Source organism: Peromyscus californicus, unplaced genomic scaffold (genome assembly GCF_007827085.1).
Source record: "Peromyscus californicus insignis strain IS unplaced genomic scaffold, ASM782708v3 Scaffold_18__1_contigs__length_77618521, whole genome shotgun sequence".
Taxonomy (NCBI): domain Eukaryota; kingdom Metazoa; phylum Chordata; class Mammalia; order Rodentia; family Cricetidae; genus Peromyscus; species Peromyscus californicus.
Genome location: NW_026294480.1, coordinates 56366680 through 56926236, shown reverse-complemented (window position 1 = coordinate 56926236; position 559557 = coordinate 56366680). Strand labels below are relative to the sequence as shown.

Genomic DNA, 559557 nt, shown 5'->3' with positions numbered 1-559557 from the left:
TGACCAATACATGTGCTGCCTGGTCTCAGTTGCTTACTGGAGCCTTGGTGCAAGCCTCCATATCCCCTGTGGCTTTCTATGCATCTGTAAAAACTTAGCATATCAGCTGGATGTGGTAGCACAGGTCCTTACTCCCAGCCAGCACTCAAGAGGCAGAGGCAGGCAGGTCTCTTGAGTTTGAGGCCATATTAGTCTACAGAGCAAGTCTAGGACAGCCAGGGCTGTTACAGAAAAACCATGTCTACAAACAAACAAAAGTACCACATCAACAGAATTCAATATAGGACACCATACCTAGAGTCACGGATGGGCCTCCCCCATCAAGGAATCCTCTCTGGAAAGGCCTTACAGACTAAAAGGTTCAACTGAATGCCTAAATGTTATTAATCTAGTCAACAAGTTGACTATCAAAATTTTTCATCACAACTACCACTTGGTGTCTTGACTTTTTGCCCTCCCACTGAGAGGGATGAGACAAGAAAATACAACATCACTACAGACAAACCCAAAGGGGATATTTTACATATTCTTCAGCTTGTGGACATGTTCTATAAAGCACTTTTGTAGGATACCTGCCACAAAATAACCTCCGATAAAAGAGCAAGCTTTGATTCTATCTAAGTCGTTTTACTGTGGTTATTTCTATTATTTATTTGAATTTGGTGGATGAGTAGTAGCTAGATGAACAGCAAGGAATCTATACAGCAGCTAAGTCAAGGATTAGTCAGTACAAACCATTTTGGCAATCTAAATGCTTATCAGTAATTCTTCAGCACACAAAACAATCTCCAGAATAAATATTTTTGTGTTCATATTTTTGTGGTGTTTAAGATCAAGCCCAGGCCTTATTTACACTAAGAAATGCTCTCCCACTGGGCAGTAAAGAGTTACTGTTGTAACAGTAGCTGTTGCAACAAAGCTTTTTAGAACTATATCAAAATTAAATAGAAATGGGCTTTGAGATCATGGCATTTGAATGTACTTCAGACTAAGTCACATTTGAGATACACAAAGGCCTTTTCATTTACTTGAGTTTTTTTGTTTTGTTTTATTTTGTTTTTTAAAGACAAGTTTCTCTGTATACTCCAGGCTGGCCTTCAATTGACAGTTCTGCCTTAGTTTCCTAAGTTTGGAAAGTTTGTTTTTGATTCTTGGTTGTGTGATCAAAAGGTGAATAGGTTGCCGGTTACACCTCCAGTCCTAGCTGTACCATTCTGTATACCAATCCAGTTTATTGAGTCTACCTAACTTTAACCTGTCTTCACCATACCCAGTCTCCAAGCCTAGCCTGGGTTTCACATGCTGTGTTCCTTTCCAGTCTAGTGAATTTCCTAGATCCTAGCCTTCCTGCACCTTCCTCAATCCCAAGGCTTAGCCCTGGGTTGCACACCCTGTATGCTGTCCAATCTGGTAAGTCTTTGGAACCTCACCTGCTTATGCCACCCCCAATCTTTAGGCCTCAGTTACACAGCACAACTTGTGTATGTTGGCCTAGCCTGATGAATGCCCACCCACACCATCTTCACACTTTCTAGCTTAGCTTAGGTAACACAACTTGCACATCAGCCCAAGCAGATACAGCCATGTGTCCCATTCACATACTTTTTATTACTGATTTCTTTTAAATTTTTATTATAAAACTAAACAACAGAATATAAGATAAAAAACCTGAGGTGAGCCAGCGGCAGTGGCACGCACCTTTAATCCCAGTACTTCCCCCTTTTTATTAAAGGAAAAAGCATGCACCACCAAGGTTCTTACAGATATTTCTTTCTTTCTCTTTTTTTCTTTTCTTTTTTTTTTTTTGAGACAGGGTTTCTCTGTGTAGTTTTAGTGCCTGTCTTGGGTCTTGCTCTGTAGACCAGGCTGGCCTCGAACTCACAGAGATCCACCTGGCTCTGCCTCTTGAGTGCTGAGATTAAAGGTGTGTACCACCACTGCCCGGCCAGAACTTGCTTTTTTAAAGTAGATTCAATAATCTAACTTTTTATCCTATCATATCTACCCCCCCTTTTTTTTGACCATGCCCAATAACAATTTGTAACCAATGCCTCCTAAATGATAGCAAATATCCATAACCCAGTGAAAGACCAAAAACCATCATCCACTCCAGCTTTTGGAAATGCAGGCATCATGTTCTTAAAATTACTTCCTGCTATCTGGGGTAAGCATCTCTAGGGGACCCTGAAAAAACCAAAATAATGGTCAAGTCCTGGGAAAGCTAGCTGTATCATTTGGGAGTAGTGCATGAGAGTGGGCCATCTCAGCTAGCCACCTTGGAATTATCCTGAGCAGTGTGTAGTCCAACGCCAATCTTTGGATGGTGTTTATTGGCATGGTGGCATTATCACAATCCAGGTAGAATCATCATTGTGGGGCCCCATCATCCTTTTGGAGACTTCAGAGATTTATGTTAGGAATGTTTATCATTCACTACAGAAAACTTAAACATCTTAAATGTCATATGCTGTAAATCTTAGGGAAGTTAAAGGACTATGATCTATTAAATACATCCAGGATGTCCAGGCTTAATCCCTAAATAACTCTTTAAACTCAAGCCTGAAATCATGTGTAGGAAGCTACATGAAACCTAAGGTTAGAATTAGTACTTTATAATATCATAACAAAGTTTAATTTTGAGATAGTACTTAATTATACATTAAAAATGTTTTATAAGGTCAAAATAAATTTGAAGGGTATGAGATTAGTGACAATATAATAGTCCCTGGATTTTGGTTTTCTTCTGTCCTATACGAGATGGCTCTTCTGATATAAGACAGAGACTTTGAATTTCCTTTTAACAAGCATGCTTGGGTTTAGAGAAGGAGAGAGCCACTCTCCAAAGCCAGCTTTAGTTTTTAATTGAGTCAGGACTACATAAAGACTACCCATTGGTGTTGGGGATTTAGCTCAGTGGTAGAGCGCTTGCCTAGCACAAGGGCCTGGGTTCGATCCTCAGCTTAAAAAAAAAGACTACCTATTTAACATGTCTGTAGAAACCAACAAAAACAGACATTTTAAAAGGTTTATGAAATTTTACCTGTAGGAAGTATTTATTCTATACCATTAAGCCAGATTACTCCTTTTCTTGGTAATTTTTTTCAGATGGTTTTCCCTTCTTCTTCTTCTTCTTCTTCTTCTTCTTCTTCTTCTTCTTCTTCTTCTTCTTCTTCTTCTTCCTCCTCCTCCTCCTCCTCCTCCTCCTCCTCCTCCTCCTCCTCCTCCTCCTCTTGGTAATTTTTTTCAGATGGTTTTCCCTTTTTATTTATTTTTTTATAATTTAATTTAATTTTACATATCAGCCACAGATTCCCTTGTTCTCTCCCCCTTCTGCCCCCCCCACCTTCCCCCCAGCCCACACCCCATTCCCATCTCCTCCAGGGCAAAGACTCCCCTGAGGATTGAGTTCAACCTGGTAGATTCAGTCCAGGCAGGTCCAGTCCCCTCCTCCCAGGCTGAGCCAAGTGTCCCTGTATAAACGCCAGGTTTCAAACAGCCAACTCATGCACTGAGTACAGGACCCGGTCCCACTGCCTGGATGCCTCCCAAACAGATCAAGCTAATCAACTGTCTCACTGATCCAGTTGGGGGCTCCTCAGCTATTGGTTCATGTGTTTCCATTTGTTTGGCTATTTGTCCCTGTGCTTTATCCAACCTTGGTCTCAACAGTTCTCGCTCATACAAACCCTCCTCTTTCTCGCCAATTGGACTCCTGGAGCTCCACCTGGGGCCTGGCCATGGATCTCTGCATCCGGTTCCTTCAGTCATTGGATGAGGTTTCTAGCACGACAATTAGGGTGTTTGGCCATCCTATCACCAGCGTAGGTCAGTTCAGGCTGTCTCTCGACCATTGCCAGTAGTCTGTTGTGGGGGTATCTTTGTGGATTTCTGTGGGCCTCTCTAGCACTTTGCTTCTTCCTATTCCCATGTGGTCTTCATTTATCATGGTCTTTTGTTCTCCCTCTCTGTTCTTGATCCAGCTGGGATCTCCCGCTCCCCTAAGCTCTCTTTGCCTTGACCCTCGCCCTTCATTACCCCCACTCACATCCAGGTTGTCCATGTAGATCTCATCCATTTCTCTGTCATTGGGTGATCCCTGTGTCTTTCTTGGGGTCCTGTTTTCTAGGTAACCTCCCTGGAGTTGTGAGTAGCAGTCTAGGCATCTTTGTTTTACATCTAGTATCCTCCTATGAGTGAGTACATACCATGTTTGTCTTTCTGAGTCTGGGTTACCTCACTCAGGATGATTTTTTCTAGATCCATCCATTTGCCTGCAAACCTCACGATGTCATTGTTTTTCTCTGCTGAGTAGTGTTCCATTGTGTATGTGTACCACATTTTATTTATCCATTCTTCACTTGAAGGGCATCGAGGTTGTTTCCAGATTCTGGCTATTACAAACAATGCTGATATGAACATAGCTGAGCCAAACAATGCTGATATGAACATAGCTGAGCAAGTGCCCTTGTGATATGATTGAGCATTCCTTGGGTATATGCCCAAGAGTGGTATAGCTGGATCTTGGGGGAGATTGATTCCCAATTTTCTAAGAAAGTGCCATATTGATTTCCAAAGTGGTTGTACAAGCTTGTATTCCCACTAGCAGTGGAGGAGAGTTCCCCTAGTTCCACATCCTCTCCAGCATAAGGTGTCTTCAGTGTTTTTGATCTTAGTCATTCTGACAGGCATAAGGTGGTATCTCAGAGTCGTTTTGATTTGATTTTCCTGATAATTAGGGATGTTGAGCAATTCCTTAAATGTCTTTCAGCCATTTGAGTTTCCTCTGTTGAGAATTCTCCGTTTAGTTCTATAGCCCATTTCATAATTGGACTGTTGGGCATTTTGATGTCTAATTTCGTGAGTTCTTTATATATCCTGGATATCAGTCCTCTGTCAGATGTGGGGTTGGTGAAGACCTTTTCCCATTCTGTAGGCTGTCGCTTTGTCTTGTTGACCGTATCCTTTGCTCTACAAAAGCTTCTCAGTTTCAAGAGGTCACATTGATTGATTGTTTCTCTCAGTGTCTGTGCTACTGGTGTTATATTTAGGAAGTGATCTCCTATGCCAATGCATTCAAGACTACTTTCTACTTTCTCTTCTAGCAGGTTCAGAGTAGCTGGATTTATGTTGAGGTCTTTGATCCACTTGGACTTAAGTTTTGTGCACGGTGACAGATATGGATCTATTTGCAGCCTTCTACACGTTGATATCCAGTTATGCCAGCACCATTTGTTGAAGATGCTTTCTTTTTTCCATTGTACAGTTTTGGCTTCTTTGTCAAAAATTATATGTTCATAGGTGTGCGGATTAATGTCATGGTCTTCAATTAGATTCCATTGGTCCACATGTCGGTTTTTATGCCAGTACCAAGCTGTTTTTATTACTGTAGCTCTATAATAGAGCTTGAGGTCAGGGATCGTGATGCCTCCAGAGGTTGTTTTATTGTACAGGATTCTTTTGGCTATCCTGGGTTTTTTGTTTTTCCATATGAAGTTGAGTATTATTCTTTCCAGGTCTGTGAAGAATTGTGTTGGTATTTTGATGGGGATTGCATTGAATCTGTAGATTGCTTTTGGTAAGATTGCCATTTTTATTATGTTAACCCTGCCTATCCATGAGCATGGGAGATCTTTCCATTTTCTGACATCTTCTTCAATTTCTTTTTTCAGGGACTTAAAGTTCTTGTCATATAGGTCCTTCACTTGCTTGGTTAGTGTTAACCCAAGGTATTTTATATCATTTGTGGCTATTGTAAAGGGTGATGTATCTCTGATATCCTTCTCAGCCTGTTTGTCAATTGTATATAGGAGGGCTACTGATTTTTTTAGTTGATCTTGTATCCTGCTATGTTGCTGAAGGTGTTTATAAGCTGTATCAGATCCTTGGTTGAATCTTTGGGGTCACTCGAGTATACTATCATGTCATCTGCAAATAGGGAAACTTGACTTCTTCCTTTCTAATTTGTATCCCCTTAATCTCCTTATGTTGTCTTATTGCTCTGGCTAGAACTTCAAGTACTATATTGAATAATGCTTCATTTGTTCAAAGGTGTTTAGATTCCTCAATTGGGTGTTTTTATTTTCCTGGAAAGACAAAAAAATAACCCTTCCCTAATCCTAATTTGCCAAGTTTCCCCTTTCATCAGGTTGAGTCGCCAATCCTAATCAAGAAGTCTTTCCTGTTTGAATTGAATCTTTATCAATTTAGATGGCATCCATAGCTTTTCTACTCCTGTGGAAACAAAAGCAAAACCTCTTCCCCAATGTAACACATATCCTGGTTTAGATTCTGAGATCAGCATATCTTTAAAGTATACCAACTGATTTAGTTCGGTTTTTTCTATTATCCAGTGTCTCTCTGTAGATGTTGTTCCCTTTTCATTAGCATTAAAAAATTTGAAGTCAGTAAAGCATTGTGCAGTCTATCTCTAAGGGTCATTATTACCCCTTTTTGTTTATTAAGCATTTCTTGTAAAGTGCAATTAGATCTTTCTATAACTGTTTGTCCAGTAGGAGTGTGTGGTATACCTGTAATATGTTTTATGTTGTAATATGCAAAAAAACTATTTCATTTTACTAGAGACATATGCTGGAGCATTTTCAATCTTAATTTGTACAGGTATTCCCATGATGGCCATAACATTTAATAGATGTGTAATTACAGAATCAGCCTTTTCAGAACTCAAAGCAGTTGTCCATTGAAATCTTGAATATATATTTATGGTATGGTATACATATTTTAATTTTCCAAACTCTGAAAAATGAAACCCATCCATTTGCCAAATTTCATTTCTTTGAGTACCCTTTGGGTTAAATCCTGCAGTTAGTGGAGTTTGGTTATAAGAAGAACAAGTAGAACATTTCCTTACAATTTCCTTAGGTTGTTTTCAAGTGATTGAAAATTGCATTTTTAAACCCTTGCTATTATCATGTTGTTTCTTTTGAAGTTCTGAGGGTTCTAGCATATTTCCTACTAATAGCTGATCAATTTTATCATTACTTTGTGCTAGAGGGCCTGGTAGACCTGTATGGGATCTGATATTTGTTATTATATATGGGATGATTCCTATATTTAACTATTTCTTGTAATTGTAAAAATAACAAAGTTAATTTTGAATCATCAGGAATAAGTTTAGCAGTTTGAATATGTAAAACAACTGAATGTATATTGAGAGTAACCATATTAAGAAGTTCTGAAAAATCTAATAATACCATACAAATAGCATATAATTCTGTTCAGAATTATAAGGACTTTGAGCCACTTAAATTTCCTGATTTATAACCTGCTTTTCATGATTTATTTGCATCATTATAGAATGTAGGGGCTCCATATATTGGTGTTCCCTGCACAATGTGAGGAAGGACCCAATTGGTTCTTTATGAATTGAAATATCTTGCTTTGGGGATATTTGTTGCTAATCTCTCCCAAAAAATTACAGCAAACTCTTTGCCAATGTCTATTTTCTGTCCATACAGAGGAAATTTCAGCATTAGTAGAAGATACTACAATTTCTGTTGGGTCCATTCCTGTTAATTGATGTAGTCTCATTTTCCTTTTAGAATCAATTCATAGAAACCTTTTCAACATAGGTCTTTATTTCTTTTACTCTGTTGTGTGTCAAAAATATCCATTCCAGAACATTATCTTCTCTTTGCCTAAGAATTCCAGTAGGACAATGCATAGAAGGAAAAATAACCAGAATACAATCAAGCTATGGATCTAAACAATCTACTTGTGCATCCTGGTAATTTCTTTTCTATAAAAACCATTTATCCTTCAAACTCTGTTGATAATTTTTTGGACTATTTAAGTCCCTATCACCTTGCAAGGTTTGAAATAAATTACTTAGTTCATGAGTTGGAAATCCAGTTGTGGGCCTTAGCCAATTAATGTTTCCCAGTCATTTTTGAAAGTCATTAACAATCCACAATTGATCTCTCCTGATTTGTACTTTTTATGATTGAATTTTTTTAACCTATTTCATAGCCTAGGTAATTAACACAATCTTCTCTTTGTATTTTTTCAGGAGCAATTTGTAATCCCCAATAAGACAAAGTTTTCTTCTTTAAACATTTTCTCTAAGGCATCTGAATCAGCTGGTACAATATTATCCATATAATGGCAAATTTCAGATTGAGGAAATTATAAATTGTTTCAAATGGCATAGGGTGGGGCTGTTTAACATTGCTTGTGGAAGAATTTCCATTGATATCTTTTAAGAGTCTTGGAATTATTTTAAGTAGGCACTGTGAAGGCAAATTTTTCTCTGTCCTGGTCTTGTAAAGATATAGTAAAAAAGCAATCTTTTAAATCAATATAATAGATCATCCTTTACATTAATAGAGAAGGCAAGGAAATTCCAGGCTGTAAAGAGCCCATTGGTTGAATCACCTTATTAATAGCTCTTAGATCTGTTACCATTCTCCATTTTCCAGATTTCTTTTTAATAACAAATACAGAACTCGTCGATTCTTCAGTATGTTGAACATTTAGCTGTTTCTGGACCAACTGTTCTAAGTTCTGTAATTTTTCTGATGTCAAAGGCCATTGTTCCACCCAGACAAGTTTATCAGTTAACCATTTTAATGGTAGGGCTATTGGTACCCTTAAAAGATCAGCAGCTGTTGTGCCCTGTTTATGTACAAACTGAATGATCGGTGACTTTTCTTTATAATACCTTTTAATATTTTTCCCAGAAACATACATTAATTTATGGTTTATTTCTAAGATTGGAGGAATGTTAATCTGAGTATTCCATTGCTGTAACAAATCACATTCCCATAAATTCATTTCTATGTTGGTCATTATGGATTTAATTTTCCTCTTTGTCCTTCTGGCCTTATACATTCGACCCATCTTGCGCTTTGTTTTACTTGAGATAAAGTCTCTAATAGCTGAACATTTACCTCCTAAAGAGGCCAATTTGGATGCCAAGATTCTGATCCAATTATTGTTATATCTGCCCCTGTGTCAATGTCATTTATTTGTATTTTTTTAAAGATTTATTTATTTATTTATTTATTTATTTATTTATTTATTTATTTATTTATTTATACAGCATGTATGACTGCAGGCCAGAAGAGGACTCTAGATCTCATTGCAGATGGTTGTGAGCCACCATGTGGTTGCTGGGAATTGAACTCAGAACCTCTGGAAGAGCAGTCAGTGCTCTTAACCTCTGAGCCATCTCTCCAGCCCTTATTTGTATTTTTAACTTTGGTCTTTGATCATTTATAGAAGTTTGCCAAAATATTTATTTTATGCTTTTTCCTGAAATTTTTGTTTTATCTTCTATAGCTATTCTGTCATCCAGAAGAATATGGTTTTTTTCAATAGGCATTAGGTCCTTTAATTGCTCTGTGGAAGAGTTTCCCCCATGGTGACTGGGAATGACTATACCAAATTTGAAATGGGGGCCTGTGAGAGCCCCTCCCCAGGTGTTTCCTGATGGCAAAGGGTTACCTTGTCTGTCTCATGTTGATCTGTATTCATTGGTCCAGTGTTGGCCTTTGTCATACCTTCTGCATATTCCAGAAGGCTGAGGGCTTTTTGGGGGGTTATCTCTAGAAAAAAAAACAAAAACAAAACATTGTTTCTAGGAGCACCCTGCCTACAATTTCTTCTTAGATGCACCTTGTTTGCCACAATTAAAACATTTGATATTTTGATTTTTCTTCAAGCTTTTTGAAATCACCTCTCCTATTCAAGCATCATCATGGTTATGAGATTCAAATTGACTGTATGTTGGATCCATTCCTCTATGAGTACTGATCTTATCTTTAAAGGCCCAGTTACCTTTTTGCATTGTGAATTAGCATTTTCAGAAGCCAAAGATTCCATTAATATTTGTCTAACTTCTGGATCCGATATCATTTTATTTCCAGTTGAAGTCAATCTTTGTAAAAATTTAGTGAAGGCTTTTTTGGGGGCCTTGAGTAATTTTAGTAAATGGCTCAGTCCTATTTCCTGGTTCTTGAATCTTATCCCAAGCATTCAAAGCTTCTGTACAGCATAGGGCCAAGATGTGATCATCAAATGTAATCTGTCTTTCTACATCAGCATAATGGCTCTCACCAAGGACTTGACTTTGGGAAATCTCATAAACTCTAACCCTACCTTGTTGTTCAATTGCCCTAGCTTCATATCTCCGCCATATTCTCCATTGTAACTGAGGACCAGATTCCAGTACTGCTGTAACTAAATCTTTCCAGTCTTGTGGAATAATTCTGTTCCAGATGGCCCATGAATTTAACATCTGTTTCACAAAAGGTGAATGTATACCATATGAAACTATTGCTTTCTTAAATCCATTCAAATCTAACATTTCTATAGGATCCCATTTAACTTCTGAATAGCCTTGGGGATACCTATCATCTGTTGGTTGTTCTTGAATGATAACTGGATAAATTAGGTTGGTTTTCTAATAACCTTGGGCTGTTTCTCTCTAATTTCATAATGTAAATGGTGAGGTTGGTTCTCCTCTAAATTTTTTTGATTTTATCAGAATATTTTTATTATCTGTTTTAATAATATTTTCTAAGGCTTGTAACTTATAAGTCAAATGATATTATTTTCTTCAGTAATTATTTGTAGGGCTTCCATATGATCAATAGTGGCTTTTTCTAAGGCTTGTATCTATTGAGTAATAAGTTTTTCTAGGTTTGCTTATTATCAGTCACCTTTTCATTCTCTTCATCAGAAAATATTTTTAAAGCTTTTGTTTTATTGATCAAGATTGTGTTATTTTCCTTAGTAATTATTTGTAAGCCTTGTATATTTATCTGTGCTAACCTTTTCTAAGGCTTCTATATTTTGAATAGTAAGCTTTTCTAAGGTTTGTATATTATCAGTAGTAGCCTTTCCTAAGGCTTATATCTTATCAATTTCTCATATTTTTGCACATTTATCAAACCATTTTAAGGATAAAATATGAATTTCTCATATTTTTGCACATTTATCAAACCATTTTTAAGGATAAAAAATGAATTACCAGACTGATAATAATTATGATCAACATTGTATCGAGCCTAGCTAGTTTTTCTATTTGCATCCTGTCCATAGTATAGATGAACAGAATCCTAATTCCCTGTATTATGGTATTTCCCATTTTTATCATGGGAATGGTTTTAAGATTGTCCTTTTCCCTTATTCTTTTACCTTTTTATTTACTTAATTTATTTAATAGCCTAGTTTACCATTTAAAAGTTCTGAAGTATCTCACCAGTTGTGATGCTGTTCCTCGCAGTATTGGGCTCTGGTCTTCACTGAAGGTGTGGGTTGTGTGAAGGTATTTAGATGTTGTGACAATGTTTTACCAGCAGGTGCAGCCCCAAGGCATCAGTGGGAGGTCCAGGGGCAGGGAAGCTCCACCGACTCAGGACTCTAGCTAACTGCCCTCTAGCCAGTGCCCACCCTTGGTGACTGCATTAGGGAGTTTTGGTGAAGCAGCCAGGCTAGCCCCATCCTAGTGTTTGTGAGCTCCAGGTAGAATTCACCTAAGAGGCGTAGCTATATTGCAATCGCCTTGAATTTCCTGCTAGCTGCCAGTGACTTGGTAACTGCGGCTGCAATGTTCCAAGCTATGAGCATAACTTCTGCTCAAAGTGAGCTGAGCTGCCTGGATTGACAGCCTGGCGAGGGGTTCAGAAAACTCTGAATGCAGGAAAACAGGCCAAAAAGGCTGCAGAAAGCTGTTCTCCCCGCACCAGTCCAAGGAGTGGCATGGCAGGTGGACACACTTGGACCACAGAGCAGTCACTGTGCTTGGACCACAGAGCGGTCACCATGCCTGGACATGCTTTCACATGTTTAACAATGCCTCATGTTGGGGTCTACATGTTACTGATTTTTTTTTTAATTTGTATTCTAAAACTAAAGAACAGAATATAAGATAAAAATCTGAGATGAGTTGTGCGCTACCTCGGAAAAACACCCACCACCTCTGCCACCTGAACCTGCTAGAAGAAAACAGGCATGTCCCCTACAAGACATAGGTGTAGTAAAGAAAGAGCTTTCTGATTGGGACTCTTATTTCCTCAGGAATTACAGCCAACCAGCTGACTGATGGGACCTCAGTCAGCTGTACTGTGAAGGAAATAAGTGTGGAAACCCATGGAGTTCCTAAGAATTTTTACCAACGATACATCTGATAGAGGATTAACATTCAGGACATAAAGAATGCATGAAGCAGAGTCATGTAGCTGTGAGTTTCTCTGGTCCCACCCGGCCTTGCGGTCCATGTTTCTCTAGTCCTGCCCAGCCCTGAGGTCCTACAGCCACTTATAAAATAATTATACAGAGGCTTATATTAATTACCAATTCTATGGCCTATTGCCTCAGGCTTCTTGCTAGCTAGCTCTTACAACTTAACTCAGCCTGTTTCTATTAATCTATGCATTGCCACATGGCTTCGTGGCTTACCAGTACTTTCACATCTTGCTTCTCCTGGCTGCAGCTCATAACATCTGCCCCACTCTCCTTTCTTTTCCTCTCTCTCCAGTTGGAATGTACCGCCTACCCTTATCCTGCCCTGCCATAGGCCAATGCAGCTTTATTTATTAACCAATCAGAGCAACACATGTTCACAGCATACAGAAAGACATCTCACAGCAGAGTTGAGACAACAAATGAGCCAATTTTAAAATGGGCTGTGGATCTCAAAAGAAGAAACAAAATGACTAAGGAATGTCTTTAAAAGTGTCCAACATCCTTAGCAATAAGGGAAATGCAATTAAAACTACTTTGAGATTCCCTCTTAACCCCAGTCAGTGGGGTTAAGAGGAAACAACAAATAGTAAATACTGGAATAGATGTGGGGAAATGGGAACCCTCCTTCACTGTGGGTGGGATTGCAAACTGGAGCCACCAGACTGGAAACCAGTGTGGAGAACACTGCAAAAGCTGCAGGAGATCTACCATGTGACCCAGCCACCCCACTCCCTGGCATAAGCCCTAAGGACTCAATGCCCTGCTCCACAGATAACCTAGTCATGTTCATTCCACTCTATTCACAATAGCTAGGAAACAACCAAAATGTCCTTCAGCTGACAAATGGTAACAAAAATGTGGTACATACACTGCAAGGGGAAAAGAGATATGTGGGCTAGTCAATGGAACTGGAAAATTCTTGGTGCATGAGGGAACCCAGATCCAGAAAGACAAACACCCCATGTTCTCTCCTATCTGTGGCTATTAGTTCTGACTCTTTAGATGTGAGTACATAACTTGGAGTAACAGCAAATACCAGGACAGTAAAAAGGAACCCAGGTCGGGTGTGTGTGTGTGTGAGAGAGAGAGAGAGAGAGAGAGAGAGAGAGAGAGAGAGAGAGAGGAGGTAGAAATTCTAGAGAGGGGGATAGATAGTCACAGGAACTATAAAAGGAGAATTTGGTATGGGTCTTTATCTGCAGAGTGGGGGAAGGAGGAAGGAAGAATTACTGGAAAAGCCATAGGGAAACAACCACATTTTACACTATATTTTCTTTATTACAGTATATTAACCTGGGCAGGTGGGCAGACTGATTGGTATAGAAGTCTATATACTTTGTGTGTGTGTGTGGGGGGGGGGTTGCATCAAGTATGTAGGTGCATGTATTATTCTGAGCAGGACCTTAGGTGTCTTTCCTCTGTAGCTCTACATCTTATTGCCTGAAGACAAAGTCTCACTAACCCAGAAACTTGTCTCTCTGCTAGACTAGAGGGCTGGTAAACTCTCATACTCTCTCCCCTAATGCTGCAGGGTTACAGGCACAAGGTCAGCTTTTTCTGTGGGTGTTGGGGATCTGAATTCTCATGCTTGCAAATAGTGCTCTCCCCACTCAACGTACCCCAACCCTATCTGGAGAACATGCAAATTCTGTACACTGGAAGAAACTTCGGCCAGCTCTGCACCAAACGTGACAGTTCTCCCGGAGGTGTTATATGAGAACATGGCCTGAGTCCAGGGTGAACTAGATCTTTAGGGGCCTTGACTCGGGCGGGAATACTGGGAAGTGAGGTACTTCCCTTCCATCAAACATGAATACTGTTTGCTTTAGTGTCATGCTTTCAAGCCAACTGAGCCAGAACTATCCCCTCAATGTCCCCAACCCTTTGTTAAGAGTGACACTAGAGAAGTTTCATAACCAGCAGACTGGGTGGCATCCATTTTGGACTGTTCCTGATGTTTTCTTACCAGGTTTTCTCCATGAAACATAAAGATACTCATGGTTTGTTAGTAGCTGGCAGTTTCCCCCATTTTATTATCTTTGCCAATGGCAAACAGCTTTATTATTTTATGGGCTTCCTGTTCCAGTTTCAACGCTGGAAAGTTACAAGAGGAGTCTATCTGGTGCTGCCAGACACAGGGTCAAGGATGGACAGCAGAAAGTGCTGCGTGCCACTCTCCGACAGCTGGCATATGTATCCACCTGCTCTGGCCCTACACTCATTATTTGGTCTTTTAAGGGAGTGCAGGGAACAAGTGGCTGAAAGTCACATGTGTGCTGGCTACTTTACTTCAAGTTGACACAAGCTAGAGTCATTCTGGAAGAGGGAACTTCAGTGGAGAAGATGCTCCCACCAGCTTGGCCTGTGCGCAAGTTTGTGGTGCAGTTTTTTTTCCTGTTCTTTCTTTTTTGAGACAGGGTCTCTATGTAGCCCTGGCTGTCCTGTACTTGCTAAGTAGACCAGGGTGGCCTTGAAATCATAGATCCATTTGTTCTCCAAATGCTGAGACTGAAGGTACACACCACCAAGCTCAACTTAATGTAGAACATTTTCTTAGTGATGGATGTGGGAGGGCCCAGACCATTGTGGGTGGTACCAGCTCTGGGCTAGTGGTCCTGGATTCTGTAAGAAAAACAGGTTGAGTAAGGCGGTAAGCAGCATTCCTCCATGGCCTCTGCTTCAGTTTCTAACTCCAGGTTCCTGCCTTGATTTCCTTTGATGATGGGCTATGACCTGAGTTAAAGGCCAAAATAAACCCTTTCCTCCCCAAGTTACTCTTGCGCACAGTGTTTTATCACAGCAATAGAAACCGTAACTTAGACAACATGTGAATACAGACATTGTCAGTGTTGTTCAGAAGCCTGAGGGGTGTCATACTAAATCCAAATGTTTACTGGACCGCTAGCTGTTGATCACTCCAGGGTTAATTCTAACTTTGTTTGCCAGCATTTAGTCTTTCCATGAGTAGTTCCTAACTTTGTGCTTCAAAGTGAACACAACGCTCTAATTTTATTGACTTTCCAAGATACCAAGAACTTCGCATTGGACACAGCTGCTGCTGAAAGGCTGTCAAAGCCGACAAGGTTTGGCCCCCACCCCAAACCAAGGGGGTCAAAAACCCCATGGCAGGGCAGTGCAGTCTCAACATAGCGTCCTCCAGCTACGGTCAACACCCTGTGAGGACTATGGTGTGACATTTCTTGCATTCAGCCTCCTAATACCATGGTGGAACCTATCAGTCTTAAAACATTTAATTAAAAGCTAAATTATTTACCATCTTCTCATAGCTTCCAGCACAACTATTAAGTCAATCTCTTGGAGATCACTGGCCATTTGGGGCGGGAGCGGGGGGGGGGGGGGGGGGGGGGGGGGGGGGGGGGGGGGGAGGTGTAGGTAAGTCTCTAGAATCTGGGCTAGCTTAATGGCTCATGTATGCCTTTTCATCTCTAACAGCGAAGTGCAGTCAGTGAAGACAGATAAATGGAAGTGAGTTCTAAAGAAGCCAACCCCCCTCCCCCATTTAGTTGAAACACACACTTGAAAGGGCCACTGTGTTTTGGCTAGCTGATCTTTATTCTCCCTTCCTCGTAACTCTCCCCAACTGATACCAAAGCCAATCTGGCTGAGATTATGGATCTGAATCAATCAAACCCTCTAAGTGTAAGGAAGATCAATGAGGCACATACACTGGCCAGCATTAATGCTGCCAAGTCACAAAGTGTCATGGAGAGAGATGATCAGATGGTCCCAGCAGAGGACAGGCTACCATTCTGCCAGAATTTGCTAACTTCTGTGCCTTGGCCTTAGGGTTAATCCTCGATTTTAAAAAAAGCCACTGTTTACACTTGTCAATGTTAACTTCCTTTCATAATTTACTCAACTGGAAAAAGTATTCTATAACAAAATGTATACAATTTAGTAATTGTACAAAACAGGAATTTAGCAAGATGACATTGGTTATAGTCACCAGCATGAACACTCAATGCTTTTCACTGCCACTTCCATGAAAAGCTCAGGTAAATAAAATGTTACTGGCTAAAAAGTCACAAGAGGAGCAATTTGAAACTTCACATACAACAGCAAAGTTAATCTTCCACAATAATACTGACACACGATCACTAAGAGGCTCCCATGATGCCGCTGTACTCTTGGAATGTCTGGTTTCAGAGTCCATCTTCTACACGAGATGTCAGCTTCCCAAGACCGAACTTGAAGCATTAGATAGAATACAAAATAAGGAGCTCTTTATTATTATTTATACAAAACCAGTACATTAAAAAAAAAATTAAGATTCAACAACTCTGCTGACCCCCTGAGGAAGCTAAGAGCTTTTATGGGTCCATCAAAGGAGCCCGTAAATGATTCAGTCACCAAGCTCCTGGCCACAGGAACAAGGCACACAGCTCCAGGGCCATTCGTGTGGCTCCGTCATTGGCTCTGCAAGCTGACTTTCCCTTCATTAGGCTTGGCAAAGCAAGCCAGGGTTTCCTGGACAACGCTAAAGAGCACTGTCTTCTCTGGCCCAAGGTAGAGTATTTTATCAGTGTAACGTTGAGTTCTTTTATTTCTTAAAACACTTTCAATAAACTCCTAGCATAAGACACTTTATTACAACATATACAGATTTGATAGTTTACCCCAAAAATCTAGAATTCAGCTAAATAAGTTAAAATGTCTCTAAGAAAAGTTGGCTTAGAGAAATGATCGTTTTCTGTAAAACTGTGTTCCCACACTCTAGAGTTCTGACTTGTCTGTCCCCTTGTCTAAGTAACACCAAGGACTCTGCTATCTTTAGTGCAAAGCGTGGCACTTTCCTAAAGCCTGACGCTAAGACATGCAGTAGCCCAGCTGGCAACAATCTGGACAAGGCCTCTCTGAACCAAGACCTGCAGAGATAAATGCAGCGACTGTTTCTTCATCGAGAACCATTTCGCACTGCTTAGCACAATGTTCTGTAGTTTGAGAATAAAAGTTAACTCTTCCTATGAAGAAGTAGGTCCCCTTCTGAAGAATAATGTTGTTTACCCCCAAAAATCAATAGACCAGCACCAAATGAATTATTAGTTTACAAAAAATAAACTTAGATTGCAAAGTTCTACAACTCAGACTAAATAAATATAAAATCAGAAGTTCTATCAGCTACAGTATAATTTAAAACTCCATTTTTAACCCACTGGGAGAAGGCCAGTCTCACACTGATCACCATGAACTCCATCATTTCATCAAACACCGTTTCCAGCTTGTGGCGGCTTTCAGAAACGAGCTGCAGATCACATCCGTGGTGCTCAGAGCATAAATCCACGTGAGATCTTTCCAGAACACAGCATGGAAAGGACCACACTGTTTCCAGATCTGAGGAGTCTCTGTAAAGGACCTCAGATGTCTCTGAAAGAGCCAGAAACCAGGCAGGCACCTCACTGATCACGTCCATTCATCTTCCACAAGACACTGCATTGAGATTTTTAATTCACAGATTTCATGTTAGTCCTTGAGAACCCAATGCCCGGGTTTAGTTCGGTACTGTGAGGCTGCTCAGGCTGCCTTCTTGGTGCACGTTCCTTGCAGATCTTGTAAATTTATTTTCGATCTGTGTCAGAAAAGATGAAATAGTAATACAGAAAATGTCAGCAGTGAAAAATTGGGGGTTGAGGGGGGTGTGCGTGCGTGCGTGCGTGCATGCGCGTGTGTGTGTGTGTGTGTGTGTGTGTGTGTGTGTGTGTGTGTGTGTGTGTGTGTGTGTAGGCCAGAAGACAACACTGGATGCTTTTCCTCAGGCGACCCCCACCCTTTATTTTGAGACAAGGCCTGAACTTGCCAAGCAGGCTGGGCTCACTGCTCAGTGAGCCCACAGGATCTGCCTCTCTACCTGCCCAGAGGTTGCATTTTAAGCTCATGCCACTACACCTGGTCTATTGTTTGTTTGTTTTTAATCTGGATTCTAGGGCTTGGACTCAAATCGTCCAAACATTTCAGTGGTGTTTCCCAGACCAGGACTGTAAAACTTGAATTTGGGAAAATTTCATATTCGAAGTCTTACCTGTTGTGAACCATGTGACTTCTGACAAGATGTCCTGCTGCCAATGCTGCCATCAAGGACAACTCCCCAGCCATCACAGTACCACACACAATTCGGGCAAGCTGCCGTGCATGTTCTCCAGGATTGTCTTTGCACGCTCCTTGAACACCGAGCATCTGTGATCAGACCAACACAGAAGATTACCACAAGGCATCAGAGGAGAACTAGACTCCACTACAAGTGGTAGGTAGATGTCAGGTTAGACAGCTAGGACTGACATGGCATGTAACTAACGTCCACAAAGCTAACTGGCACTATGCACTTACCTGCTTAATTAATCTCATGATTTATTAGACACATGCACCTAAACCATATATATGTATGCATGCATGCATACGTGTGTGCTTGTCTGTGTGTGTGTGTGTGTGTGTGTGTCTGTGTGTGTGTGTGTACTTAAACCCCTATACATATCCGGACACACTAGGTTAGGCTGGGAGAAAGCAAGGACAAAAAAAGAGTCGAGTGATGTGGTGTCAGGTAGACACATGTGTCCCTGGTGTGATGGTTAAACTTGGTCATCAACTTGACACATCTAGGAAGAGGGAACCTCAAGTGATAAACTTCCTCCAGAAGTCTGGCCTGTGGGCATGCTTGTAGGGTATTTTCTTGATTGCTAATTGATGAAGGACCCAACCCACATAAAAGTACGATAGCTGAATGAGAGGCTAGGAACAAGCCAATGAGCGGGGTTCCTCCATGGTCTCTACTGCCTCAAAGGTTCTTGCCCTAACCCCTCAGTAAGAAAGTTCTACCTAGATGTCTAAGTTGAAATAAACCCTGTCTTCCCCAAGTTTGTTTTAGTCGGTAAGAAACAGAAAAGAAAGCAGAACAACGGGGAGTCCGAGCTAGGCCCGAGAGCACTGCTGTGTACCTGCAGACAAGCTTGTTGAGGTAGGAGGTTGGTCCCACCACCCACGGTTCCAATCTCTATAGATGGCATGGTGCAGCTGATATATAAGTCTTCATTCGTGGGACCACTTGCTTCCATTAAAGTAATACAGTTTGAACTACCCACATTCTGAGCTGCATCCTGCAAGGGGACAAGGAAAAATACAGCACAGTTCTTTCCCTTACAACAAGAGAGCAGAAAGCAAAGTGGGGACCGGCAGGCTCACCTGGCCGCATGCAATGTAGATAGCAGTGACGATGTTTGCCGCGTGGGCGTTATAGCCTCCTATGCTCCCGGCCATGGCAGAACCCACCAGGTTCTTGTTAATGTTTACGTCAATCATCGCTTCTGTAGTCGTCTTTAATACCTAGACCACAGTGGGCAAATTTGACATACTCCCCCAGGAGAATCAAGCAAGACACACTCATATCTACCTCTCTGTACCTCTAGGAAGCAAGGGTGTAGATGTGGCCCCATTTAACTGTCCCAAGAATGCTACATGCAGATGGGTATGAAAAATAAAACCATTTTAATAGAAAGCACAACCCTACAAATGTTAATCTTAATAAAAATGTTATAATTCTCTTAATTTTTTATTATTTTAAAATTTTTCTTTCAGCCACAGCTAGCTCAGACCTCACTATGTAACCCACACTGGCCTCATACTTGCAGAGATCCCTCTGCCTCTGACTCCCTACAGCTGGGATTATAGTTGTGGGCCACCACACCTGGCCCCCAACCCAACTAAAGATACTAGACTTTAAAGTGGGCTAACTACTCATCCACCACGTACCTCCCTCACCACCTTGGCTGGAATGACAGCTTCACACACGACTGTCTTCCCTCTCCCTTCGATCCAGTTTATGGCGGCAGGTTTCTTGTCGGTGCAGTAGTTACCACTGACTGCCAGAATCTGCATTTCAGGGAAGAACTCTTGAAGCTTCAGAAGTGCCTTCTCTGTGCCCTAGGAAGAAGCGAAACAAAATGTGGGACGGATTCACCATTCTGACCACCTTAACTAATTCTAAATGCAACCATTCAGTACATCCAAGTTATTATGTAGCTCATGTCCAGAACTCTCTTGACCTGATAAAGCTAATGCTCCACAGTCTGTTGAAACAATGACCCAGTTCCTCCCCCTTCTAGCCCAACACCATTCTACTGGTGTCCACAAACTTAATGACTCTGGCTAGCTCAGGTAAGTGGGACCATTATAGTAACATTTTGTAACTGGTGATTTCACTTTGAATAATGTTCTATTAACGTGTCTCTTACTCATCCACGCATTACCCAATCAACACTGAGGCTACTTCTGCCTATTGGCTAGTATGAATAACGCTACTATGAACCTGAGTGTACAAACATCTCTGGAGACTGTGCTTTCAACTCCAAAAGTAGAACTGGGAGATGACACAGCAATTCTATTTTCAAGCCGTTGAGTATTTAAAACCTCATTGAGAATTTAAAAAGCTTGGACATTTATGATTTTCCTCTTTCCGAATAATCTTTATAAACAAAATCTGTAACCTGACTAGATGATTTAATATTTTCTATTTGTCACTGGTAAAGAGTTATCAGCAAAATAAAATGTACACCATACAAAAATCTCTCAGGAAACAGAATGAACAGATTATACAAGCAAACCAGATATATTCAATATCTTAAAGTGTTTCTGAGCAGGCTGATACATGCCTGTGATCCCAGCAATTAGAGTCAGAGACAGGAAAACTGACCACAAGTTGCAGGTCAGCCTGGCCCATATAAGGGCTCCAAGTCAGCCAGAGCTGCAGTGAGACCCTGTCTCACACACTCACACACACACACAAAACAAAAAAGGAAGGAAGGAAGGAAGAAAGAAAAGGGGAGGGGGGGAATTATCTAGAAAAGGTCAGTTGCAAGATTTGGGGATAATGCTCTTTTGGGGTGGCTGGGACATGCTCAGAACTGATCTGGGGCTCCACACACCAACCTGCACTCTTGCTCAGCACTGAGCTAAACACCCTTAGTGCTATTCCTTATTGGGGAGGGGGATTATTGAAAAAGGCTCTGAAGTGTTAACCCCAGATCCCTCCCACCCCTTGTGAGTACATTTACAACACAGACAGTGTCCCTCTAAACCAGGGCAGCTAGGCCGACAGCTGGCAGCTGCTCTTCCTGAGGACCGAAGTCCAATTCCCAACACCCTCTGGGGGCTCACAACTGTATAAAACTCCAGTTCCAGAGGAATCTGATGGCCTCTGTGGACACCAGGCACACATGTGGTGTACAGACATACATGCAGGCAAAACATCCATACACATTTTAAAAACACCTAATTAAAAAAAAAAAAAATAGGACCTTCAAGTGTGGCCTTACTCCTTTCCTAGATATTTTCTGAGAATCTCAAAAACAAGACTCAACCCTTTTTTACAGTAAAAATGTCTTATTTTCCCGGCAACCCTGTGACCTATGGCTTTACCTTAGCTGTGCCCTATCCAATGCATAGGAACTAACCATGATCACACTGGGCTCAAGTCCAAAGCCACCAGAAACAATATGGATAGCTGCTATAAAGACACTTGACTGTGACTGAGATGCCCAGACACGGGGATGTTAACTTTCTTCCTTGCTCCTCTTTTTCTAAATTCTTGTGCTTAAAGTGTTTGTGTTTTTTAAATAAACTCTAACTCTGCTTCAAAAAAATAAAAAAATAAAAAATAAATAAAATAAATTAATTTTTAAAAAAAGGCAAATAGAAACACCACCAAACCAAGCTATCTCAAATGTGATTTTTAATAAACACGTGAAATAAATGAACTCTTCAAGTATGTAACATATGGACATGGTATATCAATAAAGAACATGGCTGGGTGTGGCAGGAAATAATTGTAATCCCAGAACTCAAGAAAGCAGAGGCCCAAGAGTCACCATGAGTTCAAGGACAACCTGGGCCACATGATGAGTTCCCATGTGCCCATCTGAACCCTTTCATCCACAGTGGATCGATCTCTGCTTACCTTGGAAATCATGTTCATCCCCATGGCATCCCCCGTCCTGGACTGGAAACGGATGTACAGGTTGCGTCCTGCCATAGTCACATGAAGTTTCTGTAGACGTGCAAATCTATAAACACAAGGTTTGCATTTTAATCCAAGATGAGAAATTTCATTTTTTATTTATTTTTAATTTTTTTTAAATTTTTTGGTTTTTCAAGACAGGGTTTCTCTGTGTAGCCCTGACTGCCTTGGAATTTGCTCTATAGACCAAGATGGTCTCGAACTCCGAGATCTGCCTGTCTCTGTCTCCTGAGTGCTGGGATTAAAGGCATGTGTCACCATCGCCTGGCAGGAAATTTTATTTTAAAACTACTTCAGTGTGGAGTATTTTTTCTTTAGCAAATGAAGGATAATCAGCTGATCATTCTCAGACACTGACTAGAAGGTGGACTAACATCTTAAAACACTTAAGTCCAAGTAAGAGTAAACATATTAGCTTGACCTGCCCAGCAGCTGACATCTACTGATTATGCTTCCGTGTGATTTTAATGGTCTTCATTCAAAGTAAACCTATAACTATACTAACACTCCCATTCTGCCTAGAATCCTTCTCTAGGGCAAAATAACAATCTAATCGGATGTATTAGCCTAGCTTCCATCTTTTCATTTACTATTGCTGCCTGTGAGTGGGACTAAGGAACTGACCTCGGGCCATCAGGCTCATACGGTAAGGGCTTTTTCCTGCTGAGCCATCTCACCAAGCTTTAAAATACCAATTTATTTCTATGCGGTAATTCATCTGAATCAAGGTTCCCCTTAACCAAGAATAGTTATTCCTAAATGAATGGATCCAGGGTAGTGCTACGTTATTGGAAGCAGGTAATAGATCAATGACTAGCTTTAGCTATCACAGAAAACAAGTATAGTCTCCACGCATGCCCAGCACACACCTGCTGGTGCTATCGAAGGCCTCCTTTATCACTTCAAAGCCTTCCGGAGTTTCAAGCCAGGCCTTCACTTCTGCGGAGTCACAAGCACGAGGAAGTCGCACCACTGGGCCTCGGGTCATCCCATCTGCAAGGACCCGGCTGCTGGCACCGCCACCAAGCTAAGCAGAGGATGGGAACATTAATCCAGAAAACACTTCAGCCTCTTCCAAAGCTCGTGACTATTCCCCACATCTGTCTTGTTTCCTTACCCTGCCCACTCGCCTTATTCTTTAAAGCAGACAAATCCCCACTTACACCTATTGCTCTGCAGCCTCTGTTAGTACTGGCCACAAGACAGCCTTCCGTTGTTGCCATTGGAACCTGGTACTCTTTCCCATCCAGGCACAGGGGCCCTGCCACTCCAACAGGGATGGGCATATATCCGATCACATTCTCACAGCAAGCTCCCATTACCTAAGAAACACAGGTGGGCAGCACATGAAAACCTCTGTTGTAATGGACAACAGCTCATCTTGTCCCTATCACTAACAATTCTTCACTTGATCCTATAAAACATTCCAACAATATGTTTAATGTATTCTTTAGGTTGTTATGGTGCTGGGGATCAAACCCAGGGCCTCACCAATGTTAGGCAAACATTCTATCACTAAGCTGAACCCACCCCAAATTTCCTCTTTAAAAATATTTAATCTGGCCGGGCAGTGGTGGCGCACGCCTTTAATCCCAGCACTCGGGAGGCAAAGGCAGGTGGATCTCTGTGAGTTCGAGGCCAGCCTGGTCTCCAAAGCGAGTTCCTGGAAAGGCACAAAGCTACACAGAGAAACCCTGTCTCGAAAAACCAAAAAAAAAAAAAAAAAAAAAAAAAAAAAAAATTAAACTGGTTGGGTGTGGTGGTGCATGCCTTTAATCCCAACACTCGGGGGCAGAGGCAGACAGATTTGAGTTCAAGGCCAGCCTGGTCTATACAGTGCTCCAAAACAGCCAGGGCTACACAAAGAAACCCTGTCTCTGTGCTTTGGAAAATGAAAACAAACAAAAACTTTAAACTGTTGGACTCTTCCAGCAATGGCTATTAAAAAAAAGTAGCAATGGCAGGTCAAGTACAAAGCAAGCCCTCCTTAATCAATCAAATTACATACCAGGGAGTAATTATAATCTCTGTAAGGCAGGTACTGCAGAGAAGAAGGCTCCGGAAGCTTTGTGGAGAGGAGCTGCCGGCGAATAGATACCCCACGTTCATGAGTCTCCATTAGAGTTTCCAACTTGTAGGCTGGGATGTGCTTGGCATTGACCAACTGGATGATCTCTGCATCACTGAGGAACTTTGCACCTTTCTGAAGAAATGGGAAAGTGGAGGGAGACGCAGGAGAGTCAAGAACTGCAATTCACAAGCCAAAGACAAAAAAGCTGCAAGCCCACATGCAGAGCTGCTTAGATGACAATAATGTATGCATCAACCTTGGGCACACAAATATTCGGCCAGACTCTTCCATTCTCCTCGGAAAAGAACTGTACCCAGAACAAAACCTTGCCCTCAGTCCAGCTCCCCTATCTGCTGTGGGCCTGCCCACATTGTAAACTTACATGCTCATGGACTGATCAATGAAAGCCAATCAATACATATTTGCTACAATAACACAGGCAATATGGACATTACACAGTAGTATTTTTGTATACAAGCTGTGGCCCTTAAATAGCTGAGGATCCCAACTCTCAAGAGCGCTAAAGACTACAAGAACAGTAAAAGGGAAACTCCGAAGGCTTTGGGTTTGTAAAGAGGGAGACGGTTTGAACAGAAACTGTCAAGAGAGCCAGGGAAACGGCTCGGTGGGTACAGTGCTTGCTATGCAGGCCTGAGGACCTGAGTTCAGATCCCGGCACCCACAGAAAAGCCAGGCACAGTGGCTACATCTGCAACCCCGGCACTGGGCAGGAAGAAGACAGGCAAAAGCTGGGGGCTTGCTGTGCCCAGTTTAGCCAAAACAGCAAGCTCCATGTTCAATGAGAGACCCTGTCTCACAAATTCAGATGAAGCCAGAAGGTATGGTACCACACGCCTTTAATCCCAGCACTCAGGAAGCAGAGGCAGGTGGATTTCTGTGAGTCCAGGCCAGCCAGGAATAAAGAGTAAAACCTTGTCTCAGAAACAAAAACAAACAAACAAAAATGGTGGAAAGAGACTGAGGAGGACATTCAGTGTGAGTCAACCTTCACTCTGCCCACCCACGTAACAAAAGAACATCCCAAGTTTAAGTTTTTATAAAAACTGAACAACAACAAAACCCCATGTTCACAAATACATAAGTGAAAATAAAACAAATGAAAATGAAATACACCCCACACGTCCGATCCTGTTAACCCAGCACCGCAATGAGGTCTGGCTACGGGCACACATTTTGGGTTTTGTTCTCAGGTGCTGGTAGGCCTCACACACATGCCAGGCTACATTCCCAGCCTAGGCACTGTGACACAGGTACAACCATCACACCCAGAGTCTAATACACTGCAAGAGAAATGTCCATGCTATCTCCTGTGGAACGTACAACAGACTTATAGAAGTACACAAACATGATGGTTGCCAAGTGCCAGAAGAAAAGAAGGGGATGTTTATCCAAGTTACACAGGATGAGTAAGTTCTCAAGGCCGACTGGACGGCAGATGATGAATGTTAGCTTGAGTATGTTAACTATACATAAAGAAGCTATGCATTTGAAATACAACCAATTTCCTCTGTCAATTATATCCTAACAAAGTGAGGGTCCAATGGAACTGTATCTTACCAAACATGAAAAAAAGGGTTTTGAGACAAGGTCTTACTATGCAGCACTAAGCAGACAGGGAAAACATATTCTTTATACAAAGTCAGATGAAGCAGATAGGGCTGGAAGTCTGAATGGACATATATAAACATGGAGGCAGAACACGGTGCTCAAAGCTCCAGGAGGAAAAGCTAGCTCCCCAGGGAGATTAAAGAGCACAAAACAAAGCTTTGCTCTGGGAAGCACAGGCCATGGTCCTACACAGACGCCAGGTACGAAAGCTCCTCATCTCTGAGCAACAGTAACACACTACACAGTTTTGATTCTGGAACCGGAAAATCTCAGCCCCTGCTTCTAACTCGACAGTTTCCTCAATGGCAAATACCTTGGGGCTATTACTAAAGCCTCTAGTGCCTGGGCTGCTCATCTCACAGATGGAGGAAATGCCCCCAACGGCTGTAGGAGAGAAACCCAGTTGTTGATAAGTCACGTAACACAGTGACTACAAGCCGGTGGGCCCCGGCATTACTAGGTTTTACTTCCTTTGATTAAAAACAGATAAAAACAAAAACCATCCCCCAAGTGGGAGTGCACACCCCATCCTCACCTCGGCACTCTCCAGGATCTGCAGACATTCTTCATTAGGCCGAGGCTTGCTGGGGAGTTCAATTTCAGGCTCCTGTGTCTCCAGTACCACCGGAGGGCTGGCTCCAGAGGCTCCGAGCACAAACGTAGCTCTGCTTGCAGTCTCCGCTTCCGCCACTAGGGGTTTTATAACCTCAACTGTGTGAGAGGCAAAAGGACATCTCAAAACCCTGTAAGCACTTCCAAATGAACTCAGCTTCAGGGTCCATCCTCGGACAGGGGAACCGAAATGAAGAGAGCAGGAAGTACCTTTTCTATCCTGGTGTGTTCCCAGCTCCTCCTCCACTGACGAAAGCTTCTGGTTCCTTCTCACAAGCAGAGGCTCACGTCTGCAACAGTTGTCTTGGGCTTTCTTTGGGGTCACGACAGGAGATGTAATAGGATTTTTTAATGAGAGTGTTGACTCTGTCTCTGCTTGTTCAAAGAAAATGTACTTGACAGCCAACAGGAAAGCTAAACTCAGGGTAATCACTTGTTCGATGTCCATGCTGATCATCCTGAATGAAAGCAGATTAGCATGTCAGTTCAGAAATAGAATCATCTCAGCACAACCTTTTAAGAGTGCAGAGTACTGTGGCTTTCATTCAGTCAACTTACTTGGAGAGATAAAACTGCCAGAGAGAAACACTTGGTTCAATTCTCTTGGACACATCTTCATCCAGTCCCAAGGAGACCTTAGAATGTTCTGTTGTGCTATTCTGAGGGGAGGGATCAGCTATCCAGCGACTGTGAGCGTGAACGAGAACCAAGCCTAAAGACTGAAGGAACACATTTTCAATTGTGCATCCTCTGCTTTCTCATCCTCCCAAGTCCACAACCAGACACTACCCTCCTACCTTCCTTGGCCCCACCTCATTATGACAAGAAAGCCCCCAGTTTGTTAGGTGACTAATAAAAGCAGTGCTCCTATCGCGGTTCAAACATTCCAAAGAACAGGCTTTCAAAGACAGAGGAACTTGCGAAATCTATGTAGGGGAGCGAGAATAACAAAGACCAGAAGGCCCGAGGGGCACAGTGGCATACACCTGGAATCGCCACACTCAAGAGGCTGAGGCGTGATGGGTTCAAGTCTAAAGTCGGCCTTGGTTATCTAGTGCGATCCTGTCTCAATACAACACACTAAAGTCCCAGAACTTCAAAGAACCAAAGAACAAATTCTGAGAGAAGAGAGGACACTGGAATGTCACTGAAAGGGCCGAATGTTATATACACAAGACAGGAGCTAAAAATACAAACAAGAGTCCCCAAGAACCCAAAACATAAGAAACACTGAAACTATGGATCCTGGTAAAGAAAAAACGCCATTACCATAATCATCTTGACCCTTTGGGTTACAGGGTTTGGCTTATTCTCTTCTTCTTCCAAAACTCGGGCAAAATGGCTGAGCTGCCAAATTGGACGACCCTCTCGGCTCTCCCGAGAAAGCTACAAAGTAAGTCAGCATTGCATTAGAGGTACGCAGTTGATTCAGGGGAGGTAACAGAATGGGAAGAGTACTCTTCTAGACCAGTGCCGCCAGGAAAACCATTCTCACCTCGAGGACCAGGGACACACAAGCTGGGAAAAAGGTCATGAACACGAAGTAGTTGGCAAGAACAGACATGCAGCCAAAGCAGCACATGATTTCCAGCTGCCGCACCCCTGGTTAGAGAGAAGGAGATACAGAGCCGGTAAAGGTGGGTTTCTAACACGCCATCTCTCTCAAGGACTCTTCCTACAGGCAGACAAACCCAGGCAAGTCTTACCACATTAGGTCCTTTGCCACCTACTAGAAATTAGCAACTTGATGATGCTAAGACTTTAAGAACAGCAGTTACAAAAGTCTTAGTCCCTCAAGGACACAGACCTTGACTTCTCCCATGTCCCCAACATTACAATGCTAGTGCTTGATACATCTGGAAAACAAATGTGCTTCTAATTCTTTTACAAAACGCTATCACTGGCTGAGACAAGAAGCTAGAGGCCCAGCTACTCTACAGTTACCCTCCAATCTACACTGCTCACCTAGACTCACTTATTGTCACAAAAGCAATTCACCTCTGTATCCAGGGCAATTTGTCAAAGAATCTATCAATAAGCAGTTATGCCTTTCTGACATAGTATCTAAGTAAACAGTCCTTGCATACCACTAAGTTTGAATTCCATAAAACCTCTACAGTGCCTACTGATGTTCTTACAGTTTTGTTTCATTGACCTGCCTGAAAATGATACAATCAGTGCAAAATGTAAAAAAAAAAAAAAAATCAAGATTAAAAATTAACAAACATTTCACCACAAAATGTTTCAGAGGTGATCTGGTAATGTCAAATAGAAGGTACCAGAACTGTAGAGGCCAGAAGAGAAATTAAGATCACCAACTCCTACTCTTTAACTCAAATTAAAACAAAAAACTGCACTAAATATAAATTAAGAAACAGCCGGGCGGTGGTGGCGCATACCCTTAATCCAAGTACTCGGGAGGCAGAGCCAGGTAGATCTCTGTGAGTTCGAAGCCAGCCTGGGCTACCAAGTGAGTTCCAGGAAAAGGCGCAAAGCTACACAGAGAAACCCTGTCTCAAAAAAACCAAAAAAAGAAAAAGAAAAAGAAATTAAGAAACAATTCCCCTTTCTAATAAAAAAAAAAAACAAGTTAGAAAAGGCAATATAAAAACTCAAAGTATATTTTATTTCTTAAATATGAGGTCATCTGAACAAAAGCATACACTGTACGTTTTTAATTTTACATTATTTACTCTCATAACCATGGGCATTTGAGAAACTGCAAATTATAATAATAAAACCAATCTATACTTTAAGCAGTAGGTGAATGGAATATTTTCACACTCAAAGACCACTCAAACCATACTTAACCAATGTTTACCAAATTAATCATCAGCTTTTTTTTTTTCCTAAACTCATATTGTCATCATTCTTCCTTACTGTCCCAAGAGGTCTTTCTGCCACTTTGGTACTACACGAGGAGGCAGCGCCAGTCCCAAGACTTCTAAAAGCTGGGACCTGTGTGTGCGCGTGCGCGTGCGCGTGCGCGTGCGCTAGGAATTAGATCCTCCCATGTGCAAAGTACACACTACCATTGAGTTACACCCAGCCCAACCTTTTCTTTTGTACTGACTTTTTCAGAGTTACTTCCAGGACAGGGTTATAGCTCAGCGGTAGAATGTGTCCAAAGCATGCACAAGCTCCTGGTTAAGCCCCAACACTGTGTAAAAAGGGTGGTGGCAGTGGAGTGGCTTCCTGATCTTAAGCCACATCCCAAATGTCCTCAGTGGTCTGTGCAACTACACATCCAGTTCTTTTCTTCACTTCTCTAACCACTTTAAGACAAGGCATCAACCCCACTGCTTTCCACATCCGATTCCGATAACCGGACGCCTTTGTTTCAAGGCCTGTAATTTCCTGCTCCATCTTCAACATCTCACACACTCTTCTGCTTAAAGAAAATCAGGTAACTGTTTTCACCTGATCATTTTATTTCATTTTAGTAGTGGTGACATGATGGTATCTTCATTAAAACTCAAAATTAAACCTTTCAGAAGGTAATTTTTTAAAGTGTGGGTGATTATGGGAGCACATGTGTCACATGGCATGCTCCAAGGTCAGGGGACAATATCTGCTGTCTGTCCTTGTGTCTGTGTCGTAAGTGACAGTCTCTTTGAGGTCCACAGGCTAGCTGGACCTTGAACTGGAAATTCTCCCACCCCACAGGAGCCCCGGGATGGCAGCCGTATGCTGTCATGGTTTCCAGAGACCCCAACTCGGGTTCTCCTTCTTGCACAGCAGGTGCTTCACTGAGCTATATCCCCAGCAGTAGGCATGTAAATTTTAAAACGATTTAAAAAGTACATGGTTTTTCTTTCTTGAATAAAAACCTTTGTTGAACAGCAGAATATCTGTTATTACTACTAGAAATGTAAAGAAATATTATATATTTAATAAAATAATGAATACAAGACAACCAAATATTACCCAAATGTTAGCTACGTAGGGGCTGTAATGGTAGACTGCCTAACAGCTAAGGGTGACTCCTACTCTTGCAGAGGACCTGAGCTTGGTTCCCAGCACCCATGTCAGATAGCTCACAGTCACCTCTAACTCTAGCTCCAAGGGACACGGATGGGGACACGGATGGAGACACACACACACACACACACACACACACACACACACACACACACACACACACAGGGTTTTCATGAGAAAGCCATAAAATCTAGTCTAATGACCAGGAAACTTCATAATAGCAAAAGATATATTTACTCTGGTAAATTTCCATGCCAGACCATAATTTTTATTGTATGTAATGGAGTACTATTTGATATCAGTATTAATTCTCTAGTATTCAATTAAGGATGAGGAAGCATGTTGAGGCTGGTGCTGTAGACATGCTAAGATTTAGTATCTAATTAAACCTTCCCAACCACCTGATTAGATGACCCTAATTCAGATCGAGACTCTTGCAACCTCCAACGTGACAATTAAAATAAAGGAACCAAGTTACTAATTTAGTCTAGGCAACAGAAAGGGATTTCCAGAGCAGCCTTGGAATGCTGTTGTAGTTATAAACCAATAGCAGAACCCAGAACACCACAAAGTGGAATACAGAGAGAAGACCGTGAAGGTAGAAAACATCAGTAACCTGCTACTATACTTCTACCACACACACAGGCCCATATACCCTCACACTAATAATAGTTACAGTTCAAGGCCTTTACAAGTCAGGATTTAAGAACAAACAACGTAAATCCAAGACCTTCTCTTTTGCCCTTTAGTGACCTACTTAACTGTAAGTGTATTAGAAATTGTTAACAAACCTGACATGGTGCCGACTCCAATTACAAGACATTCCACAAGAGCATCAAGGGTGAATGTGGGACCCAGAACTGCCATTCCACGAGCTATATTTTCCCTTACTTCATCCTAAAGTACAGACCAAACACATTGATGGTTGTAAAGTACAAGTTAACCCTTTAAAATGCTAGAGAGCAAGCATCTTATGTCCTACATTAAACTTATTTTACTACTTAAAGAACAATGTGATAAGATAGGACGTGTTCAAGAGGCAAAATGGGGCAGTAATACAATTCAACAACAACAACAACAACAAAAAGACCTAGTAGGACCCTGCTTTCCTTCCCATGGGTGACAGACTTCTAAGGAATGGTCCTTTGAGGTGGTAGGTTAATCCCACCATTTAAATTTTATCTAATTAAACCCTTTAACATTTTATATTCTGGCTCCCACTGACAGAAGCTTAGTTGAGATTTGAGGTCACATTAGTACAATAAAACCTAGATAATTTTCTTATCAAAATGTTCAAATGATTATAAACAATATCCAATACATAATCAAGGTGGAATGATGAGCTCCTTCACAGCTTGGGGGAAGGGGTAGCTCAGGACTGAGCACTTGCCAAGCCTGTACAAGGTCCTAGGTTCAACGACTGTCTCTGGAGGAAACTTAGAGAAAGCTCTAATCTAAGTAGGGACACAGCGGTGCATGTCTGCAGTCCCAGCCCTCAGCTGACCAAGGCAGGAGATTACTATAATTCAGGAGAAACTGAGATACACAGAGTCTGTCCCAGAATAAAAAGTACTGATACAAGGTTGTTAAAACATGATGAAACTTAAGATGGGAAATGTTAATTTGAGGGGCTTAGAAACATGTGATCTGAGACTCTAGTCCACCAGATGTTATAGTTTGGATGTAAAATGTCCCCCAAAGGCTCATGTGTTTGGCCACTTGGTCCCCAGGAGGCGGGGCTTCTTGGGGAGGCTGAGGGTAGAGCCTCATGGGAGGAACTGGATCACAGAATGTGGGCCTTGTGCTTCCCCAGCCCGGCCCAACTTCCTGTGTACTCTCTCCTCCTGGACTGCACTGGGCCTCCAGTCCCCGCTAACATACCTTCCCCACCACGATCAATTACATCCCTGGGGCCATAAACCAAAGAAACCCTTCTTCCTAACCTGCTCCATGACAGCGATTTGGTCAGGAAAGCACTGGAAACACTGCCTCTATTCCTTAAGTGGGTTGACAGGTAGTGTCTATATCCAAGTCACTGCACTATAATTTCAGAAAACTTTCAAAGGGAAAATGGGAAAGTTGAGTCCTAGAACTCAAGTCTAAAAGCTTGAGAGAACTGTGACATTTTCAACAATGAAGAAATCTCATTAACTCGTTGTAAGAATAAACAAAAGTAGAGGAGCACTATCACACTCCAGGCTTCTAACTAATACTCACCTGTGAGTTTGAACTTAGGGCAAACTTGGCTAGTGCGCTCGCTCTAGAAAGGTCAATCAAAAGCAGGAAAAAGGGCAAAGCTTCACTGGGGAAACAATCAGGACAAGTTCCAGTTAACACGGGGAAAACATGGTTTTACAAAGTTCTTTACAATAACCCTTCCCATAACACATTTTGCAAGGCCATGTAGTGCCATACTTTTCTGCTAGGATTCTTTGCAAGCCTCAAAGCTAAAAGATGTGCAAAATGCTTGCTGAAGTTTATTCTGTTTCACTTTTTGAGACAAAGGCTCATGAAGCCCAGGTTGACATCTAACTTCTTATGTAGCTGAAACTGGCCTTGAACCCCTGATCCTCTCCATTCCTTCCCCAAATGCTAGAATTATAGGCATTGCCATTATGCCCAGCTTAACTAAAAACACTTCACAACGTTAAAATGTACATGAACATACAGAGACACCTTTCAATGTTATTCTAGGTTTATTAAAAAATACTTGAATTAACATTGAGAAAAATGTATACAAATAATAGTACTAAAAAAGCTCTACCACCTCTCCCAAAGAGGTTAAAAAAAAAAGCTTTCAAATAAGCAAACCCACAGCCACCACACTACTGCTGAAATGTACCCCTAGAAGATAATGGTAAACATGAACAAAAAATTGTCTATAAAGATATTAACCACTGTGATATTTATGAAGAAAATCAACTTAATCCAATGTTAGATTAACAAACTACAAAATACTCATATAGAAGAATACTATATCGCCATCACTAATAATTTAACATTAAGGACATGAAAAGATGCAGATGAACTATATCAGGCAAAGAAGACTTAAGACAGCATATACTGTCTTGGTCAGGAAAGCACCGGAAACACTGCGAAACACTGCCTCTATTCCTTAAGTGGGTTGACAGGCAGTGTCTATATCCAAGTCAGTCTATATCCCAATAATGGGAAAGACTACGTATCAAATGTTAACAGTTAACACTGGCTAATAGCAAGAGCACATGAGAAATTCCCCGTATTTTCTAAACTTTTAAACTTACACCTTGTCTTTGTAACACAGGGCATGAAGGTCCTTAACCTGTATTTTGGAGAAGACACACTTGAGCCTTAAATACTTACTTCAAGCCTGTCAGCTCTTTGTCTAGGAAGTGAATGACAACCGTACTAAAGACAAAACTGGAGAAGATTGTGAACAGGCCAGCGATACCTAAAACGGCAAATTCAACACTCAGAACTCCTTACTACACAAATGCTCACTAACTCTCAGTCTCATACAACACTCTGACAGGAACAATACCACTTTCCTTCATATTACTGAGACCTCAAACTTGAGAATATTTACTAAGAAGAATCTGGAAACTACTAAATGTACCCAACACTCTTATCAGCATCATGCACTTAGAAATTTCCACAGCAAATCAAAAGTCTGACAGCATGCAAAAAAGAAAACTAGTATTACCCAAAATATATTTTGACCCAAGTTGACGTAAGTTCTGGAACTGGAAGTAAATGTACAGGATGGCGATGCACCGTGTTATGGTGAGGATGATGATGTCACTGCTCAATACATCCTATTGGCAGAGAGAGAAAGGTTTCAATAAACAGCAAGAATTTTTATTGTGTCACTGGTTTACATATTATCACAAATATAAATGCCAGCATATTACAACCAAATCAAAATAGCCAACATAGAAATCGAAAACTGAATGCAATTTTTAAGCAATCTGTAATTCTTCACAATCATTTTTCCCTGATAGTCCTTACAAAGGGTGTATTTCTCAGAGTCAACTACACTCACTAGTATTAAAAAAGCATTTTAAGTGCAATCCATACCATGTGATCAGCTGAGACTCTGAGGTAAGCCCACTAGTGAACACTGCTCAGAACTCTTTTTGCTTATATGTTCTCTAAAAAGGAGACATTCTTTAGAAATTGTAATGTAGTTTACTCTAGTCAAAATCAAATTAATCTCACTAACCTCTTCAAATTTGGGGCACTCATAATTCCAACCACAGATCTTGTTGTTGCCAGTAAACATGTTCATGGACATCATACAGATGGTGAGCGTCACTGTCCCCACAATAACTTCCCAGGGATGGGAGGCCACGAAGAGGCCATGCATACGGAAAAGTCTTGACAACATCGTAGCTACACGGTCCTTGGATCCTGGAGGGGAACACCGCGCATGAACAGTTAGCACACAACTCACTTTCAGGAAAACAAAAGGATGCCGTAAGCCCTGGGTGCAGCATCTTACACAGAGGACTAGTTCAGTGTTCCGAATAATTCCGGGAAGTAATTGTAATATTCTATTAAAACGACTCCTGCTACTTCTTCAAACACTTAAATCTTTTATTACCCACTGGCAACCAACTTAGATGCAATTGTTTCTTTAAAAGTAAGTTTCAAGCATAACTCCTTGTAATTATGTGAGCCAAGGGAAATAAAGCAAAAAGCAAACACGAAAGAAACAACCATTCACATTTTCTAGTTACTCAAATAGAAAACCCATAAACACCCTCTTCACCATCCACATGCTTAAACAAAGGTAGCATCAAAGAAGCTGCTTGTTGATTTCTTGCCAGAAATCATCATGATTTATAAGTAAGACCCTGTACCACCATTTCATTCTATAAAACATAAGGCAAGCAGAATGTCACTGGCACAATGTCTAACCAACTTCCCTAAGGTGGCTGTCCCAGAAGTCTTTTCTGATAGATGCTTCTGTTAGTTAAAGGGGCCTTGCATTTTGCTAGAATAACTGCTTTTCTCCCAGCGAACTACAGGCTAGAAGACCTATTTAAATGTGTTAGATGTGGAAGGCTCCTAAACTTTTACAGCTAGCCAAGACTGAAGAGTCAGTAGAAGTAGATGGCTGGCTAAAATGTGTGTCCATATCATGCAGAAAGACCCACACGAGGGAAGATACAGCTCAGGGAAAGGCCCTCTGTTGGACAACACAAAACAAAACAACTAACAACTCCTTGTCTGACAAAAGGATTCTCAACAAACTAATAGCAAGACAATCTGAGCTAATGACTACCACTCTTCCCACGTGTGCTGGCCAATTAATAATGTTGACATTCCTATTAGAAGAGTGACCTCACAAGGCCACTAACGCCAACAGAGGTACTTGCAAGCTTCATTTCTTACAGAAAAACTAATGAGCACAATGAAGACTATTACCCATAAAAATCAATTACAATTAAGATTTAAAAACGAGGGCCTATGAGATGATTCAGTGGGCAAATGTACTTGCACCTAAGCCTCACGATTCCTCACACCTGCAGGTTGTACTCTGACCTCCACACTCATACCATGGCATACACAAGTGCACACAAACACACACAATTTAATGCAAAAGATGAAAAGAAAACCAACAACTGAGTCCACCAATGTCAGAAAGAATTCAAACATATTCATTAAGAAAACCACTTATCTACTGATGAGAGAAAAAACCAACAAATTTGGTAAAAGAAGGCAATAATGTACGGGGTGGGGGTGGGTAAGAAAGAGAGGGGCTTGGCTTTTAAGAACGAAGCCAGTTAGCAAATATTATCTCTACCTAAAACACTCCATTTTCCCCTCTACATTTCAATCATACCAGACATGCCAGTATTTTCAAGGTGGTCACAACACATTAATTCAATCATGAAATCAATTGTGTCAATAAGAACAGTTTTAATTAATTAAAACTAGAAAATAGCATCAAAGCAGTTTGTGGATAAGACAGGAAGCCTGGATGAGTACTATACAAATTCCTGTATCATGAAATTATTGATGACAGTCCCAGTGAAATGTGTGTTTCTTACTATGGGTCTCAATTTTGAAAAGGCAGCGATGATTACTAAAGCACCAAGATGTAGCATGCATTCGTCTGAATTATTCACCTTTTCAGTCTTGCATGACGAGCTTTACCATCTGCCTTTCTAGCATCTTGCACTGATCAATAAATACCTGAAAACCGACAACTACAAAATACTTTTATTCAGGGCCTGGATTTAAAGGATGAAAACTTTAAACATGTCCACTGGCTTTTCTCATATGGTCTCTTTTTAAAATCAGAAACTAAAACACTGCAAACTAGTCTGAGGAATTGGCTTCAAGGTCTGAGAAGGTAAATTAGTTTCAATCTAAGTCAAAATCACTTCCAGTTCTCCATCCCTCACAACCAAAAGCTTGAATATTCTTCCCTATTATTATTCATCACCATTAAAGTTGATTTTGCGGAATTAAAATCTGAGTTGCTATCAGGAAGGCCCCAAATTGATTACAAATTAGTAACCCCAAACCTCCAACTGTATTCCATTAGGCATATCAGATTCTTCATCCAGCTGATTTCCTGGAGCACTGTCAATCCTACTTTCCCCTGCTAGGTGTAAATTCCTATTTTTGATACTGGGGGAGTGGGGAGGCTACACAAAATCCTGTGCACCAATCCAAACACAGAGAACCGCACCCACCTGGAAATACAAACTGAGCATGTTACCAAGGTGTGTCAGCAGTAACCACAATTATCAACTACCTCCTCTCAGAAGCATCCACCCATTTCTGTGACTATGCAAAGCATTTGCAGGACAGAGAATCCAATGACAAGTGACAGCAGAGGGGCTGTGTGGCAGTTCATAAAAGCTCAGAAAATAGCTTTTGTGCTGTACTGCAACAATGCAAGAACTTACCTAAAGCAAGCAACATAAGAGACATATGCCTACTAAGCCAAATAAAGTATACAGCAAACATTTCACAGACTCTTCAAAGGTATGAAAATTTAAAGTTACTGGAATTCTTTTTTTCTTTTCTTTTCTTTTTTCGAGACAGGGTTTCTCTGCGTAACAGCTCTGGCTGTCCTGGAACTCACTCTGTAGACCAGGCTGGACTGGAACGTGTGAAACACCATAGCCTGGCTAAATTTACTGGAATTCTTAAATTCTAATCCTATCCAGGACTAGACCCATTCAGCACTGCCAATTACAGAAAGGAATCTCTGATTCTTCCAGTCCATCCAGAACTCTGCCTTTCTCACACATTCCAATCTTTGATTGTATAGTATCTACACTGACCTCAAATGAATTAATATATGCATGTTGTCCCTTTGAGGGTAAGACCCCTAACCTATACCGCAGTTACTTTGAATCCCAATCGGATGTAACATTCTGCTTTCTTAACCTACCAACCACCACACAAGATCATCACCACCATCTTGCACTAGAAAACAGGTTCTACACCCAACCTCATTATACATCACCCTTCTGTAAGTCCATCTCCTCCTCATTTTGAAGTTCTCTGACCAAAGCATTAAGTGGAACGGTTGAGAACTACTATTTTGTGAGTTAAAAACAGTCCAATTTCAGATACTAGCAATTTCGTATGGGTTTAACGGCACAGATACCAATCCCAGAATATAGCTCGTAGTCTACAAATTAGACAAAAATATAATAGCGTGTGCATATGTGCCACATTCCCCCACAGACTCACACTTTTCCTTTTAAGAGCTGTGACATCCACACAAGTTTTCATGTTAATCTGATAGTTTATGCACTTCTTTCTACTTTCTACTATTCACATACTAATTTCCATGTCTGCTTTCTGACAAACGTATCGAATTCTAGAAAGGCACTACAACAAAGCAAGCCCACAAAATGCAATCCAACCTCACAGTATATCCAAGTCTTTGCCCTAAATTAAAAAATAAATCCAAAGTAAGCAAACAAACATATTCCCTCCTTTGTGAGATGCTCTAATTGTACATAAAGACTTAATGGTAAAGCCCAGAAACAAACGTTTCCTATGGCTTTACAGGACCTAGCCCGAAAAGGCACATCCTCAAGCAAGGAAATATCCCATAGGATTACTCCAGATGGAATACATTAACCTCCTCCTATCTCAGAAGTCTATTGTTTAACTTGAGAACCTCGAAGGTTCCGTTCTCCTCATTCAAACCAAATAATTCCAAAAGGGGTGCAAGGTAAGGACATCAGCATCCACGAGCCTACGCCCCTTAGGAGAAAGACAAGACCGACAGACAGACCGACAGACTTTGGAGGGCTAGCTTTGCCTGCACTGACCTCGCATCCTCCTGGCCCAGTAAGAGGGGCATAAGCTGCCGTGCCCACGCGGGTCCCGGCTTTGGGTCAATCTGCAGCCTACATCGGGCCGTTCTCCATCACTTTAAAGAGAGGTCCAGCCGCAAGGCAACGCCTGGGCGTGAACACTTGTCTCCCAGGGCTCCATGAACATCCGCTCCCGCTGTCGCCCCCGCCAGCCTGACACTCGTTCTACCCGGATGCCCGTGACCGCACGGTCAGCGGCACATCGCCCTCGGGACCGGACCCACGGACGCCGGGCTGCTGCACCGGCCCTCGGGCCTAGCCGGCCCACGGGTCGCCCAGGCCACCGCCCGGCCTCGCGGCCCGTTCGGTCGGTCCACAGCCGCCTCGTGGGCCCTGGCGGAGCGCGAGACCCGCCGCCCGCCAGCGCCGCGGCCACTGCCGGGGCCGGTCCCCCGAGTCGGCCCCGCTCACCTCCGGATCTCAATGGAGGACACCAAGCCGGCCCAGCCGCCGTCTCCGGCCAACGGAGCCTCGGGCGGAAGGAACTGCGCTGACGCACGCTCCGGGGCCGCCAGCCGGCCGCCAATAAGGAAGGATCGTCCGATCGCCTAGCCAATCGGCGGGCGGCCGCTCAGCCTGACGGCCTACGTCACGAACGGTCGCCTTAACAACCGCCCACGGCTCGCACCCGGGCGGAGAACGGGCACCGCACCATCTCTCACCACGGCCGAGCCAACCAATAGCCGGCCGAGTCCCAGCATCGCCGCCTTCCTATTGGCTCCTGAGCCGTGGGGGGTGGGGGGGGCGGGCGCCCGCAAGGACACCGCCCCCCCCCGCCCGCGCGGCCCGGCGGCAGGGGATCCCGCGCGGGTGGAGTGCCCCGGCCTCGGAATCTGACCTGCCGGGGGTGTCAGAGCTGGAGCGTGGGAATGATCGCGGGGCCAGGTGGAGAAGGAAAAGCCCAGTTAGTTGGTACAGAGATCCGGAAGAAGTGATAGAGCTCTGGGGGGGGGGGGGGGAATAAATAAATAAAACGTGGGGGGTGGTGGGATGGCTCAGAGGGTGAAAGCGCTTCTCTCCCAAACCTATCGATCCAAGTTCAATCCCCAATACCCACGTAACAGTGGAAGGGGGAAAAAAAAATCACTACGAAAGTTATCCTCATGGCTATGTATGGATCTGCATCCCTAGGGCATGTATGGTCCCTCATTTAAAAAAAAAAAAAAAAGTGAAACGTGGCATCCAGGCACTACCCCCCACCCCACCCCGCTGTGACTTACCCATCATCTCCAGGGGCTCTGGCTGTCTAGGTCTCCTGTCGCACACTCTGGATTCTTGCTGAAGCGTCCCTCTCCTGGGTCCTCTCTGAATTCCCTCTGCCCTCCTGGCTGCGGGCCTTTATCATCGCTCACCGAAAACTGCAATAACCTATCCGGACTGGTCCTCCCACTCTTAGGCGCTTACATCTTCCAGCGCTTCTGGTGTTTCTGCCGCAGCAATCCTCCTCTTATGCCACAGACCTGCTCCTAAATCACCAGCCTTTTGCCTACGAAGAACCTGATACTGCCAGTATGACCCCACCCCACATTTCCTCCCTCCAGAGCCCCGGCCCTCCCTGTGTTTCAGCCTAAAGTGACTTGGTCCTTCGATGGTACGGAATCTTTTGACACCCCCTGTTTATGGTCTTAGTTTAACCCGGATATACCTACCCACTTTAAATTTTGAAATCCTAATTATACCCCAAGGATCACTCATACGCCACCTCCGTTCCTGATTCTCTCAAACCTACGTCATCTCCTCTCTCTCTCTCCCTCTCCTTTGAACGCCCATAACATTTCCATAATAATCTATGACTTGTCTTACTATTTTATGTGGAAACGTCTTTAGGAGAGTAATTGGTATGTAACTGCTTTTCTTTCACACACACACACACACACACACACACACACACACACACACACACACACACTTGCACGTGTCTGTGCACCGCATGTGCAGCGCAGTGCCCATGGAGGCCAGAAGAGGGCGTGGGATCCTCTGGAACTGGAGTTACACAGGCTGGTACGTGCTGGAAACTGAACGTGGATCCTCTGGAAGAATAGACAGTGTTCTTAACTGATCAGCCCCCTTCACTCAAATTTTAAGACCCTACATTTTGAAACAGTATATACTATACACTCAGTAGTACTTTTAATAAACTAAAGAGTATCTCATTAGAGTTGCATAATTGTTATAAAATAGGGATTACTCCCGTTTCACACAAAGAAGATGTTAAGCAACTTGAACTGACCGGAAAACTAAGATTTCATTCTATCTTTGTTTGTTTGTTTGTTTTTCGAGACAGGATTTCTCTATGTAGCTTTGCTCCTTTCCTGGATCTCACTCTGTAGCCCAGGCTGGCCTTGAACTCACAGAGATCCACCTGGCTCTACCTCCCGAGTGCTGGGATTAAAGGCGTGCGCCACCACCGCCCGGCCTAAGATTTCATTCTACATCTAAAGCTTGAGCTGCTTGGGTTCCCTTCCACTGCCCCAGGATAGAACCTTTGTTCATGTCTTTACCAAACACGCTGAAAAATTCATTATGGACAGTGAATGGTGGTTAGGGCTGAAAGCAAACCACAAACACAACACACGTAGTACCCGCCAAAACGAAGAAAATTGGAGAGAACTGGCCAAAGATGGCAATATTTTATTAAGAACTTCTTAAAAGAGGGTATGGGGATAAAGACAGGAAAGGGAAAGAAGGCAAGAAAGTAGAGAACGAGGGGGAAGGCAAGGCATAGATAAGTCCAGGAACCTAGAAACCCTGTCATAGTCTTTATGTGTTTAAAAGTGTGAAGGTCTGTATCTCCTTACAGATTGTACAGATTGCTACTGATACAAAGTTAAAGTCAGATGTGGTGGTGCATGCCTGTAACTCTAGCACTGAGAAATTAAGGAAAGGGGGACCGTGAGATTGAGGCCATCCTGGGCTACATAGGAAAACCATACATTCGTTTAAAATTCCCTGAGAGGATTGCAGAGCTGTTGCAGCAAAAGACAAAATGAGGTTTGAAAACTTTTGTTCTCAAATTCTGTTCAAGAATGCCAATGCACATGAGCCCTGGGTTTGGGCTGGAGCTCCAACACAGAAAAAAAGTAATAGAAGTCTGTCTCATTTTACCTTCTTAAAACAATCTCAGTCGGTATCAGTTTCAGAATGTATTCCAAAAGAACTGTTAGTTTGTCTAACTGAATTCGTGCTTTCCAAATTGAATTTTTGGCATGGGTCGTGGGTAAAGATGATGAATTATAGCAATAGCAGCAACAATTATTATTTGTTTATAACAATACATATTATACTTCTCTGCATTTATCTGTTTTTGAGACAGGGTCTCATGCAGCTCAGACTGGCCTCAGGCTGTCTGTGTAGCTGAGGGTGACCTTGAACTCCACCTCTTGCAGAGGTGGTTTACTGGCACGCACCACCATGCTCCATTCTCACTCTTTCATGCTCTCCCCCACAGGGGAGAGCTAACTGTTGTATGTGCCTTTGCTGTACATATGAACTCCCTTAGTCAGCTGTCCTGTGAGAACAACATTAGCAGAATCTGCACTTTACAAGTGGCCAAACTTTAGGAAGAGGCAATCTAAGCAACCTGCCTGAGTTCTCACAGCAGAAATAGCAAAAGTGAAATGTGACCTTTGGAAGCTGGCTCCCGGGCACACACACTGACCCACTGTCCTCTTCTGTGTTACATAAGGTGTACTACTTTGTGCTAGTACATCTTGTATGGTATTGTTGATTGTTCAAGCTTCTGATGGTTCATCGCAAGAGGTTTCACGGAATCACTGGAGAGCTCTACTTACTTCCTGTCATAGATCCCAGCTGCACCCAAGTTTATATAGTCTAGTCTTGAGCAGTTTCCTCTCGCTCTTTGTCCTGCATGATACTATTTATTTTAAATCTCTTCGTAATTTTTTCAAACAAGACATTATAAGTAATATGTATAGTAATAGTATCTATAGTATATGGTAATAATATATATAGTAATATGTGACTGGTCACATTTAATTTTGAGTAGATATTATAATAGATTATCATTCCTGCTGAAGATCAAGAAATATTTACCAAAGACTTCTGAGATTAGATCTCCAAATTTTAGAATTTAAAAAGGAAACTTTCAAATCATTCACCCTTTCCTGGTATTCTGGTAAGTATTCTATGTGAGGTATGCATAGGGTGAAAGGTTTACAACACGCCCCCACGGTCGGGCGTGTTCGCATATGCCCAACAGACACTTCCACCTAGCCAGTTCCAGGTCAGGATAGCCATTTCCGGGTCAGGGCATCTTGCGTGACCAAGATCCGTGACGTTCCATTGGCTACGTAGGCGCGCAACGTGGCCATACGCGCTTGCGTGTAGTAGTGATGCTGATCTGTCCACGCCCAGCCTTTAAAATCCGGCGCCATGTTCCCGGTTCCTTCTTCTTCTTCTTCCTCCTTCTTCTCCACACACGTGTTTCCTGCAGGCCTGTTCACTCTCTGTCCCTTTACCTTTAATAAAACTCTTGTTAGCGGATTCTGTCGTGTTTCGTGGCATTTCCTTGCAGGGTAAGAACACAACGCAGCCAAAAAACTAACATTTTGGTGCCGAAACCTAGCGGGCGCTTCCGGGCGCCCTGCGCCTGGAAACCCGTAACCGGGGACTGCAACACTCTGCTCCGTACGCGACAGACCGCTCTCCATTTTGCCTGACCGTAGAAATTCCATGCAACACCGCTTTCTCCGATTGGTGAGTCCCCCCCATTTTTCGGCCAGTGTAAACGGTTTCCTGAATCTGTGAGAACAACCGGTACCTCACCAGTATTCTTGAGACCGGGGGAACCCCCGGCCACGGTCTTCATTGGCTACGGTCGGCCCCTATCGCAGGCCTCAGATTTCTAGCCCTCTCCCACGTCTGCAGCCTGAGATATTTCTCGCGTTGGGACCACCGCCGTTGGGTGCGTCCTGGGGGCCACGTGGGGCCGACACGTTCATCCGACTTGACGAAGTGGCAGACGCTGTCTGGATTCCCGGGGAATCCTTTCCTCACGTGGCAGGGGCCCCCGCTTCTGTGGCTGACGAGCCAAGGAGCGGCTTGTGCCCGGGATCCGTCCTTGGCCTTGGGGACGCCTGGGGCCTTGGCTCCGGATCACGTTTATTTTTTTATCGTTTTTATTTTTCTGCCTCTCCGCTGCAGACATGGGAAACAAGGCTTCCAACCCTGTTAGTCCTTCCTCTTCATTAGGCTGTCTTGTTGAAGCTTTAAAACCTCTCAGTTTAATGCCTTACATAAAGATTCCTAAGCTAACTCGTCTATGTTCTAAAAAATGGCCAAAGTATGCTTTAGAAAACAACAAAAATGGCCGCCGAGCGGCTCCTTAGATCCCGATATTTTACGGGAGTTATCTAATTACTGTCAGCGTTCAGGCAGATGGCAAGAGTTGCCCTACGTTATAGCGTTTTTCTTTCTCAGTGCTAAACTGTCTCTTCTGGATTCCTTCTCTCCTGCTCATATGCTCCTGGCTATGCCTGAACCGGAGGATTCTCTGACTCCGGAATCTCTGACTCTAGATCCTGCTAATGAACCTCCACCTATTCGACCTCCAGCTCCAACTCCTAGAAAACCGTTCCTTCCGCTCCCCTTCCAGATTCTTCTTCTTCTAAAGCTGCTCTTTTCTCAGCAGCAGCCGGTTCCAAAGGCCCTGCCCTAGCTCCAAACTTCACTCCTCCTACCACCCACTCTCGGGCTGCTAAATTGCCAGATTCCAGCCATCCAAAACCTTCCACTGTTCTCCCTTTGCGAGAGGTGACTGGTGTGGATGGACTGATTAAAGTTCATGTTCCATTCTCTCTAGCAGAACTCTCTCAGATAGAAAGTAAGCTGGGTTCTTATACTTCTAATTCTGCTGCCTTTATTAAACAGTTTCAATATATAACTCAATCTTATAGTCTTACCTTTCATGATATATTCATGATACTTTCTAATAACTTACTTCCTGAGGAGCGCAGGCGGGTTTGGGAGCAGGCTAGGATTCATGCAGACGAAATTCATCAAACTAACCTTTCACACCCTCCAGGAGCTGAGGCGGTTCCTGACCGAGAGCCACACTGGGATTATAACACCCAGGGTGGCTGTCTAGCCAGAGATAGGTTTATTATCTGTCTCCTGACAGGTCTCCGTAAGGCTGCCCTAAAACCAGTAAACTATGAAAAACTAAAAATGGTTAATCAAGATAAGGACGAAAATCCGTCTCATTTCCTAGAGCAGCTCACCAAGGCTCTACTTCAGTTCACTAGCTTAGACCTGGAGAGCCCTGAGGGCAGGCAGCTGCTAATAACCCAGTTTGTCTCACAGAGCTTCCCTAACATTAGGGATAAACTTAAACATTTGGAGAGCGGCCCTCTAACTCCACAGGCAGATGTGCTGGTGATAGTGTTTAAGGTGTTCCATGGTAGAGATGAAAAAGCCCATAAAAGGAGCTGCCAGATGCTGGCAAGCACTGCCCGACCGGCTCCCCGAAAGCCATCTGGTCCCTGCTTCAAGTGTGGGAGAGAAGGCCATTGGGCCCAGGCTTGCACCACCGGCCCATGAAGGGCACCGACAAAGCCTTGTCCAAAGTGTTGCCAAAAGGGTCACTGGTCAGCTGACTGTCCTAATGTCCCAAGCGACATAGGAACGCCAGATGAAGACCACCCTCCAGCTGACTTTGTAGGCTTGGCTTACAGCGAGGACTGCTGCTGCCTGGTTTCTGCCCCGGCCACTCCCATCTCACACAGGGAACCTAGGGTAATTATAAAGGTCAATGGGCGGCCCCATCTCGTTCCTTTTGGACACCGGAGCTACCTACTCTGTCCTGAGAGAGTTTTGGAGGCCCACCTCTCCTGCTCGTCTCCCTATTGTCGGGGTTGGGGACAGCCTTATCTACCTCATCAGACACCACCACTCAATTGCATTTTCAGAGGCATCCCTCTCACACACACATTCTTAGTGGTGCCAAGCTGCCCTGTACCTTTAATGGGGAGGGATCTTCTAGCTAAGGTAGGAGCGTCCATTTCTTTCGCTCCACACATTCGCCTCATCCCAGACGCGCCAGCGGCTCCTTTACTTCTCCTCCTAGCCACTCACTCTTCTGACTCTAACAATTCCTTTCCCCTACCAGTCTCTCAGGTAGACACAGTCTCTCAGGTAGACACACAGAGCCGGAGGCAAAAAGGACCATCAAAAATATCCAGGCGGTAAGGAATAATGTAATACAATAATCTATCATTGTTCGATACTCAGTAACTGATAACCTGCGTTTCCTAAATGCTAACCTAATAAGGGAAACCGGTGCCTTAAATAAACTACCTCTAATAAGGCTTGTCTCAGATAGAAATTAAGCAGAGTACTAAGGCCAGATCTACCTCAGGTAAATATCACATGTCTCTATCTGGACAGGCCAGATCTACCTCAGACAAATGCCAACTCCAAAATAAAATAATAATGATTCTTTCTCTCTAAGCCTTTTCTATGTCAACAGTATCTTGTCAAACAGAAGGTTCCCAGCCACAGCACGGATGGACAGCTGCAGAACGAGGGGACGGCAGAACTTCATTCCAGGACCTGCCCACCATTATCCCAGGACTTCACAATATACCCTCTCATCCCCCTGCCCCCCAAGAGCCAACCAACGCCCACTATTCAGCTGGAAGCAGTCTTTGAGAGAAACGTCGCCCCCATACCCAGGCAACCACAATTTTTTTCTTTTTTAAAAAAGGAAGAGTCAGGGATGAAAGGTTTACAACACGCCCCCACGGTCGGGCGTGTTCGCATATGCCCAACAGACACTTCCACCTAGCCAGTTCCAGGTCAGGATAGCCATTTCCGGGTCAGGGCATCTTGCGTGACCAAGATCCGTGACGTTCCATTGGCTACGTAGGCGCGCAACGTGGCCATGTGATCTACGCGCTTGCGTGTAGTAGTGATGCTGATCTGTCCACGCCCAGCCTTTAAAATCCGGCGCCATGTTCCCGGTTCCTTCTTCTTCTTCTTCCTCCTTCTTCTCCACACACGTGTTTCCTGCAGGCCTGTTCACTCTCTGTCCCTTTACCTTTAATAAAACTCTTGTTAGCGGATTCTGTCGTGTTTCGTGGCATTTCCTTGCAGGGTAAGAACACAACGCAGCCGAAAAACTAACATAGGGTTCCTGGAAAATCATTTGGGTTATGTTTTGAAAAGTGGGTAGGGAGTGGATTGAAACTTATTCCAGGTAGTAAAGGCAAAATTATGAGCATAAGAGTGGAATGGCAATGAAAATCTGATTAGGCAGAAACTTAAAAGTATTTATATAAAAAGTAGTTTGGGATATGTGGGTTAGTGATAAAATGCTTGTTTATTACATGCATGACCCAGAACCAGGGTTCATTCCTCAGCACTGGGAGAGAGAGGCAGAGAGAGAGAGAGAGAGAGAGAGAGAGAGAGAGAGAGAGAGCTATGAAAGACAAGAGATTTAACCGGTAAGCAGGTCTACAAAACAGCTCAAGTAAAGATGGCTGCTGTCATGTCTGAACACCCGAGTTCAAGCGCCAGGAGCCACGTGGTGGAATGAGAGAGCTGACTCGCACAAGTTTTCCTCTGACTCCTACGCATGTGCTGTGGTATGAATACACACAAGGAAATAAGTGTAACTTAAAGAAATCAATGAAAGGGGGGGAAATCACAGGGAGGTTAACAGACACTCTCGTGTCCTCTGAATGTGTCGTTTCATTTTTGTGGGGGCTAAAGTTCTCACCTATTGCTCTTTGCTAGCAACACTAAACATCTGCCTCCTGGCTTTTAAAATGTCCCCGTCTGAAGTCAATCAAAGGCACCTTTCTTTAAGCTAAGGGAAAAAATAATCGGGGTGGGATGGTGCATGCCTGTAATCCCCACCCTCTGGGGTGAAGAGGCAGGAAGATCAGAAGTTCAAGATTATCCACAGCAAGTTTGAGACCAAGGTGGACTACATAAGACCCTGCCTCAGGAGAAAAAAAAAGGGGGTCAAAAGCCTCTACATGAGGGTGCTCACAGAGGCCTCTGCTGCCCTGCCCAGTTTCACTGGTCACTGCTTCTGCTAGCTTCCTCCCTCATCTTTCTTTAATCTCTGTAGAATGTTGGGGAGCAGATACAAACTGTCTTGGATTTTTTTTTTCTTTGAAAGTGGTGAGTTTAACATTTTGACATTGTGACATGAAGTTGTTGTCTACCAAGAATTATGCAATAAAAAAATCATTAAAAACAACAAATCCTGTAACATTAAGTAAGTTTGTAGTTTTACATTGGGTTGCACTCATAGCAATTTTGGGGGTGCATGTAGCCCACAGTATTAATTTTCCCGTAGACATTACTTATACAACATACAAATGGCATGTGTAGGGTTGGATATGAGTATCCATTTCCTGAGCTTGTTTTGTGTTGTGTTGTTTTTTGAAAAGGGACCTTACCAATAACCCAGGCTGGTCTCAAACTCAAGATCCTACTGCCTCAGCAGCCCCAGGGTGAATAATTCACAAAGGAATTAATGAAATAAAAATCCAAGACAAAACAAGGAAAAACGAATTTTGACCCAATGTGACTATCACTTCTCCTTTGCTGCAACTTCGTCCTGCCTGGTTCCATTGGATGAGTGGAATTCCTTTAAATGAGGCATTTAAAGGCTTTAGGCAGCTCCTTTGCAAAGAGCCAACTCCCTTTCTTTTATTAACCTTCATCCTTTCTAACTCAGCCTCTCTCCAGCTGGCTCAGCCAGGTTCCAGCTTCATAAAAGCTCCTGATAGAGTAATCAGTTAAGAGGGAGGCCAGGAAGAAACAGGGACCCGAAGAATCCAGAAGCGCTTGTAAAGTGCTAGATATGGTCTTGCCAAGCAAAAGTGAAAGAAGGCAGATTCATAATGGCCCAAGGGGACTTGCCTCGGGTTTTCCTGAGCAACTGCACTGAGAGAGAAGTTAAAAGAGCAGTCGCTTAGGGCAATACACGCGTGAAAAATGTTTTAACACAGAATGACTGTTACAGGTAGGTACAAATGTACAAGGCCCAATTTATATCAATTGCAAATTGTAAGGAATTCGGCTAAGTAGAAACAGAGAAACTCAAAAATGGCACAAGCAAGGTAAGCAGTGATTGCTTTTTGGGTAAAAGAGAATCTAATCTTAGCTGGGAAGCTCCAGGTGCTCCTTCCTGGTCCCATCTTCTGCGTTCACCCAGCCTGGATGGATTCCCCGTGCAGGCAGAGTCAGAAAGGGCCTTTGAGGGCAGCTGGACTTCTGACAGCAAAGCTCACTGCGATGGGAAAAGACAGAGACCAGCTCTGGGCAGGTCGTCATGGATTCACAAGCAGGATCTGTCACCATCATCGGTCTCCTCGAACTGCTGGCTAGCAACTAGTGCCCCAGCCTTCTTCATGTCTTCTTGCAAGAAGGGAAATAAAAGCAAACAGGGCACCATGGAGCCCTCCCCAGAGTCAGCTCCCTTCTCAGTTTCTATCTCAACGACCTGAACTACATTTAACAACAAGGAAGCTCTGGGGAGGGAGGGATAATATTTATCTTGGGCTATGATGTATCCAGATCCAAACCCAAGGATTGTGCATTTCCGTATCTCCAATGGTATCCTCATAGAGGGTAAATACACACTAAGCAACCAGTGGAGTCACTGGTCGCCAAAGTGAGAAACATGAAACAATTTTACTGTCAAGATTTGAGACACGTTAAAAAAATAAAGACATAAATCTAATATCAATGAATTATTATAAGTTCTTGTCTGAAATGTCCTTAACACCTAGAATTGACTTTAAGCTAAATATACTAAAAATGTATAATATTACACATGGTCCAACATAAGGAACTCATCCAAGAAACTGATAAAAGGCTCTCACAGTTAAGGATCGAATAAAAGGCATCACTGTCCTCATCCATCGTTCCTCTCTGGCACCCGTGTGATCAGATGAATGAGTGGCAGAAACTTTTTGAGCGATTTGTAGGTTTTAATTTTTGTATAATACAGATTCCCTTTTCCAATACCAGGTTCTCAGTGCTAATGTGATCCTGCCCCATGAGCTGCCCACAGTCTGAACGTCCTCATATCGATGAGTTTTCTCCCAGGGAAGGACTCTAGTTCTTTACATATCAGCCTACCCAACCTGACTGAACTGAAGCTGCACGTTCCAATGCTCCCAAAGCCCGTTCCTTTGGGTCCTAGTAGGCAGTAAGAGTCTTCTCATCCCTAGAAATTTTATCCACGTCCCCGCCCCCTCCGCCCCCACCACTTTGCACTTTTCAGACTTAGTCATTTCAATGGGAGGATGTTAGGAGCTGTTCTTCAAAAAATAACCCCAGTGGCTTCATAGCATCCTAAAGCTAACTTTACCCTTCTTGTGGAAAACAATGAGTTAAAACCTTCTCGTCAAGCCAAGTATTTACCAGGACAAGGTGGGAGATGATCCGATGGCCATAATCATTGCCTCTGGACAGGATCGATCAATTTTCACACTGAGTTCTTTCTTTCTTTTTCTTTTAAAGTGAAAAATTCCTATTTTTTTTTAAATTTGTGGTAGCACTACCATAACTTATAGGCTACTATATTTGATAGAATGAAAAAAAAACTTCAACAAATAAAAGACCTCAGAAATATACATCTACTTTACACTACAATTGTCTTAGACAGTAGCTGCATTTTCTTTTTAATTCTTTTTTTAAAGATTTATTTATTTATTATGTATACAGTGTTCTGTCTGCATGCATGCCTGCACACCAGAAGAGGGCGTGAGATTTCATTACACACGTTTGTGAGCCACCGTGTGGTTTCTGGGAATTGAACTCTGGAGAACAGTCAGTGCTCTTAACCCCTGAGCCATCTCTCCAGCCTGCAACTGAACTTTTTGTAGACTGTGGACGGGCAGTCCTGAGCAAAGAGTGTTTCCTGTTTTAAGTGACAGTAACTTTCCTATGACTCATGGCTTTTTCTGTGGCCGACTTTTACATTTGGGAGGATGGCCTCAAAGTGACCCGCAGGTCTCCTGGCAAGCCCTTCTCTCCTGCTGCACGCTGTAGACCTTTTCTAATCGTTTAAAAACCCTTGGCTATAATACCCACCACATATACCACCAGATCCATAGCCACTACCAAAGGGTCTGCCTGAGTGTCCTCCTCCAACACTGCCCCCTTCCCGAGTGCATTCTTTAATTGCTATTGTCCACTATAATTTCCAAATGCAGTGTAGCTACTACCACCACCAAAATTTCCTCCTTTATTGTAACTATCACATCCTCCTCTTCTCCCAAACCTTAGATTCTGTACCCTGGCCCACTACAATCATAGACAGTCTCCTCGACTCATATAACAAGGACCACCATAGTTTCCTTTATCACCTCCAAAAAAAGTGTATCATTATCACTCCTCCATAACCACCTCTGTTGCCAACATCTTCACCAACAGAGTCTACTCTTTGACCAAAGTTCCCCCCCCAGCCAAAATTAACTCCACCACCCGTAAAGTTGCCAAATCCACCGCCCCATGGCCTCCTTGTGATCCAGTATACTGCATTTCTTGTTTAGAAGGGCTTTTCTCACTTTACAGTTATGCAATATCTCCAATCAATTTTATCAATTGGTTCTTGATCATTAAAACTTACGAAATGAAATTTTTTTCCTTTTTCCATTCTTTTTTCCTGTCTTTCACAACTTGTATGGTTTCAATCTTACCATCCATTTCCAAGTAGTTTCTCAAATAATATTCTTCTGTATCTTTTTTACTACCATGATCAAGTTTCTTCCCTGTTAGATGGTATCTTAGATAGAGTTTCTATTGCTGTAACAACACACTGTGACCAAAAAGTAAGTTGGGGTCCAAAAGGTTGATTTGGTTTACACTCCCTCATTGCTTTTCATCTCCAATGGAAATCAAGACAGAAACTCAATCAGGGTAGGAATGTGGAGGCAGGAGCTGATGCAGAGGCCATTGAGGGGAGCTGCTTACGGACTTGCTCCCCATGGCTTGCTTAGCTTGCTTTCTTGTAGAACCTGTGAAGGCCTAGACTTGACTTTACAGGCTCTACCTTAGGGGAAGGGCCACCCTCTCAGACCACCTGCTGTACTCAGTTCCAGGAAGGACCTCAGGAATGTGCCATGACAACTGGAACAGATACAGAGCAGTATCCTCCTGCAGACATCCTGTCTGTGGTTTATGGCCCTTGAAGATATCTAGATAATCCTGCTGAGCAGTCCAGATAATCCTGTTTGGCGGGTTGTGGTTCCCCCCCCCCCCCCGAAAGTCTAACCCAATGGTTTCAAATGTGGTTTCCTGCCCAAAGTCTAGACCAATAGTTTCAAAAAATCACCTTGCCTCATATTCCTTCTGCCCAATCCCAAGTTGCCAATTCCCAGCTTGTGGTTTTTCCCTATAAAAACTCTCTACACCTGGGCTTGCAGCCACCTCCACATTTCCTTCCATCTGCCATGCGGTGGCCCAGGTTGAACCTGACTAAAAGGACCCTTATGTGTTTGCATTGGAAACCTGCTCCTTGTTGGTCTCTGGGGGGTTTCGCAAAATGGGTACAACAAACCCAGGACCACTAGCCCAGGGGTGGCACCACCCACAACGGCCTAGACCCTCCCCCATTGATCACTAATTAGGAAAATACCTTAATGCTGGATCTTATGGAGGCATTTCCTCAACTGAGGCTCCTTCCCCTCTCATGACTCTAGCTTGTGTCAAGTTTACATAAAACCAGTTGGTACAAGCCCGGCAGTGGTGGCGCACGCCTTTAATCCCAGCACTTGGGAGGCAGAGGCAGGTGGATCTCTGAGAGTTTGAGGCCAGCCTGGTCTACAGAGTGAGGTCCAGGACAGGCACCAAAACTACACAGAGAAACCCTGTCTAGAAAAACTAAAACAAACAAACAAAACCCAGCCAGTACAGATGGGCACTGAGCTTAACAGAATTCTCTCTAGAAACAGCTCTAGCTGGTTCAAATGCCCATTCATCTTGTGGGGTCAAGTACACGTGGCTGCCTCTACCTCTTCAACCCAAGTCACCGGACCCTCTTTGGGGCGGTGCCGTATTCTAACACAGTCTTAGAGTGCGCCCCATCCCTCAAATGTTCTCTAATGAGGCACCTGTAGTTTCAAAGCTTAAACCAGTGAAAAACGGTTTCCACCAGCTGCTCTGGTGATGACATCTGGAGTGAGGCTGTAAGCAACTAAAATTCCGCTTATTTATTCACTGTGTGTCAGGGAGAGGGGAGTGTGTATACCGTGGTACAAGGGTTGAGATCAGAGGACACTTTGTGGGGGTTGGTTCTCTCCTTCCACCATGCGGAGTCTGAGGATTGGACACAGGTCATCGGGCCCGATAAGCCATCGCACAGCCTTTTATCTCTGTTGTGAGATGAGATTTGCCTCACCCCAGTCAAGTTCAACCTAGGGCTGAGTTCTTGCAAGAGTGGCTTGTTAGGGGACTGGAGTGATGGCTCAGTGGTTAAGGGCACTGGCTGTTCTCAACCATCTCCTAATTCTAGTCCCAAGTGATCCAATGCCCTCTTTGGCGTCTGTGGCACACAGACATACATGTAGGCAAATATCTGTACAGGCAAACTAGTTAAATTCTTTTTAAAGTGTAGACTGTTAGAACATGAGGCTGCCCTATGTATTGGTATGTGACTAGTGTTCATCCACTTTGCCCCATGCCGAGAGTTAGCCTGAGTTGTATTATGATAGTTGGACTTTCCAGCTGCCAAAATTATGAGCCAATTAAACTTCTTTTTTGTATACTACCCAGCACTGGGTATTATGTTATAGAAATACAACAGACGAAGAGAAGAACATCTTGACTTTGACAGATCTTACAGACAGCAGCAGTACTCACTTCTACCCTCTTCTACATGGGTTTATAGACCCAGCTCACTTCTCTCAGCTTTCTTCTTCCTCATAGTGAAGCCTGTTGAGACTAAAACTTTAACCTCTTCCTTTAGTTGATTCTATTCTTCTTCCAGGAGTAACACTGTCTTGGGTTGGTGTCATAACTGGCCTCATAATTGGCTTCAGCTGTCAACTGGAACGTTAATTTGAAGAATTGCCTCCATCAGATTGGCTTGTGGGAATGTCTGTGGGAGAATTGTCTTCACTGATGTTCGATATGGGGCGGGGGAGGGCAGGCCACTGCGGACATGATTGTTCATCTGAAGGAAAATCTCAGAAAGTTAAAATAAGAATGCACAGAATATAAAACAACTGAAAAGGAAAGGACATTATAGGGTGGGTTACTCGGCGAGCTGCCATTGTGGGAAGTTGACACTCAGTCCCACCAGGACCCTGGAGGAGCACTGTGGAAGGGGTGGGAGTGAGAGAGACTTTTAGCCAACTCCAGCCTCTTGGTTTGGGAAAAGGCTTCTGGGTCATACGTCCCCAGCTCTGTGTGTGACAGGGCTCAGACGCTGAAGCTTCGGAAAAGGCTAAAAAGCATGGTGGTGAGCACATGCAGCTGAAGCTAAGTCATGACCAGGACATGTGGCAAAGGATGCTGTTGTGACTATAAAGATGATAGTCTTTTTATTCCCATTGGGTGACATGATTACAAATCTTAAACAATGTTTAAAGTTGGCACACATTCTAAAGGTTTCTTTTCCCATCCCTGGTTGTCCTTGGCCTCTGAACACACTTGGTTCCCATAACTGGCAGTTGGGAAGTACCTTGGCTGACACACGGAAAGTGATCAATACCTGTATTTGCTGTTGGTTCTTAAAATAGCTGAACTCTCACTCTTTTTACAAACATTATCTGGCAGGAAAATGTCTAATGATGTAAATCAAATAGTGCTTCTTGTCAGGGAGTACTTCAAAGGAAGGACAAGGGAGCTGGAGCACAGGCTAGGTGGGAATTCACAAAGCCCTACAAACAGCTGGAATTACCGCACACCAGTGTCTAGCAGCTCATCTTTGCTAACAGAGGGAACATATTGCTTGTGGGAGCTAAATTCTAAAATAAAAGCAGAAAAAGAAAGGGAATGCCAGCAGACTACAAGCTTGAAAACCTTCTGGGATGGAAAATATCAGTTAAAAATACCCTCGACATCCCTATTTCTTACAATAGAATATGTGTATTTTATTTGTACAGATTTAACAGAGGTTCTTATTCACACTAGGCCTGTAAATCCCCTTGGTCTTGGAAGGACTCTATCTGTAGATGGCTAAGCATTCGAGCCTTCCTGCTTTTGAGATCTGACTATTAATTCCTTAAGTGAGTGGAAGCTGGACAGGAAATGCTAACATACACTGCAAACACATCACAGCAACATCACTCTTCTCTGTAAGGTATTACACTTGAGATTTTCATGTTGTCAGGACTATTCGCCTATTATTTGTGATATATTTTGAAAATATTTTCTTCACATTTATCACTTCCTTTATTTTTGAGATGGGTAGAAGGAATGACGTTGTGGTGTTGGGGGTGGAGTTCCAGGTCCACATACATGTTAGAAATTCCACCACGGAACTGCATTCCAAGTCTGTCTTTTGAGTTTATTCATGATGGTTCTGGCTTTGAAAAAAAAATGTATCTAAGGCGCACGCGCGTGCGCGCGCGTGCGTGCATGCGTGTGTGTGTGTGTGTGTGTGTGTGTGTGTGTGTGTGCGCGTGCGTGCGTGCGTGTGTGTGTGTGTGTGTGTGTGTGTTCATGCTCATAGGTGTGTGACAGCCCACTTGCACTTGTGTGTGTGTAAACATGTGAAGATCAGAGGTTGATGTTGGGTGTGGTCTCCAACAATTCTCCATATGTATTTTTTTAAAACAAGGACTCTCACTGAACCCAGTGCTTGCAGATTCTGCTAGACTGACTTGCCATGGATGCTCTGTCTTCCTAGTATTGGAATTGCAGATACATGCTGCTAAGCCTAGCTTTCATGTGGGTGCTGGGGATACAAACTAAGGTCCTCATGCTTGTGCAGAAAGCACTTTACAATGAAGTCATCTTCCTAGCCACAATTTTGTTTTAAGATCATGTTTTCTCTTGTTGTATCCAGCTTTTGACTTATGTTTATCTGTTGTAGAATAATCTTTTTTACACTGTGAAGATGTATCTTTGCCAAGGTGCCTTCTGATTGGCTTAATAAAGAGCTAAATGGCTCAGTGGGAGGTATAGACGGGACTTCCAGGCACAGAGAGGACTCTGGGAAGAAGAGACGCAGAGAAGCCAGGCAGACACGGAACAAGTCAGACACACAGAATGGAATAGAGGTAAAAGCCACATGGTAGAATGTAGATTAATAAGAATATGAGTTGGGCTGGAGAGATGGCTCAGAGATTAAGAGCACTACTTGTTCTTCCAAAGGTCCTGAGTTCAATTCCCAGCAACCACATGGTGACTCACAACCATTTGTAATGAGATCTGGTGCCCTCTTCTGGTCTGCCGGGATATGTGCAGACAGAACACTGTATACATAATAAATAAATAAATCATTAAAAAATATTTAAAAAAAAGAATGTGTTAATTTAAGTTATAAGAGCTAGTTAGGAATAAGCCTAGCTATAGGCCAAGCTTTCATAATCAATAAGAAGTCTCTCTGTCATTATTTGGGAACAGCCTGATGGGACAGAGAAAGATTTGCCCTTTCCTTTCCCCACACTCAGTGATATTTTTTTCATCTGAATTTTATTTCAGTACTTGTTTAATTTCATTATTTATTCTAATTTCTCTGGTCCCTTTGGAATCTACTCTTACGTGTATTGTGGGGCGTGGACCCAATTCTATTTCTTACTAAATGGCTTTCCCCTGGTTTATAAATGCAAACCACTGTGTTCTCTGCAGCTAGGATATTAAACTCCTGTAGTCATGCTGAATCACTTCTGTCCACAGTGAATCACACTAGAATTTTTAGTTTGGTTTGTTGTTTCAAGGGTACAGATTCTCCAGTTGTACCTGATTTGACGTCACAATTAGGCATCAAAAGGTTATTATGCTTAAACAGCACTTTTCAGTTTACCCAGCCTCTGCTCAGGGGGTGTGAAATTTTAAATGTTTCCATGACCAAGCAGTTCAACTTGTAGAGGTGTGTGCAAAGTAATTAGAAAATAATTTCAGGCCACATGAAACTAGTGAGATTTACAACTTAAGCTATTGCTAAATGAATTTCTCTAGAGTCTAGAGAAAGCTGGTTCTCATGGAAGAGTTGCTTTGCGATTATTCATTTCAGCACTGAGCAAAAGCATCTCAGAGGTGCTAACACACAGGACGACACTGGAGGCCTGCCTACGATGTAGGGCGACCAGCTGATTCAGCCAGAGGGGAGAAACCTTGACCTAGCGGCTCCAAGAGACAGATGGTGGTGGATCTGAGAACAATGGGGAGGATTAAGAAACAGAGCCACAGCACTCGGAGAGACCAAGTCAGTAGCTCTGGATTACAGAGTTTAGAAGGGCTTAAAGCGTGGTAGGCAACTTGATGAGTATCTCTGAATTACACATTGTTTCTGTCGAGCTGGCTAGTTGAGGTCACGGGCCTGAGAAGTAGGCTAGGGGCTGGAACTGGTTAGGAGTGTCAGAGGCTCAGCATGCGTGACATCCTCCAGGGTCTCATGTCAAGGACAGAAGTGGGGTTTAGGTCATATCCCTGAAACCTTTTCATCATACGCCAGTTTTCAGACCAGTCGTGGTGGCATACTTTAATCCCAATACTTGGGAGGCTAAGGCAAGTGAATCTCTGGGAGTTTGAGACCAGCTTGTTCTACATAAAGAGTTCCAGGCCAGGCAGAGTTACATGGTCAGATCTTGTCTCAAAAACAACAACAACAACAAAACAACACAAAAAAAAACCAACAAAAAAAAAAAAAACAGAACAACAACAAAAAAAAACCAAACACCTGGAAGGACTTAGACAAATCAGGTCTTAACTCAGAAGTAGAGTATTTGCCTTGCATGCAGAAGGCCTGGCTTCAATGCCTCAGGAGAGAGAGAGAGAGAGAGAGAGAGAGAGAGAGAGAGAGAGAGCGAGAGGGAGAGAGAGAGTGAGAGGGAGAGAGAGAGAGAGAGACAGAGACAGAGACAGAGACAGAGACAGGGAGACAGAGACAGACAGACAGAGAGAGACAGAGACAGAAACAGTTCTAGGTCATCTAGACCAGGCATGGTGGTACACGCACACACATCTAGTCCCAGCATTAGAGAAATGAAGCCAGGCAAGTGTCTGTGAGTTAGGGGCCAGCCTGGTCTACACAGTCAGTTCCAGGACAACCAGGACTACTTAGAGAGACGCTGTCTCAAAAGAAAGAAACAAAACAAACCATCAAACCAATTTGCCGGCTGGCCACTTACTGATCGCTATTTGTGCCCCGTACACAAGTCTGCCCCATGTCAGTCCCTGACTTTCATTGACAGAGGTTGGATATTGTGGAATGGAGCATGGGATTCAGCCAAACCTTAGCCTACCTCCAGTGAGTTCGTCACTTACTAAACTTCAACGAATACTTATCTGTGAGGTTATTCGCCTTCCAATTTACGCATTGAGACGGTCATAGAATGTCTTGAAGTTCTCAGAAACTTCTGGGAAGCCCACTGGTAGGGCACAGCTTGGGCAGGCGAAGGGTGCTGATGCATTTCCTGCCTCTCTCTGGTTCCCTGGGTCACAGGCCCACAAGTCTCCACCTGCCTGAGGTCGCCTTCTAGCTGCATCCTTGACAGCAGCCAGAGGCAGACACAGACAGGCAGGCACTTCCGGAGTCTTTTAAGTCTAGCCACTAGCTCTGTGTATTCAGTCTAGTAAGCCTCAGAGCCTTCCAAGAATATCAGGCACAGGGAGCACACTGTCCCAGCGGCCCCTTCCTGGCTTATTATTTGGACTCTTGACCAAGCTTGTCTGTGGAAGGCCCCTTCTTCAGCCGCCTTCTCTGGGGCCCTGGGAAGATGGAATCACTGAGCCTGTGAGCAAAGAGCGCTATACCATTCTTGGGACCGGGGCTTGAGTTTGGGTGTGGGGAGAGAGAGCTTCCTCCAGTGCACGTTTGGGGGCAGAAGGGCTCAGAGGCACAGAGGTGTATGGACCCCTTACGTTTTGAAAACTGTGTCTGAGCAGGAAGTATGTTGTCTCCTGCTCAAGAGACAAAAGCAGCAAGCAGGAAGCAGAGGAAGCATCTCCACGGAACAGAAACCGAATTGGGAGCAGGATAGAAAGGTTGTGCAAGGAAAGTGTCACACCTTCCTTGTCTTCCTCTTTTCTGGTGTCATTGCTCTATAAATAGCCGAGGAAACTAGGCGGCATTAGGCAGGATGCTCCTGGAAGCAGATCGGATTAGAGACAGAGGGATCATGTGCATTAAAGGAGCTAACTAACTCCTCAGAGAAGCTACGATCGGAGGTCAATCACCTAATACTGTTTCTATGTCTGGCCTTGATTTGGGGCAAAAAAAAATCACATCTTGACTGATCTGTTTCAAGGTTGTTTTCTCTCATTTCTTCCTGGCTGGTGGGGTTTTCAAGTTTTTGCTAGAAGCTCTTCAAGGGGTCCTGATTCCTTGCTTAGAGCCTCATTGCAGTTAGCTATGGGTACAATTCCAAACTTAGCGCCTCCTGGCTGGCTTGATTTTGTAGCAATCCAAGGGATGGTGTGCTGTGGGATGTTCTGTATGGCAAATGTGTTGCTAATTAGTCAATAAATAAAACACTCATTGGCCATTGGCTAGGCAGGAAGTGTAGGCGGGACAAGGAGGAGAATAAAGCTGGGAAGTGGAAGGCTGAGTCAGAGAGACACTGCCAGCCTCCACGATGACAAACAGCATGTGAAGATGCCGGTAAGCCACGAGCCATGTGGCAAGGTATAGATTAATGGAAATGGATTAATTTAAGCTGTAAGAACAGTTAGCAAGAAGCCTGCCACGGCCATACAGTTTGTAACCAATATAAGTCTCTGTGTTTACTTGGTTGGGTCTGAGCAGCTGTGGGACTGGCAGGTGAGAGAGATTTGTCCTGACTGTGGGCCAGGCAGGAAAACTCTAGCTACAATGGTGGGATGGGGGTTTTAATGCTAGGAAATTGGGTTCCAACACAGCACCACTATAGAAGTAATAAATTGTAAATCTTGAGGCACTGGCAAAACAGGCCTGAGTACAGAATTATGGACAAAGAGAAAGGCTTAGGACATTGTAGGAAATGAAGAAGAGAAGAAAAAGACAACTAAAACCATTTTAATTATATGTTACAAGTATGTATGTCATAAAGAGATTGTCACAGGGCTAAGTTGCTATCATTGACGTAAGGAACTCTTCAGATGAAATGGTGAATGTTCAGAAACCAGTTGATCAGGATGCTCCGCTATGGACATGAAATTATGGTGTGTCATTCCTGTACATTTGTGTGTCTTTTTATGATATTTATTTCAAAAGTTAAAAGAATCTAAAGACATATTAAAGAGCACAAAATATTGACTGCCAAGTGAAAGGGGTTGTTGCTATAGTTTTCCTGGCCCACGGTCAGGACAAATCTCTCTCACCCGCCAGTCCCGCAGTCGCTCGGACCCAACCAAGTAAACACACAGAGACTTATATTATTTACAAACTGTATGGCCGTGGCAGGCTTCTTGCTAGCTGTTCTTATATCTTAAATTAACCCATTTCTATTAGTCTATAAGTTGCCACGTGGCTCGTGGCTTACCAGTACCTTACATCTCTCTTGCCATGGCAGCGGCTGGCATCGTCTCTCTGCCTCAGCCTTCTACCTCCCAGAATTCTTCTCCTCCTTGTCCTGCCTACCCTATCCTTCCTGCCTGGCTACTGGCCAATCAGAGTTTTATTTATCAATCAATCATCCACAGCAAGGGGTCATATAATAGATGAGAAAAAAGAGAGGATGGCTATAGTTAATATGCCATCTGGGGCTAGAGGTGTAGTATAATTTCCCTAGTATGCATGAAGCCTTGGTTTAAGTTCCCCAGGTCTGAGGGAAAAGCAGACATCATTGGGTTTGTTTGTTAAAGTTTCTTATAGAAAGAAAAACTTCTTTAGGTTCTTAGAACAAAAAATGTTGACCTCATTTCTTTCTTTCTTTTTTTTTTTTTTTTCTTTTTTTTGGTTTTTTCAAGACAGGGTTTCTCTGTGTCACTTTGGAGCCTGTCCTGGAACTCACTTTGTAGACCAGGCTGGCCTCGAACTCTCAGAGATCCACCTGTCTTTGCATCCCAAGTGCTGGGATTAAAGGCATGCACCACTACCACCCGGCTTGACCTCACATTTCTGTTGCTCAGATTTCTCTGGGGCAACATTAATGCCAGATGACAATAGAGCCATGTCTACAAGCTCTGAAGAAAAGCACAGCCTTTGAGTATTAGCACCCAGTCACCATGAACTTCTGCTGTAAATGCAGCAAACAGGCATTTCTAGGCATGAAAATAATCAATGAATACAATATTCATGTATCATTCTTGGATAGAATACAGATGATCAATCTAGCCCATGAAAAAGGTGACATGGAAATCAGTGTTAAAGGGACACCAGCAAAAGCAAATGCTTAGAAGAAATGATAGAATAGCTAAATGTTTTTGAAAGAAAAATACATGTGTCTGGTCCACATCTCCTAACACCAGGCAAACCATTCTTCAAATACAAAAGCTAAGTAAGGCAACTTTAACAAGGGCAGAGAATGCATGAGACATAACACTGATAAGCACTCTTGAAAATGCTACTTGTCTAAGAAACTCAGTGAGCCAAGAAATGAAGGAATATAGAGGTCTCAATCAAGTCTGAAGACCAAGTGGTAAGAAGACTGGTTAATTTGCATAAATTTAAATACAGAACTAGAACAAGAATATTAGCAGAGATTATTGTTATGTGACAGCACACGGGAGGCCTTGGCAGGTTGGGCCAAGGTGCCCTGGTGGGTGAGGGAGATACACTATGCAGATGCAGCAGTGGGCTGCGGCATGGAGGGATGGAGAGTTATTCACACCATGCAGACACATGTCCACCTGGAAAGTTTATTAAAGGGAGAGAGAGAGAGAGAGAGAGAGAGAGAGAGAGAGAGAGAGAGAGAGGTGCACTACCTCTAGCAAGAGGGGGGAGAGAGAGAGTGAAGTGGGAGGAGCTTTTTCTTAAAGGGGACTTTACATAAGATGATGTCAGGATGCTGGGCAGGTCCCCAAGGGGCAATAGAATACTAATATTCCTCCATTTTTTGATTATTATAGAAAGGTGAGTTTTTGATAACAAGTGGGGGAATAAGGGCGCTGAATTCTTAAGACTGCTTCCTGCTGATTTGGGGGTGAAGTGGGAGAGGGAAGTTGGGAGTTGGGGTCACACATGGCAGGAGGTGTGAGTGAAGAATCATTCAGTTAGCTGTCATGGTGGAGATCTCAGGCACCTGCTCCTTGAGGGAGCCGAGAAGGCAGGTTGCTAGGAGAAAAAATAGAATGTTATCATTGGCCTCATGAGCGGGGCTGGCCATGGGAAGAGTGATAACTGCCAGAAAGAATGGGACAGAGAAGTGCCCTGGTGTGCAGAAGAGGCAAGGGAGGATGAGCCAGATGAAAGAGCAGATATGCCCTTGAGTCTGGAGTGGTGGTACCAGCAGTCATGTTCCATGAGCTTAGGGGAATGGCACTTCAAACTGAGGGATGATGTGTTCAAGGATTACGGAGACTTCACATCTGCTGTTTCTCTGGAGGTGGGAAAAGACCCCATCCTGGTTGGTGCCCTCGGTTGGTGGTTGGCATCATCAGAGCTAGTGCAGGGGCTGGTGTGTCTGGAGGACCCCCTGTGGGTTGGCCTTGGCACAAGTCTGGCAGGAGGGTTGATGGACCTCTGCAGGAGTGTATAAAACAACTGGAACAGATTTACTTCTTGGTGTCAAAACAAAAGGCTATGGCTTTGGGTTAAAAGGCATGAACATTTTTAGGGCCTGGTTTCAGTCCAGTGACACACATCTTTAAATCTATAACCTGAGGAGATTTACTGAACGAAAGTGGTTGGGTGAGTGAAGAAGGAGGAGGGAAGCTTCCCTACACTCTCCAATGGTAGCCTGTCTCTAAAAACTGGGACCAGTACAGTCCACAGAAACCTTGGAGTTGGGGTAGAGAGCTGTTAGAACTCGCACACATCATCAGGTCTGAAAAAGATAAATAAGAACAGAAGTGAGACAACTTTCCTAGCTTCATATAAGCAAACCTTAAAGCTGTTTCTTTTTATCTAATTCCCCAGGAGATGCTGAGAGCAGTATTAGCCCTAAGAGAATGAGACCGTGAATTTTACATAGAGAACTGGAAGGCAGCTAAAGCAAAGCCTGGTGGTCAAATGGCATCAGAGTTCTGAGAAGGATACATTTTACCCGAGTTAGCAATTGAAAGTGACAGGGACTAACTGCTGGCTACCTAGACAACGACCCCAGGGTCCTCCATGGTTGTTGAGGGCAGAGGTCTCAGGGCAACAACATCAGTCTTTGGCTACCAGGCCAAGGTCTGCCAAACTTCAGAATATCCAACAGTTGTGGGGTAGAAGCTTGTGGGAAGGATCAGCCTATCTTGTCTAGTGAGGCAATGCGTTCCCAGAGTCCTGTTGTCTGTGGTCTGAAGAAGGCCCTGGCAGGTGTAGAGGTTCTTCTGTGCCCATCTCAGTGGCTGGTGCTGCCACTCCGGAGCAAGTTCCAGGTGGAGGTTCTTCTGTGCCCAGCCATCTTCTGTCAGGCCTGCAGACAGCCAGCTGGGTAGCTGAGTAGAGGCATTCGGATTGAAGAGACAATGAAGAAGACAGAAAAGAGTCGAGAGGTCTGCCGATCAATGCCAGACAGCCCCGAGTTTATTTCACAGGGAGGAGCCGTGTTTGGTGGGCTTTGAAGGGGCGGGTTTGGAGAAAGAGATGGGGGAGGGAGTTAAGGTGGATCTACCACCAGAACATTCCAGACTCTTTGGGTATAAGGATGCTGGGGTGCCAGGGCCTGAGGTGGAGGTTCTACCAGAACACTAAGGTCTTTCTATATAGCTCAGGCTGTCCTTGAACTACTTATGTAGCTCAGACTGACTTCAAACTCGCAAGCAAATTTTCCTGCTGCAGATTCCTGAGTGTTGGGATCAGATGTGGGCCACTGTGCCAATAGCCCGATGCTAATAGTAATTTTTCCTTATATATTCTTAAGATTCTTTAGGTGTTTCCTATCTATTCCTAGTTTGCTAAGACATTTCTATTTGATTATGAAAAACTGAAACGCATCCTTCCTTTTACACTAAAGTTCTACCTCTGGGAGCTTATGCTAATTTTTATAGCTGCAGATGAAATTGTTTGTATGTAAGGTTAACTATTATGTCGTCACTTGTTACAGCAAACTATTGCAAATCTGTTCATTGTTGCATTCTTGCAAGAGAATACCATGCAGCTGTGATGGGGAAAGGATCTTTCTGCAGGGCACCGCCTATCAGCTTGGCTAAGTGACGTCATGCCCGAACCCTGGAGCCAGAGTACTTGGTTTCACCTCCTGGATCCATTATTTACTTTCCAAGTCCTCATTTTCCTCATCTGTAAAGTCAAGATGGTGATGACACCTATCCACGGAAGTTGTCACAATTCAACACTGAGTGTTTGTGAAGTGCTCAGCAACAGTGTCCAGCATCACATAATCTCTTTTAAAGGCGCCCCTCTATGACTTTCACAATGATGACACACTTTCCACTGTTCACTGCTAAGTAACTTGAAAAGAATCACTGGGAAAACAAAAGTACTAGAAATAATATGACTTGGGTAAGTGACTGAATAAAAGTATTTTTTAAATTTTGATTTTGATGTTTTACTCCATTCATCTATTTATTTTGAATGTGAGGTGGTGTCCATGTGTATGGAGGCCAGAGGACAAGTGTTCTCACCTTCTACCCTGGGGGCCCTGGGGATCAAACTCGGACGCTCAGGAGTCATGGACAGCGCTCTTACTGCCTGAGCTGTCTTGCTGGCCATTAAAATGTTTTTCAAAAGTAGCTTTCCATAATAAGGATATAGTAAGAAAAAGTAATTTTTCTCATGACAACTCCTACCATACCTAAAACAAGTGTTATCATCATCTTTAAAAGTGTGTGCCATGAAGAAAAAAAAGCAAACCTCAGGTTCAATGTCTTTTTTGTTTTATTTTATTTTTTGAGACAGGGTTTCTCTGTGTATATCTGGCTGTCCTGAAACTCACTTTGTAGACCAGGCTGGCCTCAAACTCACAGAGATCTGCCTGCCTCTGCCTCCTGAGTGCTGAGATTAAAGATGTGCTCCATCACCAACCAGCTGAAATAAATATCTTCATCACTTCATATTACCTCCTAATTTTCCAAGATGATACAAATAAGATCTCACTTCTTGTAAACAAATGGGATAATTACCTGTAGAATAAAGGACTGAAAGGTATAAACATGTTAAATGCAGCACACATTAATCTGTTATCTGTATTAAATTATATATCTGCGGGAGGATTTGACAAATCTATTCCAAAATTTGTGAGGAAGAACTGGGAGACTAGCAAGGAAAATCTTATAAAGAATAGGTAAGACAGTTAGGCATTCCAAATACCAAACTATAAAACCACAATAATGGAAAGTTTATAAACAGCACAAGAATATAAAAATAATGGATGGAAAAGGAGGTTCCCCAATTGATCTTTGCATTCATAATCAGAACATACAATCATAATTTAATAAATACGATAATTCCATAGAGAAGAGGGGGATTATTCAATAAGTAAATAGTTTATTCAATGAATAATTGGGGAGTTGGGGGTGGAGTTCAGTACTATCATGCTTAACCCAGGCCATGAGACATGTGGATTGCATTCTTATCTCTGCAAAAACTAACAAACAAACGAAGACAAATTCTTGGGATTAAGATAAGATATTAGGGAGGAACTGGTCACTTACAGCTTTAATGCTGTTTATCTGTCTATCTAACGTATCGTATCCAATACCAGAAAACTGAAAAGCATTTCTTACTACCTCCTACCCTACACCCCAGCCCCAGTCTCTGAGGAAGTACTTCCCAGTCGATATAGCACACTGTAGTCACTGGTTCACTTGTCATTCGCATCGTGGTTGACAACTTAACCTGCGTTATTACCTGCTACACGTACCCTCCCTCCGTCGTGCAAAGTAGTTGCTCAATGAACGTAGAGTTGGTGTCGGAGGAGAGGAAAGGGCTCTGGCTAACACAAAGGCTCCATGAATAGTTTTTATTACTCAACCGACCATGGAGGTGAGGTTTCTCAAGATTTCCCTTCAGCTGTACAAGTCTAGACAACAGCATTTTAAAACCAAGTCACTGAGGAAATCCACATCTCTATCATTCTGTGTGGACAGAGAGATCTTTTCTTAGATTTGACAAACGAGATAAAGTGGTAAAATGAGGATAAACCCCAAAGCAATGTAGATAAATGCAATCTCTAAGGTGAAGACATTTTCTTACTCCTTTGCTCCACATAAAATAATATATCCTTTCAAATAATTCTCACCACCACCTCTCCTCTGGTATTTCTTCATTGGTTAAATTAAAAAGGAAAACGGGATTTTTTTTTTTTTTTTGTGCGCTGTGCTGTGCGTGCGTGCGTGCGTGCGTGTGTGTGTGTTGTATATTACTTCCCATAGAGGGCCGATCGTTCCATGCTGATGTCATCTTATGTAAAGTCCCCTTTAAGAGGAAAGCCCCTCCCCCTTTAATAATAAAACTTTCCGCATGGATGCCGTGTCTGCATGGTGTGAGTGACTTTCCACCGCATCACACTGCCGCCCCAGGCGTCTGCATGGCTTGCCTCCGTGGCCATCGCCTGCTGCGGGGCACCTTGGCTCAAACGTGCCAAGGCCTCTTGTGTGCCATCGCACCGCCGTTTTACAAAACCGGTAGTATAAACTGTTTAGTATTTAAAAAAAAAAATCAAAGTTTTTACTTTTCCTGTTATGTCAAAGTAGATGGCTGCAACCCATTCCAAAGACCCAGACATGCGGATTGTGCAGGGTGGACTCTGGGAAGGCCAGGTCCTAACCGAGTTCCACACAGTTCAACAGTAGCAACACTGAGCTTCGTGTGCAGTCGGGCCTTCTGTCTTCACATTTCCAAGTCTTCAGATTTAATCAACTGAGAATCAATAATATTTGCAAAAATATTATATTTGGAGGGGCCAGCAAGATGGCTCCGTGCAAAGACAACTTGCTGCCAAACCTGACGACCTGAGTTTGATTCATGGAATCCACGTGGTAGGAGAGAATCCACTCCTGGAAGTTGTCCACTGACCTCCACATGTGTGTTATGGTATATGCACACACAAAACCATATAATTTTTTTTTTTAAAAAAAGGTGGTTATTGCACTTGAATCCAGATTTTGATGGTGCTCACCTTTAATCTCAACACCTGGAAACTGACTGAACTGGTCCAGACTTTTTTCTACTTAATCCATGAACTACATGGTATAAGAACTGTTTAATAGCATTTAGGTTGTATCGGGTATGATATGAAATCTAACAACCATTTGGTGTGTACAGGAGATTACACACAGCTTCTTTATGCATAAAACACTGTTTTATATAGGGGATGTGAGAAACAATGATCCTCACTTCGCAATAAGAAAATTCCCATTTCATCATAACTTGAATTGTGAAATCCAGACAGTTAATTTAAGAGCTTTTGAAATCAGTCATCAGCCTAGAATGGCAGGTAAGCTGGCTAAGGCAGGGAACAACCCTTTTTTAAAAATTAATTAATTAAAATATTGTAGGGGCTGAAGAGAGATGGCTCAGTGGTTAAGGGTGCTTGGTGCTCTTACAGAGGACCCGAGTTCTGTTCCCAGTTTTCTGTAACTTCAGTTTTGGGGGATCTGAAAATGAGAATTTTATTCTGACCTCTGCAAGCTCCTGCATGCACACAGTGCACAAACAAACACACACAAAATAAAATAAATATTTTTCTAAAATGTTAAAAATTGTATGTGTGTATCTGTTTCTTTCTGTGTATGTATGTGTGTCTGTTTCTTTCTGTGTGTGTGTATGTGTTTCTGTGTGTCTGTTTCTCTCTCTCTCTCTCTCTCTCTCTCTCTCTCTCTCTCTCTCTCTCTCTCTCTCTCTCTGTGTGTGTGTGTGTGTGTGTGTGTGTGTGTGTGTGTGTGTGTGTGTTCAGGTGCCCTCAGAGTTCAGAGGCATTGGATCCCCTGGAGCTGGAGTAACCGCTAGTTAGGAGCTGTCTGCTGTGGGTGCTAGGAACCAAACTGTGGTCTTCTGGAAGAGCAGCAAGTGCTCTGAAGTGCTGAGCCGCCTCTCAAGCCCAGGAAGTGTTTGGATTGTGTAGATGAAGAGGAAGGTAGAGAGAGACAGTCCAAAAAAAGAAAATCCAGGCAGCAGAAAACTGTGTTCTCATGTATCAACCCTCATGGTCTCTGGAGGATGGTAGGTGAATTTCCCTTCCTTTTGCCTCGGTATCTCCTTGATCTCTCCCACACAGAAGACAGTCTTCAGGAACAAAGGGGGCTGCAGACCAAGGGTAGAAACTGCACACAAGGAGGAGTCAGCCGCTGAGACAAAGGATAGGAGGAAGTGCAGTGCGTTTTCTAGGACATGTCATGAACTCTGTGATCCACATCCCTCACCCTTCCCTCCTATGGAGTAGGAAATTCTGAAACTTAGTAATACCATGGTGAGTAGATTTCTTTTGAAATGAAAATGTGAAGAGAGCTGACATGGATCACCCAGCCAACCCAGCTGTGCTCTGGACTGCACCCAAGCACTTTCCTGAAACTGTTTTCACCAAGACAGCCAATAATCTAACATTTCTCAAGGTCAGAATAGAGGAGTGGGGCTGGATAATGAGTCTGAACGACAAAATATTTCAATAGCTACTGTAGAAATAAAGCCATTAAAAAGCATGTCTAAAATGCACCTTTCTGGTGAGAACATTGGGTTAGGTGATGCTTCTTTGTTACAGCTCTTTAAAATTAAAAAAAAAATTATAGATTGAGAGGTTGAGGTAGAAGGATACTCGTGTGTGTGTGTGTGTGTGTGTGTGTGTGTGTGTGTGTGTGTGTGTGTATTTATAATAATAAAACCATTATGTGATTTTCAAACTATCAAACTGGCAAAGTTAAAAAAAAGAACATGACCATTTGGCTTGTGACTGACATGTGAAGATGTGGGCACTTACAGTAGTTAGAGTGGAAATCAGTATCACCTATATACAAAGCAATTTGGAAGTCTTTATCATAACTTAAATATCTAGGGGCAGAGAGATGGCTCAGCAGTTAAGAACATTGGTTGCTCTTCCAGAGGACTGAACTTTGATTCCCAGCACCCACATGGTGGGCCACAATTGATTGTAGCTCTAATTCCAGGGGAATCCAACATCCTTTTCTGGCCTTTGTAGGTACTTCATGCACATGGTACACAGACATACATGCAGGCAAAATACCTGCACACCTAAAATAATAAAAAATGAAGAAAGAAGAGAGAAAAGGGAGTTCCACTTCTGGCCAAAAGAGTCCCGACCTTTTAAGTATACTTTAAACCATTGTAAATATAAGCCAACACATGAAATCGTCCTTTGTAGGATGTTGACCCTCAGGTAGCATAGAGCAGTGATCTGGAGCCAGGGGGAATATGGAAATAGTTCCTCCTCACGGGCCCAACTCACCACCTAGGGACACGGTCCCTGCTCCTACCAGGAAGACAAATTCAGCTGGAGCCCCGTGGTTTCCCTGTGCTGAGAAATGCTGAGAGCTTAGAATGTGGCAGACCAAGGCAGACACAATCTGCAGGCAGAGGATCAGACAGAAGGAGGTACAAAGACAGACTTAAAGTCTGCAAGGAAACCCCCTCTGCCTGACTGAGAATTCATTGGTACAAATGGGTGAAGATACCACGAAGGGTCGCCTTACTCTCACACAGGCAAAGTGGTACACTGTACTGCTATTCACAATAACAAAAGATGTGCCAGTAGGAGGATACTTAGATCTTGTAGGGCTGCACAGCCACACAGTAGGACACTAGAGGACCTTAATGATGGTCAAGTTTTCTATATGCTGCTATGAACAGATTATATGGTCTGGAGGGATGGTTCAGTGGGTAAGGGTGTTTGCTACAAAGTCTAAGACCCCGAGTTCTGTTTCTGAATCTATATAGTGAGAAGAGAGAGTTAACTACCTCCAGCTGTCCTCTCACCCCCATGTGCATGTTGTGGAACACGCACACCCCCAACCTCCACAAATAAACCAATGTCATAAGAATAAAAGAGGGTACAGGACCCTAAGAAAGACACAGGGATCGCCCAATGACAGAGAAATGGATGAGATCTACATGAACAACCTGGACGTGAGTGGGGGTAATGAAGGGCAAGGTTCGAGGGAAAGAGAGCTTAGGGGAGCAGGAGATCCCAGCTGGATCAAGAACAGAGAGGGAGAACAAGAAATGAGAGACCATGATAAATGAAGACCACATGAGAATAGGAAGAAGCAAAGTACTAGAGAGGCCCACAGAAATCCACAAAGATACCCACACAACAGACTGCTGGCAATGATCGAGAGACAGCCCGATCTGACCTACTCTGGTGATAGGATGGCTAAACACCCTGTCATGCTAGAAATCTCATCCAATGACTGAGGGAACCAGATGCAGAGATCCTCGGCCAGGCCCCGGGTGGAGCTCCAGGACTCCAATTGGCGAGAAAGAGGAGGGTTTGTATGAGCGAGAACTGTTGAGACCATGATTGGAAAAAGCACAGGGACAAATAGGCAAATGAATGGAAACACATGAACTATGAACCGATAGCTGAGGAGCCCCCAACTGGATCAGGCCCTCTGGATCAGTGAGACAGTTGATTAGCTTGATCTGTTTGGGAGGCATCCAGGCAGTGGGACCGGGTCCTGTCCTCAGTGCATGAGCTGACTGTTTGGAACCTGGGGCTTATGCAGGGACACTTGGCTCAGCCTGGGAGGAGGGGACTGGACCTGCTTGAACTGAATCTATCAGGTTGAACTCAATTCCCAGGGGAGTCTTTGCCCTGGAGGAGATGGGAATGGGGGGTGGGCTGGGGGGAAGGGGGGGGGGTGTGGAGGGGAGAGGACAAGGGAATCCGTGGCTGATATGTAAAATTAAATTAAATTATAAAATAAAAATACAAAAAAAAGAATAAAAGGTACCTTATTTAAAAAACGTCAGAAAGTTTTATTTTGTGTGAAATAGGGAGAAATATACATACATTCTTACGCGTGCTATAAGAAACTTTAGAAGGATAATAAATTTAGAAACCATAAGTAATTATTTATGTCTATAAGGGAGATTAGGGACTGGGTATGCTGGGACCAATGTTGAAAAGGAAATAATAATTCATATACATACACATACATACATACACATACCTTGATAGCCTTCAGGATCTATCCACATTCATATGTGTAGTTCTACACCCACATAATCGCCCTTATAATCCTTCCTTCACTCATATTTCATCCTATACCTTTATTCTCTCTCCTCCCACCCACTTACCCATCATCTATTATGTAGCCATCAACCCATCACTTCTATTGTCATTCTTCACGACTTCCCTGAGATTACTCCTACTCTCATATCACAAAACCTCACAGACACTCCTCAGTTCTTTAGTGACTCCACCTCTAGGCACCTTGGCTCCTCTGACTCAGTCTTTCTCTTCCTCTCATCTCTCATCACACCTATTCTCCCACACTGTGGCCCAACCCCACTCTTCTCTTTTTTCCTTTGTACTTTTATCTTCCAAGTTTCCGCCTAAGACCTTGTCTCTCCACCTCTTGCTGTCACCATCTTCTTATCATCTGGTGAGGTCTGACTTCTCCTTCATGCGTGCATTTGGATGTCATCTCTAGCTCGAGCCTGGGTGAGCTCCTGGAATCCAGGACTGCTGTCGCAGTATTTTAATACTGTGTTACTCTTGCTTGTCTCCTTCCCTGCCTCAACTCTAAGTTTCTTGATGACAAGAGTCTTCTGCTTTGCTCACCATTAATTCTCTACTTCACCCACGAGACTTATTGCTTCCATAGTATAAGCTCCCAAAACTACATGTTGAATGAATTATCGAGTTGAGTATGGCTTACAACAGGAGGCCATAATATCCAAAGGATTTTGGAGGCATAAAGTATTAAGCAGTCCATTAAGGCATATATAGAGACCTGAAAGTAATCTTTTTTTAAAAAAGGATTTAAAAATTATTATTATTTAAAATTATGTGTATATGCGTGACTATGGGTATGTGCAGATGCAGTCCATCATCAGAGCTTGTCGTAGTTAATTAACTACCGCTATCAACTTGACACAACCCAGAGTCATTTGAAGGAGTCTCAATTGGGAGATTGCCCAGATCAGATTGGTTTGTGGCAGGATAAATGGATGATGTGGGAGGGCCCAGCCCACTGTGGTGATGCTCCTCCTGGGAAGGTGGTACTGAACTCTAGCTATATTGTCTCTGTCTACATATAGCTAGTTGAGCAGAAACCCAGAAATCAAGCCGGTAGGCAGCATTCCTCCATGGTCTTCGCTTCTGTTCTGCATGAGTTCCTGTGCTGGCTCCCTTCAGTAATGGACTGTAACCTGTAAGATGAAATAAACACTTTATTCTCTACGTTGTTTTCAGTCAAGGTTTTATTAAAGCAACAGAAAGCTAATTAGGCCAGAAATTGGTACAAAGAATAGGGTCTTGCTATGACAGACCTGACCATGTTGTTATTTGGAAGGACTGTGGAATTGTTTGGAATCTTGACTTTTGGAAAAGTCATTGAGTGCATAGAGTGTAATGTGATGTGTTCTGTGGGAGACTGGAAGATAAGAATGTTGGGAGAATTGCAGATGATGGGGGCCTGGCTTGTGAAGTTTCAAAACAAAGACACTATTGGGGCCACTTGTGAGATATATTTAAATTAGGGATTTCTGGAGTGAAATCTTGTTTTCTTTACTAGGACAATAGACTGTGAAACTGAAAAATCAGCTGTGACTAATAAGAGACCAGTGTCACTGACACAAACTCTTCTGGGAAGTATTTCTTCAAGGTTAGCACACAAAAGCTGTAGTTCAGGGGTGGGCCAAGGCTGCATCTCAAGTCAACAGCTAAATTTGTGAGTGTGTAAGTGTCTCCCACATGATGCTGGTTTTGGCAACATGAAAGTTGCAGGATTTAAAGGGTCATGGAGAGAAGCTGAGGCTTGACATTACGATCAAGGTAGAGGTCCCTGAAGAGAGGCCAGAAAAGTCATCCTTGGTTACAGTGGAGACCTTAGCATATTGGAGATGTCAGGGCTATAGCGTGATCACCAAGGACAGCGGCAGCTGTGGCATGGAGTCTATCAGAGCCTGGGAGACAAGCTGTGTGCTGTGGGTGGCAGAGATGGAGAAGTGAAACTGTCCAAACCCTTTGGAGTCCAGTACATCATGAGTAAATTCTAAATGTTGGATACTGAGATTTTTATGTAGTCAAATTTTGGTTTTGCTTTGATCTTATTGTAACTGTCCTCTGTTTCTTGGAAAAGGATAGCATATAATTGGTTTTTTAATTTTATAGAAGACTGTAGTTGGGAAACTTTGTATTTTAAAAGAAGACTTGAACTTTTAAAGTGTTGAAAATTTTAATGACTATGGGACTTTTTAAAAGTTGGACTGTGTTTTATATTGTGATACTAATATTAACATGAGATCTTGGGAAAAGAAAGGGAAGGTTATGGTTTAACACTAATGTGTTTGTATGTCAAGCTGACAAGGAGTGACGTGTTCTGGTTAGCTACAGCTGTCACCTTGACACAGCCCTGAATAATTCGAAGGAGTCTCAGTTGAGGAGTTGCTCAGATCAGATCGCTTTGCGGCCATGTCCGTGAGGAATTTTCTTGACTAGTGATTGATATGGGAGGGCCCAAACTACTGTGGGTGGTGCCACCCCTGGGCAGGTGGTCCTTATCTGTATAAAACAGGTAGCTGAACAAAGACCCAGAACCTGACAGTAAGCAGTGCCCCTCCAACAGTCTCTGCTTCAATTCCTGCGTGATCTTCTGCCTTGACGTCCTTGACAATGGACTGTAAACCTGTAAGATGAAGTAAACTCTTTCCTCCCCAAATTGTTTTTGGCCAGTGTTTTATTACAGCAACAGAAAACAAACCAGAGCAGATACGTGGGAGCTGGAGTGAGAAGCAGTTACAAGCCACCCAAACATGAGCACTGGGAGTTGAACTCTGGTCCTCTTAAGAGCAGTAAGGGCTCTTAACCATTGAGCCATTGCTCCAGTCCTCTGACTTAAAACATCCAATCTCATGCTCAGGAGTAGACACTTGAGAAGCATTACATTAGATATACAGAATTGCACAGTGGATAAATTGCCTCGACCAGCGGGGTCTCAATGGGGGCAACCCACCTGCGGGAGAGAATGAAAGGGATGGGAGACATGAAGGAAGACAGCAAGACAGGGTTCTGATCAAGCTGCAAATTTTATTTTTCTCAGCAAGGCTTATATAGCATGGGAGGGGGAGGGGGCAGGAAGGAGGAAAGGGGTGCAGGACGTGCAGGCTGTACAGCTGAGGGGGACACGCAGGGCGTGAAGCTGCAGGATGTTGTGCTAGGTGATAAGGTCACTGGTCAGGGCCCATTGTTCTGTTGCTATGCTACCTGACCACGGGATGTTCTTTATCTTTGGGGGCATCTGGTTTAGGGCCTATGGCTTGTTCTCTGGCCTAGGTAGTACTTTTCCATGGTTTATGTTTGGTCCCTGACAATAAATCAATTGATGTTTTCCACTGTTCTTAAGTGAAGCATATTAACATGCGGGCCATTTTTCAGATCTACACTCGTGGGTACATAGCAGAGCTTCTAAGTCAAGTACTAAATATTCCTTTGCTGAGAAGTCATGCATTGTGCTTGCTTTATCATTACTGAGGTTAAAGAGGAGCATGAGTTCTTGGCTCCATGAGAAGACAGAAGAATCCTATGTTTGGATGCCACCATGGACCCACATTGTATGTCCTGGGTGAGGCTGCTATCTCACACTATGCTTACAGAGTGTGACTGTGTCACTGTTGATTTTTATCTCTAAGACAGCTCATAAATTGAGGGGTTCCTTCAGACAGAGGGCAAGAACAACCTGATCAATGCACAGTATTGATTGTCACTGCAATTGATGGGAAGAAGATAATAAAACCCTATGAAGTGTCTTTTTTTTTTGTTGGTCTTTTTTTGTTTGTTTTGTTTTTTGAGGTAGTTCTCACCCAGGCTAGCCTCAAACTTAACCTTGAACTTTTGACCCTCCTGCCTCCACCTTCTGAGAGCTGAGATTATAGGCATGTACCAACACACCCACTTTATGTGGTGCTGGGGTGGAATCCAAGGCTTCATACATGCTAGGCATGCACTCTACCAACAAAGCTATATTCCAGTCCAGTCTCTGTCATTTGATTCTCCAACTTCTGTCTTATTGGGTCAAAAGAATCAGAATATGGTTTTGACCACAGAAGAGAGGCATCTTTCATTCTTGCATATTACAGAAGACCTTACATAAAAGGCAAAAATCAAGAGAGAACAATGAAAAGTTTGGGCTGTGTAGATGCTATAGCTCTAATATAATTTACTTAGCAAATCCCCTTTTATAATTATATATCATTTCATTCTGTTCCTTTATAGAACCCTGAGTAACACACTCTGCCTTCCTTGATGGTTAATTCAACATTATCTCTGAAATATGTAAATGTCACATCTTCTGGGAAGAGAGGTAGCTCTCAAACCCTTTAATGCAAACATTTAATGCAGCACCTTTACATACAAGGTACTTTAGAGAGTTGTGTGGGGGTACCAACAAGAAGTAACTCTGCTAATTTTCAGTTCAGGTAGAAGGCAGATATAGTTTAGAAAAAGGCAAAGGCCATAATTGAAACACCATGTGTTTATTGCTTAGAAGCATGGCTCCCATATAATTCAGACCATATGGGCACATGTGGTAGCTCTGCCACATTCCAGTAGTCAGTTGCTGGACAAGTCATCTGATTCATCATAACACTGATTTTTAAAAGGGGGTAATAGTAAATCTTACCCATCTCAGAACATCGTTTAGAGATGAAGTTGGGAAGATGTCATAGAGCACTTGGCACAGTGACTATCATATGGTGAGCTGTTCATAGGTGTTAGCTACATGTGCAATGTGTAACATCAACAAAGTTGTGTTCCAGAGTCCTTCTGGATGGTAGAGCCACTGACCTGAAATAGAAAGGCATCGTCTATGCATCAAAGTCTTTTGTGTTTTCATTGGCGTGTATTCGAGACAATGGGTTTCTTTGTGGCATTTTCATTTGTCTATAATATCATGTATTTTTTTCGTATTGGTCACTCCTTTCTCCTTTTTGTCTCTCTCCTTTCCTTTTTACTTCTACTTTCATGTTATATATTGGGGCCACAGATGTTCTTGTACTCACAGAGAAGCACTAAGAGAACCAGGGGATGTTAATCCTCCCTAATGGAGGAGATAAAAATCAAATGCCTGCATCCCATCCAGAAAGCTGAGTGTGGATTTTATTAAGGACCTGGTGACCTTTTTGCTATCTGTGGAGACCGGCCTCACCCACCTTTTGCAGTAGAGGCAGACCTCACCCAAATTCCCCAGAATGATTATCCCAGATTCTTCCCTCCCTAGACCATTACCTATCCTTAGGGGAGATGTCACAAGTACTTTATGGCCTGCTGACCTCTATGCTATTGGTCAGAGACCACACTAGATTCTAGGCCTTTTATCTATAGAACCCACCCTCATGGTCACATCTTAAGGAGTGTCTATGTAGTCACACCATAAGCTTTATGTATGTACACCTGGAATTGTATAACTGATTGTTGCCTGGAAACCTTATCCCAAATTGTACTTCGTTTTACATATGCCAACAATGAAACGCCCGGTATTAGACTCCCCAAAGTCTGATCCAGGTTGACAAAGTCAATGACAAAGGGTTGTCATTCTTATCTCTGTGGACCACTGCCTGCATTGATGCCTACCTGAAAGGTTCCCCTCAGTTTTATATATCTCTTACAACAGAACTTGAAGGGTTTTTTTTGTTGTTGTTTTGTTTTTAGGTTTTTTGTTTTTTGTTTTTTTTTGTTTTTTTTTTTTGAGACGGATCTCACTCAGGCTGGCCTCAAACTTAGGATATAGAAGAGGATAAACTTAAACTTCTCCACCTTTTGGGAGCTGAGATTACAGGCATGTACCAACACACCCACTTTATGTGGTGCTGGGGTGGAATTCAAGGTTTCATACATGCTAGGCAAGTACTCTACCAACTGTGACTAGCAGGGACGTGTGTGTGTGTGTGTGTGTGTGTGTGTGTGTGTGTATACATATATGTATATATACACACTATATATGCCTTTATGTCACATATATTAAGATGAGGCTATAGGGGAGGGAGGACAGCTGGGTGGAGACATAAGACTATACAACCACTGGCAGATATAGAATGGTTGTAGAGGAAGGAGAGTCCAGGAGAAGTAAAAGAAAATAAGATCGCTGGCCTGAATATATTGACTCATCTCCTTGGCTGCTTAGTCTCTGGTCTGGGCTATGTCCCTCGCTGCTTTTAAATAGTAGCACTCCTCTCTCTCTCTCTCTCTCTCTCTCTCTCTCTCTCTCTCTCTCTCTCTCTCTCTCTCTCTCTCGATAAGACTTTATTTTTTTTTATTTTACATACCAACCACAGATCCCTCTCTCTTCCCTGCTCCCATTCCCCTGTCTCCTCTCCCTCCTCCCTTCTCCCTCCTCCCTCCTCCCTTCTCCCTCCTCCCTCCTCCCTCCTCCGACAAGGTAAGGACTCCCACTGCTCTTCTCTTATGGGCTCCCAGTTCCCACAAATTTCAGAAGAGAGTCATTTTGGTATGTTCTCATTTCTAAGTTTAAAACTGGAAGATTATCTATTATCTATGTACACAAAAGTATTGCTGATATTTATCTGCGACTCAGTTGTGAAAGATTTTCACTTTCCATGGTACATTTTCTGTAACAGCTGAATTAAAAAAAAAATGGAAACCTATTTCATTTTTATGATAAGAAGACCAAAGAGGCCTTCAGGAATCCACTAAGCTCATCCGCTTCCACAGGAGGAAGCTCACAACAGGCCCTGAGATTCAGGGCTGAGCCGCTCTGAGCTTTGAGGAAAACCAGTTACTGTTTACAAAGCTGGTAACTTGGTCAGCCCCGCCTCCTGGGGTAATGCTATCAGACTGGCCGCTTCCTCTTTGCTTGATGGTTTCCTCTAGTGTCACCTATCAGGTGACTCGTAAGGACATCAGGGTTCAAAATTGGGGGAAATGTTACCATATCAGCATTAAAAAAAAGTGTTTGAGGTGGGTGTGGTGACTCACACCTACAATCCCAACTTACTGTAAGTTTGAGGTCAGCCTGAGCTACACAGTGAGCTCCAGGGGAGCTTGAGCTACAGATCGTGGCCCTGTCACAAACAAACAAATGAACAAATCATAAAAGGATGGGGGGAGTGGTTTAAGAAAGCATTAATAATGTCTCAGACATAAGAAAAGTGAACAAATTTAAAAACATCTAAGAATACAGAATAGAGTAGTGAAAGCTATTGTACCCTGGGCGTGAGACCCCCGAAGAGACCACCAGAGACACGAACTCACCCAAATGCAAAAGAAAGCTTTATTGGAGCAGTTCAAGCAGCATGGCAGGGACCTCATCAAGCACACCGACGCAGTGGAGGCTAGACGAGGTGCCCGCCCCTCTGCAAGCTCAGTTTTTAAAGGCAAAAACCACAAGGTTACATCAGTTAGGGGTGCTAGTACGGGTACAATTCTGATTGGCTCATGTTTTAGGGACTTTCCAAAATTTCTGTGTTATCTTACTTTGCAGTTTTGACCAGTTGTCAAACTTTATAGACCATCCCCGGCATTGGGGCATTCTGTGGTTAATAAGTTGCCACCAGATAGTCCTTCAAACATCCTGACTTTGTACTTTTGACCATCTCTGGCATTGGGGCATTCTGTGGTTAATCAGTTGCTACCAGATAGTCCTTCAGACATTCTGACTTCGTACTTTTGAGTTCCTGGGACCTGTGTCAGCAGCTCTGAGAATTTCAAAACTCAGGCCTAATTCAAGTTGGGGTGAGGGACTTGCTTGAAATGGGGGTGTTTTGGTTCTTCAAAAGCAACTTACTAATGAAGGCTAACCAACATAACATTAATAAACAGTTCAGAAATAAATTAGGTAGTTTGTATTTTCCTTAGAGATCACAAGTACAAACACATAGGAATGAAATACCCCATCAATTCCTGCTTGTCTCTGGCAAAGAAGGAAGGCTGTGGATTGAGGAGGAAGGGATGATGAGCCTAAAGTAATGTGAAGGAGGCGGGATCCTTTCAGGAAACTGACTTGTCTCTTCTGGGCTTCTTGACTCACATTTCCCATCCTCCATCCCTCCCTCTCCCCCTCTCCCTCTCTTTCTTCTTTCCTTCCTTCCATCCATCCTTCCTTCTTGTCAAGATGATGTGGGCATGAGTTGTTTTTTTTTTTCTTTTTGCATATTATCTAGATGGTATCTAACTATATCTCTTGACATACCAAATATAGGAGTAAGAAAAATAAAATATTAAGACTGACCTCTGTGTGATCCCTTTCATTAAAAGTCCCACACTTCATTAGAAATTTGTATCAGTTTTCTATCTCTGCATAATAAATCAACACAGACTTCGTAGCTTATTTATTCTCTCGCAGCTCTATAGTTCAGAAGTCTGAGTGAGATTCAGCTGGAGTCTCTCCTTGGTCTCATAAGACTAAAATCAAAGAGTCAGGCATTGTGGGGGCTCCTACTTCAGTGTGGGGCCCTCTTCTTTGCTCTTTTAAGTTAGAATTCTTTCCTTGGAGTTGTGTGACTAGGTTCCTGGATTTCTTGCTGGCTCGTAGGTGGAGGACATTTTCAGCTCCTACAGCCTGCTTGCTCTTTCCTGCCGTGTGGCCATCTCTGTAGCACACCAGTTTGTATTGTTAGGGTCAGTGGGATGGCTGTCGCTTAAAATCCTTCTGCATTCTTGGATCTCTGACCATGAGCTCTTCTTTCAGAGGGGCTCATCTGATATGTTCACACTTATCAGGACAATTTTCATTTCGAGAATAAAAAGCAACTGATCAGGCATGTGAATTATATCTGAAAGAAATCCCTTTTAGCATGTAATTATAACATTCACAAATTCTTCCCAAACTTCAGGGTAAAAGTTTATGAAAAGCACATTTACTATAAAACAAGACTATCGGCGTCATCTCAGAATTCTACCTATAACTATTCTTTGACCTTAGCTCTTTTCTTTCCTCTAAGATGCAAAATATATTGGGCTAGTGAGATGGCTCAGAGGGTAAAGGTGCTTGCCACCAAGCCTGATGACCTGAGTTCAATCCCTGAGACCTACATGGTATAAGGAAAACTGACTCCTCTGACTTCCATATACATGCTGTGGCACCTACATGTCCATACACATAAACACATGCATACAAATAAAAAAGTAAAATACAATAAAAAATTCAACATACATATATTTACCTTTCTAAAGTATCCTAGGTGTATCATACCAGTAAAGTATTAACTGGTATGATAAAGCTTAAATATCATCATCTTAAAGTAAAACCTCTCCACATAGAGTATCTCAGTCAGGCACACATAAGGCTATTGGTACAATCCTTTAATAAATCAGGACTACAGTTTTACTAGGCTATGATACTTCATTAACTCCAATTTGTTATATGTAATTTCACTTAATGGTAGATTGCCACTGCATACCTAGCTTTTATGGGCAACATAACATCTAGTTTCTGGTGGTACCACCCAACTCAGATTTCAAAATCACTTGACCTATAAGCAATTAGCCTATTGCAGAATCCAGTAGCAAGCCACGAATCTATTTCTCAAAGGGATAGTCATACACTATAGAGGGCATGGATTTTCTCCCAATCTCTAGACATGTTTTCCAAATCTATCAACACCTGAAAGAGACTCTAATAGACACTTGGAGTGTCATGGTCATTAGTGTCGAGTTCACGAGGCCTAAGTGAAAGAGAAACTTGTTCTGTAAAATAGATTTATCACCTATATTCTAGTTTTATTTCTATTGTGATAAAACACCATGACAAAAAGTGATTTAGATGAGAATCAGGTTTATTTCAGTTTATAATTCCAGGTTACAGTCCATCATCGAGGTCAAATCAAGACAGGAACTTCAAACAGCTAATTACATCATATCCACAGTTAAAAGCAAAGAGAAACGAATACTTGTATGCTTGTTTGTGGGTGCTTGGCTAGACCTCTCCACTCTTACACAGTTCAGGACCCCCTTCCTAGGGAATAGTGTCACCCACAGTGGGCTAGGTCTTCTCACATCAATTGATGAAGGCAGTCCCACATAGACATGTCTACAGGACAACCCAATGTAGACAATCCTTCATTGAGACTTTCTTAGGTGATTGATCCCATATTGTATCAAGTTGACAATTAAAGATAACCTTCATAACCTACTCAAAGATGACAGACAATATATAAGAAAAAAACACCCCCTGTGCTGACTAGTTTTTATATCAACTTGACACAGGGTAGAGTTATTTTGGATGAGGGAAACTTAAGTGAGAAAATTCCCCGACCAGATTGACTTGTTAGAAAGCTCATGGTGCATTTTCTTGATTGATGATTGATGTGGGCGGGTCCAGCTCACTGAGGGCAGTTGTCACCCCTGAACTGGTGGTCCTGAGTTCTACAAGAAAGCAGGCTGAGAAAGCCATGAGGAGCAGGCCAGGAAGCAGCAACTTTTCTCTGGCCTCTGGATTAGTTTCTGCCTCTAGGTTCCTGCCCTGACTTCCCTCAGTGATGAACTGTGAATCAGTATGCTGAAATAAACCCTTTCCTCCCCAAGTTGTTTTTGATTGTGGGGTTTTATGACAGCAATTGAAAAGTAGCAAAGACACTCTCACCCCCAATTCCCACAAGAAACAAGCAAAACAATGAGAACAAAAACCTAGAAAACTAGTTGAGCCAGGAAAAATAAGAGCCTTCTACCCTGTATCTTGTCTCAATGTCCACAAGAAATTCAATCCAGAGGATGCTAAAACAGCCTGATTCTATAAGTTATACAAGTCTTTTATTCCCAGTAGAAATGGGTAGTTGAAAATTTCAGTCAACTTAACTTCTAGTGACAAAAATTTTAAAAAGATAATTTTCCCAGTCATTTAGCAAATAGATCTCCTTAGCAAACCTCATGTTACTTATCTGCTAGGTCAAATCTGTCTTCTCAGGGTACCTAAAGAACTTGCTGTGTCCCATATGCCAGATAATAAACACAGTTAGGGGGATGGTACAGTGTGGTGTTTCATAGAATCCAAGACAATCAAGATTTCTACTAATTTTGGCAGAGAATGGGAGAGTCAACGAAGCCCTGAGCAAGACTGAGGGGTACTGCATGTCCTGACAAATGAAAGCAAAGCATGTCTTTCAGCCCTCATAGATTAGGAAAGAAGCATTTTTCATGTCAATAGCTGCATACCAGCTGTGGCTCTGTTGCCAAAATTCCTTCCCTGGGGGAGATGTCAACCTTCTCTCAAGGTCCTAATGACAAAGCCAGGCACAATTCCACAAAACTTTACCCTAGGGTACAAATGAGCTTATTAGTCCTTACAGGGCAGTGAGTGAAGAGTTACAGGAAGGAACATGGGCAACTGTGGAGGCCCACAAAAGTTTCCTAGTGAGATCTGAGCTTGCTTTACCCAGCAGGACTGAATTAGAGGATTGCTTGACCATGTGCACGGTTTCTAGGTGATTGGAAGGGTCTACACTTGATTGAGCTAGGGGGAGATCTTTGCTCTACTCCTTGGCATTCCTATAAATAGCCCTTTAGAAGAAACAGGAGGAGCTGGTGGATAAGGATCCAGGCCCTCCTGAGGCTATTCTATACTTCTGTTTTTCTCCCCTCTATCCTTCTATTCAAAGTCTCTTGTCCATCTCTCCTCAAGAGTACCCTGGGGTAAAGTGTGGGGAGCCAGTCTCCCAACTAGCCTCCCACAAGCAACCTTACAGAAGCTGCAATAAAAGGTCTGCTCCCAGAATGGATGCTGGATCCCCTCTAGCTGCTTAGTTGGAGGGTTTTTAATCACGGAAGGATGATGGATTTTTGTCAAAAATCTTTTCTGCATCAGTTGAAATGATCAGGTGATTTCTGTACTTAAGTCCATTTATATGACAAATTATGTTTATTATTTATGTATGTCGACCAATCCTTACAGCCCTGGAATGAAGCCAACGTGATCACACCCTTTGGCATGTCCTCTTGAATATGGTTTGCAAGTATTTTTCCTGAGAATTTTCACATCTTTGGTCATGAGGGAGACTGGCCTGTGTTTTTATTTTTGTAAGATTTTTAGCTGGTTTGGTTAATAGAGTAATTCTGGCTTCATTAAAAATGTTTGGAGCTGGGCTATGGTGATATTTTATTTGTATTAAAATGTTATTTGTATGTTAATAGATAAAGTTGCCTGGGGTCAGAGCTATTAGCAAGCCATAGGAAAGCAGGGCAGTGGTGGCGTACGCTTGTAATCCCAGCACGTGGTAGGCAGAGTAGGTAAGTCTCTGTGTGTTCAGGGATACAGCCATTATTGGATACACATGCCTTTAATCTCATACCAATCATAGAAAACCTGGAGGCCTATACAGACAGGCCGTGAGGAGGCGGTCATGTGGTTGGGTTTACAACCAATGAGAAGGCAGAACAGAAATTCTATATAAGGACTTTAACACAGAAAGTAGCTCTGGTTCAGAGAGGTAGGACCACTGCAGGAGGAAGGGTAAGGTTTTAGCTCTTAGCTCTGACCTCTTGCTTTCTTCTTTGCATTGGTTCTGTGTTTCTTATTTAATAAGAAGGTTGGTTACATCTACACTGGACATTTAATCTAGGCACTTGGGAGGCCGAGGGAAGCAGATTTCTGTGAATTCTAGGCTAGCCTATTCTACATAGTGAGTTCTAGGCCAGCCAAAGCTACACGGAGAGACCTTGTCTGAATAAATAAATAAATAAATAAATAAATAAATAAATAAATAAATAGATGCTTTGGAAGTGTTCCTTCCTTTTCTATTTTATAAAAATAACTTGAGTAGTATTTGTGTTAGTTCTTCTTTGAAGGTCTGGTAGAATTCTGCACTGAGTTCACTAGGATGTGTTAAATTACAGCTTCTACCTCATTGATTGAAACATATTCATTTAAATTATTTACTTCATCTTGGCTTAACTCTGGTGGGTCATTTGTATCTAAAAATTCATTTCTCTTTTAGATACTCCAATTTAGTAGTATATGAATATTTAAACTATATCCTTACGATTTTTTTTAAGCTGGAAGACTTTTAATTACTATTACAGTCTCCTCATCTGCTATTGGTCTGTTCAGGTTGTTGACTTCTTTTTTTTTTTTTTTTTCCAAGACAGGGTTTCTCTGTGTAGCTTTCTGCCTTTCCTGGATCTCGCTCTGTAGACCAGGCTAGCCTTGAACTCACAAAGATCTGCCTGCCTCTGCCTCCCAAATGCTGGGATTAAAGGTGTGCGTCACCACTGCCCAGCTGTTGTTGACTTCTTCTTGGCTTACTTTTGGTGGTTTGGCTGAATCTGGAAATTATTTCTTTTAGGTTTTTGGTTTAATGGGATACAGATTTTTTTTTAAAGATTTATTTATTTATTATGTATACAGAAGAAGGTGCCAGCTCTCATTACAGATGGTTGTAAGCCACCATGTGGTTCCTGGGAATTGAACTCAGGACCTCTGGAAGAGCAGTCAGTGCTCTTAACCTCTGAGCCATCTCTCCAGCCCCGGGATACAGATTTTTAAATGTTCCTTCATAATATTCTGATTATTTATTATTATTATGATGATGATGATGATGATGTGTCTGTTGTAATCCTTTTTTGCTCATCGACGATTCTGTTAATTTTGGTACTTCCTTTTTTTTTTTTTGTAAGCCGGCATAAGGATCTGACAGTCTTGTTTATCTTCCTAAAGAACCAGCTCTTAGCCGGGCAGCGGTGGTGCACACCTTTAATCCCAGCACTCGGGAGGCAGAGCCAGGTGGATCTCTGTGAGTTCGAGGCCAGCCTGGTCTACAGAGCGAGATCCAGGACAGGCACCAAAACTACACAGACAAAGCCTGTCTTGGAAAACAAAACAAACAAACAAAAGAATCAGCTCTTAGATTAACTGATTCTTTGTATTGTTTCCTTGCTTTCCATTTGATGGATTCCTGCTATGATTTTTTTTATTATTTCGTTCCATTAATTGGGTTTAGATTTGGTTTGTTCTTGTCTTTCTATCATTGTCATTTATTTTCTGATTTTTTAATGCTAGGCACTTAGAGGTATAAATTTTCCTTGTGGCACTGCTTTCCATGTGTCCCAGACGCTTTTGTGGTGTTGTGTTTTCACTTTCATTTAGTTCCAGGGAATTATTTTTTCGAAACAGGGTTTCTCTGTGTAACAATCCTGGCTGTCCTGGAACTCACGCTGTAGAGCAGGCTGGCCTCGAACTCAGAGACCTGCCTGCCTCTGCCTCTCAAGTGCATGTGCCACCACCACCCAGCACCAGGAAACTTTCCATTTCTTGATTTCTTCTTTGACCCATTCATCGGTCAGCAACGAGTTGTTCAATTTCTGTAAGTTTTTTTATTTACTGGAGATTTGTTTGCTATCAATTTGAGTTTTATTGCTTTGTGGTCATATCAGCTGCAAGGGATGATTTTCCTCTTTTTTGAATTTGTAAAGATGTGTTTTGTGTCCCAGGATGTGGTCCATTTAAAAAAGCTTCTGTGTGTCACTAAATAGAACGTGTATTCTTTGGTGTTTGGGTGGAATATTTTGTAGATATCAAATGACTGATGCATCATGCAATTAATTCTGATGCTTATCTGTTTTTTTTTTGTCTAGGTAATCTGTCTATTGAAAAAGTGCGGTACTGAAATCATCTAATATTAGTGTATTGATGTTAATCTGTATCTTTAAATCCAGTTGTAGATTTTTTTTTTATGAAATTGGTTGTCCCAGAGTTTGGTTCACATATGGGGTAGTAATGTCTTCTTGGTTAACTACTCCCTTGATTACAGTGAAGTATCCATCTTTATCTTTGGGTGGTTTTAGTTTGAAGTCCATTTTGTCAGATATTAGGATAGCTATGCTTGCTTGCTTCCTGGTCCCATTTGATTGGAGTACTTTTGTCCATTCTTTTATTCTAAGCAGTGCTTACCTTTAAAGCTATTGTGTTTCTTGTAGACAACAGATACATGGACTTTGTTTCTTGATCCAATTAGTGAGCCTGTGTCTTCTGACTGGAGAATTAAGCCCACAGATATTTAAAGTTATTATTGAAATATATATATGTTAATTGTGGTCATTGTGTTGTTGACTTTTGATATTGTTGTTTGTGTTCTCATTGGTATTTTGTGTTTTAATAATTATGGTTTCTTATTTATTTCTACAGTCTCTCTGCTATGTTCATTCCTCCCTTCAGGCTAAAATAATACTCTTGTGTTTTCTTTAGGTTCAGTTTATTGGATACAACAAATTTTAGGGTGTTGACATCATGGGGAGTTTTTCTTTCTCTTTCAATTATGTAGGATAGTTTTGCTGGGTATATTAGTGTAGCTTGACCATCATAGTCTTTTAGGACTTGGAATGCATTGCTCTAGGCTCTTCTGCCTTTCAAAATTTCCATTGAGAAATCAGCCCTTATTCTGTTGGATTTCCCTTTAGAGGTGACTTGTGTTATTTCTCTCAAAACGTTCAGTAATTTTCTTTGTTATGTATACTTAGTGTTTTAACTCTGATATACTGTGGGGGTTTTCTTTTCTGGTCTTGTCTATTTTGTGTTCTGTGTGCCTTTTGTATCTGTATGGATATCTGTATTTCCTTAGTTTGATGAAGTTTTCTTCTATGATCTTGTTGAAGATCTGGTCTATGCCATTGACTTGGGAGTCTTTCCCTCAATTATGTGCATAATTTGAAGGTTTTTTTTTTCATGGTGTCTCACATTTCCTATATGTTCCCTTCCTGTGCTATTTAAAATTTTTCATATTCCTTGATTATTTGGTTTAGATCCTCTAACTTCATCTTTGAATCCTAATGTTCTATTTTCTGCTTGATTTACTCTATCTGTAAGGCTTTCCTTTGAATTTTCTAGTTGAATTAGTAGGTTTTTCAATTTGATCCAAATTTCAGCTTGAGTCTTCTTCAATGTTTCTGTCTCCTTATTGAATCCTGTTCTCAAGTCTTGGATTATTTTCATCATTTCCATCAGCCTTAAGTTTGTATTTTCTTGGGTGTTTATTCAGGTGTTTATTCTCCATAAGTTCTCCTTCATTTCATTGAGCTGTTTCTTTGTGTCCTCTTTGGATTTCTTAAATTCTTTAAATTCTTTGATGAGGTTTATGATTGTTCTTTTAAATTCTGTGTCCTGGAGTTCATTTAGGTAATTGGCAAACATTTCCACAGAACTGGTAGGTTTTGGAGAGTAACTACAGCTTGATCTTTCATATTGTCAATATTTTTGCAATGGGATCTGGACATGTGGACTTCTTTTGTTAGTTCTAAATCTGATATGGACAGAGCAGTTTGGAGCAGAAGAGAGGATGTGTGGATAGGTTGGGCCTAGGTGCTGGAAATGGCTTGAGTGCATAAAATAAAGTCAGGTACACAGACAGTAGTTGGCTGGTATACCAGGATGTGCCTCCTGGTCCAAGCCTGGAGTGTATAGGTAGGTGTGATAGGATACAAAGGTTGGATGCGGTGTGGGAGGGGTCTGTGGGTTGCAGAGTAGGTAGGCAGGGTCCTGGCAAAAGCATGTAGATCAGTTGAGGCTCAAGAAGGGGAGACCATACTATGTTGGCGAACTGGATGTAGGACCCAGACTGGATCTAGCAAGCTGGGGAGGATGCATGGATGGTGAGGGTCAGGGACACCCACTGGACTAGACCTTAGAGGAGGATTTAGGAGATTAATCTGGGTGGAGATGCTGGGTTCAGTCACTTGGGATGCAGTTCCTTTTGGAAAGGCTTAGTGGAAGGTTTAGAATGTGTGTCTGTGGTTGTACTGCAGTTTCTTTCCTTATAGGAAGCTAATCCACACTTCTATCCAAGGGTTTTGAGCTATTAACTAGATTTGGTTTGCAAAGTAGATGAGAGGCGATGATATCCCATTACAGTGATCCAAACTGGGTCCTTGGTCACCAGACCTGGAGTTTTTCCTGAAGGAATATGTTACTAGGCCACCTGTATATTTCTTTGTTGTTTTTGTTTGAGATAGGATTTCTCTGTGTAGCTCTGGTTTTCCTGGAACTCACTCTGTAGACCAGGTTGGCCTTGAACTCACAGAGATCTGCCTGCCTCTGCCTCCTGAGTGCTGGGATTAAAGGCCTGTGCCACTATCACCTGGCAGCCATCTGTATATTTCATTGCTGCATACAGGTTGAAAACCTTTAATATCACAGTGTGAAATGTGAAGTGCTCCAAAATTAAATAATTTACACTCAACCTTATATAACAGGCCATAGACCAAAGGCAGGTTAATAAATTGTATAACATCACCCACAGGCTAGGTAGTAAGATGTGTATAGAATTGGAATATTATTACATTTATATTGTATGAGTTTCTTGGCTGGTAAGGAGGCTAAGGTTATCCAAAAAAGGGGGAACTAATGCAGTGGAGTGAGAAAAAAATGAAACTATTCAGGGTCAGACTTGAGGAAAGTATTTAAAAATAGTGTGTGAGGAGTTCTGGAACTTTCTCAGGATGCAAGAAATTGCAGAGTAGATAGTCTTATAGCTTGAGTTGAGTCCTATTAATATTTTTCAGATACCTCCAGTAAATAGTGCAATTCTGTGGTGATATTTTATTTGTGCTGAAGTGTGATATTTTATTTGTTTGTTAATAAATAAAGTTTGCCTGGAGATCAGGGGACATAGCCAGCCATAAACAAAAGCCAGGCAGTGGTAGCACAGGCCCTTAATCTGATCACATGGCAAGCAGAGTCTCTGTGTGTTCAAGGACACACTAGGGAACAACCAAGCATGGTGACATATGCCTTTAATCCCAGTTCAATTAAAAATTAAAGCTGGCTTTGGAGTTGGAGAATGGCTCTTTCTTCTGACACGATACAGAGATTTTTGCATTTTCCTTTTAACAACATGCTTGGGTTTAAAGAAGGAGAGACGGGAGAAAACTTCAGCTACAGAATTCGCTGTTTGCCTACCACGGAGCACCTTTTTAAATGCGAGTGTGCATTTATACTGATTGATATGGGTCCCTGGGTGCTCTGCAGTTGCCCAACTTGGATTTGCTCACAGATGTTAACTCTTAAGTTGGGTTCTGACTTAAGCTCTTTGTATTCCAGTCTTTAATTCTCTAACACAGGTTATTTCACACTCAACTGTTACAGCTAAACTGTCACTTGTCTTAAGATAGATGGTGTTGGAAATGAACAAAATGCTTTGTGAAGGATGTCTTAGGTGAGGAGCCTCCAGCAACATGGACAAAACCACTGCCATTATATTGTGACCTTTACTTCAGGTTCCTTCACAATGCCTCAACCAAAGTGTCAGCTGCATGCTGCCCTTCCAAGGCTTGGATGGAAGGAGACATTTCTAAGTTCCTGTTGCTGAAAGACTTTGGTTGATCTTTAATAGTTGTCTGAGGCTTGTTTCTTATCAGCTTTCTGGTCCTAGCTCTCCCCAGCAGGGTTCTCCCATGATTCTTTGGACAACCCCCTTCTGACTATTTAAGGCCTCTCTGGTTCTGTGGAGGAAAGCCATCCTATTAGATGATGAACTTTACCCTCTGAGTCTCACCTGCTTTGGTCTGTCAGAGCCCTTTCACTCAAAAGGTCTTGATCTTGCAGTACCGAGCTTCTAAAGACACAAGCTTCTAAGATTTTGTCACCATTCTACCCCTAGGGAAACCCAGTCCCCTCTCCCTTCAATACCTCTGATTTGGGGCAAGTTGCTCAACTCGTCTAAGCCCCTTTCCTCATCTGCAAAGTCACGTGATATGCCTTCCGATGTCCCTCACAAAGGTGTTGTAAGATGCGTGTAAAGTAACTGACATGTTAGTCGGTGTCTTAGAACTTCTATAATCTAGCCCTTCGACAACTTTCATCAAGCAATGTTTCCACAGTTTATCTCAGTTTCTTCAAGATAGTCCATGTAAAGCCAGAGCCAGAGCCGGAGGGATACGTTGATTGATTTGCAGGTTCAAGCCTGGTCCTGTGTGATGGAGCATGGAGCCTTGAGTGACTAAAGAAGTTCTGATAAAAAACAAAACAAAAAAACCCAACTCACCCTTGGCTTAAGGAATTAGGGTTTTAGAACTTGGTCTGAAAGAATCTGGCCTCTCGCAAAGGCATAGTTCTGAAGTCAGCAGATGTACTGACCTGATTATGCCTGAGGAATTGTGGGAGAAGGGTAAAGGAACAGAGTTCTGGCTGATTTCATCTCTACTCCCTAATCCCTAAAACACAAGTAAGGAGAAAGGACAGTTTAGAGTGTGTCAAGGACATGCCAGCGGTGGTTGGCACATCTGTACAGTGAGCAGCCAAAGCCTGAGACGACTTCAGAAATCTGGAGTATAGCCACATAGTGGCAAAGACTGTCAAGACTGGCCCGGGACCCTTCAGCCTACATCCAAGGCAGATAAAGGCACCTCAGATGACTTTCTGTATCATTTGAAAAGGAATCTAATAGAAGGAGAATAATCCACACAGTTTACTGGAGGGAATTAGGTAAAGCACTCCTAGTTACAGCCGATCGGCCTTGCTCCTCCTACCTGGTGCGACTTGGGGAAAGGTGGGTTTCATCATTAGCCAACAGCAGATGGAAACACAAGTACAAACAACCTCATAACTGCTATTTCTTTTATCACGCCATAATCTGACTCGCAGGCATTGCAGATGCGCAAGTCTATGTTGTAATGGAATCTTGGACACTTGCCTTCACTCTTACCTGAATAAATATAGATGTGCTTTTTTCCCCCTCCCAGGCAGGGTTTCTCTGTATAACAGCTTTGGCTGTCCTGGAACTCACTGAGATTCACCTGCCTTTGCCTCCCAGTACTGGGATTAAAGGCATGCCACCATACCCGGCATGAAATTATTATTTAAAATTATTTAAATTGTTATTTCCTTCATCAGTTTTTCCATATTTAGGACAGTATTTCTTAAAGTGTCTGATGATTTAAAAAAAAAATCACATGGAATGCTTGCTAAAACCTCAAAGAGTTGAATCCCCTCCCCCCAATTTGTGATGAATTAGGAGTCATTGATTGAAGTAGGAGAGCTAATTTTTTTTAAAGATTTATTTATTATGTATACAGCATGTATGACTGCAGGCCAGAAGAGGGCACCAGATCTCATTACAGATGGTTGGGAGCCACCATGTGGTTGCTGGGAATTTAGCTCAGGACCTTTGGAAGAGCAAGCAGTGCTCTTAACCTCTGAGCCATCTTTCCAGCCCGAGAGCTAATTTTTTATTTTTAGGTGCTTTACTCAGATCTGAGCTTTGTAACATGACTGAGGGGGTTACTCAAGCTACAGTGATGCAAGGCCACCAGAAACTCGATGAAAACACTCTAGAAGAATACACACCTCCCTTACCTTCACCCTCTCTCAAAGACTCAAGATTGCATCTAGTCACACCAGGTCTTAACGCAGGAAGAGAGGGAAAGGGACTGCTTCTCTTGTCCTTTTGTCTCAGGGTGCGATTGTCCTCTATTCCTTACACCTTTCCTTGAATAATGTATGAAAAACCTGTTGATATTTCCAAACTGATCACTTGAACCTCCATTTCTTTCAGAGCCAGGGCATGAAATCTGCGCAGGCACAAGATCCCTCCCTTGAAAAGTTCAAAAGTAGGGATATCTATTATGGCATCTATAAGTAGATCTATTTCAGAACAAATTGAAAAATTAACCTTAATTATTATTTGGAGCTATTGCTTAAAGCAAAACAAAACAAAATTCCCTGACCGTTTTGGTCAGGCACGATCAGTGTAAAACTGTGATATCCAAAACTTGAATCAAAATACCATCCTGTAGACCTCCTCCATCCATTTTCCTTTCTTCTGTCTCTTGTAGATACAATTTTGTTCTGGATCTAATGGCGCCTGCACCCATGCTGAGCTGGAGGTAGGTCCTCCGTGAGTCATGCTGACACTGGCGGGGCTTGGGTTGGGGACTGCTTACTAATGGAGTGCTTACCCAGTGTGAGGCACTGGGTCTGATCTCTACAACTCAAAGAGAATGAAAAGAAAAGACAGCAGGGGTTAGTGGAGCCAAAGATAGACTAGGGGAGAAGCTGTTTAGTACACAGAGTCCTCTGTCCTCTTCCCAGAGGGCAACTGAACAGATCTCAAAAAATTCTTGAGTAATTTTCATTTTAAAACAAAATGCCCCAGTGACTTTGGCACACAAGATCGGTGCATCTTACTTAGAAAAATAATGACCTAAATGTCCACAGGCAGATAAGCAAAAGAACCAGATGAAGTCTCTAGGAACATAGCTCTTAGTTTTCAACAAGTCCTTATTGTAAAAAAAAAAACCTTTCTAATGCTTTCTATGGATTAATAAAACTGTTCAGAGTGAGCCGTTTGACAGGCCCTTCCATTCTGAGGACACCCTAGCAGCCGAAGAGGACCATCACAACCATGGATGAAGACACGCTCCTGTTATGACCATTACAGACAACCTGCAACAGCCCTGGGAAGGCTAAACAAAATGAGTTGTCCAGAACGCTAGATGAACCTGATTACCCATTGCTATTCTCAGTCAGGTCAGAAGGTAGCACTTCCAGAAGAATGTCTGTGATTAGTTCAAGCACAGTCTTTCATTTGTGCAAACGACTGTATCATAATTGCCACAGCCCCTCCTGGCTATGTAATTAGACTGCTCAGCTCACTTTTCCAGCTAGCTAGGAGACACCCCTCTGTGCCGTTCCTGCTGTTGCAACACTAGGGCCATTATTGTATTATTATTTGGTTATAGGAAGGGGTATGCTTGAGACAAGATCTTATCCAAGGCTAGTCCCAAACGCCTTTATATATCCAAGAACTGGCTTTGAACTCCTGATCCTCTTCTCTCCACCTACCATGCCTGGCTCAACATTAGGCCCGTTAAAAGGCTTCTTTTCTTGCCTGCTCTGTTAGGTGACATGAAAGTGGGCTGACACGGAACACAAAGAGAAGATGGCGGAAACAGCAGAGGAGGGGTAGCAGTGGCTGTGATGGTGGTGGCAAGAGAGCAGCTGAAGAGCCCCGGAGAGCAACCAGGGGAGGAAGCTCAGTGGGCAGAGACAAAGAAGGCTGTGAACAGTTGAAGACAAGACACTGCAGGCCCTGGTCACTAGAAACATTTCTGGGAGCTGCTATGTCTTAAGGGTCAAGTGTCCTACATCCTGACTCTGGAAGACACAAGGACAGCTGCTGCTAAAGCAAAGGGGCCTAATACTGCAGGTGTAAGAGCTATAACACTGGCATCTAAGAGCTGAGGGTCCAAACACTTGAGACCTATTCAGAAGCTACTACTCCAGGAAGGACGATGTTACCTGCTGGCATCATTCACCACTGCTGGAAACCAGGCATTCAGATAGGCAGCTGCTGCTGCCACTCTGGTTAAAGTCCAGTGCTATGCCTCCAACCTGTGTGCCTAACGTTGTAGGTCGGACTTATAAAGGCTGGTGCAACAGGCCTCTAGCTCTCAGGGCCCGACACCGTAAACCCCTGGGTTTGCTGGTCCAGCTCCTAGGCCTTGGGCACTAAAGGGCCCAGGACTGCCAACATAGAAGAGCTCCTTGCCAGCTCATGATTTATCTTGGTAGAGCAAAAGGATGCCACCTTATGGCTGGTAACAGTTTGTCCCTACTGATGCATATTTAAACTGAATTTCTCCAAGTGGCAGAACTCAGAGTTCTGTAAGCAGTGAAGTTCAAGACTAGGTTGCATCATAGCATCATGAGTCCAAATGCATCTAGAATGTAGGCTCTATGGATTTTTCTGTGAGTAAAAACATTTTCATAAATAAACTGATCATGGAGAACTATCTATGAAAGTTGCAGGGACAGGAGTAATCATATCTAATTGCAGATGGAGATGTTAAGGCACAGACAAGTTAGAAATGGCCTCTAAGCCGGTCAAGAAGAAACGAGGCTAACATGCCAGATTCTCAGGCCATCCCCTCGTCATTCTGGAATACTGACGAGAGACTCTTCTTTTATATCTTACAGATCAGAGTGCAAATTCTTTTCAGATCAGAACTCTGGCTTTTAAAGGGGAGCATTTCCTTCCCCAGGGCTCAAGCTCTGGAGGAGATACAAGAGGCTTTAGCCAGGGTTCTTCGACTACCTGAAGCAGAGACTGGGAGTGTTGTTTCTCTCCCTAATCAGCTACCATCACCTCCAGTAGAACCAGAAGATGCAGTAAAAATACAGTGAGAGGGCAAACCGAGTGTGCTAAGGGCGACTAGGAAGGTCTTTAGGAAGCAGGCACCTCCCACAGGGACAAGGTATAACGATATATATGTATGAGAATGTCAAAACAAAGTCCTTTATTTTGTATGCTAACTAAAAGTGTAAACAAAATACAGTGCAACTATTCTGGGTATTCTAACTTTTACATTTTATTTATTTCAAAATCACTGTTTTCTGATTAAGTAACAAGTACTGTGGACGTTCACAGCAAACTATGTGAGGAGATACTCGGCAACACTTAGGTGCTGACACATATTCCTATGCGTGTAAAATTACTCACAGGAGACATCTGATTGAAGATTCAAGGAAATCTTCCTCCCCATAAGTTAGATTTTCCATTCAAAGTGTTGCTTTACACTGAAAAATATCTTGTCCTAAATAACCACTAGATGCTGCTAACAGGCACTCGGGAGGCAGAGCCAGGCGGATCTCTGTGAGTTAGAGGCTAGCCTGGTCTACAGAGTGCAATCCAGGACAGGCACCAAGAAACCCTCTCTTAAAAAACCAAAAAAAAAAAAAAAAATCTGTAAGAACCATGATGGTGCATGCTTTAAATCCCAGCATTTGAGAGGCAGAGGTGGTGAATCTCGATGAGTTAAAGGTCAGCTTGGTCTACATTGTGAGTTCCAGGCCAGCTGAGCTCAATAAGATACTGTTTTTGGAAGAAATATTTTGCCTGTACTGAATATGTGCAGGCTTACCATCCTTATGTACCCTTAAACAATACAGAGCAACAACTGTTTACAAAGCACCTTCTTTGTGTTATCATTAGTATATCATTAATAATCTAGTGAGAAGTTAAAGAATAAAGGAAGATGTGTATATGCAGATACTGTGAGGTAAAGACTGGAGGAAGATGTGTATAGTTTTATGCAATACAGTGAATGCCATTTTATCTAAGGGACTTGATACCAGGGTCAATTGTATTAAATTACCATTAGGTAATTAGGAAAATGCAGAAAATTACAACAGAAGAAAGTATTCACAGCACTACCACTTAGAGAGCTCTGACTATATTACTTATATTATTATAAACCATATATTATATATAGTGTGATAGGATATACTACAGTATATATCATATAATACATGCTATGTTCAATTTATGTATATGAAGTAGTAGTTATATGTTCTAATTGATTATAATTATATAGTACTAATTATAATATGATCCATAAGTAACATATGTGGCACAAGGACATCAATTATATATTATATGTATCTAACTCCATTCTATGTAAGCTAGGAAGATAGTATCAAAATAAACACTTGTGATGTGCTACACAGCTCAAGACATGGGCCATACCAATGTTTTCGGGTCCTTGAGAAGTCTTCTCCATCCTGTTCATCTGCTTGTCCCACAGAGATCACTGCTACTATGAAGTTAGATTTTTAACTTATTTTATTTTGAATTTTGCCATATACAAATAGGTCTTAAATAATATATTGTTCAGAATTTTGTGTTTTTGAGATTTTGTTAAGACACTTTCTAAAATTCACTGGTGTTGATGTCTTCATTCATTTTCTCAGTTATGAGATACACCACACATAAAATACCTCAGTGGCATGAATTCTCCTGATGAGCAGTTAGGCTTATCTCCTCATGGCAAGACAACTGGGCTATTTGGTTTCAGGGCAATTATGAGCAATGTTATGCATGTGTCCCGGGGCTAATGCGTAGGCCATTCTTTAAGGATGGGATTATTGAAATGTAGCGTGTGTGTTTTATTTAGGAACCACTGCCAAATGTGTTCTCACAGTACTTGTATCAATTTCGATTCTTCCTAGCGGCATGCACCAGTCCCCGCTGCTCTCTCCTTGAGACTTGGTGGCTCCTGAGTTTTACATGGTTGCGAATCTGCTGAGTACGGAATTGCATTTTATTGTGGCTTTAAATTGCAATACATTCTTGAAGACTTAAAATAATTAATTTTATGTGTGTGGATGTTTTGCCTGCACGTATGTCTGGGTACCACTTGGTGCCTGGTGCTGGAAGAGGCCAGAAGAGGATGTCAGATGCCCTGGAAATGGAGTCATAGATGGCTGTGCATCACTCACTCCATTTGCTGGAAATTGAACCTGGATCCTTTGGGAGAGCAGCCAGTGGCCTTAACCACTGAACCATCTCTCCAGTAAACTCCCCCGCCCCCACTCCTTTTTAAATGATTCCAGACTTATTTACTTTCTCTCTTCAAAATGCCCAGGTAAACCCTTTTAAATTGGATCATTAATTTTTTCTTGTTGATATTTAGGTATTCTTCATATTCTAGATTTTAATCTTTTCCTAGTTATACATGTTTTAAGTATCTTCTAATTGGAAGAGATAATTGTGTCTTTGGATTAATGCAAGATCTTAACTTTGTTATTTTACTCCCATCTTTTCTGTGTGGTAATTTGATGTCTCAAGGAATCTTTCTTAAAGTTAACATTTATTAATTTATTTATGGGGCGAGGCTTGCACGTGCCATCAGGCGAGGCTTGCACATGCCATCGCACGCTTGTGTAGGTCAGAGGGCTACATGCTGTGCTCCACTCTCTCCTCCTACCCTGTGGATGTCAGCAGCAGGCACCCTTACTAGCTGAGCTGACTTGTTGGCCCCACGGATTCTTTTCTTATCCTGAATTTATAAAAGTATCTTCTTATGTTAAACTGGGAGTTTTTAGTAAGCAATAGCTAATAATGTTCACAATCAATTGTGTGTCAACCACCCCATAGGAGTTTAATACGGAATGGCCGGCAATCACCATCCACACTTAGGATGATCTGCAGGGGATCTTGTGATGCCTTCTTTTGAAAGAACAACTGTGACTTGCTTCTTTCCTCTAACCACATCTAGACAGAAGGACTTCAGAGGAACTTCGTGAAGGCTTGCTATGTGTCCTTTGCACTTAGGGTCACAGAAGACTGACATCTGATTCACACTTGGGAAAATGAATGGGTGCAAAGTAATTAGTCTCTGATGATAGAGCAAGGGAATGATCAGTGTGCACTATTAAGATTGGTTCAGGCAGAAAGTGTTTCTCATGAACTAGGTACAGGCGGTGTTCAAAAGAGAGCCAGCCTGGTAAATCCAGACCAGAGGCTGCAAAGGGTGAGCAGGCTTCAGCAGAGAAGAATCAAGTAGACTTCCATACTTGGTGTTCCAAAGATTAAAGAATTGTCAGAACGGGGTCCATTCTCCCAGATCATGTGAACCGAGGTGTCTGTCAGATCCCAGCAGTGAGTCAAGCATCCAAAATCCTTACAAGACTACTTAAGAAAGAATCAACTTGAAGACAGTGGCAGATCCCAGGACTACACAGATGCCTCAGGATAAAGGCACTCAGAAATTCATTCGTAACGTTTGATTGCCAGTCATCTCCAGGTGGAGGTGGACTGTGTTAAAAAAAAAATCATTAGTCATCCTTGCTACAACATTTCTCTGATAGGCACAGGAGTCTTTGCCACAGATTCTGTTAGTGGAGAACACAGGTTGGACTCAGGTATGCATGTAGCATGAACAGCGGGAACTCATAGCCTAGTGTGGCGGGCAGTGAATGGAACGTTATTAAGGGCTAAAGTGGCAGGAGTAAGGGGGATTATGAAGCAATAGGAACAGGATTCTTACTGCATATAGGCCAGTGTGATAGGACATATCTGTGGGGAGATGGAGGAAGAGGACCAGGTGTTGAGAAAGGTCAGAGAGCCAGGGTGGAGATTTTTTGCTATGCTGATTTATCAGAGATCTTTGCAAAAACTAGAGATTTGAAGAAACTGTAGTAACTCAACTATAGAACTGTTGAGAAGTCTGACTAGAATTTGGCCAAGGACAGAGTCTTTGTTAGGGGGAAAGCTAGGATTTGCAACATTAGAAGAGTCTGTCATATTATATGCTATATATAATTTACAAAAAAGATGTATTCTATACATTGTGATCTCTTGTTTCCTGGTTTTCTTCTACTGATCTTATAGTAAAATGTGTCAAAAGAACTAAAAAAAGTAATGAGTTTTTTGTACATATTGCAATTATCTTTAATATGATTTACTTAGTTATAAGGAATATATGTAGCAACTGACTTTGAAACACCTTTGATATCTAAGGTTCTCGCAAACTTGTTCTCACAAACTAGCCCCCAAACATCACCTTTCCTGCCTTCCTCTCTGTGTCCTCCCCACTTGCCACTACTGGTGGGGTCAGAGTCTGTGTTTAGTTATGAGAGTGAAGAGAAACTGGAAATAAGAAATCATAATACGCAGAATACATTTTGGACTTCTCAATTCTCAGAGGCAACTGAGATAGTCTGCCATTCAACAACACCGGCATCATATTAGAGAGAACATGTACAACATGGAAGGCCTAAACAGGGCAGGCAAAACCAGAAGGTGGGATGAATGTTGGAGGGGCAGGATGACAAATCAGATCATGATGCCCACGTTAGCTGGGTTTATAGTTGTCATAATTACACGGCTTGTGTTTTATCTGTCCCAGCCAAGGCCTGCCAGCATTGATTGACTTTTTGATCTTCACTTATGTAACTAGCTTGTAGCTGATTAACTACGTCTCAACGCTGACCTTCCATTTAAAAATCCCTCATAGGATATTGCTCTTCACTAGAGAACCAGTTTTGGCTTTATGACTTTTGGTGCCCGTGCCACAAGGGTCAGTCTGTATGTCACTTAACGAAGGAGCCACAGTCTGAGGACAGCATCTGCAGGTGATTTCATTCTTGTATGACTATCAGAGAGTGTCTGCACTACAACCAAAATTTCGACTATAGTCTATATCATGGCCTCAAACCTGTGTAGTACATGAATCCTGTAAGCAATGTATTTGTGTTTCTAAACAGAAAAATGCAGTAAAAATACAAAATATAAAGACACAAAATGGCACACCTGTGTAGTGCATTCACCATGGATTGAGCCTCCAGGTCTAGAAGTTGCCCTGCATGAATCAGTGGATGACAGACGAATGAATGGGAAAGTCTAGGATTTTGTATGTTACAGTACATTTTCTTTTGAGAGAGTGCTACACTATGTAGACCAGGCTGGCTTCAGTCTCACAGAGATCCACCAATCTCTGCCTTTAGAGTCTTGGGATTAAAGGCACGAGTCGCCACACCCAGCATCTTCATGACTTTTGAGGGGAGAACATCGTCTTGACTTGGGTTTAAGTACTCCCACATTAAAAACAAGGAACAATCTGCTGGCTTGGATAGTGCTCTTCCCGGGACTGCAGATGTAATCTCTTTGGGAAACAGAGCTGCTGTGGTTATACCTAGTCAAGATGAGCCTAAAGGAGGTAGGATGGGCTCTGATCTAATATATTTGGTTACCTTAGAAGAGAGACACAGAGACAGTGTCATCCAGAAAGAACATTATGTAATGAAGGCTGAACCCCACGCACCTTCATGCAAAGGAGTGCCAAGAACTCTTGGCCACATCTCCAGCTGCCAGCCGCCACATACATCTCCTGATTGCTGGGTCTTCATTGCGTCAAGAGGCCATGACTGGGACTGACCTGTACCATCTTGGATTGTGTAAGGCCATTCTATGATGTTTGCAAAGTGATGAAATAAATCTAACAGTACATTTCTCAGTACTGTCTGTCCTTGGGTGACACATGACTGTACCATAAAAAATAAAATCATTGCATTGCACTGCCTGACATCAAAACTATGATTAAGCTCTTTTGGTTTTGTTTCTTTTCCTATATCAGTGGACACACAATTACATTAATTTAAATATATTTACGTGATTATTTCAGTTATACACAAAGAAGGTTGTTCATTTGGCAATCTCATCAGTCCAGAACCTATTAAATTTGGGGGGTTTATTATATATTATTTATTTATATCAGTTTTACTTTTCTTCTTCTTCCTCCTTTATTTAGACAGAATCTCATGTGAGCCATGACTGAAAATTTTCTATATATCTATGGATGGTCTTGACTTTCTAATCTGCCATTCTCCAACTTCTTAAAACAAATATTTGTTATTATCATTTTTAACCGTGTCTGTGTGTGTGTGTGTGTGTGTGTGGTGATGTGCGTGTGAGTGCAGGTGCCCAAGGGAGCCAGAAGCATCAGATCCTCCTGCATCTAGAATTACATGTGGATTCAAGCTGCCTAATTCGGGTACTGGGAACTGAACTCAGGTCCTCTGGAAGAGCAGTAAGTGCTTTTAACCCGAGTCATCTCTCCAGCACTACCACGCTGCTGGCCTTTCCCTCTTGAGTACTGGGATTAGAGGTGTGTGCCCTATGCTTGGCCAATTCTATTTTTAAGGCTAAAAATAATGCTTGTGTACTGCTTTTTCTCCACCCCAAACTCCCATTTTCTCCCATAGAATTATGTGTGTTATATGAAGAAATACATATAGAAATATATAAGGACTCAAACACACACACATTAAGCTGAGCGCTAAAGGCCTGTGCATTTATTTATATGTAAATTATTCTCAAATAAAAAGAAGCCATGGGAAAAATTGTGCTTTTTGCAATAGCAGGTTGGATGTAGAATGTTATACATGGAGGGTCTTATTACACCCTGTTTTCTCTTAGCCCCCCTAAACAACCCACAGATCAAGCCAGGGATGTGTTCCGTAATCCACAAACTGAAACCTGTGTCTGTTAGTCAAACACAGACACCATTCTTAGGAAAGTTCTCCTGAGCCTTTTGACTTGAAATCCCAGAGCTATCACTGTTGTTAGTCTACAAAGCAACACAGCTATGTGTGTTCAAGGGTCTAGTTACACTGGGGTCATCGGTGAGTGCTACTTGCTCGGACAGGCCAGCAAGAAGAATTCGTCAAACTTTTCAAATTAGCTTCCTAAGAATGCTGCATTTGATTCTTTGATTCTTTGACAGTCTGTCAAGGCCTCTTCTATTACTTTTCAAATTTCAGCATTTAAAAAAGTCATTTCATTTATTTTAGTGGTGTTTTGGGTTTTTTTTTTTTGAGACAAGGTTTCTTGCTTGTTTTGTGTATGTATATGTGTATATGTGATGCACATGCCTGTGTATGTGTGTTTGCATGTCTGTAAGCATACATATGGTGCGTGTGTTTGTGTGTGTGTGTGTGTGTGTGTGTGTGTGTGTGTGTGTGTGTGTGTGCGCGCGCGCGCGCGCGCTTGTATGTGTTCATGTGAAACCAGAATTTGAGGTCTGGTGTCTTCCTCAATCACACGGCGCTTTATTTACCAAGGCAGGGTCTCTCACTTAGCCTGGAGCTCACTGGCTCAGCTGGTCTATCTAGCCGACTTGCCAGGTAGAGTCCTCTAGCTCTGCCTCCTGAGCACTGGGATTACAGGCAGGTTGCCACCTCACCAGTCTTTATGTGGGTGCTGGGGGTCTGAATTCCTTAGGTTTGTGCACAAGAAGCATTTTACCCACCGAACCATCTCTCCAACCCTAAGCCCCATATGTCCCAGGATGGCTATACATGTGGGCCAGTGTGAGAAACAAAGATCCTCACTTCATCATAAGAACACTGGATAGGCAGAGTACAAAAGTAAGGCAGTTTATCTTACAACTTTGCAACACCGGACATCACCCCAGAATGGTGGACACAATGGGTGAGCACAGAGAATAGTTTTGTAAACCCCAAATGTATGACCTTCCTCTGTTTCCTCACTAACTGGGCGATCAGGAGGGTATAATCTTATGCACCATCTTACCTCTCCCTCTGTTGATCACTTTATGTCCTTCCCGAAACAAAAATTGTGTGTGGCTTCATCACTACATTTCACATCTGGCTTATTTTAAAGCTTGACTGTTAGTAATTTTCTACTCTAGTTTGTTTGTTTGTTTATTTATTTATTTGCTTGCTTGCTTGCTTGTTTTGTGGGGAGGATACCTAAACTAGTAGGCCTTTACAAGAGTCTAGTGTTTTCTGTTCATTTGTAGCTTGGCATACATTAGTACAAGATACTTTGAAAATGAGCCATCAGATTTTATTTCTTTCATATAAGACCCTTTCTCAAAAAAAAAGAAAACATATTATATATTGCTATAAATTAGAATACTTTTCCTTCACCAACCATGGTTATCCTAAAATATAGATTTGATAGGAAAGGCAGGATAAATGCTTTATTTCTCCCTTTATTAATTTTATAATAAACAGTACTCAGCAACTTCCAAGAGTGGCCAATTATCATTGTGAATACCAGATTTTATATATTTAATGTAGTTCAATAGAGTTGAATAATTTTAGTCCAAACTAATTGAAAAGAAAGCAGAGTTCTATTTCTTCCCAGACACTGTTTGAGTGTCTGGTTCCTGTCATCTCTGAAATGCTTGGGTTCCCCTGGAGGGTTCAGTCTCTGACTCAGCTCATCCTCCTAAAACAGTTTGAACTGCCGGGCGGTGGTGGCGCACGCCTTTAATCCCAGCACTCGGGAGGCAGAGCCAGGCGGATCTCTGTGAGTTCGAGGCCAGCCTGGTCTCCAAAGCGAGTACCAGGAAAGGCGCAAAGCTACACAGAGAAACCCTGTCTCGAAAAACCAAAAAAAAAAAAAAAAAAAAAAAAAAACAGTTTGAACTATAAGGCAGCATAGACTCCTGCCCTCCTATTCATCCTTTTCTGTCTTGCACTGAAACTCTGAACTTTATTTTTAAAGTCATTATTTTTCTATAAAATATTACTGGCATTCTGGAGACTTGTCTCTGCCATTTCTTCTTTGTGCTTCAAATATTGCAAAACTCTCATTGAGCACGACATCTTTCTACCACCAGAGAAAGCACCAAAAGAGACTGAAATCTCAGACACCCAAATTTTCTCTACTTAGCTTAAGTCATTGGGTGCTTGGAACAAAGGCAACTATTACTTTGGGGCATCTGGAGTAAGTGACCAATCTTTGTTGGGTATGCATATTCTCCTGCCCAGCTGTGAAAGCAGAGCTGAGTGATCAAAGGTGTTGATGAGCAGGAGAACAGGTAGGAATTTACATGCCATTTTAACATAGAGGAGATGGATTAAGAAGAGAATGGAGGGCTAGATTGTTGCATAATTATTATTCTGCTTGCTTTTAATTTTTATGAAGACCGTTTCTGTAAACTTAAAGGACAACCACCAACCTGGCGGTTTTCATCAGCAAAACAGCAGTGGCTTAAATATGACCTACTAGTAAATACAAACCACTACAGGGAATGAAAAGGGCAGGAATTGGGGCACCAGAAAACCCTAGTTCGATCCACTATTTGACAAAAAAAAAAAAAAAAGAAAAAGAAAAAAATTAACATACACACATACTAGGCACTAAAAATTCCAGGGAGAGAAAGAAATTCAGTCTTGTCCTGAATCTTTAAGCCTTCACTTGGCACCTGGACACACACAGTGATGTGTCTCTTCAACAGTTACATGGTTGTGCTAAAGTCACTGATTATGCTTACTTAACCTAAGACTTTGTACATGACCAGGCAATCACCGTCTGAAATGTCCATTGGCTGAAATGTCCTCATGTGTTATATAACTTTAGTTTGAATTTAAAACCTTCAAATAAAGCTGGGAATGGTGGTGTGGGCATGTAACCCAATCACTCAGAAGATCGAGGTAGGAGGATGCCTGCCTGGGGTCCAGAGTGCATGGAGGTCAGCCTAGGGAACTCTGAGACATCTTGACTTAAGTAAAAAGAAGGCTGGAGATGGGGCTCAAGGGCAGAGTACTTGTCTAGTGTACTCCAGGCCCCAAGCTTCAATCTCTACGAACATAAGTAGGTAGTTTGAATCACATAAATGTGAAAAGTCAACTCAGGTATGGTGGCAAAAACACTTGCTGAGCTTGACAACCTGAGTTTGATTCCTGGGCCGCGCCCAGTGGAAGAAGACAACCAATTCCTGCAAATAGTTGTCCTCTGAATGCCATGCTTACACTGTGTTATTCCTACACACACACACACACACACACACACACACACACACACACACACACACACAAAATGGGGAGGGGTGACACATTTTAAAAAGCAGCAAATTACTTTAAAAAAAAAACCTAGATCTTCATTGAGAAAATAATCATTCCTCCCCAACCCCCCCACCCCCCAGAGCTGAGGGCTGAACCCAGGGCCTTGCGCAAGTGCTCTACCACTGAGCTAAATCCCCAACCCGAAAATAATCATAGGCACCACTATTCTAATATTTGATAAAGGGGAAAAGCATTTATACTTCTTTTCCAATACAATCTGTATTTCAGAGTAATTTACAGAGTTGTGAGGAAAATACAAAATGTATGACTATTGGATTAGCGGATCTGAAAACCTTTGATAAACATTTCTTTTACCTACTTAGGGGGACACCTAGGGAGGCACTATCAAAGGGATTAAGAAGTAAGGAGCCATTTGGTGGATTGCAAAACCTTCTGGGTCTAAGATTACCTCCTGGCTTCAGAATGTTCGGGAGCCATGGCCGCTGGGACGTGCAGGGAGGTGTAAACAACTGAATCAGAATTACCAGCAAACTGTGCAATCCAGCCTTGGGGGCTGACCATACCATGGCGGACCGGAAACTCTGAACAGTCAGAACAGAGCATTCATTCAAGGGCAGCTTTTTTCTTGCTGAGAGCCAGGGAGGAGCCTCGGGAGCTAGGGGCGTGGCTTGAGAGCTAGAGGCGGGGCCTGGAATCCGGGGGTGGAGCCTCGGGAGCTAGGGGCGGGGCTTGGGGCCAGGGAGGAGCCTCGGAAGCTAGGGGTGTGGCTTGGGAGCCAGCGACTGAGCCTGGGGCATCAGGGGGCGGGGCGTGGGAGCCAGAGGCGGGGCCTCGGGAGCCAGGGGCGGGGCGGGCCCCGGGATTGCGCGCGCTGCACTGACGTGTGGTGCGGCTGCGCTCTGGTGGCGGGCATCAGCACGAGCTCCGGCTAGCCCGTGCGTGCGTCGACGACCATGCTGCGCGCGTCTGTTTTGGCGTCCTCCGCAGCCCGGCGAGGCCTTTCCTCTGGTCACTAGTTTTGTTATTTTAAACCCTCAGTTTCCTCCCTCCGCGGAAAGCCCTTTTGCTTGCGGATAAGGAGGAACTCGAGGAGGAGACTAATAACCCTTGAGGGAGGGGCGAAGATGGAGAAAGGTGCCCAGGCCTCAGACAGTGACAGTGATGAAACAGTGATTGAGGGGTCGGTGACGGAGAACGAACCGGAAGAGGAGGAGCTGCCCTGGAGAAGGTGACCGCCCTTAGGGCTTGAGCACGGAGCCCCTGCACAGCTGTCGGGCTAGGCTTGCTATGGGTTTGAGTGGAAATGGCCGCCAGCAGGACGGGGCTGGTGGGTGAGATTAGAGCCTTGGGGGCCGGTCATGGTGAGCATTGACAAGTATCAGCCACCGTCAGGCCTCCAAGCCCAGCTGGAAACAGAATGATGGTGGTGGTTTTATGGCATTTCCAAAAGCCGTTTGTCTTATCCTGGGGCCAAGTACTTTGGACAAGGACTGCTTCACCCAAACTTGAGCTTTGGCCTGGGAGATGGTTCACAGAACTTCTTAAGAACTATAACGGAGCCGGGCGGTGGTGGCGCACGCCCTTAGTCCCAGCACTCGGGAGGCAGAGCCAGGTGGATCTCCGTGAGTTCAAGGCCAGCCTGGGCTACAGAGCGAGCTCCAGGACAGGCGCAAAGCTACACAGAGAAACCCTGTCTCAAAACAAAACAAAACAAACAAACAAAAAAAACCAAACCTGTAACAGGGAAACAGGTTTGTATTAAACTGGAAACGTGTTATAAGAATAAGAGAGTATGGGGCTGGAGAGATGGCTCAGAGGTTAAGAGAACAGATTGCTCTTCCAGAGGACTTAAGTTCGATTCCCAGCACCCACATGGCAGCTCAGAACTGTCTGTAACTCCAGTTTTAGGGAACCCAACAGACCTACATGTAGGTAAAACACCAATGAACACAAATAGTTATATAAATAAGTTGTTTTTTTAAAAAAAATAAGAAAGTACTTCAGCTTATCAGAGCCTTTCTTGAACATATTTTCAGTGTTAGGTGCAGGAAAAAAAGTAAAAAAAAAAAGAGGCTGCTGCCTCTGAGAAAACTAGGCCTGGAGAAACACTTAAATAACTTCAGTATAATATCTGAAGTCTAGGGATGTGGGTTTAGCAGCCCAGGTGAACTTTTACCTCACACAATCTAGTTGTTTGTCAGAGTTTGCTATGGTTGACTTCTGAGTAGAAGCTTGAAGGTGGCATAGGATTTAGTCATGTGACGAAGAGGTATTCCTGGATAAGGAAGTGGGTGGGTGTAGATGTAGAGGTGGAACATAGCACCGAGTTATGCATTTTGAAATATATAAGCAAATTAAATCTTTCAGAATTGTAAAATAGATTGGGGTGACAGAAGAGGGATCCAGGTGAGGTCGAGTGATGCCACATACATCCTGTGTAGACCTTAATAGGATGCTTATGCAGTTTTAAGTGGAGGAGTATCCTAATCAGATTTCTGTTTGCCTTGCATGCCTTACACTAGGGCTTTACATTTTTATGCGCTTTTGAGTCACCTGGGCCCTGTTAAATTGTAGATTCCTGTTGTAGAATATTATTTTAAGATGTGTTACATTTGTTTATTCTGTGGAACATTTGTTTAATGATGCAAAGATGTGTTGCATTCTTTAATGCTGCATTTGTTTAACTCTGTGAAGCTGTGTTACTTTGCCTGTTGAAAATACCTGATTGGTCCAATAAAGAGCTGAATGGCCAATAGCAAGGCGAGAAAGAAATAGGTGGGGCTGGCAGGCAGAGAGAATAAATAGGAGAAATCTGGGAAGAGGAAAGAGCTAGGCACTAGAGAAGGAAGAGGGCTCCAAGGGCCAGCCACTCAGCTACACAGGAAGCCACTGAGTAAGAAATAAAGAAAAGTATATAGGATAAAGATAAAAGCCCAGAGGCAAAAGGTGGATGGAATAATTTAAGAAAAACTGACCGGAAATAAGCCGAGCTAAGGCCAGACTTTCATAAGAAAGAATAAGACTCCATGTGATTTATTTGGGAGCTGGGTGGCAGCCCCCAAAAGAGCCAAAGAGAAAAGAGTTAGAAAAACCAATTAAAGATTCTAGTTCAGGACTTGAGGTTGGGGGTTAAAATTCTGCATTTACAAGACAGGCGCTTTAGCCAACTAAGCTGAGCAGTGGTGATACATGCCTTTAATCCCAGCACTCGGGAGGCAGAGGCAGGCAGAGCTCTGTGAGTTCGAGTCCAGCCTGGTCTACAGAGTGAAAAAAAAATGATTCTGTGTCTATTTAAAGCTCTTACTAATGAAGCAAGAAATCCTTTCTGCAAAGCAAGGTTGGAGAGCTCAGGTTTCAGATCCGTTACAGACTGGAATGATAAGAAAGTGACAAGGAAGTAGTAGTGGGGATGGAGGCAATATGGCAGATTAGAGAAACCTCAGCAAACCTTTGGTAGGAGATGGGTGACTGATTAGATTTGGGGGCGCTGAGCGAAGGTTGTAAAGAATATTACCCAGATTACTGCTGCTGCTGCTCCTCCCTCTCCCTCCCCCTCCCTTCTTCATTCATCTTTTCTCCTTTCAGGGTCTCACTATATAGCCTGAGCTAGCCTTAAGCTCACAATAATCCTGCTGGGATTGTATATGTGCACCATCACTCCCTTTTTTTAAATGTACACACAAGTAGTATTTACTCCTGTTGGCACCCAGGGAATATTTTAATAAATCATGGAGTTTCATAATCTGCCATTCTGGAAAGTGTCTTGTTTTGTCCCTTAACAGTGGCTGCATTGCCCCCATCTGTTTGGATTATAGTTCTCTTACGTGTGAGCTATTTTTCTCCTCTCATCTTTTTCGTCAGGAATGACATTTTCTGTTTACTTGTTTTGACTTATCTGAGCTTCTTGAAGACGGTTTCTTTAAATAGTCTTTTCCTATCCCAATCTAATTTCCTTTTTAAAATTATTATTGTATATGTATGTGCACGAAGGATGTGTGTGTGGGTGCTTATGCTGTGGCACACGTATGGAGGTTGAGGACAATTCTTCGACTCCATCTTTTCCTTGTGCCTTTACTTGTTGTGTTCTGGGGATGGAGTTCGGGTTGGCAGGTTTATGTCGCTAATGCTTTTACTTGCTAAGCCATCTTGCCGGTCCCCAATCTCTTTTCTTTTGCTTTCTTTTTGATGTGCATTTTAGATCTTGACATACAGTCTCCCAAACCCCTGAACTTCTACTTAAATTTTTTCTCCTGGAGAATCAGACTGTATAGTTTTAGGTCCATTTACATCCCTCCCTTTAAAAACAACAACAACAAAACCAAGGTGTTTCTGTGTACCACAGGCTGGCTTTGAGCTCAAGGTCCTCCAACTTTAGCCTCCCTAGCGCTAGAATTATGTATAATGAATGGCTACCTTGACCTAACTAGCCTGAAAGATAGGTGTTGATTCTGTCCCTCAGGGACATACTAGCACTATATTCATGTGGTGATAAAAAAATAACCTAAGGGAAGGTCAGAGCAAAAAAGCAAAGCATAGGAGACATAGGCTTAAATAGTCACTTAAATTAGCTCATGAAAGTAGCCATTTTGATCAAGATCTGTGCCAAAATGGAGGTTCTACTATGATGAAGACAGACTGTTGCTAAACACTGTCTTTAGACCATTATGTTGAAAGCATGTTTTAATTAGATGTTTTTAATTGAATTAAAAGCTCAACATGATGTTAGGGCTGAATTGCAAAAGTTTTTATACACATAAAATTGAAACCCTAATTGTCATAAAAATTCATTATACTTTTAATAACCAGTGAAAATTGTTTTAAATCTCTAATCAGATTTTAACCTGGAAAATTTCCTTTTAGTTCAGTCTGTTAAATTCACTCCCTTTTTAATGGATAATACTTTTTCAGTGTTTCATCTTTCTAATATTAAAAAGTTATGCTTTATTATTAAAATACTGCATCCATGGAATGTTTGTGATTTTGATTTCTTAAGACAGATTGTCACTCCTATTCCAGGCTGGCCTATAACTGTATAGACCAGGCTGGCCTTCAACTCTAAGGACTTTGCCTAGGTTAGTCTCCCAAGTGCTGAGATTACAGGCATGAGCCATAACATATAGCTGTGATTTTGATAATTGAACTGTTGAAGTTTGTCACATAATTAAAAGGGATTTAATTCAATCACAGTAATACAAAGTCCTCCATATTTCCTTCTTTGTCCCTAGAATTTTTTCGAAAATGCCCCTTTTGTCCTCACTGGTTTGAAAATGGCACCTCTTTAAAAAAAATGTGTATGTGAATGTGAATGTGTGTATTGATGTGCATGCACCTATAGAAGACTGTAGGAGGGTCTAGCCCACTGTGTGCAGTACCACTCCTAGGCATGTGCTCCTGGATGATATATGAAAGCAGGTTGAGCAAGTCATGGTCATCAAGCTAGTAAGCAGCACTCCTCCATGAACTCTGCTTCAGCTCCTTCCTCCAGGTTCCAGCCTTGCTTGAGTTCCTGCCCTGACTTCATTTTATGAAGGACTGGGATATGGAAGTATAAGCTGAAATCAATCCTTTCTTACCAAAGTTGCATTTGGCTATGGTGTTTTATTACAGCAATAACTAAGACAATCCTAACTAAAGACAATCAAGTGCTATTAATATCTGTCTCTTGTTCCCCTAAATCAAACATAATGACAAAATATTTGTAAAATGAATATGACTAAGTGAACATTTTTCTCCTTGGATAAATTCTATATTAGAGTTAATGTTTCTGAAATACTACTTTGAAATATAAGTATTTATAGTAGTATAAAAGAATTTCAGCAACTTAATTTACAAAAATGATAATTTAAATGTTACTCTGTTTTGGAAATATCTAATTAATTTGTGTTTTCTTTTTTGCATTTAAAAGGTTGCTCATGAATCGATACACACCTACGAAATCTGAGATCTTTCTTCATCCTGGTGTAAATGGAATGTGGAAAGGTGAGAAAAAAACTTTAGATATTGTCGGTGTCCCAAGTATTATCATTCTGTTAACTTTTTATTTTATGTTACTCTTCTTTACACAATTTCTTACATGCATTTATAAAAGATCCTGTGATAGGGATAGCAATGGGAGCTATAGCTTCCAGAGGCTATGTAGAGCTCCTGGAAAGGGTCCAGAAGTATTGAGGTGGCTCCTGGACAGCTCTTCTCGTCATCTTCTAATCTCTAGCTTAACTCTAAAACCTATTTGTAAAAGTACAAAATAACATTTAAAAATTTTTTCATGGCTTATTATTTGTTTTTAAAGCTTAGAACACAGAGTAAGAATTCCTTTATAGCCTTTTCATACATGTATGTCATTATAGTTCCTATTTATCTCTCATCAATAAGACGTGTGTGTGTGTAACTGCTTATGTATTTACATGTATTTGGAAGGACAACCTCATGTATAATCAAGTTAGGCTGTGAAATCCTCATGTTGAGACTTGTTTTGTATCCCAGTATGTGGTCTGTTTTAGAGAAAGTTCCATGGGCTGCTGAGAATGTGTATCCTTTGGTGTTTAGGCAGAATGTCCTGTAAATATCCATTAGGTCTGTTTGATTTATGATATCATTTAACTACAGAGTTCTATTTATTTTTTTTTCTTCAGATGACCTGTTATTAGTGAAAGTCAGAGTATTGAAATCACCCACTATCACTGTGTTGGAATCCATCTGTGATCTTAAGTCTAACAGAGTTTCTTTTATGAAATTGGGTGCTACTATGTTTGGTACATACATGTTTAGGATTATAATATCCTGTGGTTTTTCTTTTAATGAGTATACAGTGCCTCTCCCATATTTTCTAACTAGTTTTTATTTGAAGTCTATTTTGTCAGATATATGTTTTTCACCTTTTTACTTTAAGGTGGTGTCTGCTATTGGTTGTGAGGTGTGCCTTTCTTGGAAGCATCAAAAATACAGATCCTGTTTTCTGATCCAGTCTGTTAGTCTTTGTGTATTTTGGAGTTTGAGACCATTGATATTACGAGTTACTGAACCACGTGTGTTAATTCTTGATGTTTGTTACCCTTGTTAAACCACTTTGATTCAGTGTCCTGGAATTGTTTATTTCTTGTGTCTTCTTAAGCATGCTTTAAGATCTTCAGATCTAAGCCTTCCTTTCTGTATCCTGTGCTGGTCATAGTTTTTAAAAATCTGTTTTAAAATTTTCCTTTTCCTTTGATCATGACCAATCATTTTTCTGGGTATAGTGGTGATATCTTTCCTCTTTAATAACTTATAGAACATTGGCACAATCCCTTCAGGCTTTCAGTTTCCATTGAGAAATCAGCAGTTGATTCTGATGGGCCTGCCTCTCTATGTGACTTGATTTTTCACTCTTGGTGTTTTCAATATCTTTTCTCTGTTCTTTAACTTACAATTGGAGCCCATTTTTCCTAGTGGCTTTACCCAGCATGTGTGCATAGAGAGGATGATTGGACCACAGGCCTGAGTGCAGGTGTCTGAGATGGTCTGCATTTGGCTGTGCTGGGAGGAGGTCTTTCGCTCCACCCCTTGGCATTTCTTTAAATACTCTAGGGCAGAGACAGTCACGGCCTGATGGATTAGGATCTAGGCCCTCTCAAGGCTATCCTGTATTGTTTATCTGTTTCTCTCCCCTCTATCCTTCTAACTAATATTTCTTGCTGCTTCTACTCAAGAGTACTCTGGGGAAATGTGTGGGTAAGGAATAAACCCCCAAAGATGGTGCCGCTGAACAGGGCCTGAGGAAAATAATAACTATCTATAGATAGATAGATAGATAGATAGATAGATAGATAGATAGATATAGATTTAGATTTATCCAGAGTGCTTGGTGAAAGTAGAAGTAAGGTACTGCCAGTTGAAGAGGTATGGTCCGGTTTTGTAGTGGAAAAAGTTAAATAGGGCAGGGGGGTTTATCTTCAAGAGAAAAAGAAAAAAATGGACTGGAAGGATGTCTGAGTATTAGGCTACAGTGTAGAATCTTCTCTATCAAGATTTCTCTCTTCTGTCTCTCTTAATTTCTTTCTATGAAAAATAAAGAAGGTAGAGTGTAGTAATATAGGATAAATAAAAAACTTAGAAGAGTAAGGTAGTGTAGAAAAAATTAGTAAAATAGAATAAAGGAAACTTAGGATAAGACAGAGAAACTAAGTCTGTAATTTTCTAACTTTGGGGCTTTGAATGCAAACTGGGGAAAAAAAACTATCCTCTTTTAGCTTACCGGGCAGATAAAAGCTCCTCTTTGAACTTATTGGGCAGAAAAAAGATTCCTGTGGAAGCTTTTGGCCTGGGGACAGCTAAAATCCTAAGTCCAAGTAGCAGAGGGAAGAGATTTCCCCTGCAGTGGGTGTGGATGGAAACAAAAGTTCTCTGTTCCACCAGCAGTGCCTGAGAGCACTTTTACAGCATCATACCAACAGAATTAGTTTCCTCTTGACCATGAAGTCAAAAGCTTAGAGAACAGAAGTTCTCTCAAACTAAAATCTTTCTTAGAAAAAACTTAATCTCTCTCTAAAAAACTAAAAAGCTTTTCAGAACTTTCTCAGTTTCTCTTTCAGTAAGGGCAAAATTAGATTCACCTGGACCTCTATAGGGAAATCATCTGTGATTCGATCTAAGGAAAAAAACAAACCTCTTGGAACAGGCCAAAACCTGTCTTCTAAGTTCTGTCTCGTCAAGCCAGTAAAAACCAGCAGTCAGAATCCCCTGAAGAAACACATGGGAGAGTGCGGGCTAAGAGCCACAGAGAGCCCAGTGGGGCAGGAAACTGCAGGCTCGGACAAAGCAGTAAAAGCTGAGCCTCTCAGCTATGGCTGCAGCTGAGGCATCAGGAGCTGTTTCTGGGTATGGTGATATTTTATTTGTATTAAAATGTTATTTGTATGTTAATAGATAAAGTTGCCCAGGGGTCAGAGCTATTAGCAAGCCATAGGAAAGCAGGGCAGTGGTGGCGTACGCTTGTAATTCCAGCACTTGGTAGGCAGAGCTAGGTAAGTCTCTGTGTGTTCAGGGATACAGCCATTATTGGATACACATGCCTTTAATCTCAATACCAATTATAGAAAACCTGGAGGTCTATACAGACAGGTAGTGAGGAGGCGGTCATGTGGTTGGGTTTACAACCAATGAGAAGGCAGAACAGAAATTCTATATAAGGACTTTAACACAGAAGGTAGCTCTGGTTTGGAGAGGTAGGACCACCGCAGGAGGAGGGGTAAGGTTTTAGCTCTTAGTTCTGACCTCTTGGCTTTCTTCTTTGCATTGGTTCTGTGTTTCTTATTTAATAAGAAGGTTGGTTACATCTACAAATGGCGCCCAACATGTTGGCAAGAGTTTCCGCCTAAAATCTGAGAAAAAAGATTCTAAAACGGAGCTAAAAACAGCTTCCTAATTGTCTCTTTCAAATGAGCAGCAGCTGCTGGTTTGAGCTACTGGCGGGTTCCTAGCGTGCACGCCGTATGGCGGGAATGAGGCCTCTGCAAGTGGCACATTAAGCTGTATGGTGGATTTAGCCTTTGCTAGTATAAAACAAAAAAAGAGGTTTCTGGGCTACACGCTGCTTGGATAAAAGTATAGACCCATGATAGCTCCCAGAGCTGGCGGTAAACATACTGCCGCCATGTTGGGAAGCTGAGGTGGGCGGAGCCAGCAGCCACAGCTGCTGCAGTTTAAAGCAATAGATTCACAATAAGACAGATTCAGATGTATTAGTTTACAATGTGTGTAAAATATACGTAGGCTTGAAAGAGACAAAAAAGGTGATATATACAGTTATATAAACATACATAGTTTTAAAAAATAAAGTCTTTAAAGAGACAGTAAAATTAATATAAAAAATAAGCCGTGTAAAGATGAATATTACACAGAGAATCTGGATTGTGTTGTCTTTGGGATTTTTAACTGCAGAAAAACATTTGATTGTAAAAGCTGTTGAGTTAAACCAATATGTATATTTTAAAGATACCTTGACTTCAAAATTTGGATGTAAGCATGTGTTGCTTTGGAAAGGAGACTCTGCTTTTGTTCCCACAGAAAGCCAAAGGCTATGGATTTGTTCCAGATTAAGATACATCAGGTTTGACCAGCCAAGACCCCCTGAAAGGTCTCTAATGACACCAAGGCCCAGATGATCCAATATCCAGAATGGTTTGAAGGCATCTGGCTCAGACAATACAGCCTCATGGACTATTCCATAATCCTAAAATTTTCTTTGTGTCCCCATAAGATACAGGGCCCCCTCCAGCAGGACGTAGTAAGAGAAGCTACGCCCAAATTATATGTAATTTTACTTTGTTAAGGTTAAAACCTTCCGTTTTGAAAAAAAAAAAAGAAAGAAAAGGGGAAATGCTGTGGGATGGTCTGTATGTCAAGTGTGTTGCTGATTGATCAATAAATAAATCACTGATTGGCCAGTGGCCAGGCAGGAAGTATAGGCAGGACAAGGAGGAGAATAAAGCTGGGAAGTGGAAGGCTGAGTCAGAGAGACACTGCCAGCCACCACGATGAGAAACAGCATGTGAAGATGCCGGTAAGCCACGAGCCATGTGGCAAGGTATAGATTTATAGAAATGGATTAATTTAAGCTGTAAGAATAGTTAGCTGGAAGCCTGCCACGGCCATACAGTTTGTAAGCAATATAAGTCTCTGTGTTTACTTGGTTGGGTCTGAGCGTCTGTGGGACTGGCAGGTGAGAGAGATTTGTCCTGACTGTGGGCCAGGCAGGAGAACTCTAGCTACATCTGGGTGAGTGTCTATCAGAATGAAAAGGTTGCTCACAATCACTCTAACACAAAGATCCCCGGAAGTAGTGCAAACCCTCCCTGCTAGCATTGTATCCTCACTTCTAACCAACAACTGAGAAGTGATTAGCTGGCACCTCTGAGTTTAAGTGCAGTCCGGGGATGCTAGTGTTCCTACAGTTGTCAACAGCTTCCTTGAGCGTGGAGCTGAGTCAGTAAGGTGCAGGACCCAAGGGAAAAACTGCTAGCATATAAGCAAAGCCAGAACCAGTGGGAACAGCACAGTCGCCTGCTTGACTAAAAGCCCCAGGTTGGTAGGTGAGACTACACAGTATTCATGGCTGCCAAAAGAAATTTCTCTGAGAAAAGCTTTGTATCGAGCACTTTCAGTTTCCCCCACTGACTCCCAGTGAGTAGAGGGAGTGAAGCCCTGAAGCGTATTTTCCCTCTGGCAATAAGCCATGGTCTGAGTATATGTGAGTAGACACAACCTGCTTGGACAGAGGGTCAGGTGAAAGGCCTGATTAGGGAAATAACACCTGTCCTAATTCAAGCTTGGGGTTACAAAAACCTCCCTTAATAACAAGCAGGATTAGATATCTATCAGGGAAAGTCTCTCTGAAGGAGCTGTGGGAAAGTTCTGTTTTAAGTGCTTTCGTTGCTTTTTCCTGACTGGCTGGGGCAGATGAACAGCCCAAGGAAATGTTGGTATCAGGAATGTCTACCTCCATGAGCGCTAATGAGGCAGGTGTGATTCTGATCCGGGGCCAATATATGATGAAAGAAAAACACCTACAAAAACCAGTTCAGGGAGAGCAGAAATCTTTTGACTCAAGAAACCTCCCAAAGCAAAGAAAACTTGTTTACTCTTGATTTTTCAATACAAAAGCAAGCATGGTAAAAGGGAGCTGGAAGTTGACTCCCAGACATGAAAAGAACTATGGGAAATGGAATCTGAAAGGTTACTTGTAACAGCAGACTGATGTAGAGAAATGCATTCTGGGAAAGGTAGTTTTTCTGCTAAAGATGGTGACACTGCCCGGAAAAACTTTTTTCAACTGAAAGTGAAGTTTCTTTTCAAAGCAATGTTAGAAAGCTTAATCTTACCTTCTGAGAACTAATGAGTGTGGAACAGAGGAATGTCAGCTCCAATAAAAAGCTAAAGAGAATTGGAGCTAGGAGCTGCTCTGCCTTTGACCAGCAGAGGATCTGATATACAGACTCCTTTGGGAAAATGTTTTATATTGCCTAATAGCTGTGCAAGAAATTTTTGCTAAGAGCTTTATGGCAGTTCAATATGGAAATTTCATCCTCATCCTGAATCAAAGCTTTTCAGTAGAGCAAACCAAAAGTTCTGCTATAACAGAAATGTTTGTCTGAATTATGGCACAGGGAAGCTGTTATGAATTTGGGTAAAGGGACAGTCCCTAGCTAAGAAGCCATTTACCACAGAGTAACTCTCTGTTGGACCTGGAACAGCTGATAGAGAGCCTGGCGAGAAAGACAACTGGGAAAAAATATCTTTACCCCAAGGATTACAGTCTTAACAGAGCTAAGTCACTTAAAAATACATTATTCCCCTTAGAAGGTTTTTCTTCTCATTCTCTTTTCTTCTCATTCACTTTTTGGGTTTGAAATGAAGTCTGAAGAAAATTACTCTCTGTCTTGTTGTTAAGAAATCTTTTAGGTGTTTGCTAAGTTAGATATTTGCTAAGGGTAACCCAGAGTATTTGCTTAATATAAGTTTGTAAAACGGATCTATAGAATTTCTTTCAGACATGTAGTAATATATTTGCTGAGGTAGTCCTATAGAATTTCTTTACAAATATAAACTTGTATGAACATAAGAAATAAATGTTCTAAGGTAGTCCTATAGCATTTCCTTAAGAATATAAGCTTCTAAGAAGTATATATAAGTATATGTTGAATGTAAGTCTATGCTTAATGTTTATGGCGAAGGAACCTGGGACACAGAAGGTAGTGTCCCTAGCAGACTGCAAGTTGGCAGTCTGAGTGGTTTTAGAAGCAGACGCCAGAGCCAGCACAACAGCCACAGCCAGGCATCCACGGAACATCAGTATAGCACAGAAAAACCTGAGCTACCAGCAAAAACCTTGCAGTTTCTATTTGATAGCTAAAAGAAAGTCTCTCTTGAGAGCGCTTTGCACCAACCAACTCTTATGTAACTAATAGCTTTCACCCTGTAGGAAAGACTCTTATAAAATGCTACTATAACTAAAAATGTCTCTGGCCAGAGAACAAAAGTTTCAGAGATGCTTGTTTGAACTTAAATTGTTAACTGCAAAAAGTTTTGGTTTTAAAATGTTTCTTCATATTTGGACGTGGAAGTCTAGTACCAGAATTTATTTGAACTTTTTGAACTTAAAAAATAAGATAAAACTACATAAAGGTTTTGCTTATGAGTTTCTTCATATTTGGAAGGCTGGTACCAGAATTTATTATTTGAATTTTGGGACTTAAGAAATGAAATAGACAGTAATGATTTCATTAAGTGGGAAAATTTTGCATTTACTTATGGTGATGATGTAGGAACTGTTTTATGGAATTATTTTTGTTAAAAATGGAACTGTTTAAATGGAGAAATTTATTTTTTCTACTTAGGCTCAAGATGCAGTTTTGTGTATGCATATATGGTTTATTAACTGTGGTGATTCATGAATTGTTTTATGTTAAAAATGAAACTTTTATGGGACTGTTTATGTAAAAATGGAACTACTTGAAAATGCAACTGTTTAAATAGAGAAGCTTGGATTTTCTAAAAAATTATAAAGAAAAAGGGGAGTGTTAATATTCTTCAGTCTGTTTAATTAAAAAAACATTTTAATGTTACTTGAGTAAATTAATGTTATGTTTTGTATAGTTATATTAAGAAATTGTTTTTGTATGTAGGTTTGTCAGAAAGTATCAATGCTTATATTGAGAATATTGCCTTTGAATATATGTTTGTAGCAATTATAATGGTGTATAGTAATGTTCATGTTAGAGTTATTATGTTAATCTATTGGTATTAATGCACCATGGTTTGGTGAAGTTAAGGAAGTATTTAAGTTTGATGTGAACACATCAGAAGTTTATCCTATGTTTTGTTAGCAAGAAATTCAAATGGTTCTATTAAGAGTTTGCTTTAAGATTGAGAGAATTGTAACTATGTATAGCAATATTTATGTTAGAATTATGTTAACCTGTTTACGTTAATGATGAAGCTAAGGAAGTATTTAAGTTTGATACAGTTGCATCAAGAGTTTTTTGGTTTAGAAAGGGCTGGATGTAACTAAGACTGCTGTAGTCATCTTAGACACATACCAAAAAAGAAATGCCATCTTTATCATCCTCTACTCCCATACAGGGAGGTGTGACAGCTATGGAGATTGCTGTGAGCTCTTAATGTGGAGTTGTTTTTTATGTGTTAAGAAGGGGGGACCTGTTGGAGCTCATTTTTCCTAGTGGCTTTACCCAGCATGTCTGCATAGAGAGGATGATTGGACCATGGGCCTGAGTGCAGGTATCTGAGATGGTCTGCACTTGACTGTGCTGGGGAGCGGTCTTTTGTTCCACCCCTTTGCATTTCTTTAAGTACCCTGGGGCAGAGACAGTCAAGGCCTGATGTATTAGGATCCAGGTCCTCTCAAGGCTATCCTATATTTTCTATCTGTTTCTTCCCCCTGTATCCTTCTAACTAATATTTCCTGTTGCTCCTACTCAAGAGTACTTTGGGGAAATGTGGGAGTGAGGGATAAACCTCTACAACTTAGTGTTTTGATATGATCTGGGTAGTTTCTTCCTGGTTCTGTCTATTTGGTATTTTGTATGCCTCTTAGACTTTGATTGGCATTTCTTTCCTTAGATTAAGAAAGTTTTATGTGACTTTGTTGAAAATATTTTCTGTGCATTTGATCTGGGCCCTTATTCTGTTCTTCTTTTTCTATTATTTGTAGATTTGATCTTTTTATAGTGTTCCAGATTTCCTGCAAGTTCCATTCTTGTGTGTGTGTGTGTGTGTGTGTGTGTGTGTGTGTGTGTGTGTGTGTGTGTGTGTATAAATTCAACATTCTCTCTGATCCAGTTCCTCTACACTGCCTTCAATGTTCTATCTGATCCTGTTCATTTACTTGTCTTGAAGACCTGATGTTCTCTCTTTTATTTGATCTAATTTATCAGTGAATCTCTACTCTGAAATTTTTGTTTGAATTTCCTAATTTTTTATTTCAACTTTTAATTTATTTTGGCTTTTTTTCAGATGTTTTACTTGGTTTTTAAGTTCCATTTTCATATATTGAATTGCTTTTATTATTTCATTCATCTGTTTTTGTTTTCAACATTTATCATATCCTTATTGAGTACTTTGATCTTGTTTATTATTGCTATTTTGAAATCATTTTTCTTGTATGTCATTTAAGTCACTTTCCTTGGGGGACATTACTGTGCAAGAATAATTTTTGGAGGAGACATATTTTTTGGTTATTCATACTTTTTGTATTTGCAATGAGAGTTAGGTCATTGGTAATGTAGTAGGTGTGAGAATCTAGTTTCTCTTATTTACTGAGTTTTGGAAGCTGTTTTTCCTGTTACCCCCAACTTGTCAGGTCAGCTGTCTAGGTCTTAGGGAAACCTTTAGACAATTCATCGTTAACATTCAAATGGGGTATCAGTAGTGTTTCCAGCCCAGCTTGGGCTAAGTATGGTTTCTAAGGCCAGGAGCAGACTTACTATATAGAGTTAGATGATTCCCACAGCCAGTCTTCAGGAGCCTGAGGGAGGTGTTTAGGACTTTTCCTCAGGCAACCTGTCGTGGATCCCTACCTAAAGAGAAAAGGCCCTTCTTCCTGCTGAGCTTTCTCACTGACTCAGGATTTGTCTTTCTGTGTCTCCTTTATTATAATTTCTAGTTTCATTAATTTTTCCTGCAAATGTCGTGATTTCATTTTTATTTATGAATGCATGACATTGCATTGTGTTTATGCACCACATTTTCTTCATCTATTGATGGCTGTTTTCACTTCCTGGCTATTGTTAATAGTGCAGCTGTAAGTATGAATATGTAAGTATCTCTATGATTTGTTGATTTAGAGTCCTTTGGGTATATGCTTAAGAGTGTTATAGTTGTGTCATATGGCAATTCTACATTTATTTATTTATTTATTTATTTATTTATTTATTTATTTATTTATTTTTGGTTTTTCGAGACAGGGTTTCCCTGTGTAGCTTTGCACCTTTCCTGGATCTCACTCTTTAGACCAGGCTGGCCTTGAACTCACAAAGATCCGCCTGCCTCTGCCTCCCGAGTGCTGGGATTAAAGGCGTGTGCCACCACTGCCCGGCCATCTACTTTTATTTTTTAAGGAACATCCATGGTGGCTGTAAAAGTTTACAGTACTACCAGTAGTATATAAGGGTTCCTCTTTTTCCAGTTCTCACCAGCATTTGGCATTTGCTTTCTTGATGATAATCCTTACAACTAGGGTGAACTGGAACTCAGCACTTTTAATTTGCATGTCCATGACAGCTAAGGATGTTGAACATTTTTTTCAAATATTTATTGGCTCTTTATGTTTGTCCTACTGAGAATTCTCTTATTCAGTTCGTCAGTACATTTTGTTTGGTTGGTTGGTTTTGGTTTTTTGAGACAGTGCCTCACTATGTAGCTCTGGCTATCTTGGAACTCACTGTTTAGACCAAGTTGGCTGAGATCTGATAAGTGATCCACCTGCCTCTCCCTCTTGAGTGCTGGGATTAAAGGTGTGTATCACCATATTTTCTGATTAGATGATTTTTCTTGGTGTTTAATTTTTGAAGTTCTTTATATACTCTAGATATTAATCCTATATCCAATGTGTGGCAGAGATATTTTTCCCAGTGTGTAGGTGGTTTCCTCACTGTGGCCATTGTTGCCTTTGATGTGCAGAAGCTTTTTATTTTCATGTAATCTCATTTGACTATTTTTGAGATTATTTCTTGTGCTATTGGTGTCCTTTCTAGAAAATTGTTTCTTATGCCTGAATCTTGAAGCATTTTCTTATAGAAATTTCAAAGTTTTGGTCCTATATTAAGGTATTTAATCGATTTTGAAGTGAGTTTTTACACAGGTTGAGTGATAAGCTCTTGTCTCTCTTTTTTAAAATTTGTTTGCGTGTGTGTGTGTGTTCGTGTGTGTGCGCGCACATGTGTGTACACATGTGCCCATATAGATTGGAGGATAGCCTTGGGTCTCATTATCAGAAATGCTGTCTGCATTTCAGACTGGATCTCACTTGTTAGGCTAAACTGGCTGTCTAGTAAGCCCCAGAGATCATCTTGTCTCTACCTCCCCAGTGCTGGGATTATAAGCATGTGCCATTACACTCAGCATTTTTACATGTGTTCTAGGGCCAAACTCATGTCCTGGTGCTTTTAGGGTGAATAAGTGCTCTACTGGCTGAGCTGTATCTCTAGCCTGCTTTCATTCTTCTATGCTTAATATATTTAGAATATTTTGGCATATGGGAAGAGAAGAGTTCTAATTTTATTTTTTCAAGTAGTAAACTAATTGTCCTAATATGATTTAATGAGTATTCCATTCTATTCTGTTTAAAATACTATGGTTCTGATTTTAAATAAATTTATAAATTGGTTTATTTATGTGTGTGTGTGTGTGTGTGTGTGTGTGTGTGTGTGTGTGAGAGAGAGAGAGAGAGAGAGAGAGAGAGAGAGAGAGCGCAGTTGTGAGAGTTGGTTCCCTTCTACCATGTATGTCCTAGGGATTTTAACTTAGGTGGTCAGCCTTGGCAGGAGGCAGATTTACCCACTGAGCCATCTTGCTGGGCCATGCCACATTACCTATCTTTGTGCATGTATGTAAATTCATTTGTGTGATTATTTCTGCACCATTAGTACATTAGTGTATTTGGAAGAAATCACATAGTTACTTCTGAGGCAACTTTTTATATTGAATGACAAGGTGTGTCTGAGCTTGGGCTGTTTTAACAAAATGACAATAAGCATTTTATCCATCAAGACATCTTCCCAGTTCTAGTGTATAAAATTTTCTGTACATACTCATTGCATCTCTTCATCCTGAGTCCAAGAAATACCAAGCACTGTTTTGTTCAATGCAGCATGACCCCCTACCAAGAAATAATTAAAAAATATTGACATATAAAAGTCACAGTTAAAAAACTATGATATATAATCTTTTGGACTGTGCTCAGTCCAGGACTCATATATACTAAACATTCACCCTACCATTTAATAGCATATAACATTAGTCCCTTGTCAATTGACATTTTACCATATTTATACAATGCTTGAATTCATCTAAAAGTGGAATAATAAAACTAATTCAAGTGATTGATTAATTATATTTCATTATAGGCATGCCTTCTCCTGAGATTCACCTTGGGCTCAAACTCGGAAAGGATTCACAAGAGCAAAAGAATAAAAATAAGGTGATGCTGACTCTTAGTGAGGACCTGGTATTACAGGTGCGTTGAAGATGTTTGAACATATGCCTATCAAATCTGGAACCACTATCTGGTAAAATACTAATTATAAGGTTTTTTGTCTGTTACTGTTTTGGTTCTCTTCCTTTTTTCAGTTATTATACCTTTAAAAAGCAATCATTCAATCTCTTTGAAAATTTGATGAAGGTCATTTGTTTTAGGACAGGGAATTTAAAATATTTCCCCTTTTATTCTCTTGATTTCCTTTTTCAGTGATGATAACGTAGTAAAGGAACAGAGGTTAGACATAGGATATAATAATTAGGATTTTTCATTTCTATTTTGTATCAGTTCATTTTAAAGTTTGTGAAGAGAATATAAGTTTATGTGGTGTAATTTGAGATATACAGCATTAAAGACCCTCTGTTGTCTTGTGTATGTGAGTGTGTGTGTGTGTGTGTGTGTGTGTGTGTGTGTGTGTGTGTGTAGATAATCTAAGAGTTATTTGCTTCTCCCTAGTGCAAAACTATTGGGGGAAGTAGGGCATAATTTAATTAGCACTTTGGCTTGATTAAGTGAGCCAACCTGGGATACCTACCTGTAGATGAATTTCTAAATGGTCTTAGTAAATTAAAAACATGGGGCCAAATATAGGGGTGAAAGCCTTAGAGAGATCAGGGAAGTAGGGAAAGCCACCAGCCAACCTTACCTCACCAGCTCTGCAGCTTCCAAATGTGAGTTACTTCCTTTCTACCCATGTCTATAATGCCTTGCTGTTCTGCCATCTGATTTGCTCTCTCCGTTCAGCTACATCACTTCCTCTTCCTACATAGCTCTGTCACTTCCTGTCTGTCTATACAGACCTCCATGGTTAATTTGTTTTAGAATTTAAGGCGTGTGCCATCACACCTGGCTGCTTCCAGTGTGGCCTTGAACACACAGAGATCCTGTCTGCCAAGTGATAGGATTAAGGGCGTGTGCTACCACTGCCTGACTTCTTTGTTTACTTATAATGGCTGATCTTTTTTCTCTGATCTCCAGGCAAGCTTTATTTATTAAAGCACAAATAAAATATCACCACATCTACCTTCAAAGTCTTAAGGAATGGAAGGGAAGATACATACATGTATACGTTTGTTTTCAAGACAGGATCTTACTTTGTACTACAGGCTTGTCTGGGACTCACTACATAGCTCAGGCTGGCCTTGAGTTTGGGAGTCTTCCTTCCTTCCTTCCTTCCTTCCTTCCTTCCTTCCTTCCTTCCTTCCTTCCTTCCTTTCTTCCTTTTTTTTTTTTTTAAGCAAAGATTTATTAGAAAACCTTGGACAAAGCAAAGGTGTGTTGTCCAGGCACAGATAACCAGCAGGCTAGAGAATGAGCATTGCATGGAGGGTTTTTGAAGTCTGGGTTTTTATTGTCTGTTTCCTTGGGGGTTGGGGAGCTGGCTTTAGACTCCTAAAAGACATATTTCTTCCACATTCAGGGCAGGAGTTCTTACCTTCAATGGTCAGCCTGGGACTATCATGGCATCATTTTGCCTAATGGAACTGTTGATGGGCGTTAATAGACCCAGAGGGTGTTCATTGCAGGGAGTTTTTGTTTCAAAGAATAGTGAGCCAACACATGTATTAGGTACTTCTCATTGCTGGGGCAAAATGCCTGACATATGCAGTTTAAGAGGGGTTTATTCTGGCTTACCATTAACGAGATCCTTAGATCATGGTGAGGAAGCTGCCTCTGCCTCTTAAATACTGGGATTGCTGCTATACCTGACTCACACCTCTCTCTCTCTCTCTCTCTCTCTCTCTCTCTCTCTCTCTCTCTCTCTCTCTCTCTCTCTCTCTCTGTGTGTGGGGGTGTGGGGGTGCACATGCATTTGTGTGTGTGGGTTTCCTCACACCTGAGTATCATTTTAATGAAATACTATACTTTTCCTTCCCAGAATTCTCACTTCCTGGCACAACCCCTGTGAACTTTCATGTAGTTTGTCTTAGTCTGTCTGACTCAAAAAAGTGTAATTTTCTTTTCTTCTGTCTTTTACTTTCAGAGCCTAAGTCAGTCATTCAGTCTGTCTGTCTGTCTGTCTATCTATCATCTGTCTATCTATCTATCTATCTATCTATCTATCTATCTATCTATCTATCTATCTATCTAATTTACCTATTTTTGTGCCCTGGGCTTTCTTACTCCTCTAAAGCTCCTGTTTATGCTGTGTGGCTGACTGCTGTGCCAACTAATCTCAAAGTTGACTTTACCCCCTTTCTCCATGCTCTGGTTAGCTGCTGAGATTTACAGCTTGTCTGCCCTAGGGTTTTTCTTTTAAATGCTAATCAATTTTTTGAGTTTCCATTTGAGTCCATTCTTAAATTATTTTATTAATGAGACTAAGAACTATAAGAAGGGACTCTAATTTCCTTAGTAGCTGTATCTAGAAGCATGTAGGTACATTTTTAGTAAACTGATTCTGGGATGAGGCTAGTTTTGTCTTCTAACCTTTGAGTCTCTTGAGTTTTGAGTAGAAGGATATACATACACATGGGACTTGTGTAGATAACTCTGATGTCTGTAGGCTGCATAATCAGTGAATAGCATGAACATTAATTGGAGAAGATAGAGGTGATTTATTTTCAAATTTTGAAACATTTATTTTATTTGAAGAAAATCATAGAACAAGGGGGAAAGATTTTATTTTGATTACCTTTGGCTAGCTATAGTAGGTTCATAATTGTATCTGTTATCTCAAGCTTTTGTAAGTTAAAGTTTCACTTTATTTTTAAATTAAAATATTACAACATTTTCTCCCTTCCCTGAGGAGGACTGTTTCTCCTATTTTCAGCATTCCTTAGTTGCCTGTAGTTTGAGTTCCCCTTTCCATGTTATATGTATATTGGTGTGCTTCTTCCAGTCTTGTTTAGGTACCAGTATTGTTGAGGTATCGTAAGTGAAGCGTCCCTGCCCTTTCTAAGAGTTATAATCTCACAGCAACTTTCCTGGTCCTCTGGCTCTTACAGTCTTTCTGCCATCTCTTCTGTGATGTTCCCCAAGCCTTAGTTGCAAAAGTTGTGTTATAGGTGTATCAATTGTGGCTGGGCACCCACCATCATTTTTTCTCTGTATTTTAATTAATTGTGCTTTTCCATAATGGTCTTCTTTGGTTGCAGAGAGAAGTTTCTTTGATGAAGGTTGAAATTTACACTTTTCTATGGGTGTAAGGATAGATATTTAGAATGCAGTTAGGAATTTTGCTGGTTTTGTAAAATGGCAGTACTATGTTCTCTTCTAAGATCCATGACCTCACTAGCCTTTGGTGGTTGACTAGGTTTTTAGTATCAGGCGTGGTTTCTTTCCATCTAAGGGGCCTTAAGTTGAATTAGAGAGCTGTTGGTTACCACTAAGATTTAAGTGCCACTATTGCACCTTTAGGGCTATCATACCATGCTGGTTGTCTTTATAGTCCATAAGCATTGCACTAGGTAGGACTGTTGGTTGCTTCCCTCCCTTGGAAGCTTCCATTGCCCCTCCTGATGCTATGAAAGCTTGTCCTCAGATCCAGCTTAGATCCGCCAGGTCTTGTGTCTGACATGAATGGTGTGGTTAGCAATAAGGACTCACCTTCATCTCCCTGGAGGCATTCAAGGGCAGCAGCAGTATCCTCTATTCTTTTGAAAGTCTCGTGAACTCCCCTGATCAACAACTCCAAAGAAGATTTCTTGTGTCTGGCATTGGAGTGTTTGTTAGTCTGTGGCTACTTGGCAGAATATTATCAGCCCAAGTGGCATAACTTCATACATGCACTATTGTTGGAGGTTTTTGCTCTTTTTTGAGGGGCCCGCCACCCAGCTCCCAAATAAATCACACCTAGACGCTTATTCTTATTTATCAATGCCCAGCCTTAGCTTGCCTTAGTTTCTAGCTAGCTTTCCTTAACTTAAATTATCCTGACTACCTTTTCCCTCTGGACTGTTCCCATTCTCTTACATCTGTAAATCTTACTCTTACTCTGTGGCTTGCTGTGTAGCTGGATGGCTGGCCCCTGGAGTCCTCCTCCTTCCCTGGCTACTTCTTTTTCTTTTTCCCAGATTTCTCCTTCTAGACATTCTCTCTGTCTGCCAGCCCTGCCTATCCTTTCTCCTGCCTTGCTATTGGCCATTCAGTTATTTATTAGACCATCAGGTGTTTTAGACAGGCATGGTAGCACAGCTTCACAGAGTTAAACAAATGTAACATAAACAAAAGTAACACACTTTAAATTAATATACCCCAACAGTCTCCAGCAGAGAGCACTATTTTTGGAGCTTGTGGAACCTTTTGGGAAGTAAAGCCTAGTGAGTCAGAGGTCAGGAGGTTCTTGCCCAACACTATTTTTCCTAGTCTACTAAATGTAAGCAATCTGTGCCACAATTCCTGCCACCCCAGTGCCTAGCCACTGTAACTCTCCTGCCATAGTTTACTACATATTCTGAACTGTGAGCCAAAGTAAGTATCTTCCTTTGTTTTAAATTGCTTCTGTCAGGTATTTTTTTGTTTTGTTTTGTTTTTTCGAGACAGGGTTTCTCTGTGTAGCTTTGCACCTTTCCTAGATCTCGCTCTGTAGACCTGGCTCTGCCTCCTGAGTGCTGGGATTAAAGGCGTGCACCACCACTGCCTGGCTTCTGTCAGGTATTTAGTCATAGTAATGAGAAAAGTAATAACTTATTTTATAGAAGTAAGTTAAGGAAAATACATAAACTAAGTAATAATTAGAAGAAATATAATAGAAATTATCATGACATTGGGCTTAACTGTGATTTTTTTCAATAACGCTCTAAGTATAGAGAAGAAAAAGATTGCTAAATTAGATGTAATAAAAATTAAAAACTATTCAGCTATGAAAGGATACTTTAATAGAGTAAGAAGGTAGTCCATGGAATGGGAGAAAATATTTGCAAATCTTGTGATATGAGATTGTTAATCTCACTGATCAAGAATAAGACCATTACCACAGTACCAAATTTGAAGCAAACTTTAATTAAATACTGACTAGGTGGATGGGCTCTGGCCAGGTCCATACCTGGCGTCCTGGGAAATGGCCCAGAATCACCGTTTGTAGCAACTTAGGAAGGAAACCCATAATTCATTGCATTTCCCATCAGGTCCAATCAGGGTCAAGCATACATCCTGATGTACCTCCAGCCTGTGTATCTCCCGCTCACATATGGTCAAGCACATCCAGTGCAGATGGATCAGACAAACTTGTTTAGGGGAGTGAAAACACGTGGCTTGTTATCTCCCGTAAACAACAGCCTCCAGCATTTCAGGAACTGTCTGCCCTTAGGCAAGAGGCTTGCAGATCAGAGGCATTTTTGTTTCATGGGTCTCTTAGGCATAGTCATTAAAACTTAAAATGTAGCATTGGCTCTCACAAGATTAATATCCAGAATATATAAAGAATTCTTGTAATGCAACAAAAACAATTCAATTAGAAAATGAGAGAAGGGTCAGACATGGTGGGATAGCCCTGTAAAATCTCATACTCAGGACACTGAGACTAGAAGATTGCAAGTTCAGGGACTACTGGACTATAGTGAATTCAAGACCATACTGGAAAACTGTCTGAAGGTGAAAGAATTAAAATGAGGGCTGAGGTTACAGCTTAGCAGTAGAGTGCTTGCCTAGAATATATGAGGCCCTTGGTTCAGTCCCCAATACCATAAAGAAATAAAAGGAAGGGGAATAGCAAAGAACTTGAATAGATATTCTGCCAAAGAAGATTTACAAACAACTAATCAGCACAAGAAGCTATGCAAACTAAGTCTCCCTAGGGGGACAATTTCACACTCATTAAGATGACTATTACAGGAAGCAAACAATAGAAAATAAAGGTTAGCAAGGATGTCCTAAAATTGGAACCTTTGTGCTTTGCTGGTATGAATGTAAAATGGTACATTGAATGGCAATTCCTCCCAAAATTAAGCAATAGAATGCCATATGATCTAGCAATTCCACTTCTGAATCTATGTCTGAAAGAAGAGAAAATAGGGACCTGAAGTAAGTTTTTATGCTCATGTTCACAGCAGAATTATTCTGTAGCAGCATTCATTATTAACAATAGCCAAAAATATTGGAAGCAGTGCAAGTGTTCATAAATGATGAGTGGATAAGTAATATGTGCTATATAGTCAACGGAAGTTATTCAACCTTAAACAAGAAAATACTGATACATACTACAGCATGGATCAGCTTTGTACTGTGTCAAATAAGCTAGTCACAAAATAACAAATACTGTATGGTTCCTACTCCATGATATTCCTAGAGGAATCAAATTCATAGAGACAGAAAGTAGCTTGCCATGGGTGAAGATAAAAGGAAATGGGGAATTTGTGTTTAAAAGACATCGAGTTTGAGCTGAGGAATGTCTGTTGAGAAAGTTCTGGAAATGCATGGTGGTAATGGTTGTGCAAAATGTAAGTTCCTTAATGCCCCAGAACTATGCACTTAAAAATATTTAAGATGACACATGTTATGTATATTTTTTCCACAATAAAAAAAGCTCACAAAGTTTCAACCTTACACAAAGAACTATAAGCAAATAAGGAATGCTGAGAGTGGGAGAGGTAGTCTTCCCTAGGAAAGAGCACACCAATTGGTTGTTCAATACCAAATGGTGACAGTATACAGACTGAGCATGTTACATTTTGTGTCTTTAGAAATGCACACACACACACACACACACACACACACGTAGGTAACAACAATTAATGAAAAAGAGACCACCAATTTAAAAGAGCAAAGAGGGATATAAGGAAGAGTTTAAATGGAGGTAAGATAAGGGGAAAATGAGATAACTATATTATAATCTAAAAAATAAAAAAAATAAAAAAGCTAAGAAATACTAATGTAAAAATTCTCTAGAGTGTTATGCTTTTGATTTCTTTCATTAGATTGTCATTTCTTAGTTTGGAAATAAAAAACAAAAACAAAAAACATACTCTTTTTCCCCCTAGGAGCCTCAAGATGAAGCAACACAAAATCAAGTTCTGTTACAGTTAAGTATAATGACTTGTGGCTTTGTTATATATATTATAGGGTATTTATTTTGTTGCTGTTTGTACAGCTAACATGAGTCTGGGTTTTTATGAGACTTAAAATTATATATTCTGGAATGTTAGCGGGGTAAATATAGATTGTTTTATAAGCATTCAGGATAAATTTAATTTCATATGAAAACTTGAATTAGATTAGAGTAACTTTTTTTTCTATCTGATCATCTTATTTAAAAAGTGAATTTATAGCATAGCATAAAGGAAGAGCTTGTAGAGCCTTTGATGTAATGAAACTTCATATCCCTCCAGTTCTTGAAAAACAGTGGTTCTCAAAATACAGCTTGTAGACTCCTTGCTAGTTCCTGAGATTCTTTTAGGTAGCCTGAGAAAGCTATTCTATTAATAATACTAACATATTACTTGCCTCTTTCTGTGGGGTTTGCGTTTGCACCAACAGTGCTCAGTAATGATAAGTAAAATGCTTAATGGCCTTAGTTGGAACTAAGGCAACTGTGTCGAACAATACTAGTAGTCATCTTGGTTTTTTTAGTGCTGTGTGCTAATTGTAAAAAGGAAATGATGCTAATTTTACTTAAGAATGTGTTTGAAGGTAGGAAAGGAGGGGGTGGGAGTTGGGGAGGCATCTGTTCTGGGTAGAGACCTTCCATTGTGGCTGCCCGACATTCTTTCATACATCACTCTTCCATTTTCGATAATCATCCTTCCTCCAGAGGCCCTGGAATTGGTATACATGAAATTTATATCAATGTAATGGTAGGAGTTTTATGGGCATTGCTTGATTAAGATAGCAGGCCAAGACCAGTCAGAAGAACAGGCCTTGCCCCCAACTCAGAAAGACATCAGGTTCAGGTCACACCAGTCAGAAGAACAGGCCACACCAGTCAGAAGAACAGGCCACACGAGTTAGAAGAACAGGTACAGATCACACCAGTCAGAAGATCAGAGACCCTCTGCTGCACCAAAGGCTAAGCTAGCCACCAGAAGGCCAGCCCCCCAACTTGGGCAGAGACTCTCTACTGGACCAGAGGTCACACCAGCCACCAGAAATCCAGGCCACAAAGACCAAAGAGGAAAGAGAAACCAAGGAACAAAACACCTATTCAACAAAGACAAACTCAGAAATCTGCACCTAGACTGATAATCATCCTAAACCCAGATGCCTAAACACCAGTATAAGAATATAATCAACAACAGCCAGGGCAGTGTGGCACCACCAGAGCCCAGCTATTCTATGACAAGACCTGAATATTCCAACGCAGCTGAAGCACAAGAAAACGACCTTAAAAACAACTTTATGAAGATAGAGGTCCTTAAAGAGGAAATGAAAAAAATCCCTTAAAGTAATCAAGGAAAAGACAAGCAAAGAATTGGAGGAAATCAATAAATCCTTTAAAGAATGCCAAGAAAGCCAAGAGGGGAAAAAAGGTGAAGGAAACTGTTCAAGACCTGAAAAATCAAAATAGAAGAAATAAAGAAAACACAAACAGAAGGAATTCTGGAAATGGAAAATCTGGATAATTAAATATGAATTATAGACACAAACATTACCAACAGAATACAAGAGATGGAAGAAAGAATCTCAGGCATTGAAGATACAATAGAAGAAATAGATTCATTGATCAAAGAAAATGTTAAATCTAAAAAATTCCTAACACCAAACATCCAGGAAATCTGAAAAGACCAAACCTAAGAATAATAGGAATAGAAGGAGAAGAATTCCAGCTCAAAGGTGCAGAAAATATATTTAACAAAATAATAGAAGAAAACTTTCCTAACCTAAAGAAGGACATGCCTATGAAGGGACAAGAAGTTTACAGAACACCAAATAGATTTGATCAGAAAAATTAAGTCCCTGCATCACATAATAAACAAAACATGAAACATACAGAACAAAGAATATTAAAAGCTGCAAGGGACAAAGACTAAGTAACATATAAAGGTAGACCTAGTAGAATTACACCCAACTTCTCAACACACACACACCACCACCACCACCACCAACAACAACAACAACAAAATAATAGAAATTAGCAATCATTGGTCATTAATGTCTCTCAATATCAATCAACTCAATTTGTGAATAAAAAGACACAGGCTAACAGAAGGGATGCAAAAACAGGATCCATCCTTCTGCTATATACATGAAACACACCTCAACATCAAAGATTGACATTACCTCAGAGTAAAGTGTTGGAAAAAGATTTTCCAAGCAAATGGACCTAAGAAGAAAGCTGGTGTAGCTATTCTACCATCTAACAAAATAGACTTCAAACTGAAACAAAAGAGAGGGAGAAGGACATTTCATACTCATCAAAGGAAAAATCTACCAAGATGATATCTCAATTCTCAACATCTATGCTCCAAATGCAAGGGCACCCACATTTGTAAAAAGAAACGTTAATAACACTTAAATCACACTTCAAACCTCACACATTAATAGTGGGGGACTTCAACACCCCACTCACCAATGGACAGATCATCCAGACGAGAACTAAACAGAGAAACAGTGCAGCTAACATGTTAGGAATCAAATGGACCTAACAGGTATCTACAATATTTCAAAGAATATACGTTCTTCTCAGCACCTCACAGAACATTCTCCAAAACTGACCACATACCTGGTCACGAAAGAAGTCTTAACAGATAAAAGAAAATTGAAATGACCCCATATATCCTATCAGAACATCATAAATTAAAGCTGGATATCTGAAGGAGACTCCCACACACTGGGGGCTCCCTTCCAGACTCCAGATTAGGCACAAACCACACCAAAACACCTGTTTTCACAGAGAGATCTTTTATTAAGTGAGGAAGAAAAGTTAAAGTGACTGCTTTCTGACTCAGGCAGAAAAACAGTAGCAAATGACTTTGCAGGTGTGATTCTAAGAGGAGAAGAAGGGGAGGTCTGTGTTAGAATGGGCTAGGATGCAGTGGTAAAGGAGATAGGGGCCTAGAGAGAAGGGGAAGGGGACAAGGAAAAGATTGAAGGGGTATTTGACCTAGAGAGACAAAGGACTACCTCTGGATAGAGAGGAAACAAATGTGGCTCATAGGCAATTGGCAGTTTATAAACATAAAGGGGAAAACCCTGTTAGGATGAGGTGTTTAATTTTAATTGGGCATGTTAATTAGGTTAACTAAAGGGGGCTTTTGATTTCTGGACTTTGGTAGTCAGCCTCAGGAGAAGGAAGTGGCCCAGTAATGGAATAGACCTTGGTGACTTGCTTTAGGAATGCAGTCTCAGGGATTTTAGCAAGGCAGAGGGAATGGGAGAAGGGCATGGCCTGTGAATGCCATGTTTGAGTGGGCTAGTATCCCTTCAATATCAACAACAAAGGAAACAATAGAAAGCCTACAAATTCATGGAAAATGAACAACTCCCTACTTAATGACTACTGGATCAAGGCAGAAATAAAGAAATTAAAGACTTGTAGAATTCAATAAAAATGAATGCACAACATGTCCAAACTTATGGAACACAATGAAAGTGGTGGAAGAGGAAAAGTCATAGTATTAAATGTCAGCATGAAGAAATTGCAGGGATCTCTTACTAGCGACTTAACAGCACACCTGAAAGCTCTAGAACAAAAAGAAGCAAACACACCCAAGAAGAGTAAATGGCGGGAAATAAACTGAAGGCTGAAATCAATAAAATAGAAACAAGGAGCAATAAGAAGAATCAATGAAACAAAGAGTTAGTTCTTTGTCAACAAGATAGACAAACTCTTATTCAAACTAACTAAAAGACAGACAATATCCAAATTAACAAAATCGGAAACAAAATGGGGTTATAACAACAGACACTGAAGAAAATCCAAGAATCTTTAGGTTATACTTAAAAAATCTATTTCATAAAATTGGAAAATCTAAAAGAAATGGACAATTTTCTTGATAGATAGAACTTACCAAAGTTAAATCAAGACTAGAGAAACAACTTAAATAGACCAATAATCCCTAAGGAAATAGAAACAGTCATTAAAAGTCTCCCAACCAAAAAAGCCCAGGGCCAGATGGTTTTAGTACAGAATTCTATCAGACTTTCAAAGAAGAGCTAGTATCAGTACTTCTCAAATTATTTCATGAAATAAAAACAGAAGGAACATTGCTAAATACATTTTATAAGGCCACAGTTATCCTGATATCCAAGCCACACAAAGATTCGACAAAGAGAGAAAAATACAGACCAGTTTCCTTCATGAACATTAATGCAAAAGTACCCAATAAAATGCTCACAAACCAAATCCAAGAACGCATCGAAGAGATCATCTATCATGGTCAAATAGGCTTCATCCCAGAGATGCAGGGATGCTTCCACATACGAAGCTCTGCCAATGTAATCTACCATATAAACAAACTGAAAGAAAAAAACCCACATGATGATCTCTTTAGAGGCTGAAAAATCCTTTTGCATAATCCAACACCCCTTCATGATAGAAGTTTTGATTAGGGCTACAAGGCACATAACTAAGCATAATAAAGGCAATTTATAGCAAGCCTATTGCCAACATCAAATTAAATGAGAGAAACTCAAAGCAGACCAACCAAAATCAGGAACAAGATAAGGCTCTCCATTCTCTCGATACCTATTCAATATAGCACTTGAAGTTCTAACTAGAGCAATAAGAGAACTAAAGGAGATCAAGGGGATACAAGTTGGAAAATCAATATTTGTAGATGATATGATAGTATACATAAGTGACTCCAAATATTTTACCAGGGAACTTCAGCTGATAAACACCTTCAGCAGGGTGGCTAGATACATTAACTAAAAAAAAAAAAAAATCAGTAGTCCTTCTATATATAAATAATAAATGGGCTGAGAAAGAAATCAGGGAAACCACACACTTCTCAATAACCATAAATAATATAAAATAGCTTGTTGTAACTCTAACTGAGCAAGTGAAAGACCTGTATGATTAAAAACTTCAAGTCTTTGAAGAAAGAAATTGAGCTGGGTGGTGGTGGCACACTGTCTTTAATCCCAGCACTCGGGAGGCAGAGCCAGGAGGATCTCTGTGAGTTCGAGGCCAGCCTGGAGTACAGAGTGAGTTCCAGGAAAGGTGCAAAGCTACACAGAGAAACCCTGTCTCGAAAAACCAAAAAAAAGGAAAAAAATTGAAGAAGATAGCAGAATATGTAAGGATCTCACATGCTCATGGATCAGCAGGATTAACATAGTAAAAACGGCCTTCCTTCCAAAAATAGTCTACAGATTCAACCCAATCCCCATCAAAATTCCAACACAATTCTTTACAGACCTTGAAAGAACAATACTCAACTTCATATGAAAAAGCAGAAAACCCAAGGTAGCTAAATCAATCCTATACAATCAGAGAACTTCCAGGGGTATTACTATCCCTGATTTTAAGCTGTACTACAGAGCTGTTATAATAAAGACCTCATGATATTGGCATAAAAACAGACACATTGGTCAATGGAATCAAATTAATGACCCAGACATAAATCCAAATACTTATGGACACTTGGTTTTTGAGAAAGAAGCCAGAAAAATACAGTGGAAAAAAGAAAGCATCTTCAATAAATGATGCTGGTTTATTTTGATGTCTACATGTAGAAGAATGCAAATAGATCCATATCTGTCACCCTGCATAAAACTCAAACCCAAGTGAATCAAAGACTTCAACATAAATCCAATTACACTGAACCTGATCGAAAAGAAAGTAGGGAGTAACCTTGAGCCCATTGGCACAGGGAGACAACTTCCTGAACAGAAAACCAATAGTACAGGCACTAAGATCAACAATTAGTAACTGGGACCTCATGAACTGAAGAGCTTCTGTAAGGCAAAGGACACCTTCAACAGGACAAAAAGCCCACAGAATGGGAAAAGTTGTCACCAACTCTACACTTGACAGAAGGCTAATATCCAAAATATATAAAGAACTCAAGAAACTAGACAAAACCAACTAAATAATCCAATTCAAAAAGGGAGCACAGATCTAAATAGAGACTTCTCAACAGAGGAATCTCAAATGGCTGAGATACACTTAAATGTTCAACGTCCTTAGCTATCAGGGAAATGCAAATCAAAATGACTTTGAGATTCCATCTTACACCTGTCAGAATGGCTAATCAAAAACACAAGTAACAGCTCATGCTGGAGAGGATGCGGAGCAAGAGGAACACTCCTCCATTGCTGGTGGGAGTGCAAACTTGTCCAGCCACTTTGGAAATCAGTATGGCAGTTTCTCAGAAAATTGGGAATCAATCTATCTCAAGACCCAGCTATAGAACTCTTGGGCATGTACCCATAGGATGCTCAATCATTCCACAAGGACACTTGCTCAGCTATGTTCCTAGCAGCTTTATTCAGAATAGCCAGAACCTGGAAACAAGCTAGATGTCCCTCAACCAAAGAATGGATATAGAAAATGTGGTACATTTACACAATGGAATATCACTCAACTGTTAAAAACAATGACATCACGAAATTTGCAGGCAAATGAATAGAACTAGAAAAAAAAAATCATCCAGAATGAGGTGACCCAGACCCAGAAAGACAAACATGGTGTGTACTCACTTACAAGTAGATATTAGCGATAAAGTAAAAGATAATCATGCTACAGTCCACAGACACAGTGAGGCTAAGTAACAAGATGGGCTTAAGGGAGGCATGCAAAGATCTCCCTGAGAAGAGGAAATAGAATAGATTTAATGGGTGGACTGGGGGCAGGTGAGGTTGGGAACATGAGGAATCAAATGTATGTGGGAGGGAGAAAATACTGGGAGAAATTACTAGAATTGGGGAGCATTTCGAGGTTAAGGTGGAAACCTAGTGCAATGGAAACTCCATGGAATCCACAAGAGTAACCCTAGCAAAGATTTGTAGTGATGGGGGACATGGAGCCTGAACCAGCCATCTTCTGGAACCAGGCAAGGACTAAAGTGGAGGGATTAGGACACTAACCCAGCCACAAAACGGTTGACCCACAGTTTGTCCTGCCTGCAGAGTGTTTTGGGACTGGAACATAGGTGAATTGTCATAAAAGAGACCAGGGAGGCTTCATCCAGCAACTGATGGGAGCGTATGCAGAGTCCCACAGCCAAACATTAGGCGGAGCTCAGGGAGTCCTGCAGAGGAGAGGGAGGGAGTGAGGATCAGAGGAACCAGAGGGTTCAAGGACACCATGAGAATATGGCCTACAGAACCAGCTGACCGAGACTCATGGGGGCTTGCAGAGGTCAGGGAGCCTGTAGGGATCTGACCTAGGTGTTCTGCATGTATATTATAGCTGAGTAGCTTGGTGTTCTTGTGGAACTTCTAACAGTTGGAACACAGGCAGTTTCTGACTCTTTAGCTTACTTGTGGGATCCTTTTCCTCCTACTGGGTTACCTTGTCCAGCCTTGATGTGATGGTATGTGCCTGATTTTACTGTAGCATATTATGCCATGTTTAGTTGATGTCCCTGGGAGGCCTGCTCTTTTCTGAAAGGAGACGGGGCGGGGGGATCTGGAGACAAGGGAAAGTGAGGGTGGAGGGGGTGCTGGGGGGATAGAAGGGGGGTAAACTGCAGTCAGGATGAGATATGACAGAAGAATTATAGAAAAGTTGCTGGATTTTATAAAGTGTCTGCTTTTAAGTGTGTATCTTTCCAGTCTTCTGTGTGATGAAACGAGGTAGGCTTAAAGCACTTCTGTGCCATGTGAAGTCGTAACGAGAGAATCACAGTGCAGTTGGTTTAGTTGTAAACATCATAAAATCCACTTTAAAAAAACTTGAAAGAATAATTGACAGGCCAGTTATTCACATATGGCATATGGCTCAATGGTTCAGAGTGCATACTGCTCTTGCAGAGAACCCACATTCAGTTCCTAGCACCTGTGTTGGGATTCCCATGACTGCCTGTAAAGACAGGTTCAAGAGATCTGACTTCTCTGGCCTTTGTAGGGATCAGCACCCATGTGTTCATACTCACACACAAATATGTACACATAATTAGAAATAAATATTTTAAAAATGAATAATGTAAGCTGGTCATTTCAAGAAAAATAACTAATAATTAGTGTTGCCAGTAAAAAACAAACTCAATTTTCTAAATTTATTTCATGGAAATTTCATGTATGTATACAATGTGTTTTGATCATATCCACCCTCAGTCCTGCTCCCTCCAGGATTCCCTGCTCTTCTCCCTCCCAACTTCATGTCTTCTGTTTATAATTACAAAAAAAATGAACCCACTGAGTCCAGTTAGTGCTGCCCATATGTTCATGTGTGTGGGATCAGCAACTGGGACGTGCACAACCTTCCAGTGGCCACACTCCTAAAGAAAAGTGACTCTTTCTCTCCCAGCAGCCATCAACTGCCAATAGCTCACCAATTAGGGATGAGACTTCAGTAGCCCCTCCTCCCTCCATGCTAGAATTTTAAACTGACTTGATCTTGTGTAGGTCTTGTGTGGGTAACCTCTATTGCTGTGGGTTCATGTGTGTGGCGGCCATTTCATATCCAGAGGCCATCATTTCAATGTTGATGTTCCCTGAGCTTTGGTGGAGGATATTGATATAGATGTCCCATCCATGGCTGAGTGTTGGCAATTGTTTCTTCTTAGCACTTTGAGCAGTAATGTATCCCAGCATTAACTGTTGGAGCCCACCTAGGTTTTCTAGTGGCTTTACCCAGCAGGACGGGTAAGAGGATGATTGGGCCACAGGCCTGGGTATCAGGTGTTTGGAAGAATCTTACTATTTGTAAAAGTAGTATAGCTTCTTAATTCTTAATAACATCAATTGTAAGAACATCCACAATGATCCTAAGGTTACTAAAACATTCCTCCATTTTACAATGTGTAGATGTAACCAACCGTCTTTTTAAATAAGAAACACAGAACCAATGCAAAGAAGAAAGCCAAGAGGTCAGAGCTAAGAGCTATAACCTTACCCTTCCTCCTGCGGTGGTCCTACCTCTCCGAACCAGAGCTACCTTCTGTGTTAAAGTCCTTATATAGAATTTCTGTTCTGCCTTCTCATTGGTTGTAAACCCAACCACATGACCGCCTCCTCATGGCCTGTCTATATAGACCTCCAGGTTTTCCATGATTGGTATTGAGATTAAAGGCACGTGTATCCAATAATGGCTGTATCCCTGAACACACAGAGACTTACCTAGCTCTGCCTACCAAGTGCTGGGATTACAAGCGTACGCCACCACTGCCCTGCTTTCCTATGGCTTGCTAATAGCTCTGACCCCCGGCAACTTTATTTGTTAACATACAAATAACATTTTTTTTTTTTTTTTTTTTTTTTTTTTGGTTTTTCGAGACAGGGTTTCTCTGTGTAGCTTTGCGCCTTTCCTGGAACTCACTTGGTAGTCCAGGCTGGCCTCGAACTCACAGAGATCCGCCTGGCTCTGCCTCCCGAGTGCTGGGATTAAAGGCGTGCGCCACCACCGCCCGGCACAAATAACATTTTAATACAAATAAAATGTCACCATAACAATGCATATCTTTTTGAGGCTGGATTTTTGTTATGTACTTCAAGCAAAAATACACAGATTAAACAAAGGAACAGATAAAGGTGGTAGGTATATTACATACAATAAAGAGATTTTTTTCTTTAAAAAATGTGACACTGGAGCTGTGGAGATAAAGTAGGTAAGAGCCCTACCTGTAAAAGCATGCAGACCTTACTACAGATCCCAGCACTCATGTAGAAGGTGAATATGGCCATATCTGCCAGTAAACACAGTGTTGGGGAACAAGAGAGAGGCCAGTTCACTGGCTAGCTGACTTAACTGAAACGTGAGCTTCAGGGTCAATGAGAGACTCTATCTCAAAAAAAAATAAATAAAATAAAGCCAGGGAGGGATAGAAGAAAACACTTGACATCCCCCTCTGGCCTCTGTGTATGTGCATGCAAATAGGCACAGGTGTGCACATACACACATACACACAGACACACACACACACAGAAATGTGAAGTACTACAACTTCTGTTTTCTTATTTTTAGTGTGTGCACATGTTACATGTGTATGCATGTTTTTTCATGTGTGAGTGCATATGTGTATGCCTGCATGTGGAGGCCTGCGGTTAATGTCAGGATTCATCCTCAATGGCTCTTCTACCTAATTCATTGAGGCAGGGTCTCGCTGTCAAAACCAGAGTTCACTGATATAGCTAGTCTTCCTGTCCAGCTCACCTTGGGGATCCCCTGTCTCCGCCTTAAGAGGCTGGCATCGTAGGCAGGCCACTGCACTCACTGAGCATGGACATAGGTTGCTGTGGATCCACATTTGGCTCCTCAAACTTACGCAACAAGTGCTTCAACTGCTGAGCCCCTGTCTGCCCAGCCCACCACAGCTCTTCTTACTCTTTTTTCTTATTTCAGACAATGCAGTTTTAGTGTAAATATTCTAATACATTACTGAATTATTACTGTCATTTAAAATTTAACAACTGTAAAAATTTTAAATTTCTATATTTAAATATAACTCTATATAAGTCACATAAACAAAAGTGCTTTGGGACCCTCAAGCATGTAAGAGTCCAAATATCTGAAATTTTGAGAACTATTATTGTAAAGTTACCATTTACCCAAATAATAATATAATTTCATTTATGGAAATGAAGAAGAAAAGGCTAAGGAAGACAAATATACCATCTAACCTAATGCCTAAAGACCCATTGATAACATTTTGGAACACCTTATTTTATGCTGTATGTATATATGTATATATATATATATATACATATATGCATATGTTTTTGTTAAATTTTCTCTAGAGATGGGATAATTTTATGGATATGTTTTTAAATTTCCAGTAAACAATTTATCAGTTATTTTCTCATTGATTTTTTTGTATAAATTTTTTAAATTTCACAACTAAAATTGTTTCTGTTTATTTGCTTTTGTTTTAAAAAGTACACAAAATTATTTACCATGTTATGCCGTTAAAGTGCTTTTAATTATGTAATATTTTATTGCATAACAAATTTTATGATTTGTTGAATCACTCATTTAGATTAGACTCTTGTTTGTAGTCTTGCTTAACAAAACTAGTTTTAATATTTAGATGAGGCTTTTGAGTATTCAGACTGTGTCTTAACACTCTATACAATTCTTGTAATTAAAGAAGGGAGTTCTTATTCAAACTGTGATTTCATTTTGTTTTCAATTAGCTTATTTTTCTGAAATTGGACATTCTTTCTTGTTGGCCTCACAGAAATTATCATTCTGTTTGCAGCGCTCAGTCTACATTTTCAACCTAACTTCTATTGACCACTTTTGGTTTGGGACAGCAGAAAATGCTGCATTTGTTATTTTTGCTTAGGATTTGGATAGCTATACCTAATACATTAAAAAAAAAAAAACTATTGTTAAAACACTTGAAGCAAGAAGATTTTTTTTAATTTAATTTTATTTTTATTATTATTTTTGTTTGTTTTGTTTTTTTCTAGACAGGGTTTCTCCGTGTTGTTTTGGTGCTTGTCCTGGAGCTTGCTCTGTAGACCAGGCTGGCCTCGAACTCACAGAGATCTGCCTGGCTCTGCCTCCCGAGTGCTGGGATTAAAGGCATGCACCCCAACCGCCCAGCTTTTTTTATTTTGAATAGAAATATGCGTTTATTGCATTTATTCAGTAAATTACCCCAAAGAAATAAAGTGACTGTCTGATTGCTTTTTTCAGTGAGCTTTTAATACCCAAAAGTAGAGGATCAAAATTGCAGATTAGACATGACCTTTATTTTGATTTAATCCTCTTTCTTTCAGTATTTTCTGCTCCGCCTTTAAACTGGCTGTGAAAAATAAAAGCAAATATCTGAGAAATTTCTCACATAGCTCCCACTGATATCTAAACTGTAATGGCAGACTGTCAGTATATTTGAAGGTAGACAAGTCCCATTATTTAGAGCCATTTTCTTTGACCTTGCCACCCTTATTTGGTAGACAGTCATCTCGTGGTTCACTTTCAAACCTAAATGCAGTTAAGGTTGTTTGTATCCCTGAATTTATCCTTTAGCTTTTGCAGCACTCTCCAATTTTGGATTCACTTCAACAAATTGATAGTAATTGTAAAGATAATAGAATGGTGTAACCAAATGTTTTTTTCCGTTTAAAAGTCTGTTTTTTAAATTAATTTGTTTTTTAGAACTAGAAAAAAATCCTCAGCATTCTCTGTGTCATTTCCTGACCCTGAAGTTTCATGGAGCCACCAAAAGACTGGAGGTATGCTTTCATGAGCATCAATATATAAGAGAATCTCTCTTTAAGTGTAGAAGACCTCATTTGATAGGGATTTATTTACAACTAGGCCAGTGTATCATGCATTTTAAGTATGAAATGAAGTTGTTGCTGACTTAATTGTGATCAGACTGCCCATTGGAGGAACAGGGTAGTTGCAGCCAATATCTGTTGTTATAAATGTGTACTTTTCACTTCTGATTTTGCGGGTTTATATTTGAAAGTAATAATTGCGTTCATGACCTTATTAAAATGTATATATGCCTCACATAGACCCATTTCTCTATTTTTTTCCCTTTGATATTGAAGTATCTTGCTAGTGACTTCCTCAGAGTGGCTATTTTGCCCTCTCTTTCACAGTGGAATAATTATGCATAGTGGTCAATGATACCTTGTGCTACAAGAAATGGGCACAAGGACATGATAAAAAACCTGTTAAAGTTTATAAATTTCCACTTTATATTACTATCTTTGCAATTACCTGCCCATACATGTACTTCTAGTACCTAGTTTTTAATCCATGTTATTTTTCATTTTTCCAATAAACATTTATTGAATGATGTATGGATGCTATAGGTGTATGAATTCTAAATGCAGGAGTACTGATCTGTCTTAAAGCATGAAGATAAGATATATCTGATATATGACATTGCTGGAAAGCAAGGGCTTTTTCAAGATGTCTGTGGACAGTCTGAAAGAATAAATGCTTAATCTGTTCTTGTATCTACTAGCCAAGCTGTGACTATTTAAATACAGGGGGAAAAAACAGTGATGTTTTCTAAAAAGTACATAACACTAAAAAATGTTAAATGTTCAAATGTTTGTCTCAAGACAAAAGTGACTATATTAAGACCCTTTAAAGTTTCTGTGACTTGAAAGTAGGGACCTGTTAATAATACATGTGTAGTTTTTTTTTTCTTTTCTTTTTCATCTTTTAATGCTTAGGGATTGAGTCCAGAACCTCATATATGTTAGCCAGGCATTGAACTATACTCCAGCCCCTTTTATTTCTTTATTAAGTATATATCTGTTCATAAAGTATTTCACTATAAGTAGAAAAAGAAGAAACCTGAGTAAGTCAGGTAGTCTTGAAGAAAGTACAAATTATACCAAGAAAGAGAATGACCACTTACACAGCACCAGTGGTGACTCATAAAACTAATAGAAGCAATGAAACCTAACCATGTCCCAGGGTAACAGACACCAGAAGCCAACTAAGGAGACTGCTGTAGTCTAGATTCCTCTGCTATCAGAAAGTAAAGCTTTAAATTAGTCTGCTTTGTCATTATCAGATGCTAGTAGAAGGTGGAGTTTGCACCAATAGTAACAGTCAGTACATAATAACAAGAGAAGTTTTTCTAACACTGACCAAGCAAAACTCATAGATGATATTCTGAGACAAAATGTTAAGTTACAAAAAAAATCCTTGTGAAGTTCAGACTGCTGAAAGTCAAACTAGAAAATGGGTTGTTCAGATTTGAATCCTCTTGAGAGTTCCCATGCCCCAATAAAAGAGTCAAATAGTCAGGAACCCAGATTCTGGGGCACAGTTGGTCAAAGACATTTCTACAAGCCTGGGAGTATCAAAATAAATATTTAATATTTATGATGAGAAAACATAGAATTAGCTAGCTGGACTCAATGTGGGTGAGCCTAATTTTTTGGCAGTGTTCAAAGCATCATAATCAAGAACTAGTTAAACATATTCTGTTCCCTGTATTAGACCTGACCAGGGTATTGGCTTTGGCCTCATCAATGTTATAGAGCAGTGGTTCTCAACCCAGGGATCGAATGACCCTTTCATAGGAGTCACAGATCAGATATTCTCCATGTCAGATGTTATATTACAATTCATAGCAGCAGCAAAATTACAGTTATGAAGCAGAAACAAAATAATTGTATGGTTGGGGTCACCACAACGTGAACTGTATTAAAGGGTTGCAGCATTAGGAAGGTTGAGAACCACTGCTGTACAGCTTCATAGCCTATTTGATCATCCACAGTGATCACAGAGTGTGGTATTTCTATCTGTGTGATGGAATCAGTGATCAGGAAAAACTTGATAGCTTAATAATCAAGCTTACTTTCTCTAGGAGTTCTGTTGTGAGGAAGTTCAAGCTTCGGATCTGTAAGCCCCTGCAGCACAAGTGGCCAGGCCCTGCCTCCAGACTATTCTAAGGGTTGTAAAGGCCATTTCCATCACCTTGAGACACAGGTGGCCAAGCTCCACCCTACAGGGAAAAAAAGCCCAAGGTCAGGCCACAAAATCCCACCAATCCTAGGCCTCCCTGGAAATCCCATATAAAGGTTTCTGCTATTCTGCCCCCAAGAAACCCTGTACAAAGCCTGCCTCCTGCTCAGTTCTTTGCTGTTTCTCTCCAAGCAGAGGCAGTCACCCTCTTGTCTTTCCCAGGAAATATCTTATGTGAGGTTTGTAGTGTGGTGTGACTTTGTAGTATTCCTTGGCTCCTGACTGTCAGGATACCAGGATAACACTTACACTCCCTAGCCACAGTATCATGTGCCACTCGAAGGTGGGTGATGGGTGGGATTTTGAGGGGAGTGGTTGTGGATGCCTTTCTTTTTAGTTTTTCGAGACAGGGTTTCTCTGTGTAGTTTTGGTGCCTGTCCTGGATCTCACTCTGTAGACCAGGCTGGCCTCAAACTCACAGAGATCCACTTGGCTCTGCCTTCCGAGTGCTGGGATTAAAGGCATGTGCCACCACCGCCTGGCTTGTTTTTTAATTTGTATTTTGTGTGTGTGCTCATGTATTATGATAGCATTAATTTTCTTTTATGTGCATGAGTATTTTGCCTGCATGTATGTTTGTATACTATGTGCGTGCCTGATTCCTGTGAAGGCCAGAAGAGGGAGTTAGATCCACTGGAACTGGAGTTACAGTCTGTAGTGAGCTGCCACATGGGTGCTGGGAATTGAACCCAGGTCCTCTGGAAGAGCAGCCAGTGGATGCTCCGTGGATGCTTTTCAATGTTACCTTCCTGGCCTTTGAAATCTTGGCTTTGGTACTGGGAGAGACAGGACTTCCTTATTCATTGTGTGTGTGTGTGTGTGTGTGTGTGTGTGTGTGTGTGTGTGTGTGTGTGTGTGTATGTGTGTGTGTGTGTGTGTTCTTTTGGTAAAAGGTGTTTAAAATAAATTTTACTTTAATATCAACAACTTCCAGCAACGTAACAGAAATAAATTAAGAGTGAATCATACTAACATATTGTTACTTCAGAATTTGTTGAAGATAATTGGTAAGTTTTGAAACCATTATAGTTGGGTGTGCTTTATCTTTATTATAAGATATTTCTGTTGAGCTCAGTGGGCAAAGTGCTTATTGCTTAAGGATGGGTACCTGAGTTTGATCCCCAGAAACCCAGTAAAAAAAGAGAAAAAAAACCTGAATTTTGGATTGGAGAGATGAGTAGTGGAGTAGTGGCTAACAGCACTTGATGCTCTTCTAGAGTACCCAGGTTCAATTTCCAATGGTGGCTCACAACCATCTGTAACTCTAGTCACAGGGGAATCTGACACCTCTTTTGGCCTCGGCAGGCTCCAGGCATGTACATGTTATACAGACATACATGTGTGCAAAACACCCATGCACATGGAAAACAAATAGTTAAAGCTGCTTTAATTTGGCCATGCTTTAATTTCAGTGCTGAGGAGGTAACTCTAGTGGATCTCTGGGCCTCACTGGCCAGCCAGCCTCGCCTACTCAGTGAACTCCTAAAGATTGGTGTTCTCAGTCTACTCTGGTTTTCAAAGGCATGTTCACTCAATGCACCCATGTGAACATGTGTGCTCCCCCACAAGTTAAAAAGTTCAATGTTATAAACAATTTAATCCTATTATATTTGTAGTTCCCATTCTCCACAGAAATTTCAGTTTGTAGTCAATGTTTAAGTGTTGGAGAGGCAGTAATTGTCAAGTCTTCAAGTGTATGTGTGCACACGTGCATGTTCGCATACGCATGCTGAGGTTCGAGGTTAAGGTCAGATGCCTTGTCAGTAACTGTCCATCTTATGTTCCGACTCGGTCACCAGCTTCTGTGTGGATGCTGGGGATTAAACTCAGGTCCTCATGTTTGTGCGACAAGTACTTCACTGACTGGACCACAGCCCCAGCCCCTCACACCATATTATTTCCTCAAAATACCTATTTTTTAATAGGCTAGTAAAATTATTATAAGATACTTAATTAGTTTATCAAGCTTTTGAAATGTCAACTGCTACCATAAAATGATAATCTTTATGATGAGATTCTTAAAGACAATATGGAGAAAGGTATCTTTCTTATTTTTCTTTCTTTTTTCTTTATTATTATTTTTGTCGAGTTTCCTTTATTATTCAAAATGTTGAAAAGGACTTTTCAGTTTTTTTAATTCTAACTCCCAAGGATCTGAATAAGGATTTAAACAAACAAAAGAAAAATGCACCCTCCCTTCAAAGATAATTAAAGCTATGTTTCATTTATTACTGTTATCATTGAAATTTTTGTTTTATGTGTATGGATGTTTTGCTTGCATGTTTGTGTGTCACATACATGCAGTTTCTGTGGAAGCCAGGAAAGGGCATCAGATGCCCGGGGACTGGAAATGGTTGTCAGCCACCAGATAGGAGCTGAGACTCAAACTTGGGTTTTCTTAAAGAGCAGCCAGTGCTCTTAACTGCTGAGCCATCACTCCAGCCCCAGTATTAATAATTTTAATGATTTAAGACATGGGTAGTAGATCTTATCATTGTGCTTGAAATGAAAGGTTCTAAAAGAACAATAAAATTAAATATTGATTGATTTTACTGATCATCTTGTGAAGGAGTAGAGTATGATTTTTAACCTTCTTTTAAAATACTTATTTATTTATTTATTTATTTATTTATTTATTTATTTATTTATTTATTTTTGTATGGGTATTTTGCTTGCATGTATGTCTGTACTGCTTGTGTACCTGGTACCCATGGAAGCCAGAAGGGTGGTGTCAGATACACTAGGATTGGAGTTACAGATGGATGTGAGCTGCCATGTGGCTGCTGGAAATTGAACCTGCATCTGTAGCTAGAGTTTTCCTGCCTGGCCCACAGTCAGGACAAATCTATGTCACCCACCAGTCCCACAGCTGCTCAGACCCAACCAAGTAAACACAGAGACTTATATTGCTTACAAACTGTATGGCCGTGGCAGGCTTCTTGTTATCTACTTCTTCTATCTTAAATTAACCCATTTCTATTAATCTATAAGTTGCCGCGTGGCTTGTGGCTTACTGGTATCTTTACATGTTGCTTGTTATGGCGGCAGCTGGCAGTGTCTCTGACTCAGCCTTCTACTTCCCAGAATTCTCTTCTTCCTTGTCCCACCAATACTTCCTCCTGCCTGACTACTGGCCAATCAGTGTTTTATTTACTAACCAATTAGAGCAACACATTTGCCATACAGAACATCCCACAGCATGCATCTTCAGAAGAAAGAGCAACCAGATTTTAACCTCCTTGATTTTTGTACTTTCATTATCAAATGGCAAGGTGAAACAAACAAACAAACAAAAAACCCCAAAGACCAAAACAACTGAAATAACCACACCCCACATTATCTGCCCCCACCCCCCCCAAAAAAAAGCCCTGAGATTTTTGGATGGTATGAAGTTTAGCAGGTATGTTTATGCTTAGTTTCTTTCCTGTAAAACTGTGTTGCCTGCAAGGATGTATTCTAAGATTCAGCAGATAAGTACTTCTTGTTTTTGTTAGCTATGGAGATTTATCTATAACCAAAAGAAACCAAGAGAAAGACTCAAATACTATTTGAAGCATCAGTGAGTTGTGAGTTCTACTCAACTATATCAGATTACTTTTGCCTGGATGGTAAAATGAAGGTAGAAGGCAGAAGGGATGTGGAGTAGGAGAAAAAAAAAAAGCATCCTTTGCTGGATCTTTCCTCAACCTAACTTGGTGTGAATTGCTTTGATATAGCTCCACTTAGAGAAGCTAGGCTGAAATCAGTCTAGATAATTCCCCTGATTCCTTGTGGCCCTACGTGAGGTGTTCACATCTAACTCCAGATAGCTTGAATTCATTTAAGCTGTATTACAGAGGAAATGATAACTCTGAGAAAGTAGCTTTAAAGTCTTCTTATGTAGTTATAAATACTTAGAATAATGCAATAGAAATAGAGAGATTTGTTTTTAGCTAAACTAATTTCAAGTAGTTACAATTCTGTATGAATTCACATTGTTTACTGCTCTAATTGGTGGTTAAACCTGAGAGTGGAGCCTAAAAATGAGGTAGACTAAAGTCTCATGTAATAGTCAGTTTTGTTCAGAGCATCAGGCAGTTTATACCCTGAGGGTTAAGAAAGGTCACATGAGAACAAACTGTATATAACCACAAGGACAAGCTGCATGTAGCATTATATGTTTTTCCATAGAGACATACCAACAAATAACAATAGCCAGTTGTAATTAATAATCTGAAGTAAACTCACTCCTATCCGCTACACCTGGGAGGGGCATGAAAGCATATTTCAAGAACAGTTCTGTGTTTTTGAAGAATTTCTCAACAAGCACTCAGAATTCTTCTCACACTAATCCATTCTTGTACTGTGTTCTGATACCACATATTTTTTCTTTTTCTCAAAATTTTATTTTTAATTTAATTTTTTTTTTTTTAAGAAATGAAAAATAGCTGGGCGGTGGTGGCGCACGCCTTTAATCCCAGTGCTTGGGAGGCAGAGCCAGGTGGATCTCTGAGATCGAGGCCAGCCTGGTCTACAGAGTGAGATCCAGGACAGGCACCAAAACTACACAGAGAAACCCTGTCTCAAAAAAACAAACAAAAAACAAACAAACAAAAAAAGAAATGAAAAATAAAAGTGTCTAATGTAACCCTGGTTAGTCTTGAACTCACTGTGTAGCCTAGGATGACTTTGAACTTGTGATCCCTCTCCTGAGTGCACCCAGTTTAAGGGGTACTTGAGAGAGAACCCAGGGCAAGCAGTCTACCAGTTGAGCTACATTCCCAGCCCAAGAAATGAAGAAATTTATTATTTTCTAAATAATAATAAGCTTACAGCAATAAATTGATATATTATAAAATGTTTGCTATGTCTGTTGAGTTATTTAAGAAAGCTCAAGTTTTATTATTATAAAATGCTGATTGAAAAGGGCTTTGTGGCTTAATAAAGCTATAATAAATACATATTGTTCTCTTTAAGGTCCTGAAGCTGAAAATTGTGAAAATGTGCCACACTCAGAAAAGGTTGGTTTATATAACCAAGATTGGCTGTGTAGATTGTGGGTTTAGTTTTTAAAAATCATGTTGATTAAAGTTTCAAGCTCATTTAGACTCTCCACTAGGCAGCAATCTGACTAAATCACATCATTAGCTAGAAACTATTCTTTTTATAATATTTTTGAAATTATAATATAATTACATTATTTCTCCTTTTTTCTCCCTCCAACCTCTCCCATGCACTCTACTCATTTTCTCTCAAATTCATGGCCTCTTTTTTTTTTAAATTGTCTTTACACTACATATATGCAGGCCTGTAATCCCAACACTCAGAAGTTTCAAGTTCTAAATTGTGTGTGTGTGTGTGTGTGTGTTCCTGTGTGTATAAATACAGCTTGCTCAGTTCGTATAATGTATATGACCTCAGAGATGGCCACCCTGGGGAAGACCATTTCTTCCACTCTCAGCATTCCCAGTTGTCTGTAGTCCCTTGTTTAGGGTTGACACCCCGCAAACTGTCCCCTTCCATGTTAACATGTTCAGTTGTGTCGTCATTGTTCAGATCTTCTTGATGAGAATTCATGGGTGTAGCCTTTCTGACATTCAGAGGAGACAGTTACAGCAAACTGCCTGTGCCTCTGGCTTTTACACTCTTCCTGCCCTCCCTTCTGCACTGATCCATGAGCCATAAGTGCAGGAGTTGTCTTGTAGATCTATTGGTTGGGACTGGGTACACACAGTCTCTTGTTCACTGCAGTTTGATCAGTTGTGTTTTTCTGTAATTTTCTTCTACTGTTGCAAAGAGAAATTTTCTTGATGAGAGGTGAGTATTATGGTAAATATTTAGAATGTAGTTAGGAATTATGCTGGTTTAGTGAAGTGGAAGTTGTAGGTTCACATCTGAGTTCCGTGACCTCACTAGCCTTGGATAGTTGTAGGTTTCCAGTATCAAGCATGGTTTCCCTCTTGTTCAGTGGGTCTTTTGTCCAACTAGAGAGTTGTTGGTTACTGCCAAGGTATGAATGCCACTATTGCATCCTTAGAGTTATTTTGTCATGATGATCCTTGTTATGGTTCATAGGTGTCATAGCTGGGAAGGATTATTGGTTCCTTCCCTGCCTTGTAATTTTGCATGGTGCCTTCTGGTACCCTTTAAGGAAGAAAAACATTGTCTAAAAATCTGTTCATGTATTCTTCCTTATCTTTAATACTTTTAGTAATTTTCTGATCTGTGTTCCTTACCCACTACTACAAGTCTCTTAGTCTTTGTTTAGAGAAATGTACAGTTTGTTATTACATATGCCTACATGCTGGAACATAACCCTTTTTTTGTTTGTTTTTAATGTCAGCCTCATTTCTTTAATATTTCAAGCTTGCTTTCTCATCATCCTGTTGCTAATATTTGTCAAGGGCCTGCTTTGTCTTTGCTTTCCACTTGTTGATGTGAACTGGCTCTGCCCACAGTGGACTCAACACTCTCCTTCAGGATATCAAGTAGTTATGGACCTTCCCAGACCCTTCCTGTCTTATCTGATATATCATTTCATCTGTGCCTTCTATGTACCTAGTTACCAAGCTTTTCTGCTGAAGTTAGGAGCCAGAAGGCAGGGAAGTGGGCATAAAATTTGGACTGGATATGACTTCTAGGGTAACTCTTGTTTACATCTATAATGTATGGACAGATACATGTTTCAGAGAGTTACTGTGAGACCAGGAGCAACGATGACTTCTGGCCTGGCACCTAGTTGTGTCTGAATAAGTACTGTTATCCTTTCCCTCCTTCATAAGTCATTCATGTATGCCTCAACTCCTTCCTTGTCTTTGGATCTGTGTCAGGTGACTGGGAAGTAAATTGACCGAAGTAAATGCTGCTTCTCTGATACTTATTTTTCACTGGCTATATCAATATTTCCTAATAGATCATATGAAAACATTCTTAATAAAACAATTGGAGAGTATTGTGTCATATATTTACCACGTATATTTTGAAAAAAATTGTGGGAAAGTAACTTGTTTAATTTTGTCTCACCAAAAATTCATCAGCAAAATCAGTAAACTCTGTATCGCATCCCCTTCCCTGAAGGTTAGTGACTCTTATGGGGCAGTTGCTTGGTACACCTTCATATCTTGAATTTAATAAACATAAAAGAACTTTACATAGCAGGGAACCCTTGAGATGTGACTCAAATAGTGAATAGGATCCAGTTCTTAGATTTCTTCTAAATTATCTTACAAAAATTATAGTTAGTATTACAGATAAATAAAGGTATCTTCTTAGGCTCTGTATGCTGTAGACAGGGGATAAATGGTAGCAGATAGAATATTTTAATTTTTTAGTTCTTTTATTCAATTTAGAACAAATTACCAGCAGGCTAAGGAGACGATAATGCATCCTTTGAGAGAAGTAGTAGACTTGGGGGAACAGCCAAAGTGATTGAAAACTATACATTTCCATACCTATAGAGTATGTTGTTTTCCTGAATAGCATAGCAGCTGATCTAGATAGCAGCTTTGAGAGGGATTCTAATATTGGGCACTGGGAACTTTGTAAGAACAGGTACAACCTGTTAGGTTATTATTGCCTTTGAAAATAATGCACTGGGAAAATTGTATTTTATGTTATTCTCTTCAAAACAATAAAAATCTGAAATTATTAATTTAGAGTGAGGACTCATAAAATGTCATAGAATTGTTGTTTCATTTCTCCTATTTCCCTTTCTGATTTCCAGTCCTTTTCATTACCATATTAATTTGAAGGTGAAATGATAAGAATTTCATAATTTGTAACTGATAGACATATTTGGAAAGAAAGAATTTTATATCATTACTTAAGATGTGAAGTATTTAGATCATTTATTAATTTAACTAACCAGGGCATCTGTCTCTTTTGTTGGAACAGATAATTAAAGCTTAGTTGACGAGATAATTTGTCATCTGTGATCCAGCCAATGTCACTCTTGGTCCATTTATCCACTCTTGGTTAAATGTTTAACCATGTATATAGAGAAGTAATAAGGAATAATCTTTTTATTTATGGATGAAATAGACAGCTGGTAAAAAATAAATTACTAACAAAATGAGTATAAAACTAATTTTTAATTTTAAATTTTGGCTTTGTGTTTTCTGTAATACACAGGAACTAAGTGAAAACACAGATTCCCCTGAAACTAGTCTTCTCTCAGGTACTTCACTTATGGCATCTGAGTTGGTTACGCTAAAGGAGAGATCATTAGCAGAGCCAGTGAAGACCTTAGCTGTACCAAATACATTTTCTGAGCCTGGAAAGGATGTAACACTGACCATGACATCTAAAGAAACCAAAGATGAAGAAAGCTCTCTTGAAACATTTGTGTCTGCTTTAGAAAAGTTAATAGAATCACCAGAAGGCACCCAAGAAGAAACCCTGCTTGAAATAATGAATGACTTCGATCCTCAAGAGTTGATGAACCCATTGAGCAACTCCTTGAGCTCTCTATCAGTCCCTTTGAATGCCTTATCAGCATCTTATAGAGATGTACTAGAAAACACGAAGGATGAGGCTGCATTGCCTGCTGAATTGCTGGCAACCATCAACACGTTACTAGGTGCTGATGTAGGACCTGGACCTGTAGGACCCATCTGTCAAGGAAAAGAGAAAAGCAGCAGTGCTAGTGATGGAAATGGATGTTTAGAAGTGCAGTCTACCATGTCTCTGATAGATGAAGACTGCACCCAAATAGCACAGGTGAATTAAGTCTCTTTCCTGTCCTACCATTTAAACAGTTCAGGCCATCCAGGTTGTGGAACAGCCATCTGTCAGTAGGACAAGTGGATGCACACAGTATAAATATCTGAGTCTAATTTTTTTTTTAAAGATTTATTTATTTATTATGCATACAGTGTTCTGCCTGTATGTATGCCTGCAGGCCAGAAGAGGGCACCAGATCTCATTACAGATGGTTGTGATCTATGTGGGTGCTGGGAATTGAACTCAGGACCTTTGGAAGAGCAGCCAGTGCTCTTAACCGCTGAGCCATCTCTCCAGCCCCTGAGTCTAACTTTTATAGTGACCTATTACAGTCTTCACTGTGCTAAGTTCAAATCATCTCACCAGATACCAACATCTGGAAGATTGTGTAACTGTCACACGTAGAATGCTCTTTTTAGAAGTAGTTGGTAGAGTTTACAAGGGATTAAGTTAAAATTGTTTCCTCCCCAACATACATAAAAAGGCATATCATTAGTTCTTTAGTATATAGAAGAGTTACTAGAAATTTCTCTGTTGTTTAGAATATTGCTATATTACCCTGAGTTCAGAGTAGATACAGAGTGCTGTAGTTGGACACAACATAATTTGGGATGCTAAGTGTCGGGGGAAGAATTAAGTCTTCTTTAAGCCCTATTTATTTGCCTTAAGTACATGAGTCAAGTGCCAGGCATAACTTGTGCTTTTGGAATTCCTACATTATGCCCAGAGGCCCTACAGATGAATAGCGGGAGCCAAGTTCCTTTTTCATGCTGAGAGTTTGTATTCTCATTAGTATAAAATTAAAAGCAAGTATGATGGTACATACTTGTAATACCAGCACTGGGGAGGCTGAGGCAGCAGAGTCAGCTGTTCAAGGCTAGCATGTGGCCATAGCAACACCCTGTCTCAGATCAACCGAAACCAAAAGAACATATCAGACATTATAAGATTATATAACAGTATGGTAACAAAAGCTACCCAAAGATCCACTCTCTGAGCATCATTAATAGTTTTGTGTAGCTTCAGTTACTTCTACTCCATGTAAATTTATTTTACTCCAATGAGACTGTGTAATACATGATACTTTGCAACTCATTTTTTAAATATAATACATGTTGCTTATCTTTTTAGTGTCAGGAAATTTAGCACTTTGAAATTAAATCTTTTAGGTTACTAAATGATATGTAAATGCATTATATAAATATAGTTTAATCAGTTCATAATAATGGATACTTAGATTCCCTTTTTATTTCTTCTTAGCTATTAACAAAGTATTCCATCTATATTCCCAGGAAGATTTAGAGAAAACATGAGTTTATGTTGCAACATACAAACCTGGAATAATACTGATGTAGTCTGGCTAGCAACTTTCAGATAGACATTATGGGATTAAGAGGAGAAAGCTGGTCAGACACCTTTAATCCCAGCATTCTGAAGGCAGGGGCAGGTTGAGCTCTGTGAAGTTCAGCCTGGTCTATAGAGCAAGTTCCAGGACAGCCAAGACTACTCAGAGAAACCCTGTCTTGAAAAACAAACAAACAAACAAGCAAAACCAGAAAAAGATACATTAATCATGGAGTTTTTAAAGAAGATTAAACATTTCAGTGTTCTAGTATAAGAAGGACTATGAGTAAAATGTAGAAAATAGAATTAATAGTGGTAAAGTAAGCATAAATTTAGCAAGTCTTCAAGTTTAAAGAAAGAAACCCTTTAAACAGTAGAAAGGAAATTCACTTAGAATGAATCAAATTCAATACTCTTACTCATGAGCTCCAGAAGTTTTAGCTGGTACATGTAAAATGTAAATGTCTTCATAGAAGTTAGACCTATAGGGGTTGGGGATTTAGCTCAGTGGTAGAGCGCTTGCCTAGCAAGCACAAAGGCCCTGGGTTCGGTCCTCAGCTCCAGAAAAAAAAAAAAAAGAAGTTAGACCTATAGTAGAGTGTCCAGGAGAAATTAGAAGTCATGACATACTATTGACCTGTGACAGTGTGAAGTTATGTACTGCCTTGTTCTCTAGCTGTCATTGCTCTGTCACTGCAGTTCTAGGCTGCATAGACCATTCATCTGCTCTTGACTGGTCTTTGCCTTGTTCTTATGTGGGTATCTTATTCCACACAACTTATTTCCTGCCAAATTAATGCACCAAAAGTGATCTTCTACTTTCCTGTAAGTTTCAAAGTTGAATATTGATGAAAATAATTTTAAAGTCTTTTATTTATTTTTTTCTTTACCTTCGTCCCTCTATGAAGCAAGGCTGGCCTCAAGCTCACTAATCTCCTGCCTCAGTTTTCCAAGTGCTGGGATTATAGACATATGTCACCAAGACTAGCTGCCTATGTTTTTCATAAGCTTAAAATCTATGTTGTTCTTTTTAAAATACAATTACAGAATTTTTCATTATGTTTATATATGATTATGAATTGGTACACTTTCATCTTAAAGACATTTAGTTTTATCAGAGAAGAAGATAAATTTAATTTTTTGTTTTAATGTTACAATTATTTATGGATATATGTATATCTTTATAGACTATAGAAGACCCAAAACCATTTAGATTGCAAACAGTGGCTCATGAAAATGCCACCTCTTATGAACAACTAAAGAATAAGGGAAATTCATATCCTGTGAAACAGCCCTCTGTCCAGGAACCCCCACATGTACTAAGAAGGTCATCAAGACTGGAAAAACTGAAAGCAAGCCGAGCCGTGGCACACACAGATGTCGTACTGAAGACACCAGAAACAATTTTACCAAAACCACTTAGTTATGAGGATCAAATAGACAGCATATTTGCAACGGAGAGTTCCAGGTATGCCAGGAAATTATATCTTTCTCACCAGATGTGCTGCAAATCTAATCGGGAATTGGGTGCTGGAGGGTGGTAGAGGCAGTGTCAACTTACCCCTAAGGAAAAAACCTGTTTATTTTGCTGTTTTTAATTATGCAATTTTTGATCAGTGCCCCACTACATAGCAAGTTCCTTTACCCCTCACACTCCTGCAGAGAGCCTGCCTCCTTTCCCTACAAGGCAAATAGAGAGGATAGTGACATGCCAGCTTGGGGAGTGAAGGGCAGGAGCCTCAGAGTCCTCACGGGATTATCCCCAGCTAACTTAGGCCCCATCCCATGTTTAAGTTGCTTCTCAGTTGTGAATAACTCAGTAACTACCTTTGGGTTTTCACTATTTTGTCAAAATTTTATGTGATTCTCCATGAATGCTTTTAAAAAATTGCAATTATTTAATAAGTCCATTTTTTAAAAAAAGAATACAGGGCTCTGTTTTAATGACTGACAGTAAAAGGAAGAATATGCATTCATCCAGATTCAAGAGTGAACAGATCAGGAAAAATGAACAACTTAAAATAAAAAATGGTGAGACATATTTTGAATATTTCTTCATTCCTTTAAGTAGCTTATAGAAACAGAACTGAAGTAGAACAATTTAAAATATGATCTCAGTTGTATTGATGAGTTAACAATTTCAGTGATGGTAAGACTTCCCACTAGCACACATAGCTTAGTAGTAGCATAAGTGGGATTTGAACTTAAACAGCTTCCAGGGTAGTATTATTTTCTATACTTTCTGCTATAGAGAGCAGCTAGTATCAGGATACTTTCACATTTGAGTGTATGGCTAACACAGCAGAAAGCTGACAGCGCATACCAAAAACAGGAGTAGAGAAAAGGAGAGGGCACATTACTGATTAACAAGCTAATTGTCATTAATTTGTTCTTTTTCTATATAAGCCATAGGATTGAATGTAAAAGTTCTTATTACAGTAAAATAATATAGAAACACTGGTTAAAGTGATAGTGGACTTGACAGAATTGAAATATGGGCTATAGATTGCTTCTGTTTGAGTTTTCTGAATATGAAAATAATACTCTTGATTGTATAAGAGAATGATTGTATTCTTAGAAAATACGTGATAAGTATTAGTTATAAAAGGTATGGCATATAAAAGTTACTCATTATCATCCCACCTATCTATGTACAGCAGATAGATAGATAGACAGACAGACAGACAGACAGATAGATAGATAGATAGGTAATAGATAGATAAATAATAGATAGATAGATAATAGATAGATTGATAATAGATAGGGTAGATGAAAACGATTTAAAGTTGTGACAAAATGTTAACATTGATTCCTTTGCTTATTTTTCTTTTCTACTCAGATCAAACTCAGGGCTTCACACGTTAGGCAAGCACCCCACCACTTGGCTATAGCTTTAGACCCTTTATTCTCTTTACATACTTTCTTCTGAGAGCCTGAAATTATTTCAAAATAAAATACAGAAAAATTCAATAAACTGAAAAAAACTAGTTATCATATATTAACTAGATAAACAGTATAAGAGAAAATTATATATAATTATAATGCTATAAAAGTAAGGAAGATATACTTATGACAGTAAAGCCTATGTCAACCTATAAGAAGAGGGTTTAAAATTGCTTCTGAGGGACAAAAAGGAGACTGGAACAAATGGAAACAAGAAACTAGTTCTCAGTTAAATTTAGAACTTAAGAAACTTTCTTCTCTCAGTAACTTCATAAGTGCATGGGATCTCAATCAAAAGTAGGTTTGGGGCCTGGGGAGGTAGCTCCGGCAGTAAGGTGCTTGTCAAACAAATCTGAGAACCTGACTTTAATTTCCAGCACTGTGGTGGTTTGAATAAGAATAGTCCTCATAGGCACATGTATTTGAATGTTTAGTAACCAGGGAGTGGAACTGTTTGAAAGGATTAGGAGGATTAGGAAGTGTGGCCTTGTTGGAAGAAGTGTGTCCATGGGGGTGGGCTTTGAGGTTTCAGGTGCCCACGCCAGGCACAGTCCTCCGGCCCCCACCTGAGGATCAGGATGTAGCTCTCAGCTACTGCTCCAGCGCCATGTATGTTGCCATGCTCCTGCCATGATGATAATGGACTAAACCTCTGAAGTTGTAAGTCCCCAGTTAAATGCTTTGTTTTATAAGTGTTTTCTTGGTTGTAGTGCCTCTTCACAGCAATACAATAGTGACTAAGACAAGCACATTAAAAAAGAGAGAAACAAGCCGGGCGGTGGTGGCGCACGCCTTTAATCCCAGCACTCGGGAGGCAGAGGCAGGCGGATCTCTGTGAGTTCAAGGCCAGCCTGGACTACCAAGTGAGTTCCAGGAAAGGCGCAAAGCTACACAGAGAAACCCTGTCTCGAAAAACCAAAAAAAAAAAAAAAGAGAGAGAGAGAGAAACAGCAGCACATTCTTGTAATCACAGCACTTGGACAGGAGAGTCAGGAAGATTTGTGCGTATTGATGGCCAGCTAGTTTTGTCAAATCCATGAGCTATAGGTTCAGTGAGAAGCCCTGTCTCAAAACTGAGTGATTGAATAGACCCTTGATATTGACCTCTGTCTGGCCTTCACACACACCTGCACATACCTGCACATATATCACACTTAGGTTCACAGACAAACATGCAAACACACAAAACCATAGAGGGGTGTGTTGGTGTATTACATGCTTATGAGTATGTTGATATGCATGCCTGTGCATGTGCATGAAGAAGCCAGAGCAGGACATTGGGTGTTTTGCTTCACCACTCTCCACATTATTTACTTGAGACAGAACCTTTCACTGGAAGCTTGCTGTTTCAGCTAGAATGGATGGATAGCTGATCCACCTTCTCTTGTTTCCTAATGGTGGGTTTCTGGCCTGTCTTTTTACATGGATGCTAAGGACTTGAACTCAGGTATCATGTTTGCAGAACAAGTATACCCATTGAATAATCTCTGCTACATACATAGAGTTTTGTCTGCTTGTTTATTGTTTTGTTATTTTAACAGGGCTGCAGAGTAGCTATGAGACTACTACAAAATGACACTAAATTTCAGGTAGAAAAGTAAGTATAAAAAAACTAGCAAAAATACTCAGAAAAATTAAGGCAGAGATAGTGTGGGTAAGAATCTGTTTTGTGTAAATCATAACATTTTAGAAAGCTACTGAAATTAAAGTAATTTCCATGACATTGGACCAACAGATAAATCAATGAAATAGAAAAGTTTTAGATTTGAAAAGCAGATACATTGGAAATATGACAGTGATGAGTGATAAAGACGATACATATCTCAAAGTGTTGGTAAAAAGGACTAAGTGTTAATATATAACATCCATTATTCTAAATTGAATTTCTGGCTGATCAAAGGTTTAAGTGAAAACATTCTGGAAGAGAACAGATATGAATTGTTACCTTAATATTGAAAAATCCAATGTCCTTTTATTTGTTTGTTGTTTCTTTGTTTAATGTCCTTTTAAAGAATTATTCAAAGAACTAAGGTATGAGGGAAAAAATGATAACATTGAATATATACATTTAAACATTTTTAGAAATATATTCTAAGGCCGGGCGGTAGTGGCGCACGCCTTTAATCCCAGCACTCGGGAGGCAGAGCCAGGCGGATCGCTGTGAGTTCGAGGCCAGCCTTGGCTACCAAGTGAGTTGCAGGAAAGGCGCAAAGCTACACAGAGAAACCCTGTCTCGAAAAACCAAAAAAAAAAAAAAAAGAAAGAAATATATTCTAAAGAAGATGCAACATGAAACAGGAGAGCTACTAGTGATGTAACACAAAGGTTTAAATGAACTCATAAGGAACAAACTCCCATGAAACAATAAGAACAAGGAAGAGGGAAGATTTGTCTGTGATCTTGATGATAGTGATTTTCACAAGTATATCCTTGTCTCTAAACTCACTGAGTTGTATACATTAAATAGTGCAATTTTTACAAGTCAAAATACTAATACCTAACATCTTTACTGCTCATAACCGGCTTTAAATTTGAAAATTACTTACTGCAACTTACATTAACAATCTAAAAAGGAACAACTGTATAGATCATTTCAACAGATATAAAGAGAGAGTTTGATAACATCAAGCATCACTTCTCGTTAAAAATTTCAGTAAACAGGCCGGGCGGTGGTGGCGCACGCCTTTAATCCCAGTACTCGGGAGGCAGAGCCAGGCGGATCTCTGTGAGTTCGAGGCCAGCCTGGGCTACCAAGTGAGTTCCAAGAGAGGCGCAAAACTACACAGAGAAACCCTGTCTCAAAAAAAACCAAAAAAAAAAAAAATTTCAGTAAACAGTGATAGAGGAGAATATCTTTAACCTGACAAAGGGCATCTACAAAGTCATATAACTATTATATTCATTGATAGAATAATAAATTCTTTCTCTCTGTCTTGGTTAAGGTTTCTGTTGCTGGGACAAAGCACTGGGATCAAAATCAGCTTGGGGAGAGGGTTTTATTCTCTTTTGTTTTGTTTTCTTATGAACAATTCCCAAGTCACAATCTATTACCAAGGGAGGTCAGGGCAGGAACTCAAGGCAGAAACCTGGAATCAGGAACTGAAGCAGAACCTTGGAGAAACTGATTACTACCTTGTTCCTGGGGCTTGATCAGCTTCCTTTCTTTTGTAGTTCAAGACCACCTACCCAGGGGTGGGTGGGACCACCCACAGTGAGTTAGACCCTCCCACATCAATCATTAGTCAAGAAAATGTCCCATAGACTTGCTCACAGGGTAATTTCGTGGGGACATCTTCTCAACTGAGATTCCCTCTTCCAAATGACTAACTTATGTCAAGTTGATAAAAAATAAATAAATAACCAGGATATCCCCTAGTACCATTAACAAAAGTATCTATTCTCATTACTTCTGTTGAACATTGTGAAGTTCTAGCTAATTATTATGAGCCTGGGCTACCAAGTGAGCCCCAGGAAAGGCGCAAATCTACACAGAGAAACCCTGTCTCGAAAAACCAAAAAAAAAAAAAAAAAAAAAAAAAAAGCAATAACGTTAGAAAGAAGTAAGTGTATTTAGTCACAAACACAATCATCTATGTCAACAATTTGATGGAATCTATGATAACAGCTACTTTACCTCTTTAATTGTAAGCCAAAATAAGGTATTCTTTCTTAAGTTGCTTTTGGTTATGGTATTTTATCATAGCAACAGGAAAGCAAGCAATACAGCTACTGTAATTTAGTTTAGCAAAGTTGAAGGACACAAAATACGCAAATATCCTTATATTTTATAGCAATTAATGAAATAAATTTGAAAACCGTCATTATAATAGCAAATGTGTATTTAGGAAAAAGTTTTATAAAAAAAAATCTCAGATCACTAAAGCCTACAAAATCAAACAAAACCTAGAGAAATCAAAAGAAAATTAGATGGCGAGACATGGACTGTCATTAAAGTGTAGTGTTACTTCTCAAATGTGTGGTTTGTATATAATCCTAGTGAAAACTCACAACCCATGCAGAGACTGTTTTGTCTTTTCTTCCCCCCACCCCTGTGTGTGTGTGTGTACACAGTCGTAGGCAGGGGGGAAGGGTGCACATGTGCAGGTACATGTCAAGGCCAGGGGACAACCTCTCACTGGTCTGGAACTTGCCAGATAAAGCTAAGTTGGCTGGCTAGCAAGCCCCTGGGGATCCCAGTCTCTGCCGTCTTGGATCAACTCAGGTTCTTGTGTTTGCTAGGCAAACACTTTGCTGACTGAAACATCATCCCAGCCCTCTCTCCTCTCTCCCCTACCCTCCTCTCTTTTCTCCTCATCTCTCTCTTTCCTTTCCTTCCATAAAATTATTTTGAGTCAATTCATTTTTAAGTGCAAAGGACCCACATCAGCAAAATGACTGAAAATAAAATGTGAGAGCTAACCTGATCAGGCTTTAGGAATTTTGTAGCTATAATAATAAAAATAGCATGACTTTGTCATCAGTAGGGAAATAGATCAAGAAAATGAAATACAGTCTGGAAATAAGCCCATACACGTGCAAAACTGCCTTTTCTGGAGTGTAAGAAAATGTGGAAAACAAGTGGATATCCATATGCAACAAAATATTACTACTTGTGTATTTTAAAAGTAGTGTTGAGTTTTACTTTGACAAGTTATGTGAAGATTAGCTTTTCAATACTTTGTTAAGATTTTGATAGGCAAATGTAGTGCTGGGCCCTGAAGAAGGGGGATCATGAGAAATGGCTATTCTGGGGGCTCTCTTAAATGCCCTAGCTGCTCAGCAAGCTCCATATACTCAGACTGCTAGGAATGCAAATGTCTCCTAGCCCTATGTGAGTGCTGTAGTTTTCTACTTACTCATTAGTTGTTCTTACCTAGCCTTACAGAAGAGGTTCCTCTTTGTGTATATGTGGGGGTGTATGCATGTATACATGTGTCTATGCAGGCATGTATGCCTATGTGTATGCATATGGAGACCAGAAGCTAATGTTAGGTGTCTTTGCCTGTTGTTCCCCACATTAATTTTTCACTTAATTTGGAGCTTTTTGTTTCTGCTAACCCTTCCCAGGCATATGCTACTGTACCAGACTTTTACATGGCTGCTAGGGATCCAAACTCAGGCTCTCACACATGTATAGCAAGCCCTGGACACATTGAGCCATCTCCCCAGCCCAAGGTTCCTCCCTCTTATGTGCAAACATTTTTTAATTAAATTAAATTTTACCCTGTGTTTAAATAAAATTAAAACAATAACTCAAGGACCCCCTTAGGTAGATTTCTGGCACCTTTTCTTTATTTTCTTATCTATGGTATCCTGCTTGGCAAATTAAACTCTAGCTGTAACAGCCTCCCCAAACTCTGATTCTGTTTTCTAAGATTAGTGAGGTCCCTTAACTTTGTCATACCCTTTCCCTGTACCACTGTGCTCTGAAAATTCATCTGAACAAAAAGCCATAAGGACCTTGGGGCTCACTGCATTCATTTCTCTACATATGGGGTCATAGATCTAAATTGCCAGGCATACATATTATCTGGCAGGTGTACATATTATCTGGTAGGCATACGTATTATCTGGTAGGAGGATGTTTGTATTTGGTATAAGGATAGTAGTCTGATGTATAGCGATTAGGGTAGTCTGTCTGACTGCCTGTCTTTCGTTCATTTTACTCTTACAGCAAGACCTAGTAAAGGCATCAAAATAAAAGGAAAATTAATGGAATTACAGTTAAAAGTTCTCAGTACTCAGTTACCTTTATAAGGTTTTTTTGTTTGTTTATTTGTTTGATTTTTTTTTTTTTTAAACAAGGCCTTGCTGCATAGCCCAGGCTGGTCTGGAATGTGCTGTGTATTTTAAGCTAGCCTGGAGCTCGTGGCTCCCCTTCAGCCTTCCTTCCTGCTGGGTTATAGGACTGTGCCCATTTCTGTTTCATCATTATCAAGTTCATAGATGGGGGAGCTTGCCTAGATCAGAACTGGAAAAGCCTCCTTCTTCTGCCTTCTTTCCTGATGGGTTACAGGGCTCTGTCCATGTCTGCTTCACCATTATCAAGTTCTTCTCTTGGGGGTTTGGCTAGATCAAAATTGGAAAAGCTATCATCAAAACTATCTTGAAATTCAGGAAACCCATTGAGTATCACCCCCGAGAAGTGACTGGATATGGAAAATCCATGTAAGAAGTTAGTTTTAGTGTTTTAAGAGGCACAGTTGAGAATTAGTGCTTGGGTTGTATCTTCTGGAAATTTGCTGTAATTATGTCTATCATGACTTAGCAAATCAAAACTATTGCAAAAATGGAGATTGTCATTCTTTAACTTGAGGTTCTTTTTATTAAAGAGAAAATTTAGCAGAGCTGGAGAGATGGCTCAGCATATAAGGGCATTGGCTGCTCTTCCAGGGTACCCACGTTCAATTCCCAGCACCCACAGGGTAGGTTACAATTGTCTGTAACTCCAGTCTCAAGGGATCCAGTTCCCTCTTCTGGCCTCTGTAGGCATCAGGCACACAAGAACACAGACATACATACTGGCAAAATACCCACATTTAAAAAAAATTAGAAAATTTAGCAATTCCAAAATTTAGCTATTCTATTTCTGGTCTTGTTGGGGTTAGTTTTTTTTTTTTTTATCTTGCTCATGTGGCACAGAAATATTCTAATAGCTTTAGAAGACACGTTGTACTATAATATAAACTTACTTGTTTTTTGTTTTTTTTCTTATTAAGAAATTTTCTATTCATTTTACATACCAACCACAGATTCCCCCTCCCCTCGCTCCTCCCATCTCCCAGCCTTCCCCCACCATCCAACCCCTATTCCCACATCCTCCAAGGCAAGGCCTCCCATGGGGAGTCAATAGAGCCTGATATACTCAATTGAGGTAGGTCCAACCCCCCACACACACACTAAGCAAAGTGTCCCACCATAGGTAGTGAGCTCCAAAAAGCCCACTCATGCACCAGGAATGGGTCCTGATCCCACTAGCAGGGGACCTCATAAGCAGATCAAATTATACAACTGTCTTGCCTATGCAGAGGGCCTAGTCCAGTTCCATGGAGGCTCCACAGCTATTAGTCCACAGTTCATGAATTCCCACTAGTTTGGTTTGGTTGTCTCTGTAGGTTTCCCCATCATGATCTTGATGCCCCTTACTCATAGAATCCCTCTTCTTTCTCTTTGACTGGACTCCTGGAGCTCGGCCTGGTGCTTGGCTGTGAATCTCTGCATCTGCTTCCATCAGTTACTGCATGAAGGCTCTATGATGACAGAGTATCCACCAATCTGATTACTGGGGTAGGCTAGTTCAGGCACCCTCTCCACTATTGCTAGTAGTCTAAGTTGGGTCATTTTTGTGGATTCCTGGGAACTTCCCTAGCACCCTGTTTCTCCCTATTCCCATGACGTCTCCCTCGATCATGGTATGTCTTTCATTGCTCTCCCACTCTGTCCATGTTCCAGCTTGACCAACCTGTTCCCTTATGTTCTCATCTCCCATCCCCTATCCTCCATTGCCCCCACCCCCAGTTTACTCATGGAGATCTCATCTATTTCCCCTTTCCAGTTCTATCCATGCATCCCTCTTAGAGTGTTCCTTGTTAGCTAGCTTCTCTGAAGCTGTGGGTTGTAGTCTGGTTATTCTTTGCTTTACAGTTAGTATCTACTTACGAGTGAGTACATACCATGTTTGTCCTTCTGAGTCTGGGTTATGTCACTCAGGATGATATTTTCTAGTTCCATCCATTTGCCTGAAAATTTCATGATGCCATTGTTTTTTACTGCTGAGTGGTACTCCCTTGCGTATATGTGCCAACTTTTCTTTATCCATTCTTTGGTTGAGGGGCATCTAGGTTGTTTCCAGGTTCTGGCTATTACAAATAGTGCTGCTATGAACATAGTTGAACATGTGTGCTTGTGGTATGCTTGAGCATTTCTTTGGTATATGCCCAAGAGTGGTATTGCTAGGTTGCCGCGGACTGGGTCTCAGTAGGAACACCAGACCGAGGGAGAACAGGTTGAAGGTACTCAGGATAAGTGGGATTCGGCGAATGACAGACAGACACAGACACCAGAGTATGCTGTGAAACTGCTGCAATTTTACTCAGATCAAGCAGTGTTTTTTATACAATCATTTGAAGAAAACAAGGCAATCGGCCAGTGGGGCAATAGACATAGAATCAACAATGTGGTCACACAATTTTCTCAGAATGATTAATAGATCTCATGAGTACAGGTGTTATTTCCTCTATTGTGATTCCTCATCCAGAGAACATTACGGCACTAGTTGAAGTTTTTCCTTCTACGTAATTATTAGACCTTTGTTTTGTATCAAAATTAAACCCTTCCCACCATCGTTCTAATCATGGTTTCATTTGTGTGAAAATATTTAACCTTTGCTTGCAGGTGAGAAGGCACCAGGGGGGTTGGGACCTAGCTATTCTTTCCATGAACTGTAACTTATGCCATTCTGTTTTCATACTATTATAATTCACTCATTGGTTCCCATGTTTATCATAAGCTCCCGTAAAGGGCAATGGCTCCAAATAATTATTATATCTAGGATTAAAGTTAGGGGCTTGCCACCACCGACCCTTGATGAGAAACTCTATTTGTCCCTTGATAATTCTTGTAGGACTGGCTAGTTCCTGTAACTGCTTCCTTGCAGCTGCTGTTGGCTGCGCGTGTGGATTGCTTATGAGTTCCTGGACTTTTACTTTCATTCTCTCCTCGCTAGAATCCTTGTCCCTCTGAGTCATAAGTTCTTTTTGCTCTAAATCATTCATAAATTCCCCCAAACTTCTAGGACCTTCTTTAACTGTTTGCCTAAAAGCTTGAATTATAGGTGGGGGTATTGAGGCCACTTTTGAGGAATCATTATTCTCTTTATGGGGCACATCAGGAACATTGAGAGCTAACTTCCTGAAATCAATACACAAGGAAACAGTAATAGTCACAGCTGCAAAGAGAAAAAAGCAGAGTGCCAGCCAGCCTCTGCAAGCAGATTTTGCGTGGTTCCGTGTAGCCTGGCACCATGATTCGGGCAGATTGATAAGGGGTCACCGGGGGCATAGACCCGAGGGCTGCGAGCCCCCCTTTCCCACGTGACCACCTCATCCAAGGCATTTGTCACGCGGGTGACACCGTCGTGGGCGTGCACTAGGTCTTGAGGTAGATTGATTCCCAATTTTCTGAGAAACTACCATATTGATTTCCAAAGTGGTTGTACAAGTTTGCACTCCCACGAACAGTGGAGCAGTATTCTGCTTGCTCCACATCCTCTCCAACAAAAACTGTTTTCAGTGTTTTTGATCATAGCCATTCTGACAGGTGTAAAATTGGTATCTCAGAGTTGTTTTGATTTGCATTTCCATGATGACTAAGGATGTTGAGCAATTCCTTAAATATCTTTTGGCCATTTGAGATTCTTCTGTTGAGAATTCTCTGTTTAGCTCTGTAGCCCATTTTTTAATTGGATTGTTTATTATTTCGATGTCTAGTTTCTTGAGTTCTTTATATATTTTGGAGATCAGCCCTCTGTCAGATGTAGAGTTGGTGAAGATCTTTTCCCATTCTGTAGGCTGTTGTTTTGTCTTATTGACCATATCCTTTGCTTTAAAAAAGCTTCTCACCTGGGGCCTATGCAGGATCGCTCGGCTCGGCCTGGGAGGAGGGGACTGGACCTACCTGGACTGAGTCTACCAGGTTGATCTCCGTCTGCGGGGAAGGCTTTGCCCTGGAGGAGATGGGAATGGGGGGCGGGCTGGAGGGAAGGTGAGGGGGGCGGGAGGGGGGAGAACAAGGGAATCCGTGGCTGATATGTAGAACTGAATTGTATTGCAAAATAAAAATTAAAAAAAAATGAAAAAAAAAAGCTCAGTTTCAGGAGGTCCCATTTATTAATTATTGCTTTCAGTGTATGTGCTACTGGTGTTATATTTAGGAAGTGAGCTCCTGCGCCAATGCATTCAAGACTACTTCCTACTTTCTCTTTTATCAAGTTCATTGTAACTGGCTTTATGTTCAAGTCTTTGATCCACTTGGACTTGAGTTTTGTGCATAGAGATAGATATGGATCTATTTGCAGTCTTCTACATGTTGACATCCAGTCATGCCAGCACCATTTGTTAAAAATGCTTCCTTTTTTCCATTGTACAGTTTTGGCTTCTTTGTCAAAAACCAGGTGTTCATAGGTATGTGGATTAATGTCAGGATCTTCAGTTCAATTCCATTGGTCCACATGTCGGTTTTTATGCCAATACCAAGCTGTTTTTATTACTGTAACTCTGTAGTAGAGCTTGAAGTCAGGGATCGTGATGCCTCCAGAGGTTGCTTTATTGTACAAGATTCTTTTAGCTGTCCTGGGTTTTTTGATTTTCCATACGAAGTTGAGTATTGTTCTTTCCAGGTCTGTGAAGAATTGTGTTGGATTTTGATGGGGATTGCATTGAATCTGTAGATTGCTTTTGGTAAGATTGTCATTTTTGCTATGTTAATCCTACCTATGGGAGATCTTTCCATTTTCTGATACCTTCTTCAATTTCTTTCTTCAGAGACTTAAAAGTTCTTGTCATACAGGTCTTTCACTTGTTAGAATTACCCCAAGGTATTTTATATTATTTATCGCTATTGTAAAGGGTGATGTTTCTCTGATTTCTTTCTCAGCCCATTTATCATTTGTATATAGGAGGGCTACTGATTTTTTTGAGTTAATCTTGTATCCTGCCACATTACTGAAGTCGTTTATCAGCTGTAGGAGTTCCCTGGTAGAACTTTTGGGGTCACTTATATATACTATCATATTGTTTGCACATAGTGAAAGTCTGGACTTTTTCCTTTCCAATTTGTATTCCTTTGATCTCCATTTGTTGTCTTATTGCTCTAGCTAGAACTTCAAGTACTGTGTTAAATACGTATGGAGAGAGTGGACAGCCTTGTCTTGTTCCTGATTTTAGTGGTATCACTTTGAGTTTTTCTCCATTTAATTTGATATTGGCTGTCAGCTTGCTGTAAATTGCCTTTATTATGCCTTTATTATGTATGTTCCTTGTATTCCTAATCTCTCTAGGACCTTTATCATGAAGGAGTATTGGATTTTGTCAAAGGCTTTTTCAGCATCTAATGAGAAGATCATGTGGTTTTTTTTCTTTCTGTTTGTTTATATGGTGTATTACATTGACAGATTTTCATATGTTGAACCATCCTTGCGTCTCTGGGATGAAGCCTACTTGGTCATGGTAGATAAGCTTTTTTATGTGTTCTTGGATACAGTTTGCCAGTATTTTATTGAGTGTTTTTGCATCAATGTTCACGAGGGAGATTGGTCTGTAATTTTCCTTCTTTGTTGCATCTTTGTGTGGATTGGGTATCAGGATAACTGTAGCCTCATAAAAAGAGTTTGATAATGTTCCTTCTGTTTCTATTTTGTGAAACAATTTGAAGAGTATTGATATTAACTCTTCTTTGAAAATCTGGTAGAATTCTGCATTGAAACCATCTGGTCCTGGGCTTTTTTTGGTTGGGAGACTTTTAATCATTGTTTCTATTTCCTTAGGGGTTATTGGTCTATTTAAATGGTTTATCTGGTCTTGGTTTAACTTTGGTATGTGATACCCATCCAGAAAATTGTCCATTTCTTTTAGATTTTCCAATTAGAGTACAGGTTTTTGAAGTATGACCTGATAACTCTCTGGATTTCCTCATTGTCTGTTGTTATGTCTATCTTTTCATTTCTGATTTTGTTAATTTGGGTGTTCTCTCTCTGTTTTTTGGTTAGTTTGTCTAAGGGCTTGTCTATTTTGTTGATTTTCTTAAAGAATCAACTCTTTGTTTCATTGGTTCTTTATAGTTTTCTCTTTGTTTCTATTTTATTGATTTCAGCAGTCAATTTGATTTTTTCCTGGCATCTATTCCTCCTGGATGAGTTTGTTTCTTTTTCTTCTAGAGCTTTCAGGTGTGCTGTTAAGTCACTAGTGTGAGATTCCACCACCTTCTTTACATGAGCATTTAGTGCTATGAGTTTTCCTCTTAGCACTGCTTTCATGGTGCCCCATAAGTTTGGGTATGCTGTACATTCATTTTCATTGAACTCTTAAGAAGTCTTTAATTTGTTTCTTTATTTCTTCCTTGACCCATTGGTGATTTAGTTCAGTATTATTCAGTTTCCATGAGATTGTAGGTTTTCTGTAATTTTTGTTGTTATTGAAATCTAGCTTTAAGCCATGGTGGTTTGATAGAATACAGGAGGTTATTTCAACTTTTTTGTATCTGTTGAGATTTGCTTTGTGACCGAGTATGTGGTCAATTTTAGGGAAGGTCCCAAGGGGTGCTGAGAAGAAGGTATATTCTTTTTTGTTAGGGTGGAATGTTCTGTAGATATTTATTAAGTCCATTTGAGTCATAACATCTGTTAGTTCCCTTATTTCTCTGTTAAGTTTCTGTCTGGCAGACCTGTCCATTGGTGAGAGTGTGGTGTTGAAGTCTCCCACTACTAGCGTGCAGGGTTTGATGTGGGGTTTAAGCTTTAGTAATGTTTCTTTTACAAATGTAGGTGCTCTTGTATTTGGGGCATAAATGATCAGAATTAAGTCTTCATCTTGGTGGATTTTTTCCTGTGAAGAATATGTAATGTCTTTCCTGATCTCTTTCAATTGATTTTAGTTTGAAGTCTATTTTGTTAGATATTAGGACAGCTACACTAGCTTGCTTCTTGAGTCCATTTGATTGAAAAGTCTTTTCCCAGCCATTTACTCTGAGGCAGTGTTTGTCTTTGAAGTTGAGGTGTCTTTCTTGTATGCAGCGAAAGGATAGGTTCTGTTTTTGTATCCATTCTGTTAACCTGTATTTTTTTATAGGTGAATTGAGTCCATTGATATTAAGGGATATTAATGACCAGTGATTGTTAATTCCTGTTATTTTTTGTTGGTAGTGTTGTGTGTCTCTCTTTTTTGTGGGATTATCTATTGACGGTGTTTTCGTGGGTGCATCTAGCTTCCTTAGGTTGGATTTTTCTTTCTAGTGCTTTCTGTAGGACTGGATTTGTAGATAGGTATTGTTTAAGTTTGGTTTTAACTTGGAATATTTTGTTTACACTGTCTGTGGTGATTGAGAGTTTTACTGGGTATAGTAGTCTGGGTTGGCCTCAATGATTTCTTAATGTCTGCATAACATCTGTTCAGGACCTTCTGGCTTTCAGGGTCTCCATTGAGGAATCAGGTTTTATTCTGATGGGTCTGCCTTTGTTTGTTACTTGGCCTTTTTCCTTTGCAGCTCTTAATATTTTTTCTTTATTCTATATGTTTAGTTGATTATTATATGGCGAGGGGACTTTTTTTTTTTTATCCAGTCTATTTGGTGTTCTGTAAGCCTCTTGTATCTTCGTAGGTATTTCCTTCTTTAGGTTGGGAAAGTTTCCTTCTATGATTTTGTTGAATATATTTTCTGTGCCTTTGATCTGGTATTCTTTTTTTTCTTCTATCCCTGTTATTCTTAGGTTTGGTCTTTTCATGGTATTTCAGATTTCCTAGACGTTTTGTATTATGACTTTGTTGGCTTTAATGTTTTCTTTGACTGACAAATCTATTTCCTCTATCGTATCTTCAATACCAGAGATTCTGTCTTCCATCTCTTGCATTCTTTGATTATGCTTGCATCTGTACTTCCTGTTGGTTTACTCAATTTTCCATTGCCAGCATTCCCTCAGTTTGTGTCTTCTTTATTGTCTGTATTTCAGTTTTCACATCTTGAACTGTTTCCTTCACCTGTTTAATTGCTTTTTCTTGGTTTTCTTGGCTTTCTTGTAGGGATTTGTTGATTTCTTCCAATTTTTTTGTTTGTCTTTTCCTCAATTTCTTTAGGAGAATTTTTCATTTCCTTTTTTAAAGGCCTCTATCATCTTCTTAAAGTCATTTTTAAGGTTGTTTTCTTCTGCTTCTTCAGCGTTGGGATGTTCAGGTCTTGCTGATGTAGAACCACTAGGTTCTGGTGGTACCATATTGGTCTTTATGATGTTGATTGTATTTTTGCACTGGTGTCTACTCATCTCTTCCTCTACTTGGTGCATGAGATATCTGTGTCTGAGGGAGCTTCTCTTGGTCTGGTGGACACTCTTGGTCCAATTGGAGCTTTTGGTCCAGTGGGGGCTGTTGGTCCAATCGGAGCTCTTGGACCAATCAGAGCTCTTAGTTCAATCGGTGCTGGTTGAATCTGTGTCTTGGAGGGTGGATTGGTTTGGGAGGTGGGGTGGGCTTTTAGGTTACAGGGTCTGGTGGGGGATGGTGGTAGTCTTGCCTGCCTGCAGGAGTCCTGCCTGCTGGCCTGAAACTGGGGCTGCAATTGATGGTGGTGTGAGGGCTCAGGGTTGTGTCCCTGGACCCAAAGCCTAGAGGCTAGAGTGATTGGCTAAAAGAACAAAGACTCACCTCTTAGTCCAATGGTGCTAGCCCACTCTCCTATCTGCAATTCTTACTGACTTTTCATTGGAACCACCAGCCTCTTGAAATAAAACCTGCCTACACGGTCTAAGCCAGCCGCTGCCACCTGTGAGCACTCAGAATGTTCACTGTTAATTATTACACAGCACAATGTTATTTATTAAGCAGTGCTCTTTACTGTGCGAGGGAAGCCACAAGGCACAACAAAACCTTATTAAGGGAATAGAGAGGGTGTGTGCATAGGCCTATGGAATGACCATGCAGGAAGAGAGAGAAGGGATAGGTGGAAGCTGCTTTTATAGGTCCGCCTCTCCCCGCACATGTGTATAATGTATAATGGCTTATGTAGCTACAACATATATGCGCATAGATTACCTGATCATGCAGTATGCAAATTACATGATCACAGAGTACACGGATTACGAAGGCCCTAAGTTGACTAAGCGTCTTGCCTGGCTACTGGATAGAGCATGCGTGGTCATGTAACTGGGGGGTGGCTAGGAATTATAATGTTCACCTCTTCTGCTCTGCTTCATCTGCTGCTGCCAACCACACACAGCTGCTCCCCAACATAAAGTTTGATAATGTATCACTTTAGCAGATTTGTAATGATAATAATTCTGCAGAGAAAAGAGTTATTTTGGCTCATAGATTTGGAGGGTCTACTCAATGGAAGATTGGACCTGTGATGAGGTAGTACATAATGGCAGGAGCACCTGGTGAAATAGGTCTGCTTATGTCATGGGCAGGCAGTATAAGAGAGGCTCCCACTGTCCCTTTGAGAACATGCCTCCAGTGACCTGACTACCTCTTAGTAGACCCAACCTCTTACAAGAAAAAACCTCTGCCATCTCCTAGTAATTAAGGAACTAAACCTTTGCCTCATGGAACTATGGCAGTATGCAGATAGATAATATAGCCGATAGTAAATAATTCTAGATTTAAATGATTCTTTGCTCAGAATTTTTAAGAAAATCTGTCATCTTTTATGAGCACTTTTGTAAGATTTTAATCAATATATATCATGAGCTTTAGTTTACTACAAATATTTTAAAATGAACACATCTTTACATGTTTATATTTAGATAACATTACAATAAGGCTAATGGATAAAATACTCTTTGATACTATAATATTCCCACTTCTAATATTGACTAGATTTATCATAGTCTTTTCCCCACCCCACCTCCTTTTCTTTGAAACAAGGTGTCTCTGTGTAGCCCTTGCTGTCCTGGAACTCACTCTGTAGACCAGGCTGGCCATGAACTCAGATTCACCTGCCTCTCCCTCTCAGGTGCTGGGATTAAAGGTGTGCACCTTTGTTCTTTCTCTCATTTTAGGAAAAAGGAAGATGAATAAATTGTGTCTTAGTAGTATAAACCGGAGAAACATTTTTGGAGAGAATTTACTGTATAAAGCTGCTCTCCATAATGATGTTGATCTGGTTCGCTGTTGCATAGAAAATGGTGGAAATGTCCATCAGCCAAGTTATGCTGGTAAGTCATGGTTACCACCTACAGTTTTCTAGGGAGCTGTTTGTAGTCTTAGCTGAATTGCCCAGGTGAGAGCATGACAAAGTGAGCCAAAGACAGTATGCTCTCCAGTAATTTTCTGGCTCTCCATTATTTCCCGAGGAAGAGAATTAGGTGGGTGGTGTAAGAACATTACATTTCTTATTAAAGATGTCAGGTAGGTCATGTGCAGTGACGTTATATAGAAGGAAGGATGGTTCCTGGTGTTAGCTTTGCAATATGAGGCCTAACCTTGAATAGAGGTAAGATGATATCAAAACTGGAAATTCATAGTAATGGCAGGGATACAGAAGGAGTAATGACTGGGGAAATAGGCAGAATAGAATATGAGGTAGAATCTGGATAGGTTGCGCAGAAAGGAAACAGTCTTTCCCTGTGGCTGGCTCTGCAATACTTCCTTCTGGGGAGAATCTTACATGTTTTCTAGATAGGACTGACTGTAAAGATACTTGTGTGTTAGTGCACTGAATAGCAGTAGGCCAGTCTGGGGGGTGCTTTGGAGTATCTATACTTTTCCTTTTGTTTCTACATTGTCTATTTATTAAACTTGTGTAAAATCTGTGGTGCATAAATGATGGCGTAGTCCAACCCACGCTCGAGCAGGTGCTCCTCCAATACTTAGAATAGTAGGGTGCAATGTAGTCAATATGACAAGACTTTACAAATTACTTATTTTTAATTACATTTATTGATTGATTTAGTGTGCGTGTATGTATGAACATAGGTGTGCATGTACACTTGTAGCAGCCCATGTGTGGAAGTCAGTTCTCTCCTTCTATTATGGGATCCCAGGGTTGAACTCAGATCATCAAGGTTAGCAGCAAGCACCTTTACCTCCTGAACCATTTCTCCAGCCCTTAAGTCTTACACTCAGATTAATAAACAAGATTCTATAAACCTTACTCATTTGCTTGCAAGAGCATTTACTCTTTAAAATTGTTTTTAATTAATTAATTAATTATTTTCCCCAGCGTGATCAGAGTTTCCCCTTCCTCCTCTTCTCCCAGTCCCTCCCCTCATCCTCCCCCCATTATCCACTCTTTCTCCTTTCTCTTCAGCAAAGGGTAGGCCTCTCATGTATATCAGCCAGCCATGGCATATCAAGTTACAGTAAAACTAGGCACCTCCTCTCCTATTAAGGCTGGAGGAGGCAACCCAGTAGGAGGAGTAGGGACCCAAAAACGGGTAACAGAGTCAAAAACAGCCCCTGATCCCACTGCTAAGAGTCCCACAAGAAGATCAAGCTACACAACTGTAACACATGAGAGGGCCCAGGTCAGTCGCATGCAAGTTCTCTGGTTGGCAGTTCAGTCTCTGGAGCCACTATGAGCCTAGGTTAGTTGATTCCATGGGTTTTCTTGTGGTGTCCTGGCCCCTCTGACTTCCATAATCTTTCCTCCCCTCTTCCACAGGATTCCCTAAGGCCCACCTAATGTTTGACTGTGTGGGTTTCTGCATCTGCTTCCATCAGTTGCTGGGTGAAGCCTCTGATGACAGGCTAGGCACCAATCTATAAATATAACAGAATATTATTATTGTTTTGTCCAATATCATGCTGTTTTTAAATTGGGAAAGGTAATGCAACTAGCAGTTCTTTTATTATTGAGGATTGATTAGCTATCTTGTTTTTTGTGTGTGTATGTGTTTCCAAATGAGGCTGACATTGTCCTTTCAAGATCTGTGAAGAATTGTAATGGAAATTGCAATGAATCTATAGATTGCTTTTGGTAGGATGGCCATTTTTACTATGTTAATCATACTGATCCATGAGCATGAGAGATCTTTCCATCTTCTGATACCTTCTTTAATTTCTTTCTTCAAAGACTTGAAGTTTTTAATCATGAAAGTCTTTCATTTGCTTGATTAGAGTTACCCCAAGATATTTTATATTATTTGAGGATATTGTGAAAGGTATTGTTTCCCTGATTTCTTTCTTAGTCTGTTTATCATTTGTATATAGGAGGCCTACTGATATTTGTGAGTTAATTTTGTATCCAGCACTTTGCAGAAAGTGTTTTGTTTATCAACTGTAGGAGTTCCTTGGGAATTTTTAGGGCAACTTATGTATACTATCATATTATCTGCAAATAAAAATACTTGGACTTCTTTCCTGTTTGTATGCCCTTGATCTCCTTCAGTGTCTTATTGCTCTAGCTAAGACTTCAAGTGCTATATTGAATAGGTATGGAGAGAGTGGACAACCTTGTCTTGTTTCTGATTTTGTTGGAATTGCTTTGAGTTTGTGTTAATGGTTTCTCAGTTGAGTCGAGAATATTTACAAACAGTTGATTGTGAGCCTAGCCTTTAACATCTGAGCCATCTCTCCAGCCCTTGTAAACATTTTCAGTGGTTATTTATGAAATAGAAGGTGCCTCTTCAGTCCAGGAGATTGAGGCCAGGAAAGCTGTTAAGTATTCTATGATGCTCAGAACAAAAATGAATTTTCTAGCCTAAAACTATAAATGCTTAGATAAGACCTAAAGTATAAATTAATTATAATTTTACTTGAATTTTTTGGACTTTATTAAATCTGTCATCTGATTTATTGAATTTAGTAATTATCAACAGCATACTATTACCTCTAACTGACAAAGAAGATGTTTATATAAAGACGTGGTATATGGTTTTTATATAAATATAAATAGTTCTTTATGTAAGTGAGGGGGAAATATGCCTTTTAACTCACACATATGTGGTGTGCTGGCTGAGACACTTCTTGGTTATACCTTGAATTAGAAATAAAGCCTTTTCCGTCTTCGCTGCCGAAGTAGCCTGTAACCAGTATTCTCAGCTTGAGAACTGACCTGGAAGGATTTTAAGAATCCTTTAAAATACTTGCTTTCCTGGGTTGGAGTGGTGACGCAACAGTGAGGCTCTTACACAGGACCCAAGTTCAGTTCCCAGCACCTCCATCAGGCAGCTCACAACCACTTGTAACTTTAGGTCCTGGGATATCCAGTACCTTTGATCTCCATGAGTACTGCATTGATATGTACATTCCCACATAGAGACGTATGTACACACATAACTAAAGATAAAAATAAAAAATAAATATTTATTATTGCCTGTTTATAATTTACTGTAGCAGGGCTGAGGGTTAAAAATTAGATTTTTCCCTTATTTATTTTATTTTATTTTATTTTTTTATAAAGACAAAGTTACTTTTTATGTAGCAAAGGCTGACTGGATTTTATATTCTCCTGTCCTCATCTCCCATGTTCAGGGATTACAGGCATGTAGAACCATGTCTGACTTTATATAAAACCAGTTCTTAAACCCAGGTCCTTGTGCATGCTAGGCACACAGTATAAACTGAGCTACATTCCCAATCCTCCTTGAATCTACTAAATAATACAAAATACTCTTATGTTAGGTGAGCTCACGTAATTAGAATACTTTTAAAGAAACTATATAAAATTAGAGTGTTTTAAAGTATTTATTCGTTTTAATTACATGTGTGTTTGTGTGTGTGTATGTCTGTGTTAAGGGTATGTGCATGTAAATGTAAGTGTCCATAGAGACCAGATGAGGGCATTGGACCCCCTAGAACTGGAGTTACAGGTAGTTGTAAGCTACCCAGTGAGAGTGCTGGGAACCAAACACAGGTCCTCTGCAAGAGTAGTATATGCTATTGACCTCTGAGGCATCTCTCTAGCTCCTAAAATTGGTTTGCTTTTTTAAAAGAGTAAGCTTGAACCATTATTAAGATGTCAAATAAACGGTGTCTTCTTTGTATAATAGGTTGGACAGCACTTCATGAAGCTAGTCTAGAAGGACATTATGAGATAGTGAGTGAACTGTTAAAGGGTGGAGCAGACGTGGATGTCAAAGGAAAGTACCAGATTACTCCCTTACATGATGCTGTGATGAATGGACATTATAAGGTACTTTAATGCTTCTGTTTATAGAATAAACACAGTACTTGTAAATATGGATGATCTCTGTTACCACACAATAGGAAAGCAAGTTTTAGTTCATTTACTAATGAATACTGAGAATTTGTAATAAAATTTACCTTGTGACATTTACCATTAGTCCCAATATAATGGATGCCAGTTTACACTTTTTTGGTGACATTTTGTATTTTTTTCATTTGAAATACAGTCTTGATGCTATTGTCCAGGCTGGTCTTGAGCTCCTGGGCTCAAGGGAACTTCCTGCCTTAGCTTCCTGAGTAGCTGAGATTACAGGAACATGCCATTTTAACATACTATGTGCATATAGTCATACAGAACATTTTTTCCTACATAATATGGTTTTCATCGTGTACTCCTTTAAAGCACTTTTCATAAAATGATTTGCACTTTTCAAAGAATGTTTTCTTCTGTAAACAGTGATGCTCAGTCCAATAGGAAGCCAATAAACCTCATGGACTCCAGTGGAACATTCAAAATCATCACAGGGCAGGAGAATGTTAGAGTTAACCATAGTTGCCTGCATGGTTATACCACTGTTTAAGATCAAATATCATAGCTCCATTCTAGTAAACGAAAATATTAAGCAAGATGATGAATCCAGTATTTATGGTTTATCTTGGAGACTATAGGCACTATGTTAGAGGACTGAAGCTTTTCTGAAGATGTCCGTCCTCCTCCAGCTCCTCCTCCTGGTACTCCTCCTCCCTGCTCCTCCTGTTTGCCCTTCTTATTCTTTTTCTCCTCTTCTCCCTCCTCCCCCTTCTTTCCCTCCTCCTCTTTCTTTTTAGAGCTGTTCATCTAATCTAGGGTCTGGCTCATGCTAGTAAAGCATTTTATCACTGAGCTACACCCCACTCCCTGAAGATACTGGACTGTTTATTTCAGGCAGAGTCCTGGGGTATGAAGGGGTTTAATCAACTGACCCTGGTACGATCTTTCCTTCCTGTTTTTAGAACAAATACCAAGCATAGAGAGATTGAAGAGGCTTCTGGGAGTCGTGGGCATACTTATTTATAGTGTGGAAGAATGCTTAAGTAGAATTTACACAGTTTTGCTTATTTTGATAATGTATTTAATAGTAGTGGTGTGTGGGGACACCACTTGTAGAAAACTGGGGAAAGAGAATTCCACATGGGACATAGTTTAATGGTTGGAAGAATGACTATATGGCAGTCCCTGCCGTTCACCTTTTTTTCAAAGATGGCCACCAATCAATCTTCTTTCTCCCAACCCAGCCCTTCATAGCAGTTTATCTGATTTCTGTTGTTGTAGTTCTACCTTTTTAGAATATCAGAATATTTTCTGTTGTGTTTCCCTTTTAAAACTTGGCATAATACTTTTAACATTCATCTGTGTTGTATGATGTTAAGTAGTTGTATCTCTTAATTCTTGAATAATATTCCACTCCAAGGTCAACTGGATTGTGGGTTTAGCTATTACAAATAAAGCTGCTATCTGTGCTCAAAAATAGAAAGACAGAAGGTGAAAATACTTAGGAAAGTTTTAAAATTAGTCCACAAAGTCTTTAATACTCCTCCCTCAAAAGACAGAGCCTAATTCCCTTCTAAGGAATAAAGGATGACATTTTGATGACTTGCTTCTAGTAAATAAGACATGGCAGTATGTGGTTCCTAAGGTTATGTTAAAAGATCCTGGAACTTTCTTTTGACCTTTCTCTTGGCTCATTTACTAGAGAAGACTAACTATTGTATGATATAGACACTCAAGCAGCTGTTTAGAGCAGCCCACGTGACAATGATTATTGCTTCTGCCTACAGCCGGGTTACCCAGCCATTTTAGAAAAATATCCTTCAGCCTCAGTCGAGGTTTTGTATGACTATGTACCCAGCCAACAGCCCGACTACATGATAGACTATTGGACAGAACCATCTACCTAGGCCACTCTCAAATTCCTGACTCAGGAACTGTGAGGTGATGCATGTTGATTGTTATCTTAAGCCATTAAATTTTGAGGTGATTTTTTTTTGGTAGCAGCAGTTATCAAATAGACAGTCCCAATGTAGGTTTAAATTAAAAGGAACACTCTAGGAAAGTTTGCTTGATTTGCCACCCTTCAAAGTTCTTATCTTAAATAGAAGTATAGCTCAGTGGTAGAACTTCGTTAGCTTTTGTAAGGTCCTGGGTTCAGGCCCCGGGGGATTTGCTCCATGTGGATATTTAGTAAGGCAGACTATCTCGTATCCACAACAAATCTTGTGAAAGTAATGTTTTCAGCCCTTGTCCCAACCCAGATTCCACAAGGCTCTCACCTGACTTCCCTTTCTGATCCAGTCATCTTTCTTAGACTCCTCTCTCCATCCTTTCATGTCCTATATCTTATTACTGGACACAAAAAAATCTCAGCAGCTGAGCACCATAGTCCTGTTAGTTACTTCCATGTCAAAGCACTTTTTCTGAAAGAATGCAGTGTTTTCTGTGTTTTCTTTCCTGAACAATATGTGAAGATCCAGATGTAAATTCTTTGGCTTCTTCCTATGACTGACTTATATGTAAACTTAGTTTTATCTACTATTGCTTTGTTTTTGTATCTAACATTAAATTCCCATTGTAAAGCAGTTAAAAAAAGACTCATCACATTGCTGATTCTTAGTAGTTTTTAAAGGATATATAAGTGTCCACAGTATTCTTGTTGTTTGTTTGTTTGTTTCTTTGTTTGTTTTTGAGACAGGGTCTCTCTACATAGCCCTAGTTATCCTCAAACTCATTATGTAGACCAGAATGGCCTCAAACACACAGATCTACTCTGTCTCCTGAGTGCTGGAATTAAAGGTGTGCACGAACATGTTGAACTTCCATTGTATTCTTGTTTCAGTGTTTTATATGCTTGAAAGTTTTTGAAGTAAAATAATTAGGGAAAATTATCCTTGAAGGAAAAACTAGTAGGATTCATTTTAAAATCATATTCATTGACATATAATTGATATGTTCACCCATAAGTTCACCCATAAGAAGTATATAATTAACTGGTTTTGGTCTATTTACAGAATTTGGTAACTATCACTATAGTATACTTTTGTTTTTAATACTAAAGACAAACCTTTATTCTTTAGCCAGCACTTCCTATTGACCCCCAAGGCTTCCAACCCTAGGAAACCGTTTTTCTGCTGTCTGTCTCCTGATTAGACCAAAGCTGTGGTCTTGGGAAGGAAGACAAGGAGACGTGGGATTCTCTTCTCAGCATATCATTCCTTTTCCCTCTTCCCTTCCCTTTTCTTCTCTTCTCTCCCTTTTCTTGGTGTCTTTGTTCATTTGTTTGTTCTTTTGTAAGAGAAAGTGTTTTCTATTTAAACAAATTATAACTCAGTGGCAGTTATTGATTATACTTATTGGGCAAAGATTTTATGGATAACCCTTGACTCTGTGTTGTTGAAGTGAATGTTTTGTGTTGTTTAGAGTTATGTGCTAGAATACATTACAATAATATACCCTTTATCTGGCTCCTTTATGCGAACAATGTTTTTCTAGGTGGCAGAGTTACTTCTTCTAAATGGAGCTGACCCATTATTTACAAGTGACCATGGAATATGTGCTTTGGATGAGGCCAAGGATTCCGATATGGAGAAACTCCTTAGGAAGTACATCCCTAAACATAAAAAATCAGGTAAGATTGAACACTCTGTTGTAGTTTTTTATCGTGTTGATAAAGTTATAGAAACTGAATTTAGAACTGTGGAATCTGAATTAGTTTCTCCCAGAAGTTTTGAGAAAATATGTTCAGTGATGTCTTTGTTTCATCCTTTGAATAAAACTCACTACTTGTGTGTAGTTGTACGTAAGAAAAGGACCCTCAAAGAAAGAGAAAGACCCCACTTTTCCTCCAGCTGTGGCATTGCTAATAGTTAAGAACCTTTTGCAGGTCAGGTGTGGTGGTGCCCATCTTTAATACCAACACTTGGGAGGCAGAAGGAGATAGATCTCTGAGTTTGAGGTCTCTGTGTGGTCTATGTAGTAAGTCCCAGGACAGCCAGGGTTATGTAGAGAGACCTTGTCTCCAAAAACCAAAAATAAGAAAGGAACCTTTTATAAATTGGTGCTTTCTTCTCAACAGTTCTTTGATATGATAGAGATTACAATTCTAGCCACTTCATTGAATGTACATGGTAATATATATGTCTATGATCCATTCCCTAAGAAGTTTCTCCCATAGCTATAGTTTGATCTTCTGTCTATTACATTGTCAAGTTGGACTACAAAATAATTTCATCTGAGATTATCAAAAAATAGTATTTTAAAAATACTTAAAACACATAGCTTTTTTTTTCTTCTTTTTTTTGGGGGGGCGTGGTTTTTGGAGACAGGGTTTCTCTCTGTAGCCCTGACTGTCCTGGAACTCACTCTGCATACCAGGCTGGCCTTGAATTCAAGAGATCCTCCTGCTTCTGCCTCCCGAGTGCTGGGATTAGAGGCGTGCACCACCACTGCCTGGCTCATGGTTTATTTTTACACTCTCTTTGATGAATCTGTTAGACTTTTTTGGTCACATCATAGCTTCCTTGGTTACAGGATTTGGTTCTCCATTCTTTTTATAACCTCATCTTGGAAGTCATGTGCCATCACTCTTGCTATGGTTCTGTTTGTTAGAAATGGGTCACTGAATTCACCCGCACTCAAGGAGAGAAGATTTTTTTGCCATAGTTGGAAGACAGTTTCAAAAAAATATGGACATATTTTTGGAATCATTGTATTCATTCTAGAGGTGCTTACATTACTCTACTGAGCCTTTCTCCATAGCACAAAATGTGCTGGCACAGGAGGCTGTTTACTTAGTGTTTTATTTGTGTTGTCCTTATATAGAATCTAAGCTCCACGAGGGAAAGACTGTTTGCTTTATTTCCTTGTGAATACTGAATTGGCCTTGGACATAGTAGCCATTCAGCAAATACTTTTTGAATAGTGTGCCTGAAACAAAAATTATGTTTTCCATTCAGGAGATGTATGTGAGCCCTTAATTTTCTCAACTTCCTCTTTCCTCCCTCTCTGTATGTTTTATTACATTTATTTATTTATTGTATGTGTACATGCACATATGTACCATATCGTGTGTATGGAGGTCAGACAACACATGGAGACAGACGATGCCGTGTGGGTCCTAGGGATCAAACTCAGGTCTTCAGCCTTGGTGGCAAGTACCTTTACCTGGAGTTGTCTCTGTGGTCTTTAAACTACAATTTTCATTAAAAAAATTTCCAGGAGATAATTCTTTCAAAGACTTTGAGTATTATTATCTTTAATAACTAAGGCTTATGTGTGATAATATATTGTGTACCCTAATAAAATTTGCCTAAAGATCAGAGGATAGAACAAGCCACTTTAAACATAGATGCCAGGCAGTAGTGGCACACACCTTTAATCCTAGCACTCGGAAGCAGAGATCCATCTGGATTTCTGTGAGTTCAAAGCCACCCTGGACTACATGAGATTGACTCAGTCTAGGAGAGAAAACAGAGCCAGGCAGTGGTGGCACACACCTTTAACCCCAGTACTGGGAAGCACACACACCCTTAATCTCAGGAAGTGATAGCTAGACAGAGAAAGGTATATAAGGTGTGAGGAGACAGGAACTAAAGGCTTTTTGTCAGAAGTGTTCCTTTCAGCTAGAGGCTTTTTTGACTGAAGCCTTTTTGGCTGAGGAAGCTCATTCAGCTAGAGGCCTATCGGCTGAGGGTTTTTTAGGCTGAGGAGTTGGTGAGGTAAGAGGTGGTGGCTGTGGCTTGTTCGTTTGTCTCTCTGACCTTTCAGCATTTACCCTAATATCTGGCTCTGGGTTTTTTATTAAGACCATTTAGGAATTCCTGTTACACTTATGCTTTGGAATTTCTCTTTTGTGCACAGGAAGATTTAGTCTGAGAATCCTTCTAGAACAAGTCTTGTTCCCTCCAGTCTGAAGGAAGCTTAAGCTGACAGTGGAATCTAATCTGCTACAGTTCTGATTCTCCCTGGAGACAAGGACTACAACTGTGTTTGTCTTACCAGTTCTTTGAGATTGCATAGGGTTTTTCAGTAAGAATTCTTTAGTGGCAGACAATCATTTTAAGGCAGAAAAAGAAGTTTCTTGGCAGAGCAGCTCAGTAATGAAAGGGAAAGCTGAGAGAAAGGTCGGGAGTACACGCAGCTCCAGGGATCTCAGCAGCAGGGGTCTGTGACCGTCAGAAGGGGTTGGACAGCTAAAGCACTGCCACCACCACCACTCCTGGAGGAGTTTGTTCTCTGCAGAAACTCACTCACTCCTGCATTCCTACACACACACACACACACACACACACACACACCCGCCGTTTCCTTTATTCTTTCATTCATGGCTTACTATGTGTTAGGCACCAATTAGTCTAACGCCTAGTAATACAAAATGAATTTTTTAAAAAACCAAGTAGCAAACACTTACAGTGAAGAACATGATAAAGAAATGATTAGATCCTATGAGAATACATTAAAAAGGCAGTACCCAGGCTTCTTTAAAACATAGTATACCAACATCATGGTTGGTAACCGGCTGGACAAGCTCTAAGTTGTTTCAAATAAAATTGAAAGTGTACTTCCTTCCCAACTGGATTATATTTAATGTGACATTTCTCCCAATTAGTGTTGAGTATATTTGCTGAAAATAAGGGGCTATATAGCATTCTGACTGTTGGTCATGAGACTGGTTCTCCTTTATGGATATGTTTTATTACTTTTCCCATTTTATTATGTTACAGCCACTCATTTTATATTTTTTACATCTTCAAGACATGTAATTATTTAAATGCTTTTGACTAAGGACTAAGACCTAGACCAAAATGTCTCACTTTTATAATAAAGAGAGACTATTACTGAATTTTTTAATGTGATATTTCTATACTGCTTAGGCTGATCTTGAGTCCCTGAGCTCAAGCCGTCCCCCATCTTAGCCTCCTCAGTAGCTGGGACTTGGGCATGCAACCTGGTGCTGCTCCCACAAAGTAGCAGGTAAACAAACCTCTTTAGAGCAGAACTCACTCTAAGAAACCAATCCGCATTAGAAGAGACAAACATGACTTGTTGGTGCAGGTGCAGAAAAGCAGACTGAAGTAGACTATTAAAACAATCGTATTTATGTTTGAAGGCACAGAAAAACTGCAAATAAAGTATCACGCTAGAGGCACAGGTTTATAAACTCTGGAATGTGCTTTGATGCTGTTCTTAATCATGTGGCTTCTTTATTCTGTAATGAGTTTTTGGGGGTTTGGTTTTGTTTGTTTTCTTTCCTGGAAGTGTTGTCTCCAGAATTCTAGCCTTCTCTGAGTCCTGAAGCCCTGTTCTAATCCCTGCTTCTCTAACCTAATCCCATACAGGAAATTTCCTTCATGCAAAGGAATTTCTAAGCTTTCTCCTTTAGACATGGCTTTTATTCTTTCTTTGTGAGAGAATTTATTAATTTAATATGCTTCAGCAGGTTGACTATTTCTTAAGCATGAACATTTGAATTGTCATTAATTAGCACCCTATTTTCCAAAATAGTGCAAGGTTTGTTTTCTTAATAAATATATATGCTTTAACAAGACATTTGTTTTTCAATTTCAGTTGAAAAGGGCTTTGTTTTATTTTATTTCATTTTTCATTTTGTTTTGAAATGCTAGGGATCAAACCCAAGCCCATTTATATACAGGTAAACACTCCTCCCCTAAGATGTATCCCCAGCCCTGAAGAATGTTGTTTTTAAAATTATAAGGATGATGAATCAAGAGTGTTCTTAACATGAAATGTATTTGCTGATTTTTCTCTTAGAATATACATCTACTTTGATGAGTAAACTCATTCTTACAGGCTTTATCACATTGGGTAATTGACATTCCTGTTTTCTCATTTGCAATTTGATTGAGTTTTTTGTTTGTTGGTTTGTTTTTGTTTTTAGGGGTGAGTTTTTGTTGTTGTTGTTGTTGTTTTTGTTTTGAGAAAGGATCTTACTATAGTCCTGGCTGGCCTGAAACTCACTATGTAGACCAGGCTGGCCTCAAATTCACATGGATCCACCTGTATCTGCTTCCTGAGTGCTGAGATTAAAGGCATGAACCACCATACTTGGCTTTGCAAATTGGACTTTTAATATCTATTCATCTACCCAAATAACTATAGAAATGTTAGTGTGAGGGTTGGAGTAATGTATGTAAAATACCTAAACATACTGTGTTAGTGCATGATGGAGTTCAGAGGGACAGAAAGGAATATTTCTAAAATTACCATCAACCGAACTCACCACTTGAGAATTTATATCTGTATAGTCAGTTGGCTAGACTAGAGAATGTGGTCTTTAAGACTGAGAGGGAGTACAGTCTCTTTTATTCTTTTAGAGTCTCTTAGGAACCATGCTTACCTGACTGGGTGGTTATGGAAAATATTGTTATTTCTGTTTTTTTATTTAAGAACCAATGTTAAGAGAAGGCATAGCACCCTTAATATTCTTAAAAGCTATTAACAGCAACAGTAGTAATCGTAGAATATTTTGTGTACATGGATTTCAGTACTTAATCTTCGTAACTCTGTGGCTGTTCTTAGTTTTCATTTATGGACAGTCTATGAAGGCAGAGATATTAAGAAACGTGCCCAGGGTCACCCAGCTCATAACCAAGAGAAGCAACAGTGAAACTCTGCAGTGTGCTTTTGACAGGACATTCTGGACAACTCTTCTCATTTGAATAGGGTGAATGGAATTTGATTGTAATGGTAAAAGTCATTTCTAAAAAATAAATTCCTCATATTTAATCACATCCTTGTTAAGATACTTTGTTTCCTACTTATATTCAAGGTAATTATATTTTATATATCCCATTTAAAATGTTAATTTATTCCTATCAGACATTTATTGAATATTTTCTATGTACAAATAGAAGCCTTCATAAAGTTTTATCTTTTGTGGTTAACTGCGCATGTGCCTAATTATAATTACACATTCAGTATTTTAAGAAGGCAAGGAGAGATATGCTAAATTGCAATCTTTTAATCACCAACCTTGCCCCCCTTTTTTAATAAAAGTATTTTTTGTTTCCTCTATGAAGTCACAGTGTTGATCTTTTCTATGCATGTTTTGCTTTGAAGAGAATGCAACATTCATGCTAGGACCTTATTGAACAGACGTACTGCAAAATGATGATCTATTTAAAGTTTTTGTTACATTATTAATTTGTGTGTGTGTTTATGTATGTATCTGGAGAACAGAGGGCAGCTTGTAGGAAGGAGTTAGTTCTCTCCTTCTACCTTGTGAGTCCAAGGGATGGAACTCAGCTCATCAAGCTTGGCAGCAAGTGACCTTACACTGAGCCATCTTGCCAGCCCATGATAATCTATTAGTTATTAAGGGGTTTTTTGCCTTTTAAAAACATCTTGCATAATCTCCTGAATGAAGAGAACATACACATATATTTCTGTGAATAAATTAAAAATACTAAGTTTAGTGCCCATCTTTATTAGTAGTTATTTTGTCAGGTCTATTTACTTTTCCAATAGAAATACTATCACTCAAAGTAATATTTAGCTTGTAATAAATATGGAAACTATATAGTCATATTGTATGTGCCAGCTTTAATATAAAACATTTACATGATTTCACATATTCCCTCTAGTTTTAAATTTTTATTTGAGTATGCATGTATGTGTGTTCATGTATGTGAATTACAGATGTAAATTAACAGATAGAAAGCAGAGGATAACTCTGGGGAGTTACTTCTCTCCTGCCACCTGTGGGATCCAGGAATTGAACTCAAGTCATCAGGCCTGCCTGAGTACACACCTGCTAGCCCACTCTCTATTTCATGGCAAAAAACTTTCAGGTTTTAGAAGTCTAGAGTCTTAACTACTGGAAGCTATTTTATTTTCTCTTTTTGTATGCAGCGCAAAGGAAGAACACTGACCCAGCATATGTAGAAGATATATTCCAGTACAAGGTATTTCTGTATTTAATAATAAACATTTTAGCAGGTTTATACCTGTTGGTCATTTTTATAGATTCCCAGAGGAAAGAAAGACTGGTGAAGCATTAGTCAGGTTAGTGACTTGACCTTTGGTTTAAGACACTTTGGAATAATTGAATGAGTTACCCAAAGGTTCTAGCCTGAGAAACAGTTAGGTAAGTAGCATGCTGTGGTAATGTATTGTAAGCCGTTTTCTTCCTGTTGTTCTTTATGGGGTCTGAGATTTATCAACCATGTCAAAATTTTTCTGATTTAAGAATAATACAGATAATATAATAGTAGTAATTCCAGTTGTCCATCCAAAAAAGTTTACATTGTGTGTGGCTGCTCTTCATCTGGATTTGAGTCATGTTTTAATTGTTTTAATCGTAGCATTTCACAATCAGGTTTCCAGAGAAACCATTTCAGAAATCATCTGTCTTTTAGTTTTCAAATTCCATCTTCCACTGCCCTACCCATAATTCTTCTAAATATCAAAGGAAGAAACTAATCTAATTCTAGTCTTTGCTATGTGACAGTTGGAAGAGGATACTGTCTTGAAAATACTCCTGTAACGCTCCTTTTACAGTGTCTCACAGAGTCTGTAAATCTGCCCCTAAAATTAAAACTAACCATGTTTTTGTTGTTTTTTTATAGAAACCAAAATTAAGTTCTGATAATCACACCAAGTTTATTTGTGATGAAAATTCTAATAGACAAGAACCAGGACATGTAGAAATGAAAGGAAGCAACAAATTACTTATAAATGAAACATATATATATGAACCTTGCCAGAAAAATTCCAATACCACAGAATTTGGCAAGTCCAAGCCTAGGCAATCAACTGTTAACCAAATAGACTCTACAGGACTCAGAAGGAACAATGTCCACAATGTGAAAGATAGCAGAACTTATGTGTCTAAAAATAAAGGACAAAGAAATACACAACATACAAAGACTCAAGGAGATGATAGAGACTGCAATTTAAGTCAGGGAATAGCTATTTCTTCTTTCAGGAGATTGAATAAATTAGTTACTCCACAGCAGCATACTATCCAAACCCTTGATGACCTTCCAAAAGGGTCGTGTGAACTTTCTACCCCAACTCTAGCAACCTTGAAAAATGGTGCAGTTAAAAATAGTGAGGCTTGTGTGGTTTCCAAAAAAGTGAATACCCACACCCTGCATTTATCAGATAGTCAAGAAATGCAGTTCTTGGAATTAGAGTCCATTGATCAAACCAAACATGCTTCCTTCTCTGAACTTTCATTATATAAAGAAATAAAATTACCACATCTAACTGCAGATCAGCAGCCTCACACTAACCAAGAGTCCCCTGAAAACAATAGCTCAGATGAAAAAGGCAAGAACCTTAATGAATGGGAAGATTCTTTCCTCTCCTTCATAAAAGGACGCTTTGCTGACAGTGATAGTGATTGCCACACCTCTAACAAGTCTGTGGAATCTCAGAAAGAATGCGTGGGCCACTGTCCTAATGAAGAGAACACAGCAAATAAAGAAGGAATTAACGCTCTGCAGTGTTTATCTTCTGAAAACTATTTTTCACAGGAAAATGAGCTAACCGCGGGTACACATCCACAAAAAGAAGCTGTTAATGATTGTGATTTGAATAATCCATTAATTTATGAACAACATATTCCAAATTATAAGCAGCATATATATGGAACTTCGTTTGATCACTCATATGCCATTAATGAGCACAGTTCTGTGCCTTGTATAAAACTGCCTTCAACACAGGAAGTTTCACAGTTGACTGGTCAAGTGGTGCTATTAAAAGCATTCCAAAATAATGGCCACAGAGAGCCAACTCCTTTAGTAAATCAAGCTGATACATATAATGTGGAAAAGAAGCAAGACACTGAGAGGAATTATACTGTAAAAAGCCCAAACCCAAGTTCTTCAGATAGTCCTTTACACACAGTTGTTCATTCTCAAGTAATAGAAATAACTAAAGCTGAAAAAAGGAGACAAGACCTTCTAGGGAATGAGTCTGGGAACAGTACAGATTTTCATTCCACTGACGATGTGAATAAAGAGTTGGCCAGCTCCTCACCACCTACTCAAGGAAAAGAGAAGGAAATTGTTCACAAATCAGGTATGAATATTTCTCAGTTTGTACATTTCTTCTAGCTCTCCTTTTGTAGAAATTTACAACTGAATTCTATTTACCCTGTGGCCCAGCTGACAAGCACGAGGCCACCATGTAGGTCATGATTTTGGAAGCTGATAAACTCAGTAGGTATTCGTGCGTGATTTTGATTTTGAGGCTTATGCTCTGTCATTTGGGCTAGCTAGACATCATAAGTGCTTACTTTGAAAGTCAGACTGTTATCAAAGATGGTTACTAAATTGATACTAGTGAATGAAAAATATGTCTACCAGTTTTTATACCTCTTTTTAATATGGCACTAATTTAGTATTCAAACCCTAATGTCATTTTCATGGCAGAACATTGGTATTTCCACTGGTTGCAGCTAATCATTGTGTCTGCATTAGCACCATAACCAGCACACTTAGTCTGCTCTGTGAAAACATTTGAAAGGCTCCTCATAAGTAGTTCTCCTTGAAACAGAAACTCTGGAAGAAAGGGAGTTTATTTTCTTGTCACCTAACCAGTAAGGGGAACCACAAGACTAATAATATAAAAGGTTGTGTTTCAGATGAGGAGTTAACTAATAATACCAGTAGAGCTGAAAGAGCTGTAAGAAATTGCAAGGAGAAAAAGGGAAATGTGGATTCAGAAGCTCACATGCCTTGTGATTCCCAAGAACACAGAAAAGACCAGAATCTCAGAAAAAGAAAAATTTCCTTGAAAACTCCCTGCAGCCAAGGTTTGTATAAATGTTTGTGTCAAAGTTTTGTATAAGCCTCGTACTTCAAAGAATTTCTAAATGTTTAGTTAAATTAGTGAGGGTTTTTTTTTTTTATGCTAGAGGACATTCATTTAGTTGTGAGATTATTTCAGATATATTTGTTGTTAAAACTCCATTTGAGGATATCCAGTAGTTTCCAGATAATTTTTTGTCATATTGCTGACTGTGGCTTTTAGTTTGTGACATTAGAGGAGGTAAACAGCAGAGACAATGACTATTCAGTGGGAGGATTAGGACTGTGTAGTATCTCAGATTTTTATGACACATCCATTTAGCCCTTTTAAGGATTATTAAAGAAGGATGGGCACTATTTTTTGTCGAATTAATCAACTGTCTATATTTGTCTGACAAACTATTCTCCTTTAGTGATTCTTAGAGTTAATCCTGTGATGAACAACAACCCGGACCACCTCAAGTTAAATATTAAGCACTCATAACTGTTGTTATGAGGTAGGAAAGGTGCTGAACAAGGCATTTTCTGTGTGAGCCTTCCCTTATTTTCCCTCTCGTGTAACTTGAAGACCTTTGTGGGCTTTCAACAGTGGTCCTTCCATAATGAGTCTATTTCCTAGGCTCTGGAACTTGTGAACAACACCTCTTTGTTAAATGATTGAATATTATTATCTTCTTTGGAAAAGGAATATTTACATAAATAATCAAATTAAGGTCTTTGAGGTGGAACCATTCTGAATAATCTAGATGAACCCCCAAATCTAATCAAAAGCTTCTTTATAAGAGAGAAATTTGAGACACACAGATTGAGTAAAGGAGTTCATGTAACCTCAAGCTAGGGAAGCCAAAGAATGTCAGCAGCCACCAGAAGCTGGAAGAGGTAAGGAAGACTGGCAGTTGCAGTTATGTCCCTGCTGGTACCTTGATTTTAGATGTAGATAGCAGAATAAATTTCTGTTGTTTAAGTCCAGCTGGCTTATAAGTTGTTATTGGTGACCCAGGAAGCTGATGTACTTCCTTAGTAGCACTTAATCATATTTAAGTATAAGTTTGTGTATGTATGTCATTCTACTAACTGTACAACTTGAACAGGGGATGGAGAATTCTGGATATTGACACCAGGAGGTTCCCTAGTGCTAGCTTCTCTCACAACCATTCAACAGTGAGTTTAACCATGCCCTCAGTTCTACTGCACTCCTACCAGCCACAGATTTCCAATCTGTATTTTAATTTCCCTCGATTAAGAAAAGAAGGAGGGATTGGGGATTTAGCTCAGTGGTAGAGCGCTTGCCTAGCAAGTGCAAGGCCCTGGATTTGGTCCTCAGCTCCAGAGGAAAAAAAAAAAAGAAAAGGAGGAACTATCAGAGAATGATACAGAGTTTTCAGATGTTGAAAATGGAGTGCATAGCTAAGACTGAAAGTGCACGCCTTCAATCCCAGCACTCAGGAGGCAGAGACAAGCAGGTCTTCTGAGTTCCAGACCCATCAGGTCGATACAGCAAGTTCCAGACTAGCCACGATACACAGTGAGACTATTATATGATAGCATAAAAATGTAAAGGGATATACAGATGCCATGATGCATAAAGTAGATGTATCTGTAGGATAGTTGATGAAGCTTCACAAATCTCCTATGAAAGCTAGCTTGTAAAACCATGGGTTAGTACCTGCAATGACTTCAAGTGTTTGTGGCAGCACTTACTTGTGCTGTATCATGTTGTTCGCTCTAGTCTTAGCCCTGAGCACACAGTGTGCCTTTTGCAGTGCACATGCTATCCATCCCTTCATGCCACAGGGAGCCAATGAACACAGCCTGACACAGGTCAGGTTTGAGACGATTGTAGAGATGGATTTCAGTGTTTTTGAAACTATACATACAAAGTTTGTTGTTCTTACAGAAACATAATGGTTTAATTATGATAAACAAAGACTAACTAATATTTCCCTATCATAATTTCTCAATGTGTAAGTATTAATTTAGTGTGTCTTTAAATTGCATTGTATTAGAATGTTTGATCTGAAAAATTGTTGTTTTGAATTACTGACTACTTTCATAAAAGAAACAACTAAATGAATTTTGACATGGGATTAGGACAGAATTTCCAAACATTTCTGAATGGCTCTACACATAATTTCTGACTGTGTATTCATGTGAAGTAGCATTCTCTGTATTGGTGAATATAACATTGAAATGTCAATCAACTCTGAAAATTTGTTACATTAGTTAATTTTCTCATTGCTGAGCTAATACCTATGAAGAAGCAACTTAAAGGAGGAATAATTTATTTGGGGTTATAGTTCAAAGATAAAGAGCTATCTACCTACCTACCTACCTGTCTATCTATCTATCTGTCCGTCTGTCTTTCTATCTATCTAATCTGTGGTCTGTCATGGGGAGGAAGGCATGGCAGAACAAGCATGAGAAAGCTGTCCACCTTGTGTCCGCAGTAAGGAAGCAGGGGGAAGCATGCTAGTGCTCAGCCTGCTTCCTCCTGTTCTATCCAGACTCCATCCCATGGAGTAAGACGGGCCACATTTAGGATGGAGCTTAATTTACGCAGTCTAGAAATTCTCTCTCAGACATGCCCAGAAGCTTGTCTCCTATGAAATTCTAGATCCTGCCAAGTTGACAATCAATATTATCACAAATGTTGAGGATGCCATATATCCTGCAGTATGAAATCCTCAACCAAGATTTAATTTGTCATATAAAAATAAGCAAGTACATCCATCTCCTTAATATACAAATTTGATTACATCTTTAATAAATGCAGCCTGGGCTACCAAGTGAGTCCCAGGAAAGGCGCAAAGCTACACAGAGAAACCCTGTCTCGAAAAACCGGAAAAAAAAAATTAAGTAAATAAATAAATAAATAAATAAATAAATAAATAAATAAATAAATAAATGCTGATTTGTATGTATACCAAAGAATATTTTAAAATAATCTCTTTATGAGTTATTATCTGTAATTGATTGGTATACCTGTTTTATGTACCTATATGCCAGGTCATCCAAAATTTCTTGGGTACAAAGCAGTTACTAAGTAAAAATGTTTAAGAAGCATTACTGTGAAGGACAGGAAAGAAAGGCAGAGAGGAAGGGCTGTACTTACTAATAGTAGCACCCCTTCCAGACTACAGTGGTGTGATGATATTTTGTTTGTGATCTAACAAATAAAGCTTTCCTGAAGATCAGAGTGTAGAACTAGCCCCTAGTTAGCAATAGAGGCCAGGCAGTGGTGGCACACACCTTTAATCCCTGGGTTTGGGAGGCAGAGGCAGATGGATCTCTGTGAATTCACAGCCACCCTGGGCTACACAAGATTGATCCAGTCTAAAAGAGAAACAGAGCCAGACAGTGGTGGCTCACACCTTTAATCTCAGCACTAGGGAGGTGGAGACAGGAATATAAGGTGGGTGGATACAGGATCTCAGTGCATTCAGTCTCAGTCTGAGGATTCGTAGAGACAGGATCTCGTTCCCTTTCAGGCTGAGGATTTGTCAGAGGTAAGAAGTCTCTCTAGTGGTTGGCTGCTCTGCTTCTCTGATCTTTCAGCTTTACCCTGATATCTGACTCTATGTTTTTATAAGACCAATTAGGATTCGTGCTACAACCACTACCTTAGATGATTTACACTTAACAAATTAGTATCTGTCTGTCTGTCTTTGTATTTTTCCAATAAAGAATTGTGAGTGCAGAAAAAGGAGTATGTTTTATGTTTGTGTGGATGTCATTAGAAAACACCTGTGAAGGCACTGGGGAGGTGACTCAGTGGCTAATAGTACGTGCTATGCAAGCATGAAGACCTGAGTTGGAAGCCCCGGAACCAGTGTACAAAGCTGAGCATGACTGCACTTGTCTGTAACTGTGGCATCAGGCATCGAGGGAGACAGATTTCAGGAACTTACTGGTCAGGCACTCTAGCCAGTGGCGAGCTTCTGGTTTGATGAGAAACCCTGTCAAGGCAGTAAGGCAAAAGTTGATAGAGACAAATACCCTGTCCTGCTCTGTCACCTGTAGCAATGTGCACATGTGCACGCCAGCATGCATGAAACACACACACACACATGAAAATAGCCTTGAAGATACTACAATCCATGTAATTCAACCCATTTTATAGAGAATAATCTTTTTTATTTTTATTCTTTACATAAGTTGCATCCCAACTGCAGTTTCCCCTACCTCCACTCCTCCCAATCCCCATCGTCCTCTCTCCCACAGATCCATTCCTCCATTTCCCTTAAAAAAAACAAAAAACAAAACCAAACCAGGCCTCCTGGGGATATCAACCGAACATGACATAAAAAATTACAATAAGACGAGGCACAAAGGCTAGCTAGACAGGGTGACCCAGTAGGAAGATAAGGGTCCCAAGAGCAGGCAAAAGCATCAGAGACATCCCCCACTCCCATTGTTCCAAGTCCCACACAAACACCAAGCTATACAACCATAAAGTATATGCAGAGGACCTAGCTTAAATCCATACAGGGTCCATGATATTCTCTTCAGTCTCTGTGAGTCTCTGTGAGCCCTGCTTAGTTGATGCTGTGGGTCATGTTCTCAGGGTGTCCTCTACCCCTCTGGTTACTAGAATCCTTCCTCCTCTCTTCTGTGGGGTTCCCTTGGCTTTACCTAGTGTTTGGCTGTGGGTCTCTGCATCTGCTCCCTTCAGTTGCTGGATGATGCCTTATGATTACAACTGGGTTAGGCCCCAGTCTATGAGTATATAGCAGAATATCATTGAGAATCATTTCATTGGGTTTTGGGGTTTTTCTGTTGTTGTTGTTGTTGTTGGCTTGTGTTTGTTTATTTGGTTGGTTGTTTGGTTTGGGTTTTGTTGTTTTGTTTGTTTGTTTTCCAGTCATTTTTGGTTCTGTCGTGGGTCTCTGGGCTTCCCAGTCTCTGGTTCATGGCCATCCATACACTGTCAAGCATGGGCTCCCCCTCATGGTGTGGGCCTCAAGTTGGAGTAGTCATTGGTTGACCACTCACAAGTTTTGTGCCACCATTACCCCAGGTCATCTTGCAGGCAGGACATATTGTGGGTCAAAGGTTTGGTGGCTGGGTTGATGCCCCAGTTTCACTGCTGGGAGCTTGCCTGGTTAAAGAAGATGGCCAGTTCTAGCTCTGTGTTCCCCATGGCTAGATTTAGGTAGGGTCGCTCTTGTAGATTCCAGGGATTTTCACTGTATTGGTTCTCCGTCACTCCCCAAGTGTCCCCCAATCCAGTCCCCCCTCCCCCTTCCTGGACCCTCCTGTTTCCATCCCCACCTGCCCCCAGTCCACCCACAAAAATCTATTTCCCCTTCCCTGGGAAATCCATGTGTCCCTACTTGAGCCCTCCTTGTTACTTAGCCTTTCTGGGACTGTGGATTGTAGCATGACTATCCTTTACTTTACAGCTGATGTCCACTCATAAGTGAGAACATACCATGTTTGTCTTTCTGGGTCTGAGTTACCTCACTCAAATGATTTTTTTCTAGTTTTATCCATTTACCTATAAATTTCATGATGTCATTTTTAATATCTGAGTAATACTCCATTGTGTAAATAAATATGCCACATTTTCTTTATCCATTCTTCATTGAAACTATTTATTTATCTATTTATCTATCTATTTATTTATTTATTATGTGTATGGTGTTCTATCTTCATGTATGCCTGCAGGCCAGAAGAGGGCACCAGGTCTCATTATGGATGGTTGTGAGCCACCATGTGGTTGCTGGGAATTGAACTCAGGACCTCTGGAAGAGCAGCCAGTGCTCTCAACCGCTGAACCATCACTCCAGCCCTGAGATAATTATCTTTTATCTGTTACCTTAAAATGGCATGTTTGGTTGCTGGTGTTTCGAAAATACAGTAGGGAGGGTCTCATGCTTAATGCAGTGGTCCTCTAACTTTAGCTTGCGTCAGAATCACCCAGTCAACTTGTTAAAATGCACATTGCCTGGGCTTGCTCTCAGAGAGTCTGCTTCAGTCCGTGAGTTGCCAGTATCACAAACTTAGTTTTTTAAAGCAATGCACGTTTGTCTCCCCAGTGTCTGTAGATCAGGAATTGAGCACCACCTTGCCAGGTCCTTTGGCAGTAATTTTGATAGGGCTGCAATAGAGGTGCTATTTGGGACTGGCTCTCCCCTGCAGCCTGGACTAGGGAAGGACTTTCAAGATCATGTGATGGAGGAAACAGTTCCTGTGGATTGGTGGCCATCTTCAATTTCTTGCTGAATGGTTTCTCCAATATAGTTTCCTGTTCAGAAAATGCAAACTGAAGGCAAGAAAGTGAGTCTGTAGGAAGACAGCAAGTGTTATAATCTTCAGTGACCTCATCAAAGAAATTAATATTATACTTTTAACAGCGTTGAAGTGTTTTTTTGTTTGTTTGTTTAGAGGAAAATTATTCAAGGGGGAGAAAATTACATAAAAACACAAAGATCCGAAGTTGGAAATCTGCAGGAGGAGGCTTTAGAGTTTGCTCTCCAGGTTTGAGCTGGAGAACCTGCCTTTGTAGCAAATTTACCAAGTGGTACTAACACTGTTGATGTAATGAATATTCTTTTGTTTCTTACCCTAACTCTCTGATTTGCTTTTATGTCAGTCTCCATCTTCTCTGATGTGTGTCACACAGAAAATGAACCTCTAGGTTCCTGGATTTGGGGTGGGTGTATAAGATAAAGTTAGTGGTTGCCGTCAATTCAGAGTTGCAGAAGGAGCTCAGAGTCCCAGCTTTATTCTACGTAAGCCTTCAGTTGATTTTCCCCTGTCCACACATCTTTCTTCCATGCTAACTGATGACTCCAGGCACTGACTGCCTGGGGTCAGATAGGCTTTTTTCCCATGATTCTCCTTGCAGGCCGTCCTACACTCTGCTAAGGCAGTTCATTGTTCATCAGTGACTTTCCAACTCCCCTTCCCCAAATCTGTTTAAATTTATCCTCTGTTCGTTCTTCCTGCGTTGTCTTTGATAGTTAAACCAGTGCCCATCTCTGCAGTGCAGCAGAGTATGGGAAGGGAACAGGGAGAAGCACGGTCTGTTCACTGGTTTTAGTTCCAACTTAATCTTTCTGACTTACACTGCAAAGAAAAGACTTTGAAGGGGCTTTTTGAAAAATGATTTTGTACTGGATTTTCAATGAAAAAAAAAAAACAGAGAACCTTAAAGGCCAGCTTGCTACTTGGCACCGTGTGTGGTAGAACACACATTTAGAAACAGCTGTGGGAAGAGGGAAACTGTTCTGTTTTTGAGATAGAGTTTTACCGTATAGCCCAGATTGACCTAGAACTCAGGATTCTGCTGCCTCAGCCTCCCGACCGAGTGTTGGGATTCCAGGCGTGCACTAATAATTCACACATCCTGAAAGAGTCTCCATCATACCAGAACTGGGCTCTCTTAAGAAAACTGTATCCTGTTATTAAAGGATTTGTTTTAACCAGTGTTTGACTGACTGGTTGCTAGAATGAATGCAAACCACTATGATTTCTTCTCAAGGTAGAATTTCAACCAGAAGCAGTGAACAATTTTCCCTGTCCACTGATATATGCCCAAGAAATCAAGATACAGTTTTAAAAAGAAATTATTCCTTTATAACTCACCTAGTGTGAACTAATTCTGAAAATTAACAGCTGTGTTCCCAGATTAGAAACACCTTGAAGGAGGCAACTAGTAAAATGATATATGGTATCCAGTAGGCCGTATGAATTTTATCATTAAACCTTTCCAGTGTTTCAGGAGTTTTATCTATTATATACCGTTTGCACACTTAAATATAATCAGTTTACAAGATTATTAACCAGCTCTCTCACAAACTCCTGCTCCTATGCCTTCCCCCACATGGTGATGGACTCTACTGAAATTCGACCTAAGATAAACACTTTCTCTTCCTTAAAACAAAAAACAACGTTACACATGTTTATTGTAGTACATCCTGTTTAGAGTATTATGAGGAAGTAGATCTGTATTTCTAAGGTCCTTTATAATAACGAGCATTTTGTATAAAATAAGTCTTAGCTTTGCTTGATACGGTTACAGAAGCGAAGACAGCTGCAATCAAGAAGAGGAATGCCAAAGGAGAGAGCCAGCTCCACGTGGCTTCCAGAGGAGGAAATCTGTCCCTAGTGAAAGTTCTGATAGAGTCTAGAGCAGATGTGAATCTAAAAGATAATGCAGGTTTGGGTCCCTTTAACTGTCTGTATTTTTAAGTAGAACTCACTGAAATACTATTTTTTCCTTTGCCCCCAATTTTGGTGCTGGCTGGTAATTAACTTCGAACTGTATATGTAATAAGATTTGTCACTGTTAAATACCTGTCTTGTCTGAAACACTTCTTATAAGTGAGAACATTGAGAAGGGTGCCCAGAGTGGGGGTAAAGGGGGTTAGTCAGACTTTTCATTGGCAGCCTTAATCCCATTCCCGACTTGGGAGAAAATGCAAAATGTCCCAGGTTCCTGTCCATTCTTCTCTCCCTGCTCCCCTTATATGACTCCCTCCTTTCCTGTTTTTTCCTTCTTATTCTAAACCTGTTCTAAAAATCGATTTTATGACATTTTGCTTATACATAAAATAATCTTGTGTAAGTAATTAAAGAGGGAAATGCAAAGGTTTACTGAGTCCAGTGCCACTTTAAATAGAAATGTAGCATGCAAACCTATTATACATAAAATAATCTTGTGTAAATAATTAAAGAGGGAAATGCAAAGATTTACTGAGTCCAGTGCCACTTTAAATAGAAATGTAGCATGCAAACCTAGGATATGAAAGTTAGATACTGTCAAACCTGAGCTGAAGCAAGTTGAAATGATTAGTAGTATTTACCTTGTTTCTGTTTTGATACTTCTATCAACAGTATTTAAAGAGATTACTTTTTTCCCAAAATGAAGCCTGTGTGTTTTAAAGCAGTACTTTTTAATACTATTTCTTGTTCAATACTTAGAACATGTACATATATTTCATTAGAGTTATTGAGTCTACTAACAAAGACCCCGCTTAAAATTTATTACATGAATCTCAATAGGTGTGGAACAGCTTTATTATTTTTTCTTTGTATCTTTTTCAGGTTGGACACCCCTTCATGAGGCATCTAGTGAGGGATTTACTGATGTAATTATAGAGTTATTAAAAGCTGGTGCAAATGTAAACTGTGAAAATATTGATGGAATGCTTCCTTTACATGGTGCTGCTGCAGGGAATCATTTAAAGGTAACTGTGCTTGTCAAATTAGGGTTTTATTTTCTTAGGAAAATGAGTGGACAAAATGAAGGTATTTTAAAGTGAAAATTAAAGTGATTGCTTATACTAATAAATGAGTTTAAAGTCTGCTAAAATTATGCATGAAGATAGAGTGTTGTGTGTGGATTAGAAAATCAGTAAATATTATAATAAATTATTTTTACATTGCCTATTACATATAGCATGTAGGTCATAAGAAAGCATTCTATAATCTTAATTTTATTTTTAGTTGTCTAAAGTGATTTCCACAAATGGTCTAATATTAGTGATTATATATATATATGTATATATATGAATGACAGGGGTTTTTTTTGTTTTTTGTTTTTTTGTTTTTGTTTTTTGAGACAGGAATCTTAACATGTAACTGACACTGGCCTCAGACTTAGAGTGCTTCAGCCTCAGCCCCCTGCATGCCGGAGGCAGCATGATCCCCCACACCCCCACACTCCCCAGGCATGCTTCTCTAACCTGCACACTCTCAGTAGTTCTGAGGGGACACGGGGAGTGATTGCAGTGTGGAGGTCTGTTGTCGTGTACTTTACTTTCTCTTCCAGGCAGTACGATAAACATACCATGGGACATTAAAAGGCCATTGTGTCAGTGACACACTATTTCAAATATTGACCGTAAAACCCAGGAGATGTGTTTCAATGTTTTCTCCTTCAGAATTGCACAGTCCAGGATGCTGTTACCAACTCTGAATGTGCCCTTCGGTGACCCTGCTGTCAGAATGACACTGCTTCCTGCCTGAGAAGGAAAATGAGGGGGTCATCTGTTGTTGGTCCTTCTCTCACCTGCCCCCCCCAAAGAAAACATTCCACACTAAAGGGGGCTGGTTTCTGGAAGGCTTTTAATTATTATTATTACTACTCTGTATGTATGAGTGTTCTGCCTGCGTCTAGTGTGTGTGCACCACATCCATGCAGTCAGTACCCTCGGGCCAGAGGAGGACGTCAGATCCCCTGGAAGAGGAGCAATGGACAGTTGTTAGCTGCCATGTCCTTGCTTGCAGTCTACCTGGATCTTCAGGAAGAGGAGCAGTGCTTACCCACTGAGTTATCTCTCCAGCTCCCAAACACAAGAGTTTAACAGCTCCCTTCTCTTCCTCTCCTCCTCCTCTCCGTCTTCCTCCTTTTTCTTTTCTTTTTCTTCTTTTCTCTTTGACAAATCTGGGGGGACGGATGATACTATTGCCAAAAGTAACATGGGGGCTGAGGACATGGCTCAGTCAGGAGACAAACGTGCGGGCCTGCGTTCAGTCCCCAGAACCCACGTAAGGAAAACACCCAGTATCAGGAAGTGGAAACAGGCAGTTCTCTGGGGCTCAAAACCAGACAGCCTTGCCTAACCTGTAAGCACTGGATTCCGGTGAGAGACTGTCTCCAAAACAGGGTACAGGACTTCCAATGGATGCTATGAGGTTGACCTCTGGCCTACATATTCACATGCACACATGTGCCCTCACATTCACCCACACATACATGTGTGTACACACACACAAGGACACAAATTCTTTGGAACTCTCTTGAGTACTTATTTATATGTCTGTATGTTAAGAGAGCCTAGTGATAATAAGTTTGTAAAATACCCCATGCTATTTCAGCCTACGTATATCGTAGATTACCGAATTTAATATTTATAGAGAAGAGATGTGAACTAATGATTAAGATAAGGGCAAGGTAGATAGGCTTCTTTTGGCAGAATTCTTTCGACTTTAGGGTATTTAAAATAACAAAGAATGAAGAAATTGTCAAGAATATAAGGTTTTACAAGATCTGGCTAGATAGCCCGAAGTAGCTTGAAGCTGTGTTTCCTTGCCTCAGCCAATCAAATGCTGGAATTGCAAGGGTATGCTGCCATGTCAGGACGATCCGTTTATTTTTAAATGCTGAGTATTATGCCATTGCACATGTGTGTGAATGTATATGAATATGAAAATATGTGTGTCTGATTTCCTGTGTCCATCAACAGACATGAGTTCTTTACATACATCTCCTTCATTGTGAATAATGATGCATGGCTATGGGAGTGTAGAGACCTCTGAAACGGTGGCTTTACTCCATTCATATATATGCAGTGATGGGATTGATATATTAGGTTTGTCTTAATTTTCTGAGGAAACTCTGAACCCTGTAATTGCTATAGTAATTTATATGCCCATCAGCAATATACAGGTGTTCTCTGTATTTTCACATTGATGATACATTATCTTTTGACATTCTGATAGCAGTGATGGTGTGATAAAATAAGTCTGGAAGTGATTCCTTCTCTTCAGTCTTTGGGAGAGCTTGTGAGGGATTGGTCTTTATTCTTTTTTAAAGGTTTTATAGAACAGTAGTGAGGCAATTGGTCCTAAGCTTTCTTTTCCTTTTTTTTTTTTTTTTTTTTTTTTTTTTTTTTTGTGTGTGTGTGTGTGTGTGTGTGTGTGTTTTGTTTTTTTGAGACAGGGTTTCTCTGCGTTATTTTGGTGGCTGTCCTGGCTCTCACTCTGTAGATCAGGCTGGCCTCAAACTCACAGAGAACCCCCTGACTCTTCCTCCCAAAAGCTGGGATTAAAGGCATGTGCCACAACTGCCTGGCAAGCTTTCTTTTAAGGGAACAGTTTTTATCATTAACTTAATATCTTTTCACTTTGTCAGAGTGTTGAGGTTTTTGATTTTCATGAACTGATTTTGGAATATTATATCTCTTGTAATCAAACCTACTTCTTCCAGGTTATCCAATTAGCATATAAGTGGACATAGTAGTTTTTTATGGCCATTTTATTTCTGTGGTATCAGTTGTATTATCTCCTTTTTCACATCTTATGTTATCTATTTTGATGCAAAACACAGCTTTCACTCCAGGGAAACAGTTTATTCAGAATCAAATATACATGACCATGCAACCGAAGCATAGATTCAGTTTGCCACAAATAACATGTTACATTATGGAAGTAGTTACATGAACTCTTATAGTCACAGAATAAAACCATAAGCCAAAGCATTTACCAAATACAATGCTGGGGACATTAGATTGGTGGGTTGTAACTAAATGAGGAAAACTCTATTATGAGGTTTAAATGTTATCTAATGACATTCTCAGCCCTGGGGCTGGTAGAAATTAGTGGCCGGCTAACAGTACATTCCAAGTGTTTTACCAGACTGTCAAAAAGATGTTAGTCAATGTAATATATACATATATATATATATATATATATATATATATATATATATATATATATATATATATATAATGCATGTGTAAGTTTCCTGTGAAACACAATGCAATGTACAATGAATATATACAGTGAAAAAGGGATGTTACCTGGGATACAGGTAAACGGTCAATTTGAAGGAACTGAAAGTAGACCAGTACTGTTTTATCTCTAGATCTGCAGCATTCTCATTCTCCAAAACCATGGAATTCCAGTCAGTCTGTGTAGTGAGTCACCTGAATAGCTTCCCTAAGCGGAAACATTGCATTTATATTCATACTTTTTCACTGTTGAGAGATAACTGATTTATCATAGGCATGGCTTTTTTTCTAGGAACTTCACTTCATATGTACTTCAGCTTGCCAATTTTGTTAGTGTTAAAACAAAACAAAACAAAACACTGTTTTTTTCTGAACATTTTTGTTTTTCCTCTCATCTCTGTTTTCCTTGTGTTCTGGGTGTTTGTTGTTATTATTTCTGTTAATTTGAGGACTAGTTTGTTCTTTTATTTCTAGTTCCCTGATGTGTAAACTTAGTTTATTTAAACTACTTTCTTTTCAAGTTAGATGTTTATTGCTGTTTTCTTTCCTTCTTAAGTCTGTTTTTACTTGTTTCTCAATTTTTGGTAATTTTGTATCCTTTTTTCATTTTTCTTATGTTGCATTAATTTCCCTATTTTTTGGCACATTGGTTGCTCAGAAAATTACTATTTAATTTTCACATATTGTACATTTTATATTTTTCTTTTTCCCCTTGAGATAGGGTCTCTCTATACAGTCTTGGCTGGCCTTGAACTCACAGAGGTCCCCTTGCTTCTGCTCCAAGTGCTGGGATTAAAGGTGTGTGTCACTATCCGGGCCTTCATTTTCTTTTCTTTTCTTTTTTTTTCTTTCGGTTTTCGAGACAGGGTTTCTTTGTGTAGCTTTGTGCCTTTCCTACATCTTGCTCTGTAGACCAGGCTGACCTTGAACTCACAAAGATCTGCCTGCCTCTGCCTCCCGAGTGCTGGGATTAAAGGCATGTGCCACCACCGCCCGGCTTCGGTTTTTTTGTTTTTTGTTTTTTTGTTATTGACTTCTAGCTTCATGTTGTGGTTGAAAATAATAGTTGAGATGATACAAGAATTTCTCAGTCTTAAATTTCTCCACATTAGTTTTGTGGTCTAATATATTATCTATTCTGGAGAATGTTTTTATGTTTTAGGTAAAAATATATATTTTGCTGCTTTGAGCTAAATGTTTTATTTGTTATTGGCCTAATAGGCCAATTTGATCTAAGATGTAGTTCAGGTCTGCTGTTCCCTTGCTCGTTTTATATCAACACAGTCCATTCATTATTGATAATGAGATCTTGATGTCTACTCTTATTAGCATATTGCTACCAGTTTGCTAATACTTGCTCTGTGTATGTGCTGTGATGCATTTATATCTACAACTCTGACAGGCTGTCATTCTATCCTTTGATCTCTTGCCACAGTTGCTTTCTTTAAACTATTTGTTATTTCAAATACAAGTACAACTGCTCTTGTCAGCTTTGACTTTCCATTTCCAGGAACACTTTTGCCATCTCTTCACTGTTAGCCCAGGATATAAAAAGGCTTACAGTTAAAATGAAGTTTTTTAAATCTGTTTTCCCACTCTATATCTTTTGTTGGATAATTGGTTCTATTTACGCTTAAACCAGCTATTTATAAGTAAGATCTTATTATTGACATTTTGGTTTTGGTTTTGTTATTTCTGGCTGTTTTGAAGTTTTTCCTTTTTTTCTCTTTCTCTATGAGTTGGTGATTTTATCTAATGGTATAATTTGATTAACCTCACATTCTCTTTTGTTTTTCTACCAGAAATTCTTGCTTTGTAGCTATTTGGGGCTTGCATTTAAAAAATTAGTATAATCTCTGTTTTATAATGATGATAAGTTAATTTTAGTTATATAAATACATAATATTTTCCTGACCAGAAAAAAGAATATATGGTTTTGAAATGGAAGAAAGCAAACAGAAAGAATCATTAAAATAATAAATTGGTTATTGCACAAGGAAAAGGTCAGTTAATGCTAAACCACATAAATAAATATCCACATTTTATAGTGGAGAAATCAAATTTTTAGACTATTATCTTTAAAAAAGACCACATTTAAAAAGTTAATTCTATTATTTGTATTAGACAACTGGAGATTGATTAAAAAAGACTTCTAGAACCTGGTATATAGTGGTTTATCACATCATTATAATAAGGATATACCTATGGTTCACAGAAGAAAAAGATGGAATGTGGAGGTATTTATGAGGGGATTCTTTTATGTTGTTCTTCACAAGACACCACACAAGGTCTTATCTCTCAACAGTGAAAATGTATGAATATAAATGGAGTGTTTCTGCTTAGGGAAGCTATTCAGGCGACTCACTACACAGTATTTTTATTTTAGGTAACCTGTTCACGTATATCAAAAATTAATACTCACAGAATCATAAACTACATTGGGGTGTGTGTGTGTGTGTGTGTGTGTGTGTGTGTGTGTGTGTGTGTGTGTAGGTGTGTAGGTGCATGTGTGTGCATATGGAACCCAGAGGTCAACAGCAGGTTTCTTGCTTAGTCACTCTCCATTTTAGATTTTGAGACAGGTTCTCTTAGTGGACCTTCTTTTACTGACTGAGCTGAACTAGCTGTCAGGCATTAAACAGGAATCTTGATGACCACCCCTTTTTGAGATTTCCTTTATTTTATGTGTATTAGTGCTTTGCCTTGCCTGTGTGTCTGTGTATCATATACATGCAGTGCCCATGGTCGCCAGACGAGGGCATCAAATCTTCTAGAATTGGAGTTACAGTTAGTTATATATCTTTGTTTTCTTTTGTTGGTTGTGAGCCTAGACTTCAGCAGCTGAGCCATCTCTCCATCCTTATCATAATTTTTTTAGACAATTAATATGGAACACAAACCTTTTGAAATAAGCAATGGCTAAGAGAATTTATTTCCTAATGTTGTTGCATTAAAAATAGTAAAGTATGAGACTGAATAGATGGTTCCATATTAAGAGCACTGGCTATACCTTCCAAAGGACCTGGGTACCCACATGGCAGCTCACAGCCATCTGTAACTCCAGTTCCAGGGGATCGGATGCCCTCTATGGCCTCCGAGGGCACTGCATGCATATGGTACATAGATACAGCAAAATACTAGTACACATCAAAAATAGTATGCAGCAAAATACCCATATGTGTACAATAAAACAATTTTTAATGTTAGTGATTTAAAAAATAATTTTTTCACTTTATAAATATCTTCAAAAGAAAAATTAAATGCTTGGAATAGAATAATACTGCACTGTAGAACTAATGCATTCAAATAAAATGAAAGATAAGAGTAGCCAAAATAAATAGGTAATGAGAAATTGAAATAGTCTATTATAACATTCATATAATAAAGGAAATGATTTACTATTTGAAGACATGGGTGACAACTTAAAAAGATATCATTGAAAAAGCACCAAGGCATGGTGGCTTCTGACCCTTTCATCAAGCTGTTAGGAAAGGAGGAGGAAAGGAAGAGACGCTTGCAGTAGCAGCAGGAGGTGGACAGTGCTGCCCTTGTTTGTGCTGGTGTTTAGTATAGACCTCTCTGCAGCACCACCATGTGATTTGTTTCCCCTCAGCTAGACTGTCTGAAAAACAGAAGCAACCAGACTTGCTAATTACAATTTCCAGTGTAAATGATCCAATCACTGACAGCTTTCTATCATTGTCACAAATACTTGAAATAAATTGTCTTATAAAGAGAAAACCTTTATTGGTTCATGGTATCAGAGATTTTAGTCTGCAGTTGATTGGCCTTACTGCTTTAAGCCTGTGCTGTATAGAATAGTGACAGAAAGCACATGGATAAGCAAAGCAAAAGAGAGGAAAAGACATATTGCATATGTTCCCAGTGACTGCAGGACTTCCTACCAGTACTGGAGTTTCTACTCCCTCTCAATGCCAAGGTAAGAAAGCCTTTAACACATGAGTCTTTAGGGAACATTCCAAATTTAAACCATTGCACCACTTCAGTGAAATGGTAGAAAACTGCAGATTGGATAAAGAAGCAAAACCCAACTAAGTGTGGTCTGTAAGAAGCTTACTTCAGTTATAAAGACACAGATGGGACCAAAGCAAAATTATAGGAAAGATACACTCCACAAATAATAATAAAAGAAGGCATGGCTCTGGCAGCATGTGACAAAGTAGATTTCAAAGCAAGTGCTATTACTAGGATATAGACGTTTAATAATGATAAGAGAACGATTTACCAAGAAGATATTACAGTTCTGAAAGCATGTGACACAATAATTAAATTACAAGTGCATGAAGAAAACCTGACAGAATTGAAATGAAGTTGTAAAAAATACATAGTCATAGCTGGAGACTGTAATTCTTCTAATAAATGATTTGGATATAGAAATTTTGAACATTTCAACTTAGTTATCTATTTGATATTTATTGATGATGTCATCATTTGTGACACTATGCATTCTTTTTGAGTGCTCATAGAATATTCACCAATATAGATCATAGATGCAGACCATGAAATTAGTTTTAATAAGTTTAAAAGATTTTAAATCATGCAAATTATATTTCTAATCAAAATGAAGTGCAAGTATGTACTAATGATTTTTCTTTTGCTGTGGTAAAACACCATGACTCAAAAGAAACTTAGACAGCCTGGACTACCCAGTGAGTTCCAGGAAAGGCGCAAAGCTACACAGAGAAACCCTGTCTCGAAAAACCAAAAAAAAAAAAAAAAAAAAAAAAAAAAAAAAAAAAAAAAAAAAAAAGAAACTTAGAGGAGACTAGAGTTCATTTGGGCCCCTGGTTTCAGGGGACTTAGTACAGCATCGCAGGGAAGGCATGGTGGCTGAACAGGAATCTAGCTGTCCACAGTTTAGTCTACACTAGAAGAGGGGCAAGGCTATCAACCCTCAACGCTCCAGCCCTAGTGGCATACTTCCTCCAGCGAAGCTCCACCTCCTAATGGTGCCGACCACCTGGGGATCAAGTGTTCAAATGTGTGAGCATGTGGGAGACATTTATCATTCAAACCACCACATAATCTTGATAAAAGTTGTAAGCTTTTCAAATATTTAGGAATTTAAACATATGCTTCTAAATAACCTGTCGTACACAGAATAAATGGCAGAGGATTCATAAACTATTTTACTGACTTAACACAATATATGAAAATTACATAATGTAACTTGTAGGCGGAGTTTTTTGTCAGGACTGCAATCAGCTGTGTTCTGCCAGCCGCTTCCCAAGCAACCATTCAGAGACTTAATATTAATTATAAATGCTTGGCCAATAACTCAGGCTTATTACTAACTAGCTCTTACAACTTAAATTAACCCATTTCTATTAATCTACATTCTGCCACATGGCATTACCTCTTTCCTCTCCCACCTCCTGTTTCCTCTCCATGTATGGCTGGTGACTCCTCTGACTCCACCCTTCTTCTTTGTGCTCTCTAGTCTGCAAGTCCTGCCTAACTTCTACCTGTCCAACTATTGGCCAGTCAGCTTCTTTATTAACCCAATCACAGTGACATATACTCACACAGTATAGAGGAATATTCCACAGTAACTAAAGCAGTTGTTTGATGTAGGTATAGAACGTACTTATTTATGAGATAGTCTCATGTACTCCAGGATGGCCTCTAACTTACTTATAGCTGAGGATGACCTTGAACTCTAGATTCTCCTGCCTTTACCTCACAAGTGTGTTCCATCTTACCCAGTTTATATTGTGTGCGGTATTGAATCCATAGTTTCATGCATGATAGCGAGTGCTCACTAAATAAAGTCACATACCTAGTCCTATGAAATCTAGAATTTTAAATTTTTATAACTTCAAATTTTGCTTTACCAAGAAAGAAAAAAACTTGAGTGACTTTAGATTCCTCTTAAAGAAACTCTAAAAAAAAAAAAAAAGACCAAAAATAAAGACAATAGAATTAGTGAAACACAAAACAAACTATAAAATTAACAAAAGGAAATCTTATTCTCCGAGAAATTTTTTTTCCTGGCCAGATTTTAAACATGACAGACAATAAAAGGCTAGCGAGGGACTATTGTTAAAATCTTATGTTAATAAGTTTAACAACTTAAATAAAAATAAGCTGTTCCCTTGACACAAACTACCAAAGCTTACAAACAAAAATAATCCTTATAACCCTATATCTGGGAAAAATGAATTTATATTACAAACAAAACATAACAACAAAACCCCAATACCTTACAGTAGGTTTCAGGTTCAGGTAGCTTAACTTCCTCACTTAGAGGAAAAAATGAAACTAACTTTAATAGACAAACTCTTCCAGAAAAAATAAACAGTTCCTAACAATTTACAAGGCTAGTGTGATTTTCACACTAACCTAGACAACAGGCAAAGGAATTGTAAGTAAATAAAAATACAAATTAACATCTCTTAAATATTATACATATGCAGCATACCACTTCTGTTGTATATTCCAAGGAATCTTAAATAAGCTCACTGTAGAGATGCTTATACATGTTTATTGATCTACTATTTACAATAGGCAGTATAAGAAACCAGCCTGCATATTCAGCAATAGAGGAATAGAGACAATGTGGTCTATATACTCAGTGGAATTTTATTCACCTGTAAAGAAGAATGAAATTATGTTGTCTTCAGGAAAACAGAAATTGCCATACTCGGTCAAATATTGCACCTTTTCTCTCATCTATAGATTCTAGATTTAATATGTATATATGTCCATGCATATACATATACATATATGTGTGTACATATATACAAAGCCCATGAAAGTAGAAGAGGTCTAAGATGAGATAAGAAGAATGTAAAGAGATGGAGAGGGGGAAAAAGGGAAGGTAATGGGAAAGAAAGAAAAAACATCCCATTTTCTCTCATGCAGAATCTGGATTCAATTATATATATATGAGGGACTGCTGGGGGGGAAGGTAAAACCTAGATTCAATTATATATGTGAGGGACTGTTGGGGGAAGAAAAAACTAGATTCAACTATATATATGAGGGGCTGTTGGGGGAAGAAAAAAACTAGATTCAATTATATATGTGAGGGACTGTTAGGGGGAAGAAAAAAACTAGATTCAATTACATATATGAGGGACTGTTGGGGGAAGAAAAAAACTAGATTCAACTATATATATGAGGGGCTGTTGGAGGGGAAGAAAAAACTAGCCAGAGAGGAGGAAGGAAAAGGAAGATCAGTGGTATGTGTGTGTATGTATAAGAGCAAGGTACAATAATATATATGCATGAAATTTTCATAATGAAACCCATTATTTTGTATTCTAACCAAAAAAAAAATTTTAAATCTTTAAGTTAGGAAAGCAAGCAAAATTACAAACCCAGTGATCAGTAACTTCTCTGAAACTGTAACAGACATACCTAAAAATTAAAACATGATTTTTTTTTGGTTTTTCGAGACAGGGTTTCTCTGTGTAGCTTTGCGCCTTTCCTGGATCTCACTCTGTAGAACAGGCTGGCCTCGAAGTCACAGAGATCCGCCTGCCTCTGCCTCCCGAGTGCTGGGATTAAAGGCGTGCGCCACCACCACCCGGCTTAAAACATGATTTTAATAAAGAAATGTCTCTTATAAAAAGTAATACTAGCCGGGCGGTGGTGGCGCACGCCTTTAATCCCAGCACTCGGGAGGCAGAGCCAGGCGGATCTCTGTGAGTTCGAGGCCAGCCTGGTCTCCAAAGCGAGTTCCAGGAAAGGCGCAAAGCTACACAGAGAAACCCTGTCTCGAAAAACCAAAAAAAAAAAAAAAAAAAAAAAAAAAAAAAAAGTAATACTAGCCGGGCGGTGGTGGCGCACGCCTTTAATCCCAGCACTCGGGAGGCAGAGCCAGGCGGATCTCTGTGAGTTCGAGGCCAGCCTGGGCTACCAAGTGAGTTTCAGGAAAGGCGCAAAGCTACACAGAGAAACCCTGTCTCGAAAAACCAAAAAAAAAAAAAAAAAAAAAAAGTAATACTATATTAACTACAATTAAATAAACATAAGCTAATAAAAGAACATATTTGGAAAATTATTAAAATATACTGTTGAATCTAGAATTATATACAACTATAACATGACCAAATGGAGTTTATGTCAAAAATGTGAGATTAATCTATGTTTGAAAGTCAATGTAATTTATCAAATTAATAGACTGAAAACATAGAAAATGCCTAATTATTTGGAAAGCTGTGCCATGTTCATGGCTTAAAAGATTTACTGTTGCCTATATATTTGTTCTAACTAAATTAACACATAGATCCAATGAAATTCAAAATCTCAACAAATTCTCATAAAAATTGATAAGATGGTTTTAAATTTACATGGAAATGAAAAGAGCTGGAAATAGCTGAAACAGTTTTGAAAATGCAATCTTAGATGGTTCAACACTGTGGAGTATAGATACTTATTCTGTACCTATAATAATAGAGGAATGTACATCAGGCCAATGTATCTTAACATTAGCACAATTGACATTTGAAGCTGAATGTTCTTTGTCATGGAGTGCTACCATGTACATGAATAGGTTGTTTAACAGCATCACTGACGTCTGCCTACTCAGTGCCACTAGCATCCACAACCTCCATTTGTGATAACCAAAAATGTCTCCAGACATTGCTGAATATATCCTGCTGAATACATCCTGGGGACAAAACCACCCCCAATTAAGAACCACTGAGTTTTATATACAAATCAGTTGAACAGAATATAGCACGTAGAAATGTGGTCATCTGATTTTTGAAACTGATACTAAGGTGAGTTGGATAAAGAGTTGAAATCTTTAGATTCCTGTTTGCACATTTTTAAAAGCCTTTCACTATATAAAAATTAACTTAAAATGGGTCATAAACTAAATGAAAGAGTTAATTAAGACAACCTCCTTTTAAAAAAAAACAGAAGAAAATTTGATTTTCAGGGCATGAGCTTTAATGACTGACTCTGGTAAGTTAGACTATGAAAATTAAAAACATTCTTCAAAGACATGAGCAAAATTAAAGAACAAGACTCTCAGATTAGGAGAAGCTGTATTTTCTAAGTCATATTTACAATAAATAGTAATTTCTGCTGGCTCAGTGGCTTCTAAATGTCTTCTTCGCCTCTATATCTGTATAAGCAGAAAGATAAAGACCTATTGTCACATAGTGTGCCTCCATTTTACCCGAATTCTGACCATATTTTTACCATCAAATGTTCCTCATGGTTTGAGTTACTGGCTTTTCTGTGCAAGTAGGATCGCTGGCTATTGGACAGCTTGACTCATACTTAATCTGATTGTTAGCTGTTTTTAATTTTGGTCAATTACAGACTTAATTACAACACACAACTTCTTTCAGATTTTTTACGTTATTTTCTATGTGCCTGAGTGTATATGTGTACCACATGTATGAGCCTGTGGAAGGCAGATGGATCCCTGGAACCAGAGCTACAGACACTTGTAGCCACCATGCTAACATGCAACTTTTGTTTTAGTTTAGTTTAATTTTTATTAATTCATTTATTTATGTGTGGGCACTTGTAGGGTACTTACGGCATGTGCAGAAGTCCAAGGGCAACCTGTGGTAGTAGATCCCACGTATCAAACTCAGGTCATCAGGCTTGGCAGCAAGCACCTTTCGTCACTGAGCCAACTCTCTAGCCCCTCTAACACTCAACTTTGAGTTACTCAGAGTAACCTTATTTGTATTAGAAATGCTTTCTCCACAGAGGTCACAACCTCTTTGACTTGTTAAGTGCCACCTCCATCTTTGATATCTTGTGATCATAATTATCGGGAAACATTTCTATAGGGAGAATTTTAGAATTGGATATTAGGTTGGTAGTTTAATTCACCTTAATGCTCGTCCAAATGGAACTTCATTAAACTACACTGAATTGGTAACTTGCAGTAGAGTTGTACTATAATGTAGTCCAGAAGCAAAGCTTTCCATCTTCTTTACTCTGTCCTCCAGCACATTGGGAAGAACAGTAGGACAGTATTAGAGACTCCACATTTGCATACAAGTGGCTGAATCTGCAGTATAAATCTGTGCTGTCCAGTACAGTAGCTGTGAGCTACATTTTGCTATTTGAATTAGAATTAATTTAATAAAGAATTCTGTTACTTAGTCATATTCACTGTGTTTCAGATACTCATCAGGGCATATATTGTTTGCAGCTACTTTTTGGGAACAGAGAAAGTACAATTCTGGGCAGAAGTGATCTAGAAGTGGTATTACCTATGCTTACCTCTTTACTGCAAGGAAGCAGCATACCGTGTTTAATACTAGTGTTTGTGTTTTCCTGTGAGGGCCAGCCAAGCCCAATCAAAGTTACGGTGACCATATCAAATGTAATTGAAATGCTTTGTGTCGATACAGTGAAGAGATGTGCTTGGTGGTGGTGTCTTAAGATGAAAGCAGATATATGTAGGCATAACTGAAAAATTACCTTTCAGGCTGCTGAGATACTCCTAGAACATGGAGCAAACCCTAATCAGAAAGATCAGAAACAGAGGACTGCTTTGGAGGAGGCAGATGATGAAAGAATGAAAGAACTACTGAAATCTTACGGTGCTGTGGAGACCAGTAATGGAGAGGAGATGGGCTGTGCAGTGACTGGTATGCACGTCAGCATTACATCCTATTTTAGACAGGTGGATAGCTCTGCTTAGCAAAATGAAATCTTTGCATATATAGTGTAATTTATAAATAATATAATGTTATTTCCTAACTGGTACTAGGTGTTTCCCTCTCTTCCTTAAACTTAAATATCCATCATTTATTTCTAGAAATTAGTATTCTAGAATTTGATTTAGGGGTGGAGAGATGGCTCAATAGTTAAAAATACTGGATGCTCTTCCAAAGGACCCAGTTCGATTCCCAGCACTCACATGATGGCTAACAACCATCTATAACTCCAGTTCCAGGGTCTCTGGTGCTGTCTCCTGGCCTCTGTAGGCTACATACATGTAAGCAAAACACCCATACACATAAAATAAAAATAAATCTCCAAAAATAAGTAGAATTTATAAATCATTTATTACTATTAGTTTTTCCTTCCCTACTTTCCTTTTAAATTTTTATTTTTTAGTTCAAAGGATGCTATTTTATTAATATTGTCATGGTATTATATGAAATTTTTCCTTGATTTTTAAATTTCTATACAAATTTTCCCTGAGGGGCAGTGCAGTTAGGCATTTGTCTCATGCCTGAATCTTATAGTCCTTTTGGAAGATCAGTCTCTAGGTTCACAATCACTTCTGTGGCACACTGGATGCTTACATTTGTTGTTACTGGTCTTCTAGAAAGAGTATCTTGGAAATGTCATCAGAAACCACCTATTTGGATGTCTCTGGGACTTGCTGGAGGTTGTGTACTTCTGTATCCTTACATATTATTATTCAGGAAGACACCCAACTGCCCCTTGAACACAGCCTAGCAATGCAGAACACTAGAGCATCAGCTGTTCGTCTTAGGGTTGCTTGGCTGACTGGAAGCTGCAGTTTGTAGTCTGTACACCAAGGAAAAGGATCAACACATACTGCTTGCTACGGGAGAGACCCAAATCCAAATTGGTTCCTACAGAATGTGTCCACTCGCGCACCATCATAAAGCTAGAAAACATGCAAGTCCAAATATTATTAAGTCTGAGCTATCTATTTCTGGAAGAAGCAATAATAAACAAGTGACAAAACTATAATTTATTGATAAAATAACAAAGGATAATGGGCAGCTATTAACATTTTTATTACCCAAACAGTATAAACTAGTGGTGTTCAATTATGGGAGAAATTGGAGATTTAAAAACTAGTATATACACACACACACACACACACACACACACACACACACACATATATATTTAGGATTGAAGAGTAAATAGAACTTGGATGTGGGGAAAGGAATTCAGTGAAGAACCCTGTGGTACAGGACAGTGTGAGGAACGTGTGAGTGCTAGAGGCACAGGGCAGATGAGCTTGGTGTGTGCTATGTGAGAAAGGAGCAGTAGAGTATTTGAATGAAAGGCAGATTTATTCTGTCATCAAATCTTACACATTCAAAATTATGTTTTCCATAGATAAGCCTTTTCTTCCACAATTCCCATCTCCAGGACCTGGTGTTCCTAAGTGTAGTGTTAGGGATTGAGCCCAGGGAATATGCATGTGTATGTGAGGAAAGCCCTTATTACTAATCTGTGCTACCAAGTCCATATGATGCTATTGGATTGGAGTTACTGGAATGAAACACACACCAACTGCTAAACAAATATTAACCTCCCTACCTTTGTTATGAGATAGACAATTGAAACCAAGCTGCTGATTTACTTGTAGAAGTGCCAGAAAAGGGTAACATTACATCAAAGTCCTTGCAGCTAAGATTTCATTACGTTAAAATTTGTAATAATTCCTGAACTTTTTAGATTTATAATAAAAAGAATATTTCAAGAAAATGTATAGCTAGGCAAAAATGTATGGAGTTATTTTGCAATAGTTTTCTCTGTTTAAAGTGTTGAAAGAGAATTGTTTTTCCTTTTCCTCATGATTGAACCTTGACTCAGAAGAGACTCAGTAATGTATCCGCTCTTACTGTGGAGAATTCAGGAGTGAGAACATGTCTTCCCTAGCCTACCATGCTTCTCACCAACTATTGGTTTTCAAGGGCAGATGATTCTCTGATGTGATTGGTTAAGACAAAGAATATACACAGTGTAATGATTTATTAGTGATCTAGATCATATGAAGGTCAAGGTTGGGACTCTTAAAACTCTTCTCTTTCTTGGGGCCTCAGTGTGTTTCTCTCCCTTTTTACAGCCATACCTGAAGATTCAGGCTGAGCTCAGCATACTGGGGAATCTTGGCGTTTGGAGATATTGGGACTCTGCTGTAAAGTGCTTTCTCTGTCCCTGTGTCTACCATTTTTCGAGTATATACTTCCTTGGTCAGGTTCCCAGAGGAATGAAGTGCATAAAGCAAATGGAGCATAGGGCAAAAGGAACCCATAATAGGAAAAGAGCTCAAGAGCCTACAGAGCAATGAATCAGAGTAGTGAGAAGCATGGACTTGGATTCAGATGACATCTACTTACAGTAACTAACTGTGATATTGGGAAATTTCCTAAGCTTCTCTGACATTTCACTTCTATAAGATTTCTAACAAACTACCTATTTCAAAAGGTTCGTGTGAATATTTGAATATTTAACTAGGATGATACACCAGAAAATAATCTAGTATGTGATAAGTGCTTATAAAATGTTGCCATAGTTAATAATAGTGAGAAGCTACCTAACATTAAGACAGTAATTGTAACCTTAATTTATCCTTTTCATCCTTATCACAATTAAAACTGGTAAAACAACGTTTTGAACACTCTTATTTTCTAACTTATTTTTAAAAGTAAAACGTCCTGCTCTCCGACCAAAAAGATGTAAGCCATGTACTTGTGACGATGAAAAAGCAATTGATCCTCCTTCGCCCTTCCATGAAGCGAAGAGGAGTGAAGGCCTTCCCGCGGTAAGTGACGTGGAAGTTCCTTTCATTCTTCAGCCTAGAAAACACCGTTCCTTCAACTAGTCGGCCACCGGACATTGACTGCAGTCTCTCCATTTTAAGGACACAGATTGAACGTGGGTTTTTTATAACATCAATTGAACAGATGGGGTAAGAAGATACACTCTGATTAACTCTGTTGTCTGCACTGACTAGGGAAGTATAAATATAAGCTGCTGTCCTTTCCACCCTGCTTGGCTGTTTGACTAGTTCTTTGCCCACAGGAAGTGCTACTATCCATTGTTTGATCATTCACTCCCCAAACTGTCCATGACATGTAGTTTATAGAAGACTCCAGATCTTGATAGAGAATGAGAAAGCTACCTGGCTTAACTGCCTTGCCTTATAATGTTAGAGTTTGCCGTGAAAACCATTAATAAAGGTAGGTGTTTGCAAAAATAACCTAGCCATTGCTCAATAAAGGATATTTATAGATAGACTGATTTAATAAGACTGATATTTTCAGTTAAAAACCACTAAGTTCATTAGACATAACCTTAAGTAAGGTACCATCTTCAATATTATTTTGAATACAGCTTAGTTCATTGTGTTGAAGATTGAGTACATCTTCATTATAAGCAAGACAGGAAAGTCTTGCACAGATAATATCCTAAGGTAGATGTTTAGCCTGGGCACAAGTGTAGGTCTTCTGTTTGCTTCTGTATTCATAAACACTTCACCATATAAAGGGATAGACCTTGAGCTTCTTTTTTATTTGTTTTTCAGTTTCATATTTTATAGTTTTACTGTGATGTATTTAATAAATGGCAGTGCCAAGATTGTTTTACCCTGTCTGGAAAGTCAGCCCACTGGGTAAGGCCCTTGCCACCAAGCCTCACAACTTGAGTTCCATCCCTAGGTCCACATCCGCGCGCACGTGCACGTGCACACACACACACACACACACACACACACACACACACACACACACACACAAATAAATAAATAAAGTGTATAGTAATTAAATGTTTTTCTAGATATTACCAAATAATTTTATTGTGTGTATTTTCCACATTCCTTGTAAACACCACAGTAAAAATTTGGAGCAGTATACTTCAGAAGGCTTTAACATACAATTAAAATAATAAATATATATTGAGAATTTATGGATAATATGAATCAGCACATCAGTCACTTATAACAATTATGTATGCAGGATTTTGGAAAGCATACACAAAAATAAAAACATGTTCCTACTTATAAGAACTAATGAGAAAATGCTTTTGTAAAGGCATTATATGGCTCTGAAATTATTAACTTAACAAAAGTTAAGTCAGTATGGATTATGTCAGGCAGAGGTTTTATGTATGAGATGGATTTTATAGAACAATAATAACCAATTTTTGAGCTCTTAGTTTATAATAGTGTTGTTCTTAACATTTGACATGAATATATCCTCTCGGCTCAGGCATAAGAGGAAGAGGAACCTGCTGCAGTCAGTCAGCTGGGAAGAAGTGAGGCCAGGGGCACACACAGGCAGACTGGCTCTGGAGCCCACTTCGTGGTTCTTACAAGAGAGAGAGGGAGCGGGCAGTGAGCTGAGTGTATTTCAGGGAGGGAAATTCATGTCACCACGGGCACAGAGTAGGAGAGTTAAACCCCTTTCTTAGGCTTTTTGAGAATAGTGTGTCATCTGTCTAGGACTGTGGGAGGGATTTTGATACTGTGCAGTGACAGTGACAAAGTCTTGAAGTGGACTTGTTGCATGTATGATCATGAAGTAGTATGTGTTGGGTTTTTTCCTCCTCCCTTATCTACAATTTTAAATGAAGTCAGAAATGATAATTCCTTGTATGGTTACTCCTTTTCTTCTGTTTTTCAGTAGATCCACTACATAAATCAAGATATATCTAAATGTGTTTTTCATGTCTTCAACATTCATTCATTTAAGGTTACATAAAACATGAGAACAAGGAGAGATGAGCTTTTAAGCTACATATTATTTGTATTTGTCAGACTATCAGAAAGCATATCTTCCCTCTTATAATGGAATTCCTAATGTTTTCATCCGGCAGCATCAGACCATCAGTGCTATTCTACAAGACATAGAAGAAAAACAAGAAAACTTATTGAAGTTTGAAATAAGAAACTCTGAAGATGCAGGTAAATATGTACTTCTTATTTCAAAGTTCATAACAGCTGAAAGTGTGAACTCTGTATGTGTGAGTGTGCGTGAATGTGAGTGTGTGTGTGTGTGTGTGTGTGTGTGTGTGTGTGTGTGTGTGTGTGTGTGAGTGTGTGTGTGTGTGTGGTGTATTCGGGCAGGCATAGGCCATGGCACATGTATGGAGATCAGAAGACAGCCTCAGGCATTTTTTTCCTCATCTTCCATCTTGTTTGAGGCAAGGTCTCTTTGTGGTTTGCCGCTGAGCTACGTACACCAGGCTAAGTGACCCACGAGCTTCCTGGTTTCTCCTGTCTCCACCTCTCATCTCTCCTTAGGTGTACTAAGATTATAGACACACACAACCACACCTGGCTTTACCTGGATTCTCAGGATTTGAACTTGGTTCTTCATACATGGCAGGTGCTTTTACCCACTGAGCCATTTCTCTAGCCCCACACAGACTTTTTAAGAAAATATGACAGTACTTAAGGTGCTCCAAATTATAACAAAAGTCAGTAATACATACAAGTAGTTTATGAAATTTTTGACACAGACATTTCTATGCAAAGTCAAAATAGCATTGTAGTGGGTCGCCATTCCAGCTTTGATCTGGAAGTTCCAACCCCCACTGAGGCTTCGGTAACTGTCACGCGTACAAGGCGGGGCCAAGAGAGGACGCTGAAGATCAGAGATCTGGATGTGCTGCCTCTCTTGGTTCCTGGACCCTGGACGGTAGAGGTAGACTGAGCAGAGTTCTCCAGAGAACACCGCCAGACTGTGCTACATCTTCCCCAGACCCTGCAACCTACCTATCCCTTCATTTGTAAGTTACGCCACTAAATAAACCTCCCTTTTAACTATGTGGAGTGGCCTTAATAATGTCACCAATATAGCATGCATCATGTGAGAGACATTTTGAACCTTAACAAGAAGTAAACAACTACTAAGGATATGTTCAGATGGAGGTGTGGCTTTAACCCAGGGGTCAGGAGTGTTGAGCTTGTTGCTCTTTGAATGCTATCTTAGCTTTCCTATTGCTGTGATGAAAACATGCTTATCCTCTCCAGTATTGTCTCTGATAAGTAAGTACACCGTATCAATTTACATGTGAAATATCTTTATGTTCTTTTTTACAGCAACAGGCTGCATATTGCTACTGTGGTGTTATTTTTAATATATGAAATTGAAAATTCAGTTAGAAAACCCAATGTGAAGGGTATGTGTATGATTTAAATGTCTTTAATAAACAATGTCAAATCTATTAAGCAAACATATCTAAATTTTTAATGATTTCACACATTTTACCACGTTGTTAGCATATGCATCACCCCAAAACTAAACTAATTCTTCATTATAATATTAGAGAGATAGAAACTCCCCTGGGGACACCGACTCTAGACTTTTCCAGCCATTTTGGTTTGCACAGGGAGACCCTGCGAACCTCAAACATCCAACTAATAGTTTTCTTAAGTTTGGTTAGCTAGGATGAAAAGGGGCAGCAGTTCAAGAAACATTAGCAAAGTTCTTAAGAAACAAATCCAACAGTTAAATGAATGGCAAGTAGATTAAGAGGAATGTCATGCATTAATTTAAGCCTTTAGATTCCTATTTGGGAATACGGATTTGGGCATAACCCACATTTATGTGTCATTGGAGCCCATTTAGGTTTCCTAGTGGCTTTACCCAGCAGGTCTGCATAAAAAGGATGATTGGACCACGGGCCTGAGTACCAGGTGTCTGAGATGGTCTGCACTTGGCTGTGCTGGGGGGGAGGTCTTTTGTTCCACTCCTTGGCATTCCTTTAAAAACCGTAGGGCAGAGACAGTTAGGGCCCAATGGATTAGGATCCAGGCCCTCCTGAGGCTATCCTGTATTTTCTATCTGTTTCTCTCCCCTCTTTACTCCTATCTAATATTTCCTGCTGCTCCTACTCAAAAGTACCCTGGGGACAAGTGGGGATGGGATGGTCCCCCACAGTCTGTAAGCCTCTGGATCTAGGTCATTGCCAGACTCCTACAAGTGGTACTGTGTTGCTGTTTTCCTTTGGGTGTCGTTTTCTTCTCCTTCCAGAAAATTCACCTTGTTCATCATCAGTGTAAGTTCCTTGAGGCCAGGAACCAAAATAATGTCTCAAGACCATAGATCCAAGATGCTTTGACCCTCTTTCACGGTTAGCACCCTGTAGTGCAGAAGATCATTTTTTAAAAGTAAAGAGAAATTAGTGGAGTTATCTTTGAAACTTTGATTGAAGAAAAGTTGAATTCTTGAAGGATAAAAAGGAGAATCATGAAGCTTTGCTCTTTAATTAAACCATGTTTCCAGGCTGATGGACAAACTATCAGTTTTGGGTTTTTTTGTTTTGTTTTTGCAGCAACTAGAAACAAAGTTGCTTCCCATAGAAATGGTCATTATTTTCTTTTCAGAGATCATGTTCTTTGTTCTAGAAATAATAAAAGTGATATATTGATGTCATGCACCACTTGCATCTGAGGATTCAGAATATCTTGCCATGTTTTCACTGTATGTGGTTGGCTCTAGGATTGTGTGGGAAAGCCTTGCTTTACGAAGTTGATAAACTTTTGAAAAGTAGTGTCAACAATTCCAGATTACAGTGGGTAACATTTTATTTAAGGAATAAATAAATATTCAATCATTTTAGCCAAAATAGTGAGCTTCAGTTTCAGTAAGGGACCGAGTCTCAAAAGTAAGGTGAAGCCAGTGAGATGCCTCAGTGCTTGCCACACACGTCTGGCAACTCCACATGCCTATGCATGATACCTGTGTCTGTCTACACATAGACAACTACATATATCACACATATGCAGCACCACCACATACAAGACAGACAAGAAGAAAAGAAAGCACACCATAGAGAACAGATGAACCCCAGCTCCTAGAGCTTAAAGCAATGGGGTAGCAGAATTAGAATTTAAGATGGACTATTTTTTCTTGGTACAGTGTTCTTACCTGAACACCTCTGGGCATTTCATTATAATGATATAATCAAATAAGCTTCGATTTAAGTATGTGGGCCACTTATATTAGAGAATGGGTTGGGAATAATGAGTTTAAGCCCTATCTCAAAAAACAGCTGTCAGTAGGTCTAAACTTGGGTGAACAGATAAGCATTTGCCACTCTTCAATTAACTGACCTTTTATTTTATCGTTGTGTCTCTAGAACAGTATATTGGAAAGATGTTAGAGATAAAAGAAGTTATGGATAATATACTTGCTCAACAGAAGACAGAAAGAGATGATCTAGCCAAAAAATACAGGTGAGTAGGGAAAAGGACTTACCCATTTGAATTTATAATGCCAGGGTTTAGGTTTGAAATGTTTCCCAAAGGCCCATGTGTTAAAAGCTTAGTTTCAAGCTTGGTGCTTTTGGGAGGTGATGGGGCCCAGTAGAAAGTTTTCCAGTTGTTGGGGGACAAACACTGGAAGAGTATGATGAAACGCTAGCCCCCTTCCTGTCTTTTGTATCTTGACCATGAGGTGAACAGCTTTGTTTTGCCACACACTCTTGCCATGCTATGTGGCCTCACCTCGGGATAAGAACAGTAAGCTGGCGATGACTGAAACCTCTGAAAGTCTGACCCCCAAATAAAATGCAGGCATTTGTTGGTCAGCAGAAGCTGGGGGATACTCGTAGTCAGGCCAAGCGTTGCTTTTATAAGTCTCTTATCACATCTGTTCTCCGACAGCATCATTTCTGTTTCTAGCTTCTAGCTTTTGAGGAAGGTCCTCACTAATTCCCACAGTGGTTGCACCAGTTTTCACTCCCAACAGTGATGCACAAGGATTCTTCTTTCCCTGTATCTTCTCCTGTGTTGGTTGTCGTTTTTTTTTAAAGTTTGTTATTCTGACTAGGGTGAGGTGGAATCTCAGTGTTTTAATTTGCACTTCGCTGGTAGCTAATGATGTTGAACATTGTTTGAAATGTTTATTGGCCGTTTGTATTTCTTGTGCTGAGAATCCTCTGTTCCAACACATGGTGCATTTTTTAAAACTGGGCCATTTCTTGATGCTTCGTTTATTTACTCCTTGTATATTGTAGAATTAATCCTCTGTTGGATGTATAGGAGGCAAATATTTCTCTCATTCTGTGGGATGCCTCTTCACTTACTCAGTTTCCTTTGCTGGACAGAAGGTTTCGAATTTTATGAGCTCTCATTTGTCAATTGTTGGCTGTATTTTCTGAAGGACTGCAGTCCTGTTTAAACAGCCTCTCCATATTTTTGTGCATTGTAAGGTACTTCCCACCTTTTCTCTAGCAGTTTCAGGATTTATGTTGCAGACTTTGATAAATTTGGAGGTGATTTTTGTGCAGAGTGAGGGATGAGGATCTAGCTTCCTTCTACACACGGACATCCAACTTTTCCAGATCAGGTTGGCCTGTGAGCATGTGTATGAGGAATTCTCTTGATTGTTAATTAATGGAGGAGGACCAAACCCAGTGTGAGCAACACCATTTTACGGGATGGGCCCTGAATTGTATAAGAGAGGAGAACACTAATGAAAACCATGAGTGTGTACGCTTCTCTCTGCTCTTCACTACGTATGTGGTGTCATCAACTGTCCCAAGCTCTTGCCTCTGTGAGATCCCAGCAATGATGTGCTGTGACTTGGAATTGTAGGCCGAATAAACCCTTTCTTCTCCTGTGTGGTCTTTTGTCTGGTTATTTGTCACAGTAACTAAGCTACTGAAATTTTCATTGATTCAGTTTCACGTTTTTATTAGCATATGAATTAGGCTTCAGTATTTCATTTCTTTTTTTCTTTTTCTTTATTCTTCTCTCATACAACACATCCCAACAGCATCCTCCTCTCCTCCCACCCCATCCCCACTTTCACAGATACACTGCTCCTCCATTTCCTTCTAGGAAAGAGCAGGCCTCCCAGTGATATCAGCTGAACACAGCATAACAAGATGCAATAAAGACTAGGCATAAACCCTCTGGACGAGGAAAAGGGTCCCATGAGAAGAAGGGTCCCGTGAGCAGGCAAAATAATCAGAGACACTCAAACTCCCATTGTTGCTGGGTCCTAATGGCTCCCTCAGGGGAGAGGGTGAGAAGGCACGGAATCAATGACACATACACTGGGAGTCAGGTGAAAGGTTAACAGCAGACTTGTTTATTCATCCACAGAGAAAGCCTTATGTACCCTCCTCTCAGCACCCAGGCTGTGTCCCCATCTGGTGACATTGTATAGTCATCCCTCATTGGCGAGGCATGATCAGGACCTCTGACTGTGCCTGTTGCTAGGTCCTCAGGCAGACTCCAGGTTGGCTCATAGGGAAGTATGTTACATACATGCCTTGGCAGCTGGTGTGAACCTTATCTTCCTGCATCCCATGAAACAAAATTTAGTTTTCTCTTTCATGGTGGGAAGCACAGTTTCATAGGTTTTGGTATGTTGTTTTTTCATTTTCATTCAATTCTAAAATGTTTCAGTTTCCTTCTTGATTTCTATCTTAACATGTTTTTCATTCAATAGTGAGTTGTTCATTTTCCATGAGTTTATATACTTTCTGTTGATTATATCCAACTTAATCTGTTGTGATCAGATAGGTTACAGGGTGTTACTTCAATTTCTTGTATCTTTTGAGACTTGCTTGTGTCTAAGTATGTAGTCAGTTTTGGAGAAAATTCAAAGAGCTGCTGAGAAGAAAATATATTCTTCTGTGTTTTTGGGTGAAGTGTTCTGTAGAGATCTGCTAGGTCTGTTTGATTTTTTATGTTATTTAACTTCAGCATTTCTCTGTTTAGTTTTTTGTCTGGGTGACTTGTTTATTGGTGAAAGTGGGATATTAAAGTCACCCAAATCACTGTGTGAGAGTCAATGTGATTTTTAGGTGTAGTCATGTTTCTTTTATATACTTGGGTGCCCTTGTATTTGATGCATAAATGTTTTGAATTGCAGTAATTTCTTGGTGGATTTTTTCCTTTGATGAGTATATAGTATCCTGTATATCTTCTGATTAATTTTGTTTGAAATCTATTTTGTCTGATGTTAAGATGGTTACACCCTCCTGCTTCTGGTTGCATTTGCTTTTTCTATCCTTTTGTTCTAAGGTGCTATCTATCCTTGATGGTATAGTGTGTTTCTTGAATGCAACAGAAAGACACATCCTGTTTTCTAATTCAGCCTGTCAGTCAGTGTCTTTCATTGGGAAATTGATACCACTGATATTGTTTATTGATTCCTGTTATTTTTTTTGTTACGATATGAGTTCCCTCCTCCTCTTTACTGCTGTTCTGGGATTATTCATTCATTGTGTCTTCTTGGGTGTAGTAACCTCTTCAGACTGAAGTTTTCTAGCACCTTCTTTTGAGCTGGATTGGTAGCTAGAAATTGCTTAAATTTGGCATTCTTATGGAATGTATTTCTTTATCCATCAATTATGATGAATATTTTGCTGAGTATAGTCTGTACTGGCATCTGTGGTCTCTCAGAGTTTGGAGAACATTTGTCCAGGCCCTCTTGGCTTTCAGGGTCTCCATTGAAAAGTCAAATGTTTTTCTAATAAGTCTGCTTTTATATGTTACTTGGTCTTTTTCCCTTGCAGGTTTTAATATCCTTTTTTTGTTATTGTTGTTCTGTGCATTCGGTGTTTTTATTATTATCTGTTGAGAGCAATTTCATTTTTGGTTCTGTCTTTTTGGTTTCTGCATGCTTTTTTGTTCCTTGATAGGCCCCTCTTTCTTTAGATTAGGAAAATGTTCTTTTATGATTTTGTTAAAAATGTTCTCTGTGCTTGAATTTTTTTTTTTTTTTTTTTTGGTTTTCAAGACAGGGTTTCTCTGTGTAGCTTTGTGCCTTTCCTGGAACTCTCTTTGGAGACCAGGCTGGCCTCGAACTCACAGAGATCCGCCTGGCTCTGCCTCCCGAGTGCTGGGATTGAAGGCGTGCACCACCACCGCCCAACTTTTCTTTTTTAGATTTAACATTTCTTTGACTGCAGTATCCATTTCTTCTACCTTGTCTTCAACCTGAGATTCTCTCTTCTGTGTTTTATACTCTGTTGGTGAGGCTTACCTCTGAGCTTTTTGTTTGACATCCTAAATTTTTCATTTCAGTTATATTTCAGTTTGAGTTTTCTTAGTGGTTCTATTTCTTTGTTAAATTCTACTTTCATGGCTTGAATTATTTTTATTGTGTATTCAACAACTATGTGTTTGTGTTTTCACAGACTTCATTAAGGGACTTATTCATTATCCTCTTTAAGATTCTTGAACATATTCATAATGGTTATTTTGAAGTTCTTATCCTGTACTTCAGCTTTAGTGCCTTTCTCAGGGCCAATTGCAGTAAGGTTACTGACTTCTTCTGGGGACATACTGTCTTGGCTATTTATGATTGTGTTTTTGTGTTGGGATCTATACTCCTAGAGTTATAACGTTTGAGGTGTTTCTTGGTGTTGATATCTAGTTCTGCCTTTGTTCCAGTCTTCGGTTGCTGTCGCCTTCTTCAGATACTAGGCAAGAAGTGTGGCTGTTGGTCCCTGGTAGAGTGCTTCTGCAGGTCAGTGAGTGGCAGAGGTGTGTGGAGATGGGCTAGGAGGAAGGGCTAAGAGAGGTCATGGGAAAGATGTGCTGGAGTGGAGGTAGTGTCTGCACCAAGAGGCAGAGTCACCAGGCAATAAATACAGGTAGGGTGGGAGGGGCTCCTGTAAGCAGCAGCTACAGAGCTGAGAGTAAGTCTGGAGACAGTGTAATAGACGACAGGAAAGATGAAAATTTCCCACCTGACTTCCATCCCAGAGTGGCCACTGGGGGGCCCTTGTGTAAAGTATTTCTGAGGATAGTAGGTCGACACCAAGGAATGCGGATGGCCTAAAAGGGAAGGCTGAGAGGGTTGGCAGGAAGCATCTAATCTTTGGAGTCTGCACCAAGAGGCAGAGTCCCCAAGGAATGGCCACTGGGTGGGAGGAGGAGCTCCACAGGGCAGGCTGCAGTAGGACTAACAGTAAGTGTGGACAGACAGGGATGAAAGCTTAATCTTCCCTTATTCCTGTTCTTTCCTGTGTAGTTTTCCTTACACTATCAAGCAAGTGAACTTCTGTCAACTGAGGAGAAATTGGCTATAGGCCATTTTAGGAGATTTTGAGCATCTTCTAGCTTCAGTTCTCCTTTATGGTCCTGTGGTAAACAGTGTACCTGGGACTGTGAAATGTTCCCGTTCATTTGAAGTTTCGGGTGTCTAAATCACATTGTTGCTATAAGATTTCAGTCTTGATGTGGATGGTCTAAAGAGAACACTTTTGTGTTTTGTATGAATTCCTTTATATACATAGTTTTAAACATGATATTATTATTATTTTCTTCTTTATCTAACACATTGTATCCTATGCTACCATTGTTTGCCAGTCTCTTCTTACTGTCCTCCTTATATACTAGTACTATTATCACAGTCTGTGTTCAATATCAGCTGTAGATGAACAGCCTTATTAAATAAGAAACACAGAGCCAAATGCAGAGTTAAAGCCCAAGAGGTCAGAGCAGTAGCTGAGAGCTGAGCTTACTCTTCACTGCCGCTGCTGTCCTTCCTCTCAGCAAGAGTACTCCTTCCTGTGTATCTGTCTTTTTATAGACTTTCTGTTTTGCCTTCTCATTGGTTGTAAATCCAACCACATGACCTCCTCGTCACTGCCCATCTATACAGACCTCCAGGTCTTCTATGGTTGGTATTGAAATTAAAGGCGTGTGTCTCCATGCTGGTGGTATCCTTGAACACACAGAGATCTGCCCGTCATGTGATCGGGATTAAGGGCATGTGCTACTGCTGCCAGACTTCTGCTATGGCTTGCTATCAGCTCTGACCCCCAAGCAACTTTATTTATTAACATACAAATAAAATCACATTTCAGTACAAATAAAATATCACCATAATCAGCACCTATGAACTTTGTTAGAAAGGCAAGCTATTTCTATAATGCTTTTTCTTAAAACATTATCTCTTAATATATAGCCTGTAGATCCCTGGTAGATCCTTGAGACCATTTTATGTGAAGATAAAGCTATGTTTTATAATAATAAGATGTTTTTCATTCTAATTCACTTGTCAGTGTCCAGTAGAATTTTCCCAAAGGCCACCTGCTAGCTAATAAAATATTTGGTTTTATATCCTTCTTTAAAATTTTTCTGTTTTAATTCTCAAATAATAGTCATAGATACAGTCTGTACAAACAAAAGCTGTTTGGGTTCCTCAAGAGTATGTGTAAGTTCTGAGGCCAAAAAGTTTGAGACAGTGAAGCCAAGGTCAGCGAGGGATTTGTGCTTACCCAAAAGACAGATGTGGGGGTGAGATGAGTCACTTCCTCTACCTTGTTCTTCAAGATACTGAAGTCTTAGAGGTGAAGCTGGAAAAAACCTCAGGACAGAGTCAGAATACAACTATAGTAAATATTTAATGAACTAATCTCAAGTCTCATTGAAGTGTGACTATTCAAAAAACAGTATTGTTACTCTAGAGCTGAGAGAACCTGAGTAGAACTTACTCCCCTATGTACCTTTCTACTGTAAACTAGGTGATCAAACTGAAACGTAAGTGACAATAGTCTATTCAGGCACCAATCGCTTCCTTCTAACCAGTACAGTATAGATTACCCAAGTCGTCTTTCCTTTTTAAGTTCACTCAAATAATGTTACATTCTAAAATAAAAGGCAAACTGAGGCTGGAGAGTTGGCTCAGAGGTTAAGAACATTTGTTGTCCTTTCAGAGGATTGGGGCTCAATTCCTAGTACGCACATGGATACTCAAAACCATCCATAACTCCAATCCCAAGGGATCTGTAACTCCAGTCCCAGGGCATCCAAAGCCTTCTTATGACCTCTGGCACCAGGTATGAATGTGGTGCACATATATCACTGAGGCAAAGCACTCATATACATAAAATAGTAAAAAATAAATTCTAAATTTTTAAAGGCCAACTCACATTAAATAAATGTCAGTTTTCTTGCAAAGGAAATATATATCCCAAAGATAGACTTTATTTACTTAAAGCTGACTCACAGTAAGAGAGAGTACCTTTAATATCAAAAAGTCTATGAAGAAAATTTTCTGTTAGTATTTTCCCTTTTTCTTCTAGGGTATCCATGGAGTCATTTAAGCACGGAGCCCTGAGAGAACAGCTGGCTAACTTGGCCACAAGACAAAAGAGTCTTTTAGTTGTGGCAAAGAAGCAGAAAAAAATAAGACTGAAAATTCAAAACTATAGGAATGCCATACCATTTTCTGGTGTTAGTTTAAGGAAGCTTCCATGTAGCTCAGACATCTGTAGTGAGAAGAAGAGCCAAGAGTCTCCTCGTCTGGAAAACTCAGTCCATCCCCAGGCAGGCCCACTGTCTGCTGTCAGTCTTGCTTCTGTTTCTCCTGTCAGTAGAAACAGGGAAGAAACACAGTTGTCTGTGGACATCCAGAAGGACAGCCAGGACAGTAGCATTTGTTTAAATGCAGAAGCAATGAAAAGAGGGGAATTCCCTGGAAATGAGATGAGTTCTAAACAGAGTGTCCAGGATTGTGCCTTGGATGGGTTATTGAAATCCAGACACGCAGATGGCACTGAGAAAATGAAATTATCATCCCAGCCTGTTGCTTTTATTCCTCAAGCAGGAAATTCACAAGCGGAAAATAGTTTTACAGAAACTGTGGTCAAAGGCTATGGACTTGATAGTTCTCCTGCAGTGACTGGTACTATAAATATTTCAGAAGTTACAAGGGTATTTTCCCAAAGTGATGCCTGTCCACCACCTGTTCCTCAGAATCAGGACCTTTCCTGTTGTAATCCAAAAAGAAGAAATAATAAAACAGTTTCCCCACAACCATCTGGGGGAGCATCAGAACCTCTGGCTCATCGAGTGATTGCTGTCTTAGACACTGATACTGTGCAGCAGACAAAGCCATGTCTTAAAAAAACAGCTTCTGTTGTTTCCTATGCAGACAGCATTCAGAACCCTCCTTCCTCTGGGTCTGCCCATCCACATTCTATTAAAAAGCCTCCACACCACAGCACAGCTCCTAAAAAGAAAAATGTGCAGCTGAAAGATTTGATATTACTTGGAAAAATTAATCCAGGAAACGACATTCTGGAATTCAAAACACAGGTATTTGTTTTCTCTAAAGTCTTGCAAATCTTACAAGCAATGTTGGTGTAGCATAGTATAGGCATATAGGAAATAGGATTTGGTGTGCTGTCTAAATGTAGGGACATACTATATTCTTAGGAAGAAAATCCAGACCACCTTCTGAAATTTCCCTGACAGATTTTAGTCATAAGCACCTTTGGGTTCTCAACTCATCCAGTTATATTGTAACAGGAAGGATTTAAGAGTAAAGATAGGAAATGGTAGCTGAAGCCATCCCTAGGGATGTGCTAATTTGTCTTCCATAGGTGTTCAATTTAAGACCAGACTTGAAGTTTCAGTAAGAAACTCAATTAAAAATATAGTATATGCATAATCCCAGCACTCGGGAGGCAGAGGCAGGAAGATCTTTGTGAGTTCGAGGCCAGCCTGGTCTATAGAGCGAGATCCAGGAAAGGCGCAAAGCTACACAGAGAAACCCTGTCTCGAAAAACCAAAATAAATAAATAAATAAATAAATAAATAAATAAAAATAAAAATAAAAATAAAAATATAGTATATGTATAAAACTGAATGATGAGAAAAGATTCTGTTAGATATACCTATTAAAAATATTTCATATAATCTCATTTTTTGTAAGAGGAATTCAAAATGGCAAAGATTATTAAGTCATCGAATATACTTCTTTGCTTATAGACTGATATTTGAGAAATCAGCCCAGCCTTACTGTAATTTAACCTAATGGCTGTGTTTTCTACTTTTCTCATTTCTAGACACTGACTTTTCCTACTTCAGAGGCTTTACTTCTAAGTTAAGAACAAAACAGTTTAATGTTAAAGTTTCAATTAGGGTTCTAGGATCACATTAATGGTTTGATCTCCTTCCCTTCAATATTCTTGCTTGCCCACCAACCAGTTTGTTAAGGAATACTTACCTCATAGTAACCAGAGCACATCAGTTCTTAGTAGAATATACTTCCTCAGATCAGCTTAATGGATCTTCAGTAGTCTTTCATAACTGTAGCCATTTTTTTTTTTTTTTTTGGTTTTTCGAGACAGGGTTTCTCTGTGTAGCTTTGCGCCTTTTCCTGGAACTCACTTGGTAGCCCAGGCTGGCCTCGAACTCACAGAGATCCGCCTGGCTCTGCCTCCCGAGTGCTGGGATTTAAGGCGTGCGCCACCACCGCCCGGCAGCTGTAGCCATTTTTAATATCTTTATTGGAGTGTAATTTGTATACAGTGCACTATACATACACCAAGCGTACTATTTGACAAGTTGGACGTGTGTGTTACCTGTGAGATTCTGTCCACACACAATCATCCATCCCTCTGCTCCGGAAGCGTCTTAGGCAGGCTTTCTACCTCTTTCCTGCCCGTCCTCGGGCGGTGCTGCTGTGCTTTGTGCTCCTCGTTTGCGTCTCTAAGAATTTTACATATGAGAATTATACTTCATATGTTCATTTTTGTCTGACTCCTTTCTTCAGTCTAATTATTTGAGATCCATCTTTGTTCATTCCTTTTTTATTGGTTGGTAATTTGTTTCACCTGATACCATAGTTTATCATTTTACCTGATAGATATTTAGGTTGTTTCCAGCTGTTGGCTATTACATATAAAGCTGCTATGAATTTTATTATGCAGACTTTGGTATGAGATACTTTCATTTTTCTTGGGCATATACCTATGAACGGATTTCTTGAATCCTAAGATAGGTGTACATTTAACTTTTAAAGAAATTGCTGAAGTTGTTTGTCATATCTGATGCATGCACTACTTGTGCATGAGAGTTCTAGTTGCTCCACATTGTCACCGGTGCTTAGTATGATCACTCCCTTAATTTTAGCCTTGCTAACATAGAGTGTGGATGTGTGGATGTGTTAGATAGCATGTATGTATGTGTACTACTTTATCATTATGATTTTAATTTGCATGTCCACAGTTAATGATATTGAACATCTTTTCTTGTTCTATTGGCCATCCTTATTTATTTTTTGGTTCAAGTATTGGTTCAGATCCATTGCCTGTTTTTCTAATTGCTTCTTCATGTGCTATTTAAGAATTATTTGTATAAGTAGGTTCTCCTCTTTGATCCTTGGTCTCAGTAGCTTCGATGGTTGGCTAAGTTTCCAGTACCAGGCATGGTTTCCCTCCTGTTGATCAGACCTTAGGTTCAATTAGACACCTGTTGGTTAGTGCCAAGATACAACTGCCATGTTCGGAGTATCTTTCGGGGTTGGTCACTTTTCTGACTCAGGCATCACAGCCAGGTAGGCCTAGTGGTTGTTTCCCTCCCTTGTCAGCTTGCATAGCACCTTCTGGTACTCTGAAAGCTGGTCCTCAGTGAGGAGGCTTTCAGGTCAGATGCAGTTCAAATCTTCCAAATCCTGTGTCCAAAGTACATGGTGTCTTCAGTAATAGGGACTTACCTTCAACCTCTGGGAGGCAACTCAAAGCAACAGCCATAGCCTATTTTGTTTTGGGAGTCTCTTGGACTTCCTGACCAACAACTCAAAAAGAGGTTTCATTCAAGGGGTGTGTGTGTGTGTGTGTGTGTGTGTGTGTGTGTGTGTGTGTGTGTGTGTGTGTATTTATCCCTCTCTATTCCCTCTCCTTCTGTTTTGACCTCCCTCCCTGCTTCCTAACTAAAGGCACCTCCCCATTACCCCCATTTCCCCTTCATATTGCTTGTATCCTACTATTCCCTCTCTAGAAACCCCTCCCCAGGGTTCTTTTTTATTTTTCTGGTTTCTGTAGTTACTCCAGATTGTGTATTCACATCTGAAGACTTAGAGCTAGGTACCACAGATGGTCAGCACTGAAGTCATGTACATAAAAAGCAACACTAAACAGATTCAGCAGATTTTGTTTATATATTTATGCATTTGAGGTACGTAGGGTTCTCTAGAGGTACAGAACTGATGGAATTGACATGAAAGGGATTTACTAGACTGATCTATAGGATGCAATTCAAATAGTCCAACAAGGGCTGCCTCCTAACAGGAAGGCCAAGAATTCAGTAGTTGTTCAGTCCACGAAACTTAGTGCCTCAGCAGTCCCTGGTGCTGGAGTCCTGAAGGCTTCCTGGAGAAGTTCTGATTTTCAGTCTACAGTGGAGTCCTGAAGAAGCTGGGTTTAACACTTGCCACAGCAACAGAGGAGGAGACAGATTTGCCAGTTAGAGTGAAGGCAGGCAAGCAAAAGGTAAAGCTTCCTTCTCCCTTGTCCTTTTATGTGGGCTGCCACTAGAAGGTGCTGTCCAGATTTTGAATGCCTGATCCTACCTCAGATTATTTTTAATCAAAGAATAATTTGAAAAGGATGAGTTTGTAAGTTTTTTTATCTTAATCAAATTAAGAAAATCCTTCACAGGCGTGCCCAGCATCTTGAGTTTTAGTTGATTCCAGATGTCATCAAGTTGACCATGAAGATTAGCCATCACACATACATATATGTAAGAAAAGGAAGCCATGAATTTTAGAGGGAATAAGGGGAGGAAGCGTGGAAGACAATGGAGGGAGAGGACAGGGGAGGGGTTGGAGGGAAGAAATGATTTAATTATATTTTAATACAAAATTTTTTTTAATCTATGTACCAAATGAAAGTGAAAAAAATGATTTGTCTGACTCAAAGTGCAAAGGTTTTTTTCGTATAGCAAAGTTAGTGAGTGTATTAAGTAGCTACAGTTTGGGGACGTGATGGTGGTGCTTAGGTGTCTTCAAGTGACTGTGCATTTGACCTCGTGGCTTCATAAATTACATTTCTCAAAGAATATAATTTGCCGCAAGGGTAAAGATTGAGCATAATTTTTAGTTTTGGGCTAGGGTCCATCATAAATTAATTTTCATATTATTTTAAGTATAAAGTATAATCCCTATTCATATATGTATGTGTGTGTGAATTCATATATATGAACATATCTATATATGGTAATATACTTATATATGGTAATATATTTATATGAATATACTTATTTTTATCTATTTTTGAGACGGTATCTTACTCTGTATCCCAGATTGGCCTGGAACTCTCCATATAGCCAAGGCTAACATGTGGTGATCCTCCTGCCTCTGCCCTCCAAGTTCTGGGATTACATGTATGACCTACCATGCCCAGGCCCATTCATATTTTCTAATTTGAATAACTAGTTGGCCCAGCAGCATATGTTGAAAGAGGCATCCTTGTTCCAATGAGTTGCCTTTGAGTCTCTTTAAAAGGTCAGCTGCTCATATGTGTGTCTATTTCTGGACTCCCCATTGTTTCGTTATGTATTTGTCTATCTTCATATTAGTAATAAACTGCCTTGATTACTGTTGCTGTATAATAGTTAATGCTGTATATTAAGTTAATGCTAGCCTTCTGATCATGTTCTTTCACAAACATATTTGGCTATTTTAAGTCACATATGAAGTTTAGGATGAATTTGTCAGTTTCTACTACTAAAAAAGCTGTTATTTTAATTGATAGTTCATTATATCTGTGGGTTAGTTGGGAAGGAAATAGCATCTGAGCAGTATTGTTTTGTTAAGACCATGAATGGAGTATGTCCATTCATTTACTTTGGTCTTTGATTTTTCTCAACAGTGTAGGGGTAACTCACTTTTCAACAAGTCTTTCTTATCTTTTATTAAGTTTGTCTATAAATATTTCATATCTTTTTTTGATTTGGTTTTTTGAATCAGAGTTTCTCTGTGTAATAGTCCTGGTTGTCATTGAACTCACTCTGTAGCCCAGACTGGCCTCAAACTCACAAAGATCCTCCTGCCTCTGCCTCCCAAGTGCTGGGAGTAAAGGTATGCCCCACCACCCCACTCCACCCTGTTAATATTTCATATTTTAATAACATTAGTTATCCAGGTTTTAAAATTTCAATTTGTAGTTGCTTATTACTTATTACTAGTTGCAAGAAATTGATATTTGGATATTGAAATATTTTCCTACAACTTTGTTAAGCTTACTAGTTATAGGATGTGTTTGGAAATTTTATTGAATTTGTTTGTAAATTATCATATGGTTTAGTAACAAAAGATAGGGCTTCTGTCTTTCTTCTTCTTCTTTTTTTTTTATTTGTTACCTGACTGCAGGGAGCAAATTGTATGGCAATAAAGGAACAGGAGCAGACAAACATCTGTTTCCTAAGATGGTTTCACTGTTAAGAATGTGTGAACTCTAGATTTTTTAAAGATGTTTTTCATCAGCCTGAAAAAGTTCTCTTTTACTCATAGTTCTTTGGGTGTTTTCATCAGGAAAGGGTGTTGGATTTTGTTTAATGCTCTATATGAACTTATTGGGAGGGACCCCGTGGGTTATTTTTGTTCTACTGATATTGCAGTGCAAGAAAACAAACAAAAACCGCAGCTCTCATCTTGAAGGGAGTATGACACGGTTTATTCTGGAACCATTCTGAGTGACCATGGCCCGGGAACACAGATTTTAGTTAACTCAAATTCCATGTCCCAACGTGGAAGCAGTTTTGTGAAGCTTGATAGTTTTACAGAACAAGAAAGCTGAAAATCAAGGCAAATTTAGAGCACATGGGTGGGTACATCGGAGAGGCAGCCACGGCAAGATGGGGGAAGCTTTTCTACAGGCCCAAGATGCCGTCTGAGCTTTGGGGTTGGTGGAAGCTAGTGATGTGCTAAGTTGATAGATTCCCAAAGGTTTCTGTCTATTAGTCACGGGATCTTGATTCTGACACAGAGGTGGACAAGGAATGGCTATTCAGGGGCTAAAGCTAACCCAAGATAAGGTAATTAGCCCTTTGGGCCTGCAGCATCCCAACTTCTCCACATCACTGCCGTTCTAATCCACCAGGTTCTGTAGACACAGCTTGCCTCCAGGAGTTCCCGTTCACAATATGGTATATAACATTAGTTGACTTTTGGATGTTAACCCTTGTGTTCTAGAGATAAATTCCACTTGGTTGTGGTGTAGGATTCTTTCATATATTGTTGGATTTGATTTGCCAGCATATGTTAAAGATTTTCTCTATCCACATGCACTAGAAATACTGGATGTTATTTATGGTTTTGGTCAGAGTAACACTGACCCTACCTATAGCATGAGTTCACAAATGCTCCTCTCTCCTGACTTTTGGAAAAGTTTGTGAAGTCTTTTTCACAGTATTAAGCAGTAAAGTCATTCTTATCTGGCTTTTCCTTGTGAATGTTTTGTTACTAATTTGCTTGTTACAGGTGTTTTTAGATTGTCTGCTTCTTCTTGGCAGTTTTGACAGTTCATGTATTTCAAGGAATTTGCTAATCTAATTTATCAGTATATAGTTATTAATAGTATTCCCTTACAGCTTTTTATTTCTGTAATATCAATATTAGTATCTTCGCTTTTGACCATCATTTGACTTGTCTCACTTGACTTTCTTAGTCATCTAGCTTAAAGGTTTGTCATCCATATTTTTAAAAAGAAACTTTTTATTTATTGCTTTTACTCTAAAGCTTTTTATTATCTATTTTGTTTTTACTCTAATAGTTTACTTTTTTAATTACTTGTTTCCTTCTGCTGTGTTTCTTTTTCAAGTATCTTTAAGGTTAAGACATTGAATTGATTTTCTTTTTTAGTATTATCATTATATTTATAATTGCAAATATTACTCTACTAAGTGTGGTAGACATGTTTGTAATCCCAGTACTTGATAGACTGAAACAGGAGGATGGTGTGTTCAAAACTAACCTGAACTACATTCTAAAACCGTCTCCAACCCCTACCCTGCGCCAAAAAAGAATACCCTGTTGCCCACTGCTTTTGCTGCATCCCTACAATTCAATATGTTATGTTTTTAACCATTTTAGAGTATCTGTGTGTGTGTATTTGCATGTATGTGCACGTGTGTGCACGTGTGTGTGTGTGTGTGTGTGTGTGTGTGTAACCATGGATGCCAGAAGTCAGTGTCAGGTGTCTTCCTCTGTTGCCATCGTCTTTTTTAAAAGACAGGGTCTCTCACTGAACCTGGAGCTCACTGTCTCTTCTAGACTGGCTGGCCAGAGAGCCACTAGGATCCATCTGCCCTACCCCACTGCTGTGTTACAGATACAGCTAGCTTTTATATTGATGCTGGGATCTCTATGTATCCTTTGGGCCATATCTCAGGTATTTTCTAATTTGCAATTTGATTTATTCTTTGATTCACTAGTTACTTAGGATTATGTTGTTTGATTTTTATTTAATGGTGAGCTTCCTGGTTTTTTCTGTTAATAATTTCTACTCATATTCCATTGTGGTTAGAGAACATATTTTATATTATCCCACTCCTTTTTAAACTTCGTGAGGCTAATTTTATGGCTTACCTAGCAAGTGTCCTCTCCTAAATAATGTTCCACAGGCAATACAAGGAATAACTATTCTGCCCTTAAATGGTTTTCTTTTTCTTTCTGTTTTTTTTTTCTTGTTTTCTTTTGCGGTGCTAAGGACTGAATGTAGAGCCTTGTATATGCAAGGCAAATGATACACCACAGAGCTATATCACCAGCCTTTGGTGTTTTTAATACATGGTTTTGCTATTTTTATTTTAGCTCAGGATGGCCTTAAACTCACAATCCTCCTTTCTCAGCCTCCTGGGTGCTGGGATTATAGATGTGTACCTATTTAAGTAGAGGTTTCTGTATACCCTTGCTTAGTGTTCAATTTTTTGGTGGCTGAGTCTTGTCTTCTCACATTGATATTCTGCTGTTTGATCTTTATACCTTCTGGTTAAAAGTAAGACATTGAAGTTTTCTACCATTCATGTTAATTTTCTGTTTTTCCCTTAAGTTTGCTTCCTGTGTTTTGGAGCTCTTCTGGATTTATGCACATCTGCCTGATACAGTAACCCTTTTATTATTGTATCATGTCTATTTTTAGTAACTTTTGGTTTAAAGTGTTTTTGATATTAGTGTAGCCTTTCCATTTTCCTTGTGCTTTTTGTTTGTATGATATGCTTATCCATCTTTTAAATTTTAATTTACTTATTTCTTTTAATATGAAGTCTGTCTCTTATATTATATAGTTGGGTCTTATTCATTTGATCTAGTCTAACAACACCTGCCTGTTGATGAGCTATTTAAACAAGTTAGTATTGTTAATATTGTTGGATTTGCACCTGTTAATTTTTATTGGATCCTATACTGCAGTTTGCCTCGTGAATGCTGGATATCTTTACATTCTTAAAATTGTTGGTAAATTTGTTGCATAATATAGTGAAGTTGCTTAGAAACTCTTTGACCTTTTGAATTTTTTTAAAGTTTTGTTGGAGCAGTGTGAAATTTAGGACTAATTATTTTTTTTCCTACTGATTGAAGATTTTTGATGAAAGTTTCTGACGACACCATTAGTGTTGAGGTTTTCTAGTTTTCTAGTGAAGAAAAGCATTAGTTCCTGTCCTGTGAGAGCGCTGGCCGTCATTTCCTCCAGTCCTTTCACATGGTCCTTTTGTTTTCATTCTTAGCCAATTTGATCATTTCCTCTCCTACAAATGTCAATTACTATTTCGCTGAATCCTTCAGGAGGAGCCTGTGAAGAGCTGACGATTTTTCTTCATCTGACTCTGCTGCAGTACTTTGCCCTGCCGTGGCCCCTGAACTCTAGACTCTTGCCTGGATTCTTCTTTCCTGCCAGATCTGTGATCTGGACACCTGGACAGTAGGCTGAGGCAGTGGAGCCTTCCCCTACTTCTCAGTGTTCAGTGGACGTTGTTTTGCCTGATACTTGGCATTTTACAAACCACTGTATGTATATTTTGTTGGGGTTTTTTTTTTTGCGGGGGGAGGTCAGATGTTATAAATCTGACCTCTCTTATTTCATCATAACCAGAAACAAAAGTTCACACATTTCAACAATTGTTTATCTTAATTTTTGTTTTTCACTTCAGGAAACTACCCACAAAGCCAGTATTTTATTGAGTGGTAAACTTAAGGTAGAAAACGGGCAGATTTACCAGAACCCAGTTACCTGGCTCAAGGATCTTCTGGGCGGTGGCAGTTATGTGACCTGGAATTATGCTTGGAGTAAGGTGAATAATTTTTAAATTTGACTTCATAATGAAATAGAAAATATTTATTTTTTACTTTCAAACATCTCTAAAAGAAACTTGAAAGATTCCTGATTTGGTTTCTATCCCTGCATGTGTCTCCTGTGATGTGCTACATCTCCTTTCCTACTGAATCAAGACTTGATGAAATTTTCTGATGACACCATTAGTGCTGAGGTCTATTTACCAGAATTCCCAAGGGCATGTAGCACAGTTGACTGCACCCCTTCTTTGCTTCTTTAATCTACTCTCAGAAGCTTCATCACACCTATGCTCCTCTTTTTTTCTCCCAAGAAATTTCAGTTTTCTGAATCCATATAGAAAATTGGGACCATGAAGTAGCTGTGTTATTATTAGTGTAATGAAATGAAGCCAGAATCTTCCCCTGAGTACTAAGGGAGTGGGCAAGAACCCTAAGGCTTACAGACTTCACAGTACACTTCACTTTTGAACATGGCACTATCTTCAAATCACTCAATTATTTTTCTCAGACTAGAGAGATGGCTCAGGGATTAAGAGAACTGACTGTTCTTCCAGAGGTCCTGAGTTCAATTCCCAGCAACCACATGGTGGCGCACAATCATCTGTAATGAGATCTGGTGCCCTCTTCTGGCCTGCAGGGCCAATGTATTCATTGGATGGATGGATGGATGGATGGATGGATGGATGGATGGATGGATGGATGGATGGGTGGGTGGGTGGATCTTTAAAAAAAAAGATTATTTTTCTCATTTTCACTTAAATGTCTAAGGCTTAATAACTTGACTACTAATTTATTCCTGGCTTCTGAATTACAAGCCCAGTTAGGATTTCACTGCTTTAAGAACCATTTTACCATAGTTGACCTAGACAGGTGTGCAGCATCAAATCCACCTGGGCTGGATAGTTTGTCCACCCGGTAAAAGCTAAAGTCATATGAGAGCTGGGAACCTCAATTAAGAAAATGCCTCCATAAGATCTAGTTGTGGGCAGACCTCTAGGGCATTTTCTTAATTAATGATCAATGTGGGAGGGCCCAGCCCATGGTGGGTGGTGCCATCCCTATGCTGGTGGTCCTGGGTTCTATAAGAAAGCATGTTGAGCAAGCCAGTAAGTAGTGCCCTTCTATGGCCTCTGCATCAACTCCTGCCTGCAGGTTCCTGCTTTGTTTGAGTTCCTGTCCTGACTTCCTTTGGTGATGAACAGCGATGTGGAAGTGTAAGCCTAATAAACCCTTTCCTCCCCAACTTACTTTTTGGCCTTGTTTCATCACAGCAATAGAAACCCTAACTAAGACACTGCCGTTATCTTCCAACGAATAGATGATACATCTAAATTCCACTAGCCACTTCAGTAAGCCTTACAGCACAAAGAACAGGGGACAGCGTCTCATTTCTGTCCAGCCTGGCTCCGCCTACCCTCCCTCCTAGCTCCTGCTGTGCCCCAGCTCTGCATTCCTCTAGACCATTGTAAGAGTAGTTTTAGTAATGTGTTTTAGTTTTCACTTGTATCAGCATATTTGGGATTTTGTATGTTAAGTAGCCTGTCTGCCATGCCTTCCCCTCTCCTCTCCACCAAAGGGTTAGCGCTCCCCCACCCCATCCCACCACCACCACCTGGGAATCACCATGGTATCTACTTTCAGTTGATCCTTAGTCTTTTTGCCGAGTCCTTTTCATGGATGCATAATTCATTACAAATGTTAGCAGTTAGCATCTTAATAATCCCTTTCATTGCAATGATTTAAAAATTATGGTAGATTACACTCTTCGCTGACACAGAATCTTTCCTCATCGTGAATCTGGCAGAGTGCTCGGCTTTGGTCTTTTGACTTCAGCCTGCTCGTGTTACAGTGTACCCAGTGAGGACTCACTTTCCCTGCTCTTTTCTTTATTGGAACTACTGCGTTTCCTGCCTTTGAATTGCTGACTATGACACGCTCTTGTGCTATATTTGTATGCCTCATTGTATAGCATCTTGCTCCTGATAATTTCTTACCAGCCGCATCAGATAGTCCTGTGGTTTAGCACCTATGTGATAGTGAAGCAAATGCAAATGTGGGCACTAAAAACAGGACAGGCCTTGGTGGGAGGGGTTTCTCCAGACTGACCAGCCTTAGATTACTTTTTACAGATTGTTAAAAGGAAAGAAGCAGCAGAGTGTTAATACTTCTTACGGGGCACTCACACTTTTAGTAACTGCCCAAGGCTAAGAGATATGACTTCTATAGGGCTGTTTTTTTGTTTTTGTTTTTTATAACAGTTTACCATAAAAACCTGCTTCTTCGGGCTCTAGGGGAACTCCTAAAGTCACAGTCACTTCTAGATGCAAGGGACTTTTTGCTGTGTTCGTAATTGCGTATATTTCTGCTGACTAGTTCTGAGAATGGTGATGGTATGCAGCCAGGGATGATTAGTTGGCCATACAGATACCAGAAAACTAAGACTTGCTCTGCATCCAGCAGTGTGACAGAGCCACTAGACAGTTGATTCGTACCTCCCACACAGAGGGTAGGCTGCCGCACAGCTTTGCCAGGGGAGTCCTGATGCTTACTCCCATTGGATATCACTGATGCTTCTTGGTGCTGCAGCCGCCTCTTAGCTACATTCCAGTGAGTAGAGACATCTCTGGGTAAGTGACCAGATCAACCTAGTGCCTGGTTCGTCCATCTTTATAAGTTATGATCAGAGCAACAGTTTTTACAACAGCCATACATTAAAATCACTGTAAAAACTCACAGTGGCCAGGTGTGGTGGCTCACACCTTTAATCCTAGCACTTGGGAGGCAGAGGTAAGTGGATCTCTATTAATTCGCATCCAGCTTGGTCTACACAGAAAGTTCTAGGGCAAGTAGAGCTATATAGCTAGACCTTGTCTCAAAAAATTCCAAAACAAGCAAAAAATAAAAACTGCCAGGGCCTGCTGGACCCCAGCTCCACAGCTTCTGATCTAATAGCCTTTGCAGGGACCAGGAGGTGGTGTTAGAGGAAAGACACTTGCCACAAAACATGGGAGTCAGTGACAACTTTATGGAGTTGATTCTCCCCTTCTGGCTTTATGTAGGCCCTGGAGATCAAACTCAGGTCTCCAGGCTTACACAACAAAAGCCTTTACCAATGTGCCATCTCACTAGCCCCAGGAGCAAGATTTTTTTAAACTGTCCATGTGATTTTGGTATACTGACTGGAATGATAATCTTTGACCTAGGTGAAGGTGTTGACACTTCTTCAATTTCATTTTTCTTACGTCTAAACTGTGGAGTACTAGATGGCTAGCCTTCTGACATAGAGATCTAAGATAGCATAGCAGTGTGCACTTTGTACGAAAACTTGATGAGGCAGGTAGATCAGCTGTTACACCTGTTTATGGATGCTCTCTATTTGAGATTTATGATATTAAGTGACCCAAATTGCCTCATGGCTAGTAAATATCAAAGTTAGGTCTAAAACTTAGTCTTCTGATGCTCCACACATCATTTTCTACACTTGTAACAATAGCACAAAGGAGTGTGTTGGACATTTTCAATAACAAATATAAAATCTATTTTTCTAATATCAGTTCTTTGAAAACTGATTGATAATATTTAGGGGCCTTTCCACTCTGTGACAAGAAAGGAGGGATTGGCACCCTGGAGAGGCCCAGTATGCCCCATTTTCACCTTCAGACTTTGGTCTATGAGTTGAGCCCAAAGGGTCTCTTCACCTTACAGATCTCCTATCTGTAGGTCACTCTGTTGGTCACTGTTCAATTTAATAAGTATTTATTGAGCACTCAGAATATACTAGACAACCATGTCAGATGTTTTCTGGATGCTATATCTTTCAATCCTAACTTAATAAGCTGCAGATAAGTCTTAAAAAAAAAAACAAACTGAGACATGCAGTTTAAGAGCCTTACTTAGGAGTTGGAACTTAAAAGTCTTTGATTCCATAATGTCACTATATGATGTCTAACGGTATAAGAATGTATATGACACAAACCATTTTCTCAAAAAGCTCATGATTTAATGGAAGCAAGACACATTAACTCATTTAAATGAGATAATTGCCGTGACAGAAACAGGAGCCCAGAAATTATGAGGCCTATGTGGGTATCATTCTTAAGTTTAGAAGTTACAAAAATGTACTCTAGAGAGAAGAATGTTCAGATTGAAACTTGACAGATTATTCACATGAACCTACCCTCTGGGAGTGATTATTAGAATGCCCTAGCTGAGAGTAGATAGCTGTTCATGAGTCTGCCTCCGCCCTTCCCTTTTACATACAGATATTTTTAAGCTCTGAGCTTTTAAGCTGATACACATTAATTAGTTAATTAATATCTAAATATACAAGCACATTTTTAAATGTGTATAGAGACCTAAATCTTATTAATGTGATCAGTTAGATATCTCATTTCTTGAAAAGTGCCATTACTTTTGTGGTCTAGTTTTATTATAATGATCATTTTTAAGTTATAAAGCAGCAGGTACTAGATTAGTAGTTGTACATGTGAGCTGATGAGAGAATTAATGGTAAACAAAGGCTGACAGATTTTTTTTTCTATATAGGAGCAGATAGTAAATTATGGTTCAGGCTTCACTGACACATGATTTCTGCCATAAGAACTTAATTCTCTACTGGCTGCCACAAAGCAGCCAGAGATGTTAAGTAGATGAGTGCTAACTATATTTCAACAAAATATTTTTATAAAAAATATAAATATAATATTTAATTATATAATATATAATTATAAAAAAAGGTGACAGGTTAGACATGGCTATGATCTGTGGTATTATGGAACAATCAATAAGTTGTTTACAAAAATCACAATTTTTCCGGAAATTAATGTATTTGCCTCTTACAGAATACATGATTTTTAAAACCATTTTTAATTACTTACAGGTAACGTATCTTGGAAAGGAGCTTTTCAAGTATGTTTCTGAAGAAGTGCCTGTTCCTCCAGAACCTTGTAGCACACCTCAGCAACAGCAGCCTTGCCTCCCAGGTACATGTAGTACAGGAGTGCCCAAGCTTACTGGAAAAGTACTACTTCTTTTTCCCCGATTTGGTAAAATTCATAATTAGTCATAATTAACCATTTTAACATAAAAATCAAGCGACACTTAGTATATTCACAATGTGTGCATCCACTACCTCTAAGTAGTTTCAGAATACTTTTGTGGTCTCCAAAGAATCCTGTTGCCATTCAGCAGTTACTCCCCCATTCTCTATACCCCACAAGCCCCAGGAGTTGCTTTCTATGGATGGATGTGTTACTCTAAATGTTGTAAAGGTGGAATATGCACTGTGGCTTCTTCTGTCTAGCTTTTCTTCAGCACAATGGTTTTGAGGATTTTCCATATCATAGCATGTGGTTGTACTTTGTTCCCTTTCATGGCTGAATATACTCTATTACATGAATATGCCACAATTTATTCATTCATCATTTGAGCATATGAGCTGTTTCCACTTCAGAGTTATGTGAACGATGCTGTTGAAAACTCTCTGTACACATTTAGAGTGCCTGTCCTACGTTCTTGTGCTTATGTAGTGGAGAGTGGAATTCTTATATTGTATAGTAACTCTAGGTTTTATTGAAGAATAGCCACTGTTTTCCACAGAGTGCCTGTCCTACGTTCTTGTGCTTATGTAGTGGAGAGTGGAATTCTTATATTGTATAGTAACTCTAGGTTTTATTGAAGAATAGCCACTGTTTTCCACATCATCAGAACCATTTTACATTCCTGCAGTAATGATCAAAGGTCCCAGATTCTCTATATCCCCAGTAATATTTGTGTTAGTTTATTGTCCTAGCTACAGTTGCTTCTAGGAAATTTTTAGATAATACCATCCTTTATAATTAATTCCTTTCTCTGAATCTATTCTAAAATCTCTGAGTGGTTTTCTTAAAGTGTCATACACAGGAAAGATTACTTTTCCTTCCCAAAAGCTTGTTCTGTTCACATGTTTTCTGAAAACTTGCACTAAAATGAATTGCTTATTAAGCTACCAATCCTTATCAAATGGAGATACTATACTGAGAAAACTAAAGAAGATGCAGTCTCACAAATGAGTGTCACACTTGACTTGATTGTGAAAGAGCACCTTAACCTCCTTGGATCCTGTCTCAAAAAAAAAATAATAATAATACTGTGCTGATTGGTTTATGTCATCTGGACACACGCTAGAGTCATCTGAGAGGAGGAACCTCATTTGGGAAAATGCCTCCATAAACTGGGCTGTAGGCAAGCCTGTAGAGCGTTTTCTTAATTAGTGATTTTCCGGGGAGGGCCCAGTCCATTGTAGGTGGGGCCATCACTGGGCTGGTGGTCCTGGGTTCTATTGGAAAGCAGGAGCAGCAAGCCATGGAGAGCAAACCAGTAAGCAGCACCCCTCTATGGCCTCTGCATCTGCTCCTGCCTATGGGGTCCTGCCCTGCTTGAATTTCTGTCCTGACTTCCTTCAAGATAAAAAGTGATATGAACCTGTGAGCCAAATAAACCCTGTCCTCCCTAGCTTGGATTTTGGTCATGGTGCTTCATAGCAGCAGGAGAAATCCAAACTAAGATAAGTGCCTCCATCCTAGTAGTTATCTTCTTCCAGTTTTGTAAAGACAGGCTTCATAAGTATGTTTCTTCATTTGGAAACTTAGTCTGGGAGATCAGATCAGTGAACATGGGGGAATTAAAGGTTTAAGAAACCTAGCAGTTCTTGTAATTCTGGTGTTTGGTTCCCAACTGTCCTAATTTTCTTCTCTGTTGCTGAGATAGAGCAATGACCATCAACAGTTTAGGGGAGGAAAGGAGATGTTTGGCTTGCGGGTTAAAGTCCACCATCGGGGTAACCAAGGCAGGAACCTAGAGGCAAGAACTGGAGGAGAGACCAAAGACAAAGGTTGGTTGGGGCTTGTTTTCCACGACTGACTCAGCCTGCTTTCTTAGACAGTCCTGGACCACCAGACCCCGCTAGGAGGTGGCCCTTCCCACCGTGGGCTAGGCCCTCCCACATCAACCAACAGTCAAGAGAGTGCTCCACAGACATGCCTCCAGGCCAGTGTGATGGAGGCAATTCCTCAGTGAGGTTCTCACTTTTGAGGTGGCTCTAGTTTGTATCAAGTTGACAAAAGTAGCCAGCATACTAACCCTAACTACAGTAGGTCAATTTAATCAAATCATGGAGTCAGGTCCAGAGACCTCCTTATTTTTAAGTGACTCCTATCACTGTGAATCTTGTATGAGATATAGTATATCACTTCTTATGCAAATGATAATTGATAGCTTCCTAAGGGTGAAATTGCTATGTCAGCGTCTCTTTTGTTCTGTCCCTCAGTCTATCTGTCTATCTCTCTCTCCACCACTTCAACCCACCCCACCCCACCCCACCCCACCCCACACATCTATCACACCCACAGCTGTTTCCAGGAAAATCCAGTGAACCTTTCTCCTCCTAGTTTCTAACCTGGAAATAAAAGAAGAGCTGTATCATGAAGCCCATCCGCTTCCCAGTTTTTCCCCTGTTGCCTATATAAACAATTTCTTACTATGAATTTCTTTCCAAAAATCCTGATTTCCCTATGCTTCAGATACTTTTAAAAATGTTTATGCTAATTTGAAAGCTGTAGAGGTGCCAGGGGCCATCTAACTTCTCCATACTTGATCTGAAACTGAAAATCCACAGACAGACCCTTTCTGGATGCTGTTGGAGTTTCATTTCAACTTTCTTGATTAGGATTCTTGTGTCCTTGTTTTATACCTGACAGTATAAGTTAGAAAAATATAAAATGCTTTATCCCAACTGCAAGAGAAGCATTCATGAGAGGATTTTTCTCCTTTCTTGCATATAAAAACAAGTTAGGGAAATAAAGACTTGTCTCTGACACTATAGGGACCAGACCAACCCATGTGGGGACTTCATGACCCTACCCCAGGTCATAAGCAAAATCTGTCTCTTGTGTTTCCAATGATCAGTCTTTGAAGAGTGTTTTTTGGAGAGAGAAGGAAAAGGGGGAATTAGAAAGAGCATTTTATACTTCTTACAGCTAGGATGGCCATGTATTTACATGTGACTGAAGCAATATCTAATCTACAAAAACTATTATAGAAGTATATTGCTTCAGTGACTCAGTGTAAAAGCCAAGTAAATTGGTGTTTAAGAAGATAAGATGTGGAAGAGGGGAAGCTGAGACTGTTTATACCTTCTCTTATAAGAAGCGTATGCAGGCCTTTAAACACTGCTGCTAGAGTGTCAGACCTTAGGCCTGCCATTCTCCACTATACGTCATTGCTGGTTGCCTGGCTTTTATCCTTCTGAGAGACTGAAGAGGTCTTGAGTTCAAAGAGATTCTTACAGGCTCTTATTTCTTATAGTCCCCAACATTCACCACACCGTAGCTTCCAATAAATATCCATGAAGTAATGCTCATTGAATGTATGAATAAATGAATGTAAGCATGAATATGATCTAAAGGACTGCTTTAAATAGGATTTAGTTGGATGATCTTAAGTAGGCATGTCAAGATCTCAAAGACTGTAATAGAATTTGAGATAAGGAATTCAACAAATGGTAAATGCAATTTTAGTTACTATTACCTCTTTTAAAACATTTATTGTCTTTCTGTGTGTGTGTGTGTGTGTGTGTGTGTGTGTGTGTGTGTGTGTGTGTGTGTGTGTGTGTGTATGTACACATGTGCACCTACATGCATGCCATGGTGTGCATGTGGAGGTCACTGGACAACTAGCAGCAATCAGTTCACTTCATCTACCATGTGGTTCAGAGGATCAAACTTGGGTCCTTCACCTACTGGCCCATCTTGCCAGCCCAGGTAGTAGCATCTCTTTCATCTAGAATTGATGTTTCTAATTGTGAGGTAGGTAAAGGTAATGGCCCTTCCTGTTTTCTCAGCCGGAAATTAGAGAACACTCACATTCACTGTCATAGTCCCTCTCTCTCTTCCTCTTCATGAGAAATCATGAAGTCTCTTCAGCTTTGATCATCATTTTTTTTCTTAAACTTAAAAAAAATCAGATGACATCTGTAACATTTTACAGAACAAACAGCAGCTTCCTAATATCATATATATATATATATATATATATATATATATATGCATGTATGTATCATATTTGACTCATGGTATCAAGAGAATCTTAAATCATGAAAATAATAAGATTTAAGTTTTAATCGGGCTATTTTAAGACTTTCTTCAAGCCAGATGTAATGGTGCAGACTTATAATTCTAGCACTCAGGAGGCTAAGGCAGGAGGATTGCAGACTCAAAACCAAACTATACTAAGCGGAGAGATCCTGTCTCATAAGAGTGCAGGCCCAGTTTATGTCTGTATATTACCAAGATACTCAAAACATCAACATTAAGCTAATCATATATAGGAATATATATATAGATATATATGCATACATACGTACATACATACATACATACATACATACATACATACATACATGTAGTGATGGCTTCTAAAACATCTCAAAAATAGTCATGTCAGGGTTGCTATTTTGCTTTCTTTCTCTAAGTGTATGTGGTAGAGCTGATACATTCATGGGTATTCCTGTTTTACATGGTTAAGAACCAAAGCCCAAAGGAATGTAAGTACCTAATAAGAGTACCAAGGTTGTTTATTGCAGCTCTTATTTACAACTCTGAATTATTTTTCGTTGTTTTAATCATAGTTCCTCACTCAGATATCATGATTAACACTACTTTAACTCATAAGTTTGAATATATATTATATATGAAGATTCGCCTTGTGTAGTCAGAAGGTTTCTCCAGTACCACCAGGCCATGCGATCCCTCAGCCACTTATAAAATAATCATTCAGAGGCTTAATATTAATTACCAATTGCATGGTCTATGGCTGGCTTCTTGCTAGCTAGCTCTTATATCTTAAATTAACCCATTTCTATTAATCTATGTTTTGCCATGTGTTCTGTGGCCAAAAGAACTTTATTTGCTAGCCAGTGGGAGCAACACATATTTACAACACACAGAAAGACATCCCACAGCAGCCTTGTCTACAGACCTCTTAGAAGTCACTTTACCTGTATTAAACCATTTGCCTCTTTATAGGGACTCTGGGTTTCTTTTTGTATTTGATCAAATGCACAAAACCCTGAACACTTTACATTTAAAATCAATTACTCCTCCCTCTCTCTCTCTCTCTCTCTCTCTCTCTCTCTCTCTCTCTCTCACACAGACACACACACACACACACACACACACACACACACACACACGCACACACACACGACAGAGAATAAGGGCTTATGTCGTTTTAAACTTACAAATACTTCAGGTCTCATGAGCTTGGGCAAAGCATCATGGCAGCAGAAGCATGTGGAGAAGGACCAACTTTGTCTCATGATGGACAGGAACCAAGGAATTCAAAAAGAGACCAGAGAAAGATAGAGCCTCCCTCCTGTTCCAGGATACACCACCATGGCGTGCTTCCTCTACCTGGGCTTCACTTCCTGCTCTTCATCATCTCCCAGAAACACTATCATATCATGAACACACCAAGGTATTAAGCCATTCCTTAGGTCAGAGCCCTGGTGATTTAATTCTCTCTGGAAACACCATAACCGACACACTCTGGGTAACTACTCATCCTGTTAAGTTCACAGTGAACACCAAGCATCCTGCTGCCTGTTGAAATAATTGTTGATCACTTGTTAGTGGGTGAAATTACATTCATCGTGGAAAGAATTTGATTTGCCTCTGATTCCTGGCACAGAGCTCCTTAAATCCCTGGAATTTCCCAAATAATAAGGATGATAGGAATGTCTTCTTTCTGAGATGGATTGTGACTGGTTCCTGGATAGCTTCAAGATGGGAGCTGATCTTCAGAGAGACCAAGCCTTGATTGGAAGCTTGGAACCTTCAACTCTATCTTCCAGGCTCTACAAAAGAGAAGAGCTAATCTTGAGTTAACCAGTAGTGGCCAGTGATTTAATCAGTTACTTTAGGTCTGTGGAAAGGTAGGCATGTTACAGCAGGAACATAGGGTAACCCTTTTACATCATGGCTAGCATGGCCAGGAAGCAAAAGAGAGAGGGGAGGGTCTGGTCTCACCGTATCCAGGGCCATGTCTTCAATAACCTAAGGACCTTCCTTAACTCAGGGCCCCACTTCTCAGAGGTTTCACCACCATCTCTCAACACTATCATTCAGGGTCAGACTGTCAACATAAAGGCCTTTGGAAGACATTCAAGAGTCAAACTACAGAAGACATCGAGTTGGTGTCAAACAGTTGGTCAGTTGATATGAGGGAAAAATAACAAAAGTCAGAATGTCAAAAGTGCTGGGGGTAATTAGAGCTCTTTAGAATGAAATGCATCTGTAGGTTTAATATGGTGTTTTCCATTTGAAGCCAGAGTAAGCCAAGTTTCATTCTATGAGCCTAATGAAAGGTAGTGCTTAGCTCGTAAGACCAAGTCCTGGAAATCTGAGTTAAAATTTCACAATTAGAAATGAACCCCATATGCCAATATGGACTTGGGGCCTGGTATACAGGTAATAAATTTAATAGCTAGAGAGGTAAAATGGGTTAAATGAACAGATTAGTGGGATTTAAGAAGAAAGCTGAATTGGAAAAACAAATCTGATAAATTTTGCTTTTGATCTATTAAGTGAAAAAATTAAAATATTAGTTGGGGGGAAAGCCAAAAATAAAAATTACTTTCAACCTAACCAAATTAACATATCTGCCAAAGTACTAATTCTGGCAACTAGTTAACATGAAAGTTTCATATACATTATTTTGCCTAGTTAGTGAATCTAGCAATTCAATTTGAATGTACTTGTAGAATATATAGCATCTGGTACTGTTACCTGAGGAAAATTTTTTTCTCCCCACCCCATTCATGGACATAATAGTCCTTAGCTGTACAGTCCTTGTTGGAGAGGGAGTACAGCAAGCGCATCCACATACATGTGCCACTATTTGCTTATAAACCTCAGATGCCAACAACCCTTTTTAAGAATTATACCTCAGTAAAAGTGAAAATTAAAGGACAAGGTGTTCCTACCTACCAACCAGGTGATTGCCTTCATTGAGCTATCAGTAAGAAGGCTTTGGTCATCGCTATAAAAACAGTCAGCATTTGACCCAGGAAGGGATTGAATCACTTCTCAGGTTCCTAACTTTTCCTTTCTTTTCCACAAAAAAAAAATCTTTCAGAGACAAAATTTCTTTTGTAATCTTCCACTAATACTTTCTGATACTTTGTTCCTTGCACAAATATGTAAGATAAAGAAGGGAGATTTTTCTTTTCTTTATTTAAGAATTTATTTATAATACCCAATATGCTATTGTTAAATTGGAGCTTAAGTAGCCCCCCACCCACAATCCAGTCCTCCTTGTCTTCATGCTTCAGAGCTAGGAAGTGTCTGGGCTCATTTAGTATAACGTCTGAACATGATTCTGCATAATCCTGTCCAGTAAAGACTGACAATTACAGAGGGAAAAAATGAATAGCAGATATTGTTGGACTGCATGAATATCTGTGGATCAGCAGGGATATGCCTAGTATCAGTATTTTACATGTCAGTTCATATTGCTGTCAATCACAACAGCTTAGTTTTTCTAAGATCGTTTCATGTGACTGGTAGCATTTCCTAATATACCCAGGACAAGAGCTCTTGTAAAAGACATTGACTTTAAGCATTTACTATGTAGTGTCTGATTTCTTCCCTTCTTCATCCCCTCAAATGAATGTCAGGGCTAAAGTGAAAATAAAACTAGTGTGGGATGGTGTTCTTTTCCAAGACAGATCCTTTTATATGTGTCCTTCTCATGGTCCCCTAATCTGTTCCTTCTCCTTCATGGCACAAAACTTAGTGGGAGTAGTAGGAGTTGAATTTTAGACTGGATTGGTGAGAAAGCTTTTGTTAAAGTTCATGTTAAAACCATTATTGAGTATTATGAGTTAGTTAGTAAATAAAGAAAAGAAAAAAGATCTGCTACCTAACTACTGTATATTCCTTTATTTTTTTATTCTTAACATGTTTGCACAAGGATTTAAATAGCAAAGGTGCTAGACAAATATGCAATATTATTAGAGCACAGAAACAAATTCAGAGGCTAAGGTATAGCCTGGCTTTTTATTGGTTGCCTCGGGAGGAAAAGGAGGTAGGGCAAACAGAGTAGAAAAAGCCTGTACCTACAAGACCCACCTGAGACATGTGCACAGATAGAAGCTGGAGACTCACCAGGCTGGCACTAAGATAGGTGATTTTCACTTCCTTCCTATCCTTCACTAAGACCTCTCCAGCTCTTTTTTATGACACCTCCTAGTCAGCCATGTCAAGATGAAACTGAATACCTTCCTCTCGGGCACTGGATGTCAAAAATTCATTGAAGTAACTGAAAAGCACAAACTTTTGGTACCTTCTGTGAGGAGCACACAGGCACAGAAATTGCTGTTGATGTTCTGGGTGAAGAGTAGAAGGACTGTGTTGTCTGAATCAGTGATGAGAATGACAAATAAGGCTTTCTCATGAAGCAAGTTATCATGACCCATGGCAGAGTGTGCCTGCTGTTGGATAAGGGGCATTGTTATAGACCAAGGAGAACTGGAGAGAGAAAGCAATAGTCTGTTCATGGATGCTTTATGGATGCCGATCTGAACATTCTCAACTTAGTTATTGTTAAAAAAAAAATGGAGAGAAGGATATTCCTGGACTGACAGATACTACTGTGCTTCCTAGGGCCCAAAAGAGCTAGCAGAATCCAAAAGCTTTTCAATCTCTAAAGAAGATGATGCCTACCAGTATGTTGTGAGAAAGTCCTTACACAAAGACGGTAAGAAGCCCAGGATCAAAGTACCCAAGATCCAGTGTCCTGTTACTCCATGTGTCCTGGAGCTTGAACACTGACGTACTACTCTGAAGAAACAACACACTAAGGAAAACAAGGAGGTGGCTGCAAAATATGCTAAACGTTTGGCCAAGAGAATGAAGGAAGCCAAAGAAACACACCAGGAACAGATTGCCAAGAGACATGGGCTGTCCTCACTAAGAACTCCTACTTCTAAGTCTGAGCCTAGTCAAAAGGAGGCCTGTAAGAGTAACAAATAAATGATGATCAGATCTTGAATAAAAAAGATCTCTCAAGATATATTCTTAGTCCTATAGCATGCCTATAGGAGCCCCTCCTCCCACCCTACATCCATTGCCTGGGGACTCTCCTCTGGGTGGGGATGCCAGGCTCTCCCTAGCCTTTCATTCTTATTTCTCCAGAGTTATTCTTTGTCCTGTTGCAGAAGCCCCTCCTCTCACCCTACCTCCATTTCCTGGGGACTCTGATACAGTTTCCACATACCCTCTTAGCCTTCTCTTTTTAACCCATCTCCATTCCTTTGTTTTAGGCACCAATCCTCGGAAACACATTCTACCAGGGCCTCCCAGTGGCCATACTGGAATGGGATTCAGTGGTTTTCAATATCCTTCCTGTCATCTATTGCACTCTCTCCAGACTTACTTTTTGTTCTGTAGCAGCTGCTTGCAGAAGCCCCTCCTCTTACCCCACCTGCATTCCCCTTGATGCAGACACCAGTCTCCCTAGCTCTTTCCAGGGACCACTCTCAGCCTTTCTTCCTAAACTTTCTCCATGCGTTTCTGCCACCCATTGACCTGACCAGCAGAAGCATTCTCTCCAAGGACCAAATAGCCACCATGCTTGCCTAGGATCCAAAGAGGGCAGGCAACAGCAACCAAAGAAGAGAACACCCGCCCAACAAAGGCAAAACTAGGTATCAATACCAAAAAACACCTTAAACATAACCCCAGATGCCTAGATTCCAGCACAAAAGTACAATCATGAACAGCCAAGACAGTATGAGTCTTCCAGGAACACGTCATCTTATTGCAATAGGCCCTGGTAAATGCAATATAATTGAAGCACAAGACAAGGACTTCAAAATAGCAATTATAAGTATGTTGAAGGACCTTAAAGAGGATATGAATAAATAAATCCTTTAATAAAGTCTAGGGCAAGAGGGGGACAGGGAACAGTTGAATGAAATCATGTAAACAATTCATGATATGAAAGTGGAATTTGACAAATAAATAGAACCACTAAAGTGTAGTTGGAAGTTTTCCTGTGTCCAGCCTGATCTGCAGCCACTCAGACCCAAATTAACATACAGAGGCTTATATTAATTATAAACTGTATGGCCATTAGCTCAGGCTTATTACTGACTAGCTCTTACACTTAAATTAACCCATAATTCTTATTTTTATTTAGCCACGTGGCTTGGTACCTTTTCTCAGTTCTACCTTGTCATCTTGCTTCCTCTGTGTCTGGCTGGCAACTTCTAACTCAGCCTTCCTCTTCCCAGAACTCTCCTTGTCTGCTTACCCCACCTCTACTTTCTACCTGGCTACTGGCCAATCAACATTTTATTTATCAACCAATCAGAGCAACACATATTTACAGTATACAGAACGACATCCCACAGCACTAAAGAAAATGGAACCTGAAATCAAACTAGAAATGACAAACTTAAGATGTCAAACAAAAACTTCAGAGGTAAACTTCACTAATAGATTATAAGATATGGATGAGAGAATCCCAGGTTTTGAATACAAAGTAGAAGAAATGGATAGCTCAGTCAAAGAAAATGTAAAGTCAAAAAAAAAAAATCCAGACATAAAACATGCTGGAAATGTGGGGCACTATGAAAAAGACAGGGATAGAGGAAAGAGAAAAAGAACCTAGATTAAAGGTACAGAAAATATTTTTAACATAATCATTGAAGAAAATTTCCCCACTCTAAAAACAGGAGTGCCTATCAAGGTACAGAACACCATATTCCCCTCACTCAACCAAAAATAAATAAATAAAAAGCCCAGGGCCAAATGAATTCAGTGCAGAATTCTACCAGACTCTAAAAGAAGAATGAACCCAATCCTCCTCAAATTATTACACAAAGTAGAAACTGAAGGAGCATTTCCTCATTCCCTTTACAAGGCCACTATTACCCTGATACCAAAACCACACAAAGACCCAACAACAACTAAGAAAGTTATAGAAAAATATCTTTGTAAACATCAGTGAAAAATTCTCAATAAAATATTTGCTAACAACCCAAGAACACATCAAAAAGACTATCCACAATGATCAAGTTGAGTTCATCTCAGAGGGCCAGGGATAGTTCAGCATACATATGTAAATCAATAAACATAGTCAACCACATAAACAGACTGAAAGAGAAAAACAACACATGGTCATTGGGGAAAAGAATATATTATTGTGGAGAAACCAAGGGGAAATTAAAATAGGGGGAATAAATATGGAGATGTAAGAGAAGGGTAGAGGAGGGACGATGGGGAGTGACAATACTGAAAGCTGTTTGAAAATCCATGTGGGAACCTACTACTATAGAAGCTTCCCAAAATATATACATAGATGAAAGGAATCTAAATGGAGTCACCAAAGAATAGGGGATTCAATGTCCCAACAAGACAGCTTATGCCACTAAGTAAAACCTCCAGTGCCAGGAGTGGGACATCTTGTTGAGTCATTAAACATAGGAGCTCCATGGAAACCCCCAAGCATAATAAGGGTCCTATGCTCATAGATCAGTACCTTACTCAACCCTCATCAGAGAAGCTTCTTGCCATAGATAGGAACTAACACAGAGACCAGAAACTAAACGATATGCAAAGGATAGCACTTACTTATGGAATATAGAAAAGTTGAGCTGGACCCTGACTAGAAACTTCACCCCTACTGACTGGTGTTCGTGGTACTGGAAGGTACTCTGCACACTACCAGAGGAGAAAAGTAATTATCAGAATCTCCCAGCTACAATCCCTGCACCCTACAGCAGTGACCTGCTTGCAAGAGACACTGGTGCAACAGTGTGGGAATAGCCAACAACTTTGTGACTGGATTTAAGACCCACTTGATGAGATGGAGCCCATACCCAACACTGCTAAAGTGACCAAGACCTGAGACTAGATAGGTCATGGGCCTAGATGAAAACCCGATACTATTATTCTGCTAAAGGAACACAGTTATAAAAGTATTCCTAACAACATAGATCAGTGCCTCCCTCAGTCCTCATCAGAGAAACAACTTCTTGCAGCAGATAGGAGCTAACATAGAGACCCACAACTAGACAGTGTGCGGAGTGAGAAACTTTGGAGCACTCGGTCTACAGAGACTATGACAGCACACACAGGACCCACAAAGGTTCAAGCACTGAGAAGGACAAGTGGACATGGGCTTCTCCATGAACCAAGAAGCTGTCTGCAACTGAACTTTCCCCCTGGAAAAGGAAATACTAGCTTTTTCCAGTGGAGTCTCACTGCGTGGTTAACCACATTTCAGGGCAGACCCCATGCTCAGGAGTAGTTTACCAACACAAAATGAACTCAAAAATATTTTTGTAGATGTTCATATCATTTTGCTCTATTTGAACATTTTTTGTCTTACAGGTCTTTTGCTTGTTTATTTTCATTTGTGTGGTTTGCAGGGATTGTGTGTCTCTTGGGGTTTTTGTCATTTTGTTTTTGTTCTGTCTTTTTTTTTAAGAGAAAGAAAAAAACACAGAGTTGGGTGGTTAGACAAGGAGGACCCTAAGAGGGACATGCATGGATCACCCTAGGAAGGGGAAAGAGAAGATCTCCTGGGTATACTGGGCGGGGGGTGGGGGAGGGAGGATGAGAACACTAGGGAACAGGATGGTTGACTTGGGGGAATGACAGAGAGGGAGAGCAAGGAAAGAGATACCTTGATAGAGGGAACCATTATGGTGTTAGGGAGAAACCTGGTGCTAGGGAAATCCCCAGGAATCCACAAGGAGGACCCCAGCTAAGACTCCTAGGAGAGGGTGCCTGAACTGGCCTTCCCCTGTAATCCGATTGATGACTACCCCAGTTGTCATCATAGAATGCTCTCTGAGGAGTGGAGAGTGGGGAGCAGGAGGAGAGGAGGGAGGGAGAACTGTGTTTGGTTTGTAAAATGAAAAAAAAAAACTTAAATAAAAAAGTTGGGTGGTTAGAGAGGTGGGGAAGATATGGAAGGAATCGGGAGAGGGGAAGAACATGATCAAAGTATTGTATGAAAGTTTTTTTCAATGAAAAAGTATTTCTTAAGCTGAAAATTCAGCAACAAAAATCCACGGAAGGAGCAGGTGATGGGATAGGAACACGCTGGAACTGGAGTCCCAGAAGAAACACTAATTCTGGAGCTGTGTTTCTGACTACTTACTTTTCAAAAGACTGTTTTGAAGTAGGCATTCAAAACTACATATATATTTCTTTTTCAGAAAAGAAAAAAATCTAAGTGGCAGTGAGCAGGAGATTTTTTTTTAGCTTTCTTTTTTTCACTTTTTTAAATTTATTTTTCAATTATCAGCTTGATACAGTATAAATTCTTATCCTGACTGTGAAATATTTCATTGAGGCTTGCCCTGTAATTGAGTAAAACCAAAACTTATTATAAGCCACAGTCATCCTAGGGTCCCCCCTGCTATATCGCCTCCCTGGTTCTGTGGGTTGCAGTCTGATTGTTCTTTGCTTTATCTAAAATCCACTTATGAGTGAGTACATACCATGTTTGTCCTCCTGGGTTTGGGTTACCTCACTCAGGATGATTTTTTTCTAGTTCTATCCATTTGCCTGCAAATTTCATGTTGTCATTGTTTTTCTCTGCTGAGTAGTACTCCATTGTGTATATGTACCACATTTTCTTAATCCATTCTTCAGTTGACAGGCATCTAGGTTGTTTCCAGGTTCTGGCTATTACAAATAGTGCTGCTATGAACATAGTTGAGCATGTATCTTTGTGGTATGATTGAGCATTCCTTGGGTATATTCCTAAGAGTGGTATGGCTGGGTCTTGAGGTAGATCAATTCCCAATTTTCTGAGAAACCGCCATACTGATTTCCACAGTGGTTGTACAAGTTTGCGCTCCCACCAACAGTGGAGGAGTGTTCCCTTTGCTCCACATCCTCTCCAACATTGACTGTTATTAGTGTTTTTGATCATAGCCATTCTGACAGGTGTAAGGTGGTATCTCAGAGTTGTTTTGATTTGGATTTCTCTGGTGATTAAGGATGTTGAGCGTTTCTTTAAATGTCTTTCAGCCATTTGTGATTCTTCTTTTGAGAATTCTCTGTTTAGCTCTTCAGCCCATTTTTTTAATTGGATTGTTCAGTATTTTGATGTCTAGTTTCTTGAGTTCTCTATATACTTTTGAGATCAGTCCTCTGTCAGATGTGGGGTTGGTAAAGGTCTTTTCCTATTCTGTAGGCTGTCTTTTTGTCTTATTGACCATGTCTTTTGCCCTACAAAAGCTTCTCAGTTTCAAGAGGTCCCATTTATTAATTGTTGTGCTCAGTGTCTGTGCTGCTGGTGTTATATTTAGGAAGTGATCTCCTGTGCCAATGCGTTCAAGAGTGCATCCTACTTTCTCTTCTATTAAGTTTAGTGTAACTGGATTTATGTTGAGGTCTTTGATCCATTTGGATTTGAGTTTTGTGCATGGTGACAGATAATGGATCTATTGTAACCTTTTACATATTGACATCCAGTTATGCCAGCACCGTTTTTTGAAGATACTTTATTTTTTCCATTGTATAGTTTTGGCTTCTTTGTCAAAAATCAGGTGTTCATATGTGCATGGATTAATGTCAGGGTCTTCAATTCGATTCCATTGGTCTGTATGTCAGTTTTTATACCAGTACCAACCTGTTTTTATTACAATAGCTCTATAGTAGAGCTTGATGTCAGGGATGGTAATTCCTCCAAAGGTTGCTTTATTATACAGGATTCTTTTAGCTATCCTGGGTCTTTTGTTTTTCCATAGGAAGTTGAGTATTTTTCTTTCCAAGTCTGTGAAGAATTGTGTTGGGATTTTGATGGGGATTGCATTGAATCTGTAGATTGCTTTTGGTAAGATTGCCATTTTTACTATGTTAATCCTACCTATCCATGAGCATGGGAGATCCTTCCATTTTGTGATATCTTCTTCAATTTCTTTCTTTAGAGATTTAAAGTTCTTATCAAAAAGGTCCTTCACTTGTTTAGTTAGTGTTATCCCAAGATACTTTATATTATTTGTGGCTATTGTAAAGGGTGATGTTTCTCTGACTTCTTTCTCAGCCCTTTTATCATTTGTGTATAGGAGGGCTACTGATTTTTTTGAGTTAATCTTGTATCCTGCCACTTTTCTGAATGAGTTTATCAGCTGTAGGAGTTCCCTGGTAGAATTTTTGGAGTCACTTATGTATACTATCATATCATCTGCAAATAGTGAAAGTTTGACTTCTTCCATTCCAATTTGTATCCCTTTGATCTCCTTTTGTTGTCTTATTGCTCTAGCTAGAACTTCAAGTACTATATTGAATAAATATGGAGAGAGTGGACAGCCTTGTCTTGTTCCTGATTTTAGTGGAATTGCTTTGAGTTTCTCTCCGTTTAATTTGATGTTGGCTGTCAGCTTGCTGTAAATTGCCTTTATTATGTTTAGGTATGTTCCTTGTATTCCTGATCTCTCTAAGACCTTTATCATGAAGGGGTGTTGGATTTTGTCAAAGGCTTTTTCAGCATCTAATGAGATGATCATGTGGTTTTTTCTTTCAGTTTGTTTATATGGTGTATTATATTGACAGATTTTCATATGTTGAACCATCCTTGTGCAACCCTGGGATGAAACCTACTTGGTTATGGTGGATAATTTTTTGATGTATTCTTGGATTTGGTTTGCCAATATTTTGTTGAGCATTTTTGCATCAATGTTCATGAGGGATATTGGTCTGTAATTCTCTTTCTTTGTTGCATCTTTGTGTGGTTTGGGCATCAGGGTAATTGTAGCTTCATAAAAAGAGTTTGGTAATGTTCCTTCTGTTTCTGTTGTGTGGAACAATTTGAAGAGTATTGGAATTAGTTCTTCTTTGAAAGTCAGGTAGAATTCTGTGCTGAAACCATCTGGTCCTGGGCTTTTTTTTTTTTTTTTTTTTTTGGTTGGGAGACTTTTGATGACTGTTTCTTTTTCTTTAGGGGTTATTGGTCTATTTAAATAGTTTATCTGGTCTTGATTTAACTTTGGTATGTGGTATCTATCCAGAAAATTGTCCATTTCTTCCAGATTTTCCAATTTTGTGGAGTACAGGTTTTTGAAATATGACCTGATGATACTCTGGATTTCCTCGTTGTCTGTTGTTATTTCTCCCTTTTCATTTCTGATTTTGTTAATTCGGGTGCTCTCTCTTTGCCTTTTGGTTAATTTGACTAGGGGTTTGTCTATCTTGTTGATTTTTTCAAAGAACCAACTCTTTGTTTCATTGATTTTTTTGTATTGTTCTCTTGGTTTCTATTCATTGATTTCAGCCCTCAATTTGATTATTTCCTGGCGTCTATTTCTCCTGGGTGAGTTTGTTTCTTTTTGTTCTAGAGCTTTCAGTTGTGCTGTTAAGTCATTGGTATGAGATTTCTCCATCTTCTTTATGTGGGAATTTAGTGCTATGAATTTTCCTCCTAGCACTGCTTTCATTGTGTCCTATAAGTTTGTATATGTTGTACTTTCATTTTCATTGAATTCTAGGAAATCTTTAATTTCTTTCTTTATTTCTTCCTTGGTCCATTGGTGTTTCAGGTGGGCATTATTCAGTTTCCATGAGATTGTAGGCTTTCTATAATTTTTGTTGTTGTTGAATTCTAACTTTAAGGCATGGTGGTCTGATAAGATACAGGAGGTTATTCCATTGTTTTTGTATCTGTTGAGATTTGCTTTGTGACCAAGCATGTGGTCAATTTTAGAGAAGGTTCCATGAGGTGCTGAGAAGAAGGTATATTCTTTTGTGTTAGGATGGAATGTTCTGTAGATGTCTATTAAGTCCACTTGAGTCATAACATCTGTTAGGTCCTTTATTTCTCTGTTAAGTTTCAGTCTGGTATATCTGTCTTTTGGTGAGAGTGGTGTGTTGAAATCTCCCACTACTAATGTATGGGGTTTGATGTGCATTTTAAGCTTTAGTAATGTTTCTTTTATGAATGTGGGTGCCTTTGTATTTGGGGCATAAATGTTCAGAATCGAGACTTCATCTTGGTGGATTTTTTCCTGTGATAAATATGTAATGTCCATCCTGATCTCTTTCGATTGATTTTAGTTTGAAGTCTATTTTATTAGATATTAGGATAGCTACACCAACTTTTTTCTTTTTTTTTTTTTTTATTTTGCAATACAATTCAGTTCTACATATCAGCCACGGATTCCCTTGTTCTCCCCCCTCCCACCCCCCTCACCTTCTCCCCAGCCCACCCCCCATTCCCACCTCCTCCAGGGCAAAGCCTTCCCCGAGGACTGAGATCAACCTGGTAGATTCAGTCCAGGTAGGTCCAGTCCCCTCCTCCCAGGCCGAGCCAAGCGATCCTGCATAGGCCCCAGGTTTCAAACAGCCGACTCATACAATGAGCACAGGACCCAGTCCCACTGCCTGGATGCCTCCCAAACAGATCAAGCCAATTGACTATCTCACCCATTCAGAGGGCCTGATCCAGTTGGTGACCCCTCAGCCATTGGTTCATAGTTCATGTGTTTCCATTCGTTTGGCTATTTGTCCCTGTGCTTTATGCAACCTTGGTCTCAAGAATTCTCGCTCATATAAACCCTCCTCATTCTTGCTAATTGGACTCCCAGAGATCCACCCGGGGCCTAGCCATGGATCTCTGCATCCAGATCCCTCAGTCATTGGATGGGGTTTCTAGCACGACAATTAGGGTGTTTGGCCATCTCACCACCAGAGTAGGTCAGTTCGGACTGTCTCTCGACCATTGCCAGCAGTCTGTTGTTGGTTTCTTAAGTCCATTTGATTGATAAGCCTTTTCCCAGCCCTTTACTCTGAGGTAGTGTCTGTCTTTGAAGTTAAGGTGTGTTTCTTGTATGCAGCAGAAGGATGGATCCTGTTTTCTTATCCATTCTGTTAGTCTGTGTCTTTTTATAGGTGAGTTGAGACCATTGATATTGATGGATATTAATGACCAGTGATTGTTAATTCCTGTTTTTTTTTTTTTTGTGGTAGTGTTGCATTTTCCTTCTTTGGTATTTGTTGGTGTGGGATTATCTGTTGCCTGAGTTTTCATGGGTGTGTTTAGCTTCTTTAGGTTGGATTTTTCCTTCTAGTGCTTTCTGTAGGGCTGGATTTGTGGATAGGTATTGTTTAAATCTGGTTTTATCGTGGAATATTTTGTTTACTCTGTCTATGGTGATTGAGAGTTTTGCTGGGTATAATAGTCTGGATTGGCATCCATGATCTCTTTGTGTCTGCATAACATTTGTCCAGGACCTTCTAGCTTTCATAGTCTCTATTGAGAAGTCTGGTGTTATTCTGATGGGTCTGCCTTTATATGTTACATGGTCTTTTTCCTTTGCGGCTCTTAATATTTTTTCTTTGTTCTGTATGTTTAGTGTTTTGATTATTATGTGGCGAGGGACTTTTTTTGGGATCCAGCTTATTCGGTGTTCTGTAAGCTTCTTGTATCTTCATAGGTATTTCTTTCTTTAGGTTAGGAAAGTTTTCTTCTATGATTTTGTTGAATGTATTTTCTGTGCCTTTGAGTTGGTATTCTTCTCCTTCTTCTATCCCTATTCTTAGATTTGGTCTTTTCATGGTGTCCCAAATTTCTTGGATGTTTTGTGTTACAACTTTTTTGTCTTTAGTGTTTTCTTTGACTGACGAATCTATTTTCTCTATTGTGTCTTCAGTGTCAGAGATTCTCTCTTCCATCTCTTGCATTCTGTTGGTTTTGCTTGCTTCTGTAGTTCCTGTTCGTTTAGTCAGGATTTCTATTTCCAGCATTCCCTCAGTTTGTGTTTTCTTTATTGTCTCAATTTCAATTTTCAAATCTTGAATTTTTTCCTTCATCTGTTTAATTACTTTTTCTTGCCTTCCAATTTTTTGTTTGTTTTTTCTACCATTTCTTTAAGGGAATTTTTTATTTCCTCTTTAATGGAGTTTTTCATTTCCTCTTTAATGGAGTTTTTCATTTCCTCTTTAAGGGTCTCTATCATCTTCTTAAAGTCATTTTTAGGATTGAATTCTTCTGCTTCTTCTGCCTTGGTATGTTCAGGTCTTGCAGGTGTAGAATCAGTAGGTTCTGATGTTGTCATATAGGTCTTTATGTTGTTGCCTGTATTTTTGCACTGGCGTCTACTCATCTCTTCCTCTGCCCGGTGTAGGCAGTGTCTGTGTCTGAAGGTGCCTCTCTTGTTCTAATTGTTAGTCTTGGTCCACTAGGAGTTCTTGGTTAAGTCGGTGTTGTTAGGCTCTGTTTCTTCGGGAGCAGCTTAGTCCAATCAGTGTTAGTGGGTTCTGTCTCAGGGAGCAGTTGTTCCCAGTTGGTGCAGGGTGTGCTTATGGTTTCAGTGGTTGTTAGGTTTGTAGGGGTTGGTTTTTTTGTTTGTTTTGTTTTGTTTTGGTGGGGGAGCAGGGAAAGGTAGCTGTCTGGTCCCTGGGACTCCGATGGGTAGGGCCTAGGGGCTAGAGACCTGATCGACTGGTCCGGAGATGGGGGCTTAGCTGTTCCCAGTCGGTATAAGGTAGGCTTATGATTCTGGTGATCTGGTTCGGTGGCTGGGCGGCGCCTTCTTTTGTGTTCTCAGGTCACATTTTGCTCATTCCTCATGTTTTGTCAGCTCCTCAGCTGATCTTGTTTCCTCAGACTGCAGACTGTAGGATTCTGAATCCTCCCCTGAATGGATCTCAGCTGAGCAGGTTGTTTAGTAGGGTAATCTCACCAACACCTCCAAGTTGTTGGGTTTTGTAGGATCGGCAGCTGGGCCCAGGGTTGGCCTCAGACAGAGTGTTCAGGTCTGTTCTGGTTGCTTCCCACAGAAATGGCTCCTTTCCCGGGTGCTGGGATCAAAGGCATCCCTGTTCCAAGCTCTTAATCTCCTTGTTTTCACTAACTCTTCAGCGGGTAATAGTTTAGTTTCTGGTCTTTATTACTACCGCATCTCGGCCACTGCGCTGCCTGCCTCTGCAGCCGCCGCTCCGCCTGCCTCTGGAGATTTTTTTTTTTGTTGGTGGGATGGTTCACCAGACTAAAGTACTTGCTGCCAAGCTGAATACCTGAGTTCAGTCTCCAGGACCCACATGGTAGAGGAGAGAACTAACTCCTGAAAATGGTCCCCTGGCTTCCATGTGTGCTCTGTGGTGTCTGTGTGCCCCCCCCACACACACACACAAAATACATACAACTATTCTTTGACAGGGAAGGCTAGATACAGGCAATCCACACCGGGTATAATGGCAACACAGTCATCCTGTCTTTCTGCTTCATGTTCCTCAACACTGTGTTCTTAGCTCAGCTCACGGCCCCACATTGTAATGAATATCTGGCCATCACAGCTGAGCTCTAGACATTAGGAGGCAACCTTAATGAATTTTGCCTAAAGTCTATCCCAGAACTATGGCATACATTTCATTGGCCAGAATTTAACCAAATTCCACACATAGCTGCAAGGAAAGTTTTCCGTATAACATATTAGCCAGCATTCTGTCAGTGGACAGAAGAAACAGCCAGAAAGGAAGTAACCAGTAATTTCTGGCAAAAGTCCTTCTTAGGTAGCAAAATATATCTATTGCTCTTAATGTCACCGAAGAAAATACCTGAAAGAACAGCTTAAAGGAAGAAAGCTTCCTTTTGACTCACAGGTTCAAAGTCTGTAGTTATTTGGTTCCATGTGCTTTAGCAAGACACCACAGTGCCAGAAATGTCCCTTCCTGGCTGACCAGGAAGCAGAAAGCAGGAGAAGTGGTAGCCAGAGGTAATATGTGCCCAAGGGCCTTCCCTCAGTGGCCTACTTCCTCACCAAGGCTCTACCCACTGAAGTTTCTGTAACCTCCCAAATTAGCACTACCAGCTAACGACCAACTATTCAAAATAGGAGCCTGTGGAGAACATTTCATATTCAAACCACAACACTGTAAACAGAGAAAATACTAACTTAGACACAGCAAATTATGTTGGGTAATTTTACATATTACAAGGAGTTTTACACTGGAAATTGAAGCAGTAGGCCTGTCTGAACACTGGATTTAAAAAAAAAAAAGTTACAATTAAGAGTTGGCCCAGTTATAAAGAACTTGAGTCTCTAAAGGAGTCATGGCCTGAGGTGATGGGGTATTGTGCATTGGCATTGGTATGTACCCTCTCAGCTGGGGCCTTCCTACTCTGCTCCTTTGCAGCCATAGGAAACCCCAAGTTTGGTGTGTCAATAGATCCCTGCTTCCCCCAGAAGTTCAAGATCAGCCTGAGCAATATACTGGGATCTCATCTCAAAATAAACAAATAAAAATCCCCTTTGTTTTTATGTCCATAGAATAAGAACTATAGGCAAAGATTCTCTGAAACTGTTCTTGTGTATAGAGCTAGTATTGCAGTGAGTCTCTTGTTAGCAAGACATGCAACAGATTTCTCCCCCTTGGAGCACCAGAGTTAACTAAGCATTGTACTGTCATGCTCAGTGAGCTGAGAATACAGTTTGAAAGCAGAATTTTGATTAATACACAGATTAAATTCCTGACCTATTCAACAACATACTCTGGGTTGCTATCTGATCAGTCACTGCCAACAGAATCTTAAAGAGGCACCTTCCTAGGTCTAGAGATTTTAAAGGTATTAAGTCCATATGAAAGATGCTCATACTAAATATCAGGAAAGTATCAATGAGAACAATAGTTTTATTTTGTATAACCAGAGTGGAATAGCTTTTAAAAATTCATATTATGCAGTATTAGTATGGACATGGAGGAGAAAATAAGCATCATCGTAGATATTCATATACTGGCAGTGGAAAAGAGGACTTTAGGTGGACACTGGCAGATGTGTCTGAAGTGTAAAGTATGTACATATCCTCAGCCTAGTTAGTCACTTTGCTTACAAACAGCACTCCTACAGAAGTATTTGCACAAGACTGAAATAAAGCATAAATTAGAAATAAACGGTCACAGAGTAAGCACTCAGAACATAACTAATGTAGGTGCAGTATCTTATGGAGGTAAGGATGGCCAGTGAGAGCTTTGCTGTTGTGAGTTTTACCTGAGCAATACCTCCCATCCCCAGCTTTTGTGGGATACCTTGTTTCTGAAAACAGGGTGTGGTGATACATGCCCACAGTCCCAATTACTTGGGAGGTTGAAGCAGGATTGCCAAAGCCCATCAGTTCAGTTCAAGATCTATGAAAAACACAGCTGTTAATTGTGGGGGTCCTTGCAAGCTTTACAGCCAGCAGGGAAACAGTCTGGGTAAGGGAAAAGTGAAACTTGGTTCAGCCCAATTTAGGTAACTAGTGCTGGACCAAGACTTTGCAAGTCTGACATCAGCTTATATATTTTTGCCATATGTAAGCATAGCACAATTTTGGAAAGAAGTTTTCAGATAACAGTTAACTCAGGCCAGTGAGTACAACAAAGCTTAAGACATGTTTACTTTGAAGGTCTTTACAGAGGGCATACAACTTTGTCTGTAAGATGAGTTCTTGTTGACTTAAAAACAGTGCTCAAAACACGGATCTAGGCAGTACGACTGAGGTAAACACAATCCCTGTAGGTGTCAGGGTTGGCCGGGCCCTAAAATGGCATAGAAGTCACTTAGGCTGTTGTAAAGTACAAATGACATCTCTCACAGGGTGGGTTTTATGGCCTAGAAGTAATGCTCAGGATTTAGGGGGGAAGGGTCTGGAATAAGTAAAACATAAATTCTGGGAGATACAGGCAGAGTTGGGCTCAACAGACAGCAAAGGATCACCAGGTTGTAAACTACATCCATCCCCAGAATTCCAGGAAGAGGACAGGTTAAACATCTCTTTCCTTTGAAGGATGCCTGTGAGTTAAACTTCCCTGGCTTCTCCAGTGCTTATCTGTGTGCACAAGGACGTGTGTGTGTCTGTGTCTGTGTGTAAATTTAGATACACATGAAACAGCCAGAAGTTAACCGTGTCTGTGTGTCTGTGTGTAAATGTAGATGCACACAAGGCAGCCACAAGTTAGCCGTGTGTATGTGTCTGTGTGTGTGTGTGTGTGTGTGTGTGTGTGTGTATGTGTGTGTGTGTGTAAATGCACACAAGGCAGCCAGAAGTTAGCCATGTGTGTGTGTGTGTGTGTGTAAATGCACACAAGGCAGCCAGAAGTTAGCCGTGTGTGTGTGTCTGTGTGTGTGTGTGTTTGTATGTGTGTATAAATGCACACAAGGCAGCCAGAAGTTAGCCGTGTGTATGTGTCTATGTGTGTGTGTGTGTGTGTAAATGCACACAAGGCAGCCAGAAGTTAGCCGTGTGTCTGTGTGTGTGTCTGTGTGTGTGTGTCTGTGTGTAAATGCACACAAGGCAACCAGAAGTTAGCCGTGTGTGTGTGTGTGTAAATGCACACAAGGCAGCCAGAAGTTAGCCGTGTGTCTGTGTGTGTGTGTGTGTGTGTGTGTAAATGCACACAAGGCAGCCAGAAGTTAACCTTGGCTGTTGTTCTTTAACTGCTGTCCACCTTGTTTTTTATTTTGTTTTATTTTCCCTTTGTTTATTTTGTTTTGAGGTTTTTGGGGGTTTTTTGTTTCTGTTTTTGTGATAAGGTCTCAGTGACCTGGAATTTACCAAGAAAGCTAGGCTGGGTGGCCAATGAGCCCCAGGGATCCTATCATTACTGCCTCCTCTCTGCTGGGATTACAAAGATATACTATTACCCTCTATGCCTAGTTTTTTTTCTTTTTTCTTTCTTTCTTTTTTCATGAGTTCTGTGGAATCAAACTTAGGTCTTTAAGGTTGTAAGGCAAGTGAGTACTTACTGAGCCAGCCCCTCGGTCTGTAAATGACAGTTTAAAACTCCACTCACACTGACTTAAACCACTGAAAATGGAATTTTATTGACACATGTACATGTCTGTAAAGGCTAGGGACAGAACTACAGGCTTTATCTAGAATTCACACAGCATGACTAAACATGGAATTTCTCCTCTTTCAGCTTCTAAATTCTAACCCCTTAAACCAGGTGTGGTGATACATACTTGTAATCTACCATTCAGGAGGTGAAGGCAGGGAGATCAGAAGTTCAGGGTCATCCTGTTTCATGGTGAATTCAAGACCAGCCTGAGATGCATGAGACTCCATCTTTAAAAACAACAGAAGCCACTGCATTTCTAAGCTCCCCTTCCACACTGTCACTCCCCTGACAGCCTCTCATTACCCAAGACTGTCTGCCTGTTGATTCAAGTCTCAAAAGGGGGGCTTAGATGTGACTCTTCCCAGACTGGGCAAAGATCTCACTCTGTCTCACCTCCCTCTGAAGGGATTATGTCCTGTCACTGAGTCAGTGCCTGCTTTGGTGCAGATAGAAATGAATCAAGAAGTGAAAATAGATACAGCCCAAAGCACATGGGCCAAGTAAAGTGAAAGGAAAAGCCATAGACAGGCAAGTTACAGGGGCGGAGATAGATGGGTACCGGTCATCAAAAGCACCACTGCCCTTAAAATACCTAATTTTATGAAGCATTTATATCTATAGGATATAATTAATGGACTATATGGTGTGTCTAGCTAAAGCTGCCTTGATGAAGTTAGAACATGCTGGCAATCTCTGTGGAATAAAATTTGATTTGGTAATTGATGAATAACTCAAATAGCCAAGCTCTGAGGCTATTGGAGATTGAAGCAAGCACTTTCAAAACCATTCACCATTTCAAGAAGCAGAGGTTTAAAAAAAAAAAACCCTCTCGCTTATGAAACAACTAGAAGTGGGGTCATTGCCTTGAGGTGTGTAGAGGAAGGACTAGAAAATTGGTCGTCTGTCTTCTGTTCTAAAGTTAGCAATTAATAGTGATCATTATAATAGCAACAGTTATTATTTGCCATGTGCCAAGTAACATGTTAAGTGGTTCACATGCAAATTTTCATTTAGTCTTCACAACTGCTTTATTCACAACTTCCCAGAAATTGAGGGACAGGAAGCCTTATTCAACTACCTTCAGTAGCTTCCTTCATGCTCTTTCTGCTATAATTTTAGACTACAAACAGCTCTCTCTCCCCCTCACCTCCCTTCTCCCCGTCCCACCAGTGTGCTCCCCCTTCCTCCCTCCTCCCTCTTCCCTCCTCCTTCTCCCTCCCCCAGGTTTGTCTCAGGTATAGAAAGTGGAATGGTGAATGTCCTGGTCAGAAAACCTATCAAGTATGCTTGGGCATCGGGCATGGATTGACTGGATTCTAGACTATGTGATGATTATGTTTAAATCTTACATTATAAAGGACTGGTTTTAATTCTGATTCGTATTTTAACAGGCACTTCCAGAAAGTCAGTGCAAGGCATCCCTCATTATCTACAGATAAAAGACATACTTTCCATCAGCGATCAAGAGCTTCTACCATGCCATGTAATGGAGCAGTACTGGAAGATCTATGTGGAACGTAAGACACTAACATTCTGAAGACTTGTTTTCTCCGTAGCTTATTTAGTGTTGTCCTTAGAATCGACGGCCGTCCATCTCCATCTTGTATGCTGTGCCTATCTTAACCTGCAGTCCGAATTATTACTGGAGATGTGTGTTTACTGTGATAAGAAAACTGTTGAGTAAGTTTAGTGCTTTTTGCCAGTGAAATAAAGGCGTTTCTGAACAAACTGTATTGCGTCTCTTACTTTAGGCGTATTGATGTACACTTAAAACTAACTTTGCATTCGGCACATCTGCCCCTGCCTGAGGAACAGATCTCGTGAGGAAGTGAAGATACAGGTCAAAGTGATTGACAGATAATTGTCCCTAAAGCCACCCTGGGTTGTTTCCCCCACGTACTCGGAACTGTAGCTCAAAATCAAAATGTAGAAGTATGAAGGAAATGTAAGTTTTATATAAGATTCGTATAGGTAGTACTGAATCTTAGAAGAGAGAACTCACCAAGTGCTGACTGGGTCTGGCTGTTTCTGGTGGATGTGCCCTTGACTTCTCACTGTCATGAGTATTTGTAGATAGTCAAGAGCTCTATCAGTTTTCTCGAACGTCTTAATATTTCAATAACCACATTATTCTCCTTCGTTATCTCTGACTCCCAAGTAAGCTTTGGCCTGACATTCTTAGTCATTGCTTCTCTCTTATGTAGAAAAGTGAAAATTGCTATAAAAATCACTAGAAGGCTGGAGAGATGGTTCAACAGAGTGCCAGTACCCGTGTGACAGCTCACAGCCCTCTGTACAACTCCAGTTCCAGGAGATCCAGTGCCGTCTTCTGGCCTCTGTGGGCACTGGGCATGCATGTGCTCAGGCATGCATGTGGACAACACACCAATACACATAAAATAATAGTTTAACATGTTTAAACAGTAGAACATGTTTGGGGGATATGGTATAGGCTTTGGGTGTCTGTCTTCAAATATATAGAACATTTAGAAACTGTCTTTAGACTATGCAATTGAGAGCTGGCCCTGGGAGGTTGGGGATACAGATCTGAGCGACTGAGAACAGAGGAAGGATCTGTTCCTACCAGAGCTGGAGAGAGCTGCTCTGCTGGAACTCTTCTGTAAGACCACTGGGCAGTTTAGAGGGTATTTACAAGATGTTCTGTCTATTCTGGGTTCTCAGGGAAGCTTTTAAGCTTCTGACCCTCAGCCATACACAGGACCTTGAAGAATGTCCAGCAATCCAATCTACTTGATCTTTGTGTCCTTTCTGTGAGACTAGTTTTTCAAAATTCCCTGCATGTGTTCATTGCACATGGTTCTATATTATATAAGGATATTTTCATACAAGCTTATATTGCACATTGAGCATATTACCTCTTATCTGCCTCTTTCCTCTTTTCCCTCTGTCCCTCCCCCATGAGTCCCCCTTTTTCCTAGACAGTCTTGCCTCCACTTTCATATACATACATAATTTTACCTATTTAAAGTGTACGAACTATTCATGAGAGAAAACATGATCTTTGTCTTTCTAAGACTGACTGAATTTTCTTATTCTCAGTTACATCCATTTACCTGCAAATGGCATAACTTTGTTCTTTATAGCTAAGAACAATTTCACTGTGTCTGTGTGTCACATTTTCTTTACCCACTCCTCTGTGCTTGGACACCTGTTGTTGTGAACAGTGCGGCAATAAACATTGTTGTGCACGTATTTTCATGATGCATTGACCTGAGTCCTTCATCCTCATAGTCCTCATCAGTACCAGTGTAGACTGTTTACACAACAGCAGTTCTAGCCAGTTTTTCTTACTTGTTGATTGAGCATTGTGGCATACTGATGCTGAATTGTTCTTAAAAATCGACATTGACCCCTTTGCTGCTGCAAGAGTGAAAATGTAAAGGCCCCCAGACCTTAGCACAACTGGCGATGTGATCAAAGTACCATTCAGGCCTTGGAAGCCAGCACATGGGTAACACCACTTGCTAAAATGAAACAAAGACCTATTCCATCAAAGTCAGTAGTTCTGGGAGAGGCCCTATGTGGTGGTATATTGTGTACCCTAATAAAATTTGCTTGAAGATCAGAACAGAACAAGCCACTAGATTAAACGTAGAGGCCAGGCAGTGGTGGCACACACCTATAATCTTAGCACTCAGGAGGCAGAGATCCCTCTGGATCTCTGTGACTTCAAAGCCACCCTGGACTACATGAGATTGACTCAGTCTAGGAGAGAAACAGAGCCAGGCAGTGGTGGCACACACCTTTAATCCCAGTACTGGGAAACACACACCATGGCTGGGTGGAGAAAGGTATATAACGCATGAGGAGACAGGAACTAAAGGCTTTTTGGCAGAAGCATCCCTCACAGCTAGAGGCTTTTTCAGCTGGAGCCTTTCAGCTGAGGACTCAGAGGATTTTAGTCAGAGGATTCATGGAATTGGTGAGGTGAGACATGGCAGTGGCTTGTTCCTTTGTCTTTCCGATCTTTCAGCATTTACCCCAATATCTGGTTCAGGTTTTTTATTATAAGACCAATTTAAGATTCGAGCAACACCCTAAATGTACTAACCTTGCTTTTTGGCTCCTGGAGTTGCTCCTCTGGCTAACTGTTCTTGATAACTTAGATGTGTCAACCTAGGATGTGGATTTGTGCTTAAAAAGCTCACCCTGAGAAAGGCTCAGGACTGCACTCAGGTCCCAAACATCCAGTGTAGTCACCAGCCAGCTAATAACGGTTTTCTACTGTCTTGAACCCATGTCCAAGTAGTTTTCTCCAATGAATACCTCACAACAAAATCTAGGCCAACAATTCAACTTACCCACTGTCTGGTCCTAATACATTCTTCCAGTTTCATCTCCCAATAATCTCTAATTCATAAATAATTTTTTGGTCCTTGTTATGAACTGAATTGTATCCCTCAAGATTCATGTGTTAAATCTCTAGTCCCCAGTTTCTCAAATTGTGAATGTATTTGTAGACAGGGCCTTTAGAAGGTTGGTTAAGTCAAGATAAAGTCATTAAGGCAGGCTCTTATTCTGTCTTCCTTGAGAGACACCAGGGATGTAAGAGTACAGCAATAAGCATCCATCTACGAACAAGTGGCCCCAGCACAGAATAAACCATGTTGATACTGATTGTAGACCAGAATCTTGAGAAATAGATTTCCGTTTTAAGTCACTCCATATGTGGTGTTTTCATTATGGTGACCCCAGCAAATGAATGCAACCTGACTCCTCTCCCTTGTTTACACTTTTTCCCCCACCTAGAACATTCCCTCTCTGCTGCATAGAGCATGGCTCCTGGGACTTGGTTCTAACAGAGTGGTGAGTGAATAAAGAAATGGCAGACAGAAAAGCTGGATCAGGTGGTCTGGGCTCTGCTGGGAAAGTCTCAGCACCCCAGGAGCTCAGAGTGTTGGGTATATAGAGTTGAACAGTGACACGGGCTTACCACCTAGCCCAACAAGGAGGCGGGGGTTGTGGTCTACAGCCAGATCAAGGGGACAGGTTGGGCCAATCTCTGTAGGAGTGGTCTCTGCTGTGGAGCAGTTTTCAGGCCATAAGTGTCCGGGGGAGGTGGAGAAGCTCTGGTGGACATTTCCTCTACACTGTCAACACTTACACTTGGTCCCCCAAGGAAGGTACAGCCATTTCCTTCTAAGCCTCCCAGGTGGCAGGGAGGCTTTGCCATTCCTCCGAGGTTCTGAGGCTCTGGGGTCATTAACACGGCCATGCCCATGTCAACAGCACACATTCACTCACAGCTTCACTCACTCAGGGCCTCCTTCTCTCCCGTGCCCATCTGTAGTTCTCATACAGTTCATCATATAGTTCACATATGAGGGTGGCCTCCTATGAGGTCATCTCAATCCAAGCCCTTAATATTTGGTGCCTGATATTCCTGCTTCGAGTTTTCATGGTTTGTCTCCCTGAAGACAAACCTTATTGAGAACCCAGTTCACAGCTGCATAGTTGGTGGTTCCTGTAAAGTATCTCAGGCACAGCGGATGCCGAAGAACTTCCTGTCAGTTACTGTGCTTTGATGTCAGTAACAAAATCTCCTACTGAAGAATGGCTTAGGCAGTAAGGAAACTTCACTTCAACAAGCCAAGACGTAGGAACGGCTCTGCGTCAGGTGAGCAAGGCCATTATTGTTATTCTCCATGCTCCCACCACAGGGGTTCTGCTGTTACAGTTAGAAAAATAGCATTAGAGACGAAACGGTTATCTTCCAATGCACTTCTTTTGGGAAGTGGCCTTCCTGAACACGGCCATTCCCAAGAAGGTTGTATTACAGTCTGGCAAGATGGCTCAGCAGGGAAGGTGCCTGCCAACAAGCCTGGCAACCTGAGTTAGAGATTCAGTGGGTGAAGGCGAGAACAGAGTACAAGTGTCCTTTTATGACATGTCTGTGTGCACACGTGCAAACGAAAACACACACACACAAATACAATCTTTTTTAAAAATTGTTTAAAGAAAGTTGTTTTTCCTTGACCACAGTGAATCATCAGCCATTCCTCAGTAGGTTACTCGCTGGAGAAGTGACATTACCTTGGTTTGCATGCCCAAGCACCAAATCCCACTGTGCCAGTCAGGAAACAAGCAGGGAAATGGAAGGGGAGGGAAGAAGGAGAGGAAAGGAAAGTAATCAGTGATAGCTGTAAGGGGTTGGAGTAAGAACTAATACCTTTAATAATCCATCCCAGTGGTCACTACAAGCACTTTTGGTATATTAATGCACGTCATCCTCACTACACCTTATGAGATGGAAATACTGTCATCCATTTTAAGATAAGTGAATGAGGAAAGGGTTCCTTTCCCTTGGCCAAGAGTTAGAGAGCAGCCACCAAGTGGTAGAACTAGAAATCAAACCTAGAGTGTGGCTTTGGAGCTCATGTTAGGTGCCGTGAGCATTTTCTGTCTAACCAAAGTTGCCTACTTCAAAATGCTGTTGGGGCAGTGTCAGCCTCTGGGAGTGATTTGATTGGCTCCTGCTACCAATCAACACGTTCTAAGGGAGTCAGTTTGATCACCACGGTAGCATAGGCTGACTCTGACTGGTAGCCAAGGGAAAGCCCCACTGACCAGTTCTGATTTAAACACAGTGGTATCTACTCCTGAGGGTCTTTCTATCCTGTCCTGGAAAGTTCTAGCTATGAACAAACTGAGTTTGCATAGGAGAACTATCTTGCTGCTTTGAATGGCTGCATGTGCCCAGGGGGCCCGGCTTGCAAGGGACTTCGGATTTCTTGTCCTTTGGGAGCTAACAGCACTTAGCCTCCCGTGTATTTTTTAATTCTGGTCCTGATTTTTGTTGTTGCTTTGTTTTTCCTGTTTTAGTGGTATTCGTTAAAGCCTATTTTATAGGAGGAAACTTATCCTTAAATGTGTAAAAGCCAAGAACCCACTGAAACTATACTGTTGTCACGTGCTAATTCTCTTACCACCTAAATAAGAGGATCAGAATTAGAGGCCATGCCAAGTCTACCTGCCTGATAAGTCAACCTGCCTGACTTCATTTAATCCCCAAATACAGGGCTTGTGGTTAACTACTAATTTCCTTAGACACATTTGTAAGTTTCTATTCTTTCATTTGGTACTGCGTTACCGGGAGTTTTTTGCTTTGCTTTTGAGCTAGGCTGGCCTTGAAATCACCATATAGTGGAGGATGACCTTGAATTTCTGATCCCCCTTCCTTCCCCTCCCAAATGCTGACATTACAGGGATACCACAGCACCCCATTTGTGTGGCACTGGGGGCGGGGAGACCATGCCAAATAGACACTCTTATCAGATGAGCTGGAGCCCAGGCTAAAAGGAGAAATATCAATAGCAATCCACGGAGTCTGCTTAATGAGCAAAGGAATTTATTTGTGGGGGTTAACTCACAAGACAGAATAAAGGAATTTGTCGCAGGATCCTGGGAGGGTGAGGCACAGTCCAATGCTGTTCTCTGGCGAGATCTGTCCTAGTCCGTCCCAGCCTCCAAAACTACAAGGTAGTGAAGAGAGAGCAATGTACGCACATCCCAGGTCTTTAGGGTCCCGAGTGGCCATACCCCAGGGGCATGTACTTGAAGGTCATAGGCAGGTGTAACAGTTACCTGCTACCTCACTAGGGGCGGTGCTTCAGGGCCTGGCAAGAACAGCCACCCACTACACCAGCCCTCTTTTCCAGGAGTTTTAAGGGAAGAACAGCAGGTGCATACTTGAAATGCTGCAGTGTCAATAAAGTGCTTGTAGGTGGTAAAAGCAGTTGACGTGTGTGTTTTCAGCACAGCACACCTTAAAGTTCTATGACGACAGTTTGTCTGAGATATGAAGTTGCGTCCTGTCTGTCAAAGCTGAAAGGCAAGGAAATAGTAAGGCAAGTTCCTGGCTAGTACTTAAGCCTTGCCAATCACCTGCCCTTGCACGCAGAGCGTCCCTGTGTACTGCGGCCCTACACAGTTACTGCTGTGATAGAAGCCAACAGAACAAACCAAAGTGGTCTCAGTACGTATGTGTCCCCAAAAGAGATGATAACGCTGGTGATGAGACAGTTGAAGAAAATACTGGTTCTAGCCAGCCACATTTAGAAGATGGCAGCTCTGTGCCACAAAAGATACGCTCTTCAACAGTGCAAACCCAGAGAACCCCTAGCCCCTGGGATTGGGGGTGTCCCTTTCTCTTAGAAGCCAAGTAGGATGGTTTGAGCTGAGCCACTCCATCCCTATACAGGGAAAAGCTCCCAGCCCCCCACTGTGGGTCCCCTACCCTTGTTTTTCTACACTTCCCCAGGAGAGACTTCGATTCTCCGCCCCACCCCCACCCCCATTGCGTTTGTTTCTTTGATAAAATGTCCCATCAGCCTGCTGCTCCGCCCGGTTCCTGGTTCCATTAGAGTGCCATCAGCTCTGCTTCAGTGCCTCCCTCCACCTGGCCCTTCCCACCCCGCCCCTAACTGTACAAAGCAGCTTTTATTTTTATTTTTGTACTTGGCTGGTAAAGGATATGGAGCTGTGTAGCGCACAGCCCAGCAAACAACAGAAAGCTGGTTGTGAACTCTATCACGTGACCTCCTCCAGGAGCTCTTCCTTGGTGTTCGTCCTGGCCAGGTTTATGTCAACTTGATATAAGTTAAAGTCATCTGAGAGGAGGGAACCTCCATTAAGAAAATGCCTTCAGGGCCTGGAGAGATGGCTCGGAGGTTAAGAGCACTGGCTGCTCTACCAAAGGATTCAGGGTTCAATTCCCAGCACCCACATGGTTCACAACTGTCTGTAACTCCAGTTCCAGGGGACCTAACACCTTCAAACAGACATGCATGCAGGCAAAACACCAAAGCACATAAAATAAATATAAGAAAGGAAGGGAGGGAGGGAGGGAGGGAGGAAAGGAGAGAGGGAAAAGCCTCCATAAAATCAAGCTGTATGCAAGGAAGGAAAGAGGAAAGGAGGGGAGGAAAGAAGGGAGGGAGGAAGGGAGGAAGGAAGGAAGGGCAGGCCACCATAAGATCAAGCTGTGTGCAAGCCTGTAGGGCATTTTCTTAAATAGTGATTGGGTGTGTCGGGGCCAAGCCCATTGTGGGTGGTGCTGTTCCTTGACTGGTAGTCCTGGATTCTATCGGAAAGCGGGCCGAGTAAGCCATAGGAACACCCCTCCATGGCCTCTGCATCAGCTCCTGCCTCCAGCTTCCTGCTCTGTTTGAGTTCCTGTCCTGACTTCCTTTGATGATGAACAGTAACTTGCTTTTGGTCGTGGTGTTTCATCCTAAGACAGTGCTCCTTTCCAGAACTGCCTGTGGTTGATGCAGGCTGGCACCTGGGTGCGAGTGCAGCCGTTAGGCCGGCATCTGGCCTGTGCAGTTGCTAGCTACAGAGCCTGCCACTCTCCCTTGTCTGGGGGTTCCATCTGTGTCTGTAAATAGAGCTACAGAGGTCCCTCGGGGAGTCTTTACAAAGCAGGCCTCAGTAGCAGACACATAGCAACTGCTGAAAGACAGTTGTTGGTATGAGGGTGAAGTTGAATTATGTTGCCCTGGCTTCCCTCTTCCTAAGGCCCTGAAAAAAAAAATGAGCCTGCTACATTACAGTACACACACACACACACACACACACACACACACACACACACACACACACACACACACACACCCCTGTTCCTTTACAGAAGAATTTTTGGGAATGAGCCTGTGTATCATTAGTTTCTTAAGCTTCCCAGATGGTTATACTATGCAGCCGGGTTGATAACTACTATAGACTCCTCTGGCCCACTCCACTCTCTTTTCTGGGCTTCTAGCCACCTTATTCCAGGCTGGGGAGAGAAATGCAGAATGCCCTTGTTTCTCAACCTTTTCTGGCCCCCGTCCTCTCTCCTTCCTGGCCCCTAGTGGCTCCTGTTCTACTCTCTGATGAGGACAAGAACCCGTCTTACCTATGTTTAGTTGGTTAACTTGTACTTCATTTATTTAGCAAGCATCGACAATGTGCTAACCATTGTGTTAAGTTCTAGAAACAGGTAAGAACAAGACAAAGTTCGTATACTTGTGGGTATTATGTCTAGGAGCTTGAAACAAGCAAGCAATTGATGTTTAGTGTCTGTTAAGACAAAACTGCAGCTCTTTGGGGTGAGGCACATGCCTTGAACCCTTGCATTCAGGAGGTGGGTGGAGGAAAAGGATCGGAAGTTCAAAGTCATCAGCTACATTGTGCATTGAAGGCCGGAGTGAACTATACAGACTCTGTCTCAAAAAATAAAAATTTCAGCCGGGCGGTGGTGGCGCACGCCTTTAATCCCAGCACTCGGGAGGCAGAGCCAGGCGGATCTCTGTGAGTTCGAGGCCAGCCTGGACTACCAAGTGAGTTCCAGGAAAGGCGCAAAGCTACACAGAGAAACCCTGTCTCGAAAAACCAAAAAAAAAAATAATAATAAAAATAAAAATAAAAATTTCAAGAGATGAAATGAGCAGTTATTTGGGGGTACAGGTAAAGGTCCTGAGACATGGTAACTGTGCTGGCTAGTGTTTTGTTAACATGGCATAATCTAGAGTCATTTGGGAAGAGGGAACCCCAAAGAAGAAAATGCCCCAACCAGATTGGCCTGTGAGTAAGTCTTTAGGACATTTTCTTGATGTGTGATTGACATCAAGAATGGAAGGCTTAGTCCATTGTGGGTGGTGCTATCCCTGTGCGGTGTTTCCTGAGTTGTGTAAGAAAGCAGGCTGAGCAAGCCGTGGGGAGCAAGCCAGTAAGCAGCAGTCCTCCGTGGCCTCTGCTGCAGTTCCTGCCTGGAGTTCCTGCCCTGACTTCCCTGGAGGATGGACCACAAGCTGGAAGATGAAATCCTCTCTTCCCCAGGTTGCTTATGGTTGTGGTGTTTTATCATAGCATAGAAACCCTGATACAGTGACTCACTCTGTAACCTGGGCTGGCCTGGAATTTGCCATACATCCCCAGCTAGCTTCAAACTAACATCAGTCTGCCTCTGCTTCTGGGATTACAGACATGAACCACCATTCTTAGGTCAGATTTGCAGATATTAATTGCCTTTTACCTAGAATCCAGTCAGGCATCGGTCCAAACCAAATACAAAGATCCTTTGGAGTGCCACACCACATAACACCACACGTGCACATTCAATCACAGCCAAAGAAATGGAAGCGGCAAGCAGAAACCGGAAGTGAGAAATACCTGGATTGACCACAACTTAACATTCGTCTTTTTTAAATGTCGCCTCAATAGTTCACTGCTGCGGTTGGCAGAGACTCAGCTATCTGTTGTTGCAAAGGCAAATGCCCAGGTGTTCACATTCTCGGTTAAGTTACAGTTCGCTGGGTAAGTACTGACTCAACTCCCTGCAGAGCTAAACTCAAGTCAGATGTAGTTGGACCTGGTGTGCCCTAAAGATGAAAGAAGCATGCAAAAGGCCAAGGTGATACAAGATGAAGGAGCCCATCCCTCAAGAAGCTAGCCAAACCAGGACATGCTATAGAACACCTATAATCCACAAAGTGGAAGCAGGAAAGTTCAAGGCCAGCAGGGCTACATAATATCCTGTTGCAAAAACAAAAAGAGTGTGTGTGTGTGGGGGGGGGGGATGGCAAAAATGCTCTTAAAAATAACTTTAAAGGGTAGCCAAGGACAGCCTGATTTTGAGAAGCAGAAACTGCTCACAGATTCCTCTACAAAAATGAATGTAGAATGTTGTCTAAATAGCTCGTACCTCCTAGATTAAATGGGATTTTTCTTAAGGCTAGGGTCTGCCTTTTATATTTTGATATTCTCTCATAGCAACCAATGCAGCCATGCAGGAGCAAGAATGCAGTGGCTCACAGCAGACTCAAAGGGTGTCAACCTCAACTGCATGTATCTGTGAAGACAGCCGGCAAGCAGACCCAGCAGGTCACCAGCTTGCTAAGTAAAGGAAAATCCAGGCAAGCACAGAAAACCGTACATGAGATCCGCAGCCTAAGGCTAGACATTCTGCTTAGCTACAGCTGCTTGTCATCGTTGCAGATTCTCACCCTCCCCCCCAAAAGAAAAAAATCTGCTGGGCGGTGGTGGTGCACGCCTTTAATCCCAGCACTCGGGAGGCAGAGGCAGGCGGATCTCTGTGAGTTCCAGGCCAGCCTGGGCTACAGAGTGAGTTCCAGGAAAGGCACAAAGCTACACAGAGAAACCCTGTCCTCGAAAAGAAAAAAAAAATCTTCAAAATACACCAAGGTCTGGTTGTGTGGGTGCTGTTTCAATTTAGTGAGACTAGACACTGAGGTGTGAACACCAGGTTCTGCTAGTCTACATCCTGCCGGAGTGGAGGGTCCTGAACAGGGATTATCCAGAATGTTTCACACCAGCTCTGATCTGGTGTTCATCCTGGGCTAGTCAGCTGACTCTTTGGAACCTTGGGGTCCTGGATCACAAGACATGATGCTCTCTAACAGTTCTCCAGACAGTCAAAACATCACATGAAACTCCTGGAAGTGAGGGCTTGTCTTCTCATCCTTTGTGCTCCACTTTTTACCAATGACTCTGTGTGTCTTCAGCCCGTACTTCCTTAAGGCAACTGAGTTCTATAGAAAGGGTCCTTTCCTGTGTGGGAAGGTCTGCAGGGATTCTTCAGTACTCTCAGGTGGAGCCTGCTCAGCTAGCTAGGAAGGCTGGCAAATTTCTCAGCTCTGGAACTCATGCCACTTTAAGGAGGCTGTCATGTTTTCTCCAGGGGCTTTCCTTGGAGCAAGTGCAGCACAGTCAGTACTGAAAAGCAACTCAGGAAGCAACATCATTCTGTGTGGGCAGAGAGGTGTGGCAGGGTTCCTGAACAAGCGGTCTCCAGAATGGTGTGTCACATACTAACTCTATGACCTATCTGTGACATAACCTGGGCGAGTTATGCAGCTCCTTCAAGCCTTGGATCCTTAATTATAAGACGTAGTATTCTCTCTGACAGTTGCTCGGGACTTTCTGAAAGAGCAAAGCACTGAGGGTACTTCCCCAATCCCCACCCTCCACCCCACTTTCGATCCTGGGGATCGAACCCAGGGCCTTGTGAATCTAAACCACTGCTCTACTACTGAGCTGCACCCTCAGCCCAGAGAGCACTGTCTGCTAGGGGATGCAATAAAAGAGCTGTCGACCTGGCCACTCCACGATATGGTGAAGGGTTTTATTATCAACAAGAGACTACAGCTAGAGGCATCTGGAAGAGCCCAGAGCAGACAGAAAAGAGTAGACTGAACATGGCCCGCCAACCGGACGTGATCAGGGCTTCGTGTGAGAGAAGGGAGAACAGCGTGAGATAGAGAACAGAGAAAACATCGCGAGGGCAGCAGGAGCTGAGAGTGGAGAGCATACTAAGGACGCGGCGAGGGTCGTAAGGAAGGGGAGTAGCTTGTGGGAGGGAAGTCTCTGAGCTGGGAGGGGGCTGTGGGATGTATAACAAGCACTTGTGAGTAAGAAATACGGAGCCTGGAGGCTACAGTGGGCCTGGATATGCTGCTGATAGGCACCAAAGCTGTATGTGAATTGAAGGGTCCCTTTTGCTGGAGGTAAAGGAAGTGACTCCCTTTGGTAGACCGGCACTGGCTTCACAAGTTCCTGAGGAACGGCTGGGTTTTAGATAATCACTAGGGGGAACTGGAGGTTCCTTTGGGCCTGATACTAAATGCTCTGCGGCCACAGCAGGCTATGATGGCAGTAATTCGTGGTGTTCTTCCGTTTCATGTGGTAAGTACTTGCATTCCCTCAGCCTCTCACTTCCGGGGACACTTCAGACATGGGATGCTGCCGGGCACGACTTTGCCCTTGGAGGTGTGCGTCAGTAAGCCTCCCTTGATTATGCCTGGGTCACTCTTGCCTTCGGATGAGGTTCCCTAGTGGGATCCCCAGCCACTGTCCTGGAGCTGTCATTTGGCCCGTGGGTTGTCACTTGGCTCCTGTATCTCCTTCCTTGGTTATTTCCGTTCTTAGTCCAAGGCCGACCTCTGTAGCCAGAGTTTCTTTGAGGGCAGCAGGCACCTCGATTTATACCTCTTTGCATCCTTAGCTCAAACACTATATCATTAACTGACTTTTGGGAATTGTGGGAGGTTAGTCTTTCCCCCAAACTCTATGTCCCCCTGAACTTCATGAATGGACCCTCATTTGCAAAAAGAACCTGCACAGATATAATCCAGTTAAAACAAGATCGTATTGGATTAAAGTGGGCTCTAAATCCAATGCGTGCTATTCTTGAAGCCAAGAGGAATTTGGAAACAGAAGAAACATAGGAAGGCAGGCCAGAGTACAGTGGAAGAAGAATTGGAGGGATACAGCTCAGAGCCGAGCACCAGCAAGGCCTGATGGCCACCAGGAGGAGGCAGAGGATTCTCCACCCTGAACCTTCAGAGGTGTCACACCCCTGCTAGAAAACACTAGAGTGTTAAGGCCCCTCATTCATAAGGGTGCCTCATACAAGAAGCATACTGAAAGAGGCGCTCCTCCTCAGAGGGTCACAATCCAAGTCGGGCAGCCTACTTTTCAGATCTGGGGAAACTGTTTGCAATAAGATTTTAAGAGAACAAGGGCAGTCACTGAAGGCAATGGATGGAGAGAAAAGTAACACCGGATATGACCAAAATAGAAATAATAATCATCCCAATGAATAACCTAAGACAATAATCCAAAACTAAGCTTAGGAACATGAAGATTTTTTTTTAAAGGTGTGATGGCTAATTTTGATTGTCAGCTTGACACACCTGCAAAGGAGCCTCAATTGAGGAAATGCCTCCCTCAGATTGGCCTGCAGCGTATCTGTCCGGCATTTTCTGGATTCTGGTTGAATAGGTAGCAGGGCCCAGCCCACTCTGGGCAGTACCATCCCTAGGCAGGTTGGCAAAGGCTGTGTAAGAAGGCTAACTGTACATAGCCTGGAAGCAAGCCAATGAACAGCTTTCCTCCACAGTCCCTGCTTCAGTTACTTCCCTCAGCGATGGACTGTGGTCGGGATGTATAAGCCGGATAAACCCTTTCTCCCCCTAGTTGCTTTTTGTCAGTGTTGTTTACCACAACCACAGAAAGTAAGTTAGAAGAAAAGGTGCCATCACTGGGCAGCTAACATGGTTCACAGGGCGAGAGCATGCACCACTAAGCCTTACAACCTAAGGTCCATCTCCAGGGCCCACATGGTGTGAGGAAAGAACTGACTCCAGAAAGTTGTCCTCTGACCTCTTTGCCCCAAACGAATAAATAAATGTAAAAAATAAAAATAAAAGATAAAGGTCCCACCACAGAAAACACTTGCTTTAGGACAGAATGATTGGCCAAAGATCTGGGGCTAGGGGAGCCAGGTTGTGAGTGGATATCCACTTTGATAGGTTCAAACTAATAAAACAGATGTGTGTGTTTCCTAGCGTGCCTTGCCTGAGGTAACTGGAGGCTGGTGCTGGGGCTGAGGATGGTTGCTGGTTCTTATGAATTCCGGCCCCCTTGGCCTGGGTTCCTCTGTGGTTAAGGGCACACACCCAACAGACCATGAAGTCTACATTCTGGCTCTCCCCTCTCCAACCCCACCCCACCCCCCACCCCTCATCCCACCTCCCCACCCCCGTTACTCGAGTCCCACTTCTCATTTGGGACTCAAATCAGAATAAAAACAGTTCTTCCCCTTCATAAGGTCGTGGATTCGAACAGGGCACGGAACAGAGGACGACTGGAAGCCTTGGTTTCTTCTCCTTCCTCTCGGGCACAGATGACGCCAACTTGGACAAGGTGAATTGTTGGGAAGATGAATTGTGGAGGTAATTTAATGACTTTTCCAGAAAGTAGAGGTCTCATCAGGTAGGAGAGGTGTGCCAAGCCGGCCCATGTTTCTCTCAATAAGTCTGTAAAATGGTCATGAAGACTTGCACACTGAGCACAGGATGCTTTTTTAAGCCAGGGTAGGGAAACTGAGGCTCTCTGCTGATGTGGGCACTCTTTGGAACTAACTGGATCTGGATTCTAGGTCCGGCCAGGCATACTGCAGGCTTTCAGCCCATTTCAAAAGATGGAACAAAGAATAAACCTGCTCAGCTGACTCACTTAGTCCTACTCCTTGCCCTGAAGGGCAGATTCCAGGAACAGTCCCCTACCCCCACCCCCACCGGATGAGGAAGACTCTTTGGGAATGCGATGCTCCACCACACCTACAGTGTCTACTTTACAAAGTGAACATGCTCACAGGACCCCTTACAAGAACCTCAAGAGTCAGACACTGCCCGGCTGGTTTAATGGGCGTGTACCATTCTTTGATGCAGTTGCTCTGTGAACCCGACACAGCATCACCCCCTGCCACCCTCACCTCCGCCGGAGGGGAAAGAGGAAGCGTACTCCGCATCTAGCCACTGATTAAAACACAACTTTGTACCCTCATTATCCTGCAAGACTCCACCTTCCCACGCTGCTGATAACGCTCGCCAGGCAGCGCAGGCCGTTGCTGGCCTCGCCCTCAGAGCCCGCTTGCATCCAGGCGAGTCCTGCCAGCCTTGAGCCCGGCGTGCAGGGGAGGTGGGGGCCAGCCCGGGAGTAGCAGACGTGAGTTGCTTTGTCACCGCCCTCTCGGCGACTTTGGGCAAATCACTTAGCAATCCCGTTCCTCCGACGCCTGGTGTGTGTCTGGCGGGCGGGGCAGCCGCAGAGAAGCGGGTACCCGGGCCCCAGAGCCACGACCTACCGGGGTGGCACGGAACGTCGGTCCCCAGCGCGGTGCGGGGACCCCGAGCGCAGGGCGCGGAGCTTCCTCCGCGGGAGGGAGCGTGGCGGTGGCGCTCCTCCTTTCTCCGGCGTCACGGGGGACCTCGGCGCTGTCCCATCGCTGGCCGAGGGAGAGCAACTCCGGAGCAGCACGCGTGGCAGAGGAGAGCCGGGCTCGGAGTGCCGGGGACCTCGCGCCCCGGGCCCCCAGCTCCCCGGTAGGTCGGCTTGGGCACGTGGACAAGCGAGGGGCGCTGGGGGCGCGACCCCTCTCCTCCCCGCCACTTTCACTTTCCCTCGTGGGCAACTTGGCGCGCCGCGTCTTGGTCGCTATGGGGCGGGGGCGGCGCGATCCGGAACTAGCCGGGTCCAGGCTTCTTGGCGGCGGAGCCCGTGGGTCCCCGAGGAGCAGGCGAGGGCGGCGGCGGCGGGGCGACTGCAGTGAGCGTCCAGCAGATGCCGCGGCCGGGTGTGGGACGCCGCGAAGTTGCCGGGGCCCGCGGGGGAGCCCTCCCCGGCTTGGGCCACCCGGAGACCCGCTCCTCCCGCGGCTTCTCCGTAGAGTGGCGGGGACGGAGGTCCCCCCGGTGGGAGGCAAGCCGCAGGTCGCGTGTCCCGGCCCGTGGCCTCTGCGGGGACAAGCTTCTGCACGTTTTAAGGTCAAGTTTGCATGCTGCGGAGCGGGCCAGAAATCGTACCTCCCTCCTCCCCCCCCTCCCCCCACCGTGCGAAGTGGCGGCGTCTTCCTGGAGGGCTGGGAACCTCTGGGGGAATCCCAGCCTCAGGGAAGGGACTCCGGGGCCCCCTCACGGACGTGGGCGTGCCTCCAGGGTGGGCATGGTATGCAAATGAAAGCTCCAAGCTTCCAGGTAGAGGCTGGAAGATCTTATGCCGGGCAAGTGGAGGGGTGATGCCAGTTTGGGGGCACATGCCCCACACCTTCTTTAACCTTTAAAACTTAAGAGTAATAAGAAGATTAAGGGAGCTGGAATAAAATTAGAGTCTATTGTACGGGTTGAGAGACATAGAAATCTCCTTTTATCTTATATGCATAAAAGATGCCCTTGTTACTTATTAAGCCGCATATCAGCCTAAGTCTAGAAACTAATAGACTGTTTTGTCAGCTTTCGTTGATAGTGCCTGGAGGAAGGAGAGTTTAAAAGTGAGTTATTGCGGAGAGCTGTCTGTGGTGCACCTAATAGGTATCCAGAGCTGTGAGGAATGCTGGGTTCGGATGTTGCTGGATTATCTTTTATTGGTATTAGGAAAGAAATGGCCAGAGAAGTGTGAGGCACTGGGAAGGCTGGAAGGAGAGTTCCTGAGAGTCTTGCTAAACAGGGCAGAGGTGGGCAGGGTAACGCGTGAGATTAGTACCGTCAGCCTAGGCAGGCTGTACATACTCCAGGAGGCTCTATGTGACTGACGCTGCCTTTTCTGCCCTGACCCGAGGAGGAGACGTTGTGGGCATGCCCTGGTTCCCGGGGCTTACCATTAGCACTACATTGTGTGAGTTAAGCTGAATAAGCTTCAAAGATTTGTCTTTCAAAGACTTGTGGGGCAGGAACCACGTTGAGACAAGAAAATTGAGCAACGTGGGGTCAAAAAGTCGGTTGGACAAACCAATGTCTTGCATAGTTACTGTGAGCTGGGCCCTTGCTGTGGGGCACAGATGGGCAGTAGCTCATCTTTTTGGGGTGCAGGCCCCTTACTGTGGTTTGGAAGGTGGGCTAAGGATGAGTTGGAACTGTTTAAGCTGAGGGGTTGGGTGCGTAAAGGGATCAGTGTATCCTAAGAGCAGAGAACAGGAGAGGTCAGTGCTGGGAGAGCCCCATGGGAGCCCGAGGGGACGGTGGAGAAGGGTGCTGCTAAGGTATGGTGGGAGGTGGGGCCCGTGACATAATGTAGGTGGATCTTCAAAACAGCTTCACCCCTGTGAGTCTCCTCATACAGTTGTGACTGAAAACCAAACCAGCCAGGTGCAGGTGCAGGTGAGGGCTTTCAGGCCCAGCCACTTGGGAGGCTGAGGTAGGAGAACTGAGTCCAAACAACAAGCACTCACCCTGGCTGCTGAATGGATTTGAGGAGCTCTAGAGTATGCAGGGCTGGGTCCGAGCGACTGATGATTTGGTGGGTGGACTGGGGGCATGCTGTGGAAAAACATTTTGTGGAGGATGTGAGTGCAGGAAGGTTCCATAAGTTTGGGTGCTGCTCTTCCCAGAAACAGGGAGCCCTGGGAAAGGAGCCGGTTCCAGGAAGAAGGACAGGTTCAGTTTTGTTGAGTCTGCGCAGTTCTGGAGCCTGGGAAAGAGAGCTGCGTCCGCTGTGGCCAGTAGAGCAGGCTCTGGCTGCTGGCTGCCATCTGCAATAGGGATGAGGTGTGAAGAGGGGAGAGTGGAGATTAGGAGGTGGGAAAGTGGATCCTGAGGGCAGAGCATCCAGAGAGGGATGGCCAGGTCTGGTAGCTGCTTCCGAGGTAAGAGGGAAGTCGAGGAATGGCTTTTTATAGCTGTTTAAAAGTGAATGACATGGAGCCAGTGGAAGAAGATGGCATCCAGAAGGGTGAGAATTTAGAGGTTAAGAGAGCTGACTGCTCTTCCAGAGGACCCGGGTTCAACTCCCAGCACCCACAGGGCAGCTCACAACTGTCTGTAACTCCAGTTTCAGGGGACCCGAAACTTCCCAGGGCAAAACACTAATGCACGTAAAATTTATTAAAACAATTTTTTTTAAAGTTTGATTCTGATGGTAGATGGATCAAAGTCATGTAAACAGTCAATGCCTTAAAGAGACAGTATGTGAGGCAAGTGCGTCTGCAGGTGGACTTTTTACTGTGTAGATCACACAAGTTGGATGATGTTGGAAATGCAGAGGGTGAGTGACCTCAGACCTCAGCTGTGCTCTGATCAGGGACAAGGCTCCTGGGCTGAGGCTGCGACCGCTTGCTTCTTGTCTCTGTTGTTCCCATGCTTGCATTCTAGCTCAAGTTTCCTGGCTTTTGTGACTCCTTGCCCTGGTCTCTGAAATGACCCTACGAGTAAGGACTCTGTTCTTCCTCACTAATTGACTTCATGTTTCCAGCACACATGTATAGTGTGTGTGTGTGTGTGTGTGTGTGTGTGTGTGTGTGTGTGTGTGTGTTGTGTGTGTGTGTGTGTGGTACCGGGCATACGGCAAGCACTCAGTAAGCCCTGTGCTGCGGATTCAAATATGGTGATAAAGTCCTTTCTGCGGTGTCATGTCCGTCGTTTCCAAACACATCATCTGAGACCTGGAGAACTTTGAGATGACAAAGGCCGCAGCAAGTGAAATCCTGCGTCCCTTTGGATGATTTCCAGGCGACGGCTGCCTTTCCCACGCATGTCAGTGTCAGGTTCTAAGTGTGGCCGAAGACCAACTGTAATAAGAGAATCCAGGACAGACGTGGTAAGACAGCCGTGGTACGCTTATCTGTAGTTCCAATACTCAGGAGGCTGAGGCAGGAGGATTCGTGGCTAGCTTGGACTACAGAGTTCCAGATAGTCTAGAATACAGAGAGAGAGAGAGAGAGAGAGAGAGAGAGAGAGAGAGAGAGAGAGAGACAGAGGAAGGGAGGGAGGAAGAGAAGAAAAGGGATACAGGATCCACCGCTTGCCAGAGTGTGGGGAGGTGAAACAGGTCAAATCGGTTTTAGTGGGGGCTTGCAGACTTGGCCCAAACCGTTTAGAGACCTATGCCTGGTGTTAATTTGCATTGTTTTGCATGTCATTCAATATGCATTCCCATATGCTGGTGATTTTCCTAGCAGGCTCCAAAGTCTGAAACTTTAGGGACAAGAGGAAAAATAAAATTAATTGGGAACCAAATGCAGTTTAATTAAATGTAGTTCTGTCCTAATAGACAGGAATGGTGGACTCAGAACGGGTTTGGAGGGTAGGGGGATTAGGTCTGTATTTACTATTTCAGAAGGCAGGGAAGCCAGGTATCATTTGATAAAAGCAGGTCACTCCTAATATGTTATGAAACTTGTTCTGCTGAACGTGTCGTGAGAAAACATAGGAAAAATGGAAGAAGACCAGAGGGAACCGGATTATATAAAACGCCAGAAAGCGCAGCACAAGCAGAAAGAGGTCTGGTTTAAGAGGCTGAGCTTACAAGAAATCCTAAGGCGGTTGGAAGGGAAGGGCTGGGTTTCTGCTAGGCTGACCGAATGTTAGAAAGTGTACAATCTCAGATACAAATGTATGAGGATTTTGCTGGGTGTGGTGGCACATGCCTTTTATCCCAGCACTCCAGTCCTTGGGAGGCAGAGATAGGGGGAACCCTGAGTTCGAGGCCAGCCTGGTCTAAAGAGTGAGTTCCAGGACAGCCAGGGCTATATGGGGAAATCCTGTCTCAAAAAAAAAAAAAAAAAAAAAAAAAAAGACAAAATAACAACAACAACAACAAAAAAAAAATCCCACAAAGGAAAGTTTTAGAGATACAGGATATCAAAAACCAGCAGCCTATGTATGTGGTGCCTGCCTGCAATCCTAGCACATGGGAAATGGAAGCCGGACCAGTTCAAGATAATCCTTGGCTGTGTAGCCAGTTCAAGGCTAGCCTGGGCTACATGAAACTCTGTATAAATAAGTTAATTAATTAACTAGATAAACAGCCAGAGAACCAAATGCTGGCTTTGTTAGTTGGAGTTAGTTCATGTGTGTCCCTGGGCCAGCTGCGTCAGTGTCGTCCGGGAACTCAGAAGCTCTGCTTCTGTGACCGCCCAGGGGACTGTGTGAGAACCTCTGGAGGTGGCAGGCCCAGCCGCCAGCTTTCACGGATTCTTTAGATCCTTGGAGCAGCTTGATTTTTCAGTCATTGGCCCCTCATCTTCCAGTTTCCCGCCCTTCGGTATACCATGGAGCATAAGGGCTCCGTGGTATGCTGTTTGCGGTCCCTCCTTTACCATTCTTGGGGAGGGTTGGACTGAGAGACCCCAAACCACCCCTTAGGTCATCTGCTCAGGACAGAACAGAGCAGGCTGGGCTGTCCCTCCCCGGTGGCCAGGTCCAGCCTCATGGTGAATGCTTTCTTAGCTCGCTTAGGGCTTCAGCCTTCTGCAGGCCTGTGGTTCTTAACCATCCAGGGCGGTGGTGGATTTGGATTGCTACCTTTTTTCTTTCTCTCTTTTGGCAACTTCATTCTGAACAGTGACTCATGCCAAATGCAGCCAGCCAAAACAAAAAACCACCGCCCCCCCACGGATACCCCTGCAGCGAGCATTGGTCCATGGTGGGCGTGCGGTTGATGTCTGGGGCCCACACATGACTCTTTGCATTTAAATTTCATCCTTCCAGATCCAGGTGTGAGAAACACTGCCTGGTCTCCTTTCTGTCAGCTAACCTGTAAACTAAGCCTAGCTTGGGTGTCCTCCGCCAGCTGGGTCACTGAGGTCCAGGCCAATGAATTCATGACATGTGGGTTTCTTTGTTAGTGGCCCTCCTCACAGCTAATGAGGCCCGAACTGGGGCCTCTTTGGCAGTCCTGTGGAGCCAGCGTGAGAAGAATGGCTGTGGTCGGCCCTGGCAGGAGTTGCCTCTGAGTCCCCGCTATTCTGAAAGTCCTGCTTTTCTGTCAGCCCTGCTTATGTAACCCCATCCCGGTCCGCAGCCCCTGGTCACACTGGCCAGCAGCTGCCAGGGAGCCTGGCTGGCTTCTCTTGCTGGGGTTTGTACCACTGGCTTAGGGCCTGTGGGGGGGGGGGGGGGACGGGACACAAAAGTGAATTCAGGAAGTGAAAGTTGTGCTTTAGAATTCCTCTCTGCTTCGCTTAAGTTCCTTTTTGCTGGAGTCTAGACTGAGGCAGGTGTCTCAGATGATCTAGGATTTTAAGTGTAAAATTATGCCCCTCTATGATTCTTAAAGGAGCACAGTGGGATGATATAAATGCATTTGAAAGGTTTCAGAAGGTTGCGGGCCATGGTGGCACACACCTTTAATCCCGGCACCAAGGAGGCAGAGGCAAGAGTGTCTCTGAGTCAAGGCCAGCCTGGTCTACATAGTGAGTATTATTGTAACGCAGTCTTACCCCAGCTAGCCTCCCCCTGCTTACATTAAAATTTCCCCTTAAACCAAATCCAGAATCCCCAAAGCCAAGCTTTCTTTCTTTCCAAGATGCTACCACTACCACCACCACCACCCCTTGGTTTTTGGCTTGTTTGTTTGTTTGTTTTTGTCTTGGATGCTTGGGATGGAACGTGCAGCCTTGTGATGCCGGGCTCATGCCTTGGCCACTAAGTTCCACCCCAGCCTCTGCTAAAGCTCTTTACATGTGATGGTCTTCCTTGCTGGGATGAGCAAAGAAAAAAAACAAAAACAAAAACAAAAAAAACAAAAAAACAAAAAAAAACCCCAAAACCCAGAACAAAGAAGCGCCTGGTGGTGATGGAGTTTTCTATAATTTGAGGTAAATCTTCTCTGTGCAGGAGTCAGGTTCATCACCTTTATTCTCAGGGTTATTTGCAGGGCCTGAAGATTGAATCCGTGTTAGAATGATCCATAGCATACAGGTGCAGGCAATACGAGTCTCACGTGACAAGGGAGAGCACCGACGGAAAGGAGGGGCAGAGATGCATCAGACGGAGAAGTGACAGGCTGTTACAAGCTGTGAAAACAGGACAAGGACAAGAGAGTTGGCCCCAGGTGGCGGGTGGAGTAGAAAAAGTGGCCAGTAGGAAAGGGTGACCTTAACAAGCTTTGCGCGGTCTCCACCAGAAGCAGGGCTTGCTCATTTTGTGTGGGAACTTTATCTCCTAATTTTTCAAAAATGTGTTTGTTTTTACTTTATGTCATGAGTGCCTCCATGGATGCATGTGTACTACATGCATGCCTGATGCCCACAGAGGCCAGAAGAGGGGTCCGGATCCCTGGAACTGGCGTGACAGGTGGTTGTACATGACTGTGAAGGTGCTGGGAATTGAACCCGGGTCCTCTGCAAGAGCAGCCAGTGCTCTTAACCACGGAGCCATCTCTGCAGCCCCCTCACCTCCTGCTTTTAAGAGTAATGGAGACTAAACTAGTCTTACCCCTCTTAAGGTCGAGTGCATTAGGTCACAAAAGAGTGACATTTTTGACGGTGGCATATTGTGTCCCGAACAGGACTGCACTGCACTTCTATTTCTGTAACTTGCAATCGTCTCTGCTCTCCGGGTTTTACTTTTTCCTTCTAATCTAGTTAAAGGGAGATGAAATGTGGTTGTCCTTTTGACCACGGCCTCCTAATTGTGCTTAGGCTTGGCCCCTCGGCCCATCTGATATCTTGGATGGGTTATGGTATTATGCCATATGGGAACTGTGTGACAGGCCAGTGATGTGTGTGGGTGGTTAAAGAGTTCAAGACAGAACAAAACAAAAAGACAGGAGTAGAGTTTATTAGATACACCTGAGTAGAACTATAGCGAGCAAGACCGTTGAGAGACACTTGTCTGCACAGAGGCATTGTGGGGGGGCTGCAGGTATATGGGGGTTCTACTCAGGCAGTGTGTCACCACTACTGTGCCCTAGTTATTTCGGGCTTATCAGGTGGATATCTGTGTGGGGCTTAGATCTGGTTAGGCAGGTGTATCCTTATGTGCTGAGGAATACCTTTTGTAGTGTGGGTTATCTCTCCATGGGATTGGCTGGCTGTGCAATGCGGCACAGGTCACTAAGGGTCCAACTCCTCGTGGGCTGAGCTGCTCATTAAAGCCTGGGGCTCTCTGCAGTGTGTTCTGGAGCTCGAAAACAGATTGCAGCTAACACCCTCGTTAAGGTTAACTCTTTCTGGTCCTGCACAGAAGTAGCGGGGGCCTGGCTCTGAGCCCCAGCCTGTTTTAAGAAAGCAGCCTTGTTCTGTGGTTAGAAGAGTTGGGCATAGCCATCCGTCCCAGAATTATATACATAGCTTAGATCTGTCTCCAGGGGTCAGCAAGCCTTGCCATTTCTCCCCGGGGGGCTGCAAGATGGAGAGGACCCGGGACTGAGCAGCACACGGTGGTGGCAGTCGGGAAAGCAGCTCTGGCAGGCCCATGGCATCGGCACAGCAAGCTTCCCTCTCCTCCCTCCCACTTGCCTAGATGAAGGTGGCGTATCTGAGAGACGAGGGTGGCTGCGTCCACCCCACATTCCACCTTGGCAGAGTAAGGACCTGGCTCTTCCCGGCCGCCATCCTGCCCTCCCTCAGCTGCGAGACTCAGAGATGTGCAGCAGATGGGTCCGGACCAAGACGTGGGATGGTACACAGAATGGACATGATGTAGGCTGCCAAGACAAGACAGACCAGGAGGGACAAGGCTAGAATGATAAGCACAGCCGAAGGAAGGAATGTGGGATGGGATGAGAGAGCCTGAGAAAGAATCCTAAGAAAGTCAACACCGTAGCAAGAAAATTCTCCAGGAAAGAGACATTTCCAAATGCTAGCTACCAACGTGTCTATAAGACATTGTCTCTGGACGCACTGTGACAGACGGCCTTGGTCGGCCACTTGACTGAATTGAGGAGGTTGTCTGAACTGGGAAAATGGGCACAGGTGTGTCTGTGGGAGCATCTCCAGAAAAGACCGACATGCGGGGTCATGACACATCTTCAGGGTGGACAATACCTTCCCATTGGGCCTGCCGGATACAGGGTGCCAGGTAAGAGCGGCGCTCTGTCCGTTCCTCTCTTTCCAAACAAGTGCAGCTTTGGGTGCTGCAGTTTCCACTGACAGCAGACTCCAGCTTCTTGGGCTTTCTGATGTGTACTCAATACCAGCGACTCTTCCGGGAACGTCCAGTTTCACAGCCAGATTGGGACTGTTGAAGTGCCCCGCTTCCTGGACCGGGAAGCTCCCAGGCTGTCCAGCATGCAAATGGACTACTTCACCCCCATTGTGTACGTCTGTCTTATATCTCTTTTATAGCGTGTATGTGTTGAGGACCTCACGTCCATTTCCAAGTTCCTCAAGGCAGCGCAGCATTCAGGTGTGTCTATATGGTGCCTCCAACCATGTGGCAGGCACATAGTAAGTTTTCCTTGGATGGATGGACAATGAGATTAAGGGGGGCTAGAGTAGCAATTGGCAGTTGATTGCTGCCCAGAGAGGGAAGGTCAGGTTTCTTTAAGAGTGTGACCCCTGGAAATTTCCATACTGCAATGGAAAACCACAGATCCCAGAATATATGAACAGCACACAGGAGACATGATGGATTAAAAAAATAAAAAGACCCAAAGTAGACCAGTAGGGAAGTAAAGGTGGATTTGGGGTGGGGGTGGGGGTTGAGGTAGGGGTAAATATGATCAAAGTGCATGGCATAAAATTCTGAAAGAATTGATTAAAAATTCCCTTAGAATAAGTAAGGAATAAGGTGTATATTCTAAAAAAAAGGCAGTAACTCAAATTATTTATATACTTGTGCTCACAGCAACATGGAAGCATGCTCAGATATTTACTGACAGGAATGAGTGAGCAAAATATGGCATGTCCTACAGTGGAATATTATTCGGCCTTCCAAAGGAAAGAAGTTTTGGTACATGCTACAACGTGGATGAAGCTTAAACACATTACATTAGGCCAAGTACTGTGTGACTCCTGTTGTGTGGGCTCTTGAGTGGCCCAAGTCATAGACGCAGTGGAATGATGGGTTCCCTGGGCTGGACACACAGGAGAAGCAGGAGCTAGTTTTCAGTAGGCACGGAGTCCAGCTGGGAAAGGAAACAGTTCCAGAAACGGATGGTGCTGATTGCTGCACAGCGACATGAGGGTCTTGAACGCCGCAGAGCTGTACTCTTAGATGACTAAACGTGACCCATGCATGTTCAGGCCTGTGTGTGTGGAAGTCGCATACTTAACCCCATTAGTACAGACAGTTACTACATATAAATTGGTATTTTTAAGTGGTTAAAGTGATAAATTTTGTGTTCCCCATATTTTACCACCAAAATTAGAAAGAAGAATAGCTTTTTTAAATTATGACATTCAGTGGTGTGTGTGTGTGTGTGTGTGTGTGTGTGTGTGTGTGTGTGTGTGCGCGCGCGCGCGCGCGCGCGCTCACACACGTGGAGACCAGAGGACAGCTTGTGGTAGTCACCCCTCTCCTTTCACCATGTGGGTTCTGGGGATCAAACTCAGGTCATTGGCTTGATGGCACATGGCTGCACCGGGTGATCTAGCCAGCTCCAGAAAAAAAGATCATTATGATCCTCAAGTAGTTTATAAATATAGAATAATAGAACTTTTAGAGTAAAAGAAGGAATAGCCATAGGAATTATTGAGAAAGAAGTGATGATAGTCATCTTATAACCAAGCCACCAAAAATGTCGCGTCCCGGAACAGACCTTAACAGGGTCTGTTAAATCCTGTCTACTTTGCCTTCTTCATGACCCTTATGATTACTTCTTTGTAAAAATGTGTTTGCAAAATTTTGGACTTGCAGATAGCTATCAGTGCAGCTGTGGGCCCCCATCTGACTGCCCTGGACCACGAGAAGTATGGAAACCTTGGCTGTGGCTTTGGCCTCAGCTGCCGATGCAACCCATGCCTGTCACCTCTCCAAGACAGTTCCTCGGTGTGGAGTGGGCAGGGTGCTCTGAGCAGGACTTCCTGTTCTGGTTTGCAGAGCAGTGCCTGGTTGCTGGAGCAGCTGCTCTCAATGCCATTGAGTCTGGCCGTCAGCTACCCAGTGTTCCTGCCGCAGCACATCCAGGGCATCAACTCGACTAACCATGTCCTCACCGCGGGAAGCAGAGCTTTTATTGCTCTTCTCCAGCCCAGGAGGTAGAAGCCAGCTCTGTAGTCATGGCATCTCGTTGCTGATAGACTTGGGACTTCAATTAGAACCATTAGTTTCCAGTTCCAAACTTGTAAGATGTGCCCCAAAGGTCAGATGGAGTTTGTGACTAAAAGGGAGTTGGGGCCAGAGGACAGAGTGAGGGGGCACACTGGTAGCTTGAACTGCTCAGAGTGTTTTTGAGTTGTGTGGTCCTGACATTTTTCTTTTTATTGAAAACCTGCCTCTTGAGTCTCTGTGTGATAAGAGCCTTTCAAGAAGGGAGCCCACCTCCGGGGTCATGTTGGGACACTGTGTGGACCACGGCCTTGGCTAGCAACCATGCGGAGCAGGCTTGCCGCGTGTTGAGGGGTGCTTAGGAGAAGCCTAGTCAGCCAACTGCGGCTCTCGCCAGCACTGGAGTTAATTTGGTAAATCTTGCAGGCTGCCTTCCTTCAGATGTTTACCTAAAGCCTCCATCTGCCTCCAAATTTAGACGGATGAGAAGTTCAGCATATCTGAGACATTTTTGCACTTGACTGTGTACAGGATTGTGCTGTTGAGCAAGTACTCACTTGAACCTGATTTAAATTTACTTTTGCTATTTGAGAGAGTGAGAAGCATCATTACCCTTTTCCGGTGTTCATCTTTCAAAGTGCAAGTTGCCTAAATATGTCAGGGCTTGTTTTTTCTCATCTAACAAAAGCTCTGGGCCAGGGGGTGTTTGCCGCTGTTGGCTCAGTGGCTTGAGGAGCTGGAGGCTGAGAACATCTGTACCATCTTTTGCAAACTGGCTCTAGCCAGTAAAAGAGTTCCAGGCAGAAAGGCAGAAAGAGAGGAAAGGACAGAAGTTGGACGTGTGTCCTGCAGAGAGCCACACCTCCCCACTTCACAGGCTTCTCATTACTGGCTGTTCTATATGGGAGTTGGGAGGGAAGTTTTCCAAGTTGCTCATTTCTGTCACCAGCAATAGAGGGACTCTCTGAGGCACTAAAGGGAGGGTGGGTTGTGAAGCCTGGCTGCCTGCTAGGGTCCCCCCTAATGCTCTGTTTCTGAAGTTCATCACACCTCTGTGCTGGCACATCACTGTCCATCAGAAGATCTGGTCTGGCTGTTGATTTCTGCTTTTCATGCAGCCGGCGTGTAGGCTTGCTTCAACATTTCAGAAGCTAAGCAAGGCTGTCACATCACCTGCGTGTGACAGCCTGCTGTCTTAGTGGGAACTATGGTTCAAATGCACCCTTGCCAGAGATGTCTGCTACACAGTTACCACGGGATTTTCTGGATTGGACTTTGGCAAAAATGAAAAATCTCTGCTTTGGAAGTTCCTATTTTGGCAATATTGACCCAAGCACTGTGGATTTTCTTCTATCTCCCCACTTAAGTGCCTGGATTTTAACTTAGTATTCTATATGTGCACGAGGTTTCAGGGCAGTTTGCATATTTTAAGCCAACGGATCTTTGACTAAATAGTGCAGTCATGACAGAAGTGCCCACCTTCGTGCAAATGTGTGTGTGTGGGGGGGGTGTTGTGTGTGCTCATGTATGTGTCTCTCTGTCTATATGTGCATGTGTGTATGTGCACATGCCTGGAGGTATGTGTGTATCTCTGTGTGTGTGTATGTGCACATGTATGTGTGTGTATCTGTGTGTGCATGTGAGTGTGTGTAAATATGCATGTGTGTGCACATGTATATATGTGTCTGTATGTCTGTAGGTATTTAACAGTGCATGCACACATGTGTGCATGAGTGTGTGTGTGTGTGTGTGTGTGTGTGTGTGTGTTTATTTGGAGAATCTCATAGTATAGCCTAGGCTGGCCTCTCACTCTTGATCCTCCTGCCTCAGACTCCTGAGTGTTAGAATTACAGATGGGGACCACCATGCCATGATGATCTTGACTTGATTAGAACAGAACACTGGTGATGTCCATGGACTCCCACTGTTTTGATTGAACCTAGAAGACAAATGGGCCAGCTCTTCTTCTCACTTGAAATAGAGTGTGTCCATTCCATCCATTAGCAGCAAGGCTTGGACCTCCGCCCTTCCTGCCAGAGACACCCTGATTCACATCTGTTTGCCCCCAGGCTTTCTCCACCATGCAGTGATTTAAGGGCAGAAATGCACATGTAGAAATCAGTTACTCACACATCTTCAGTGAGCTACAGAGCTTTGGAGGAGTTAATTTCAGGAGAATAAAATATAGAGTTGAGGGGACTGGAGAGACAGCTCAGTGGTTAAGAGCACTGGCAGCTCTTCCAGGAGATCCAGGTTCAATTCCCAGCACCCACATGGCAGCTCACAATGTCTGTGACTCCAGTACCAGGAGATCTGACACCCTTACACAGACATGCATGCAGGCAAAACACCAATGCATATAAAACAGGAATGAATGAATAAATAATTTTAAAACGTTAAAAAAATATATGGAGTTGACTGTATGACACCAGAGATCTCCTGAGAGAAACGACTGCGTCTGCACACATTAGGTGAGGGAAGTTCTTTTCTTTCTAACACAATGAAGTTCATTAAAAAAAACTAGACAAGGACTGGGGAGGTGGCTCAGTGGGTAAGAGCAGGTGCTACATAAGCACGAAGACCTAAGGACCTGAGTTTGAATCCCCAACACTCATGTGAAAACCAAATAAGGCAAACATGACTGTATGTGCCTGTAACCAGCATTGGGAGGCAGAGATAGTTGGATCCAGTCAGTATGACCAGTCAGTCTAGTTGAAATAGTAGGCTTCCAGTTCAGTGAGAGATCCTGCACCCAGCTGATACAAAGGAGTGCCATGGAGGAAGACAGCTGCCTTCCTGCTCTGGCCTTTGCATGCACATGCAAGAATGTGCACACACACACACACATACACACACACACACACACACACACACACACACACACACACACGCACGACACACACACTGCTCTGGCTTTTGCATGCACATGCAAGAATGTGCACACACACACACACACACACACACACACGACACACCAAATGTTTTTTTTTTAATTTCGAGTTTTCTACCTTGTAGAAAAAAGAATCCAAAATATTCTTGACCCACCTTTTAAGGTTAGAACATGGAACTTCAAACATGGCTTCGTTTTTGTTGTACCTAAGCTAAATGAGATGGACAGAGGTGAGGAAAGAAAGAAACCCAGGTGGTGAGGTCCAGTGCATCATCAATCAGTTCCTCTTCTAGAGTCCCTTGTGCTCAGACAGGTGGGAATGGTACACAGGTGCCCATCAATCTAACATTTGAGGGTATAGGTATTTGGGGAATCTGCCCATCTTTTAAAAACATTTTTAGAGGAAAAACTCAATATTTTACCCCATGATAAGTGTCACGGGATGTTCCGAATTGGAAATCTCATTGGCTTCACAGTCTCTGGCATTTCTGATTCTTGCTTAGAGCCTCTTGACATCAAGGAGGCCTTGCCAGCTGGACCTTGAACAACTTCTGATATTTACCTTGAGACCATAGAAGAGAAAAACCAAGATCAAGTTGACTCCCCAGATTGCTGTAACTACAGAATAGTAGCTGGTTTCTGTACCTTTCTGTTACATTGCTATGACCCAGATATCCCACAAACTCCGGGGACCACTATCAGTCCGATCAAAACATCTTGATATGAGTTACTCATTTCCCGTGTAACCTTACACGCCTTGTAAGTCTTGTAGGTCTCCCCTAGACCTGAAAGACTCCGGAAAAGGCACCACAGGCAGAATAGTGACCTAAAGAAGCAGTGTGGAGAATGACTCTCATGTCCTGCATTTCCACTGAGGCCTCTGTTCTCGTGGTTTTGCTGGTAAAGTAACTATTTTCTAAAGATGACGGCCACGCCTTTTATACAGCCACGCTGAAGCCAACTACCTAGCGAGCAAGCTGTCAGTGGTTGCACACCCTGTGAAGGGTCTCAACTAGGGCCCCTTTGGATGACAGCCTAGTTAACTGTGCTGAGACAGCGTCACTGGACATGGTCTTTGTGACCGGGTGTTACAAACACCCTGTCTGTTTCGTGTGTTCACATTGCTGTAAAAGACGAGGGATGGTTTTGTTGGTTATGTGGGGTGACTTTTGCAAAGCAAGGTCAACACAGAGCCACTGCAGAGAGTCACCCCTAAATGAGTAGGTAGCTGAGAGGAGAGATCTGTAGCTTCTGCTACACAGGGCACTAGCGTGCTGAGGCGGTGCTGGGGAAGGGCTGCGTGTACTGCTAGGTGCCTTTGGAAGAAATTCTTTGGCAACCAGTGTTTCAAAAGAAATGGAGGACCACCTCTAAACAAGAACTAGAGCTGCTGTCTTCCTGTCTGTCACAATCAGGGCAGGTCTGGGTCTACACCATCCCAAAACCCCAGGGAGAATTCGGAACCTTAGTTCAAAATTACTGTCAAAAACAAAACAAAACAAAACAAAACAAAAAGCCGGGCGTGGTGGCGCACGCCTTTAATCCCAGCACTCGGGAGGCAGAAGCAGGCGGATCTCTGTGAGTTCGAGGCCAGCCTGGTCTCCAAAGCGAGTCCCAGGAAAGGCGCAAAGCTACACAGAGAAACCCTGTCTCGAAAAAACAAAAAACAAACAAACAAACAAAAAAAATTACTGTCAACACAACCCATGTAGCCAACGAGTAAAGAACAAATAATCATTTAGAATGTCAGAGTGGGGAGGGGGGATAATGGATGCGCTGCTTCAGGAAAATAAAATGAACAAAGGATTGGCTCCTAAAACCTGACGTTTGCAAACCAACGTCCTTTTCCTATAACACTTCCACATGCATTGTATTATAGGGCCTTCACAATAGCACCGTAGGATAGGAAAACTCTTGTCCTGCTTAATACTTGGGGTGGGAAGACTTGCCTGTGGTTAATAGCTTGCTGGGTCACTTGAGGAAGCCCTAGATAGGAGAGCCCGGACTTGAATGTGGGTCTTTGGGCTTTGTCCTCCTGACCAACTGCAGTGTACCTGCAGTGTACCAGGATGAATGTGCTTCCTGCTGGAGTTGGAGGGATAACTAGAACCTTCGAGGACGTTGTGTTGCTGTCTAAAGACAGATTACAAACAAGAGCAAATGGATTATCATCTGTGGCAATGGCTCAGAAGAAAAATGCAGGAGTGTGGGTAGGCCGGAGAGAGCTTTGAAAAGGTAATCAGAACCCCCGGAAATGATATATTTGTTTTTCTCCAATGTGAGGACCCCAGCAGGCCAGGGTCTGGGGAAAGCTGGTCTAGATTAAGGAACAACAAGAACACAGGTCCTGAGGCCATGAAGAGGCAGGGGTTCTCAAAGGTTTCAGAAGGCTGGTGTCACCTAGAGCTTAATGAGAGAGAGAAATGAACTTGTAGGGGAAGGATTCTAGTTTTATACATGAAGTGGCAATCCAGTGAAGGGTTCGGCACACAGGGAGCAGGTGTGCTTGGCGGGGCGTGTCTTATCCATTCATGAAGAATGGACGAGGAGGAACAAGGGAGCCATGTAGAAGGCTATTGCTCATGCAGGCAAAGTGGCTTGAGTTACAGTGGCTCTGACAGAATGGAAAGGGAACCAATGGATTCCTACAGTATAGGACTAACATGCCTTCCCGGTATGAAACCTCCCTACCACTTAGAGATTAGTAAACCAAAACTCTATACTATACAGTCATAGCAGTGGGAACACACTAAGATGCATATGTAATGGAGAAAATGTGTTCCCAGCCTCCCAGGACTGAAGTGAGGGTCCGTGACAGGCAGGCACCAAGTTATGAATCACTGGAAGCGCTGTTCTCCACTACCGGCTTCTCTGTCTTCCTGAGTTGTTGTTTGTTGTTTTAATGACATGAGAATGAACTCCCCTTTTCTCCTCCTTGTAAAGACTCACCCTTTCAGGGTTGTCTGTCTTCACTTGCACTGCATTCTCTTGGGTTTTGCGGAGGCGCTGTGTTTACCTGCTTCACACTGGGACAACTGTTTGCCTTTGCCCTGGTCCTTCCAGACTATAACAAAGAGAATGTAAACTCAGAGAGAAACTTGTCTTCCCACTGCTTTGCACAACTCTTGAGGTCCTGTGGGGGTGATACGGAAATGCGCAGCAGCTGAGTCACCCTCCCACCTGATGGCTGCAGTCCAGAATCTTTTGTGGTTGCTGACGAGCAAGCCATCGTGGAGAATCAGTGGCCTCACTGAGATCAAGTGTGGTGGTAGCACGTTAGCTCGTCCAGCTCGTAGGCCTCAGGTTCCCTCTGTCTAGGAAGAGATTTGGTTTTTTATTTGCTTTTGTTCCTGTTTTTGTTGTTTTGTTTTTTAGTATGCTCATCTTTACATTTCTGTCCTTGTATGATGAGTAATGACTCTACTTTGTAAGGCTTTAGAAAAAAACAAATCCTGACATTCCCAAGCTAATAAGCTTCTCGTGTCCTATTTTTCAAGCTGACATATAATAAAACAAAGTTTAAAGACTTGAAGGTGGGTGTGTGGAGGGAATGTTCTCTGCCCGGAGAGAGATTTCATCCGGAAAGTTTCTAAAATACTTAGGAATTCTCAGACAGCCCCAACTGCATAGCGGCAAGATATGAGCCAGGCATCTCTGGTGACTGAATCCCTTTAAAGGATCCTACTGGCTGGAAATTGGCTGATATCTTCACCAGCTCACTGAAGCTTGGGCCTGGGGCTTCAGAGGGAGATAATCACCTAGGTTCCCATAAGTTAATTCTCCATGCAGGCCCTCTCCCACACAGGTATAGTGTTTTATGAGTGGAATCCATTTGTCTCCGCTTCAGGACAGTTATGCAAGACTTCCAGTGGGTACATCAGTCAAGGGCTGAACTATTATGGAAAATATGGAGAATTTTTCTCCTTATATCCAAGTGACAGGGTTGTGTGGAGGTCAAACTGTCTGCAGAGGCTTCCTGGCTTCCAGCTCTAGCTACCACCCTTTCCACATCCGGACCTTGGACAGTTTGGGGTTTTTGTTGTTGTTGTTGTTGTTTTATAGATTTTCTTTTTAATTTGAGACATTGGTACAGCTGAGTTTAAAGTTGAAGAGACTTAAGTAAGGAGAATGCCCTTTATTCACAAGGAAGGGACATTCCTGTTTACATGCCATGACCTGAATGTACTAAAGGACAGCACCCAGGAAGGTGCTGGTAGAGTCCCACCCAGAGAAGCTTTGCAGCCACCATCATGGAGAAGGCCCCCTCCCTGGGGGAAGAGGCATCTGCCCTTGGTCTTGGGTAGTTTATTTGTCTCATGTGCCTCGGTTTCTTTTCTTGTAAAAAGAGAGATGTTGGCAGTTACCACCTCATTAATCTGTTGAAGGGATTAAATTACACATACAGAAATCCAGAAGCACATTCTGAGGAAGTCCACCTCCACAGCAGTGCTATTAAATTAACAAAGAGTTTGGGGTGGAGGTGGTGGGGTGCTGACTTTAAAATACTGAACTAGTATTGAGGCTTCAGGGGTGGGTGGAAAAGCTGGCAGCCGAGCTGGGGGTGTGGTGGCACTGGCCTAGCTCACCTGAGGTCCTAAGTTCATCTCCAGTGCTGGGGGAAAAAAAAAAAAACAGATAAAAGGGCTGGAGAGATGGCTCAGAGGTTAAGAGCACTGGCTGCTCTTCCAGAGGTCCTGAGTTCAATTCCCAGCAACCACATGGTGGCTCACAACCATCTGTAATGAGATCTGGTGCCCTCTTCTGGCCTGCACACATATGTGCTGTATACATAATAAATAAATAAATCTTTAAAAAAAAACAGATAAAAGGCAATAAACATAAGTCTAGGCTTAAAGAAGTGTGCTATGGGATGTGCTGTATGGCAAATGTGTTGCTGATTGGTCAATAAATAAATCACTGATTGGCCAGTGGCCAGGCAGGAAGTATAGGCGGGACAAGGAGAAGAATAAAGCTGGGAAGTGGAAGGCTGAGTCAGAGAGACACTGCCAGCCGCCACGATGACAAACAGCATGTGAAGATGCCGGTAAGCCACGAGCCATGTGGCAAGATATAGATTAATGGAAATGGATTAATTTAAGCTGTAAGAACAGTTAGCAAGAAGCCTGCCACGGCCATACAGTTTGTAACCAATATAAGTCTCTGTGTTTACTTGGTCGGGTCTGAGTGGCTGTGGGACTGGCAGGTGAGAGAGATTTGTCCTGACTGTGGGCCAGGCAGGAAAACTCTAGCTACAGAAGTGTTTGCCATTTATCCTTATGACATCGCCACCTCCTACCTTGATCAGGGATGGGGCATCCATGTTCTTAACATTGTCTACATAAAATGACCTTACAGATTCTGTTTCTAAAAGCTCAGGGCCTGGTGACATGGCTGATTGGTTAAGAACATATACTGCCCTTGCAGAGGACCTGAATTCAATTCCCAGCACTGTATCAGGTGGCTCACAACCTTCTGTAAGTCCAGCTCTAGGAGAGCCAAGGCCCTCTTCTGGCCTGTGTGGACACTTGCATTCGAGTGCACATATCCCCACACAGATACACATGCACACACATAACTACAAAATAGAAGTCGGTTTTTTTAAGATGGATAAACTCAGTGAATCCTGTATAATGAGTACCTAAAAAGGTTCCATGATGTGTTAAGCAAACTGGCCATGGGTAAGGAAAAGCCTTATTGATAGACCCCAAAACCTAGGGTTCTACCTTCTCAAGTGAGCACCCCAAGAACCCAGACTCCGGTCCAATTGATGCAAACAGCACGAGGTTTATTGAAGAAGCGGCTGTACAGTCGGGCTTCCCTTGTCCTGAGGGCAAGAGTCGCATCCAACTGCAGCCACATAGGTACTTTTAAAGGAAAAACCCACAAAAACCCTAAGATTACAATTCCCATACAATTTCGTTTCGATTGATTTATGTCTAGAGGCTAATTTCTCAAGATCATGGTCTGATCACAGAGTGATCACAGAGTGGGTACAGTCACGTCGGCATGCACATTCTTCCCGAAACCTCAAGGGGGATATCAGGGTGGGAGTGGAGTTTACACAAAGGTCACAGTGGTGTTTCCTGGAACACTTGCAATTATCCCAGTCACAGTTGAGCGCATCTCTTAATAGAAATCTCTTTATATTGTTACATTGTGGCAGGGGTGTAGTTGAGTAATGGCTGAGTCAGGTTGCCCTCGGAACTAGCTTTTTAGTTCCTCATTCTCCTGGGGCTTGGGGGGTGTGAGCCTGAAGGGTTAGGGTCTCTCATTATTAGGTAAGGGAAGGTTTCAGAAACTTTTTATTGTTACTACATTTTTCATGAACTCCGTACTCAGCTGTGTGACCCCACATGCAATTTAAGACACTGGGGGCTGGGAGATGGGCTTTCTAAATCCCATATTGAGCAAAAACACCTGGCCTTTAGAGAGGTTAACTAGACACAGCTAACTACAGAGCTCCCCCAGGGTCCTCAAGCTCAGCTCTGGGACATCCTAAAACCCATCACTTCCTTCTCTCTCTCTCTCTCTCTCTCTCTCTCTCTCTCTCTCTCTCTCTCTCTCTCTCTCTCTCTCTCTCTCATGTCTGGCAAACTCTCTAAGCTCCGGGAAAGCACCATAAGAATGAGATTCTTTGTTTATTTTGATTTTTGAGATTTAATCTTTATTTTATGTGCAAGGGTGTTTTCCCGTATGTATGTCCGAGCACATGTGTGGTATGCCCTCAGAGGTCAGAAGAGGATGTTGAATCCTCTGGACATCAGGTAACAGATAGTTGTGAGCTTCCATGTGGGTGCTGGGGCTCTAACCCGGGTCCTCTGGAAGAGCAGCCTAGTGCTCTTAACCCCGGAGCCATCTTTTCAACCCTCAGTTCTTGGTCCCAAAGTACTGGAACTTCCTCGGTACTTTTCTCTCTCTCGGGTCATCTTACTCTTGTTCCTGATTTACTAGTCCCCTTCCTGATGGCCCTGGGCTCTAAGAGTGCTGGCTGAAGAGGTGGTTGGACAGCTGTTGGTGGCTGTAGCCACGGGCCACGTGTGCAAGTATTGGTGCTTAATTCTGTGCACCCGGCACCCCATGTTGCTGCCTCCGGGCTCTAGCAATGCCGGGGAGATCTAGGGAGATCACAGATTGAGGACATGCTTCCTGTCTTTCCTGTTGGGACTTTAGTGAGGAACGGTCTCTTGAATCATTATAGAAATCCTGCTGTTGTTACTTTCTTCTTCCGGTTTGACTGTCAGGGCTAGGAACTTGTGTCTATATGGTGACAGATTCCACAAGACAACTCCCTTGTCTCCCCAGGTAAGAGGGGAGAGTCTCTTCCTCTGTGGGAAGTCATTCATAATGTAACTGTTATATACTCCTAGCCAGCAGGCTGCTTGCCTGCCCACAAGCCTGCCCAGGAAGGTAGCTGCTGTGGTGTTTACAGGAGGTACTGCATACCGATCTCCTGGGAGCAGTGTGGTCAGCTTGAGGGCCAGCTTAGCCTAGCCCACCCTTCAGACTCTGGTAGGGCCTCAGGGCTCATTTACATCCTCAGTGCCTGAGGTCTCAGGGGTTTTCCCCGTGTCCGGGCTGCAGGTGACAGGAGGATAGGAGGGGCTATAAAGGAGTAGGTGTGGGCCACCTTCACCCCTGCAGCTTGTGAGCCTCGGGACCGCGCTGGCCTCTGTGGATAGGTCCAAGCACACGTCGAGAAGTTCCTGCAGAAGGAGGCCAAAGCCAAGCCACGGCTGGAGATTTTGGTCTCCTTGGGCCTCCTAGAGGAGCCATCCTGCTGTTAGTGCCCAGGATCCAGGGCTGGTTTCTCGGCACAGTCAGCAGCTGGGAAGGAGGCCAGCATCCCTGTTTAGGAACTGGCAGGAACTCACTAAAATCTGAGGGCATGCCACCTCTGGGGCCTTTTACTTTTTTTTTTTTTTCTTTTGATTCCTCTTTTTGCAAACTCCTTCCTTGTTGTGAATTTTATACAGCATGCTTTGGGCATATTCACCTTCCTCCCACCAGTTCTTCTCAGGTCCCCTCCCCTTCCCTAGCCATCCACCTTTGTGCCCTTCCCCCAACTTGAGGCACTTTTAGTTAAAGGACCGTGGTTGGGATAAGAGTAGTTTTATTTTGACTTGGGACAGGGTACTGATACTGGAAGGTGCTTCTTTCAAACCAAATCCAGCCCAGACAAGCTTTTCCTCCTAAAAGTTCCCTGGGGAGCAGACAGACATTCAGAGAGCCAGGACAGGCCTGGCTTCCCCCAGTGCCTCCCCTTTCTGTTTTGAAACGCACTCTTGTCCCTGACCACAAAAGGCCAGAGCAGTGTGTAAGAGCCGGCTCCAGAGGGCTTTTTAGAGTGCGCACACCCCACACTCCATTGCCCAGTCCTCTGGGACTGGCCTGTTTTGAGCAGCTCGCCCTGGCTTCCTGACCGCTCAAACTCTCCAAACCCAGGGCTGGACCCAAGAAAGGCAGGAACATAGATGCTGAGGCCCTTGTCTTTGTATGGAAATGTGAAGATGGTGGTTAGGTTAACCATGGCGTGCTAACTCTGGGGGCCTGTCTCTTTAAACATCTTCTCACTTGACGGAGGGAAAGATTAACTGATGCCCATTAAGAGCCCCTGGACCGATAAAGTGTACTCGGAACTGACTAATCTCTTGACTTGTTTTTATCACAGTTCCTTTGTACATGTGTGCTGTGCTCAGGCTTCTGAGTCTGCAGCTTGGTGCCCTTGACCTGTGCTGCAGAATCTCGTTCCCTCTGGCTGCATCTCAGCCTACCCTCAGTGGCTGCCTGGAGTCCCTTTCTCAGCCCCCTGCTGTCTCCTCTGTACTCAGCCTGGCCACTGGGATTTTCAGTTCCGCATTTATGTTGCTGACCCTTTTGTCTCCAGCCCTCACTTCCAGCTCAGTGCAGCCAGAACTGGCCTGCTAGCCTCACCTGTCCTATTTTCTGTCTCCACAAATGGTGAGACCATCCACTCAGAATCTAGTGAGAGTAATCCAGCTTCTCATTCACCTCACACGCACAACATTCACAGACCAGGTCGTGAACAGGCTTCAGATCTATCCCGCCTTCTCCACTCCGCTGCTGGGGTCCAGACAGCATCTTTGTTGAATGGAAGCCCCGGCTCAGGGGTCCTGGTCCACTGTCAGGTCTTAGCTTTCGCTCTTCCAGACACACACAGTCATTGAGTCTTAGCCACTCGGGCTCAAGGTCAAGGTTTCTGCCTGCTGTGACAAAGCTGTGGAAAGCTGACTCTTCCACAGGCAAGGCAATACACTGTAGATCCAAGGCCATTTTTATAACTGCCTGAACGAGTGTTGGACTTTTCCCAATCTGAAAGCTCTATTGCTAATCCCTCTGAGGAAATGGGAACTAACAAAGAAAGAAAAAGGTGTGTGCAGTTTCTACAATCCGTACATCTTACAGTCTGTCTGATGTTATTTCTAAAATGGGGTTCTCTGGACTTTTCCTAAGTGGCTTCTGGCCTCCATCATCAGCCTCTGAAGGATGCATAAAGTTAGATGATCTTTTGGGCTCAAATGAGTCATTGCGTCTCTGAGGACCTCTTGATTCTTCTGGTTCTCTCAGCTTCTCTCCAAACCACAGTAATCCTACCTCAAATATGCTAAGATGAAATGCAGACACATTGTGACACATTATAGTCAGCCTTCTGGATCTGTGGGTTACTTGTTTGCAAATTCAGCAAAACTCATTTAGAAAACCTGGAAAAGAAAATTCTAGAAAGTTCCTAGAAACAAAACTTGAATTTGCCCTGAACCCGACACTATGCTGAGTCCACGTGAGCAAGGGTTGTGTGAGTGCTACACTAGGTATTGTCGATTACCTAGAAATAGAAAAAGGTGCATAGGAAATTGTGTATAGGTTATATGCAAATATTAAACCATTTTATCTAAGGAACTTGGGCTTCTGTGGATCTCATTCATCACCTGGAGGTCCTGGAACCAGCCCTCCACCATACTAGTGAACAACTGAACAACTGATTTTTATCATCCACTGTGTTTGAAAATCAACATCTCCAAATGAGCTAATATTAGTTAACACCGACAATCACAAAATCCCCTGACAATATATTTCTGTTTCATTATTTCTGGATTTGTTCAAGGATTTTGCTTCCTTTATCTTTGGATTCCTCGCTCTATGGGACGTGTAGTAGGTGGTACCCAATAAACTTGGAATACACTGAATTGGTTTTTCTCTTCGTATTAGTCAACAGTTGCTATCCCTTTCTCCTCTGCAGAATGAAGACATTCAGATGTTGCTGTAAATACACACTCCAGCAGAAGATCTTCATCCTCTTCTTAACGCTGTGGCTGCTCTCCTTGTTAAAGCTTCTAAATGTGGACCGGCTCCTCTTCCCTCCAAGAGACATTTACTTAGTTGAATATTCCCTAAGTACCTCCCCTTTTGTGAGAAACAGGTTCCCGCCTATCAAGGATGAAGTCAGGTTTGAAGTTAACTGCTCAGGGATCTATGAACAGGAGCCTTTGGAAATCGGCAAGAGCCTGGAAATCAGAAGGCAGAACATCATCGACTTGGAGGACGGCGATGTTGTGGCCATGACAAGTGACTGTGATATTTATCAGACCCTGAGACGGTACCATGAAAAAGTTGTCTCAAGAGAGGAGGAGAGCTTCCCAATAGCCTACTCACTGGTCGTCCACAAAGACGCAATTATGGTTGAAAGGCTAATTCATGCAATTTACAACCAGCACAATCTTTACTGCATCCATTATGACCTTAAGTCACCGAACGAGTTCAAAGTTGCCATGAACAACTTAGCGAAGTGCTTCTCCAATATTTTCATCGCTTCCAAATTGGAAGCTGTGGAGTACGCCCACATTTCCAGGCTCCAGGCTGATTTGAATTGCCTCTCAGATCTTCTCAAGTCTTCAGTTCAGTGGAAATACGTCATCAACCTATGCGGGCAAGACTTTCCCCTGAAGTCAAATTTCGAATTAGTGTCAGAGCTGAAGAAACTCCAAGGGCAGAATATGTTAGAAACAGTGAAACCTCCTACTGGTAAAATGGAAAGGTTTACTTATCATCATGAGCTCAGACCGGTGCCTTATGAATATATGAGGCTTCCAGTGAGGACAAACATCTCCAAGGAGGCGCCTCCTCATAACATTGAGGTATTTGTAGGCAGTGCCTACTTTGTTTTAAGTCAAGCATTTGTTAAATATATTTTCAACAGCTCCCTTGTTGAAGACTTTTTTGCTTGGTCTAAAGATACATACTCTCCCGATGAGCACTTTTGGGCTACCTTAACCCGGATACCAGGAATACCTGGAGAAATTTCCAGATCAGCCCAGGATGTGTCCGACCTACAGAGTAAGACCCGTCTGGTCAAATGGAATTACTATGAAGGCTATTTTTATCCCAATTGCACTGGCTCACACCTTCGAAGTGTGTGTATCTACGGTGCTGCAGAATTACGGTGGCTTATAAAGGAAGGACATTGGTTTGCTAATAAATTTGACTCTAAAGTGGACCCTGTCTTGGTTAAATGTCTAGCAGAAAAGCTTGAAGAACAACAGAGAAAGTCGATCACTTTGTCTTCAGAAAAGTTCATTACAGATAGAAATCCCAGTCACACGTTATCATAAGATCACTATGGAACTGGGAGTGTTTGATACAAAGAGTTAAGTAAGATGGAATTGTGGACCCAGGTCTTGCCCAACACCATCTGAACTTAAACACTTTCCAGGGTTGAACCTTCTATAGAGTTCCATGCATGGACTTTGAGTCTGCAGTTGGTTTTTAAATGCTGGTTTTGCTTGTCGTCTTACTAAGTCAGAGATCTTAAATGTTTAGTGATATCACATTTATTGAGCACCTAACGGTGCCCCAGGCACTTTATCAAAAGACACGCAGGAATTAACTCTAAGTTGTAGTGAAGTATGCCCTCAGGAAGCAGTGTTTACCCTCGTAATGTTCAACTGTGGTGTTTTCATGTGTCCAGTGTCACAGGGAAAGTGCTACTGAAGATGGCTTTGGATATGTGCTCATCACAGGCCACTAGTCCCTGAAAGGGTGTGAGGACGAAGCCAGCCCCCTACCTGTGTCTTAGTCCGGCAACCGAGATGCTTTTGAACTGTCAGACTACTAGGATTCCACTACCTCAGAGAAACTCCAAGAACTGATTGTCTGCTTGCCAAAGTATAACTTACCTTTGGGGGCCTCACCTTTTGATTCAGGGCGGAGGGAATGCTGTTGGTGTGAGGATTGTCCGGGAAGGCAGATGGGCGCCCAGTAGGTGGGTTGGGGCAAGTAGTGCCCAAGGAGGCACAAGGGGCTTCTTGATTCATCTTCTGTATTTGTTACACAATGGTGTCATGAACGGCTTCCTTTTTAATTCACTTGTTCTTGAAAATACACACTGATGAAAATAAAACGGAGTACTAGTTCAGAAAGTCACACAGCAGAACCCCAGGCCTAAGCCTCTCGTTTTGTATGTGAGCATTATGGATGAGACTGTGTCCTTGCCACAGTGGCACACTTGTGATGAGGCTGATTGTTCTGTTTTGTGTTGTTTTGGTGATGGTGGTGGCTTTTTTGTTTTTTTGTTTTGCTGGGTTTTTTGTTTATTTTGGTTTTTGGATTTGGGTGTTTTGAGATAGGGTTTCTCTATGAAACAGCCTTGGCTGTCCTGGAACTCACTCTGTGACCAGGCTGGCCTCGAACTCACAGAGATCCATCTACCTCTGCCTCCCGAGTGCTGGGACTAAAGGTGTGCGCTGCCGCCGCCGCCACCGCCGCCACCACCACCACCTGACTGTTTTGTGTAACTAAGCCAGGAAGTTTCCTTAAGAAGACTTTGTGAAATATGACAGAGCTTTCTCACTTGGCTCTTGTGATCACTTATACAGTTTTCTTTTTCAGCAAAATGGAATCCAAATTCAGTTCAAAATGGTAAACACTCCAAGTTAGTGTAGCATTTTTTTCAACCAACCAAGCACCAAAGGGGATATTATTTTCATTATTTTACAAATACTCACACTTAAGAGAATCATTTCACACACATACACACACACACACACACACACACACACACACACACACACAGAGGTGGGGTGGGGTGGGGTGGGGCGAGGCTGACAGACTGACGGTATTGTGTGTTGTGTTTTTGAGGCAAAGCCCTGAGATCAGGCTGCGACATTTCACTAGTCTCTGGGGAAAGTGGGACACATGGAAACATTCCTTGTGTTTTGATGTCAGCCCCAGTAACTACTTAAATATGTAATAATCAAGGCCGAAATAAGACTGTTGGAAAGACTGAAGTGCATCACTGTGTTTTTAAGTTTCTGTGCTCTGCATGTGAGATGCAGTGTACTTGGCCTATGTAACAGTTTATAACACTAACTGCCCCAGGACACCATTTTTGCTTCATTTCTTTATCTTTTTTTCCTTTTTGGTTTGGTTTTTCAAGACATAGTTTCTCTGTGTAGCCCTAGCTGTCCTGGAACTCTTTCTGTAGACCAGGCTGGCCTCGAACTCACAGAGATCCGCCTAATTCTGCCTCCTGAGTGTTGGGGTCAAAGGTGTGCACCACCACCACCTGGCTTCATTTCTTTTTTTATCTTAAACTCACTTTCCACCTCTTCTGATACCCTTTAATTTATCGTATTCCCCAGAAAACACTTGTTACCAAATCTCTACCACTAAAGATAAGTTTCAGAGGAACCGGAAAGTGTCTCAGCAATTAAGAACACTTGCTGAAGGGCTGGAGAGATGCCTCAGTGGTTAAGAGCACTGACTGCTCTTCGAGAGGTCCTGAGTTCAATTCCCAGCAACCACATTGACATTGCTCACAACCATCTATAATGAGATCTGGTGCCCTCTCTGGCCTGCAGGGACACATGCAGGCAGAACACTGTATACATAATAAATAAACAAATCTTTAAAAAAAGAAAACAAAAAACCACTTGCTGCTCCTGCAGAAGATCCAAGTTCTGTTCCCGGCACCCATACCACGTAGCTCATAGCTGCCTGTAACTCCAGCTCTAGAGAACATAGTGCCCTCTTCTGGCCTCTAAGGGCACCTACAACCATCTGTACACACACACACACACACACACACACACACACACACACACACAGATAAATTATAAGTTTTTAATGAGTTGAGTTTCAAAGAGAACCTGGAGCTGCTGTGTTACTCTCTGTGGGCTTCTGTTCTCAGTGTGCTGAGCACACGGATACTTATGGCTTCCTCACAGGCTCTTGTGAGATTCAAGTAAATGTCACATGAAGTGGAGACAGATTCTGAAATATCAGTGAGGTGAGAGTATAAAACAAGCACAGGTCCCGGCGCCATTGTGAGACTTGAACACAAAGAGAAGCCACCAAATTCAGGTCTGAGGAGACGCCCTGCCGGGGCATTTGGAGTTTCTTCAGCCAGTAGCATTGGCATTCTGGCTGACCGGTTTGCACAGGGAATGAGGATGACAGATACTTCACTGGCCATCCGGGGTCCAACTCCAAAGGTCTTCGTTTAAAAAAAAAAAAAAGGTTTTTATTAATTTGGTCATCAAATAGAATATAAGTACAACAAAGAAGTATCATCTGCCTGGTCCATTGTCTTTCTGGAGAGAAAGGTGCCTGTTTCCTGTTATTAGAAAGTGTCTCAAGTTGCTCCAGGCTTTAATGTTATTTTCAAGAAGACTGTGGTCAGACAAAGAAGTGGCAATGCCTTCCTTTCCCCATGGACACGTTTCTCTGGACTCAAATGTCAGCTGCTCGCCTTTCGGGAAGCTTGCCAAAGCACAGGCTCTTGCCTTGGGAATCCTGCAGGTTCCCTGTTTGCCTTCAGAACTGATCCTTGCAAAAACCTTTTGCTATACAAGTCCTTCTCCAGTCAGAGACTGTTCAACACTGCTTTATAATTGTTCTTTGTATAGTATTTATTGAATTTAGACTGTAATTTACTTAAAGATGAAAGTTTACTAATTATGTGTGAATAATAGAATGAAAACTGTCGAAATATGTCATGTGATCAATCTACTATACCATAGATACTATGTGTACTGAAAAGCCAGTATTGCTGTTTTTGTTTTGCCTCTCTTAAATAAAAATACCATTGAAAGTTAAAGATTTTAGAGCTAGAGAGATGGCTCAGCAGTTAAGAGCACTAACTGCTCTTCCCAGAGGACCCAAGTTCGATTCCCAGCACCCTCGTGGCAGCTCACAACCATCTGTAACTCTAGTTCCAGGGGATCCAACATCCTCTTCAGTCCTCTGCAGGCACCAGGCACACACACGATGCACGATGCACGGACACACATGCAGGCACCAGGCAGCACAACACTCACACACGTAAAATGGTAAGTTGTAAGTTAAAGATTTCTCTTGACTTCCAGAATGTGAATGTATACGTGCTTATGTATTTCATGGAAAATGAAATGACAATCTGGGAAATGTAAAGTGAATGTATTATTAAGTAAATTAAAATCATTTCCATTGATGGTATTTTTCAATTGTTTTCTTATCGCTCTCCAAGGCTCCTTCTTTTGTGTTGTCCCTGTGTACCATTTTAGTAATAAATTTCTCATATATGAGTTTTAAATAGTGATTTATCGTTTTAATTATGCTGCTGGTATATGTTAGTTCTCTGACATGGCAAAATAAAATGTGCTCCTCAGATCAAACTCCTTGGATTGATGGGCTTTCCTGTCTCTGTGCCTTCTGGTCCCCACACTCTCTTTCTGTTTGTCACACTGGCCTAACAGGCGAAGATCAGAGCTCATTTCACTTTGGTGAGAAAGAATTGCTGCTGTGGGATGATGCTCCTGTACACTGTAAAGATTTGTCACTCGAATTGGTTTAATAAAACGCTGATTGGCCAGTAGCCAGGCAGAAAGTATAGACCACACTAGAATTCTGGGAAGAGGAAGGGCAGAGTCAGGAGTCACCGGCCAGATGCAGAGGAAGCAAGATGAGAATGTTGTACTGAGAAAAGGTACCAAGCCACGTGGCTAAACATAGATACGAATTATGGGTTAATTTAAGTGTAAGAGTAGTTAGTAATAAGCTTGAGCTACCAGCTGAGCATTAATAAGTAATATTAAGCCTCCAAGTCAATTACTTGGGAAGTGGCTGCTGGATATTTAGGAACAGGCAGGCAGGAGAGAAACTTCTGCCTACAAATTGCAGTGTATCACACTCAGATTACAGACACGGGAACTCGAATTGCTTTATATGATGAAGTCTCAAAAGAATCCTCCAGGGCTTCTCTGTCGTCACTCTTCACTTCGGCGGTTTCTCTCCTAATATTGATTATCTTCTTTGCTTGATAATTTTCCAGAAGGTCTCAAAAGAGCTCTCTACTTTTTAGTCCTTTAATCCTTGGAAAGTGGGAACTTTCTTTTCTTGGAAGTGTTCTTATCTTTGTTGAAAGTCGTCCATGGCGAAGGAGGGCTGTCCACCACTGGTGTGGACCAGGCTTTTTCTTTTAGGCCACCAACCAGCCCCCACGTCATGACACGGAGACTCTTCTTATTATTTATGAATGCTCAGCCTTATCTTAGGCTTGTCCTGCTAGCTCTTATAACTGAACCTGTTTCTCTTCATCTGTTTTGCCTCGGGGCTTTTTGCCCTTCTTTCCTTCTGTGTATCTTACTTGCACTGTGTCTCATGTCTGGCTGGCAGCCCCCGGTGTGCCCCTCTTTTCCTCCCTCATTCTCTTCATTCTTCTCTCTCTTCTTTCGAGCCTAGATCTCTCCTCCTATTTATTCTCTCTGCCCACAAGTCCTGCCTATCCCTCTCCCGTCTAGCTATTGACTTTTTGGCTTTTTATTAGACCAATCAGATGCCTTAGGTAGAGTTAAAATTAAATTCTTTAACATTGGTGTCCCCAGGCTTTGCTGATAGGAAAATACCCTTTGTAATGTGGTAATAGTCACACACCTAGCTTATCTGTAGATATGCAAGGGGTTTGTATATCCAGCACATAGATGGTGAACCTCTTCAACAAGGCCATTTTAGGAATCATCAACATAATAGAAATAAGCATTCTGCCGCCCCTAAAGTATGTCTAGCTCTTGCCAAATTGAGCTGCCACACACAGCCATCAGAACTTCAGGAAGCATTAGGCATGTTTGGTTATGGATGGGGACAAAATCGTATGAAAGCTCTAAACTAGGAGTAGTGGAGCATGTCTGTATTTCCAGCACTTGGAAGGTAGAGGCAGGAGGGATGCAAGTCTCCATGGCCAGCCTGGCCACTTTATAGTGAGACTTTATCTTAATTATAAAAAGAAAAAGCACTATAGTTTGGGTTCCTATGGGAAGTTCCATACATTTTTATTCTCTTTGCCATCCATAAATCCATATCCAAATTAGAAAATTATAGTTTCCTGACACCAGTTATGGGGAAACCCTGGCATAAGAGAATACAAAGATGATTGTAAATTTGCCCACAAGACTGGAAGATATTCTTATGCTGTACACAATACCTTGATCTTTCCTTCAGAGATGTGAGCAGAATGGTGACCTAGACTGATACATAGGTTGACACATAGGAACCTCAGAAAGCCCACTCCACCAACCTTAGCCCAGAAACCTTCCCACAACAGCAAAGGCCTCTTGGTAAGAGCCTCAGACTGAGCAGTGCGGAAATGAAGCCAAGGGTGAATCAGGATCAGTAGACCTGGGTAAATGTATTTGTGTTGCCATCACTGGTGCATGTGTGAGTGCGTGTGTGCGTGTGTGCGTGTGTGCGTGTGTGTGTGTGTGTGTGTGTGTGTGTGTGTGTGTGTGCGCGCGCGCGCGCGCGCACGCGTGCATGTGTGAGTAAGTTAAACAGAAAGAGCTTATAAATGTAATTCTGACATGCCGGTAAGATTACTGTAGTTCTCTGAATGCTCTTCTGGTCTGAGACATACTCACTTCTGATGTGTCTTCCCACTGCCCATATATTGACTCCACTTTGCCATGTGGCTTCATGATCTTTACAGCTATGATTGTGAGTCATTTAGGCTGTAAACCACCTGATTTTTTTTTGTCATAGATAGCAGTAATGTGAACTGCTTTACAAAAGCTTCTCCTTTTTGAATTATTATTTCCTAATTATGCATTACTTTTTCTTTCAAATTAACTTTTTATTGATTCTTGTGGATTTCACATCATGGATCTCCATCCCACTCATCTCCCTGTCCCTTCCCATCCACCCTCTCTCTACCCTTGCAAGCCGCCTCCAAAGATAAAATAAAATTTAAAAGAAAAGAAAAATCTCATCATGAAAGCCGTAGTGTGACACAGTGAGTCACACAGTTCACTCTTTAGTCCGCATATCATTATTTGCAAATGTTCATTGCAATGAATCATTGGTCTGGTTCGGGGCCTCTGGTTTTTGCTACACCATCGATACTAGGCCTTCACTGGGGCTCCTCTTGGGTATTCTGTTGTTGTCCTGTGTCAGGGAGACATTGCAACTTTGGGTCTGCAGGACCGGCCCGTTCATGTGCTCCAGCAGATCATAGATAGAGTTGATGATGGGCTGGACCAACTCATAGCTCCCGTTTGGGGTCTGGGTGGTTGCTGTCTTGGTCAATCCGCCAGCTCTCCCTCATCCTCAACACCAGGATGAGCTCTCCAGTCCCGCCCTGGCTAGCTCACCCTATGTAATAAGAGGCAAGGGGTGGGGCCAGTTCTTCTGCTCTCATGTCCTTGGGGCTGGCTCGCCCACACCTTACACCACCAGGGCCAGTTCTACTGTGTGACCCAGGCAAGCTGTAGGGGCCACTCTGCCTAGTGCTGTAGCTGGTGAGGGGCGGGGCCAGCTCTCTCACTCCTGTGACCTCAGGGACAGCTCTCCCACCGGCCACAGATCTCAAAGGGTATGGGGGGGGAGCGGGGCAGACTTCTCTCCCTTGCCCACACCACCATATGGCAGATGAGGGATAGGGCCAGATCTCTCATGCTCACGTTTTCAAGTCAACTCACTCACACCTTTGTCAATGGGAATCAGCTCTACTGTGTTACCCAGGCAAGTGCAGGACCCGCTGTCCCAAGTGCTGATTCTGGTGAGGGGCAGGGTCAGCTCTCTCCTCTGCTACAGGTGGCAAGGGAGGAGGGCATCTTTCCCTCACTCTTGCCAGCACAATGGCAGTCGAGGGGTGGAGGGCCAGCTCTCCCACTCTCACGACCTCAGAGCAGGCTTACCCATGCCCCCTCCAGCAGGGTCAACACTACCGTGGTGCCAAGGAAAGGTGCAGGGCCTGCTCTCCTGAGTACAGCAGCCGGTGAGGACTAGGGCCAGCTCTTGACCTGCTGCAGGCAGGATAAGGGGAAGCATCTCTCCCTTGCCTATGCCTATTCCATGTCTTGCTGTGTTGCTAGGTGACTGGCCCTTTGCCTCCTCCTCTCCTCCTTTTCTTGCTCCTCTTTTCTCTCTCTCCTTCTATTTATTCTCTTTGCCTGGCAACCTTGCCTATCCCTTTCCTGCCTAGCTATTGGCCATTCAGACCTTCATTAGATCAATCAGGTGTTTTAGACAGGCAAAGTAACACAGTTTCACAGAGTTAAACAAACGCAACATAAAAGAATACAACACATCTTTGCATCATTAAACAAATATTCCACAACATAAACGAATGTAACACACTTCAAATAATATTCCACAACAGAGGGGCCTGTTCAGCTCTCCTGACTACCACAGGTGGAGAGTGAGGAGAGGGGAAGGCATCTTTGCCCTTGCCCATGCCACCACATGGCAGAAGAGGGTGGCATGGCTAGCCCTCCCACTCTCACATCCTCAGGGCCAGCTTACCCAAGACCTATCATGCTGCCCAGGTGAGGTGCAGGACCCGCTTGCTCTCTCAATACTGCAGCCAGTGAGAGGCATGTCTAACTGCGCAGCCCTGTCCTCTCAGCCTTTGGTGGTAACAGGAGCCACAGACATCAACACAGCCACAGCTGCGGCATGGTCATGGGCACAAACGTGGCCCTTTGACTGCAGCTCAGGCTGGACGGCACCATGGCCCTGGGTGGCAAGCAGACCACCCACCTCAGCCCACTCCTCACTGCATCCACCTCTTCAGACCTGCCTCTATCCACAGGACATGAACCTTTTTCTCTCTCTCTTCCATACCCCATCATATATTTGCTCACCATAATAGAGCTCATCTGCCCAGCACCTTGTGGTGTCGGGTGTTCTCCTCTGAGCCCAGAGCAAAGAGTACCCAGGACTGGCATGTGGATATTTGTCTCCTGCTCAGTCTTCTAATTATGCATTTCTAAGAGGCAAAGTACAATCCTGAAAATAATGGATTTTTTAATTGATTGCTTTTCATGCATTACAAATCACCATGTCTGGGAGCTACATAGTACACTTGATTGGTGTGTGTCAATTATAATCTCTCACCTGTGAAGTAGACTGTCAATTTGTTTATTTTGATAGCTATTCTGAATCTCAAAATAGTCAAAGGCCTTTGTCTAAAGCAGGAACATAGATCTCATCTAAAAACCCAAAGACAATATTTTAATGCATGATTAATACAGAGCTGTTTTGCAATAATGCTCCCAAAGGTTTAGCTTTGATAATTGACTCCATTCTTAAAAGGACCTAGCAATGTTGGTCTAAAAAGGACCAACCTTTGGCTTTGAGGGGGTATGTGTCCTAAGAGAGTTATAAATGTGGCCCCATGTGTTTATAAATCATCATACATCAATGGTAAAAGTCTGGACATCCTTGAGGCCACTAGTCCATTCTCCCTGACTTCCTGGCCTTACTCTTAACAATACTATCACTAACATGTAAGTCCTGGCCTCCCTTTCACTAGGGGTGACAAACGCACTTGAGTGGAAGTCGCTGGGCATCGGAGAGTGTTTGGAAGGTGGTTCCCATAGCTCGCCTCCCTACCTCCCTGAATTTTTCTCGGTGGTTGCAATGTTTGCAATAGCTGGAATGCCATTAGTTATTTAACACCCTGAGCATGGACACTCATGGGGCACCTGCCTGTAACCCCAGAATTAAGGAGATAGAAGCAGGAAGATCAGAAGTCCAAGGCTCTCCCAGCTGTCAAGGCCAGCCTAGGCTACATGAGACCCTGTCTCAACAACAACAACAATGTAAAAAATAAAAACCATGAACATGACAGTTTTATGGCAGGACAGAATAAAAAGATGATATTTTGAATTATTCAAGACTTCAACCTCTTTAAACTCCAAATTAATTAAAGTCAAGTAGTCCTTTCACCTGATAAAAACTCACACACCCTGAACTTTATCCATAATCAGGCATTGCTGGCAAATTATGCCACATTTAATTTCCAGCTGTCACATCATTTTGTTCCTCAGACCCACAGTGAATTTCCACAGTGCAAAGATGTTAAAAAATATAACCATCTATACAGTAGATCAGATAATACTCAACCTGAAATGCATGTTTAAGTTCTAAGCACCCTCCACCCCACTGTTGGAGGAGGATGGTTCTGGGAATGAACCTGGGCCTTGCACACGTCAGACAAGCACTCTTCTGATGAGCTGTGTCTCTAGTCCCTGATTCTGAGATTTTCACAACTGAGCCGTGTAGCGCGCTGACATACTCACTACAACAATAATTGAATTTTAAAATCTACTATTTGCACCGATTACTTCTGCCGTCAACTATCATCAGGACACAACATTTGTCTTTAATGAGCTGTCCTTTGTCCATATCAAAATGAGGGAAGGAGACCATGACTAGGAAAACGGTTGGTATGGAAAATCGGAAGATTTTGTTCCACGTCTCTGCATAGCTGGAGACCACTGTACTGGACTTGGGTCGGGGCTCTGGAGCAGGGCTGTTGGAGAGACTTGGGTTTGACAGTCATGATTTGTAGATCAGCCAGCCTGGGTAGACAAAAGACAGGAAGAGGACATTGCAAACAGCTAAGATGGATGAGCTTCTAAAATTGGGCTACAGAGTTTCCTTTGACATTCTTTCTATGGGGATGGCAGAAAGTAAAAACCAACAAAACATCTTCCCTATGTCTGCTATGAAGAATGTCTTAACCCAGAAAGTTGTCTCTCCACTAAAGCAAATGTTCACAGCCAATGTATTTGGAACCTTTTATTGAAAAATGTAGGCAAAGTGATGATCATCTATCAGAGTGCGCATTGGGAATGTGTTTGAAACAAAGCCCCCGTGTGCTGCAACAGCACACACTGAACAAGAAGGTATCAGGGCAAGGTACAAAATTAGCGACAAATTCCAGACAGAAAATCTTCTTTGGGTCAAAAGAAAAATGCATCAAAATAAAATCTGTTCTCGATGTGCACGTGTGCAATGTGGCATTTATGTAAATGAGGACACTAGCAGTTCTGTTGACTAATGCGGACTGGCAGGGTTTGAAATGCAAACTGCCAATCGGTGCTGTAGCTTCCCTTCATCTCAGATTTTATCTAACTGACCTTGTAAAGTGTTGACTCTTCAAAGGAAGTGTTTGTTTTTGAGTGAGCGTTGGCCAACTGCTCCTCTTTATACTAACCTATCTGTAGCCCTGACTACGCGTGAGTACGTGACATCATCATAACATAGAAACAACAGAAAAAGAGAATGGTCCAATTTACAGAATTGTAAATTCAAAAAGGGGAAGAAATGACAACAGAACCAACGGAGTGGTGTCATGTTGTAGGAAACAGGGCAGTAAGACCAGCTTATCTTTAGACAATATGGTGCTGATATCCATATTGGATATCCAGCGTGAACCAAGATGGCTAACTCTGGACATCCAAGGGGTCTATGGACCAGTACAAAATGGCTGACACTGGATGTAACACATAGACACTGTATATAAGTAATAATACTTTTCTGAGGCCTACGGTCCTTAGTCTTCACCTCTGCCAGCCTGCCTGTGTATGTATTTCTGTAGGTCTCTGTGTCTATACCCATGCAGCTCATGTGTGTTGGCTTGTGCCTGGGTGCTTGCTAGCATCTGCCTGTCTAGCAGTCTATGTGATGGCCTCAACTGTAGCTGGAGAGTTTTCTCTCCGGGTCCCGCCAAACCCCAGCAGTCCGACAGCCCATTTATAAAATAAACACACAGACGCTTATATTATTTAAACTGTTTGGCCTAATGGCTCAGGCTTGTAGCTATCTAGTTCTTACATCTTAAATTAATCCATTTCTTTAAATCTATACCTTGCCACGTGGCTTGTGGCTTACCGGCATCTTCACATGCTGCTTGTCATGGTGGCGGCTGGCAGTGTCTCCCCCTCTGCCTTCCTGTTCTCTCAATTCTCCTCTCTGTTAGTCCTACCTATACTTCCTGTCTGGCTACTGGCCAATCAGTATTTTATTTATTGACCAATCAGCAACACACTTGACATACAGACCATCCCACAGCACTCAACTCAATGAATAATGTCTCATCTGCCTGTGGCTTCTCAATTTCTCTTCAACTTCCCAGCCTCCTACAGCCCTCCTTCTTTCCTGGCATTGGAATTTGGACCTTGTGCCATTTCATATGACCCGTGCCCACTTGCTGTGATATTGGGGTCCCTTCTTGGTTTCACCCAGTGACTCCCTACACAACTATATATTTCCACCTCAAACATACTAATAAGAGGACTTTTTTAGTAACAAGCAGGCCTATGAACATAATTCCTGTGTGCTAGGATAATATTACTCTCTAGAATATGGTAGTGGGTTTTTATGAGTATTATAAATAAAAATATTGACATTTTATTTTTTAGCCCCGAAAGACCCTAACCCTTCAGGCTTATACCCCCAAGCCCCAGGAAATAAGGAACTAAAAAGAAAACTAGTTCCAAGGGCCACCTGACTCAGCCATTACTCAATCACCCCTGTAACAATATAACAATGTAAAAAGATTTCTGTTAAGAGATGTGCTCAACTGTGACTGGGATAATTGCAAGTGTTCCAGGAAGGACCACTGTGACCTTTGTGTAAACTCCACTCTCACCCTGATACCCCCCTTGAGGTTTCAGGAAGAATGTACCTGTTGACGTGACTGTACCCACTCTGTGATCAGACCATGATCTTGTGAAACGAAATTGTATGGGAATTGTAATCTTGTGGTTTTTGTGGGCTTTTCCTTTAAAAACCCCCATGTGGTTGCAGTAAGATTCGACTCTTGCTCTTGGGAGCAGAGGAGCCCTTCTATATAGAAGCTTAATAAATCCTCGTGCTGTTGCATCAACTGGACTGGAGTCTGGGTTCTTGGGGCACCCACTTGAGACCCTAAACTTTGGGGTCCAACAAGCCCCACAATACATATTAATGGAAACTGTTCTATAAACCCAAGTAGGTTTTTTATGGTCTGTCATGTGGCATCAGCTCACAAAACATTGTTATATGAAAATCAGTATACCCTCTTTAGAAGACAATTCTATATACTACATGCTATATACAGGTAATGAATACTTTTCTACATCAACGTAGTCCCCAGGTGGAATAGAAGAGAACTGGGAAGCCCTGCTTCAGGCTTTGGAAGTTAAACAAAGTCCCTCTGAACAAGTTTTAAAAGATGAAAATTATAGAAAGGTGTAAACTACACAGCCTCCGTATATATAGTATCAGACTAAAACATATACGTGGTGATGTATCTCTTGGAAAAAGAAGGAATAATATTGAACAACAATGAAAAACTGAATAGACTGGATGATCAAAACTATTAAGCACCGGGCAGTGGTGGCGCACGCCTTTAATCCCAGCACTTGGGAGGCAGAGGCAGGTGGATCTCTGTGAGTTTGAGGCCAGCCTGGTCTACAGAGCAAGATCCAAGACAGGCACCAAAACTACACAGAGAAACCCTGTCTCAAAAAACAAAAAGACAAAACTATTAAGCACTTGTTCCATGGGTGATCAGGAATTCCTTCATAGGAAACAGGTCTACAACCCTCTCATCCTACTAAACGGCACCCGTTGGTAGTGATCTTCTTGCATACTCCTACGTTTAAACAGGTGTCAAAAGGCATCTGTTTATGTTTCACCATCAATAACAAAGTCATGTGGCAAACTTTCTCTCACACACACACCCCAAATCTACATGCAATATCAACTCTTATGACTCAAGGGCTCAAAGTTTGGTAGATATTTGAGGTTGGCTGATGACACACAAAGCTTGGCAAGTCTCTGCTGGAAGGTTTGACCTCCCAAAGCAACTTGGGGTCCACAAAGCTTAACAAATACAAATAAAGGTAAGTGTACAATGAGAAGAGGCTCTTGGTATGAAAAGCACCCCCATTCTCAGAAAGGTATGAAAAAGAGGAAAGCTGCAGGGGTGAGTGCAGCCTGCTAAGAGAGAGAGCTATGTGTGCTGCAGGCAGAGCTGGAGCACTGGGGATGCCTAAGTCCCAGATGCTAGACATGGAGCTGTGGGCTAGGTGTTTACCCTCCCGGATTTGGGTCTTTCTTTGATGTGGTGGTTTGAATAAGAACAGCCCTCACAGGTATTTGAAAACTCGGTCCCCAGTTGGTAGAACTGTTTTGGAAGATTTAGGAGGTGTGGCCTTCTTGGAAGACTTGTGTCACGGGGTAGAGACATTGGGGTTTAAGAAGACTCATGCCATGTCCAGTCTGCTTCATGGTTATGGATCAAGATGTGAGCTCTCAAGTCTCCCTTTGATCCATCATCATGGACTCTAACCCTCTGAAAGCATAAGCCAATGAAACACTTTTGTTAGTTGCCTTGGCTGTGGTAGTTCATCACAGCAATAAGAAAGTAGATTAGACATTTGGTCTGATCATCCTTACTATGCCCTGGCTGTTCTGGTTTGGAATAGGAATGCTTATTCTGTGCCATTGTGGGTTGGAAGTATACAACTTGGTTTTGATTTTACAGGAGCAAGAGATTGCCTTGACTTTAAGGTGGCATGGATTTTGGTCTTTTAAACTGTGAATTTGTTAGAGACTATGGAGACCTTTAAGGTTTCATTGTATTTTAAATTATAAGATGAATGTAAGACTAGGGACAAGGAAGGAAGGCCATGATGTAAAGTAATGTGCCTGGAAGCCAGCTGGCTCACGGGGAAAGGCACTTGTTAACCAGCCTGATGACCTGAAATTCATCCCCAGTGTCCACATGGTGGAAAGACAGAACCAACCAGCCTGATGACCTGAAATTCATCCCCAGTGTCCACATGGTGGAAAGGCAGACCATCTCCTGAAAGCTGCTGTCTGCCCTCCACACACATACATATACATGCACACAAAATAAATAAAGACAAATTATCAAAGTATTTGTAGAATAACAGAATAAATCTTAACTTGCCCATGTGCGTGAGCCGTGATCTCATGAGACCTCTCTCTATTAAGTGAAAGTTGGATGACAAAGTAAAGTGAATAGGCTCTCTTTGACATTTTGGCCAACAAGAGCCTTTTTCCAGAAAGTCATTTCATAAAGGTTTGTTATTTCTTTTGGAACAGTAACAAAAACAGCACCAAGTGTAACATGTTGGACAACAGATGTGTCAGATTAAAACATAATGATGTTGTACAGTCCTTCATGGGAATGAACCATAGCAGAAAGTGGGGAGCAGGTGGGAATGCTAACTACATACAAGGGGTGGAGGTCACTGTGTGAGTACCACACTAGTCCTTGTGCCTGGTGACTTGGTCTAGTGAGCAGTCAAGCCTACCTCTCCCTAGTATATCCAGCCTCCCACAGTGAGAATTCCAATATGATCTGCAATACTGTAGATGATTGAGTTCTGAATATCCATAGAGTCTATATTTGTCTATTAGGCATCTACCAATCACTGGGCCAAACTAATGAGCAAAATAGTTTCCAGTTCCCCTGAAAACCAGATTCTGTAGTGCTGTAGTACTTGCCTGGTATGCCCTGGGTTCAATCCCCTGTGCATAAGAAAAGAGAAAAAAAAAAAAAAACTTAGTCCCCAGACCCCAGTGCTGTAGGAGGTGATGGAAACTTTAAACGGGGCTTAGTGGGAAGCCTTCTTGCTTGTTGGAAATAAGCCTTTCTAGGGGACATTGGAACGCTAGCCCTCCTCGTCCTCTCTTTGCTCACTTCCTGTCCACAAGGTGAGCTGCTCTGATCTACCACGGGCTCCCCACCGTGACCCACTGCCTCACCACAGGCCCAGAAGCAGTGAGTGCAGTTGATAATGGACTGAAACCTCCGTAGCTGGATACTTTCCTCTGTCCCGCCCCGTCGCCCCGTCCCACAATCCCGCAGCCACTTTGTCCCAAATAAATACATAGAGCCTTATTATTAATTACCAACTGGTCGAAGGCGCAGGCTTACTGCTAACTAGCTCTTTTATCTTCAATGAACCCATTCCTATTAATCTATGTATCGCCATGTGTCTCGTGGCTTTACCTGTGTTCCATTACATCTTGTCCTCCTCTCTCCCCCAGCAACACTCAGCGTCCCCTCCCCTCACACCACCTTCCTTCTTTCTATGTCTTTGCTTGGATTTCCCGCCTGGCTATAACCTGTCTTGCCATAGTTCAGAGCAGCTTCTTTACTAACCAATGGCAGCAACACATATTCACAGCATACAGAAAGCCATCCCACAGCAAACCTCTGAAACTGAAGCTCTCCTCTCTTTATAAGTCAGTTGTCCCTGGTATTTTATTTCAGTAATGAAATGATGGCTAACACACACCCTGTAAACCATCGTGTCTAACTAAAATATTCCCCCTACCCGAAACCCCCTAGCGTGGGTGGTAGGTAGCCACTCCTAAGTCATTTCCCCTGCTCTGCATTGGTTTTTATTTTTTATTTTTTGGTGGGGATGGGGGGGGCAGTTGGAGAGACAGAATTTTGTTATATAGCCCAGTGACCTTGAACTCACTATGTAAACCAGCTGTTTTAAAACTCAGATTCTTGTGCCTTAGTCTCCTGAGTGTTAGGATGACAGATGTGTGGTGCCACAATGGAATCTTGCTTTGCCTTTCCTAGGAAAATCCCAAATAAAAAGTCTCTGGACTTGTTCCTATGTGGCCCAGAGTGGCGGCATAGTACGCCTCTCCTCTCAGGAACTTAGGTAATATATGCCCTTCAGTGAAGTGGCATTAGTGTCTCCATATCTCTCACTCACCGACCTTTGTGTGAGGGCACAATTGAGAGAGACTTGTGCTAAGGGCATTTGTGGTCACTATTTCCACTGCTAGACATGCAATCCACACTCACACCCATGTGTTCCTTCACACCCACATGCTTTCTTCCTCCACTGTATTTAAGTCTCAGTTCAAATGTCATGCACCCCAGCAGCCTTTCTTGACCTCTATCTGACTCAGCAGCCCCTCCACTTCTAACAGCTTCAACCTCTTTGGCCTACTTCGTTTCTCTTCGTAGTTCCCATCACAATTTAACTCTATTTGTCTATTTTGTGTGACCCTGCATGCCTCACCACATAACCTAAGCATCATTAAAACTAAGTATATATTCATAGTTGTTATTGTTGTTCTGCTAATTTCAAGAGTCCTGTCACAGAGAACAGTGCCTGACAGATAAGAGGCATTAAAATATATCTTTTTAATGAACAAACTTCATTTGTTCAGAGTACCTAGCTCACTAATAAGCATATGAACCCTCTGCTTCTCTTTCGGATTTATGCCTCTTATTGGATTTGGACATATATATACAAGAGGCCAGTTCTCTGGATCAATATGACATGGATTTCTAAAAGGGAGTAAGTGCTTCAAAAACATATCCTGGGTGATCCCAGGATAAAATCCTAGGCAAGCAGGCTTGAGGAATCAATACTGAGACTCCAGGGAATTAAGGAAGAGCAACAATAACCCTCCCTGAGTTGTCTAGCCGTAAGCCCTGACTCTGAACACCTGCCTGCCTTGAACGTGGGCTCTTGTGATACTGCGGGATAAGGGAAGCACTTTATCACCTAGAAATGCACACATCCTGTTGTGAGGCTGATGTACAGCCCAAGGAGCATTTTTGCAAGTGCAGACACAGACACTCTAGTGTGTACAGGTGGAGCTTATCTGTCTCTGCTAGTACCACTCCACAGTGCAGCTGGGTTCCCCAGCGATGCTCCTCCAGGGTGCCTGTTTCTTCCTATGTGCAGCAAATGCTTTGCAAAGGAATGCTGGGTACCACCATGCGCTTATCTAAGTGTCTCCTAAAGAGCTGGATGCCACTTTGTGTAACATTTATAGCAGGGGTTCTCAACCTTCTGAATGTTGCAACCCTGTAACACAGCTCCTCCTTTTGTGGTGACCCCCCAACCATAAAATCATTTTGCTGCTACTCCATAACTGTAAGTTTGCTACTGTTATGAATCATAATGATCTGTGTTTTTAGATGGTCTTAGGAGGCCCCTGTGAAAGGGTCGTTCAACCACCAAAGGCGTTAAGAACCCACAGGTTAAGAACCTCTGATCTAAAATAAAGACAAAGAAGATGTTGTAGTGATGACTGGGAATACAGAGGCTTGTGGCCAGAGGGGAGTGAGAGAGAGAGGGAGGGAGAGAGAGAGGGAGGGAGGGAGAGAGGGAGGGAGGGAGGGAGGGAGGGAGGGAGGGAGAAGGAGAGGAATTCCTACTCTCTAAAAAGACACAGGAACTTAAGTTCATCACTGGTATGAGAAACCCCCCTATATAAATTTCCTCACAGGGTGATCCCAGAGCCCAATCCACTATATGGGTTTTAAGATATTTTTCTTTCTCTAACCCAAATGCTGCCATTTAGAACTAAGATCTGATGGACTCTTGTCTCCAAGTCCAAAGTTTTGATTAAAAAAAAAACTTTTTTAAATGGAGGGGGGATTAGATTCATGGTTTAACAGTGAAGAGGACTTCTTGCCCTACCAGAGAATTGGGTTCAGCTCTCAGCACCCACATGGTGGCTTACAACTGACTATAACTACAGTCTCAGGGGCTGATGCCATCTTCTGGCCTCTGTGGCCACTTGCACACACATGGTACACATGCATATGCTCAGGCGTACACATAAAAAAATTTTAAAAATAAGTATTTCTAAAAATATTGTAAAATGAAGAAAGTTATAGAAAGGGAGTTGAGAGGAAAAATTGTCCATGCAGAGAGCTCTGATAGCCAGCTTTCAGCCCTGTGTACATAGTATCCAGAAAAGCTTCTGTGGAATTAGTTGTTCAGGACATACCATCTGTACCCAGTCTGAGACTGATAACAGGGCTCATAGTCAATAGTTGCCAGAGACAGTCTGCAAAGCTGGAAATGTTAACAACATTTGCTGATCTTCGTAAAGTCCTAAAGGGAGGCTGTTAACTTCCCAGACTATTGTGGCCTGAATGAAATATTTCTGAGGACTCTCTCTAAGGCTCTTATTTGTTTTGATTCCCCTCTGGTCAAGCAACCCTCTAAATGTAATTGTATTTCTGAAGTATGTTTTCTTATTAAGAAAATCCTCAGACTTGTTACTAAGAATTTCCCATCATCCCGGGCAGCTGTGTTTTCCCCTGTAAATGACTGATTGGCCTTCCACCACAGCTCCACAAACTCACACACAGTTCCCTAGACTTCAGCAGCTCCAGCATCCCTAACACTTACCTGCCACTGCTCCAGATCTAGGGCGGGAAGGTGATGCTGTGGACCTGGGATGACCCCATATTATCAGAGCCCTGTGGGGCCAGAGCATGTGGGATATGACATCCTGTAGATAAGGTAAGTCTTTGGTGTTTGTGACCCTGAGTTTCCAGACCTTTTTCTCTTTGAGATATCTTCATTTTTAAATCAAAGTAATTTATGAATAAAAACAAATGGGCACAAGACTAAAAAACGCTACTTCCCCAAGAATTCTGCCACCCATCTTCACCCTTTTCCACCATGTGTTTGCGCTACAAGTTGCAAAAATATACAAAGTAGGATTTCAGCTGATTACGACAAAGCCAAGGGCCTTCAAGAGGTAAGCTGAGGCTCAAGGAGCCTTGGTGATATTTGGCTTTTGATTATCAGTCATTTTCTGCTATGAGTTTCTTGTGTGCTATTGTAGCTTTTCCATCATTTATTGGGTGCAATTTCCCCTCTACTAAAGAAACATTTAGATAACCTGCACTGACAGCTATGCACAGCCAGAACTCCAGTTCAAGCCTCCTGTAATTATCGTCATTGGCAGCATCCGGCCAGGTCCATCGCCAGATGGAGGAAAGTACCTTATCAGAGATACCTCTGTACTCTCTAAGAACAGACTTAAGCGTCCAGACTACCCGTTTGAGAAGGCCTGGCGGATGTGCCAATTAAGCTTAACTACCTCCTTTCCCAAATCTTACCTCTAGTTCCAGATCTCCCTTTAACTATCACCAGAGGCATCTAGCTGTACACAGGTTGCCTAGTGACCGAACACACCTTCCCCTACCCTGCAGAAAAATGCATATAGCTTGGAAAGATAAGAGCCACAGGAAAAAAGAAGGCAGTTTTTTTTTTCTCCCATTGACCAAGCAACTTACAAATTCTTAACATTTTCTACCAATCACGTTTAAGGTAATAGTGGAGCAAAGAAGATCCCTCTTCTTAGATATTACCCGAATTTAGCCTTTAGTTAATTCATTTCCCCATTAGTCACTTCCCTTTTAGGTTGTAAATGATAATTAACAATTACTGCCTCTCTATGTGATTCTTATCACCCCTCCGTTTCACCCTAGAAGCCTGGCTTTGCACTGCCAAGGGATTACTGCTTGTAAGTGTATATATACCAGGACTCCCAGGGCATGGGGGGGATGGAGAAGAGAAAAGAGAATGGAAGAACTAGATGGGTAAGAACTTGAGAGGAACAAACTGAGATGGGGAAGAACTAGATTGAAGGGCTAGAAGAGAGTACTAGAGGAATGAGATGGAAGATGAGGAAGAGCCAGATGGGGAAGAACAAGATGAGAGAGGAGATGGGAGAGGAGCTAAGATGGGAAAGAACTAGATGGATGAGAACCTAGAAGGGGCAGAACTAAGATGAAGGAATTTAAGATAGAACCTAGAGGGGACAGCAGAAAAATGTAGAGAGAAGTCAGGCAAGAAAGGAGCTATAAATGAGAGCAGAATATAAGCTTGTAGAGAGAGAACTGACACAGAAGAATAAAGTGTATAGACTAAGGAGTTTCGTGTACATAGACTCATTTCTTTTAATCAAAGATTAATTATCAGCTGGTTGTAGATTCTTCCCAGACCCTGGAAGGGGACTATCGAGGGGATGGACCCCCATAGTCACCAATATGTTTGGCTTTTTGTTGCTGTTGTTTTAGGTAATTCTGGGGACTGAACCCAGCGTCCATACTAGGCATCTTCACTCCTTACTATATATCTTCTTATATTCCTTCTTCATGTCTGTGAAAGATGGATTCCAGACACCAAATTCAACATGTATTCAAGTCCCTTACATAAAATGGTGTAATATTTGGATTTTAATGACAGATATCTTCTTAGATTCTTTAAGTAATCTATAGATTACTCATATAAAATATAACATAGGTTTATTAAAATAGTTGCTACACTATATTACTTAGGACATAATTATAAGAAAAATGTCTATTATATACATGTAGCTGGAAGTTTTCCTGTGTCCTGCAGCCACTTGGTCCCAAGTAAACACACAGAGGCTTATATTAATTACAAACTGTTTGGTCTATGGCTCAGGCTTACTGCTAACTAGTTCTTTTATCTTAAATTAACCCATTTATAGCAATCTATGTATCGCTGTGTGTCTCATGGCTTTATTCATGTTCCATTACATCATGCTCCCCTGACGGTACTCAGCATCTGCTCTGACTCCATCTTTCTTCTCCCTGTATCTTTGCTTGGATTTCCCACCTGGCCATAGGCCAGAACAGCTTTTTTATTAACCAATGGTAGCAACACATAGTCACAGCATTCAGAAAGAATGTCCTATAGCACTTGCCCTTTTCTGTCTAATCAGAAAGGAAGGTTTTCATTTTAACACAGTGAAATTACATATAACAAAACAGTTATCAAGCAAGAATTACAGTTACAATATCTAGTCTATTTGTATTTGTCAAAATTAAAGAAAATGTTCTATCATCTATCTTAGCTTTGTGAGTCTAAAGTTTTATATCTAATTTACTTTTTATCATAACTAAGGAAAAGTATAATTACAATTATCTAGTCTTCAACTCCATCAAAGACCCAGAAGGATAATATTACCTAAATAAACAGGAAGTGCGCTGTAAGCAACTTCCAAAATTCTAGAAATGAGTCACCCAGATTTTCTCTGTAACATTGGGGCATCCATCTTCAGCCTACAGGCCTAGAGTCTCTGGCATACTTTTCAGTGAAGCAGGAAATTTGAAGGACTGTTCTGTCTAATGGCAAAGTTCATCAGTCGCTTTCCTCTATGTTCTGCAGAATGTCTGGCAGTTTCCTCTGCAAAGCAGGAACCTGAAGGACCATCTTGTCCTATTTTGGCAAAGTTCAGTGGTCATTTTCCCATGGGTCCTGCATGTCCAGTTTATGCAACACACTGTCAAGCAGTCCAGGCAAGAGCAGTTTCTTGCTAGCCTTTTCTATATTGTAAGCAAATTCCATAATGAGTTTCTTTGATGCCCATCATCTTTTCTGAAGTAATTGGTGCTGCCAGGAGCAGACATGTCTCACTGTCCAGAAAAGTCTAAATTCTTAAAACATTTTAAATGCCATATTCTGTAGGTCTTTGAAGTGTTTGAAGATTGCCTATCTATCTGAAATATATCTTTGTATGCCTAAAATAACCTAACTAATATGACTGTAAGTTTGACTATTATAGATCATTAACTATTAATCTGTATTTCTTAATTATACATTGCAATTTCAAATGAGCTGCATAAACATAATATCCCAAAAAAATGCAGAAATATACATAGTATAACAAATTGACCCTAAACCTGTATTAATAAAGCAAAATCCACATCAATGTAAAGTATTTTGAGACCAACAGTTGTTTTTTTTTTTATTAAAGTAGACCCAACAATCTACCTTTTTTTCATCGTTTCTGTATCATATTCCCCTTTTTTCTTTAGAAAGAGATTGACTATGCCCCTTAACCATTTATAACCAACCATTTTTCATTTTTAAATGAAAACAAACATTTATCAACAATATTTTGGGAATTTGGGTGTAGTTTTCTATACTACTGCCTGCTTATTGGAGGCACTGGCAATCTTATGGGGATCCTAAGAAAATTTAGGATTATGGTCAAGTTCTAACTGGAGTAGTCTGTGAGGCTTCATTGTCTCAGCCTTGAAGCTATTCTGAATGTTGGATCATCTGGAGACATCTCAGGGAGTCGTCCTTGATGGAACCGTATTAACCCAGAAGGAATCCACCGCTTCTCATCGTCTGTGGAAACAAAAGCAGGACTTCTTTTCCAAAGCAGCATATCCTTAGACCCAAATTTTTAAGTCAAGATACCTTTAAAATATTTATGTTGGTTTAACTTAGCAACCCCCACAATCAAATGTCTCTCTGTAGTTAAAAAATCCCAAAGACAACACAATAACATACAGTATCCAGATTCTTTGTGTATTTTCCATCTTTATATGGCTTTTTTTACTCTATTTCTTTTTTTTTTTTTTGGTTTTTCGAGACAGGGTTTCTCTGTGTAGCTTTGCGCCTTTCTTTTTTTAAGAACTTTCTCTACCCTTTTTCTTTTCTCTCTCAAGCCTACATATATTTTTAAACAACTTGTAACCCGTTTAGAGTTTTTTTTCCCGTCTGAATCTGTCTTTATGGTGTATCTGTAATCCTTCTTTGACTAGGAGAGTTTTGAAACTATTAACTTGCATGACTAGGATGAAAATGTGACTTTGGCTACTGGCTCCACTCTGCTTGACTTTTCAACATGGTACAGGTACTAATGAGTCACACTTACCTTTCCAATTCTGGGAAGCAGTATTAAGTAGCATGTAGCTGTGTTTCTAAGCCCATGGCTGTGTTCTCATTTCTGCAGTCCATGGCTTGGAGAAGCCTCTTTGTACCACAGACTGTGGGAGAGACTGTAGAAATCTGCCATGCTGCTTAGCTCATGGCGGCTGGAGGCCAGCTTCATCTCACAGGCCGCTGTCAGGAGACGTGTCTCTGCGCTGCTGCTGGCATGAGACTGTGAGACTAGGAAGCCCAGTGCAGCTCAGTTTCTCAGGTCTGTGTGGACCAACACCTGACAGTGGGCACCAAATGTAATCAGAAGTTTTCCTGTGTCCCACAGCTGCTCAGTCCCACGTAAACACACAGAGGCTTATATTAATTACAAACTGTTTGGTCTGTGGCTCAGGCTTACTGCTAACTAGCTCTTTTATCTTAAATTAGCCCATTTCTAATAATCTATGTTTCGCCATGTGTCTTGTGGCTTTACCTGTGTTCTATTACATTTTGCCCCACCCCCCCAGCAGCACTCAGCATCTTCCCTGACTCTGCCTTTCTTCTCCCTGTATCTTTGCTTAGATTTCCTGCCTGGCTATAACCTGTCTTGCCATAAGTCAAAACAGCTTCTTTATTAACCAATGGTAGCAACACATATTCACAATATACAGAAAGATCATCCTACAGCATATACACATACCATTTTTAGAACATATTTTTTAACTGTGGTTGGTTAGATCCAAGTAGAAAGAAACCACAGATACAGCAGACCAACTCCAGTTCTCTTGATCCCCTCTGGAAGCCACCCTTGGAGTCTAATTATTCTGTGCTTGCCACATAACTATAGCCCTACAGGTTCCCTCCAGCATTGCATGCTTGGGTCTTCCCACAGTCTCTTGTTTGAGATTTCTCATGTTCTTCCAGGCTGTGTGTTTTCCTCTGGAATTTCCTCTGCTTCGTAGAACATCTTCTCTTTCATGAGAAAGAATGAATGGAAGGTAGAGTTGCTGTTACTTTGAGTGTTTAGTGTTGTCTTCATTGTACCCTCACATTTGGTTGATAGCTTTTCTGGGTGTGCAGTTCTAAGTGAAAACTATGTTCCCTCAGAAGTCGTAGGCATTTCTGCATTGTCCTACAGCTCCCTGTGTTATTAGGCCAATTTCTGGTGTATTTTATTTTATGTGTATGAATGTTTTGCCTGTATACATGTCTGTATACCACTGGTGTGCCTGGTGCCTGTGGAGGCCAGAAGAGGGTGTTGGATCCCCAAGACCTGGAGTTGGAACAGTTGTGAACCATGGTGTGGGTTCTAGAAATTGAATCCTAGTCCTCTGCAAGAGCAGTCAGGGCTCTTAAGAACTGAGCCGACAATTTCAGCCCCTTCCTGATGTTTCCATCATTTTGAGGTCTTATCTTTATTCAAAAGCATTCTAGAATTTTGTCATGATACACCCCAGTATGGATCATTTTTCTTTCAATTTCTAGAACTGGACAGTCAATGACCCTTTCAATTCTATAGGAGCATACATGCCTCCATTTAGTAAATTTTATTTTCCTTTACATGACATATTTTTTAAAGATTTATTTATTTATGTATATGAGTGTTCTACTTGTATGTGTGCCTGCCTGACAGAAGAAGGCACCAGATCCCGTTAGAGATGCTTGTGAGCCACCATGTAGGTGCTGGAAATTGAACTCAGGACCTCTGGAAGAGCAGCCAGTGCTCTTAATCACTGAACCATCTCTCTAGTTCCCTTTTACATGATATCTTATCTTCCATTTTTTTCTATTCTCTTTTTCCAGAGATACTTTTAATTGAAAGTTTGTATTCTCTCAATCAAAATCTGTAATGGTCTTATCTGTTCTTCCTCTATTTGTATTTTTTGTTCAGCTCCCTGAAATTTTTATACTTGTACCTTTGAGAGCTTCTACTGAATTTTTAATATATTTTTATTAATTCTTTGAGAATTTCATACACACATACAATGTATTTGGTCATACTCACCTTCTCACTCTCCCTCTAACTTCTAACTTCTGGTTCTCTCTCCTCCTCCTCCTCCTCCTCCTCCTCCTCCTTTCTCTCTGTCTCTGTCTTTCTCTCTCTCCCTCTCTTTCTCTCACTCTCTTAAATTATCCAAAAAGTCCAACTTATGCTCTCCATATACTCATGGGCATGAGGCCATCCACTGAAGTGTCAGCAGCCCACCGGAGACCCCGCCCTTAAAGAAAATGGATTCTCCCTCTCCCAGAGTTTGGGAATGCTGCTCAGTGGTAGAGTGATTGTAGACAGGTACTAGTCTTGACCCCCAGTACTGGAAAAACAAATGATAAAAACAACTCAGTTCCTAGTCTTGTATCACAGAGAAATCAACTCAATTCAGTGACAGGATGATAAAAAGAAACAAAGATTTAAAAAGGCACATGTCTTAATAACTCATGGATCAAAGAATAATAGTCCTAAGAAATTTCTAAAATCTTTGAATTAAATGAAGACACAGTTTGTTAAAATTTGTGGCAGAAGCAATGGTTAGAGCCTAGTGCTAAATGCATGTTAGACTAGATCCGACATTTCAGGAAACTAGAAAGTGAAGAACAAATTAGATCCAGAGTAAGAAAAAAAGGAGTGAGAATTAGAGCAAAAATAGTAATAATAAATAAATAAGTAATCTTGATGAACCCTCATGAGACAAACCATGAAGACAGCTATATGCCTTTTCCACAGACTGGCCTTCAGGTGGCCAAGAGACATTGAGAGAAGCGTTAATCTGTATGCCCTGCTCCCCAGGTCTCCAGGTCACTATCTGATGTGGCATATTTGAGGATATCACTTACTGACATGTGATCTGAGAGAGTCTTTGCCAAATCACCATCAAGCTTATGAAACGCCCGACCTATCTGAGCATTTCTTGGAAAAATTCAGGCTTCACAAGAGCCCAGATAAGTGAGTATAACAACAAGTCCTCACTCTTGACGTTTGATCACCCTCCGTATAGGATCAACCTCTCCCTCTCCCACCTCCCCCAGGAGACATCTGTCTTCCTCAAGAATCTGTTAGGTCATTTTTGCTAGAGTCCTCCACCTACCTCTATCCCTATTGTTTCTCCTTAGTAGTCTCCCATTCGCCAACACCCACTTGCTCCTTGGTCACAATTCCTACTGGCTCATGTTGAACTCAGCCTCTCTCTTCTGCTGCAAGACGAAAGACGCACTGTAACAGTCTGTACCTGTTGTGATGATCCCGAATCATGTCTTCCTGTCTGTGCACTAGCAATCATCACTAACATTTTTTTTTCTTTAAGAATCTCTAACCTGGGGCTGGAGAGATGGTTAAGCAGTTAAGGGCACTGGCTGCTCTTCAGGGGACCTGGGTTCAATCCCCAGCGTCTACAAGGCAGTTCACAACTGTCTGTAACTCTAGTTCCAGGGGATCCTACACCCTCATGCAGACATGCATGCAAGCAAAAACACCAATGCACATGAAGTAAAAAGAAATAAAATAAAAAAAAAAAGAATCCCTAACCTTTGTTTGACACATCAGATATTAATAGCACATGGAACTGGGAAAGCTTCCGTTACCCTGACTCAGTGATATTAACTTTCCTTCACTGCCTCAGCTAGAATTTTCATTGCTTGGCTGTTGCTCAAAGATAGGAACATCACAGAAATAAAAAGAACCTTTCGGTTCCTCGTGAGTAAGCCTAACCTAAAACAAATTCCATTTTCAGTTATATAAAAAAAAGCCATGTCATTTAAAAATATGACAGTTAACACAAAATGACTGGAATTTTGCACTTCATTTTTAGCATGCTGTAGGGGAACAGGAAGATTGTTATTCCAGGAATGCACACATGCAGAGAGAGAGAGAAAGAGAGAGAGAGAGAGAGAGAGACTGATTGAAGTTGAAGGACATATATTAAATAAGCCGTACATTTGAGAATTATTTATGGCAAATAGGGTCATTTTTCTCTGTTTCAAGAGAACAGTGTTTAATGTTGGTTTTGTGAAAATACCCTTCTCCTCTCCACTCTCCAGCTCTGCTATCTCATTTATAAAACATGAAAGAGTTCCTGTAGGTAATTCCACTCGTACGCATTAAATTCCACTCTGCGTGTGTTCTCTCCGCTATCTGAAAGAAATAAAAGTTAAAAATTAAAAACTGATAAAAATCACACTTCAGGGGGACTCACTGGAAAGTGCTCAGCTTTGGGGGTCAGGCCACTGTGGCTTTGGGACTATGTACACTGGACAAGCCCTTCCATTTCTCTGGGGTTCTGTTTCTTTATCTGTAAAACACAGTTCAAGGAAATGGAGTTTCCTTTAAAAGAGAACTGGCAAATGGTTCAGCAGGTAACAACAGCTCATGCTTCCAAGACTCATAACCCGAGTGTGAGCCCCAGGACCCACGGGGTAGAGGAAGACTCGAAACCTGAGTGTGAGCCCCAGGACCCACGGGGTAGAGGAAGACTCGAAACCTGAGTGTGAGCCCCAGGACCCACGGGGTAGAGGAAGACTCGAAACCTGAGTGTGAGCCCCAGGACCCACGGGGTAGAGGAAGACTCGAAACCCGAGTGTGAGCCCCAGGACCCACGGGGTAGAGGAAGAAAACAGATAAACAGATTTCCACAAGTTGTGCTCTGATCTTCACACCGGTGCTATATACAGAAAGCATGCACGTGCATGCACACACATATGAAAATTAATAAATGCAATGTTTATTTAAATGGGTCACAGACCCACAGCAGAGACTTCGGATGCCAAATTTTAACATTCTGTGGTTTTTGTTATGTGAGCAAGGTGTTGGACATAGCAAAAAAATTATGCTTCCAGCTGTGAGCACTAGAAAAATTGACTCCCTGTGACTTCATTATTGAGGATTTCTTCATAATTAAAGGATTTGGAGATAGCTATGCCATTGATTTAATGGTTCAACCATGCCAGGGATAGTAAATTCTTCATCTTTTAAAAATATAGTTTCCCAACATAACATTTTTATTGAGTATATAGGAATTTCACATCATGCATCCCGATCACACCCACTTCACAGTGCTCCCAGTCCACCCCCACACCCTTATGACCTCCCCGCCTCAAAAAAAAGAAAAAAAAAAGGAAGAAAAAAAAGTCCAATTTCTGTTGCCCAGATACTCACTGGAGCATGGTCAAATTCCCAGTGGCCAGCCCCTTAAAGAAATTTCAGTCCTTTCCCACGCACACCCTGGTCAGAAGTCATTAATTGTAAAGAGCTACCCTTCAGCATCCTTATCACAAATTTTAGGAGTTCTTTTAGATGACTTTCTGTCTAGGCTGTTTTTTTGTTTTTGTTTTTGATTTTGAGGGGGGTAGGAGTTGCCACAGAAGCCTTCTAAGTCCCTCTTTCTCAACTGTGAGTCTGCAGTCATCAATACAATGCAAAAGTAGCTTCCTTGCCCTTTACAATCAGAGGGAGTATGGGTCACAGTCTTCCATGTGGTCTCAGCATGTGCCACAGACCCCAGCACGGTCTCCGGTGGCAATACTGACCACAGACATCAACACGGCCTCTGCCACAGCACCGGCCAAGAATGTCAACACGGCTTCTAGGACAACACAAGCCACCGACACCAATATGGTCCCATGGCAGCAGCCCAGCCCACGAACTTCAACATGGCTTCAGACAGCAGCAAAAACCACGAACATCCACATGGCCTTAGGTGGTAACAGAGGCCACAGACATCGATTTGACCCCAATCTGCAACAGGACCACGGACCCCAACAAGGCCCTCAGTGGCAGCATTGCCCATGACATCAACATGGCTTCAGGTGTTAAATAGCTTTTTAAAAGGTATAATTGGCAGATAATAAACTTGACATGGTTGAAGCATACAATTTGATAAATGTTGACCTTCCATATAAGCATGAAACCAACACAACAATAGAGACTGAAAACCCCTCGTCACCCTTTTTAATGTCCTCCAGGCTCTCCTTTCACTCCTTAGACAGCCATGAGCCTGCTTTCTGCTTCTGCAGGCATACCTCAACTTGAACCTGTTGCAAGATGATAATGCATTTGCTCTCCCTAACCTGCTGAACTTCGCCGCTAGCAAGCATGCACTGCAGCACCACTTGCCTCCTTGGGATTGTGTGACTGAGTGACAGTTCAGCTCACTGCTACAGACAGCCAGTTCACACTTTTTTACCACCATAAAAATCTAAAGAAAAAAAATATACCAAATCACGGAAAATAAGGAACCGGGTATATGAACAGTTCATATTTTCTAGAATTTTAGGTAATTGGGATGAATAAGATGTACTCCCGTCTGTCTGTCTGTCTTTTTCACTCAACGTAGTTAAGATTTATCCATGTTGTACTACGTATCGACGGGTTATCTTGTAGAACGTTTTGTTCTTTGGCTGTGTTACAATTTGATTGTTCACTCACTTATTGTGGTGGCTTGAATGAGCAATGTCCGCAATCTGCTCATGTACTTAAACATTGGCCCCCAGCTGGTGGTACTTTTTGAGGATCGCCAATGTAACATTAATGACGTGGAGCCTTGATGGGGGAAAAGGGCACCACTCCACCCCCATTTCACTCGCTCTGCTTCTGGTTTGCAGATGATGATGTAATCTCTCAGCTTTCTACTCTGTGGGCTTCATAGCTCCCGTGACTTACGTCCTTGTCACTGCGGACTCCCCTTCTGGAACCATCAGCCAAAATAAACTCTTCCATAAGTTGCCTTTGGTCATAGTGTTTTATCACAGCAACAGAGAGGTAACAAATGTACTTACTGGAGAGTGTCTGGAGCGTCTTGTTTTTCACTGTTATAGACGTGGGCAAAAGTCAGTGCACAGATGTACACCTTTTCTCCTTTTCAATATCTAGGAGTGGGATGACTGGACTACACAGCAGCCCTGAACTGATTCCCCTGTTTTACATCCCACCAGCAGTTGCTTTAGAATTTCAGTTCCACGCCTTTGCCGACACTTTTTCTCTAACCATTCTAAAGGTGCGTACTGCAGATCTTCTCAGCAAAGTGACTACCCAAAATGCTGCCCACTTTTCAATGGCTTGCTTGTATTTCATTGTTGTATATCACTATCAAGTTTTAAGGGTTATAAATTCTTTAATATCAGACATATGATATTGCTTCCTAATATGTGGCTGTGTTTTGACTGTACCTTTCAAAAGGGGAGTTTGTTTATTGTTATTTATTATTATCGCTGTTATTATTGTTGCCATTATTATTATTATTATTATTGAGTTGAGGACCAAACTCAAGGCCTTGTACTTACTGGGAAATTGCTCTACCACTGAGCTGGATCTCAACTTCTCAAAACGAGGTTTTGAAAGGGTCAGTTTGTCAATTTGTTCCTTTAAGCATCGTATTTATAGTGTTGTGGCTAAGAAATCTTTGTGATGAGAATTACAAGACCTACATCTTTCCTTAGGAGTTTTATAGTTTTAGATTTCACATTTGTAGCTATTGATTTTGTAAATGGAGTGTAGTATGAATCAGCCTTCTATTTATTTATTGATGTGTGTCTATGTGAGTCTATGAGCATGTGTGGAGGGTATGTGTCTGTATCTGCATAGAGAGGGCAAAACAGGGCCTCCGGTGGCCTCCTCTGTCATGCTCTACATATTCCTTTGAGGCAGGTCACTCTTTGAACTTGAGGACTAAGTTTTCTTGGCTGAGCTTAAAGCCAGCAAGCCCCAGTGATCCTCCAATCACCACCCCTGCCTTGGAGCTGGATTGCAGGCATGTGTGAAATACCAACTTGTATCTCTGGTGCTAGGATCTAAAAAACAGGACAGTCTTAACCACTGAGCCATATTTCCAGGACTCACCTCCTTCTTTTTTTCTTTTTGTAAACATGGGTATTCAGTATTATTTGTTAGTAAAACGACCTTTTTTGTTTGTTTGTTTTTTTGAGACAGGGTTTCTTTGTGTGGCCTTGGCTGTCCTGGAACTAGCTCTGTAGACCAGACTGGCCTCGAACTCACAGACATCTGCCTGACTCTGCCTCCCAAGTGCTGGGATTAAAAGTGTGTGCCACCACTGTCCTGGTGAAAAACTAACTTTTGAATTGAATTCCTTTTTCATGAGAAAGCAACTGTCGATACACGTGGAGCTTCTCCCTTCTAGTCAAATGGTTCTTTGTCCAGCTTTCTTAATATTTTCCTGTTCTAGTTGTAGCTGTATATGTCTCAAATAAATTAATGAGTCAAACTTTTTATGCAAAATTGGATTAACTATTCATAGTCTTTTGTATCACAGTATATTTTAGAAACAATTTGTCAATTTTTTTTTTTTTTTGCAATTTGTCAATTTTAACCTCTACATATACTGCACACCTTTAATCCCAGCAATTGGGAAACAGAGGTGGGCAGATCTCTGTGAGTTCAAGGCTATCCTGATCTACATAGTGAGTTCAGAACAGCCAGATATACATAGTGAGACCCCACCTTGATATATATGGAAATTATTAGAATGGCTTCCTGGCTGTGGTCCAGCTAGTCCAACAATGGCTGTCTACCAATGGAAAGTCCAAGAATGCAGTAGTTGTTCAATCCATGAGGCTGGATGTCTTCAGAATCCTGAAGACATATGCTCTAATGCCAGTGAAGGAATGCACTTGCTAGCCAGAGCATGAGCAAGCAAATTGAGCTTCCTACTTCCATGTCTTTTATATGGGCTGCCAGCAGAAGGTGTGGCCAAGATTAAGGGTGGATGTCCCATCTCAAAAGATCTGGTTTTCATACTTCAAATGATTCAATTAAGAAAAAATCCCTCACAGGTATACTCAGTTGCTTGAGTTGTAGTTAATTCCAGATGTAAGTCAAGCTGATAACCAAGAATGGCCATCACAACTGTGTTCTTCTCTGGCATCAATCAGTTATATATAACAGCTTTGGTGGGAAGGTTGTCTTGTTCTCAGGCAGGTGGGCATCAGGTAGTCTTCAGGCATATCAAGTTCTGGAACACAGGCTTTGAGTATATTATCTTGGAGGACATGGAGTCATCCCAAACCAGTGAATCTAAGAAAATATGACTGTTCCTAGGTTTGTGTTTGGTTTGTGTGTGATCAGTTTCCATCACAGCCATTTCCATGAAAGCCTTTCTCATAACTCAGCAGGGGGAAGGGCCAGTGTTGTTAGTCATTAGATAGACAGCAGGGTGTGTGGGGAACAACAGTTACACCTTAAATTAGGAAGAGAAAAAAATCTTTAACTTTGGTGCAGCCTTGGGTTCTTTTGGCTGAGCTAAGGATTAAATTCACAAAAGAAACAAAATAACAAGAAAAACATGATAAATTATGAATGTACAAAATTATGAGGCCGAGAAAGGGCAGTTGATTAAAGCTTATATCATCATCTTGAGCTACCAAGAAGGTCAGGGAACTCCTGGGGGTGATGGAAATGAGTGTGGGAAGAAGGAAGGAAATGCGTGGAGAACGAAAGTTGTCTCTGATGGCAGACGCAGTGTGGACTTCTTTTATGGGCATGTTTCTTCTACAGAGGGACAGCTTTTCACAGATACTGCTGTCTTCAGCTTTTCACACTGTAGCAAAGAAGTGTATCTGAGGGTAGTATAGTTACACTTCCCATGTTATATATTTGGGGTATTGTACTTTGAGCCCCAGTAGAAGCTGAGACATTTACTTCAAAAATTTCTTTTTTGGTTAAAGAAAAAAAATTTTATATATATTGCAATAATTTTCTTATGGGCAATGTTTAAGTGATATTATACAATATTTAATATATTCTTATTATATTCTCTGTGTGTATGTGTGTTGTTGTTGTTTAAATTACTTTCAATTTAAAAATTCTTTTATTATGTGTGTTTAGTTCCCATATATTTGGGAGGAATTGCCGGAGTTTCCTGTTATTAATTTCTATTTTGATTCTGCCATAGTCAAACAGCATACTATGATCCATCTGGAAGACTGTCTTCCTGGCCTCTGCGGCTTTGCAAGCATGCCTTGCCTGTTGGCTGAAGCCCAAGCAGAGCCCTCCACAGATTTCTGCTGTCCTCTCAGAATAGCGGCCTCCTCAACGGTGCTTACTCGGCCCTGGAAACTGTCCTTGCTTCCATCTCTTTAAACTCTGGGTCTCTGATGAAGAACTTCAGGAAGTCCACTGGGCTCTGTGTGGATTACCCTTTCTCATGGCTTGGAAACTATCAGCCCGTCCGTCATCCAGGGTAAGCATGGGGCTCATCTTCTTTCCACACAGCTTCTTGGTATCACTGTTCTTCACTATCTGATGTCTTGGTATCCTTTTGTTTTTGTTTTTTCGAGACGGGGTTTTTCTGTGTAGTTTTGTTGCCTGTCCTGGATCTCGCTCTGTAGACCAGGCTGGCCTCGAACTCACAGAGATCCGCCTGGCTCTGCCTCCCGAGTGCTGGGATTAAAGCTGTGTGCCACCACCGCCCGGAGGTATCCTTTAAAAAAACACACACACACACACACACAAACAAAAAAACTATCCTCTCCTGTATTTTGTCATCTTATGTTTATTTTAACAAAAAAAATTTGTTTGCCTCATTTTGATAAAAACAGAAGTCAGTGAAGGGAACGAAATCTTAATCTTTCGCTTTAAAAACCCTTTTAATGGTTTGACTATAAAATATCCTGTGAACCTCATGTGTGTGAACATTTTCCCCTGTCTGGTAGTGGTGTTTGAGGAGGCTGTGGAACCTTTAGGGGGAAGGACCCAGCTGGAGAAAATGGGTCACTAGAGGAGCCTTGAGGCTCATAACACATCCTTGCTTCCTACCCGCTCTTCTGACTCCTGATCTTCCTAGATGGAGCAAATTTCTGCTGCAACAACCATGAGCTTCTCCTGCTGCCTTGCCTTTCCTAGCATGATGACTTCATCCCCCTAAACCGTGAGCCCAGATAAATCTTTCCTCCATAAAGTTGCTTCTTCTCATATATTTGGTCACAGACATCACAGTAAACAATATAGAAAACTGGTACCAGACATGGGTCCATTGCTGTGGTAAACCTGACCAGGCAGATCACGGACTTGAAGTACAGGTTAGTGAGAATGTGGAAGAGTTTGGAGCTGCAAGCCAGAGAAGTCCGAGGATGTGGTGTGCAAAGTCTAATGGGCCGTGCTGGCGGGAGTGTGGAAGACCAGACCATGTGGACAGGGCAGGCGGCGCTCATGATGTTTCAGTGCAGAATAAAGACGACAGAGTCTGACTCCATTCATTCGACCTGAAAATTCGAGTGAAGCCAAATCACAAAAACAATCAACTGAATTGTTTGGTAGGAGAAATTTCAGGATGGCACGGTTTTCTAGTGGCGGCATGATGGCTGCTCGCTGCATTTGTGAGGTTCACGAGAATTCAAGGCAGAATGAAGAGCAGAAGGATACAGAAAATGTGCAATGTGTTGAGAGAAGGAGTGTAGGTGACGTTAGGTATGTTGGACAAGGTGGCTGCAGAGGAATTGTTTGTAACTGGTGCCACTAAAGAGAGCCCTTATGTACTCTGCAGTGGCACCAGAGTAATGGTAGCTTGAGGGCAAAACCTCACACATCAAGGCCCCGAGGGTGTGAAAATGCAGGTCCATTTGAAAGGTGCATGCCCCAAAAAGAAATAATTGAGAAGATAGCATCTTCAGGGCACCCTGCTTAAGTAGGGCCACCAAGGGAAGTGTCTCCCTAAGTTCACCTGTGAAGGCACACAGACCTGTGCATATGTGATCCAAAGGGACCAGGCTACATCTAGAGCTGGCAGCAGAACTTGGTGCCGTATTAAGTGGTGCTTGTTTTGAAGGCATGCAAGAAGGTAGAGGCTTGCATCCTGGTTCCAGAAAGCTGATGAAGGTAGGCAACAAACAGGCAGATGTTGTGCCCAGGTCGCAAGACCCCCAAGCAAAACCACCACAGAGCCGATATCCAATGCAAGCATACAGAGGTTTTTAATAACAAAACAAGCAAGCTTGGTCCGCAGTCCAGCATCCGACACAGTGGGTAGAAGAGAACGGCCCCGAGCACTCACTTGAAGGGGTTTATATAAGAAAGGTTTACATGCACCTTGGGATTGGATGAGAGGGATAGGGGTGAGGTAGTTCTTTGAAGTTACTGGCTGAATTATAAGCATGAGGTTACTGATGGCTAAGAGGATTCAGAGTATCTACAGAGACATAAATTTTTACTCCCTATGTCCTGCTTTTGTTGAACCCAGGATATATACATTCAGATTTATTGTTCCAGTCCTACTCTCCTCTGAGTTCAACTTCTGGTCAGTTGAGTCCATTACTCCCCATATCTTGCTTTGCCAAGTCCAGGATACATAGCTTTATTGTCCCAGCCTTAAGTTCAACTTCTGGTCACTTCTAAAACTGCTGGTCAGCAAATACCTTTGGAGGAGGGGAGGAGGAGATGTCTCTCAAGATGGCTACTGATTTTTCCCTTTCACAGCAGGTTAGGTTTGGACCCCTTGCACAGAGCTCCTAAACAGGCCCTGTCGGAAACTGAAAAGGAAACATTTAAGTTGCAAAGGAGACCCCTAGATATTAGAGGTGCCAGGACTGTGGGATATTCACCAAGGAAAGCCGCAGGCACTAAGTGGAGCTAGCTCGGGAGGGAGGTCACGATGGCCACAGGCAACAGAGCTGGAAGGATGAGGCTGTTCAAGCCTGCTAGAAACCAGATGATGATGTCACTAGCCCCAGATGCTGAACATGGAGCTGCATGGTTTGATGTTTTCCATATTGGGTTTCAGCCTGGCTCCCCTTGCTAGCCTTTCATTCCTTACTTTAGGAGTGGGAATGTTTACCCTGTGCCACTCTGTGCTGGAAGTCTAAAACCTGGTTGTTTGTTTTTGTTGTTGTTTTGTTGTGGGTTTTTTTTCCACTTTGGAGGCGTTCACAGTTAAGAGATCACCTTGAGTCTCAGAAGAGACTTTACACTTTGTACCTTTAAACAGTGTTAGAAATGTAGGTTGTGGGACCTTTGAAGTTGTACTGAATACATTTTGTAGTACAAGATGCCCATGAGTCAAACGGCAGCCTACAGAATGGGGAAAGATTTTCATCAACCCAACATCTGACAGAGGGCTGATTTCCAAAATCTATAAAGAACTCAAGAAACTAGACATCAACAAACCAAATAATCCAATTTAAAAATGGGTACAGATCTAAACAGAGAATTCTCAACAGAGGAGTCTCAAATGGCCAAGAAACACTTAAGGAGATGTTCAACTTCCTTAGTCATCAGAGAAATGCAAATCAAAACGACTCTGAGATACCATCTTACACCTGTCAGAATGGCTAAGATCAAAAACACAAGTTACAGCTCATGCTGGAGAGGATGTGGAGCAAGGGGAACACTCCTCCAATGCTGGTGGGAGTGCAAACTTGTACAGCCACTTTGGAAGTCAGTGTGACAGTTTCTCAGAAAACTGGGAATCAATCTACCACAAGACCTGGTTATACCACTCTTGGGCCTATATCCAAAGGATGCTCAGTCATACCACAAGGATACTTGCTCAACTATGTTCACAGCAGCTTTATTTGTAATAGCTGGAAACTGGAAACAACCTAGATGTCTCTCAACCAAGGAATGGATAAAGAAAATGTGATAATTTACACAATGGAATATTACTCAGCTATTAAAAACAAGGACACCAGGAAATTTGAAGGCAAATGGATGGAACAAGAAAAAAATCATCCTGAGTGAGATGATCCAGACCACAAAAGAGAAACATAGTATGTATTCACTCATACGTGGATATTAGCTGTAAAATAAAGGATAATTATGCTATATTCACAGACCCAGAGAGACTAGGTAACAAAGAGAGTTCATGGGGGAAGGGGGATGGATCTCCAGATCTCCCTGGGAAGGGGAAATAGAAGAGGTTTTGTGAAGGGATTGAAGCCGGGTGGGCATGGGAACGTAAGTGATCAGATTGGGTGTGGGGGACACAGGGTGGGAGAGTATTGAGGGAGACTACTGGAAAGGGGGTGCATTTTGGGGTCAGGTGAAAACCTGGCTCAAGGGAATCTCCCAGAAATCTCCAAGGATGACCCCAGCTAAGACGCCTAGCAATAGTGGAGAGGGTACCTGAAATGGCCATCTCCTGTGACCACATTGGTGTCTAGCCCAATTGTCATCAGAGAGGCTTCATCCAGCAACTGATAGAACAGATGCAGACCCACAGCCAAACATTAGGCTGAGCTCAGGGGATCCTGCAGAAGAGGGGGGGGAAAGGATTGTAGGAGCCAAAGGGGTTAAAGACACCACAGGAAAACTCACAGAATCAACTAACCTGTGTAACACAGATTGCTAAATGGTCTTATAATAAAAAACCCAGAGCCAGATATTGGGGTAAATGCTGAAAGATCAGAAAAACAAAGGGACAAGCCACTGCCACCTCTTACCTCTAGGACTCCTCAGTCTGAAAAAGTTTCAGTTCCTGTCTCCTCACGCCTTACATGCCTTTCTCTGCCCAGCCATCACCTCCTAGCGCTGGGATTAATAGCATGTGTGCTTCCCAAGCAAAGGCATGAGATCTCAAGTGCTGGTATTAAAGGCGTGTGACTCCCAAGTACTGTGATTAAAGGCGTGTGCCACCACTGTCTGGCTCTGTTTCTCTCCTAGACTGATTCAATCTCATGTAGTCCAGGGTGGCTTTAAACTCACAGAGATCCAGATGGGTCTCTGCCTCCCAAGTGCTAGGATTAAAGGTATGTGCCACCACTATCTGGCATCTATGTTTAATCTAGTGGCTTGTTCTGTGATCTTCAAGCAAATTTTATTAGAGTACACAATATATCACCACAAACTTGGGCTCATAGGGGCTCACAGAGACTGAACTGACAACCAGGGAGCCTGCATGGGACTGACCTAGGTCCTCTGCATATATGTTACAGTTGTGTAGTTTGGTCCTCTTATGGGACTCCCAACAGTGGGAACAGGGGCTGTCTCTGACTCTTTTACTGGCTTTTGGGACCCTACTCCTCATACTGGGTTGCCTTGGCCAACCTTAATATATGAGGAGATGCTTAATCTTACTGTAACTAGATATGCCATGTTTTGTTGATACTCATAGGAGATCTGCCCTTTCCTAAACAGAAACGGAGGAGGAGTAGATTTGGGGAGTGAGAACAGAGGAGGGATGGGAGGAGGGACTGAAAGGAGAGGAGGAAGGGGAAACTGTGGCCAGCATAGTAAATTAACTAATTAATTAATACATTTATTTTAAAAAGATACCCACGAGTGTATGTAGGCCATGGGTCCTGAAGTCTCATGAGTTTGAACATTTGGTCCCCAACTGGTGATGCTCTAGGCAGGCATTGTGGACCCTTTAGGAAATAGGGCCAGGATGGAGAAAGTGGGTGACTGGAGGCTGGGCCTTGAGCTGTGTAGACTGACCTTACTCCCCACCCTTTCCCTGTTTCAGCATCTGCCCAGATGTTACAAAGTTCCCGCCACTGCACCCACAAGTGGCTTTGCGGTCATGCTTTCCCCAGGATAGACACATCCTCTGAAACCATAAAACAAGACAGTCTTTCCTCTTTCACATTGCTGCTCCTCAGGAACTGTCCCCGTGACGAGGAAAGTAACGCATTCACTTCCCCTCCTGCTTAGGTCCGAATAGACACCAGACAGCTGCTGTATCACGGGGAGTTAGATTTCACCTTGTACAGAACTTAACACCCACATGCTTGTTGCTTGTTTATTTTTTATTCTTTTTGTTTTGTTTTGTTTTGTCTTGTTTTGTTTTTGAGACAGAGTTTCTCTGTATAGTCCTGGCTGTCCTGCAACTTACTCTATACACTAGACTGGCCTCGAACTCACGAACTCACAGATATCGGATATCCACCTGCCTCTGCCTCCCAAGTGCCCAGCTGTCTATTTCTTTATAAATGGGTACTTTTTTCCCAAAGTCCTCCAGCACACTTGACCACAGCAAGGTCAGCTGTCTATCCTCAATTGTAAGGGAGTCTGCAAAACCAGGAAACAATGTTGTGAGTGACTTACATTTGAGTGTGACCTCACCAGCCCCAACCATAACGTCATCTCAAGAAACTAGAGAAGATCGGTGATATGGGATGTTCTATATATAGCTAACAGGAAGGCACCATAACAGGCAACTGTCCCCTCCTCAAAACGTACAATCAGCTCACTTCTCCCCAAGGTCCTTCTTCTTGGTTCTCCCTTTTCATTTCAGAGGAGAGTCCCTGTGTCCTGTGGGATGGGGTTAAGCTGGTGTCCTCAAGCGTGATATCTCATCTTAAAGGCAATCTCTGAAACTCTAGAGTCTGAAACTGAAGTCATCAACTAAACTACAAACCAGTTAGGTCTCTATGTGGAGGCTCCTAAGTAAAGTTAGACTGGTCAGTGGACACCAGCCAGGCCATATCTACTTCTCTAAATTTGCCTCAATAGATTTCTTTTTCTTTTCTTTTTGCTTTTGTTTGAGACAGGATTTCTCTGTGTAGCCTTGGCTGTCCTGGAACTCACTCTGTAGACTAGGCTGGCCTTAAACTCACAGAGATCCCCCCGTGCCTCTGCCTCCTGAGTGCTGGGATTAAAGGTGTGTGCTACCAATGCCCAGCTAGATTTCTTTTCTTTATTATTAAAAATGTTTTCATACAATCTATTTTGATCATGTTTTCCCTCTCCCAACTCCTCCCAGATCCTCTCCACCTCCCTACCCAACAACTTCATGTTCATATCTCTATCTATCTATCTATCTATCTATCTATCTATCTATCTATATCTATCTCTCTCAAAAATATATACATAAATAAATTTTAAAAATGAAAAGCACACAACCATTCAGCAGAGGGAAGACTCAGGAATCCGAAATTCCAGCTTCTTCTCGAGGGCTAGGGTTCTGAAAGTCTCTGAAGAGCTTTCCCTTCTAACTTAGGGTTGATCAAATTGAAGAAAGATGTGTCTGATTGGCCCATGATTGTTGTGTAACATGTCCTGATCCAGCCTCAAACTTATTGAAACGTGTCAGTGTGTCCTGATCTGGTCTTGAATTTGGTGAGCTGGTTCATCAGCATACAACGCCTTTGTCTTAAGCTGCCAGGTGTAGATGTATCCAACCTTCTTATTAAATAAGAAACACAGAACCAATGCAAAGAAGAAAGCCAAGAGGTCAGAGCTAAGAGCTAAAACCTTACCCTTCCTCCTGCGGTGGTCCTACCTCTCCGAACCAGAACCACCCCTGTGTTAAAGTCTTTATATAGAGTTCCTGTCCTGCCTTCTCATTGGTTGTAAACCCAACCACATGACCGCCTCCTCACGGCCTGTCTGTATAGGCCTCCAGGTTTTCCATGATTGGTATTAAGATTAAAGGCATGTGTATCCAATAATGGCTGTATCCCTGAACACACAGAGACTTACCCAGCTCTGCCTACCAAGTGCCGGAATTACAAGCGTACGCCACCACTGCCCTGCTTTCCTATGGCTTGCTAATAGCTCTGACCCCCGGGCAACTTTATTTATTAACATACAAATAACATTTTAATACAAATAAAATATCACCATATTTCCCCTTTTCTATTTCAATAAAAAGGAAAAAAAGAAAAAGCTTATAACTAATATAAGAAAAACTATATACAAAAGTACAATAACTATATACAATATATACAAGTAATAAATACCTAAACAATGTCTAGTCCATTTGTATTTGACAAATTCAGAGAAAATAATTTCATTATCTATCCTATTTTGGTAAGTCCAAAATGTATCCTAATTAATCTTCAACTATAACTAACTAACCTTCAACTATAACTAACTAATCTTCAACTTCCTCAGAGACCCAAGAAGGAAATAATATTAGCTAACAAAAATAAAAACAGGAAGTGCATGCAAGCAACTTCCAAAAAATTTGTGAGTTGACAGAAACAGCCAGCTGTCTGGACAGTCACCTGAGGTTTCTCTGAAGTGCTGGGGCATCATCTTCAGCCTATAGGCTTAGCATATCTGACAGACTCATTTGTGAAGTAGGATGTACCCAAGGTCAACAGTTCAACCTCACATTGAGTGAGAGTAGTCCATGTACCAGAAACACCTGAATTCCACTAGTGTCATGTCATGATTCAGGATTTTAAATTCTGGAAATTGTTGATGGTTTTTTAATTCAGCTGTCCATTCTTCTTGACTGTGTATATATGGCTTCATCTCAGCATCCCATTCTTCTCCATATCCCTCTATCAAATGCCAGTCTACTACTGAGAGGCGTGAGCTTAGTTATTCTTCAAGAATAACTGTTTCAGCTGCTGTTCCATTGCACATCAGAGGCCATCGGCCCACTGCCTGTTCAGCTGCCTTCGAAGAAAAGGGCACTGTACCTTTTCCGAATTGCGAAGGCCACTTCAGGGATGGTGCCATATTGTCCTGGCCTCTGAAGATGCCTTTTGATAAAGCCATAACCACACTTGTTTTGGCAAGAATCAGTAGTCCTTTGTTTCATGTCCTGTCTGTTCATTTTATCAGCAGTTGATTCGAGGATACTTTGTTGTCCAGTGGCTAACTTTTGCCACAATGAAAGCTAACTCCATATACAGTTTCTTCAATGCCCATATTTTCTCTGAAGTAGATTGGTACTGCCAGGAGCCGACATGTCTCATAGTCATAACAAAAAAGAAAAATTTTCTAAGTTATTAAAACATTTTAAATGCCATATTCTGTAGATCTCTGAAGGGTTTGAAGATAACCTGTCTATCTAAAATATATCTACTCAATCTTGAAAACATACCTAATATAACTACAAGTTCTATTATAATGTCTAACTACTAACTTTCATTTCTTTATATCCTAATAGTTGGTAATAACATTCAAGGATCAGAAAATTGCATTACATTGTTAGATGAACAGTACAATTAAAAAAATATATATAACATTTTCTAACAATATCAATTTCAATATATATAATTTGTATACAATATAAAACAATCCAATCCAATGTAAAGTATTTACATTTTTCTTTTCTTTTTTTTTTAATAAGAACCTTAAATCTAATCTCCTTTGCTTAGCCTTTTTCCTAACCCTTGACAACAACTTGTAACCAACCCCCCTAATCAATGAAAATTATCCCAGACCCAAAACCCATTAAAAGACCAAAAAAACCCAACCGCCCCACACCACCTCTTTGGGAATGTGGGCGTCGTATTCTTGAAATTGCTTCCTGCTGGGTATGGGCGAAGGTATCTTTATCCTGAAAGAAAAATTTTAGGTTAATTGTCAAATTCTAGGAAAGGTAAATATATCCTTCGTTATCCAGTCTGTGTATAATGCCAAAATTCAGGGTTTATCTCAAATCCTTATTCAAGTAGTCTTTGAGACTGGATCATCTCAGCTAGCCCTCTCAAAATTGCTCTGAGCACTTTGTAGTTCAAAGCTGATCTGTAGATGATGTTTGTCAGCTTAGTGATGTTATTATTGTCCACGTGGAATTGTTGTTGTTGTGGGGCCCCATCTTCTTCCTGGAGACTTCAGTTGATGTTAGGCCTAACCGTGATTTCCTGCAAAAAACTCATAGGAGACTCGAACACAAAGACTATATATGCGACTTTTTAGAATTAGTTAGTACTCTATATGACCATTTATATCTTAACAAAGTTTAAAATGTATATATCTATATATATTGATCTTGTAAATTTTGATATAAAATTCATACTTTAAGAAAAGTTTAAAGAATCAGAATAGAATCAAAGAGTTGAGATTCGTAATAGAATAGTCCCTTAATTAATTTGGCTTTTCTCCTGTCCCATAGCAGAAGATGGCTCTTTTCTTCTGGCATGATACAGGGAGTTTGCATTTTCCTTTTAACAACGTGCTTGAGTTTAAAGAAGGAGAGAGCCATTCTCCAACTCCAAAGTCAGCTTTAAATTTTAATTGAACTGGGACTATTAGAAATTAAATAGTGTTAAATCTTTAAAGAAAAGCAGAAACAAACATTTAGGAAGACATAAAAATTTTTTTAGATAACATACCCATATGCCATTTCACTCTGTTTCTTAGGATAGATGATTTGTCCCTTTTCTTCAGTTGTCTCATTTGTCCAGTGTTCTTCAAATTCCTTAACCTTCATTCTCCTAAAAGACAAAAACAAAAACCTTTCCCCAAGGTTTTTTGGGGATGTTCCTTTTTGACAAGTTATCTGATTAAATGAAAAGGCATGTGTTACTGGTGTAAGTTAGTTTAAATTGGATGTTTACGATAGTTGATGAACTATCACCTCCTCTAATTAAGAGGTCTCTCTTGTTCAAATCGAACCTTTATCAATTTTGATGGTACCCACAGCTTATCTTCTCCTGTAAAAATAAAAGCAAAACCTCGTCCCCAATGTAACACATATCCTGGTTTCCATTCTGAGGTCAGCACATCCTTAAAGTATATAGGTTGATTTAATTCTGTAGTTTTTTCTATTATCCAGTGTCTCTCTGCAGCTGTTGTTCCTTTCTCATTGGCACTGAGAAAATTCAAAGTTAATAGAGCATTATGTAGTCTATTTCTGGGGGTTTTTGTTACTCCTTTTTGTTTATTTAGCATATCCTTTAGAGTTCTGTTTGATCTTTCTATAACTGCTTGACCTGTAGGATTATGTGGTATACCTGTAACATGGTTTATATTATAATAAGCAAAAAACTGTTTCATTTTAACAGAGACATATGATGGAGCATTATCAGTTTTGATTTGTGCAGGTATACCCATAATGGCCATAACTTCTAGCAAATGAGTGATTACAGAATCAGCTTTTTCAGAACTCAAAGCAGTTGCCCATTGAAATCCTGAATAAGTATCGATAGTGTGGTGTACATATTTCAGTTTTCCAAATTCTGCAAAGTGAAACACATCCATCTGCCAGATTTCATTCCTCTGAGTACCCTTTGGGTTACATCCTGCTGGTAATGGTGTTTGATTGTAGAAGGAACAAGTAGGACATTTCTTTACTATTTCTTTGGCTTGTTGCCAGGTTATGGAAAAATCCTTTTTTAAACCTTTACTATTTACATGATGTTTTTTATGAAATTCTGAGGCCTCCAGCACATTTCCTATCAATAATTTATCAATCTCATCATTGCCTTGTGCTAGAGGGCCTGGCAGACCAGTATGGGATCGGATGTGAGTTATATATAAAGGATGACTCCTTTTTCTGATTGTATCTTGTAATTGAATAAATAATGAAGTTAATTCTGAAGCATCGTGGATAAATTCTGCAGTCTCAATATGTAATACTACTCTTTCAGCATACTGAGAGTCAGTTACTATATTGAGAGGTTCTGAAAAATCCATTAATACCAACAGAATAGCATATAATTCTGATTTTTGAACTGAATTATAAGGACTTTGAACCACTTCACTTAAATTTTCTGATTTGTAACCTACCTTTCCTTGTTTGTTGGCATCTGTATAAAATGTACGAACTCCAGATATGGGTTTTTTCCTCACAATTCGAGGCAAGATCCAATCAGCTCTCTTTATAAGATCAATTCTATTGCTTTTGGGATATTTGCTGTTAATTTCTCCCAAAAAATTACTACAAGCTTTTTGCCAAGCTTCATTTTCTATCCATAATTTTTCAATGTCCTCCTTAGTTAAAGGTACGACAATTTCTACTGGGTCTATTCCTGCTAATTGACGAAGTCTCAATTTTCCTTTCCAAATCAAGTCAGAGATTTTTTCCACATAAGTTTTTAATTTTTTATTTGGTTTATTTGGTAAAAATATCCATTCCAATATAATATCTTCCCTTTGCATTAATATTCCTGTTGGGGAATGCCTAGAAGGTAAAATAACCAAAATGCAATCCAGCTTTGGATCAATACGATCTACGTGCCCTTCATGTACTTTCTTTTCTACCAAGGCCAATTCTTTCTCAGCTTCAGGTGATAATTCTCTTGGACTATTTAAGTCCTTATCACCTTCTAAGGTTTTAAACAAATTATTCAGTTCATCATTTTTTACCCCAACAATAGTTCTTAGATGAGAAATGTCTCCAAATAATCTTTGAAAGTCATTAAGAGTCTGTAGTCGATCTCTCCTAATTTGCACTTTTTGAGGTCTAATTTTTTGAAGTTCTATTTTATATCCTAAATAATTAATAGAATCTCCTCTTTGTACCTTTTCTGAAGCAATTTGTAATCCCCAGCAAGGCAAAATTTTCTTTACTTTTTCAAACATTCTTTCTAAAGTATCTGCATTTGAATCAGCTAATAAAATGTCATCCATATAATGATAAATTATAGATTTAGGAAATTTTTTACGTACCACTTCTAATGGCTGTTTTACAAAATATTGGCACAAAGTTGGGCTATTCAACATTCCCTGTGGGAGAACCCTCCATTGAAATCTTTTAACTGGTTGAGAATTATTATAAGTAGGCACTGTGAAAGCAAATCTTTCTCTGTCTTTTTCTTGTAAGGGTATTGAAAAGAAACAGTCTTTTAAATCAATAACTATGAGAGGCCATCCTTTTGGTAACAGAGTAGGCAAAGGAATTCCAGATTGTAAAGAGCCCATTGGCTGAATTACTTTGTTAATTGCTCTAAGGTCTGTTACCATTCTCCATTTCCCAGATTTTTTTTTTATAACAAATACAGGAGAATTCCAAGGGCTGGTTGATTCTTCAATATGATGAGCATTTAACTGTTCTTCCACCAGCTCTTGTAAAGCCTGGAGTTTCTCTGTTGTTAAAGGCCATTGCTGAACCCATACAGGCTTATCTGTTGACCATTTTAAAGGTAGAGCTGTTAGTGTTTTTGGAAGATTATCAGTTGTTGTGCCCTGTTCTTGTATGACATGGATGACTGGTGAGCACTCATTAGAATAATATCTTTTAATATTTCTCTCAGAAACATGTACTAATTTATGATTTGTTTCTGAGATTGGAGGGATATTAATCTGAGTATTCCATTGTTGTAACAAGTCTCGACCCCACAGGTTCATAGCTATGTTAACCATATATGGTTTTAATTTTCCTTTCTGTCCTTCTGGACCTATACATTCAAGCCATCTTGCACTTTGTTTCACTTTAGATAATGTCCCAATTCCTAAGAGTTGAATGTTTACCTCCTGAAGAGGCCAAGTTGGATGCCAAAATTCTGGTGCAATTATGGTAATGTCAGCACCTGTGTCTACCAGACCAGACAACAAAACACCATTTATTTTTATTGTTAGTTTTGGTCTTTGTTCATTAATAGAAGTTTGCCAAAAAATTTTCTTTATGTTTTTTCCTGTATTTCCTATTTTCTCTGTTTCATCATCTCGACTAACATGATTTATTCCAATAGACATTTGGTTATTTAGTTGCTTTGAGTAGGGGTTTCCTCTACAACTGCAGGAAAGGTTTGAACTGGATTTACTGTGGGGGCCTGCCTGAGACCCCTCTGGGAGTTTCCCGAAGCTCGAGGCAGAGGGTTACCCTGTCTGTCCCTTGTTGATCTACATTCGTTGGTCCAGTGTTTTCCCTTACCACACCTTCTGCATACTCCAGAAGGAAGGGGCATTCTGTTGCCAGTGTTCCTTGAAGAAGCATTATTTCTAGGAATGACCTGTTTACAATCCCTTTTCAAATGTCCTTGCTTTCCACATCCAAAACATCTAACATTGCTCAAACCTTTTGAAATTGCTTTTCCTACCCACATATCATCATGGTCATAAGCCTCTACATTAACTGTATCTCTAATCCAATCTTCCAAAGGTGCAGATCTTGCCTTTAACGGCCTGATTATTCTTTTGCACGCTGCATTTGCATTCTCAAAGGCTATAGATTCAATTATTATCTGACTAGCCTCTGAATTCGGGACCATTTTTTGTACTGCTGAAGTCAATCTTTGTAAGAAATCTGTGAAAGATTCTTTGGGGCCCTGTATAACCTTTGTAAATGACTCAGTTTTTTTTCCTGGTTCTTCAACTCTGTCCCATGCATTCAAAGCTGCCGTTCGACATAGAACTAGGGTTTGGACATCATATGAACATTGTGTTTGTACTGAAGCATATTGGCCTTCTCCAATAAGCTGATCCTGGCAGACTTGTATTCCGCTATCCCTCCATTGTCTTTCTATATATTTTTTTTTTTTTTGGTTTTTCGAGACAGGGTTTCTCTGTGTAGCTTTGCGCCTTTCCTGGAACTCACTTGGTAGCCCAGGCTGGCCTCGAACTCAGAGATCCGCCTGGCTCTGCCTCCCGAGTGCTGGGATTAAAGGCGTGCGCCACCACCGCCCGGCCTGTCTTTCTATATTTTTAGCCTCATTACTGTACCACATTTTCCACTGGAGATTTTGTCCGGGTTCAAGAACAGCCTGTGCCTATTCCCGCCAGTCCTTTGGTAGAATCCTATTACAAGTTGACCAGGTGTTTAACATTTGCTTTACATATGGGGAGTGCATGCCATAAGATGCTATTACCTCCTTAAATCTTCGTAAGTCTAACATTTCAACTGGAACCCAAGTATTTTGTTCATTCTCTTCATCAGGTAGCTGCTGTACGGCTACTGGATAAATTAAGGGTGATTGTGTGAAAACTGGCTTTCTTTCTGTAACCTTATGATCCAATTTTGAAACAACTTCACTATTTATTTCTTCTGTCTGAATTTGAATTTCTCTATAATTCATTTTTACCGGTTTAACAAGTTTTTCTAAGACTGTTATCCTGGCACTTAAGTTGACGATCTTTTTAAATAGTAAAATGAGGATAAGAAAAGTAATAAACTGAATAATTCGTTCAATATTAATCTTTTCATATAGTTGTTCCATTGTCAGAGTGCCTAAAATTTCAAACAAAGCCCAATTTTCTTCCAATGTACACATAAAGCCCATTTTTTTTTAATGTAGAAAAAAATTCTCTTTTAAATAGATATGTTAATTGACTTACCAAGTCTGGGTAGAACAGTAGAATCCCAGGGAATTTCACAGCCACCTGGTGTTCGAGGTGTGAATCCAGCGCGCGCGCAAGAGAGAGAGAGAGAGAGAGAGAGAGAGAGAGAGAAAGCGTAGCCGCTTGAGCCGAGTCAAGCCTTGGTTTTACAGGCAGGGGCCCTGTTCGGCAGGGCAGGCCTGAGTTGTTTGTAGCAGTTGCAAGTAGCTCCAGCTGCAGGTCAGTCAGGCCTGGGCCCAAGCTAGGCAGCAGGCAGCCGGGCCGCCCAGGCCGGAAACCGGACCTGCCGCCAAGCCAAGCCAAGCGGTTTTTAATGAATTCTTGTCACGTTGGACGCCAAATGTAGATGTATCCAACCTTCTTATTAAATAAGAAACACAGAACCAATGCAAAGAAGAAAGCCAAGAGGTCAGAGCTAAGAGCTAAAACCTTACCCTTCCTCCTGCGGTGGTCCTACCTCTCCGAACCAGAGCTACCCCTGTGTTAAAGTCTTTATATAGAGTTCCTGTCCTGCCTTCTCATTGGTTGTAAACCCAACCACATGACCGCCTCCTCACGGCCTGTCTGTATAGGCCTCCAGGTTTTCCATGATTGGTATTAAGATTAAAGGCACGTGTATCCAATACTGGCTGTATCCCTGAACACACAGAGACTTACCCAGCTCTGCCTACCAAGTGCTGGAATTACAAGCGTACGCCACCACTGCCCTGCTTTCCTATGGCTTGCTAATAGCTCTGACCCCCGGGCAACTTTATCTATTAACATACAAATAATATTTTAATACAAATAAAATATCACCATAGCCAGGTTTCTGTCTCAGGTCAGGGGTGCAGGAAGAAGTCGGCCATCTTAAAAGTTGACCACCTTTATTACCTAGCCACGGCCTCTCTCCCTACCTGTCTGCCTGCCAAGAAGTCTGTCTCACTCCTAGTTTTTTACCGTGACAAAACAGTCGTGGATCGTCTTTGTTAGGGTTTTATTGCTGTGAAGAGACACTATGATCACAGCAACTCATATAAAGGACAACATTTCATTGGGGCTGGCTTACAGTTTCAGAGGTTTAGTCCCTTATCATCATGGGAAGCGTGGTGTCCTGCAGGCAGACGTGGCGCTGGAAAAGGAGCTGAGAGTTCTGCATTTGGATCTGCTGTCAGTGAGAAGTGAACTGGCTTGAGCTTCTGAGACCTCAAAGCCCACCCCCTGGGGACACCCTTCCTCCAACAAAGCCACACCTACTCCAACAAGGCCACACCTCCTAATAGTGCCACTCCCAACGGACCAAGTATTCCAACACATGTATCTATGGGGGCCATTTCTACTCAAACTACCACAGAATCTATTCTCAGAAACAATTTTCTGCTTAAGCAAAGGTGGGTTAACAAAGATTCTTGGGGTCTGGGAAGATGACTCAGTAGTTAAAGAGCACTGGCTACTCTTCTTGAGGACTCAAGTTCAACATCTAGTACCCACAGAATAAGATCAAAGGGAGGTGGGCAGCCATCCCACTGAATATTTCTGCTTGAATGAGAAAGGACAGACTGTGATCTTGCAGAAACCAACTGCCTTTGAGTCTCAGATGCTAAAACAGTGGAGTGTGTTTGTGGGAAAGGGAGCATTCCAGGGCAGTTATCCTAGGGTGGCTGAGTTACCCAGGATGCTTCAGACTTGGTAGCTTTATAACTCAGCATGAGGCCTTCTCTATATATAACTGCCTGAGGTTAGGGAGAATGGCTGGACAATCATACCGTCACATGTCATACTATTAGCCACCACAGCAAGGTCACATGGCTGTCTTATCGATGGCCACTGACCTAGTTAGCTCTAATTATCAACTTGACATAGCCTAGAGTCACCCGAGAAGGGCCTCTCACTGAAGGGTTTCCCAGATCAGACTGGCCTGTAGAAAAAGCTAGGAGATTGTCTTGACTCTTAATTGATGTAAGAGGATCCAGCTCACTATGGGTGGCACCATACCATGGCCAGATGTCCCTAGGCTGTATTTAAAAAAAAAAAAAAAAATCTAGCTAAGCATGAGTCTGGGCAAGCCAGCAAGCAGTGTTCCTCGGGGTTCCTGCTTGACTTCCTGTCTGAGTTCCTGCCCTGACTTCCCTCGGTGATGGACTGTAACCTGTAAGCTGAAGTCAACGCCTTCCTTCCTTGTATTGTTTTTGGTGAGCATCTTATCATAGCAACAGAGATGGACCGAGAACTTGACTGAGCAGGAGGCGTCCGTGTGCCTAGACTTGGAAGATCTAGCTGATAACTGTAATAAGCAACCTACTCTAATAATACTTCTCAGGGAAGAATTCTGTGCCAAGCCTTAGAACCTCTTTCTAGAAGGGATCACAGGCAACCTTCTGGGTTGGAAGAGGTGCTAAGGGACCTGAACTGCATTCGCACGGCAGGAAACAATCTTTATATAGGCTGGACGCTTTTCAGGCAACTGTGAGAAATGCTAATGCAGGCTCCATATGAGTGAGGAAAATCCTCCAATTCTACCCACCCCCTCCACAGCCCTTCCAGGATGGCAGCTTCTTCATAAGTACTCCTAATGTGACACTGACCACATGCATGTGTGCCAAAAGCTAAAGTCCCCAACAGGCAGACCACCAATGGGATACAGTACAGGGAGACACCCCTCCCACGGGACCTCAGCCTAGGCTGATATCTTATTCCCACCTCTGTTTCCTGCCCATCAGCAACTTTCACCCTGCATTACAGTGATGATGTATCTTTTCAGAAAAGCAACCGGAAAAGCAAAACCAATCAATTAGATTCTCGCTGCCTCTCCCGGATCTCCGATTAGGAGTGAGACAGGCAGGGGAGTGAGAGGGATGAGGAAGCACAGTTACCATTTCCTCAGTGGAGAAACAGCGCTAAGTACTCAGGCCAATCAATGGGGTGGGAGGTCAGACAGGAAGACGAGCAGTCAGACTATTCGCTTCCCCTCCACGCTGAGAGCCTTAGCACCCTGGGAACCAGACATCAAATCTCACAAGGACCCACAGGGAGACTTCTTATTTGAAACAGTCACAATGACCCTTCAGGTGGGCTTGGGAACCATTTTCCAATCTGCCAAATATGGCCACCGGCCAGCTACTGTCCTTGTGAGACTCCTTCTACCTTACACCAACCAGTGCTGTTTACAGGTCTGACTGCTGGGAACTGCAACATAGGAATTTGTCTCTGGTGTTCCCTGTGCTTGTCCCTGATGGGCAGACCTTCCCTCCCCTCGCGTCTTCTCTAGTTAGACCCCCGATTCCCTTCAAGTGACCACGCTTTGCCTTCTCTAGTTAGGACACTGGTCCCCTTAAGATGATGCACTTTCACCATAGCTCACATTCTAGCCAGTGGATTAACAACTAACAAGGTTTTTATCAGTTCATTATTTCGACACCTGTAGATTACCTGTCTGGTAGTCTTTGGGAGGAACAGAAATCAGTCTAGAAATCATGAGGATGTCACTTTTGCCTCTTGAAAGACAGGCTGAAACTTAAGCACTCCAAAGGGACCGTTCCTTTAGATTTGTTAACCACTATCCCACCCCCCCACCTCCCCCACCCCCCAACCCCATCCCCCACCCCCACCCCACTGCCAAAAAAACCCCCAAAACTACAGCCACACACTCCAAATTCTGCAGTATCCTTTGGGTATCCTTTTATGTTTCTGAAATATTTAACTTAGGCTTTCACAGAAACAACTCCCTTTTATGATAACATTTTCCCTTTCTAAGTGATTTTTCCCCCCTAAAGTAGGTGTTAAAATGAAACGTGAACATCATAACAGTTTTGGTTGTGACTCCAGATCTAAGAACAAACAGCAATAGGCACACACACACACACACACACACACACACACACACACACACACACACACACAAACCAGAATGAAACTATGTTATCCTTTCAGGACTTGTGGTGTGACTGAAAATTCCCACCAAGACATCACTCAGCACTAACTTCCAGGCCCCTCAAGATAAAGGTCGAGAGATGGAAGACATGTAAATAAAAGCAGTGTCTTGGAAGCATGGGCCAGGTTGCCTTTGAGCTGAAGTGCTAAATGAGCAGGATGTGGCTGCCTGGAGCTGAAAGTCACCAGGACAGAAAAGCCTAGAAAAGCCTAAAGGCAAAGAAGTGGTCCCCAGCTGCGGAAAGCCAGAGTCACCCAACGAGAGCAGCTGTACTGCATCATAGGCCCTTCAGGTGTTTCCCGTGGGCGGAGGGTGTCTCACCATGTTTCTGTCCTGCTCAAAAAATGACTTAGAAACCATGTCTCAGAAGAGATCACAGAGGCCTGGAGCAACCCGTGTCTAAAACAAGCCACATAGCTCACACACAGTCCAGGCCTCTGACTTCAAGTTGAATATCATTAAAAAGTAGACTCAAGGCTGTTGAGATGGCTCAGCAGGTAAAGGTTCTTGCCACCAAGCTGACAACCTGAGTTTGCTCCTTGGGATCCATGTGGTGGAAGAAAAAAAGTCTACTACAAGTGTCCTTTGACGTCCATATTTGTGCCAACACACACACACACACACACACACACACACACACACACACACACACACACACAAACGATGAACAAATAAATGTAATAAAAACAATTTTTTGAGGAGTAGACCCCGATAAACAACATTAGAATCGTCTGGGTAATTTGATGAAAATACAGATTCTTGGGACCTTTGCCCAGATGACTTTGTCAGAATCTCCAAGAAATTTTAATTTCCTAAAAGCAATGAAGATAACTCCAAGAATCAGTTAAGTTCAGGAATCTCTTACATGCATCTGTTGTCTTACTGGTACATGCAGCATTGAACAACCAATAAACTGATAAGTCATAGATTCCTGGTTGAACTGAGTAGCTGTGAGTTCTTACCAGATACTGTATGTGTTAGTAAGACTAGATTTAGCATCATTCCCATTTTTATTTACTTTTTTCCCAAAATAGCCTTCAAACCCTGAAGACTAGAATGGGACACCTTTGGCTGGTGTCTTCATTTGAAACGTTGGCAACATGGGTAGTGACTGTTCACTCGGCACTATCACTCAGCAAGAAGAGAGAGCCAGTGGGACGGCAGTGGCCCTGGGTTTTAACCCTAGCACTCAGGAGGCAGAGGCAGGCAGATCTCTGAGTTCAAGGCCAGCCTGGGCTACAGAATGAGTTCCAGGAAAAAGATACACAGAGAAACCCTGTCTCGAAAAACAAAAACAGAAAGGAAAAAAAGAACAAGGAGGGGCTGGAGAGATGGCTCAGAGGTTAAGAGCACTGACTGCTCTTTCAAAGGTCCTGAGTTCAATTCCCAGCAACCACATGGTGGCTCACAACCACCTGTAATGAGATCTGGCGCCCTCTTCTGGCCTGCAGGGATGTGTGCAGACAGAACACTGTATGCATAATAAATAAATAAATCTTAAAAAAAAAAAAAAAAAGAACAAGGAGAAGAGAAAGCCATGGCTAATGTTTCATTACCACCTCTGTGCATTGCTGACCTAGAACTCACTCTGAAGATGAGACTGGCCTGGAATTCAGAGATCCACCTGCCTCTGCCTCCAAAGTTTTGGGATTAGAGGGCATGTGCCACCACTGCCTGGCCAGCATTATTAATTTTATTGCAAATATATAGATATGGATATATATATATACATATAGAAATATCTGGAATAACATATCAACCATGAATGGTTATTTCTATGACTGTAAAGCCTATATTTCTATGTTACTTGTGTGTGTGTGTGTGTGTGTGTGTGTGTGTGTGTGTGTGTGTGAGACTATGAGGAGGAGGGGGTGACTTGGGGGGGTGCACACATAAGTGTGTATATATGGATGCCAGATGTCCACCTTAGGTGTTTCCACAGGAGTTGTCTACCTTGCTTTTTGGGACAGAGTCTTCTCTCACTGGGAGCTGGGGGTTGCCAACGAGGCTGTGCTCTCTGGCCATCAGCTCCCAGGGAAACATACTCGTTTCTTTTTGTTGGTGCTGGCATTCCAGGCACATGCCACCATGCCCAGCTCTTTATGGCGGGTGCTGGGGATCGAACCCATGTCCTCGATCTTGCACAGCAAACACTTTACCAACTAATCCGTGTCCCCAAGCCCTCACAGGAACTTTTTGTCTTTATAGTAAACATTTTTTTCTATTTAAAACGATAAAAGAGGTTTCCAGAACTCTGGTTCCTGAGGTACGGGGGACTGTGAAGGAGTTGGTGTACCATGTCATCATTAACTCTCTGAGCTGAAGGAAATCTTAAAAGTCACCCAATTTGTTGGATTCCAACTGTATCAGGAACAGCGGGAAAACGTTTCTGAAGTACAAATCCCTAGTTATCACCTCCCACAAGTTCTGATTCAGAATTTCTGAAGTGAGACCTGGAAATTTACGTTAAAAAAAATAGTCTCCAAGTAAATCTATATATAGCAAGCTGGTCATAAAAACCATGCAGTTTGGGCCTGGAGAGATGGCTCAGAGGTTAAGAGCACTGACTGCTCTTCCAGAGGTCCTGAGTTCAATTCCCAGCAACCACATGGTGGCTCACAACCATCTGTAATGAGATCTGGTGCCCTCTTCTGGCCTGCAGTTATACATGCTGTATACATAATAAATAAATAAATCTTTAAAAAAAAACAAAAAAACAAACAAAAAAAAAACCATGCAGTTTATTTACCTTCCCACAACCTCTCCTCAAGAACAGGTGTTTGATATACCTTGAGAACCTTCTAGAGGGAAGAGCCATTGTTTGTTTGTTTGGGGAGGGGGTGCCGAGGATAAACCTGGGGCATCACATGCTAAGTAAGCACTCCACCCCTGAGCTGTGTGCCCCTCAGTGCCACATTTTATTGACCAGATACAGGCAGGGCTCCTTTGTCCTAGCAAGGTCTAGATGAGGTTCCTTCTAATCCTAAAAATTCCAAAACATAGTGAAGTTGTGCTTCAGGCCTGGGGACCTCGCCTTCTGTCCCCACCACAGACACGTGCGGTGACCAAGCACTAACCTTACTCCGTTTCCCGCTCAAAAGTAGACTCGGGTGGTCTCTGACCAAGTGAGGATTCTGCTGGTTCTCTTTCACCACAGGATGCTGCCTGCAGATGACATCCTATGTGTCTGTCTGTGTGTCTGTCTGCTTCCCCTTGGCTGCTGTGAGTGCTGATGAGGGGAGGCATCCCTGACTCTCCTTCATTCACTGCGCTGTCCCTTCTGACAAGCACAGCCTGGGACTCAAAAGTATACACTGATGAGTGAGTGTGTGGAGAGATGTTGGCTGTCTTCCCTGATCCCTCCCTTCTGCTGCAGACGGGCCACCACAGCTGTCCTTCCGGCTTCCCACTTCGTCAGGGTTCTTCTCCTCCATTCTCCCCTCGTTTTCAGTCTCCTCTCACAAAAACACAAAAAATGTGAAACGACCACTTCTTGCCTTTTGAGAGGCACTCCTCACTGCCTCTCACCCTCCAAAGTCTGGCAGTGTCCCTACTCCAGCAATCTCTCTGCACACACTGAACTTATCCAGACAGTTTCCTATCATAAGCATTTTCTCCACAGAAGGAACCCTGCGTCAGAGACTAATTTTTTGAATAATTTATTTATTTTTATTTTATGTGCATTGGTGTTTTGCCTGCAGGTATGTCTGTGTGAGGGTGTCAGATCTTGGAGTTACAGACAGTTGTGAGCTACCATGTAGACGCTGGGAATTGAACCCAGATCCTCTGGAAGGGCAGCCAGTGCTCTTAACCACTGAGCTGTCTCTCCAGCCCCGAGAGGTTATTTTTTTAAGTGATGTTTGTTTATATTTATCTGAAGTCCCTTCCTCCATAATTTCCATGTGATGTCTATAGTCCGACCCTCGGGAATGGAGGAGAACCAGTGTGTGATCTTTTCCACATGGCCGTCCTTGCAGACGACCTTCTGGGGAGCTTCCATGGTTTCTAGCTTCCAGTTCTCTATGAGGCAGATCTTTGTAGAGCTTGGTCTCCAGAACTGCTCTTTCTTCTATAGCTTCCTTCCAGAGATCCCTTCACCTTCCAATGTCCCTCTAAGACTGTGTTGTACGCACCTGCACACATCCGAGGGAACGGTGGGGTCACTGCATTCAACGAGAACTTGGGGCCAAAATGTGACTCTTTTTCCCAAACTGGGGGTGGTTAAGACTACACCAACATGCATTCTTTTTGTCAAAGGCTAAACAACGGGTCTGATAAAGATAGTCCTATTCCCTCAAATGACTGTAGCCCAAATTCTAAGTCGGTTCCCAGATATGGCCTTCTGGGAAATGCATGCTTTATCTTTCAGACCCAGCAGCTGTCTGTCCCCCAGAGACCATATTTTTTAATGGATACTAAATTCCCAGGGGATCCCCTAGGTTTAGGCTTTCCAAAGGAAACTCCACTGAGCACTCACAAATGTTAGCGATCTTTTATAGTGATTTAATCCGGTAAATGTACCATTCTTGTCTAAAAATAGCATGCTCCTCCTTTCTGAGTCAGAATCCTTTTTTCCATTTCCCCCATGAGGCAAGTTTGAGATGTTTCATGTTGTATTAACTTTGGACCCACCGTAGTCAGGTAGTATGACTCGTTGAAGTGGTCATTTGAGAGGGATGTTTGGAGCAAACCTCTGAACTCACCTTTTGCTGGAACATGGTCTTTTTAGTGGCACAGATGGCTTAGCTGGCCAAGCATCTTGCTTATTCCAGCCTAGCCAGGGCCCACTGGCCCAAACAGAAAACACCGACTCATATTTAGAGAACTTGGGTAGAAGACAGGTAAAGTTGAGGTGTCCAAGGCCAGTGCCATGAATGTCCAAGAGTTCTTCTTGCTGCCCGAGACCCTCTCCAACCCCAGTTCTTCACTTCTCCCATTCAGAATCCTTCCATAATCCTGCTTTTAATTATGTTGGTGTTATGTTGCCTCCCCACAGGCACGTATTTTGAACGCTTGGTCCCCAGCCGGTGACACAGTTATGAAACCTTTAGGAGGTGGAGGCTCTCTGTTGGAAGAAGGTCACTAGGGTCATGGCTTTGAAGATTATACCTGGGCCCTGGTTCTAGTCTACTCTCTCTGCTTCTTGGTCTTCTGTGGTGGGAAGAGCCACTAAGGGTGGAACCACTCCACAGTGTATTTCCTTCCAGGGTAGACTAAAATCACCCAAAACTGTGAAGTCAATCAATCTTTCTTCCTTCAGTCATCCTGTCCGGTGTTATGATCACAGCACCATGAAAGTAACTAGCAGAGTTGGCCGGAGCAGAATTTGATCAGTCTTAAACTACAATAGAGTGATAGGGTATCTGTCACCAACCCTGTACTTTGTCACTTTGTCATCTTTGGTCGTATCATGAGACAAACATTAATGTACCTGCCGTTTACTTGCGTCCCGAGTTCCGTGGTTTTAACGAGCTCCCAGGGCCATATAAGCTGCCGGTCCAACTAGACTTTGAGTTTTAAGACCATATAAAACATAGACTTTGAGCCTATCAAATCTGCAGCTGCCCCAAGCTTGAAGAAAAGGCTAATTAATATAAAAACAGAATCTAGACATTCAAACTTCAAATGAAGGTCAGGATAAACAGAACAATTGCTAATGTTAACAGTTAACAATAACTAATATAATATATGTTAGGTGCTAGACTCTGTATTCTCATGAATAATTCATTCTAGTAACTCATGAGAAGGGTCTTCTTATCATCTCCATTTTAGAAACGAGTCAAGGATGGATAAGTTCAAAGACAACAGCTAAGAGGAGGAAGAGACAAGGTAGAAGTCACAGATCCCAGAGCCCAACGAACAATACCCTTTTGAGTGTTCAGGCCAGAGTCAAGGAACTGCGTCCTTGCCTATGCTCTGTGCCATGCAGAAAGCTGTCCACCTTGTGCACAAGGTGGAATTTGATGGTCTCCCACCTGGTTGAGAACCTGGCTTTTCTAGGCCGACTTCTTTGCCTCCTCCCCCAATTTTATCCCCACCCCCGGCTCCTGTCTGTCTTCTGATACTGAAATAGAGGAAATGACAAAGGCATGTAAAGAAGTTTGGGACTTAAAAAGAAAGAATTGAGTTCTAGAAGTTATCTAGAAAGAAGTCACCATTTCCAGGGCTTGTGACAGGGGGATGATGAATCAGACTGCTATCATATTAGAGTTCCCCAGAGTGTGTGATGTATACATGTGCGCACACACACACACACACACACACACACACACACACACATACACACACACGGGGATGGGGGGAGTCATGCATTGCCCTATCCCAGCACTTGGGAAGCTGAGGCAGGAGGATTGTTTAGACCTCATAGTGAGTTCTAGGCCAAACTGGGATATACCATGAGACTCCACCTCAAAAATGAAGAAACAAAAACTGTTGTCAGTTCATTTCAAGATTGTGTGAACGTCACACAAGCCCAGGCGGCACACGGGTGTCAGCATGTAACTGTCCTGAATAATGTACCTATAACACAGTGGAGAGTAGCTGAGTGTCTAAACATATCTAACCAGAAGGACTACAGCAGAACACAGATTGAGAGATAGAAATTGGTGTGCCTGTCCTTCTTCCCTCCCTCCCTCCCTCCCTCCCTCCCTCCCTCCCTTACTCACTCACTCACTCACTTCCTCCTTTATTTTTCTTTTTATTTCCCCGTTTCTCTCTTTCTGAGACAGGCTATTGTTACGTAGCCGGGAGAGGCCTAGAATTTACAATCTCCCTGCTTCGGGCTTACAAGTGTAGGATTTCAAGCCATTTTAAAAAATAAGTACAATTCAATAACAATAAAGATATAGCATAGTAACTATATAAGCATTAACACAGTCACTCATTATTGTTATCAAGAATTGGGTATATTATCAAGTACAGAACTGTGTGGAACATCTTTAGGGAACTTGTCTCACCAACACCACTACAGACACGCAAGTAACGCAGTGCTACGATGGTGGAACTAGAATGTGGGGTTCCTTAGCTCCTCCATGTGACCTGCCCCCCATCACATAGGCTAGCCCCGTTATGTGCATTATGTGGGGGCAAGGGGTGAGACTGGGATTATAAGGGATCGACTCCTATAGTCATCACACTAACAGGTTACCAGAGGAAGATGGAGACCCAGGATAGCGGATGGTGGTGTGTCCCTCTGGAAGCCAACAGGAGACCTAGGAAGAGCTGATGCTTCAGTTCAAGTCTGTGCTGGCTACTTTTATGTCAACTCGGCGCAAGATATTCATTTGGGAAGAGCGAACCTCCATTAGAGAAAATGCCCCTACTAGACTATGAGCAGGCGTGTGGTGCATATTTTTAATTAGTGACTGATATATGTGGGGCCCATCCCACAGCAGGCAGTGCCACACCTGTGCTGGTATATAAGAGAGCAGGTGAGTAAGCCATAGGAGCAAGCTGGTAAGCAGCACTCCTCCATGGCCTCTGCCTCAGTGCCACCTCCGGGTTCACGCCTTGAGGTCCTGCCCTGACTTCCTTCCCTGGTGGACTGTGATGTGGAAACTTAAACAAAATAAACCCTTTCCTCCCCAGGTTGGTTTTGGTCATGGTGTTTTATCACAGTGATAGAAACCCCAACAAAAAACAAAAGGCAGTGGGGAAATGATTTCTCAGCTGAAAAGGAGCCAAAAAAGGAAGAATTCCCTCTTACTGGGGGAGAGCCAGCCTTTTACCCTATTCAGGGCTTAATGGAGTGGGTGAGGACCACCCACCCACTTAGGCAGGATAATCTACTTTACTCAGCTTTTCAAGTTAACTGCTAAACTCATCCAAAAACACACACAGGAAAACCCCCAGAACAGGGACAGCAAGATAGTTCAACAGGTAAAGGCACTTTCTACCAATCCTGATGATTTGTCTTTGGTCCCTGCCACCCATATGGTGGAAAGAGAAAGCAACAGGTCTTTCTGACCTCCACACATACTGTGATACATGTGTTCCCACACATACACACATACATGCACACAATAAACTAAAATGTAATTTAAAATAGTTTTTAGAGATATATTTACTTTGTGTCTATGGATGTTTTATCTGCATGTACATCTATCTATCTGTGCATCAGAAGAGGTCACCTGATCCCATGATACTACAGTTATAGGTGGTTTTGTGTATAACACCACCTGGGTGCTGGGAATTGAACTCAAGACCTTTGAAAGCACAGCCAGGGCTCTTAAGCACTGAGCCATCTCTCCAGCCCTAAAATAATTTTTCAAAGAGTCCTTTGAACATTGGCTGACCAAATATCTGGGTACCCTGTGGTACCAGCTGCAAATAAAACCACCATTTCTCCTAGTTTCTCCCAGGACCTCCGCACCTGACCTTGCCTGTCCTTGGCCGTGGGCTGAGATGGTCACTCTAAACACAGGCTATAGAATGGGATTTCATCTTAGGCAAATGTAAATCCAAACAAGCTTGTCAGACAATAAATTGAATTCCTTCAGTCAAGGGTGAGTTTGTTTTCTCTTCTTTAGACTTACATTATCCAGAAAACCCCTGATACCTCCGCCTTCAAAATCTAAGAATTTACGGTTCTAGGAGGAAAAAAAATGTAGTAGAAAAAAAAATGTAGAAATTATTTTGATGAACTTAGTAAAGGGACCAAGCTTTCGGATCAGACTAATCCACTCGGAGTCACTAGGAAAATAGAATAAACAAGTAAAGAAATAAACAAGTAAACAAACTCTCGCAGACAGACCTTTCTTAGATGCATTGACAGTGACACCAGAAATCAAAGGAACACGTGTCTAGTGAGACAGAGAAGTAGCTTTGCAGTAACCCTCTATGGTCGCCGAGGCTTAGTGAGTGATGTTTAAGTAACGAGAGTGATGAAGGAATCGCCACACTTACATTTTACGCTTGCAGAATGCCAGCAAGATCTGAGCCAGATCGTATTTCTCAAGCCAAGAATTTACAGTGAGATAAAAAGGAAAAAGGAAGAAATAGCAAGTTTCTCTAACCACATAAGCTTTCATTCCCCCTTTTATGGGCTGGTTTGTGTGCAAAGAAGTGGCCCAGGCAAGCCCTGTAACTGCCATCTCTGCCCTTTGATCCTTGATCTTTCTGGAATTGGCATGGCCCAACAGGACAAAGGGTTTGGGCTTCCAGACAGAGCAGGAAGTTTCCAGAGCTTTATTCTTCCTGTCCTCACACTGGCCATCACCACAACTCAGGCTGAACTCCGAGGATGGCGCTCCCATGAAGACCTACCACCTGGAAACTGTATGAGTACCAGACGCACAACGCCGCCGGTAGCTGTTGGAAAGACACTGAGCAACCTTCCTAGAACAGAGCCCAGTGGTTCAAAGGTCTCCCACTGCCAAAAAGACTAAACAGAAATAAAAAAATACTTGACAGGCTATAGTTACACAGCATGTTTATTTGGCTTATCTCACTGGAAAAATCTCTGGTTGTAGAATTATAAATTTATTGGCTGGCTTCTGGTTGGTCAAGCTTTTTTTTGCATGCAAATGTGGGTGGTGTGGGCATATGTATATATGCATACATGTGTGTACATGTGTGTGCAAGTGTGTATGCTCATACATACTCATACTTAGAGGCCAGAGGTTGGTATAAGTGTCTTCCTCAATAACCCTCCGCTTATATACTGAATCCAAAACTTATGGATTCAGCTAGTCTAGCCAGCCAGCTTACTCCAGGGATCCCCTGTCTCCATTTCTCGAGTGTTGAGATTTTAGGTAGCTTGTCATCTCTGACTGGTATTTACACAGTTGCTGTGACTCCTGGCCTCATCCTTCTGTGGCGATCGCTGTGTCCTCTGAGCCGTCTTCTCAGCCCCACTTCAAGGGGGACATCTGCAAGAAGTCGCTCAAGTTAGCTTTCCACTGTGTCTGCAAATCGAAGTTCAGGTTGCCTATAGAGCTGGTTGGTTTTGTCCACTCAGTGATTCTTCATTCCCACTTCTCTTTCCTTTAGTACCTGTGTGCTGTCACCCGCCCAGCTCTCAAATGCCGACTCTGATCACTCCTTCCCCCCTGCATTTCATATTGGAGTGGTAAGTGACAGATGCATTCACATTAGTAGCCTGGTATTAGCCAAGGAGGGAATATTTGAACCCTGAAAATTAGCCAGCATTATACACGCAGAGCTCTCTCTCCGGAGAGCTGGTTGTTAAACAGTTACCAGCCCTTTGCTATTTATAGCCATCACTTTAAAAGGTCACCTAGCAGCCTTTTGGGTAGATAACACAGTTCCGTTACATGGTGCTTTTATCACTGGCCTTTTAGAGACAAGGAAAACAAGCGGAAGGAAGGAACACAGTGGTCCAGTGGACCCACAGCTAGCACATAATGCAGCAGCAAGCAGCGGGCTTCCACCGCGTTTTAGCCCCCACAGTGTCCTGATGCTGCTTTATCTCGGCTCCAACTAACAACCAGGCAACCACCCTTGGAGCCCAACATCACTGCAGGTGAACCATTCAGCTGGTGGGGACACTTGCCAGCCATCATTCATCATCAGAACGCCTGCCCCCTGGAGCTCATCCCACACTGGCCATTTGGGCATGCAGAATTTAGGTATTCACGCAGTTCCGCTGAGCACATGCATCGCTCCTTGACCTCTGCTTTGCAGTCTTCAGCTTCCGGTGGAGCCCTTTCAGAGTTGCTGTGGACTTGGGGGAAATGGTGGCACATTTCAAGTTGCCGGAATCACTCTAGCATTCAGAGTGAACTTTTGTATTTTATCAGGGGAAGGACTCTGCGGGTGCTGCCCTCCTCCTCCTCCTCCTGGGGTTTGCGGTGTTTGAAGTTCCTGCCTGGGTTTCGGGAGTGCTTCTATTTCTGGTGGAGCCGCTGAGTTGCTGCCTATGATGGAAGCCATTTGACCTCGGCAAGGATTCGTTTGCAGAGAAAAGCATCTTGAGACCTAAGAGTTCTCATAGCGCCCGCCCGGAAGCTCCGGCCAGCAGGATGCTTGGTGTACACTTAGCTGCAAGCCCTGAGCTCTTCTTTCTCCCTGGTGGGGGCGGGGAGCGCCCCTAAACACTCCCCCACGCCCCCCCCCACGCCCCGCTTCTGTGCTTTCAGACAAGCTGTAGATGCAGTTGTGGGGTGGTTGCTAAGGTGCGCTGGAGTTTATCAGCTCCGCTTTGGGTCAGCTGCTCACTTTGGCCCAGGAATAAATGCTTCACCAAGGACAGAAGAGAATAAAGCCTTCTAGAAGGAATGGGGGTTAGATAACCGTACAACTAAAATCACCACTGAAAGGAAGTTTATGTTTCATACCTGCCAAGTTCTGTAACCCTCCAGGAACTCTATTTCATACACGTCTTAGAAACAACTAGATTCTGTCCAGCTTAGGATTTCTTTTGATCTTCCAAATCCTCTAACTCATCCATGTGATAAGCAGGGATGCTGGAGGCCTGTCAGCAGAAACCTCTGGCCCTTTTCTGAAGGTGTTTGCCAGTACAGAGATCTCTGACTGTATAAATGTAAGAGAGAAAGGGAGGAGTGGAAAGCAGGGGATCTTTTTAAAGGTTGAAAGGAATGCTTCACAGAGGTTCCCAACCCATAATCTTTGGTTTTCTTTTCTGTAGTTTCAGTTACATGTGACCAAATCTGATCCGAAAATACTAAATGGAAGATGAAAAACAGTTTATAAGTTTGATGTACATCAGAAGGTCAATAGCACTCTGTTACATCTCAATACCAAAGGCGTTCACCTCATCACACAAATGCTGCGTGACAGCACATCACCACGTGAGCACCGGGTTAGTAGATACAAAACAGAGCGAGGAGAGAGAATGTCGCCCACCTTCTAGTGTTAAAACTGTTCTATTAGCTATTGTTGTTAAACTTTTGCACATGTGTAGAAAACATATGTTTAAGGAAACCATAACACAAATTGGGTAGATGCTGTCTGTGGTTTCTGGCACCCCCTGGGGTTCATAGAATGTATCTCCCCTATCTTCCATTTAGGCTGCCCTTCTCTCCAGGCTCAGTGCTACAGGGAAATGGAGGAGCTGGATGCTTCCGCAGTTCCCATCCCTCCCAGAACTGGCTGTGCAGTGGAGGACTGAGCACATGTGTCCCTAGAGAGAGAGATGCTGAGAAGAAATGTGGGCGATTTGGAGCTTGACAGGCAGCAGCCTGGGCTCTCGTGTGGCCTCTAGCCAGCGGGAAGGAGATAAGGAAAATGAGCTTGCAAATGAAGGCTCTATTGCAACTCTCCCTCTCAGCCTTCTGAACTGTTTGTGTCTCTCTAGAGAGGTGCATTTGCTCTCCTTTTGTGGCCCCACAGGGCTAATATCACATTTAAGCACTTTCTGAGGCTTGTTTTCCATTCCCATATTCTCCCAGGCGGAAGAAACCAAGGAAGACGAGAACTTTGCATTTTGCCTTTTCTTCTTCAGCGGTGACTTGGAGGCCAACGCCAGGTTCACGTGTACCGCAGTATTAACAGTCACACTTACCGTCTTGTTCTTCTCACATGGTCCCAACCACCCCACTCTCTCAATATGTCCACCTCACGATGCTCGTGGGCCGTGAGATGGCTAACACATGGTCCGCATTCCCGAGTCCAGGTCATCAATTAATAACAGGCAGCAGGGCTTGCCCCTTGATTACAGCCTGGGATCTCTGGGACTCAGTGATTTACATTCACCCTGCCCTCTGCCCTTTAGCTCATCTGGTTCTGTGTTTAGTGTCAGCATTTCCACAAATCCTCTCAAGCAGCCCATGTGCTCTTGCTATGTGCGTTTTAATAAAACTCTGGGTTTTATATTTCAAGCCACTGGCTGTCTTCCCCTTCCCTAACACTATAGTTCCCCCCCACCACCCCGTGGTTTAATTACATAGCAAGATTTTATCTCAGTTGGATTATCTGAGAACCACTGACCCAAGGGGAATGACCCATCCTCACTTTTGAACTTAAGGTCATTTTCAGTCAAAGTTCAAGGCATAGGAAGCCCAGGCAAAACATTTCCATGGATGCTGGAGTGGGAGGTCCCTGGCAGGAGGGTGATTCCTTGAGAGAAGGATGCATGATGAGGTTCTGAAGTATTCATGGTGCATTCAGCATGCCAAGAGTCAAACCATCGCCAGGCGATGGTGACACATGCCTTTAATCCCAGCACTCGGGAGGCAGAGCCAGGTGGATCTCTGTGAGTTTGAGGCCAGTCTGGTCTACAGAGCGAGATCCAGGACAGGCACCAAAACTACATGGAAAAACCCTGTCTCGGAAAAAAAACCAAAAGAAAAAAAAAGTCAAACCATCTCCATGCCTACCCATGCCAATTTGCCCTCATAAAGTTCTGACTAGATGTAATGATTTCTTCTTGATCCCCTTTGAAAGAGTGGCTGCCGTCACCCTCTGAGGGTGGCTCCTCCTCTTCATACTGGTTCCTTGTTCTGTCCTCTGAAGGTTCCCTCTACAAGATTTCAATTCCTATCGTGACGATGATGCACTTATGACCTCAACTCTAAATATGAAGTCCATTGATTTGATGCATGGCAGCTCAGCACTACCCCTCCACGTGCTTGGAACACATTTCAAACTGTCTTTGTATGGTTCCATTCTGACCCTTTTACTTTGTACTACTGGCCAAGACCACTAAACTAATGCTGTGACTTTTACAAGCAGCTCACTGTCACTCAAGACTTGAGAAGCCCCAGTCAGGGGCACACTTGGACTACTGGTTCCCTTTGTTGTTCTCTATGCTGTCATCATTGTCTTCCAGATCTTAGTCTAGCTTCTCATGTTTTAGATTTGTCATTTATTTGAAAATGAATGAAGCTTGTCAACTATTTTTATGTACTTTCAAAAATCTTTCAAGAGTCCTTGAAATCCTTCAACCTTTTTTTTTATCTTTGACATTTCTTTTCTCTGCCACAAAGTGATGAACATATAATACAGATCAACATATAAAAAATGATTTTTTTTTTTTAGGCAAAGGCACGAAAATCTCTGAGTTTGAGGCCAGCCTGGTCTACAGAGTTTCAGGATAGCCAGGGCTACACAGAAAACCCCTGTCTCAAAGAACAACAACAAAAAAATTTAAAACTTAGATTTTCTGGGTTTTCTTTTTTGTTATTATTTTTGTTTACTTATTTATTTTTGAGATAGGGTCTCATTGCATAGCCCTGGCTGGCCTGGAACTTATTATGTAGACCAGGCTGGCCTCAAACCCACAGAAACCTACCTACCTCTGCCTTCTGAAAGCTGGGAATTAAAGGTATGTGCCGCAATACCTGGCTAAAGCATGTATTTTCTAATTTTTATAAAAAATAATACAAGGTTTTAAGATGGCCATCATTATATTTAAGTGTTGGGGCTAGAGAGAGGGCTCAGTGGTTAAGAACTATGGTTACTCTTGCAAGGACCCTGGTCCAGTTCCCATAAGCCACATGGCAGCTCATAACTGTATGTAACCCCCAGTTATAGGATGCCCGATGACCTCTCCTCCCACCCATGGGCACTGGGCATGCACATAGTGTACATACACACATGCAGGAAAACACTCACACATAAAATAAAAATAAATAAATCTGAAGAAGAAGGAGAAGGAGGAAGAGGAGGAGGAGAAGAAGAAAAGGAAGAAGAGGAAGAAGAAGAAGAAGAGGAGGAGGAGGAGGAGGAGGAAGAACAAAATGGTAGTAGAATTGGGCTCAGAATATGAAGCCTCACGGTGTGGCACTCTGGCAGGCTGAGCACTTTGGACTGTCGCTGCTTGGGAAGGCCTCACACTGAATGATAAAAAGGTGCTGTTCTGGCATGTCAACAACTTAAGTTGTTAAGTACATCTGAAACCCAGTATCTGCAAGAAGATCATCTTGAACGTGGTTGCTTCTTAAAAACAACAGATGGAATTCCCACGTGAAAGACACTCCCCCTGTTCTAGAAAGAAAAGAAACTTTAATCTCCAAAGATAAGATATTGAGACCAAGAGAACTGTGTACAGTCCTTGAGAAGATAGCTGTTACTCTTTCAGCCCTTCCTGTAGCGTGGTGTCTTCTTCACAGCCTACTGCTCTTCGTCCAATTCAGTGTGCTTACCTGATTTGAACTGTTTCTGGGGGCCGTTGTTCCTTTCTGAGGACTCCTATGTCATGTGTCTTCATTTCTTCTCTGTTGCTGTGATAAAAAAAACAAAACAAAACAAAACACCATGGCCAAAAGCAACTTATGGAAGAGATTATTTTGGTTTAGGTCCCCAAGGGTAAGAGTCCATCGTGGAGGGAGGGATATGACAGCAGCTGCAGGCAGAGCAGCTGGAGCAGCGAGCTGGGAGCTGACATTCTCACCCACAAGCATGAAGCCGAGAGAGTGAACTGTAAGCGGCCCAAGGCTTTAACCTGTCAAAGTCCACCTCCAGTGACATATTTCATCCAGCAAGGCTGCACCACCTAAACCTCCCCAAGCAGTATCACTAGCTGTGAACAGGTGTTCAAATACATGAGCATATGGGGGACATTCTATTCAAACCATATTCCACTCCCTGGCCCCCAGGGGCTTGTGGCCATATCATAATGCAAAACGAATTTAGTCCAACTTCAAAAGTCTCCCACAGTTCAACACTGAGAGTCCAAAGTTCAGGGAGTTTGAAAGATAACTCAATAGTTAAGAGCATCAGCTGCTTTTCCAGGGGACCTGAGTTCAATTCCTAGCACCCACACGGCAGCTCACACCTACCTCTGATTCCAGTTCTGGGGAAGCCAGCACCGTCTTCTGGCCTCCAAAGGCACTGCATACCTGTGGTACACAGAGGACCGGTGCAAGCAAAACCTTCATACACATAAAACAAAAATATTGTTAAGTCCAAAAATACCTTCTGAGACTGAAGCCAATTTCTTAATTGTAACCCTTTATTAAAAAAAAAAAAAATTATGGGGCTGCAGAGATGGCTCAGCGGTTGAGAGCACTGGTTGCTCTTCCAGAGGACCCAGGTTCCATTCCCAGCACCCACATGGCAGCTCACAACTGTCTGTAACTCCAAGAGCTGACACCCTCACACAGACATACATGCAGGCAAAACATCGATGCACATAAGATTAAAAAAAAGATTTTTTTAAAAAAATTACACGCCTCTGACATCCAATGTCACAGAATATGCATTACCTACCCTTCTAGCAGGAAGGAATGGGGCATAGTGAGGAATTACCAGACCAAAGCAGGACTGAAACCCAGCAGGGCAGACACCACGCCCTCTAGGTCCATCTCGGGTGTCAAAGGCTGAGTAGATGGCTCCACCTTTCCGGCTTTGCCGCCTGAAACATACTTCTCTCTCTTGGGCTGGTTCTACTCTCTGTCTTCAGCTCTCTTTGGCAGACGGCTCTGGCATCCCAACACCTTGGAATCACCACTGCAACCCAATCTTCCTATCCACAGCCTCACAGGATGGCCACCCAGGGCCTCCTGCTCTTTCTGATTCTTTAGGCAGGGACTCCCCTACCGCACGTGGCCTGGTGTCCCTTCATGACTCTCTGAAACTGCAGAAAAAGAACCCACAACTGCTGCCTCCCCGCTCCCCCCGACTCTTCTGTTCTTTGTGCCTCTGAAGCCAGCACGGCATGGGTGACGTTGACAAGTTTGAATGTTAGCTTGGAATGGACCCCAGCCCCCCTGAATCACACTAGCAGCACCTATCTTATTCAGTGGCTTTCTAGGAACCGAAAACATCTTAGGCTCTCTTTCACAGGTTGGAAGATGAGATGGGTGGAGTCCGACTCTGAGGGTCCCCTTCTCTATATTCCAGGGCAGCGCAGGGGGCCTCTCAGTAATTACAGTCTTCTTTCCTCAACCAAAGCCTCCCTCAGCACAAGCCTTGGCTGCAGCGCCAAGCTTCCTAGAGCTCTTTGCTCTCCCAGCTGTGTGTTTTGTATCTCCTTCTGTTCCTCTTGCTCTTTCTCACTGGAGAGCAGTGGAAACATCCTTGGTAATCACAGATCCCGTGTGATGCCGTCTTGAAACTTCCTCCACCAAAGAAATTGGCCCATTACTATTTTGTTGTCATTTTATTTTGTTTTGAGACAGGGTCTTACTGTATAACCCCATGTAGACTGCTCTGGTCTCGAACCCACAAAGATCTACCTGCCTCTGCCTCCAGAGTGCTGGCATTAAAGGCGTGTGCCATCCAGCCAATCCATTAATTTTTAATTTGGCCTTAGGCAGGTTTTTAGAACAAGGATAGAAGTCAGCCTGATTATTTGCCAAAATATTCCAGGAATGGCCTCTAGCCCAGTTGTTGTAAAAATCCTTACTTCTTGCTGAATCCTCTTGAGCTGGGGCCTATCCGGTCGGGTTTGCTCTCAGCATTTCTTACTGTCTTCCAGGCTTTTACTAGGATGGCCAGTTAAGTCCTGACTACAGCATCCAACTACTTTCCTAGTCCAAAGCCCGAAGCCTTCCACATCGCTCCAAAAAAACCAATGTGGTCAGATTCTTCACAGAGACAGCCGGCTCTGTGGTACCTTCTACATCACCTACTTTTCTGTTGCTGTGATAAAACACAATGGCCAAAGTCAACTTATTGGGAGAAGGCACTGGTTTTTGCCTTGTGGCTCCAGAGGGATAAGAGTTGATTGCGGGAGAGGCGGCGTGGCAGCCAGAGCAGGAAGCTGAGAGCTCACGTTCTTGGCCAAAAATACAAAGCAGAATGAACTAAAATGGCCCTAGACTTTAAACTCTCAAAGCCCAGTCAGTGACATATTTCTTCAGCAAGATTGTACCACCAAACCTCCCCCAAACAGCGCCACCAGCTGGGGACCAAGTGTACAGACACCGGAGCCTCTGGGGACATTTCTCATTCAAACCCTCACACCATGCAAAACTGAAATCAATCTGAATCCCGTACCCTCCCCCCCGCCACCTCCGTGTGTGTGTGTGTGTGTGTGTGTGTGTGTGTGTGTGTGTGTGTGTGTGTGTGTGTGTGTGTGTGTGTGTTTCTCCGGTTAGACTGATCTTAGATAGAGGATGTGGGGGGGAATATTTTTCCCGTTCTCGCTGGCCTTCTCCCAGCCACTTTCACTTCCCACCACCCCACCACTTCCCCTTCAAAGGGAGTCACAGAAGTCACAATTCCTCTTTCTCAGGTAGGTCACGGCTGTAGAATTCCTTTGTACTGAAGCAAGTCACAAAAAAAAAACAAAAAAAAAACCACACACACACTAGAAATACCACTCTGGTTTTCTTGTGCCCAAAAGACTGTCACATGACAGATGTTCTGCCTTCTACCCCAAGGAATGAAGGCTAACACAGAGGCCCAGGGAAGATCCCAACAGACAAGACTTTGTGGGGTGTGATTCTTAATTCTCAGGGTCAGCTTGGCTGGCTTGAGAAGTTCCTAGGTACTAACAAGCCACAACCCCGAATGTGTCTGCACAGGTGTGTCCAGAGACAAGCAGGTCCTAACGGTTCTGACCTAATGGATGGTTTAATTTATTAATTTATTCAAAATGCACCTGGACCATTGAGAGGTGATGGAAGTGTGGGAGGTGGGCCTGGATGAAGGAAACAGGTCTCTTGGGGCGTGTCTTGGGGAGGTAATGTGTTACCATGGCCCCTCCCGCTAGGCCTCTATTCCTTAACGGAGGCTAACCATCCTAGAGACTAAGATTTCAATATATGGACTTTTGGGGGATATTCAAGATCCAAATTGTAGCATCCCTGAGAGTCATAATTGTTAGGCTGGAGGTTTCCAGACAAAAAGATCCCCACCCCGCTTCCAGCCAGAAGCCAGTGCCTGTAGAAATCCACAAACCGATGAAGAGATTCCCACCAGAAACTTGCGTTTTCAAAAGCCCACTCAAGACACTGGACAAAGCGGACACTTCGTTCCGGATTCCAAAGTGACCACTGGATTCAGGACACACCTACTGGGCCCCCAAACCCAACCAATATTCTAATACCTTGCCAAGCAGTCACTGCCTCCCACCCCTCCTACAAAAAGCCCCTAATGCAGTCCAGCCTCACAACTTCATCAACAGTGGGGCCTTGAACTCGGCTGGGAGAGACTAATCCCTTGAATAAACCTGCCTTATACATTTTAATTCAGCTCAATTGGATTTATTGCAGCAGTGGAGGAGAAGCCATTCATTAATCCTTGTCAAACCCAAATGCAATGAAAATTTTGTGTCTCAGAGACCGTGAATATTAAGTTGTTTATTGGGTCATGGTTTTTAATTATATATATTAGCTGATATTTATTTGTTTGTTGCTATTATTTTGAGAAACAGTCTTGCTACATAGTTCTGGCTGGCCTCAGACTTACAATAATCCTCCTGCTTCAGCCCCCAGAATATTGGGATTACAGATCTGTGCCTCCATGGTTGGCTTTGAAATATTTTTCAAGTGAGTGCAATCTATATGCCTTTATCTTCCACTCAATTGCTTGTTATATATTTCAGTTTTTAGATAGCAACTGGTTATTGTGTGTACATTTCTTTATTGAGGAAGTTAGTCACTGGGGGTTTCCATCAAAATGAAAGTGTAACCTGTGGTGTGTGGAAGGCCAGAGGCCTTGAACCTGACCAACAGCACATTATACAATAAACCTTTGCAAGGAAAGCTGTTTGGACAAAAGGGTCTACTGCATGATACACAGCAGCTCCCCACGTCACCAGGACAAATGAAGAGGCAATGGAGAGACAGAGACGGAGGAGCAAAGTGTTTTGTTTTGTTTTTTTTTTTTTCTTCTCTTTCGTTTTGTTTTGTTTGCTTGCTTTTAATTAAAATTGATAGTCTTATTTATATTTTTTATTTTCTTCTATTTTATATTTATTTTTATTATGTCCTTGTTAGTTTTCCTTTGGGGGGGGCCTCTACGAGGGTGAGGGGTGGATGTGGAGGGACTGAGAGACTGGTGGGATGGGGTGCATGATATGAAATTCCCAAAGAATCAATCAAAAAAAATTTAAAGCATAATCTGACCTATTGTTAGACCTCCTGCCCACCTTCCAATGTTGGTTGTGTGATTTCTGACCTTTCCTTGGAGATCTTCTAAGGGAAGAAGCGTGTGTGGCTCTAGTGAAAGAAAGGAATAGGAACCTCTACTGTGTTCCAAATCTTCTTTCGAAATCTCCCTGGATCTTCTGCTAGCAATTTGTTGCCTGACCAGATGTTAAATTCTGGTACATTAGCAAAGTGCTGGGATGATTTCCCCTGTTTGAGGCAGCAAGGCTTCATTTATAATTTAGCATTGATGTGACCACTGCATAAATGCTCAGAAGAGCTGGACCGTGGAGTGACTGGGGGAGCATCTTCCCTAAAGGATGAGCAGAGGAGACAGCCCGGAGCACAGAGGAACTCAAGGTTCCACTGATACCCTGACCTCAGCAGATGTATTGAGTCAGGCATCCTCCAGCTCCCAGAAGTGGACAAATTGGAGGCCTCCTGCCAGGACCTTGGTTTAACCAGCTGCAACTGGAACTGTTTTGTTCCTTAAGATTAACAGTGAATGGGAGGAGTGGGCAGAAATCAATTGACTTTGTTTTGTGGTAATAGTTTCTACCAGGAAATGACTGTTTTGGGTTCCCACCAGCTTCAGTGGGAGGGGTCATTAATTCCTTATCCCACTGGCTGACGTTAAGGCAGTGGATGTCTTTAAACAAGGCAGCTGCTGAAATGTTCAGTTGAAAACTAAGTCACTGCTGTTCGGCCCCTGCTCTAAGGCTGTTTGACCCAAGGTTGTTTAGCAGAAGACAGCTGCTGTGGAGAAACTTGCGCTATCTGCAGCTTCCTTGGAGTGGGCACCTTTTATCAAGCATTTCCTGTAACGCTGAAATGGTTGTGTTGGTAATAGCTGAATTCAGGAAGCCTGGGGAAATCTCCTGCGGTGAAATCTCCTGCGGTGACAGCCGCACCTAGCCCTCCAGAAACAAAAACAAAGAATGGAAATGCAATGTCCATTAGCTCATTTGTGCTAATTTGTGTTTATTATGCCCCAAAGTAAGGAACAAGCCACCCGGGCGCCACTGAAATGTTGTTGATCTGTCAAGGTTCCTTTTCTTACTAAAAAACAATACTGTACCCGGGCAGGGTGGCCCCGGCTCATTAATTCTCACACTCAGGAGGCAGAAGCAGGCACAGCATGATGAGGAGGAGTGGAAGCCAGCCTGCTCTGCATATAAAGTGAGTCCAACCCAGGGCTGCATAGTGAGACCCTATCTCAAAAAGAAAAAAGGAGAGGGATCGTGGAGAGATGGCTCAGCAGTTAAGAGTACGCCCACACTGCTCTTCCAGAGGACCTAGATTTGATTCTGAATATTGACGTAAGGTGTCTCACAGCTGTCAGTAACTCTAGCTACTGGGCAGGGAGTCAACCTCCCTGACCTCTGCTGGGACCTGAGGTAGGTTTGCATATATCTACATGCAAACACACACACACACACACACACACACACACACACACACACACACACACACACTTAAAAATAATAAATGTGATTTTAAAAAGAGAAAACGAAATAAAGAACTAATACTGTGAAAGTTCTAGAAATATGAGGGAAAGAGACAGCAGCAGCATGGTGGGTAGACGAGATGCAGCAGGATGTGTTGGCTCTGTGAGGGAAAATTCAGTGATGGTGCACCCCTCACCCCTCGGGGCAGAGCGTCTGGCCAGGACATTAGCCAGCCAATTGTGGAAACTGAGGCAGGGGAAGGCAGGGAGTACCCTGTTGTGCTGGTTCCCTATGCTGCCCACGCCTTCAAGTAATGCAAAGTTGCTGTTATGCCCAGATCCCGGGGACCCCCAAAGACCACCACGGAGACCGAATCCCGCATGTAAAAGCAAAGAGCCTTAATTTCAAGCTCTGGGGCTCAGTCCCTCTGTCTGTCCGACACAGCGGTGAGAGCAGAGAGCCCTGAGCTCAGGTGGGGCAGAGTTTTTATCATAGCAGAGGTTAGGGTGAGGGGATTTCCAGAGTCCAGGACCCTGATTGGCTGACAATTGTCTAGGGGTATCTGTAAAACAAAAAATAGGTGTGTGCTAGACTCGGGGGCATCTGGCCACCTTATCTAATGGTTGGAATATCTGGGATGTCAGGGACTTCCTCACCCCTGGATGGATCCTTGGGTGGTATCAGCTTAAGGCTTTTCCTGGATCTGAGTGTTGCCTGCCAGTAAGCCTGTCACAGAAGCTGTGTCTAGGCCCTTAAGCCTGTCATGGCTGCTGTGTGGTCAAGCTGTTTTGGGGTCCCTTCACATTGCTACGTTACAGCCCTAGGAAACTCCAGGAGGCATGTATGGCTCTCACCCAACTAAATTCAAGGTGGACTGTGTTGTTTCCGGTGCCTCTGAGACATCTGCCTCCTTGCCTTTCCCGGCTTCTAGAAGCTTCTCTCCTTAGCCCACAGAGCCCTGTCTGCAATCCTCTCACTCCAACTTCCCTTTCTGTCATTATATCCCTTTCCATCTCCCTGGCAAGGACCCTTTGATAACACCAGACACTCTACTTGAATCCTGCTCATCTTAAGTTCCGTAATTTAATCACGTCTGCAATAGTCTCTTTGCCCTGTAAGACAGACCCACAAGTTCCAAGGAAAAGCACTTGGACATCTTTAGAAAACAGCCCTCATATCTCCTAAGGGAATTGGTGCTTTTCACTCTCAATGTTTTAGCTGTTTCAAATTCTTTTCTGTCATGGCAAAATAAAACAGTCACATAGATGTGGAGACCCAGCATCTCCACTATCAAATGCAACTTCTATTCCCAGGCAATGGCCATCAGAGGGCTGAAAAGGTGACAGGTCTTCCTGGTTGAACAGGTGACTTCCCTGTACAGCTCCATGTTAGGGGCAGAAATGGTCTCAGAGTTGGGAAGTAGTTGGAGGAGGAAGCAAAGAGTGTTGGAAGGGGCAAGAATAGACCTTCTACCTTACAGTGCCTGAGTTTCTGGGATATTTGGAAACCCTGCTGAGGAGAAACCAGCTAGCCTCAAAGAACAGTAGTTCTTCCGAATTGCCCTCCCCATGTGGAAACCTGGGGCAGGGCTCAGGGAGGAGACAGCAGCATCCGTGGAACAGTAGCTTCAGGGCCAGATAGAGCAGGGTTACATCACCACTCTGTATGGCTAGGAGTACATCATGCTTCTTCATCTTTCCAAATCTTATTACCCTATCTATAAATGAAGACATGATTTAAGGATCCCTTATTTGGAATGCTTGAGATCACCAGTAGTTTGGATTCTGAATATATATATATATATATATATATATAATCTTAAAAGCCAAGTTAAAATATTAAATACGTTTATGCTTCCACATAATACCATGTATACATATGGCCTGGAGACCATTTTATACATTTTGGGTAACTCACATTTTGACTGCAATATATTAGGGCAGCTGTGGAATTTTCCAGTTGTGACCATCATGTCAGTTCTATCAGGGCTGGAGAGATGGCTCAGCGATTAAGAGCACTTCTTCTTCTTGCAGAGGACCCAGGTTCTATTCCCCACTTAGTCACAAGCATACATAACCCCAGTTCCAGAGAATTTGATTCACTCTTCTGACCTCTACAGGACACCAGGCATGCACACGGTGCACAGACACACATACAGGCAAAACATCAGCACACATAAAATAAAATAGTATAAAAAAATTCAGATTTGGGCATGGCTGGTTTTATGTTAACTTGACAGAAGTTAGAGTCAATTGGGAAGAGAGAACCTTGATTGAGAAAGATTCCCACATTCCCCATCGGTGTTTGGAATTAGTTGATATTGGAATCAGAGGGACAGCCCTCCAACTATTGCTAGCAATGCTGAGAGGAAATTATAACTTTTTTTTTTTTTGGTTTTTCGAGACAGGGTTTCTCTGTGTAGCTTTGCGCCTTTTCCTGGAACTCACTTGGTAGCCCAGGCTGGCCTCGAACTCACAGAGATCCGCCTGGCTCTGCCTCCCGAGTGCTGGGATTAAAGGCGTGCGCCACCACCGCCCGGCGAAATTATAACTTTAGATCTACAGTCACAGGGACTTCCGAGAACTCACCCCAGTGGGGTAGATTTACCCACCCAGTTACTTGTACAACCGGACAGGTAAGAGACTCCCTTAATGAGCAGGCCCTTTATTCTGGCCTGGCCCAAAGCAGATCAGAATACATGCATTCCAGGGATGCATGTGCTTCAAAATAAAATAACCCCGAAGAAGCTAAATGACCGTGCTAAGCAAATGCCAACAAACACACCAATCAGGAACTTCTCCAACAGGCCAGAGGGGAGAAAGGCGTCAAAACGGGAATTCTTTCCTCTGAAACAAGGCTCAGACCACTCACTGTGGGAGAAGCCAGCTGCCCTGTCAAGACTCTAAGCAGAGGCCCTGACAGTAGAAACTGCAGCCACCTCTGGCATCCAGGCTGTGTGAGCCTCTTGAGATGCAGAGCCCAGCCCCAGCAAGGCCCTCACATGAGTGAAGTGGGTGGTCAGCCAAGTCAGATCATTGAAGAGAGACACTACACAGCTGAAAATAAGACACAATTCCCAGATCCCTGGGATTAAAAACAAAGACACAATTTATATGTTGGCTTGCAATAAAAAGAAAAAAAAATAGAGTCCTTTGCCAGATGTGGTGATGCTTGCCACTCAGTAGGCATTTGTGGTAATCCCAGCACTCAGTAGGCATTTTCAGGGGGATTCAAAGTTCAAAGGCAGTTTAGACTACATAGTCTATAGTGAGACCCTGAAAGGACCAAGCAGATGCCACAACAGGCTGCTCAGTCTTCTCTCAGAGATCAGGCCTCAATTTCAGTTTCCTGAGACTGAGCAAGCAGTCTCTGGGAGGACCATGAACAAAAGACATAGTCCTTGCAGTAGCTCCCTTTCTGCATGTACTCTGACTGTTCAAAGTTCAGCCAGATGTTTACTGTCTGGGACCCCCACACACACACCAACTTAGAGTTATGTGCATGAGTCAAGGACAGAGCCTAGACCACTGAGCCAGCCCCCACAGTCAGTTACGTGCTAGGCCAGCCAGCCTCCATGGCAGCTCAAGGACAAAGCCTGGGACTTGTGCCAGACTGCCCCCAAAATGATCATTGTAACCCCCGACCAGTAAATTCAAAGGTTACATACCCTCACCCAATTAAAAGAGAACAGAGACCTTCAAAAATAAAAATAAACCAATCCAAGTTGCACCCATGCCAAACCCCCAACCGCCCTGAAGGGCTTGCGGTTTTTGCCTTTAAAAAGCTAGCCTCACAAAGAAAGAGCAACTCCCCTCTGCCTCACTGTATTGGGTATAGGAACGAGTTCCCTGTCTAGACTTGTATCTATAGAATAAACCTTGCTGTTGCATTCTGAACATCTACGGTCTTCAGTGGTCTTTTTGGGGTCGCAATCTGGGTATAACAACCCTATCTAAAAGGCATGCTTAAGTAAATAAACAAATTAATAAATACACTACTGCGCATCATCAACTATTAACAGAACACTACAACTTAGTCCTGCCACAGCCTAACGACTAGGCCTCTCTTTCCTTCCTTTCCCAGCTTACTGAGGTGTCTGTGTATAAGCCAACGGTGTTTGGTTGGGTTATTTACTTATTTGTTTATTTATTTACTTATTGGTCAATGGTATGTTTTGTTCAGCATTAAGCCAAAATGGGCCAAAGGAACACTAATTTTGTTAAGACACTTCCTTCTCCATTAATGGAATGGTAATGCAACTTATATCTTCAGATTCTTTGTATTTTTACTGGAGGAAGTGGTGAATTTAGGATAAGCTATGAATCCTACAGGACCACAGAAGGCTTCATGCAATTCCAAAACCAAAAATACGAATACAAATAGTAATAAAAAATAATATTGATTCTTACAATAGAGCTGTTTTACAGAGGACTTAGTTTTTATTTTCAATTATATATTTCTGTGTTTCTGTGTGTAGATATGTGCACACACATGTGGATGCCTACAGAGATCCCAGAGAGCACAGGATTCCCTGGAGCTGGAGTTACAGGTGGTTATGAGCTGCCTGTTGTGGGTGCTAAGAACTGAGCCTAGGTCCTCTGAAAGAGCAGTATGCACTCGTAACCACTCAGTCATTTCTCCAGCCCTGCAACATGGCTTGTTAATTTCTTGGACAATAAACCCAAACCCCAAAAAAAAAACTGATTGTCAAGGACTACTCAGTGCCAAACGTCTAGTCTCTAAAATAGTAAGCCACCAACACAACTTAATATCTGGAAAATGCCACAGCTCCTGATGCTGACAAACATTATAACTCTTTGCAAACCAGAAGAATGGCCAAAGGCAAAACAGAAGGTTAAAAAATAGAAAGAAAGGGCCGGGCAGTAGTGGCGCACGCCTTTAATCCCAGCACTCGGGAGGCAGAGCCAGGCGGATCTCTGTGAGTTCGAGGCCAGCCTGGGCTACCAAGTGAGTTCCAGGAGAGGCGCAAAGCTACACAGAGAAACCCTGTCTCGAAAAACAAAAACAAACAAAAAAAAAAAAAATAGAAAGAAGGGAACACACTGGAGACAGGCATTAAGGAAATGGCTCCTAACTGACTATGCTGTACTTCTAGCAATCTGGCTGAACCAGCCGCAAAGCGCCACTGTTGTTTACTAGGATGTCATCATTTGGCTCCACAGTGGGGACGAGGTGCTACACTGCATGGCAACAGATGGGGACAGATGGTGCTTCCATAAAACCTGCATACCAACACTGCTATCAAGCCAAAATGAAAATTGAAAAATGATTTGACTGGGAAATCTGTAATAAGATGTCTCATCTTTTCCATGTTCAATTCTGGGGAAGGAGATAATCGCTATAGTGCCAGTGAGATATCTGAGTTTTTAAGGTCTCATACTTCTTTGCATGGGAGCCATCTACTTACAGCCAGCAGTCTTGAATTCATTTTCTACTAAGGGTTTCCATTTTAAATAGCAATGTTGCCTTTCAAATTGTTTGTTTGTTTGTTTTTGTTTTTTTGTTTTTTTTTTTTTTTTTGAGACAGAGTTTCTCTGTGTAGCTTTGTGCCTTTCCTGGAACTCACTTTGTAGACCAGGTTGTCCTTGAACTCACAGAGATACGCCTGACTCTGCCTCCCAAGTGCTGGGATTAAAGGCATGTGCCACCACCGCCCGACACCTTTTAAATTATTAGTAAAATTATAAGCCAATTAAAAATGGAAGCAACAGTCAAGATGATTTTATGTGTGCATACACACACACACACACACACACACACACACATATGACAACACTCTTGAGAAATACTGAATTATAAGATGCTCTTCTGCCTAAACACTGTGATTCTATGGTTCTATGATCTGGCGGTAAGTAGCTACAGTTCAGGATGCTGAAGATTCAACCTACTTCACACTGACTCTACTTCTTGGTTATTGTGTTATTTATATCTGTTTTAGTCATTGTTTTATTGTTGTGAAGAGACACCATGAACACGTCCATTCTTATAAAAGAAAGTATTTAATTGGGGGCTTGTTTACAGATTTAGAGGGTTAATCCATTATCACCACGGTGGGGAGCAAACAGGCATGGTGTTGGAGCAGTAGCTGAGAGTTTTACATCCTGATCCAAGGCAACAGGCAGAGAGACACTGGGCCTTAAAGCCCACCCTCAGAGATGACACACCTCCTCCAACAAAGACACACCTCCTCCAACAAGGACACACCTCCTCCAACAAGGACACACCTCCTCCAACAAGGACACACTTCCTCCAACAAGGACACACCTCCTCCAACAAAGACACACCTCCTAATCCTTCCTGAAGCTGTCAACTGGGGACTAAACATACAAATACATGAGCCTATGGCGGCCAATCTCATTCAAACATCATAACTAATGCAATGAAGTTCCCCTACCTATTCACTAATTTTTTTAATGCTGTTTAACATTACTATATACAATAATAGGTTTCATCATGACATTCATATATACACACATGCATGCTTAAAATCATTGCACTTTGCTCACATTCACCCTCCCACCACCTCCCCGTTCCACTCCTCCCTTCATGTCCTTTATAGAAATCTAAATTCTACAAACAAGAAAAGAATGTTACAGAGCGTGTGAGATCAACATTGGCTTGACAAGCAGCCAGTTGTGGCTGTCCTTTGTCACATAAAGCCCCTCCCCTCTGCTAAGAACTGTATCGTCGTCCTTTTGAGGTCTGTTTATTCTTCACCGTGATACGTCTAGCTGATTTAGCTGGGCAATTATGACCTGGCAGATGTCTCTACAATTATCCATGCAATCTCAAACTCAGATTTAATTGTGCCTCGTAAAAGCTCGGCTTTATAAGGAGATAATGGGTACCTTTGATTTCAAAAGCAAACAGTTGAGCAACAGAAAGCTCACCACTGTAAAAGGGGCAGAAACAGCTCTCTGTGTGCTGATAAGAAAAACCTCCCAGATACAGGAGAGAAAATAATCCGTACTCCTAGTGTGCACTGGTGTGTTTCTATAAAGGCACACTGGAAGGACACATTGAAAAACACCAAGGAAGTTGTGATTTAGGACAGGGTGTGGAGTTGTATACACAGGTGAGGGGAAAAGTCACCTCAGGATATATATACACCCTCATACCTGCCTTGATTTTCATGTGCGTGCCTTATCTACTTAAACTGCACTTTACAACTCAATAAAAGTTAGCCCACTTTCCTCCAGAGCTCCAGTGAACAGCAAAGAATTCACAGGGAAACACCTGAGAAGCAAGTGACATTGACCCAGAAAACACGGGAGTGCCTAACAGAGGCTCAGTGATTGTTCGCTCACATCAAAGCCAAGGGGTTGAAATCAAAGGATTTGTGTGTGTGTGTGTGTGTGTGTGTGTGTGTGTGTGTGTGTGTGTCTGTGTGTGACTATGTGTGTGTATGTGTTAGTGTGTCTGTGTGTGTGTCTATGTGTGCGCATGTCTGTGTCTGTGTATCTGTATCTGTGTGTGTGTGTTTGTGTGTGTGTGTGTGTGTGTGTTTGTGTGTGTGTGTGTGTGTGTGATTTTGAAGGTAAGGGGACAATGAATGATGTCAGAACACTAGAACCCTAAATTAGAGTGTAGCTTGACCCCCTTCAGGGAAGATGCTGGGTGGGGTGTAAGTGGAGGGCAATTGTTTGTGTTCCCCTTGTGGGTTGAGAGAGAAGTACAAAAAAGAACACTTCAGGAACCAGCAGGGTAAACCCGCAGAGTCCACACAGCACAGACTGGGGGTCTTTCTCATGAGGACATCCGTCTGTTACCCTTTCTTCAGACAGACTCAAACATCTCTTGATAAATGCAAAGCAAATTCTATGAATTGGTAACATTAAAACCTGAGCACTTTGAAATTATTCAGATTTATCACTTCATAAACCCCAATTCTGGGCTGGAGAGATGGCTCGGCCATCAAAGGCTAGGCTCACAACCAAAAATAAACTCCAGTTTACCAGAAAGTCACAGTCATTAAGGTGATATTAAAGCAGACAGAGGATTTTCAGTGCAGGCTGGTTACAAGACTAACTGTTATCAATTAGCTCTGAGTTTGATTGAGAGACCCTGTCTTACTGAAGGGAAGGGCAATGGGAGATGATTCTGGCTTCTACAATGCTCTCACACCCACTTGCATGTGCACCCACATATGTAAACATGAATACACATGGAAAGAGAAAAAAATTATTTTAAAATACTGGAGCATACATGAGGTGTAGTAAATTTATCTCATTCTTTTTTTTTTTTCCAAGACAGAATTCCTGTGTCCTGGAACTAGCTCTGTAGACTAGGCTGGCCTCGAACTCATAGATCTGCCTGCCTCTGCCTTCTGAATGCTGAAATTAGAGGTGTGCACCACCACCAAGCTATCTCATTCTTATGTACATGGGGAAAGTTAATCTAAAGAGTTTGACTAAAGCCAGGCGGCAGTGGCACACCTTTAATCCCCAGCACTCAGGAGGCAGAGGCAGGCGGATCTCTGTGAGTTCAAGGCCAACCAGGATTACACAGAGAAACCTTATCTCAAAAAACCAAAACAAAAAAAACAAACAAGTTTAATTAAAAATTTGGCTTTCATATTTGTAATGAACATGTCATAAAAGTTAAGCACCATGGGCTGGGGTGATGACTGAGCAGTTAAGACCAAGCACTGCTCTTCTAGAGGACCTGGGTTTGATTCCGGCACCCAAATCAGAAGGTTGATGGCTCCCAATTACCTGTAACTCCAGCTCCACTGGGACCCAAATCATGTGCATATGCACACTTACACACAGGAGCACACACACACACACACACACACACACACACACACACACACACTAATAATAATGATGATGATGATAATTGGCTCCCAACCATCCATAATGAGATCTGGTCCCCTCTTCTGGCATGCAGGCAAACATGTAGGCAGGACAGTGAATACATAATAAATAAATACATCTTTTAAAAAATAGTAATAACAATAAATCTTTAAAAATAAGCATTTCTATTATGATATTTCTAGGAAGTCTTTGTGCACTTAAGCGAACACAGTACTTGAGGGATGACCAAGCACAGGCCAAGGAAAGAGAAGATAAAAGGACATTCAGGAAAAGGCTTGTGGACTAGTGTCAGCCACCAAGCAGTGTGGGATCTCCAGCAGCTCCCAGAGCAATCCTGGTGCTCAGAACACCTGGGGAGGTGAGGCCCAGGCAGCCTGCAAGGACAGGGCTGCCCCTTCCAGAGAAGGGCGGTGTGTGTGGGGGGGGGGGGGCAGAGGGGGGCAGGGGTTACTGTTTGAGCCCAATGACTCCAGGTCTTCAGCCTTCCTTTCTTCCTTCTCTTCTTTCTTTCTTCCTTCTCTTCTTTCTTTCTTTCTTTCTTTCTTTCTTTCTTTCTTTCTTTCTTTCTTTCTTTCCTTTTTTTTTTTATCCCAAGAGAAAAATAGTCTGGACTCTTTTGAGAACTAAGAACTGTGCTATTTTTCCTGTGCTGGTCAAATCCCAGTGTGCATATCTTGTAATGGGCTTGAGCATGCATGTGTGGGGTTCATTTTGCTTTTTAAGATATGTGTTTTCACTGAAAATCAAACAAGAAAATGAATGATGAGAATAATTGACAGTAACCGGAAACTTGTGTTGTGAGATATTTGATTACACTGTGTAAAGATCTGTCACTGTGGTGGGTTTAATAAAGAGCTAAATGGCTGTCTGTGTATCCTGCTTATTGGGCATTAACAGCTTAGATGCAAGATTGTAAAACATCAGTAGCGAACTTCTGCCCTCTGGGGTTCTCCCATTGTGCTGTAAGCCTGTATTTAAGACCTCCTCCCTCCTTCAATAAATGGCATTCGGCAGAATAAAATAAAATAAAAAATAAAAATAAAAAAAGCTAAATGGCCAATAGCTAAGCAGGAGGTACAGCAGGGACTTCTGGACAGGGAGAGCTCATCGTAACAGCACGTAGATTAGTAGAAACAGGTTAATTTAAGTTATAAGAGCCTAAGCTATAGACCAAGTCTTTATAATTAATAATAAGTCTCTGTGTCATGATTTGTGAACTAGTGGCCCAAGGAAAAATCCATCTACAACTTGAGGTAGAAATACTGAGAAGCTTTGAAGATAGCTTCCCATATTGAATCAGGCGTTCACCATAGGAAGCAGGAATCATCTGAGAGACTCCAGACTGCCACCTCACAGGGACATCGGCACGCCAGCCTCTCTGTGCCTGCTCTCATGTCAGACTCAAACCTAGCCTCATTATTTGCATTTAGTCAGAAAAATGTATTAACCCATGATGACAATTTGGCTTTTAGAAAATGTTATGTCCTAAAGGGATTTTTGATGTCAAATTAAGGGGAAAAAACTCCAGAATGTATTAGACTATTTAATATAATTATACTGTATTTACTAACTAGTTAAGTCAAGAGGAAGAGGATGCAGTTCAATGATAGAGCATGTGTTTAGTGTGTGTTTAGCATGTGCAAGGCCCAGGGTTCCATCCCTAGCACTTTTCTATGGTTAAGACCCTGATAGCTCATTGTCCCATGCATCCGAAGACAGAGTGAGCAAACTGCGATCAGTAAGGTCGGGCCGGCCTCTGACTTGGCTGTGCAGAACACTTAAATAAATGGCTTTCCCTTACTCTTGTAGCTAAATGCTGCCGAAATGCTTTTAGCTAGCTCCATCTAGAGGTGGGAAAAATGATTGCCCGTGTGCCTATTGGATCCCTGACAGGCAATCAGGGAAAGGGGCCACAGATAGATAAAGACAGCAAACCTCGGGCTGCTTCTTCGCCTTCCTGACCGGAAGCATCGTCCTGGCGGCTCTCGGGAGACAAGCGTCTGACAGGCTTTTCCTCTCAGCAGTAGGTTTCCACCCCACAGTCCCGGGGACAAATCCACGCTGGTCAGATAAGCTGAAAACCAGACCTGGGTATGCTACTACCTAAGGCTGTGGAACTTTGTCTAGACAAACAGACTAATTCTTAATTAGGGGGAAAGGGCCCATCCCTGGCCAGCAAAAGGTAACTTGAACCCAGAGTCCTCCAGGGGAAACGGGACTGGTCCCCTCTCTGCGCTGCAGGGAGTCTTTCTCCGCGTGTCCGTGGCTCTGTCTGTGCTTCTGGACTTCCAGTGAAATTTGATGCTGTTAGGTCTCAAACACGGGACAAACGCGAACTGAGGTGCCTGTTTAACATACCAAAGCAGACCTGGCCACCAGATTCTCCCAGCATCCCTCAGTCCCTGCCTGTTACAGAGTATGGCTGGCACACCCCACCCCCCCTACCCTAAATTTCTCCAACCCAGGGCCTGGGCTGCCCTTCCCCCAGCTGCCCTTCCCTATATAGCCCGGGCATTTTGGTTACCCGTCCTTTTGTCTACCCTGTATTCTCCTGGCTCTCCCCTCTCCTCACATGGCCCAGCTCAGGGTCATGTCCACTCCGGACTCTCCCAGATGTCCCTGCCTCTGACTATGCCCTCCCTTTTATCTCCAGTAAACTTCTTCCTCCTCCCTACCTAGGAGCAGTCACGTCCCTCCTTTTTTTCATTCAGATGCCTGTTAAAGCTTCCTGCTGCATCTGAGATATTTCCTGCTGCTACTCTCTGTGCTTCCGATTTCCCCCTGCCTTCTAATCCTTTCATTGACAGAGAAATGAACCTGACCCAGGGGTCTAGAAGGCGACATACTCCACACATCTCTCTGAGCTCTCTCTTTTCAGGGCTTGAGCTGCTGCTACCTCAGATGTATTTGATGTCTCAGGCTGATGGGCGTGTGGACGGTCATCACTGCACTCAGGATAGCATGGTGGTGCTCAGGGGCAATGAAGCAGTACCACCAAAATGAACATCTAAAAATGAATTTCAGAATAGTGTGGTCTACGCTACTCCTCAGAAGATACATTCCAAGACCCCAGGGGATAAAGATAATGCCAACCGCCCCCCCCATATATAAATATAAAATATATAAGTTCTTATGATAAAGTGGACATGCATTTTGTGGTTTCTCTCTGACCTATCTGAATTGTCAGTACTACACGTTTTTGGACCATAATAAAGGCTACTTGAGTTCAGGAACTGTGACCCCACCACCACAGTTATTCTGAGCACCAAGACGGCTATGCGCGATTAGTGGGAGGGTAATGTATACAGTGCAGATAGCCTGGACGGAAAGACGGCTCTGGGCCTGGGTAGGATGGAGTGGGATCACACCAGGTCTCATCATCTTCTCAATGGTCTACAACTTAAGACTGGTTTCTTTCTGACATTTTTTCATTTAATTTGTGCAGGCTCTGTCCTTTTCTAGGGTGACTGAATCTTTGGAAAATAAAATTGAAAGTAACAAAGATTTTCCAAACATGATTCTGATGATGCTTAGATTTTAATTCATCTGTTTTTATTATATCTCTGTTAAAATCTTTATTATATTATGTTGCTGTACCAAGCTTTTTCTTTTGAGCCACCAACCAGCTCCCAAATCATGACATGGAGACTTTTTATTAATTTTGAATGCTCTGCCTTAGCTTAGGCTCATTTTTTTTTTTTTTTTTTTTTTTTTTTTTTTTTTTTTTTTTTTTTTTTGGTCTTTCGAGACAGGGTTTCTCTGTGTAGCTTTGCGCCTTTCCTGGAACTCACTTGGTAGTCCAGGCTGGCCTCGAACTCACAGAGATCCGCCTGGCTCTGCCTCCCGAGTGCTGGGATTAAATTAGGCTCATTTTTTTGGCTAGTTCTTTTAACTTAACCTGTGTCTCTTTATCTACGTTTTGCCTCGGGCTTTTTACCTTTCTTCCTTCTGTATGTCCTACTTCCCTGTTTCCTCTGTGTCTGGCTGGCGTCTGCCTGGCTTCTGGCCCCAGGGCGGTCCCTCTCTTTCAACCTCCTTCTCTCCTCTCTTCTCTCTCACTCTTTAGATTTCTCCTCCTGTTTAGTCTCTCGGCCTGCCAGCCCTGCCTATCCTTTGTCTACCTCACTATTGGCCGTTCAGCTCTTTATTGGACCAATCAGGTGCCTTAGGCAGACAAGGTGAAACAAATGTAACACATTTTACATAGTTAAATATTCCACAACACGTTACATTTTCTCTTAAATTCTATTTTATCTGATGGAAATGTGGTATATACATATATTATGTATATATATGTATATATATGCATATGGACATATTCCTGTGAACTTTCCATCATATGTTTTGAGATAGGTGGACCATCGGATGGCAAGCCTGAGGACTTCTCCCTTCTCTGCCTGCCTAGCGTTGGGATCACTGGTGTGTGCACCACCACACTTGGCTTCTTACGTAGTGCTGGGGATTGGCACAAAGGTCCTCACACTTGAGCAACTGAGTCACCCCACCCCCGTCCTGCTCTCTTCTGCTTCCTGTTGTTCTGGAATAGTCTCTTCCTTTTCTACTCTTCACCCTTAGTCCAAGAAATGTCCCCTGTAGACAGATGATCTTTCTAAAGTGCTCAGCTAATGCGTGTCCCTTGGGTGTTTACTCAGTTGACAGTTAGTCATGACTGAAGGCTGGGCGGGCAGATGAGCCACGGCTGCTGTGCACATACAATGGGATGTGACTTAGTCACAGCCAGACCCCAGTTCTGACATGTCACACCTTGGATGAACAAACAAACAAAAAGGCTACTAGACAGACAGTTACATTTTGTTAGAATCATGTAGTCCTGGGACACATGGAGGTAATGTGTTCTCACTTGAATGTTAAAACAGGGAAAGACATATTTGAATTCGCTGCTTTTACGCGAGAACGTCACTGGAACCCGTTGGTAACAGCTAATGCACTAATGCAGAAATAGGCTGAAAACTGAGGTGAGGAGAAGGCCACTTCACATTGTTTGGACAGTTTACAATATATGCATTAGCTTTTTAAGTAATTTCTTTATTCTTTGACAATTTCATTAAATTTTAAATTTTTCTGAAAGCAGCTCCAACTTCGTTTTCTAGTGAAAATGCGTTATCACACACCCCCATAAGCTGCAACACCCCTTTAGGTCTATATGATCTTCTCTTTTAAAGAACTCCTTTACTTACACTCTATTTCCAGTGTCTCAAAGGTCAGCCTGAACAAAGTGCCTGGAGGTTCACCAAGGTCATGGCAGAGGTGAGGGCAAGTGTCCAGCCTTAGGCTGTTTCCCTTCAGCTCTGACTGGGCAGCATAGCTCAGTCTAAGACAGGCCATCCTGTGAGGGTTAATCTCCATTGACTGGATTTGGAGTCACCTAGGAGACATACCTCTGCGAGGGCATCTCTTGAGAGGTTTAACTAAAGAGGGAAGGCCTACCCCGAGTATGGGTCCCACCATCCCAGGGATGGGTGTCTCAGGCTGGGTGGAAAGGAAAAAGAGGTGAAAGCACTCTCTCTCTCTCTCTCTCTCTCTCTCTCTCTCTCTCTCTCTCTCTCTCTCTCATATCCTGACTGCGGACACAATATGACCAGTCATTACATGTTCTTGCTACTGTGGCTTCCAACTGTGACCCAAAACAAGCCCTTCCATTCTTAAGTAGCTTTTGTGTGGTGTTTTATCACAGCAATGAGAAAAACTGTACCACAACTTTTGTACCACAATTCTGACTAGAGAGGGATGGCTGACTTCATCGTACTTCTCTTCAGTGGAAATACATCTTCTCCCTGAAGCCGATGCATCTGAATGGACTGATGAACATCAAGTATTGAAATGATGAACTTTCTTCTCGAGGTACAAATAAATATTCATTTAAGTGGGTTTGAATTGTAAACGCTGGTAGCGTAGAAATATCCCTAGATGATACAACAAGAAATGCTAGTTTTAGAATAATATATGGTATGGCTCCAGTTAAAAAATGTAAAACCCAAGCTCATGTTTTACGTTGAGAATATTTGTGTTTGCTTCATTTTTAATGTAACGTTCACTGTACTAACTTTGGCAAATACAGAAAAGTTTAAGGGAAGAAATAGAAAATTATCCTTCAGATTTCCTCATAGAAATAATTCCTGTTAGCATTGTGGTAGATCCCTCCCAGACTGCTCTCTCCAGTTCCTCTTTATGTCCTTTCCTGCTCTCCTTCTAGTCTGTCATCCTCATGCTCATGCAGGAGCACATGCACACACACACACACACACACACACACACACACACACACACACACTTAAAATGTCTTAAATTACTACAGAAATCTAAAGATATTTTAAAGTTATGTGTCTGTTAATCATTGGTTTAATCTAAATTTTTAATATTTGTATCTAGTCCCTAAATAAGAATTATTTCACTTAAATGTCTCTCTAATTATTCCCTCCGTTTCTCTGCCCCCCCCCCGGAACTGCACCGTGTGACCACCAGAGGGCCCTAGCGCACAAATTATAGCCAACTCTTAAAGCTTTGCTGTACTTGAGCCAGCATTTCCATGAGCGGGCAGGTGCGTAATTCCTGTCTCAGTCCTCAGAAGCATGGGACAGTGGCTGATACTCACCTCCTCCTCATCTTTCTCTTTTTTGCCCACCTCCAATTGTGTGCTTCCAGTTTTTGCCTGACCATATATCAACATTATTTTTTCATTTCTGTCAAAATTAATGAAGTTGGGGCTGGAGAGATGGCTCAGTGGTTAAGAGCACTGGCTTCTCTTCCAGAGGACCCGGGTTCAATTCCCAGCATCCACAACTATCTGAAACTCCAGTTCCAAGGGATCCAACACACTCACACAGACATACATGAAGGCAAAACACCAATGCTCATGAAATAAAAATAAATTAAAAGGTTTTAAAAAATAAATATACAAATGAAGTTGGTTTGGGATATTTAAATATCTTCTCTGACATGCTCTTTCAGGCCACGATTTTCTTATTAAATGCATCATTTTTATTAGCATGTGCTAATTGTACATATTAAAACATGGATATATGCAGGTTATGAATATTAATTAGGACAAGTAGAATTTGTCTTTCTGTGTCTGGCTTATTTCACACAATGTGACGTCCTCCTCTACCATGCTTTTGGCTGTAAGATGCCATTCTTTCTTACAGCTAAGTGATATTCAAGCAGGGCTGTTTACATGGATAGAAATTACCATGGAGAACACGGGACAGTCGCCGAGTCTTCAGGAAGCATGGCCGTGAATAACTGTCTTCTCTGTGTCCTGCCCAGCCCCTTCCACTACCCGCCTTAAGCTCCATAACTTGATTCTTCTTCTTGGATGTATTTTCTCTCCAATTTCTTATTTTTTTATTATTAAATTCTTTTCATACAATATATTTTGAGCATATTCTTTCTCCTTCCCCAACACCACCCAGATTCTCCTCACCTCCCTACCTACCCAACTTCCTGTTCTTTCTCTCTCACTGGGAAAAAAAAAAAGCCAGGTATGGTGGCACTCACCTTTAATCCCAGCACTTGAGAGGCAGAGGCAGGCAGATCTCTGTGAGTTCGAGACCACGCTGGTCTACAAAGGGCTACAGAGAGAAAGCCTGTAAAAAAACAAACAGGGCTGGAGAGATGGCTCAGAGGTTAAGAGCACTGCTTGCTCTTCCAAAGGTCCCGAGTTCAATTCCCAGCAACCACATGGAGGCTCACAACCATCTGCAATGAGATCTGGCGCCCTCTTCTGGCCTGCAGGGTTACATGCAGGCAGAATACTGTATACACAATAAATAAATCTTAAAAAAAAAAAAGAAAAACAAACAAACAAACAAAAATGAAAATAAAAAATCAAAACAGACAAAAAAAGGAAAGAAAAAAATACCAAAACAAAAAGTACACACACTTTTAAAAACAAAACAAACAAACAAACATCGTGGAGTCCGTTTTGTGTTGGCAACTTGCTCCTGGCCATGGAGCCTGCCTCGGAATATGGCTGACATATCTAGTGTCGCTCCGTTGAAGAAAACCGATTTTCCCTCTCCCAGCAGCTATCAACTGCAAATCGCCTCCTGGTTAGGGGTGGACTCTGTGTCCACTTCCCCCCTCAGTGCTGGGACTTCATCTGGTTTGAACCCGTGGAGGCCTTGTGTGTGCCGCCACAGTCTCCATGAGTTCACATGAGCATCAGTCCTGGTGTGTCTGGGAGATGTTGTTCACTGGGAGCCATCGGCCACTCTTCTGCACGGATCCCCGAAGCCTTGAAGAGAGGGGCTTGGTAAAGACATCCCGATTAGGACCGAGTGCTCCGAACACTGTCCTTCTCTGCACGTTGTCCAGCTGTGGATATCTTTGTTAATTCTCATTCACCGCAGGAAGAAGCTTCTCCGATGAGGGGTGAGTGGTGTTCTCATCTATGGGGATAGTAGTCTGTCATTAGGAGTCATTTGGTTGCTATGCACCAGCAGTTAAAGGTCACCTGATACCCCTCAGGTGGTCGGAGAACCCAGGCTACTTCTCTTTATATTCCTTACAGGAAACAAAATAAACAGCACAAAACCCTTCAAGTGAAGGGTAGCCAGGACACTTCTGCCCAGAGTGGAAATTTCTAAAAATGTTCTGCTTTCCGGATCAAAGTGCACGCTCTCCGCTCTCCTCCTGACTGTTCAGCCCTCCTGGACCTCCCAGTGGCCGCTTGTCAACCCTCTGGATCGTCCTTAAGCGGCTGCCCTAGCTCTGGAGTGTGCATTTCTATCACAATTTCCCCTTTATCTCTGCTTTCACATTCTATGGTCATCCATGATCATAAAATATTAAGTGGAAAATTCCAGAAATAAACTGCATACTGTTGTGTGTGGCGAAATGAAACCTCTCACGGCCTTGATCATTCCTACTCAAGAAGTGAATCATTCCTTTGTCTGGAATATTAATGTAGTATATGCCCCTCACCTGGCACCCATCCAAAAGTCACTTAAATAGCATTGGGTTATTATCAAATCAACTCTTGTAGTATTGTAACGTCCTGTGAGGCAACCTGTATTGACTTAATAATGGCCCCAATGTGCAAGAATGAAGTTACAGGCAATTTAGGCAATTTTACTGTCATGTATTACTATAATTATTATATTTTAGTTAATGCTGTTAAATCTCATTTTGTGCCTAATTTATAAATTAAACTTCATCAGAGGTGTGTGTGTGTGTGTGTGTGTGTGTGTGTGTGTGTGTGTGTGTTGACACAGACACTTGCTGTGTAGCTCTGGCTGAACTCATTCTTACTATGTAGCCTGGGCTGGAACTGACTCTGCCGGAGTTCTCTCTCAGCCTCCTTAGTGCTGGGATTACAGGCACACTCAGTCCACTGGAGATTTTGTAATATAGTCCCTGTTGGGTTTGGGTTTTTGTTACAGACAGCGAAATACAACCCTCAGTTGACTGTTACTATAGCAACTCAGGAAACGGAGTAATGAGGATCCAGTCTCATGCCCTGACCATGGGCAGGAAAATGAAGCAGGATAAAACAGGACTGAGGAACAAGCTCCTGAACAGTAGCTGGGGTTGTGGGTAACTGGTTGTGACTTACTGGGAATTGTCACCGAGACATGGCGTTTCTGTCCCTCTCAGATCCAAGATCACAGCCAGCTACCCTCCTATTTACTTTTTTCTTCCTAATATTTTTCTCCCAGCATCCCCTCTTCCTCATTTCCATCAGCTAGCCCAGCATTTGTGTCCATGGTCAAGAACAGTTGTGTAGTTGGATCTATGAGGGGTGTTGGCTTGCTCTGGGATGGTCTTTCTGTATGCTGTGAACATTGTTGCTCTCATTGGTTGATAAATAAAGCTGATTTGGCCTATAGCCAGGCAGAATATAGCTAGGTGGGAAGGCCAAACAGAATACAGGGAGAAAGAAGGGCAGAGTCGAGGCAGATGCCAGCCAGCTGCCCAAGGAGCAACATGCCAGCAGACTGGAAATGCTACAGCCATGTGACAATACATAGATTAGTAGAAATGGGTTAATTTAAGATGTAAGAGCTAGGTGGTAATAAGCCTGAACCATCGGCCAAACATTCATAAGTAATATTAAGCCTCCAATTCAATTATTTGGGAAGCAGCTGCCGGGTATTTCAGTTGCTGGTGGGACAGAAACTTCCGTTTACATTGGCTTTTGTTTGGGACATCTGCATTCATTGTAGGGTTGTGCTGTGGGATGTTCTGTATGTCAAATGTGTTGCTGATTGGTCAATAAATAAATCACTGATTGGCCAGTGGCCAGGCAGGAAGTATAGGCGGGACAAGGAGGAGAATAGAGCTGGGAAGTGGAAGGCTGAGTCAGAGAGACACTGCCAGCCGCCATGATGAGAAACAGCATGTGAAGATGCCGGTAAGACACGAGCCATGTGGCAAGGTATAGATTTATAGAAATGGATTAATTTAAGCTGTAAGAACAGTTAGCAAGAAGCCTGCCACGGCCATACAGTTTGTAAGCAATATAAGTCTCTGTGTTTACTTGGTTGGGTCTGAGCGGCTGTGGGACTGGCAGGTGATAGAGATTTGTCCTGACTGTGGGCCAGGCAGGAAAACTCTAGCTACAGGCTTGTGCTGCCCATTTTCCAGGGAAAGGAGACTGGCCATTCATTCATTACCTTCAAGCAAGGAACCAAAGCCAAAGAGAGAGCTGACAGAGTTCCTGGGGCCAACACAGGGATGAGGTTGTTTCCTCTGCTCCTCTGTTCTGCTCCTTAAACATTCCCCACGGTGCTCCATTTCTCCAGCTCCATTGCCACAATTGTAGCTCAAACAAACATGATCTCAACCCCAGACTTCAGTAACCCACTGTGTCATCTGACCACAGTCTCTAAGTAATATTCTCCAATTTAGAGTATCTCGGAAGGGAGACGGACTCTGCACAGCTTCCTTTCACTGTTTGCATATGCTCCGATGGCTGGCATCTGTCTAGACCACAGGAGTCATCAAACGCTAGCTGTGGTGACAGGGCAGGGGCTAAACCTTCTTTTCTCAAGGACGTCCCCCTAGCTGCCTCTCCCTGATGGCTCAGACTATGGACCTACAGTGTTTTCACAGACAGATGTGTACACACAGACACACACACACACACACATACACATACACACACACACACACACACACACACACACACACACACACACACACACACACTGGCTCACTTCTGCCCCCATCAGACTCTTTACAAATGCCATTCTTTTAGGGACACCCTCCTTCCTCCCCGCTTTTCCCCCAAGTTTAATCAAGGGTCCTTACTGGCTTTTTTGTTTGTTTGTTTGTTTGTTTGTTTGTTTGTTTGTTTGTTTGTTTTAGTAACAGCTTTACTGAGATACAATTTACATACAATGAAGTCCACACTTTTTTTTTTTTTCGAGACAGGGTTTCTCTGTGTAGCTTTGCGCCTTTCCTGGAACTCACTTGGTAGCCCAGGCTGGCCTCGAACTCACAGAGATCCGCCTGGCTCTGCCTCTCGAGTGCTGGGATTAAAGGCATGCGCCACCACCTCCCGGCGAAGTTCACACTTTTAAAAGCGTATAATTCTGTGTTTTTAATATATTTACGAGGCTGTACATCTATCACCACTATCAAATTCCAGAGTATTTACCGGAGGCCAAAAAGAAACACTGCGGCTCCTGGCAGCCACTTCCCCACCCTTTCTGGGCCGTTACTCATCCTTTTCTACCTCCATGCCAAGGGTCTGGTTCTAAGTCACGGGTTTCATTACATCTTCGTGTGTCTGTGTGATTATTGTGTCCCTTACTGTCTGTCAGTGTTCCACAGAAGCAGGGCACACTCATTACTGTCCCTCCAAGGTGGCGTATACTGTACCTCCCAGTCTAGACATTTGATAAGTGTTTATTGAATACAAAAAGGGAGATAGAGGGTGGTGGGCAGGGAATCCAGAGACTGCAGGTACCTGTGCAAGAAACCAGATGGATTGGAATTGCACAATTCAGTTCTTCTTAGTTTGCTTTAATTCTTCCATGAAATAAGACCTAAAGATATGAGCCTACACGAGGGAGGGATTGAACATGTGGTCCCTCTCTGTGGCTATCTGAGGATTCTCATGGACTCCTCAGAGGATGGAATTTGTCTTCCCATTTTTTGGTGTGTGTGACTCTTTGGATCTTGGATGTCCTCCAAAGACCCACATTTAATGGATGGCACCTCAGTCTAGTGCTAGTGGAGATGGTGAGGACCATTAAGAGGTGGAACTGGGGGAGTGCCTTTTTTTAGGGCACTGGGATTTGCCTTTTAAGAGACGCATCATTCTAGTCTTTTCCTGCATCTCTCTCAGCTTCTGGGCTATCATATGGGGAGCACAGCCCCCCACCACTGGCTGCCCGTGACACATTCATTGCCACAGGGCCCAAAACAACCGTGGGCGGAGCCAAAATACATCTTTCCTCTTTTGGGCTGCTTTATCTTTGGCATATTTTTATAATAGCAGAAAGTTGACTAACATGGCATGGCTAACTGGAAGGGCAGGCTGAATTTTCACATTTAGGAGTATATTGGTTACTTTTCTATTGCTGTGACAAAATACAGCGAATGACCAAAAGTTATAGGAAAGAGAGAGGATATTTGGGCTTCCAGTTTCAGAGAGCTGGAGTCCACCACAGCAAGGAAGGCGGCAGGAGGAGGAAGCTGACTGATCACATTTTCATTTGTGCACAGGAAGCAGAGAGTGAGAACGGGGGCAAAGATGATCTAGACTGCATCTGCACAGGATGGCGCCTGGAAGCGAAGTCAAAGGCAGCCTGGATAGTTCAGTGAGACACTTTCTCAAAGTAAAGAGTAAGAGGAGGTTGTGGGTGTTGCTCCAGGGTAGAGTGTTTGCCTAGCATGCTGAGAGTCCATCTCCAGAGCCACAAAAAATAAACAGTAAAAACCGCTTTTATGAAAGAAAGAAAGAAAGAAAGAAAGAAAGAAAGAAAGAAAGGAAGGAAGAAAGAAAGAAAGAAAGGAAGGAAGAAAGAAAGAGAGGAAGAAAGGAAGAGAAAGAGAAAGAAACCCTATTTCTCATACTGGGTCGCCTTGCCCAGCCTTAATACAAGGGGAGGTGCTTAGTCTTACTGCAACTTGATATGTCATGTTCTGTTGATATCCACAGGAGGCCTGCCCCTTTCTGAACAGAAACAGAGGAAGAGTGGATGGAGGGCAAGGGGAGCTGCTGGAGGAGATACAGGGGAAACTGCAGTTGGGATGTAAAATAAATAAAAAGTAAAAATGCTAGGTGGCAGTGGCGCACACCTTTAATCCCAGCACTCGGGAGTCAGAGCCAGGCAGATCTCTGTGAGTTCGAGGCCAGCCTGGGCTACAGAGTGAGATCCAGGACAGGCACCAAAACTACACAGAGAAACCCTGTCTTGAAAAAACAAAAAAATATAAATAAATACAAATAAATAAATAAATAAAACCATGATTCCCATTCAGGAAAAAAAATTGACATGTTAGATATTTTCTTATGCTCAGAACTGGGTAATCACGGAGGTGTTAAAACTTATTCAAGGGAGAAGTCAAGGAAAAACCATTTATCTAATAGAAAGATTGTGAAGACTGTGCAAAGGAGGCAAAACTAACTCCTGCTACAGTGTGTAGGGGGTGGGGGTAGGGGCGTCCGCTGAGCCTCTGCTGGCTAGGACATTCTTTCTCTTTAGATTAGAACCGGTTTGCATCCCTACCTGTCACCTATTCAATACAGTAAGATGGCTCCCATGGAGAAGAATGTACTATCATTGTCCCCATTTTTCTATATATGAACCTACAAGTCATGCTGAGGACAAGCCACTTGGCAATCCAGCCAGGATGGCTTCTGGGCTGTCACTTGGAACGTCCCCTTCACACAGTCTAATGGAGGCAGGAGTCGTCTAACGGAATCTAACGGGGTGTTCCGCCACTTCTGCAATGTCGTGTTCACACCTCAGCTAGCAGTGAGGCAGATTTCTTTGTCCAGTCTTAATTTTTAAAAAACAGCTTTATTGGGTCGCAGTTTACACCCCATGAAATGCACCTGTTCTAAGTGTGGGACTCAGTGATGATCAGGAAATGTACATCATGCCCATTGATCAATTCTACCACAGGCAATCATGAGTAGAGTTGCTTTTACTCTGTAACCTTTTCTAACTATGATTTTTAAACAAAAATACGTTGTAAAATATTATTTTAAGGTGTGTTACTTTTGTTTATGCTGCATTTGTTTAACTCTGTGAAGTTACTGTGCCTGTCTAAAACACCTGATGGCCTAATAAAGAGCTGAATGGCCAATAGTGAGGCAGGAGAGAGAAATAGGTGGGGCAGGCAGGCAGAGAGAATAAATAGGAGAAATCTGGAAGAAAAAAAGGAAAGAGCAAGAGAACAAGGAGAGGGGGATACTAGGGGCCAGCCACTTAGCCACACAGCCAATCACGGAGTAAGAGTGAAAGTAAGTTATACAGAAATAAGAAAAAGAAAAAGCCCAGAGGCAAAAGGTAAATGGGTTAATTTAAAGTTAAGAAAAGCTGACTAGAAATAAGCCAAGCTAAGGCCAGGCATTTGTAATTAAGAATAAACCTCCATGTGTGATTTATTTGGGAGCTTAGGACCCTCAAAAAAAGCAAAAACAACCAACTACAAAAATATGTATTTATTAGAATAGCGGTTAGAAATTAAGGAAAAATGAAAACCTCCCATATTCCCACAACTATTCTAGTAATAATCTTTTAGAAAATAACTTTATTATTTTTAATTGTGTGTGTATCATTTTTAATTGTATGTGGGTTAGTACACATGAGTGGAGATGCCTGAAGAGGCTAGAAGTGTTGGATCCCTCTGGAGTTGGAATTACAGTTGGTTGTGAACCACCTGATGTAGATGCTGTAAATCAAACTCAGGTCCTCTGCAAGAGCAGTACATGCTCTTAACTTCTGAGCCATCTCTCCAGCCCCCAAGTAATAATCTTTTTAAAGTTCCCATAAGTATCCATTTTCCACACCCGGTCTCTGACATTTTCACCTCATCTTAGAAGCCACACTGCATTTCTTAAAGGTAGAAATGCTTGTTTTTCCTCCCACACCAAAGTTGAATTGAGTTGCTACATATCTTAGAATCCTGACAAAAGAGTACCCTGACCATGGACTGGAAAGATGGCTCAGTGGCTAAGAATACTTACCGTTGACGCAGAGGACCCAAGTTCAGTTCCCAGCACCCAAGCTGGATAGTTCACAACCACCTGTAACTCCAGTTCCAGGCGATCTGATGCCCTCTTCTGGCTTCCTAGTGTCCTGCACACTCATGTGCACAACACCACACACACACACATATGCACATAGTTAAAAAATAATAAAACCTTTAAAAAGTCCAAACAAAGAAAAAGAGCATCCTAGCTATTCAATTGTGTAATATTAGTCAGAATTCCTTGAGGCCTTACGGTGTGAAACCTCACCTTAACCAATTCCTTCCCTAGGTCTAGCCAAGTCTCAGGTCTGGAACGGAAGGGCATCCCATCCTTCTTGGGCACGCTTGGCCACCAACTCCAGCACCTGTGCCCTTGCTGTCTTGGGGAGCTCTCTAGAACCTGTGCTTCTGTTTTCCTAGACAGTTGTGTCTGTCCTTGGAAAGACAGCCCTTGCTTGTTAGAGCCAAGCCATTCCGAACACCGACATGAAGAAATCACGTGCTGTGTGGTCTGTTGTGCATGGTTTCTCTCACGAGTATCATTTTTAGTTTAACCGTGTTTTAGTATCTCTCAATGGCTCAGTCCTTTTCTTCCTAGGTAAGCATTCCCTTGCATAAACATAACAGGCTTTACTTGCTTATTAGCTGGTAAATATTTGGGTTGCTTCTACTCTGGAGCTACTGTGACCATATGCTAGCATGAACATTTAGATATATGTCTTTGTATGGGAGTATGTTTTTACTTTATTGTGTGATACCTAGAATTGCTAGATCACATGGTAAACACATTGCTTTAAATTAATAGTTTTATTTGTATGGATAGGCCAACGGATGAGAAGAGGATTGTCTTTTTGTTTGTTTGTTTTTGTTTATTTGTTTGTTTTTACATTCTTCCTCTCCTCCCAGTTCCTCCCTCCCCCCTCCCCCGTCCACTCCTCCTGCTCTGTTCCTCTTCAGGAAGGCCTCCCATGGATATCAGCCAGCCATGGTATATCCAGCTGCAGTGAGGACTAGGAACCTCCTGAGAAGAGAACTGTCTTCCAAAAGAGTTGGTTAGAGTATGTGAGAAAGAGGAGGGGCATGCTTGACTACATGGGGCCAAACTGAGAAACCCCAGGCTTGGTCAGGAGCAGGCCATCTTAGTTGACGGCAGTGAGCAAGAGTCTGCTTTGTGTTTCAACTGTGGTTCAGGTCAGGGAAGATAAGCAGATTTAGGACTGGCTGATTTGAATAATTTCAGACAAATCTGAGGGTCCAAGGGCGGCCTGCCTGCAGTTATCTAGTATCCAGCACCGAGGTGGCAGTCAAGGGGATGGTGGTTCCTTGTGATGGCTCTACCACACAGGAATGATTAGTAATTGCATGGTCTTAGTGATACAGTAATGTCGGATTCAGCCAGAATTCTATTTGGGTTTTGGTTTTGTCCTGGAACTCACGATGTAGCTGAGGAGGACTTTGAACTTCTGAGCCTCCTACCTTTGCCTCCTGGGAGATGCTGGAATTACTGGTGTACACCAGCAGGTCCAGTGCTAAGGATGGGACCCAGAGCTTTGCTCATGCTAGACAAGCGCTGTACCAACTGAGATGCATTTCCAGCACCACGTTTTTTTGTTCTGGGATAAGGAGAAGAAGTGGGAGGTGGTAACACAACAGATTGAATTATCATCTATTGAAGAGGAAGTTAATGGTTTCAGATGAATAACTCACTAAATAACAGTGTAAGAACATTACTGAGAAAATGTGAAGATATATGCCAGGTAATTTTAAAAAAAATTAAATTAGGTCCAAATTAAAATTAAATTGCTTTGGGAGAACAGGGGACATATTTTCATTAAGACCTTTCCATCATATTTTAAGCGCCTACTATCTGCTAAGTATATACCGCTCGGCCCACAAGACCCCCACAGTCAGAGGCCACTCTCACTTGAAGAGATGCGTGCAAGCATGGAAGAGCCCTTTCCCGCTTCCCAGGGTCCATCACTGCTTCTTCATCCCCATCAGTCAGTCTCACCCCCTCTACTGGCATCCTTCCTTTGGCTGATAACCATGAGCAAGGACTCCCAGCTTGGCAAACTGACCGGCCAACCTTGGCTTCGTTCCCTGGATTCTGAGCTCATTTCTTGGCGCCGAGTATCACTGGGATGCTATCCACCACTAATGAGCCCTCTTTAGGATTGGTTCCAGGACCTCCCGCATACGGTACTTGCTGGGCACTTTTGTATACCACAGCTCAGGAACACAATGCCAGCCCTGATACGGAAATAGACCTTTAGAGGTCAGAAGTACAATAACTTGAATACAGAGGGGAGAGTCAAAAAGCTGACACCAAAGGGTGGCTGCCCCACTGTTGACAGGGAAAGTAAAACAGGTGACGTATTTGGCTTTAGACACACAACGAGGTTTATAGAACTGGTAGTAAGGCACAGTGGGAAGATTAATCATGATCCAGATACATTTTGATATAATGCAAAGGGCTTTGGAGTTAACACATACTAGACTGGCATCCTGGCTCTTTCCTATTCACCGAAGGGCTTTGGAAAGTGACTTGATTTCAGGTTTCTGAGCCTCAGTTTTGCCATCTGAAAAATGGGTTTTTAAGGAGCTTGAGAGATGGCTCAGCAGTTAAGAGTACTTGCTGCTCTTCTAGAAGGGCTGGATTTAATTCTGAACACCCACATGGTGGTCCACAGCCATCTGTAAATTCAAGTTCCAGGGGATCCAATGTCATCTTTTGGCCTCTGTAAGCACTAGGCATGCATATGGTGTACAGACATGCATGCCGGCAAAACACCCATATACAAAAAATAAAATTGTTTGTATGTACATATGTACAAATTCCAACTTCTTGTTCTTGACCCAGACTGCTCCTGTATATGCTGCCCTCAAAGAATTCCTCTGTGGAACTGAGCCGAAATCATCTCCATGGGCATTAGTGTGGTTATGAGTGGCGTTGCTTCTGTCTGTTTCCTCATCGCAGAGACACCCCCTAATCGTTTTACATGGATCCTCACCTCAGGAACTGCCTCCGGGAGTCCCCGCTAAGGCATTGGGTCTGCTTTTTAGTTTTTGTTCTGAGCACATGGAATCGAGTAGTTGGGGGTGGGTCAGCAGGGCTAGCTGAGCTGTTCTCAGGCCGACAGCCAAATTGCCAAGATGAAATTCTTCAGAAAGCTCATCTCCCTCTTGTGGCAACCGATCATATGGCAGATGGTTGGTGCTCCATCTTCCTGGATTCTGAAAGAATTTGTTTGGGCCTCAGCTCTAACTTAAGACAGTGAAAAACAAGCTCCTATCGTGTTAAGCCTAGCTTAACCAAGGGTTGTTAGTTTACCAAGGGTTGTTACTGTTCCAGCTTACCAAGGATTGTTACTGTAGTATACTTGAACACATCCTGACAGGTACAGATGGTGAGAGAGATACCTAAAATTCCTGATATGGACTATGGGATGGAATGCTGTTAACATTCTTTGGGGTTAAGAAAAGCAAAAGGAACCAGGTGGTGGTGGTGCATGCCTTTAATTCCAGTACTGAGGAGGTAGAGGCAGGTGGATCTCCATGAGTTCAAGGACAGCCACAGCGGTTACACAGAGAAACCCTATCTTGAGAAACTTACAAAAGAAAAGAAAAAAAAAGGAGAGAGTTGAGTTTTATTTTATTTTTTTAGACCAAGAATTAAATGCAGTCTTACACGGTTTGAGTTTGAGATGCTTTTGTAGACAAGCAAACTGAGATGTCTGAAAGACAGTTGGTAGGGAGCTCTGAATCTCCAAAAAGTGACCAGAGTTGGAAATAACACTTGAAGCATCATTGAGACCAGAAAATAGAGATCGAAAGTCAGGACCACGGGGAAAGAGGAGTGTATACATACCAGTGAATACCATTAATGAATGCTACAGTTGAAATTTAAAAGGAGAGCTGGGCTTCTTGGTCAGACAAATAAGGTGTGTTCATTCTGCCATGATTCTAACTCGCAGAAAGAAGTACATTTATTCCTTCAAGACAGAGGAGTTCCCAGAGTCCGCGTGTCATTTCTACCAGAGAAACTTCAGAATAAGGATTTCACGGCCCTAAGTTTTGGGGTAGTGCAGACAATTTTCCTGGGGCGTCATTCCTGTGGGTAGAGTTCAGATATAAATTGGATGTCAGAAAAGGCTACATATACTCTCCAGAGAGCTCTGCAAACCCCAGGAATGTGCTAAAGCAGAAACCAGTCCTGGAAACTACATGCTTAGTCTGCATTCCCTGCCTGACAGAAACCTACCTGACCCAATGGGAAGGGAGTCCCAGCCGGCTAGGTCAGGCAGGGCTTTCCTATGGCTTCGGAACTCTCCCAGCATTTCCTTGGGCTGTCCAACCTGTCTGACCAAGCTCTAGGGATGCTTGCCTGTCTTGATCTCCACGGGTTTGGACAGGGCCGCTCTGTGCTTGGCCATGTTCTCCCTGCATGGTGACCACTGCTCCTTTTGTTCAACTTTCCCGACAGCATGACAATGTCTTCAATAGAGCGGAAGGGAATAATCCACCACAGAGGAGCCTGGGAGTGATTTTCATCAGCAAGAGTGACACAGTGACGTCGCAAGGTGACAGCAACACTTAGACAATGTGGTATGGATGGCTTTATTTCATAGAACAGCCAATCAACTCAGTTCACTGGACAGACAGGGCCTTCTGGAAAACGTTCATCCATTGAGGGTGTTTGTTTGTCTGATGGGGGTAGTTAGCTGAGTGTGTGTGTGTGTGTGTGTGTGTGTGTGTGTGTGTGTGTGTGTGTTTGTGTGTGTGAACTTGCATACATGTGTGTTATGGTTGGGGGGCTCAAACTTGGGTCCTTGCTCATGTTGGCAAGCACACCACAACTGAGCTATGCCCCCATTCCTCCACACTATTTTAAGTATATTACAATGTATCACAATTAAATGCACATATTAACTTGTTTGATAATATTATCTTAATTTTATAGAGGAAGAAACTGAGACGCTGGAAGCAGAAAGGGCCACGAGCCAGAAGACTATTTCAAGGGATGGAGCAGAAAGGAGGATGGAGCGGAGGACAGGGGGAGGAGAAGAGAAGAGATGAGGGGAGGAAGTGGAAGGGAGTCAAAAAGTGAGGGTATTCCTGCAAAACAATACAGAGAACCCAATTAAGAATTGGAGCCTGGCGGTGGTGGTACACACTTTAATCCCAGCACTCAGGAGGCAGAGGCAGAGGCAGAGGCAGGCGGATCTCTGAGTCTGAGGCCAGCCTGATCTACAAATTGAGTTCCAGGACAGCTAGGGCTACGCTGAGAAACCCTGTCTCAAAAAACCAGAAGAAAAAGAAAAAGGAAAAAGGGACATTGGCAGAGCTGGGGAGATGGCTTCCTGGGTGTGGTACACAGTTGTGATCCCAGAACTGGGGTGGCAGAGACAGGTGGATCTTTGGGACTCACTGGCCAGCCAGCCAGCCTAGTTTACTTGACAAGTTCCAATCCAGCAAGAGACACTGTCTTAAGGGGAAAACATGATGGGGGTTGAAGAGATGGCCTCTGCTCTTCCAGCGGACCTGGGTTTGACTCTCAGGCCCTACATGGTGACTCATGACTGTCTGTACCTCCTGTTCCAGGGGCTCTGATGCCCTCGTCTGTCCTTCAAGGGCACCAGGCACACACTGGTGCACCGACGTGCGCGCGCGCAAACACACACAAAACATCCACACACATTTTTATAAAGGAAAAACAGATGGCACCTGAGGAATAAAACTTAAGGCTACCTTCTGGCCTTCACACACATGTGTACATATATGCATGCACACCTACGCACACACATACACACAAATAAAAATGGACAAAGGATACGCAAAGAAGAGAAAATTCAAGTAGCTAATAAAGACACGTGAAATTTCAGTACAAATCGGAGACATGCCGAGTAGAATCATGAGCTAGCATTCCCCGCTGGAGCCAACCGTCACATTTCATCCTGTCAGGACCAACTGCTGGTACAAACGCTAGATAATTAGAATATTAGTCCACTGGAGTGGCAGCATCCATTGGCCCGGTGACTCTGACAAATAGTTTAGTCTCATTTAATAAGGGTGAATAATCTCTCACCTTCTACATCAGTAATCACTTCCTAAACACATACCTACAAAACATGAATTTCTGGCACGAGGACACACAGACCCAAAAGCCGGTTTACAACTATCTTTCATTCCAGACCCAGGGGGATCCAATACCTTTGGGCTTCCACAGGTACCGCATGCATGTGGTATTCCCCCCCCCCCAAAAAAAAAACCATGAAGACAAAACACCTATACATATAAAATTTAAAAATGAAAAAGAGATTATTACATCTATTCAGGCTAACAAATTCCATGGTCTTAACAACATGTCCAGTGTTGTCTGGAAACGCGGAAGCATGGTAGTAGTGTTGGGTGGGTAGGGATGGGTGGTGTGGGTGACTGGGCCATGGGAGGGAGGACAGGCTGGAGAGTCAACCCAAGCCCTTGTAGCAGGTCCAGGGGGAAATCAAGTGTGAATTTTATAGACTGTTTTTCTTTTGGAAGACAGGAGGCTCATGATCCTCCTGGCCTCAAATCTGTAGCTGAGAATGACCTAGAACGTCTGATGAGTCTGGTTCCGTCTCTCCAGCGCTGGGATTACAGGCACGTGCCAGGACACGCAGTTTTGTGAGGTGCTGGGGATTGAACCCAAGGCTTTGTGCAGGCTAGACAGGAACGCTACCGCCTGATCCACGCCCCAGCTCCTCTGTGTACTTTTATTGCTAAGGTTTTGCCCCTGCTGTTCCTCCAACCACCTTTCTCCATTCATTAAAACACTAACCCTTTCAAGGCTGAGTCCAAATCCTGATTTCTTCTTACAACCTCCCTGTTCCTGGCTGCCTTTCTGGAACCAGCTTCTGAGGGGGCCCTAATCACATTGTTTCTTCAAGGATGGTATTTCTACTTATTATTGTTATAACTTTTTTTTTTTACACATTCTATAGCCCTGCCTAGCCTCAAGATGGATATGTAAACCAGATTCACCTCAAATTTACAGAGATCAACCTGCTTCTGCCTCCCTCCTGAGTGCTGGGATTAAAGGTGTGTGCCAACTTGCTCATCACTTTGTTAGAGCTTTAACCACACTGTGGTAATATTGAAGGTAAGAGATATTGCCTAGTCATTTTTAAAAATGCCTCACAGTTCTAGTGCAGGATTTTACATGTTAAATATAGATTCTCAATAAGTGACCATTGAATAAAAAACATTCAAGGGGCTGGGGAGATAGCTCAGTGACCGAGAACACTTGGTGTAGGAGCATGAGGACCTGAGAGCCTGATGCCCAGTATCTATATTATTAAAAAAAAAAAAAAGCAGACACACACCATGGGATATGTGACCTCCCTCCCCATCTCTGTACAATCATAATAAATAAGATTAACGTTTAAAAACTTGTTTAGCCAAGTGGTGATGGTACACGCCTTTAATCTCAGCACTGGGGAGGCAGAGGCTGGCAAATCTCTGAGTTTGTGGGCAGCCTGGTCTACAGAATGAGTTCCAGGACAGCCAGGGTTATACAGAGAAACCCTATCTTCAAACAAACAAACAGACAGACAAAAACAATAACAAAAAATGCAGATTCTTTGGTCACATTCTAGACCCTTATTTTGGGATCTTTTGGGGGAAGAGACCCCAAACTGCATTCTTCATGCTGATGCTTGAGAAACACTACCGTAAGCATGCCAAGGCAGCTGAAGGCCCATTCCACCCCTTCATCCAACCCCAGCTTTAATCACTTCTACTGGAGAATTTTTTTCAAACCAAGGCCAGGCTGAAAAACTGAGAGGCACTGTGTATTGTTTCAGCCTGTGAGTGGGAGAAGAAGGCTGTCCTGCCTCCCGGAACCTGGCTTGGCAGGATGTCCTCCGTGTGCCTTGAAAGTTCATCTCTGCCCCTGTCCCTCCCTTTTGCTCCTTTCCAATATCTGATGCTTGATTGTTTTTTCCCAGTCATCTTGGTTGAGCTGGTGTGTTCAGAAGAGGCTTTTGCCTGCTCGTCTGCTTTTGTTTTTGAAGTTGAAGCAAAGGAGTCCTTGCTTACGATTTCTTGAAGGCCGCTAATGCTTCTACATCTATTATTTTTCTGTGATAGCATATTTATTTCCAGCAGTACCTACAAGACAAAGCTCGGCAGTTAAATCCTTTTCTCCAATAACTCGGTGACATGGAGAAAGTCACGCAGTAATAGTGCCACCTTCTGTGTTACCAGACTCTAAATTAGTAAAAGAAATTGATGTGGAGTGGGCAGGAGGATGCATGGAGTGGATGGGAGTACAATGCCTCCAATGGTAGGGAACAATTCTAAATGTGAGTCCTATACAAGCCTTGGTTATTACAGTATTTACATGACATATTCAAAGTGTGGAATAATGTGCCAAAATAATGTGCTAAAATTAATCTTCAATTATAATGAGCTATGTGTTGCTATAGCATTCCCATCTGTAGATGGACTTTTCTTTTTGGGCTGCCAGCTCACAAAAAAAGTGTCATTTGACATGGTGACTTATTATTAATTATGACAGCTCTGCCGTAGCTTAGGCTTGTTCTAATTAGCTCTTATAACTTAAATGTACCCATTTCTGTTAATTTAAGTGCTCCCACGTGGCTCATAGCTTGATACCTCATCTACAGATCATGCATCCTCTGTATCTGGTTGGCGACTCCTGGCATGTCCGCCCTTCTTCCTAGCATCCTCTCTCCTCTGTGCCCGGAAATCCTGCCTAGCTATTAGTCATTTGGCTTTTTTGTTTTGTTTTGTTTTTTTCAAGACAGGGTTTCTTCGTGAAGCAGTCCTGGCTGGCTGTCCTGGAACTCACTCTGTAGACCAGGTGGATCACGGAGATCCACCTGCCTCTGCCTCCCGAGCGCTGGGATTAAAGGCGTGCGCCGCCACCGCCCGGCTCAGCCTTTTATTAAACCAGTAACAGTGACGCCTCTTCACAGTGTACAAAAAGAATCATTCCACAACACCCATCCAAGGCGATTCTACTGTCAAAGACTCCTGCCTCATACAGACCAGAGACGGTGGGAGGATGCTGGGTCAGGGCGGGGGCTCCCTTGAGCAACCAGATCAAAAGCATGCTCCTCCACACACGTGGGGGCTGAGACCACGAAATCAGGGCAAGTTGCTGCTCACTCTTGTATCCCTCTAATGTGGCCTTGTGTAAGACTCTGCCTGTGCGGATGAGGACAGTATGGCATATGCTCTCAGGATCTCCCTCCCTCCTGAACTGGGTCTGCTGGGGCATCTGGAGACAATTAAAGTAGATGCTACTTAGTTGATCAGGAAGAAGGCCTGGGTCTGTCCTCATGTGTGTGTGTGTGTGTGTGTGTGTGTGTGTGTGTGTGTGTGTGTGTGTGTGATCTTGATTATTAGAATTGAGATTATTTGCACAAATACCTCCATCCAAATTCCTGCCCTAAGACACGAGACCAAACTATGGCATTATTCTAGCAGCCTAAGGCAGTGTCCCCAGGACACCTTGAGTTCAGGTCCAGAAAAGCTCAGGGCTGACAAAAGAATGTACCATGTGTTCCAGCCAATACCTGGCCACGGGCCCTTAATATCCTTTCTTCTGAGCGCTTATTTAAAACATCTTAGAATTTTAAACCCTTCCTGGCCCCTCTGAGGAGTGTCTGGTGACCTCTTTCCTAAGGACCCGAAAGCCATTCCTTTGAATGTAACCATCAGGAAGGGCCTCCCGGTCTCTGTGGGAGGGAGACGCCTGATTTGGGTGAATGCCAGGTAACGGATGCCGAGGACTCATCACATGGACATTGGTCAACCCATGGTTCACATTTTGCAGTGTTCACTTCTCTGACTTCTCTAGTGCAGCTCCTGCCCTCAACCTTCTGCCCACGCCACATCGCTTTTGCCCAAATCTGGATTCACTCCACTCCGTCCTCACCGAGCTACTGACCACTACCCGTCTTCACCATCGCTCCCGACTTTACCTTGGACCACTCTACCAAGAGTGTGTCCTGCACCTTTCCACATAAGGTAGAACCTGCTGTAACTTGAGCGGAGAGCACACAACTGCTGCCATGTCGCTGCTGTTCCCATAAGCAGCATATTCAATCACTGCGTGCTATGTGACGGGTACCCCAAGTTTCTTCACGGACACACGATTAAAAATGTTCTTCTCGTAAAAGGATTATATGTTCAGCTCAGAAATGGAGACGAATACAATATCCACAATACAAAGCCCCTGGGTGTGGTCCTGCAGAGTACACCTTGTGCTTCCTACCTGTGACGGGTCAACAGCTGTGTTCCGCCATGCTCCCCGTCACAACAGCTCTGTACCGCCACAGCCCACGACCAACGGAGCCAAGTCCCCGTGGACTAGAACCTCTAAAACCGTGGGCCAAAGTGCAATTCTCCTCCTTTACGTTGAGCTGCTAAAATATTTCATCACAGCAGTAAAAGGTAACCAATCTGTGTCTTACTTTGACTGTTTGCCTTTTGTTTGAGATGGCGGAGTCCAGGCTCACCCCAAACTCACTGACCTCAAAGCTTCACTTTGAATTCCTGATCCTCCTGCTTCTGTCTCCCAAGTTCTGGGATGACAAGCATACATCAATGACCCTGATTTGACTAACACACATATTATTAAGAGCAATTTTAAAAGAAAACAATTTAGTCATAATTTTTCTTTTCTTTTCTTTTTTTTTTTTCTGGTTTTTTGAGATAGGGTTTCTCTGTGTAGCTCTGTCTGGCTGTCCTGGAAGGGGCTCTGTACTGTAGACCAGGCTGGCCTTGAACTCATAGAGCTCTGCCTGCCTCGACTCTTGAGTGCTGGATTTTCAATGAATATCTTTCTTGGTAACATTTTCTCATGTCATTCTTCAGAAATGTGATTCAAGTTGTACAACAATCTATTGTGTGGATGCACCCACGATGTCTTAATTGGATTTCCTCTCCCTTCCCTACCAGCAATATTTTTCCATTACAGGCTATATTAGTTACTTTCTGTTACTGTTGTAAAAAATCACGACGACGCAATGCAACTTAAGGGGAAAACGTCTTTATTTTAGCTTATGGTTCCAGAGGGATAAAGCCCTTCAGACAGGGAAAGCATGACATCTGAGTGAGAAAGGGAGGGAGAGGAGGAGAGTGGACTGGAGGGAGACTATGCCCTCAAAGCCTGGCCTCAAGTGAAGTACTTTTTCCAGCAAGGCTCCACCTCCTAAAGGTCCCACATTCTCCCTGATCAAGCCACCAACAGGGAACCAAGTTTAAATAGATAAACCTAAGGAGATCCTTCTTGTTCAGACCACCACACAGACGCATTTAAAGGCTTGCAGATATGTCTTTGTGCTCATACTCCATTAGTTGCTAGGGATAACTCTGCAGGGAGTATTTCACTCTCCGATGACGGAACTCCATCTTTCTTCTGGCTTCCCTGGCAGCGTTCTTTCTGCAGTCCCTCTGGCCACACTTCTGCTTCCACGCACGTCTTCTTTGGTCCCTGCTAGGCTTTGTCTTGACCTGGGTTCTCTCTCCTTCTCTCTAAGCAAGGCCTCTCATTTCATGGCCCCAGGTCCTACCCCAATGCTGATGACAATGTATGTACTCTAAGGTCATATGCTTCCTGCTAGCTCCATTTTAAGTCATCACTATTTCCAAGTCTCCATGGAGACATGTGGATGTCTCACCAACACATAAAACAAACAAACAAAAAACCAGAAAAGGCAAACCACAGTTCATAAGTAACACTTCCCACATCTACCAATCTGCAGTGATTTATATGTCTTATTTCTGTAACACCTGTATTTAGCCATTGGCTCAAGCCAGAAACCTAGTGGGACTGGTTATGTTACATTACACATTTTGCCAAGTCCTGCTGACTCCACCTTTGAGCTCCAGAATTCATTTATTTCTCTTCATTCTCACTGTCACCTCAAGACCAGACTGCAGGCTATAACAGACACATCTGAAAAAAGAGCCCCCTCGATATCTTCAGGACTCCTTACCACGGCTGACTTGGACACACAGAAAGGCTTTCTGGCCCTGTATGTATTTCAGCTTTGTGTTTTGATATCATACACTCTGAAATAAACCATTGTACTATAGGCCAACTTCCTATTGACTCTGTATGCGTCATTTATCTCATGATTCTGTCACAAGGCCTAATTAACACATTGCTTTACATAACAGACATTTCAAAAATGTGTCTAGATTAGTGCTGTTCTCCACCCTGGTCAGAGACTCTTCCGTAGGCAGTGGCCAAGCATTAGTGTAGAGACGCAGAACTGCTCAAAGTGTTTAGAGGAAGTGACTGTTGGATGCTCAGCCTGAAACTGGACACCTATAGAACCCCCTCCAAGGCTCATAACATTTCAGACAATGGGGCAGAATGGATGTTAAAGCTGGGGGATGTTTTATAGAATAATCTTTTTGTTCACTGTGCAGATGTGTCACTGTGGAATATTCCTTTATGTCACAGTGAATATGTCACTGTGATTGGTTTAATAAAGAGCTGACCGGCCTAGAGCTAGGCAGGATAAAGTTAGGTGGGAGGGCAGACTAGGAGGACTCTGGGAAGAAGAAGGGTAGAGTCTGAGGAGTGGTGAGTGAGACTGTAGATGAAGCAGGAGATGAACATACAGTGCTGAAAGATGGTGCCGCCATGTGGCAGAGCATAGCTAAGAAACATGGGCTAAGCCTGGCAGTGGTGGCGCACACCTTTAATCCAGGAGGCAGAGCCAGGCAGATCTCTGTGAGTTTGAGGCCAGCCTGGTCTACAGAGCAAGATCAAGGACAGGCACCAAAACTACACAGAGAAACCCTGTCTTGAAAAACAAAAAAAAAACAAAAAAAAAAAAAAAAAGAAAGAAAGAAAGAAAAAAAAAGAAAAGAAACATCGGTTAATATAAAATGTAAGAGTTAGCCAGTAACAAGCCTGAGCTATTGGCTGAGTATTTAAAATTAATATTAAGTCTCTGTGTGGTTATTTGGGGAGCAGCTGGAGGGACAGACCTGATTTTTGGTCTAGATGGAAAACTCCACCTACATGTTGCTCTGATTGGTTTAATAAAAAGCTGAATGGCCAATAGCTAGGCAGGATTTCCAGGCACAGAGGATGTTGGGAAGAAGAAGAAGGGAGGAGACACCAGGGACACAGAGCAAGCAACATGGGCACTACAAAGTAAAGGTAACTGAGCCATGTAAAAGAATGTAGATTAAAAGATATGGCTTAATTTAAGTTATAAGAGCTAGTTAGAAACAAGCCTAAGCTATCGGCCAAGCTTTTGTAATTAATAATGGGTCCCTGAACCGTGATTTGGAAACTGGCGGGACAGAGAAAGACTCACAACAGGTATGGGAGGGAGTGCCGAGAAACACTGTCTCCTGAGTGGCAGTGGCTATCTGCACAAACCTGGCCCATCAATATTCTTTCGTGGGTGACAGGGTGGGTGGAATCATAAAGCCCTACCCCTCCCTCAGGAGTTACAAGCAATTAATAGTTTCTAGGGGAGGAAGGGGACCATTTTCCTCAGTGCTATAGCTACTCTCAAGGTGCCCTAGCTCAAGTAAATGACACCCTCTACACATGCTCATAAACCAACCCTAATTAAATACAGTGGGGCAAGGCTGGAGAGATGGCTCAGTGGTTAAGAGCACTGGTTGCTTTTCCAGAGGATCTGTTCCCAGCACCTACATGGTGTCTCACAACTATCTGTAACTTCAGTTCCAGGGAATCTGATGTCCTTTTTTGATCTAAATAGGCACCAGGCATGCATGTGGTACATATACATACATGTAGGCAAAACACACTTCTATACACACATTTAAAAAAAAAGTGCAAGAAGGTGTAGGCCACCGTGGTGTTGTATATCAGGTGTGTGTTCACTCGGGTCAGTGGAAAGAAGGCACAGAATACTCTAAGGATGATTTTAGCCTTTTCCAGCTGCAGGGTGGATTCCTCTCTCCTGACTGAACTCCGTTGCTTAGCAAAGGGCTTTTTTTTTTAATTGTTTTTGGTTTTTTTTTATTTTTTATTGTTTTTCACCTTTTTACAAGGTGAAAAAATTTACACCTTTTAGCAAGTTAATTTCCATATCCCAAAACCTCTTATCTAAGCTCCCCAAAGGGACAATGCCAAATGCAAATTCTCAGTGGAGAAATACCTGCGGTGTTCCTGTGAGGAAGAGAGGGTCTTCCTCAACCAAGTTTGCATAGGTTTTGCACCTTCTGAAAACTCTCTGACAAGATTCCCATAGAAAGTCCCGGGGAAACAAAAGGCAGACTAAAGCTAGTGGTTACCACTCAGGAATCACACCAGCTGTAGCTTTGTGGGAATTCTCCCCATGCTGTGGCCATGCCATCCCTGAGCAGATGTTACTGAGCAATCCACAAGGAGCCGCAAGCCAGGAGACTGTGCTCCTTCACAATCTCTGCTTCAGCCCCTGTCTCCAGGTTTGTGCCCTGACATGCCTCAGTGATGGACTGGGACCTGTGAGTTGCAAAAATGAAGTAAATAAATCCTTTCCTTTTCCCAGGCTGCTTTCCAGTCATGGCGTTTATCACAGAAATAGAAAGCTAACTAGGACACAGAGTGAAAGATAAAGATTTGAACTCTTGGTGGCAGTGGGATGCTAGCCAAAAGCTTGCCGATAACTCCTAGGAATGCTACAGCTCTGAGAAGTGTTACAAGTCCCACAGCTCTCAGGGGCTGAAGTAGCATCTCTCAGAAGAGATGGGTCTTGGAAGGCAGGAAACAGTAGAAGGAAGTCAGTCCTGAAGCAGGAACAAATTCTGTCTGTGGCATAGCATGGTTTTTTTTCGTTTGTTTATTTTTGCTTTTGTTTTGTTTTGTTTTGTTTAATTTTATGTGTATTGGTGTTGTGCCTGCATTTATGTCTGTGTGAGGGTGTCAGATCCTCTGGAACTGGAGTTACAGACAAGTGTGAGCTGCCGTGTGGGTGCTGGAAATTGAACCTGGGTCCTCTGGGAGAGCACACAGTGCTCTTAACTGCTGAGATATCTCTCCAGCCCCTAGCATGGTGTCTTAGAAGTCGAAGCAAGAGTCCCTCTGCAAGCAGCTACAAGCTAAATTGTGGAGGCAGGAGCAGTAGAAATGCAAGGACAGTGAGCCTTCTTCTCTTCCTCTTAAGAGTGGCTGGGTGCTATGCAAATGAGGTGTAAAATAAACACCAATCAGATGAAAGTCACTGTGACAGCTAATATTGTCAATTCAATAGGCTCTAGAGTCACCTGGGGGCTGGAGGGAGAGTTCAGGGGTTAAGAGTGCATACTGCTCTTACAGAGGACTCAAGTTCAGTTCTCAGCACTTGAGCAGATGGCTCACCATCTGTAACTCCAGCTCCACAGGATGGGAGTCTCTCTTCCGGCCTTGGCAGTCCTGCACTTACTTTTACCCCAACACATACCCCCCATACATAATTAAACAAATAAAAAGTAACGTAAAGTCTTTACAATCACCTAGGAGACACATCTCTGGACATTCCTGTGTGACTTTCTAGATTGGATTAATGGAAATGGGAAGACCCGCCCGGTGGGTGACACCATTCCGTGGGCTGGTGTCCCAGTCAAAATAAAAAGAAGTGAGCAGGGCACCTGACGTTTCCTGACTGTGGCTCCGATGTGAGCAGCCTCCAGAAGCTCCCGCTGCCTTTACTGCACTGCCACCATGAACCGAGTGAAACGAATCCTTTCTTCCTTAGTTGCTTTGGGAAGTATTTGGTTACAGCAACAGGAAACTAACTATGACAGTCACAGTTACCTTGTGTGTTCTGTTGGCTAAGGACCTGGCATGGTGATCACTTGTCCTGGTGCCTGGGTTTGCTCTCCAGCACCTATAGGACAGAGGGCAGGATGGGGAGAGGGAGCAAGAGAGAGCTTGCGAGGTAGTGCTCCAGATGCGCTCTATGGATAGTGTATTCCTTTTATAGTTAGGAGCTGGAAGGTTTGTCTTCCTCAGATACTAGGTGAGTACTGGGTTAATCCTGGAATTCGCCAGAAAAACCAGTCCCACCATTTTAGCCAAATTTGAGCAAGCTTTTATTAAAAATTTTAAATACTGACAAAGATGGAATTTGGTCAGGACCACTTCTGGAAAATTTCCTGCTGTGTGGCCTCGAGACACGTGTTGGCAGGGGCTTATATGGGCGAAACCCATAGGTCAGTATACTTTCCCATGAGACTTTGTTGTTATTTTCCAAGAACTACAACTCCTAGCATCCCAAGATGTTACCAACTCCTTGGTGGTGGTGGTGGTGGTGGTGGTGGTGGTGGTGGTGGTGGTAGTGGTGGTGGGGTATCTTCCAAGAACTACAATTCCCAGAATCCCATGAAGTTACCTGGTCCTTGGGCAGTTTAGGGGGTGTCTAACAACTGGAGCACTTATTCTGCAGATGGCCGTTTCCTACTTGTCTTGGTTTCTTTTCCTGTTGCTGTGATAAAACACCCAGACAAAAGCAACTTAAGGGGAAGAGGGTTTATTCTCGTTCACAGTTCCGAAGGATGCAGTTCATGCTGGTTGGGAAGAGACGGCCCGGGCTGGAAAGCCAGGGTGGCAGTGGGCTGGGTCGCCACTCTAAATCCACACTCAGGAAGCAAAGCGTGGACCGGAAATGGGTCCAATAATGAAGTTTCAAGGCCTAACCCCTGTGGTAGCCCCCACCCGGTACCAGGCAAGGGAAGGAAAGCAGGGAACAGTCACTCCAGCTGGTCAGTGCCCCCTACAGAATCCTTCCTTCCTCTCCCAACACATTCGAGCTTTGTAAGCCTCACTGCCCAGTAGTTGAAAGCACTCAATCAGAATGTGAATCACCATATAGAGGAGCCAAAATCGTCACGGTAGTGTAAAAAGCTCTGCACCATTACCTAAGCGAATATTCAGCAGATCCTGCTGGCGGGTACCACAGACCGCTTGCTGACAAAAGATGCCTTGGGATCCCATGTCTTTGAACCTGAGAGCCTGCAACTCCAAAAGTGACCCGCTTCTTCCAGCAAAGGTTCCACAGCCTTCCCAAACAGTGCCACCAACGAGAGACCAAATGTTCAAACATTCCACATTCAAACCACAACACCAAATATCGTAGCAAAATCAAAGATCAGCACATATTAGCTGGTGTAGTTACATAGGTATTTTTTCCGAGCTATGTGGGAGACAATAGCTGTGACTTTGAGTATTAACTTTGAGACAGGCAAGAGAGAGAAAGACAAGAAAGGAAGGAATGACCCCCATGGCAGCGTTAAATGGGAATGAGAAGCTGGGGGAGGGGAAGCCAGTGAGCTGGAGAGGTTTAGGGTAGGGGGCGGGGTGAGAGAGCAGAAGAGAGCCAGGATGCCAGCCTGGACCCTCTAACAGGTATTTGCTGTGCTGAGGGGGCCTGGAGGCCAGCGTGTGCTTTGGTATGCTAATAGGCACCTCCGTTAGCTTTCCTCCGGTTTATTTTGAACCTGACACCATGCTTCCAGGAGGCAGTCCTCTTCCTGCCCTGGCGAAATGAAAGACTACAAAAGCCAAGGCAAACGCCAGATGAGTCTATTCCTTTGTTTGTGGAGACTATGTAGCCTTGGCTGACCAGGATGGCTTGGAACTCACAGACACCTACCTGCCTCTGATTCCGGAGTTCTGGGATTAAAAGTGTGTGTCACCAACTCGCTAAAGTCTGTCCCTTTTTTTTTTTAATCAGAAAAAAAAAACCCACAACAAAGTAAAACAAAACAGGTCTTGGAAAGCTGTACCTATGAACCTATGACTCTTCTGGCTAAAATGACCGTGTAGCTATCGGAGCTGCAAGATGGGCCTGGGGGAGGAAAACAGTTTGAGTCGGGGGCGTTTTGCGCAGTTATTTCCTCTAAATTCAAACATTCTCTTCCGCAGGAAAGAGAGAGGCTCCTAAAACTCAGGAAGCTAAAGAGATCTACTTTCGAGGCCGATGAGATTTGCAAAAAAATTTCTCTCTAGGGCTTAAGGTAAGTCAGTAGGAGCAGTTGCTGGGGGAAAGGAGGGGGCCTGTTGGGTAGAACTGGCTTCTGGCCCGGCGTGCAGCTCCAGAAGTGCGGCAGTCACCCATGTACCTGTAAGTAACCCCAGTCAGCTCATCGCTTGACTTTGCAAACTAGGCCAGGGCGGGCTGGCTTCTCTGGTCTCTCGTTAGTGCCATAGCTGGGGTGAAGGGATGTTTGCCAGCTTTTCTCTGGAAGTCACACAGCCTCACACAGAACAAAATAGTGCTTTCAACAACCAAACAACCGAGCAAAACCCAAACTGGGAAGGGATGCTGCAGCGTCTACTACGGATGTAACCGTAGTTTATCTTTCATCAGCGATATTGACAGTACCAAAGATTATTCCTCTTAAATCCGAACTCGGTTTAACAGGGCTCTTACCCTTATCCTTAAAGTCTCATTAAACCTAGTCAAAGCTAAAGAACCAAGTGTATCTGGGTTTCTCAAACTGGTCCTATTTCCTGCTCTTCGGGTTCTTTTCTCTATCTTTCTCCCAGGGCACAGTTTCAAAGCTAGACTTGGAAATCAGAAACATGTCAGTCGTGGTTGACAAAGAAAACCCACTCACTCAAAACAAGGCTTTTAAGCCTGAGAGTGTTCTGTGATGTAAATGGGTGTTAACAGTCAGCTAGTTTACAGACCAGCCATGTTTATTTAGTTCTAGGAGGCTCTGTGGTCCCTCAGTCTCTCACCATGACTTAACTATATTAAAACATTAAATTAAACATTAAAATGAATCTCAAGCCTACCCTTTTTACAGTTTAGTGGACAAAGATGCTGATGAATATTTTCTGAAGAAATATGGTGCCTTTCCCATTCATGAAATAAATATAAATAAGACTTTTAATTGTTGGAACCCTCCTCTCCACTCAAAACAGTTTGGAGAGCTACTAGCCCTAAAAAGATGTGAGAAGAAATATGTGGTTTTCAAACACTAATAGATTCAGCACCAGAGGAAATCTTATGAAATTTTCTTTAAAATTATTTTTATTACAAATTTTTTATGAGTGTTTTGACTGCACATATGTATATGCACCACTTGCATGCCTGCTGGCCCATGGAGGCCCCCAGATCTTAGTAGTCCCCCAGATCTTAGCACAACTGACTCCATGGTGGAAGTAAAGGCCAGAAAACTCAGCACGTAGCCGGGTGGTGGTGGTGCACGCCTTTAATCTCAGCACTCGGGAGGCAGAGGCAGGCGGATCTCTGTGAGTTCAAGGCCAGCCTGGTCTACAGAGTGAGATCCAGGACAGGCTTCAAAACTACACAGAGAAACCCTGTCTCGAAAAAAAAAAAAAAAAAAAGAAAAGAAAGAAAAAAAAACTCGGGATATAGACAGCATCACCCGCCAAAACAAAAGCAAAGACCTAATCCATCAAAGTCCATAATTCTCGGAAGGTCTCTAAATGTGCTAACCTTGCTTTTTGGCTCTGTAGTTCCGATTCTGGTTAACTGTTCTTCTTAACTGAAGTGTGTCAACTCAGGATATTGTTTTTGTGCTTAAAAGCTCACCCGGAGAAAGGCTCTGAGCTACACTGGGTTCCCAAACGCCCCATGGAGTTGCCAGTGGGCTAACAAAGGCTTTCTATTGGCTCCCACCGGTATCTGAATGGTCTTCTCTGGGGATACCCCACAATAGTCAGGAGAGGGTGTTGGATCACTGGAACTATACGTGAGCTACCATGTGGGTGTTGAGAATTGAACCACATTCCCTGGAACAGCAGTAAGTACTCATCACTACTGAGCTCTCTAGAGGCCCCAGGGAATATTACACGTTTTCTAACCGAAGGTTTCATTTTTCCTTTGTTCCAAAATGAGAAATTTGTTCAAACAGGAAGAAACAGGGTATGTGACAAAATTCAATCACATGAAGAGAGTATAGAATTTTGCTTAAGGGAGTGTGCTGCTGTATGGCCAGGCTCATTAGCTGTGTAACCAGGAACAAATTACTCAGCTTTTCTGTATGCCTCAGTTTCCCCTAATGAAAATGGGAGTCACATTAGTGTGCACTGGGTCGATGATTATGATAATTTCCACAAAGAACAGCAGAGTGTAGAGCACTTATATCAGCAGCTAGAAACACGGGCCGTGATTTTACCCATTAGGAATTCTTCTTCCCCAGTGAACCTGATGGGCTAGCTCTGCTCTGGGTCACCTGCATCAGCAACCATCAAAGCTCAGAGCGTGGCAAGCTCGCCTAACTGAAGATAACTTCACTTATTCAGACATGTGCAGGATAGTGCTTTAGGTCTCAGCAGACAGAATGCTTGCCACATGAAAGAGGGCAGGGTTTACCTGTGTTCAAGCGGTCCTTGGACCCTTTCATGGGGCTAGAGCAGTTCTTCAGCTTTCTCAGTGGCCAGGCATTTGGGAGGTTCCTACAGATGGATAAAGTAATTAAAAAGCCGGTGGTTGCATTAGGCATCTGAAACACAAGCCAATGAATGCACTGACTAGGGGACAGTGTTAAGGCCCCAGAATCTATTTATTTCATCCCAGGGAGAGAGGGGTTCCAGAGCAGGAAGAACAAGTAACTTTCCAAAAGTGGCACCTGGGATTACCCTGGGGACTCCGCTCACAAACAGATCTAGAAAGGAAAACCCAGCAGTTTATATAACTTCATTCATTCATGAGTAGCTGTGGCTGGAACCCAACTATTCAAAATTCTTGCTCGGTTATTAATTCATTGTTAAGTTTCGCTAAAAATAGTAAATGTATATAATTCAAGATTTCTCGTGATAATTTATTATAAATAAACACTACAGACATGAGGTTGATTCTTACATGCAACTGGAGGTAGAAAAGGCCCATTTGTAAAAATCAGTGAGCGTTAAATAGATCTTTATGAAAAAGCATTCTTTGAAGGAGCAAGTAAGTAGTGAATCCTTAAAATGTTAGTGTCGTGATTAATAAACACTTCCCAGGAAATAGAAGGAGCAATTTCCAGTTTTTCTGAATGAGCCGAACCATAATGCCATTACTACTGGATGGTTTTATTTCTCAGAATTTACGTGAAATAGGAAGGGTCTTAAAAATCAAACACTATTGCTGTGCATCTTTATTAAATCTGTTTCTACTACAGCATGTCTTGCTTCAAAGAAGAATTACCATCCTTAAAATTCCCGTGAACTTATATCCCCACCCCCACTCCCCCAGAGTAGGGTGTCCTCAGGCAAGGGGAGGAGAGGATGGCGCAGGCCCTCTGGGGGCAGGTTAGTTTGTCACGTAGGAAAGGTCACCGCCGGGCCGCGATGGCTCCTTCTCGGCAGACCTAAAGTCGGGGCGTCTGCACGCTCCCCCTTCTCCCTGGCGCGGCCCTGGGTGGCCGTGGGGTCGGGAGGTGGCGAGAGGGGGGGATGGGGGGGATGGGGTGGGGATGGGGGGCCCGCGGCGTCCCCCAGGGTGGGCGAGCATCTCCTCAACTCCCTACGGGGAGCCGGCGAGCTGGGCGCGGGGGGCCCCCCGCGGCTTACACGCTTCTATTCCGGGCTAAGCCAAGGTCACTCTTCTAATTCCGCCCGCCCGCCCGAGCGAGCGAGCGAACGAACGAGGGAGCGAGCGAGCGAACGAACGAGGGAGCGAGCGAGCCGGGGCGCGCTGCGGGCGGGCGGGCGAGCCGTGCGGGCGGCGGCGGCGGCGGCCCTGAGGCGGGGCGGCTCCCGAGGCCGGCCGGGCGGGCGGGGGGATTCGCGGTGGGCGCGCCGCGGCGCCAGTGCGTCACGCCGGCGGAGGGACGGTGGGCTGCGGCCGGGCGGCGGCGGCGGCGGCGACGACGGCTACGACGACGGCGGGGACCGGCGGCTCATTCATTCGCGCTCCGCCTTCGGGCCCCCGCGGCGCGGCGGAGGTGAGTGAGTGCGCGCGGGGCGCGGCGCGGCGCGGCGGACGAGGCCCGAGCTGCGGCCGGGGAGTGCGGTGGGGTGGGGTGGGGTCGGGGAGGACCTCCGGCGGCGGCGGCGACGACCCCAGGTGCGCCGGCCTCCATTTTGTGTGAGGGAATGCCGCGCGCTCGCCTTCCCCGGGGGTCGCGGCCGCGGCGCCCGAGCTGCTCCCTCGCTCCCTCCCTCCTCCCGCCGTCCCCACCTGGAGCCGGGCGCGGTGGGGGTGGCGGTGGGGATTGGGGGTGCTCCCCCCGGCGGCCCCGCTTGCCGCTCCCGACTAGGTGCGGTGCGGAACGAGGCTCGGGCCTCCAGAATTCGGGTCACTGCGGTTCGTTCTGGTCCATCCTGCGGATCTCCGAGAGGCCTGGGCGGCCGGCCGGCCGGAGAGGGAAGGATGGAAGGACGGACGGACGGACGGACGGAGCCTCGAGTCAGTCCCCGGGGGTGTGTGGCTCTGGGGTCTGGATCACAGTGTCTAGACTGCGATGCGCGTGCCTGGGGAAGAAGGACGGAACGCACATTGCGCCCTCCTGGCAATGTTTACGCGGGGTATCTTATCCAAAGTAGATCCCCAGGTAAACCACCTGATGCCGGTCCTCCCCTTCCCCCCTTCAGGCCGTCCCTCTGCAAAACCCAACTGAAAACGCTGTGGAGATTGCGTAGGGGATTGGGAGAGGAGGGGCGCGCGGCTAAAAGATCGCCCAGAGGAAGGGTTTTAATATAACCCCCCCCCCCCCAGAATTATTGATTTCTCGTTTCCCAAGATTCTTGAGCATATAGTAATTCTTGTTTAAATTCGTTTTGTAAATGGGCTGTTTGAATGAGTTCTACCCTTGCCTTTGGTATTTTACCATTGCATCACAACAGGGATTAACATCTGGATCGCTGGTGGTTGTTGCATAATACATACATGTGAGCCCTGGAGGGACTTCTAATGGATCTGGGTTTGGTGTGCTTTAATTTTTTTTTTAAAGCACATCATTGGGTGTATAGGTATTCTGTTCAAACTCTATCTTGTTCTATGAAGTATTTGCATGATTTTTAATAACTAATATGGAATAGATTAGGCTCACATATTTATTTATCTACTTTTTTGGGGGTGGGGGTTTCGAGACAGAGTTTCTCTGTGTAGCTTTGCACATTTCCTGGAACTGACTCTGTAGCCCAGGCTGGCTTTGAACTTACAGAGATCCGCCTGGCTCTGCCTCCCGAGTGCTGGGATTAAAGGCGTGCGCCACCATCGCCCGGCACTATTTATCTACTTTTAACTGTTGCTTCTTTAGAATAGGGGAGAAAGGAACCTGAGAGGAGTTCATTAGTCATAAAACTTCAGTACAAATGAGAGTAAAATGAGTCCAGCATGCATAGAAATGGAGTGGCTGTCATTAGTGGTTTCCTCTTTAAATTTATGAAGAGGATCAGTTTGGTGAACCTAGATATAACCTATGTGAGTCTCCTTCCACACCAGTGATCATAAATCAAACTTGTACCTGTGTATTTTTTGGTTCTGAAAGATTTCTTGTTATTTTGATATTTGAAGTTGAGTCCAAATAGCTGTTGTGGTTTCCATCCTTTAGTATACCATGCATCCAATGAAGGGCTTGACTCTTCATCCAGTGAAGGCTTGACTCTTCATCCAGTGAAGGCTTGACTCTTCATCCAGTGAAGAAGACTTGACTCTTCATCCAGTGAAGGGCTTGACTCTTCATCCAGTGAAGACTTGACTCTTCATCCAGTGAAGAAGACTTGACTCTTCATCCAGTGAAGGGCTTGACTTTTCATCCAGTGAAGAGGGCTTAACTCTTCATTCAGTAAAAGGCTTGACTCTGATTTGTGAGAAAAAATACTGGTTGAATACTTTAGAAAGTAAAACATTTTCTGTTACCCTTATTGATAAATTAAACTTTTAAAAGCATCTAAACTGCTACCATATTAAGTACCATCCCCAGCAGCAGATCATGCTCTCCCCCCCCCCACCCAGACAGGGTTTCTCTGTGTAGTTTTGGTGCCTGTCCTGGATCTCACTCTATAGACCAGGCTGGCCTCGAACTTACAGAGGTCTGCCTGGCTCTGCCTCCTGAGTGCTGAGATTAAAGGCGTGCGCCACCACCACCCAGCACTTCTATTTTTTTAAACAAAGATTTATTCACTTATTATGTATACAGTATGTCTGCACGCCAGAAGAGGGCACCAGATCTTATTGTAGATGGTTGTGAGCCACCATGTGGTTACTGGGAATTGAACTTGGGACTTCTGAAAGAGCAGCCAGTGCTCTTGACCTCTGAGCCATCTCCCCAACCCCATGCTTCCTATTAAGGATGCTTGATTTATAGGCAGAATTATAGAGGGGAAAGGCCCCTAAGATACTTGAGTCTGTGTCTCAGGTGTAAGCCGGGGGACTCCAGGTGCCGAGTTTGGACCTATTAAAGGGAGATGAGGTTGTCTCTCCAGGGGCATGAACGTGAAATCCAACAGCTGCTTTTACTTTCACACTGATTGTGTTACTGTGTGAGTAGTTCCCTAATGGGAACAGTTGTGTTTAATTGAAGACTTTGGAAGTGATCTGGGGGTGCTTTTTTTTTTTTAATTTATTTTATGTATATGGTGCTCTATCTGCATTATATACCTGTAGGCCAGAAGAGGGCATTAGGTCCCATTATAGATGGTTGTGAGCCACCATGTGGTTGCTGGGAATTGAACTCAGGACCTCTGGAAGAGCTGCTAATGCTCTCCAGCACTGGGGTGTGCTTTTTATCTTGAAGGTTGCTTAAGATTTTCAGTGATAATGTTATCTAGTGGCAGAGAAATCAAAATGAAATGTTTCTCCTTAAGCTTTCAAGCCTGTGTGTACTGCCAATCAACTGCCTAAAAATGCAGAGTATTTACTTTAATAGGGATTTACGATGTAAAGGAACCAAGTAGTCAGTCAGGAGGTGGGACAGTATCTGTCAAGGGTGGTGTAGTAAAGATTGGTTAGGTAAGAGGTTCAGTGGATGGGCATGTTCCTCCCCATTTCTAAGACTTAGGAGTGTATGTGTGTTTAATGGTGTGGTTATTTTGTTCCGAGATGACGATCTTTTCAGACAGCATTGGGCTGTACTTCTTTTGTTTCTTTAAGCCTGGAGTTTAAGTTCTAAGTTAGGTATGCCTCATTTGTAGAAAGATAGTTTGCAGTTCTTTGAAAGACATTACTCGGGTGGAATTCATGAAGGGGGAAGGGTGTGATGATTTGAAGATAGTCAGGGAAAGGTTGAGAAATAATAATTGGAAAAATAATTGTTGGAGTTTTAGCGGAAGCCTAACCTTTTCCCTGGGCTAGAAGGATTTGAGGTTAGAACGCTATTTTGTTTAGTTTTAGACTACACCAAAGAAGGCTTTCATTTGTTAAGCAACCACTGGTGTCTCTTGTGTTGTAGGATGCAAAGAAACTGGCCATTTCATTGAGGAGTCTGTAGTGTGATGAAGCATTTTGAATTAAACCTTAAAAGTTCCTTAAAATACAAATATACTGCTCTTTTGAAAGTTTGAATTAGGAACAAATGAATTTATTTAGTAAACGTTTTCACAAAGTGCCATGTTTCACATCCTGCTTTGTTTGTAACTTTGAAAGTGTAAAAATAGTTCAGTTTGGAAAATTCATCATAGTTAGTACTTCAAACCAGACACTTGTCTAGGGGACAGAGACATAAATGTGCTATAATTCAGAAATTTAGTCTTACGATGGGACAGCCATTAAGTACTGTCCTGTAGTAAACTAAGCATGAGGATGTGGGACATACAAAAGGGGACATTCATTTTGGATTAATGAAGCCAGTACTTTACAAAATAATAATGGTTGAACTTGGTCCTGAATGATGGATGAGGTTTTTTTTTTTTTTTCCAAAAGTTTTTTTGAGATATAGAGCATGGTGAGACATGTTCGTAGCATTTGGAAGGATCCCTGAAGATGGATTGTGCAGAGGCCAGAGTTTAGTTGCTGGGAAAAAATGAGCATTGGGAAGAAGTATTGGTTTGGGTATCCAAGGAGAAAAGTTTTAAATGGCAGATTGGGTCTGGCCCATAACATGGTCAAGAGGAATAAGAATAAAAATGATTGATTGGATTTGGGAGGTTGCAATGTTTTTGGTAGCTGGAAAGTCAAGTAATATATAGACTAAAGAGCTTAGAGCCCAATTTAGGAATTAATCAGAATGGAAGGAAAGTCCTTTTGTTGTATATAATATACATTTTATATATATATATATACATATATCTCATTAGATAAAGTAATGAACTGTAGTAAAAGGGATTTCTAGAGGCCAAATCTCTCTCTCTCTCTCTCTCTCTCTCTCTCTCTCTCTCTCTCTCTCTCGCTCTCTCGCTCTCTCGCTCTCTCGCTCTCTCGCTCTCTCGCTCTCTCGCTCTCTCGCTCTCTCGCTCTCTCGCTCGCACAGAAACACAGTGTTTTTAAGCTTCGATTGGTTCCAGATATATCTGATGAGCTTATGCTGACACTACACAGTACTCATTTTTCAGTAAGATTTCACAGTGAAGGCAAAGAGGCAGAAGTTTGAGCTTGGACTTTGCTTGGTTGTTGTCTGTCTGTCTGACTTTTGTTAAGATATTCAGTCTTCCCAGTCCTCAGTGTCCTCAGCTGTGAAAGCGTCACTGGTTAGTGACTTTACTTTGACAAAATCCCTGCCAGAAATAACTTGAAGGAAACGAGTTTGATTTGGCTGCTAGTGTCACAGGATACTGTCCGTCCCCGCATGGAAAAATGCAGCGCTGACTATGGTGGAGCTTTTGGTAATTGCTTCTCTTACCTTGGCAGATGAGCAAGTAGAGACATTGAGACTCTACAGACCCTCAGTCTGGTCTCCAGCTAGGTCCCACAACCTCCCCAAAGAGTGCCACCAGCTGGGGACCAGATTTTAAACCACATGAGCCTGTAAGGGACATTTCAGGTCCAAACCATAATGGTGATAACACACCTAGCTAGAAATGCCACGGACTAATTACATGGGATGACAGACCTAAGGAAAGTTAGGATGATTATCATCAATGAAATTAGGGTGGTTCTTAATATGTAGTTCAGTGAACCTTACTCTTTTCTCCTTTTTATTAAGTCCCAGCGTGTACCCCCGTAGGACATTTTCTTGAGATTCATTAAAGCAATAATTTACTTTTTAAGAAAATGCTTAATTTTTATTTTATGTGCATTGGTGTTTTGCCTGCATGTGGGTCTGTGTGAGGGTATCAGATTCCCTGGAACTGGAGTCACAGACAGTTGTGAGCTGCCATGTGGGTGCTGGGAATTGAACTCAGGACCCCTGGAAGAGCAGCCGGTGCTCTCCACTGAGCCATCTCTCCAGCCCCTTACTTTCTTATTTTAAAAATTGTATCCCAGCACTCGGGAGGCAGATCCAGGTGGATCTCTGTGAGTTCAAGGCCAGTCTGGTCTACAGAACAAGATCCAGGACAGGCACCAAAATTACACAGAGAAACTCTGTCTCGAAAAAAATACAAAAAGCAAAACAAAATAAAAAAATTGTGTTTTATCTATCTTGTGTCAACCAAAGCTTTTGATTTCTATGAGGAAAAGTATAAACACAATGTTGATAGAATTCTGATTAAAAAAACAAAAGCCTTCCATTTTCATTAGTATATATATTGATGTGGAGGAAATATGAGTTTTTTGAAATTGAAAATAAATCATATTGGTCATTTTTATGCCTCCTGTACCCTGAAGTGCCTGTTTTCTTATTTTAGAGTAAATAAAAAAATTTAAAATAAAAATGTTGATTAATTGAAAAAAATGGTTTCATTTATGACATATGCACTATGTACTTTGTTCAGACTCATTCCCTCCCTCCTTGGATCCCCATCCTTTTAGGCCCCCGCCCCCCACTTTCATGTCTTCTTTGCAACAGGGTCTCAATATGTAGAACACTTGGAACACTGTATAGACCAGGCTGGCCTCAGACTCACAAAGATCCTACGTCTCTGCCTTCTAAGTGCTGGGGATTAAAAGTGTATGCAACCATGCCCACCTTGTGTCTTTTTAAGATAAAGATTGCATGGCTGAGAGGAAACACTGTTTATCTTTTTGAGCCTGGCTTATTTTACCCAGTGTCATCATTTCCAGTTCTATCCATTTTCCTGCAGATGAGGAGAATTCATTCTTCTTTATGGCTGAGTAATACCAATTTGTGCATATAGACCACATATTCTTTACCCATTCATTTGTTGGTGGATAGGGAGGCTGATTCCGTAAATAGGTTATTTTAAATAGAGCTGTAACATGTATGGGTGTGTAGGTCTCTGTGTGGTATGCTGACACAGTCCTTTGGGTATATACCCAGGAATTGCTGGCATGCCAGGATCGTATGCGATGGTTCTCTGTTTTCTTCAGGAATCTCGCACTGATTGCCATAGTGGCTGTACCAGTATATTCCCACCAGTGGTAAGCCCTCTGCATTCTCCCCAGCGTTTGTCGTTTTATTGGTGATGCCCTTTCTGACCAGAGTGGGGTGGGATCTCAGTGTGGGTTTGTTTTGTCGTTTTATTGGTGATACCCTTTCTGACCGGAGTGGGGTGGGATCTCAGTGTGGGTTTGAATGTGTCGTTTTATTGGTGATACCCTTTCTGACCAGAGTGGGATGGGATCTCAGTGTGGGTTTGTTTTGCACTTCCTTTATTGGCTTTAGTTCTACTATTTACACTCACAATTGGAAAACACAGCTAAATGCTGAGCACCATGGCTCACACCTGTAATCCTAGCATTTAGGAAGCTGAGGCAGGAGGATGGCTGTGAGATTGAGGCCAGCCTTGGCTTCATAGTGAGTTCTAGATTAGGTTGGGCTGCAGAGTTGAGATCCTTTCTCAAAAAGAAAGAAAAGGAAATATAGCTAATGTCAGCAAAAAACATTGACATTTTGGATGTCCTGATTCTTGGGTTTGAATACATAAAAGTATTTGCTGTTGATTTAAAACCAAGAAAGTAGAGTTAAAGCTAGTCAGTATAGGTTTTGTTTGGAGGGGGTGGAGACATCTCAGTGGTTAAGAGTATGTACTGTTCCTGTATTCTAGTACTCTCTTCCAACTCACAACTGCCTGTAACTCCAGCTCTGGATCCAGTGCTTCTGGCATCTGTGGGCATCTACACATTACACACACACATACACACACACACACACACACACACACACACACACACACACACACACACAATACATATTTTATATATATATATATATATATATATATATTAGAAATAATGACAGAATTTATTCACTTTACTATTCAACAAATTTGGTTTTTCGAGACAGGGTTTCTCTGTGTAGCTTTGCGCCTTTCCTGGATCTCTGTAGACCAGGCTGGCCTCGAACTCACAGCAGTCAGCCTGCCTCTGCCTCCCAAGTGCTGGGATTAAAGGCGTGCGCCACCACCGCCCGGCTCAACAAATTTTTTTACTGTAACATCTTGATCTGGGCCACTATGTAAATAAGATTTCATCTTGACACAATGGGATTCTGTGTGGAAAGATGTGTGACATACCTTTGTTTGGGGTCCTACTCTGGCACTTTGATTGAGGGCAGGTGTTGTTTTTATTTACTTATTTATTTATTTTTGGGAGCATGTCTCACTGTGTTTTCCAGATTGATTTTTTTTCTTTTCTTTCTTTTTTTTTTCAGTTATTTTTTTTTAATGTTTTTGTTTTAGCTAAGCCTTGGGACATTAATCCTCATATGCAGATTGTTAAAGCAGGAAACTGAAGGTAGGGTCTGAATTCCCAAAGCTAAATGACTTAATGTCCTGGAACTCACTATGTAGACCAGGCTGGCCTCAAACTCCCAGAGATTCACCTGCCTCTACCTCCTAAGTGCTGGAATCAAAGGCATGCACCACTATACCCAGCTACAATCTGCTTTCTTTCTTTCTTTCTTTTTTTTTTTTTTTAAACATATTGATTAGATTCTGGGATACAGAAGAAACCTATCTTCATCTGGGATACAGAAGAAACCTATCTTCGAAGAGCTATGTTTTACTTAAGTTGTGTAAGTGAGATTCCTATTCATTTTCCCCTTCACTGTTTGATTTACAGCAGACATTTTTCTATAGGCTAATCCATAATCTAAAAAGATTTTAGCCTCCCATCCTGAAAGTATAGCCAGCATATTCTTTCATCAGCTTGATATGGTACAAATTCTTATCCTAATAGTGAAATGTTTCACTGAAGCTTGCCCAGTGATTGGGCAAAACCAAAACTTATAAGCCACAGTCATCCTTGGGTCCCTCCTGCTAGGTAGCCTCCCTGGATCTGTGGGTTGCAGTCTGATTGTCCTTTGCTTTATACCTAGTATCCGCTTATGAGTGAGTACATACCATCTACACATTATACACACACACACACACACAAAAAAAAACAAAAACAAAAAACCAAAAAAAAAACCACCAAAAAACACGATATATATATTTTTTAATTGCCTGGAGAATATTAACTTTTTCTGTACCCTCATCCTGTAAGAATGGGGGTACAAAAGCATAGTGTAGTTAATAAAACAATTGATGTGGATTTACAGTCTTGTGCTGGATAGTTTTATGTCAGCTTGACACAATCTAAAGTTATCTTCGAGGAGGGACCCTCAATGAAGAAATGCTTCCATAAGATTGGGCTGTGTGCAAGGCTGTAGGGCATTTTCTTAATTAGTGATCGATGGGGGAGGGCCCAGCCTATTGTGGGTGGTGCCATCCCTGGGCTGGTGGTCCTGGGTTCTATAATAAAGCAGGTTGAGTAATCCAGAGGGAGCAGGGCAGTAAGCAGCACTCCTCCGTGGCCTCTGCATCAGCTCCTGCTCCCAGATCTTCTCTCTCCCTGTTTGAGATGCCCTGACTTCCTTCAGTGATGGACTGTGGATGTGGTAACGTAAGCCAAATACACCCTTCCCTTCTCAAGTTTGCTTTTGGTCATGGTGCTTCATCACAGCAATAGTAATCCTAACTAGAATAGAAATTGGTACCAGGATTATGGGGTATTGCTATGACAGACCTGGCCATGTGTTTTTGTGGGAGGATTGTGGAAGGACTTTGGAACTTTGGGCCAGAAAAGCCATTGAGTGTCAAAGCTTGATGAGCTGTTCTGTGGGAGCTTGGAAGATTAAAAATGCTGAGAGCCGTGCAGAGGATGAAAGCCTAGCTTGTGAAGTTTCAGAGGGAAGCCAAGACTACTGGGCAATTTTCATGAAGGATCTGTGGTGTCTAGTCAACTGGAGTTGAAGAATCAGAGACCAGAGCCAGTGAAGTAAAACCTTTGCTTTGCTGGAACAAAAATGTCGGTCAGCTGGGGCTGAAGATAAGAAGAGACCAGCATCGGGGGCTGCGGAGATGGCTCAGAGGTTAAGAGCGAGCACTGGCTGCTCTTCCAGAGGACCTGAGTTCACACTGTGGCTCACAACCATCTGTAATGAGATCTGGTGCCCTCTTGAGCCATGCAGGCAGAGCACATAATAAAAAGAAGAGAGCAGCAGCATTGAGGTGGAGTCTTCTGGGAAGTGTTTCCTCCGGTCAGCACACAGAAGCTGGACTCCAGAGGTGGCCAAGGTTGTACTTCGTGATGGCAGGAGAATGTGACAGTGTAAGAGTCACCCAGCCTGTGCAGTGTGGTTCCCAGCTTTTGTAAGCTGTCACCATGCTGGGGTGGCTTTGGTGATGCGGCTGTCTTTGAGTCATTTCTGCTCCTCTAACTGACCCAATAAAACTCACTGGGTCACCAAGTGGGACCTTTGGTAATACACATGCTTTGGTCTGTTGTGGGCTCCCTATCTAGGGTGGGTAGAGTGGTGTGTGTGTCTGTGTTTGTGTCTGTGTCTGTGAGTGTGTTGTGTTTGTGTGTCACGCAATACTCAGGTTAGCCTCAAACTTAACCATGTAACTGAGGATGCCTTTGAACATCCGGCTCTCCTGTGTGTACTTGGAAAGTGCTGACATTACAGACGTGTGTCACCAGATCCACTTATGCGATGCTGAAGATTGTATCCAGAGCTTTGTATGTGCTAGTCAGATACCTTACCAACTAAGCTACAGCCTCTGGCTTAAGGTTTTGTTTTTGTTTTTTCTTTTTTCTTTTGGGTTTGAGACAGGGTTACTCTGTGTAGCTTTAGCTGTCCTGGAACTCACTCTAGACCAGGCGGGCCTTGAACTCACAGAACTCGCAGAAATCCGTCTGCCTCTGCCTCCCAAGTGTTGGGATTAAAGAAGTCTGCCACTATTGCCCCTTTTCTTTTCTCAATTGTGAGCTAACCATCTAAAAATTCTGAATACAGTATAAGAATTATTGGAAGTCTAAGGAAACTACATTGCAAGGTTTAAAAAATTATCATCTTAGGAATGATCGAATAGTATGGTTATTACAGTCTATAATAATTGTGTTGTATTTAGGTACATTGTGGTTTTTGCTGGCCTTTTGTTTTGACCTGGGCACCTGGCCAGCAAGTTAAAAGCTTCTGTAGACTGATTGCCTAGGTTAAGAGCCTGGCTCTACTTCTAGCTGTGAGAGCTTGATCAGCTTGCTTATTATTCCGGCCTAAGACTCATTTGGAAAATGTATATAAAATATCTGCTTCTTGAGTCATTTTGAGAAACAAATGAGATAATATATATAGGATGTGTAGCACAATACCTGGTACATGGTAAATAACAAGTGCATTCTGAGCTTAAAAATAATTATAAATGAAAATTTGGGGACACCACCTCATTGTAAATCCAGACTTCTCTCTTTCTAGCTTCTATTTCCAAGTAAGCGCTAGTGTTTTGAAGGAAAGTAAGCAAGTTACTAATTAAAAAGGACATCAAAAATCATTTGATCAATTCTCAGTTTTTAATGTGTATGAAGAAATAGGTTTTACTTTTCTAGAGTTTTGAGCTTGATAGATTAGACAAATGAGGAAAAATGAATCCCATTGCCATATGTTACATATTACAAGAACCTGCACCTGCAGATACAACCTTTCTCAGGTCAACTGTTGAAAAACCTAATTGCCCCTGCACTGATCATGCCCAGACCTTTTCTTATTATTCCCTAAACAATACAATTTAACAACCATTTATACAGCATTTACATTTTTCAGTATAATAAGTAACCAGAGATGGTTTAAAGTCTGCAGAAAGATGTGCACAGATAATCTCCAAATGCTGTGGCATTTCATACAAGAAAGTTGAATGTCTGGATTTTTAGGCTGGGAATGAGTCCTGGAACCAATCTACCATAGATTCTAAAGGACAACTATCTATGCACAAGATACTGTTAGCATCCCTTCAACTTGTCTCTCTGTTCGGTTCTTCCAGTGAACCACCCTGCATATAGCTGCTGGGTAAACTGTCTTTAAACATATCCTTGACTGTCTTCCCTGCTCAGAGTTGCTTAATGGCTTTCTGCTAATGTGTCAAATAAGGTCTAGGATTGTGTAAATATAGTATTTATGGTGCTTTGAATAGGAATGGCCCCCATAGGCTCATATATTTAAATGCTTGGTCATTAGGGAGTGGCACTACTGGGATTAGGAGGTATGGCCTTGCTGAAGGAAGTGTGGACTTGTTGGAGGGAGTGTGGCATTGGAGGTGGGCTTTGGTTTTCAAAAGCTCAAGCCAGGCCCAGTGGCTCTCTCTTCCTGCTGCCTTCAGATCCAGATGTACAGCTCTAAGCTACCATGTCTTTCTGTGTGCCGCCATGCTCCCTGCCGTGACGATAATGGACCAAACCGCTGAAACTGCAAGCAAGCCCCAATTACATGCTCTCTTTTTGTCAGAGTTGCTGTGGTCGTGATGTCTCTTTCACAGCAATAGAAAACTAAGACAGTATTCTTAGTCTGCTGTTGCCTGACCTCAGTTTATTTTTCTGCATTTCTACTCCCACTTGCCTTTATGTCCCTTAACTGGCTTGCTAAATCCAATTGCTTGCCATTCTCTCTGCTTTCTGGGTTCTGTCTGCAGCTCTCTCCCTTCTTTTTGAGGCTGTCATTCAAAGACTATTTTCAGAGATCATTTCTACAGTTCATTACATATTTTCATTTAGTCATTCAGTTGCTCAGATATGTTTTGAAGTTATGCAGGAAACATACTACTACCTGTAATCTCTTCCTATGGGCCTGATGTTAGTGAGAAATAAGGGAATATTTTTTCTTGCTTACATGGTAAGTAAGTTCATGTGTGTTTGCAAGAGCAGGTGTGTACATAGGACTGTGGCTCTAAAATGAGGAGTGCAGAAGCCTGAACAGGAGAGGGAAATGCCCAGGCTGTGGGTTAAGTGTCTGTACGGAGTGGGAACCCTTGGCTGTGTTCCTTAGTGTGTTAGCTTTATGTCACTGTGGCACAATGAGATAATAGCTTAAAAGAGGTTCATGGCTTAGAGGTTCCAGTCTGTGGGTGCTTAACTCCATGCTGAGTTATTGATGAGGCAGTGCATCATGGGTAGAGTAAAGCTGATGCCTTTGGCAACAGAAAAGGAGCTAAGGTCCCACTGTTTCCTTCCAGGGCATTCCTGCTTCTGGTGACTTAACTTCCTCCTGCTAGGCCCCGCCTCTTAAAGGTTCCCCCAGTGGCCAAGAGTGACACAGGCTGAGTACCAGGCCTTTAACACCTGGGCCTCTGCAGAGGCCCTTCCCCAACTCTAGCCATTTAGCGCACACATTAGAGAGGAGGAGTGGAGGATGGTGGTCATTGTGATATTTCATGAATAGACCAAGATTAAGCACTGAGTTTTTTGTTTTACTTGTGAACTAGATAAAGTTTCTTTACGTTTAACACAATCTTTGTGTGTGGGGGAGAGAGGACTGCTCTCGGTGCGCACACCTTTAATCCTAGCACTCGGGAGGCAGAGCCAGGTGGATCTCTGTGAGTTCGAGGCCAGCCTGGGCTACAGAGTGAGTTCTAGGAAAGGTGCCAAAGCTACACAGAGAAACCCTGTCTCGAAAAACCAAAAATAAATAAATAAATAAATAAAACAAACAAACAATCTTTGTGGTTCTAAATGAGTCAAATGTCTGTGGTATTTTGTGTTAAAGATAGTGGCAACCCTAAGTGATTATTGTTTGTACTCCTGTTTTACAGAACTAGTATTGAGACAGGCTGTGCTGAAACCCAGCAGCTTTAATAAATCCCAGTAAAATCAGATGTGCTTATGTGGTAGAGAAACAAACATAAAACAAAGAGTCTTAGGTTTAATATTGAAATGAACACTGCTTTATGGCATTCACTTAAGTACTTTCTCTGCGCTTTGTAAATTGCTTCTTTGAGGTTATAGGCAGTGTTGAGTAATCATCATGGAGCACTGGAGTTGCTGATGTCCTTAAATACACTTAAATACATGCTGTACTTACATAGTATATAGTATATGTACTTATCTAGTACAGCATGTATTTAAGTGGAAGCTTCAGTTGTGGGTCATGTCTTTTGGATTTAAGATCATTTGTTAGACTTTGTAATGTGTCGGAAGTGTACAAGGTGTTCTCTGTATCTTGCTCATAGTGTTGACTTAGTAAGGAGGATTTACCAGCCACTCCTGGGGATAGTCTTTATTTTGTTTTTATTTTGGTTTTTGAGACAGGGTTTCTCTGGATAGCCTTGGCTGTCCTGGAACTCACTTTGTAGACCAGGCTAGCCTCGTGGCCTCAAACTCACAGAGATCCACCTGCCTCTGCCTCCTGGGTGCTGGGATTAAAGATGTGCACCACCATCGCCCAGCTGGGGAGAGTCATTTAGTGTTTGTGTTCTGACTATTCAGCACCTTTCAAACATCTTTGAATCTCATTTCAGCCACATGAATCCTGCTTTGCTTCCACCACAGTACCCCAAATTCATATTCTGCCTTCTTTAGTGCTAGGATGTAGACACAGCCTGTTACCACATACGTTCAAGAGAGGCTGGGCTACAGAGTGAGCCGAAGGAGGAAGGCTCTGAATGTAGTCTGTGGTCTTGTGTTCTTCCTTAGGGTGGTTCTTCATCAGGGTTCAATACTGTTAACAATACAGTATGTATTTTCAGATTTTTATATATACATTTATGTTGATACTCTTCATAATTTTTAAAATATATATGCAGGTAGGCTTTTTTAAAAAAGGAATTTGGCATTTTTTTGATGTTTATTTTTCCTGTTTGAAAAAATTCTGTTCGTGTCCTTTGTCAAAGTTTATGCATTTTAGCTTTAAAAATTCTTTGTTGTCTATATTAGTGGATTAGCCCTTGTGGATTATGGGTCAGACTGATTATAATTTGCCTGTGACTTTTCTGTTTTTAGATACCAATTTAAGTTTTTTTGAGTTGGCGTTTTAGTGTTGCCAGACTGGCCTCAAGCTCTGAGCTCAAGGGGTCCTCATGCCTCCCTAGTAGCTGATCTCACAGGCAGCCACAGCTCAGTGCAGATGCAAGCCTTTTCATACATGCTCAGCTAGTCACAGTTTATTTCTGCCCCAACAGAGGTTCTTTCCTTCTGCATGTTCAGATCTTTAGTTGTTGCCCAAGGTTATGAACTAAATCCTGTCAGTTTGGCTCTAGGGCACATGACATGAACCAGTGTAGACCCAATAGCATACAATCATGTTCAAATGATTCCTAGTGCCAAGGATTTTCTAGGACATGAAGAGAGAATTAAACTTTCTGTTAGAATATTTCTTAATTTTTTGTTTTGTTTTGGTTTGGTTTTTTCAAGACAGGATTTTTCTGTAGTTTTGGTGCCTGTCCTGGATCTCGCTCTGTAGACCAGGCTGGCCTTGAGCTCACAGAGATCCGCCTGGCTCTGCCTTTCATGTGCTGGAATTAAAGGCATGCACCACCACCGCCCGGCTGAAAGTATTTTTGAAAAGAGTGTTTATATTTAATACTTTCTTGATAGGTGCTTTCAGGGTCCCTGACACCTAAGGTTGGAGAGATGGTGCAGCATTGTCATTGAAAGAACAAGTATTGACTCCTTACTGGTTGTATGCCCTTGAAAAAGAAATGGTGGTTTTAGTTTCTTTATATGTCAAATGAATACAAGTGTCTACTTTCGGGTTTGCGGTACAGCTATTGGAGACAGCAATATAAATCTTTAAGGACCGTATTTATTTAAGATCCTATCTACCTGTCTACAAACTTAGAGGTAGTCATTACCCAAATGTGAGCAAATCTTTGACATGTAGGGAGTCAAGGGCTTTCTGAGCACTGTCAAGGACCACTTAGATGTGGTGGTGGTGGTAGTAGTAGCTTTTTTTTTTTTTTTTTTGGTTTTTCGAGACAGGGTTTCTCTGTGTAGCTTTGCGCCTTTCCTGGATCTCGCGCTGTAGACCAGGCTGGCCTCGAACGTACAGAGATCCGCCTGCCTCTGCCTCCCGAGTGCTGGGATTAAAGGCGTGCACCACCACCGCCCGGCTAGTAGTAGCTTTTTAAGTTACTCATTATTTGCACACTCAACTTCTCAGCTCTCTGAGTAAAGGCGACTGTTTGGATGCAACTTGGGCATCTAGGACTCAGCCTGTGGAGAGCAAGGGGCCCAGAATCAAAAGATGTAAGGCAGAGAGATCAGTTGAAATGATGTAGTACAGGTCTTGTGCTGGTTAGGGAAGGAAATTGGGGATAAAAGGGAGGAGTTAAAGAATCACAAGGTTAGAAACTGGCTTTTGTGTGAAGTTGAGAGTGTTGCCGATTGGTACCTAGAAATCTAGCCTGCTCTTGAAGAAGAAATCATTGTGAGTCAGGACAGGGTTATGACTTGGATTGGTGGAGATAATTGTTTTCTCAGAATTTACCCCTCAAGTGTTTGTGCTTTGATTTGGGATCTGCCCCTCAGAAGCCCCCAAACAGAAGCAGAAACCTGCAGAAATGATGCAGTAATTTTAGAATGAATACAGAAGTATGTTCCCCTCTGTTTTTAAGGTACAGTTGAGTAGCAGTAAGTAGAGGGAAAATGACAGTGATGGGCTCTTTTGTTCCTACTCTGCTTTTACATATTAAGAACATTCATTCTTTTACATAGTTATATAAATCTAGGGAAAAGAGTGAGATTATAGGAAGTAGAGGCAGAGTGTCTGGGGCGGATGGCATCTTGGAACAGTTCTGCAAGAGTTCTGCTTGTGTTTCTGCACAGCTTGGCCAGGATCCCCGAGCATACCCTTTGTTTAATTCATAAATTTATTTGGACAATTTTTACACTTCACTGTCCATTCTGTGTCAGTTTTGATGAGCTAGTTGGCTTACGGCTGCATTAAGCTTTCTCAGTCATGTAGAATCTGTTTAGGCTTTTTGGTTTATCTCATGGGCAGAGCCTAAAGTACTTGACAGAATTTGACCTGACAGCTTTACAGTTATGTAACATTGAACAGAAGCTTAAAAACAAGAGAGAATTGAGGGATTTATCACAACATCCTCCCTCCCAAACCTTACATCTTCCCTTGCTTTTGTTAACTGGGGCAGAACCACTATAATGCTAGTATTTTATGTAGTTCTAGCCACTATGATTTCTTTTTCTAATTATAAAAATTTAGGGGAAATAAAAAGAATTTAGGTCTTTAAAAGGGCTTTAGATTTAGCCTGTCCAGTTGTGTCGCATCACTAACGAGACTGTAGAAGCCTAAAGACGGTAAGTAACTTGTGTATGACCATAAAGGTAGTGGCCAAGCTGACCCAGGGTGACAGAGTTCCAGTTCTAGTGTTCTTTAGAATGAAATATGTATATAAAATATTAAATCATGAATAGTTATAACAGTTTAACAAAAAAATTATGCAACTATAAAAAATACTGGTGTGTGATTTTGCATATTAAATAAGATAATTATAATGGAAATAAATATAATATATAATTATAATGGAAAGTGTATTTTGTTGCCTGGGTTCATATTTTTCCTGCTTTACTACTTGTCAAGTTTCTTTTCTTTCTTTCTTTTTTTTTTCTTTTGTGGTTTTTCGAGACACGGTTTCTCTGTGTAGCTTTGTGCCTTTCCTGGAACTCACTTGGTAGCCCAGGCTGGCTTCGAACTCAGAGATCCGCCTGCACCATCGTGTTGGCTGGCTTTGTGGTTCTTTTCTAATAACATTTTATCTACCCAAGATTTTGGTTGATATCTCTGAAAATCATAGGGCTTGTCTTTCTCTTTAAAGGAAATCCTGTGATAGTACTTTCAAATAGTTTTACAGACTTTCTTTCTATAAAATGGAAATTTTATACATTTATATTTACTAACTGCAAGATTGAATTTAAGTGTTTTGCTAATAGAATTTGACTTTAAAAAAAATCAATGTGATTAAAAAATACAGACATATAAAATTAGATTTTCAGTGGTAAAGTCCTTAAGACCAGATTTTAAGTAGTGGTAAAAATGTCTCCTCATCCTATCTTCAGAACTCAGCAAAGACGTATTCAACGGTGTCTCTCCCAGCTGTGCGCGGGTAAAATGGGTCTGAAGGTCGTGTAGGAGGAACACCCCAGTTGACTCCTTCCGCTCTGGTGACCACTCACTTCCTCTCTCCCTCCCTTTACCCTTTCCTTCATTTCTGGTGGCGACAGGACTAGAAAGTTCTGGTTTTTTGTTTTGTTTTGTTTTTAAATCCTTTTATACTTTTGTAAAAATTGAATTTCAAGGGCAGCAAGATGTCTCAGCAGGTAAAGGTACCTGCTGTCAAACCTGACAGTGTGAAGGGTGGGACCTATGTGTGGAAGGAGATGCTGTTCTCTGACCTTCACAGACAAGCCAGGGGCACGTGCCAAATGCCCCCTCCCCCAACAAAACTTGTCAATTAATCCATAGGTCAAAATTGAAGAGATTATTAGGAAATTTTACAATTAGACTTTCCAGTTTTCATTTTAGGTAAATAAAAATGGGGTTGGGGGGCCAGGTGGCTTAATGGTAAAGGAGTGGGATACCATGCTGAATACCTGAGTTTAGTACCCAGTACCCACATGGTGGGAGGAAAAACTGGCTCACCTCAAGTGGCAAGCCATGGCGTGGACACATACACTAAACGCTTTACAAACTAAAAAGGGTATGAGTCGTGTTAGTATCTGAACCACCCTTTGGGGACACCCCCCCCCTTGACTTCATCTTATGTAAAGTCCCCTTTAAGAAAAAAAAACTCCCCCTTCCTCCTACCCGTCCCCCTCTCCCTCCCCCTCTCTCTCTCCTCCCCTCTCCCTGTTCCCTCCCTCCCCTCTCCCCTTCCCCTTCTCCCCTCTCTCCCTTTAATAATAAACTTTCCACATGGACATTTGTCTGCATGGCCTGAGTGACTTTTCCTGGCTCCACTCTGCAGCCCGCTGCCCTGTCTGCGTGGTGTGTCTCCCTCACCCCCGGGGCACCCGTAAGCCCTATCCTAACAAATCTGAGAACTCTTAGAGTAGGACAGTAGTGTATGTCCTACCTTTGTTCCTACCTTTTTAAGAATTGGTAGCTTAGTAGTTGTCATTTTATTTAATTTCTTAAAAAATTTATGTGTATAAGTCCTTTGTATGTGTAGCTATGCACTGCCTGTCTGGTAGTTGTAAAGGCCAGAAGAGGGTGGTGGACCCCCCCCCCCCCCCCGGAACTCGGGGGTTACAGACGGTTTTGAGCCACCCTGTGAGTGCTGGGAATTGAATCTGAATCCTCTGGAAGAGTGCTGAGCTGTTGCTAGAGCCCCATGATTTTAATTTTTATTGAACTTTTTATCATGACATTTTTCAAGAGCATACCTGGTCAGGATCCTCTTCAGAATACATAGGATTGGTATGTCTCTTAAGTTTCTTTGAATTTACATTACTTCCTACTTTTTTTTTCCTGTAAACTCCATAGCACATGTTTATTGAGGAGACTGAATTTTGCTGACTGTACTTTTGGTGACTTTTCATAGATTTTGTTAATGATCAACAATAACTTTTCATAGTTATTGTTAATCAATAACCTTTGGATAGATTTCTTGTTTCATTGCCTAGTTTTTGTTATTGTTATTTTGAGACAAGGTCTTACACAAATAGGCTGCGCTGGCCTGGAACTCTCTGTGTAATCCAGGATATCCTCGGATTCTAATCAATTCTCCTTCCTTAGTCTCCAGAGTGCTTGATTATAGGTGTGAGCTACCATGTCTGGCTTTGTTGGCTGTTTGAATACAAATGAATAATACTAGAAAGTTTTTGACATATGTGCCTAAATCAACAGACTCAAGCTATCTGTCTTGACATAGTGAAATAGAAGTATAAGGTCTCCTTACAATACAATAGGGGTATTGCAGTAGGTGTTTGTTTGTTTGTTTAAGAAAAGACGGCATGCAGTCTAAGTGTGTTGTTCCATGTTTGTCAGAGGATGGCCTTCCCTGTGGATTTGCTGGATAACTGCACTCATGAGGAATTGGAAAATTCTGCTGAGGATTACCTCTCCAACTTAAGGTGTGGGGACCCTGAAAATCCAGAGTGTTTTTCTATTCTCAATATTACGGTAAGGCATTCTCCCTTGAATTTTTTTTTTTAAACCAACCTTTCAGTCCAGTTTACATACGAAATCAGAATCTTTTTAAAACATATCAGTGTCAAAAAAGTGAGAGATTTACCAGGAATCTACCAGTAAAGTGTGTTAATATTGATTAATCACTATTAACAAATCGAGTGACAGCTCAGGGTTTTTGATGTGTGTGTGTGTAGTGTGTGTGTGTGTGTGTGTGTGTGTGTGTGTGTGTGTGTGTGTGTACATGCACATGCCTACAGAGGCTAGAGGAGACATTGAATGTCGTCTTCTATTGCCTTATACTTTATTCCTTTGAGACAGGCTCTTTGACCAAACCCGAAGCTTGTCTTTTCAGTTAGGCTCGCTAGCCAATGAGCTTTCAGGCCCTTCCTCCTGGGCCCCAACCGCATGCTGGCATACAGGCTCGAGGGGACAGCTATGCTTGCCTTTTATGTGGGTGATGGATATTTGAACTTAGGCTCTCATGCTCAGGTAGCAAGTGCTTTTCCACTGAGCCAGCCTCCCAGCCTGTCTGTCTGTGAAGACAGACACACAGGTTATTCATTACTCGGGGCTTGTCTTTTGCCTTTAATTTTATAGGTAAGACGCTTACCAGTTTTGTTAGGACAAGACACCATGTCAAAGTGGTGTCACTTAAATTTACATTAGATTTGGAATTCTGAATTTAGAAAGTCCTTGTAATTAAAAAAAACAGGAAGGCTCAAAATTACATTTTTGCATCATGAATTGTTTCTTCCCTTCTTTGAAAATTTTGTAATATTGAAAAATACAAATTTTGATCAGTAAGCTGTGTTACTTTAAGACTTGGGGTCATTTAAGCCGGGTGGCGGTGGCGCACGCTTTAATCCCAGCACTCGGGAGGCAGAGCCAGGAGGATCTCTGTGAGTTCAAGGCCAGCCTGATCTACAGAGCAAGTTTCCGGACAGCCAGAGCTGTTACACAAAGAAACCCTGTCTCGAAAAACAAAAACAAAACAAAACAAAAAAGACTTGGGGGTCATTTAAATTCCATTATGAACTGAAGTGGCCAGATTTCTTAATATCTCTAGGTCTCAGAACTTGCTTCTTTGTTCACTCCCAGAACTAAAATTTTTTATTAGGGGGGTGGTCATGTGTGGACATCAGAGGGCAGCTTTTAGTCAGTTCTCTCCTCCTGCCATGTGGGACTTGGTGATTAAACTCAGGAGCAAGTTCCGTTGCTCACTGAGCCATCTCACCTGCCCGGATGTGAAGAAGTGAACAGCTTCTCCAGCACCAGTGTTTTTAATTCTCTGACTGACTCCAGGTGGACAGTTAGTGTAGCCAGTGAAGCAGAACGATGGTCAAGTGGTGCGTGGATCTCGCTGAAGCGTCGGGGTCACTCAGCTGGCTTCTTCCACTAGAAGAGGAAGCATGTCCCTCTCCCGAGACACTTGCTTTTCCTCAGCAGCACGGCTGGCGTCCGGAATGTTTCCTTCTTCCCGTAAGAAAATTCTTGCAGAAGAGAAGCCGCTTTTGCGTTGCTGCTGGTTTGTTTTTGTTTTTTGGAGAGACTATTGTATGAAATGAAGCTGTACATTGGAGTACACCAGAGAGAAGCTCACGCTCCAGCACTGCCTGTGGTGCTGTCTGTCATGTGTTTTCATTAAATTCTCACTAGTCTTGACTCATCTTTGTCTCAGATTCCGATCGGCCTGTCAAATGTGGGCTTTGTGCCTCTCTACGGCGGCAGCCAGACCCAGAGAATCCTCGCTCTCTTTGCGCCCGAGGATCCGCTCACAGGTCTCTCTCCTTTGCTTCACTTCTGTACACTGAGGAGCTAGAGTTCAAACTGTCAGGATTTTACTAAAAACTACGTAAAATAATTGGTTGTAAAAACTTGTTTCAAGTATTAGTTTAGAAGAATGCAGTTCTCAATTGCTTATAATTAAACATGTAATGAAGTACATAAAAATAAACATGTAGTGAGGTAAAATAAAGATGTGCAGTGTGAGTCTAGAGTCTGGGGAGGAGGGAGGATAGCTGGATGGTAGAGCACTTAGCTGGATGTCGGGGCACTGGGGTTGATTCTCAACCCGACGGAAAGGAAAGCAAGCAAGGGTGGGTGTATTTCATAGCAAGCAGCAATATTGTCTGTTTTGACACTTTCGACTTAAATGTTAATGGCCATTTTTCTATTTCAGCTGTGGCACTTTACCTTGTTGACCAGTGGTGGGCCATTGACGATATTGTGAAAACATCTGAACCTTCTAGAGAAGGGCTAAAGCAGGTAATCAGATCACGTCCTTCAGTGATTCCTGTAAAGTGCCAGTTTCAAAAGTAGTTGAACTTTTCCCCCATTTTCATAACTAGGTTACACTGAACTCCTGGGTTTCTTATGGTGAAAGCAGGACCTCTGTTTATGTGATCCTTCCTTTTCTGAGAGCTAGCTGACTGAGGCCTCTCTACTTCAGCCCCTGACCTGGGTGGAGGAGAAGCTAGTGTGTTGGCGTGGGTGCCGTTGAAGCATGGAAGTGGAAGGAACAGAGGCATGTCAGATTTTGACTTCTCAGATAGGCTGTTTTGCAGTTCCTGTTCTCATTTCTTTTTTTGAGTTTGAACTCTGAGAGACATTAGACTCGAAGGAAGGAATTTTGGGGAGGTAATATATGAGTGTTCTTCCTTCTGGATATTGTATTTATTCATAAAAAAAGTCTTAGGAGAGTAATATACTAATCAGTATCCCTTCTGGATATTGTATTTATTCTTGAATATGCCTTTAGATTCCAGAGTAAGAGGCCCATCTCACAGAAGCTGGGAGAATGCACATCTGGATATCTGCCAACTTTGTAATGCAGCCTAGTCTTGAACTACTCTAGAGGAAGAAGGGATTTTAAACATGTGTAAAGCCATAAAACAGGTATAGATAGCCATGCAAGAGTGTAACTTGTCACCACTGACAGTGGAGGAGTTTATGAAGAAAGGAGATCTCTCGAGAGTTAAAGTGTGACTGAGGTGTGGCATCTCAGAGAGAACACATAGATGAGGGAGGGTTAAAGGCTAGAGATGGACAAATGGGTGTCTGTCCTCTCGTACTCACGGAGACACTAGACTCCAGGTGTGGACTGGATGCCTTCATCTCAGTGTCCATGTGACACTGTCACCTCTGAGAAGTGGGAAATAGTGAGGGGCGGGCCAGGACCAGCTGCTCTATCAGATTCTGGCTAATGAGGAGAAATTGGTAAAGTCACAGGAGGAAATAGCTTATTTATAAATATATGACCTTGAGCAAGTGACATTATTGACCTTATTTTTCTGTTTTTTTTTTTTTTTTTGTGGTAAACCTAAATTGACATACTAAAGATTACAACCCCGTGTCTCCAACTTATGTTTAGTTATATGGGTGGAGGTCTCCAGGCTCATGCTACAAGACTTTCCCCCCATTCTGTCCTAGTCATCACACTACTATGTGGATGGCATGCTTACCGATTTTCTATGTCCCCGTGCGGAATGAAGCAACTAATCTCTGAAAAGCAGAATCCAGAAACAAAGATGGAACCTGGGTGCACTAGCCATTTTTCTGTGATAAAATACCATGACCAGGGCAGTTTGTGGAAGGAAGAGTTTTTTGGGCTTACAGGTCCAGAAGAAATAAGAGTCCATCGTGACAGGGATCATGACAGCAAGCATGCATGGTGGCCAGAGGAGGACACTGAGAAGTCACATCCCGAACTGCAGGCACCAAAGCAGAAGCAACGGGAAGTAGGTCAGGGCTGTGTTATCTAAGGCCATCACCAGGGATGGACTTCAGCAAGGCTGCACCACGTAAACCTCTCCAAATAGCTCCCCAACTGGGATCCAAGCATTCAAATACCTGGGCCTATGGGGGACGTTTCTCATTCAAAGCACTACACTGAGGATGCTTCTCGGTTGGTAGAGTGCTTGCCTGGTATGCATGAAGCCCTGGGTTTGATCCCCAGCATTGCATAAAGTGGGTGTGGTGCCATGCCTATAAATCCCAGCACCTGGGAGGTGGCACACAGGAAGACTAGGAATTCAAGGTCATGCTCAGCAACATAGTAAGTTCAGGATCACTCTTGGCTCCATTGAGACACTGTCTCAAAAACAGGAGCAAATGAATTCAAATAGGAATAGATGTAAAGAAACTTAGGTGTATGTGTGTGTGTTTTAGAAAGATGAGTTGTACATGTGCACACTGCCCTCAGACTGAAGCAGCAGCATGTGTGTGAGAAAATTTGCTATAGATAAATAGAAGTAAAATGAAGCTAAGAAACCTTGATCTCAAGCTTGCATTAGCTCCACAGTATCTTCAGTGTTTGTAATAAATGTATGCCAAGTGTGAACAGAGAGATTAGAGGGTCTGCAATCCTCCTAAGGGTGTGGACGGGCATTCCAAAGTTACTCTCAACTGGCTTTATTCTATTTCTTCAGTAGTTGAGGTTACATTGGTATAAAATTGAGAAGAACATAATGGCTATCTTCAAATGTTGATACTCTGTGTGGCTTCATATTATCAAAGAATAGCCATTGGAAAGTAGATTTCAGCTCAGTGTGAGAGGGAGTTTTATGTTGGTTACTACTACATAAAGAAGTGGCCTTGTCAATTAGAGATGAGTGGTTCTGACATTTCTTGTATTGCTTGGCTTGGGAGAGCCCCTGCCAGGGGTATTTATTTTTGGAGCAGTGTGTGCATATAGTGAGTTTCTTTTTCTGCACAAATGATCAGAACCAAGTTTTTTTTTCCTTTAAGGCAGTGACTCTCAACCTGTGGCTTGCGATCCCTTTAGGGGTCAAATGACCCTTTCACAGGGGCTGCATATCAGATATTTACATTATGATTCATAACAGTAGCAAAATTAGTTGTGAAGTAGCAATGAAATAATTTTTTGGTTGGGGGTCACCACAACATGGGGAACTGTGTTAAAGGGTCACAGCATTAGGAAGGTCGAGAACCACTGCTTTGAGGGAACTTGGAAGAAAACAGACTTTATAAACAGTAGTCTTGTTTCTACATTAGAGGTGTCTGTGGGGAAGCTGACATTAATAGCAGAAGGCTGGTCTAACTGCAGTACCTGTGATGTTATGGCTCTGCTAGTGAGAGCTGGCCTGTTTTCGTCCTGTGCCCAAATGCCTTTCACTGGACTTCCCCGCTGCCACCATAATTGCTCATCTGCTCTAGCAAAGTGGGGTATGGGTGGAGGGCTGGGTATCCTGTAGCAGGGACAGCGCTATCAAAGGGACGTTTCACCTGAAAAAGGAAAGGTGCCTTTCTCAAGGGCTAGTTTGTGAAATGACGTCATTGTTCTGCAAGTCTCCTGGGAATAGTACTGGTTTAAAAAAATTTTTTTTTTAAATATAAGGTCAGGAATGGGATTAAGGAGGATTGAAGCAGAGTATGTAGTGGTGGACAGTAGTTAAGGTGTTAGGAGTGATTAGCCTTGATTCTATGATAATAGAATGTTTTCAAATTGTGTCCACCGTCGTCTTTGAAGTGCTCTGGAGGTCAGTAGGAGCTGTGGGAGCTGGGAACAAGGTGATGGTGTTTCCTGAAAGCTGCATATTGTAACCGCTGTGCCTGCTCTTTGACTCTCTTTGTAGGTGAGCACTCTTGGAGAAAGAGTGGTTCTGTATGTTCTCAACCGAGTTATTTATAGAAAACAGGAAATGGAGAGAACTGAGATCCCATTCCTGTGCCATAGCAGTACTGACTATGCTAAGATTCTGTGGAAGACAGGAGAGGCTGTTGGCTTTTACTCGGTTAAGCCTACAGGTGAGTTTTCCACGTTCCTTAAACTGTGTTACAGAAATCTCCACTTGGACCCCAGCTCTGTCAGGGTCTTAACCCCCAGGGTGCAAATTGCCATGCTTGCACTTAGGATTTCTTAGAAGTGTCACGGTTCTACTGTCCATGAGAGAGGATTGTTAGGAAAGTCTTTTGAGGAGTAAAGACTTAGACCTTAGACACAGAAGATGACCTTTCTGTATAGACTAGAGGAGATTGTCATTTCCCCTCAGTCTTTGGAGCCTCGCATCTATCTCCTCCTTCCACTTAAAGGTGCTCTTTTGATTTCTGCTGCTGTTCCTATTACTTATTAAACCCACATGGCCTATGTGCATTGCCATTTCTACTTAGAATGCTTAAAATAAATGCAAATTCATTGTTTTAGTTTTGTTTTTTTGAGGAAAGGTCTTCTTACTCTGACGATCAGGGTAACTGAGTATGCCGTTCTTCCTTTGACTGTCTTGGGACTCCTTTCTCTCCTGGGACCTGGGCTCTGCACTTACTGTCCTGGTCATCAGCTCCATTTTATATCCCAGAGCAGGGAGGTGCTGCGGCAGCCCCCCCCAACTTCAGCATTCCCATTCTTTCTCATTTCTGTCTTCACTGTATGCTTTTGCTTTTAAGCTCTGGCTCCCTCTGCTGGGTAGCAGTGGGATTAAGGGTGTTTATGCCAGCCTTTAGGTCAGTAAGTACCTGTATTTCAAGGTTGTGCTTTTTCTCTAAAGGAAACTGAAGCATAACTAAAATTATTTTGAGAAATTGTCCCAAAGAAAAACTGACACACTCGTATCTTCTTTCTTGCTTTCTTTCCCTCCCCACATACATAGTAGGGAAAAGATACACCTGTAGCTGTAAGGTCAAATCTTTGTAATCTTTGTGTGTGTGTGTGTGTGTGTGTGTGTGTGTGTGTGTGTGTGTGTGTGTGTGTGTGTGTGTGTGCGCGCGCACACACCATAGTGCATGTACAGAGGTCATGTGCACATGCTTCAGTGCATGTGTGGAGGTCAGAGGACAATTTGTGGGAGTCAGTTCTCACCTTTCACCATGTGGGTCTTAGGGATAGTGCTCAAGTCAAGCTTGGCAGCAAGCACCTTTACCTTCTGAGCCACCTCACTGAACACCCCCCCCCCCCAGCCTCTGCTTTCCGAGTGCTGGGATTAAAGGCATGCTGCACTACCACTCCCGGCCCTGATCACCACCTGGCCCTAACTCTTAAGACAGAGACAGTTTGTGTAGCTCTGATTGGCCTGGAACTCACTATATAGACCCGGTAGGCCTCAAACTCCCAAAGATCCTCCTGCCTTTTCCTCCTGAGTGCTGGGGTTAAAGCGTGTGTCATCACACCTGGGTTGGTACTAATTCTTAATATTTTATAGTGGGAAGTAAATTTCAGCGGATTGTAGAGATAGACCATACTCCCCCATCTCATCCTCCTGTGTACCTCTCTCATGGCCTTTTTAGAAAAGGGGAGTGTGGAGTGATTGCATTCTGAGATGCCAATGTGGTCTGGAGGAAGCAACTCAGTTTACATGGCAGAACCTTTGAAACCTTTCTGAAACTGGAAAGGTCATTCGTAAAACTGTTGGAATTTAAAGTCAGTTTAGCAAATCCTATGTATTAAACATGTTAAATTTCTGGCTTTGATAATACTCTGGCTATATAAGATGTTTGTATTGGTAAAGCTTGGGGAAGGGTACGTGGGAACACTTTGTAATGGTTTTGAAGCTCTTTTAAATGACTTTTGTTTGTTACTATTATGGGGGCAGGTCATGGGCCTTCTGTGGAGTGCAGACAGAGGACAGAGGACAACTTAACTAGGTCAGCTCTTTCCTTCCACTTCGCCTGGGTTCCAGGATCAGACTCGGGTTATCAGGCTTATCCTGTAAGCACTTTAGCTATCGAGCTATCTCCCCAGCCCTGGCTTTGCAACTCTTTATGTCTAAAATTACTTTAAAAATAGTTTAAAAATTTAATATTGACAGTATGTCAGAAATTACGTCATTTGTGAAACTAAAGAAAATTTTAGATACCATGAAGATATGTGCTGTGGGATAATGCTTTTGTACACTGGTTTAATAAAATGCTGATTGGCCAGTAGCCAGACAGGAAGTATAGGCGGGATAAGCAGACAAGGAGAATTCTGGGAAGAGGAAGGCTGAGTCAGGAGACACCAGTGAGCCGCCCAAGGAACAACATGTAATGGGACTCAGGTAAAGCCACGAAACGTGTGGCGATACATAGATTAATAGTTATGGGCTACTTTAAGATGTAAGAGCTAGCTAGCAAAAAGCTTGAGCCATGGCCGAGCAATTTTAATTAATATAAGCCTCTGTATGTTTACTTGGGTCTGAGTGGCTGCGGACTGGGTGGGACACAGGAAAACTTCCAGCTACAGATATGTGAATATATGTTATTTCAAGATAATTTTAGTGGTTAATGAACAAAAATAATCCTCCTTTGGAATTTGACTTGGTCATGAAGAGGTGGGAGACTAAAAATAACGAAGTATTTATATTAGGTCCTGCTGCTGTGACACATCAGAAAGCCCACCGCGCACACAGACACAGCAGCTGTTCCTGCAGCGGCGGTCTCCACCACACCTTCACCAGAGGTGTGAAGAAGCCCTTTTACTTGACTTTCCAGACTCAAAAATGTTGAGAAATACAATTTTTTATTAATTTCCCAGTCTCAACCAGGCATGGTGGCACACACCTTTAATCCCAGCATTTGGGAGGCAGAGGCAGGTGGACCCCTGAATTTGAGGCCACCCTGGTCTACATAGCAGTTCCAGGACAGCCAGGGCTATATAGAGAAACCCTGTCTCTAAAAACCAAAAGCCAAAAAAACAAAACAAAAAACCACAAAACAGGCTGGGCGGTGGTGGCGCACGCCTTTAATCCCAGCACTCGGGAGGCAGAGCCAGGCGGATCTCTGTGAGTTCGAGGCCAGCCTGGTCTACAGAGCGAGCTCCAGGAAAGGCGCAAAGCTACACAGAGAAACCCTGTCTTGAAAAACCAAAAAAAAAAAAAAAACCACAAAACAAAAAAACCACCTAGTCTTAGGGATTCTGTTGTAGCAGCATAAATGTACTCAGCTAGAGACCTTGGAGAAACAGTGTGGTTGTGGACAGGACAGGACAGAGGTAAATTTAAATCATGGCAGCTTTGTCTGCCACAAAGCATGTGTTTTCTCCAACTGAATTCCTCTTTGGGCTTTCGATCCCAGAAAGCTTCATTATATTCCAGGCTGGCCTCTAATTTACTATGTAGCTCAAGATGACTTTGAATTTCTGATTTTTCTGGCACTCTTTTGCTAGGGACCTTATCTTTGAAAATGAGATGTGTTCTTTGGGGCATGTCTAGCTGTCTGAAAAAAACAAATGCTCCCAGTAAGGGCTCTGCTTCCTGGGGAGATAGGGGTGACTCAGTGCAGACAAACATGGTTTCATCCCTCAAAGCACCCAAAATCTAGTGAAGGAGACAAAATAACCCCCACTGAAGCAAAACAATGAAAAACTAGTCAGTAGACACCTCCACATCATTCCTGTAGGTGAGGGATGTGTTTGATGCATTAACAAGAGCACCTGGTGAAGATTAAGCACTCAGTCCTGCCTAAAGGAAGTACCCCTCAGAAGGGTATTTACAAGGGTCCCTGGAGGGTCACTAGATGATCAGGAACTAGAGGTGTAGGCAAGGGAAAGGGCCATGCTAGTAGTCACATGCATGGGTCCTAAGTATATAAAGAGAGTTACAAATGTACAGGGTGTGTTGGAATAAGCTTGTAGAACTATAAAACATTGGAAAGAATAAAGAGAAGAATCTTACTACAGAACAAAGCACTGAAAAGCTGGAGGGGTGAAAGGGAAGAGCCCTTTGGGAAGGGTCATAAAGACCATATTAAAATAGGTGACATTTTATTGTCCATGAAGCTAACAAAGAACGCATCAGGGACATGGTTTTTGTAACACCTGTGTGGGGCGTTTTCCCAACTACCCCCACAGTTCCCCACAGTTTTCTTGAGTGCGAGCAGCAGGAAATATTAGATAGAAGGATTTATTGCGGAGAATATCGTGGAGATAAACAGATAGAAAATAAAGGATAGCCTCGAGAGGGCCTGGAACCTATTCCAACGGCCCCGACTGTCTCTGCCCCAGGGTTTTTATAGAGACGCCAAGGGGTGGAGCAAAAGACCTCCTCTCCCAGCACAGCCAAGTGCAGACCATCCCAGACACCTGCACTCAGGCCCGTGGTCTAATCATCCTCTATGTGGACCTGCTGGGTAAAGCCACGAGGAACCCGAGAACGGGCTCCCACACACCTGATTGTAGGTAGGAAAGTTATTTTTGAAGTCAAGAAGTCCTTAGATCTCTAGTAGTTCAGATGAGAGAAGGGCCCAAGTGAGAGCTGTAGGAGTAGAAACCCAGAAGAAAATGGGGTGGGGATTTCTGGAATAGAGTGCAGTGAACTCACACCGCCTGCCATGGGACTGGCTGAGTTTCAGCCAGCTGAAGATGAGTAGTAGTAGTTTTTGTGTTTCAAGTCAGTAAAATTTAACCTGGCTTGTTAGACAGTGTCTGGGAATTTGAAATACCTTCTGGATAATTGTGAGTAGAAGTAGTATTACTAAAGCCAAAACTATACCCTTACTATGTTTTTTGGGTTGGTTTCTTTAGAATAGCTACTGCTTAACTGACTTAAAAAGCATAAAGGATGATCACCTAGTTTGTTTGACATTTACATCATACAGCGTGGGAAAGATATCCCTACGCAGCCCCTTTCATGAGATGCTAACTGGTTGTAGGACAGTGAAGGATCAAAGAAGGGTTCCGTGAGAAGAGGAAGCTGCTCAGTGTGGCAGAATAGGTTTGTGATTTCTGCGCTTAGATCTTGACTAGCATTCTTGGAGTGCATTTCTTCATGTTATTTTTTAGGTGCCATACAGATGAGGAGAGGGCGAGGGAAGAGGAAAAGAGTAAGAGGGACAAGTTGAGAATAAGAATCTTGTAAGCTTCCATCCTCGAGGAACTTAGATTTTAGAGGAAGAGAGAGTAAAGAGCAGCCGAGAGTGTGGGGGAGGTGCTGTTCTAAATAGAAGGTGTAGGAGAAGCTTTTCTGAATGAACTGTTAGGGTAACAGGAAGTGCAAAGTGTCTGACGAGACTTTCAGGCTGAAATTGAAAGTGAGAAGCAGATTTGAATGCTTCAGAAATTGCAGATGGCTACCAAGCCTGGTTTATAGAGAGTGAGTGGTAGAATTTGGAGAGGGTAGAGGTTATATCTTAAAAGATCTCTAGGCCAAAGAAATAGCTAATTCTGCTCTCTGGTGAAGGGATTTCAGGATGGAGTGTAACATCATTCTGTTTGCTCTTTCAAAAGACACCAGACATCTCTGTGGGAATCCAGGTAAAGGGTGCCCAGAGTGGGCAGCTGTTCTGTTTAGTCTGGAGAATGACCTACAATAGTCATGCTTTTAGTTTATTTTTTATTTGATATGTATGAGTGTTTTTGCCTGCATGTATGTATGTGCACCATGTACATGCCTGGTACCCACAAAGGTCAGAAGAGGGAATAGATCAGTGGAACTAGAGTTATGGATTGTTAGGAACTACCATATGGGCGCTGCAAACTGAACCCAGGTCCCTTCCAAGAACAAGCGTTTTTAACCACTGATCAATCTCCACAGCCCCTTGGTTTTGGTTTTGAATGAGCGAATTTATTGAATACATTGCAAGCCGCAGTAAGAGCAGATAACAGTAAGTCATAGATAGATAGCAAAACATCATTAAATAAGGTACTTAAAATATCTAGTAGAAATCAGTCGAGAAAGTCCCATTGGGGCAGGTAGCTAGAGTGTATCTTGAAAGAGAGTGTCCCATGTCATCCCCCCTTTGAGGCTTCCAAGTAAGAGAACAAATAACAGCTAACAGTAATGTCATTAAATCCATCAGAAGCCCAGTGGGGAAGCCTTATTAAGGCAGCCAGCTGGAGCTCCAGGTAAGAGAGTCCCTGGCAGAGCAGAGTTTCCCCAGTAAGGCTCCAACAGATAGCAATGACATCATCACATCTGTAGTGCTCAGGATAACCAGCTGAGACCAACTGGGGAAGTTGAGACAGTCAGCTGGAATTCCTTGTTAGCTTTCTCTCCAGGGCTGAGTTTCTGGAACTCACAGAGATCCGCCTGCCCTGCCTCCCGAGTGCTGGGATTAAAGGTGTGTGCCACCACCGCCCGGCTTCTCTTCTGTTCTTATATCATGGGATTAACAATAGTGACATCTGTTGGAAGTGTCTAACCTTTGTTTAGCTGTATTTAAGAATGTGATGCTTTTACCTTGGGCTGTTTTGTTCTCTTCTCTCCCTGTCACAGTGTTCTTGCCTTTTTTTTTTTTTTTTGGAGGGGGGTGGGGACGACAACGACGATGACGACGACACACATCTCCAGACAAGGGCCTTAGAGGATCCTGTGAGACAGACATGTTTAGGGTTGAAATGGAGCAGGACTGGGGACAGCTCTTCCGAGAGCCAGCTTCTCAGTGAGCAGAAGCAGCTCACAACAACTTACCAATATAGTGCATAGTAGTAGGGTTGACGGTTTAGTGACGAGGCTGTTTGGAAGGCCTGTTGAGCAGTGTTGTACCCTGGGCAAAGGAAACAAGGCCCCAGGTATTGTTACTGCTACTGCTTCAGGATTCCTGATTGTTGTTGTGGACTGTGTAGAAAGAGCCAGGGTGAGTAACTGGACACATGGGTGGTGAGACTTACTGAGAAAGTGAGAAAATGGGTAAACTTGAGGGAATGTGTTTTCAGACTATCTCGACAGAATTTGGTTATAAATAGTACACATCAAATGTGTAAATTGCTATTTGTATTTTAAATAGCATTTTTTATATTCACATACCACACAATTTACCCATTTCAAATGTATCACATCTCACCAATTTTAAATAATTTTTTTAACTGCAAAAGGCAAAACTATACAATAGGAGTCACTTCCATTTCCAGTCTTTGGCAACCAGTAATTAATTTAGATCATACGTCATGTGGCTTGTATCTAGCTTTTTTTCTTTCTTTTTTTTTTCCCCAAATCTCAAATCTCATATATTTTATAGTGTGTATCAGTATTTCTTTAAAAAACTGACTTACTCATTATATCTGTATTACTGTTTTGTTTGCATGTATGTATGTACATCATGGGCATGTCTGGGGTTCTCAGAGGAGGAAGGCATTGGATCCCTGGAACCGGAGTTAGAGGTGGTTGGTTGCCATCATGCGGGTGCTGGGAACCAAACCCAGATTCTCTGCTGAGCCGTCTCTCCAGCTGCAACATTTCTTAGGACCAAGTAACAATGTCTTATGTAGTGTTCTAGTCAGACTTACTGGTTGCTGTGACCACATACTTGAACAAAAGCAACTGAAGGAAGATTTATTTTTGGCTCATGGTTTTAGCAGTTTCAGTCCATGATAGAGACAGGGAAATGGTTAGGGTAATGTCTAAAGATACTATGTTATATACGTATAGTCAGAGTCAAATATGCAGGTCATGAAACGGAATCAGCCATTTGTCTTATATTACTTGACTATTAGAAAACAAAATAACAGCTGTTCTTCTTATCACACATATACATTCGAGTGTATAACACTTTATATTATAGAATATGTGCATTTCTTTGATGTGCCTCTTAACATAAGGGGAAAACTATTCAGAAACATTAACTCATATTTACTAAATGTACGTGTAGTTTAATGTGTACAATTCTTTGATCTCTCTTACTACTGCAGGAAGCTTATGTGCCTCATTTCTTACTCAGAGTTATCAACTGCCAGTTCTTGATACAATGTTTATAAGAAAGAAATACAGAGGAAAAGATTTGGGGCTTCATATGCTGGAGGACTTTGTTGACTCCTTTACCGAGGAGGCACTTGGCTTGCGGTATCCGCTGTCTTCTCTCATGTACACAGGTAAGTGGACTGAGCTGAAACTTGTCACCTGAAATTTGTTTCTCCAGAATATTGTAAATGTATAGATACCAGTTTTAAATGGGATTAGCAGTTTTTGCTTCCTAGGGCTTAACTTTCCAAATGTAATTTTATTCTATGCTATCTAGTTGTTACATGGAGCATAATAACCTTTTTAATGTGTGAAGTCAGGGCCACACTGTAGGCCAGGTTGGCCTTGAAATAGTGACCTTCCTGCCTTAACCTCTGAGTTTTGGAATTACGTGCCCAGGAAGACATAACATTTTCTGCAAGGCTTTTTTCTTTTTTTCTAAAACTTGCTAATTTTCAGGTGAAAATTTTTGTGCCTTTCTCACTGTACTGTACTTTTCTGATTCCTCTCCATTTTTCTAAAGCCTTCCTGTAGTTTTCATCTCTTAGGGTGACCCTGCACAGATGTCTTACTTAGGTAGTCTGCCACCCTCATCCCCACCCCCACTGATAACCAAAGCTCCTAATGGCCTCTCCTTTTCAGAGTTGATTACAAATAAACCGTGTTTGGGGGGTCTCCAAAAATACCATGGCTAGCAGAGTAATGATCCACTTGAAGCAAGAAGGAAATCCAGTTCAACATGACTCAGTAGCCAGCGTTGGTTCAAGCTTGCAGAGTCTGGCACTGGGCAGTTAATTTTAAGCATATTTAAGTACAGTACAATTTGGGAAAAAGTTTCCTGGTGTAACACAAGCCCATGTCCACAATAAAGCTTAAGGCATAATTCGATCAAAATTCTTTTCAAAGTACCTGTCACTTCTTGCATGAAAGTGGGTCCTATAGATGGGTTACATGTGTTACCCTAAGGGCCTAGGGGAGGCTCTGGTATGACAAGTGCTCTTAACAGTCATGCAGATAGTGCAGAGGTCACTTAGGCTGTTAACCATTTCTGGTCCTGTATGTGGGAGCCTGGGGGAGCCAGATGTGGCCTGGCCCTACAGACAGCACAGAGGTTGCCTCGCCTGTTAACCACCTTAGTTCTCAGCCTTCTGGTCAGAAAACAGGTTATATATCTCCTCCTTTGAATAGACAACCTTGTGTGTTCAACATTCCTGATATTCCTAGTGCTAATCTGTGAGTACAAGGACATCTGTGCCCCCTACACCTAGTTATCAGAGACAGGTCATTCTACTTGTGCATTTATTTACATTAACTCATATTCTCTCGTTAAAATGGAATCTAACAACTCCTAGGGTCATTTGCATTCTTAAATCTAAGTGTGTACTATTTAATAGTCTGAGCGTAGGATAGGTGTTGGAGAGAGACTTTTCATAAGGTTCTGACCTCTACTCTTCCTCTCTAATAAACCATCTTTTAGAATGCTTGAGTGCTTGTGTGCATGTGTGCCTGCCTGCTTGCCAGCCAGCCACATGTGTGCAAGTGCCTGTGGATGCCAAAAAGGACATTGGATCTCCTAGAGCTGGAATTACAGGCAAGCTGTAAGCCACCCAACTTAGCTGTTGGGATCCAAACTCAGGTCCGCTGGAAGAATAGCAAGTATTTTTAACAGCTTGAACCATCTCTCCAGCCCTTCTTTTCAAGTTTTGTATCAGTATTTTATACTGTTTATTATAGAAAGTTTTTATCTTTTTGGTTAAATTTATTCCTCGGTATTAATTTTAAGGTTCTAGTAAATGAGGTTGTTTCCCTGATTTCTATTACTTGACATTAGTGAGTCTGGGACATGGCTCGGTGAGTAGAAGCACTTGCTTTGAAGGCAAAAGAACATGAACTCACATTTCCAGCACCCGTCTAAAAGTTGGGCATAGCTGTGAGTGCTTGTAACCTCAGCATTTGAAGGTCTGAGATGGATGGATTAGCTTGAGCTTGCTGGCCAGTCAGCTCTGCCAAAACTGTGAGCTTTGGGTTCAATAGGAAACTCCATTCCAGATAATAAAACAGAGAGTAATAGAGGAAGATGCAAACATCTCCCAGCTTCTGCGTGAATAGGTGCATGTACTCTGTACATTCACATGCAACACACACTCCACCCAAGAGTAAATCTGTCTATAAATTAAATACATAAACAGGAGCTGGAGAGATGGTTCAGTAGCTGAGAGCATTAGCTGCTCTTTAGAAGACTCGTGTTTGATTCCCAGCACTCATGGTTTCACACAGCCCTCCATAACTGCAGTCCTACTGGATCCTGTTCTCTCCTCTGGCCTCCATGGGTAGCAGATACACAAGTGGTGCACAGACACATGCAGGCAATGCCCACACACACGAAAGACTCCATTAAAAAATAGTTTGCCGTTTCTGTGTAGCAGCACTGATGTTTTTATATGTTGACTTTGTGTTCTGCAAGTTTACTGCGTCTTCAAACATAAAATTGAACAAGACAGATGTTACTGAGGAATTAGAATTTTCTTTTACAGGTTCTTAGTCCTTGGTAAAAATAAATTAAGAACCGACTATCAAACTTGAGAACTTGAGAGAAAAAGCACAGGATTGCCAAGCTGTAAGTCGCAGTAGCTGCTCCGAGGAGAGAGTCGCAGAAGAGGAAGAGTAAAGTCAGGCGTTTGAGTTCAGGTCAGCAACGGAGATGTGTGGCCGCTGCAGCCAGGGCCGCGGGTGTGTGTACAGAGACAACAGTGAGAGATGCCAGACCATCGCGAGAGTGTGCTTGAGAGTGGTCAGCATCCCAACATTAGACACAGGGCAAAAGGGAAAGTAAACACTTGAGTTTCGTTTCAGAAAAGTGGCAGGTGTAGCAGTGAGTACTTGTGAGCAACTGCCATAAGAGAAGGGCTCCTGGGATGTGTGAGGCCATTCTCTCAAAAAGGAGATAATTATCCCTCTCCATCTCCTTAACACGTCTTGGGTAAAGCAGTTTTCCTGAGGGGTGGTCTCCTGCCTAAGTAATTGGCAAGCCCAGTGGATTAACTTTTTTTTTCTTTACTGTAATCCTTTTTCTTTTTTTTTAAAAATTAATTAATCAGTTAATTTTTTCCCAGCCTTAGCAGTTTCCTCTCCCTCCCTTCTCTCCTTCCAATCCTTCCCACCCCCACCCCCCATCCACTTCCTCTACCTTCCTTCAGAAAAGTGCAGGCCACCCATGTATATCGGCCAGCCATGGCATATCAAGTTGCAGCAAGACTAGGCACCTCCTCTCCTATTAAGGCTGGACGAGGCAACTCAGCAGGAGGAGAGGGTCCCAAGAGCAGGCAACAGAATCAGAGACAGCTCCTAATCCCTCTGCCAGGTGTCCTGCAAGAAGACCAAGCCACACAGCTGCAACACATGTGCAGAGGGTCCAGATTAGTCCCATACAAGTTGTCTGGTTGGTGGTTCAGTCTCTGTGAGCCCCCATGAGCCCAGGTTAGTTAATTTTGTAGGTTTTCTTGTGATGTCCTTGGCCCCTCTGGCTTCCATAATCCTTCCTCCCCCTCTTCCACAGGATTTCCTGAGGTACACCTAATATTTGGCTGTGGGTCAGCATCTGTTCTATCAGTTGCTGGGTGAAGCCTCTCTGATGACAATTGGGTTAGGGAACAGTCTATGAGCATAGCAGAATATCATTAGGAATCGTTTCATTGACTTTTTTCTTTATTGCCAGTCATGTTTGGTTCTATCCTAGGTCTCTGGGCTATCCAGCCTCTGGGTCCTGGCCCTCCAGGCATTGTCAGGGGTGGGTTCCCACTCATAGTATGGGTCTCAAGCTGGACCAGTCATTGGTTGACACTCCTATAACTTTTGTACTACCACCTTTGTCCCAGCATATCTTGTAAACGGCAAATTGTAGGTCAGAGGTTATGTGGCTGGGTTGGGGTCCCAGTCCCTCCACTGGAAGTCTTGCTTGCTTATGAGAAATGGCTGGTTCAGGTTCCATATCTCCCATTGCTAGGAGTCTAAGCTAGGGTCACTCTCATAGGTTTCTGGGAGTTTCCATTGCACTAGGTTTCTAGCTCATCTCAGAGATGCCCCTGATTCCAGTTGTCTTTCCTGGTACTCTCCCTTCATCCTCCCCCAACCTGAAACCACCTGTTCCCATGTTCACCCCCTGCCCCCACTCAACACCTCCTCAATCCCCTCCCCCTTCCCTCCCCCTGTCCACCAGTGATGTCTATTCTGTCTCCCCTTCACAGTGAGATTCATGAATTCCCCTTTGAGCCTTCCTTGTTACTTAGCTTCTTTGGGTCTGTGGATTGTAGCATGGTTATCCTTTACGGTTAATAGTGGATTTACTCTTAAGGGAGGGGATTGTAGTATATAATGTTCTCTTCTTTGGAATGATGAGCAGACAGATCTCTGTGAGTTCAAGGCCAGCCTGGACTACACGGCATGTTCCAGGACAGCCAGAGATACATAGAGAGACCAAAATAGACATACATACAAACAAATAAATAAAATGTCATGTCTCCACTCATGTAATAATGAATGAATGGATAGATGAATGAATGGATGGATGGATGAATGAATGAATGAATAAAATGTCATGTCTCCACTCATCTAATAATGAATGAATGAATGAATAAATGAATGGATAAAATGTTATGTCTCCACTCAGGGCCAGAAGATGACCAGGAGGAAGCAGCTTTCCCTTAATGGGTTTTAGTGTTCCCTGAACCTCCACCTTCTCATGGTGAAAGCTGATCATGAGGGAAGGGTCCATTTTGAGTGGCCTCCAAGCCTTCTAATTCCTGTCTAGCTGCCTTACAGTCATCTTTGTCTTCCTTACTCCAGCATTTCAGACCATCAATAGCTGACATAAAATCTAAACAACTCTGGGCACTGATTTGATGCCATAGATGTAAAACTTTACACCAGATCTCAAGTGATGGGTCCACAAAGCAGAGACTCACTGAAACTATTATACATACTTTTTTTTTTTTTTTTTATTATATATACAGTATGCCTGCAGGCCAGAAGAGGGCACCAGATCTCATTACAGATGGTCGTGAGCCACCATGTAGGTGCCGGGAATTGAACTCAGAACCTTTGGAAGAGCAGCCAGTGCTCTTAACCTCTGAGCCATCTCTCCAGCCCCCCATACTTATCTTATGTATAATATAAGGTGTATATTTTAAAGGTCTTTGTATTTAAGGTTGGCAAATACTCAAAAATCTGAAGGGGGAAAAAAAACCCCAATAAACTTTGGTCTCAAGCATTTGGAATAAGAGCTACCTAACTGGTGGATGCAGAACCGTCTTGGTATATGAGAGTTGCCTTGGGTTAGAGTTCCTCATGCTCCAAGAACTACTTTTCTTATTCCAGCCCAGGGGCATAGACTTAAGGTTTGAGAGAAGGATTGGAAAATGCCCAGTTACAAGTCAGTCTATGGATTCACACTAGGTATTTATAATTTGTTCACATGATAGACCAGTATCCTACTGCTCTTGTGTTTAGTATACAGATTAGACATATTTGACAAAAATTTGTTTTTAATGAGAATTACATATAGGCTCAGCATGCCTCACCAAAATACACAATGCTCCAAGTCTGAAACTTATTAAGCATATGTCACTCAAAAAGTTTCATGTTTCAGAGCGTTTTAAATTTTTAAATTAAGTATGCTCAATAGCCTATAGCTCAATAGCTATAGCCTATTCAAATATTTAAAATATGAAAAACTCTGAAACATTTAGCATTTCAGATATTTTTCAAATATCTCTTAAAATGCCAAAAAGGAGAGAGGAAAGTGAGGTGCCCACGTCATTGAGTGAGGTAACATAACCTGATACCAAAAACATGACCAAGTGCTGGAGCCCACTGGGTTTCCTAGTGGCTGTACCCAGCAGGACTGCATAAGAGGTTGATTGGACCACGGGCCTGGCTACCAGGTGTTTGGAAGAGTCTACACTTGACTGTAACTAGCAAGGCGGAGGTCTTTTGCTCCACCCCTTGGCATTGTTATAAATAGACTTTGGAACAAAGTTCTGGGCTGGTGGATAAGGATCCAGGCCCACCCGAGTCTATCCTGTGTTTTCTCTCTGTTTCTCTCTCCCTTTTCTATTTCTCACTAAGTCTCTTATCTCTTAATCCTCAAGTTCCTGGGGTGAATAAGTGTGGGGGCTGATCCACCACAACCAAGGTAACTCACGAAGAGTATGCAGTGGTCTCAGTTACAAGTAAACTCTTGATGCTGGAGAGAGAGCTTGGTGGTCAAGAGCATTAGCTGTGCCGGGTGGTGGTGGCGCACGCCTTTAATCCCTCAGGAGGCAGAGGCAGAGGCAGAGGCAGGCAGATCTCTGTGAGTTTGAGGCCAGCCTGGGCTATAGCATGAGTTCTAGGAAAGGCTCCAAAACTACACAGAGAAACCCTGTCTCAAAAAAAAGAAAAAAAAAAAAAAAAAAAGGAAAAAAGAGCATTAGCTGCTTGAGGGAGTGTTGCACAGTTTATCATTTATACAGTTCATCTCCTTTGGGGCTGTTTGTAACCCCTCCCCTTTCCTTTGCTCTCTAGACATAATTGCACTCCTGAGGTCAGTGCATCCTTCTTCCTCATGGTGTCATATTTGCATGTCCATAACTTTAAAAAGCATAGTGTGTCATGTGATTGTTTTCATTTTAGCCAGTCTTTACAATTGCGTTGGTATTTGTCATTTATTTCTTTATTTACACACTTCAGTGGTATTGTACACAATGCTGTGTACTCATCATCACTGTATCTAAACGTTCCTCATGCTGAACATGAATTCCCTTTTGGTAACCTCTGCTTTGTGTCCTTGTGAATTACCTGTTCTAGTTAGGTCACCTGAGTGGAATCAAATAGTGTTTGGTCTCCTGTTTGTCACTTATTTTGACAAACTAGCAAATGTTTTCCTCTACCATTTTGTGTAGTATGTTAAACTTTACATAGTGACGTCCTTTTGTACATGTATTGTACTGACATTCTTTAGATTTATCATTCAGAATTCTTATTTGGAATTTTGTAAGATTTTTACTTGTAAGATATTTATGATTTTATGTGTATGACTGTTTGGTTGGCATGCGTATTGTACACCATGTGAGTGCCTAGTACCTGTGGAGGCCAGAAGAGGGTATTGGATCTCCTGGAACTGGAGTTAAAGACATTTGTGAGCCATCATATGAATGCTAGGAATCAAACTCAGGTCCTTTGGGAGATCTAGGAGAGTAGCTAATGCTCTTAACCACGAAGCCATCTCTCCAGCATCAAGAGTTTTACTTGTAACTGAGACCACTGCAAACTCTGTGAGTTACCTTGGTCATGGTTTTGGTGTCAGGTTATGCTTCCTCACTGAATTACTTGAGCACCTCATTTTCCTTTCTTCTTTTGTACTAGTTGAGATTTCTAGGAAATTGTTAAATGTGTTTTTCAGCTTCCAAGCAATACTTTGAAAAGTATCCGGGAGATCATGAACTTCTTTGGGAAGTTGAAGGGGTAGGTCATTGGCATCAGCGGACACCAGTCACCAGAGCATTACAGAGAGAAGCAATTAAAGTTACAGGTAAGACTGGTAGAATATGGGACAGTTTAAAAAGCAGTTGCTGCTAATGCTGGTGTCTGACACCTCAGAGCAATGTTGTGATCTTTCTGGTTGCAGACCTACTTAAAAGTTTTTATTGGGCTTTTACTTTCGAGTCACTAATAAAAAACAGACCTAGAGGGGGCTGGAGAGTTAGGCAACACTTGCTGCTCTTGTAAAGGATTGGATTCAGTTTCCAGCACCAATGTGGTGGCTTACAACCATCTGCATAACTCTAGTTCCATGGGATCTGGCATCCTCATCTGACCTCCTCGGCACCAGGTATGCACATGGTATACATACATACATGCTGACAAAATACTCATGCACATTAAGTAAGTCTAAAAAGTAAAATTAAGTGGTAGAGGTGCATGCCTTTAGTCCCAGCACTCAGGAGGCAGAGACAGGAAGATCTCTGAGTTTGAGGCCAGCCTGGTATACAGAAAAAGTTTCAGGACAGGTTCCAAAGCTACAGAGAAATCCTGTCTCAAAAACCAATAAATAGGTAGGTAGGTAGGTAGGTATGTAGGTAGATAAAATTAAAACAAAAGACAAAAACAGGCCTAGACTAGCCCAAATGATGAAATACTTCTGTAGGAACTGGCAGTAAAAAATCAGTGTATTAATGAAGAAGTGTGAACTAGGCTTTGTAAAGGAGATAGAGCATACCTAGATTCTTGATTCTTTGTTGTTTATGCTGCTCTTGGGAGTTGATAAGAATCATTAGATACTATTAAAATGAAAATCAAATAGGACTGGTTTCTAATTTAACATTTTTTCTGTACACAGAGATTTCTCAATATGAAGCTAGAAGACCTGTGTCTGGAGAATATGGTCTTGCTACTGGACTAGAATATGAACCTGGAGTGGAAGACAGCCAGTCTAGTGAGATGCAGGTACACTTTGTGACCATCATAGGAGACAGCAATGGCTTTGTGTCCTTTGTTTTTGTTGTTTATTGTTTTGGTGATCATGAACATTGAACAGGGGGACTTATGTGTGCTACAAAAGTGTTTTACCAGTGAGTTACGTACGTCCCCAGCCCAGCCCCCCTTTTACTTTTAATTTTGAGGTAGGTCTCACCATGTTGGTTAGGCTGGCTTATAGTCTAGCTTGGCCCTGAACTTGAAAATATCCTCAGCCTCATGGCTTCATGAATAGCTCAGATTGTAGGCTTGCACTACAAGGCCCAGCTTACCTTTTAAATGTTAGTTTATATTCAACAAATTTAGGTAATTACAACTGCATTCATTTTCTTGGTGGCTTCTGTCAACTGATTATTAAAGATTTAATGCTTTTTGAAAAAATATTTTTAATGATGTTTACAGTATTACAAGCTAATTAAAGCTAATTTTAAATATGCAAATATAAAAGGAAAAGTACATACTGTTACACAGATTATTAGCCATTGTTAATTTTTTTTTTTTTTTTTTTTTTTTTTTTTTTTTTTTTTTGGTTTTTCGAGACAGGGTTTCTCTGTGTAGCTTTGCGCCTGTCCTGGAACTCACTTGATAGTCCAGGCTGGCCTCGAACTCACAGAGATCCGCCTGGCTCTGCCTCCCGAGTGCTGGGATTAAAGGCGTGCGCCACCACCGCCCGGCTAATTTTTTGTATGTATATCTAATACAATTTATATTTCGTGTCTTAATTGACATAAGAGTTAACTATTTGGATGAAGTTTTTATACCTGTCTAAGGATAACAAATAATAAAACTACTGCAAAATTAGTTTATATATACATATTTCTATGTTTAGAACATCATAGTGTCTGTTCTTTTTCTTCCTTTTCTTGAGTTTGTTTTTTGAGACTGAGTGTCATTTTGTTGCTCTGGCTGACCTGGAACTCACAAAGACTCATCTGCCTCTTCCTCCTGAGTTCTGGGACTAAAGGTGTCTGTCACCCTGCCTGGCAAGCCTCTGTTCTTTTCATGTTATAGTCCATATCCCTTAGATATACATTCACATACTACTTTCAGTGATCATAAAAGCAAGAAAAACTAAAAACTCTACTCTTCCTACAAATGTAATAAAGACTATAGTTTATTTTAATATGGAGCCAAATAATTTTAAATGTCATTTGAATGAGAATATAAGGAAGTAGCATTATATCATAAGGTTAATAGCATAAATTGTATTTTCTGTCATTTTTCAAGTTCATATTCTTCATACTATTCTAATATTTTAGTTCAAGAAAACTTTATAACCATTTACATAATTTTATTTTAACTCCGTGGTTCATTCTTTAGGTGATGGTGGTATTTGGCTTGCTTTCACTTATTTGTGCACATAAAACATTACATGTGTTTATCTTTTGTCATGTTTATCTTTTCTAGTTGAACAACAGGCTTCTTGAAGGCAATATTTTTATTATACATTTGCCACAGTTAACTTCTTTATAGTATATAATTAGACTTTAAAATTTCATTTAACACATAATATTTGCATATGCTTATGCAGTATAATGTGACATTTTATTGTGTACATTATGTAATGATTGGATCAGGATAATTTGCATATCCATCACGTCAAAACAGTTGTCATTTCTTTTACTGGCAACTTTCAAATTCACATAGCTGTACTAGCTGTTGTGAAATACAGGATGAAATTTTTTTAAACTCTAAATTGATCTTGGATGTGTGTGCCCACCATGTTGTAGTTCAGTAAGTGTGTAATGGGTGAATGAGTGGATGGTACTTTATAATGGGGTGGGTATTAGAGCAAGAAGTGGATGTTCAGAGGTAAAGGTATGGTTCTTGAATACCTGAGAGAACTAGATGGCCCATTGTTGGAAACATAAATAAATTGCGGGATAATAATTGCCTTAGTTATTATAGCAAATGATTGAAGGTACGTAGCACAGGATGATTTAAAGGACAGGTGGAGTTCTATGAAATTTAATAAAATTAGCATTTTAGAAGAGAGCATGTAAAAGAAACGTAAGGGATAATTTAGAGATGGCAAACTTAATATGAAAGAAATAAATTATTGAAAAGTTTTTTAGTTTGTATTCTGTACAGTGATAAAGTGTTGATTTAAGAGTTTTAAGCAAAGGAATTGCACACTTTGATTGGGAAGCATTCTTTTGTTGTGTGTAAAGGATTAGATAGGCTGTAGTTAAAGTGTGGGACTTGACCAGGGAAGAAGCTGTTTGGAATTGTTAGATTTAAGATGATAAAGGCCTGGGCTAAAGCATTGGTGAGAGGAAATATAGCTCTGCGAGAGCCTTCATTTAAAGTCAGCAAGCTTTGTGATTGGTTGAGGGATAGATAGGAAGGACTCATTGCTATTACACAGGTCGTTGCTAGAATGACTAATTGCTATTGCCATTAGTGTAGGTAAGGAATAATGTAGGAAATCCAGGTAGAAGTTGGGGAGCTTTATTTGTATGTTTTGATTCATCAGCAATAGTTACCTAAGTGAAGAGAGTATGCAGAGAAATCCAGGAGAGCAGGTAGCTGTGGACAGAATGCTAAGACACTCCAAGGTAAACCTCTAACATTTCAGATCCTTGGATAAATTCTTAAGCTTATAATGAACCAAGGGATATAACATAACCTTTTAATTTGAAGGTGTATTTCTTAACAAAAAGTACTATTTGAATACAGTTAAATATTTTTCTTTGAAACTATGAACAAAATAGGTCCATAGTGAGAAAGGATAGTTAAAACATTAGATTTTAATCTTTATCTCTATTTTAGATCCACTCCCTAAAAGATGCCTTTGCTAGCACTTCTGAAGGTAAGAAAACCAGCTGTTCTTTTAGTAAGTGTTCTAGCTCTGGACTCTCTTGCCCCCATTAATTACCCTGGTTTTCCTGTGTGTGAACTCTGAGGGTGCTGTTGAGCCCCTCCTTCTTTCTTGTAACATAGGGATCATCATGTCTGTACCATTCCCCAGATCAGTAAGAGAGAGCATGAGTGGAAGTGCAGAAACAGTAAGCTCGGGTACGAGGAGTAGACACTGGCAGTCATTTGATAATGAAACCAAGGCTGACATTGTTGTCCGAGCTTGAGCTGAAGGAAGGAGTAAAGCTGTAACGGGGCAGTGGGTGCGTTAAGCTGGTGTAGTTCTTGCATTTCTGTGTGTTGTGATAGGTAGGTAGTCAAGCCAATAGTCAAGTGCAGTTTTACTGGTTTCCCTCAGGGCCAGAAAAGACGCCTGTTTCCACTCGTCCTCGAAGCAGTCATCTAAAGCGACCAAAGATTGGAAGGCGGTTTCAGGATTCGGAATTGAGTGGTTCTCAAGGGGAAGATGTAAACAGTGCCCAGACTTCACCATCGGCTTCAGCAGACAAGTAAGGAGGGAATGGTCTTCACTCACAGTGTTTCGTGTGTTCTCGCTTCAGTACTGTTGGCCTCTAGTCCTGAAGGTGGAGCTGCTTTATTGTGGTGCAGCAGGTATGCTTGCTCAAGAGTTTGTGTTTAGGTTCTGCTTCCCAGGAGTGTTACTGAACAGTGTGATGGGAAGCACACCAGTAAGAGGCTGGAATAAACCTGCAGAGGAAACTCCAAATCCTGCAGCTCTGGGTGTCATGTGCTCTTTTTCTCTTTAAACTGTCTGATTTGTATTTCTTTTTGCCCCACTTGCTCTTTTTCATTGTAGATCTGCATAGGAGTGATTGTGATTATTATTAATCACATGGTGGAGTGGTTATTAGTAATTTTAAGATCAGGTTGTCTTGAAATCTGCTGAAGAAATTGTTCCATTATTTTTCAGTTTAGTTTCAGACAAGTTCTTAGGATAAGGGCAGGAGGCAGCCACATTCTTTGCCGAAACAGCACAAGAATGATGTCTAGCCAGTTTACTAAAATTCTTCCCTCTGAAGCCTCTTGAGCAGGATCTCCACAGTCCACATAGTTTTCAGCACTACTGTCTTCCAAGCGCCTACTAGGATGGTCTGTTAAGCTCTGCTTACAGCATTCAACTACTTTCTTAGTCCAAAGTCCCAAAGTCTTCCCAGATTCCTTTTAAAAAAAAATAACGCAGATGATCATGTCTGTCACAGCAGTATCCCACCCCCCACTACCAACTCCTTAATTCTGTCTCTAGTACAGCAGTTTTTTAAAAGACCATGACAAAAGCAGCCTAAGAAGGAAGAGTTCATTTGGATGTTGGAGTCGCGGAGGGTTAGGTGCCCATTACTACCATAGAGAGGATGGCAGGAAGCAGGCAGGCATGACTCAGGAGCAGCAGTCGAACCTCACATCCATCCACAGACAGGACACAGAGAGCATGCTGGGAGTCTCTGGAAACTTTAAGACCATACCCAGTGACACATCTCCAACAAGGCCTGACCTCCTAATCCTTCCCAAACAGTCCCAGCAACTAGGCACTAAGAATTCAAACATAGGGTCCTGTGGGAGCCATTATTTTTTAAACCACTGCAGTACATATTTTCTAGTTCTATCCATTCACTTACAAATTTCATGAGTTCATTTTTCTTTACAGCTGAACAGAAATCCATGGTACATATTTACCACATTTTCACTATCCATTCATCAGTAAAAGGACATTTAAGTTATTTCCATTTCCTAGCTATTGTGAATCGAGTGGCAGTGCACATGGCTGAGCAAGTGTCTGTAGAGTATGATGTTAGGTCCTTTGGTCCTGTCAAGTCGTCAGTACCTATAATTGTGGACAGAAGCTGTGCACTAAAATTATTATTATTATTTTTTAAGATTTATTTATTTATTATGTATACAGTGTTCTGTCTGCATGTATGCCTGCAGGCCAGAAGAGGGCACGAGATCTCATTACAGATGGTTGTGAGCCACCATGTGGTTGCTGGGAATTGAACTCAGGACCTCTGGAAGAGCAGTTGGTGCTCTTAACCTCTGAGCCATCTCTCCAGCCCCCGCACTAAAATTATTGGAAGTCAACTGGGGTGTATGTTTATTCCAGTAGAGTAGATGAAAGGTTTAGTTTAAATAGAGAAAGTGTGATATTTTTAATTGAACTAAATAACAGGCCAGAAAAAGAACAAATTTATCAGGATGAAAAGATTCGTTTTGGACCTACAGAATCTAATGCTGATGGAATAGCATTTAGTTATCTAAAATGTTACTATGTTAAGAAGGGATTCTAGGTTGCTGAGGCTGGAGGACTGTGAGTGAGCCCCAAGTCAGGCTGAGCAATTTTATTAGCAAGACCTTTTCAAAATAAAAAGGGCCAGGATTGTACAATGCTTTGCCTAACTGTACTGGAGGCCCTGACTTCATCACCTATGCTGTCTCAAAAATGGGATCCTTCAAATTTTACCTTGATCTGTAATAAGAAAAAGCAAGAATGGTCTTGGTTTGTTTTCTAGAATAGAATGTACTGCACGCACATCAGAGAGCTCAGAAGAACTCCTGCCAGAAGAACCTGAGCAGAGAGTGGTTGAAGTTGAAGATGAAAGCAGTGATAAAGATGCCCAGGCCGCACCAGAAGCTCAGTCACGCCTGGAGAAACAAGATGGTGGCAAAGTATGACGTCACTCGTTAAAGCAGAAAATGTCCTTGACCATGCACTGCTGGAGACAGAAGGCTGTGTTCTAGAATTGTGCTTGGTGGTTAAAAAGTACCCATTGGCTGGGATAATAGGAAGGCACATAGGAAGATCCTTCAGTGCATTTTGAATACAGACTGATAAGTGGAATTAAACATACATAAGTACACAGGGATAAAGCCTGGAAGAACCAGGTAGGGCCCAGGCAGTCAGTCCTCAGTTGCCCCTGTGCTTTTGTTAGAAGAATTAATAATGAATTATTTGGATTTGGATTTGGATTTTTCTTATCTATCTATCTATCTATCTATCTATCTATCTATCTATCTATCTATCTTACTTCAGATGATTTTATAAATTCCTGGAAAAAAATAGGTAAAGTAGTTACAAAACAAAACAATACCCCGAAATAAATAGATAAATTCTCTGTGGCTAAGGAAACTATTAAATTTGGCTTGATCCTTGAGCTCTTTATATGTGTATTGTTCCTGTCCTCCTTTCCCCCCTTGACCCATTGTCCTTCCTTTTGGATATCTTCAGTCCTTTTTACTTTACACGTTCCTTATTGTTTCGTATGCACCTGAGTTTCTTGAAAGTCTTTCACCTGTTTCCCTAGTGTATACAGTATAAGAATAAAAGTCCTACCAACTTTATTACTATTATTTTTTAAATTTGTATGGCTGTGTTGCCTCCATGTATGTCTGTGCACCACTTAGGTGTCTAATGCCTACTGCTTTTGAAGGTCAAAAGAGGGGCCAGCCATGGTGGTGCACACCTTTAATCCCAGCACTGGAGAGGCAGAAACAGGTGGATCTCGGTGAGTTAGAGGTCAGTCTGATCTACATAGTGAGTTCTAGGACATCCAGGACTGTATGTATAGAAAGACTGTCTCAAAAATTGAAACACAAAAAAGAGGTCATGGGATTCACTAGACCTGGAGTTACAAACAGTTTAAGTTGTCATGTGGGTGCTACTGATTGAATCTGGATTCTCTGGAAAAGCAGCCAGTGCTCTTAACTCTGAGAAGCTCTCTAGCACTCTTAGCAATTTTCTTTAAACTATAATATACAGTGTGTATCATGGAAGTGTGTCATCTGGCAAGACATTGAGCATATGTTAGTTATTACAGCACTCCAGTGACAGCACCATTGGAATTCCAATAGCTTCTCTTAGCTGGGGGGTGGGTGACTACTTTACCTTCCTTAAGGTTCTATAGTTTCCTGGCTTTGTAACAGTTTAATCTTTGCAAGTTTTGTTTATTTTTTGTTCTTGTATATGTATATATGTCCAAGTCTCTGCATATATGTTTCAATCATGCTTTTTTCTCCTAAGAGTGTACATTCTAGGAAACTCAGTCCTTTGTTCTTTGATTTTTGGTTCATGGCCTATCTTTTGGGGGGTGGGTGGGTGCACATACCCGTGTGTACACATGCAGAGGCCAGAGAAGGATGTTGGGTGCCTTCCTCTATTGCTGTCTGCCTTAGTGCTTTGAGATGGGGTCTCTCACTGAACTGAAACTTGCCTTTTATCCAGACTGGCTGGTTAGGCTGGTTGACCAGTGAGTCCAAGATCCATTTGTCTCTGGTTCCTACTGCTGATAGTTACAGGAACAAGCAGCTGTATCTATATCCATTTTAAGTGGATGTGGGGATTTGACTCAGTATACCAAATGCTCCTTAACAACTGAGTTGTCTCCCCAACCCCAGGTCTTTATCTATAGTGTAGCTTGCCTCCTGCATATTTTTGTCATCTTAAATCCAATAATACTTCTGATTTTTTCTTATGCTTATTTTTAATTATGGGGGGGTATTTCTGTGTTTGAGCATCTGCATATGAGTGTAGGTGCCCACAGAAGCCATAAGAGGGTGCTGAATCCTCTGGAGCTGTAGTTACAGTTGTGAGCCACATAACATGGGAGCTAGGCACTGAACTTAGGCCTCTGCAAGAGCAGGATTCACTCTTAACCTCAGCGCCATCTTAATTCTCCATGTTGAGTCTCCTTTTCCGTTTTGTTCATTCTGTTCTCAAATCCAAAACGTGGACTGACCTTTTCTTTTTCATTGCCTATTACTTTGTGACCACAGTTCTGTCTTACATTCTGTTGTTCTTATTTTCTTCCCTTTAACATTTCTCCACTCTGGTTAGTCCTTTTATGAGTTTACTGGATTACCTTCTGTTTGTCATCAACTCTGCACCACTTGGTATAACAGTAAAATGTAGATCAATGATTGAAAATATTCTCTCTTTTTGTGAGAGAGAATCTCCCTTTATGTAATCCAGTCTGTCCTTAGAATTGCCATTATATTTACTGTTCTCAAACTTGAGATTCTCCTGCCTCAGTCGTCCAGATACTAGGATTATAGTCATACCACCAGGCTCAAAACAAAACAAAGAAAAAGAAGAAATAGACGGAAGGAGCAGGATCTTTTCATTGAATCTCAGACCCACATTGTGTAACCCCTGGGCATCCTGGTACTGCCCTATCACCAGAGAATAACAGGAGTGTGTGGTCCTTGGGAACTTCTTTCTTGGGGGGCGCATGGGGCGGGGGTGTTTGAGACTGTGTTTTCTCTGTGTAACTGTTCTGACTGTCCTGGAACTCCTTTTGTAGACCAGGCTGTCCTGGAACTCAGAGCTGACTGCCTCTGCCTCCTGAGTGCTGGGATTAAAGGTGTGTACCACCACTACCCAGCCCTTGGGGACTCTACTTTGCTGACATTGCTTACTAAGTTCCTCCTCCAGTAAATCTATTGTGAGTCCTGGTGGATGACAGGTATGGATGGACAACGGGTCTTTCTTGAACAGTCAGTTTGTAATCAAACCCTGACTTTTCCGCTTGGTGTAGGACTCTGCAGTAGAGCCTGTGAATGGAGAGGTAGTGGATGATGCCCTTAAGACCTCACTTGTAACTGAAGAGGAGGACTCCACCAGTGAAGGTCTAGAAGAAGAGTTAAAAGTTCCATCTTTTAATTCCAGTGAAGAGACTGTGAATATTGTTCCACTGGTGGCAGACTCTCCAAAAGCTCCTGAGGCTGCACCAGACAAGGTAAGGCAGAATCGCCTCATTTTCTTATAGGTAATGTTTGCCAGTATTGGTGCCATTAGGTAGAGGTGGAGGATTCAGAATCTTTTCCTCCACCCTAGCAGGTAGTCCTTTAGGAACATTTGTATTTCTGACATACATTTTATATTTGTCTTTCAAGGTTCAGTTCCACCCCCACTCCACATCATATCTGCTTTATGGTAACAAAATGAGCACTCTTTTACAGACTTAGGGAAATGATTAGAAAAATTACAAAACATGGTTTATCAAACATTTGAGTACTTATGTTCATTGGCTATGACCACTATAGTAATTTTGATTATTTCAAATTCAGTAGACAAGCTAAAGAAAAGCTCGATGGGATATTTAAAAATTAATTTGGTTTTGAATATTTCAGTTTATGGCTAAAAGACATGTATAGTAATGCTCTCTAAGTGTCTTACTGAGGTTGGTGAATGAAATGCCCATCACCCTTACTGCTACTGTCCAATGAAACCAGTTAGACTGAGCGAGGGGTAGCAGGTAGCACAGTGTTGTTCCAAGAGATTCTTCGTTCTGGCTCTAGTAACACCAAGACTTAGAGGCAATTGATGGTTTGGGAGAATCTTGAAGTGTAAAGTGTCTTGGATACTCTTTCTTATAAGTATTGTATTATACTTGCCATGAAACAATTCTGAAGAAATTGAGTTGAATTTAGAATATGGACTCATTTGTAACAAAAGTAATCAGTATTGAGTTCTTTATACAGAAGTTTAGTGACATTGAGAATGGTTCATTTTAGAACTATATTGTAAAACTGTTGAGCTTTATTTTTATATATAAATATTATATTTATATATATTTATTTATTTTTAGACCTCACCTGTTTCTGACTCAGAAATGTTGACAGATCAAGGCTCATCTGATGATAAAGGACATACTGAAGAAAAGCTGTCCCTAGTTTCAAAAAAGAAAACACATTTGGGGAGCTCAGACAATGTCAGCACTCTGCCAAATGAAGAAAAGTCTGACAGTGGTTTTCCAAATTCTGCAGTAGCGGACTTTGCTGAAGAGCCCGTCCCTGAGAATTTATCACCCAAGACTACTTCCTCACTGGAGGAGCAGGGTGAGGAAGGGGGCCCGGAGGCCCAGGAAACACCTGCTGCTCAGAGTTCTCTGATAGAGGTAGAACTGGAAGATGTGCCATTTCCACAGAACGCAGGACAGAAGAACCAGTCAGAGGAGCAATCTGAAGCATCTTCTGAGCAACTGGACCAGTTTACACAATCAACCGAGAAAGCTGTGGATAGCAGCTCGGAGGAGGTAGAAGTGGAAGTTCCTGTAGTAGACAGGCGGAATTTGAGAAGAAAGGCCAAAGGGCATAAAGGACCTGCCAAGAAGAAAGCCAAGCTGTCCTGAATGAGGAAGACATGCGTATGATACATCTCTTCTTTGTAATGTAGTTGTCGTTTTTACCATGGTAATTAATAAACAGCGTGGGGCATAGGACAAATTCCAAAATGTCAGTTTGAACTTATTTACAAATGCAGGTTTCTCTCTTCCCTTTAGGATTCACCATTCTAATTTTTTCAGGCTGTTTTCTGTAAGTAACTTTTATTTTTATGAACCATGTGTCAATTTTGGGAATCCATGTCATATATTTTTCTTTAGCAGGTAGAACATTTAATCATTAGTATTTTAAAAATTAAAAAACGAGTAGACTTTCTAACACAAAGGTCATAGAAATCTTTTATACTAAGGGTTTTAATGGTAAAACTTGGCAAGGGTTCTCAAAATTTTAACTTAGTATCAAAACCAGTCTCCATTTTTTAAAGTGTAGGCATACATAAACAAAAATGTGTCAATAAATTAAATATAGTCAGTGAAGATGATTGTTCTGGTTTTTATTAGTTGTAGATAGTTTTTTCAACATCTGTGGAGAAGTACACACACAGGCTAGCTTTCATTTCATCAGATGTTAACAGTACTGTTAGAGACTTAACTGTGGCATGTGGGTAATTTAAAATTCCACCTGAAGTATTAGTTTGCTATAATTTTTAAATTTTTCTGTGTATTTGAAGATGCTGAAAAACTTGAGTACACTTTTATCTTTAATCTGGTAAACACCTCAAATAATTGAATTTAGAATGTAGTTTAATTTGGATTGTGGTTCTGATCACAGAAACTTTTACTCCTACCCAGTTAATGAGTACTGCAGAAGTATAGGCTCCTTCCTAAGCCTGCTTAATCCCTCACTGCTCTTTAAGTCACTGTGCTCGTTCTGTTAAGAGCTCCATCTAGCTTGCAGTTCATACCCTTGTGTCCGTTTTGGAATAGGTTTAGAAACACTGATTTTAGACCTACCCTATGAGATGTAAAAAGGCCTAAATTCTGATTTTGCTGTCCCTTTGGATCTTGTGTGCGTTCGATGTATTCTGAATACTGGCTGCAGGCTACCTGTGTGTGTACTTTATTGCCGTGGCAAGGGCATCTGATATTTTATAGAGGGGGGAAGCCTGGTCATTTCTTCATGACATTTGGTTTTAAAATGAAAACGATCATCTTCAGAATCCATAGAGAATCTGTCAGTACTACTTTGGAAGTACCATGTACTGATTTATACTTAAGTTGGAGACTATTCTGAAACCATTTAGATTCGTTTTTGAAACAGATTGTACCTTGTGAGAGAAATGTCTAGACTTTGTGTCCTTATTTGAGATGCTGTGAGGTTTTGTTCCATTCATTCAGTCTTCATTCAGTCAGGTGATCTGGTGATGTCATGTCTTACGTTTTATTTAGGGATGCTGGTGTTTTAGAAAAGTCTAATTAAAGTCTTTAAGCAGACCAAATAGCAAACTCTTCTATGTTAGAACACTTTCATATACCTGTTGTTTTAATTTTTGGTTAGAAGCTAGTTAGATGATTTCATTCTAAGTGAAAATTATAGCATTTTTCTCAATAAATGCTAAGTTAAAAGGATATGGCTAATTGATGGATTTGCCAAATGCTGATGCTGTTTTACACATTTAGAGAAACTTTTGTTACTATCTCAACTAGAGATAGTAACTTAAGATTCTCTTAAGATTCAGAAATTTAATCTAGTTTTTTTTAATGCACATTAACGAATTCTTGTAGGTATTTTTGGCTATTGTTCCCCTTTAATTTACATTCTGTACATGAGTATTTTTAAGAGATTGCACTCACTGGCAGCTCGATTTGTGAATAGTCTCTTGAGTTAAAGAAACACACTCACATATCACACTGGGGACTAGCAGTATAAACTTATACTTATCAAACTTGCTTGGTATAAATGGAATTTAAAGCAATTTCAAAACATTTTATTTAGCAAACAAGAAAACTTATTGTCTGTGACAGAAGTTAATGTTTAGAGATCACAGGAAAAAGCTGGAAAAGATCTTTTATATTCAGTAACATACTGATTATATAAAATTATATAAAATTTATAACAAAATTTATGTTCAGTAGGGAACCTGAATAAACTTAGATACTTGTAGTTTTTGCAAGGCATTAGGAGGACTGCTTGCTGTGATTTCAAGCAGCTATTTGTTGAGTGGTCATATTCTGTAGTCTCTTGTGAACTGGTATTTGTTTAGAAGTCATGTTTGTGGAGGATGTTCCCTTCTGGTGTATATACATATATATTTCCTTATATAATATAAAGCAGATGAGTATTAGCAAAATTTTAGTTCTACTTTCAAACTTAAACTACTGTTAGACCACACAAAAATTAATTTATTTAAGAATTTTATTGTAAAGATCCTTTACAACTTTAAAGATGCAGAGATTCTATTATGATTTTTTTAATGAAATCAAATAATAGCATGACTTAGAATGTCAGTCTTCTACGTATGTTCACATTCTTCTACTTTAATGTGTCTACTTCCATATTTCCATTGGTTTGCAGAATAAGGAGGACATCTAGGCATTAATGGCTTACTTTTAACAGATGACTACAATGTTACCTGAGATGGTTTGTGACTTTGGAGTAGTATTCCTTTCAGCCCTTTCTACCAGCTAAACATCTGCTCTAAGGTTCTTCCCTTTGGGGTCACCTTCTAAGGTGTGGTCATACCAGTAACTCAAAGCTTTTAATGTAAATAAAGCACTTACACTAACACTACTCATGTAACCACCGTATTTCACAAAGCAACTTCTGCCTTTTATGTCCACTGACAATCTGGTGTTTTTGGTGTGGTCTGTTACATATGTCATGCTTGTTTTCATACTTCCTACCATGCTTTTTTGGTACAAGATAGTTTGCTGTTTTTAGTTCTAGAAAAACAAGCAAACCTACTTCAGCAGTACCCACTGATTACCTGCAGTCAGACTTCCTTTCACCTTCTGTAACTTAGTGAATAAGTCATACATTACCCGTTTTTATTGGTGGGAAATGTTAAAATCGAATTGAAAGAAAGGTCCTGAGGTGATTCTGTCTGTACCGAATGGTCATTTACTAACCTTCCTTTTCCCTTACCATTTTTGTACGTTCTAAAACTTAGGGGTGGGGGGGATGATGTATCATTCACAGTAGCAAGTCTTACTGGAGAATTTATCGTTAATGTTTAAAGTAGTAATTAAACCTATATTTTGTGATTGTTTTCTGGTCTGTGTTTTCAATTTTTCTTTTTCCCCTGAGTTTCATTCATGAAGATGTGCTTACTGATATAATGATTCTGTTAAAGGCATAACCAATCACATTGGCTGTTATTATGAAGGCAGACTTAAAAAACAATTTAAAGCAAATGTGGTGATATACACTTTCTGAAGCTCAAAGCCATGCATGGGATTCATATGTCACTAAAGAGCTTGAATTAAGTTACAACTCCAAATCATGACTTTTAATCTAAGTGCCGCATCTCAGGGTACTAATACATAGTCTAGAATTATCTAACCAATTTTTAACATCATTGTGGCAATATAAATGCAATATCCTATTTTTAGAATATAGAAAATGGTAGAAGTACACTTAAATTCACGGAAGTACTACATAAAGTATTAATTACAAGTGGAATTTTTTTCAGTCTAATTTACCTTCTCACATACTTTTAATGTATTTTATAAATGTAAACATTACCACAAGTTTAAAATGCTCCATTTTTTAGTATTAATGGCAATGAGATGGAAAATACTCGAACAAATTCCTAGCTTACCCACTAAGTAAGTGTTGGTTACCTTTATGGGTCCTTCAAACTACACGGGTGGATTTCCAGTAATGACAGACCTGCACTACTGTGTGTACACTCTTTGTTCACATCTATCTGTATGCCTGCTATTCCGTCACTAACGTTTATCAACACGTAAGCCCTCAGGCACCAAACAGTAGACGGACTAACTGTAAAACTGAGCAGTTTTTATTTTTCTTCCCAATGTAATAAATACCCCTTCATGACTGCAGAGGGTGGACAGCTTGGTAGGAGTCCCAAAAACCACAGTGACGGTGTTTTGCTAAAGGTGGGTAGTCTTCAGTAGAAATCACTATCAAACCAGCAAGACTGCATTTATGCACCCATCGTTTTCAGGATTGTTGGTAACCTGGGCATACTTTCCTGTGGAAAACAAGACCCAAAGGAAGAAAAGAAAGTTTAAGAAAAATAACTTTAAAAAATAACTTTTGTCTAAAATATTTCTAACTACCATATTTAATAAATAAGATAAGCAAATTGAAGATCAAGCTGTACTCTAAGTTTATGTAAACAATGTTCAAAAAAGCAGCCAGCTCCATTTTATCAATACATATTAGTGTCTACTTTCTATGATAACTTATTTTGCTTTAATGAATTTCTAATCAATTTCACAACCAATTTTAAACAATATCTTCCTTTTCAAACAAAATCTAAGTTTAGGGATAATCTGGGCAGTAAAAGCAGAAACTAAATCAATGAGGAAAGACCTCATCTCTCTACCACCAACATACTTGACTCTTCACATTAGAAAGACAATTGTATGCTTTTATCACTTAGCTAAGTGATTGCGTCAGGACTCTAGGAAAGCCACCCCGTATTTAAACTTTTACTTACCCCAAATAACCTTGCCTCCTTGTGTCACAAGGCCAAGCTCGCTCACGTTCACTTCAATAACTGTACCTTTGGTGATCACACCCAGAGTTGTATATAATGGGGATGATGGATTCTTTTTCACACCAAGTATTGGCAGGCAAAATGTAGCTTTCAGCTCAGGATGTGTGACATGGGCTTTTTTGAAACGCAGGCCCTAGTAAGTCAACCATAAGAATGAGTCCAAATGGTAAACAGGGACTTTAGAATCCTCATCTTTTCTAATCATCTCAACTAGGGGATAAATCATGTCTTAAAAGATCAGATAAGATACTAATGTTTATACAGACTAAAAATCTCAGTGGATAAATGTGGTGGGAAGAAGTACACAGACTCCAAAAAGTTTTTCCATGTAAGAATATTCTGTCAATACTTGTATTTTTCTTTTCCTTGTCACTACACTTACTGAAGGCTTACTATATGCAAGAGCTCACAATAGGCTCATTTATACACGACAACCTTATAAGAGCCCTCTTCACAATGACTAATGAAACAAGGGTCTGCAGGCCTGAGTTTTGTTTCTATATTAAATCATACGTGGTATATAGAATCAAGTCCACAAGTTCCAATTTCAAATTCCAAATACATGAACTACCTTTAGAGATGGGGAAGAAAGAGAGATGGGAAGGTGTTAGTTTTCTTTATGTAGATGGCAATATGATTCAAAGACCAGAGAATATTTTGAGAGGTCCTGTTACAGACCCGAATGGGGTCCTATCAGTACAGTCCTTTAAATGTCAGAACAGTATGCAGTCTTGCCTTATCACCTGTGTGGGGATGGAAGGAATGATGTCAAATTAAGAGTGAATGAATGTTCTGGGCTTTGCCAGCCAGGCAGGTAGCCTGTGGCGCAGTAAGTGAGCTGCGGTGAGCTGCGGAGGGAGAAACTGCACTGCTGGGTGGGAAGAGCATGACTGCTGGCAGTGACCGCAGCATGTGAACCATTTCGAGAATTCAGACTGAGCATTAGGACCAACGCCTCAACAGTCCTGTTTCCAAGCAGGCTAGACTTACGGTGCTACATTAAGTCTCTGAAAGGATTCTGAAAAATCAGTTCCACATTTTTCAAAGCAACAGGGGAAATTGTAGGTAGGGGATTAGTTTGTGGAGATATTGTCATTACTGCTATCAACAGAAATTAAGCTACTTTTATAGTTCCTTAAAAAAACAAAAATGGTTACATGGAGAATATACTCAAAAGGAGTGAAAAGGATATTTACCTCACTAAACTTCAGCTATGTCCAGTGCTTTTTAGGTCTTTTGGCTAAGACCAAACGTAAGCAAACATCTTTTTTTTTCCCCCCCGGTTTTTTGAGACAGGGTTCTCTGCGTAGTTTTGGTGCCTGTCCTGGATCTCGCTCTGTAGACCAGACTGGTCTCAAACAGAGATCTGCCTGCCTCTGCCTCCCGAGTGCTGGGATGAAAGGTGTGTGCCACGCCCGCCTGGTGTAAGCAAACATTCTTACTCAGTTGTCAAATGGGCTGATGTCAAAGGCCTGTGCTTGAGGCCTAGCACTTCAGGCATATGGCATCTTACTTGTTGAATAAGGAAAATGACTATAAAAAAAATGAAGAGCCTAATGTGTCGTGTTTCAATATAAGAATCCACTGGCAATGTGTTATAAAAATTCTTTCAAATCTATTATGAATCTGAAGATTCAGTCTAGATTCAGGGGAAAATGCTAAGTAATTCCACTAGTGACTTAAAAAGCACAAAATGCTATCCAAGCCGTTTTTCACCACAAAATGCTGTCCAAGCTGTTTTTCACAGCAATTTTAGCAATTTCAGGAAACTATATTTATCCAAGAATATTTAACAAGGGGCTAACATTAAGTCATCACACTCTCACAGAAACTTACCATTGGCCTAATGAATCTTTCATATTTAGGAGGTTTTCTTGTAAAACCATCACCAACAAAGCAGACTTTAGTAACCATCCTCTTCCATGCCTTCTTTTTTCTTTTTCCTGTTCGAATAACTTTCAATACTTCTGTTTCTCCTTGGGCACGAACTTTGGGTAGAGGGACTTCCCATTTTCCCTAAAAGTGTATGTTTACATTGTAAGGAAAAGATAATAAGTCAAGTGATAATAAGTCACAGAGATCCACCTGGCTCTGCCTCCCAAGTGCTGGGATTAAAGGCGTGCACCACCACCGCCCAGCCCTATTGGATTTCTTAAATCAATCTATTCAGTTACTTAAAAATATCTGTGCTCTTTCTGAACTGGGACTGAATTTTAGCTAGTTTGTCAGTAATTGTAAAAGGTATGCTAAAAGAACTTTTGAATTTTTATTTAATTAAATCCCTTTGGAAAATTTCCACTAGAACCAATTTTGGCACTGTAAGGCTAGAAAAAGAAGAAAGTTGTGTTTTTCTCTCTGTAGCACAGCATCAGGGATTTTCAAATGTAGGAAGTCATTAATTACTGAATTTTTAAGGTTCACTACTTACTTTGTTTTTAATTAAAAGATATATGGCATTCTAATGGCTTGCGGGGTCTCATGTAGACGAAATTGGTTTCAAGCTTGCTATTTGCCCAAGGATGACTTGAACTTCTGATCCTCCTGCCTCCCCCTTCCCCCAAGTGCTGGGTTTACAGACAAGCTCGGGAAATACTGTCAACTGAGCTACACCCACAGCTCCCTGATGTCTTTTCTTAAAACTCTAAAGTTTTTTCAACTGGGATATATCAGCCTTGGTGACAAGACAAGCAAGTTCTTTTCTATCAAACTAAATTTACAAAATTGTGGCTGGAGAGATGGCTTAGCAAGCAGTTAAGAGCCTTTAAAATGCTGCTTTTCAGAGAACCTGGCTTCAGTTCCCAGCACCTACACAGCAGCTCATAACAATAATTCCAGTTCCAGGGGATCATCTCCTGGCCTTTATTGGCGTCATGTGGTGTCATAAATACACACACACAGGCAAACATACACATAAAATAAAAATAAGCAAATCTTGACTCATCAAAATAAAAAGTTTATGAAATGTTCTAAGGCTTCAATATCCAAATAATGGTACTAGTAGTTTCCCTTAATGTTCCAAATTAAACTGAAGATAAACCTAGAAACTCAAATTATAATTAATATTTCTCTCAAGTAAAAACGATTTAATTTTTTATTGCTTACCGCCTTCTCTTTCCGTTTCTGCTTAATCATGTTGGAAAGTACTTTTGCTCTAGACTGTCCCTCTCTGTCCAGCAGATAGGCAGGTACTGCTCCCTGTGGAGTCTTTTCATCATCCTTTTGTTTGGTGTTTCTCTTTTCATGCATCTTAATACTATCAGGAAGGAAAGAGATTCAGAATGTGTTTGGTAATTATTACCCAATGGGTGTTACCTGATCATGAGAGTCAGATGGGACCACTTACGTCTTTTTCATTTGTATTTTCTCGGCATGGCGCTGTTTGTGGTAGAGCTTAGCCTTCAGTCCAATCATTTTTTTTGCCTTCTTTGAACGTTCATGGGCCTCCCGACTTTCTTTCTTTCTCTTTTTCTCATGGTAATCCAAACGATATCCATAGCGTTTACGGTGTAATTCAATATATTCGTTTTGTGGCTGTAATGATTTAAGAAAGGTTACTTTGACTGTGGCACTATTACCCACTCAAATGATGTAAATTAAATATATTTTGACCTTGGACATTGTTCATGTGTTTACACTTGCATGAATCTCAGGAAAAGCTACTGTTCAATGAAGGGATTTATCCAAAATCTAAAAAAGATGAGGAAACTACAAGACTTCATTCTTTTTTCTATGGACAATAAGGTAAATTATTTTCAGGTGTTTTTTTTTTTTTTTTTTTTTTAGAGAATTTGTCAGTTTTACCAAAACAATTTACATAAAACAAAATTTGCCACTTTTAGTTTTTGGTGTGTAGGTGTAATTTCTGACCTATCATACATTTCTGTAGCCATTACAATCAAGATGGCATATCTATTTTCCATCACCCCAAAACGTTCTTTTGTGCTACTATGAAGTCTGTCTTCTTTCCCCATCTTCAACCTTATTATTTTTTTTCTTTTCTTTGGTTTTTGTTGACGGTTTCTCTGTGTAGCCCAAGCGGTCGCAGAACTCAGAGATCACCGCCTCTGCCTCCCAGTACGACGAGAGCCACCACGGCCAGCACAAACTTACATGGTTTACTCTTTCCCAGTGAATGTAATCTACAGAACATACAGCCTTTTGCATCTGGCTTCTTTCAACTGGAATATACCTTTGTGTTTATCAGTGCTTAAATATTTTATAATGATGGGTAGTGTCCCAGTGTGTGGACAAAAACTCATTTGTTTGTCCACTGACCAGATGATGGTTATTTGGACTTTTTTCCCTTTGGTGATTAGGAATAACGATGCAATAAATATAGTTGGATCCAGATCTCTATAGGGAAACTGTCTACTGCCATATTGTCTAACGTGGTGGGTGTATTATTTTGCTCATTGTCAGAACTGTATGGGATCCCTTTGCATCTTAAATAGTTTCATTTTATTAATGTAATAGTGAAACTGTGGTCAGCAATTATTTATATTTTGAACCCACAAAATAATGACAGTAATGCTAAGAAACAAACCCATTACGGGTGGTGTTTTCAACTGCTATCACATAAACTTCGCAGCAACTACAAGAAAGGTATGAGGCATTCCATTTTGTAGAGAAATATCCAGAATAGGCAGGCAGTCGGGACGGGTAGGTTTGGTTCCGTAAATTAGTTGCTGTATGGTTTTTTGCAAAGACTGTAGGTTTACTACTGAGCAGTAAAAGGGTGTGATGCCATTAATGCTCATTATATAGGGTTAGTATCACAAGCCTCAACTCTACTCCATTAGGCTGGCACTGACGCCACGCTAGCACGCTTAGAGCTTTAGTAGTGAACTCTGTCTCACTCGTGTTCCCCGTCCCGAAGCTAAGCATTCGTTCCGGGCGTCTACATCAGGCTCCACCGCGTCTCCGTTCCGCCTACCACCGTCCTCCCGCCCCGACAGTCCAACCACGCTAACCCCCACGCCCTCCGTCGCCAGCGCCCGAGGCGACCTCCTTACCATGATGACAGCCGCGGAGCAGCCGTCCGCGACCTCCCGGGTGCCAAAAACCTTCTGGGTCTCGCTGGTGCACGAGCCCACTTGGCGCAAGGCGGAACAGGAAAGGGCAACCCTGTAAGGAGGCCGAGTGAAGCGCGAGCGCCACACAGCCGTTCCCAGGCCGGCGGCTCTCCGCGCCTAGGCCGAAGAGCGGAAGTTGCTCGCAGGCGATATTTAGCTGACGCACCACCGGAAGTAAAGGAGGAGGGTGCTGCTTGTGGCTCCGCCGCCCGGAATGTCTGTAGGTTCATTCTGCAGGTATGAGGGTGGTTTAAGCGGTGGGGCGCTGTAAGGTGAGGCCGTTGCCAGTTGAGGAGTGGCGGGCGCCCCTTGCTCCCCGCAGTCTGGCGGAGAGAAGCTAGTCGTTGGGGCACAACCAAGTGTCCGGTGAGTGCCACGCTGTGCAGCGGCGACCCGGTCTTCTGTGGGGCACTGCGGGGCACGACTGAGAGCTGGCCACAGAAGCCCCAGCCCGTGATGCCTGCTGAATTAGGGACGTTTTTCTCCATCCTTTATCCAGGGCCACTGGCCCTTCTGTGTCTCTCCCGTCGCTAATGTATGCACCATTAATTGACATTTATTACGTAGAAAGTAAAACTGCTGGGCCAACTGCCAGGAGAGCAAGAGATAATTTTGGTTTTGTGGAGGCTCAGGACTTAATCCCCTGAATTCTTGAGTCCCTTTTTTTAAAATCCGGGAATTAGGACTGAGCGGACTTGGACAAACTGACCCTCGAGTGCTGAGAAGAAATTCCCAACTTGGGGCAGTTAGTTCTTTCTATGCTGTGAGTCCCAGGGGTCTAACTCAGGTTGTCAAGCTTGGTGGCAAGTGCCTTTACCTGTTGAGCCATCTTGGTGGCCCCAATCATGTAATATCAAAATCATTGATATCACCATTGTTCTCCTCACACAAAGTCTTAAGTCTTGATAGACTGTCAAGCCCAAATAAGTAGATGATAATTTTCCAGAATTCTCGTCACTTAAAGGCTTGAACTTGTGGCAATATATAAGTGGTAGTTGCTTTCTTTGAAATGCATTATGTCAGTTGGTTAATTGATAAGTTTCTAAGTACCTAAGTCTGACTATCCGAGTTTGTCTAAGAGCAATTCTTCAATTAACCGTGCTCCATTCAAAAAAAAGTGGCTGATTAGCTTTCAACATAGTCAACATCCTTTTATTTCACTGTCTGTTAAAAGTAAGTTTATAATTATGGGTTAAGATTTAATGGAGGGGGCTGGAGAAAGGCTCAGAGGTGAAGACTGGCTGCCCCTCCAGAGGTCCTGCGCTCAATGCCCAGCTACCACAAGGTGGCTCACAGCCATCTGTAGTGAGATTTGGTGCCCTCTTCTGGCCTGCAGGCTCACATGCAGGCAGAACACTGCATAATAAATCTTTTAAAAAATGATATAGTGGAGGAATTTTTGCTATATCAAGCATATTCTTTTAAAAAACATAATTTTTATTTGAGACATTTATACATGCATACAATTTTTTTTAATTTTGTTTTTTGAGACAGGGTTTCTCTGCGTACCCCTGGCTATCCCGGTACTCATTCTGTAGACCAGGCTGGCCTCAAAGTCACAGAGATCCACCTGCCTCTGCCTCCCCAAGTGCTGGGATTAAAGGTGTGCGCCACCACCGCCTGGCCATGCAATGTAATTTGATCATACCCACTCTCAACTCCTCACAGATCCATCTTTCACCCTAACAATCATATTCATCTTTTTAGTTTGAAAAATATTTCTTTGTATTATTTTTAATAATGATGTGTTTGTATGGGTATGTGCACATGAGTGCTGGTGCTTGTGGAGACGACTGAGGTCAGAGATGTCAGAATTTCTGAAGCTAGAGTCACCGACATTTGTGAGCTGCCAACGTGGGTGCTATGCTTCAAACTGAACTTAGGTCCTCTGCAAGAACAGCACACACTCTTAACCACTGAGCAGTCTTCAGCCCAGCATGCATATTCTTGATTGAAATTATTAGTTGTTTGGTCATTAATAATATAGCAACTGATAATATATTCTATTTTTTCTCCCCAGCAAGGGTGTTTGAGACAGGGCCTCTATAGTCCTGGCTGTCCTGGAACTCACTATGTAAGCCAGGCTAGCCTTGGACTCCCAGAGATCCAGCTGCTTCTGCTGGGATTAAAGGTGTGCACCACCACCTCTGGCTAACCAATAATATATTCCGCTGCCAGTGTCTGTATATATGCCAAGGTGGCCCCTGCTTTGCCTACCACCCAACCAATATAAATGTGAATACTGAAGAGGATAGTTAGTGTCTTAGTATTATTATTAATTTTGGCCTTCGAAAGGTCTTAACAGTCTTAGCGTCTGTAGGTTACTGTTTGAGAATCAGTGAGTTGCAAGGAGTTTTTCAACCTTTTCTTTGTCAGAGGTGGATGCACTGTGGATTCTAGAATATTTAGCAGTATTGAGCTGGGTGACAGTGGCATACACCTTTGATCCCAACACTTGGGAGGCAGAACCAGGCGGATCTCTGTGAGTTTGAAGCTAGCCTGGTCTACAGATCGAGATCCAGGACAGGCACCAAAACTACACAGAAACCCTGTCTCGAAAAACAAAAGAAACAGAACAAAACAAAACAAAAACATTTTAAAAAAAAAGAATATTTAGCAGTATCAATCTGCTAGCTGTCACTTGTGCCTCTCTGACAGTCATTGCCTGTGTCTCTTGAGCAAGGATAGTGTGTCAGCTTTTCTCTGTTGACAGCACTGGGTCAGTGACTGAAGACAAGTGTCTTGTACTTTAGCAACTGGAGAGGTAAGATGAGGCTTGGACTTTGACATTTGGAACAGATTCAAGACATATGTAGGAAATAAGGTAAAAGGAATTGGTGACTTCTGAGATTACATACAGGCTTAGGAAGACGATTTCAGCAGGACTTCCTGCATAACTGATTTATCATTGTCTCCCCATGTCCCAGGGTGTTAGATACTTCTTCTTCTTGTCACACTTTGATATTGTACTTGGAGCCCAGTGAAGACTTGGTAAATGTGGGTTTAGGGGCTTATTGCAGTGCTGAAGTCAAACCCAGGACCTCGGGCACACTGAGCAAATGCTCCACCTGGGAGCGACACCTCAGGGTTAGTGAATATAAAGCAGAGCTTCTCCGTTTCTCTAATCACAGGGAGACAGCTCACTGTGCTATATCTTTATGTGTTCTATTTTCACAGATTTAGGGGTAAAAAAAAATCAGAATATGTAGATAGGCTTTTGTTGTCAATGAGAAACTACCAAGTTTACATAAGAATATTTAAAATACTTAATTTTATATGTTTAAATAGATTTTTATTTAATTTTTAAAAATTTAAAGTTGTGCTTCAATTATATCTTGACATTTTGTTGGTTTGTTTGTTTTTCTTTGAGATAGGGTCTTGCTATGTAGGCCAGGTGGCCTCCAACTTGGCAAGCCTCCGTCCTCTGCTTCTCCAGGGCTGGGTTACAGGTATCAACCAAACTCTCAGCCTTCCCTATCGCTAAGAATTAAGGTGCCTTTTTTTTTTTTTTAAGGGGGACAGTTTAAGCTTAAGAACTGTTTATTTCATTTCATACGAAGTTTGACTTTTTGAATGATGCATTGAGTTTTTGGTAGCTAAAATTATTCCTATTTTCTAAAACATACAATCCTAGTTCTTATATATGCCTTACTGACTTGTAATGTATATGTTTAGTTTTATAAGTTTGTTTGTTTCTTTTTCCAGGAATAACATTTTTTTTTTCCAGAGCTGAAGACCGAACCCAGGGCCTTGTGCTTCCTAGTCAAGCACTCTACCACTGAGCTAAATCCTCAACCCCCAGGAATAACATTTTAGAGGGCCACAATGTTTACTCACTGGAGGATTTTTGCAGTGAATCATCAGAAAGTATTCAGTGTAAGTGTTTCTTACAAAAATGATTGTGCTTTATTAGCCTAATTATTTTTTTCTCAGAGGCTTAGTATAGCTTATCATTCCAAATTTAGTTTGGTCAAACTACCTTAATTTAATTGGAATGAAAAGAGCATCAGACAAAATTAAATGCTGTTCTCATGAGGTAATAAAATGTCAATTGTTTTTTAGGAGGCTGGTGTTTTCTGTCTCTTCCAAGAATAGCAGTAGTTAATGCTTACCTTTACACTGCTAACTAAGAGTGTGCTGTATATATATTTTTAAGTATCCTTAAGTTGAAACATCTGTGAAGTAACGGTCTGTGACAGTATGTCAAGATATAACACTATTGTTAAATAGTTAAGGTGAAACTTTCTGCAGAGCTCTTGGAAGCCAATTTCTCTGAGGCAGTTTGACATTTGCCTCATGTTTCTTTTCATACAGCTTCTTCCCTGTAAGCTTTATTCTAAGGCTAGAGCTCCATATATTATTTTGTAAACTCACATTTTCACTATGTAGTGCAAATAAGAATCCTCAAGCGGAACCATGCCCTCTGTCCCTCACCTGCTGGGACTGAATGTGTTTGGGCTGTTTTTCCAGCAATGACCCAGCAGGGAGCTTTGGAGAGCCTGTAACCCAGATGACACATGCCTTGTCATTTGTGGGAGACCAGCTCCCACATTTATTTACCCCAGGGACTCTTGAGGAGTGAGGGATAAGAGATTTAGATAGAAATATAGAGGGGAGAGAAACAGAAACACAAGACAGCCTCGGGTGGGCCTGGATTCTTATTCACCGGCCCAGAACTTTACTCAAAGGGGCTTTTTATAACAGTGCCAAGGGGAGGGGCAAAAGACCTCCCCCTTTCCTAGGTACAGCCAAGTGCAGACCCTTCCAAACACCCGGTAGCCAGGCCTGTGGTCCAATCATCCTCTTATGCAGTCCTGCTGGGTACAGCCACTAGGAAACCTCGGTGGGCTCCAGCAGTCATTAGGCTGTCAATTCATTTTGCTAGTTTAAAATAACTCAAGTAGCATTCTGAGTAATGCATATTTCTCTTGAAAGAGGATATGGAGAGATTTTTTTTTTTAAGATTTACTTATTTATTATCTATACACAATGTTCTGCTTGCTTGCATGTACCTGAACACCAGAAGAGGGCACCAGATCTCATTGCAGATGGTTGTGAGCCACCATGTGGTTGCTGGGAATTGAACTCATGACCTCTGGAAGAGCAGCCAGTGCTCTTAACCTCTGAGCCATCTCTCCAGCCCCGAGATTGTTATTTTATAGTGGAGGCTGTCCTCAAGCTCTGGATCTTCCCACCTCAGCCTCCTGATTTCTGGGATTATAAGCGTGTGTCACTGCACCAGCAACAATATGTATTTTCTATATTCCACTTTTGATATCGAGTGCTAAAATAAAATTAGTGTCATTTCCTTTTCTCTCTGCTAGACCATGTGTTACTGTAGAATAAGAGCAATTTTAAAAAGATCAAAGACTCGGGTGCCTCTTAGAAGAAACTACAGCTCCCCACCAGGTACAGATGTTAGATTCCTCTAATTTTACCTGAAATGCTTGTTTTCTCCTCTCTCACATTTCTTTCACGTTCTTTTTCTTAAAGAATCTTGTGTTTTAGGGGTTTCTAACCCATTTTAACTTCTTGGCTGTTTCCTTGAGATTATTAGGTGAGAGTATTTTGGTAGATGCGAGGAAGAATTGGTCTTAGGGGAGTTATGCTCCTCCTCTGCTGGGCCTCTGATGAGCTGAGCCGAGGCAGAGTGGTGGGTTTGGTAGTGGGCTCCACGTGTAGTGTGTGGGTCTGCTTGTGGGCTTGTACCCCACCTGGAAAATACTTACTTTCTAGTTCATTGCTGATTTTTATGTTAACATGCTTTCTGTCAATAGAGATTTTACTAGAAGAATTTATTTTGAAGAGTTTTAGAAGGAGTTTGTACATATTTATCTGGCATAGTTTAAATTAGATGCATGACTACTAGAATCTGGAATGTCCAGGAACTGACCACTTCATGCCTCATGGCCGTCCTGTGTTTGAAGTGAGCAAACACAGTACTGGATGAAAATAGCTTAACTTTTTTTTTGTTGCCAAACCAAACTAACCAAAGAAAACATTAAAGAAATAAGATGAAAGAGAAACACTGCTTAGCTATTTAGAAGTCTTCGGATCTTTCAGCCTCTGCTGACTGATTCTACTCAGGCATCTGTCTCTAAAGGCACCAGGCCTGGCGTAGCTGAGGGAAGGGAGACTCTAACCTGTATGGCAGCTTGTGATCAGCTGATCACTCTGAATGCTTCAAGACTTGAAAATGCAGATTTACATGACTGCACATTTAGAGTTTCCCTCTTATTTAGGTCCTACGGTGACCTTCTATTATATTGTTACCAACACTAATTCTACAGTTCTGTAACTGATTGAAATAAATCTGTATTGTTTTAAGGATTTGATTTAGAAATTGGTGTTCATGGGTGTGAGCTAAAAAAAGAAATCGGTATCCAGAACTTCTACTATCAACTATAACTTTCTTATGTATTGGCAAAAAATAAATCTTAAATAATTGCATTTTATTTAGCTCGATTTGGAACGTATTTGTTTTAAATTATTTTGTATGTTTTCATTTATAAATTACAGAGAGATTTTTATTAATTTAGCAGATTGATTTCAATTCTCTTCCTGTTAGGTGTAGTAGGAAATGATGTCAAATCCCTTCGTTCCGTCATTAACCCTCCTGTGGCCAAGTAAGTACTGCCATCATACAGCTTTCCAATAGGCTGTTGAGGAAGGCTACAGGTCGTCTTCGGCGGGCTTTCCTAGTGAATTATATCATTTCTATGTAAATGTTAGGATGTATCTCAAGAGAGATTTTTTCTCAGTTAAATATTAAGATTGTTTAATGTAACAAATGTATATAAGATGTTCTTAAAATGGTAATTAACCCTTTTGTTACTTAGCTATTTTGTCTGATAATGTGGTAGGATACATCAGTGGGAGTGGGTAGGGAACAAGAGAGGGTGGTGTGGGTGAATATGGCCAAAGTACATCACATACATATATGAAAATGTCATAGAACAGTTCATTATTATGCATACTTAATATATGCTGATAATAAAACACAAATGTTCTGCATTTGTCTTTGTATATAATTACATATATTATAGGAATACTAATCACCTTTAAAATTTGCACAGCATAGTTATTTTGGTTGTAATATGCACCTCATAATGCATGCCTTTTTCCCCTTTTAAACAGAATTCGTAATATTGGAATTATGGCTCATATTGATGCAGGGAAAACTACCACCACAGAACGAATCTTGTACTATTCTGGATACACAAGAGCATTGGGAGGTTAGAATGGATTCCTCCTCTCCCCAACCCCCACTAGCAAAAGAAATCAACTAGAGTATGGCATGGAGTCTCTGTTGTCTAAACGACACATTAAGATAAGGTAGCTGGCAACAGCACCAGAGGGTCTTCTGAGATTTAACTGAGCATTGAGTCCTCCAAGGCTGTCATGGGCCTCATTTGACACTGGCCTCCTGGAAGGTTGTAGGACAGAAACACACTTAGCATTAGATGTTTCTTTGTACAAGAGTGCCCTAGTGAGAAGACTCAGTTACAGTTTCCAGGATTTACATTAGGGACATTCCATATCCCACTCAGTGAAGCCCAAGGTATGTAACTCCAAACTGCAATTCTTTCCAAGTCAATAGAGTTCACCAGTAAGAAGGTAGGTTTTATTTTGGGGTGTGTGTGTGTGTGTGTCCTTGCCACATAGTTGACATAATTCTATTGTCTGATTTTTATAAGAAAAAAACTAGAAAGTTAAGGTCAAATTCTCTTATGGAAAAGGAGACGATTTGTTAATCCTTAGCTTAGTGTTGTATTTTCTGAGGTCTGCAGTTTACTGCTCAGTTGTAGCTTTTGCAAATTGTAGTTAATTCTTAGTAGGCTTGCACCTTGGTTCCCCAGAGCAGCATTTTAGTTTTATTTTCATCAGTTTTTCTGTGCATTCCTTGTTTATTTTTTTAACAATTTCATGTACTCATATAAAGTATTTTCATCCATCACTACCTTCTTTTCTCTTCCACCCCCTTTCTTCCCAACTGGTCCATTTTTTCATTTTCATGTCTGTGTATATGAGTAGATCTGTGTGAGTGTGACTGTGAGTGTGTCTGAGTGTGTGTGTGTGAAAGAGAGAGTGAAAGCGTCTGTGAGAGTGTACATATCAGTGAGTGTGTGTGTGGGGGGTGGGAATATGTGTATGCGTGTGAGACTGAGTTTAAAAGTGTTATTCGTGGCCTGGAGAGATGGCTCAGAGGTTAAGAGCACTGACTGCTCTTCCAGAGGTCCTGATTTCAATTCCCAGCAACCACATGGTGGCTCACAACCATCTGTAATGAGATCTGGTGCCCTCTTCTGGCCTGCAGTCATACATGCTATATACATAAAAAATAAATAAATCTTTAAAAAAAAAAGTGTTATTCGCAGGAGCATAGATCAGGGGTTACCGTTTTTAAGTGATGCTGGCTGAGTTCCATGGTAGGTTCAGGAGATCTAGTTTATGATATGTTCCTATTGGGATCCATTTTCCTAGACACTTGGAAACATAACAGACTTGATGCTTAATAGAGGAAAAGAACATTAGGATTAAAGTCTTCATGATGATAGATTCTTAAACATGTGGCCACCTGGATTTTTCATTATTCTAAATGAGTATACAACTGACAGCAAGATGTGGGGCATTGTCAGGCTTCTATTGTTTCATAAGTCTGATGAAAATCCTCCCTCACACCCCCAATTTGGATACCTGAAGTGAGTGTATAGTTTCTAAGTTTCAACTTTTTAAAATTATAAAAAGTTTTAACCAGTTTTTTTTTTTTTTTTTTTTGGTTTTTTGAGACAGGGTTTCTCTGTGTAGCTTTGCGCCTTTCCTGGAACTAAAAATGTGTAGCCCAGGCTGGCCTCGAACTCGTGATCCTCCTGCCTCCGCCTCCTTCAGCAAATCCTACCGGCGTGCGCCACCACAACCGGCATTAACCAGTTTTAAGTGTATTTGAAGTCAATGTAGATTAAGTATCCTTTATCCATTGTGAGTGAGATATCAGAACTATTTCAGGTGTTACAGTTTTTAGTTTAGGATGTCACTAATTGGGCATTCCTGTTTTGGAAAATCTAAAACTGGAAATTGGAAATACTTCAAAATCTGAAGCATCAAGAACTTATTTTAGATTTCTGTAGGCCTAAAAGCTAAACTGTACAGCTTGATGATCCTGAGTTTGTATTGTTGATCAGAATAATAATCATAATAACATGAGCCAGACGTGGTGGTGCACACTTTCCATGCACATGCTTGGGAGACAGATGCAGGCAGATCTCCATGAGATCAGGACTAGCCTGCACTACATAGTGAATTCTAGGCCGGTCAGGGCTACACAGCATAGCTAGAGTTGTTGCAAATACTTTTCTTCATTTTCCCTGTTGGTGTTTAGGGGTGTGTGTGTGTGTGTGTGTGTGTGTGTGTGTGTGTGTGTGTGTGTGTGAAGGGAAGCTAGAGGCCATGTTAGGGATCTTCTGTTGATGTAAATGGTAGTATAATGGTGTGATATCTTACATTCATGAATTTTGAATGGTAAAAATAACTTTCATGTATTTATTGCCTGTAAATTTAGTCAGAATAAAAGGTGTAATTCAAGAATCATTTGAATGAGCTTTCAGGATTAAGTTTATGCCTGGATTTATACTGAAGACTTTACCTCAGGCTTTAGTTGCAGACAAATCCTTGCTCTGGAAAACTTATTAGTGAGAGTCCTTGTAAAGGGTAACTTAACTTGGGAAGGATGTTTTCTGTTCCTCATGCAGTGTGGCTGCTACTTGGCATTATCAAACTGGACTAGATTTTATATCCTGCCTCGTTTTGTCCTCGTGACAGTGTGTAAGGGTAATGCTGGTAGGTTAGCTTTACTGTGCAGACCAGATAATCAGGATGGAGGGACAGGAGTAAAGTTAGGAGGGAGTTTAGTCAGTGGGCTCCATTGAGCTACTCTACCCCCAGCAAGGGGTGTGGGGCACAGAGGAAACAAGAAGCATCAAGCTAGGGCTAAAGTGAAAGTGTGTGGTTAGTAGAATTTTTTTTTTTTTTTTTGGTTTTTCGAGACAGGGTTTCTCTGTGTAGCTTTGGAGCCTGTCCTGGAACTCACTTTGTAGCCCAGGCTGGCCTTGAACTCAGAGGGATCCGCCTGCCTCTGTCTCCCGAGTGCTGGGATTAAAGGCGTGCGCCACTGCTGCCCTTAGTACAATTTTTTAAAAAAGAAACTTTCATGACAGAATTACTAATCCTGAAAAAACTTTTTCTCTTGTGAGGATTTTATATAGAGAAAATAAAGGACTCTATGTATTTAACTGAGTATTTTGGGGAGATGCTGAGAACCAGTAAGATGCACTTGTTTTGAACTAAACTGTGGCCTATTTTTCCTGATTAGATGTCGATGATGGAGACACAGTGACAGATTTCATGGCTCAAGAACGAGAAAGAGGCATCACCATCCAGTCAGCAGCTGTGACATTTGACTGGAAAGGGTACAGGGTCAATCTGATTGACACACCAGGTATGATGCAGCTTCACCAGGCAGAGATACTGCTGTGTCACTGAAGCTGTTTTTCTGGGTTTTGTTTTTTTAATCATGGTCAAAAACATTAAATTTCCTGTCTTAGCCATTTTTGTTTTTGTTTTTGTTTTTTTGGGTTTTTTTTTTGTTTTCCGAGACAGGGTTTCCCTGTGTAGCTTTGCGCCTTTCCTGGATCTCACTCTGTAGACCAGGCTGGCCTTGAACTCACAAAGATCCGCCTGCCTCTGCCTCCCAAGTGCTGGGATTAAAAGCGTGTGCCACCACCGCCCGACTTGTCTTAGCCATTTTTAAGTGTACGGCTTCATCACATTTATTATATTCATGTCACTGTGAACCAACTCTAGATTGTGCCATCTTCTAGAACTGAAACTCTGTACTTAGTAAACAACTGCTGTCCTTTGTCCCATCCCCACCGTCCTGCTTTCTACATCTGTTCACATGACTGCTCTAGACACATCCTGTAAGTGGAATCACACTGTATTTAACCTTTTGTGATTGGCTAATTCATTTCAATTAGTATAAAGTCTTCACGTAACATGAATTCTTTCCTCTTAAGGCTGTATGATATTCCATGTGTCTGTACTTGTCTCAGTATACGTGAGGAATTGATTTTAGGATCCCATGTAGATATCAAAATTTGTGGAAGCTTAAATCACTTGTAGAATGGTGTAATATTTCCATATAACCCATATACATTCTCTTGTATGCCTACAGCACCAAATAAAAGTGATTGTTTTGTAAATAGTTGTTATTTTATGTTGTTCAGAGAATAATGACATGAAAAAAGTCTGTCCATGTTTAGAACAGACACCATTTTTCTGAGCGTTCTCAGCCCATAGCTGCATCTCCAGATTCAGAACCGTGGTGTGCGGAGGCCACTGTCTGCACCATGTTTTGTTTGTTTGTCCACTGTGAATGTGGGTGTACAAATATCTTCTTGAGGCACTTCTTTTGTGTATGCACTCCCGAGTGACATTGCTGACCCATGGGATTGTTTTGATTTTGAAGATTTTAAGTACTTCTTATTTTTTCTTAGGTCATGTGGACTTTACCCTGGAAGTTGAGCGCTGCTTGAGAGTGTTGGACGGCGCAGTGGCTGTGTTTGATGCCTCCGCTGGTGTAGAGGTAAAGCAGTGCCAACGTGAAGCCAGTGGAGGACCACAGTGGGATTGGTTAAAAATGTAGACCGTATCAGAATTGGTTAACTAAATCCCTTTATTTGGTAAATCCACATAAATCAGGTTGTGGTTAAAGGAAATTGGAATTTAGTAATGAAACATGATCTCAGGTTTTTCACAATGGAAAGAAAGTTGGTTTCTTCTAGAAAATATGAAGGTTGATGTTGGGAACTGTGAGGAGCCTGGGATTCTGTTGATTTCAAACTAACAAGTTCCTCTGCGTTGGTTTCATGGATTCTGTTAGAAGTCACAAAGTCACTAGGTGAGAGAGAATCGGGACTTTATTAGTCTACATGTAGTAACCACCAATGAGAATCAGGGGACTTTACTAGTCTACATGTAGTAACCACCGGTGAGAATCAGGGGACTTTACTAGTCTACATGTAATAACCACCGAGTCAACATCTTCCCCAAGTCCTAGTCTAGAGAGCGGCATAAAAGAAGTCAGGGCCGCCGGGCGGTGGTGGCGCACGCCTTTAATCCCAGCACTCGGGAGGCAGAGCCAGGCGGATCTCTGTGAGTTCGAGGCCAGCCTGGGCTACCAAGTGAGTCCCAGGAAAGGCGCAAAGCTACACAGAGAAACCCTGTCTCGAAAAACCAAAAAAAAAAAAAAAAAAAAAAGAAAGAAGTCAGGGCCAGCTGGGCATGTGAAAGGCTAAGAGGAATGGAAATATTTTACAATGTGCAGTTAGCATTCCTCCATGTTGCTCTGAAGGACAGATCGTGTGTATTTTCTAGAGCAGTCAGCAAACCTACCTTTCTCTCCCAAGGGAGATACTACCTCATAGACTGTTGGCTATAGAAGCATCCTTAAAAGACAGTGTGGAGAGGGGACTCAGCACTTGTGGCAGTGCCGACACATGAATAGTTATCTCCTCACAGTTAATGTAACGACTCTTGAGGGGGGCTATAGTTCATTTCTAGAGTACCTCCCTGGCTTGTCTGAGGGCCTAAGGGCAGGTGCAGCATTTCTGCCCTCTCCCTCATACACGCAGGTGTGCACTGAAGTCTTTGAGTAAATTCTGAAAATGGATTTGTTAATAGAGCTTATTGCTAGTAGAATGAATTACACTGTTTTCATTTTTGTTTCGTTTTGCTTTGCTTTGTTTCAAATTGTGTCTCATTATGTATCATGGCTGGTCTGGAACTTGCTCTATAGGTGAAGCTAGGCTCAAACTCACAGAGATCTACTATTCTAGATAAAAGAACTTTAAAGAATCATGAAAACTGAATCGATTTTTTAAATCCTTGGTTGGATCCTAAATTTAAAATAAATTAGAGGACATCATTGAGGAAAACAGAAAATTATATACTATGTGAAAATATATGTAAAGCTTAAAATTTCCTGAATGTGATCATTATAATTGGTTATTTATGAGAAGATCCTTATTTGGAAATAAATGCAGCTATCACCATGTCTCCAACTTACTGTTGTGACCCAGCCATCTCCCCTTATGTACTTGGTCCCCATGCAGGGCTTTTGAGAAGGAGGTATCAACAGAAGATACCATTTTGTACTCTGAAGAGTGACTCAGATTCAAAAGAGCAATAGCAAATATTGATGAGGGGGATGTTCAGCTGGAGCTCATGGTTGTTGATAGGATAGTAAGACAATACAATGCCTCTAGAAGGCTGTTTGGCAGTTTCTTATAAAGTTACATATGCACCTACACTAAAACCCAATAATTCAGCCGGGCGGTGGTGGCACACACCTTTAATTCCAGTATTCAGGACGCAGAGGCAGGTGAGTTTGAGGCCAGCCTGGTCTACAGAGCCGAGTTCCAAGACAGCCAGGGCTACACCGAGAAACCCTGTGTCAAAAAAACCAAAGAATAAGTAACTAAACAAACAAACCAATACTTCCTTATCTTTCACCAGAGGTTTATTAAATCCTATCTCAAAAAACAAACAAACAAATACAATACACCAATACTTCCTTATCTTTCACCAGAGATTTGTTAAATCCTATCTCAAAACACAAACAAATAAATAAAATACACCAATACTTCCTTATCTTTCACCAGAGATTTGTTCAGAATGTTTACAGTGGCTAGACCCAATAGCAGCCCCCAAGCTAGCAGTTACCTAAGTGCATATCCCCTGATTGATAGAGAAGTTGATCTGTCTGTGTAAAGGGATAAGGTGGACAAAGCCATACTAAGTTATATGAAACTCATGAATAGAATATGTACCTGTGCTGATGGATCAGAACTGGTTTCTCACAGAGGGCCGGAGAGATAGGAGAAAATTTCCTAGAGTGACAGCATGCTCTATGGATTGATTTGAGGACTAGTCACACAAGGTCTGTTTCTATCAAAACTCTATCTATATGCTTAGTCTATGGATTCTGTTGTGTATAAATTTTACCTAAAAAAATAAACAGCTGAACATTTCATAGACTTTTCATGCTTCTCAGGCCTTAGGACTCCATGAGGTACAGATAATTTAATAGAATCAGACTCGATTTATAAACTTAATGTGTGTAGGAATGAAATCAATTATATGAAAAGCATGTATGAAATACTTATTAATATAGGTAGTAGTCTATCCCTCACATGTTATTGGTTCACATGAACATTCAAATATTTCAGTGAAATATGTGATTTTTATCATAATAGTGCTTTAATTCTTATTTATTCCTCAAGGCAGAATCCCTTTTTTCATATGAAAAGCTGACATTAGGAGATGTGGTGGCACCTGCCTGTACTCTCAGCACTTGGAGGCGGACGCAGAAGGATCGGGAGTTCAGGGTCAGCCTTGCTATGTAGCAAGTTCTAGGCCAGCCTAGGCTTTTGAGACCTGTTTAAAAAAAAATGGTAATTAAAACAAATTAGTTCATTGTTTCAGACTGGGAAAAAGGACGTGAAACAAAAGTAGGTCTTCTGGTTGTGATTTAAGTTCCCTTTTGAGAGCTCTGGATTTTAAATCACTTTGTGTGGGAACCTAGTTCACCTAAAAGGAAGCACTGTTCTCAAGCAGCATGAAGTATCTTCCAATCTCTTCATCATATTCTCTGTTGTGTTCTCCAGGGAGCAAAAAAGGTCCCTGGAAGTAGACTGCAGAGGTTCTGATTCTCTGCCAGCATCAGGCCCAATTCCACATTACCACAGATTCATGGATCTGTTCACCCCGTGTCTCACAACAGCCACAGCATTTTCTCCAATTTTTGCTTTAGGCACAGACTCTGACCGTGTGGAAGCAAGCTGACAAACACAAGATACCCAGGATCTGTTTTTTAAACAAGATGGACAAAACAGGAGCAAGGTGTGTGAAGAGTGCTTCCTAGGCTTTAAGGTTAGAAAGCAAAGCAAGAAGTCATGGCGTATAGCTGAAGCTTAGAAAAAGCAATTCTGGCCGGGCGGTGGTGGCGCACGCCTTTAATCCCAGCACTCGGGAGGCAGAGGCAGGCGGATCTCTGAGAGTTCGAGGCCAGCCTGGGCTACCAAGTGAGTCCCAGGAAAGGCGCAAAGCTACAGAGAAACCCTGCCTTGAAAAACGAAAAAAAAAGAAAAAAAAAGAAAAAGCAATTCTAAAGTATAACTATATACTTTAGATATCTGTAATATAGATATTTAATTATAAAGTATAATTATTTTATGGAATTAAAAAAATCTAAATTTCAAAGCAGTTGTTGTTGAGATCTGCTACGTGGTGAGCCGTCTGGATCTATGCAGCACATTTTGTAGAATCCTGATGGAGTGCAGTCTTGCTGTTGCTGATGATTCTCTTTGGAGCTCTGCAGCATCCCCCGCTTTGCTCCTGAAGGCTGCTGTGACCTCCTAGTTGCTACAGTTAGAGAGTAGGGTTGTTTCTTATCGTTAACTCAGAGAGTGGTGTCTTTCTGTGTCTTCTGATTTTCTTTAGTTATTGGTTATTAAGCTCAGCAAAAGGGAAGTGGGAAGGAGAATGTCCTGTATGTAAAGCAGAAAATGATTGACACTGAGATGCAGTGACTGCATCAAGGCTCATTTATACATACATTGTTCTGGCAACACAGAGAATCAAAAATTTATGAAGGAGTTGGTGAAATGTGAACAGGAATGAATCGAGAATGTTAAGGAGTGTGGAGGAAATGTAGGAAGACATCTTGGTCAGTGGTGAGAGTGTGGTAAAAGTTAGGCTGTCTTTCCCCAAGACCACAGTTGTGTAGTTTTGTGGTTATGTGGCTTCTTTGGCAACTCTGTTTAAAGTACCCTTGATTACTAATGGCACAGCAACCTGTAACATTTACTAGACTTTGAACCTTTCCCACTTGGAATCTCTTGTAGTCCGTAGAAGTACTCATTGACTGACTTAAGTGTCTGTAGTGATAAGGAGGGCAATGCCTGAATTCTAGGCTAGTTCTCAAAGATGCTGGCGCCAAAGTGATATGCACGTATGCATAAATCAGCCTGCGTGCCAACCATAGCAATTGTACTATGGGTAGCCCACCCTGTGTTAGCATAAAAACAAGCATCATAGCATACGATGCTAATACACAGAACATTAGTCAGTCTGGCTCTCGGAAGAGAACCAAGAGCGTATATAGCTATGGAAGATAGAATCCTTAATTCAAATGGAATCTTGCGTGTAACTCTAATTAATTAACTGTGACTTTAATCTTGCATCACAATTTGGTTATGTGAAGTTTGCAATAATAATTCCTTAAACTTCCCCAATGATGAGATAAAGTTATACTCAATTGCTTTTACCAGGTTTGTTTAAGATACTGCCCTGTGGGAAACAGTGAGCACTACAGAGACTAAAGCATCGGGTTAGAGAACGTCCTTAAGCCTGTTTTGAGAGGCTTTTACTGTGTTTCTAACGGGTGACCTCGCTTTTTACAGTTTTAACTATGCGGTTGAAAGCATCAGGGAGAAGTTAAAGGCGGAGCCTCTGATTCTACAGGTAATTGGTTAATTGATATCCCATTCTGCTATTTCCTCATCAATTTATTGTGGCATACACACTCTTGAAGCAAACTCAAACCTTAAGTAAGTACAGCTAAAGATTTTGGTTGAAGCAGTTAAGATTTGAGGAAGACGATATAATGGTAGGTTTTGTCGCCGGTGGGCTTCTGCGTTTGTATCATTTAACAATATAAGCACCCTCTGACTTACAGCTGCCAATTGGTGAAGCCAGAACTTTCAAAGGAGTGGTGGATGTAGTAAACAAAGAAAAACTTCTTTGGAATTCTAACTCTGATGATGGAAAAGACTTTGAGAGAAAACCCCTCTTGGAAACAAGTGATCCGGAATTGCTGAAGGAGACTATTGAAGCAAGGAATGCCCTGATTGAACAAGTAAATACTTTATTTTAAAATTCTGTAAGTGTTCAGGAACTTTTTGACAGATTTATTGTGAAATTTTATATAAAATTACATATGTAATATGTAAAATGTAGTGAGTGAAAATGAACGCCAGTGTGTCTACGACCCACAAACAAGTGAAATAGTAACTGCCTGTTTGCTATTTATCTGTACGTTCTGTTTGCTGTTTATCTGTATGTTTTGTTTGCTGTTTATCTGTCCATCCTGTTTGCTGTTTATATGTTCTGTTTGCTGTTTATCTGTCCATCCTGTTTGCTGTTTATCTATATGTTCTGTTTGCTGTTATCTGTCCATCCTGTTTTTTAGCTATACATTTTTTGTAGTTGAGTTTTTTTCCTTTTAAGATTTATTTATTCATTTATTTTTATGTGTATGAGTGTTTTTCCTGCATATATTTGTGTTTACTCTATGTATGCCTAGTGTCCAGGGAGGTCAAAAGAAGGCATTGGGATCCTGTGGAACTAGTTATTGGCCGCCATGTGGGTGCTGATATATGAACCCAGGTCCTCTGCAAGAGCAACAAGTACTCTTAAATGCTGAGTCATCTCTCCAGTCCTAGTTTGATTTTATTGTGTGTGTGCTCAGAATTGAACCTAGGACTTGGTAGATAGATGCTAAACATGTGCTTTATCACTGAGCTATGCCCCTATACTCCAACATATTATGTTAATCTTAGCATTAGTTTGCATATTCTGTCCTTATAAGTGGAGCAGTATTGTTTGTATCTTATTTTATATTTTGATGGAGACTGATCACTGTTGGTATGTGTGTGTATTATTTTCAGTGTTGTGTGGTATTCTGATATGTTATTATAGGAGTCCCAGTACTTTAGAGATTGAGGCAGAAGGATTGATGTGAGTTTAACGCTAATGCAGGTTACATAGTGAGTTCCAGGCCAACCTGAATTGTAGTGACCTGTCTCAAAGAAAAAAGACAAACAGAAAAACCATGTTATACCTCCTGTGCAATGTGGAAAATTTTCCTGAAATCTCAACAACAGAATCTCTGCATCAAGGAACCTGCCTATCTTTTCCTTTACCAGATGTCAAATTGCTTAGAAAAAAAATGAAAGCCATCAATTTATTAGAGTTAATATATAGCTCAGGTCTTCATTGATTCTAAAAACTTTTTTTTTTTTTTTTTTTTTTTTTGGTTTTTCGAGACAGGGTTTCTCTGTGTAGCTTTGCACCTTTCCTGGAACTCACTTGGTAACCCAGGCTGGCCTCGAACTCACAGAGATCCGCCTGGCTCTGCCTCCCAAGTGCTGGGATTAAAGGCGTGCGCCACCACCGCCCGGCTTGACTCTAAAAACTTTAATAGAACATAGCAAGATTGCTAATGCTCTAATGTTTACACTATATCAATATTTGTGGCAATAAATAATACGTATGTTAGGCTTCTTGAATCTTACAGTAAAGCTTTTGAACCTTTGATTTTTCACTTCAAAATTGAATTGGTCTAAGTTAAAAAAAAAAAAAAAAAAGCTTTTTAAGACAGTCTTGGCTATGTTGCCCAGACTTGCCTGGAACATGCCATCCTATTGCCTCATACTCTTGAGTACTGGGGTTGCAAGTATGTGCTACCATACCTGCTCAGTGCAGACAGATTCTGGCATCTATCTTGTATAAGTAGGTATTTTTAGAGAAATTATTTGCCATTATAACTTATAGTATTCATTGACTTTATAATGAACATAATAATGATTGTTATTGGATTGTGGTTATTAGGCTGGTTAAGTGCTTTACATGCACGCTTATTCTCACAGCATGTATCATCCCCACTTTACAGATAAGGAGTCAGAGTTTAGTGTTTAAAACATTACAGCTAATAAAGGGCAGAGCTGGGATCTGAACTCAGGTCAGAATCAGATCAGAGCTCAAACTGCTACCCACTTTGCTACATTTCCTCTCCTCCTCCTTCTCTTCTTCCTTCTCCTCCTTCTTCCTCCTTTTTATCCTTCTTCTCCTCCTCCTCCTTCCTCCTCCTCCTCCTTCCTCCTCTATCCTTCTTCTCCTTCTCCTCCTCCTTTTTTAAAAAATGTAGTCCTGTCTGGCCTGGAACTTGCCTTGTAGACCAGGCAGCCTTGAGCTCACAGATCTGCCTGCTTCAGCCTCCCAAGTACTGGGATCAAAGATGTATGCCACCATGCCTCCCTGCTAGACTGCTTCTCTAGATTAGTAAGGCATAAAAAGAGCAGAAGTAGAACTAACATTGATCATGAATTGGACACATAATTGGTTCCTTTTTCAGTGTGTGTATGTGTGTGCGCATGTGCAATTTTAATACTGAACAGTTATAGGCATAAAGAAGGATCTTATAATCCAGATGGATAGCCAAAACACAATCGCACATATTGGCTTTTACTAGGACATGATAGTGTATGATGTACATAAAGAAAATTAGGTATCAGTAGCTAATAACAGATGCTGATTATATGTGTGTGGGTGTATGTTTGAATGTATGAATGTGGATAAAATTTAGAGACTAATACCACCTCAGGTATATTAGCCCCAATAAAAGAAAAAATCCACACATATGTGTTGGTGAGTGTAGGACAGATGTAATCCTTGGGTACTGCAGTGGGAATTCAGTGATACAGTTACAATAGAAAACTATATAGGAGGGACTGGAGAAATGGCAACAGTTAAGAGCACTTATTGTTCTTGAAGAGGACCCAGGTTCTATTCCCAGCGTGCACACGACAGCTAACAACTCTCTGTAACTCCAGTTCCAGAGTATCTGACACTTTTTTCTGATCTGTGCAAGCACCAGGCACACATGTGGTGTACATACATACATGCAGACAAAACACTCATACACATAAAATAAACATAAATATATCCTTAAACAAAAAAAGAAAAAAACAAAACCATATGAGAAATTGTAAGCGGAAGTTTCTGTCCCTCTAGCAACTCCCAAATACCTGGTAGCCACTTCCCAAATTACCACACAGAGGCTTATATTAATTATAAATGCTCGGCCATTAGCTCAGGCTTATTACTAACCAGCTCTTACACTTAAAATAACCCATAATTTTTATCTATGTTTAGCCATGTGGCTTGGTACCTTTTCTCAGTACAGCGTTCTCACCTTGCTTCCTCTGCATCTGGCTGGCGACTCCTGACTCTGCACTTACCTTTTCCCAGTATTCTTAGTTTGGTCGCCTTGCCTATATTTCCTGCCTGGGTACTGTCCAATCAGCATTTCATTAAACCAGTTCAAGTGACTTATCTTTAGAGTGCACAAGAGGGTTATTGCACAGTGGGAAATATCAAAAGGAGGCCCCTCCAAACAGTCCACCTGGGGTCTGCACCCCAAGGAATTAAAGCAGTGTCTTGAAACCACCTCCATTCCTAGTGGCATCATTCACAGTAGGCAAAAGTAGAAACAACTCAAGTGGCCATTAACGGATGAGTAGCTCAACAAAATGTGGACTGTTACCCTCCCTTAAAAGGGAGGGAGTTCTGGCATAAGGGGCAACATTAATAACCCTGAGGCCATTGTGCTCAGTGAAGTATACCAGCTACTCATGCGCATGGCCCTACTTTGTGAGGAAATTCAGAGACAGAAAGTAGAACGGTGGTTCCCAGAGGCTCGGGAATGGGAAGATGGGGAGTTGTTTAGGCTTTCTGTTTGCAAGTTGAAGCATTAAGGAGATTGTGTAACACTAATATAAATGAGCTTAATACTACTGAGCTATACCTAAAAACAATTAGGATGGCAAACTACTTTAAAGAGGCTTTAATGGTAAAACTTGAACCACCATTAAATTTATCTAAATTAAGACCCTAAGTGTGAGCTAGAATCAGCTTTCTGTGTCTTAGGACATCTTTAAAGGTGAAATGTAATGAGGATAATAATAGCTAATACTTATGGGCACTTACTGTATGTTCTGAAAGTCTGATTAGAATTGGCTATTGATCCTCACTACAGCCCCAAGAGGAAAGTGACCTGGACCAGCAGGTTGTTCTTCAGTGACAGGGTCCTGTTGGGGTGGTACCAGGGTATGTGAAACAGAGAGAAGATAAAAACTGGGCTTGGCCAGTGCCACTTTGAGATCTTTGGCAGCAGTTAATTCACACAGTATTGAACCTGTATGATAATGAGTATTCAGAGACGGGTAATACCTGGGGGGTGCTCACCAACCTAAGACAGAGCGCCTGTGTGGCCTGGGCAGGCGTCTCCATGATGGGTAAGGTGACCTGCTGACGTCCCACGCAACCTAAGTCAGAAGCTCATTTTTTAGTAAAAGGGGGACCTGTAGGGTCCTGGTCCCTGTTTTGGGTAACTGTTGCCTTGCTTGCTGACCTTGACCTTGATATCCTCCCTATGCTAATTCCCTGCCGGGTTCTGCCCTCCTGAATGCTTAAGGAAAGTTCCTTGTCTGTGTATCCTGCATAATGGGCGTTAACAGCTTAGATGCAAGATTGTAAAACATGAACTTCTGCCCTCCGGGGTTCTCCCATTGCGCTGTAAGCTTGTATTTAAGACCTCTTCGCTCCTTCAATAAACAGTATTCGGCATTAAAAAAAAAAAAGAAAAGAATATATTCTGCTCTTCCCAACACTAAGCAAAATAAAAGTAAGAAACAAACAAACAAACAAACAAACAAAAAACTGGGCTTGGGAAGTCTTCCACAAATTTTGTCTTATGCTACACAAGTTTATTAAGAAGTACAGCATTTTATATACTGTGTGCAGGGTGAAAAATGAACAATGTCAGCAGAGAGCTAAGTGAGACAGTGTTGGCAAAGAGAACACAGGGTACCTCAGGCACAGCTGCCTTAGGACTGATAACCACAGCCCAGGGGGAAGAGTCGGGTCCCCAGAAGCTGCAACCTTGACTCCTCTGAGGAGACACTGGCTTTAGCATCAGAGTGGCCTTGCCAAGTCCACCTGTGGACAAGGACACAGAACTGAGTTCCCTTTGTCCTTTCGTCAGGGCCTCTGAGAAAGTTGGGTTGGTGTGGCTCCCCACAGGAAGGCACTAGTATTAATGAGTTACCAATGAGTTACCAACAGATGTGATGAAACCTGACTGAGGTCTGCACAGGCTGGACTGTAGGACATTTCTAGAGTCCAGTTGCAGAAGCTGGCCTTAACCTCACATCTAATGTCACTGCTTTCCAGGCCACTTAGGCTCGTCTCTCTGTGTCTCCTGTGCTTACAGTTTGGTTTTTGAATGTTTTTCTCCTTCGGACTCTCACCCACAATTGAAACTGTCTTAGGATTATGATCATGATTTGTTTTTGGTTTTTGTGACAGTGTCTCGCTTTCTAGCCCAGATTGTCCTGAAACTTGCAGTCCACCTGCCTCAGCCCCCAAATGCTGGCATTGCAGGTGTGTGCCGCTCTGCCCAGCCTGTTTTATTAGTTTGCTGTCAGCTGTATTATCTGTTTCTTTGAGGCAGATGGTTATGAGAAGAACAAACTAGGTAATTACATTTGTGTTTTTGAAGTGATGCCAGCAACCAGCAAGTGAAATGTCTTACTTCAGTCAGTATGGTAATCAGATTAGGTCTTTCAGTTTGGGAATCATGGGAAATCTTGTGATCATTATGCATTTATAATATTAGAGGAGTACCAGTTGACACGTTATGAACAGAAAGTGCCCTAATTTATCCTCAAGCTATCAGTCCTTTGTATGAATATCATTTGTTATGCATTAGGCATTTTATCTCTTTTTGTGGCACTGAGTAGATAACCTGTGATCGAGTCTAGCTCTGACTCTCTGTGACTTTAGGAAATTCACAACACGCTTTCAATTTCCAGTTTCCTTTTCTTTAGAAAACAAAAACCAGACTGTGTTTTCAAAAGGTTCAAAGAGTTGTTTGGCCTGTGTGTTGCATGCAGGGTATGTAGCGGCTTTGAAAGATCTCACTGGTGCATACTTGTAAAGTTAATAGCTAAGGATGAAACTAAATACAAGCTATGCAAGTTTGTCTTTCTTTACAGGTTGCAGATTTGGATGATGAATTTGCTGACTTGGTTTTAGGAGAATTTAGTGAAAATTTTGATTTGGTACCAGCTGAAAAGGTAATGTGTTATTCACTCATTTAGAAAAAATTTTACTAAGTGAATATGGTTTGGTTTTTCTGTCTTTGGAGTGTGTGTATATGTGTGTAAGCAGAGTTTTCCTGTCCTAACTGCTGGCTCAAAAATAACCCGAAAAGGGCTTACTATTAATTACAAATGCTCAGCTGATAGCTCAGGCTTGTTACTAACTAGCTCTTACAACTAAACCCATTTCTATTAATCTGTGTGCTGCCCTGAGGCTCTTGGCTTTTACCTCTATCCCATTTTGTGTGTTCTACTCGTTCTGCATGTGGCTAGAGACGCCAGACTCCGCCCTTCTTCCTCCCAGTGTTCTCCTAGTCTGGCTTTCCTGCCTAACCTTATTCTGTTCAGCTGTTGGCCAGTCAGCCTCTTTATTACACCAATCACAGTGACATATATTCACACAGTGTAAAGGAATATTCCACAGCATATGTGTGTGTTAACTTTTTGCAGTATTAAAAATGGTGGCTTATGCTGGGCAGTAGTGGTGCACACCTTTTAATCCCAGCACTTGGGAGGCAGATGCAGACAAATGTTTGTGAGAGCAAGTTCCAGGATAGCCAGGGCTACACAGAGAAGCCCTGTCTTGAGAAACAAAAAGCAAAAAAACAAACAAACAAAAAAAAATGAAAGTCACTGCTCATGTATATAAGTACCTAATGCCAGCAGCATGCTGCTTCCAGATACACTACAAAGTTAGAAGCTGAATCATTTTTCTGTACATAGAGTTGGGTCAGTTAATTTTCTCATATCAGTAGCTCTCTAATTGGGCCTGAGACCCACTCAGTAAGGGGTAATTATCCCAGGTACTGGAAACCTAGACAACTCCTGGGGCTAGTGAGGTCATGACTCTTAGAGAAGGAGCACCTACCGCCACTTCTAGGCCAGCAGAATTCCTAACTGTATTCTAGACCTTGTCCTTATGCCCACAGGTTAAGTGTGGCTCCCATCATGCATCAAAGAAGCTCCTCTTTGCAGGAACAGACTGCTGCAGAAAACCACAACTGGCCATAGTGCAGAGATCAGCCCCAGTACATACAACCCTTTTTCAGTATTTTCAAGCATCCATTATACCTTAAACTTTTCTATTTTCTGAAGTTTGCTGTGTTTTCAGAAGCCACATTGTAATGCTCATAAAGACTTATTCTAGTGAACCAGAGACAACACCAGACATCCAATATGCTGAGTAGTGACTAATGATATATATATATATATATATATATATATATATATATATATAAATAAATATAAATAAAGCCGTACACAATGATGGAGGTGTGGGGAAGAGTGCTGTTTTATACAGGCGTTCGGGGAAAGCCTCTGACTGAGAGATTCTGACCGGAACTTGTGTACTGTGTACAGATCCGTGTTCATTTTCTGTGTCTACCTTTAGCTACAGACTGCAATCCACAGAGTGACGCTGGCTCAGGCCGCGGTGCCTGTGCTGTGTGGGAGTGCCTTGAAAAACAAGGGCGTTCAGCCCTTGCTGGATGCCGTTACCATGTACTTGCCGTCACCTGAGGAGCGCGAGTATGGGTTTCTGTAAGTATGTGACCAAATACACTAAAGCCATACGGCTGCAGCCATTTCAAGTGGCCATTACAAAAACAGTGGTGGAGACTGTCTCTGTAATGATATAGAGCCATAACAATTGTCACTTGAAAAAGACATTTTGACCCTCTTTTCAAACCTGTCAGAGTTGTAGGTAGAACTACAAAGGTGGTTTTTTCCTGTGTATGTTGGTTCTGCTATCTCTGCTGGGTTTTTGTTTGTTTGTTTTTTGTTTTTGTTTAAGGTTATTACTCATTAGTAGATATGGTTGTATTCATCTAAATTTCAGGATTTTCCTGTGGTAAAACATTCTGTGGCTATAGAGAAAGGTCATTGTTTTCTTCCTGCTGGCTGGCTCTGTACTTGCATAGTAGATCTCTAACATCGGAAGTAGCGTTAAGCAGAAGAGCAGAGAAATGGGTTTTGTGTTAACAAGGACAGTAATCGTTTTTCACATCTCTAAATTGGAAAGGCATCATGTGAAGTGGGTGTGGGCATGGCTTCATGCCATGTAGCCTTGCCCCGGCTAATCCAGGTTACTTAACCTCTGTGTCAATGAAATGTAGGCGATAGAAGCCATTTCCTATGACTTAGAAAAATCCAGTGAGTCACTATTTATTAAGCATAAGGACCAGTGCTGGCATGTAGAAAGTTTCCATATTTATACCTTCAGTGTTAAATTCAGACAAACTAGGACTGAGATTAGAGAAAAGCTATTGTTAGAAGTGCTTAATTTACTCTGAGTCATAGACTTCCTTGAGACTGATGAAAATACCATTTATCTTTGCTCAGAAAAATGCACCTATGCAGAAAACCTGTCAATTTCAGGAAATCTCAAACTTGTACATTTCTTTAAGAATCCCATCTCTGTAAACAAGTCCCCGTTTCTACTGGAGATTGATAGTATTGATAGCTGGACACGGAGTGAAGTGAGAGCCTGTCAGCAGTGGTTAGAAAGAATGTTCATTATCCTGTAGATTCCTTGGTTTTATGACCTTGGAAGGCTTTTCAAGGAGAGAGTGTGTGCAGTGAAGATGTTTGCAAATATGGCAGTACTTGAAAGAGAACCCATCATTTTTCGTTTTAGTTTTGAAGATTTATTGGAAAGACCTCCATTAAGTATTTTGTCAGGGATGGAAGAGAGGGCTGTAGTGGCGTTACTTCCTGGGCTGGTTAGCTCTACCACAGAAACATAAGGTCTGTGGGAGCACCTGGATGGCCTGTGCACACGGCTGGGGGCCTCTAATACCTCCTTTGTCTTGCAGGCAGTGGTATAAAGGTGACTTGTGTGCACTGGCATTTAAAGTGCTGCATGACAAACAGCGAGGACCCCTGGTTTTCCTGCGCATCTACTCGGGCACGCTGACACCCCAGTTGGCCATCCATAACATTAACAGGAACTGCACGTAAGGGGGAGCTTGGGTTGTTTTCTAAAACTGCACTCATTGATTGAAAAGTACTTTACTGATCTAAATCACGGTTTCTATAGGGAGAGAATGAGTCGTCTGCTTCTGCCCTTTGCTGACCAACACGTCGAAATCCCTTCCCTGACGACCGGTAACATCGCTCTGACAGTTGGTCTTAAACAAGTGAGTGACCACGTGGTTCCATAGCAAATCATGTCCATGTGATTTATAAATAGTTTATAATAGCAAAAAATTCACAAATCATCTAAATGTCTGTTATATGAATATGATAGCATATCCATCAATATGGTTGAATGTCATACATTGGCTAGAAAGAAAAGTAGATTGAGAGAAACCCACAGACAGGATGGATTATAGTCAAATGAAGTTCAACTCCAAGTAAAGTCTACTACTTGTTGAAATGTATGTGTCAAGTTTATTTAAAATACTGCTTTATTCACATGGAATCTTTGCCTGTTTATATATGGGGAAGTTGGGGGGTCCTCTCTTTCTCTGTCACTAAGTTGCCCAGGCTTACCTTGAACTTGCTGTCCAGCCCTGGCTGGTCTCAAACTCTCCACCTCCATGCTTGATAAGTGTTTACCTGTGTTGATCATGGCAGAAAGTTTGATCTAACCTTACCACTGATCAGGTAATGATGAAAGACATTTTGCTATCGAGGGCTCTTTAAGGGCCAGGGTTTGGGTTTCTTTTGTTCCCAGTCGGTTCTCAGTCTACAGCTCATCAGTGCTTGCACACAGTAGGTACAGCCTAGCTATTTATGGAGTGAATGGAAGGATCTACTTGGACCCACATCTGGTTTGGGGGGGTTAAAATTCAGGACTTTCTTTTAATTCAGATAGTCAAATGTAGTTTTCTATTAAACTTTGGCATATCTCATATTGGGATAAAAATTGTTACTTTAACCTTTTTAACTCTTCATGATTAACTGCAGGTTTCAGAAATGTTTAGGAGAAAACTTTCATGGTCTGAATTTTTTACCTGGGGTATTTTGGAGAAAGGATTTCTCTGTGCAGCCATGACTGTCCTGGAACTTTCTCCATAGACCAGGCTGGCCTCGAACTCAGTTATCAGCCTGCCTCTGCCTCCGGAGTGCTGGGATTAAAGGTGTGTGCTGCCATGCCTGGCTGAACCTGGCGTTATTAATTTGTCTTCTGTCTTCCTAAAGGCAGGACCTGCTCCTTGTGCATATTTGAAGGAGCACTACAGACATTTGGAGAGTAGTCTACTGAGGGAAACCAGCCCAGCCTTGATAGTCCATACGACTTAGGAATGCATCTTAAGTTGATTTAAAATGCTGCTTTATCCCCATGGAACTTTTACTTGGTGTCTCTGTGTGTGTGTGTTCTGCTTAGTTGGATATTCGAGTTAATAGAGAATTTCCTGTAAAAGAGAAAGCAATTCTTAACTGGTGTTAAAATACTTCCTGAGTTTTACTGAACCCGCCTTGCCATGATGGTGCAGTAGGTATTTTATATATATACATACATGTGTGTGTGTGTGTGTGTGTGTGTGTGTGTGTGTGTATGATTATTTGTTAGAATTTATTACAATGACATTTTAGATAGAGTTCTTACACAAGGTAAATGAGCTTTGCTTATGTAAAGTTGTAAGATTTGTCAATTTATTTCTCTTTAGTTGAATGAGAAGAATGTGCTACACTATGGTTTTGTCTTGTGGTTTTGGGTGGAAGATGAATGCTAGCCAGGAAGCTGTCCCATTTGCTTACAGACTGCCACTGGAGACACCATTGTCTCTTCCAAGTCCAGCGCCTTAGCTGCAGCCCGTCGAGCAGGAAGAGGAGAAGAAAAGAAGCACGGGACAAACAGTGAAGCGGAGAGTCTGCTGCTGGCTGGGGTGGAGATTCCAGAACCTGTTTTCTTCTGTACCATAGAACCGCCATCAGTGGCTAAGCAGCCAGGTACGAACAGTGTCTGTGGGTCAGTCCACTGGTGTCTGTACAATGAGGTCGTCACAGTGAGTCCTCAGCAGACTTCCTGTGTGATAGAGTTACGTTTTACTTGCCCTTGCTGATCAGCATTTCTTGTGGTTTGGTCTGGGGTTTTACCTAAGTCGCTTTGATTTTTACAAAATCAAAGGTATATCTTAGCCATTTTTCTACTTTGATATTCTTCTCATTCTTGTAATGCGTTTGTTTGTTTCTTTGTTGTTGTGTTGGTTTTTTTGTTTTTGTTTTTTTTGATACAGTGTTTCTCTGTGTAGCCCTGGCTATCCTGGAACTCATTCTGTAGACCAGAGATCCACCTGCCTCAGCCTAAAGGCGTTCACCACCACCACTGGCCTTGTAATGCTTTTGATGGGAGTCCAGGCAATTGACCCTACCCTGCCCAGCCCTCCTCGTGTGTTAGATTAGTTAGGACATGAACTGTAACCGATTCACTTCTTTGCATCTAGAGCATCAACCCGTTCTGATTCCCTGAGGATGGCTCGCCATTTTGCATCGTGGTTTCTCTTCTTTCACCTAGTCTTGCTTACACTGTAACGGTTCTCCCTGAACTTGTCTTACACTGTAATGGTTTCCGCTGAACTTGTCTGTCTTTAAAACTCTCTCGGTCTCAGCTCAAACTTCAACGCTTTATAGGACTCTCAATGAATTCTCAATTATGAAGACCACCTAAGGACAAACTTTATAGTTTTCTTTAATCCCCTTAAGAACAAGTTGGACTCATAGATTACAGCAGAACAAGAGCGATCTTTATTTCCCCTCCACATCTCCTAAGAGGTAGTGTGCAAGAACATCTCTAGCCAGGTGGGGTTGTAGTTCTTCATCTACCCGGCTGGAGTGCACATGAAAGAAATCAGAGTGCAGATGTAAGGCCCTGAGTAATGAAAGAAGCTAGGTCTTTTCTTGTCCAGTTGCTGAAGGAACAGTGTTTAATGAAAGGCAGATGTGGCAGGGGCTGGAACAGTGGCTCCTTGGCTAAGAACACCTGCTCTTTCAGAGGTCCTGAGCTCAGTTCCCAGCACACACACAGCTGCTCGCAGCTGCCAGTAACTCAAGTTCCAAGGATCTGATGCTCTTCTGGTTCCTCGGTGCCAGCCAGTTATTGGTGTATGTATACACTCAGGCACTCATCCATAACACATAAAAGAAAAGATGTAGCAAAATCCCCAATCTGAAATGCATGAAATTTGAACATTTTTCATCTCAAGTATTTCAGATAAGAGATACTCAGTTTTTATTATCATTTCAACATGAAGTAATATAAAAAGTATTAATGAGATCAAGAGAGATTGCTCAGTGGTTAAGAGTACCAGCTGCTCTGGCAGAGGACTGGGTTGGGTTCCCAGCATCCAGTGCTGGATCATGGTGGCTAGCAACCATCTGTAACTCAATTTCCAGAGAATCTGGCACCTTCTTCTGGCCTCCAAGGACATGAGCATGAATGGTGCCCAGACATACAAGAAGTCAAAGTAGTCATACACATAAATCTTTTTAATGTACTATTTTTTATATTAAGTCTTTGAAATCTGGTGTGCATTTTACATTTATAGTACCTATTAATTCAGACCAGTAATACTTAAAATGGCTACTATTAGACAGCCCAGCTCTAGAAAGCCTGGTTTATATGCCTAAGAACAATTCGAATGAATACAGTTGATAAAGGATTAGCTTTTTAATCTGTGGGTCAGCGCCTTTCTTCAGCTGCACTTTTCAGTCCGCAGATCTTTTATAAAGAAGGCAAGCATATTTATCAGCTGAGTTTACTGTTGCCTTACTCCACATAGCACATTTCACACAGTGATTCATGTTCATTTCTCCTGTAGTTGAGAATTCACCTTGGAGTGTCAGATGTGATTGTATCTTCCCTTTGCTGGCTCATCACCGTAGCCAGTGTTTATGAAGGCGTGTGTGTGTGTGTGTGTGTGTATGTGTGTGTGTGGTCAGCTCCCAGACTTGTCTTTATGAAATAGAAGCAGATGAGGTCACTGGCCCTTTTTAAGCCCTCCAGTGGCTTCCCAGTACAAAGCCAAACTTGTCGGCATGGCCTGTTAGACAGAGCATGCCCCCCTGCCTGGCGTCTCCTCCTCACCTAACGCTTCTCTTCATTGGCTGGCGTCTGGCTGCCGCTTTACCCAGCTCACCGTGGAGACGCTTGCGCATCACTCACTCTTAAGCACCTCTCTTTGGAATTGTGTCTTACCTTGTTTTAGTCTCTGCATTTATGGCTTTTTGAAATTTTCTTTTTTAAATCAATGCACCTGCTTGTTAATCTATACTCCCCACTTCAGATTCATTGTTAATTTACTTAGAAATGAAGTGAAGATAACAATAGGTATTGTTTAATCACTCAGATTTGGAACATGCCTTGGAACGCCTTCAACGTGAAGATCCCAGTTTGAAAGTGAGGCTTGATCCTGACTCTGGACAAGTACGTATATTATTATGCAGCCCTAGGAGGGAGAGAAGGAAGGAAGTGGGACATGTATATATACTACTCTATGCTCCTGAAAGAAAAAGCTCGGATTCATAATTTAGGTTTCTCTTTATGTATATTGTCATTCTAAATAAACATTCTCTTCAATTCTCTAAAATAATTACATTTCACATATCACTCCCCATCAATTTTGAATTTCTATAATATGGGCTTTTGTGAAGTTTTGAAATAAGGGTCAATTCTTGTGTCTTTTACCCTGATGCTTATAGAAGCCAATTTCTCTGTTATATTATGCATGTTCAAACTAGCCTAGGGGTTGTCACTGCCTACAACATTTAGGAACTGTGTATGTGGCTGGGAGGTTTTAGAGGGAAGTTATTTACCCTGTTCTCAAGGTGTTGTCTTCAGCATAGTTTCAAACAGTTGTCTGCTTTTTCATTAAGATAAGGATTTTAGGGCTGGAGAGATGGCTCAGAGGTTAAGAGCACTGGCTGCTCTTCCAGAGGTCGTGAGTTCAATTCCCAGTACCCACATGGTGGCTCACAACCTTTTGTAATGAGATCTGGTGCCCTCTTCTGGCATACAGGCAGAACACTGTATACATAATAAATAAATATTAAAAAAATAAAAAAAAAAGAAAAGAAAAGGATTTTAGCTGGGTATAGTGCATGCCCTTAATCCTAGCACTTGAGAGGCAGAGGCAAGTGGATCTCTGAGTTCTAGGACAGCCTGGTCTACAAAGTGAGTTCCAGGATAGCCAGGGCTATATAACAAGACCCTGGCTCAAAAATACCCCCCCCCACCCCCACCCCCACCCCCCCCACCCCACCCCCACCCCCCCCCACCCCCCGGTAAAAAGGGTTTTACCACCAGGTCTTTGGTGGCTCATGCCCGTGGTTCCACTCCTTGAGAGGCTGAGGGAGTAGGATTGCTGCAAGTTTAAGGTGAACCTGGAGAGCACACAAGTAAAACCCTGTCAAAAGAGCAAACCGGGACTGGAGAGATGGCTCAGTGGTTAAAGGCCCTTGGCTGCTCTTCTAGAGCACCTGGATTCAGTTCCCAGCCCGCATGGTGATTTGCAACCATCTGTAACTCCAGTTCCAGGGAATCCAGTGCTCTGTTCTGGCTCAGCAGGCACCAGGCATGCCAGCGGGTACAGACATACATGCAGGCAAAATATCCATACACATGGAAAATAAAAAACTAGGGCCAAGGAGAAGCCTCAGTGAGTAAAGGCGCTGACTGCACAGGCCTGATGACCTGGATTGGATCCTGGGATCCAAATAAGTTCTTCTCTGACCTCTACACATGCCTCTCCTCTACATCACACAAACATACCACACATACAATAGTAAAGAACAAATAAATAACAACAAACTGCATACAAAGAAAGAAGATAAAAAGCATTATCCAGAAAGAACATGGATTGGACTCCTGTTGCATTGGCCAGAATTTGATACAGGGATCAGGTACCTTGATGCCACGTAACTCACCCAGTCGGTAATCAAACTGTCATAAAAGGACACTAAAATTGATTTATTATCCTAGCCAGAGAAGTCAGTAATATTTTCCTATAGGGGTCCCCAGAAAGTCTTCAAAAGAAATTCAGTTGTAATTATAGAAAATTACTTAAATATGTGAACATCATTACTTTTTTTTTTTTTTTTTTTTTTTTTGGTTTTTTTTTTTGAGACAGCGTTTCTCTGTGTAGCTTTGCGCCTTTCCTGGAACTCGCTTTTTATAATATTTAAAAAAAAAATTTTCCTGTATATAGTATTTTGTTTTATTTTTTTCCCTTTTATAAACAGACGGTCCTGTGTGGTATGGGGGAGTTACATATTGAAATTATTCATGACCGAATCAAGAGGGAGTATGGCCTAGAGACCTATCTAGGGCCTCTGCAGGTGGCATACCGGGAAACCATCTTAAACTCAGTTCGTGCCACAGGTAAAAAATAAAACATTTGGACATTCTGGGTTTGTTCAGTGTTTAGTTGTGTAAATAGGGGGTCACAGTTTCTAGTGTCTACCACAGTTTTACTGTGTCAATTTAAAAAAAAATTTTTGATAAACATAGAAGGCCTAGAGCTGTTACTACCTACTCATCAGACAAACGCGTTTTCCAGTGGCTCTGGGACAGGATAAGGCAGCGAAGTAGGTGGCTTGTTCCACTTGGTACTCACCACTGAAATGAGTATGAGAATTTGAAGTCAGTGGATTATATTTATTTTGTAAAATGAGTGCTGATAGCATTCTAGAGAAAGTGCAGTTTGTATGTTTCTGTCCTGATGTAAGTGCTCGGGTTTTCTGTATTTGGTTCCCTTAAGCAAAGTAACAGTGAGCACTATTTACCCCAAAGTGAACTGTGCATGGACCAGAAATGCTTATGATAATGAAGTACCCGTAAGCACACCCAAAATTTGTTGAGTCTGGGTGACCACATTTCGGTGAAACCTGGAAAATTAGCCAAGTATAAACACAGCTACACAGGAGCTCTGTTTCTGCATTGTACATCTGCAACAATAAAAATCAAGGTAAATATGAATAATACTCTCCTTTAAATTAATGCCGGAGCTGGTTGGCATGAAACTCTGGAGTTTTAAAGGAAAAGGAACCGAGAGTCTGGGAAAGTAAGTGACCTCTGCAGCCATCAGCTGGGGGACTCAGCTGTCCTCTCTGTCCCAGCACTGGAGGCCACTTCTCCACAAAAGCAGGCAGTAGCGGCTGGGGGCAAGTACCAGAGCTCGTAATTGTAAGCTTCTAATACAGGTTTGTGAGCCGAAATTCACAGAACCTGTTTGGCCCGAGAAACTTTAAGAAGGATTTCATGTTGGTTACTCATGAGTAGGTAGCACCCTGAGGAAGCTGAAGGAAGCAGAAGGCCTCCAGAGAGAGGTATTTCAACTCAGGCCTCAAGGGTGTCTCTCAGTAAGGTACTATACAAAAGAGAAAATAAATGCTTTAAAAAGGGAAAGAAGCCGGGCGGTGGTGGTGCATGCCTTTAATCCCAGGCACTGGGGAGGCAGAGGCAGAGGCAGGCGGATCTTTGTGAGTTCGAGGCCAGCCTGGGCTACCAAGTGAGTTCCAGGAAAGGCGCAAAGCTACACAGAGAAACCCTGTCTTGAAAAAACCAAAAAAAAAGGGGGGGGGGGGGTTACGGGCGGGTGGGGAAGGTCCCAAGATTACAGGAACCAACTTGCCAGCTTGAAAAATATGTTCATGTCAAATATGGAGTCCTTAACCACCAGGGGAGAAGGTGAAGTGCAGCAATTGCACACTGTTGGGGAATGGTGTGAATTCACAAGTATCTGAGGCCAGTAACGGGGGAGTGTGAAGTGCCTGCTGATAGGTCAAGGAGCATGGCTGGGAGGGGAACAGCCTGGGAGAAATGGACGTGGCAGAAGTGAGCACTGTGCAAGGGATGCATGCAGGTGAGGACACTAGACAGTCATGGCAGAAGTGAGCACTGTGCAAGGGATGCGTGCAGGTGAGGACACTAGACAGTCATGGCAGAAGTGAACAGATGTGCACAGGGATGCGTGCAGATGACACTAGACAGTCGTGGGAGAAGTGAACAGATGTGCACAGGGATGCGTGCAGACGACACTAGACAGTCGTGGGAGAAGTGAACAGCTGTGCACAGGGATGCGTGCAGACGACACTAGACAGTCGTGGGAGAAGTGAACAGCTGTGCACAGGGATGCGTGCAGACGACACTAGACAGTCGTGGGAGAAGTGAACAGCTGTGCACAGGGATGCGTGCAGACGACACTAGACAGTCTTGGGAATGGTTGTGGATGACTAGTGCTCCAGAAAGTAGGTACCGGCAAGTTGTTTCTTTAGAAATTCCAGGTTTCGTGTTTATTTTATTTTTAGCGTATGTATTCTTTCTTGGATATTTCATAATAGTGAGCTCAAAAGGAATCTTAAAGGCGCAGTTTCTGCTTTCGAACCTGGGATATGAGTCGCTGCATTACATTGCTACTCCCACGAATGTAGCAGTTTTGTTTCAGTAGAATGCTGGTAGCAGCTGTTGGTAACAAAGCTGTGAGAGCGTGGACATAGCTCAGTGGTAGAGCAAGGCCTCTGGGTTCAATCCCCAGCACTTAAGGTCCAGCCTAGCATTAAAGGTGGCTCACGCCTTGATGCCAGCACTCGAGAGGCAGAGGCAGGCGGATCTCTGTGAGTTCAAGGCCAGCCTGGGCTACAGAGTGAGATCCAGGACAGTCAGAGCTACATAGTGTGAGACACTGTCTCAAGAAAAGAAAAAAAGTAGATTAAAAAACAAAACAAAACACCAAGGAAAATTGTTTAGCTATGTTTCAAGAAAGTTTTTGGGGAAAGAAGTATTAAATGTTGCTGAAAGAATATATGAATTTTTGTATGTTTATTTGTTTTTCGAGACAGGGTTCTCTGTGTAGTTTTGGTGCCTGTCCTGGATCTCACTCTGTAGCCCAGGCTGACCTTGAACTCACCGAGATCTGCCTGCCTCTGCCTCCTGAGTGCTGGGATTAAAGGAGTGCGCCACCACCGCCTGGCTAGAATATATGAAATTTAATAATTTGAAAATTGGCAGAGGAAGAAGTTTTATAGTTTTTATGAGCAGCTTTTTGTACTCTCTAGATGTTTTATGATCTGAGTGTTCCCTTTTTTTCAAGCTCTGGTCATTTATTCTAGTGCGAGTGTGCCCGTGTGTGTGACAGGGTTTCTCTGTGTAGCCCTAGCTGTTCTGGAACTCACTTTGTAGGCCAGGCTGGCCTCGAACTCACAGAGGTTCGCCTGCCTCTACCTCCCGAGTGCTGGGATTAAAGGCGTGCGCCACTAGCACTGGGCCATTTATTTGATACTCTTAAAGACTTATTGAGTGGACTCAGACTTAGAAGCAGGCAGTTTCAGCGAGGGCAACCTATATCCCTTGGCGGTCTGTTCCTGGCACCTTTCTTTGGCTCCCTTCATTTTTTGGCCAAAAGTTTAGCATTGTCTGCATCTCTTTATTTTTCACGCATTTCTATGTGTTTCTTTTCAGATACCCTGGACAGGACTTTAGGAGACAAGCGGCACTTTGTGAGCGCAGAACTGGAAGCCCGGCCAGTGGAGGCAGCAGCTGGCATGGCCGTGATTGAGTATGCTGACTGTGTCAGTGAAGGCCTAGTGCAGGCCTCCCGTGAGGCCATTGAAAATGCAGTCCACAGTGCATGCCTCCAGGGTAAGGGAAGCAAATGAGCGCACTCTCCCCCAGACTACTTAATCCTTTTTTCTCATCCTCTAGTCTGAGCCGCTTTCCTGTACATAGTAGCATCCTCTACCTCAGCGTTCCACTGCTAGCCTCCTGATTCTTCCATGTTTTAGAGATGTTTCAGTGTGTCGTGTTTCTTTGTATTTCAGGTGTGTTTTTGTTGCATTATTCTGTGGCTGTATTGTTTATATTACTCTGCTTTCCCCTTACTCAGGACCTTTACTTGGCTCCCCAGTTCATGATGTGGCAATAAAGTTGCACTCATTGACGATTCACCCCGGTACCTCGACAACTATGGTTAATGCCTGTATCTCAAGATGCGTCCAGAAGGTAGAGAGCAGTCTTCATGCTTGCGCTCTGAGGGAATGCACTGAGTGTAGCACCACAGGTTCTACAGGCGGCTGTGCTGACAGAGCTTGACCTTAGGATCTTGCCGCCATGGGGTCACCAAGATGGCTGCCGAGTCTGGGTCTTAGTTTAATCCCCAGGACCCATATAATAGAAGGGAGACCTGACTCCTGGAAGTCGTCCGCTGCCCTCCACATACGCACTGTGGTGCTCATGAGCACATGCTACACACACCAATAAATGTAATTTTAAAATTTTTAAACTGGTTCTTGCATAGGGAATCTTTGACCTCTTAAACCAAGTTTTCATTTGAAAGATTTTAGAGATTACTGGTCACACAGATTGCTATTAAAACATCCTGGTTTTAGCAAAAGGTCTACACTTCCCCCTTTCCAAACACACAGCCATTAGCTGCAGGCATGGTGGGTTTAAATGGACAGGTCTGGGGTTAGCTTGACACTGGGCTTTAATGTAAATGACAATGAAAATGTAATGATCAATTCCAATTTTTGAGTTTGTTCAAATAAGATTGCTTTCATTAAGCAGCCAGATCAGTCCCATTGAGAAACAGATTTGGGCCAAGCATCTTCCCTCTCAGAGTATCAAGCATGTGGTCACCTGAGGAGATGTCGTCGAGTCTGCTTCTTGCTTCAGTCCCCCACCAGAGCTAACAACTCCCACGCTCGTCTCCCAGTGTGGGAGCACCCTAACTTAGCGCTGGAAAGTAAAGGGAGCTCAGCAGGGAAAACTCTGCCCTGTCGTAAGGAGTCTGAACAAGTGACTGAAGTACAGGCAGAGCACAGAAGTGACGGCATGGGAAAGGCAGTCTAGGACAGACAGGAAGTACCTAGGTCTGAATCAGGACACCAGCAATAGGCACGGAGATATTGGTGTTTGCTGAAAAGAGGAAATCAAAGGAGTACATGCAAGTGAGCTGCTAATGCCATCTGTAGAAATAAGAAACTGCTGGGCTTAGTTTGGGGCACACTGGGGAGCCGCAGAATAGGCCAGTGGGGGGCAAGGGTGGAGCCCTCCGAGATTGCTGTTGGCTTGAAGCTCTGCACTGGGTAATGTTCGGAAGACTGAGAAGGATGGCAGGCGGGTCTGGGAGTGCTGCTCTTGATTACAGAGTCCAGCCCCACTTCCCTTAACTTTGACCTTTCCCACAGTCACCTTGAAAACATTTTCAGCTTCCTTTCGCGGCCTTTGAAGTCTAAGATTGTAAACTGTGTGTTAGACAGAAAGGGTTGGTTTATAGAGAATGTTTCTGTTGTCCTGACTGTTGCCCTCTCCAGCATGTGACCACTACTATGTATAATCAGGTATTAAAAGCAAGTCTGAGGCTACCAGAGCCCTAGGCTCAAGAATATAGGAAATAGTTCAGTTTTTCAGTTTTTATGTAACTTCCTTTTACTTGAATAGAAATTTGTTCAACTTATGAAATCCCTTCAGGCCCTAAAGAAAGCGGACAAGCAGGTGCTGGAGCCACTGATGAGTCTGGAGGTCACAGTGACTAGAGATTACCTCAGCCCTGTCCTGGCAGATTTGGCACAAAGAAGAGGGAACGTTCAGGAAATTCAGACTCGCCAGGACAACAGAGTTGTTATAGGATTTGTTCCTTTAGCGGAAACTATGGTAAGTTCTTTGCGTTTGAACTGTACATATTGTTTAATGTGGAGATCTGAGTACAACTAGGTTGTCACTCACACCTGCGGGCTTTAGAGAATGTCAACATCTAAAGTGTCAACCATCGGGAATGACAGGACTTTGGCCTTCAGTGGTGGGTGAGCGCTCAGGAACACAGCACTTCAGACAGGTTACTCCCACCTTAGGACCACAGAGATGACGGCATACTGTACCAAAATTGGCCAGCCGGAATGACCATTTCCCCTTTCTGCCGTAGTTTTGAAGCCAGCACCATTCTCCTCCCCAGCCAGGCACTTCTGCTCCTAGGATAGGCATCAGGGGTACCCACCCCTAGGGAGGAAGGCCAGAGTCAGAGTACCAAATTCCTGAGCCTCCAAATGGATGCACAACTGACTTACCCAGGCTGGTTTTCCTGTTTGCTATAGGATTTCCTTTTCTTCCTCTTTTTTCTGAAAAGATCTAACTGGAGGCAGTGGTATGACTCTGTTGTGGTTGAAAGACATTCAGCAGGAAAAGAAACTTAAGGCCTAAGTTAAATGCAGTAACAAACTGAAATTCTTTTCATTAGGGATATTCAACTGTGCTTCGAACGCTGACATCAGGCTCAGCTACTTTTGCCTTAGAATTCTCTACGTATCAAGCCATGAGTCCTCAAGACCAAAGTACTCTGCTCAACCAGAGGAGTGGTTTGGCCCAAGTGCTTTAGGTCCTTGGAAATGTCCGGAAAAGCACTTACCTGCTCCATTCCCAGTGAGAACGGATGCTGTTTCATTCAGTGGCCGGTAAATTACTGCTTCGGGATATGGAAAGAACTCAACAAAAGATGTAGATCATGGCGTTGGTGCTGCCGTTCTAACACTCGGTGGGATGTGCTTGGCTATCAGTGCACCGCAACTGTGTGCCCTGGTTGGATCTCCTACTTCTCTGTTGCTGTGACAAAATGACCTGACCAAGGCAGCTTATAAAAGAGTTTGTTTGGGCTCAAGGTTCCAAAGGAGAGTCCATAATTGCAGGAACAGCAGGAAGCTGAGAAAGCCCATCTGAAACCTCAACCACAGAGCAGAGAGTGCAAACTCCAAGTAGGGCCAGCAGTGAGCTCTAAGTCCACCCAGTGATGAACTTCCTAAACCTCCCCAAATAGCACCACCCACTGGGAACCGTGTGTCCAAAGGCCTGGGCCTGTGAGGACCATGCTCATTTAAATTTTTCTTTTTACATGTTTTCCTTTGAATGTTTTGCCTACATACATGTCTGTGCAGTGTGTGTGCCTGGTGCCTGTGGAGGTCAGAAGTGGATGTTCATCCCTTGAAACTGGAGTTATGGATGATTGTGAACCACCATGTAGATTCAGGAACTGAACTCAGGCCTCTGTAAGGGTAGCAAGTGCTCTTAAATGCTGAGCCTTCTTTCCAGCCCACCGTTTCTCAATTAAACCATCACAGCGATGAAGGCATTCGTGCAGCCCTTTGGAGTATTTTGAGTGGAATCACAAAGCTTTTCCTTTTATTTTTTAAGCTGCTCACATAAAAGATGCCAGTATTCAGTGAGTGATACAGGTAGAGATCCAATCAATAAAAAGATGATTTATTAAAAAAGAACCGCCTAACAAATATTAATTTTACATGATTTCAAAATCAACACGATTATAGTTCAGAATGCCGTAGACTTTCCTGTTCACTTTTCCATTTTATGCTCATGGCTACAATATCCAGTAAAAAGAGGTTGTGCAGCTATGCCCCGGCTGTTGACAGATAACAAAAGAGATGTTTTAGAGTGGTGGCCCTCCCATCTCAGCTCACTTTAGCAGATCCTCCCGCTTCTGCAATGATTTAATAATTCTAATTTAAGCTACCCACTCCTTTAAGACGGCAGTTACGCTAAAACATATCTTACAGGTATTACTTTCTCCCCTGCGACAATGAATGTACAACGTCTACCAAGTAAATCACTACTCCTACTCCGTAGGTGACATTTTGATTTATCGCAAAGCAAAAAGCTGAAGACACTAGTTACACTGAGTGCTGGACTTGGGTGAGCGCCTCTCACCTGACCATCCTGCAGCGGTGTGCCGCCAGTCTCTTGTAGGCCTCTCCTAGGTCCGTGACGGTTTTAGGGCTCCAGAGTCTCTCACCAACAGCGCTTGCCCGAGGCCTGAAATTTAAAGTATGTGTCTCCCAAGACAATTTAGGTTTCTTTTTTTTTTCCCCTTAAATCATCTGCTTAAGGAAATTCTCCAGAGCTTTCCTACTTACATAGAGAATAAGAGCCCAGGCGTCCTTAAAGTCAGTTGGCATCCCTTTAATTCCTTACCATAATCTTGGAGTAAAGTTCGTGCCATCCACATATTCTCCCCATAGGCAAGCTTCTCCACCAATGACAAGTTTCTCCTCCAACTCAGAGCCTGCATTAGCGTGGTTGGAGGAAATGAAGTTAAGCTGTCTGACACTGGCTCCCTTTCCATAGTCATCCCAGGGTGCCTGCTCACCCTCCTGTAGGCAGCAGAACCTTTATTCCCACCCGGCTCAGTGCTAGTCAGCAGACACAGAGGACTGTGCTGAGTCAGGAGGAGAGCCTTGCATAGGGTCCTGCATCATCTTGTTTCCTCTGAGTGGTGTGCCAAGAAACACAAGTTGGAATATTAGCTTCATTTTAATGGACCATGACCACTATACTTATCTTTGGTTTATATTCCTTGGTGTTGAATAACAAAACAAAAAAGAGTTATCTAAGAACTTTTTTTTTCTTTTTTTCTTTTCTTTTCTTTTTTTTTTTTTTTTTTGGTTTTTCGAGACAGGGTTTCTCTGTGTAGCTTTGCACCTTTCCTGGATCTTGCTTTGGAGACCAGGCTGGCCTTGAACTCAGAGATCCGCCTGCCTCTGCCTCCTGAGTGCTGGGATTAAAGGCGTGCGCCACCACCGCCCGGCCGTAAGAACTATTTTTTATAATTATTACTTTATCCTCAAAATGCTTTCTAGAGAAAGTTATAATTTTCAGTGAATTACTACTTTTGAGACTTTTAATCATACATCATTTGTAAGCTAAAGACTGATATACAAAAACTGTAGTGCCTTTAATTCCAGCACTCGGGAGGCAGAGGCACGCGGATCTCTGTGAGTTCGAGGCCAGCCTGGTCTACAGAGTGAGTTCCAGAAAAGGCGCAAAACTACACAGAGAAACCCTGTCTCGAAAAACCAAAACAAAACAAAACAACAAACAAAAAAAACCTGTATCAATTAGAACTGCTAATAAAGTGGCTGAAAACCCAGGACTACACAGCCTGAAATCCACAGAAGCAAATGGTAATCTCACTTAGGTGTCTTACAAAGTTAACACACTCAAACATCTCCCAGATATAGAAAGCAACTCCATGAAAACGGAGGCAGAATCTAAGGGGACTACTTATATATTTATTTCTTTTAGACTAGCACATTGTCCCTTCCGAAGTTAAAATGATACCAAAGCTTTATTTTTAATAAAATCAAAGATTAGACATAAAAGGGATAATAGGCATCCAGGTTAGATTCGGGAGGAGAGAACGGAAGTTATGGAGGAAGCCAGCAGTAATGATGGTTGTTTTGCTTACCTCCAAAATTAAGAGGCTCCACTTTGTAGTAGTTTCTCCAGTCTTGCCCATAGCTAATGACGTCTAAGTACCACGGAGCAGAAAGGATTGCCCGGAAGCCAGATGATGTGACTTCTTTTAGCTTCTCTAAATACTCTTCACCCTTCCACACTTCAACCACCGTGCCCTGCTGAAGCTAAAGGTGCAGATTGCGACCGCAGCATTAGGTCTAGTGAGTACAGTCTTTAAGGACTTGGAATTGGGAGTAGTAAACCTAGCTTTCTGAGATCTTAGAAAAAATCATACAGCCTTCGTTCTTTTTCCTGATGGTCAGTGCCACGTGCTGTTCACTCACTGTGTGTTCATAGCTCTTCAAATTTCATCAGCCCTTAAAACTGGACATTTGACTTTTGGCTAACACCTCAGAGACGTAAGGAACTCAGGGTAAGATGTGCACCTTGATCCCATTCCCACCACACTAAGGTTCTACTTAACTTGGAACCATGAGACTATCACCAGCTCCCCAGAGAGGTAACCCTGGAAACTGGGCTTGTAAGATCCACTATAAATAAATAATAATTCTGTCAGGAAGAAAAGATGTCTTAAAAGTGTATATTGATTTTACCCATTTTAAAACCACTTTAACACTATGTTTTTAAAAAGCTCATTTGGGGTCTGTTTTGCTCCTAAAAACAAAAATACTCCAACTTGTGAGACAGCAGGAGTTGGGGGAGGAAATGAGGAGGAGACAGTGAGTTGTCCATATTGCTAGTGGAGTCTTGTGCCCTCATACTGTGATGTATTCACACATGTGCATGGGTGGGCTTGCCCTCCTGCTCTAATCACCGTACATACTGTAATATGTGCACACATGTGCATGGGTAGGCTTGCCCTCCTGCTCTAATCACCGTACATACTGTAATATGTGCACACACGTGCATGGGTAGGCTTGCCATCTGTTCTAATCACCGTACATACTGTAATATGTGCACACACGTGCATGGGTAGGCTTGCCCTCCTGCTCTAATCACCGTACATACTGTAATATGTGCACACGTGCATGGGTAGGCTTGCCATCTGTTCTAATCACCGTACATACTGTAATGTGTGCACACGTGCATGGGTAGGCTTGCCCTCCTGCTCTAATCACCGTACATACTGTAATATGTGCACACACGTGCATGGGTAGGCTTGCCATCTGTTCTAATCACCGTACATACTGTAATATGTGCACACACGTGCATGGGTAGGCTTGCCCTCCTGCTCTAATCACCGTACATACTGTAATATGTGCACACGTGCATGGGTAGGCTTGCCATCTGTTCTAATCACCGTACATACTGTAATGTGTGCACACGTGCATGGGTAGGCTTGCCCTCCTGCTCTAATCACCGTACATACTGTAATATGTGCACACACGTGCATGGGTAGGCTTGCCATCTGTTCTAATCACCGTACATACTGTAATATGTGCACACACGTGCATGGGTAGGCTTGCCCTCCTGCTCTAATCACCGTACATACTGTAATATGTGCACACACGTGCATGGGTAGGCTTGCCCTCCTGCTCTAATCACCGTACATACTGTAATATGTGCACACACGTGCATGGGTAGGCTTGCCCTCCTGCTCTAATCACCGTACATACTGTAATATGTGCACACACGTGCATGGGTAGGCTTGCCCTCCTGCTCTAATCACCGTACATACTGTAATATGTGCACACACGTGCATGGGTAGGCTTGCCCTCCTGCTCTAATCACCGTACATACTGTAATATGTGCACACGTGCATGGGTAGGCTTGCCCTCCTGCTCTAATCACCGTACATACTGTAATATGTGCACACGTGCATGGGTAGGCTTGCCCTCCTGCTCTAATCACCGTACATAATGTAATATGTGCACACATGTGTATGGATAGGCTTGCCCTCCTGCTCTAATCACCGTACATAATGTAATATGTGCACACACGTGTATGGGTAGGCTTGCCCTCCTGCTCTAATCACCGTACATAATGTAATATGTGCACACATGTGTATGGATAGGCTTGCCATCTGTTCTAATCATCGTACATACCGTAATATATGCACACATGTGTATGGGTAGGCTTGCCATCTGTTCTAATCACCGTATTCCCTTGAGAAAGTCTCAGTGAACCTGGAGCTATGCTGGAGCCAGCAAGTCCCAGCAACCTTCTTGTCCCAGCCCTGACAGTGTTGGGTTACAGGTGCACACTAGTGTTGTTTGAGACAGGTTTCTCTGCATAGCCCTGGCTGTTCTGGCCTCAAACTCACAGATCAGCCTGCCTCTGCCTCCCGAGTGCTGGGATTCAAGGTGTGCACCACCACCGCCTAGCCAGCCTGGCTTTTTTTCAAGTGTGTTCTTGACAATTTCACATATGTATATAATGCATCCTGATTAGTCTCTCCCTTGAACCTCCACCAATCCCTACCCCGCTGATGACTTGGTTTGCGTGACCACTGGACAGGCGCTGTCTGTTGGACCTGGTAGGGTCTCCAGTAGATATACACTGAAGGTAATGCCTCCTCTCCTTGAATCTGTCTGTAGCAGAGTTCAGCAGTGAAGACTGGAGCCCTCCCCCACCTCCCTCCCTCCATCCTAACTTCCTCCATCCTAACTTGAACATCCAACTTTTTTTTTTTTTTTTTTTTTTTTTTTGGTTTTTCGAGACAGGGTTTCTCTGTGTAGCTTTGCGCCTTTTCCTGGAACTCACTTGGTAGCCCAGGCTGGCCTCAAACTCACAGAGATCCGCCTGGCTCTGCCTCCTGAGTGCTGGGATTAAAGGCGTGCGCCACCATCACCCGGCTGAACATCCAACTTTTACAGCAGTCCTCAGGCTGGTACAGCAAGCGGTCTTACCCTCTGAGCTATCACCCCAGCCCTGAGTGGAGTTTTCAGTTCTTACCTCCACTTTGTCATCAAAAACCTCTTGCCAAACAATGGAGCTCTTCTTTAAGGATTTTATGATGTCCAGAATCCTAGCATTGAAAAAATTGACCGTTACTTAGGATCACAAAGTTAACACTCTTAAACACGCCTGTTTTCTACCACAAATGGCTTGCCATGTTGGAAGTCCTGTATCTCAATATAATATAGCTGTACAGAACCAGCTAAAGTGGCATAGTTGAGCAGGGTAGAAAGATAGGAAAAGGTTAAGGGACACGGGAAATGGAAAGAATCCTTCAGCCTCAAGACAACCTGAAATACGTGTTGCTGACTAAAGACTGCCCTCCAAAGAAAGTATACTTCCTTAAAATACCACAGGCAAGATTATTAAGATTAGTGATCCATGCTCAGGATAAAACATGTCTTTCCCTCTTATATGGAAAACTTAATTTTTAAATATTGATCTATATTTCTGACCTCCTCATATAGAAGCTTCCCCTTCTATCTTATAGAGCACTGCTGTAAACAGTGTGATTCTGAAGTCCTCCAATCACTTCCGGGACCTCTACTGGAACACTTACCCCTGATGTAGCTAACTCCTCGGGGATGCACCTGCCCTTCCTTCTAATTACACTCCAGGATTTCACTATGACTTCTGAAACTCAGCCATACATGAATGGAGATGCCTCAGGGTAGACCGCTTCGACACTGGGCTTTGTTCCCTATGCTTGTGACACATCTTTACACAACAGTGGTTCCCAACCTTCCTAATGCTGTGCCCTTTAATACAGTTCCTCATGTTGTGGTGACCCCCCAACCATCCCTCAACCATAAAATTATTATTGTTGCTACTTCAGAACTGTAATATTGCTAAATATCTGATATTTCCAGTGATCTTACAGGGGTCGAGACCCACAGGTTGGAAGAAAGGAAACCTAGCCTGTCACGACACGTCAATAACATTCAACTATTAGCTGGCACAGATATTTAGTTAGGCAACAACGAACACTTGGAAGAAAGAATACACCACACAAAATGTAAATAGAAAGGAACACAATGAACTCTGAGTCTCCCAAATGGATAGAGCAGAGCAAAGCCTGGAAAAGCAGTCCGCAGCCTTCTCTTCTGTGGCTGACAAGCTAAGAATGATTTTTGAATCTGCAAAGCTTTCTTCCTCTCTCTCTCTCTCTCTCTCTCTCTCTCTCTCTCTCTCTCTCTCTCTCTCACTCACACACACACACACACACACACACACACACACACACACACACACACACACACACGGTTCATGAAGCCCAGGGCTCTGGTCCTTTTATGGGAAAAATGTGCTGATTCCCAGCAGAGCAGCACTGTCCAGTCAGACCTTGAGAACTGGCCTGTCTAGACTGTCTGTCACAGCAGCAGCCAGTCCCCTTGCTGGAAAAGGCTGGGGATAGCTGTTGCAGCTGAGGACTTTTAACTGCCTGTAATTCTAATGAACAAACAGGCGTGTGCAGACCTGGCCGCTGTGCCCACAGCGTAAGCATCAAGAGAGACGCTCTAGCCTTGACACATGGAGTGAGTTGCAGCACCCGGATAGTGACGAGGGTGCAGGCAGCCGGGACATGGAGCCAAGTTCTCAAGACACATGACTTCGCCCTCTGTTTCAGTAGTTATTGCGAAATGCTCGCTATTTTAAAGAAAACAGTGTACAGCACTTCCTTCTTTAGTGGGTTTTCATGGCCCCAGTTTTGTATGGAAGGGGTGGAGAAAATGAAAAAGCAGAGAACTAAGTTATAGCTTCAACTTGTACAAAAGCATTGATAGGCTTTCAAATGACTTACTTTTTCATATAAAAAGATTCCAGCCTTGTAAAATCTTTCTCAAAGCCTTTTTTCTGCATGAAATTTTGGATGTTTGGATTCGATGCCCTTAAATAAAAGAGAGACGGAAATGTTATAAACATTTGGATGTGCCCAGTCTATTACTTGAAGCAGCATGTATCCAAAACACCAGTTAGATGGACCTTCAAGTATTGAAAGGAAGTCCAAGTTCTTGATTATGGGTTCCCTTAATTTTCTAATGCCAAGCAGTTTTTCCAGAAATGACTTCCCATTTTTAGAAAGACTTTCCGTACCACCCCTCCATCCTGGCCCTTTACAAAGTTAAGGACTGACTTGAACATCCTTCCCTGTTTAGTCTTTTAGGTTTTCTGAAACAGTCTCACTATAATCAGGTTGACCTTGAACTCCCAGTACTCCACATTCATTGTCCTAAGTATGGGAATTAGATATGTGCCACCAAGAGTGGTTATAGATTTTGGTATTCTTTTTTCTCGAGTCAGTGTCTTACTCTGTAGCCCAGGCTTGCCCTTGACCTTGGTTATAGGCATGAGCTACCATGCCCAGCCACTGCCCCTTGATCCTTCTTCCTAAGCTTTTACCTTGTTGGACCTCTCAAATATACATTCTTTAATAACTAACCATCTCAGGAATTGTTTAAACCCTTACAAAGAGAGATGTTACACCCCCGGCTCCGTCTTTCCTTTTTCAATGTGGATTCTGTATATCTACACTTTAAGAACAAAAACAGAAAAAAAATATAAATAAAAGGAAAAAAATTAAATAAAAGGTGTAGAGTTATCATACCAGCACCCAAAATCCACTTCATCTCCTCCCAAGTGAATGAACTGATCTGGAAAAACACTGCTGATTTCTTTGAAAAACTGGGTAAAGAATGTATAAGTTGTATTTAGAATTGGGTTTATAGGTCCAACCTTTTTTGTTTGCTTTCTTTGACTGTAACATGGAGTTAGAAGGCCTTTCTGACCTAGAAGAAAATACAAAGATTTATTTTTATGAGGATATTAATCATAAAGACCTGAATTTGCACATCTTTATGGTCCTCTTCTTACAATGGTGTTGGATCCCAATAAATGCCATGAGTTGAAAATATCAATAATCAAAATGCATCTGACACACTAACCCACCAAGTGCCGCTCAGCACACAACACACTAGCATCTGCGTTTGTGTGTCTGCTGGGGCCTGGAGTCTTCAGGACTGTGTCTACTCAATCATAGCCCTAGCCTGGGAAAAGATAAAATTCAAAGCCTGTTTCTATTGAGTATGAGACACTCTGATACCATCATAACAAACCACTGTAAACCTGATCATCTGGACTTGATGTTGTTGAAGCTATAGAAATTTTATATAGAAAAGACAACCACATTTACCAAGATTCATTTAGCAGTTTCTCCCCAGGGAGACAAGAGCTGCTTCCTCCATTCATTCCCCTTTGCTGTGTTTACGCAGCCTTTGAGGTCTTACCCACTTCAAATAGCAGTGATTCTCAAACTTTTTCTTTGTGCTTCAATACATAGTTCAGTTTCCCTGCTCAGTACAAATAGAGACCCTAGCTGCCTTTCAATGTGCCCTAACAAAAACCCAGTTCTTCTCTGGCTTCTGACAGGTCTGCTTGTGGGCCTCACCAAGCTCTGTGGTTCCTCTTCCTGGAGTCAGTTACCGAGTTCCGTGAATGTGTTTCCAGAATGTTTCTGGGTCTGCTCATTACTTTTCAAGCCGTGTTGACCCTCCCAGTGGGGGACCTCCAGGGTCTTTCTCTTTATAGTCTGTTCCTTTCACAAAGGTCTTCCCCACATGTGACCCCTCATGATATTTCTCTACTCAGAAATTTGCACTGGTTCCCAGGGCAAGCTGACGAAGCCCCCAACTGTCAACAGCCTCCTCCCTTGATGAAGCCCTTCCCAGACTCAGTTCCCCTTGTTTTCCGTGTCTACCCTGATATCACGAAGGACTGAACAATTATAAATGCTAGGTCCCAGGCTGGGTGCTTTCTATTGTTTATCTGATGCTCAGAAACTGGAGGTGAAGTGTTAACCTGCCCAAGGTTTACTCTCCAAGTCACAAAAGCAGGGTCCGAATGCAGCCAGGCTGGCACCAGAGCCCACTCTTTATCACCACCTGTAGCATTTCCTACAAGGTTTCCACTCTGTTCCCACCACACACTCTCTTTGAATGCCTTTCCTCATGCCATTCCCTTTCTGTGCTCTCCCAAAAACATGCCAATCAATAAACTGGAACTAAGTTATCATGGTCTACTTATAATGGAGTTTTCTGCTTCCCCAAATTTGACACATGAGGTAGTACCCAGACAGTGACTTAGAAGGGACACAAAAATCTGTACCATTCCTGCTACCATTGCACAAACCACAGTTAAGAACAAAACTACCAAACTATTAAGAGACAAAGGATCTTAGATGCCCCCTTTTCAACCTGTAAAAGAAACTCCTTACCTTTTCCCCAAGACTGTGTATGACCAGGGGTATCAAATTCTGGTATAACTCGAATCCCTCGGAAGCGGGCATATTCAAGCACCATATGGACATCATTGGGTGTGTACACATGAGACAAAGAATAGCTCCCCTGTAACATTCAAGTTAAGATGTACAAGATGGGTTTAGTCCTGGAAACCATAAACAATTCCCTTTGCACGCCGCCGGACAGTTTTTCTATTCTCACAGGGTAGTAAACAGTCCCGCCTAACACTGGATGATTTCTGGTTTCCGAGTAGGAATCTATAAAAACGGTGAATTTCTGCCCATTGAATTCAAGGTTCACTGGTGGGACTGTCAGTGCCTTCTGCTTCAAGAATGTCTACAGTTACTTCAACTTCGTGGAAACTGACATCAAAACAAGCAAAATGTCTGCCTCCAGAGTGGAACTCTGGTAAACACTGCCCACTTCAAGTTCAGAATCCAAACTCACCCATTATTACAAACACAGGCTTCTGTCTTTCAGCCTCTTTAATATCACCTAAAAATTCAACCCCAGATAATAAGTAACTCAATTGTGTTTAAATATTAACTCAGTCTCTGTGTCGCTTGAAGAGTTAGCACTGGTTGTAAGTAATGATGAAGGACCATTGGAAGATAAGGTTTGGCACCTGTCTCAAAATATAAGGCTATGCATGCTCAGCTTGTGGAAATCATCTTGACCTCTGAACCCCAACTCAAAATATAGGGGACATGTGAATTGATACTGTGGAATGTAACCAACAAAACCAAGACAGCAGAGACAGACAGGACACCAGATTCCATTGGTTTCTTCAATAACAATAATTTACAAGAAGAAAAGAAGGGACTTAGCAGGCACATTAACATCCATAATGCATGGACCATAAAAGGAAAAGACACACAGGTAAATATGAGCATTGACGGCTGACCAGATAAAACCAACTCTTTGCCCAAGTGAGATAAGTCTGGAGTTTGGTTTAAAATAGCGGGTCGGGGGAAGAGTAGTGTCTGCAGGTGACAGCAGAATTCAACCCCAGACAATTCTACCCCACACACTGATGGTGGAGCCGAGTACTGCATGAACTATTCTGTCCCTCTGTGCATTGGAAATTGCATATAAAAGTAGAGCAGAAGCAGCTACCACATCAGCGACTCACTGCCACAACCTTCAGCCCAAATACATATTAGAGTTAGAACTGTGGCCAGAAGACAGGAGTCCTGACAGGGCATGCAGCTTCTCTGGATGTCCGGTGACATTCTCTACTACAGGGAGATTAAGTGATGAGACCCAAGGATGACCTCCCCACCTCCAGTGCTCTAGAGTAGTCCATTTGAACACTCAACAGATACCACCAATGGGGTAGCACATGCCTGTGATCCTAGTACTTGGGAGGAAGCAAGGGGTCCACTTTCAAGGTCATCCTCAGCTACTAGGCAAGTTCAAGGCCAGCCTGAGATGGAGGAGACCCTGGCTTTCATTTTGTTTATTGAGCGGTCTCTTTGTAGTCTTGGCTGTTCTGGAACTCACTATGTAGACCAGGCCTCCCTCCAGTTTACTGAGGTCCTCCTGCCCCACCTCCCTAAAGGCGCGTACCACCACACCGGGCCTGAGACCCCCCCTACTCCCCTTACAACATCAAAAAATAAAAAATAAAAATAAAAAGCTCATCTCTAAAATGTCCTACTTTCTCTGTTTCAGAGGGAAAGAAAAGTAGGTCATTTACATGTTTCCAAACCTATTTAAAACAAATATACTGGTAGGCAAGTGAATATCTTAACTATGTTGTTCATGAATTGTTCAGGTCTTCTACATTAAGCTTTTAAAATATGCATGCTGCTCCCAGAGATTGTTTATATTTATAATAACACTTACAGTAATGGTCTTATTAGTACTTGTAACAAGCACAAAAAGATTTATGGAAACAAAATGCTAATTACATACTGGTTCCGTTTATAAGAAAACCACTGAAGCTACAATCCTCCAATGAAGCTATGCCAAGGATTTTTGTACACAGATGACGTGAATGACTCACCTTATTGCTTAGCTCAGGAAAAGTGGTACTCTGGTAAGGGAAAGACTGGTCGTCCACTATGTGCCAGTGAAGAACATTAAACTTGTTAAAAGCCATGGCATCCTGAAAGCAGACACGGGAAGAATTAGGTACCACAGGAGAAGACGGTCCGGACTGTAGCCGCCTACACTGGGATTGCTTCCGGTTCCTGCTGCTTTTTATAGTTCATTTTTAGCAAAGAAAGAATGAGGAGCGTGTAAATTCATATGTAGTCAAGCCAGCACACCTCTGTGAAAGCCCCACACAGAGCATAGACATTGTATATAGGAAGTTGTGATACTGCTGCATAGGAGAGCAAGCTTATGAATTTATCATTACTTCAGGGTCTGCCAGGAATAGGGGGATGAAGAGGCTGAGACCTCTTAGGGAGTTGAGTACAGAAGAACCAAAGCATTTATTATGTGATTATCAAAGCTTACACTTTCCACATATATGAAAGTGTAAGCTGGCTTATATGAATATATATAGGCATATGTGGCCTATCATATATGAAACATATATGATAACCTTGGCAAATGAAATTCATTATACACTCAATATAATGCCAAGCAAATGCCTAGAGAAATTCTGGGCACCTTGGTATATTGAATGTAATGTATACCATGAAGGAATACACTGTAGTTTAAACTGTAGTTTAAGGGATAAAACTACAGTTTATTCCTTAAAACTGATTCTAAAAAGGATAAAAAAAAATTACAGGATAGATTTGTGCTACCAGATGATGCAAATGTATAGCCTCCCTTCTCTCTAAAGGGACTTGGCTGATGGCAGTTGGGAGACATTTAGGATGACAGGGTTTTTATTGCCAGAGAAGGGAGTTACAAATAAGTAGTAGTAATTCGGATTGACTAATATAAACTCATTAATTTTTAATACAGACCAGGGGTTTGTAAACTTTACATAAAGGGTCAGATGGTAAATATTTCAACTTGCAGGCCAGGTTTCTATTACAGTCACTCCACCGTGACAGCTGTAAAGCAGCATGCAACAATGCATGTGTGTGTTCCAGAACCGATGGCCATGATGTTGTGATAAATGTTTCCAGGGTTTTTGCATGGCTCCTGCTTCCTAACTCCCTCCCAATGCAGGCTGTAGAAATTAGGGCTTCTCTTCCCCAAGACTGGTCATAGGCACTAATTTTGCTGGAGTTCCTGTCTTGGAGCTGGGCTTGACGAAATTCTCTGACCTATCTGGTCTGATAGTAGGTCCCAAGACCCTCCTTCTTCCGGAGGGCCCTGTCCTGTGGCCTGCAGGGAGGGATTCTGCGCAGAAGAGAAAGGATGCTGATGCTGCAGGCCTTCTGGGCTTCGCTCAGTCCCTCTCTGTCCAATCACATTCCACATGGTGCTTGTGTTTCGCCACGCCTTTGCAGTGAAGACTCCATATAACCCCCAAGGACAGGTTTCAGGGGCTTCCACATCTTCAGACCCAGGGAGGTTCCTGGAGAAATGGGCCCAGAGAGGGCAAGGGAGCCCTGCTCCCCAACCCCAACCCCGAGCACCTCCAGCCCTTGCAATGTCCTTTATAATACAGTGACAGGTGTGTTTCTAAGTTCTGACAGTCACTCTAGGAAATGATTGGAACTTGAGGGGGGAATTATGGGAACCCTGATTTGTAGTGGGTTCCCATAATATCACAAGCGTAGGTTAAAAACTCTTGGGGCTTGTGTCTGGCATCTAAAGTCAGAAAGGAGAGGGGTAGCCTTGAGGACGTCAGCTTCTGGGATCTGACACTTATCTCCAGGTAGACAGCATCAGGACTGAACTAGAGTTGAGGACACCCTGATGGTGCCCTGTTGACGTTGAAAAAAAAATCCTTACACCTTTTCAAATCACAGAAGTCTTCCAGATTAACTGTGGTTTACAAAGGTTAAACACTGTCTCTCCTGAGCCACAGCAACAACTTAACCAACTCCTGATAGAGACGGAGAGACACAGAGAAAGATGTACACATGTGTTCATATACATATATTGAACACATACAGGTACACTTCTCAGCTGTCTGGAGAGTCAGGAGGTATGGCCACCTACAGCCCAAATCTGGGTTTTGAAATACTGGCCACTGAAAGAGTTCCTTGGGAGGGGGGGAAAAAGCAAGCCTGAATCTAGACTGAGACCAGGCTATGTAAGTCTGGGATATCCTGATACCAAAAGTACAGAGGGATTGAGGGGAACATCTCACAAGAACAAGCAAGCCAGCCTAAAAGGGCTTCTGATGGCCACAGAAGGGCCAATTTGACAGTTTTACAGGGGGGTTAATGGGTTACAACCCATGAAGCAAAATGATAATCCAGACTGACAAAATAATGAGTATTCAAATGAAAAAGGGATGCTCTGCCTTACTATAAAAGGTAATTTACCACTAGTAAATGCTAAAAATGCTGGAATTAGGGAAATCACCACTTGGTGACTGGTCAAAACAATAACCTCCTAACTTAGGCAAGGATCAGCTATAAGTGAGCACCAAGGAGATACGGGAGTTTTACATAGTCCCACAATTTCTTCCACAGGGTACTTGATCAACACAAAACACCCGAAGGTTAACTTTACAGTGGAGAAGCGTGGCGGATGCCATCTCAGCCAACCTGAGTGTACATTACCCACATTACCCGTAGTGAGACAGCGTACCACCCGACACTCTCTGGGAACACAGCCCCCCTCCTGCTTTATTCTTGCCCCAGGAACTGAATCTCATGTGAAAAACAGATGACCTAAGATAGCTTCTAAAAGTAACTGGCCTGTACTTTTCTAAAATATCACAGTCTTCCAAAATGAGGAAAGAGAACAGCTCCAGGCTGAAGGCCACTGAGGAGCTGGAACACGGAACAAGGATATCACAGATCCCGCCGGGTGCTGTACCATAGCCAGCCATGGAATCTGCCCTGCAGGTAGACTGGGGGCACATGCTATCAGCTTCCTGCTCCTGACACTTGCACTGAAACTATTTTGAGATATGTTCTTTCTATTAATAGGAGACACAAACTAATAGTAGGGTGTTTTGAGTCACCCATTGCATGGACCCATCGGGCATTCCGATAGGAAGAATCAGGCAAATATAAGCTTAAGGAAGTTTCACAAATATTTAAAATTTTTCAATCCTAAGCTCTAAATTCATATATTCTCGATGAAAGAATATATGAAAGGTCTCTGTAGTCTTCTAAAAAGTTTAAGCAGCTGGCAGATGGTAGTTGGGGGCAAAGCAATGAAAATCTCCCAGGAAAAGATGATTATGATCAACCTCCTTCCTACCCACTTCCATATTCTTTTAGAACATTTCCAAAGGGAAAAAGCCACGGCCTGACCCCTTTCTACATCACCTTAAAAAACAAATAGCTAGAGTGATTTAGCTGTTTTTCCAGGTTATGTATAGACCCCTGACTGATGAATTCAAGCATGTACTTTGGCCATTGGCAGTATTTAAAAATGCCTTTCTCTGCTGGACATGGTGGTACATACTTTTAATCCCAACACTTGAGAGGCAGAGGGAGATAGATCTCTGTGAGTTCGAGGCCAGCCTGGTCTACAAAGCGAGTTCCAGGACAGCCAAAGCTGTTGTTACACAGAGAAACCCTGTCTTGAAAAACCACCAAAAACAAAAAAACAAACAAATAAAAATCAAACTGCCTTTCTCACTAAACGTAGATAATCCCATTGCTGAGGCAGGAGGATTGGGAGCTTACAGGCAACCTGGGCTACATACCAAGGTCCTGGCTTAAAACAAAAAAATTCTCTTAACAGTCTTGGCCAAATTCATGTAGTCTGTGAAAACAGAGGAGATCCACTCAGGGTGCCGCCATTTCACAGGGGGAAACATTCTTCCCCGGGGAGGGAGCCAGGCAGTGTTTAGACTTAAGAAAAACAAGTCATTCCACTCCAGCCTACAAGACAAGAGATAACTGAGGAAAGGAACCTTAGGGGCAGATCTTCTGGAAGAGCAAGGATCTAATAAAGCAATTACCTACCAGAGTTTTTAAAATTGTCTTCATGGGCAGGTAGTGTCTGGATGTATCAATTAAAATTCCTCTGTGAGGAAACCTTGGAGAATCAGTAATAGTGCATTTGCTGATGGTGAACTAGGAGAAGAAGTAAATTTTGATGAGCTTTAGAATGTTTTTCTCAAGTTCAACAAAGACTACAACTATATAAAAGTACTGGATAACAATTTAAGACCAGGGGCTGGAGAGATGGCTCAGAGGTTAAGAGCACTGGCCGCTCTTCCAGAGGTCATGAGTTCAATTTCCAGCACCCACAGGGTGGCTCCCAACCATCTGTGATGAGATCTGGCGCCCTCTTCTGGCTTGCTGACATACAAGCAGTAAGAATACGTACACAGAAAATGCAGGAAATTTGTAAGATAAATATATTGGGGAAAGCAGCTTTCAGAGGGGCAGCTGGGCAGGCGGCATCTTAACAGCAGTGTCTATTCAGGTTCAGTAAGACAATGGGAATACTTACAGCCCCCAAAGAGTCTTGGTAAACTAACTGGCTAAACGTCTCTAAACCTGGGGGAAGCAAAAGACATTGTGTTATTTACAAGATGAAAAACTGAACTGAAAAGGAACATCCAAACAGGCTCATGACCACAGGGTGAAGAGTTAAAGCAAGTACGACATCCACACTTTCTAAAATGCAGCACTCTCCTCTGCCCCCTGCCTCCCACCTGTCTGCAGCACACATCCCTTTCACGGGCTCCTCTAAACCTGCTGAGGGCTCTAAACCCACTGGCAGAGGAAACTGGGAAAGACAGACACTTGTTCCTGAAGGTGGCAAGAAGGCATTGGTGAGCCCAAACCAAAGCTGAACCAACTGGGGGCCACCGAGCCACGTATTACAGCCCAGTGTTGGAACAAGGTCCATGAATGGAGTTGTGTGAGGAGATTTCTGAGTGCTTGTGAGAACACTCCAAGAAAGCAAGACAAGAGTCTTGTAACCTCCGTTTCTTCACAGAACTGTTCTGGGATCATGCTTTCGTGCTCCTCCCAGGTATAGTGAATAGGGAAGGAGTTTACTTCAGATTATTCCTTATAACTGACTATTGTTATTTGTATCTCTCTATGGAAAAACATGTTTCCGCCACGTGAGCCTTGACTACCACATGCAAGGACTGCCCGTCACTTTATACTCTGAGTGTTAAGAGTCACATGAGTGAAGTGTCCGATGCTCTGAATAAACACCCACCCCCCCAGATGTTTAAAAGGTCAAATGAGGAAGTAGGAAATCTGAGTAAATAAGAACGGTGTACTGAAGACCGTTTGCATTTCTGATCTGGCAGTTCAGACCTGAGGAGATTAGTGGTGTGAGGAAGGATGCCCAGGGGCCTGGCTTGAACCCCTCAGCTGCCTGGGATTCACTGAAGTGAGTGAGACACAAGGTCTCTGGGGTTCAAGCTGGAGCATCTCGGGTTGAAGGAATCTAAGCGATTGGCTAGTTTTTCACAGGAAATAAAGAAGAGGGACCCAAGGTGGCATAGTTTTGCTGTGCTTGATTTTACAAAGCAACATATGATAATATCCCTCTACTAGAGACAATGAAATTGCACAGAACTTACCTCGTAATGCTCCCCAAACACTGTTGGCCTTGAGGAAAGCCACTGGTTCTTGCACAAGTAGAGAATCTGTGGGGTAGGGTTGGTGAACTTTGGTTAATCCCAGAGTGATGCAGAGTCGATTTTCCACATTTACCATGGGTATTTTCACACCATTTTTTTTTTTCTCTTTCCTCCGGCATGCCCCACTCAGATTCCTTCAACTCAAGATGTCCCAGCCTGACCAGCCCAGAGACCTTGTGTCTCACACAGTTCAATGAATCCCAGTGGCATAGACCAGGCAGCTAAGGTGTTCAAGCCAGGCCCCTGGGCATCCATCCCACCCACCACCAATCTCCTCAGGTCTGAACTGCCAGATTAGAAATGCAAACAGTCCTCAGTACTCACAGTCCTTATTCATACTTCCTACTTCCCCCAAGGTGAGTTCACGCCACTTCTCCTTCATTTGTCCTACCTCCCCGGCCCTGATTTATCACCTTTTAAGACTTGCTTTCTAGCTCCCTTTACCTAAATTCAGTTTCATCTCACTCAATAAGAAATCCTCAACCGCTGGGCGCTGGTGGCGAGCACCTTTAATCCCAGCACTCAGGAGACAGAGGCAGGTGGATCTCTGTGAGTTTGAGGCCAGCCTGGGCTACAAAGCGAGTTCCAGGACAGGTTCCAAAGCTACACAGAGAAACCCTGTCTCGAAAAAACCAAAAAAAAAAAAAAAAAAAAGAAAAGTCCACATCCATCAAAAATGGGACTCCAACCAGGCATGGTGGGTGGGAAGGAACTGGCCTTAATCCCAGAGCTCAGGAGGTTTAAGGCATGAGGATCATAGGTTCAAAGCCAGCCTGGGCTAAACAGGAACCCTGTCTCAAAACAAAAACACCCAAAAGAGTATAGAGTTCTGTGTAGTTGGCTGGGCTGGGCCAAGAGGGTCTTATCTTTCAACTTTTGGAATCAGACTCTGCCCAAGTTTGACCAACAGTAATTTTAGTCTCAGTGCAGCCTGGGGCAAGGTGGGCACAGAGGGTACAGGCAGCGAAAGCTGAAGCGTCAGGGACAGACTGTACCACAGAAGAGGCACTGGAGGTTGGAGCATAATGATTTAGTATCATATCACCTGGACTGGGTCATCGCCTTCTACCTCCTGACTGTCAGAAGACAGGGGCGGGCGGGCGGGCAGGCAGGCAAGGACAAGATGTGTCAGTCACGTGACATGCTCAGCTGACAGTTTTCTACCAGAACAGCTTTTCTCGTCCCAAGTCCACAGTGCTGAGTGAGCGGGACGCCAGACTTAGAAAGGTTTTTGCTACCGTGAGTGTAATTGAAGAGGCCTCCTTTTTCCCCCGAAATAGCTGAGGTCGGGCTTATAGTTAAAAGGCTCCTGACTCAACTCATCGAATCATATATAGGAGTTAGACTTACCTGCTAAGTATTCAGACAGAGCTATAGAATTTTAACTTCAAAACCAAATCAGGTAGGGACTCACCTTTGTGTGCTGGGGGGTGGGTAGGAGGTGATGTCTTGACCTTTCAACTATCTCCTTCTGTACCTATTTGCACTGTGAATACCTTTGTTTTAGAGGGTATCTATACAGATATCAATAATTAAAATACTTGAGATGCTCATCCAGTTCTCTCTACCTCCCCCAAATGAAATTCTATTAGTTCTTTTCCTGGGCAATTGTATAATGAAAAAAATAAAACATTCTTTATCTGCAAGTTCCTGTGTGTTGCTGTATGAATGGTATATTCCCCTCCATGCTGTACAATTCCTTTGTCCAACACGGCAGTTTGTTTTGGTAAGTTCTGCATGTCTGTCTGTCTGTGGATTAACATCTATCTGTTCAGTCAGTCCTCTACCAGCTGACAGTGAGCTCATTTTGTTTATAACTCTTCGTTACAAGTAAATATCTTTGGTGTATGTGGCTACCTCTCTACAGGAGAAATTGTTTCATTTCTAGTTCTCGGGGTATGCCTGTCTTTATTTTTAACAGAGGGGGTTGGGATTTTGCGTTTGTGATGCTGGCGAATCTCCTAAACACTTACCGTAAGAAGCTTCCTTTTGAGAATATTGTTCACAGAGCTGGCTTAAATAAAAGCTCACTCTTCAGTCTCAGTGCACCCTGTTTTCTAGAATCTACCATGGGTCGTCTATATTGCTGATGGTAATGGACAGCAAAGTGTCCTTGGCAGTGCAGTGGCCATTTCTAGCTCAATTCAGACTGCAAAACTTACTTCCTATAGCATCTACGTGCCCATTATCCACTAAAATCATATGGCTAGTGTTGGTAAATTACTTACTCCTCTCCCAAGGACAGCTAGAGAATTGAAAAGAAATGAAACTATTTCCCTAAGGTGTTGGGGAATATTATTTTAAGGTGTGTTACTTTTGTTTATGCTGCATTTGTTTAACTCTGTGAAGCTGTGTTACTGTGCCTGTCTAAAACACCTGATGGCCTAATAAAGAGCTGAATGGTCAATAGTGAGGCAGGAGAAAGGATAGGCGGGGCTGGCAGGCAGAGAGACTATATAGAAGGAGAAATCTGGGGGAGGAGAGATCTAGGAGTGAGAGAAAGAGGAGGACACCAGGGGTCAGCCTCCCAGCTACACACCCAGCAATGGAGTAAGAAAGGTATACAGGAATAGAGAACGGGAAAAGCCCAGACAGAGGCAAAAGAAAAATGGGTTGATTTAAAGTAAAGAAAAACTGGCAAGAAACAAGCCAAACTAAGGACGGACATTCATAATTAAGAATAAGCCTCCATGTGTGATTTTTTGGGGAGCTGTGTGGTGGGCCCCCAAAGAGACAAAGATTCAGGAAACATCCAACAACGCTAAGAGTGGTGTATTAAGAAAGCTCATCTGGGGGCTGGAGAGATGGCTCAGTGGTTAAGAGCACTAGCTGCTCTCCCAGAGGACCTGGGTTCAATACCCAGCACCCACATGGCAGCTCACACCCATCTGTAACTCCAGTTCCAGGGCTTCTGACACCCTCACACAGACACACATGCAGGCAAAATACCAATGATCATACAATAAAAATAAATTTAAAAAAAGATTCTGACTCAAAAACAAAGGTAAATAAATGAATAAACAGAATGCTAATAAACAACATAATTTTAAAAAAAGAAAGAAAGCTCCTCTGTGTTGGAGGGGAGACATGGGTGCTTGGCCACCTGTAAAGGAGCAGTCCAAGGGTACAGGGGTCACTCTTGCTCCATCTCTTCACATTGTGGCTCTGACTCCTCGGTGGCATTCCACACCACTGCCAGCCATCACACCCTGCAGAGAAGGTATGCCCCAGGCTGTGGATACAGTCCCGTGGGCAGCCTTGTCTGGTCTGTAAGATGCTCTAATTTGCCAGGCCGGAGAGACGGCTCACCACTTAAAAGTACTTGCTGCTCTTCCAGAGGACCGCAGCTCAGATCCTAGCACTCAGGGCTGGTGGCTCCCAACCACCTGTAACTCCATGTCAAGGGCTCTTATGCCCTCTGTGAGTTCCTGCAGGCACATGTGTGCATGTACACACACACACACACACACACACACACACAATCTTTTAAGAAGACAAAAGAAATAGCCTAGCCTCAAAAATGAAGATTAGTCTAATTCTATCATACAATTGTGGAATAGTGAGGCATTAGAAATTATGTCACAAAAGAATACTTAATAGTTATGTTAAAATGTAAGTCAAAATCCACATGTACAGAAACTCCCATTTTCTTTTTTTGAGATAAGGTCTTACCCTAGCCCAAGCTAGCTTCAATTCACTGCAGTCCTCCTGCCTCAGCCTCCCAAGTGCCATGCTCGGCTTATTCCCATTTTTCATATTAATGTTTGTATTCATAAAAAAAAATTTGCTTGCAAACATACATATTGGACACCTGAAATGGCAGTGGGCTGGGATGATGGACAGGTGAGCTCTCCTTCCTTCCGTACCTCCTCCTGAACTTACAAGTTTTCCACAATGACTACATTTTATAATAGGTACTTACATGACTCATCTGAAGATATATTAGGGAAGGAATCACACTGTGACTCAAGGGTAATTGTGACCTGAAGTCGCTGTAACTGTGGTTCATCTCCAGAGATAACAGGGCTATGATGCCACTTGTAGGAACCAAAAATGTAGTTGTAGTATCTGTGGGAGAAATCCATTTAAGTAATGAACCAAATCGTATGTTTGCACTTGCTGGTGGACACGGAAGTCAACTCTCAATTCTCTCTGGGTGTTTTCAGAACTGTTAGGGCAGCGGTTCTCAACCTGTGGGTCGCAACCATCAGAAAACATATTTCCGATGGTCTTAGGAACTGAAATACTGCTCACTAGCAAAATCACAGTTGTGAAGTAGCAACAAAAATAAATGGACGGTTGGGGGTTCCTAAGACCTTTGGCTAGATGTGTTTTCTGATGGTTTTGAACCCACGGGTTGAGAACCGTTGAGAACCCTGCGTTAGGGGACCTTTCTGGAAATCCTCATGTCCAGAGCTTCAGATCAAACTTTCTGAGATAAGATTCATAGGAGGAAATTTAGAAAGCTCTTTCACACTGTGAAAGGTACTGTACACACGGTGCACAGAAACACATGCAGGCAAAACATCATACACAGAGAAACGAATAAATATTTTGTAAAGTTACCATGGAAAAATTTTGTATGTATTTTACCATAATTAAAAACTTAGGGCTGAGGAGATGGCTCAGCAGTTAAGAATACTCACTGGCTGCTCCTCTAGAGAACCTGGGTGCAATTCCCAGCACCCACCTGGTGGCCCATGACCATTTATAACTGGCCTTCACAGGTACTGTACACACGTGGTGCACAGACATCTTGCAATCGAAATGCCCATCCACATAAAAATAATTTTTCGTTGTTTGTTTTTCAAGACAGGGTTTCTGTGTGTAGCTCTGACTGTCCTAGAACTCACTCTGGAGACCAGGCTGGCCTTGAACTCAGAGATCTGCCTGACTCTGCCTCCTGAGTGCTGGGATTAAAGGCGTGTGCCACCACCACCACCACCTGGCTATAAAGGAATACTTTTTTTAAATTAAAAAATGAAAAGGAGCTAGCAATGTAGCTCAGTGGTACAGCTTTGTCTAGTATGTGCAAGGCCCTCCCAGTGTGGGGTAGGGTAGGGTAGGGTGGGGTGGGGTAGGGAGAGGTAGGGTGGGGTGGAGTGAGACAGGGAGGGACCGCTAACCAGCTTTAAGATCTGAGGTCTGAGTTAGGTGCTAGCTAGCCTTCCACTTAAATAAAGGATTGAAGCTGTTCTTTTAAAATAGGTGTTCCAGGTCAGATGTGGTAGTCCACACCTTTAATCTCACCATTTAGGAGACGGAAGCTGTTGTGAGTTTGAGGTCATCCTGGTCTACCTGAGGCCAGCCAGGGCTACACAGTGAGACTGTCTCTCAAACAAAACCAAAACACAAAATAGTGCCTTCTGTTTAGTAGTTTTTTGGGGGGCTGAAGAAGCAACCTCACCGACCAGCATTGTTTGTGATGGGGCTTGGGCTCTTAATGATAGAAACCACGGAAATCTGAACAGTTTGTATGAATGTACACTACCCAGAGTTCCCTGAATAACCCTGCATCTCCAGAGACTTCCAACCCTACCATGGTGGCCAGAGTTACTAGGCCACAGCCGCATGCTTTCAAGGTTAGCCATGTTTTACAACCAACTTCCAAACAATGCCCGGTGCAATTACTAGCTGCTTCTCATACAAGCCACAAATTAGTTGGGCAAATCCTTCAGGTATTAATTACCCGCACTTGTTTCGAGATGCCAAGCCTGTTTTCAAACCACCTCACAGCTGATTCAAGTCCTTGTAACTGTTGTATCCATTAACAAGTAACTTAACACCTGCTCAAGCTCATATTGAGGGGGAAGGAAACTCCAGCTTTACAGTCAGCCCTAAAACAAGCAAGCTCTTTTTAAAAGCTGTCCAGTCTCCCAAGTGCTGGAATTAAAGGCATGGGCCACCGCCTGGCCTACAGCGTGACAGGAAAGGCGCAAAGCTACACAGAGAAACCTTGTCTCGAAAAAACAAAAACAAAACAAAAAAAAAAAGGCAAAAAAAGCTGTCCAGTCTAGTGACTGAGTTACGATCCTAAACATCTCAATACCACCAGCCACTTTGGTTTAACATTTTCATGCCACCTGGACCATAAGCATTCTAACCTGTTAGCAATTCAACCCCACAGGCTCATTAGAGCAGGCTTCCAAAATGAGGCGATAATGCCCTCCCAGTTCCACAAATGGTAAGCAAAACAGTAGCCTTTCTGTGGCAGAGGGCACCGCTGTTCCTGCCAGCAACGCCAGGGCCTCTTCAGGAGAAGCACCGCGGCCTAAATCACCCATCCTTAACTTGGTGTTGCATTTCCTCCGGGCAAAATTAAGTTATAGTTGAATTCTCCAAGCAGACAAGATCTGAGAGCGAAAGCTAGCTGCACAACTGGCCCCAAATTACAGTTCCCTGGAGCAGTCCCGCCCACACAGGTCTCGCACTGAGGGGGGCAGAAGGTGGCACATTCAGGCATCACTCCAAATGCAACCTAGCCTGCACTCAATACGGTTGGGGTGCCTGCCTGGGGGCGCCCTCTGCGCCCTCTTCGGCAGAGCTTGAGAGGGCTGTAAAAGATGAAGCGCTAAATAAGGCAAAGGGTTTTAGGGAACCTCGTCCGAGGGGAAGAAGCCAGGGTGGTGAGGAACAAGAAGAAACGCGGGTGTTTATCTAAGAGCCATTTGAAAGCACTCAGATTTGAATACCTAACACTAGGTATGGAACACAGTTTGGACGGGAGGGGTTTCCCCACAACGCTTCAGCGTAAGGACTTTTTTCAGAGCTGGGGAAGGTAGCTCAGAGGTTTAGAGGCCTGACTGGTCTCACAGAGGACCTGGGTTCGGTTCCAGTACACGCACTGGGGGCTCACACCAACATTCCATGTCCTCAAGTGTCTGCGGTTACCTCCACACCTCGTGGTACACAAATTCACGGAGGCTCGGCTACACTTAAAAAATAGAAGAGAGGAAAGACATCTGAATTGTTGCCACCTATGGGGAGGATGGGACTGGAAGCGACAGTCAACCCTGGGGAATACCTCGGGCCCTCAAAAGGTCCTTACCTAAACCCTGAAGATGCTCTCATGGGCGGCTCACAGTAGCGGATAGGAGCCACCTTCCCCTCCCTATCTCCGGAGCCATCTCAACTGCCCTTCCGAGGCCAATAAACTGACTGATTAAAGCTGCACGTCCCACTGTTATCCTGCACCCAGATCAGGGACCCTGAGCACCCAGGGTGCGCAGGAAGCAGCATGGGCAGGTCAAGCCTCGGGCTTCGGTCTGCATAGGTTAGACCTGCCATGCCGTCTTGCAAACCTGTGAGAGCAGGTTGCCTGGTGGTCGGTCTCTACGCCCCAGGTCCCCTCCCGGCCGGGTGAGGCTGCTTACCTCCGGAACGCCTCCTGCAGCAGCGAGCAGAAGGGGTCCGCGGTGGAATTGGGACCGTGGACGAAGAGGAACTTGTCCGGGGCGATGTTCAGCAGTTGCGGGGACATCTGCACGGAGCGCGGGTACGGCCACAGCGCGGGTCCCTGCTGGGCCCGGCCCTGCGCCGCCTGCGCCGCCTGCGCCGCCAGCGCCAGCAGCAGCCCGGGGAAGAGGTGCGGGCACTGTCGCATGGCTGCTCCGAGGTCTGTCCCGGCAGTCTTCGGACCTGACTTCTTGCCCCAGCTGCAGGGAAAGAAGCGTCCGTGCCCGGGTCACCGAGTCAGATGACCAAACTTCCTCCCCGTCCGGGCTCCGCCTCTGAGCCGGGAGCCGCCCGGAAATTGGGCCGGGCTGGGTACCGAGGCGGCTGCGCATCCAGCCGGGACACGCGGTGTCCCACGAGCGAGCGCCTGTCGTGCCTGGGGAACCCCAGCCTCTGCTAGACCGAAAAACAGGCGCTCTGGCATCACCTGTTTCTTCCTCTACGCCCCCTACCCCACCTCACCCCCAATGGTGCCTTTGCCACCAAGTCTAGATGGTTGGTGAGCTCTGATTGATAAAACCTCCCGATCAGAATTCCCTAGAAGTGACTTTGGAACGGATGGTAGGTTACAATTTATTCATGAAAATAAAAAACGGACTTTTTTTTTTTTTTTTGAGCATTTAAAACTTCAGAGGACGACGTGATGGACCATGTTGATAGTAAAGTGATACAAGGAGATTAATGTCGACGTTTAAAAAGATCAGATAGAGCGAAAATGCATCAAAGATCACAATAGGTCTAATCACAGTACGACTGATGGGAAGGGGACTTGAAAAACAGGTGTTAGAAGATTACTCAGTGAAAGACTCTTGGGGGGCTCTTCCAGAGAGTCGATTTCCAGCACCCACTTGGTGGCTGGCAACTGCCAGTCACTCCAGTCCCCGGGAATCAACACCCCTCTCCTGGCCTGCGACGGCGCCAGGCCTGCACGTGGTGCATATACGTACATACAGACAAAACACTCATACACACAGGATAAACAAGACATTTCTAAATGTTCTTAAAAGGAAGATGGCTAAGGGGTTCAAAATTGGGTTGTGTCCCAGTACCCCGCATCCCTAGTTATGAAAAACAGAAGAGGGAATAATCCACTTATCATAAATTCCTCAGAGCAACTTACATATTAATTTGTGGCAGGCCTCTCTGTATGTAACATTTGGACATAAACACATCTAGATACAAGCAATGTTACCAGACCCTGTGTCTCCTCCCCATCATCTTACCTCCAAGTTTCCTCTCTTGGCTTCATTTTCAGGCAGGTTTTCTCCACATGACGTCATCCTGGCAGCTACCAGGGGTCAGGGCCAACTCCTCACAAGAAAACACATGTCCAACCTCGTTCACGTCTCTCCTGATAAAATCACGATCCCAGTCAACAAGCTTGATTTCATAACCTGTGGGAGAAAGCTAGTGGATTCCCTCCCATTAGCAGCATAGATGGAGATGTGAACAGGCGTTTTGTGAATGCAAGGAGAATGAAGTGCCAGGCAAACCGAAGCCACACGTATCCACAGCAAGTAGTCCGAAAAGAGGGTTGCAGGAAAAAACTTCCAAAAATTGTTATGGTACATGCTGAAAGTCGAGTTCTTCCATGAAAGCAAACCTCAGGGTCACATTACTCTCCCCAGTTCCTGTAAGGAACATAAATTTTCAGTGTCTATTTGTGTTGTTGAAATTACCATATACACAATGACATCACCTTATATGTTAGTTATCTATTGCTGTGTAACTCTAAACAAGGTCATAATGAGATGATGCATATCACACACCTGTCTTTGTTAGTCAGGAATTCAAAAAATGCTGTGTAGTGAGCTGAGCTCACAATCACCCGATGATGCTGTGTCTTCCTTTCCAAAACTGTATGTATACAAAGCGGAGTGTGTTTTCATCACATGCCTTAGTCCCAGACTTGGGAGGCAAAGGTAGGTAGATCTCTCACTTTGAAGCCAGTCTGCCCTTATACATAGGGAGTTCAAGACCAGCCAGAGCTACATAGTGAGACCCTTCTCAAAAAAAAAAAAAAAAGGGTTAACAAACACACAATTGTGTGTATAAAGCGAACTTCTTCCTTAACTAAAGGTCTATGCTCTATAAACAAGTTATTTGCCCCTCTCTGCTCAAAATACAACGGTAAAATGGGCACAGAACAACCAGTAGGAACTCCAAGAAGGAAACAATTCTACTCCAAGAAGGAAGCAGGAGGCACCGAGTTGTCTGTAGCAATTCCCAAGCCAAGCCAGGCAAAAGTTGGAGGAGCCTTGATTAGGATTGAAATTCTGGGCACACTTTTCTGAAGCTCTCACCTCTGGGCAGTTCTGCCTGTCGACTGTCCCATTTTTAATGACAGATGTGCCAGCATTAGACTGGGTTTCTCAGTCTCCTTTCTACTAGCTGAACTTTGAGGCATGTGAGGACCCATTAGATGGTATGTCTGTACCTTTGAAGCTGATAGTCTTCCTACTGATATAACGCCTTAAAAAACTTTACGGAGTGCAGGGCAGTGGTGGTGCATGTCTTTACTCCCAGCACTCGGGAGGCAGAGGCAGGAGGATTTTTGTGAGTTCGAGGCCAGCCTGGTCTACAAAGTGAGTTCCAGGACAGGGTCCAAAGCTACACAGAGGGACTCTGTCTTGAAAAAAAAACCCCAAAAAACAAAAACAAAAACAAAAAAAAAACCCAAACAAACAAAAAAACCCAAACAAACAAACAAACAATAAAACAAAACAAAAAAAACTTTATGGAGGAATGGAGCTGGATCTGACCCCCAAGCCTCCTCCCAGAGGACTAGCTTTCATCGTACTGGAAGTTGCTACGCAACCTGCCAATCGAGGAAAACAATGAAAGGTCCTACCCACCTGTGAAGTCTATGAACTACAACAATAACCAGCTTGGCAAGATATCCTTCAAGGTGCAATAGTGGCACTTACATCGGAGGGGTACACAACAGCTGTCTGAGGGGTACACAACAGCTATCTGAGGGGTACACGGCAGCTGTCTGAGGGGTACACGGCAGCTGTCTGAGGGGTACACAACAGCTGTTGTCTAAGGGGTACATAATAGTGGAAGCTAGAGTCTTCCTGCCTGGCCCACAGCCGCTCAGACCCAACCAAGTAAACACAGAGACTTATATTGCTTACAAACCGTATGGCCGTGGCAGGCTTCTTGCTAACTGTTCTTATAGCTTAAATTAATCCATTTCTATAAATCTATACCTTGCCACGTGGCTTGTGGCTTACCGGCATCTTCACATGCTGCTTGTCATGGTGGCGGCTGGCAGTGTCTCTCTCCACCTTCCTGTTCTCTCCTTTCTCCTCTCTGTTAGTCCCGTTTATTCTTCCTGCCTGGCCACTGGCCAATCAGTGATTTATTTATTGACCAATCAGAGCAACACATTTGCCATACAGAACATCCCACAGCAAATAGTAGCTGTCTGAGGGGTACACGGCAGCTGTCTAATTGGACTTAAGGCCTGCAGCTTTCTTGTCCGTGGCTTTGATGACACTGACAACAACCTCCTGTCTCAATCACAAACAGCAGAACAATCCAGAGCAGCAGAGTTAGAGAAGCCCTCGACGTGTGGACTGGCTCGGCACCGTGCTGACGATGGCCGTGTCTCCAGATTCCTGTGATTTAGGGCCGCCTTCCAGCATCTTACCAGAATGTCCATTAATCTTCTCTTTCAGTTCAGCGAACTTGCTGCGAGGCAAGTGAAAACCCGGTGCAGGGGTAGGGTGAGGACTAGTCTGGCCTGGATGGTTTGGGATAGTCACTTGAATAGTGTAGCCAACTGCCTCCGCTCAGGGGTCATTTTTGCCATCACCAGCAATGCTGCGGAGGTAAACATCTTTGACAAACATACATTCTTGACATTGAAGGCCACTTGGTCCCCAGGAGGTGCTCACTCAAAGCCTCACTTTAGTTGTGACATGGACGGCAGCAAAAGTGATGGACATGATGTATTTGAGAAGACGTCAGCCCACAGGGACATTACCATACCAGTGATTTCTAGACACCCAATATCTAGACAATATATAGATCTGAATGCGTATATCAATTGGTCAAGTGGAGGGCAGGGATGTGGTCCCACTGGTATCTTCACGGATGACTTCTGTTCCCTTGACCCAAGGTATATTCGCACATCAATGGCTCTAGCATGTTGTCATCATTCCAAACAGAAATTGGCACAAATGCTATCACATCAGAGTTGTAGCCAGTTTTTTTTTTTTTTGTTTGTTTTAAATGTAAATGGTGTTTGTTTACATCTCTTCTGGCCGTAAGGTGGCCCGGTGGAATGAATTTTGTTATTGTCAATATTTAACTATTTCACACCCAGTGTGAAGCACAGGACATGCTCACAGGTCTTCCATTGTGGGAGGTACCAGCTTCAGATTCACCAGCACCAACAATCAGGCAGCCTGGTTAGGCCTGGATGTGATGTGGTTGTGTTTTGGATAGAGTCTCTTTGTCCTGGAGCATCAATTATAATCAGATAGTATTTGTGCATCTCAAGTTTCCACAAGATGTCCTCAGCAACGCCATGCTCACAGCAAAGACCCAGGTGTGCTTGCAGGAGCCCTGCCCAACTCAGCCTCCTCAAAATTCTCAGGGGTTATTTTGTGGCTCCCACCGCATTTCTAGATCAGATGGCCAGTAACGGTGACTTAACCGAATCCATGTGTCAGTGATGTATCTTTGAGATGTATCGTTTCCTTCTCCTTAATTCCTGGCTTAGAATTAGCAAAAGTTTTTTTTATAACGTCTGCGTTCTGATGATAAACCTGTTGCGACCCCTTGGCACCCAAGTCTTCCAGTCTGTTTGACACGTGTCCTTTCTCATGTCCATTGAACATCAGTAAGGCTTTCGTTGTTCCGGGAGCTGCTGGTACTAAGTGGTGGTCTCTCATTCCCAGTGTGTAGTTACCGTTCCGTTGCTATGATACAATACCATGACCAAGGCAACTTTACAGAAGAATTTATTTTGGCTTATGGTTCGGAGGAAGAGTCTGTAGCGGCAAGGAAGCCGTGGCAGCAAGGGGCCAGAGCAGGAAGCTGAGAGATCCTATTTCCCACGACAAACATAAAGCAGGACGCAGAGAGAGTGAAACGGATGAGGATGAGGATGAGGATGCAGCTCACCTCCAGCGACCTACTTTCTCCAGCAAGGCTGCAGCTCCTCAAAACACCACCAACTTGGGACCAAGTGTTCAAATACTTCCGCTTCCAAGGGACATTTCTCATTCAAGCCGCCATATTGGTTTGTCCCTAGAAACCAAGGTGTCGGCCTGGCAAGATTTTTGCTGCCTACCCTACCTTGCTAACCCTCCCGTCCGTCTCTGGCAGGAATACAGCCACTGAGCTAACCTGTGTAAACCACAAACGAGGTCCTTTCAGGTCCAAGTTTAGCACCCTTCAGTGGATGTTGCCTCATTGGACACAGCCTCCTTAACACCCTCCACAGGGTGGTGGATCTGGGTGTCCGCAGGTCCCTCTCTACTTCCCTTCTCCCCTTCCCTAGTGCTCTGTCCTTGGTGCCCTGGATTGTTATCAGCATCCACGGAGCTTTTTCCTCCCCCACAGGCTGACCTATGATATTCCCAAAGCAGGAAGTCAAGAATAACTGTAGAACCATTGCTGCTCAGTTGACATCTATGTGCATATGAACGCTCCTTTCTTCTTCACCAAAGCTCATCAGGCTTCTTCACTATCTCTTCTGGACTCAACCTCAGCTGTGAACCCCATTATGCCTCCACCTGCATAAAAATCCTGTCCGATACCAAGAATCCCAGCAAGTCCGCAGAGCAGAGACCCCTCACCCTTGATATCCCATCAGTTCCTGGTCCCCCATCTGTGGTCCCTGATCACCTTGGTCTGCCTTCAGGCAGATTTCTATTACGCTGGGGTCTCAAGAGTCCCTCAACACCGATGTCTCTCTCAGTCCTTTTCTGTCTCCAGCCCCCTTACCCTATCTGGTTTTTGTGGTGTTCAAAGTCCAGACCAGTCTTTCTCTTCTATTGCAGAAGCCGTGATACTTCTTGGAATACTCCCAAATAAAGTCTTCCTGTTATTTTAGCAAATGTCAAAATAATAGTTTTTCTTTAATTCAATATTGAGACAATACTTGGGATCTGTTGGCTTCAAGGGCAGAAAGGACGGAGTGGAATTTAGGAGCTTTGTCAAATGTCTAGCTCAGACCTACTGTACTTTATCAGTATCCAAGGCTTAGTTACAGAAAACAGAATTTACTATAGCTATTTTAGAAACAAAAATAGGGAATCGATTGGCTCATGGAATCCTCCCTAGAGCTGAAGAAATTGATTCTTGGATGAAATGCCTAAATAATTAATTGCTCCTGCCAGCCTAGAAAACTCTTGGTGGAGGCAGAGAAACTGCGCCTACTAACCCTGCGATTACATTACACTGGTTCCAACCTGAACCCACAAAAGTGCCCTGTCAGTGTCTTCTGAATTCGAGATTCACAGAATCACGGGCAAGAACAGAAAACCGAAGGCCTGAGGACCCCAGAAGCAAGGAAGCCTGGGAATTGTAGTTCCAAACGTCGGTGCCGGTGAGAAAGCGAGGTGGGTGGCGATTGAGTGAGCCAATTAACTGAGATAGGTGGACAGCCAGGAGCTAGGCGTGGAGGGGTGCTGGCATTCTGCCTGCGAGGAAGCTGTGTCAAGGCACAGCCGTAAGCGATCTGGAAACATGTGTGAATCCCATCTGCAGTTATGTAACCCAAGATTGGATCTCTTTGACACAGGTGTGCTAAACCGGACCGTCTCCCTCAGGGCAAAGAATGGATTAAGAGTTAAAATTACTCTGGCGACTGGCAAGCTGTTCCCATTTCGTTCAACTAGACACAGAAACCATTTCCACTTCCTTATCTGCTCAGCAGCGCCCCCTGGTGGAACGTCTCACTCACGTTCGCCAACACTCCACTTTGACCTCTTGCTAAGGCACGTTTATGTAAATAACTTGGATATTTGTTTGATCAAAGCAGACCAAG

General features: G+C 42.1%; 7 protein-coding genes and 2 long non-coding RNA genes across 30 annotated transcripts; 4 read left to right on the top strand and 5 right to left on the bottom strand.

The window, feature by feature from the left end:
• Nucleotides 1-16061: 16061 nt before the first annotated feature.
• Hmgcr (3-hydroxy-3-methylglutaryl-CoA reductase) lies at nt 16062-40392 on the bottom strand. 4 transcript variants are annotated; one of them, XM_052743501.1, is made up of 20 exons: nt 40075-40392; nt 34723-34910; nt 34204-34315; nt 33864-33951; nt 32739-32823; nt 31313-31418; nt 28036-28142; nt 27810-27926; nt 27099-27259; nt 26751-26998; nt 26464-26639; nt 24237-24431; nt 23392-23550; nt 23098-23255; nt 22169-22274; nt 19966-20136; nt 19399-19539; nt 19155-19313; nt 18245-18399; nt 16062-17794 (listed from the first exon to the last, which is right to left on the bottom strand). In XM_052743501.1, the coding sequence occupies exons 1-20, from the start codon at nt 40079-40081 to the stop codon at nt 17740-17742; spliced, it is 2694 nt and encodes an 897-aa protein (XP_052599461.1). In that variant the 5' UTR covers nt 40082-40392; the 3' UTR covers nt 16062-17739. The 4 variants fall into 4 exon arrangements, with proteins under 4 accessions (XP_052599461.1, XP_052599463.1, XP_052599462.1 ...); XM_052743503.1 differs by lacking the exon at nt 40075-40392 and adding an exon at nt 39266-39397; XM_052743502.1 differs by lacking the exon at nt 40075-40392 and adding an exon at nt 38810-39145.
• Nucleotides 40393-105327: 64935 nt separating this feature from the next.
• On the top strand, nt 105328-268204 carry Ankrd31 (ankyrin repeat domain 31). 2 transcript variants are annotated; one of them, XM_052742836.1, is made up of 27 exons: nt 105328-105431; nt 110109-110182; nt 122320-122429; nt 129371-129411; nt 141538-141614; nt 148837-148880; nt 151990-152577; nt 155112-155392; nt 155879-155955; nt 172628-172783; nt 176561-176703; nt 180223-180358; nt 186601-186653; nt 187317-187483; nt 187538-188775; nt 189341-189523; nt 197545-197670; nt 198558-198700; nt 212397-212559; nt 215335-215450; nt 217502-217589; nt 220772-220868; nt 227687-228701; nt 237537-237677; nt 242558-242660; nt 255809-255811; nt 267947-268204. In XM_052742836.1, the coding sequence occupies exons 1-27, from the start codon at nt 105328-105330 to the stop codon at nt 268090-268092; spliced, it is 5613 nt and encodes a 1870-aa protein (XP_052598796.1). In that variant the 3' UTR covers nt 268093-268204. The 2 variants fall into 2 exon arrangements, 1 of the variants encoding a protein (XP_052598796.1); XR_008219405.1 differs by lacking the exons at nt 105328-105431; nt 110109-110182; nt 122320-122429; ... (20 more) ...; nt 237537-237677; nt 255809-255811 and having other exon boundaries at nt 242547-242660; nt 267947-268057.
• A 5698-nt stretch (nt 268205-273902) lies between these two features.
• LOC128113661 (uncharacterized) lies at nt 273903-283331 on the bottom strand. The gene is made up of 2 exons (XR_008219582.1): nt 283225-283331; nt 273903-274400 (listed from the first exon to the last, which is right to left on the bottom strand). It is a non-coding gene; the product is annotated as an uncharacterized LOC128113661 (long non-coding RNA).
• Gcnt4 (glucosaminyl (N-acetyl) transferase 4) lies at nt 282124-376184 on the top strand. 8 transcript variants are annotated; one of them, XR_008219578.1, is made up of 4 exons: nt 282124-283462; nt 341548-341835; nt 370387-370465; nt 372768-376184. XR_008219578.1 is itself a non-coding variant. In XM_052743498.1 (2 exons), the coding sequence occupies exon 2, from the start codon at nt 307151-307153 to the stop codon at nt 308516-308518; it is 1368 nt and encodes a 455-aa protein (XP_052599458.1). In that variant the 5' UTR covers nt 282124-283462; nt 307150; the 3' UTR covers nt 308519-312559. The 8 variants fall into 8 exon arrangements, 3 of the variants coding, with proteins under 3 accessions (XP_052599458.1, XP_052599456.1, XP_052599457.1); XR_008219576.1 differs by having other exon boundaries at nt 371157-376184; XR_008219577.1 differs by having other exon boundaries at nt 283379-283462; nt 370387-372178.
• Nucleotides 328805-427461, bottom strand: LOC128113660 (uncharacterized). Of its 3 annotated transcripts, XR_008219579.1 has the most exons (7): nt 427304-427461; nt 426126-426208; nt 376098-376190; nt 375462-375539; nt 334738-335780; nt 331668-331952; nt 328805-331135 (listed from the first exon to the last, which is right to left on the bottom strand). It is a non-coding gene; the product is annotated as an uncharacterized LOC128113660 (long non-coding RNA). The 3 variants fall into 3 exon arrangements; XR_008219580.1 differs by lacking the exons at nt 328805-331135; nt 331668-331952; nt 334738-335780; nt 375462-375539; nt 376098-376190 and adding an exon at nt 394380-399050; XR_008219581.1 differs by lacking the exons at nt 328805-331135; nt 331668-331952; nt 334738-335780; nt 375462-375539; nt 376098-376190 and adding an exon at nt 409443-409924.
• A 75-nt stretch (nt 427462-427536) lies between these two features.
• Nucleotides 427537-482439, top strand: Fam169a (family with sequence similarity 169 member A). 4 transcript variants are annotated; one of them, XM_052743492.1, is made up of 14 exons: nt 427537-427677; nt 435665-435747; nt 446986-447120; nt 448808-448907; nt 449309-449394; nt 452724-452895; nt 460682-460861; nt 468169-468297; nt 469105-469211; nt 472014-472053; nt 472459-472609; nt 474623-474779; nt 477644-477844; nt 478697-482439. In XM_052743492.1, exons 2-14 carry the CDS (start codon nt 435730-435732, stop codon nt 479237-479239), a joined length of 2019 nt encoding a protein of 672 aa, XP_052599452.1. In that variant the 5' UTR covers nt 427537-427677; nt 435665-435729; the 3' UTR covers nt 479240-482439. The 4 variants fall into 4 exon arrangements, with proteins under 4 accessions (XP_052599452.1, XP_052599454.1, XP_052599450.1 ...); XM_052743493.1 differs by lacking the exon at nt 427537-427677 and adding an exon at nt 428268-428286; XM_052743494.1 differs by lacking the exon at nt 435665-435747 and having other exon boundaries at nt 427538-427677.
• Nucleotides 482440-483176: 737 nt separating this feature from the next.
• Nucleotides 483177-489102, bottom strand: Nsa2 (NSA2 ribosome biogenesis factor). The gene is made up of 6 exons (XM_052743499.1): nt 488931-489102; nt 487262-487449; nt 487021-487171; nt 485755-485934; nt 483859-484051; nt 483177-483387 (listed from the first exon to the last, which is right to left on the bottom strand). Exons 1-6 carry the CDS (start codon nt 488931-488933, stop codon nt 483320-483322), a joined length of 783 nt encoding a protein of 260 aa, XP_052599459.1. The 5' UTR covers nt 488934-489102; the 3' UTR covers nt 483177-483319.
• A 10-nt stretch (nt 489103-489112) lies between these two features.
• Nucleotides 489113-534936, top strand: Gfm2 (GTP dependent ribosome recycling factor mitochondrial 2). Of its 6 annotated transcripts, none has more exons than XM_052743485.1 (21): nt 489113-489227; nt 492718-492866; nt 494315-494399; nt 495559-495616; nt 496128-496225; nt 499360-499485; nt 500543-500631; nt 503860-503948; nt 505511-505571; nt 505786-505965; nt 511946-512026; nt 513441-513589; nt 514864-515004; nt 515088-515187; nt 516757-516946; nt 519343-519419; nt 521234-521372; nt 524451-524630; nt 524875-524990; nt 526461-526643; nt 527224-528108. In XM_052743485.1, the coding sequence occupies exons 2-21, from the start codon at nt 492816-492818 to the stop codon at nt 527359-527361; spliced, it is 2331 nt and encodes a 776-aa protein (XP_052599445.1). In that variant the 5' UTR covers nt 489113-489227; nt 492718-492815; the 3' UTR covers nt 527362-528108. The 6 variants fall into 6 exon arrangements, 5 of the variants coding, with proteins under 5 accessions (XP_052599445.1, XP_052599447.1, XP_052599446.1 ...); XM_052743487.1 differs by having other exon boundaries at nt 489114-489210; XM_052743486.1 differs by having other exon boundaries at nt 489197-489356.
• Nucleotides 528219-552912, bottom strand: Hexb (hexosaminidase subunit beta). The gene is made up of 14 exons (XM_052743495.1): nt 552470-552912; nt 549019-549164; nt 545037-545102; nt 543944-543990; nt 543451-543561; nt 539451-539552; nt 537418-537547; nt 535753-535933; nt 534949-535035; nt 533145-533217; nt 530239-530413; nt 528966-529056; nt 528702-528806; nt 528219-528396 (listed from the first exon to the last, which is right to left on the bottom strand). Exons 1-14 carry the CDS (start codon nt 552697-552699, stop codon nt 528330-528332), a joined length of 1611 nt encoding a protein of 536 aa, XP_052599455.1. The 5' UTR covers nt 552700-552912; the 3' UTR covers nt 528219-528329.
• Nucleotides 552913-559557: the final 6645 nt, after the last annotated feature.

What these genes read in the sequence shown, in the direction of transcription:
- Gfm2 (XM_052743485.1), top strand. Translation starts at nt 492,816, where the DNA reads ATGTTTACTCACTGGAGGATTTTTGCAGTGAATCATCAGAAAGTATTC. An exon ending in AAACTACAGCTCCCCACCAG is followed by an intron (nt 494,400 to 495,558) that starts GTACAGATGTTA and finishes TCTTCCTGTTAG; the next exon opens with GTGTAGTAGGAAATGATGTC. An exon ending in TTCCTTTAGCGGAAACTATG is followed by an intron (nt 526,644 to 527,223) that starts GTAAGTTCTTTG and finishes TCTTTTCATTAG; the next exon opens with GGATATTCAACTGTGCTTCG.
- Ankrd31 (XM_052742836.1), top strand. Translation starts at nt 105,328, where the DNA reads ATGGAGAAAGGTGCCCAGGCCTCAGACAGTGACAGTGATGAAACAGTG. An exon ending in CCATCAGCCAAGTTATGCTG is followed by an intron (nt 172,784 to 176,560) that starts GTAAGTCATGGT and finishes TTTGTATAATAG; the next exon opens with GTTGGACAGCACTTCATGAA. An exon ending in CCCTAAACATAAAAAATCAG is followed by an intron (nt 180,359 to 186,600) that starts GTAAGATTGAAC and finishes TTTTGTATGCAG; the next exon opens with CGCAAAGGAAGAACACTGAC.
- Gcnt4 (XM_052743496.1), top strand. Translation starts at nt 283,701, where the DNA reads ATGCCGCGGCCGGGTGTGGGACGCCGCGAAGTTGCCGGGGCCCGCGGG. An exon ending in AAGCTTCTGCACGTTTTAAG is followed by an intron (nt 283,904 to 307,149) that starts GTCAAGTTTGCA and finishes TCTCCTCTGCAG; the next exon opens with AATGAAGACATTCAGATGTT.
- Nsa2 (XM_052743499.1), bottom strand. An exon ending in AGAAACGGAAAGAGAAGGCG is followed by an intron (nt 485,935 to 487,020) that starts GTAAGCAATAAA and finishes ATACACTTTTAG; the next exon opens with GGAAAATGGGAAGTCCCTCT. An exon ending in AAAGATTCATTAGGCCAATG is followed by an intron (nt 484,052 to 485,754) that starts GTAAGTTTCTGT and finishes TTGACTTACTAG; the next exon opens with GGCCTGCGTTTCAAAAAAGC.
- Hmgcr (XM_052743501.1), bottom strand. An exon ending in GAGATTATAATTACTCCCTG is followed by an intron (nt 23,551 to 24,236) that starts GTATGTAATTTG and finishes TGTGTTTCTTAG; the next exon opens with GTAATGGGAGCTTGCTGTGA. An exon ending in CAGCCAAGGTGGTGAGGGAG is followed by an intron (nt 19,540 to 19,965) that starts GTACGTGGTGGA and finishes ACTGTGGTCTAG; the next exon opens with GTATTAAAGACGACTACAGA.
- Hexb (XM_052743495.1), bottom strand. Translation starts at nt 552,699, where the DNA reads ATGCGACAGTGCCCGCACCTCTTCCCCGGGCTGCTGCTGGCGCTGGCG. An exon ending in CTGCAGGAGGCGTTCCGGAG is followed by an intron (nt 549,165 to 552,469) that starts GTAAGCAGCCTC and finishes TTTCTCCCACAG; the next exon opens with ATACTACAACTACATTTTTG. An exon ending in CACCGCTGCAGGATGGTCAG is followed by an intron (nt 528,397 to 528,701) that starts GTGAGAGGCGCT and finishes ATCTGTCAACAG; the next exon opens with CCGGGGCATAGCTGCACAAC.
- Fam169a (XM_052743490.1), top strand. Translation starts at nt 428,197, where the DNA reads ATGCGCGTGCCTGGGGAAGAAGGACGGAACGCACATTGCGCCCTCCTG. An exon ending in TATCCAAAGTAGATCCCCAG is followed by an intron (nt 428,287 to 446,985) that starts GTAAACCACCTG and finishes CATGTTTGTCAG; the next exon opens with AGGATGGCCTTCCCTGTGGA. An exon ending in CTTTGCTAGCACTTCTGAAG is followed by an intron (nt 472,054 to 472,458) that starts GTAAGAAAACCA and finishes GGTTTCCCTCAG; the next exon opens with GGCCAGAAAAGACGCCTGTT.